At 39.2% G+C, this 470398-nt stretch overlaps 36 protein-coding genes, 4 long non-coding RNA genes and 2 other non-coding genes across 71 annotated transcripts; 20 read left to right on the forward strand and 22 right to left on the reverse strand.

The window, feature by feature from the left end:
- The first annotated feature begins 14861 nt into the window (after positions 1–14861).
- Positions 14862–19420, forward strand: aipl1 (aryl hydrocarbon receptor interacting protein-like 1). The gene is made up of 6 exons (XM_077611515.1): positions 14862–15065; positions 15804–15983; positions 17009–17197; positions 17277–17453; positions 17574–17715; positions 18444–19420. Exons 1-6 carry the CDS (start codon positions 14961–14963, stop codon positions 18641–18643), a joined length of 993 nt encoding a protein of 330 aa, XP_077467641.1. The 5' UTR covers positions 14862–14960; the 3' UTR covers positions 18644–19420.
- A 1632-nt stretch (positions 19421–21052) lies between these two features.
- On the forward strand, positions 21053–30425 carry trarg1a (trafficking regulator of GLUT4 (SLC2A4) 1a). 4 transcript variants are annotated; one of them, XM_077612309.1, is made up of 4 exons: positions 21053–21176; positions 21540–22100; positions 28276–28402; positions 29009–30425. In XM_077612309.1, the coding sequence occupies exons 2-4, from the start codon at positions 21654–21656 to the stop codon at positions 29017–29019; spliced, it is 585 nt and encodes a 194-aa protein (XP_077468435.1). In that variant the 5' UTR covers positions 21053–21176; positions 21540–21653; the 3' UTR covers positions 29020–30425. The 4 variants fall into 4 exon arrangements, with proteins under 4 accessions (XP_077468435.1, XP_077468436.1, XP_077468433.1 ...); XM_077612308.1 differs by having other exon boundaries at positions 21079–21435; XM_077612307.1 differs by having other exon boundaries at positions 21078–22100.
- A 1754-nt stretch (positions 30426–32179) lies between these two features.
- LOC144083879 (uncharacterized) lies at positions 32180–37218 on the forward strand. 4 transcript variants are annotated; one of them, XR_013303659.1, is made up of 6 exons: positions 32180–32402; positions 34903–34981; positions 35152–35260; positions 35326–35452; positions 35514–35590; positions 35671–37218. It is a non-coding gene; the product is annotated as an uncharacterized LOC144083879 (long non-coding RNA). The 4 variants fall into 4 exon arrangements; XR_013303657.1 differs by having other exon boundaries at positions 35326–35590; XR_013303658.1 differs by having other exon boundaries at positions 35514–37218.
- LOC144083878 (uncharacterized) lies at positions 35117–40838 on the reverse strand. Of its 5 annotated transcripts, XR_013303653.1 has the most exons (8): positions 40677–40838; positions 40168–40351; positions 37311–37428; positions 36921–37120; positions 36614–36742; positions 36266–36417; positions 35332–35416; positions 35117–35244 (listed from the first exon to the last, which is right to left on the reverse strand). XR_013303653.1 is itself a non-coding variant. In XM_077612036.1 (6 exons), exons 4-6 carry the CDS (start codon positions 37118–37120, stop codon positions 36339–36341), a joined length of 408 nt encoding a protein of 135 aa, XP_077468162.1. In that variant the 5' UTR covers positions 37311–37428; positions 40168–40351; positions 40677–40838; the 3' UTR covers positions 35117–36338. The 5 variants fall into 5 exon arrangements, 1 of the variants encoding a protein (XP_077468162.1); XR_013303652.1 differs by having other exon boundaries at positions 35332–36417; XR_013303655.1 differs by having other exon boundaries at positions 35332–36746.
- Positions 40839–41879: 1041 nt separating this feature from the next.
- Positions 41880–53276, reverse strand: gosr1 (golgi SNAP receptor complex member 1). 2 transcript variants are annotated; one of them, XM_077612061.1, is made up of 9 exons: positions 53132–53276; positions 52677–52788; positions 51518–51605; positions 51062–51169; positions 50848–50939; positions 47321–47395; positions 45084–45113; positions 43049–43131; positions 41880–42351 (listed from the first exon to the last, which is right to left on the reverse strand). In XM_077612061.1, the coding sequence occupies exons 1-9, from the start codon at positions 53163–53165 to the stop codon at positions 42227–42229; spliced, it is 747 nt and encodes a 248-aa protein (XP_077468187.1). In that variant the 5' UTR covers positions 53166–53276; the 3' UTR covers positions 41880–42226. The 2 variants fall into 2 exon arrangements, with proteins under 2 accessions (XP_077468187.1, XP_077468186.1); XM_077612060.1 differs by having other exon boundaries at positions 53002–53132.
- A 699-nt stretch (positions 53277–53975) lies between these two features.
- cpda (carboxypeptidase D, a) lies at positions 53976–68602 on the reverse strand. The gene is made up of 21 exons (XM_077611487.1): positions 67803–68602; positions 66744–66991; positions 64435–64577; positions 63740–63909; positions 63034–63458; positions 62759–62950; positions 62155–62322; positions 61925–62034; positions 61707–61809; positions 61408–61550; positions 61162–61331; positions 60787–61089; positions 60507–60702; positions 59996–60131; positions 59758–59904; positions 59246–59344; positions 58788–58852; positions 58582–58713; positions 58305–58490; positions 56176–56278; positions 53976–55353 (listed from the first exon to the last, which is right to left on the reverse strand). Exons 1-21 carry the CDS (start codon positions 68453–68455, stop codon positions 55127–55129), a joined length of 4119 nt encoding a protein of 1372 aa, XP_077467613.1. The 5' UTR covers positions 68456–68602; the 3' UTR covers positions 53976–55126.
- A 783-nt stretch (positions 68603–69385) lies between these two features.
- On the reverse strand, positions 69386–72158 carry cryba1a (crystallin, beta A1a). Its single transcript, XM_077610899.1, has 6 exons — positions 72071–72158; positions 71536–71602; positions 71284–71402; positions 70404–70545; positions 70116–70258; positions 69386–69999 (listed from the first exon to the last, which is right to left on the reverse strand). Exons 2-6 carry the CDS (start codon positions 71572–71574, stop codon positions 69852–69854), a joined length of 591 nt encoding a protein of 196 aa, XP_077467025.1. The 5' UTR covers positions 71575–71602; positions 72071–72158; the 3' UTR covers positions 69386–69851.
- A 1345-nt stretch (positions 72159–73503) lies between these two features.
- crybb1l3 (crystallin, beta B1, like 3) lies at positions 73504–76048 on the forward strand. The gene is made up of 6 exons (XM_077610896.1): positions 73504–73559; positions 73947–74020; positions 74084–74202; positions 74290–74422; positions 74808–74950; positions 75231–76048. Exons 2-6 carry the CDS (start codon positions 73955–73957, stop codon positions 75433–75435), a joined length of 666 nt encoding a protein of 221 aa, XP_077467022.1. The 5' UTR covers positions 73504–73559; positions 73947–73954; the 3' UTR covers positions 75436–76048.
- A 726-nt stretch (positions 76049–76774) lies between these two features.
- unc119a1 (unc-119 lipid binding chaperone a1) lies at positions 76775–90184 on the forward strand. Of its 2 annotated transcripts, none has more exons than XM_077610897.1 (5): positions 76775–77293; positions 86861–86974; positions 87343–87436; positions 88217–88389; positions 89360–90184. In XM_077610897.1, exons 1-5 carry the CDS (start codon positions 77170–77172, stop codon positions 89470–89472), a joined length of 618 nt encoding a protein of 205 aa, XP_077467023.1. In that variant the 5' UTR covers positions 76775–77169; the 3' UTR covers positions 89473–90184. The 2 variants fall into 2 exon arrangements, with proteins under 2 accessions (XP_077467023.1, XP_077467024.1); XM_077610898.1 differs by having other exon boundaries at positions 76778–77293; positions 87346–87436.
- On the reverse strand, positions 89710–98528 carry foxn1 (forkhead box N1). 4 transcript variants are annotated; one of them, XM_077610893.1, is made up of 10 exons: positions 98147–98165; positions 97849–98071; positions 96090–96222; positions 94970–95227; positions 94661–94768; positions 94446–94546; positions 93886–93982; positions 92686–92893; positions 92207–92623; positions 89710–91014 (listed from the first exon to the last, which is right to left on the reverse strand). In XM_077610893.1, exons 3-10 carry the CDS (start codon positions 96201–96203, stop codon positions 90842–90844), a joined length of 1476 nt encoding a protein of 491 aa, XP_077467019.1. In that variant the 5' UTR covers positions 96204–96222; positions 97849–98071; positions 98147–98165; the 3' UTR covers positions 89710–90841. The 4 variants fall into 4 exon arrangements, with proteins under 4 accessions (XP_077467019.1, XP_077467021.1, XP_077467018.1 ...); XM_077610895.1 differs by having other exon boundaries at positions 92207–92620; positions 97849–98528; XM_077610892.1 differs by having other exon boundaries at positions 97849–98528.
- A 1505-nt stretch (positions 98529–100033) lies between these two features.
- Positions 100034–115530, reverse strand: LOC144083117 (solute carrier family 13 member 2-like). Of its 3 annotated transcripts, XM_077610647.1 has the most exons (14): positions 115246–115530; positions 107187–107303; positions 105945–106073; positions 105694–105830; positions 105355–105602; positions 105234–105272; positions 104307–104481; positions 103502–103624; positions 103216–103425; positions 102976–103070; positions 102151–102266; positions 101909–102070; positions 100905–101042; positions 100034–100729 (listed from the first exon to the last, which is right to left on the reverse strand). In XM_077610647.1, exons 2-14 carry the CDS (start codon positions 107286–107288, stop codon positions 100601–100603), a joined length of 1803 nt encoding a protein of 600 aa, XP_077466773.1. In that variant the 5' UTR covers positions 107289–107303; positions 115246–115530; the 3' UTR covers positions 100034–100600. The 3 variants fall into 3 exon arrangements, with proteins under 3 accessions (XP_077466773.1, XP_077466770.1, XP_077466772.1); XM_077610644.1 differs by having other exon boundaries at positions 105694–106073; XM_077610646.1 differs by having other exon boundaries at positions 105694–106073; positions 107187–107325.
- Positions 110857–115574, forward strand: slc46a1 (solute carrier family 46 member 1). 2 transcript variants are annotated; one of them, XM_077610650.1, is made up of 6 exons: positions 111067–111196; positions 111286–111361; positions 112811–113202; positions 113300–113772; positions 114942–115025; positions 115202–115574. In XM_077610650.1, exons 1-6 carry the CDS (start codon positions 111132–111134, stop codon positions 115360–115362), a joined length of 1251 nt encoding a protein of 416 aa, XP_077466776.1. In that variant the 5' UTR covers positions 111067–111131; the 3' UTR covers positions 115363–115574. The 2 variants fall into 2 exon arrangements, with proteins under 2 accessions (XP_077466775.1, XP_077466776.1); XM_077610649.1 differs by having other exon boundaries at positions 110857–111361.
- A 2041-nt stretch (positions 115575–117615) lies between these two features.
- sarm1 (sterile alpha and TIR motif containing 1) lies at positions 117616–122942 on the reverse strand. Its single transcript, XM_077610643.1, has 8 exons — positions 122015–122942; positions 119902–120520; positions 119302–119514; positions 119113–119204; positions 118714–119040; positions 118429–118618; positions 118157–118278; positions 117616–118036 (listed from the first exon to the last, which is right to left on the reverse strand). Exons 1-8 carry the CDS (start codon positions 122482–122484, stop codon positions 117934–117936), a joined length of 2136 nt encoding a protein of 711 aa, XP_077466769.1. The 5' UTR covers positions 122485–122942; the 3' UTR covers positions 117616–117933.
- Positions 122943–123674: 732 nt separating this feature from the next.
- On the forward strand, positions 123675–128978 carry vtna (vitronectin a). Its single transcript, XM_077610648.1, has 9 exons — positions 123675–123760; positions 123981–124045; positions 125028–125147; positions 125224–125712; positions 126618–126757; positions 126823–126979; positions 127063–127215; positions 127585–128085; positions 128356–128978. Exons 2-9 carry the CDS (start codon positions 123988–123990, stop codon positions 128472–128474), a joined length of 1737 nt encoding a protein of 578 aa, XP_077466774.1. The 5' UTR covers positions 123675–123760; positions 123981–123987; the 3' UTR covers positions 128475–128978.
- Positions 128844–137560, reverse strand: scarf1 (scavenger receptor class F, member 1). The gene is made up of 11 exons (XM_077610642.1): positions 137003–137560; positions 136678–136739; positions 136277–136378; positions 134814–135354; positions 134531–134749; positions 133792–133920; positions 132562–132668; positions 132377–132488; positions 131613–131737; positions 131393–131530; positions 128844–130609 (listed from the first exon to the last, which is right to left on the reverse strand). Exons 1-11 carry the CDS (start codon positions 137101–137103, stop codon positions 129564–129566), a joined length of 2682 nt encoding a protein of 893 aa, XP_077466768.1. The 5' UTR covers positions 137104–137560; the 3' UTR covers positions 128844–129563.
- Positions 137561–137712: 152 nt separating this feature from the next.
- On the reverse strand, positions 137713–146213 carry rilp (Rab interacting lysosomal protein). 2 transcript variants are annotated; one of them, XM_077610652.1, is made up of 8 exons: positions 145644–146213; positions 144644–144770; positions 142032–142153; positions 140514–140699; positions 140214–140377; positions 139318–139440; positions 139121–139195; positions 137713–138336 (listed from the first exon to the last, which is right to left on the reverse strand). In XM_077610652.1, the coding sequence occupies exons 1-8, from the start codon at positions 145971–145973 to the stop codon at positions 138222–138224; spliced, it is 1242 nt and encodes a 413-aa protein (XP_077466778.1). In that variant the 5' UTR covers positions 145974–146213; the 3' UTR covers positions 137713–138221. The 2 variants fall into 2 exon arrangements, with proteins under 2 accessions (XP_077466778.1, XP_077466777.1); XM_077610651.1 differs by having other exon boundaries at positions 144644–144773.
- Positions 146214–147221: 1008 nt separating this feature from the next.
- prpf8 (pre-mRNA processing factor 8) lies at positions 147222–162040 on the reverse strand. The gene is made up of 43 exons (XM_077611068.1): positions 161871–162040; positions 160131–160254; positions 159878–160046; positions 159571–159735; positions 159271–159489; positions 158980–159192; positions 158766–158891; positions 158500–158605; positions 158016–158206; positions 157824–157943; positions 157383–157572; positions 157192–157311; positions 156975–157109; positions 156725–156854; positions 156401–156597; positions 155747–155953; positions 155318–155481; positions 155115–155241; positions 154552–154744; positions 154258–154445; positions 153924–154162; positions 153641–153787; positions 153333–153543; positions 153102–153218; positions 152762–153009; positions 152502–152681; positions 152075–152210; positions 151799–151968; positions 151547–151676; positions 151306–151452; positions 151029–151189; positions 150734–150925; positions 150419–150656; positions 150209–150337; positions 149985–150098; positions 149708–149881; positions 149377–149570; positions 149050–149289; positions 148834–148975; positions 148461–148601; positions 148246–148385; positions 147883–148085; positions 147222–147766 (listed from the first exon to the last, which is right to left on the reverse strand). The coding sequence occupies exons 2-43, from the start codon at positions 160240–160242 to the stop codon at positions 147612–147614; spliced, it is 7020 nt and encodes a 2339-aa protein (XP_077467194.1). The 5' UTR covers positions 160243–160254; positions 161871–162040; the 3' UTR covers positions 147222–147611.
- A 174-nt stretch (positions 162041–162214) lies between these two features.
- aifm4 (apoptosis inducing factor mitochondria associated 4) lies at positions 162215–167605 on the reverse strand. The gene is made up of 19 exons (XM_077611491.1): positions 167387–167605; positions 166530–166610; positions 166140–166249; positions 165942–166051; positions 165778–165822; positions 165622–165703; positions 165442–165554; positions 164911–164997; positions 164750–164841; positions 164531–164661; positions 164318–164433; positions 164177–164248; positions 164015–164078; positions 163710–163786; positions 163507–163624; positions 163340–163438; positions 163200–163275; positions 162974–163078; positions 162215–162846 (listed from the first exon to the last, which is right to left on the reverse strand). The coding sequence occupies exons 2-19, from the start codon at positions 166607–166609 to the stop codon at positions 162816–162818; spliced, it is 1608 nt and encodes a 535-aa protein (XP_077467617.1). The 5' UTR covers position 166610; positions 167387–167605; the 3' UTR covers positions 162215–162815.
- An 844-nt stretch (positions 167606–168449) lies between these two features.
- tlcd2 (TLC domain containing 2) lies at positions 168450–188041 on the forward strand. Its single transcript, XM_077611069.1, has 4 exons — positions 168450–169153; positions 169236–169318; positions 173424–173506; positions 185347–188041. Exons 1-4 carry the CDS (start codon positions 168975–168977, stop codon positions 185725–185727), a joined length of 726 nt encoding a protein of 241 aa, XP_077467195.1. The 5' UTR covers positions 168450–168974; the 3' UTR covers positions 185728–188041.
- A 532-nt stretch (positions 188042–188573) lies between these two features.
- Positions 188574–198447, forward strand: ccdc92ba (coiled-coil domain containing 92Ba). 2 transcript variants are annotated; one of them, XM_077612146.1, is made up of 5 exons: positions 188574–188698; positions 188820–188933; positions 189573–189767; positions 192621–192668; positions 195173–198447. In XM_077612146.1, the coding sequence occupies exons 3-5, from the start codon at positions 189635–189637 to the stop codon at positions 195871–195873; spliced, it is 882 nt and encodes a 293-aa protein (XP_077468272.1). In that variant the 5' UTR covers positions 188574–188698; positions 188820–188933; positions 189573–189634; the 3' UTR covers positions 195874–198447. The 2 variants fall into 2 exon arrangements, with proteins under 2 accessions (XP_077468272.1, XP_077468271.1); XM_077612145.1 differs by having other exon boundaries at positions 188588–188731.
- Positions 198448–199690: 1243 nt separating this feature from the next.
- cluha (CLUH binding protein of NUMT mRNA a) lies at positions 199691–216771 on the forward strand. 2 transcript variants are annotated; one of them, XM_077611493.1, is made up of 27 exons: positions 199691–200013; positions 204528–204709; positions 204786–204957; positions 205479–205622; positions 205723–205850; positions 205991–206145; positions 206791–206916; positions 207044–207191; positions 207584–207676; positions 208268–208702; positions 209348–209607; positions 209683–210068; positions 210554–210655; positions 210783–210883; positions 210959–211111; positions 211318–211380; positions 211465–211709; positions 211776–211860; positions 211938–212091; positions 212796–212935; positions 213238–213318; positions 213390–213515; positions 214189–214310; positions 214404–214497; positions 214575–214709; positions 214786–214859; positions 215118–216771. In XM_077611493.1, the coding sequence occupies exons 1-27, from the start codon at positions 199878–199880 to the stop codon at positions 215260–215262; spliced, it is 4185 nt and encodes a 1394-aa protein (XP_077467619.1). In that variant the 5' UTR covers positions 199691–199877; the 3' UTR covers positions 215263–216771. The 2 variants fall into 2 exon arrangements, with proteins under 2 accessions (XP_077467619.1, XP_077467620.1); XM_077611494.1 differs by having other exon boundaries at positions 209683–209981.
- An 821-nt stretch (positions 216772–217592) lies between these two features.
- LOC144083451 (lissencephaly-1 homolog A-like) lies at positions 217593–240096 on the forward strand. Its single transcript, XM_077611318.1, has 11 exons — positions 217593–217848; positions 222983–223271; positions 229519–229603; positions 230628–230702; positions 231002–231208; positions 233965–234133; positions 235736–235838; positions 235927–236155; positions 236276–236377; positions 236456–236612; positions 237422–240096. The coding sequence occupies exons 2-11, from the start codon at positions 223240–223242 to the stop codon at positions 237493–237495; spliced, it is 1233 nt and encodes a 410-aa protein (XP_077467444.1). The 5' UTR covers positions 217593–217848; positions 222983–223239; the 3' UTR covers positions 237496–240096.
- Positions 240097–240509: 413 nt separating this feature from the next.
- mettl16 (methyltransferase 16, N6-methyladenosine) lies at positions 240510–252437 on the forward strand. Its single transcript, XM_077612150.1, has 10 exons — positions 240510–240633; positions 240845–240982; positions 243870–244057; positions 244157–244297; positions 245044–245159; positions 245306–245448; positions 247077–247146; positions 248883–248972; positions 251398–251571; positions 251697–252437. Exons 2-10 carry the CDS (start codon positions 240855–240857, stop codon positions 252234–252236), a joined length of 1590 nt encoding a protein of 529 aa, XP_077468276.1. The 5' UTR covers positions 240510–240633; positions 240845–240854; the 3' UTR covers positions 252237–252437.
- Positions 252438–252933: 496 nt separating this feature from the next.
- mnta (MAX network transcriptional repressor a) lies at positions 252934–270968 on the forward strand. 2 transcript variants are annotated; one of them, XM_077610695.1, is made up of 6 exons: positions 252934–253191; positions 256550–257162; positions 258302–258343; positions 258459–258570; positions 268626–268818; positions 268903–270968. In XM_077610695.1, exons 2-6 carry the CDS (start codon positions 256717–256719, stop codon positions 269541–269543), a joined length of 1434 nt encoding a protein of 477 aa, XP_077466821.1. In that variant the 5' UTR covers positions 252934–253191; positions 256550–256716; the 3' UTR covers positions 269544–270968. The 2 variants fall into 2 exon arrangements, with proteins under 2 accessions (XP_077466821.1, XP_077466820.1); XM_077610694.1 differs by lacking the exon at positions 252934–253191 and adding an exon at positions 253204–253815.
- A 1050-nt stretch (positions 270969–272018) lies between these two features.
- septin4b (septin 4b) lies at positions 272019–293213 on the reverse strand. 3 transcript variants are annotated; one of them, XM_077610697.1, is made up of 12 exons: positions 278563–278691; positions 277856–278170; positions 276902–276998; positions 276709–276795; positions 276194–276317; positions 275994–276128; positions 274591–274708; positions 274428–274529; positions 274213–274309; positions 273982–274144; positions 273819–273918; positions 272019–272239 (listed from the first exon to the last, which is right to left on the reverse strand). In XM_077610697.1, exons 1-12 carry the CDS (start codon positions 278689–278691, stop codon positions 272171–272173), a joined length of 1536 nt encoding a protein of 511 aa, XP_077466823.1. In that variant the 3' UTR covers positions 272019–272170. The 3 variants fall into 3 exon arrangements, with proteins under 3 accessions (XP_077466823.1, XP_077466822.1, XP_077466824.1); XM_077610696.1 differs by having other exon boundaries at positions 273819–274144; XM_077610698.1 differs by lacking the exons at positions 277856–278170; positions 278563–278691 and adding an exon at positions 293081–293213 and having other exon boundaries at positions 273819–274144.
- Positions 293214–295933: 2720 nt separating this feature from the next.
- LOC144083150 (uncharacterized) lies at positions 295934–297177 on the reverse strand. The gene is made up of 2 exons (XR_013303485.1): positions 297066–297177; positions 295934–296922 (listed from the first exon to the last, which is right to left on the reverse strand). It is a non-coding gene; the product is annotated as an uncharacterized LOC144083150 (long non-coding RNA).
- A 1779-nt stretch (positions 297178–298956) lies between these two features.
- On the reverse strand, positions 298957–333004 carry limk1a (LIM domain kinase 1a). The gene is made up of 16 exons (XM_077611823.1): positions 332843–333004; positions 330402–330501; positions 318544–318679; positions 307419–307528; positions 305983–306198; positions 305744–305849; positions 305415–305629; positions 304589–304775; positions 304317–304403; positions 303435–303566; positions 303298–303357; positions 303161–303226; positions 302807–302975; positions 302630–302685; positions 301135–301292; positions 298957–300427 (listed from the first exon to the last, which is right to left on the reverse strand). The coding sequence occupies exons 1-16, from the start codon at positions 332898–332900 to the stop codon at positions 300259–300261; spliced, it is 2025 nt and encodes a 674-aa protein (XP_077467949.1). The 5' UTR covers positions 332901–333004; the 3' UTR covers positions 298957–300258.
- Positions 333005–333456: 452 nt separating this feature from the next.
- elna (elastin a) lies at positions 333457–376098 on the reverse strand. Its single transcript, XM_077611657.1, has 56 exons — positions 376006–376098; positions 375804–375934; positions 367825–367884; positions 366973–367020; positions 365576–365671; positions 365372–365398; positions 354334–354447; positions 353801–353872; positions 351939–351968; positions 351130–351159; positions 350981–351055; positions 350465–350512; positions 350300–350362; positions 349485–349517; positions 349348–349413; positions 349085–349126; positions 348907–348993; positions 348764–348814; positions 348444–348671; positions 348320–348355; positions 348026–348220; positions 347781–347906; positions 347578–347676; positions 347291–347464; positions 346815–347021; positions 346635–346724; positions 346398–346508; positions 346084–346284; positions 345550–345648; positions 345320–345445; positions 344914–345033; positions 344598–344708; positions 344396–344509; positions 344181–344306; positions 343949–344068; positions 343730–343855; positions 343498–343617; positions 342899–343024; positions 342697–342792; positions 342528–342623; positions 342340–342459; positions 342087–342209; positions 341868–342005; positions 341404–341493; positions 341284–341319; positions 340641–340694; positions 339847–339873; positions 339463–339510; positions 338824–338871; positions 338317–338394; positions 338172–338228; positions 337619–337687; positions 336524–336568; positions 335829–335864; positions 334988–335062; positions 333457–334772 (listed from the first exon to the last, which is right to left on the reverse strand). Exons 2-56 carry the CDS (start codon positions 375877–375879, stop codon positions 334723–334725), a joined length of 4959 nt encoding a protein of 1652 aa, XP_077467783.1. The 5' UTR covers positions 375880–375934; positions 376006–376098; the 3' UTR covers positions 333457–334722.
- A 9442-nt stretch (positions 376099–385540) lies between these two features.
- Positions 385541–396875, reverse strand: LOC144083198 (uncharacterized). Its single transcript, XR_013303490.1, has 3 exons — positions 396642–396875; positions 396257–396337; positions 385541–385670 (listed from the first exon to the last, which is right to left on the reverse strand). It is a non-coding gene; the product is annotated as an uncharacterized LOC144083198 (long non-coding RNA).
- A 399-nt stretch (positions 396876–397274) lies between these two features.
- Positions 397275–402636, forward strand: nipsnap2 (nipsnap homolog 2). Its single transcript, XM_077610775.1, has 10 exons — positions 397275–397419; positions 397811–397947; positions 398027–398072; positions 398421–398515; positions 399253–399323; positions 399418–399558; positions 400133–400164; positions 400611–400705; positions 400884–400967; positions 401266–402636. The coding sequence occupies exons 1-10, from the start codon at positions 397328–397330 to the stop codon at positions 401328–401330; spliced, it is 858 nt and encodes a 285-aa protein (XP_077466901.1). The 5' UTR covers positions 397275–397327; the 3' UTR covers positions 401331–402636.
- A 2-nt stretch (positions 402637–402638) lies between these two features.
- On the reverse strand, positions 402639–404918 carry psph (phosphoserine phosphatase). The gene is made up of 5 exons (XM_077610776.1): positions 404779–404918; positions 404561–404695; positions 404322–404467; positions 403337–403485; positions 402639–403111 (listed from the first exon to the last, which is right to left on the reverse strand). The coding sequence occupies exons 1-5, from the start codon at positions 404916–404918 to the stop codon at positions 403001–403003; spliced, it is 681 nt and encodes a 226-aa protein (XP_077466902.1). The 3' UTR covers positions 402639–403000.
- Positions 404919–406279: 1361 nt separating this feature from the next.
- Positions 406280–407596, forward strand: LOC144083197 (uncharacterized). The gene is made up of 3 exons (XR_013303489.1): positions 406280–406416; positions 406935–406978; positions 407223–407596. It is a non-coding gene; the product is annotated as an uncharacterized LOC144083197 (long non-coding RNA).
- On the forward strand, positions 406694–406830 carry LOC144084114 (small nucleolar RNA SNORA15). Its single transcript, XR_013303740.1, has one exon. It is a non-coding gene; the product is annotated as a small nucleolar RNA SNORA15 (small nucleolar RNA).
- On the forward strand, positions 407037–407167 carry LOC144084115 (small nucleolar RNA SNORA15). Its single transcript, XR_013303741.1, has one exon. It is a non-coding gene; the product is annotated as a small nucleolar RNA SNORA15 (small nucleolar RNA).
- Positions 407597–407686: 90 nt separating the features above from the next.
- On the reverse strand, positions 407687–409188 carry LOC144083196 (von Willebrand factor A domain-containing protein 5A-like). Its single transcript, XM_077610778.1, has 4 exons — positions 409073–409188; positions 408555–408760; positions 408363–408486; positions 407687–408279 (listed from the first exon to the last, which is right to left on the reverse strand). Exons 2-4 carry the CDS (start codon positions 408735–408737, stop codon positions 408200–408202), a joined length of 387 nt encoding a protein of 128 aa, XP_077466904.1. The 5' UTR covers positions 408738–408760; positions 409073–409188; the 3' UTR covers positions 407687–408199.
- A 1001-nt stretch (positions 409189–410189) lies between these two features.
- LOC144083193 (von Willebrand factor A domain-containing protein 5A-like) lies at positions 410190–418520 on the reverse strand. 3 transcript variants are annotated; one of them, XM_077610772.1, is made up of 16 exons: positions 418449–418520; positions 417905–417987; positions 416876–417078; positions 416584–416806; positions 415320–415486; positions 415121–415235; positions 414896–415044; positions 414731–414819; positions 414505–414649; positions 413804–413883; positions 413598–413712; positions 413329–413487; positions 412350–412453; positions 411420–412230; positions 411290–411322; positions 410190–410900 (listed from the first exon to the last, which is right to left on the reverse strand). In XM_077610772.1, exons 2-14 carry the CDS (start codon positions 417945–417947, stop codon positions 411936–411938), a joined length of 1887 nt encoding a protein of 628 aa, XP_077466898.1. In that variant the 5' UTR covers positions 417948–417987; positions 418449–418520; the 3' UTR covers positions 410190–410900; positions 411290–411322; positions 411420–411935. The 3 variants fall into 3 exon arrangements, with proteins under 3 accessions (XP_077466898.1, XP_077466899.1, XP_077466900.1); XM_077610773.1 differs by lacking the exon at positions 418449–418520 and adding an exon at positions 418392–418436; XM_077610774.1 differs by lacking the exon at positions 418449–418520 and adding an exon at positions 418081–418436.
- Positions 418521–418555: 35 nt separating this feature from the next.
- Positions 418556–426993, reverse strand: coq8b (coenzyme Q8B). The gene is made up of 16 exons (XM_077610771.1): positions 426864–426993; positions 425970–426151; positions 425637–425778; positions 424480–424685; positions 424114–424180; positions 423968–424039; positions 423508–423627; positions 423332–423417; positions 422365–422505; positions 422208–422289; positions 421546–421639; positions 421072–421213; positions 420774–420881; positions 420629–420694; positions 420452–420538; positions 418556–419657 (listed from the first exon to the last, which is right to left on the reverse strand). Coding segments are annotated over exons 1-16 (1902 nt in total). The 5' UTR covers positions 426865–426993; the 3' UTR covers positions 418556–419351.
- A 2162-nt stretch (positions 426994–429155) lies between these two features.
- fbxo46 (F-box protein 46) lies at positions 429156–438536 on the forward strand. 3 transcript variants are annotated; one of them, XM_077610887.1, is made up of 5 exons: positions 429156–429568; positions 430977–431124; positions 434081–434130; positions 434213–434703; positions 434790–438536. In XM_077610887.1, the coding sequence occupies exons 4-5, from the start codon at positions 434224–434226 to the stop codon at positions 436593–436595; spliced, it is 2286 nt and encodes a 761-aa protein (XP_077467013.1). In that variant the 5' UTR covers positions 429156–429568; positions 430977–431124; positions 434081–434130; positions 434213–434223; the 3' UTR covers positions 436596–438536. The 3 variants fall into 3 exon arrangements, with proteins under 3 accessions (XP_077467013.1, XP_077467012.1, XP_077467011.1); XM_077610886.1 differs by lacking the exon at positions 430977–431124; XM_077610885.1 differs by lacking the exon at positions 430977–431124 and having other exon boundaries at positions 434081–434703.
- A 927-nt stretch (positions 438537–439463) lies between these two features.
- On the reverse strand, positions 439464–443890 carry LOC144083241 (kelch repeat and BTB domain-containing protein 8). Of its 2 annotated transcripts, XM_077610888.1 has the most exons (6): positions 443222–443890; positions 442906–443091; positions 442576–442729; positions 442382–442460; positions 442084–442311; positions 439464–441372 (listed from the first exon to the last, which is right to left on the reverse strand). In XM_077610888.1, the coding sequence occupies exons 3-6, from the start codon at positions 442727–442729 to the stop codon at positions 439878–439880; spliced, it is 1956 nt and encodes a 651-aa protein (XP_077467014.1). In that variant the 5' UTR covers positions 442906–443091; positions 443222–443890; the 3' UTR covers positions 439464–439877. The 2 variants fall into 2 exon arrangements, with proteins under 2 accessions (XP_077467014.1, XP_077467015.1); XM_077610889.1 differs by lacking the exon at positions 443222–443890 and having other exon boundaries at positions 442576–442704; positions 442906–443211.
- sars2 (seryl-tRNA synthetase 2, mitochondrial) lies at positions 443334–449318 on the forward strand. The gene is made up of 16 exons (XM_077610890.1): positions 443334–443934; positions 444683–444778; positions 444926–444955; positions 445055–445195; positions 445279–445333; positions 445557–445623; positions 445768–445873; positions 445937–445984; positions 446159–446267; positions 447086–447131; positions 447203–447290; positions 447889–448001; positions 448084–448177; positions 448329–448421; positions 448508–448573; positions 448868–449318. Exons 1-16 carry the CDS (start codon positions 443665–443667, stop codon positions 449006–449008), a joined length of 1563 nt encoding a protein of 520 aa, XP_077467016.1. The 5' UTR covers positions 443334–443664; the 3' UTR covers positions 449009–449318.
- Positions 449319–449599: 281 nt separating this feature from the next.
- LOC144083581 (uncharacterized) lies at positions 449600–456556 on the forward strand. Its single transcript, XM_077611558.1, has 6 exons — positions 449600–449905; positions 451243–451283; positions 451376–451445; positions 452641–452706; positions 453282–454138; positions 454627–456556. Exons 1-6 carry the CDS (start codon positions 449860–449862, stop codon positions 454693–454695), a joined length of 1149 nt encoding a protein of 382 aa, XP_077467684.1. The 5' UTR covers positions 449600–449859; the 3' UTR covers positions 454696–456556.
- A 267-nt stretch (positions 456557–456823) lies between these two features.
- LOC144083580 (inositol-tetrakisphosphate 1-kinase-like) lies at positions 456824–462560 on the reverse strand. Its single transcript, XM_077611557.1, has 10 exons — positions 460479–462560; positions 460220–460244; positions 459684–459806; positions 459060–459177; positions 458875–458976; positions 458717–458757; positions 458468–458633; positions 458251–458318; positions 457260–457422; positions 456824–457197 (listed from the first exon to the last, which is right to left on the reverse strand). Exons 1-10 carry the CDS (start codon positions 460709–460711, stop codon positions 457082–457084), a joined length of 1155 nt encoding a protein of 384 aa, XP_077467683.1. The 5' UTR covers positions 460712–462560; the 3' UTR covers positions 456824–457081.
- Between the last annotated feature and the right edge of the window lie 7838 nt (positions 462561–470398).

Consider the following 470398-nt stretch of genomic DNA (forward strand, 5'->3'; position numbering starts at 1 on the left):
AAAGATTCGTTAACCTAGGCGTCATCAGCCTTGTATAATCAGTGACTTTCAGTACACCATGTTCTCCACTCGCTCTGCGTGCTTCACATATCATGAGTGCTAAGGAATAATAGGGGTGGAAATAACTTTAACAAGCAGCAGCTCTGTCACAACAAGCTGTTAAATTTGCCTAAGGCATGACTCCATTTCTTTGCTGAATGGAAAAAAATAGCTTTTATTGATTTGTTTGTGAGGTTTGATTTTTCTTTGAAATGCTAAAATTTGTAATTTGCCGGGATTTACTCAAAATGGTTTACAGCTGTATTTGGTCCTATTTTATGAGCTACTATAAAGTGACCACTCAAATAATTGACCAATCATAATTTTTTCACATTGGTGTGCTTTCTATGGGGGAATGGTTTATCTTTCATTTTATATGGTAATAAAAACAAGCATACTACTATAATGCAATTCTTTAGTTCAAAGCATGGAAGATGGGCCAAGTAATTTGAAAGCAATGATTTATTTCACATGGCATGAGATGCCCCACCAGTCATCACGTAGACATTAAATAATTGTGATCTCTGAATCCGGGTCAACCCTTTACATGTCCTTTTCGTTATCTGTATTTTCCCTCAATAACAGAAAATCCATTTTAGTCACACCAGAGGAATGTTGTCTCATCTTGGAGAACAATGTCTACTGGCATTTTTTTTTGCAAAAGAATTCGAATAAAACAAAGATGCCCTTGGCCAAAAAACATGTCAAACAGATCATTCTGAGTTTACAAAAAGATTGAACAGCTAACCCACTTTTTCCCAAATTACACTTTATTCATCAAACAAAAACAATGGAGCACTTGAACTATGAAAAGGTGTGTTTACACTTGCAGTTTAGCGCTTTCTACTCTTGCCCAGAGCAGTGTGGGGTTCATTTTAGGGGTTACTGGGTTCGGAGAGCTGTGTGCGAGTTTGCCTGGAGGCCTGTCCTTGAACAGTGAGAATATGCAGCGAGTGAAGGCCTTTTTAGATTGACTGACTACGATTGTTGAAGCTCAGCCAGCTGACTCGAGGCCAGGCAAGACAAATCCAGGGCTCCTCATAAGCATTAGACAGTAGCCGGCTTAGTTGTGCACCACATAAAAGGATTCTTGTCATTTTTGTCAGTTCGAAGCACGTCAAGTTTTACTGCTTATATTGCTTGATATGTTGGTGAATTTCAGCAACTCACCCTTAAGCAAAGTGCTGTAACCAGAGAACAGTTTAGTAAGCTAACATACTGCCGAACATGTTTTTCCTCAGGTTAGAATTTGAATGAGTTGCTCATTGGCTGACCTACAGCAGTTCTTCACTGGCAAGCTTTATGTGCTCATGTACCAACTAAAGCTGCCAGCTGAAGAACTGTTGTGGTCGGCTCTTCCCTGCAATGAAGACGGCATCTAGCGCCAGGACTCAAGTGTAATGATACTGATTGAAGGGGATCCATCCCTCTTTTTTCTACTACTTATCCTGTTCAGGGTTGCGGTTGAGCTAGACTTTATCCTAGGTGATCTGGGACAAGATGCTTGGAACACTCCATTTAATGTTTCTTCTGCAGCCTGTTCATGTGTTAAGATGCATACCATGATACTTGCTGTTGCATGGAACAAAATAATTGCTTCGAGGAAGATTTGTGGAAACGCATACAGTGCAAATGGAAAGTCTAAAACTTGTTCAAATGCTAGTTTGTTGAGATATAAATGTTTCTTGTACTTATCTGGGGTTTGCGTTCAAGTGAATGCTCATGGAATAGATCAAATGGGTAGTGGTAGGCTAGAAATCTTGCACGGTATTGTAATTTTAATAAACCATTTTGTAATCAAAGCCTTCAACACTGCCTTAAAATTGAAAAGAAAAAATAAATTAATTATAAAATGAAAATGTAATGACACATTAGACAGTATCTCAAATCCCTAACACCCCTGAAATCATCACTTTTCCAGGGTTTTCGGAAATACATTAATGCACTCCTGAAAATATTATTCTGGGGTCATTAGCAGATATGCCATGACAGGCTTCTTAATCTCATCCAGATCTTCATTAAAGATCTCCTCTACGGTCTCCTTGGTGATCCTTTCATTTGGGCCAAGAGGAAAACCAATCACACAGAGGCAATTTCGAAGATTAGAGCGGTTGTTCTAGCACCGCAATATTGTCTACGAACTGTGTTGATGAACTTGACGTTGTGAGCCGGCATGTCAGTTTAAGGTGGGCTAGTGTAGCCCTCCTTGCCTACCTTCCAAGACCTCAAAGACATGTAAAGTATCTCTCCCGTCTAGCCCACATGGAAAAGTCTTAATTTGTAGTTTGGTTTTGGAGCCTATCTGTAAGACCACCAGGAACTCTGTTTTTATTAACAGTTGAGCAACTCAAACCATAAAGAAATCTAAATTTTACTTTATGTATCGCGATGACAATATCACAACAGAAAACTGCTGCTGTTTTGCTGTCCTCTATATGGTTTTGCTTGTCCCAAGTTGTCACAAGATAAGCCATTCTCCTGCGTGCATTACTGCGTACTAACCCAACGGTAAACACCGAGGAAGGAATCCTTTTCCGTGACCCTCAGCACTCATAAATGGAACTTCAAGGGGCCAATGTCCAGACCAGGATATGAAAGAGCATTTAAAACTGCCAGCCAGAGTCCAACACGGAAGGAATGTTCCGGAGCCTTAACAAAACCAGATGCCCCAGCTTATGCGCACACATGGTCTGGGGTGTCTGCTCAGAAGAGCAAAATTCTTACTCTTCACCACAAATTGAATCGAGAACTCCAAGTTTTTGGTGGATCCCTTTCTGTGTCTTCTGACACTTTTGCCCTAATCTTCTTATCTCCTCTAGTCCTTTTCACCCTTGTGTTTGTGGAGTTTTTCCCCTCAACCTTCACCTTTACTCTCACACGTGCATGTACACCCATGCACACACATGAGAAAGACCAAATGGGATTATTGCACTGGCTCTCTCTCTCTTCTGTACATCCTCTTCTGGCAGCTTTGCCAATATCTTGCAACAGTGCATGTAAAGGTCAGACATTGACAGTGTGTTAGGTAGATTTTAGGTCAAACAGACACCTCTGATGAGGGCATCAAGAACTTGCACTATGTGTGAGAAGAAAGAGAAAAAATGTATTCTCCCCTTGTTACAATTTTTAGATTTACCACAGTCATTTATTGAATGCAGTAAATAAATGTTGGCAAACCCATCATATAATTGTAGTGCCAAATTGTCTGTTCTGAATCCAATCAGAACCAGACTTTTGCTCATACAGTTGTTGTGTGAAGACATGAAACCCAGAGGTCTGCTTTTAGTGTTTTGAGATGGACCCAGGGATGACCCAGGACATGCTGGAGAGAATATATTCCCTGGCTCAACTGGAAACACTTTGAGATCCCTTTGGAAAAGCGACAAAACGACTGGGGAAAGAGAAGTCCATGCTTTCCTTGTCGAATTACTGCCATTGACCCGACCTCGGATACCTGGAGGAAGAAGGGACACACACACACACACTAATGAATAAATAAAATGATAGAATCTTATCAAAGAGTATCACTAAATTAACTATCAAGATTCACACAGATCCACAAGCATTGAATTTGTACCCCAAAAATAAGTTATGTAATGTTGCGGTTTTGTGTTCTTAAAAACCTATGACAAAATGGAAGGAAAGGACGTGAAAGAGAGCAATGGAAAACGACTAATACTCGTGTTTTTCACGAGGCGTGTTTGAATGTGAAATGTAGTGTGTCAGAGGAGGGAGGAAGTCCCGAAAAACATGAGATTTTACCACAGCTACTCTGGCCACAGAGCCTCTATTTTATTTAATCTGTTAATTTTTTTCCTCTATGTACATTTCTCTACCAGGAAAGCAGTTTTAGAGTATAGAAAAAGATTTCCACTGCTGAGCGGGTATCAGGTGACACTCAAAGGTTGAATGTGTGTGTCGACGTAGCGGAGTCACGCAGGCAGGATAAGGTTGCTGCTGCTCCTTGGACGCTATAGAAGCACGGCATGTAAAATCATCAGGCCCTATAGCTGCATGTCTAGATGAACCCCATCTCCCTTTCACAGCAAACTCACAATATGTAGTGCGTAACTAGTTCAACTAAACTTGCCGGATTTTAGTAGTTCTTTTTTTGTAGTGTCTACTGCGCTCTCCTTTTCGTCAAAGCTCCAAGGCCAGTCCCCGAAGAGGTGTGTAAACTTTTTCTGAATTCTTCCTGAGGGTGAAATCATGTGAAAGCTGCTTAGGCAGATTATCCCTGCCTCGACGGCAGCTGGCAATGAGATCCTTGGGAGTGCACCTGACTCAATACTGGCTATGACGCAACTGCAGGCTGTGGCTCAGCGGGCCGCCACAATCCTCTGTGACCTTTGGCCCCCAAAATGAAAAATGCATCTTGGGCCTTAAACCATACTGGAAAACACATTACATTGCCTTTTCTTACTTTCGTTATGGGAGCCCAATTGGAATCGATGTTGTCTTTGGACTCTTTGGTGATTGGACACAATTCCTCTTTGCAATAAGTCTTTACAAATGAACCTGGGAAGCTGAACACAATTTATTGTGTAGTTTTGTAAAATGAAATAACAATTAAGATACTCATTCTTTGATATTATCGCTTAGCCTTGATCAAGGGCTAGAGTATAGAGTTCTACCCCTCCACTGCTGTTTTCTATCTAGCTGTCCAAGAGCGACGATATCATCACTCCGTTACGCACAGTTTAGTAGACGACTTTATTGTCATTTAAGAACAATTGAAACCCATATATCCACTACGTGTCAAAGTCACATACAGATTGGCAAATGTCATGAGCTTCTCACGACACTGCCACTCCACCCAATCAGAGCAAACGGTTTTAATATTCAAATACGTACTGAATATTCCAATTGAATGCACCCACTTGCATAATAATGAGAATTAAACTTTTGCTCCAGGGCAAAGAGGACCAATAAAGTTTGAAGAATGACATTCCAAGCAGTTTCATCTGTAATTTTCATTTATAGTATTGTATAAGATAAAACATTTTTGTTGTGATTTTGTCAAGTAATGTTGAAGGGTTTTGGAGACCATTTGATATTTTACCTTAGGGCCATTCGAAAGGGTAGTGCAATGACTGCATGCTTGTGTTTTACACATTGAAGTTGGTACTTGGCTTGTACTAAGCTCCCAAAATAGATACAAGTTTCAGATGGGTGGGCTGAAACGTGAAGGCGGGGGGACTCATATGATGCGTAGCAAAGAGAGAAACTTTTTGCAAACCATTGCAGCTACACATTTAAATCACTCAATGTGCATCCAAGGTCCTCCTGTTCCACCAGGCTGGTGTTCCACATAGAAGGCCTGTTATGTAATTCACTGATTTCCAACCAGGGTAGCAATGTGAGTACATGGAGACGACAGCATTATTATTTCTCTATTCATGTGCTGTGACATTTTTGGTTGATTAAGAGCCATGATATTTTTGCAATGTGAAATACACCCCAGGTTAGGAAACACTAAGGTAATTGAATGGAGAGAGCGAAGCATGTCAGTAGCAACGCGGCTGTGACAGCTAGACACACAAACACGTGTTACAGTTAGGGGTCAGAAGGTGGACGGGTCATGCACGCATGTACATATGCACTGCCACAGAGGTGAATACATCTTGTGTTCAGATATGAAAGCCAAACATACATGTGGGCTGAAAGGGGAAGGAGCGAGCGAACGTTAACCCGGAAAAGTTAAAAATAAGTGGACCTGCACCTTCTAAGATGGGTTTGTTTGGACTGAGGCGGCTCAGAGTTCAATGAAAACTGACAACTTAATCCTTTGTAAGAGATTGAAGCAGTGCTACAATGATGGCGCTCAAGTTGAACGCAAGCACCAAAGCTCATGTTGGTTGTACTAGTTAACCAACGAAAAGGAAATCCAATTGCGTACAAGCTAATGTGGCCATCAGACATGCCATTCCTATTATGAAAAAAAATATATCGCATTACTTCTCTAGTCTCATGCCCTTTAGTAGCAAATAGAAGACTTATCTGTTCGAATGAAGGGGAGCGCGTGCTTGCCATTTGCAATGGAAATTGATTTACCACATAATTTTAAACTTGAACATTTCATGTTACATTTGAAGTGGAAAATGTACACTATGGACTATATCCACAGATATTGCAAATACACGTATAATGCAAATCAAAATAAAAGACCAATTAATAATGTGATATTCAGTGTTGGAACTGAACCTTCAACTTTGGTGCAACAAAAACAATCTAATTTGGGATAAAAATGTTTCAACATATTTGACAGTGTAAAAAAATACTAGTATTTAATTTTTATTTCTATAAACCATATATCATAAAATAGCCAACCTATTTTCTGTATGCAAACACTTTCATAATCACATTTGCATTATATCTCTTGAATACTATATTCTAGTCACATGCAGGAATGGCATGTCTATTAAACGGTACATATCCAATTAAATTTGTCTAAAATATCAATTTTCAGATTATGTTACTAAATGAACAGCTGCAAATTTCCTTTCTATTACATTATGTCGTAGTCCAATTGTAAACCCATTGCCATGCGACCAACATAGCCTTGCGTTTGTCATAAATCAACACCACTCTGAGAATTATGACTCTGTATCATTGATGACCGTAATTTCCACAGCTAAAAAGTTCAAAATGGTCTCTCCCTGAGGATTGCATGTTACAGACCAAATGACGTGGACCTTACGTATGTTTCACAGTCTAGTGTATGGTGAAGCTTAATTGCATGATATTGTGTGGCTCTTGCCAATAAACAATTTTGCTGCTATGATACATTGATGGACAGTTAGACTAGGCTAACTTCTAAACTGTCATATTTGTCAATGAATTGCAACAAGTATGATGCTTGAGGAAATAAATGCTGGCATACTCAGCCTTCTTCTGGCATATAGTGAGTCCATTCCAGCAGTTTCCTTCGGTTAGTAAATGACATCAGTTTTATAAATAGTATATCTTAACAGGTAATCTCTCCAGGAAGCATTAGTGTAGATGACAAAGCAGACTTAGTCTGCTGATCACTCTCCTTAGATCTTCCTACGTGTAGCCATTGCATCTTATTCAGGTGTTATCCATGTGTTTCCTAACAGCCAGATGATTTGTCTGTCACCACCGGGTTAAGTCTTTTGGGTTCAGACAGGATGGCCACTGAACAGCACCCATTTAATCTCTTGACCTAGTCCAGACAAACAAGATTAGACCAGTTTGTTGGCCAGGGATATCCTCACCTTGTGTTGCCCGTGCTTCACGCACATTCAATTTCCCTCTCCCCTTTCCTTTCCCACTCCACATCGGAAAAGGTCAATAGGTCACGTCGCAGAACTCATCTGGGAGCATCAGGACTATTTCGGCCAATGAGCCGAGGCAGAAGCATGGGTTGGGTGGTGTGTTCACATGAAATTAGATCTCAAAGTACAGAAAGCAATGTCAAGAGGTAATAAATAATCAGTGGTGGTCATCTGTGTAAAAAAATCTGTGGTCGCGCTCAATATGGGCACCGGCTGTGGTACTTTGTACCCTGTGACCTGGAAAAATATGCATAGTAATTTTTGTTTTTTTTCTGCAAAATTAGATTTTTATTGTCATGAGTTTTTTACTGAGTCACACGTGTTTTATAATGTTGTGAATGTCAAATTTTTGGCTCACAAAACATTTCAATAGCCCAGAGATATTAAAAGTTCAACTAAAGATCATGCATGCCCTCTATCAGCCAACTCGGAACCTATAGGCAACAATAAGTTCGCAATTTATTCACATAATTAACCAGTCCACCGACCAAAAATTAAAGGATCAAAGGGTTTCTCTCGAATATACCTGCCAGATTCCATTGTGATCCATCCGTGAAAAACAGGGGGATTGCCATTTTTAGTGTGCAGTGAATTAAATGTCCTCAATTAGCCCTTATTTTCTGGATTCCGACGCATCAATGCATATAAATCCAGAAAACACACAGAACAAAACAACTATCATAATAATCCATTACCAAATATAGATTTGTACCCATTTTATTTCCGTAATTACACCAGAATTCCCAGCGGTAAGCTTTTTTTTAATTACATGCATACGGATGGGAGGAAAAACAAACAAACTGAGAGTTCTAGTGTTAATTGATCTAATTAATCAGCCCAGAAATAAAACAATTTAAAAATTGGATGCCCGAGGATCAACGCGTATAGATGTCTTCAATAAACCTACCAAATTTAAATCCAGTCCATCCATATATAAGCCTGGTGGAGTAGCAATTTTATTTAGTCTACTCTCCAAAAATAAGAAGTACAACAACCACAAAAGCAAGTGAGCTTTTGAGACCTCCCTACCTAAAAAGACCACAAGGGTGTAGAGATATATACACATTAAGACTATCAGTTGTTGCTTTTTTTTAGGCAGGCATGAATCTTGTCTTTTGTGATTAAAATAAATGAGTTTTCATCAAAACAATGAAGTCAATTACTGTTGACATTTACATGCAGCCATAAGTATGTTCTCGTTAGTGAAACTATTGAGGCAAGCACATCCAAAAAAATGCATTTAATGATAGGACTAGACTTCTGGTTCTCTAATCTTTGCAAACTTTGGCTGGTGAAGCAATGTTATGTAAATGAATTCGTTCCAGAATGAACCACATCACCGTGTTCATGCATTGCATGCATTTGCCCTTTGTTCCCGCTGCTATGTGTCCTGGTATGTAGCTAAAGGTCGAGGACTGGCGGAGAGCAACCTGGTAGAGGCCCGGTCAGGGGGCAAAGAAGCCGAGAGAAACGGAAGCAGTTTAGAAAGTGGGCTGCAGAATCAAAAGCAAACTGCACAAGCTTGGTAAATTGATTAAGAAGCTGCTCGTAGCTATGTGAGTTTTAAGAGCAGCAAGAAATGTGCACACCTTTGCAATTCTAAGCTATGTGTTATTCCAGAAATGTCTCACTTGTCGATAGCCACGGAATGACTTCACACGACACTTGTGCAGGCTGTTCTTGAGAATGTTGCAAGTCAGGACACACATACGCACGCATACAGGGCAGCAGTCTTCCCTTTGGCCTCAAACAGTATGCATAAATTAAAAGGAAAGTTCTACATCATTTAATAATATATAAATATATATTCATCCGTGTTAAAAATGGTGAACTGAAAGGTCACAACTAGATAGATAGAAATATATTGATAGAACTGGAAGCTACAATATAATGTTTCAGTGTCATTGAGAGCAATGGCCATCCAATCCGTTTGAACTGTGAGGGGTGGCAATGGCATTTATCACTATCAATGGCAGCTAATGTGTTCACGCTGAAATACATTTGAGAATGTTTTTTCTTGAACTCATTATTTATTATAGGTTAGAAACAAATGACATGAAAGTAACATCCTTCCTTAATGTCAAGGTTTCTTTTTTTAAATCGATATTTAATTTTTGACTTTATACTTACCCACTGGGAGGTTTATGAGAGGTTGTCATCATTCATTCATTTATCTTCTGTACCGTGCATCCTCGTAAGGATTGCGGGGGTTTGCCGGAGCCTATACCAACTGACTTTGAGCGACAGGCTGATTAGTACACCCTCGACTGGTCGCCTGTCAGCCATAGTAACATTTTATGGTAATTTTATTACCATTTAAAGTGTGGGTCTCTTTCTATTTTTGCTTTTTAATAACTGTATTCAAGGTTTATCCATTTTTAGGTGTTGGAAAGGTGCCTGCTAATGTAACTAAAAATCCACAAAAAATACCAGAATATTTATCATTGGCATGTAACAGTGTGTAATACAGTATGTAAGTTTGATTTTTTTTAATTAATAAAATTCTGCCTCACATTGATTCCTTGGTTGTGCTTTTGACAAAATTCTTCTTCTTCAAATGAAGAAGAAATGAGTGATTTGCATGTTTAGATTCTTTTGCAACTGTTATTCAAATGAAGTGTACATGTATGTGTCATCTACACTAAATATTCCTTATTCCTTTAATGCCAAATGTTTGTCTGGGGAAAGTCTTTGGGATCTTTTGGTGATTTAAGGCTATGTAAACAATTTTTATTTGATTAAACAACAATTTCTCATCATTATAATCATTTACAGGTACGAAGAAAGAAAGAAATAATAATCATGACACTAATTGAGACAGATGACCACCATGCAAATTCATTTTCCACATTTTTTTCTGACTAATCAGGTTTTGTGTGTTTGAAGTGGAAAACTGACAAGCACTAACATGAGGCTAAGTAGAACTAAACTAATCCATGCCAGTGCTGGGGAGCATTCGGCCCCTAGCATGTTTTCTAATGCGGGTTGTTCCATGAATTTCATGTTGAATTCATTCATATGTTAGTCCTCACACCTAGTGGTAAACAACCCAAATCCAATTTTTATTGCTGGCTAAACTGAATCAAAGCATTCGCTGGAGGAGTGAATTACATCATAGAAAATAAATGTGGTTAAACACTCTTTCCTTATACTTAAAAAAATAAATATATATATTTGACACCCTGCAAAAATTTGTTCTTGGGCGACTGCCATTTGTTATGCAATACTTCTTCACATCTGTGACCTTGTTCTCTGAAGAATCCACATTGTTGAAATACGTGCCAGTGGGACACTTTAAAGGTGAGCTGCTTGGGAATCAGCAAGTTTGTTCATTTTCTCCTCATTGGTTAAAACTCAAAACAAAGCACATGATTTCCACTTGGAGAAATGTGAGTCAAGGCACAATTTCAACTCTCTTGTATGGTGTATTTTAGACAGTGGTGTGCCGTCAGGGCCTTCAAGGCATTCTCTGGTGGCCTAAGAAATATCTGAATCACAGACTGATGTTAATTATATTTTGTCCATGAATACTTATTAAATAATTCCAAATTGTCTGTTATCTTCCTTTCATTGCTTTTCCCCCTGGTTGCACTGCTTCCAGCTGTGTGTTTTCATATTCAAGCATTTAACCAATCACATTTCAGCCATTATTTGTTGCCAGGGTCAGAAATCTGTCTTAAGGCCTTCACAATCAGTTCTGCAGTCTCTGCTGCATTAAACAAGCGTCGACAAGACTGTTGCTTTAACCAATCAGAATTCGATTTGGTGACACCAAGGCCTTCTCGCAGGCATACGTCATTGCCTCCTCGCAGGCGTAGGGATACGCTTTCACCAACTATGATTGGCTATTGATAGAGTGGACTAGCCAGAGCTACCAAACTGTATCTGGAGCGAGCTGCACAAGCAAATATCTTGCTGTGTTGATTTAATATCGGTTTTGTCAACCCGGAATGGCTGAAGGAGGAGAAGAAATGGATTTGTTTGCAGATTTACTGTCAAAGCCATTTTCAAGACGGACTTTCCAAGAAAAAAGCTGGACATCATTAAGAAAGGCCGGACAACTCCAAAGCGAGCAATTCTGTCACAACCGGGAACGAACATTTTCAGCGCTAAATCGAATAAAAATGTTTGCCAGAAATTCGACAGGATAGGCTCGACTTTCAGCATTAGCTTCGATGGCGATAGAAAAGAATGAGGAAATAAAGGAGGATGGATATTGTGTACAGTTAAAAAGGATTTTTGGTGAGTACAATATGACTATATTCTTAAATAATATTTATATTGTATGAGGTTATCATTGATGATTTTTTATGTGTTGCAAGCTGTAGCTGCAGTAGAGGTTTTATAGCCGTAAAATAGTTTTTGAGGGTTGGATTGATTCGCTGAAGGCGTCGCTAGAAAAATTCACGGACCGCCGCTGATTTTAGAAGTAGTATCGTGTTTTCCCTCTTCAGTCAGAACACAGTAAACCATCGTCATAGCGTTACACGGCAATTTTGTGACAATAAGAAGAGATAGAAATGACCCCCTTCACCCCCACCATTTTCCCTATCTTGAATCCACATTGATAACGCAAAAGGCTCAAACATTGATAATCATGAACTGATGTATTGTGTGGGGATATTGTGCATCATGGAAGGTGCCTTCCTCAGTGTGATATGTATATGAATGAATGCCCTTTACACAGCTAGCTACTCCTCCCCGGGAAATCCATGAGTGCACTTTCCACAAATAGAGCACGACTTGCTGTAAGTGTAACTAATGCATCACAGGAGGAGCTTTCCAACAGGGCCCAATGTCACAGTTCTGACCAGGCTCTCTCTATGGTTGCTTGTGGTTAAACCTGTTCTCAAAAGACACTTGTGTATAGGTTGAGCAAACAGAGTTAGTATTTGATGACTTGGCCCACTGTATACACATTCAAATGCTTGCGCATGTCGTCGGGGAGCGAGAGGTGCAAAGACAGGGCCAGTGAGGAGAGGTGCAGGCTGTGTGACGCAAGCAACAATGAGTCAGAGTGACACAAAGCCTGAGTCATAGCACTCTTTCTTCTCCAACAGGTTGGATGGATAAATGTTCAATGTGCATACGCTTACGGCACAAGAAGTATTTCACCCATAAGGCTCTTTAAAGCCATGGCAATATCAGATTTAAAAAAAAAAATACATTGATTAGGTTGAATCGAGAGATGGCGTTATTTTTAACGGTGTTATTGATGTATTATGCTGTAACCATAGCAATCGCAAACCTGTCATCCAAGACATTCACCGCACCATATGTATGTCCCTGTTACATTTTCACGGTTTCCAGCGCAAGTGTAAACCACGTTAGGAACAATGAAGCTTTTCAATTGAAGTGTGCATGCATTGTTCTTGTTCAGAGAACATTAGCAATCTGTATGTGCCGAAATAACACGCTGTCTTGAGAAGCCTAGCCAACTTCGGAGGTGGGAAAACTTGGTCTCAATCGCAGATCTATTCGACAAAAAAACATCTTTTTCCTATGGGTCATTCCCAATTTGGAGGATTTTTGGCTGAAAATAATAAGAATAATGTACATTAACTATAGCTGTAGTGATTTCTAGTAGGCAGCAAGGGGACAAAATCCTTAGCATACTATATGACTCATAGTTCTGAGATCAAGGGTTCAAGGAACGGGGGAACATGCACTCTACGCAAGAAGGCCGAATTGAACACGTTTTCAGAACTGTAAGGCGGACATGTTCACCATTCTGTCACCGTACCCTTGAAAGTAATGATAAATGGAAAATAAGAATAAAAGATATGAGGGAGGTAATTGGAAAATCCTGGTTTCTATAATATCTTCCAATGCTGGAATGAACTTTGTACCATCAGGATCATTTACAGCTGGTAGGTGTAACCTACTTCATACCAGTCTGCCCCACACCCAAAGCCACATACAAACCGGATCAAGCGCTAAACCACCTTTCGTAGGTATTGACTTTAACACATCGGCTGCCATTGACAGCACAAGACTTTCATTCCATTTGAACTGATTCTGAGTTAAAATACAAGTTTCATTTGATTTTGTCACTACTTTTAGTCCTGATCGATTGTTCCACATATATGCTACGAATATATTACACAGAACAATATGAGGAAAATCCAGGTGAAACCTTTTGCATTTAGTGGAACTTTCAAAAATAATTGACTGCTGATTGGATAGTGAATCTTTTCACGACACGGGATAAAATTGGTTCCCTTGGGAAAAAAATATATTTGATTCTCTTTTAATGTGAAAAAGTAAGTGTATTTCAGACAAAATTTGGATATTGACCTACCTGCAATAAATGTTTTGTATTTAGAATTGTAATTCATTTTTGCTTATTGGCTTACCCTCAAAAAGCAACCAATCCACATTGAGCCTCATTATAATATATGGTTTCGCCAAAGAGGAAAATCTTATTTGTGATTTTTTTTCCTCTTCTAATGAAGAAATGAAGTGTATCTCCTGAAAACAAAATCTGATTTCGAACCGGGCTATTAGAACTGAATCACACAGCTTGCAAGGCTGAAGATGTCAACGAAAAGGCCTGAAACCTAAAAATCTGGATGTGTGCCAAAGGGATCCAGTACCAGACAGCCTGTTGTTTAATACTGTTTCATTTCCGACTTCTTTGGAGGTTGCAGCGCATTCCACCCTATAATGGTTCTATTTGAACACAGATAAGAAACCATGATAATTCCTATTGAAATTCTCATTTCCATGTTCCAACAAAAAAGGGAAATACAAAGCCCAAATCCTAGTATTGACGCACTTGCAGGAGATTAAACATTAAGAGTACTCCAAACTACTTGCAGACATCGTGAAAGAACATTATAGGCACACATGCTCACGCAGCCGAACACAGATGCGATGGAAGAAAGGTCACGGAGTGCTTTGTGTAATTGTCTGCTTTCAGCATTCACTGCATTGCTCACATCACTGTGAAAATCGTGGAAATTTCCTCTGGAATGAATAAAATGCTTTGCACTCCTACATATTTACATCCAAAAATGTGCACGTGCACAGCACTGGTAGACGCTATTGTGCTATTGATGCTCAGGGTTTGGCTTATGGGTGTGGTTGATCATAAAATGTTCCTTTCTTTTTGGGATGTCAAGTTTTATAAAAAAATAATTTTCATCTGTACCTAAAAGGTTGATTTTATGCTTGTCTGTCTTGGAGCCTTGATGCCATTTGTAATGGTCAAGATCATAATTAGTCCTTTTAGATTTGCCGAATTCCACTCAACTCAGCTTTGATTTCTCCGAAGAAATTAAAAGTCTAATTAGAATACAATGTTCATATGATTAAACATAATTTCAAATTCTTCCTGGCTGTGCAACAAAGATAAAGATGTTTAATTTGCTTTCAAATACACTGAACACGTACGCAAATGAGGTAATATTGCTCGGTGTAAGACAGTCACAGCACGCAGCCGATGCTCTTCTTGTTTCTAGATGTTTCCCCAAGACGACGATCAGTGTTGATGACGGGTACACAATCCTATTATCCCTGCCTTAACTAATCTTGCTGCTGAGATGTACGCCACATATTTACGGACACCCTCATTGCACACATATTAATGACAATAGAAGGAGACAATTTTTTTTTTTTTAAATGTCAGATATGCAAGAGACGCTGCTACTGGGCTTAGAGGGCATCAAGAAGACAATCCTGCATGGTGGGACTGGAAAAATTCCCAAATTCATCACTGGAGCAAAGGTAATACTAATGCAATGTATAGCGTATTACTACTTGATTATTTGAGGATGATATATACACATTTATTGCTGGTTTACATTTTGTTTACTATCTCTTGTGAAGTAGATCCGTGGACATAACATCAGTAATATTCATTAAAATACACATTAATCAATTCAAGGCTTAGTATTACTGTAGTACATAATAATATCAGTAGAGGGGGACAGATTTACAAAAAAATTGTATTTTAAATGTTATATGTATATATGCAATCTTTAACAATAGCAATAAACATAAGGAAAATATGGAGAGCCATTGTTAGTAAAAACAAGTCAAAGATAATACAATTTTACCTGAATGAGGATGTTTACAAACATATATGAAGTGCTGTCTGACATACTAAATGTATTTGCTTAAACAGAAAATATGCGCCAGTTTTTTTTTTTATCGAGAGGTCGTTATAGGTCAATCATACACACACGTGATCATGGGATCGTAGCCACTGCGCTTGAACGTGTGAGCAAGCAAGGTTCCTTATAAAAGCACGTTCTTGTGCAACAAAAATAACTTGGCAGTCACTTTTCTTGCCTGTTATACAATCATTTGTTGGCCTGTTCAATAATTCTTCATATGTGATGTAACAGAGAAACATCCTGTTTTCCATGTGAATTCAAATACATGTTATAATAACACTAAATGAGAGGTAAGCCTATTACAGGTTGACATTACAATTCATGCTGGGTGCTTGTTTCGGTCCAGGTGACCTTTGACTTCCGCACCACACTCTGTGATGACGAGCGCACGGTGATAGATGACAGCAAAGCGGTGGGCACGCCCATGGAGATCGTGATCGGAAACATGTTTAAACTGGATATCTGGGAGGCGTTGCTGGCCTCGATGAGGATCGGAGAGGTGGCCGAGTTCTGGTGTGACATCATTGTGAGTAGACAATTTCTTGAAAAAGAGAAAAGAGCTTGAGGATGTCAGTGAGAAAACACATGAGAATATATATTGAAGAAAAACCCTGAAACATCTTAAACTCATGCTCATACTCAGTTTGATATGTCACTACTCATTTGATGTTTTATAAAACAATAGTACAAATATTTATCCTCTGACCCTTTCCACTTACTGTCCTGCGCAAAAAACTAAACTATTTGCCTGAGTTATGAAAGATTTTATGTTTTATTTTGTAGTACATGTGTGTAAGGGGGAGACATATGGGTGGGGAGGCATGCTGTCATCAGTAATCTGAGGCAGTCTCTCTTTTGCCTAATCGGCTCGGATTCCTTCTGAATCAGCACTACTGCCATTCCTCTACTTTGATTAGATGTGAAAGGGCTCTGAGTATTTTGTCTCGCCTCTGACTGACTCAAAATGCACAGTTCGCACACGCACACACCTATGTATAACTTTTTAACACAACGCAGATGTGAGGCGTGGCATCAGAAATCAGTCTGGCATGATGTGGAGCAGACTTGTTGCTCTGACAATTAAACAACTAAGATGGATTTAAGTACTGATTATAAGGGAAAGCAAGGTTTAAAAAAATAAAGGAACTATAAAATGAGGAACAGGTTAAAAAGGAAAATGGCTGCAGTACTGTCATTTTAGATGTGAAAAAGGAATTTGACAATTTAATTTGATAGTTGTGAGCATTTCATAGTTTTCTCCCCCAGTAAAATACATGACATGGTTGTGACATCACAACCAGAATATTGATGATTGTTGTCCTAGCTTTCTAATGCTGTGTCACACTGTAACAACAAAATAGACTAATTTGGATCTCATTTCATTAATAAGCCTTTTCTGTCTCTTTTTGGGATGGCTTTTTATCCAAATGGTTGTCTTCTATCATTTTTAATTTCCTGGTTAGCATTTCACAGGAACTATTGAACTCACACCAATGGAAAAAAATGCAAGCCTTTTTTGTTTTTATTAATTCTATGGATTGTTCGCCAAAGCACACCGGAGTATACCCGCTTGTATCCAAGAGCATGAGACGCATCGCAGAGGGCAAAGACCCTGTGGATTGGCATGTCCGCACATGTGGCATGGCCAACATGTTTGCCTACCACAGTCTGGGCTATGACGACCTGGACGAGCTGATGAAAGAGCCCAAGCCTCTGTTTTTTATCCTGGAACTGCACAAGGTCAGACTAGAAGTCAAATGGTGAGAAGAACCCGAGTCCATGAATGTTCAGGATTGTCAGAGATGGGAATATTTGGCAGGTGATGCAGCCCAGCGAGTACAATAGGGAATCCTGGGCTTTGAATGATGAGGAGAGGCTGAAGGTGGTCCCTGTGCTGCACGGTCAGGGGAACAAACTCTATAAGCAGGGACGTTACCAAGAGGCTACGCTCAAATACAAGGAGGCCATCATCTGCATCAAGAATGTACAGACCAAGGTGAGTATTTATGGCATGTTGAAACACTCTTATGTAACATAGCATGGAGGTGAAAACCTCTTTTGCACGTTTGTGTGTGTATGGTCATGATTAGATTAGGATACGACATGTTTGTTAAAGGAAAAAGCGTGGGAAGCTCCATGGTTGAGGCTGGAAAAGATGTCCCACACGTTAACACTCAACTACTGCCAGTGTCTCCTACGCATGGAGGAGTATTATGAGGTCATCGAGCACACCAGCGACATCATTAACCAACACCCAGGTCAGAAGTACACACATATATTTCACATTCATGTGGTGAATGAGAAACCCGTGAAGTTTATGAGAGTGTATTATGCTCTTTACATGCTGGGAAGGATTTTTATAGTGTGACGTGGAATTTTTATGAGAGTCCCAAGTGTTTTTTTTCTCCCTTGTGCTTTTGTAAAATTGCAACAAATCAAAGCCGTGGTTCTGATATTAACCAGTGAGCCTGAGAAACGCACTTAAAATAATAATAAAAGTAACTTTTAAGTTCTTCATGTGATTTGGGATGTGCAGTGATTACCGTAAAACCTCTTAAAGTTGAGCCAGGCTGGAAAAACACAAAGGTTGTGGTATGTAAGTACTAAAATATTACTTTAGGGTGCAAATCTAAACAATATTTTCCAGTTTTACTTAGTATAGTATATTTATAGTGAGGCCAAACAATGCTTTGAACATGTATATGCTTAACATATTTTTGCTATACTGTAGGTTGTCCTTTTTTTATATTACATTAAGGCTAGTTTCCCTTATATGTAGCTTTTGAATTTTTTTTTTGCAAAAGTTATTCTGAAAATGGCCAGTAAAGATGATTTTAGTGCACATTACGACTGGGACTAACAACCCCTAATAAAGCAGTGTGGTCGCAGTAACTCCTGTGTTGTAAACTAAAAAGATATGTTTGCAGGATTGAAGTTGAAAAAAAAAAGGACTGACCTTTAAAAGCAATTTCTGGTGGTTCACCAGGTGTCATGAAGGCTTTCTACCTGCGTGCAAAGGCTCATCTCGAGGTGTGGAATGAGGCAGAAGCCAGGCAGGACTTGAGTAAGGTTTTGGATCTGGATCCTAGAATGAAGAAGGCTGTGAAGAAGGAACTGGTGGTGCTGAATATGCGCATGGAAGAAAAGAATCAAGAGGACAGGAACAAGTATATGGGTATGTTTTGAGTTGACATCAATTTGTCAAGGAAACGTTAATTTGGCACATTTCTGGCTATTGCTGACTTTTCATCCAACTATCAGGTAAATGATACTGTATGATTTTGATAAATCTTAAGCATTTGAATTATTGCATTAGATTATTGTGTAGTTTTAAGTACTAAATAAATAATAATGTGCCTGAAAAGATGGAATTTTTCAGAGCACAAACATTATTTTGCTTTATATTTCAAGCATACTTAGTGTTGTTATTTTTGTTATTATAATAAAATGTTGCTCACTTTCTTTACAATCAAGCACAGGAAGTTATGAGTAAAGCGTCCAAATTTATATGATTTTAAAAAGCAGACAGTTAGGGCTTACTTTTATTTATTTTTGTTTTTTTAATTCCATCAAAATGTTGATTGCATTTCTTAAGTGTAGCATTGTGAGAAAATAGGCCCTTTGGAACACATCAAACTTAAAAGGAATACAAACAATATGAATATGCATTTAAAGATACTCTTTAATGTAAATAATCATTTATATGAATTTGTATCCAGATACATTTTAAAGTCAAATAAATATTGTCATCGGAAACAAAAGTTAAATTTACTATGCATGAGATTTAACAAAAAAATGCACTTCGGATGCAAAACAATTTCCTTCACAATTACTTAAAACTAAGAAAATCTTTGATCATTATTGTTATTTATTGCAAATAAGATATTGACATGTATATATCTCGGGGACAGAAAAGTTCCCATGTTCCAGGAATTATCCTTGAATAAAAATGGCTTTAGCTCATGTGTTTGGTTGCCTTCAGTTATCTTCCTGATTTCAAAATCCTGAATAAGTAAAAATGAATGAAAATAAGTAGTCCTGCCTCTTAACACGAGGTGTCACTCCATCCACATGCACACTTTGATGCTGGTGTTTGAATGCGTTGCGGTTGCAGCAGGCCACCTCAGGCTCCCTCCCATCCTCCCTTCATCCTTCCAAGCTGCAGCAAAACTTTATGAGGAGTCCAGAGGCTCATAAAACGGAATCATGTTGGCTGGAGCTATTGTTTGTCTCTGTCTATTCCCCACATTCTGCAAGAACCTGCTTGTCAATATATAGTTAAACAATCACGAGCATTTATTCGTGTTGTTTGCCAGTGTCCTGGTGTTTTTTTAATATATGTAAATTGCATTGCAGCTCCATAAACATCATCACAGTAACCAACAATAATAAAAAGGAGGTTTCAATGAATCATTCCTTTTCTGAACCGCTTAGTGTATAATTCATTTATTGCTCACTGCAATTTTGTGTATTTCTTGGAAATATTGGCTTCTATCTAAGACATGAAAATGTTATTTTTTCAATTTTTTAATTAAACAAGATTGTTTCTGCTGGGATGAACTTGATCCAAGCTTCCTCAATCATTTAAAATGAATGATCCTTTTTCCAAACCGCTTATCCTCACAAGGGTTACGGGGGTGCTGGAGCCTATCCCAGCTAACTTTGGGCACCAGGTGGGGGACACCCTGAATCGGTGGCCAGCCAATTGCAGGGCACGAGAAGACCGACAACCATTCACGCCACTTAACATCCAACCCATTTTACCTGGGAGTGAATGATCGCTGCCAGCCTCTCCAGTCAAAATATCTTGGACGTCTAGCAGCGTCATTGAGTGGCCTAATGAGAATTAAAGCCCATTGGACATTGGATTGTATTCTGCAAAGTCCTCCAAACAGACTTTGCGTGTTGATGAATGACGCCGTGAAGACTGTGCCACTGGAACATGGACGGAGAATAAATTTCTGCATAGCAGCACAAAGCACCGCTGGCTTCTTTCCATAAAACAATGGTGCTGATGCTGAGGGAAGGAGGGACGGAAGGATGGAGGGAACTCCTTGCTCTCTTCAATTAACATCAGCAGCATCAAGTTAGGCAGACACGAAGAAAATCTAGGCAGAGGTTAGGAAGTGCTGCCTTCAAAATAAAACAGGCAGGTTTTTGAGCCAGAGGCTTGACGAATCAGTGGCTACTCGAACAGATGATACAAATAACCCTACTTTTAGTGTGTTTTTGGTTTTTTAATGTAATTTACTTACAAGTCAAGAAGAATGTGTGACACAAAAGTATGTGTATATTACAGAAACTGTTATTTAAAAAAAGATTCAATGAAAAGGGGGTTGGCAAATGTGTTTACTTTGGAAATTAATTCAAAATGTGTAACATGTTCCAAAACCAGAGTTTATTCTTTTTTTAAAGCAATACTATATGTAGGGCATCAAATATTAATATTGTGCAGGGTCTTTTCAGATTTATTTAATTTTCAATGACCAAAAATGTCCACTTAAAGCAAGAGTGGGGGAGTCTGGTCCTCGAGAGCCCCTATCCAGTCTTTTTTCCATATCTCCTTCCTCTAGCACACCTGAATCAAATGATCAACTCATCAGCAAGCTGTCCAGCTGATCCCAATGATTTGATTCAGGTGTGTTGGTGAAGGGAGATATGGAAAGAAGACTGGATATGGGCTCTCGAGGACTGGACATGGCCACCCCTGACTTAAAGAGTTAAGTATTAATGGACCCTCTTTTAAAACATGTCTCCTGGCCGGAAAAGGAAGTAGCCATGTATGGTAACTTGACAAGAATTTCCAGTCGGCTCAGCAGCAGCATGAGAAGGGTGCGGGACAAGAAGCACAGAGCAAATTTGTCGGCTTAGAGAGAATCTTGTTCATTTTAAAAGAAAAAAGAAGATGAGCCATACTTGGAAAAAGTAGCAGTACTGCAGGGGCTCATCTGTTAGATCCTAAATTAGATCCAGAACAGGTTTGTGAAATTGGAAGCAAGTGGATGACTCAAATTGACTTCAGTGGAAATATTTTTTCTTCAAGATATTGAGCTGATTCATTTTTTTTTTTTTTTTACTCAAGGAAGACCCTGCCTGCAATCCAACCCGGTGGTAAAACTTTCACTTGATCATGAGCCGTTGTTAAGATTGAACTTGGAAACGACAAAAGCTAGATAATAAGGTGATCGAGCTGAGCATGGCCATCAACACGGACACCGACTTCCTCAAGTCCAATCTGGGCGAGGGCGGCGGCGGTGGTGCCGGCGGTGGAGGCGGTGGCGGGGGAGGAGGAGGCGCCCACCTGGCCGGCTTCCAGGAGACCGAGAAACTCCTGGCCGTCACCAGCGAGCCGGCCGGACATGGACTCAAAATGTCCTCGTCCTTCTCTGTCAACATGGAGCAGCAGCAAGCCAAAGCATCGGAGGCGGACTACAACGGCCACGGGATGAGGTCGGGCTCCGCGGGGCAGCTGGCCGCGGCCGCGCCCCTCTCCCCGTCCAAAGTCAGCCTGAGCCGTTCGTCCACCGGCAACGCCACCGTGCAGGAGAGCCCCAAACCACGAGACTACCTGATCCTGGTCATCATTTCTTGCTTCTTCCCCGTGTGGCCCGTCAGCATCGTTGCCCTCGTCTACTCCATAATGGTAAGGAACAGGACAGACCACACTCATTAAAAAAATAAAATAATATTAAGTGAGATTTAAGTGGGTTTGAAGAGAGAATAAAAATAGGAGAAACATGAAACAATGCAAAAAGCCAGTGTATATACAAAATATGATAAGAAGCAAAGAGCTGCATGCAGCTCGAGAACCGCTGATTTAAAGTTATAGATAAATTGCGTGCAACTCACACTCTTTTCGACCACGTCTCACAGATGTCTGTTTGTTTTTATCCATGTAAATGATATTTAATAGTATATCCCACAGGGAGTTAACTATTTCATTTTTAATAATATTTATATAAAAAGGGTGGCCTACGGCTGGCTGGCGACCAGTTTAGGGTGTAGTCTGCCTTTCTCCCAAAATCAGCTGTTATAGGCTCCAGCAACCCTTACGGAAGATGAATTAATTAATTCATATAAAAATGGGTCTCAAACTTGAGGCCAACGGGACAAATGCAGCCCACGGGAGAATATTTTGAAATGGGTAAACAAAACAAAAACAAAAATACAATTTAATTGAAAGATCCATGGTGGTTAGCATGTCGGCCTCACACTTCTGGGATTGTGGGTTCGATCCTAGGTCAAGACCATCCTGTGTGGAGTTTGCTCCGGTTTCCGTCCCCAAAACATGCTTGCTGGGTTTGTTGTACACTCTAAATTGGCAGTAGGTATGATTGTGAGCCTGAATGGTAGTCTGCCTTCTTGTGCCCTGCGACTGGCTGGCCACCAATTCAGGGTGTATGAAAAACAAAAAAATAATGACCACTTGCCCTAAAATTCGCTTAATGAGGCTGAAACTCACTTGAAATGGAAATGGTGGACAACCTTTAAAGTTTATTGATGAAAAACATATATACTATACTGGCTATTATTTTTTGGGTTGATGAGTTTGATTTTGTTTCGCTTCAGGAGGGTGTGAGTGGAGGGTTTACCTGGAATGTATCCCAGATGAAAGTTACCTGAGAGGCGGGCGGACGTATTGGGTGGGTCACCTGTCAATCAAAAAACGCACAAACCTTGGAAAACGACGTCCTGCAGGACATTTGAAGTCTTCAATGAACTTTATCTACAGCACATAGTTTTCTACTGCAATGTAGGTGAGGTTGGAATAGGCTTAACTTTTAAACTCTACACCAGGGGTGTCCAAACTATTCCACAAAGGGCCGCAGTGGGTGCAGGTTTTCATTCCAACCCATCAAGATGACACCTTTTCACCAATCGGGTGTCCTACAAGTGCAATCAGTGGATTGCAGTCAGGTGCTTCTTGTTTTCTTCAGAAATCTCATTGGTCAAAATGTCTGTGCTGGATCGGTTGGAACAAAAACCTGCACCCACAGCGGCCCTCGAGGACCGGTTTGGCCATCCCTGCTCTACACAGAAAGGCACCAATATTCAAAATTCAAACCTGTCACAAGCCAACCAATCTAATGACGTGTTCAATGTACAGCCGATTATTAACACATTTTAGTTAATATTTTTCTCCTGCTGCATTTTACTTCATCAGCGCAGCAGCCTAAATTAAGATGTACTGAAAAACCAAGAGAGGGCAATTCACTGAGCCCATTATAGTTCTTTAATATCTACTATGCGCTTGCACACACACACCTGAGGGAATATTAGGCGAGATCTAACAGAGATACTCTGAACCTTCATCATAAACCTGGTGTCATTCACTAGTCAAATGCTTGCTAATGGCTTTGTGTGGGTGTGTATGTGTATGTGTGTGTATTTGTATGTGAGAGGAAGCGAGTGAGGCACTGACAGGGTGCCATGAGGCGCAAAGTGAAGGAGAGGGAAACTAGATCTGGCCACTAATTCAATAGCTGGTGAGAGGAGTCAATTTAGTTTCTTTGCTGCAGAGGGCAGATTGCGGCAGTTTGCAGCATTTGGAGTGGCAGCAATAAACATCCGCTCCCCGTGCTGCGGCTAAAGCTGCGTTCTTTGCAAGGACGAAGGGTGTGAGAGGAAAAGCAAATGGATCGGATGCACTTCCGATCGTGGGAATTGAATCAGATAATGTAATATCCAGTGAGTCACGGAGGGAAAAACAGGTTGACAATATAGTGGAAGTCAGTAAGTGATTGAGAAATGATGGAGGAAGAATTGAACTCAAATGTGCGAGAATCATAAAAAGGGGCGTTGAAATCATTAGGTTTGACCAGATGGTTTGTTTAAGTGCAGCACACTGGTCTTCAATAATAGTTGATGGACAAACGCAAACACTAAGACTATTCAGTGGAGCAGGGACCTTTTGCTATGGTTGAATAATTTTCAATAAAATGTTTAGTTTTGTTTCGTCATACAGCCCAATTTAAGTACAGAATACAATGATAAATTGCTGAAATACTTTTAAACCAAAACATCGATTCAGTTTTGCATGGAAACAAAAAATTCCAAGGTTTTCTTGTGTTTCAAGATTTTAAAAAACTAAAGGCTCTTACGGTCATAAATTGCTTTAAAAGGCAGAAATAAAAGTGGAAATTCTGATAAAGAAACATGATTGAATATATATGCTACTTAGTCATATACTCACTTATCTTTCTGGCAGTTTAATGTTTCCATGTTGAATTATTTTGAGTGGACAGAAAATTTGTACAACTAGTATATAAGCAGTCAACTGCCTACTTTGCAATGCAGCAATTATTCAATTCTTTAGTGTTGTCCCATGACCCAAATCTTAAGAGGTGAATTCACTCATGTCTAAACATGACCTTCTCTTGCTATTCATCATTGTTGTGTATTGGATTAGATTGGATAACTTTATTCATCCCGTATTCGGGAAATTTTGTTGTCACAGTAGCAAGAGGGTGAGGATGCAGAAATAGGAAAGGCATTTTAGACATAAATAGATAGGTAATAAGTAAGTTAATCAATAAATACATGAATAAATATCTAAATGACATATGTATGACATATATAATACCAGAGAACACGTTCACCTGTGTTATTTAATGTGTTGCATCCATACATTTCAATGAATGAAGAGCTCACAAGATGCATTGCTAGAAATGTGACAAAATCAATCCAATGATTGCTTTTGTCATCTTGGCCCTGATCGGCAAACTGCCATCGGGTCGCCGACCTAAGACAGATGTCGTGGCAGCGAAGCTTTGTCACTGCCTAACGCTGACGATGTGCAGCCAATTACAGGATTGGCAATGTGGGTCTAATGGTTTTTTACGGCCGACGCTGGCCCATCCCAATAATGGCAAGAACTGCAGCAGAGATACTGCACGCTCGGCAGATTTGCTGGTGATAAATGGAGCTACGTGGTGGATCACAGGTTGCTCCTGTGCTTGTTTGTGCAGGTGAAGGAATCATTTTTATCATTCTGATACTGCTGTAACTTATATATATTCAGGGGAGAAGGCCATATGAGAAAACTATAAAGAAAGAAATTACTCCACATCACTGGGCACTTTATTATCACAATATTTCATCTAGCTTTTCAATTACTTTTTAACCTTTATATCGTTGAGAGAACAACACACCAATCTCTTTGTATCCTAATCTTGTAATCAGGGCCTCCGTATGTAATAAAAATGCACAAAAGAAAAGAAAGGGCAGAACTCCTTTGCGGAATGGCGACAAGAATCCGAAAAGGTTTCTTCCTCTTTATTTCTGCATGCTTTTATGGATGTCTAAATGAAAACCCTGACACTATTCTATTCTGTTTCTTAAACTGGTTACCACTTCACAGTTGGAGAGAGAAAAGACCCCAACATTCAGGGTTGAGTTTAAAAAAATGAAAAAAGTCAACACAACTATTCACTGATGTGTGCTTTCATGCTCATCACGTCGTACAAAATGTTTTTCCACTTTGTGACTCACTTTGCCTCTTTAATGAGAGATTCATTCCATCTAATTGTGTGTGATTGCCATCCCTTTGTTGAGCTTATTGAATAACTCCAACTAAAGTTTTTCCTAATTGGGCTTCCTTGAGCCACATCAGTGTGAAATCAATTTAGTGCTCTCTGATGCATTCCACAATCTTAATGATGTTGTTTCATTTGAGAGCAGTGAAACCTGATAATCTAAACAAGTATGTCTTAATTTGATTGCCTTGTGCTAAGTGGAGGATGATTATTATCTATATTTTTGCAATGTCAGTGACTCCTGTACTGACTCATTGTGATGCAGATATGGTCCTGAAGAGAGTTTTGAACAGTAAAGATGACTACATTTATGGAATGAAAACAGACGGTGTGACTGGAGCTGACCCAGTCCCATTCTTACACCCCAGAAAACTCAGTCCAATTATAATTTATGAGCGCCACTGCATTTTATCGCTCCAGGAACGAGAGCGGCGACACTGTACGTCGAGTGGATTTGATCATCCGGCCGCATTGAGTGCTTTGCAATTTTAATGGAGATTTTAATGTAACAGCAGCGAATCTGAAAGCTCTGCCTGTGGCCCGTTGGGGAAGCACAATACCGTGTCCCAGCAAAGTGAGATAACCAACTTTTTGGCGCACAGACTCAACAGCACGTGTGAATGAATATTGCTCAAAATTAAGTTGAAGATTTTTTTTCTTTTAGCTAAGTACAGCTTCTGCATAGAAGTTGTGATATTTTTCTTGAGTAAAAGGAAAATCACACATGGTGAGGCATTTAAAAAGTAAATTGAACGTCAAGAGCGACCATTTGAGATCCACCCTAGCTCTTTTCCACATCCCTCCCCTCTCGCCAGGCGGCTGCTGCTCGTCCATTATTAATGACAAGAGAGGAGAAGAACATTTACTCACTTAGCTACCTTCCTCTGCTGCAGCCGCAAGAGTGTGCAGCAATTGTAGGGGTGTGTGTGTGTGTGCTGAATGTGGATCAATACAAAGTCTCTTGGGACTGTCTTTTCCCCATTCACTTTGCAGTTCTAGAGGTGAGGGAGTACAATATGTGTGCCTTTGAAAACTTTGACATATTTGACTCACCTGGATATTCCCGAAAAGCATGACTAAATGGGGTGATGATTCACAACCTTTTGGGGGGTCTTTTGTTGTTGGACTACACTGCCAGGTCACGCAAAGGAAAATAATTGCATTGATTTTATTGGAGGAAAAATTATGACTTTTTAACTGCTATCTTTTGTGGTCTATATTGGTAATTCATTTTAACTGTGTATCCGAGTCAATAACTAAATTATAATTATACTATTCTTAGTTGCCATTGACTGTGATAGACATCATCTCTAATGCGATGAGAAACAATTTCAAAAAGAGAACACCAGTGACCAAGTGAATTCAAGTTTTTTTTTTTAAATGGCCCAATACTTTTGGTATTAAGTTGACCAACATGTAGAAGTACCAGCCCTGAAACATACTGGAATATGTATCTACCTTCCCCTTGACAAACAGAGTAATATAGATAAAAATTACACTGTTACACGAGTAAACATATTTTTGGGGAGTTGTTTTTTTTTAAATGTTTGTCAGCTGTTTTCAGAATCCAAAAGTACCCTCAGTGTTTCTCTATAATGTCAAGATTTTTACCTAAATGATCCCTGTATAAAAGTATATATAAAAAACGCTGTCCTAAAAAAATATTTTAAAAATGCTGTAATTTAACATGTATTTTTTATTTTGGAAAAAAAGCTGTTAATTGTGTACTAAAAAAACATTGCGAGTACAGTAGGTAAGCTGTGGTAAAAATAAAAAAGAGATCAGTTCCGGATTCTTCGCCCAAAAACTAGTAGTCACAATCAAGTGTCTGATGCAAAAATAAACTAAATAAATAGATAAAAATCTTCAAACGGTTGCCTAGTGTTAGTTTATAGAGGTTAGGAGAGAACATCTTTCCATTGAGTAAATCTACCCACATCTCTCAGAGCAATACTCTAAATGTCAATCCATTGCTTAATTTAGAAAAGAATATAAATAAGTGTCTGTCTCATAAAGTATATATACATTTGATATTTTTGAAGGTATTTTTATGATGTAGGAACACACATAGTCCTACTAAATGCATCTAACATAAACAAAAAGAGACATTTCTTCTGCATTTTGTGTAAGCCTTTAGGCTGAAATATTAAGCACCAAGGACAGTTCCTTAGCCATTCATACACAGACAAAAAATACATGTTGACACTACTCACCACTATTCAAATAAAATCAAACGTTAAATTGCTTCCAATGTAATTGTATGCTTTTGTTTGTCCCTACCAGTCCAGAAACAGTCTGCAGGCAGGGGATGTGGACGGGGCCAGAAGACTGGGGCGACTGGCGCGCCTACTCAGTATCGTCTCCATTGTGCTGGGCGTGGTTGCAATCATCGTCTTTGTTTCGCTTTCAGGTAAAACAAACCAACAACAGTTAGAAAAACTCCCAGGTGAAGAACCATAATGTGGACTGGGTGTCGTCACTTAGACGTTGGAAACCAGTTTCCCTATTCAGAGTAATGAAAACTGAATTCATCTGCAAACAAGTGGTCAAATAAAACAAGCACCAAACATCCGTTGATCCAATTTTCATGAGGTTTTCTAGAATTTCAACTTTAAAAGGCTTTTTCCTGTACATGACTTGAATTAATACAGTTCCATGTTACCGCAAACAACAATGCAGTGGTTGGGTACACAATATGTATGGAGTCCCATAAATGTGATATAGAGTGTGTCATTCTTTTCACACAAGATTGTAGAACAACAAACGACAGCGGGTGCTTTAGAACAACACGTTGATATACGACCACCTTACAAGCAGAAACATGTTTCGCTTTGTCCAAACTCAGCACATTTGTAAGGCTTGCTACTATGTGCGAGTGTGCTTGAGTGCACATTGTAATTGTATTCAGCACAGCACAATGGGCTGAAGTTGCAGCTGCCAGCATATAACAAGGAAAGTTTTTTTTTTAAATTGTCCATTCTGACTGACCGTTCTCCCTCTCTTGTGTCCTTGGCAGCGATTAACTGACACGGGATGGCCTGGAGGACCACCGATGACAAAGAAGCCCACCCACTACTCAAGAAAAAAAAGAAAGAAATATCCACATTAAAAAGATACCTTTTTGATTTTATCATATTGTAATTAGGAGCTCATAAAGACTGAAATCTGAGATGCATGCATTAGACTCCACTGACATTTGCTTGCCCCACCCAAAAACTGATGAAAATCTGCAATGTTGTGAAGTGGAAGAAAAACAGAAGAGCAAGAGAAGACATTCAACTCTTAAAAGGAGAAAATAAAGGAGAAATGAAGACTTTTTGACATCCACCAGGGGATGCTTGAACACTTTTGCTGATCGGACATTTGACATTTGGACAGCATGTCATCGTCATGTATTCCTGCTGCTTATAAAAGTCTGCACAGCTGAAACATGGACACAGATAAAGAGGGACATTTTATACCATGTTTGTAATGTCAAATTGGGATGGTAATATATTCAGATGTAATAGGAAGGGTACACATTTTGACCTCTTTTTCTTATCCGCCTTTTTTTAATTTAAATCGTGAGTGTAATTGCATGCCTGAATGTGGACATGGAAAATTATGCCTCTATATCATTGACTGTTTTCCAGTTGGAAAGAATGAACGTTCACTAGGTGGTAAGAGGTCATATTTCCTAAATATTAGCCTAATATGACATTACGCTGCTGTTCACACACAAAAAGGAGCAGTTACGAATCCTCCAACACACATTGGCTGTCACCATTTTGAATTCTGTGCTCCCATTCTTCACCTGGTGCCCTTAATCGGTTTACGGCCTTTCTACTTGTCTTCCATCATCACTGCTAAATTGTGATATTATTCCACTTGTTAAATGAATGTTTTTTCTTCTCCTTGTATAGGGATGAAATGTATTTATAATGGGAATTATATGCAATATTTATGCATGTTGAATGCATTTTTTGTAAGACAGCTGATCAGTTGATTTTCAGTTGAAAATCAAAATTTGACAGATGCTGTGGACACACTTATATGGCTGCCATTCTTTCGTGTACCAGATTGAAGCTGAAAGTGCGGTACACGTCTTGGAATTTTGGATGCTTATAAATCATATTTATAAAACTATGCAACTAATTCCAGAGAAACACCGATGCTGAACATGGCAAGTACAACAACATATTTACTTACTGCCTCCATGACCACCTGACATGAACAATCATTCATGAGCAGCCTTATGTAGAACCAAACAAACAAATCATTGGAACTTAAACCATTCATTAAGATGGAACTAAACTTGTTAAGGTGGTATTCTACTTCTCTTTTTTTGTATGTATTACTATTCCTGTCCTGATGTTGAAAAAAAACCCTCTGATTTCATCTTTGTGGTGTACTTTCTGCACGTTTGGAATAAATGTTACCATGCATGGCTAAAATGTTGCATCTTGTGGTGCAGGTTTGCATGCTAATGGATTTGAATACACTTTTACTCGAATTGAAATGATAGAGGTTTATATGAAATTGTTAAATTTCCAATTGTCACAAAGTGACCCCGGTCCCATTGTCTGGTAAGGAAAAACACATTTTTTTACAATTTATATAGCTGTGCATTCACAGTTGCGAGAAAAATACACACACCGAGTAATTTTGATTCTGTCTCATGCTCTCAAGAGAACAATTCTCACCAGACAGCTCAAGAACATTGCTAAATTGAAATAGTCCTATAAAGTGTAATAATCCCAAATTCCCATGAGTCTGATTTGCATTTATAGAAACCGGTGGCTGACCATCAGGGCCTGCAAAGCCTTCACTGCTGGCATAAAAAAATATATCTTAATCACAGACTGATGTTAATTATATTTTGTCCATGAATACTTATCAAATGATTCCAAATTGTCTATATATATATATATATATATATATATATATATATATATATATATACATATCGAGATATATATATATATATATATATATATATATATATATATATATATATATATATATATATATATATATATATATATATATACACATATCGGGAAACATTTTCCCTTAGTTGTTTGCATAGTTTGCATTTTCCCTTAGTTGTTTCTATATATTTGTAATCAAGACTTTCCAATAATGACAAAGTCAAGTGTGGCCAATTCGTGGTGTAGAGGTTCACTCACCTGACTGCCATGTGGGAGGCTGGGGTTTGAATCACAGTTGGGAAACATTTTCCCTTAGTTGTTTCTATATATCTGTAGCCAAGACCTTCCAATAATGACATAGTAAAGTGTGGCCAATTCGTGGCCTGGAGGTTCGTTCACCTGACTGCCATGTGGGAGGCTGGGGTTCAAATCCCAGTTGGGAAACATTTTCCCTTAGTTGTTTCTATATATTTGTAGTCAAGACCTTCCAATAATGACAAAGTAAAGAATGGCCAGTTTGTGGCATAGAGGTTGGTTCACCTGACTGCCATGTGGGAGGCTGGGGTTCGAATCCCTCTCTTGCTTGACTGATCACTACACTATGTAGTTCAGTAAATGCGTAATCCTTTTTTCATTCAAATAAAGACTTAGTCATTTTTTTCAGCAAAACAGTTTTAGATACGTCATTGCCTTCTCGCAGGCGTATAAATTTGTAGTCAAGACTTTCCAATAATGACAAGGTCCTGGTGGTGTTCGTCAGTCAGCCTTCGGCCTTCTCGCAGGCGTAGGGATACGTCATCGCTTTCACAAACTACGATTGGCTAGTTATACAGTGGACTAGTCAGTGCTACCAAATATCTATAGCGAGCTGCACAAGCAAATATACGTATCCTAAATTATATTTCAAATGTATGAGGTTATTATTAATGCTTTTTATATGTGTCGCAGCTGTAGCTGCAGTAAGGGTTTTATAGCCATAAAATAGTAATTGAGGGTTGGATTGATTCAGACGTAGCAATACTGAAGGCGCACATGTAAAATGCACAAAAAATAGACAAAAAAGACTACATTGTTTTCATAATAACGTGTATTAGTTTAATACACGTTATTATGAAAACAATGTATTTTGTGTGTCTTTTTAATGGGCTTTTGATTTGATATAAAGGTGTAGCATCCCATAAGACTAGGCTTTCATTTCAAACTATTATATTAAAAAAAGAAGTAAAAGTCGAGGGCGTTCCCTGAATTGACGTCACATTGGTGACCCGGAAGTGAAACGGACCGGAAAAGACAATGAAAAAAAAACGGTTTTCGTTGACCCGCATGCTTTGTTTTGTTTGTAAACGTCTTTTCAGGTTTTTAATCGCATGATCTAAACGGCCTAATTTGGGTCAGATCCAACCAAGACATGTTTGTTAAAGGACATGAACAGAAGTCCACCAAGAAGTTGTTGTTTTTTTACGTTGGCTGATTTTTGTGTACTCGACGCATGCCGAAAAGGTAAGAAATGCTCCCGTTTTCTACATTGCAAGCTTCGATGAAGATATAGTTCCACTTGCAGTCATAATATCTCCAAATCGAATTGCGTTTAGTGTTTTTAATCGTTTCAAAGATCGCACAAGGACAAAAAAGTAAACGGCTCAATGATGACTTTTCCAATTCGAAATTCCTTTATAGACCATTTGTCATAAAACGAAAATCCTAATTGCGTAAAGACACACTCGCCAGTAATATTGGTGATATCTGACAACTTGGTTTATTTATTTATTTTTGGTAATGACCATGTTTGAATATAAAAATGAGCATGTATAGAAAGGCTTTTTTTAAATAAAAAACGGCCATGAATAGTTAGGCTTTTTTCTTAAAAAAACGACCATGTATATATAGTAAGGCCTTTTTGAATAAAGACGACCTTGTATAGTAGGCTTTATTTCTTTAAAAAACGACATAGTACAGTAAGGCTTTTTTTCTTAAAAAACGACCATGTATAGCAGGGGTCGGGAACCTTTTTGACGAAGAGAGCCATAAACAATTCATATTTTCTAATGTTATTCCTTGAGAGCCATACTCCGAATTTAAAAGTCAAAATACATGTAAATGGGTGTATTTTATTTGATTTAATTTCACCACTTTTAAAGTGGAAAAAAAGAATACTTTTGACAACATTCTTATGCAGTTGCTAATCAATGAGAGTATGCGTTCTAGCAGAGTCTAATGCAAAAAAAGAAGACTAAAGCAGCACTGGACGTAGTACGTATCTCAGTTCTGTCACCAGCGGGTTCCATATTTTAGCTCACAGGTTAGCGAAGAGCCAGATGCACCCATCGAAAGAGCCACATGTGGCTCCCGAGCCATAGGTTCCCTACCCCTGATGTATAGTAAGGCTTTTTTCTTTAAAAAAACGACATAGTATAGTAAGGCTTTTTTCGTAAAAAAACGACACATTGTATAACAAGGGTTTATTTATAAAAAACGACACAATTTATAACAAGGGTTTATTTATAAAAAACGACACAATGTATAACAAGGCTTTATTTATAAAAAAACGACATAGTATAGTAAGGCGTTTTTCTTCCAAAAAAAAGACACATTGTATAACAAGGCTTTATTTATAAAAAAAGACATAGTATAGTAAGGCTTTTTTCTTTAAAAAAACGACATAGTATAGTAAGGCTTTTTTCGTTAAAAAAAAAACGACACAATGTATAACAAGGCTTTATTTATAAAAAACGACATAGTATAGTAAGGCTTTTTTCTTTAAAAAAACGACATAGTATAGTAAGGCTTTTTTCGTAAAAAAACGACACATTGTATAACAAGGGTTTATTTATAAAAAACGACACAATTTATAACAAGGGTTTATTTATAAAAAACAACACAATGTATAACAAGGCTTTATTTATAAAAAAACGACATAGTATAGTAAGGCGTTTTTCTTCCAAAAAAAAGACACATTGTATAACAAGGCTTTATTTATAAAAAAAGACATAGTATAGTAAGGCTTTTTTCTTTAAAAAAACGACATAGTATAGTAAGGCTTTTTTCGTTAAAAAAAAAACGACACAATGTATAACAAGGCTTTATTTATAAAAAACGACATAGTATAGTAAGGCTTTTTTCTTTAAAAAAACGACATAGTATAGTAAGGCTTTTTTCGTAAAAAACGACACATTCTATAACAAGGCTTTATTTATAAAAAAACGACACAATTTATAACAAGGGTTTATTTATAAAAAACGACACAATGTATAACAAGGCTTTATTTATAAAAAACGACATAGTATAGTATGGCTTTTTTCGTAAAAAAACGACACAATGTATAACAAGGCTTTATTTATAAAAAACGACATAGTATAGTAAGGCTTTTTTCTTTAAAAAAACGACACATTGTATAACAAGGCTTTATTTATAAAAAAACGACACAATTTATAACAAGGGTTTATTTATAAAAAAACGACACAATGTATAACAAGGCTTTATTTATAAAAAACGACATAGTATAGTATGGCTTTTTTCGTAAAAAAACGACACAATGTATAACAAGGCTTTATTTATAAAAAACGACATAGTATAGTAAGGCGTTTTTCTTCCAAAAAAAAGACACATTGTATAACAAGGCTTTATTTATAAAAATCGACATAGTATATATAGTAAGGCTTTTTTTTCTTAAAAAACGACAGTATAGTAAGGCTTTTTTTTCTTAAAAACGACAGTATAGTAAGGCTCTTTTTTTCTTAAAAAACGACATAGTATAGTAAGGCTTTTTTTCCTTAAAAAACGACAGTATGGTAAGGCTTTTTTTTTCTTAAAAAACGACAGTATAGTAAGGCTTTTTTTCGTTAAAAAACGACACAATGTATAACAAGGCTTTATTGATAAAAAACGACCTAGTATAGTAAGGCTTTTTTCTTAAAAAAACGACATAGTATAGTAAGGCGTTTTTCTTCCAAAAATGACCATGTATAGTAAGGCTTTTTTTTTCTTGTGGTCTCTCTGACAGGATGGAGTAGGTTTGGGAGCAGCTTGCGGATGAAGCGCCGCCCCGACCGGTCGCCACCGGTCGCCTTCGTATTGGCTTGGTATGTGATGTCTTGCCTTGTTGCAGCGATCCTAGTGCGTGTGCATAGCCACATTCCCTTACAAAACACTTTTTAGAATGAAAAAAAAAATATTTCTTATAAATCAAAGTCAAGGTCACATCATAGAACAAGAGATACTTTGCTGTCAACTTTTATTTGTATTTTTTCAGATGAGTGACAGACACAAAGGCAAAAATGGATGACTTGTGGGATGGACAGTCTTCCAACGAAAAGGTTTCCCAAACTGTGGAGAGCGAGGACACCTGAAGACAAAAAAACGTATGTTTAAAAGAGACATTCATGTTGCTGTGCAGAAAATATTTCTTTTCTTTTGTTTTTCTTAGACTCACCTGTGGATGTCGATTTCACCAAGGGGCTGACGCGGGAGGAATTCTAACTTTCTTTTAAAATGCCTTGTCTTGCTGGACACTGGACCTTAAAGCAGTCCAAAAAAGACTTCTTTAACTAAATGTCAGTTTTTATTTGCACAGAATTGCCACTTACGGATTAAACTTTTTTTCTTCAAATTCAGGCATATTCTTGGTCTCTATCAAACGGGATCCCATATCCACCGCACGCAGGATTTCTTCATTTTGACCCAAAAATGAGGTATAGTGCCCACTTAGCATACAAAAGTTGCCTGGATTGATTCCCACATCCTTCAAGTTTTCACTCTTCCGCTCAAACAGATACTTGGCCTCAATAGTAGAGCACCAACTTACCATACAAAAGGTCATGGGTTGGATACCCCGCCTCCTCCAATTTGTCACTTTTCAGGTCAAATTAAAACTGAGTGGGCAGGACCATACTTTTTCGGGAGGTGGCTTATACACTTATACTTTTTCGGGAGGTGGCTTATACACTTATACTTTTTCGGGAGGTGGCTTATACACTTAGTTAAATGAGTCGAGCGTCCCCTCAGCGACAAGGCTTAGGCGGCCGAAGTTTAGTGGGACGGTGGGAGGGCCCTTTAGCGCGCACGGTGAGTATGCGCACAGTAGAGTTTGTGCCTACCACCGAGTGGAAGCCGGTTCGCGTCCCGCAGACGTACTCTTGGTGCCTCTCCCCGCCTTCGGCGGGGAGAGGCACCTGCGACATAAGACAAATTACCTTTTACTAAAATTAACTTTCGAAAATTAAATTTGACATTTAAACATTACATCAAAATTAGTTAAAAGATTTGGCCTAAAAAAAACAAGACAAGAAAACTTTTATTGGACAGGACCATGCTGCGTACGGAGGCGGCTTACACACTTAGCCAAAATCACTCCAGCGCCCTCTTACCGAAAAGACTTAGCCGGTCGAAGTTTAGTGGGTGTGTGGGTGGGCCCCTTGGCGCACACAGTAGAGTATGCGCCTACCACCGAGTGGAAGCTGGTTCGCGTCCCGCAGACGTACTCTTGGTGCCTCTCCCCGCCTTCGGCGGGGAGAGACACCTGCGACATAAGACAAATTACCTTTTACTAAAATTAACTTTCAAAAATTAAATTTTACATTTAAACATTGCATCAAAATTAGTTAAAAGAATTGGCCTACAAAAACAAAAGACAAGAAAACTTTTATTGGACAAGACCATGCTGAGTAGGGAGGCGGCTTACACACTTAGCCAAAATCACTCCAGCGCCCTCTTACCGAAAATACTCAGCCGGTTGAAGTTTAGTGGGAAGGTGGGAGGGCCCTTTAGCACACACAGTAGAGCATATGCCTACCGTCGAATGGATGCCGGTTCGCGTCCCGCAGACGTATTCTTGGTGCCTCTCCCTACCTGCGACAAAAGACTCATTACCTTTTACTAAGAAAAACTTTAAAAATTAAAATTTCCATTTAAACATTACATAAAAATTAGTTAAAAGAATTGGCCAAAAAAAAACAAAAGACACTGGCTATTAGCTATGATTTCAAATAAGCCCGCCAAACTTTTATTGGTTGGCATTCCCACCACAACCGCCGGCTGTCGAAGAACCGCATGGTGGCGTTGCTCTGCCAGTCGCCCTCGTCCACATCCACGTCGGCCGAATGACGGAGACACAGCTCAAACCCACGGCTGTCGCGGGGTGAGGCAAGCAGGACTTGACTTGTCGATCGGTCGGCTGCACCCGTTCTTCTCCTCCCGCTCCTCTTCCACGTTGTCCAATGCATCTGTCATGACACAAAGACAATTATTTCTCAACAGGGAAAAAACCCTTTGTATACTATGTCGTTTTTTGAGAAAAAAAACCCTTACTATACTATGTCGTTTTTTAGGGAAAAAACCCTTTGTATACTATGTCGTTTTTTAGGGAAAAAAAGCCTTACTATACCATGATGTTTTTAAGGAATAAAGACTTACTATACAGTGCGTGGTTGTCCGTCTCCTTGTACCCCAAGATCGTCTGGCCACCGATTCAGGATGTCCCCCGCCTCTGGCCTGGAGACAAATGGGATTGGCTCCAGCATCCCCCGCTACCCTAATGAGGATAAAGCAGTTCAGAAAATGAGATGAGGCTTACTATACATGGTCTTTTTTTTTTAAAAGCCTTACTATACTATGTCGTTTTTTTAGGGAAAAAAAGACTCACTATACTATGTCATTTTTTAAGAAAAAAAGCCTTACTATATATACTATGTCATTTTTTTAGGAAAAAAAGCCTTACTATACTATGTTGTTTTTTAGGGAAAAAGCATTACTATACTATGTCATTTTTTAAGAAAAAAAAAACCCTTACTATATTATATCATTTTTAGGGAAAAAACCTTACTATACTATGTCGTTTTTAGGGAAAAAAAGCCTTACTATACTATGTCGTTTTTTTTAGGAAAAAAAGCCTTACTATATTATGTCGTTTTTTTAGGGAAAAAAGCCTTACTATACTATGTCGCTTTTTGGGGAAAATAGCCTTACTATACTATGTCAATTTTTGGGGAAAAAAGCCTTACTATACCATGTCGTTTTTTAGGTAAAAAAGCCTTACTATACTATGTTGTTTTTTTAGGTAAAAAAGCCTTACTATACTGTTGTTTTTTTAGGAAAAAAGCCTTACTATACTATGTCGTTTTTTTTAAGAAAAAAAGCCTTACTATACTATGTCGTTTTTTAGGGAAAAAACCTTACTATACTATGCTGTTTTTTTTTTTTTAGGAAAAAAAGGCTTACTATACCATGTCGTTTTTTAGGAAAAAAAGCCTTACTATACTATGTCGTTTTGTAGGGAAAAAACCCATTGTATACTATGTCGTTTTTTAAGAAAAAAAAGCCTTACTATACTATGTCGTTTTTTAGGGAAAAAACCCTTTGTATACTATGTCGTTTTTTAAGAAAAAAGCCTTACTGTATATATAATGCCGTTTTTGACGAAAAAAGCCTTGCTATACATGGTTGTATTTTTTTTTTTAAAGCCTTACTATACTATGTCGTTTTTTAAAGAAAAAAGACTTACTATACAATGTTGTTTTTTTAAGAAAAAAGCCTTACTATACTGTCGTTTTTTAAGAAAAAAGCCTTACTATACCATGTCGTTTTTTAAGGACAGCCTTACTATACTGTCGTTTTTTAAAGAAAAAAGCCTTACTATACGATGTTGTTTTTTAAGAAAAAAAAGCCTTACTATACTATGTCGTTTTTTAAGAAAAAAAGCCTTACTATACTATGTCGTTTTTTAAGAAAAAAAAAGCCTTACTATACTATGTCGTTTTTTAAAAGAAAAAAGCCTTAGTATAGTATGTTGTTTAAGAAAAAAAGCCTTAGTATACTGTCATTTTTTAAGAAAAAGGCCTTACTATACTATGTCGTTTTTTTTTTAAAAGCCTTACTATACATGGTCATTTGTAAGAAAAAATATGCCTCACTATACATGGTCATTTTTTAAGAAAATATGCCTTACTATACATGGTCTTTTTTTAAGAAAAATGCTTTACTATACATGGTCGTTTTTTAAAGAAAAAAGCCTTACTATACTGTCGTTTTTTTAAGAAAAAAGCCTTACGATACTATGTCGTTTTTTTAAAGGAAAAAAAGCCTTACTATATATACTATGTCGTTTTTTTTACGAAAAAAGCCTTACTATACATGGTCATTTAAAAAAAAAAGCCTTACTATACTATGTCGTTATACATGGTCGTATTTTAAGAAAAAAAAGCCTTACTATACATGGTCGTTTTTTTAAGAAAAAAGCCTTACTATATATATAATGCCGTTTTTGACGAAAAAAGCCTTGCTATACATGGTCGTATTTTTAAAAAAAAGCCTTATACTATGTCGTTTTTTTTTTTTTTTTTTAAAGCCTTACTCTACTATGTCGTTTTTTTTAAAGCCTTACTCTACTATGTTGTTTTTTTAAAGCCTTACTATATACATGGTCGTATTTTAGGAAAAAAAAGCCTTACTATACATGTTCGTTTTTTTAAAGGAAAAAAGCCTTACTATACATGGTCGTTTTTTTTAAGAAAAAAGCCTTACTATACATGGTCGTTTTTTTAAGAAAAAAGCCTTACTATATATATAATGTCGTTTTTGATGAAAAAAGCCTTGCCATATACTATGTCGTTTTTTAAAGAAAAAAGCCTTACTATACATGGTCGTATTTTTTTAAAGCCTTACTATATACTATGTCGTTTAAAAAAAAAAAAAAAGCCTTACTATACATCAGGGGTGTCAGACTCGGGTTGGTTCGCGGGCCGCGTTAACGTCAACTCGATTTCATGTGGGCCGAACCATTTTAGAACTTGGATAGACTTTTTATAAATGGATTAAAAGAACTGGAATAAAAGCCCTGAATATTCCGTTTTTTATAGATCCAAAACAATGTTTATTTTAGCTTTTTTTTTTTTTTTTTTTTGGACATATTTTTAGATTTTACAAAATGATTTTTGAACTAAAAACACAGAAAAAAAGGATTAAAAAATTACAATTATTGATTTAAAAGGGGGAAAATTAGGAAATTGAATATACATCTATACTCTTCATTTTAATTTGATCCTAAAACAAAGTCGGCACTCATGATTTACTTTCCCAGGCCACACAAAATGATGCGGCGGGCCAGATTTGGCCCCCGGGCCGCCACTTTGACACCTGTGCTATACATGGTCGTATTTTTTTAAAAAGCCTTACTATACATGGCCATTTTTTAAATAAAAAAAGCCTTACTATACGTGGTCGTTTTTTTTAAAGCCTCACTATACATGGAGGGTTCGAATTCAGGTCAGCCCACCTGTGTAGAGTTCTTCCCAGGCCTGCATGGGTTTTCTCCAGGTACTCCTGTTTCCTCCCACATTTCAAAGGCTGTAGGCTGGTTGCACACTAGGTGTGAGCGTGAATGGTTGTCCGTCTCCACCGCCACCGGTTCAGGGTGTCCCGAAGTCAGCTGGGATAGGGTCAGGCACCCTCCGCGACCCCTGTGAGGACAAAGCGGTTCAGAGAATGAATGAACAATCAAAGTTGGTCTCATTTCATCAGGCTATCAAGTTAGGTGACGCTTGTTCGGTTCTCACGGACCGCCATTATGCTTTGTGAAATTCACCTGCTTTTGAAATCGGCGTTTCAAAATGCAATCAATAAGATTTCATGTCAAAATAGGTCAGTACATATCACTCGTCCGGCGTTGTCTTTTTTTTAGCTCTCGTGCAAACCTTTAAAAGTTCATACTAATGGACGGGACAGAAGTCCCCTCGTGTGTTTCATCGAGTGAGCGAATGTATTTGTCACAAAAAGTCCACTTACAAATAAGCCTTGTTAGAGTTCGGTCGCTGTTTCCTTTTTCGGTTTCCTCTTCTATCGACGTTTGCATTCTTTTTTTCTATGAATTATGCTTCATCTGTGACCTAAAGACGGTCTTTGTCGACAATTGAGCAACTCGTGTTGTTGGTAAACGTCATGGCTCAAATGAACGGTCACCGTCGCACGTCGATGACGACGGAGAATTAATTTAGTAGGTGTCAAAGTGGCGGCCCGGGGGCCAAATCTGGCCCGCCGCATCATTTTATGTGGTCCGGGAAATTAAATCATGAGTGCTGACTTTCTGTTTTAGGATCAAATTAAAATGAAGAGTATAGATGTATATTACATTTCCTGAAAAGGAAAATATGGTGGCTTGCTTACCGCGCTCCACGAGGTGGTTTGTCCTCCCAAATCTATGTCCACGTTTTGAAGATGACGTAGAATTTATGTGATTTTTGTGGTCTTGATGCTATAAAACAGTATGTCAGTACATTCATTTTATCAAATATCGATTGACATTTCACTTAGTATTTTACATCAACTCACCTTTATTCTAGGCCATCTTAGTCCATTAAAAGTTTAACAATTGAAACACAAAGAATGCTTCCTTGTCAACTGTCATTGATTTAGAACACCAAGTGACTACCACACACCATCAATTAAAAGCTGGAGTAAAATAGATCTACAGTAATTACTATTCTCATCTCATTTTCTGAACCGCTTTATCCTCACTAGGGTCACGGGGGGTGCTGGAGCCTTTCCCAGCTGACACCCTGAATTGGTGGCCAGGCGATCGCAGGGCACAAGGAGACAATTTTGAATTGAATTGAATGCTTTTATTGTCATTATACAAGTATAATGAGATTTAAAGCTTTCACCACAGTGCACAAATAATAGCAGACAACCATTCACGCTCACACTCACACCTAGGGGAAATTTAGAGTGTTCAATCAGCCTACCATGCATGTCTTTGGGATGTGGGAGGAAAACGGAGCACCCGGAGAAAACCCACGCAGGCCTCGGGAGAACATGCAAACTTCACACATTTAGACTGAGCTGATTTGAACCCAGATGCCCCACTGTGAGACTGTCGCACTAACCACTCAGCCGCCGAGACACCCAGGTTATTATTAATGCTTTTTTGTGTGTCATCAACGTCATTTCAAATATATTTTGTGAAATTCACAGACAGATTTGAATCCACTCTAACCTTGACATGAAATTGATATGAATTATTTATTGACTCACATTGAAGCTCATGTCAAGCTTCCAATTAAAAAGAACCGTTCAAATAAAAATCTCCCCAATGAGGAAAAAAAAGCATGTTGAGTCTTCAAGGGAGTCATTATGAAACAGGTTTTACATGTATTACAATTTTAGTTTCCCGTGTCTTGTTTGGGGAAATAATCCACCCATTGAAAATTGTCCATCAGTCCCACAGCTAGACAAAGGTTCAGTAGATCTTGTAGTTACAGACCTTCCATCCTGGTGTGAATGAGTCCAATGGGGAGTCTTATGCTATCAGGAGCCCATCATTCCGCTTCTTTTAACATTCAGTGCAAAGCATAGAGCAAGAGGAGAACGGTGCAGACGCCGATCACAGTGCCGAGGATGAGGGAGTCCCGCCTCTTCCGGAGGTTGATTCGCTGGATGAGACTGTTAATGGCTGGGAAACGATCTTGAAAAATCAAGGATTAAGGATGATACCCAATAATCCAAATGGGTTGCAAAACATTGAAATGTTTTCCATACACTACTGTACATTTTTCTACAACTACAACTACATTAATTAAAAAAAATCAGGCCTGAATTAGAATGGAAAGTCTTTTGCAGTTGGCTTGAACTGAAACTAAGGTTTTGGGATTTTTTTGTATTATACTTTTTTTTGTACTAAAGTAAACCACAGCCTCTGCATCCTATCCATCTTACGCCCACTCAAAAGTATTTCATGTTTATATAATATACATAAAGTATAAAAATTTAGATAAAGATTTGAGGGCCCTCTCAAGAACAAGCGCAATTGGTGGCTGACTACACACAAGTGTGGCTAATCCTGCTCTCAACCCTTGTATTGTAACTGATGGCTTGTAAAACACCATGTTGGCCTTAAATATATTAAAGCAATTACATTTACAATGCGACGTGTAGAAGAGTTGAGTAATAATGAAAGTTTTCTCAAGGGAAAGCAATGAAATTGAGTAATAATAAGGAAAGTTTTCTCAACGGAGTGCAATGAAATTCTAATGACAACAGAGGATAATGAGAGAAATTAATCAATTTTTCCATAAACCTTTTGTTGGCTTTTACATAAGGACAATTTGTGGATAGAAACTGAAACCTTTAAGCTTCAAGCATTGTGGAGGTGGGTAGGATACTGGCCAGCGTGTTGACTCGGCTCTGTATGGATTTCAGAATGCCCCTTTGGGATGTCATATTCTCCTTGGTTGCCATGGCAATGCTAAAAACAAGGGCAAACAATACAGAAAAGAGGAAATTAAATGAGCTAAAAACAATAGTGCTCATTGTGCAATAACCCCTCCCCCAATAATGATAATCGTCTTCAAATTCTAATCAACAGTAAGCACCACAGGACCACAAGAGAGATCCATCTTTGTGAAGTAGCCTGAGAATTGTTTACCCTTGTGGCAGGCAAAAAAAAAAGTCGCACCGAGGAGCTGTGCCATGTGAGGCCATGGAGGTGGAAGCTGCTGCGGAGACAAAAAAAAAAGTCCTCCAAGCAATGTGAAGGAGGAGATCAAGTTCTCCTCAGTCAGGTGCAAATACTTGCTGACTTCAGCAACTTCCTACAGTCTCTTCTTCTTTCAGTACGGACGACCGCAGGGAAATCAGAGCTGAAGTTTTTTTTTTTCTCCCCTCTACACATTTTATGCAGTCAGTCACCGGGTGCAGTTTGATACCGAAGGATGTCAATAAAACGGAATCCATAAAAAGATGTGTGGTTAGATTCGTCTTGATACTAATTCCCATTAGATTCAGTTACTAAAATGGAGTTTCAACTCATTTTGCCTGAAAAGTATAACAGGATTTGGAGTTAACAAGGAGAAAGTTACTACAATATGCATATGGTGCTAATCTGTTACAATGGCCTACGCGTAAATTTGAGGGAATCTGGATGTAGTCAGTATTATTACAAAACATTGGCAGATAGTGAAGTGAACCAAAATGAAATGAGGATAAGATAATACAGTCTACTTACAAAATTAATTGGTTCCGAAGTGGTTCCGTATCTTAAGTTTTTCATAAGTAAAGAGACATTTTATGCGTAAAAGCCCTAAATCTGTTCCAAGGCCCCAATAGTACCAAATAAATATTTTAAAAATGATCAAAGTAAACCAGCAATTGACAAAATATACAAACACGAATGTAAACACACAACTTAAAATGATGAATTCAAAAGAATTTAACTTTCTTGGAGGCCCTTGATGAATAATAATGAATAAAGTTGCTTTAAGCACACTCGAAAAACCCTCGTAACACCGTGGTAGAATTAAAAGCACACAAAAAACAACAAGCTAATGGGAAGCCAGTGGGGTTTTGGAGAGGAGTGGGAAAGCACTATATCATACCAATTTCAAAATGAAATGCAGTAGTGTATTTACGTTTATATATATTTTTTAGATTTTGGGTTGTTTCGTATATAGAGATGATATCAGACATTAACATAGTTAACGCGAATATGACTAGGGGGCTTTTATAGATTGCAGTGACAAAGGCTATTCATCAAGATGCTGGGGCTGCCAGTCCCAGAGGAGCCATTGTTGACCAGATCCAATTTTTGTATAATTTTGGCAGGCCTGAGGGGAGGCAAAAGGAGCGGGGATTGAAGAGGAATTACGATACCCTGATAAAAACCACAGTATACGGGAGTGGTTTATTGCAAGAAAGTGAAGGTGCAATCCATTATAGGGCTGGGCATTGACCAGCATTCAGAATGTGGATTCTACCATCAATGTGGGTTCATTTGGACAATGAGCTTCTTAAGTTCGATTCGATTTAAATCCAGTAAAAAATAATAATAATAATAGTTTGGTCATATCGACATTTTGATCCTCTGATTTATGGCTGAAGAAATGATATTTAAGCTTATTGTTTATTGGACAACAAAAGTCAAAGGGAATAAAAGCAAATCATTCTGGCGTTTTAAAAGCTTGTCACAACCATTAGGTTATGTAATGATGATTTTGTTTGGTAGAGTTCATGACCAAGGCAGCAACTTTAGCAACATAATACACACAATGTTTAGGTTCCAAAAATATTGGCTAAAATGTGACTAAAAGTGAGATTTCAGAATTAGTTGAATAAATTACTGAATAACTTTAAAAATAAATTTGATTTTGTCCGATCCCCCTGAACTAAATGACTTATGGTGATGCCGTTAAAGCTGCTTACCTTATTGTGTCATCCATCAGTCGGTCAGAACTACACGTGGAAGAAAGACATGAATGTGTTAGTCATCAACATTAAATGGACAACCAGGAATTATTAACAAGTGTGCCGCCAAGTAAGAGGAACGCTAAAGGTTTTTGTTTTGTATGTAAAACATTTTATATAATGACCATGTGAAACTATTGCTTTGGTTAGGAGCAGTGAGATTTTCTTAAAATGATTAAGGTCATGTTGATTTTCACTCTTAGGCATTATCGTTTGCGAGTGCATCATCAGAACTCTGCAATGACCCATTTGTGACACTATCGTATATTATATTAAAACATGTACCGTTAGAGAATAGACAGGTTTTGCATAGGTTACTCATAAACAACTAAGAATTGGAGCTTAAACTATAGTCTGATTCAATTTTGATACATTTATCAATTAAAGCAAACAACCTGAAAGCAGGCTGTATTTCACGGTTGATGGGAAACCTTGAAAACTCTTCAAAGTCATGCTTAATTTGTGGTTTCCATTAATAATTAAATGCTAAAGGCCTTTTCCATTTCGATCTAACCAAATCCACAACAAAGCATTAAAGACGTGGAAGATAAGCAACTTTAAACTTAAAAGTTTGCTATACTAAAGACTTGTTACTAAGTTAGATATAGGCAACACGACTCTATTTGATAAAAAAAATGTGGGGAAAAACAGGCCTTTTTTTAAATTGAAGAGAAGAATTTCAATTTGCAGTGAAATATTTAATGATTTGGACTTTAAAGATATTAATTATGGTGAGGATGAGAATGAGTGTGTCCCACTATATAAAGACCTGGCTCATTCTGAGTAGAAATTACACGAGTATTTCCCAACAAGCCCGTTAAAAAGTGTGTTCTCAGTTATTGGTTAAGCAGTTCAACAGTTAAATTCATTTTCCAAGTATTTGATGGGCTTTCTGAGATTAATTTGGCAGTCAACTCGAGTTTTTGTAGCTGTGTTAGACACCGACGAGTGAAATCACTTTATGTGAACCCAATAATTTAATGAAACGGAATCTTGTGAGGCAAAGTCGGGGCTGACAGCCAATTTTTGCTCAAATGGAATAATGTGTGTCATTGGTTGTTGTATAATGAAGAGACCAAGTAAATGAAGATGTAAAAAAGTGACCTAGCAGCTAAGGTACACACCCCTCCTTTTTTTAAGCAGCTTTACTGATGCTTGTAAATGTGCTCCATTGACCAATGGGAGATTCGTGTTGGCACATCACAATTTAAATGGTGTCGACACTAACTCTAACCGTGCTTTACTCATTATTTTTCTTTTCAATGGGCTCCTATGTGCATATACTCATTGATTAGCAACAGCGTCACAATGTTATTAAAAGAATGTAAATAGTTATTGTACTTAAAGTGTTGAAATCACCCCAAAAAATCCATGTATTTGTTTTCACTTTTAAATTCTGGGTATGGTAGAGAATGATATGATGAATGATATGTAAAAATATGAATTGTTAATGACTCTCTTGGTCAAAAACGATCCCGACTCCTGCCCTATATGGTACGTATTATTCACTTTTGGTTGTATTCTCTGGGATTGATTTTGATCAGTTTTTAAAGTGATGCTATTGTACTCATCACTGATAAGTGGTAACAAATACGTTAGTAAAATCTAATCATCTCTTTGTCAATTCAAATCTTAATGAGATAAAAGCATTGTTTTGTCTAAATGGTATTTATTCTAGAAGCTAAGGCAGAGAACTTGCAAAGTAATGAATAATGTGGGTCTGCTGAAAGGAAACAATTACTTTAGAGAAGAAAAGCAGTCAGCAAATCTTACCCTTTTAGCAGACCTGAGAATGGATCAGCTTAAGTGACCTGTGATGACCGGCTTTAATTAATGTTCAGTTCCAGATTTAAAGATCATTTTCCCCCAATCACATGATCGTCATAATTCAAAGCTAAATAATTCAGAATGACAATATTAGTACTTTGAGGAGAAATAAGAGACTATGGAGGTGTTCTCAATTGGGATTCAGTTTACCAAATTCTGCATTTAAACAAAAATAAAAGTTTTCCAAGAAGACTGCACTTCTTGTATGTTATTGGAATGGTTTTTGCTATTTTCATATTATTAGAAAAACATTGATTTTGTAGTGCTTCTTTGTGGAGCATTGATGGTTACATTCATTGTGTAGCATAGTTTTGAGGAATGGAAGGTCAATTTTTCAAAAATTGATAGGTCCTCAGGTGCAAACTTACTTTCTTAGATGTTCATGTTCCTTCAGAAACAGCTCTGTTCTTCTGTTGTTCACCCCAGATCCACTTTTATACATTCTAAAAGGGGGCAAAAGACATACTGCTCAAAATATGGACAAAAAAAACTTCACGGAAATTTGACTGCAATTTTCTTGTTCTAGGGAATTTAAAAAAGTACCCGTTAACGCTTAGCTATGGTGTTCAATAGAAAAATTGTAAGTTGACAGTAGCACTAGTGAAAATATTTTTTCCTTGCCATAAGGTGATGGTTATATTATGAAGGAAGGTGGCACGTGAATTCTTTAAGACACTTAATCAAGTTCTGACTTTGCAAATAAATCTTTTAAGGAGCATTCTCAAAATGTTTCACTCAAATATTTCCTTCAAATGGTGGAACAGTGAATGGTGCTTGGCAGTAATGCTGAGTCATGTTAAATAAATTCAAATGTTTTAACTTGTGTTCCACAATTACACATTAACCCAAGTTGAGCCAAAAAGGCAGAAGTTGCTTGATCTAACTTTCATTGGCCAGAAGTCCGTACACTTAAAGGATTTGCAGAATCAATATTGAATTGTTGAGGGAATATATTACAATAACAGCATGCGCCAATACCACATCTTATCCTTGAACCGCTTTCACATTAAAAGCCTTCCTGTGGTCTACCAGCAGGAAGGCTTTAAGTGACGCAGCAGTGAGAGGAAATGTCCAACCACATTGTCAGTCTTGAAACAATAACTCAGTAGGAAACTCCAAAAAGTCATGCAAGCTTTATAAGATTCACTTCTTTACCGAAGGGGGGCAAACATGTTAAGCCAAACAGGACATAGTAACTGCAAATTTCCATATTTCCACATCATTACACATCTTCACAACATCCGTTAACTAATGATACCATGCTTTACATGCTGTGCAGGCTCTTGTTTTGACCTCTCTAATAAAACTGTAGAAAATATAAGCAAGTGAATTATGTGCACATTTATTAGCACTAAAATCATGTAATGAAAAAGAGGCCTCAGTTTCCCCCTCCCCGGATTGCTTAGTATAAAAGCTGCATCACGCACCAATTTCAGTAAATCTACCCATTCATCAGCAGCTGTCATTAGTTTCTGGTCATTTAACTGAGCCCCACCCTTACGCAGCAAAAGAGGCGAAGAAATAGTATGAGGGGGTGGCACAAAAAGATTGTAAACAGACAATGGAGGGGAGGGAATTGCACCCATTTATTTCCCAGACCTCCACCCAAAGGCGATGAATAGAAATATTGTGGTGATGCACCCAATGTAGAATGCAGGTATGAAGCAAATGCTTTTTGAAAAGGGCAACAATACTGTGATTTGTTGCTAGTGACATTAAAAGCAGGAGCAGTTTGACTCGGTTTCATTTTGCCGACATGTACTCAATGAATGTTTGTAAGCCCGCGTGCACAAACATTGATTTTTGTGGTAATAATCTACCAAAGTTGTGCAAATGACTGATGTATTGTTCACATCAATGAAGCGATGGCTATTTTCTAATCGTTCGTGCCAGGATCGAAAAGGTAAGAATGTCTTGAGGATTTTTATTGCCCCCTGTCTGTCAAAATAATAGCTGCAGATATTGCGTCCAACCACTGTTTGTAACACACGTGTATTTTTACATTAAAAAAAAAATCTGACAATTTTACAGCTAAAAATTGGCCGTATGTACATTAGATTTGCCACAAAAGTTCAGGGCCTTTGAGTCATTAAATTTTCTGTGTTTAAACATTTTCTCCGTTATCAGAGTTAAGAAATATTGTATATTTAGATTCTTTGGGATGACAACTTCATGACATCACTGCCTGATGGATTGCGACGAAAAGCTGGCGAGTAGGACCTTATCAAAGAACATTTATGATCCAGTTTGTGCAACATTAAACAAGGAATGGGGTATTCTAAATAAGTTCCCCGCCGCTTTATTCGCCATGTGCTAATCTGCCATGGGATTTGCAGGTTTTTCTGCAAACCATACCGACGCTGACCGGTGATAAGACCACTGGTGAAGCCATGCAAGCTCATATAATATTAACAAGATTTTCCAGTAGATTGACGTCAAAATGATTTCTACCACATTACCGGAACGTTTGTGTGAGTAACAGCAGTCATGACGGTCAGAACTAGAGCAACATAGCGTGAGCACTTTCTCAGGTTACAGGTCAACATTTCTTGGGCTCCAACAAGATTAGGATAGCATTTCTATTTCTAATTTTCAAAAACTTGTTTCCACAGATGTTTGCAGACTGTTGTAAATTCACATTGGTGAAAATGGCCTTGTGTCAACTATTTTGAGATTTGTTGATATCATGGAATTTAAAAAAATATATTTTTTCTCTTAAAATGATACATTTTCCTAGTTTAAACTCTTGACCTTTCATTTAATCTTCTACTGTAATAAAATATGGCACAAAATGTCTCACTTTTTGGGAATACGGTTTGTAATAACATAAAAATAGCTGCCTCTACTGAGGGTTGTGAAACGTATCAGTCCTATGATATGGAAAACTATGCACACAATCAAAATGATATACCAAGTAATATTAACACAACACTGGTAATTAAAAACTAAACCGTAATATTGAAATCCCGGGTTTTCAGCACTTGGATTATGCGTCAATGCATGACTAAGCAGTAATTGCTTTTACCTGAGGAATTATATGGTTTACTCGTTTCGCAGCCACCCACTACATTAGTCATCAATAATTAAAACGTCTAATTAACAACAACATTTCTACTGTGGACATTCAATTCACCTGCTGCACTAATTCTAAAATTGTCTCGCTGTCTTATGTAGGTGATACATTGTAATTCCAATTCTTGTGTGGATTGCCAATCAATTAAAATGATTCCAATCTGGCACAAGACTATAAACAAAAAGCGTAATAACTTGTGGTCGAAACTGTAGAAGAACTTGGAATTATTTCTGCATTAAGCTTACACAGACAGGTATGAGGCAGCTACAGGATGTCTGCATTACTCAATAGATAGAGGCAATCGATAGGAATCCTGCAGTGTTCACCGTATGCTTGTGTCCGCAAGATCAATAAGCCATTATAAAGCAAATGACATGAGTCATGCTCTGATGGAGCGTTTTAACGCACTCACTAACAGCTAACCCAATCAGAGGGCAGGATGCAGCTTTTCCATGCCAATTTGTCTTGTAGGCGCAGGCAAAGTGGAGGTCAAGGTTCAATTATCACACACTGGCAAATCACTGAGTAAATGGCACCATCTAGTAGTCAAATGAGCATTTTCCTCACACTGACAGTGCCTTGTGTTTTCTGTTTTCCACAGCCCAGAGAATCGAGCAAGTCTCGCACTTAAACAAGTGTAATATAAATAGGCCTGAAATTGAGTTCACCTTTCTTCTAAAAACCATATCGCAAATGAGTGCCCAGGATAATTTAATTATCAATATTGGTTTAGTGTAGTCATCAAACGAGGCTTTTTCCATAGATCACATTACTATATATCTCTCCATCAGTAGCACATGGTTAGCAATATAGTTGACTTACTCAATGTCCTTTCTGACAGATCCTAATAGGTCTTCACGCTCTCGAATGGCTAGGAAGTTTCCTTTGGTTTTGTGGAATTCATGTGTGTAATCCTGGGACAAGGAATTCAAGAATTAATGTAAAGATGAGAAGAAGAAGAAAAAACAATCATTAAAACGTGTGTGTGTTTATGTATATGAGGGCTAATTAATTAGAATGGAATGACTTGGCAAACCTGTAGGATGTCTCTGTGCCTCTGGAGGGTGTGCATGAGTGCGGCATTCAAAGATGCTGTGCCCGGAGAATTGGTATATTCCGCCATCTTGTCATTTACTAAAGTCAGCTGACAAAGTCATAGAGAAAGAGGAATTTCAAAACATGGGCAAAATCTGATTTGTGTAGTCGTAGATGTGAAAAACGCTTGTCAATGTTTATTGTTTGGGAGAAATGTATATAATTGCAAGATTTTGTTTGTCATAATTATAATGTACTATTTTGTTTGCAGTGCAAAAATATAAATCATAACAGATAAATTAAACACTACAATTGTCTTTTTAGTATTGGAATATTGTCCATAATTCCCATAGTGTATTTAAAATATATATATTGCATATTTGCAGTTGAGTCAATTTTTGGATTACCATGTATATTTTCAAACGATAATTTTGATGTTGATATTCAATTAATTTACCTTAGCCAGCAGCTGCTCAATCTCTACGGACATGGTGTCAAACATCCTGTCCTGCGTGGAGTTGTTTAGCAACGGTGTGGTGTCAGACCTGACGAAAAGAACAACATATACAACAACAAAAATGTAAATTAAATAGATGATATGATTCTGGTGAAACCATTTCAAAGTGTCCTTTGACAAAATTATAAAGTGGCATGAAAATGTCTTTTTTTCCATACATAAAACATTGGGTGTTTGGATGAGCAATTTAAATGTTATATACAAAAATCTGACTGGCACAGAAATATTTTAGAAGTGAAAGCAAATTTATTGCACTAACAAGAGAAAAAAATATATAGGTTTAAATTTACACACCCCAACGGGGGATCAATATTCTGTAGACTTTCCTTTTGCCAAAACTAACATCAATTAGACATTTCTGATGACTTCCAATGAGTTTCTAGATGATTGCTATTTTAGACAAATCCTCTTTACAGAACATCTCAATTTTAGGTAAGTTTGCTAATTACCGAGAATTAACCGCTCGCAGCAGATCATCCCATTGATTTTCAACAATGGGAACTAGGATATATATTTTGAGCAATGTTGTGGATCATTGTATAATTGAATTATCTTCAATCTGTGTCTCCAATTAACCAGTGCTAATGAATGATAGGTATTTCAAATCAACAAAAATGACAAGAGGGTGCAAATATTCCACCTGTGGAATTTTGATTTGACAAATCTTGCTGGTCCTGGTTCTAATTTTGAAATGTTACTCTGTCTATCAAGTTTTCATATAAAGTTCAAAGTTTTCATATATAAGTTTTCAAAAAATCTTGTTCATCCAAACAGCCAAAGATTTCTAAATGAAAGCAATGAAAACTGTCAAGAGAGACTAAACTTTTTCTTATGTAGCAAATTGTGTCACACTCTCCAAGATCAAGTGTTAGTGATGTTGGCAGAAATAGGTTAACACTTGGTTATTAATTAAAATGAACAGATTATTTACACAGCACAATTGAGATAAGACTCAAAGCCACTGTCACTCAAGGACAATACACAAAGTACTGTTGCAGTAGGTCACAGATGTGCACAATTGTTATCATCCAGTACACCCACTCGTGTATCATAATGATTGTAGCCCACCAACAGAAGAAGAGCATCATTTTCATCTTACGTGTCTCCTCGCCGTGCATCTCTTGAGGTATTGTAACTGGTACATAGTTTACTGAAGGAGACCAACTTCAAGTCCAGTTCATTCTCCAACTGCCTGGCCTGTTTTCGTAGATCTAAAACACACAAGGCACAAGAAATGGGAAAAAAACGTTTCCAAATTCAACACTATTTAGCTGGTAAAAGGAACAGTTGGTCACAACGACTCAGGGAATTATGTGTGCTCAAACATCCGAAATACGAGCATCGTTGGACGACGTGACAACCCAAATAACAAATCTGTTGACACGATGACGTGAAGTTACTTATGCAGCGTTTGGTTAGCTTACTCGTGGACGGCCAGGATATAAAACACAAGCGCGACATGTTGGAACGCAGACGCAAAGGCAAAGAGGAATAGGCTATTAGTACATCGATGATAAAATGTAACGCTTTTAACGATCACATTTTAATAATTACCTTCCCAATAGTTGCTGTTTCCCATTCCTGCCATCTTTGTTTTGTGTGAAACGTCACCAACTTCCGGGATTGGTCACCAACGGAGGATGAACCGTCACGGTTCTAATATTTTATGGCGCCCTCTGTTGGACATTTTTAGTAGCGCACCCATCAATGTCCCAATTCTATAGTACGTATACCTGTATTTTACAATACACTTAATGGGAGAATATTAGATTGTCCTACCTTCTATTATACGCAAATTAACAAGGATGTATTATTTGTTGTGAATGTACATTATATCAAATCAATTAATTGAAATTGTAAACAATGCTATTTCATTGTATACTAGTGTTGCCATATTTTTTTATTGTACTTTTTTATTTTTACTGTTCCCTTGTATATGCATAGTGCATGCAGAAAAGATGGTATTATTTATTTGTATTCAAAGAATGAAAAAAAATACACAAACTAGACTAAAATATTAGCCATCATATTGTCTGGAGCCATGGTGTCTTGTACTACTTTTTGCGGTTACTATAGACAAAATACTAAATGTTTGGCATACTTAAAATTCTTTTATTCTGTTCAAAAGCTTGTAAATCGTTCACTGCGGAATTGGACGCTCCGCATATCTGGCACTATTTAAGAGATTGCCTGCTTTGTACCCCAGTACTGAAGAAAAATATTCATCAAAAGACCACTCAATAATTTGGATGCCCCCTTATTGCAATGGTAAAAGACTAAAAGTATCCTAAATGCAATACTGTTATTAGACAGTCACTATTGTGATTGTTTTCCATTAAGCATTGTCCCGTTGGTCAAATAATTACATGAATTACGACACTTTTTGTAGACACGGGCAAACATTTACATTCAAGTTTATATAAAATGTTGAAAACAATCCATGAGTCTTCAATTCAAAATCCACACACTCATTCAAACATGGAAACAAAACACAATTAACGGAACAGTTGCAAACAGGAAATTAAAACCGTTTTTAGGAAAATAAATGTGGGGTAAGGAGACACCTTTAAGAGCAGATTCTGGTGGGGTTGGGGATGAGGAATCAATAACAAAAATTGGCATGAAATTAGCATTACAACCCCAATATGCAACCTTTTATCAGTTAAATGTGTATGTCCTTAGACTGGTGTTTTAATTCAGACACTCCAGGTTTTCATTCACCAATAACGCAAACACAAATGGGATTATTTAGTTTCTTTTCCGTTCAAAAATCAGTCTTTGAAGTTTTTAGATGTACTAGCCATTTCCAAACAATCCTATATAGGCCCATTCTTCCAAAACCAAAAAAAGTACGTTAAAAATAAAATATACATTCAAGATTTGTTAAAAGATTTGGTTGTTCTTTGAACATATGACACGATTTGTTTCACTCTCCAAGATACAAGAGTGCCAACATGGTTAACCAAACTGGGACGATTCTTGACACTATGGGACATTCCCACATTGCCGAAAACACAATTGCTTACCATATGAATAGTGCAACAAGGGAACAGAGACGCCTATTTTTTTTAAATCCCTCTTCCTACCGCCTGAGAATAGGATGGATGAAAAAAAAAAACTCAAAATGCGTTCTACTTCCTACATTGCAGCTCCGGAGAAGCAAGGCACATAATTGAACGCGCCCTCCTAGTGGCTCAGGGACACATTTATGTGTGGCAGAAAAAGAATATTCTGCCTCACCCTAAAACCTGCGTAGGATTTACACTGCATGATGAGAAGAAGGGAAATAATTGGTTAGACATGTCATGGTGGTCAGAGAAAGTTGCTGCAGTCAATTTTCAGAAGTGGGACAGATAAGATCAGTCTTATCTAGAGACAGCACAAAAAGTGCCACAGCATTTCTTGCGACTAATGATGCAGCACCTGAAAAGTATTTGACTTGGTGCATTTGTGAAGAGGAAGATGAAACTAAAGTTCAAAGAGCCCACACTCTTGCTGTCTCAGGCTTTATCTTGCAGGAGAACAATCCAAAATATAGCTAAAGTGCTTTCAGATTTTGTTGGCGTATAACGTATCCTCGTCACTTTCACTTTCGTCCTGGAACTCGTGGGAAAGGAGAGACTTCTTGGAACCCATCGACGTTAGCCGGATCTCGTCGTCGTACTCGTCTCTGTGCTGCCGCAGACGATGAAAGCCGTCTTTTTGCCGATTGGACTTGGCGGCGCATACGCACCAGATGATGCAAGCTGTCACCACCAATGCTGTCATGGTGGCGGCTACAGAGAGAACACATGCAGGTGGGCATGAATATCAAATTCTGGAGGCCTTTTTTGTTAGTTTTCTTTTTTTTACTATTAAAATACGATATAAAGTCTAAACTAAGGCATTTGTGCAACTGTTAGGTTTTTTTTACTATTAAAATACAATATAAAGTCTAAACTAAGGCACTTGTGCAACCTTTGTACTGATTTTGCGGCTTTGGATCGTCAAAGGCCAGAATATATTATATTTTCTAAGATTATAAAGATGATAGTTATCTAATATGGTAAATTTCTAAATTTCAAACCTGTGTCTTGCAAGTAAAAATATAAACTTGGAAAAAAACAACACATTGCTGTTGGCCTACAATAGGGGTGTCAAACTAATTCCACAAAAAACAAGAGGATTTATTTCTGCTGAATAATCAGCACCTGACTGTTGTCAACTCAATAGACCTGCAGGTGAGCCGATTGGTGAAAAGGCATCCTTTTCATTGGTTGGAATTAAAACCAACCCCCAATTGGCTCTTACTGGAATTGGTTTGACACCAGCAGTATACTAAGATACAAAAACAATCTGATGCCTCAATCATATGAATTAAAAAACATTTACTTCCTTAAAGGACTTCCAAAAGTTTCCCTGAATCAAATTAAGTTGAAGCAGCATTCCTTTTCCATTATCAGATGTGAAAAAATAAAAAAATGTCATTGATAGATGATAGGATTCTCATTTTTTCATGATTTGCCCCAGTAAAATACTGTATCTTTACTTTTTCTTGACTAGTAATCTAAAAATATACTGGCATTTCTTGCTAAAAGCTCATTTCAATATGACATTACCTGCACTGGCTACCACAAATTCTCTCGGTAGACCAAATATGCTGTGGTCCATGTCAAACTCAATGATGATGGATCTTGCTGCCTCATAGGAGGACACCACTACCTGAGTTGGGGGCAAAAAAGTCATATTTTAAAACATTATTTGCTTGTGCTCATCCAGTATATGGAAATATATTAATAATCTTTCAAAGTGCCACATGATATACCAAACCATTTTTTTTTAAACTCCAGACAGATACTACTACACTGCCTCATCAGAGAGCCACCCCTGCAGGTGTGGCTACTCATTATAATCGGCAACAGGTTGCCTTAAAGGTGTCAAACAGGGGTTGAGCTCGTTTAAAATATACGAATATTTAACATTTTACTTTGGCCTGTGCATGAAATACAAAGTTGATTGTAGCCATAGTGCTTTCTTTGGTCAAACATATATCAAGTATAGTTAGAAAATAATTGTTAAATCTAACTACACTGAGTGTATTGAGGGGTTCTTAATTCAGTGATGCTGTCTGAAAATGCACTTCAAATGATGCTTCTAAAACAGTAAGTGCACCTTTTGATTTTAAATCTTTTTTGTGTGCTTACAAACCATATCCATTGAGGTTAATATTGTTTCAATTTGCAGGGATGATGCATATGAGATGAGTTCCTATGGCTTAAGGCGCCACATTAGATGTCCAAAGAAATACGGGCAAACGACAAAGGAAAGGAATTACATGTTGGCACCAAAAAACAATTTGGATTGGTGGAATGAGCATAAAGAAACGGCATGTGAGCAAAGACGGCTGGACGACAGGTACAAAAGAAATGCTGCAGTTCTTCCAGACCTCCAGGAGACATTGGACGACAAAGCGCAAAATGACGTTTGCTCTAAGAGTGATGTGACGTGCGAATCCGACTCAGAAACGGGACTTGTAATGATCCACGGCTTCACGGTATCTGAATACCAAAACATGTACCATTTAGTAGTGGATCCCCTGCTGCTGAGCCCTTCCGGGAAGCCCAAAGCCTACAGTTTGGAGCTGGGTCGCACCATCAAAGAACATCTGTTTATAGAGCTGGCTTACCCAATGCTTGAAATTTTTGAGTCACAAGAAAGTGTGAACGTGGTAGAACGATTTTGTTTACTACGTACGACGCCCAACATAGACGTGGATTGTCATGGAAATGTTCCATAATAAAGCAAGCAGTGTTTCAATGTCCCCAAAATATTCAAGACATTTGTTGCTTGAAATGCTATATAAATTTGGCTAAAAATGGGTACATTGCACATTTTGAATCTTCCAATACCTAGTGTCCACATACGTGGACATCAAATTTTAGATCATGCAGGGCACAATATCAACCTACACTATAGAATGGCTGACCTAATTTAAAATGTCATGTCACGTATATCGACGCAAGGTTCTAGAACACAGGTGTCAAAGTGCCGGCCCGGGGGCCAAATCTGGCCTGCTGCATCATTTTGTGTGGCCCGAGAAAGTAAATCATGAGTGCCGACTTTGTTTTAATATCAAATTCAAATGATGATAGATGTACATTACATTTCCTGATTTTCCCCTATTTAAAATCAATCATTGAATTTTTTAATCCAATATTTTTTCTTTGTGTTTTTAGTACTAAAAGCATTTTGTAAAATCTAAAAATAAATATTTTCCGTTTTCCACTTTAATATTGAGCATAATAAAAAAAAAATTTCCATTTGAAATGATGATTAAAAGAAATTTTCCATTACAAAGAAAAAAAAAGCTCAAATAAACATTGCTTTAGATCTATAAAAACTGACTATTTAGGGCTTTAAAAAAATCTAAATATTTGATCTAAAATGGTTCGGCCCACAAGAAATGGAGTTGATGTTAATGCGACCCGTAAACCAACCCGAGTTTGACACCCCTGTTCTAGAAGGTTCAATTGAGGTCCTATAGGCCTAAAAATATAACATGTTAATTTTATGTTTATATCACAAATACACCATTTAAAATTAATTTTGCTATTAAAAAAATGATAGGAATTATCTTATTTTACAATATAGATTCAGGCATAAAATAGTTGACCTAAGTCTTTTGCTACTATATATACACTTGTATACATTTTAAGCATACATGGTCATATTGAGCAAGCGTGTATACCTCCTGACGTTGTTGCTGGTAGCCATCAGCAACAGCTTCAATCATGTGGTTGCCAGGAGCCAGCAGCGCACGGAAGTAACCACCTTCTCCTGTCAAGACTTTCACCCCACCATTCAGTACGATGATGGCACCAACAATAGGCTTCCCACTCTTATCTCTCACCATTCCTCGCAACCCTTTATGAGCCTGGAAGTGTTAAAGATCCATGAACAAAAAAAAGGGTACAGCCAAGAGGTACTTGAAAGACCTGGTTGGTAAAAGAATTGTAGGGGCGTACCTCCACCAACATACTTAGAAGAGGCTTCATGTTCTCTGCCCAGAGAGTGGCAAGCTGTTCCATTGGAGGAAAGAGACAACATCCAGTATATACTGTTATTTCTGGACATTGGCCAAAGTCCATGCTGAAGTCCTGGATGACAAATGAAGGCATGTTAGTTTGGTTGATCTTAAATTTCTAGGTATGTAAACAACAAGAACACCCACCTTCATACTTCCCATGTGACTTTGTCTCTCAGCTGCCCTCATAACTCCATCTGGAATGTTGCTTGCTGAATGAAAGAAAAACCAAAGCAGCAAGTCATACCCTCCATTTTATCACTGATTACAGAATTACAAATCCATCAGATAGCTGTTGTTGTCACACGTGTACTTTGATATCATAAAATAATGCACCCGCTATTCTTTATTTGCATTTTCTTTCTATGCTAACACAGGTTCTCGCTGGATACACATAAAAACTACATGGCAGGAGAAAAAAAAATTTACAATTCCAATCATTTTTGTGTTTGCACTGATCTTATTCTATCTACTGCATCAAATTGATCCTTTTTTTTTTGCATTTTCTTGTTCTACCGTGAATACATATGCAAACACACCGACCGAGCTGTGACCAACAGAACACTAAACATTGTAATGATTTGAGTATACAAAGTAATATATACCCTGCCCATTATTTCCACATGATGTGTTGCCATGGTGCATCTTGGGATGATTTTTGGCATAAACACTGGCCAAATACTTCAGAGTGCCTTCATTCTCCACTGTAAAATAAATAAACACATCCAAATTAGTGATGTTCAGTAATCCTGAGAAACCCAAAGCGCTGAGTCAATATCTTTAACCAAGTATGAGCCATGCAGTTAAATCATTTTCTCTTTTTAGCTTGTCAACTCAATCTAGACTTTGAGGACATATTGGCCAAATTAAACAATATTACTACTTCCTAACTGTACAGAGTTATTGCCTTGTGATTGGCTGATTAGAAAATTGAGTTAATGAAGAGTTAAACATGTGTGGCTAATAAAGTGGTCGGTAATTATATAGAGGCCTCTCTTTCTCTATCAATTCTCCATCAGGTGTGCTACGATAAGTTATTGAATGTCACTCAATTAAAAAAAAATCTCTGAAAGAATCACTGCGGTAAGGAAAACAGTTAAACTTGGAGTAACAGTACCTGACTGAACAGGTTTGTCATAGGGATAAGTAGCCACAAGGGATCCGCTTTCAAGGGCCACAGACATTGTGTAGCTTTTATCTAAAATCATGTCCATCACTGCTCTGGTCTCTGGCTGTGGATCCACTACATGCTGGGATGTATTTCCTGAAAAGAGTATCATACAAGGGACAATGAATGAGAATTTTATGCATGCACATGTCAATTGTTTTCATTCAAACCAGGCCACACAGCTGACCAAAAAAGTCTGTATCCAGATCTTTGCCATGAGCATTGGGGAAGCCCCTAGTAGAGGTGCACTGCTTCTCCACTGCTTGTTCTCTTCCATCTGGATTGATCAACGGCACAATTACAATTGTTGTTTCATTGATGAGCTAGAGGAGGAAAACAGAACTAGGATTATTCAATTATTAAAGGAGACCTCCGTGTTTTACATCTGTTAACAGCCCTACATGTGTTCAACAAGGAGGAATGGAATTCCTGGATGAAAAGGAAATGCTGTATTTTGATTGAAGAAGATTGTCTAATTATTGGTGTGATGTCATTATTTTTTTAATTACTATGTTTGCTTTTGTTTTAGCCTTATTTGCATTTTCAGGTCTGTATCCAAGTGAGGTTTGACTAAATAAGGTTTAAGAAAATGAAAACAAATAATTATTTTATGGTCAACACAAAGGACATTTTGACAAAAAGCTGGGTTTTGCATTCAAGTGATGCATACATTACATATGAGCATGGCAAAAACTCACCTTTGTAATGACTGGGTTTTTGTTATAGTTGTGACACAACCAGGCAGCAAAATGGAGAAGCAGCTCAGTTCCCACAGGTGCATTACCATGGATCCCTGCTACAAAGCGCACCTTAGGCTCAGAGGGACCAGCCGCTCCTGGGTTGTTGGATATTTCCAGGGCCCAAATAGTTCGAAATTCAACGCTATGGCCCAAACTTAGGGGACAGAGAAGCATATTTTAAGAATATATCGCATTATCATGAATTCCATAGTAGTTATGAGACAGTAAGGCTTCTTACCTTTGCAAGGATGTGATTTTTGTATAGTTGTGGCTAAGTCCTTGGAGGAACGCAGACAGGTCTTTGTAACCTCGAAATCTGAAACTGTTCTCTGTATTTGTGCTCTCGACCAGCTGTTCTAACGCTTGACCCAAAGACAGATCCTTGATTATGCTCTCGAAGCCCACCTCAGGCAGTTTATGGCTTGGCTGGGGTCCAGGAGATGGCTGCTCATGAGGTTCTGAGTGAAGCCTCGTTAATCGGAAATCAACCACTTCCACTCCATTCTTGGACACGGTGGCATAGGTTTTCACAGATTGATATCTTTAGAGGACAAACAAAACTTTAGGTACACATGTGAAAAATGCACCCATTGACTTGACCATGAAATCTTACCCATGGGCGGAGGCAGTGATAGAATAAGTCCCCTGGACTAGCAACCTCCAGTAGTCGCCAGTGAGCGCTGTGGTGATATTTTTGTCAATGTCCTCCACCTGAATGGTGGCATTGGGTATTCCCATACCATCTCTACTGTCAGAGACTGTTCCTTTAATTCCACGGTGAACCTTTCATAGACAAAGGATAAACTCAATATTGTAATGAAAAAGAAAATATCAGAGGGCAATTTGATTTGCATGTTACCTGATGAATAAACTCAAGCAAAGATCGACGATTTTGTTCCCAATACTTGGGCAGGTCCTTGGCCCAAGGGTACTTCACACAACCCAACTCAATAGTCAATTCGAAACAGTTGGTGTTCATGTAATTCCAGTCCTGCATACCCCCTGGGAATTGTTTTTGAATTTATACATTAATATATCATAACCAACAGTTAACTCTATTGCTGTTGATTAACAATGTGGTCTTTATTAAGCCATACTTTTGTATATATCTCCTGTATTTGAGTTTTACAATTACTTTATGCGTGTACTTCAACTCACCAGCAACATTGTACCAGCTGGCCCCATTGGTGATGCCATCTGCAAAGTACTCTTCAGGGTACATTCTGGCACAAGGGTGTCCATTGTGCATCTGAAGGTTTTCCTACAAGTGTGTGAGAAAACACACACACACACACACACACACAAACCTGCGCTATTCCAAGTCCTTTTCATTTCTGTTATAAGATGAAAACCACAAGAAGTAAAGTCCAATTCACCTCTGAGTAGGCTCGGGCCACTTGCTGAAAAACTTGGTCATCAGGAGCCTTGCTGTAATGAGTTTTCATCTCTTTATCGTCATCAAAGGGGTAGTTGACCACCAAAGACCCTAATTTCACACGGATAGAAAAAAAATGCAATTGGTATAGGAACATAAATAAAAACGGTATGTACTCTGAAAATGAGAACTGCAGTGCTTTTATAGTAAGATGTCATTAATAGCCCCTGCCTCCATGGAGATTGGCTGATAGGACAAACGGAATGCTTTTCAGCCAGTTCATCAAAGCAATAGTCTCTGGCTGCCTGGGCGCTTTAATGGTGGCAAACTGGTCTGGGAAATTGCGATTCAGGTCCAAATTGTTGCTGTTGTTGCGCCCTTTGTAGCCTCTTTCATCACCTGTGTGCAGACAATTGCAAGTGGTGATTTATTCACACAAGCAAGAATTAACAAGGCGAAAAAAAAATCTCTATGTCCTGGACATTCTATTTGTAACCAACCAACACCAAATAATATAGTCTATCCTAAATGGGAGCAAAATGTCCAAAATTCATACACAATCAGACAAAGCAAATGCTTATGTGCGAAAAATGTCACCAGAGAGATGCAATTTTTTTTAAATGTCTCTTTCTATAGCTAAATAGGTTAACCAATATTTTGAGAAAAACTACAAGTTTGATGCAAGAAAGTTCTGAATCCGTTTGGATTACAAACACAATATCACTATATATGACCTAACTCATAATGTCATGTTTTGAAAAGATTTGTTCTACATCTTTGCATTGGATTTCATGAGACTGTGAATGTGTACTGAACATTACGCCGTGCGTGTTACCTTCACGGGCTGCTTCATAGCCGTCAGGGTTCATTGAAGGCATGATGTGAATACGTGTGCTGTTGACCAACGCTGTGACTTCCCGGTCAGTGCCGTAGTTAAGGCAGAGGTACTCAATGAGGTTGAGCAATAGTTCCCGTCCAACGACTTCATTGCCATGCATGTTGCCCACATATTTAAATTCGGGCTCACCTGGTAACCAATAAGAGAGTGTGAGGCCAGATTAAAATTATTTTAAGCTTGTTGTGAGAGCTAACCAAAAGATATTGGTATACCGTGTTCATGAACTGTGGGGTTGTCTGAGATAACCATCACATAGAGTTCCCTGCCTTCCACGGAACGGCCAATAGAGTAAAGATGAGCAATCGATGGGAAGTCTTCGCTGTACTTGCGTAAGAAGGTTTCCATGTCAGTATAATTGTGGTGACGAAATTCCTGCGGTTGAATGGGCTGCGGTTCAGGTGGTGGCAGAGTGGGTGTTCTTTTGCTTTCTGACGAGGTTACTGCCTGGTTACTGGTGGAGGGATGAGTATCGGTATTTGAAGAGATGGTAATATCAGTGGTTGACGGCGGAGAGGGTGTGGTCATTGTGACTCTTTCTGAGAAGGTTGACTTAATGGGAACTGGTTCTAAGGCAAAATTAAGTTCAGTAGTATTTCCATCGACAACTTGTACGCTGTTGTGTGTCACTGGTATGTAGCTGTGAAACAATGACAAAATAAATGATTAATGATGAAAAAGTGTTATAACTGATTAAACAGTTTAGCTCATTTTCAAGCTTTGTGTGTATTTAAGGTAATATTGTCAAAATGCTTCTCACAAATACATGATATGGTAGCAGTTTAACCCTGGAGCATTACATTCCATTTATAAGAGGGGAGAATTGAAATTAGTTGTCAAGACGATATTTTCTTCAGAGTAGGAACTACAATTGTTTTTCCAGCAAGTATGCATCTGACAAAATTCTTTTGTTTTACTCACCCTGTGGCCATAGCAGTGATGTTGTAGGTTCCTGGCAGCAAAAGTCTGTAGTAGTCGCCATAACTTCCAGTCGTCATATTGTGGCGAATACCTGCCACCACTATGTCGGCATTGGTAATGGCAGAACCACTGACCAGATCTTTTACATATCCACGGACACCTATATGAATCTGGGTAAAGACACTCATATTAAATGGGGGTGAACACCATTAAAGGTTTTGTTTGAACTCAAGCCGAGGTTCTCAATAGCCATAGGCTGGTGTGAATTCCTGATTCCACCTTGTTTTAGTCGATTAGCGTTAAAACTGGATATAATCAAAATATTTTTACTAAAAGTTGACATGTAGTACACTCAAGAGTTGTCAAAATCATAATTTACTTGTTACCTTATCATTCAACTTTCAGGCATTTTTGATGTCTAGTTTTTATATATATATATATATATATATATATATATATATATATATATATATATATATATATATATATATATATATATATATATATATAAATAGAAACCATAAACATTTATTCTCTCCCAGTTTTGTGACAAATTGCAAAAAAAAATGTCCTCCATCTTATAGACATCAGCCTGAAAAGTTTCTTCAAGAATAGACTTTGAATAGAGGAACTCCAATCTGATTGTATACAATCTTCATATGTTGTAGCTGCTAATGAGCAAATAGAAAGTCTACCTTTTCAATGTAAGCCAGGAGAGATTCTCTGTTAAGGTCCCATTCCTTGTGGAGCTCAGAAGCGGGGGGATATTTGCAGCAGCTAAGCTCAATGGTGATTTCAAAACAGTTTGCATGGATGTAGTTGTAGTCCTGCATCCCTCCTGCATAACATAAAATACTAAACAGTGAAGGTCTATGAATTCAAAATAACTTCACAAAAGACAACAACACGAGGAACAGTTGACACAGGTGGGGCAGTACATACAATCCAAAAAATAAACACGCCCTCATTCCATTCTAAACTATATTTTCCACGTTTTTTTAATAATTAGGCGTAAAATGCAGGTCACAAACATGGCAGTTAACTGCTCAATATTTAGGATTCATGCCCCTCTGAGCTCATTCAGTGAACTGTAGAGAGGAAGTGTCGATGCAATGTGCGAATGGTTTAACTTGCAGTGGTGGCAGCAAACAGGGTTTTATTGAAACCAAACCGCCAAACTCTCCCACCAGTGACATAGGACTAATGATAAACCAATAACATGTAGCAGAAATTAAGCATTGGTTGTCATCGGATAGACAGATGAACCTGAACCACTATCTATTAGGCCAAAAGTTTAAATTGCATGGCGTATGTATCCGGTATATGCAAGGTAAACACTTCCCCGTCTAATGGCTGAGCTTGACTGTCTTTATCTTAAATTGTTATTGACAGGGGTGTTTTTTTTCTTTATACAGGATCCAGAGTCACACCCTGGACTATGTCAATGAAGCAAAGGTTATCTTATAGGTTGACAGTGAGCTGCATTGTTGCGTGAATTAAACACAGTACAACAAGCAGAATCTTAGAATAAGAAACATGCCTCTCAATGAATAAATGTGAAATGAGAATAATAATGTATTTTACTGTTAATTGCTTTATTACTAGGTTAATGAACTACTAACTTGTTTTTTATGAAACAATAAATGCAGGCACACCTTGGACTTTTCAAGTCTTACAATTCACATGTATTTTTAGACAATATATACAAGACTAATAATTTTCAAACAAGGATAGATTGTTAAATGTGCTCAATTATAATAAAAGATCAGAAAAACACTTTCATCACAACATCAAAACATGAGTAATGCTGCCTTTGGAATTTTTCGAATTAGTTTGGGACTTGAGCAGTAAAGGAAATGAATGAGATAATAACCTGCAAACCCACAAACCTGTTAGGACTGAAAATAATTATTGTGTGTGCAGGGAGTTAATCACTTAACGGCCATATTTGCCTGCAACTTAAAGCCAAGCTAATATTTAGCAATGAGGCTCGGTGACTGACCCTCTCACACTACTATCCTACTCATGATGTTCTTTAAGGGTTAAAACATTTTGAAGTGCCATTGATATTGAACTACAAACAATAGAGCAATGTCATGTCTAGCAGTTTTATCATAACCTTGCGCATCCTCTTCTAACAAAAAAAAGTAGGCAGCTGAAATTTCTTTTCAGCGGATGTCAATATTGATTGATTTCTTGTCAAATATTTCTTAAAACAATCAGAATAGTGATTAAGATATATACCACTATTAAATAGTGTAAGAAAATCTATCTGATGTTGGAAACAAAACAACGAACAGCCTAATTAAACAAACCAAAAGGTTAAAAAAAAAATGTTTTTATTCCTTTTGGTGCCTGGTTTTATTTTTTTTCCTTTGACACCATCCCAGAATGTATTACATATAGAAGAATTGTTTGAAAAATAATAGTAAATCATTACTTAAGCGAGAGTAAACACCTGTCAATGTTCTGCTTTAGATTAGTGAGCAACCCAGTTTGCGTTTATAGAAAAAAAAATCAAATTCACTGCTTAGATAGAACATAAGCAAACCAAGTATTATCGTAATACATTGCTTTAAATCTCACGTAATACTATTACGTGAGATTTAAAGCAATGTTATCGCAGCAACATCTTTTTCAACATGGACAAACTAGCCTGATTTTATATATATGTACCTTTAAAAGTGTAGTAAATATTGCTCTTTTTTACATAGCATTGTTGTATTATAAATACATATCGTTATACCTAACTTGCTCAACACAGTCATGTGTAGTCATGCATTGAAACAGACTGCTAGGAAAAAGAAGTAAGATAGAAAAAAGCTACCCGCAACATGCATCACTTGTTCCTCTTACACTCACAAAGATCGTGAGGGGTGCTGTAGCTGACTGCAAACAGGAAACTGGTGGTGCCCTAAATTAGTTGCAAGCCATTTGCAGGGCAACTCCCATCACATTATGAAACTTAATCATGTTTACAATTAAAATAGTTAGGCCATCCTACCTGCTACATCGTACCAATGTGCCCCATTCGTGATTCCATCTTTAAAGGTCTCTTCTGGAGTATCAGGACAATTGGGCTTGCCAGTCTTCATCACCGGGTGGTTCTTGGCGTACACCAGGGCCAAGCTGCGAAAAAGACTGTCGTCCGCTGACTGGCTATAATGATTTTGTTTCTCATGAGAGGCTGAGTCATCAAACGGGTAGCTGGCAACCACAGTTCCCCCATGCAGGTTAGCAGACAGAACAAACCTAGAGTGAGAAAAAAAGTCACGGTATAACAGTTGCTTCAAAAGGACTGAAATGTCACAACATTCTGTAAAAAATTGTGGATTTCTCAAATCACCGACTAAACATCTAAACCTACTTACCACATGTAAAGAAAGGATGGGGAATCGTAAAAATATCATGCACAATGTTATGGAACGTCCCGGTGGCGCGAGTGGTTAGCACGTCGGCCTCACAGCTCTTGGATCCTGGGTTCGAATCTAGGTCGGTCCACCTGGTGGAGTTTGCATGTTCTCCCGGGGCCTGTGTGGGTTTTCTCCGGGTACTCCGGTTTCCTCCCACTTTACAAAAACATGCATGGTAGCTGATTGGACCATCTAAATTGGCCCTAGGTGTGAGTGTGAGTGTGAATGGTTGTCCGTCTCCTTGTGCCCTGTGCGATTGGCTGGCCACCGATTCATGGTGCCCCCTGCCTCCGGACCGAAATCAGCTGGGATAGGCTCCAGCACCCCCCACGACCCTGGTAAGGATTGGATTGGATAACTTTATTCATCCCGTATTCGGGAAATTTAATTGTGGCAGTAGCAAGAGGGTGGGTGATTAGACAGAACAACAACGCAAAAGCACAAAGTACAAAGCAAATCAAGGTAAATGGGATCATTAAGAATCACCAAGTCAAATCATTAAGACAGAAAAACAGCAAGAACACAAAACGAGCAAGAGTGGACGGAGCTACCGCCGCTAGTTGAGAAAATGAATGAATGTTAAGTGCGAGCAATTTGCATCAACTATACATAACATCAACCAAATGTGGGAGTTTGTGTGGTACACTCACTGTTTCTCAAGCATCCATCTAATCACAGCCATGACTTCAGGAACGTTATCAGGGTTTGTAGGTACTTTCATCCCAAATTGGTCAGGGAAGCTCCTGTTCAGGTCCTTGTTTCTGGCATTGTTTCGCCCCCCTCGATGCCCACGGCATTCCCCTTCTTTGGACACCTCGAATCCATCAGGATTCATACTGGGCATGATGTATATGTCAGTGGTGTTTACCAACGCAGCTATCCTGGGATCCTTCTCGTAGTTAGTCAGCAAGTTTTCCACAAGATAGACCAGAATCTGCCTGGAAACGGTCTCGTCGCCGTGCATGTTGCCGATATATTTGAACCTGGGTTTTCCGGGTGTTTCTATATGGGGGTCCTTGGTGATCCTCATCACCCAGAGATCCCTGCCCTGGACGGAGTGTCCAATGCTCGTCAGGTTTGCTATGTGAGGGTATTTCTGAGCATAAGCCTGCAATCGCCCAGTTAGATCGGCATAATTGTAGTATTTATCGTAGTTTTCTACCGTTTCGACAATCGGGGCGCTTCGTGTCCGGGGTTGCCGATCGTCTGCACCGCCGAGGTGAAACGCAAGACAGACAAAAGAAAGGAAAAGTGACACCCGTAGTTTTCCAGTCGTAGACTCCGGTTTCCTTCTGTACGCCATTTGGGTATTCCTACCTCTGCAGCATTGGGACGAATGCGACGGAGAAAAATAATGTTTAAGTTATGTTTAGCTAGTCTACAGTGGCCGTGTTTTCTTTCCCAGCAGCTATCTACTTAGACCACCAACTTCCGTTTCACAATAACAAAAAAAGCACGATTTGAGGAAGTGTTTTTTTTAGGTGAACCGGATACGTTCGTCTGTAGATATCATACACATAAAGCGCTAGATGAAAAAGTCGTACTAAGCGGAATGTTCATGGGTCTATTTTGCAACAAAACTAAAGTTAGCGTTTTTTTCCAATAAATTATTGTTAATATGGAAAAATCTTGACAATGTTGTTTTGTTTAAACATACCGTAATAACGTTGCTGTGAACTAGTCTGACAGGGCTGCCAATAGTATATACCTAATTATGTTTTTAAGGATGCATTTCATTTACAACACCTTTTTGGTTTATGATTTTAAAAAAATCTTTTTGAAAATTGAACTATTTACAGCTATTTCAAAGTACAATTCGTTGACCATGACGTTATAGTTATCGACTGGCACTGACGTAAAATGGCCGACAAATATTAACACCTGCTTCAATTTGCTCCGATAATATCGCGCATCTACATGTATATATGTTATTTCTGTTCTGATCAAGTGCGTTATTTTAAGACATTTTGACGTCATGAGTGTTTATATAACAAGACAGCCATTATTATCTCGCATACTCCATGTGCAATTAATTACATGTATATAGTAGTATTTTATAGAATTATATGTCCTATATTGTCCTACTTTTGCTCAAAGAAATGAAACTGGCAATGATGATTAAAATGAATTTGGGTAAACAATATTTAAAATAATGTTTCAATTTTTAACTGTGGCATAGAAAAAAAGAAAAGAAAATGACACAAATAACACTGTATTAAGATCCACAGTCCAATTAAAGTCTTGGATAGAGCACTTTTATTGGGTCTCATTAGGACGTACACGTGCGCGTATACTTACATTGATGTAGCCAATCAATAAGAATGAATACTGCTTTGAAACACACATTTCAAATAAATACATGATTTTTTTTTAGCATCAGACACCTGCTTTCGTCTTTATTTTCACTTGGCCATTTTCTCTTACACCTGAGACGGGCCTACTGATGTCATCACTTCACAGACATCTCAAAGCACCTTCAATCTTCCTCTCTATTCTTAGCAGATTTCATCTGCTGCTATCTTAATCTCTCTCTTTATCATTGAACCCATTCGGTCATCAGCAATTTTTTTCTCCACCCAAATTTCCATCTAGCAACAGACCAAAGCAGAATTAACCAAACAAGGGGACGCTGGAATGATTATGGAGGAAAAATGGAAAGGACAAAGCCTTGAAGCTTTCAGCCAAGGAGACAATGGCTCTCATTGCTGGATGCGACGCAGTGACTGCACCTGGAATGACTGTGCATGGGTGCCCCATTCTCTGTAATGCTTGTACTCGCCACCATGGTGATCACACTCCAGAATGTACTGGTAACCACGGTAACCAGGGAACTGGTAGCACACCCAGCTGTTGCAAGAGTAGATTTGTTAGAAATGTCAATTTTGTTTGGAATGAAGTTGAACTTGCAATTCGGATGTTCTCTCAAAATCCGAGCAATCATCCTCTGAATGTGCAAAACTTACGCGCCACTCTGAACCTGCATAGATCCAATCTCATTGGTTCCCCAGCCCATGGCCTGCAGTGATGGGTAGTCATCATTTACCTCCCACTGGCACCCCATAAAGTTCTCTTTCTCAAACACCACCATTTTAGACTCCTTGTGGCTCTGTCAAAATTCCAGTGTAGATGTGTAAACATGGTGGCCTGTTATTTTTAGCACTTAATAGCAGGAATTCAGCTCTAATGATGAGTGAATCGGGCTGTGCATTGTACAATTCTGAATCATTTTCAAAGATTGGAGAAAAACTCACAGCAGAGCAGATGGGGCGGAAGGACATCATCCTCTCAGTGTGATAGGCAATGTTGCCACTCCATGACTCCCAGTTAGGGTACTCCCCTCTCTCCAACACAAACTGCTGTCCACAGAAGCTGGTGTGTTCATATCCTGCCCAACTATTCCACATGTAAGGTCAAACAGTTAAAGACTTGAACTTGAACTCCCAGGTTTTCTTTTTAACTCTCATCCGAATTCTAGTAAGAAAAGCCATTTGCTTACTGCTGGGAAATCAAATGAAATGACTGATAGAATCTTCCTCTGGGAGAAAAATGCATGTGCAAAGCAATTGATTTTTCCAGAAAGCCAGCCTGTTAGTTACCCAGTTTCCTCCATTTATGAATTCTCAAAAGCAACGTATGTTATCAAAGCTGATTTAATTTACTCTGCTAGTCTGTTACTTGATAGAATCTTTGATACAATCACAGAATATTTTTAGTACACAGTATTGGCCTTTTATTAAGCTTACACTATTATATATTCATTACTGTTTGCATTGCATTGATTAGTATTCTTCAATATTAGTTGAATTTATTGTTATTTTTTTTTTTAAATAGACTTGCATCCTAATTCCATTGTGTCTTCAACATACAGAAATAATAAAAATATTATTTTTGTCAAAGTATTCTAAAAAAAGAGAGACAGATAAAATATAAATCGTGACTTGTGCTCCAAAACGTCATGTATAGGTGGTAAAATTATGGTATGTCAATGTTACAAAAACATCTGATAAGCAGATTCAACATCAGTAATGTTGAAGTCTCTTAAATCTGGAGTACTTTAAGATAGACTTTTGAGATACAGTATGACAGCCACCTCACAATTTAGTAAAAAAAAAGGTTGTTTTTATGACTTACGCGCCACACTCCACCTTCAGGGAGCGAATGTTGTCAGTGCCAGACTCCATGATGTTCTGGCAGGAGGAGGTAAACTCGAGACGCTTTCCCTGGAAGTTCTCTTGGTCATAAACTGTGATCTGGGGTGAACATTAAGTAAATGCATACACTGATGTTTTGATATGTCATTGGTTATGATTCGGAGAAGACCAAGCATGACTTTTTATCAATTTTGGTACTAAATAATGTTCTACCACTAGACCCAAGACTCACCTTCCATGGTCCCATTGGGTTAGGATTATTCTGAGTCATGCTGTTGTTTCTTGTAGGAGGGATTTACCTTTAGAGCAGAATGAAAGTGTTTTTATAATTGGCGTTGGAAGGCACAGAGAGAATCAAATTCTAAGTTTATACTAATGAAACAGGTTTATTTTGATAGCAATGTACTGTAAAACAATGGGATCAAATTGAAGAACTCCCCTTACACAGATAAAATCATAAATTGACGTCCTATCTCTTGACCCTATCACAGGTGTTCATTTGACAGTAGTACCTTACTGTATATCGTATCATCCTACTGAAGGAAGTTGTTTGTATTTTCAGAATATTAGAAATAGTGTTACCAACAGATTGTTTGGTATACAGTACTCTAGATGTACAGAGGATTTGTTCAACTAATATGTCCTCCTGTGGCTCGTCATAGTCTCACCTATACATTTATGTGTTTCAGCAGAAACAGCAAAGGCACGGGACGCAAAAATATAAAGAGACAATGCTCTCCTATAGGCTGAAAAGAATGACGGCTTACCTGACAAGGCCCCAAAGAATAGCAGCGCAGTGTTCACAGGGGGGTCTTCCACAATAACGGCGTTCTGACCTTAGAGCATATGGGACTATTTATACACAGAGTGCTGAAAAGTGACAGAGATGGTCAGTCCCGACTACAGTCAGCACATTGCTGCTCACGGCATTGTTTGGCCCTGAGCTGCTGGGCTTTAATGTGCCTGAGTGAAATTGGATGAAGGGCAGCATGCCCAGTGCAGATAAGCAAAAGTTGCAAAAGAACAGCTGGATAAACACTTCACCAACCACAACCATGATCACCACAGAAAGTGAGAATAATGTTAATTGAAGATAAGATTTCATGTCGTCTTTTCTTTTAAATAGAGCTTTTCATTCTAATAAGGCTATCTACTTACTGTGCATAATTAAGTCCATGGCTCATGTCTGTCTCTCTTGCTGCTCTAACCTTTTCTGACTTCTTTGTGCCCACATGCTCATTATAATGCACATGCGTACACTGTCATAGAGAGAAGTGCATTCACTCACACATGCATGGCCTACAATGAAATAGACTAACCAACCATTTACACTCGCTAAGGACTGACCTTGTCAAACCCTCTTCATTACCCCTCACATTGTTGCATTCCTGAGATAGCATATTCTCACATTCATTTTTTTTTTTTAAATAAATAGTATAGGAGTAATAATATACATTCTGATGTGGATTATTTTTGGAAAATTACAGGTCCAATATGTGTCTATTGAATAACAATGGCGGAATACAATGACAATTCTTTGGAGGTAATTCATTTTAATTCAATATATGAATGGCATTACCAGTGAGTTGTCATATCAATGCTTGTAAAACTACTCCATTATGTTATAAATGTGAAAAAATGGTGGCAGTGTATTTGTACAAAAGATTTTGGTCATATGATATGGTGTTTACTAGTGAGCAACTGCAGGTGTTTCAAGCCGAGTTCCTCAGTCAAAATTATAATTTATTAGTTTAGAAAACACCAAATAATATTGGGATCCAACAAAACTTACATGGTATTACGTATCAATATAAAAAGAAAAAGAGGGTTCACTTTCTTACAAAGTCTAAAGCTTCATGAAACTGCATTAACAATTAAAATAATTGGAACCTGATGAAACTGGAATTTTCCACTAGTCTGAGGAACCCTGATCGAAATTCTAAGCGACTAACAAAGTATATGAAACACGCAGTGTTGTGTGTGTGTATGTATGCGTGTGTTTAACATTGTGCTGATGGCAGTAAATGCCCTGCTTCCAACTGGGCTGCACAACAAAACACTCAGCCAAGTCAGCACGACTGTTCAAAGCAACATGGCTTTTGAACCCTCGCTCTGCTTCAAAACAGCAACTAGCCAATCAGAAGTCAGAAACCTCCCTCCGTACAATCACCCTGGATGTAAATGTATATATACATCCCCACTAGCTTGCGCTGTACATATTTAGAGCTCCATCCAGCTTAAGCTACTCGTGTTAAAGTAAGTTCTCACTATATAACCTGCAATAGATAGAAGGATGAGACTGATGTTTTCCTATGTGTGAATCTCCTTCTGTTCCTTAAGGGGACAGATGGAACATTTACATAAAATGCAGCAGGGTGTGATTTATATGTTCTCTTACAATTTAGCGCTTCACTGAGGATGTAAAACTGACAAAAAAAGATAGAAGACCATCTCATTTTTGCTCATCTTTTAAATTAAATGCAGAAATGTTGCATTAGGTTTTTTGTGATATAGGTTGAAACTGACAGAAGTCTGTTAGATTGGTGTGTTGACTTAACAGAGTGAAATAAGAGTGGGATATTTTGTGAAAATGCACACTGTATGATGTATGGTTTATGTGCGGACCATCCTATTTCTGTGCAGATCTGACAATGTCTCACTCTGGTGCTCAAGGAAGCATTGGCAGTCACTCTGCCATGGGCCTGCGAAGCCACAAGGTACGAGTGTGCATGCAGATGAGTGGGTGGCCATAATGACTCAACTTTTGTGCTTCTCCGTAGATTCACCTGTATGAATTTGAAAACTTCCAAGGCCGTAAAATTGAGCTGTCCGCAGAGTGCCGGAATCTGAGCGAGAAAGGGCTAGAAAAAATTGGCTCCATTCGTGTTGAGAATGGACCGTAAGTCATGAGAACCCCAGTAAACTAAAGTCAAAATTGGAAATTCAATATGTAAATATGTGTGTGGTTGTTTGTGTGTCCTGGCAGGTGGGTGGGCTTTGAGCAGCAGAACCTGACTGGTGAAATGTTCATGCTGGAGAAGGGAGAATACCCCAGATGGGATACGTGGTCCAACAGCCACAGGTGTGATCGTCTGATGTCAGTCAGGCCAGTCAAAATGGTAAGCTCACTGTTATAAAATATTCAATGTCAGTCTTTTATTGTCATTATACAAGAATAAGGACATTTAAAAGGGGGAGTGAGTCTCTTTAGCCTGAGGCTGATCTAAATAATGTCTGACTAGTAAGGATAAAGTCTGCACTAGACAATGTTTCACGAATCATTTTGACATACAACAGAAATTGAAATTGATGTACGGTCATTCCAATTAGAAAGCAATACACTAATACATTAGACTGATTGTATACATTAGACAGGAATGAAAATATTTTTAAAATATTCTTTAAAAAAAAAACTCAACTGATAGGCATGATCGTTTTGGTAGTCAACCTGTAAAGGAGCACTTTTGTAGACTGGTTAACAAAAGTTAATATGTTCCTTTTTAGGACCCCCAGGACCACAAAATTTGCCTATATGAATGCACAAACTTTGAAGGCCGCAAGATGGAGGTGAGCGATGAGGATATTCCAAGCTTGTGGTCGTATGGCTTCCAGGACCGCGTCGCTAGCATTCAAGTCACGGGTGGAACGTAAGTGTTTTTACCTTTAACTCTGTAGATTTTAAAGTATGTGTCTGATGAAAGCATATATATGGTGTGATTATTTTATTAAATAAAATAGAAAGAAAATAAGCGAAATTCTGTCTTTTTTATTTTTTTGCATCTTTGATATGATATAATGCATTTGTGTGAATTTTATGCACTTATTGTAATGGTTCCGTAATTAAACTTTGGCTGTATTCCACTTTTGCTGTGATTGGTGAGCATATCTATTTATATTTATTTATGATTCATGCCCTTCTCTTTAAAGGTGGGTGGCTTACCAGTACCCTGGCTACCGTGGTTACCAGTATATCATGGAAATGGGCTCTTTTAAGCACTGGAATGAGTGGGGTGCCCACCAACCCCAGATTCAGTCCATCCGTAGGGTGAAAGATATGCAGACTCACCGCAGAGGGTGCTTTGAGATGAACTCCGAGAGCCGCTCAAGCTATGGGCTGACAGGACATGCTTAAAGCCAAGAAACTTGCAAATACTTCACCGACCACTTTCAATTCACAAAGTACATTGCTTCTGAATATTGTTACTGATTTTAACAGTGCTAATTGGGAGCAAATAAGCCTTTCAAAGTAGCCGTATTATTGGTAAAATGTACTAAGTAGCAATGTTCTCTGTATCCAGACCTCATATGATCGTAGGAGTTATCATGTTTCCTTATAAGTTAGCAGTTTGTGTTTTGAAATTGTTTTGGTGCTATTTCAACCCTTATATTTCATTTACTCTAAATCCACCCCTGTGTTTCCAGAGGATCGGTGCCAATCAGTCTGAATAAAAAGCTTCCCATAGCATAAAGTTATTACTCCAACAATTGTATGATACAATATACATACTGTGTAACCATGGACAGCTCTCGCAAACGGACATGCCGCCACTTCTCAGAAGAACATACAGGATCTCTGGTGGCCATCCAGGATGTACCTTTTGCAGACATCATCTTTTAGCTGGTCCAATTGAGCACATCTATGTTCCCATCAAGAAGAATTATTATATTAACACATTCTCAGGGATGCTGGCATCTGGAACTTTCCAATGGAAACCAATACAACTGAATAAAACAAACAAACATTGTCACATTGTCAAAGTTTTAATTCTATATTTTGTCATGGTTTGCTATTCCAATGTGCATTTTTACTCATATTGACTTGATTATAATTACTCGCTGAAATTGTCATATATTTTGACAAATATCATCTGCTGCTGGAAATAATAACAGGGGCCCCAAGCAAATTTTTCATCAGAATTGCCACGCATTACATTATAGTTTAGGCCCATTATGACTCTGAACCCATATACTTTACACTATGGTACCCGGTCGTTACGTCTGGGGAACCAGTGTCCGTCGACCAAACGTCAGTCGACGAAACGACCGGTCACGCTTTACTATATGTATGATTGCTATATATTTTTACTAACACACCAAAAAATTGAACGGTACCTTGTTTTGAAATGAGAGCCCAATAAAACATTTTGGGGCAAATTTTACAATTAGAGACGGTGGAAGAGAGAGGGAAAGAGAGAGACATCGAGAGAGGGGGGGAGAGAGCGAGAGAGAAAGAGAGAGAGAGAGAGAGAGAGAGAGAGAGAGAGAGAGAGAGAGAGAGAGAGAGAGAGAGAGAGAGAAAGAGAGAGAGAAAGAGAGAGAGAAAGAGAGAGAGAGATATTGAGAGACAGGCAGAGAGAGACAGACAGAGAGAAAGACAGATAGAGAGAGTGGGAGAAAGACTGAGAGAGAGAGAGAGAGAGAGAGAGAGAGAGAGAGAGAGAGAGAGTAAGAGAGAAAGAGACAGAGATGGGGAGTATATGTGTATGTCTAAAATGGTCCGCAGAGTGACGATGAGCAGACGAGTAGAGACAGTCAGGCGTGCTCGGCGCTCGTTTAAAGCCGCAGGATTTGGATTAGCCTGTGTTAGAGCCGATGAGCGAGTGAAGGAGGGAGGGATGAAGGACTGATTTTGATCTTCTACCGGATCGAGAGGAGAAGAAGGGGAGGTGCAAGGCACGGAGAATGGGCTATTTTGGACCCGGGCACTGAGCCTGCTTCCTGCCTGGTGTATTAGGTAGTCTTGGACGCAAACAAATCGCCTCCCGCGGCCAGCCAGCGTCAACACGAAGGCGACGACGACGACAGCCCCCTCCGCTCCCCGCCAGCAAAGCCCCCGTCGCCGCCATCCTGGTCGTCCCCGCTGGACATGAAAGTGCAGCAAGGCTGCAACTCGTCAGACATGGGCATCCCCGTCACCACAGAGGAAGAACTGCGCAGGAACAGCGTCATCACGCCTGAGGATGTGCTTGGTTTACAAAAGATCACCAAGAGTGAGTATCATTCTCTATTCGGACCCTGGACGTTTAAATGGCACCGTGAGGTGTGCGGTTAAATCCCCCCTGCTTCAGATTAGGGTTGCCCATGTGCCGTGTGTGTGTGTGTGTGTGTGTGTATGTGTGTGTGTGTGTGTGTGTGTCACTTTGTACTGCTTATCTTGCTACACGATGTATTTGCGTTCAACCTTCAGTCCTTCACGCAGGCACCATGGACAGCGACGCCAAAACTCTCAATTCACTTAAAAAACAAACGCATTCAATCCATAGGGAAGCATACTGTGCAGGTGTGCAATCTAATCGAATACGCTTTTAAAAAGAGTGTGTGACTTTGCTTTTCAAGTAGAAGAAACTAACCTGTTTATAAAATGTAACAGGTAGATAAAGATGTAATACACTGGTTGAAGAGAAGTAGGCTTGTGGTTGAAATAGAAATTGATCAATGACTTGGGGGAGAAAAAAGGTGAGTCTAATCTGCATATTTGGAAAACACAACATAAACCAGTCTTAAATGAGTCTGCGTTGGAGGCATGGAAAATCCATAAAGTTCACTGCCATACAATATTTACACACTAAATAGAGGCCATGAATGAAAACTCTTCATTTTTTATTTAAAAAAAAATGAAAAAAAACTAATGATATTAATTCAATGTTGTTTCCCATAAATTATTTTTATATCCTATTTATCTGACTTTCGGACGAGTGTACAACTGGTCACCAGCCAATTGTAGGGTACGAAGACAGGCAACCATCCACACTTACATTCACACCTAGAGATCATTTAAAGTCTTACGATGTCACAGGAAGGCCAGAATAAATCCGTGAACTTCCGAAATGTAGCATGTCAATCCAAAATTTGATTTTATTTATTTAATCCCAAAACAAAGCTAAATAATAGAACCATATTGAAAAACTGCATCAACTTGGTGTATCATACACTATACAACCACTACAATTATTATGCTACACATGATTTATGAGACATTGGACACTAATGTAAAATATTATCAGTATATTATTTTTACTTTTTTCAAGTTTCTGTACTTTGATGCTACCATGATACCTAATGTTATTGTTATTGTTTTTTTTGTAATATTTGAGTCAATTAGGCAGCATATGCCCTCCTGTGGCTGTTACAGTATTAATAATTTACTGTATTTAAAAAAAATAAAGTGTTATTCTTGAAATTAATATTTCAAAAAGTTGTTTCCACATTTCCAACATGACTGCAGCCATCAACTGGCCTTTGTTTTTTTGCTGCAAACCACATTAACTAATGTCCACCGGGAAAACAGACACAAGCCATTTAATGGTCTATTAACATTCAAATGTGCTTGGGCAAATTGCTGTTCTGTTATTTTATTGCCTTTATCATGTTCAAATTGAGTTATTTTATCCAGTGGAATATATATCAAAGTCTTAAAATTGGAAATAATCAATGCCCAGAAACACCATGGGATATTGCTTCGGTGGAGAAGCTATATCAAGGCTGCATTAATGAGATAAAACCTAAATCAGGCGCGATGGTGCGCTAATCTCCCCTCGCCATGTACCACATGTAATCTGGATTATTTTAAGAAGGCGGAAACACTATATTATGAACCAACATGCAACACAGCAGCTAATTAATGATCCCACACTCAAAATGAAATATCCTAATGCCCCAAATTTCTTCATACACGTAGATAAACCCAAATATAGGATAGAAGTAAAATGTCAATTCATCGCTTTCTACCTTGTACTGGTGAAAAATTATGTTTTACAAAACATTGGTTTGTTTGTTTGTCTGTATTTTCTAATCCCCAATTCTACCGGTATTTAGTTATGTAATTTTCACCATCTTTTGCGTTGGAGTGCGCTGCCTCCTTCACTTTTTTTTAACTCTACCAACCCCAACTGTTTTACAGCTGTGATGCTCTCCTACGTAATTATTATATGTGACATTAATGACATTTTGGGGGGGGGTGTTAAATGTATGTGTTTTTGTAAGGTACTCAGTCCGCAAGTTGCCAATAATTGTGGAATCCAATCTTGGAAGAGCTGTTCCTTTAAAATTGAGCGCTTTTACTTTGCTCAAGACGTAAGAGCACAATCCGGTCCTTTATTTTCTGCTAAAAAGAGACAGAAAAGTGCCTGATGTCAGTGAAGCAGAGATTCCCCAAACCAGCAGAGAGGCAAGCTTGTCTTTTAAGGACAACCCAGAGGCAGCCAGTTATTATGGTACGATTACCTGGACACAACACAGGCAGTCAAGCACACCTCCAGCACAAAAGCAACACTGAGAAAGGAAATATGGAACATCTGTCTTCTGACCTTACAACCCAGCAATAATTGGCGTGCAAAACGATTATGTCTGCTTTTGTTGTTTGTTTGATCATTTTTCCTCTCCTTTTAGGCTTTTCTTTTGTTGGTGTAGCTGTTAACTCTCATGACAATAGACATCATTCATTAGAGCTGTGATTTCCAGAAAATTAGTGGGGGATCAGTGTTCGGTGGTAGGGTGAATAGATGCTAGTTTTCAAGCTGTCGTATGACTTTTCTCGCAAATTCCATGTAAGTATTCAGTTGTCTGGACAGTGGTTTCATTAACTTGAAGCAGCATTGGAGTTATTGCTGTAGATGGTCCTTGTGGTTGTTCTTCCGGAACCTTTCTCTCCTTTGCACTAAAGTTCTTTCCATGCTTTATTGGTACTTCATAGGGACTTTATGCCTCACTTTTCCATCTCGATCTCTGGCCACATTTCTCTCTCACAGATTGTATAATTCTCTTCCACATTGACATTCTGTCTTTTTCCCCAGATTGCTCCCTCCTCAACTCTTGTTCTGTTTGACTGAATTGCCAGTTAATTTCCATCACACAGCAAACATTTCCAGGGGGAATATATCAAACTCTTCTCTTTCACATAAAAAATATCTGGCCTTTTACTAGACTATGATTCATCAACAGGATCAGGATAAAAATGATAGTTTAGGAAGTTTTTGGATTGGATTGGATAACTTTATTCATCTTGTATTCCGGAATTATAGCATTTTTTAAAGTTGTTTTGGGGTTTCTCCATATTTTGTGGTTAATTTCTTTCATCTGGAGTTCAGCAATGCTTCTTAGTGACATAATTTCTAATTCATCCAATACAAGATCTGTTTTTGGAAAACAATGATAGTGCTTTTTTCATTATCTATAACAGACATGGTCGATTATATTGTTTTTATTTTAACATAGCATGACTTAGAGCTTTAGGAACCTGTTTTTAAATATAACGTAATACATATTTACTGATTTCAGTGAGAGGAACTTTGAGAGATTTATTCGATGTATCTTTAGCAATATTTCTCAAAGTTTGGAACTGTGTCATCATTTGTGATGCTTGTTTTAGCAGAAACCTGACTGGTTAAACTGTCCGGATTGGTTAGTATGTCCACCTCACAGTTCTGAGATTGACTTTTTAAACCCAGGAGGGTAACGACTTTCCTGTGTGAGGTTTTCACCCTGTGCCTGCATGAGTTTTCTCTCGGTTTTAAGCAATACAAAAAATATAAATGAATGAATAATCTGACACGGATGGTTTTGAAGAAATGAGAATTGCCAATTTCCTCAGGGGATGACAACAATTGAGGAGCTCAGATTACTTTCTTGTGCACACATTTCATTACTCTGGCACGGAATGTTTACCCTTATATAGGATGGAATTGCACTCGTTGTGTGGTTCCAGAGTAATTTGTTTTACCAACGACAAAAGGAAGAAAAATCTCTGTAACCCAACTGAAGGGAGAAATGACTCATACACACTTATGCACTATATGGATTACTGTGATTGTGTGTTTGTATTATGAGCACAAAGACCCCTGCGTTTAGTAGAGGTTGCAAGTAGAGTGCAAGGGTGAGAAACATGTGTTGTGTAATTTCAATCCTCGTCTAAAAGTCTGTAATTCCATGATAATCTCTGGGATTAAAGTGCTATAAGTGGCAACTCACTTTGCTCTTTAGAAGTGTTGAAACCAGGTTGCAAGAGCAAATCAGTTTTTACTTTAAATGAAAAATATGTTTTACAATTGGAGATTAGAGAATCACAAATAGATGGGAGTTGTCTGTAGCGGAGGCAAAACACAACACAATATATTTGTTTATCTTGTGCATATTCAAAATAGAAATTGGACGTTGCTTTTGGTAAAACCTCTTACTCTTTAGTGATAAGAGTCAAAGGGGAAGGTCTGAGTTTCTTTTTTAACCCCCCCCCCCAAAAGTGAAACACTTCATTTGCATAGCACCTTTGTCTAACCCGGAATTGCCTTTGATTTGCTGCAGCACACCAATCAAGCAGAGCAGTCAGGTGGATGAGGGCAAAGAAGAAGCTAATTGAGCTGGCAATGCTATCACAAGGGTTGCTAGGTGACAATGCCAAAGGAAATCAAGTGCATCTTTTTTGGTGCGCATGTCCGTCTCTTTATCTTGAAGCAATTGTTTTACGTTGGAAGCAGCTAGATGTCTATTAACATCTTTGCACAGATATTCAGCAGTAATTTAAATACACAGCAAAATTAAGTATAAGTTGTACTTACTTTGCAAATAGTTTCATAAAGAAATTCTTACATTTAACTTTTATTTAACCTCTTCAGAAAATGAATGAATGGATAATGTGCATCAATACTGGATTTAAATACATTATCAATGCATATATTTCCTGGAGTTAGGCAAACTAAATAATTCACTCATACAACTGTGTTTGGCATTGATTATTTATAAGGATAATGTAACTATTCAGTGTTAAACCTTTCTAAGAAGAAATGCAAAGGATTCTGTATTCGGAGTTACTTTGGCCGGGGCATGCACTTTTTCTCTCTTCCCCAACGGGGGACTCGGTTACAAATGTAGCATGCCTTACCTGGAAATGTCTTTCCACATGACTCTTTTTGTTATTTGACAACTTCTCACTACAGGAAATCTCTCCGCACTGGTAATGAATGCAAATGATTCGGTCCAAGAAACATTGAATCCTCTGTTTTCCTTAGTTATTTTTCTCTTTTCACCTTGGGATCCATGGCCCATCACATAGTCACCGATTTGTTTACATGCTCGACCTGCCTAGCGTCCCGTCCTACGGATAGAAATGTCATAGGCCAGGGGTGTCATACTTGGGTTGGTTCGCGGGCCGCTTTAACGTCAACTTGATTTCACGTGGGCCGGACCATTTTAGATATAATATTTAGACATTTTTTTAAATAAATGGATTAAAGGAACTGGATTAAAAGCCCTGGATATTCAGTTTTTTATAGATCTAAAAAAATATTTATTTTAGCTTTTTTTATATATATTTTTGGATTTTACAAAATGATTTTTGGATTTTACAAAATGATTTTTGAACTAAAAACAGAAAAAGTTAATTAAAAAATTACTATTATTGATTTAAAAGGGGGAAAATCAGGAAATTTAATATACGTACAGCTGTACTCTTCATTTTAATTTGATCCTAAAACTGAAAGTTGGCACTCATGATTTACTTTCCCAGGCCACACAAAATAATGCGGCGGGCCAGATTTGGCCCCGGGCCGCCACTTTGACACGTGTGTCATAGGCTATGACGTGAATCTTTAGGACAGAAATGTTGAAATGTATTAATCATTCTACACATTATTACAGCATTGGAAATCATTAAGAATGTTTGTCCTCCTACAGAAACCATATTAAAACAAGAAATTAATTTCTCCCCCATTTTCAAACATTTTGGAAAAAGCTCCAAACGCTAAAAAGGAACCTGTGGTTGCCGACCCCTGGGATATATATTAAACAGTAAAAAAATAATTCTATATTGTATTACTCTAATAACCATTATGTTGTAATGAGACTACATATAGAGTAAACGTGTACATTTGTGATGACAATTATTGTCGCTGAGTTGTTACATATGGGGGAAAAAAGTGCAATTGACTTTTCCAATTATCTTTCTTCCAAAAAGATTTCATATCTGTTCGCTCTATGTGCTGCAGTCAACACAAACTGACTCTTATCATTCACTTCCTATATTCTGTTAATTTTCACGCTCCACAACCCACATCTCATTGTGTTATTGTAGCGTGATTGTGGAAAGGGCAGACACGTATCACTGCTCCAAATATCTGCGGGGCAGCACAGTAAGCTGTCATGGGCAAAAGCTGCTTGGCGTAGAGAGGCTGGTAACCCTCCATTTTTTTGGTAGTAATAACAATCTTACACAACAGAGGAGGTTATAGCAGCCTGTGATTGAAAGCCACAAAGAGAGCATCACAAAAGTAACGATTTTCCACAACATTTTGTTTTGTGTTTGTTTCTATGTTTGATTTTGCTACACATTGTGCAACATTTAATTGAGTCGATCACATGATTTTACCAATCGGATTATGAGTGTTTTGTTCTCTATAAGAGAACAAAACACTCATAAGAGCTGCCGGACGCAAATAACTTAGAAAGGTTACATATTTGGATAATTACAACACAACATTGTTTTTTTTTATTTGCATGTTTGTATATTGTTGTTCAATCATAAGATTCTTTAACTCACTTTTTATTTAGACCACATGTGTCAAAGTGGCGGCCCGGGGGCCAAATCTGGCCCGCCACATCATTTTGTGTGGCCCGGGAAAGTAAATCATGAGTGCCGACTTTCTGTTTTAGGATCAAATTAAAATGAAGAGTATAGATGTATATTATATTTCCTGATTTTCCCTCTTTGAAATCAATAATTGTAATTTTTTAATCAATTTTTTTTCTGTGTTTTTAGTTCAAATATATATATAAAAAAAGCTAAAATAAACATTGTTTTAGAGCTATTAAAAAAACTGTATATTCAGGGCTTTTAATCCAGTTCTTTTCATCCATTTATAAAAAAAATATCTAAATATTATATCTAAAATGGTCCGGCCCACATGAAATCGAGTTGACGTTAACGCGCCCCGCGAACCAACCCGAGTCTGACACCCCTGATTTAGACTATAGTATACTATAGTTACAAATCTATTTTTTTACTGTATAGTTGGCCATTGCATCACTGATATATTCAAAACTTGCAGCTTTTATTTAGTTTTATGTACAGTATCTATTATTTTAGGAGGATTTAAAAAAAAGAGAGAATTGGTATTGGCACAATTTATGGTCCGCAGGCTGCTAGTTTTCTATTTTTTATAAACTCGACATGATAGTATGGAATCGTGTAATCACATTGGAGATGAGTGACATTTGAAATTTTATGATGCAGATTAGCCCCTCAGTAATAGAAGGTAGGAAATGTAAATATGTTGCAACACAAAAATTTCCTTGCACGATTCTAGAGAAAAGCGAGAGAGACGGAGTATGGCTGACATTTACATGAATACATTCCTTCATCTTATCACCATGTAATGAGCGTCTGTACTTGTTACGAATTCCACTTTAAACGACGTCTTACAGCAATATTCTCTCCCTCTTATGCCCCTCCCCAAATTTGCAACGGAGGGCGTCTCATCAAAGCAGTCGCTCTAAACCCTCTTGCAGAGGTTTTAGAGGGCAACATTAAAAGAGATTGAGTTTTTCGTCCGAGACCAACTTAAGAGAGAATTTTCTACACCATGTGATGTTAAGCATTAGTGTAAAGAACCTCTAAGGTTATCTCAATGTGAAGATTCACAAACAATCAGTCATTCTTTAGTTAGTCTCTTCTCTGATGCAGCTTCGTTTACTATTTATTGACACTTGACGGCTGCCCATTTTTTATTGGCCTGCAGCAAATGAGGAAAATATCATTGAATATGGTCTGCACAAGAAGCTAAAATCCAGCCTATATTGCACTTCTCACCTTTTAATACTAGATGAAGCCGGTAACGTAAATAGCTGAGGGGTCAAAACCGGAATATTCGTTAAAACAAATGTGGAAAATGCTGCAGAGTTTTTTCAGTAGAGTAAATAAGTAAGTAAGTATATATATTTTGGAATATCCTTATACCCTACGGATGATTTTGGTGCTTGTAGCCCTTAACTCATTCACTTCCACTGATAGGTTTACACGTCGAATGCATTCCTACTTTATTGGGTCATCATGTCTAACTGCCATTGTCAGCGATAGACGTCCACTCCAATTTGATTGGGGGTCTGGCAGTGATTGACCGTTATTTAAGGCCAAGGTGTCAACTGTAGTGTCCTCTATTTTTTTTAAAGATCTATAAATACCTTCACGCAGGTGGCTAAAGCTTGTGTGGGCCATCTGGCCTTTATCCCTCACAAATACGACAAAGTGCGTTTGTGTGCGTTTCAGGTGAACACACAATGTTGCTTCCGCAGGTGTTCATCTTGTTTACATATTGTGTTTGGGGTGGATTTAATTCTATTTGAGAATGGTAACTTAAAATGTATCAAGGAACATGGGAAAGGAAAAAACAGACTTCCCAAGGTGTGTCCACTGCCACTGCTTAGTCCATGTGATGGTAAAACACAATAAGCCTCTTATTTCTAATCCTCCACCCATGTTGGCAAGGGAGCATTTCACACAAACACACACACTTCACTTCAGTGCTATGTCTGAATCAATCCAACCCTCAAAAACTATTTTATGGCTATAAAATATTTACTCTAGCTACAGCTGCGACACATATTTAAAAAAAGCATCAATAATAATCTCATACAATTGAAATATGATTTAGGAATATAGCCATATTTTACTCACCAAAAATTCTTTGTATTTGTACACAAAATCCATCCTCCTTTCTTTCCTCCTTCTTTTCTGTCGCCATCGAAGCTAATGCTGAAAGTCGAGCCTGTCCTGTCGTATTTCTGACATAACTTTTTATTCGATTTAGTACCTCCTTCAGCCATTGCGGGTTTACAAAACCACCATTAAATCAACACAACAATATATTTGCTTGTGCAGCTCGCTACAGATAGTTTGTTAGCTCTGGCTAGCCCACACTATCACTAGCCAATCATAGTTTGTGAAAGCGATGACGTATCCCTACACCTGTGAGAAGGCCATGGTGTCGTGAACTCGAAATCTGATTGGTTAAAGCAACAGTTTTATCGACGCCTATTTTATGCTGCAGGGCCTGCAGAACTGAATGTGATTGGTTAGATGCTTCAATATGAAAACAAACATCTGGAAGCAGTGCAACCAGGAGAAAAGTAATGAAAGGAACAAGACAGACAATTTGGAATTATTTAATAAGTATTCGTGGAGAAAACATAATTAACATCAGTCTGTGATTCAGATATTTTTTGAGGCCAGCAGAGAAGGCCTTGTAGGCCCTGACGGTCCCCCACTGATATTGTGTGGTTTCAATTCCACACAATATGTTTGAATATGCCTTTGTTTTTTCAAAATATGTTAAAACCAGAATGCTTCAAAACGTTCTCTAATTTAACACATGAAACATTGTTGTTTGTCATGTGGATTATTTTGAAATTTTTGATTTTAGGTTGCTATGGCAATGGGGAAAATACATATACTACATATTCACACTGATTTTTGTCCAACTGTGTACAAAAGTAGCAAACAAAGTTTAACAACGGGAATGTAACACATTATCGAAAGTTTCTATGAATGCAAACGGTGTTCTTCTCTCTTTTAGACTACCTTTGTTCACCAGAGGAAAACGTGCACATGATCGACTTCACCAGATTTAAGATTCGTGATATGGAAACAGGAACGGTCCTTTTTGAGATCACTAAACCACCTGCACCAGGTCAGATCAAAACTTTGACACAAATGGATCACTTATTGTCATAGTCACTTTAGCACAGGTCAATGATCATAATAATAGTTTTTCATGGTTCTTATTTACAATGATTTATGAAATAAGGAAGAAAACAGCTATTATTATGCAACACTTAAGGTCTACTAAAAAACCTGGAATCCTCTGCATCTTTTTGGGATGTGGGAGGAAACCGGAGTACCCGGAGAAAACCCACGCAAGCCCAAGGAGCACATGCAAACTCCACAAAGTGACGACTGAAATGGGATCGAACCCACGACCCCAGAACCGTGAGATGAATGAATGAATTGTTTTAACTTTTGTTCTTGCAGTCTAACAATCATGTATCTTATTCATAGCAGGAGGCAGAAAACAATGTGATCCCAACGCCGGCCGCTTTGTTCGCTACCAGTTCACCCCCGCCTTCCTACAATTGCGGCAGGTCGGAGCTACGTAAGTTTTTCTTGTGCTTGAGTGAGAAGCGAGGGCGAATTCAATGAGTGACAGACTAAAAACGTGTGCACGCTATTTGGTTGTTCTAGCAGAAGCGTCAAACCGGATGTAGTAGGACGTTGTGTGGGTGGAAAAGTGAGAACATAGACATTATTTATTTATGTATATATTTATTTATTTGTATTTATTTATATTTATTTATATTTATATATATTTACTTATATTTATTTATATTTATTTATATTTATTTATATTTGTTTATATTTATTTATATTTATTTATATTTATTTTTATTTATTTATTTTTATTTGTTTATTTATATATATTTATTTTTATTTGTTTATTTATATATATTTATTTTATATATATATTTATTATTTAGTTATTATATATTTATTTATTTATGTTTATTTATTTTTATTTATTTATATTTTTATTTTTTAATTTTTTTATTAACTTATTTATTACCTATTTATTTATGTCTAAAATGTATTTTCCTGTGTCTGTATTCTCACCCTCTTGCTACTGTGACAATGAAATTTCCCGAATACGGGATGAATAAAGTTATCTAATTTAATCTAATCTAATATAAAAATATCAATGCTTCGAAATCATCTTGGTCAATTGTTAATGGACAACTTTATTTTAATATACATATGTGCATATGTACTGACACGGATGGATTTTGCAACAGCAGCTTGACTATTATACAAAACTACAAGCAAAAACGTGATGGCTTTGAGTGACAATTTGAGCAGGGTGGTCCTCTCGTGTGCGCAGGGTGGAGTTCACAGTGGGAGACACGCCCATCAACAACTTCCGGATGATTGAGAGACATTACTTCCGCGAGCAGCTACTCAAGAGCTTTGACTTTGAGTTTGGCTTCTGCATGCCCAGCAGCAAGAACACATGCGAGCATATCTACGAGTTCCCAGCACTGTCAGAAGATATTAGTAAGTGCATGTGCACATTAAAATCACATTTTGGTGTGGAAAAAGTTGGGGGAGTAACCTATTTCTATAATTCACAAAGGGAAAAAAAGGCAAATAGATTGAAATGAATTCAAATATTGCTTCGACACAATAATTGGGCATCTGTACATCACAAACTTTCTGGTTGGTTTCCATTTCTTGTGAATTTTTGCTGTTGGCCTCGGGTTAATTCCCATCCCTTATGAATCACAGGGTTTCATTGAGCCAAAAGTGGAATGCTAGATATTGACATGGATTTTTATATTATTAGTATTTTACTTATAGCATGCATTTGTGCAATGCAAGATTGTAGCTGGGAAAAAAAGAAAAGCAGAACATTACAAGTGAAACATTTTAGTCTTCCAAATACTACTAGTACTGCACTTTTGGCTTTTCCCGTGAGGGGTCGTCACAACAAATCAACTTATCGCTCACTATATCCATCTTCTCCATCTTGACCATTAACCCTGTTCCTCCTCCTATCAATACAGAAACCATGGAACCATGGAAGTCAGCCTTTTCTGACCTTATCTCCAAAACATCCCTCTTATTGTCTCATTTCTAATCCTAGCCAACATGGTCATTACTAAAGGGAACCCCCCAGCTTCTTCATCTCCGCTACATCTAGCTTCACCTCCTGTCTTTAAACATTGTCCTTCTACGTGACCGGATGATTCGCCGAAAGACGTTTCGCTGACGGACGTTTCGCCGATGGACGTTTCGCCGACGGACGTTTGACAGATGGACAGGTCGTCGAATGGACGTTTCGCCGAACGTTCATTCGGCCGAACGAATTGATTTCATTCGACGACCTGTCCGTCTGTCAAACGTCCGTCGGCAAAACGTCCATCGGTGAAACGTCCGTCGGCGAAACGTCTTTCGGCAAATCATCCGAGTACCGTCCTTCTACTAATTAACAAAATTGTGTCTCTGGTGTTGTGTTCTCTTCTAGTGCGTGAGATGATCCTGCATCCATATGAGACACAATCTGACAGCTTTTACTTTGTTGACAACAAGTTGGTGATGCACAACAAGGCAGACTATTCCTACAGCGGGGGTCCATAGAGCCGGCATTTACTCCCCCTCCTCTAGACATTATCCACTCAACCGTTTCCACTTCAGGACTCGAAATAGAAAAACCCACAGATGTCTCATTTCAGTTAGCTCCTTGTGTAGTAATGTATGATAGATCTGAAAATACAACTTCAGGATTGTCATTTTGTCTTACAATGTACACCAGTGAGCATTATGGCGGTGGGTGTGTGGGTGTGTGCGTGGCCAGCACATGCGTCGAGTACATGATAGATTTTTCAGTTCAGTTTATTAGATGGACATTGGTTCATATCCATTGTGCGTATTTTGATAAATAGCCAGTAATAGATAGAGATCACATTTCACTTTTGTCTTTGTGTGGTCTCATATTTATATAGTTCATACAAAACTGATGAATTCTACTTCTGATTTCACACGTGTCACATGATTCAGTCCGAACTTGATCAGATCAGAATGGCAGACAAACTTGATGTTTGCAATGTGCGCGTGGATCATTTTCGTTTGTTTTCAGGTCCATAGCACTTTTGTGTTTAGAGTATTTTTCGAAGGAGTAGCCATTTTGAAGTGACAGAAAGTATACATAGGGATTTTGATATTCAGTATATACACTAGTATGGAAGACTGTATACATTTGAATTAAGACAATGAGTGTTGTATGAATTTTATGTCCAATTTTGAAAAGTGAAATTACATCAATGCAATAAATATGGACTTTTTTTCCGAACAGCCGTGCCTTTTTTATTGTGTGTCACATGTTTGTCTTCCATGTCTGTGGAACCTACACCATGTATTCTTATTACCATGACCCATTTAAATTCATTTTCAGTCACAAATAGTGTAGGTCATTATGACCAGATTGAAATTGGGGTTCATATTTCAAATGCACTACAAACTATGAATGTTTCATATTTTTTTAAAAAGCCTTGTCAAAATAGCCCTGTGACCCTTGCTAGGATAAGCAGAACAGAAATGTGCACTTTTGTAATTTATTACACTTTGCTCAAACTGTCATTTTTCATATATGTATTTAAATTGTGTGGTTGGAAGACTTCAATGACTTGTTATCATTGGATAACAATGTTGTGAAAACAAAGATCTAAGAGGTGACAAAAGTTAGGAATACAATGTTTTAAGGCCTTTATGGGTGACAAATCAAAAGAAAAAAACGCTTGCTACCATGATGCTCGTTCATTTCGCAGCCATTTAAATCTCATTATACTTGTACAATGACATTAAAAGCATTCAATTCAAATTCAATTCATTTTTCAAGGAAGTGTAGCCGATCAATTTGTTGACCGTTATGTAGCCTACTCGCACAAAGCATGTAGTGCAACTTACAGAAATGTTGTTTCGCTTAACGTGTGTGTTTTCAATGTCCATTTCACAGCGAACCACCGCAAGCGACTATTGAGTTTTCACTGCCAGGCAGTCTGGCATCCATACAGCTGGAATAGTCATAGGCTGACTGCAGGCCAGAGGGGATGTACGTGGGAGTGAGGACTGTTTGCAGATGTAATGCCGGGCTGTCCTCTTGCAACACCTCCCATAGGTTGCCTTGAAATAGGTGTGGGAGGGAGGGAAAAAAAGCTGTCTTTAAAAGTGGTCGTTTTGATTTTAACCTCGTCAGTTTTGCCCATAAGCTGCAAATCCATATTTGGACAATTGTAAAACTCATTTTTTATTCAAAACAGTCTACAGCTTTATTTGAGCTGCAAAATGTGGTTGTATGTGAGGCAGCACTGGGCGAAGTATGGTGAATAATTAAATTTAAATATTAGCTAGCGTAAAAAAAAAATGAATGACATTAATTAGATTTTATATTTATATTTCATCATGGTTGAAAATGAAACATAAGGATGTTATATTTTACCATGGCATTACCATACACACCATACATGACAAACAATTTGCTTTACCACGTGAATGTTTTGAAAAACAAATGTGAGAAAAAAAATTAGGGTTGGATTAGTAACCCCTTAAAAATTAATTAGCTGTATTATGATTTGATTTTTGCAAAGCCTAGGTTTTTTTTTAAATATCATAAATGAATTCACAATTGAAAGAAATTGCATTTGGAAATTGTGTATCACTAATTGTTTTAAATATTTATTTAAAAGAAAATTGCATTTAATGTTTTCTCATGGCTACTTGCACAAGACATCACCATTATAATAATGGAGAAAACCATAAATAAAAGTCTAGAAGTAAGCGAAATAGCATAGCTGTTGGCAGATATTTTTAAATGCTATTACCGTTTTAGCCAATCAAATGTGAGTGAGTATCTTTGATTATCCGCCTACTAGTCATACTTTGGCTACCATCTGTAGTATTTGCGGGAATGTAAAAACCAGTGGTTTCAAACATATGGCCTCATGCGAACGGTACTCGGATGTTTGGTCGCCGGACATTTGGTCGCCGGACGTTTGGTCGCCCGGACGTTTGGCGACATGACAGAGAGTTTACTGTTGAAACAAGCTCTCAAAATTATATTCATGAGAGAGAGAGTTTAATATCTAAATATCTACTGTTGAAACCAGCTCTCAAAATTATATTCACCCGGGCGACCAAACGTCCGGCGACCAAACGTCCGGGTGACCAAACGTCCGGGCGACCAAACGTCCGGCGACCAAACGTCCGGCGACCAAACGTCCGGCGACCAAACGTCCGGTCACGCATGCGAACATTTTTTATACATTAAAGTGTGGAAACTATGCAATAAAAAGAGATATATCTAGAAGTGACCCACCTTTCAAAGGGAGATCATTCAGGCTGGGGTTGAGTCCATCCACATTATAAAGATCTTCCTCCAGTTGCTGGTTCCATAGACCCCCCCTAAGGTCATCCCGGTGGGTGACGTTGTAGGCCGGTGGCAAATTCCCAGTCGCGATGTAGTCTCTGCCTTCATAGCAAAGGTCAGTTGTGTGCTGTTGATCACTTGCTGTGTACAGGGCCAACGAGTCACTGAGGTGGCTGTTATTGGGGGAGACCAAACTGGACTGCTGCGAGGGTGGGAGAGCGGAGGAATACTGCGGAGGTCGACCATCTCCGCCGTGTGTTTGCCTGGTAGGGGTCGACGTGGTCTCATAAATGCCGACAAAACTGCTCGACAATGCTGTTGACCGGATCTTTCTCGGCTTGTGTCCAAAGAGATGATCCAAGTCTTCTGTGGGAAATAAACGGGTTGATGGTTTCCGTTCATAATGTTGGAGTTTTTCATGATCCTACCAGGTCTGGCCATGCTCCTGCGAACACTGGCGGGGTCCTTGAAGCGCCACTTGTGCAGCTCCTCCTGTAATTTCTCCACCCTGGCAGGATTGAGAGCCCACAGGCAACCCTTCCGGGAGGAGTTTGTATGTTTGCCTTCCAATTTCTCAAAGCTCTTGCTCAAGGAAAGATTGTGTCGGACAGAGTTTTTCCATCCATCGGGGGCTGTCTAGAAAATATGAGCGGGTGGGGAGAAAATAAGGAAGTTTCATGATACTAGTAGTACAAAGTACCTGCTAAATGCTCATATTTTCCATGAAATTATGTTTTGTTTGGCGACTAGGAATAATGTTTCTGGCCGTGACCCGCTTTGAACCTCAGTGTCTTTTGGTACGTCACTACTTTACATAAAATGCACAAGTATATATTCTGTCTTTCTCTATGAGGAAAAAATGTTTTTTCCTGTTCTGTGACAATGCTGATTGTACTAAAAGGTTAACTTCAATAGCAAGAAGAGCTAAATATTTCTGCACTGTGATGTTGTCTGGCCCTGCAGCAAATTTTTGTGTCGTCCTTGGAACACTGCCAAATGGGCCATCTGCATACATTTAACTTTAAGATAGTTGAGCTCAGTCACCTGCAGAAATAATCTATTAATGCTATGATTGGAATATTTTATGTGAATGCACAAGACTCTAAAGAACAGCCTCCGTATTAAAGGTTGTGAAAGCAAACTGGATGAATTTAAAATGGCCTCCGCATACATTTAAACACAGTCACGCCCAAAAGCTCATGTGTCATTCATTGAAATGATCCTCTTTATAATAAATGTCATCAAGAACACAAAGACAAAGCTAATCTTAAAATGATAACTTACTGGAAAAGGCGGATCCTGAAAAGACAACAAGCTAATGAAATATTGAGGATTGACTGTGTCATTGTGAGTTATAAAAGTTACACACACAAAAAACTAATTATCAACAACAAACACAAAGGAGAATTTACTATCCATTGTCTCCTAACAATCCATTTATTCTTTTCCGATTGCATTTGTTCTCGTTCTGATTGTGAGATAAGATTTGATTTGGAATTCCCCCTTTGACATTTTAATTACAGCTAAGGTAGCACTAACAGGCGTACAGGAGAAACTCCATCTGCAAATATTTTTATTGAAATTAAAAACAACATTGCATAGTCTTTGTGTAGGCCTAAGTACCGTACCTTAAAATAGGGGAAGTTTTCAGTCATGAAGCTGTAGATCTCACTAACAGGCAGACTTCCAGTTTGGCTGTTTTTCAGAGCCATGAAGATGAGAATGCTGCAATGACCAAAAGAATGCGGAATTGTATCGCTAAACCGCAATTCTAAAAAAGTTACAATTATGGCCATGGGTTTCCTTTTAGGAAGAAATTGTGTGGTATACTAGGGCGGGTTCGAGGTTTCGATCCCAGGTGGGTCCCCAGTGTGTGGAGTTTGCATGTTCTCCTCAGGTCTGCATGGGTTTTCTCCGGGTAATCCAGTTTCTGCCCAAATCCCCAAATCCACACTCTAAATTGCCCCTAGTGAATGGCTGTCTACTTGTGCCCTGCTATTGGGTGGTTATAAATTCAAAGTGTCCCCCCACTTGATGCTGTAGTCGGCTGGGATAGACTCCAGCACCCTTCACGACCCTTGTGAGGATAAGCGGTTCATAAAATGAATGACAGAATAATTTGTGAATGAAAGAGTTGTCAAATGGAAGGCAAATAGAATGTTTACATTTGGTAGTAGTGAATTGTCACCTGTATGAGTAAATAGGCTTGGGGAAGAGTGGCTGCAAGTTGTTCTCCTGATGATTTTGGGACAACAGATGCCTGTCACTCACATATGGCCATGTCGTATCCTGTGGAGAAGATATGCCTAGAGTCAATATTAACCCATTATATCATTTGCTCAGATTTACTTGCAACACTTCCACTGCCTTTGTTTCCAGTATCAATAATTGCATTGGGTTTACCTCTTGCCTCGGGCTGGCTGACGTATAGGGTGGATGGTATTGAGAATAGGAGTTCTCAGAACAATGAGGCGTCTCAGCTGGCCCAACTGGTAAGGCAGGGTAGGTACACTGGAGGTATCAGGAAAACAACAATGTAACATTGGAATAATCTCGAGGTGCATTTTAGCTCATCAGTTGACTCTTGACCAACTACTTTCTGACACTGAACTGTGTTTTACTTCAGAATGACTTGAGACTTGGGACTTTGAATGTAAAATGCGTGCATAAAGTCATTAGGTTTTGGGAATAGGTACATAAAAATCTGGTCACCTGAACATTGGCGCCTGATCCAAGCGTGAGACAGCGCACACGAGTGCTGTCCACCTCCTGAGAGCCGTTAAAAGGAGATGGGCCACGCTGAAGACAAACTGCATTTGTCACCGCACCCTCACTGAACTGTCGCAGGTACGGGTGGAAGCGAGGCACGTCCACTGGGCCTTGATGTCCTGTCCCGTCCGTGCTGTGCCTCCTGCTCACAGCCGTGTGGAGTGGGGTGAACAGGTGTCGCGCTTGTTGGGCTTCAATTGTCTGTGGGGTAACATGCTACTTTACACTGGGGAACATAATTGATTTTGATTTAGGTCAACAGTGGCGGAATCCGGAAGATGATTTCAGGTTTTTGTATAAACATCAAATTCTCTTGAAAGAAAGGAAAAATACTCTGATTATTGTGTTTGTTTTACAAAAAAATCAAAATCTTACTGTATTTTCTGGACTATAAGTCTCACCTTTTGTATAGTTTGGCTGGCAACTAATACACAAGTGCCACTTATATATTTTTTTTCTCACTAACCACCAAAAGCCTGTTATGTTGACTTTTAAACAGTTATGTTAACAAATGCAACAAATTTTACCTGTTGTTTCCTATTTTAAGATATGTATTTTTCTAATAAAAAAAAAGGATTTTTTTCCCTATCAAAAATGCAACTTATACTCCAGTGTGACTTCTATTTATATAGTCAGGGGTGGCTTAATAAAAAAAAATACGGTACTGAAATTTCCTTCATCTGGAGATTACGAATCAGGCGTTTGTTGGCGGAAGAGTGGATTTTGGGCAGAGGAAGAGAGTAATACCTTAAGATTTCAAGAGCATGTTTGTACAGGTACACTATCTCCCTCAAGTACAATGAAATATGACACAGACATCACTGCAATGTTTGTTTGACACTATGTTTTACTATGATTAAACCTACTGTAATTTGCAAGTAGAAACAACTAATAAGTAGATACTTAGCTAAATATTATTAATATTATTATCAATATTGGAACAGGCATGCCAGTTTTAGGTTATAATTGGCATAAAATCAAGCTGAACAACTTTTTTCCCCAAAAAAATTGTTCCCCAATGTTGTATTTTTGTTTGAAATTTCTCTCCTTGACCATTCATTACCTGCATTTTTTCCACTTGGGGGCAGGATATACCAAGTGCCTTGTGTGATGGGTATGGGTTTCCACGGGTTTCTAAGGGGTCTAAATCATCTTTGCAGATTGGAGCGTCTGACATTCTGTACCAATCCGTGCTCCTGTAGAAGAGTAAAAAATAATTATTTAAAAAAAAAACACAAATAAGATGCACTCATAAAAGCCATCCAATAAGTAAATTATACAAAAGTCCCCTTCAATTTGCTTGAACTGATATAAATGCTTATATTTAAGATAAATGCTGATTGCTATGAACAGGTTAATACGAGGTAAAAGTTGTCCAGTTGTGTTATCTGAAATCCAAGAGCGACTGGAGACACGTGGCCAGTCAAGGCAACCTTATCTGTTTTACATAAAGCAAGCCCATTTAAACTGCCAAAACGCCAAGGCTTTTTGGTCATGCAATGCCAAATATCACTGAGGCGTACACGTGAAAACAGAGAGGAACATCAAACCAAGTGCAAAAGGATAAAGGTGGAAGTAGAAAGAGTGCAATTTCTTCGAAGCAATGGACACGCTGTCAACAAGGTGCAAGTATTTGTACTTAAGCATCAAAGTTCAAATTACATTGTAAAAAGCCTGGATTGAATACGGAAGGGATGCATTTTTAATCGGAAATGTATTATATAATGCATTATTCATCATTATTTTACAGCATATATTATGATCCTTCCATAAATTGGCAAGTTGTTTAAGACAAAATTACCAAATCAATCTAATGGGTATAACATTTTCGAGTGTTGGATCACCACCGAGCCCTGCGGTTGGCTGGCCACCAATTCAGGGTGTTCCCTGCCTGGTGCCTTACGTCAACTGGGATAGTCTCCAGCACCCCTTGCAACCCGTGTGAAGATAAGGGGTACAGAAAATGAATATTCATATAACACTACATTGGCTGATTCACCTGAAAGTCCCTCAAATTATTAAACATATTTTACAAAAAGGTAGCGTTCGGAAAGTTATTTCCCAGCACAAAATAAAATAAGAGAAAAAAACATTTTAAAAGCAAATTATAAAATAAATAATAAATGAAATGATCAAAATTTAGTAAATGTTGAGTTGAGCATGTTCACCCGGAATCAATTATTTTTTTTATTGGGATCAGATTTGTTTTGGGTGGAGTTTGAATTGGCTAAAATGATTTTTGGAAACAAGTGGATAGCAGCTGTGTCTCATTGTGCTTGCAGAGATATGCTTAACATTCCCAAAAAGCACTTTAGGTGTTAAATACAAAATTTTCCTTAAGTATGTATTGTATGCCAGAGTGAATATTACTTAGCTTGTCCAATGTGGAGTCAGTATTCAAAACAATTTGACACTCAATTTACACTGTTAATTTCAATTATATATATATATATATATATATATATATATATATATATATATATATATATATATATATATATATATATATATATATATATATATATATATATATATATATATATATATATATATATATATATATATATATATATATATATATATATAACATGGAAAATCACTTTGCCGTCATTTTAAATTTACTCCACACATATTTTCTAAGCGATTAACATGAACAGACATCAAATTTATTGGAATTTGGAGCGCTGACAGTAAAAAAAAAATCAGTGCCACCCCTCTGTCTAAATGGACTGGATGTCTATTGCTGTCAATGGGAGCCAAAATGTGTGAAAGATATTCATACTGCTGAATGTGAAAATTTCAGAAGAAAATGAAAGACTCACCCTCCCTCAATTTTAAGTCAGCAACAACGTCGTCTTTGTTTTCTTTTACTTGCAATTCCGCTTACACTTGCTTGTGTTTCTTTCTGAGAAGTGCTCATCAGTGTGGAAATAGTTGAAATGCGTATTCAGGCTGTTGATAGGCCAGTTTTGGACGAATTATCATCGTGTGTCAAGTGTGAGCGCCAGTGATCGAGTACATGGCACTTTTCCAACTACATAAAGCCTGGAAGGAGATTGAAAATAAAGCAAGAAGGCAACCTGCTGCAACAGGTTTTGATGGATGTATTAGTGCACTCACTGGCAGCCTTCTCTTCCTCCTTCCCTCATCGTGTGACTAAAGACATGAGATACACTCACCATAAGATCACACACATTGCAGCCTTTTGCAACTCGTATTGTAACGAAACAAATTCAGAGAAATCAGCCAGTTTGTTGGCTTTCATTGGCTTGACTTACATATGTACAATAGAATGTTGAACAAAAGCCATGCAAAATAAATTATCACTTCATAAGAGAAATTTCTCATCTTTGACTGCTAGGTGAAGGAGTTGTTAAATGCAAGGATTTAGAAAGGGCGGCTTGCAACAGGTGAATGCGTGGCATTGTACTTTTGACATTCCACACATCTGTTATACAAGAAGTAAATTGCTGTACAATTAATGGTAGAATGTAACGCAATGCCAAATATGCTGATGGAGATTACTGCTTTTGTTGATGCTAAGTATATATATATATATATATATATATATATATATATATATATATATATATATATATATATATATATATATATATATATATATATAATTGGCATATTTTGGGCATGTACATGTCAAGTTACAGGACATTTAGGTAGTTTTGATTGTTACCCTGTAAAAGTAACACAATTATGCTTGACTGTGAGGGTCTATTGCTTGAAACCATGTTAAAGAATGATCATGTTTCAGGGACAATGACAGTGATTGACGGCTAAATTGTCATCATTCACTGCCAGTCCCACCCAGTCAAATGGGATTGGTCATCTATCACTATCTTTGGCAACCAATGAGTTTAAGTTATAATCTTAGAAGTGTTGTAAGGTTAGGGTATGATTTGCAAGAAACTATAAAGACATGGTTAATTACTGTCAGAACCCTCACTTAACACTGTTTATCAATGTTTTTCTCAACTTTTTCCTATTTCATTCATATCTGAATGACATTTCCGGATTTAAAGTGTCTGGAAAGGCGCTTCGAAATAAAATGTACCAAAATTTACCACTCAACTAGATAAAATCAAATAATTAAGAGCCAGTAACACAGTTCAATGCCACTCTGATGATAATATAAATTATATTATAAATGAAGTACTCTGTCAGAACAAGCCTGGTGTTCTCTTGTATTGGATGTCATTCAATCGCGCAGGTGTTGTGGCCGGTGGGTTTCCGCTTGATTCGAGGGCATGAATGAGCATGTTTTGTCATCCATTCACCTCTTTATTTGCATGAGATTCCACGATTTGGAACCCAGAGGACAGAAGACCGAGCAAATAAATCCCATATTTTATGTCATAAAGAACATTCATGACAGTATTTCGAAACCATGCACAGACCCCAGGGCTGCAGAAATACTTGCTTTTTTAGCTCAGGGAGCACTTCAATTAATTTAGCATTTACATTCCTGTCCCCAAGGGATTCAGTGTGTGTACATCGTGATGGAAACACACAGCTAGAATATTACACACAGGGAAAAGAGGCTCAAATAATAAGTCAAGTGAACTCAATTGTCAAGTTGTCTTACCTGTCACAATGCACGTCCATGGCCACTGGACTGATGTCTAACGATATCTGTCTGTGTTCACCCGCAGAAATATGAGCTCCTACATAGACAAAATCGCCATTTTAAACAGCCCATTTGGTTGACAGATGGCCTCCTGCCAAAGAGCCTAATGAAATGATTCCAATCAATTTTCCATAGCCGGATTCCCTTTCAATCAGGACTTCTGTTATGACTATTTTGAAGGGATTTGCCTTCTGTCCCAGTCCGAGACCCCACTGCTCCTCGTACAAGAGGTCAAAGCTGATTGGAGCTTGGATGATTCAACGGGTGAGCATTTCTCCTTTTCCTATCTATTTTCTTGGAAGATGCACATAACACACATGCAACAATGAAAAAAACATTACAATCAACATTAAAGTAACGACCACTTTTAAAAGAAAACAATTATATTTAATTTGTTCCATATTGCCCTGCAGTATATGGACCATGCACATGAAACATATTAGTTTATACTGTGTAACTTCATTATGCCAAATAATAACACTTACCTGCATCCCAGAATATTAAGAATGTGAATTTTTACACCTGGATTTTGATTCCATGTGCAATTAATGTGAACATTAAGGACAATAATTATGCACATTCTTTGGACTCATCTCCAATGAGAGTTGTATCATAATATTCTGCATTCAAATAACCATGTATTCAAAACTGCGTTCTTTTGAAAAATTGTTTTTTTTACTTATTATGGATGTGATTTAATTTTGCAATATTATTCCAAATGTAAAATGTCATTGAAAGTTTTTTTATGTAAAGTTGTGCATAGAGTGAACTGAAACTAACCACTAGTACTGTGCGCATTAATTATAAAATAACAAAAAATAAGTCCCAGTGGACCATGATAGTCCGAAACGCTAACATGAGTAGAGTTTGATTATCAAAGGGAAAGGAAAAAGTTATTTTCTGGTGCATTTTTTTCCCTCTGTCATTTACATTCAAGAATTTTTAGTAACATTTGCCCAACTGGGGAAGTTATTGAGATCGAACATGGCCACGCCCCAAGTGTTAATGCCAATGTTGATGGTGAAAACTCCAAGGAAATTCAAGATGAATCCAGCCTTAGCCTGAAAGCACAAACAATATTGTGTTCATGCTTCCTGAAGTCTAGTATCCATTGTATTTCAGTGTTCTATCAAAACAAAAACAAAAATGATATGATCCACGGTAAGATGAATATAAGCTGCTTAAATCCAATTTTGAATGCTCAACCTCGCCATCATATGTTGCGTAAGACCTTACCATGTCCATGACTTTAAGGTTGCCATAGGAGAAAGCGATGGCATTGGGAGGCGTGGCCACAGGTAGCATAAACGCCAGCGAGGCTGCAATGGTGCAAGGAAACATCACGTACAATGGGTGGATCTTAATGGCGGTGGCCTAGAGGAGTCAATGGGGAAGAGGGATCGATCATTGAGACCATTACACAAGGCATGTCATATTAAACTCATAAAATAGCTCATTAAATGATGGATGATGATAAACACTTTGGATAACATTCTAAAGACATAAAAACGTTTTAATTTTAAATCAGCAATATCCTGAAGTAGTTAAAACTACACCTTATCTAATAATATTACAAATTTATTTAATTTCTTTTTTTTCTCCATTTCAATTCTGTACATAGAATGTTCTGAAAGATTACCAAAATATATGTATATATATATAAATATATTAGTATATACGTATATGTGTATATGTATATGTGTATATGTATCTGTATATGTGTATATGATTTATTAGTTTTGTCTTTATATATATATATATATATATATATATATATATATATAAAGACAAAACTAATAAATCAATGATAAAGAAAATGTCTGTTGATGTTTAGGTATGAAAAAGAGTGACAAAGTATACTTTACAATTTAGTTAGTTGCTATACAAGTATGAATAGAATTTCGTTCTCCAAAGTTTATGACATTATTATCCTAACATTATATCTTTATTTTCTTTCAGGTCTGACTTTATATTACCATCATTTAACTTTATGAATTTAATGAAATAAAGTTTTACATTCTTATGCCTTGGTTATGCATACATTTTTGTACATAACAGCTATTTTGTTTTTTCTTTTAAATGCAAATATTAAACTAGTATTCTAAAAAAATGTTCTAATAGGTTTTTTAACCTGATTTTCTTCCACCAATGATCACTTGCATCTCTTAACACAAGAAAACTCTAGTCCTGGCATGTCTGATAGTGTAAGGTGGGGTAAAAGATTAAGATTTGGCCCTCACCATGGCGCCGAGTATTGGTAGAAACAGCGTGGTGGTAGCAGTGTTGCTCGAGCATTCCGTGAACATGGCTACGAGAAGACACAGTATAATGGAGATAGCAAAAGGAGGGATGCTTTGCAGTGGAACGAGACTTTCCCCCAACCATGTAGACAGTCCAGAAACCTTAACTCGGTGGCAAGAAAAATATTGTGTCCAAATGCTGGTGAAAGGAATTCAAATAATAAAACCGGGTCTGAGGTTACCTCACTACCATGGGCTAAAGCAAAGCCTCCCCCCAGGAGCAAGAGGATGTTCCAGGGCATTTTTTCATGGACAATATCCCACGTCAACAAAGGTGGTGCGGCTTCAGTGGGACCCTCTATTTGAAGAGAGATGAGAAATTATATTGACTGATATAAAAATTCATGGATTCACTGATATGCTTCACCAAATATAACGAAACCCCTTTTGTGAGCCAATAAGTCCATCCCTACTTATAAACAACGATAAATGTCCATAATGGGCAAAGGTGACATTGATATTGATAGATATCCTGATCCACGTATCATTACCAGATCATAAAAAAAGCACGAGTACATCCATAGATGAAAACAAAGCTCATTTCAAGGAAGAGAATACACTCCATTTGTGTTGAGGAAGCTGAGAAAATGATTCATTCACACGTACGGTAAGCAATTGAAAACAACAGAGCAACAGGTTGTTGTCCAAACTTGACCTTAAAGATATCAAGCTACCAGCCGGGAAGGAGATCTGATAACACTTATATTCTAAAACACAGAATCAGCGAAATGGCTTTTAACAAGCCCTAAAAGTTACCACAGTATCTTTATATCTTATAGTTCAAAGGAAGAAAGGATGGATGGGATAGTAAAAACTCTTGTGACAAGTTAGCAGGAAATTTTTCTCATAGATGCAAAAGGCGCAGAGCCAAGAAATCGCTATCACTTTTTTTTAATGCCTAACTGCTTCACGTGCGCATATAAAGATAAGCACAATTATGAGCTACTAAGATTGTTAAGGCACGTTCTCCTTGTACGCAGTACATAACGAGTGAACGACTGTCCTACCGTCGTCAGACGTCCTGCCACATCTGGGAAATTTGGAGGGGATGCAGAAGAACAGCGATGACATTAAAACTGCTACCGTGCCATCTGTGACATACCTGATGAGTAAACATTAAAAAGTGAATTGCGCTTAACCGTAAGAGCTATTTAACAGACACGTATTGTTTGGTCCTGGAAACATAGTCTTTCCCATTTTTGTGGATACATTTGAAGCCCAATACAAACGGTTTTTGTCATTCTTACGTTTTGTTTTGGTTGAAAAGAACAGAGGCCCAGCCTGGAATGAAACCAGGCTCCCTGGTAAACCACAGAAGAACCAGCAACGTGAAGATAACCAGCACACAGCCCTCAGCGAAGCTCATCTTGCCCAACTTTCTGTACTCTTCTTTGATTACCTGGTAGGCCTCCTTGTCACCTGCGCTCTTTGTACCGCATCCGAATGATTGCTTCATACTGGAAAATCACAATACAAAACTTTGTCTGATCATAGTATGACTAGATCTTCAAGGTGTAAGAAACGTTGACTTACTTGAAACCCAGAAACCATAACTGCAGCCATAACCAAGCTAAGGCCAACATGAGAATCATGTTTGGGAATGCAAAGCCAAACCAGCTTGCAAAATTGATGATGCCGCCGTTTTCTGGATAAAGTCTGTGGGCCAGGATGGGAAATGACATTTCAGATGGGAAAATCATGCTTTGCGTAAATTGCAAAACTGTCAATATTGGCAAGGAGGTACTGTACTGGCACCACCTCAAAGCACTTCGCTCATTTTCTGCCGCAGACGTTGAGAGAAATTCATTTTGTTTGAACTGGGAGACCCTAATCCAGCCCTCGCAGTTCAAATGGATTAGACATTGTCAATTTAAGTGATAGGGCTAACTCAGTCGCAAACTTGGAAAGGACAGCAGAGCAGCGTTTGGCGATGCACACACCAAAGGCCATGAATTTTCTACAGGACCATAACAGCCAAAACAAACAGAATTCGAATTCTGCACCTAGGAGGACCTAATCAAGACTGTCTTCTCTTGTACTTGCAATAAAACTCCATAAACTGCTAACTACTTTAGTCAATTTTGTACCTACTAATTCATGTTGACTGCTTATCTATGTTGACTACTTATCCTGTCTTATTGATGTTGTTGACTGTACTGTTGTCACCACATATCCCAGTGGTTACTGAAGTAAAGAGGGTAATTTTGGGAGGTTGCCGATTTTATGCTACCAGAGCTAACGTTGATTGTTTCACGTGTGGTGTCAACAACTAAGCTAGACATCCAATGGCGTGATTATATGAATTCAAGCAATGTACACGCTGAATAATAAGACGTACTTATCCATCTGGCCCATCAAGATGACATTGGGTGTCGTTCCAGTGAGGGTGGCGGTCCCTCCGATGCTGGCAGCATAACAAACAGACAGACTCATGCCTTTGGTAAGATTTGTGAAGTGCTGCTCCCGCATTTTGCGACGCTGCTCCAATATCTCTGGACTCCAAGCCTCACGTTCTGAGTGCAGATTGAAGATTTTCAGTTAAATTTCTCTATGGAAACCTAATGCTCATAAAACACCTGCATGGAATGTTTTAGAGATGAACAAGTTCATTGAAAACAGGTTAGGGTTATAATTGCATATCATGAAAATAAGCTTCGCAACAACCTCCTAAAAAACAATTGAGTAATTATACGTCATTGTTGAGTTAGCATGGTCCATCAAACTCTTCAATCAACACATTGTCTTATTTATTCTATTGGTCTTTTTGAGATTGCCAACTGCCATAAAATGTTATGGAATAAGGCAAAAAGGTCAATTGGAGTATCCCCTGAAAGGCTTGGTTAATCATAAGCAAGGTCAGATTTTGCAGCTTTGGCTCCACCTGACTTATTTATTTATTCATTCATTTTATGAACTGCTTATCCTCACAAGGGTGCTGGAGCCTAAAACATGCATGGTAAGCTGGTTGAACACTCTAAATTGCCCCTAGCTATGAGTGTAAGGGTGAATGGTTGTCTGTTTTCTTGTGCCCTGCAATTGGCTAGCAACCGATTCAGGCTGACCCCCGCCTGGTGCCCTTAGTTAGCTGGGCTCCAGCACCCCCTGCGACTCTTGTGAGGCTAAGCATTTCAGGAAATAAATGAATGAATATCTCATTGCCTTGTCTGTAAACTACACTAGTAGAAAAGGCACTTTAGACATTTATTGATGAAAAATACAGAATACTCATCCCAAAATTATCTAAAAAACAAATTTTAAAACTTACTTGAAACATCATCGTCTGTCACATCCTTGTTCCCATGATCTGTTGAAGCACAACATTTGGCGAAAATGAATTTTAACATCAAGTGTTACTTGATCACAAACTCTTTGAGCGATACACTCACCCATATCAATCTTGTTGTCATTTAATTTGACTTCCTTGGAATCGTTAGTATCAGTCATCTCAAAACTTTGGTTATCCACACCTTCCCTGGCAGTCTGGAAATGTGACGCTTTCTCTTCCGCATTGGCCTCAGAGTCATTGAGCTGCTGCAACACGGCGTTGGCGATGGGCACCATCATGGCTGTAGATGCTGTGTTGCTGATCCACATGGACAAGAAGGCCGTGGTGCCCATGAAGCCTATCATTAGGCTGAAAAAACCACAGAACAAATGAAGTAGGAGTCACACATTGCTCTTACCTATCCAAATAACTGCTACAAATTGAGAATTAGAAGTCTTACAGCGAAGGTTTGACCCCGACAATTAGCAGGACCTGCAAGGCGATTCTCTTGTGCAGGTTCCAGTGCTCCACAGCGATGGCTACGAGCAAACCGCCAATGAAGAGCATGTTGGAGTCTTTCAGGTATTGGATACACACCTGCGCCATAGTGAAATGTGTTCCACGGGTTAAGGGAAGCTTTGTCTTCTGTGACTCTTCAACCACATTCCATTCAAATTGAGACCAACAAAATATTGGTGTGGATGAAGTTACCTCATCTGACTCCATAATCTTCATCATGGGAAAAAGAATGACAGGAAGTAGGGCTGTGGCAGCCAGAGGAATGCACTCCGTACACCAGTACAGAGCCATTAAGATGATAATAAAGCCACATTTTGCCTCCTGTAAAATATCCCGTATATTTAGTAGATCAAAAGACAATGACATTTACTTTCACAATCCAAAATGAGAGTCATTCAATATTCATCTAATTGATATTGAAGAAGAGTAGCAGAAAAAAACCTGAGGGATTTACTGAATTTAGAAATTTCATAGAGTTGTTCAGAAGCAATACTGAAGATGAAGACTATATAGTAATGGATTTTATAGTGATTTGGGGTGAGTGATAAAGTTTGCTGAACATTCAGGCTGGAGTTATCTGAATAAAATATTGCAATAACATAGGCCTATTTATCCTATTGTTCAGCATTTTTTGTTTGTTGTTTTGTTACTACTATGTATGATGTATATTCTTTGTTTCCAATAAATTAAAGACCTCGCCAAAAAAAATTATATATGTATTTAGTATGCATTTTCTCCCTCTCTTCATTCTACCGTTTTTTTGCTGTGGCGATTTGTACTGTACAACTTACATACACCCACACACACACACATTGGAAACTTTAACGCAATAATGTAACATGCTCAAATATTTACTAGTTCATACTAAGCCACTAAAATGTATTCATCTCAATGTAATTTGTTGCTTGTTTTTTAGGGTGTTCTTTTTGGTACCTTGACATTAGAAAAATAGATCATGTGTGTAAAGAGAAAAATAAGTCAATTGATAATGACACCAGTCATTTCTGGAACCAGTTTACTCTCAAAAAGTTCATGGACACACCTTGTTTTTTGTTTTTATGTGATGAATGATTTGTTACTTTGAATCTTAATCCACTGCTCATTATGGGTAATTACATTTTTTTTTCATTTGACAGAAAATGATTACTAAATTAATTGAGATTATTTAGTACACTTAAAATGTTGACCTTTTCATTATGCTGTTCAAACCACTGTACACCTGCACTATCTATTGAGCCAAACATTTTGATTGAAATGAACAAAGAGCCATAAACTAAACCAACAACTTAATCATTTTAAGATAAAGTGTTTGCATTGCATTTCAGCAGCGTATGTGTACATTACAAGTGCAGTGAGTGTAGATTCTACAGCATCAGAAAAGCGTCTCCAATCCATAAATCAATGGCATCAGTCCCAATGGAGAGGCATACTTACGGAAGAAGGGATGACGAGCGGCAGAGGCAGCAGCAGAAGAGGTGTGAGAACGATCACAAGATAATTCCTGTACCTCCAGAGCCATGTAAGAAATCCAGCCATAATTCAAACACGATGCTACACATTCAGAGAATGGAGTCAGCAGGTCAAAAAAGAAAAAAAATGAAGAGTGACACCACTGTTCAGTCGAAGAGACATTATCATGAGATCACAGTTTAAATAGCAGTTCATATGTCCTTCTAAATCCTATTAAAAATTAACCTTCGAGTGAGAAAGAGACCCGTGTGTGCTTCCAAGAGCTTCAGAAAGAGATAAGGCAATGTGCTATGAAGACAATAAAAGCAGACAAACTATAATCCGAAAACTCTCAGATGAAGCGCCGCCATTTTTTTACTTTCTTCATTATATTGGCATTTGAATAGAATACTAAACCATAAACCAAGGCATATCTACACATGTAAAAATAAACACATGATACCACATCTCACACTTTCCCTGAGCAAACAATTTTACTTTCTTTCTTTGAATATAAGCCCATTATTGGTACATGTACTGTACAAAAAATATCACATGTACATTTATATACATACATATATACACATTTATACATGCATATATATACACATTTATACATGCATATATATACACATTTATACATGCATATATATACACATTTATACATGCATATATATACACATTTATACATGCATATATATACACATATATACATGCATACATGCATATATATACACACATATATACATGCATACATGCATATATATACACATATATACATGCATACATGCATATATATACACATTTATACATGCATATATATACACATATATACATGCATATATATACACATATATACATGCATACATGCATATATACATGCATACATGCATATATACATGCATACATGCATATATACATGCATACATGCATATATACATGCATACATGCATATATACATGCATACATGCATATATACATGCATACATGCATATATACATGCATACATGCATATATACATGCATACATGCATATATACATGCATACATGCATATATACATACATATATACATATACATGCATATATACATATACATATACATACATATATACATATACACATTTACATACATATACACATATACATACATATACACATATACATACATACATATACACATATACATACATAAATACACATATGCATACATACATATACACATATACATACACACACACACACACACACACACACACACATATATATGTGTGTGTGTATGTGTGTACATATATATATACATATACATACATATACATATACATATACATATACATATATATACATATATATATATATATATATATATATATATATACATACATATATATACATATATATACATATATACACACACACACACACATACATACATACACACACATAAATATAAAGGAACATGCAAGGCCAAAGTGCTATTAGATAACAAATTTATTGGCCTTTAAAAAGAGCTCGTGTGGGTGTGGCTTTGACAGAACAATGAAGTGATTTCCATTAAATTCTTCGCAAACAAAGATATGTAGACGAACCAGACTGGTCTCCTGCTCTTCACATTGATCGTATTTATGCATGAGTGAACATGAGCCATGCAACTGGAATATTCTCTCTATGACCAGAACAATTCATTAAGACAATCTTAAAAATAAATAAATCATTTAGAGGCATTGAAATGGAAGGGACCAAAGAGCATTCTGTTGAGAGCGACAACAAACTTTGGTTATATATACACAATCTCTATTATCAAAATACCAATCAAATGCTTTGCTACATGAGACGATAAGAGGCAGTGGGTAATTTACGACTTGCAATTATCGTGGGTTTGTATTTAATTGCTCTCAAGCTCAAAGTCCCTCGCAGGTAAATTGTAAAATAAAATATAACAGGTAGATTTGCATCCAATTTTTTTCAGAGTTCTGAAAATATACCATAGCATCCTGATGGTCTCCACTAACCCTTTCAAATTATGTTGCATAATCATGGCATTTACATTCAAATGAAATACCTGTAATTTATCAGCTAGTTTTTGACTCTCCTTGAATTTATTCTGTCAGAAAAATGGATTAAATAATGACTTTTGCCACTAGTCTGTGTGCATGTGCAAGCAAAATAGCAGTGTTGGATCTTTTCCTCACAATTACTTTGTGATGTAATGTGATCTAATGATCTAAATATTTTTACAAAGCATTTCTCTGAAGTGTTCAATTGTTCAAAAGGCTTTTGTGTGTCTGAAGCTTAATTATAAAAGATTACAAATGTTTTTTTGTTTGTTTTGTTTGTTTTTACAGAAATCCAACTAATATTATTGAGTGGCTGACACTAAGGATTTTTTTTTTTAAATAGACACTTCCATTTTATTAAGTATTCAACATTTAACGTTCAATGTAAAATAATTTAAAGTGCTTGGTATCACATTTGTATCTGCCAGAATTCATTTTTAAACAAAAAGAAATAGAAATAAAAGCACAAATAATGGGATAAAAAGTTTTGAAGTATTTGAAGGAGCAGCGGAGAATGGCAAATAAATGTTTAAATTAAGAGTATGAGATGGTAAACAAAAATCTGTTTGTTTGTTTTAGTTGTTGCTATTGAAAAAAAACAGGGCGGTAATTCAAAGCCACAATAATCACAGGAAATAAACTCTACACAAGGCCGTAGTGAAACCCAAACACTTTCCTTAGGCCTTGAGTCATTAATAAATTAATTCCTTCAGTCATTCGTTTGTTCATTCATTCAAGCCCGCACCTGCCCATAGGCCTTGAGTCATTTAAATATTTTTATTTATTTTAAATTTTCAGGGTTAAACAAACTCAAAATAAAATTGGGTTTTCACACCCACTCCTTTTATTTTTACTAAAAACACAATAACAATCCTGCACTACGACTGATAGGCAGATTAGGGTGTAGTTTGCCTTTCGCTCGAAGTCAGCTGACATAGTCTCCAGCACCCCGCAAACCCTGACCGGGATAAGCAATGTTGCAAAGTGAACAATAACAAATCTCAGCTGAAGCATACTGGAGCAATCCTTGCAATATACTGGTACTCTTATCTCATGACATAACCCAAACAGGTGCAGGGTGGAACAGTAGTTAGTGAACACCATTAATTATATTATGAAAAAGGCCTTTATGGTGCATTATGACACTCGTTGACTGACAAGAGAAAAGCAAACCTTTAATTAATGGATTAAAATACTTTTAAACTTTCATCTGCAGGATGAAAGTTTAAAAGTATTTTAATAAACAAGGTGCTTGAAAATAGTATTGGCTGGCCACCAATTCAGGGTGTCCCTTGCCTCTGACTCAGATGGGAGAAACTCCAGCATCCTTGTGAACCTAGTGAGGATAAAGCAGTTCAGAAAATGGGATATATATATATATATATATATAATATAATATATATAAAATATATATATAATATATATATAATATATATATATATATATATATATATATATATATATATATATATATATATATATATATATATATATATATATATATATATATATATATATATATATATATATATATATATATATATATATATATAGTGGCTGTAGTTCGACACTATGTCCACGTGATGTCGCAAAGAGCTCACCTGAAGCTGAAATCAACGCTTCCTTATGCCATTTTGCTGAGGCGTCAAAACCTCTGCTATTCCCTTTTTATGCTTCCCGTAACCAGCTAAGATGGAGTGCGTTTTAGTCATGAGTTAGAGAAGAGTACCCAGCAAGTGAGTACTAAGCTTCATATTTTGATTCATGTTTGTTTGACAAGAATTAACATGTATGAGCCGGACACGGCCGCTATCCTTCCCGACGACGAGGAAGCAAAAGCCGACGTCGATTCGGAATTATCGATCGGGCAAGAAGATGAGACCGCAGCACCCCCGGCGTCATCTGGGGCCAGAGGGCCCCCATTTGCGTGCCCGCTGCCGGTGCGCGTGGAGCCCGTCTTGTTTCTATCCGTGTTTGCTGTAGCACTTCAGGCTCCGTTGACCACTCAGTATTTGTGGGACCGAATTAGCGAGGACCTGGACTACAATGCTTCCAAGAGGTCGCTGTGTGGTAACAGCTCCGCGGACCCCGACCCTCTTCAAAAGGTACGTTTATTGACTATACAATAAAAACGTGTCTTATTTAGCTTGAGGAGACTAAGAAATCTCTACTGTACGTGAAGGCAACATTTGAGGTCACGTGATGTGGAAGTTTTTGTTATTGTTTATTTATTACTTATTTAATGATTTATTTATTTGTTATTTATTGTTATTTGTCTGTTTTTGTGCACTTTTTTGTTATTTGTGCCTGTATTTCGTGGTGAAGCTTTAAATGTTATTATACATGTGTAATGATAATAAAGGCATTCAATTTAATATTTAAACAATTATAGATATACAATACCAAACAGGTGGCATGGAGATCAAATAATGCGAATTTAGTCCAAGAAATACTTAGAAAGAGATTTTTTTAAATGGAGGCACACCACTACTAACTACTAAATACGTTGAAATATCACACCAGGCACTTAAATCAGTTAAAATGTGTATTTGTATTAGAACTAAACTCTAAAAGAAATATTTGAAAATATGGTGTTCATTTTGGATGCCCTCACCCCAAATATAATTTTCCAAGCAGGAACATAACATTACTTTCATATTAGATTCAAAATTTAGCTTTTTGGTTAATCAAAATATTATACTTTATTCTTTCACAAGTGTATTTCTCCAAATTATTCCAAAATGTCACCGTCAGACTGGTTCAGACTTACAGAAGGTGGATTTATGAGTGATGCGGAAGTGCACTCATTATTTTGTCTCATATTCTTTAAACAATACTCGAAAAAAGGTGTGGCAAAAATTAAGAGGTTAGAAAAAAATTACGCTAAAAGGAAGTAGTTATTTAACTACTGTACTTCAACTCACAAGCTGCCACTAATGCCACTACTTTCCCAGTTCAAATGGATTGGCCTTTTGCTAGTGAATAACTAATTAAAAGCTGCAAGGCCTTTCTGTACATAAAGGCAACACACGACGTCACGTGATGCAAAAGTGCATTTATTTTTCCCCAAATTATGTCTAAAACTAGGCATGTCAAACATAGGATAATAAACATTCTCTGCTAAGTGAAGTAGTGATTTAACTGCTGTACTTTAGACTACTGGGTACCATGGACAGTTCTGCATGTCCAACCCATTTGAAGCAGGAGGTCTGGCTGCAAATGAACGAATCACAAATGTCTACTGAAGCATAAAACTGTCAAAATCACAGCAGAAGGATTAAAAGAGCCACATAGTTGGACATCCATCATCTTAAACGGCAGCCAATGAGTTGAAATAGTATTGACTGAAATGTACAAATGTAAAAAAAGACATTTTATGGGGGTTGCTGTACCTTTATTTATTTTTTTAATAACACAATAAGCCTTAGGACCCCTGCCTAACTTGTCTATTCTTTTCATTTTGATACAATGCTTGTGTGGCTTTTGTAACACTCTTCACATTTTTAAGACAAGCATCGTTGAAGAACCTGAAGATTTAATTTGTCCTCCTGCAGGAGGTGGAAACCCTGACGGCACATTGGAACCTCTACATCAATCTAGCAGGCTTTTCCGTCGGCTTGCTCATCGTGCCCCTCCTGGGCTCATGGAGTGACTCCGTAGGCCGCAGGCCCGTTCTCATCATCCCCAACCTAGGCCTATTCTTGCAAGTTGTAGTCTACCTGGTGGTCATGTACCTCAAGCTGCCCGTGATCTACTTCCTCGTGGGTAGACTGCTCAGCGGACTTACGGGAGATTTCAACGCCATCCTCGCCGCTTGCTTTGCGTACGTGGCCGACACGAGCGACCGAAGCTCCCGCACTTTCAGGGTGGCCGTCCTTGAGGCGTGTATTGGGCTCTCGGGGATGTTCGCCAGCATCATTGGAGGACACTGGAAGCAGGTGCAAGGGTAAGTCCCGTTTTTATTTATTTATCTATTTATTTTTCCCTTGAAATGATTTTCAGATAATCATTAAACAGAGCATCTTGGCTTGTTGGATTTGTAGTTACATCTACCCCTTCTGGTTGGTCCTGGCTTCCAGTCTGGCGTCGGCTCTGTACGCTTTCCTGTTTGTCCCCGAGTCGGTTCAGAAAGACCCCGGCTCGAAGTTTCTCACAGTCGGCCACCACAAAGCCCTGTGGCATATTTTCACCGGCGGGGGCAGCGAGGAAAACGGAAGGCTCTCCAGATGCAAGCTGTGGCTCTACATGCTCTGCTTCTTCCTGGTGGTGACCGTGCACACCGGTAGCCGCGAGCTGTACGTTCTGTACGAGCTGAGCCCGCCGCTGTGCTGGGACCCGATGTTCATTGGCTACGGCTCAGCCGTTCTGCACCTGTGCTACCTGAGCAGCTTGCTGGGTTTAAAGATCTTGCTGCTCTGGTTGGAAGACTCGTGGGTGGCCGTCATTAGTCTGGCGTCCAACATCGCTGGGCTGCTGGTTTTCGCTGTAGCGCAAAGCACGCTGCTTATGTTCACAGGTGACACAATTCAGGAAAATTTGACGCAAAACAAACCCCATTTTCCCCCACTATTGCCTCATTATACTTTAGAGCAAGGGTGTCAGACTCGGGTTGGTTCGCGGGCCGCGTTAACGTCAACTCAATTTCATGTGGGCCGGACCATTTTAGATATATTTAGATTTATTTTCATATATAGATTAAAAGAACTGGATTAAAATCCCTGAATATTCAGTTTTTTTAGAGATTTAAAACAATGTTTATTTTAGCTTTTTTAAAATATATTTTTCGATTTTACAAAATGATTTTTGAACTAAAAACACAGAAAAAAATGATTTAAAAATTTGCAATTATTGATTTAAAAGGGGGAAATCAGGAAATTTAATATACATCTATACTCTTCATTTTAATTTGATCCTAAAACAGAATGTCGGCATTCATGATTTACTTTCCCGGGCCACACAAAATGATGCGGCGGGCCAGATTTGGCCCCCGGGCCGCCACTTTGACACATGCTTTAGAGCCATCTCCAACTCAGATTTGTCATTATGTATGCTAATTATGGCTAACACAATTAAACAACTAATTGACCAAAAAATAATTCATCAACTGAATAAACAACTATTTTGATGGTCTCATCTGTTTAGGAAGTTTTTTTTTTACCTAAAACATATTTGAATCTCTATTGACTGCCTGAATTTTGAAATATTTTCATTTTAGGTATTATTAATATATTTTAACTTGTCCTAGCAAATATTCTCTCAATTTTTTTTATTTTTTTATTGACATGCAATACAAAAAAGGAAGCTCTTTTTTATTTACATTTTTAAAAAAGCAGTAGTAGATATTCTCCATTATGTCCCTTTCTGGAACAAAGGTCACTACAATGGAAATCTGTGTTGTAGTAGTCAGTAAATGTGCGAAAATTGATATTGAAAACACCTATTGACACTTAATATGAATTGATGCCATCAATAGCAACCAAGGAAAGAAGCTGTGGGAGGTCAAAAAAGTTTTGTAAAACAAAAAAAAACATGAATTTGAATTGAAGAATATTATTTTAAAATTGCAATACAGTATTATGATAAATATGAATATTTCTGGTTGCTTCTATTCAATTACTGCCATTTACAATGACTATCAACATTTTCTTCCTTTTTAATATATATTTTGTTGTTGTCTGTCACCAGGTTATGGCTTTTTATTCTTCTTTGTGGCCGCCATACCTGTGCTCAGGTCCAAGCTGTCCAAACTAGTGAGCCAATCTGAACAAGGTCAGCCACACATCAACATATATACAAGTGAAATGATCCATGCATTCAATTTCAAAGGTTTTCCAGTGCCTGAAGTCATTTTAGAACTGTACCCAATCTTCTTTTTTTTTACTAATGCGTTTATTAAATCTATCTCTCTTTCATTTTTGCGTTTTGCGTTTTTCGCCCTCTGCTAGGTGCTCTCTTTTCCTCCGTGGCCTGTGTGGAGAGTTTGTCTTACCTGGTAGGTAGTGGCCTCTTCAACTCCCTCTATCCAGCAACGCTGCACTTTATGAAGGGCTTCACTTTCCTGTTTGCTGCCATCATCCTACTCATCCCAGCTGGAATCATCGGGTGAGTCTCCTTGTTGCCTTAATCCAACACCAAAAGACTTGAGTATTTTGAACTTGATGCCCATGTGTCTCCAGTGGCCTGCGCTGTGTAGAGAAGAAAGGACTCAGGGACTCCACAGAATCTTGATGTTACGTCTTTGTGGAGAGGAAACGCAGACACATGGCAAGGGAAGTAAAGCAGACGATCCGACAAATGAAATCATAATCAGTGGGGTTTAAATAGACAAAACAGGGACTAATTTTAAATGGCTCGCAGCTGCGCGAGCACAATGGCAAGACAGAAGGGACAAACAAGAGTAGGGAAACTTGACCCACGCAGTCGGACCATGATGTGAGGTTACTAATCCTGTGGATTCTAGTTTTTGGGGTGAGTGTAACAAATACAGACATGAGATTGCAGTGGAGTAAATGGAAGAAATTTGGCATTCTTCCTAGTAAGCCATTTTTCTTGAAAGAAGGGAAAGTATTAAAAATTGAGTTGGTTTAACACCATGCTCAAGCACCCCGGCAACCTTTGTGAGGATAACTGCATGTACAGGTGATCAACAGCCATCAAAGTGCCTTAAATATAATTTTCAAGATTTTTTTCTAAAGCAAGTCATTGTTATACTGAAGAAATGTTGATGTGTAATTCGTCCATTTTTTATAATTATCCAGAACAAGCAAATGTAGTATGCAAGTAATATCATTTGAATCCGTCCATTATTTTTTTTAACAATTGTCCAAAGTGAACAAGTGCGTTATATCAGTTTTGTTCTTTAATTATTGCCTCACCAAACAAGTGCAATATTTAAAATGATTTAAAGCCGTCCAATATATGTCTCAAATGCCTGAAAATGTTTTATTTTTGTACTAATTATTGATGGTTGGTGGTCAGTTCAACATGACTAATCTGAAAGCTATGTGACATAGTAGCATTTAAATGTAACCAATAATATCTGTCAAAAATGAAGGAATGTGTACTAATCTTGTGAAGTACTTCACTCTGACCTTTTTCTATTTTACATGATAGAATCTCTTCTATAGAAAAATCTATACTATTGTCCTTCTGTGTTGTGTCATGACAACGTAAACCACATGTGTCAAAGTGGCGGCCCGGGGGCCAAATCTGGCCTGCCGCATCATTTTGTGTGGCCCGGGAAAGTAAATCATGAGTGCCGATTTTCTGTTTTAGGATCAAATTAAAATGAAGAGTATAGATGTATATTAAATTTCCTGATTTACCCCCTTTGAAATCAATAATTGTAATTTTTTAATCCATTTTTTCTGTGTTTTTACTTCAAAAATCATTTTGTAAAATCTAAAAATATATAAAAAAGCTCAAATAAACATTGTTTTAGATCTATAAAAACTGAATATTCAGGGCTTTTAATCCAGTTTTTTTAATCAATTTATAAAACAAAAATCTAAATATTATATCTAAAATGGTCCAGCCCATGTGAAATCAAATTGACGTTAAAGCGGCTCGCGAACCAACCTGAGTCTGACACCCTTGACGTAAACAATTGAAATTGTAGTTATTCTCTAAATAAAAGATGGCAAAAGCAATAATAAATAACATTTTGCAGAATGTTAAAAAAAAAGGCACTGTTTAAAAGTTGTGATTCAGCAGAATGATTGGGGAAAAACCTTGGAGACTGTTGGAGCACAAACAAATCAATGCCCAATTTTAAATACTTCAATACTTGAGATTTGTTTTGATTTTTTAAATCATTTTTTTCATCCTCAATGTAGTTCAGTAAATATACCAAAAAATTGCCTGAGGTATGACATGAATAATTGAGGGCTGCAAATGTGGAAGTGTGTACGCAGTTAGGGATTACTGAGTTTCAAGTTGAAGCAAAGCAGCTTCCAACCAACACTGGATAGTCCCCGAGCACACAGCTGGGCACAACATGAAGCCGGGGGGTCACATCCTCGTTGCACTATGATCTAACAAATCAGCTTTAAAATGCACAAAGGGAAGCGTAGTGGTTAAGCGACATATCGGATTGTGTGGATTGACCTTTGTGTTTTCTATTGCATATCTGAAGACACATATTTCAAAAAGGATCATGCATTTGGTGTATCATTTGAACGCAAATATTAAATTCCACCTCTGCATTATTGAATGCTGTTGGTGTCAACATGTTTTTTGTGTTTGGTCATTCCTACATGTACAGTGAGAGAGAACAATTTGCCTGCATAACCAGAATTTATGAGAAATGAGATGTGTAAATTGTATTCTAAATTTAAGACCCACACAAATTACACTCTGATGCTATACGTTTACTTGACTGTTAATCCTTTTACTGTTCCTGAGACAACAACAAAAAAAGGCATACAGTGTACCTGATAGCACATTATTGAGAACGGAGCGTCAGTTTCTTTGCACAATCCATTAAGATTAAATATTATTTGCAATATACAATTTCCATAAGCGTTTAACTCATTCACCGCCATTGATAGCGACATATTAAATAGATTGAACTTCACCATTGCCATTGTGTTAACATTGTCAAGTTGGCGTCACATGCGCATGGGCTGAGCATTAGAAGGCTTCTTCTGTAAAGAGCAATTTTAGCTATAAATCATTTTCACTTCTTCTTCTGCTCTTTGGAACTATCAAGGAGGTCTTGGTTTCCCTTTAGAAAGCGGAGGATCTTCTCTATCGAGGCCTCTTGATATTCATGGGACCACCTGTATCAAAACAATGCAACGAGAAGAGAGCTAGTAATCCCATTTGGTCTGTATGTCGGTACAATTTAAAGAATGAGCGATATGCTCATTTGTGATTTACAGAACAGGTTGACGACTCACTTGATGCCATTGAAGTTGAGAATTGATCTCATGTCCTCTGGCAGAGACGTGGGATCAGGCCATGTGAAGTAATCCGTGACCGGGACAATGTTCTTCTTACCAGCCAGGGCAGTGACTATTTCCTGTGTCATCAGATGAATGATAATGCTAGCTGTGCATATATTTTAGTGTCATTTTTCCCCCCAACATGACAAATCGCTATTTTCGGATGAATCTCTCCAAATAAAACAGAGCCAAGATAGATCGGTTAGAAATACAGATACTGATCTGACCTTATGCACCCAGTCTTTCATGGCTGTGTCCCCCATGCACTTGTCTAAAGCGTTGGCAGACAAGACCAGGATGAAGTTCCGAGCCCGCTGGACACTCTGAATCAGTTTGTCTTCGAATTTCCCGGCCTCCAGCTTTTCCACATCAATGAAGACACTGAATCCTCGAACTTGTAAATGCACCTTTAGAAGGCTTTGTTGCCAGGAATAAATAGAGTATCAAATGAAGTTTCACAAATAAAGTCAAATGGGCACCGAAACGTGGGACGGTAACACTAATGCTCTGACCTTGCTAGTTGAGATCCGGTGGTACGGCGGTAGCTGATGAAAACATCGGGTCCCGCAGGCTGGGCGTCCGTGTTGCAGGGTCTCAGTGGCTTCCGACTGACCGCTAGGATCTTGGCACGGTGCACTCCATTGAATATGTGGCAGTCTTGCGAGAGCTGCTGATCCGTCAAGGTCTGGATGTTGTTGCGGTCTACTCCCGACTGAACCAGACCGTACGTGTACTGGCGGAAACGAGGGTCGGCCTCCGTCAGCCAGTCGGCCATATTGTGTGGGTCGCATGTGGCATAGTTGGCGTAGGTTTTGAGCACGCGAAGGTCTCTAAGAAACCTGGCAGAAAGAAAATACAGTGGGCTGTCTAGGGAAAGGCGGGTACCGTCCCGTCACGTTCAATTGGCTTGCCTCTTCCGGCATAGGCCGGCAGTCATGCCGAGGTCTTGTCTTAAATCTTCCTCTGTGATGTTCAGCAGAAGGTCGCCATCCACCTGGAGCTCCTGGCTCATCACACAGAAACAAATATATCAGAGACGAGCAAGTCAGGATGCTTTGCAACGAGCTTTCTGATTTGAGGAGACAAAAATCGAAACCGACCTGGAAGCGATCGCAGAATGCACTGAAGCCGACCTGCTGCAGCCAAGTCTGGACCTCGCATGTCTTCCAGTTGGGCACAGAAGACAGGATGCGCTTGGGAACTTCCTCTCCCATCATTCTGAGCGCACGTTTGGCTAAAGAACAGGCTGTTCCGTTGCTGGAGTACATGACGATTCTTTTTAGACTTTGCACTGCTCCGATTTCATGGAAAATCTGGAAACAGGCACATTGGGCATATTGGGTTGGATACGATTTGTTATTATTATTTTTTTGCCTGCATTTTGGTCAGATATGGCATTCTCTTCTATATGTGACGTATGAACTCAGCACCTGCTGCCCACACTTCTTTGTGGAGCAATCAATTAGGCACCACTTATTACGAGCTAACTCTGTTCTAACGCTAATCAACATTCAATTACCTTGCGCAAAACCAGTATGGGCCAAATTAACCGTATGCACCCCCACAAGTACTTGAAACGAGCAAACCTATTACTACTGACAACCAACCAACCACTTGTCTGAAATTCCCTCAAATATTTTAACAAAAAAACATGTCAATATTTTAAACCAATCTACAATAAAATACATCCCTGGGTATACCTTGGTGTTGCGTTGGCGAGATTTGATGCTGGTCTCAACGCAGAGGTAGAATGCAGCGATGCACTTTCCTTCTAGTCTCGTTCCATCCAGAAGCGGCAAAAGGTGTTGCAGGTCAGACGCCGTCTTCCCCTGCATGCAGTCGGCACTGTCTGACAAACTGCGAGCAAAATCGTCCGGGTCCAGAGATGCGATGAAGGGTTCCACCAACTCCAAGGTGCCCGATTTCACCACCTCCTTCTCGATTTCTCGGTTAGCCGCCAAGACGGTGACGGCCAGGCACGCGTGGAAGCGAATGAGTTCGTCTTCTTTGGAGAAGGCCAGAGGAAAGAGCCATTCGGCGGCCTGCTTCTCAATCATCCATCTCTGGCAGCGGTGGCCGCCGTACATGGCGCAGTTGGCCAAGGCTACGGCACAGTGACGGAGTACGGTGGGGTCCGTACCCCTGCACCAGTACAGCAGAGCATCGAGGGCACCGTTTTTGATGAGGTGGACGGACGTCTCCTCCGTGTGCTTGAACATGTGCTCTAGGATTCCCGACACGCTACGTGCAAGCTGGGCGTCTTCTTGCTGCCGGGTCAAGTTGAGGATGACCCCCAAACCTAAACGGGCTACGTAATCTCTGCAAGAACAGAAGCCAAAATATTAAAATAATCAAAAAGCCTTTATTGTCATTATACACAGCTGCGTATAACGAAATTGGTGGATAATAAGATACCCAATTCGAGTTAAAACAGACAAACATTCATGTTGAAGATTGTCCATATGAGAACACATCTCTATGAAAAACAGGAACCTTTCAAATGCCGGTATGTGAAGCGGTTAGTAAGTCTATGGAGGGTTATAGTATAAAATCATGTACTTCCCTGTGAGAATTTCACCGCACAGCTCACACTTCCTGTATTTGACGCGAACCATTTTATTATGCTTTTCAAGACCGTCACCATACTTAACTCGAGTGCTGCACCTAGAAACACCCCATCAAAACTTATCTTGTACTTGCACTAAAACTCCATTGGCTGCTAACCACTTTAGTCACTTTTATACTTACGTACTTGTGTGACTGCTTATTCATGTTGACTATACTTATCTATAGAGCGGACGGCGTCTGAGTGGTTAGCGCATCGGCCTCACAGCTCTGGAGTCCTAGGTTTGAATCCAGGTCGGCTCATCTGTGTGGAGTTCGCATGTTCTCCAGCGTGGGTTTCCTCCGGGCACTCGGATTTCCTCCCACATTCCAAAAACATGCGCAGTAGGCTGATTGGACACTCTAAATTGCTCCTAGGTATGACTGTGAGTGTAAATGGTTGTCCGTCTCCTTGTGCCCTGCGATCGGCTGGCCACCGATTCAGGGGGTCCCCTGCCTTGTACCCAAAAGTCAGCTGTGATAGGCTTCAGCATCCCCTGTGACCCTTGTGACAGTTCAGAAAAGGAATGAATGAATGAATACTTATCTATATGTTGACTACTATCCTATTATGTTGACGACTTATTTATTTATGACTTATTTGATAAGTATTTTTTTTAAATTGATTTGTTTGTTTGTTGTTATTTGCACACTTCCCTGCTTATTCATGTTGTTGACTACTTATTTATTGATGATTTATTTGTCTGTTTGTCAAATTATACTTTTATTATTTTGTATTGATGATTTATTTGTTTGTTGTTATTTGTGCACGTCCCTGCTTATTTATGTCGTTGACTAATTATTAGTTGATAACAATTTAGTTTGTTTGTTGTTATTTGTGCACTTCCCTGCTTATTTATGTTGTTCACTACTTATTTGTTGATTATTATTTTGCTTGTTTGTTGTTATTTGTGCACCTCCCTGCTTATTTGTGTTGTTGATTACTTATTTGTAGATAATTATTTTGTTTGTTTGTTGATATTTGTGCACTTCTCTGCTTGTTTATGTTGTTGGCTACTTGTTTGTTGATTATTATTTTGTTTGTTGTTATTTGTGCACTTCTCTGCTTATTTATGTTGTGGTTTACTTATTTATTGATGATTTATTTGTCTGTTTGTCAAATTATACTTGCATATTGACAATAAAAGCATTCAATTCAACTCATTGAGACAGGTGTCCTCAATCTAATGGCTGCAGAGTGATCGTTACCTGTTATCGGAGACCAGAATCTGCTCGAGAAGTTTAGCAGACTCGTAGGTGATCTCCACTGCGGGTGTCTGCTGGAGCTGGAGCAGAAGTTCCAGGGCTCCGTCCAGCCGGATCCTGTTGCAGATGGTTTCGGCCACCTGACGCCCCACGGTGGGGAGAACCCAGGCTTCCTCCACCACTTGGTAAATCTCCGCGATGGCCCTGCGGGTCTCGTCCGATTGGGACGTTTCCTTGGCGTTCTTCATCCGCTGAATGGCCGAGCGCAGGGCGGGCAACGCGCCGTCCAGAGCCGCTTGCACGTCGGCGTGGATCCCCGGAGACACCGCTCTCGGCTGCTCGGCCCCGGAGCCGCTCCTCCCGCGCTGGAGACGGCTGACGTATTCGGGCACCGTCAGACGGTCGGAGCTGAACATGACTGATGACAAATGTCTGTAGATCCTCCAAAGGAAGAAGGTGATGAGAAAGAGCATCGAGGGAGACCGCGGCTTTGTTTACAATGGCATCAGATTGGCTGGCTGACGTGCTCCGCTCCACTTGGTTAATATGCAAACAAACAAGGCCTCTAATAGATCAGTATAATCCCAAAACGGCGACTCCCTCCAAATCTTTTAAGTGATCAGATATGGTAAATTCTGAAAGACATTTCATTGAATCTTAACATGACGAAAGCGCATTGCAAATGAAGCAGAAAGCACATAGCAGGTCCTTTTGTCTCTTCCTGTGGTTAAGTCTGCTGCTCTTCTCATACTTTCTTAAAACCAAAGCGCGTTTAGTTTCCTCACGTTACAATGGATGGATCTATTTTGGCAAAATAAGAGAAATAGCGCTCCCTCAGTTGGAGAAAATGACCTGTCACTGCAATGACTTCGGTCAGGAGCATCAGCATCCGCGAGATGCTGATCGGGTTGCGTTTTTGCACCGCCCGTCTATCGTGTACCGGCGGGATTAAGCTCATAAATAAAACAAGCACACCCTTATTTCCTTCATCGCATCATATCTCCCATTGGAAACAAAAAGGCTGGTCCTCTATACTGGACATCCAGTTTATCCAATCGAATCTCATCTATTTGTATGTTCTCCCAGGCTTGCGTGGGTTTTGTCTGGGTATTCCGGTTTCCTCCCATGTCCCCAAAAATGTGCATGGTAAACTGGTTGAACACTAAATTGCCCTTAGGTATGAGTGTAAGCGTGAAGGGTTGTCTGTCGCCTTGTACCTTGCAATTGGCTGGCTTGGAAAAAAGCATGTTCTCTTTGGGCTTGTGTGGGATTTCTCAGGGTATTCCGATTTCCTCCCATGTCCCAAAAATGTGCATGGTAAGCTGATTGAACACTAATTTGCCCCCAGGTATGAGTGTAAGCATATGTAAACATATTACACTATTACTTTAAAATATGAGTTATTGATTTTCTGTGCACTGTAAAAAATATTTTGCCCCCCAATGGAACAAACTTACTTTCTTCCCCTTGCTCTAGATCAGGGGTGGCCACATCCAGTCCTCGAGAGCCCCTATCCAGTCTGTTTTCCATGTCTCCCTCCTTTAGTACGCCTGAATCAAATGATCAACTCATCAGCAAGCTCTCCAGGAGCTTCATACCGATCCTGATGATTTGATTCAGGTGTGTTGGTGGAGGGAGACATGGAAAAAAGACTGGATAGGGGCTTTCGAGTACCGGACTTGGCCACCCCTGCTCTAGATCTTCATTATCACACTAAGGGCAAAACATACAAGAAGTAAAAACCAACAGGTATTGTAATGGTTGATTAAGTGAAATTTAAAAACAAGTCACCAATATGTTGCTTAAATGCTCTTTTGGTCATCCTGTTTTGTTCATTTGCACAAGTAGAAAAAAATGCAGACAGTTTAGCCAAAACAAACACCGGAAGTGGGGTGACTGACACATGTTTCCAATGATTGGGAGCACACGGTTTATCGTTTTGGTCTCATTCTGTCCTCTCTCACTGCAGAGGAAACATGAGGCTGTCGGCTGCGGTGCTTCTTGCTCTTGTCACTCACATTTTAGCAGCAGATGGTGAGTACAAACAGGGATTTTTATTTATACTTCACATGAATTTGAAATATAAAGGCCATTAAGTGTTTCCCTGGAATTGGCTAGTGTAGTACGTACTTTGTTTCGTATCCAGCTTTAGCTGCAATAGGTCAGGTTTGTTGTAGATTGTCCAAAGAGAGTGAGAATATCTTGCCAAGAAAATGAATTCATATATCAACTTTCTGCTTGCTGTTGTAATGGCATTTGTTTTTTCATTTTGGGGTCTCAAATTCATTTAAAATTGAACTAAACAAACATCAACTGTGTTCATTTTTCACATCGTTAAGCAAAATTGGCCATCTTTCTCATGAACATGATAGACATTTTTCTTTGTCCAATGGTTGCTAGTACAAGTCGGAACACAAAGAAAGTGCTTCTGATGGAAGAACGCTTTTTTTCGCAGGAAAAACACAACACAAGTCACAGTACTAAAATTCTATCGCTTCGACATGTATTGTTCCAATGGTGAGGTCTTTTGGAGCTATCTAGGCAAAGATTGATCCAGCAAATCATGCCTGGATCCTTGAACAAAACATGCTCTACAGTGTAAGAACCTAAGACTGGGTCCAAGGTGCCCCCCCCCCAGTTAGTCAGTGAGCCTAAACATGAAGCAAAGAAAACAAAAGGAGTAACTTGAGGACGTCTGTGAATGTTTTTGTGTAACCTAAATTGGATACAGATGGAAGAATCTCTACAGATATGAAGACTAGGTGTTCTTTCAGCATCATACTCAGTGGATTTTTTTGTATTGAAAAAAATTAAAAACATTCAGTATGTTTACTAAATAGTGCTATGTGAGTTTATTCCAAAATGTGCTGCATAAATTTGGGATTCCTGCCAAGAAACTGGATAGTTAAGCATCAGGCATTTGAAGAGAAGCTAAATGACTTTTTTTTCTTCAAAATAGACAGTCCAGTATTTTTTCATTGACTTTCTGTGTAAAGCTAACTTTTCTCCTTCAAAGAGTCATGCATGGCCCGCTGCGAGAACGGCTTCGACTCCGAGAAGAAGTGCCAGTGTGACAACATGTGCAAGTACTACAAGAGCTGCTGTGCTGACTTTGATGCCATTTGTGGCATGATGAGTAAGTTGTGGTATCAACTGAGCAAAACATAAATATTCAATAATTCAAAAGCACTCTTTTACTCTCTCTCTCATAGCTCGTGGAGACACATTTGAGTTAGCGGAAGACGACGATGATTATCTCGAAAGCACCACACCATCGGCCCGGAAAGCCCCCGCCGTCAGTCCCACTCTGCGGCCTATTTTGGACTTTGCCTACAAACCGCAACGCCGACCTGGAACCACATTAGAAATGAAGAAACCTCCACCGAGGTCTCCGAGACCCACCGACCCCCTGCCAGTGAGACCCCCCGATAGCACCAAAGTCAATTCCACGGCAACACCTCCAAGTGCCACCATCCCCCCGTCAGAGAAGCCCCGGGGTAGCACCTACGTACAGGTTGCTCACACGACCAGACCCCTCACGACACCCGGCACCCCCATGACATCCGGCACCCCCACGACACCCGGCACCCCCACGACACCCGGCACCACCGCGGCTCCCAATCCCGACGGCGAGAAGTGCAGCGGCAGACCCTTTGACGCGTTCATGCAATTGAAAAACGGCTCCATCTTTGCCTTCAGAGGTGAGTCTCAGCCTTTTCAAATTCCAACCAATAAAAACATTGAGAGATCCATGATGGAGTTGTCAGAAAAAAAGATTGAAAGATCTGTCTATCACGCTTGAAGAAATTAATTTAGTTTGGCCCTTCCTCTAGTTGTTCTCAGTTCCTTTCAACCTTCATGTCCCTCACCAGGTCACAGCTTGATGCCTGTAAACAATCCTAAACGAAAGAATTCCCTAATTGCCCGAAAGGGGGTTAACTAAAAGACATGAAAGATCTACCCACACACTCTGACCATGAACAATTACCTATGATCATAAGCCGTGAAGTGGCCAAATTCAGCTAACTAAAAAAAAAATCCTCAGGCATTTTAAAAGTGAAAGGTGATCAAATGTAAAATCCACATTGGACGTGTCTAGAGAAATTTAATTCTGTGCTTGGTTCACACTTCAGGGCAGGATATTTTGTCAATTCTTTGGCGTGTGTGTGTGTAGCCAAACATATTGCAAAAAAAATGCGACCTTTAGGTGAACGTACCATGTCGGTGAAATAGCACACATGCACACAAAAAAAATTCACATGTTGCAGTGTATTTTGAGCAGTAAATATAGGCTTTTTTGGTCATTTTGAGACCAATCTACTCCCACGGTTAATATTTTCGTAGATGCATGATTGAAGCTTAAAAAAATGAATGTAAAAATTGTTAAGATTCCAGGAATTCCTCAAAACTACTTTTTTATAGTACTTAGCTTTGAGACATTTTAAGTAATTGTACTTTAATACTACTCCAAACTTCAATCAGTGGAACAAAATGGCCATGTATTTATTTTCTATGTAATCCAATAGGAAAAGTTCGAATATAGCCTTCGCCTGAAGTACGCTGATCAGAAAAGTTAAGCCTTTGACCTTATTCTCTTCTTTTCTAGGTGAATACTTTTTTGAGCTGGACCAAAAGACAGTACTTCCTGGATATCCCAAGCTCATAAAGGACATATGGGGCATTAACGGGCGCATTGATGCTGCTTTCACGAGGGTCAACTGCCATGGAAAGACATACATGTTTAAGGTAAGCAGTACTAGCTGTAAAATGAATTTGAACAGAGCATTCACATTGAGTTCAAATCCAAATAGGGGAACCAGTACTGGAGGTTTGACAACGGCGTGCTGGATGAAGGCTACCCTCGTCATATCAGTGTGGGCTTTGAGAAAATTCCAGATCATGTGGACGCTGCCTTCGCCCTCCCAGCTCACAGCCACAATGGCAGAGAGAAGGTTTATTTTTTCAAAGGTGAAGCCGGACTTTATGAGATTCCAGCAATCCCATCACACAGGCTACTCAATCGTTTGCCTCTTTTTTGGTATCAACATTAGGGGATCGGTATTACATCTATGAGTTTTTGCACCAGCCTTCCCATGAGGAGTGTGTGGCAGTGTCTGAAAGGTCGCCATCCACACTGTTCAGCCGCTACACGAACATGTATGCCAGCAACTATGGGAGATATTTTAGTGATCTCTTCTCAGACAGTGAGTACAATTTTATATAATATTAATAATTTTACATGTATATATTGTTTAATTAATAACATCTAATGCAGCGATACTATTGATAAACAAAAAAAGAACCATAGTCCAATTACAGTTCAGTTGTATTTAACTTTTAAGATCCTAGTGAATTCCACTTTTTATTAGTTTTTCCATATTATTATTATTTTTAAATACGTTTATTTTTTTACTTGTATTATTATGATATAGCGGTTCAGAAAATGAATCAATGAAAGATTAACATTATTATTTAATGAGTTTTTTCAAATGTAAATATGCATTCCTCCACTGTTTTTTTTAATGGGTTAGCATGGTATTTAATTTGATACCTTTTACTTGATGTTCATTTAGCGCCCCAGCATCACAGTCATCACCATTTCATTGACCGAGACTGGAAGGGTCTTAAGTCACCAGTGGATGCTGTCATGGCTGGCCGACTGTATGTCCCCCCACGCCGTCTACAACCGGGCCAAATGTGGGACCGCTACCAACAATCTCAACAGTACCAACAGTACGGCCAGCAGTACAATCAGCAGTACGGTCAACAGTGGGGGCGTAGGAGGTGGAACCGCTCACCCAACTGGGAATCCATGGCTGAGAGGGGCATGGGCATGGGCCAGCAATTTGCCGAGAGGGGGATGGAAATGGGCCTGAGGCTAGCCGAGAGGAGAATGGAGATGGAGGAACGACTGGGACGGGATTGGAGCAGGCGCTGGGATCAGGACTGGGACCAGGACAGGCGTAGAGACGGCTACAGGAACAATAACAGAGGGAACTACGACTCCAGATACAGGAACGACAGGCCCTTGGGGAGGTCTCTGCCCGTACAGAGCGTCTACTTCTTTAGAGGAGGTATTGTGGAATATCCTACTTTGACTTTTAAGGTTTCACTCTTTCTATTTCTATTTCATGAAAGTGTTGTGGTTTAAGCATTATGCCTTCCGTTTAATAGGACACAGACTAACTTGTTTCGTATTTTCTGTCTTCCCGCTTTATAGCTGTCAATATAAACTTTTATAGATCAAGGGTCCATCTCGTTTTACCAGAAGCAGCATCACAGTAACAAGAGTTTATGTAGCAATTATAGTAAAAATGTCTGTCTTTGCCTCTGGTTATGTGCAGATAAATACTTCAGAGTGAATCTCAGTACCAAGAGAGTGGATGCCGCCTCGCCTCACTATCCCAGATCCATCGCCAAGTACTGGCTCGGCTGCTCGGACAAAGCAGGAGCTGAGAAATAGTAACGTGAATCATCTTTAGCTAGATTTGAGTCAGATGATATCAGTTTAACTTGCTTGCTTGTCGACTTGAGCAAATATTGTACACGAGTTAACGTCCAAGGTCTACTTGACCTACTTTTTTATCACTGTTACATCACCATTCTGTTTCTGAATGTAATCTTTAAAAGACTAAAACCACCTGCAATGGTGGTAATTATATTTTATATTACTCCAAATAATTTATGCTCACTTTTTATCTTTTTTTTTACAATTTCGATGTACTTTTTTTCAGTATGTGACAACTACTACTAATTCGTGCGTCACAAGGCAACTTTGGGGGAAAATGTTTTTCCGTTACAAAAAGTAACTTTTACTCAAATTTTCATCACATTTTAAGCATTTTTATCAATATGTTTATCAGAAGAAAAATCATGCTTCTTGTCAAACCTAAAAACCTTTTTAACAATACTGAAAAAAGTATTTGTATTGTATACCATTGACGAATAAAGACATTTTATAGTCAAACCATTCTTTTCCCACTCTAATGATATTTAGGACAATTCAACTGCACATTTATTTTCCTTCATATTTTTTCCATTTGTGAAAGCACCAAATGACCAAAATATACAATGTCAAAAACTTATGACTATGGCATTATATACGTAATATTGTACTATAAATATTTTTCCCTGTGTTTTGGTAGATAGTATAAAATATTTACATTGTTAAATGAATTTCATTGCAATTATGTACACACGTTGAGATTCCAGGTACATATACTCTATAGTCCACCATTGAACATTTCACTTAGGCCAGGCGTGGTGAACACGTGGCTCTCGAACCGCATGCGGCTCCCAGCCAACATAATTTGCTTCTTATCATATTTTGTATATATTGTGGCTCTATGCCCCATTTCATGTTTCTCTTATTTTCATTCTCTTAAAACACACTCAAATTCACCAGAGCCCACTAAAAACAAATAAATTATATTTAAAAAGTAATTTGGCAGTTGGATTTTTTTCATGCCGCTTCTGACGTAAGGTGTGGCTCTTTGACTCTCACAGTTTAAAATGTTGGCTCTTTGTGTCTAACTTGTTCGCCACCCTTGACTTAGGCGCTTGTGTTTGACGTATAAGAATGAGTAATCATAACATTTTCATAGCATGGTTCATCTTTCCCACCTTCAATAAGAGCGGCAGCGTCCTCTACTGGCCCCACAGTCAAGTATCCACTCTCAGTTTGCGCCTCACCCTTCTCATACTGTTGTATTCCGTCCGGGGGGTCTGCCGAGGCCCCCTCGGGGACGCGCTTCAAAATGGACGAGAGCGGTCTTTTGAGAGGAATGCTCTCTGACGACCCCATGTCAGTAGTAGCGGAAGCATTTTGCGACGCGCGCTTCCTCCTCACGGGTTTAGCGATGGCGGGCTCAGCTCCCGAAGGCCCACCTTGCTCCCACACGCTTCTCCGAGCACCGAGTTTCCTCCTGGGCGGTTTGGAGATGGCTTCGGCGTCCTTGGTTTTGCTTTTGCCAGGATCGTGCTCTTTTTGTCTCTGAAGGCTTCCGAGTCTCCTCAACATGGCTTGAACGGGGCCTTCCGAGCTCGTTCCCGCCTTGCCCACCGTCACGTAAACGGTGGTGACCTTGCTTGAAACGCCGGCGGGATGATCAGAAGTAGAAAGGACTGAGAGTTTTTGCTGAGCAGCCGTGTTGGACATGGTGCGTCTGCGTCCCGACGCGGTCCGGGTCATGTCGCCGGACTTTTTACCCTCGTCCTGATCTTGATCGGCGACCTCGCTGCTCAAATCTTGGTGGTCTGTCAACTGAATTTCGATACTATCTTCCCTCTCTTTGGCCTCATTTCCGACTTCATCGTCCGGTCGGGAGGAAAGCGCCAAACCTCCCCGAGGGGGCTTGGATTTGCGAGGGTTTCCGGGCAGAGCAACGGTGTCTTGAGCCGAGCCGCGCCTTTCTTTGGGACTAAAGCGGGTGCCCTCTGCAAAAGAGACGGACGGTCGCTTGGATTTGGCTATGCTGGAAGTGCGGGGGATGTCGAAGGGGGAGGTGATGTCCTCGGTGCTGAAGCTGCACGGGTCCAGGAGCATGTTGCACTTGGAGCTCATCTCCTGGAAGTGGCTGGCCTCCACTCCGAGGTTGTCTGTCAGAGACATGAAGAGGAATTTTGGAAGCTTTGCACTGAAAAAGCTCAATGTGAAATAGCGCAATTTCCAGGCCAGCAGTTGTACTTTCATAGTTTGGCTGCATGGTCCTGCCAGTAATACTCAAGTAGTGTGCCTTGTGATGTTTTTTCACATTGGCAGATATATGAGAAGGGTAATTTTGGTGTGCCCTTACACTCCAGAGTTGGTGTAATTGTTCAGAAGTTATACTATAGATGGAAACTTTAATTAATTTGGTAGAAATTTGGAGCAAGGTTGAAGTTATTGTCTGTAAGGATAACTGCTAATACTGTTGTTCTCCACTTTATATATTTTTATTATTTACTATCACGTATATACTTTGTCTCAGCTCTGCATGTTATTATTTACTATCATGTTAATTGTTTTTGTCTTTGATTAAATACAATTACCCCGTAAGGAAAATGAACACGAGTAAAAATTAAGATTGAAAAAACCTGAAATGAATAAAAATGACAATTAATGAGAAAATGTACACCAAACTGAAATTGTATTAATTAAAACAGATCAAAATAAAAGACTTGATATTTCTATTTTATGCCCAAAACACATCAAGTTGTTTCCTCAATGCTGCACCTGACAAATAAGCCCACTTATGAAAACTAATAACATTAAAATATACACCGTATACTACTTAGCCTGTATAACTAACCTTGCTCCAGAGCGACCTACTCTATACATGCTTTTTGTCATCCACCATTTTTTAGCTGATGCAATGTATAGTCAGAAAAATGAAGTACTACCTTCTCTCGGGGGGACGCAGTAAAGAGCCTCCCCCTCTTCCTCATCACTATCGAAGGACGAGCCGTCAGTCACCCAGCCGGAAGAAGGAGGCTCAATGAAACTGTGGTTGAAGGTCAGCTCGGGGTCATGGTGAGACACTATTTGAAATATGAAACAAACATATAAACATTAGCATATTCAAAAAGGGATAAGAGTGTTATTATAATGACTAACACTGACCAGTCACACGAGGGAGGCCAGAGGACCAGTCTGACATGCAAGGTAGAGCAGCACCAACGTTAGCCAGGACACTGTAGACGTGATATTTCATCCGTACTGACAGATCTCCATCTGCCACCGTATTCCTGGAAAGGATATTAATTTAAAGATGTTTCTACACTTTAAGCAAGTACTTTGTTGGGACTCATTGACAGCCGTAGAAGTCAAGTATAAAGTAGAACTGACAGCGAATGATTAGGTTTTAATGCCATTAACCGTACGGGATGTCACTCCATTTTGATTGGGTGGGCTAGCAGTGATTATTCAATGTCGTTCTTGTTACAGTTTACAGCAAGCCACTAATAAGAAAAGAATGCTATAACTCTATGTGAGACTCATTTTCCCCAATTTATTAATATTTTTGTCTTTAGTCTCCTATAGACTTTTTTTTAACACAGACACATTTGGACGTCTATTTACGCCATAATGCGTTTTCAATAATTTTGACTAACTACCACAACACATACTCTGTGATTAGGGCTGGCAGTGAATGAGTTAAACTAATGACAAATACCTTTTACCTACATGCCCACTGTAATGAACGCCATCCAATTGACATTTCCAAATAATTTGACCGAGTTTATATCTAAGTGGGCTTACTGCAATTCTATTCTATTTCAATTCTATATACAAATGTGAAATATGGAATCAACAACTTACAGCTTGTCTGAGGAATAATGCTGATTTAGAATGTGAATTACTTGTATGTGATAGTGACTCCTGACCTGTCTTTACGATCTGCCGGGCCTCCTCCACAACAAAGACAGCAGCAGAAGATTGCAAGGAGCAACAGGAACAAAGGAACTAGTAGACCCGCCAATAGAGCACTTCGGTCACCTGACACATACACATACATTGTACATAAACGCATTGACTAGGCGTGGAGAAATGAGAAAATGGATGGACATACTGTTTGGGCAGGCACCAGTGACCGGATGGCAGTCAACGCCTTCTCCGCAATCACAGACTGAAGAACAGTTGTGGCCAAAATGAGCGACGGAGCAAGTATTATTACAACTGCAAAAGATTTGGGTAGAAAAACAACAATGATGTCATTCCACCACAGCAAAACGAAATATGGCCTCTGTATTTAAGCGATGAGTCATCTCTATTTTTATACATGCGACAATAAAATAGCTCATGAAAGGATGCCAGTGAGCAGAATATATCATTTCGGGTTATTTTGTTTGTCTTTACGTTTTCTTGCCTTGTATGGAAATGAGCAGGCACCTACTAAGAACATTATTGGATTAAGTAAGTCATTATTCATTTTGACTACTTAACTACTATGTTGACTACGGCTAATTTATTATGTTTACTACTTATTTATTATGTTGACTACTTATTTATTATGTTGACTACTTATTTATAGATAATGTATTTATAGTTTTTTATTGATTGTTTATCTGTTTGTTTGTTGTTGCGTTGACTACTTATTTTTTACTACATTATTATTTATTTATTTGTCTGTTTGTTGTTGTTATTATTTGTGCACTTTGTGGTGAAGCTTTAAATCTCCAAAATAATTTTTAATTATGATGGCACTATTATGACAATAAAAGCATTCAATTCAATTTGAGTATTTTTAATTATGATGGCACTATAATTGAAAAAAAAAAATCCAAGCAAGGGATCAAAACTCCTAAATACTGCCTATAATTCATCCATCCAGCCCCATTAATTTATTCATCTTTACTCACCACTTAGCTCAGGATTTAAATCAAACTACCTCTATTTACATAGAGATGATCAGTTTATTGATGACGATCTGCAAAATACTGGTCCACACCTCCTCGGTGGCCTTAAAATGCTGCTGGGTATGCGAGAAAGACAAGCTGTACTTATCAATCCGAGGCTTTCAAACAGGTGACACGCCCAGAATTGGAATGATCTCAGCTTCCTGGAATTATATAAAGATTTTTCCCTCCACATCTATGTGGCTTGTAAAAGAATTGGCCATAAAAATGATAACTACTGTAAACACGAGAACAATTATGTATTACAAGGAAACCACTTCAATGCCTCACGACTGGAACATAATAGAAAAGAGACCTTCAGTGTGTGAAAATCAAAGTATAAATGTGAATAAATTGGACTAAAGGTGATGTTGCTATGACTGTGTGAATGAAATACAGCCTACCTCTCCCCCTGAAAACCCAGCTGACAGACACATTTTCCTGTCACGTGATGGCAGTCACCATGGTAACAGGGGCTGCACAGGAAGCGGCAAGCCTCTCCATACGTCCTGTCGGCGCAGGCCACCTCGCACCTGGTAAGAGAGAGATTGATGACCCAGTTGAATGAATGAATGAGCCTGTACTGTGACTTTTGTTTTTGGTTCTTATACGATATCAAGTGCACTGAGAAGTACACAAACATTATGTAAATGACAATATTTTTGTATTAAGACTTATTTGGCTGCCATTAAAGGTGACAGAATAGGAATGAATGAATAAATTCATGTTTTCACACTGATAAAATGATGTACATTACCTTTTCATTGCTTTTTTTATTCATTCATTTTCTGAACCACTTATCCTTACAAGGGTCGCGGGGTTGCTAGAGTCTAGCCCAGCTAACTATGGGCACCCTGAATCGGTGGCCAGCCAATCGCAGGGCACAATGAGATGGACAACCAATCAATCACTCAGACTCAATTTAGAATGTTCAACCAGCCTACCGTGCATGTTTTAGGGATCTAGGAGGAAACCGGAATACTCGTCGAAAACCCACGCAAGAACATGCAAACTCCACACAGTGAGGACCGACCCGGGATCGAACCCAGAACCTTAGAACTGTAGGGCCAACCAATAACCACTAGTCCACCGTCTTTTTAGTTCTGTACCTCATAATGACCTTAAAGGCAATGCTTCACACACCTTGGTCCTTTCCATCCAGGATCACAGCTCCAACATGTTCCACTCTTGGGATCGCAGGGCTCATTCTTTCTGCAACGTGGGCACTTATCCTGGCATCCGTCGCCATAGTAACCGGGCGGGCACAGGCGGTCGCACCGCGTCCCGTTCCAGCCGGGTTCACAGGCCGCGCAGGAGCCGTCGGTGGACAAGCACGTTTCTTCGCCTTTACAGCTTCCACAACTGAAGATTTGATTGGTTAATACGCATGTCACGGGAGCTTTAAGCTTTCTTCCACTCACCGTACCTGGTTTTACATCCACTGCCGTACGTCCCGCGTTTACACGGCTGGTTGCAGTAGTCACCCCCGTACCCGAGATGGCACACGCACAGCCCGCTGGAGGTATCGCAGCGACCGTGCGCCAGGTTGCAGTTACATCGCCGATCGCAGCTGGGCCCCCACCAGCCGGCTTTGCACTCGCAAACGCCGGTCCGCTGGTTGCACTGCGACAAGTAGCAGTTGCAAGTGACGGGACACTTCAGCCCCCAGTGGCCCTTCCGGCACCGACAGCGGCCCGTCAGCTGGTCACAGCCGGGGCCCTCCGAGCCCCCCGGGACACACTGGCACGGCTTGGCACAAGTGGATGTCCACCAGCCCTCGTCGCAGCTGCAGTTTCCGTACACGGGATGGCAGACTCCGTGGTCGCCGCATTTGCAGGCGTGCTGACACAGGGGACCCCAGCGGTTTGGGTTGCAGGTGCAGTCGCCGGTGACTGGGTGGCAGCGGCCGTGTGGGTGACACGGGCACACCCGACGGCAGTCCGATGACCAGAACTCAGGAGGACACCCTGAAATTCCAGACAGTAGATTCTATATCAGTGATATTACAACAAGGACATTATTTTTATACCAGGGGGATTTTTCATGTCATCATGCCCTCCCTCTCTTCACTGAAAAATTACAGGATTCTACTTCAAACTTTTGTATTTTTCTTTTTTAATTTTCTGGAAGTTTCCAAATAAGACGTATTTTCTGTTGCCTGATTTTGAGTATTGTCTAGATATTAGTTGTGTTAACTTAAATGATCAGTTTTTAGGACAAAATCCTATTTTTCTGAGAAACCAGAGTTTGAAAGATAAGGTGTGCTAACTTGAAATACTAAGTTATAGGTAATTGAAATGGGGGGTTGGGCTTAATTGAAAGATTGAGTTGTGTCTACACAAAATGTAGTTTGAAGTCACCCTTTCCTTAATTATGATGCCTTCAAAAAAGCGTACTGGCAAGAACTGAACCATTTTGACTATTCACTTCACTATGCATTGCTGTCAGGTTCATATCTTGCTTGGGTTATTGTATTATATATATACACTGCATATGTACTTAAATTTAAGTTCTGCTTATTTTTTTAATTTTCATTGATAACTTGCATTTTTAAGTTACACATCAATAGTTGAAAATGTGAAGCAAAACGGCTGAAATTCCAGTTATGCTTTTTTTTACTGTACAAAAAAATAGCTTCTTCATATCCTACTGCCTAGCCTATTCATACTGACTTAGTAATGCAAACACTTGAATTGGTTTTGGAAAAAAAATCACATTAAAAACCATGTTGATTAAACATGAACATTTTCTTCAACTGTCTTGCATTTAAAAGATGAACTAATTGCATTGATAAGCATCTTAATTTTGTTGTCTAAATAAAATTGCTCAACCATTTCTAAAATAAAGTTTCTCCATACAATAAAACCGTAATGTTAATTGTCCACTCACGTGTTTTACAGTGGGCTCCATAATAGCCTGGCGGACAGCGGCACACTCCAGGATACACACAGAGTTCATCCTTCAGACAGGCCTGCTCACCCTCACACACCGCTGTACACACAGACACCCCTCTATAGTCTAGTGGTCTCAAACCGATTCCGCAAAGAGCCACAGTAGGTCCTGGTCTTTGTTTCAACTCTATCCAGTGTCAACAGTTTAACCAATGAGGAGACTTCTAAAATAAGTAGCACCTGACTGCAATCAACTGATTACACTTGCGAAAGGTGTCCGCTTGTTCGGTTTGAATGAAAACCTGCACCCCCAGCAGCCCTTTGAGTACCGGTTTGAGACCGCTGCTATAGTACAAATAACATACACAAGTCAATCTGAATTTGTGTGCTCAAACTCACGGGTTGTGCACTCTGTTCCATCCTGACGCCAGCCGGTGCAGCACACAAGGGTGGATGGGGTTCTGTAAAATAATTTTTGGACTAGATTAGATTAGAATTTTATTTCATCCCGTAATGGGGAAATGTCTTGGTTGCAGTAGCAAGACAGACACAAGACACACATAGACCTAGGTAAGAAACTGGAGCCAAATGAAAAGGAACTCAGTAAAAGGGAAAATTAACACGTCCTCATAAAGCAGCTAAACAAGTCAACTCTGAACCTGTATTAACAACTTCAAGATTTCTTCCATGACTCAATCAGATATTGAAGTGAAAGATGGCCAACCTGGGGTTGTGGCAGACGTTCCTCCCTGCGGGGTCCAGTGTGAGTGCCCAGGACAACCAACAGCAGCATAAAATGGTCAGAATTCTCAAGAGAAGAGGCATTTTCTCCAAATTTCTCTCAAATTTGAGCTCATGCGTCTGTCTCCCTTAAACAAGGGCCGCCCTCCACCCTTCCCTCGCTCTCTTTCTCTCTCCACCGAGTCGTCCTGTAGCAGTAATGTCGGGGTCAGAACCGCCCGGTTTCCTCTTCCCATTTCCTGGGGAAGCTGAAGTCGCTTCCTTCTATTCAGCCACATGAGGCTTTTTAAAGATGGGGCACCACACATCCATGACGGGAGTACGCAAACACACGACCTGAACGTTTGTCTTGTTCCCAGAAGGTACACTGCTCCCGTCATCCTTCAGATAATGTGTACAGCCACAAGGTGGTTTAGGAAGTGTTGTCATACCTCAACGCATACAATAGCAATTTGTGATGAAGTTTGGGTTTGATAGATTTTTAAGCAGTATATACTATCTATCTAGCAGCAGTGGTCCGCAAACATTCATTTATTGTCCTTGCCGGTTATCCTCAGAAGGGACGCGGGGGTGCTGGAGCCTATCCCAGCCGACTACAGGCAGTAGGTGGGGGACATTTGGAATTGTGGATCATTCACATTCAATTTTTTATGCACATATTTTTCTTTATAAATTAAAAACGGTGACAACCAATTACAGTGCATTATTTTTTATACAGAATTCAACTTAAGCCAACAGTATACAAGCAATAGTTTAAGGCTGATGGGGTTAAAACACAGGGTTATTTGTAACATTAAAATAATTTGGGCTAAATTGTTCTAATAATTTATTTTTAAAAAGTGCTTAACGTTCCATTTTCAACTGTTGTTAGACTGCACTTCTTTTCAAAATACTTGAAGTACATTAGTTAGTCTTTGGTTTGTACAACAAAATGAAGAATGTGTATAAATACTTGTTTCAGTGACCTAATTACACTTAAATATCATCCTACAGAGGAGATTATAATAATTTTCCTGGTGAGTGTAAGCAAAGTTACGGGATATAAAATGAGCTTCGATAAAGTAAAGGAATTATAGAAATTAAAGAAATATAGAACCTTTGTGATAATTCAAGAAAGCTTGCAGCAAATAAGAAGCAGTGTTGGGATCGTATTGTCTTCAAAACAAACTTGTCACGTCTATTCCAAGCCACGGGCACGTCATTTACTGCGGAGACTCGCCACTGCCCTCTGAGTCGCCAATGATTTCCCAGCTGGACGTGGCGTTGCTCATGTGGCCGGGGCTTCGGCCACTGGCCGACCACGTCAGGAAGCCAAAGCTGCACCACGCAGAGACAGACAGAGTTGAGGTCAGCTCATTGCGGTGGGGATTAAGTCTAAATATAGTAGCTGAGGATTTGCGAACGTCTAATGATTATAGGAGGGAAGCCTAATGCACAAAGGACCACTGTGCTGAGGAGTTTCCTATTTACTCATGTTTCTGACAATTAACCTCCTAAGACCCAAACTCTTGTAAGGCAGGCATTTTTATTTTCTCTTTGATATTTAGGCTAATTGGGATCTCAAACAGAGAATAATCTTTATACATGATGTAGTTTCTGAGGAAAATGATGTCCACATCATAAATGGACGCCAGGTCATAGGAGGTTAACCTTTTCAGGAATAACCCATCACTATAACGGTCATCTCTTTAAAAGTTATGTTAAGTATACTCTTTTGTTTTGAAAAGTTGATCAGAGTATTCTTAAATTGATGTTGCAAATTCAATATCGCAATGAATTTTGCTGGAGGCAAATATGGTACATTTGTTTCACCCGGAAAAAAAATCAATAAAGTTATGATGTAACAATACATCATTATTAAATCATTATTAAATTGTGGCTTTGCCACCTAATTTTACTGTTTGATTGTAAAATTGCTGGTTAGACTGATGGAGTAACAAATGTTGCGGCAACAGCATTTAAAAAGCAAAATCTCACAATTTGTTCGCATTTTTTGTCTTCGGTGTAATCTAACTCATTGTGTTAAATATGTGCATATTATGGGATGCAATCAATCACAGCCCTTTGAATAGAATCGAATGGTGGCAGTTATTTTACTCACAGGTTTCGAATGCGTGACTCTGCAGGCTTTTCAGTACAGTCCACTTCTGTCACAGGGCCTTTGTCTTCCTCATCACTAAAGATAAAAGGCCACGATTGATTAAAAATATTTCAAATATATCTTCCTTTGAGATGAACTTATTCTGAAGATAAACATTGTTTTGGACTTTTCGATGTTGACAGATAAAGAGGCTTGACCTGCTACATTCTGGAGGAGGAATTCCAAGCATCTTCGCTTTGATGACTTTTCTTCTTTTTGTTATGGCAGATCGCACCGCTTCCAGGAGGAACCCAGGACACCTTTCTTCATTCAGAATCTCCCTGAAGACACAACCCAATTGTTGTCAATTTCATATCAAAGAACAGACATTAAGATTACATTGATCATTCGCGCTATAAAGGATAACCGCCTAACATTTTGGTCCAGTGCTATGTAGCATTGGGTGGCCCGGTGGCGCGAGTGGTTAGTGCGTCGGCCTCACAGCACTGGGGTCTTGGGTTCAAATCCAGGTCATAGCCATCTGTATGGAGTTTGCAAGTTCTCCCCAGGCCTGCATGGGTTTCCTCTGGGTACTCTGGTTTCCTCCCACATTCCAAAAACATGCATGGTAGGCTGATTGAACACTCTAAATTGCCCCTAGGTATGGGTGAGTGTGCACGGTTGTCCTTTGTCTCCTTGTTCCCTGCGATTGGCTGGCCACAGATTCAGGGTGTCCCCTGCCTCTGGCCTGGAGTCAGCTGGGATAGGCTCCAGCACCCCACCGCAACCCCAAATGAGGATAAAGCGGTTCAGAAAATGAGACGAGATGAGGTGTAGCATTTACACAAGATTTTACTCACAATAAAAACACACTAGTACTTGATTTCAGAAGCCAATCATAGACCTACACATTTTGCCTTTACTGCCTCCTTGTGGTACAAGTGGATTTCTATTTCTGCTGTAGGGCTTGTTTTAAAGGGCATGATTGTGACACCCAAAGAAAAGTTAAAGATTGCAAAGCATTGTTTAACTCATTAGCCAACAGCCCTCTCAGTATTACCATCAATAGCCGCCAATGAGCGAATATTAAAACACGAAACGACATTTTACCAACCTTTGATAGTAGTTAAGTTCTTCTTGCACCAGGAAAAGGTTGGTTTTGAGCTCATTCCGCTCAAAAATGATGTCACGCACCTCCTTCTTGGTGAAGACAGGCTGATCAGGATCACAGTGAGTCGCTGAAGGCTCCGTCATGGTATTCATCTGACTTTGACTGGACTAGACGGTATACAAGAAGGGAGAGGTATCATTCGAAACCTGCATCAATGTAGTGTGACTACGTGCACTGTCACCATTATTCTTGATTTGTTCTTATACATTCGTAAAGAGAAAAGTTAAAAATCGAAAACCCTACATGGTCGTTGCTGTTGGTTCTGTCCATTTGCATTTGGAGCTTTTCGATCACTTTGACTTTCTCTTTCAGGTCGGCCTCCATGTCAGCCTTCCTCTCCACGGTGCTTTTGAGTTGGGCCTGCATTACATTCTGCTTGTGTCGCAGCTCAGCGTTCATCTTCATGAAGCGGTCCAACTGCTCCTGGAGCTGCACATGAGCACACGTCTGTCATGACCGGCAGCGTCCATACATATATTTTTTATTATCATTTAGCCTTTGTTTTAACCAAGAAGTCCCATTAAAATGAATTTCATTTGGCACTTGGCACAACAGACATGGTTACGATCATGGGGTGCATAAAAATAAGTCAATAAAAAACTAAATCAACATTGCACATTGAAACTAAAGATACAAGTAGCAAAAAGTTGTCTTTTTATCTTCCAGTTTAGCTTTGATTCATTAAAGGAAACAATACGAGAATAAAGGTCACAATGATCAGTAAAGGTTTTTGCACTAGTTACAAAACTGCAATTCCAAACCTAACTTACTTTAATTTGGTTTTATTGTCTGTAATAATAAAAATAAAATCTGTAAACTTTTAAAACACAGTCAATTCCAGTATACTTGTATTTAAGGACCCAGAGAAACGGGCTTGTCTAAGCTGTCATTAAGGTCAACAGTCTTGAGGTAAATAGCATATACACACCCAGTTATGACAGCCATGTGGTACAAAAAGCATGAAACCCACACACAAATGAGGAGAAAACCTGCTTGGACTTGTCGAAAGTACAAGTAAATCCTTAACCAGGAACTATAAGAACACTATCTGTCATCTTGTCTCACATGTTTCTGCCATTAAATGTGTTTCATTTCTAGGTTTGTGTGCAGGCATGCCATTTAACCACTTAATATAACAATTATTAGATTTCAAGTGAATTTCAGGAAAGCCTTTATTAGTGTATTTAATCCATTGCTTTTATACAAATGTTGTGTTGCTGTTGAAATTTGAACATGTTGTAAATTGATGGTGAGTCAAGTTCCTCCTCAAAACTGGTTATAAATTGTAATATTTCCAATAGATGCGGACTATAAGCACTTAGTGTTTAAGCATTTTAAATAAGCAAAAATAAGAGCAGCATGTGAGACATTTTTGATTTAGACGAAAGCGACCTTTTTTTAATGAATGACCACAAGCACAACAAAAAGCTAATTTATCAAATAATTAAATATAATGGGTAGTTTTAGCTGGGACATTACTACTGAAAACCAGAAGATCTCCAACCAGTTCACCCTAAAAAGGTTCCCCATACCAATTTCTCAGATTGCACATGGCATGATATGTCATGAGCAATACATCAACAAGATATTCTTAGTTTGGGTGTGAAGAGCTGACACAATGTAAAATTACCATGCAGTTCAAAATCAACAGTTTCGGTTTTTTTAAGTGAATGGGAAACCCCAGAGTAATGAAAACATGCCCTTTGGGGAGGAAGTAGTACATGTCTTGATTGCGGCTAAACAGATTTTCTGCCTGCTTACCGCTTCCCCCTCCCTGGAGATACTGGTGATTTCTTGAACTTTGGCCCTCAGTTCATCTCTCTGCTTGTCCACCACTTGCTTCAGCTTCAGCATCACTTCTCGCTCTTGCCGCTGAACACGATCTGCACACAGTAGTATATTTGTTTTTCAAGTTCAGATTCAAGTCGTCCTCTGAAATTTGGACATTTTACGCAGGCCTTTTCGACAGCACATCATGACATAGTTGTTATTTTGTGTAGTTTCTAAGATATATGCTGCTCTTCCCACCATCATTTCTCCATGACTTCATTTATAAATGTGTCATTCTGGTTGCTGCTTCTGTGTGGGGCTAGGGAGACCGTTTGTGTGGTCATATGACTGCCTGGCTTTTGTTTGATTTGTGAAAAAGTCAAATGTTCCTGGTGGTTACATTGGAATGGTGAAGCTGAATCATGTGACAGCGCCTGAGGTAAAACGCTCAGTGACGAATCAAAACAAGTAGCTCGTCCAAGCAAAATTAATAGTGTTGAGCAATATATTATCACCTATCATTCGTGCCATTTTATTTGATATTATGATGGGAATAAGCCAGGGTCTACCATAAAATATTTTAATCGTTTATTCCAGGAAGAACATAATTAAAATAGAAACATGTAATTAAGTGATTTATCACTACCAAAACAACGTAGATGCCTAACGACTAAATGGATAATGTTGTGTAAAATGGAAATCCCAGAATGCCTTGCATGGCCTTATGTAAAAAGTTTTTTTTTTAAATATGCATTTTTAATATTTATTCACCAAACAAGTCAATAAAACGAGGAAGTATGTTGCTTGTAATACTACTTTGACAAAAATCATAACACACAAAGACAGACATAATAAAACTTAACTGTATCTGAAAAATGTCTCTCTGAAAACTACCAACAGTTGCAATGAAAAATAAACAATGAGGTACTAGAAAAGATAATCTTAACAAAGAATTTATCAGATGCCTTTCCAGAAAGCAAATATGCCACCAAGCGTGCTATTTAACTTTATTGTATCGAGATAGAGAAAATGATGCGCAAATAAAATGAATGTTAACAAAATGTGAAATAACTCAAGTATCTTTTCAAGGTTTTAATTAATACAATTTTTTTGCTAAAAAGTAGTCATCTGCTACTGTAGGAATACGCTACATTAAAACCCACAGTATGACCCTTTTCTATCGGACAGACTAACATTTTAGGCCACCATTTTTTGACACTACTGTACATGACAGCTAGAGTATATTACATAATGTGTCATTTGAGCCTGTACTTGCATTCACATTCAGTACATAAAATAAACATTTCCAGCCGTATGACTTTCTTCCTTGGGTTTTGCTGCTTGAGAAAGAAAAAACAAGTTAAGCAAGCAACTCCACCCTCTGACTTCAGATTGATGACCAATGATGTCACCAATCTGGCAAACATGAGCAGACACCACTAAAACCGAATCCCATACATATTCAAACCAAGGCCCCAAATAACTAATAATCGTACACTTACTAAATACACGAAGCCACACCTCCCTTCTCCTTACCGCTTATCCTCAAAATTCAAAAATTGTTCTGTTTATAATGGATTAGAGTGATCAGATTTTATCAACTGGGAAAAAAATCGACCTAGTTTGTTACATCCTTTTGAGTCAGATTTATTGGTGTGAGCAGGGAGTTCATTCATTCATTTATTCATTCACTTTCTGAACTGCTTTATCCTCACAAGGGTTGTGAGGGGTGCTGGAGCCTATCCCAGCCAACTATGGGCACCAGGCGAGGGACAGTCAATAGCAGGGCACGAGGAGACAGACAACCATTAACACTCAAATTCATACCAAGGGGGAATTTATTCTGTTCAACAAGCTTACCATGCGTGTTTTTAGGATGTGGGAGGAAACGTACCCAGAGAAAACCCACGCAAGCCTGGGGAGGACACAGAAACATCACATAGGAAGGTCCAAATATGGTAATTTTAGAGCCTTTTTTTTCTTCTTCCAAGGTGTATTAAAGGGGCGCTCACGCTTTTTTGATTAAAAAAAAAATCTACTTTTCAATGAGCCAACCTCCCACGACCTATTTTGTTGTTAGAGTTAGAATTAAGGGGTAAGCAAAGCGGTCCCAGAGGGTGGGTCCAGCTTTTTGCCCCACAGACACAGAATTTAACCAACGGGGGTTGTGCTGAAACAAGAAGCACCTGACTGCAATCCACTGATTGCACTTTAAACATAATAACACATTTATGGAAAGGAATCACACGTGACTTACTGCAGGGGTGTTTCAACTTTTTTGCTCCTACTTTTCAAGGAGTTAACCTTCCATGATGTAACTTTTTTACAGGCCACTGACAAAGCTCAGCAATTATGTCATGATATACCTCACATTAGATATGTATGGGAGTGGCAGAGAAAAGGGGGTGAAAATCCACACTCGATTCATGCTAAAGTTTACTGCGGACATGCCAAATTCATAAGAGCCTAGCTAAGGAAATGGACAGAGGGGAGGGATCAGAATGTTATTGTCGTGCGATCTACCGATAGTCGCAATCTGTGTAACTAGTATATTATAATTCAATCAGTCTTTGCATTTCAATTTTAATACGTAAAATACGTACCATCATGCGCGTGGCTCCCCTTAAGCCTGCTCTGCAGGAGCTCGTTGTCCCCCTGAAGCTGTTGGATTTGAACTTGGAGCCCCTCACATTTGCTTTTCCATTGCTGCTCCTTCTGTTGTTGTTGCTCCTGCTTGAAAGACAAGACAAAAATAGGGTAACAACAGTCTTCCTTCCCAGATCTGGAGCAATTGTTAACTTATATTAAACCTTTCAGGGACAATGTTAAGAAATAAGATGCACTTAATGGCTAGTAGTATTGACGGCTAAAGACGTCAAATGCATTTTCATCAATCAAATTACATTGGACATCCATCGCCCTCAATGGAAGTGGAACATGATCAATCACAGTTGAAATTGAATTCATGTCTATAACTGTCAATGGCGGCGAATGAATTGAGGGCTGCAAATGACAAAATAAATCAGAGGTGTACAAACATTTGTGTATAGAATGAACTTGCTTGAGATATGTCAATTTGCATGAAATAGCTCAATAACAAATGGTTGATTTTATATTTTATATTAAATTCCATGTCCACAAGGTTAGATCCATTGTTTGAAAACCTCATTAAAAAAGGCAATTAGGAAAATACAGGATGACCAGCAGGTTTTCTCATTTACTACTGTTGACTACTTATTTATTTATTCCTTATTTATTAATTAATTATTTATGATCCATATTTATTACTTACGGATTATTTATTTGTTGTTTTGTGCACTTTGAAGCTTTAAATCTCATTATATTCGAATAATGACAATACAAGCATTCGATTCAATTTTGCATTCACTTTTTTTTATAATTTTAAGATGCATATAATATTTTGCCCGGCCTGCTTTTTTTGACTTTGGCTTTTCAATTGAGGAAAATGTCAACTCTTTAGTAGTTATTTATCGGGTAGTTCACGTGCACGTAATAACCACGGTCATGATGTTCTTGTTACAATTGGCGACAAGCCGTCCGTAAGTATATCTCTATGTGGGGCTTATAACTCGTTTTTTTCACCTGCGTTTCGTGTTTTTCTTTCATTTCCTCGCTTTCCTTGCCCACTCTTTTCTTCTGCTGCAACTGTAAGCTCTCAAAAGTCCTCAGCAGTTCTTCTTCCCTGTGTTTGTGCGCTTGATTCCTGGCCGTGAAGCTCTCGAGAAGCTCCAGCACTTTGACCACTCTGGGCACCAGGCCCATGACGCTCTCCTGGCCATAGCCGTCGATCAGCCTCTCTAACTCGGTTCCGATCACTTTGGCGATCTCGTAGACGTCGTCCACCGTCAGAAACGAGCAGTTTTTGTCGAAGCAGCCATGCTTGACTTCGTTGTGGGACGCAGGTAGCTCCATGTCTGAACTCGAAGTCTCCGGCTTGTCATGCTCTCGTTCTGCTACAACGAATCCGAAGGCGGCTCATCGGAGCAGTCACTCGTAAAAATAATAATAATCAAAATAATAATAAAAAGGTAAGATTAGGCGAATATCAACCTGCTCGTGCGGGGACGGAAATCGAAGGGAGGCGGTGAAAAACTAGGACATCTGTGTGTACTAAACTGCATAATAACACTGTACATACTGGCTAGTACACGCAGTTGGATCCTCCCACTTTTCTAACCAATGTAGTGCAACAGCACACGAAAAGCCCATATTTTATAAAAAATAAATAAAAAAATCTATATATATATGTATTTGGCAAATTATGAAATCATCTTTGAATATGGCTCACACAAGAAGCTTGAGTTTAGCCTACATTCTGTTGCACTTTTTATTATTATACTATTTATTATAATTATGTCAACAGTGCTCCTCCATCAGATTGGCAGCACAAATTTTGATATACTGAAATGTAGTAAATTGTGTAGAATTTAACCATTTTGTTTTAAATCAATTTGTATAACAAATATTTTAAAGGGGATTAATTGAACTATCTGGGTTGGGATATTCTTGACTCTTTTGCTGTTGCAGTAGTGTTATGGATGCTCATGGTAAATCTGGATGGAGTAATTATGTTTCCCTCCCATTGACAGTAATAAATGTGCAATCTTAATTATTGACACAGCCGTTCCAGGCAAAAGGGATTGGACATCTATCCCCATCAATGGCAGTTGATGAGTTCATACCTAAAAACTATAGATTTCAGTGATATTTCTAACATATAGAAGTTGATATTTCAGTAGGTGATTAAATTCAGCTATTTTGTGTTCATTTATTTTTAATTTGTAAGTGCTGCCTGGAAATAGTGCTGTTGAGCAAAAAAACGTTTTGTTTTTTTTTTAAAACAATTTTCCATTGCAATTACTAGATAAAATGTTGTGAATTAAGTCTTCTCAGTCTGATCACATCATATGATAAACCGAAAACAAGATAAATAGCTCAGGAACATGGAAATCTTTAAATTGATGGTAAATACTGATTCCCACCTTGATTTGGCTGAGAACCAGTCCAGCAACCAAAGTCTCTTCCCAAAAGACAACATTATGACCCAATACCAACTGCAATATGATGTACATTTAGAAAAAAGGACGATGCCTGAAAAATTTTCTAAGATTTTTAAGTTACGGTGGTTGAATAATGAAAAGGAGGTAAGAGCACCACCTATCACTGTATAAAAATGCCATCTTTATTCAATCAAAGCTACATTGTCACAAAACAGCGATAGGGAATTACAGAAACTGAAACCAAAATTTGACTTCTCACACGGCAAAGGTGAAAGCACTTCTGCCATCGAAACAATTCCACTAAAATCCTGTGTACAAAAAGACAGACATAAATGCACCTTTCCTGTACTAGAACATCCCTTAACACGAAGTCTGCCCATAGTTCAAGAAGCCTCCCTCTAACTAAAAGGGACTGTGGAAAAAGAGTGAAGTAAATATGAGAGGAATAACAAGAAGAATTGTCTAGTTTTAACATTAAAATTTCCAAACAAGAGTTACACGTGTTCACAAGAAATTTTACAAGCATGGGCCATAAAATCAGCCTTTCAGCTCAACCATACATATCTTCACGGTCAGCGTTGTATATTTCACCCTCCTGTAACGAAGCAAAGTTAAGGAAGTGCGATGGCCGATGGACTTCATGGTAGAACTCCTTAGGGTTGGCAAGCTGTAGGTCATACTTCATGTTGGGGTCGTGGCGTACACCTAAATGGGGAAAAAATACAGCCGTGTATTATTTCTTTAAGTGGAAGAGAAATAAACAGTATATGGCAGGGATCCCCCCAGTGCTTTGGAAGACTGGTGGCCAGAAAGGTACTGACCCATGAAATTATAGTTCCAAGAAACTTGGCCTGGGACCATGAAGAAGCCTAGGAAGCGATCAGAGAGCAACATCTGGACTCTCTCGTAGTGGGATGGCAGGTAGCCTTTCGGGTTGTTCCCCTTGTCTGTGTTCTGCCGGCCCCACTCGTAGCCGCTAGGTGTCAACTTGTAGGCAGTTAGCGTGCATGAGCCTGGTGTGAAGCTGCAAATCAAACCACATTTTCAACTTTTTAACATGGATTTTTTTTTTATCTCTGCCGTCAAACATGTCAAAGTAAGCGACGAGAAAAGATAGACAGAACTACAAAACTTGATATCCCAACTTCTACTGCCATCACTTTACCATGAGATCAAAGATTTACCTGCATGTAATTATAATGGTCTTTTCTCCATCCCAAGAGGGATTGTCCGCCATGACCTTGGCGTGGGTGGTGACGTCCTGGGGGGACAGCTGTGGTGACTCATTGGGTTGCGTGTGAATCCAACCGAGGGGTTCCATTTCCTTTTGGAGAGAAAGATATTTTATTATGAATACATACGTAAATCATGGTTACAGAAATAAAGAATCAAATCTTACTTTTAGATATTCATGTCCTGGTAGCTGGTTGGGCAAGTGGACAGTCTGGTGGGTCCCCCACTGTGGCACCATGACAATACAACGGATCTCCTTTACTTGTGGGTTGTCAGGTGGGCTGGTGCCATACAGGTAGCCTGCAATCTAGAACATGGCACAATATTATTTATTGTATACTATTCAGGCACTGCCAACTGATCCAAACCAAAAGTGTCGACCTCATTTTGTCATGGGCCTTGATTTATTTCTTTATATCGGCCTGTCGGATTTAAAAAAAAAACTCAAATTGCCAAATATTGGCGCCGATAATCAGTCGATCTATAGCCTTGAGATTGACACCTGTGATCGAAACTGTCAACTTCATGGACATACATACCTGTGCACGCAAATCTGAAATGCAGATGAACTTTTTAAGGACATTTTTGGGCAAGATGTAGGTGTAGCCTGTCTCCTTGATGTCATCAGATGACACGTAAATGTGGTTGGTGCGGAGATGAAGATTGGCAGCAGATATAGCTCTGACCGGGGAGGTACAAAGTGTTAGTCAATAGCAGTAAACCTTTAAAGTCAATTTCCTCAATCGGAGACATACCTGACCCTCCATTCTGTCTTGGAGGAGAAGGTCTGCGTTTCGTAGTTGGACGTGGTGGAAGTGATGATCTCGTCACCGTGTTTGTTGACAGTGCGTGTTTGTGTGGCTGTGAGCTGCGATTGCTCTTTGGTTTGCTTTTCAATTTCAGCGATCTGCTGCCGTTGCTGTGAGGGAGCAGAGATCTCCATGCCCAGGATGATGTCACGGATCTCGGATTGGGTCAGTGATGCCACATTCACACTGGAAAAAGACAGGCGACAGAAATGCGTTAGGTGACCTATTCGGTGGCTCAAAAGGAAAATTTAATTTGGCTAATGCGAGACTCACTTGTTCTTTTTGCCATAGTCAGCCAAAATGAGGTCTTTAAGTTGCACTTCCACCTTGATCCACTCCTCGTCGGTGAGAGTGGGCCAAATGTGGTGAGGCTCTGTAATGGTGGTCTTATCAGGTTTGAGGATCACTTTGGCGCGGTCGTTGTTGACATGGAGCGCTCTGAGGATCAGGATGAGTCGGGAGAAGGCCTAAAGATTGCACAAATCATGCAGAAATTGCTATTAGAAAGGCAAATAAGTATTTAATCCATTTGTTTTTGGATCATATAATGAAAAAAAAGAAGCCTTTAAACACCATTATTTCTGTGATTCATAGAAAAACTCACTGTGTAAGATGAAATAGTCTTAAGCCAGTCATCATAAAGGTTGAACAGCACCATCTGGGGTTCAGTTGCTTTGAGGATCAGGTCTCCAAACTTCTCCACCTTTAGACAGGCCTGGAATGGCAGCTGTAACTCAGACCCCTTGATCACAATGTTGGGGAAGTCAAGCAAATGGACCTGCGGAAAGAAGGACGACATTAGAATTGTAAGACATTGAAGTCACACCGACACAGAAAGGGCTTAAATAGTCATCCAATAATATTTGGTGTAAATGTCTTACCTCAAGAGGGTCCAGCATGCCCTTCCTGGTCACAATAATCTGCTTCGGCTGCTCCTCTACAGGGAGTGAGCGAATCAAGGCAGCAACTTCTTCAGCTGTCTTCCATTTAGCCAGCTACAAGAACATCAAGAGGAATTATAAGCAGGTTGCTAACTGCGTCTTTGTTGTAAATGCTAAGGAGAAAACCATTCTGGAGATAATTGAATATGAGCCAGGGCGCATACCTGACCCAGACGTTTCTGTCCGGCCCACACAGATGTATGAATGATCTTGAGGAAGAGCTGTCCGGTCCTGGGGTTGAAGATGAAAATGGCTCCGTTGATTGGTTTGGTGGTCAAGTTACCCTCAAAGGTCTGTTGAAAGAAGGAAAATACAAGTGAAAAGAGAAAAACACACAAACCAGAGACTTAAAAAAAATCCAAGTCCAAACAAACCTTGTGAATGGTGACTCTGTAGACATTGGTGTCATCCACAAACCAAATGATTTGGTTGGAGAAGAGTTCACCATAGTTCTGTGAGGACAGGTACGGCTCAGTGGGCTCAGAGGAGTACAGCTGCAGACCCTTGCGGATGCGCTCCCTCAACACATATAGGGCAGGGTTAGCCTTCATGATCTTAGCCATGGCCTGCTGGATCAGAGGCTTGCTGCCCGGGAACCAGTTTCCATAACCACTGTACAACGACACGAAATGGGAGAAATTTAGAAAGGTTTGTGAAAACCGCTTCACGTTTGTACAACGAAAACGAACCTGTGGAGGTTGTAAGCCAAGTCGATGGCAATCAGGACCCCAGTGGGGGAAGGATAGATACTCATGTTGTCCGTAGTGTAATCCAAGAATTTAGCCCTTGCGTAGCGTTCAATGTCATGCGAGTCATAGTCACCCCAACGGAGCTGGATGTCAATCCAGTACTTTTGTGTGGTGGTGCTGTCCATCACATCCCTTCAAGAAGAGCAGAGGTAAACGGACGCACGCATTGATTTACATAAATCACATCTTGTTCAAAATGATTAAAAAGGTCTTTTCCGATCCTATCATTCCATACTTTGAGTCTGCAAGCAGAGATGGTCGAGAGACATTCCACTTGTAGGAGGCAAAAAGGAGGATATCGGCACAGGATGAGTTCATCTTGTACGACTTCCTGGGGTGGATGGTCTCCTTCTGCACAGTCTCAATCTCCAGAGCATCGAGCTCCTGGTCAAACACCTGAAAGCCAAAACACAATCACATTTGTGGACAATTTCCCATTGAAGTATTGGTCCTGCTTTTATACCATTTGGGAAAATATTGAGAAATATTTGATGAAATAAAATAAAACCAACCTGACAGAGATCCATAACAACACTCTCGTGGATCTTCTGCCACAAGTGAGCTCTGAAGATTTGGATGAGGGAGATCTTCAGGGTAGGAATCTTTCCGTGCATGAAGATTCCCGTTAGGTCAAGTTGCACCTGGAAACCCACATAAACCTAGCGACAAGGAGAAACTTATTAGCTTGCAATTCCGCACCTAATGTATAAAAATTTAAAAAAATATATATAGTAGTTTTCTTGGTGAACATACATTGGCTCGATTAATTGTGGGTGACCACCAGAGAGTGAAACGACGGTTGGGAATTTGGTTGAGACCAGATCTCTGTGCATTTGTCAACTTCTTCCATTTCATGGATTCTTCAAATCCACTGGCCTTTTCCCTAAATGTCACAAAGAAAACAGATTCAGATTAAACCTGGTCATACCTAGTCTGGTAACTTTATATATAGATTATCGAAAGTATGTTTAGTCATGTTTATTTCAATAAAGACGACTTTCTCACCAGAAAAGACCCTCCCAAGTGGGGAAGTAAGTGCCTTTGAAGAGGGTGTGTTCGAGAATGCCTTCCACGCCACCGAGGGCCTGGATCATGTCTGTGCGGTAGTTGTTGAGGTTCCACAATTTGCCGTCATGTCTCTGGTGAGTCCACCAGAAAGGATTCTGCTTCAGGACCTGGAGTATACAAATATACATTAAACCGCTGATTTAGACCAGTGTCTATCATGGTGATTCTAGGCTCAGTCTGAAAATAAATAGTGGGCAAGGCCTTTTCTTGTACCTGGTATTGTTTAAAATCTGTCCTGACTCTCCAACCTTTGTCATAGGCCAATGTGTGTCTGTCTTTCTGGAAAAGGGTGTTGATACGTGGGATTCCTCTGTCCCACGAGTCCTCCAAATCCTCCAAAGTCAGTCGCCTGGAAGACAGAACACAAAGAAACATTTGTTTCAGCCAGATTTTAAACATTCTTTCTTTATTGTTGTTGAAAATGGGCAAAGACGTTGAGAATGCATCTCATGTGATACCTATTAAATACAGACACATTCCCAAAAAAATATTGCTCTGTAGATTGAAATGGTTTTTGAATTGATTCATACAAGTTTCATTTTCTTGCTAGAAGTGGCCTTGTTTTGAGTCCATAAAAAATCTTTGACAATGGAACCTATACATCACAAAAGTTGAAAACTTGTAATATCTAGTAGCATACCTGTTCTGTGCAATGGCTTCTTGCCTCTTGAGGGCGTACTCAGCCCATACCCTTTGGGAGTCAATGAACTCACTTTCCCAAGGCTGAATGTAACGGTACAAATTTGGAATAAGTTGGTCCTCTTCATGACTCATTCCAGACCTGAAGTGGGTGATTCCAACATCTGTCTGCTTGGACCAACTAGGGGTGAGAGAAGAGTTTTAGCTCAACGGACACAAAGGCATTTTAGAGTTAACTCAAAGATACGTGTCCGGACTGACCGTAGATCAGACTGTGGTATAAGCACATGGCCCATGGACAACATTCCCAGGCCACCCAATTCTTTGGGGGTGTAGAAAACGACGGGCGGGAAACGGCTAGGCATTTTGGAGTTCAGCCCAATTTTGATTCGGGTCTGAATCTTGTTCTCACACTTGACCAGCAAATCCAGCAACTCCTGGGTGTTGACGACCGCTTCACGGAAGTACGTCATCAGGCCAATAAGAGCCGTGTTCCATTTGTTTACAATCTGGGTATTTAAAAAAGGGGGGAGGGGGTTATTCACATTCTGATTCTTGTTGTAAATGCTTAACTCAACATTTTAATTTGGCGTCTGTTTACCTTTGTGAATGTGGTCGAGCCTGAGGCCATCAGAATCTGGCGCACTCTGTTGTGGAATCGCTGCATTGACTCATCGTCCACACGCAGGAAACACTGAGCGGTCCTCTCTTTGGTAACCTTTTTATGCAAAAAAATAAGGACTAACAATTAAATGCGGGAGTGGGTGTGAAGTTCCATTATATGTATATGGAAACGAGAAGGCAAAAGTGGTATAAAAGAGGTAGACGTTACCTCATTCTGCAAATTCCAGACACCATCCTTATGAGTGAACTCTTCGTAGCTTGTTCGGCATTTGGGCAAAATGCGGCACTCAAAACCACACATGTTAAAGAGCAGGTTGGGGTTGTCTTTGCTGTAGACGGACACAAAGCTGTTCTCCCACTGGACTGTTGTCACTGACCTCGGCAGGCGGTTCTTGATGTCCCAGAAGACCGCACGCCCACTGAGATGAATATACAAGGAATCAAGTTATGTATGGGCTTTTGTCATGGGCCAGCAAATCCTGTGTGCATTATTAAAAAGATGAACTGAGGACTTACAGATTGACATCATGCTTCATCAATCTCATGCGGGCATCGCGTGGCCAGCACTTTTTGTTGTTGTAGCCTACAATGTTCTCATTGTTGGGATCGGGGTGCTCTGTTAGGTACCTCTGAATGAGGTCCCTTGCTTCATCAGCAGAAAACCTGATAGTCATGAAAAATATTTTTGTATTTCAATCAACAGGTCACACTTAGAATACTTTAAAAAGTGTTATTGCAGGTCAACAGTTATTTGGGATTGAACCCTAGTTCCTCAAAGGATGGGCTGAGTCAATCTAACCTGAAGAAGATGTGGATGCGGTCAATGTAGCGACAGTATAACCGGATTGGGTGAGCGCTCTCTGTCGCCGTATCTTGGAAACTAAGGAAGTCGTTGGGCATTTGGGGTGGACCTGCCATCTCGCTGGCACGGTGCAGCCCCAGCACAAGCAGATCCATTACCAGACCGTAATACTGTACAATGAATGAGGCAAACTGGAGTCCACGAATGATTCCGTAAGAGTTTGTGTGGTTCATGTCCTATGAAAGAAATTTGAAAAATACATATTCACAATCAAAATTGGATTTATGGGTGATAGATTATGAAGCCACAACAATTTCAAGTAAAGGGCTACCTTGTAGTTGATGACCACATTGTTTTTGGCCGTCATGTAATCAGCAATGTTGTGGTCGACGATAAGACGCAGCAGCCTGTTAAGCAACGTCAAATCGATCTTCTCATACATCTTCTCGTAGCGTGACTCAAGCATCACGTTGCACTCTCCTTCTGCAGTTTCCCAAACATCCTGCAAGTTGTTGATGCCTGCAAAGATAAAGCAAAGTTGAGTCCGACTGAAAACTGGAGGTTGCGTTCCCAACAGATTATTTGTAAACGATCAAGATTATGCTACAATGGCAAATTGATTGACCTTGGCACCACTTATAGACGAGCAGTGGAGGTGGCTCCGTGTCAGCTGGTTTGATCCAGGGTGGGAAGAGTCGTCTTTTGTCTGCTTCGTACCACAGATATTGATCAAGATAGGCATCTGTGATCTTCTCCAAAGGCTCAACATCATACACTGGCACCAAGTGACTGTAAAGGTCCATGAACTCAATTCCCACCTATAAAAGAACGAACGAGGGCTGAATATTGTAAGGTGGGTAAAATGATCTGAAAATAACATTTGATTAGTTTGTTAAATTTCTGCTCCAAATGTTTGCATTGTGTGGTGATTCATCACACCATGGGTTTAGTAATACAGCGAGCTCTAGTGGTTGTTCTGCATCATTGGAAAATATCAGACCTGTAAACTTTATTAGTGTAATTTATAATATATTATTAGAACTGACGACAGCCTAGAGAAGGAATTTATAATGATACATACATACCGTACAATGGCTTTGGTGATAATTATAGTCACAAAGCCACACACTAATTTGAAGCCTGTTTTTTGTAAACAACTGTGACCAATGCTTGGCTTTGCCTACTGACCTCTTTGAAGGCTCGCTGTGTGAGCAAGTGTCGCTTGATCCTGGACAGGGCCTCGTGAGGATTATCATAAGCTTGCTCGATGAGTCCAAGCTCTTCCCTCTGCGACTGGTTCAAGCGAGATTTCACACTAGAATACACACAAAAAGACATTAATTTACCAAGGCATTTTGAAGTGGTCATTATAATGTTTGATGGGTGCTTACCTGTAAGCTTCTTTGAGCCTCTCCAGTGCCAGGATTAACAATTTGGTGTCATGTTTGTATGACAGTGGAGGAAAGGGGATGGGTGAGAAACGCCGACTTTCCAGCCAGTGAACAGTTGTGGTGTAAATGGCCACAGCTTCCTCAGCTGTGATGTAAGGACCATCCTGTAAGTTAAATCAAGACCACTGAATTTATAAAAAGTCAGAAAAACTAGAGCTTCAAATTGGAATATTTTCAACCAACCCTAACCAGAAATTAGAACTAGTGTCTTAAAGGTGGCAACTCAACTGCAGCTGCAGTCAGTAAACAATAAACCACCATTAAATTTGATATTCCTCCAGTTCTTACGCACTTGCAAGCAAACCAATGCAAATGCGGCTTGGTAAGAGGATTTTACAAATTGTTTTTTCTTTTCCTTCTGTGCAATACCTTCAAGTAGTTGTGCTGTCTCTCCTGCTCAGCCTTCAGGTACAAACGAGTCAATCTCCCCAGGTTCTTTTTGCAGACCGTCTTGTCCACCGTGGCACCGCGGCGGATTCGCTCACGGTTGTAGTGGGCCGTGTTGGTCCACCAGTCGGCTTTGGCTTTCACGTAGCGCAGGATCATGTTCTCAATTGGGGTTGGTAAGCCAGGGACCTGCAAATTTACTTTCTTTTTAATTCTTTGGTTTTATTAAGATAACACCAACTTTGCCATATCGTATACAAAGCTAAATTTGGGTACTTGGGTAAAGTCCTTTATTTTCATTTATACATTGGGTGTTCAGCTCAGAAACTTAATTTTTATACTTAAAAAAAACAGATGACCTTTCATTATTGAAACGAGGATTTTTGGACTAATTAAATATGTACAATACACATCAAAACAAATTTAAAGAGGTACAAAATTATGGTCACACTTTTCTAGAAGCTGACATTTAGGATAAAGAAAGCAGTACTGAATATGGATTTATTTTTCTGTTGGGTGTCCACATTTTTCCATTTGTCCAATAAACCTGGTGTCACTTGTGAAATACTACTCCACGTTGCTGATCCAAACACCAAAAGCTTTTTAATTGAAAATTGTTAGGGGTGCAGTACTAACCTTCCACGGGATGTTTGCTTTCCAGCACCTCCAAGACTCGCTGAGATGCTGGAGGATAGTCCTGGCTTTGTTTTGTTTGATGCCCTCGGGCATCATGTCCAAGATGTCGTGCATCACAGCGGCTCGTAACTCCAGATCAAAGTGAGACTCCACACGCTGTTTGGTCACAGTTTTGGCAACACCCTTGGAGTGACGTCCTTGAAGGGAAATACAACAAAATCAAGTCACAAAAACCGGCAACTAGTCCACTATCCAAATCCAATTCATCATTTGTGGAAGCCCTAAACATGAGGCAATCATTATTATCCTGAGAATGCAGCTGACCTTCAAATTGCCTGGCAAGCAGATTTCCAAGCCACCTCTCCAACAGTGGCGTGATGCCCCTCATGAAGAAAAGCCACACCCTCCATCCAGGGGCCCAGAAGCCACAACCTGGTCCCTTGCCAACTGGACCCTGCATTAACAAACAAAAAATTAATCAAATGCAACTAAGGCTTCAATTCTGCCATTCTAAATGTACAACAGTGATTGTGGTATTTATTGTTCATGCAGTTTGGTGGAAAATTCTACTTACTGTATTGAAGCGGTAGTAAATGAGATGTTTCAGATCTTTGCACATCCGAATTTGTCTCATCAGCTTGTACTTGTAGCGGTACATGCCAGTCAGCTGACCCACATGAGCAAAGATGTACTGGAGCCCATCAGACAACTAAAGTGCAAACACAACCCTGTGTTTAGTCCCATGAAAGTGCTTATGAAATTCAGGTGTAAAGTTTTCACATTTTTACGACCTGAAAAGCATCCACATTTCCCAGTCTGTACTGCACGTGGCTGTCCACCACCAGCTTGCTGAGTCGCAAAACTTCACGACAGAGATGGAAGGCGTTGCCAAATCTAGACTTTTTACGTTCCTGGAAGACAAAAAAAACATGAAATAGACTAAAATGTATCTTGAACAAGGAAATGCTGAACTACTTTGCACCTTGGTGGTCAGAGTCTTGACAGGCTTCAAGTTGAAGTTGTAATCCAAATGCAAGTAGTTGAGATTCTTTCGGTGGATGAGAAGATTGAGCATGTTGTAGCCTTGCCGACAGACCTGCAGACCAACCTCCACCCAGTCAAGCTTGGTAGACTGAAAGAACTTGGTGGCCTTGAAGGAACGGAAGAGATACCTGCAAGAAAGACAGCTCATGTTATTCCCTGTGAAACCTGGTCACAGATTACTTAAGCGTTTTTTATTTGGTAAAAGAAGGAAATTAACCATGAAAACACCAACGACAAAGGATGTCCAATCCATTTTGACTGATCGATTTCAGTCCAAATGAATTGAAAATCGACTGCCGCCAATGGGAGCCTAAGAGTTTAAAAGCTAATCCAACCTGATGAATAAAATATGCTAGCACTACATTATCAAATTAAGCACCTCTTTTTCTGGGCCTTGGGTGGTCTATGTTTAAGAGCATTGAGCACATAGTATTTCAGCAGTTTCTGGTATGACACGCGGACTTTTACTGGCTGACCAGCAGGGCAGTGCTCACGATACCTGGAAAACAAAAAATTCTATGAATACGTTCATGACAATTCTCATCATTCTGCCACCAGGCGATTTGTTCACCAGTTTTTTATGAGAGGTATATCAATGGCTCTCCTGGTACGACCCGAACGCAAGTTGAAAGGTCTCGGCGCCCACAGCAAGGCAATGCCGTTGGCTGTGTTGTCAGTGTAGAGAGGTGTCTCTTTGAGGAAGGGCTCGACGAACTCCGGAAGCTCAAATTCCTCATCATCATCAGGCAAGGGTTCTTGACTCTAAAAGGGCCACGTTATAGAACACTGATAAGGCTAACGTTTGAATTGTCACAGGACTAAACATTTGATATTGAGAGCAATGTTTGAATGATGACAAGCCAACTGCAACTGCAGCCAGTGATTAAAAAAAGAGCCACCACTCAATTTTATTTTCCTCTGGTTCTTACGCACAGGCAAGCAAGTCAATACAAGTGCGTCTTGGTAAGAGGACTTTATGAACCTTCTTTACATGTTTTACACTAATGAATCAAAGTTAAGCGCATTAATCAGGTTTAGCTCGGGTGCACAACTACCTTGACTGAGTGTCTGTGGGAAATGGGGTTGATCAGCGGGTCAAAGTAAAATGCTGGAAGGTCAGGATCCTCCGTCTTGATGAACACCACATTTGGTGTGTGATACCTGCACACGGCAATCAATAAAGACTATTTACCACAAGTGTAACAAATTTAACACTTCTAATGACTTTACAATGAATGTATTCACACACAAAAAATCACTTTTGGGACTTTTACACTAAAAATCTACAGAAACTCAAATTTGATATCAGTGAACAACCTACCAGGTGAGGTGAACATGGTGTGGCAAGTTGTTGTACAGGTAGGGGAAGGCGATTTTGTACTCTGTCCTGATTGGCTGTCTGATGATGATTTTGTTGATGTCATTGAACTCATTCCAATCTTCATCCCTATTTAACAGAAAAGCACAAAAGCTCAGACATGTCCAAGTATTTAATAATTGAATGCAAAGTCACACAATCATTTGACAGTTCTTACTGTAGGTTAATGTCTCTAACGAGAGGCTCAAATTTCGGCCCTCCGGGTATGGCCATGTTTAAAGCCTTGGAAGTGAAGAAGGCCTTAAGGTCAAATAGGTAGAAATAGTTGTAATCCACCAAGTCTGTGAGCAGCTGGTTGGCCAAACGGTACAATGTGGACATCATGGGGAGTGAAAATTGCCATCGACGGTAAGTGGTGCCATTCACAAATCTGAGGAGTAAATCGCAAGGTCAGTGGGCTTTCTAGCAAAAAAAAGAGGAACAAAAGCACATTTGGAGAGGCTTTTACTTTGTAGTCTCTTTCAGGGGCTGGTGCTCGTACAGCCACTCCACGACAGGACTATCCTCCTCTGAGTCCAGCTCCATTTGAATGGCCTCCAGTGGTTCAACATCTAAGATGTTGTCGGCGTAATCCAACGGCGGCTCTTCATCATCAAATGGCGGAAAGCGCATTCTCTTGAAGTGTCTTCTGTCACGCTTCTCTCGTCGCATCATAATCCACATGGTGCTAAGAGAAAATACAACAATCATTTTAAGCATAGTGCCAACTTAAATGCTAATCAATATATAGTGGATTACTCCGATTTACCCCCATTGGGCGATGTAGACTGGCTCGATAACCCACGGGATTTCATTTACAAATGAAATGGCTCCAGTGATGTGATAGAGGACCGGTACATCTCTGATTTGTTCCCACGGCATGGGCATGTTCTCCAGCAGTTTCAGCACAGCGTGAGGCATGTACTTGAGGGCACTGTTTTATAAAATAACAAAAAAAGTTTAGGCATTGAAAGTTGATGATTTGTTATCAATTAAAAGCATGCATACGTTATTTCTTTAGATACTGGCAAAAAAGTGAATTATGTAACAATTAAGTTGTAGGTTTCATTGTTTACCCCAAGTAGACCCTCTTGTCATGTCGAAACTTCCTATTGGTCATGTCGCCGTGGTCCCTGATGATTTTACGAACATGTTCAGGAGGCATATCTTCCTTCTGAGCATCCACAAAACCAAACTTTCTCTTCTCCGAGTAGCGCTTTGCTTGCAACTGTTGCCATTTCCTCGCTGTGTTGTGGAAAGACAATGGACACAGTTACAAGATGTCCCACCTTGAGCATGCGTAAATAAATCTGTGGGTAGTCAGCAAACCTTTCTCTTGGAGTTTCTCCTCAGTCATGTAGTCTGGAACTTGTGGTGGAAGCGGCACACCCGGAGGTGGAACCCCCGCAGGAACACCGCGGAAGGGGAAGGCAACTGCCATGGTGCCTTACAACTACAAATAAGACAAGAAGATATAAAATGTCAGTAGGCCTACTGGATTCTGTTGGTATAGTATATAGGGACAATAGGGTCAACGACTATGACCGTGAAACCTGTATAGCGATCGCAATGCTCTATTCCAAAAACACTTCATGTGGACTACCGATCGATGTGGACTACCCATCGATGTGGACTACCCATCGATGTGGACTACCCATCGATGTGTACTACCCATCGATGTGGACTACCCATCAATGTGGACTACCCATCGATGTGGACTACCCATCGATGTGGACTACCCATCGATGTGGACTACCCATCGATGTGGACTACGCATAGATGCCACCATCTACTGATGTTGTTGACTACTTATTGATTATTATTTAGTAATTATTGTTCGTTTATTGTGGTTATTTGTGCACTGCCCGAGTTGTTAATGTTGTTCACTACATATTTATTACTTATTGATTATTTATATAATAATATGATTTATTGATTATTTAATTGTTTGTTCATTTATGTTTATTGTGGTTATTTGTGCACTGCCCAAGTTGTTAATGTTTTTCACTACATATTTATTACTTATTGATTATTTATTTAATAATATGATTTCTTGATTATTTATTTGTTTGTTCGTTGTTATTTGTGCACTTCGTGGTGAAGCTTTAAATCTCATTGTACCTTTACAATGACAATAAAAGCATTCAATTCAAAGACAAAGTGTTGATGTTAAAAATGTACACAAAGCAAACCAAACATATACGAAGTGTTGATGTTAAAAAATAAATGTATACAAGGCAAAACGTTAAGGGCGTTTTTGTATAAATGCAGCTTCCAATATGTATTTTCTATGCATGTTTTTATTTTTTTACACAAATCTAACTTTGGAATAAAACAGGGGTCACGAATCCACCTATCTAGTCTTTTTTATTTCTCCATGTCTCCAACACACCTGAATCAAATCAGGATCGTGATCAGGCTTCTGGACAGGTTACATGAGTGGATCAGTTGATTCAGGTGTGGTAGAAGAGTTGATGAGCCGTGGCAAAGGTAATATTTAGCATGATTGTAATGTAATTTATGTGTAGCAAGCTTTCCAATGACACACAAATTAAATATTTAACTTTAAATTTAAAACTAAGGCCAAAAAGATTAAACCTAAGATCGAAACAATGTTTTACTTGAAAAGAAGTTAGCCAGTTACGTGTGCATTTACACAGTATCAAAACTCAAAGTTGAACTACATCTTAAGTATTAAAAAAAATAGATTACCCCGATTAAAAAACCATGTTTCCTCAATCGTGCATTCAAAGTTAGGTAACACCGACGTTTAGGTAAGTCTACGGCCGTCTAGCTAACGCATTGTATAAGAGCACACGTAAACATGAAAAAATATATATAATCCCGAGTATATCTAGATCTAATTTGTAGAGATCTGACAATTTATGCAAGTCCACTTTGACAGGAAATATACGATGTGATTTTTGATGAGTCTTTTACTATACGCAACAATGGCGCTTGTTAGGCCAAACGTGGTGATGGCGGCGCGCAAGCTAAAAGCTAAATAAATAGGACGGCAGCCATCGCTTGGAAGTTCCCAAGTAACATAATCCACGAAGCATCGCTCACCCTGTTCCTTCGCTCCCACGACGATGTGTTTGCTTAAATAATCAGTTTTCTCCACACGATCTTATTCATCAAAATATGCCTTTTCTTCAATGCAGTATGTCTTCCGAAAACCTCATCGCACACGACAAGGAACGTTGCTCACACGAAGTACGCCGATCGGTATTCACAGCGACAGATACGACTGAAAAGAAGAACTCCTAAAGTAAGTATTTCCGGATATCTACTGCCACCTACAGTGTCGGAATATTTTCTGCAGCATGCTTTTCTTTTCTTATCCAATCTTATTTGGCTGATATGTTCTATATAATTGCACACACATAGTTTTCCCTCTATCACCACAATAATGATGCCAATATTTTTATTTGTTGTGGAATTATGGCGTAGACATAAATGATATATTCAAACATGAGTAACGAGCTGATGGCATTGCAAAAAAATGCGGAATTTGACTTGGTTTAGAAAATATAGATGATGTTGAGTGAAACATTTCATGATAATTTAATCCCAACAATAAGCAAACATACAAAGATGATGACACAATCATGAACAGTGTACCAAAACTGACATAAAAGAACTAGTTGATCCATTGTAAACAATATATAAGCCTCTCTGTAGACACATTTTAAATTAGCTACTACAGTACTGTTGAGTGTTTTCAACCAATTTTATCTCATGTATATTCCAAGCTAAAACAAACAACATTATTAAGCCAATTCTTCCTGTACCTGATCTCTGTACAGCACACTGTAACTTGATCCATCTTCTGAAAACATTTAGTATCTTATATGATGCATATTAATTTATGTAAATAATTCAAGCTAAACAATAAATAATATTGAGATAGCAGAGAGCATTTTAAATGGTCCTTCCGTTCTGTTTTCTTGGTCTCGTAATGTTGAGAGAAAACGTCTCTGTCCTCCGGATGTGAGATTCAATTCGGACGTCTTACATCTTGAGCCAACTCAGGTCTTCAACTCTGGATAGGAAAAGAGTAATATGACACACATGTAACAATCCAAGACCTTTTAATGTTATCAACGTGGAAAAACCCTCTGTATCACCCCATCTTAGATTCTTTTGTACAAGTGAATAACCACACTCACTGAGTATGCGCTTTTGTAATGCGCTGCCCTGCTGCCATTAGCTCTGCCAGGTGAGCCACAGCAGGATCAAACATGAGGCTGGCTACCGCCACCACAGTATCATCTCTATGAACAAAAAGAAGGGAAATAAGTCAATGAACGATTTAAATTATTTAAACATTTTCAATGATGTGGCACAGGAAAAGGATCAGTGCGAAAAATAGGGAAATATTCAGCCTCTACTCACTTAATATAAAATGCCAGAAATTTTCTTTCCTCCAATTTGCCTTTGAATACAATTTCTGTGTAGCCCTCCCCATAACCTAGGGTAAAAAAAAATGCAATAACAGTTGCAATTTTACTCGAGCTTAAAGGTAAAAAAAATACCTGCATATCGGATACTTTTCCCAAGCAATACAGTCCAGAAGAAAGGTACAGACTCGATTTTTGTAGGGATATTTAGCATATTGAGGGCAGCAACTCTTCCTGAAGATGCAAAGAGGAAAAATGCATCATCTGCTTCATGATGTTCAAGACAATGAAGCAAATCTTACCATGAGCTTGTGACATTTGCCAGTGACCCACATTGACCCGTTGATTGTCTCGAAGAGTCAAAGGGAAGGAGGTGATGTCTCCCGCACTAAAAACATCTGCTACGTTGGTCCTCATGAACTGAAGAGATATGTCACGTATACTTGGTACAATATGCAACATAGTCATGAATGCTAGAGCAACAACCACTGAGTAGTTACATCACCTTGTCAACAACTACTGCTTTTCTGGGATCTAAATCAACTTCACTTCCAGCTAGAAAATCGGAATTGGGGATTACACCTGAAGGAAAAAAAAGCATACGCAGGCTAATAAATGACATAGCAAATCCCTCATTACATTTTTTATACATTGCTGTTAATGTGGGGTTGGATTATACTTTGGTTACCTTTTAAGAGTTTATGTTTAGTATGACCGTCAATAAAAATAAAATGAAAGAAAAATATGCACAAATTGAACAAAAAAAAAAAAATCAGAATTAAAACATTGTAATTTAGTGGGATCATTTACCTATTCCTATAATTACTATATCAGCATCCAGAATGGTGCCACTCTTCAGTGTCACACTTTTCACCTGCAAAAAAACATTTTTCCTCCAGCAGTGCTTTTTCAATCAGAGGTTCAAATTAGTTAAAAAAATAGTGTAAATAAATGAATGGGGGGAAAAAATACCGAGCCATTCTCTCCTCTGATTTCAGTGACGCCGTCATTCATGTAGAACTTCACATTCTGTTCTTCCAACATCTTGAAAACATGAGGCATTGTCATGTGGTAGCAAGAACAAACATTAACATTCAGATTTGTGTTTCTTACTTGCATGGTCATATGGCCAATTTGGGCTCCCAAAGACCGTTCAAATGGATATTCGGTGGTTCCTACAATGGCAACACTGGAGGCTTTGTTAGCTAAATAAGATGCCACCTCCATACCTTGCATTTAAAAAAAACACACACACTTTTCACACTTTCATAACAACAACAGCAAGAAGAAAACTAATTCCAACCAAAAATGAAAAAAGTTGACAACCTATGAAGGAGGCTCCAACGACAACAGCCTTGCGGCCCAGGCATGACGCATGAATGTCACTGGCGTCTTCATACCGCTCTAGTGACTTCACTCCTTTCAGATCACTACCGGGACATGTGAGTGGTCTCGCTCTGTGTATATTGAATTTTTTTTTTTTACACGTTCGCATAGTCTGACAAAGAAAAAGGCTGTTGAGGTGACATTAAAGATAAGCCTTGCCTGCAGCCGGTTGCGATAAGAAGCTGGTCGTAATGCAGCAAACCGCCATCCTTCATTGTCACTGCTTTTTCTCGTGTGTTTACAGCCACTGCCTAAATATAAACAAAAAAACGGTCAACCTTCGTAGGATGTTGTTAAAAGAAGACACATGCAAACTTCACCTCTTGCTCTGTCCGCACTTCTATCCCGTACTGTTGTAAAAAATCACCAGAGCGGAGGACGATGTTGCTTATATCCACATTCATAGCCTGAAAAATGGGTGGTAAGGTCTTTGGATTTAGGATGCCTTTATTGGTAATGCACACAAACCTATTTATAACTTTGAAATTGGAATCAAGCAGGACATTGCAAGATGTGAGCATATCTCATAGAATTTCAGCTCCAGAAAGCAAAAGTATGCAGTATGAATTCCTACTGTTTATTTGGCTTCTTCCTCTGGAATTTTTTAGTTTCTTATGTGTTGGCAGTACAGATGGAAAAGATAAGGTATTTTTTATCGACCCCACCATAGGGGAAATTCAGGATTTGGACCAGCATAAGCAAACATCCAGAAGAAGAGAAAAACTATACATATACTGTACAACTACTCTTATTCTTGATGATCTTGTCAATGATTCTTTTTGGTAGGATTATTTTGAGTGTTTAATAAAAAAATAAATGAAAAAAAAGAGGAAAAACATTGTAATTCTTACCTTACTCAGTTTGGGCTTGTCAAAAGGAAGCTGAGAATCTTTGGTTACCATGACAATTCGGCCCTGGTAGCCGTTCTGACGCAACGTCTCAGCACACACCAGGGCAGCAGGGCCTAAAGTCACAAAACATCCAAAAATTAAGCCCACCCATTGATGGACAGAATGTGAAGCCTTTCTTACCGCCTCCTATGAGCAGGATAGTATGTGTGATGTTTGGTAAAACACTACACATCTCCTTCACGCGCCTGCCTTGCTTAAGAGCCTGAGGAGAGGAAGAAAGTAATCGTTTGCTATTAGGTTAACATGCATTATTTCAATCGAGCTAACCTAACTTGCCTTTTTCTTGATGGAAACGTACACCTTTCCATCTTGAACATTCACCTGGTCAAAATAGCAAATACACTATTATGAAGGGAGAAACTCCCAACATTTTGTTGTATGCAACTTGAAATAACAGTGAAAATCCATTCAGGCATATTTTAAATTGACTTTGATTTTACCTTATAGCAAGGAAGAGAATCAAGCCCAGGATACTCTTCAATATCTCCCGTTTTAATATTGAAACAAGCACCATGGAAAGGACACCTTACTCTGTTGCCAACCAATGCTCCTACCAAGTCAGAGTATGCATTAAATAATTGTAAAACTAAAATCATTCTGAGCTGAAAAGTTTTCATTTCCGATGAAAGAAAACATACCTTTAACTAGAGGGGCGTTATAATGAGAACACTCAGTTCCAATTGCACTGTACTGACCCCCACTTCGGACAAGCAATACCTTCTGGTCAGCCACAGAGACGACTTTCATCCTTAATTTCAATCAAAGAGTGCAATCACAATGTTATTCCTCTGATGAATGTATGAGCTGTGTTGGAAATGTTCCAGAACTTCTGTCACAAAACTACTAGTTTTCACTTTTGAAGTGGTTCTACAACTCCTGCATCTATTTGGACACTGAATGACAGTGCAGAATCTCTTGGTGTATGTGCGGGTTGATCTTCTGGCCTACATTAAATGGTAAAATCTGTCATTTGAGTTTTGTGACAACAGTCCTGGAACTTTTCGGACCAGAGAGGTCATGTGACATACTGGCCGTCATCGAGGTCGTCCTCCTGACAAACCAGTCCAGTCACCTCCTCCGAAGCTTTGCCTTGATCTTGGTTATTCATTCTGTTGAAACATGAACTCATGAATGTCCCATTGTTGGCTTGAATGCTTGATTATCACAAGCTTTGCTGTGACAAAAAAACGCCGCATTTGTGTGTGCTGTAAAAGAAATGAGTGATGACGTTCATCTCATCTCATCTTCTGAACCACTTTATCTTCATTAGGGTCGCAGGGGGTGCTGGAGCCTATCCCAGCTGACTCCGGGCCAGAGGCAGGGCACAAGGAGATGGACAACCATGCACACTCACACCCATACCTAGGTGCAATTTACAGTGTACAATCAGCCCACCATGCATGTTATTTTTGGAATGTGGGAGGAAACCGGAGTACCCGGAGTAAACCCACACAGCCCCGGGGAGAACATGCAAACTCCACACAGATGGACGTGACCTGGATTTGAACCCAGGACCTCAGAGCTGTGAGGCCGCCCTGAAGACATTCAGTGTGCCTTAAAAATGAATGACCTGAAAGATTATCAATTTATTCTTTTAAAGAAAAATGCCTGACATGCAGCAGATAAAACACCAAGCAAATAAGCAAAACAACCCCCCTTCCAAAAAAAACCCCTCAGTACACTCACATTACTGAAACTAAAAACATTGCCAAAATGACCTTGCCTTTACATTCAAGAGACGGGGAGATGCAAAACTCTAACAATAATCAAGTGCACATGAAAAATGTACTTGAGCAAATTAGGTTAGTTAACATATCCTACGGCGCACTTAGTGACAGAACAGTCATGCAATTATTGTACATCGCTCAAGAGGATAGATGCTCACCTTATTTATTCTTTAGTGAATTATTGCTTGTTACAACTGGATGAAGTCGGTCGGTGTTAACAGCACATGATCTGTACAGCATCTACGTGCGTGATGCGCTCCAAAGCATGTGACAGTCGACTCAACTGTTCTGCTTACAGCTTGCACAACTAACAAACTGCATCGTCCTTAACCCGGAAGTCGGACTCTGTGTTGACATCTCAAAAACGACATTTCCCAGAGCTCCCTAGCAAGCCTACACTGTGACGTCAAGTTTTGCTTACTATTTTGTAGTTTTGAGACGTTCAGGCTTTGTGCGTATTTCACACACTTCACATGTATACATTCCACACTTTAGGCTTTTCCACTAAACAATGAAAAACTAAGAAACAACATCAAGAAGTTGACTTTGTTACCAAACACAACCCACTTTGCAGGATTATACTTAAAACAAGACGTATTGCGTGTGAAATGTTTCAAAGACGGACGGCTGACGGCTGAGTGGTTAGCGCGTCGGCCTCTCAGTGGGAGAACTGGGTTCAAATCCATGTCGGTCCACCTGTGTGGAGTTTGCATGTTCTACCCGGGCCTGCGTGGGTTTTCTCCGGGTACTCCGGTTTCCTCCCACATTTCAAAGACATGCATGGTAGGCTGATTGGACACTCTAAATTGCCCCTAGGTATGAATGTGAGCATGAAGGGTTGTTTGTCTCCTTGTGCCCTGCGATTGGCTGGCCACCAATTCAGGGTGTCCCCCACCTCTGGCCCGAAGTCAGCTGGGATAGGCTCCAGCACCCCCCGTGGCCCTGGCGAGGATAAAGCGGTTCAGAAAATGAAATGAGACGTTTCATACACTCATACCTAGGGGTTATTTAGAGTGTTCAACCATGCCTTTGGAACGTGGGAGGAAACCGGAGTACCCGGAGAAAAGCATTGACAGAACATGCAAACTCCACACCTTAGAAATAAGAATAGATTGAAAGTTTATTATAATCAGTGATAACCAATGAGTGCGGTAAATAAATAATGATGAATAAATAATCATATTCTCACTTTTGTTTGTTTGTATGTCTTTACAGGTGTAGATACAACAATTTGCGATTAGTGCCGTATCAGCCGCTCTACTCACTCGTTGGATATCCTGGGGAACTTGAACGCGGCACAAGACATGCTTGCTCGTGGCCGCGCCCCATTTGTAGTAGGGCGGGGAAAAGCAGTCTGTTTGGTTTTGCTCGTTGTCAAAAAGTTACACAAGCATCGAACGAGATTGTTCAACAGAGGTCGTCTTCCAACCCTCAACAAGTCGTCGTTACGCTTTGCGTCTTCATTCATCTCCACCGGAGATTGCCCACCTGATAACACGGAGCTTTGGCCGCTCCACGCGCTCTCTTCTCAGTGGCGTACCCCGCCTCGCGTCATCTCCACACCGCTTTTGGAAGGAAGAGCAACCGATCAAAACATACGCCCTTTTGGCCTCTCGGGACCTGGCACGAGCGTAACTTCACGGGTATGTGATTTGGGAGAGCTTTTCCTAGGAACAGTTCGTTAACTACGGCGGCCAAAGCCCCAGTCGTCAAGCCTTCGCGCTCTTTACGCGTTTTTGGGGGGCCATGGAGCTGAGCTCGGTCTTCCTCACCACCGGAGGAGCCTTCGGATTCTTCCGATGTTTCAACGCCGTGGTGGGAAGACTACCTGTGCCCGAAGCTGCCACCAAGAACACGACCAGATGGAGAAACATCTCCACGTCCTTCTTGCACAGCCTCGTCACCGCGATTTGGGCGCTGCTTTGGTAACCCGATTTTTTTTTGTAATGGCCAATTTAAATTGAGGTTAAGGAGGGATCACGTGACTGAACTTTTGCTATTTTGCAGCTTTTTCCTGCAACCAGAGATGGCTGAAGATTTGATAGAAACGCATTCTGTGGTTTCCCACGCGCTGGTATCATTTTCAATTGGTGAGTTTTTAAAACAAAACCTTTGTAGTTTCGAAATGACTGAGTTTTGTGGCCTAATTAAGGGAGGGCAGTCTACACTTGTGTGCCCTTACTTCAGGGTTTATATTTTTCATATTATTATAACGTGACATTCCTTCATACTGTATATTGCATGAATAAAAAATATTGAGGGCGGCCCAGTGGGGAGAGTGGTTAGTGTGTCGGCCTCACAGCTCTGGGGTCCTGGGTTCAAGTCCAGGTCAGTCCACCTGTGTGGAGTTTGCATGTTCTTCCCGGGTCTGCTGGGTTTCCTCCAACATTCAAAAAAAAACATGCATGTTAGGCTGATTGGAGACTCCAAATTTCCCCAAAGTATGGGTGTGAGTGTGCATGGTTGTCCGTCTCCTTGTGCCCTGCGATTGGCTGGCCACTAATTCAGGGGGGGGAGCCCGCCTGTGGCCTGGAGACAGCTCGATTGGCTTCATCACCCCCCACGATCCTAATGAGGATGAGGCGGTTCAGAAAATGAGATGAGAAAAAATATTGACGCCAAAATTTTCAGAAAATTAAAATATTCACAATCTTTGTTTTCAAGTAGACGCTAATTCAAATGGAGAAGTTTAAGTAAACCAAATAATAAAATATTAAAAATAGATAATGGAAATAAATGTCCCCAAAAATAAATGATCATAATGAAATACATATAATTTTATGTATGATGCAAATTTGCAACAATGGGCATCTAAGGGAAAAAAGGCTAAAAGGCATTCAGGTTGTTTTGATCTGGAATATAAATATTTAGCAACAATAGACACCAAGGGGTTAAAATGTAAAAACATATGAGCGTACCACACTTGGATGACGTTATTGGAGAGGGATTGTGGATACTTTAAAGCAGGGGCCGGGCAACTTTTTGACAGAGAGACCCATAAACAATTCATGTTTTCCTTGAGAGTCATACTCCAAATTTAAAATAAAAATACATGAAAATGTAGTTTTTAAAAGTCATTTCATCTCATTTAAGGTACAAAAAGTCTCTGAATTCTTTTGACAAAATTGTTACGCTGTTGCTAATCAATCACCATCAATGACAGCATTCATGCGGAAGAGTCCAATGAAAAATAATACGATTGAAGCGGTGCCGGAGGTAATGCCAATGCCACAGTGCTGACGTGATGCTTCTATTGGTGCGTTCGAGACTAAGCTCTCTCACCAGTGGTTTCCATATTTTTTTACCTTACAGGTTAGCGGACACCCAAAGGCACAAGAGTCACATATGGCTCCCGAGCCATAGTTTCCCTATCCGTGCTTTAAAGGCTATTGGCAATAACCAATCAACGTCTTCACAAGATGAAGTCTTGTTTTTTTTTTGATCCAACCAATTGAAAAAATCTGGTCATCAAGATGTTACCAGATCTGTTCAACAGACGTGACTTCAGCAGATTGACGCATGAGGAAATTTTACATGTCTAACAATCGGCAGGTTCTTTCTTTACATTTAAAACGTTAAAACTTTTTTTTTATGGCCTGTTATATCTCCAACATTGAAACCCAGTCCATGATTCAAATTTTTAATTGCTCCGTAAGAGGCGGGTGGCACGTATGTTTTGGAAGTGTGATAGCAAGCAGGAGCATGCAGATAGAAAACACCCACACGTGTGGAAATGCACGTGGGGCCAAGATTTTAACCAAGAATTTTAGAACTGAACTCTGAGGTCAAGCTGTCTCCCACTCAAGTGATTTCAAATATTTCGCAATTCCCTTTTGGGTGTGTTTTTTTTCTCCACTCATTTCAGACAAAGACTTTTGAACTTGACTTTGACACAATTGACCCTTATAAAAAAAATCTCAGCTCTTTTTTTGTAAAGCAAAATTTGGCCCTATGTGTCTCATACCAAGTTTTGATCAGCTGGTTAACTGTTAAAATATTACATGTTTAAAACAGAAATATCAGGTGTAAATGTATTTCTCATTGTTTATTTTTATATTTTGTTCAGTGGGCCAAACCTGAATCCACTTGCTTGTCCACAGTCTTAAAATAGCAAGTGCTCCTGTTTCCCCCACTAATCCTCAAGTTGTGTAAGGGTTGCCCCTGGCCTTCCGAACCACAGCTCCATTGGCCATGTGCCAAAAGGCTCGGGCTCCCCCAAGAATTCTCAGGATGCTTAACATTCTTTGAGGAAGCCCAGCCCTGAAAACCCTGAAAGAACAAAGCGAGTTGATGCTACGTGAGTCTCAATAGAGGGCATTATGAGTGGCCTGGCGCACTACACGTCACCCCGTTCACTTTTGTCTCAGCACAAGAGCGACCACAGTGCAAGAAGTCGCTAGTTTCAACTTTTGTTCCATTGGAAAATTCAGACTTGCCTCAGTGACTGTTGTGTGGTTCTCAAGTTTTGCTAATTTTTTATCGTGTTCGCTGGCACACCATTGGCACGCTCCTCTTATGGTTTTTCATCTTTGGTTCACAGCTTGTTGAAAGAAGAGCTTATTTGGGGAGTCCACCACAATCTCTGCAACTAATCCACTAAGCGATACTGTTTAATGTGTGCTTTTTTGTTTTGCAATGGTCTCTGCACTATACATAATTGGATTAAACAAGATGCTGCCACAGGCAGACAACACCAATAGTAATAATCATCCGATCATGTTTGCACTTGTCAGTCCCAAACAATATTTACAATATATTGTAATTGACCTGGAGAATACAAAAACAAAAAAGCAACTTCACTATGAGTTCAGTATGATAATTATGTGACAAAAGGTATTCTTGAAAAGGAATGGAATAGCTAATAGTCCGGTGGGACTCGGAGAGGAAAATAGCAAGCTCATAAGCCTTTTTTTCCAGCCAAATGCTCCAGTCATACTTTGAATGGAAGTCAGTGGAAACTATCTGACTACTGTACTGGTGATGAACAGAACCATTATTCTTGCATCAGCAACATTTTGAGACACTTCTAATTTCTCCAGTTGTGTTGCTGCCTCATAGTCAAATCATGACAATATTTTTATATACACGGTGTACTTATGGTCAAAAGTTCTTCTTTGTTTGTGAGCTTTTAGTATTGGAATCTCAGTTTCCGAGTTTGCGTGTTCTCTGCGTTTGTGTTTTTTCTACAAAAATCCCCTCCTCATATGGTGTCCCCCGATAAGTCAAGTCAGAATGATTTTTTTAAAGCTAATTGTGAATAGATAGCATATACTTGGCATGTTTCTGGTTCACTATTACCCATGTTTGTTGTCTCTGCCCCCTTAAGTCCAGCTGCATTTTTTAAACAAACACTACAGTATTAGAAACCACATAGCGATGTTACCAAACTCGCCTGTCCTGCATTCAAATTGCTTCAGGATTAAAAGGCATTCAGCTCTACCATAGTGCATCTAAGGCATGTGCTCAGGGCGTCAAAAAAGGAATTCATAATTTCCGGCATGGTGGACAAGTGATCAGCACATCTGCCTCGCAGTGACTTGCAACCAAGTCATGGTGTCTCCCACCTTCCCGTTGTTGGCTAGGATAGACTCCAGGATCCCCGCAACTCTTGTGAGGATAAGATGAATGGAAAATGAATGAACAATTTCCCCAAATTCAGTTTTCTTATTTTTTATTATTGCAATACTTTACACGAACAAGGCAGCATCTCGAGGGCAAAATTGAAGAATGTCTTCGTAGTCCTTAAAGAGGGTACCAGATGTACAATTTCCTGTTTTGCCATGATGTACAGGTGTGACCTAAGACCTCCATGGTAGTTAAGGGGGGAGGATTGAGCATGAAATGACCCTTGGTGTTGGATTTCCAACATAAGGGAGTAATTCTGGCCTACCCTCGCCCACCCCGCTGCCTTCATCCTTACTACTCCATTATTTTTTACAGCAATCTGAAAAGCGGTCACCATGGATACGGCTGGTGGCGGCGAGAAGGAAGGAGGGTGGGTGTCGTGGATATGAATAGCTCTGCACTCTGAGATGCATTTTGGTTGTCATGGAAGCAAGATCCCTCCCCCCGGGCTGCCTTGATGCCCATGGCATCTGTTGTGACAGTGAATGTATTTTGTTGTTATCAATGAACGAACTGCCCCCCCCAAAAAACTCAACATTTATGTGAGCTCCATTTTTTTCTGCTCAACAGGTTACTTCATCTATGACCTGTTTGACATGGTGAAATGCCAGAGGTTCACTCAGTGCTGGGAGCTCGCCATACATCATACTGTAGTAAGTTTCAAACACAATAAACCTTTAAGTCAACTTCAAGTTGGGTTGCATGAAAGATCAATTTAGGGTTTGTTGTTTGCCAATCTGGGTGTATGTATGCTACACTACAATACATGACACAGATGACTGTCATAGCATTTATCACACCATAACTCCAGTGCAATAACTTCATGCATAGTTAGGCGTAAGACAAAATACCTGTCTTTCTTGTCTCTTTACAAGGAACAAGTGTCGGAAGAACAAAGTAACAATCATTGCGAAATGTAACAAATATGCCTTGAGAGACTCAACCTTGCCGCTTCTTTCCAACACAGCCTGGAAAAACTGGTTGGATCAGCTCAGTTTTCTTTTGCCATGCTGGAAAACTGTGGTAATGGAAAAAAATGACTTGGGAAAATTTCTCAAGAATATCAATGACTGTCACATCCTTTTTGCTTTTCAATTTTTGTACTTGTGACAACGGAATGAGTACTTTTTAATGGCCTTTATCTCATAGCATTAGAAAACTGCAAGTACATTTATCTGGAAATAATCTTCTTCAAAAACCTTCAATAGAATTTTCCAAATCTGCAACAAGAAAAAAAGTAGGTGACTTGCACGACAAAATATGTAAAAAGTCAAAGAAACTAACTCACTGGCTGCCAAATGAATTATTAGACGCCCAATCCATTTTGACAGGGTGGCCTTGATGGGTGTCGATGGTTGATGTTTTTTTATGTTCCATTTAAATCTTATTTTCCTGTCTGGTAAGACCTATTCTGTGAATACCGTACATAAACCAGGACTAAAATGAAATGAAGCAGTATTTGCATGCCTTCTACGTTATAATGCAACAGGCAGTCATTGCCCTCTTATTATTCCAGCGTGCTTTGGTTCCATGCTTGCAAAACTCAGAACCTGAAATTCCAGCATGTGATGTCACTCACTTGTGACAAAAGAGCTATTCCAAGATGTCAAGCAAGCAAATTATTTTTAAGAACTGTTTTTAATCCCATCTCGGGTCATAGTATGATTTAGAGATTCACTGTATTGAAATGAATGTTGAGTTAGGCAAAGACGTTTGCTTATGCCATTTCCATCCTTCCCTTCCTCTAAAGCAGGGGTCTCAAACTTGCGGCCCGCGGGCCAACTGCGGCCCTCGGGACGATAATTTGCGGCCCCCGTCTTAATATGAAAGATTAATGTTCGTGCGGCCCGGAAAATTGATATGAATGACACTTGTGTTCGGAGCAATGTTCCCTCTAAGCTGCGCGCGTGCGCAATTGCGCACTACTCTCGTCTTCTCTGCGCAGTAGCAATCATATGGCGCGCAGTAAAAAAAAAATCGATTTTTTTTTTTTATTATTTTATTTTTTTATTTTTTTTATTTTTTACCCCTTTCCCCATGATGGCGCCGTTTAAGTGGCAGTCAGTGGCAGTAGCTCTGTCCACTCATGTTTTTTGTGTTTTACAGCATGTTTTACATGAAAAATTTGAGGGAACATTGACATGCACCTGCTTGTGGCAGGTGTGATACTGGTGTGCCCATAGCGAGCAATGATGATGTCGTGACCGGATGATTCGCCTAAGACGTTTCGCCGACGGCCGTTTGACAGACGGACAGGTCGTACTAGTATTTGTTAGTTTAATGATTAAATACAAATAATAGTATTTGTATTTAATCATTAAACGCTGTTTTCAGCTGGATTTGACCGAATTTGAGAGCATTTTGAGCCGTTTGGCGAATGGACGTCTATAGACGTTTTTTTGCCTACATCGCGATATCATCCAGTATTTGTATTTAATCATTAAACGCTGTTTTAGGATGGATTTGACCCGATTGCTGTCATTTTACGGCTCGGTTCTGCTACATCTGCCTGCCCAAGAGTGCTTATTCCCGGACTGCCATGCCCGCCCAAGAGTGCTTATTCCCGGGCTGCCATTGATGGTAGACGAACATTGATTTTTACTATAATTTGGACAACACCGGCGGCGGGCCAGATTAAAAATCCTAACGGGCCGTATATGGCCCGCGGGCCGAGGTTGAAAAACTTGTACACACACGATCCGGCGGGGCGAGCGCGCAAATCCCGTTTCGGCGAAACCTCCATTCGGCCGAATGAACGTTCGGTGGAACGTCCATTCGGCGACCTGCCCGTCTGTCAAACGTCCGTCGGCGAAACGTCTTTAGGCGAATCATCCGAGTACCGATGATGTCGCTCACACTGGTACTCAGTGCGCTCAGGGAGGTTGTCTTTCTGCTCAGACCAACAAAAAATTAGAGGGAACTTTGGTTCGGAGCTGAATGAACCAATCACGGTGAGGTATATGGCTCTGGAGGGCGGGACATCGGCCGGGCTGTCCAGTGCCTCGCTCACTCACTCATTCATTCCTCCAATCAGCTGGGCGGAGGAAAAGCCGTGAGGCCGATCACTCCTCCGCTGCTCTCAGCATAGAACTGAATGAGGCGCTATGATCCGTGATCCAGCCTGTGTCAGTGTCTGTAGCCATCTCCGCGATTGAAACGGAGAGCGAAAGTGCACATGCGCCACAAACCCGCGCGACTGAATGTGAAAGATCAACCCGAGACTCATTCCAAGTGGAAAAACATATTACAGAGCCCCAGAGATGTCTCTTTCAAAGCCTGCCGTGAAGAGAAAGGTCGGTGATGAGCACAGACTGTTTCAAGAAAAGTGGGGAGTGCAATATTTCTTTGTTGAACACAGGGGCACCCCGACGTGTCTCAATTACACTGAAAAAGTTGCGGTGCACAAGGAATACAATTTGAAACGTAATTGTACTACGAGACATGCTGAGGAGTACGAAACATACCAGGGAGATCAGAGAGCCAACCAGGTTGCCAGTCTTAAAACACGTCTTCTGAGGCAACAGGATTTCTTCAAGAAGGCTACCAAAGACAGTAATGCAGCAGTCAAAGCTAGCTACGCCGTTTGTGAGTTGATTGATCCTGTGCTAAGTGATCCCAAATGGCTCATGGACTTGGCTTTTCTTGTTGATATCACACATGAGCTTAATGTACTGAACAAGAAGCTACAACAGGGGCAACTTGTCAGTGCTGCCTATGACAACGTGAGAGCATTCTGCACTAAACTTGTGTTATGGAAAGCCCAGCTCTCTCAGACAAACCTTTGCCATTTCCCAGCATGCAAGGCTCTCGTGGATGCAGGCACACCATTCAGTGGTGAGAAGTATGTTGAGGCCATTTCGAAGCTACAGGAGGAATTTGATCACAGATTTGCAGACTTCAAGACACACAAAGCCACATTTCAAATTTTTGCGAACCCCTTCTCCTTTGATGTGCAAGATGCCCCTCCTGAGCTTCAAATGGAGCTTATTGACCTGCAGTGCAACTCTGCACTCAAAGCCAAGTTCAGGGAGGTGAGTGGAGAAGCAGACAAGCTTGGGCAATTTTTGAGAGAGTTGACCCCCAGCTTCCCTGAACTTTCCCGAAGGTTCAAGCGGACCATGTGCCTTTTTGGGAGCACATACTTGTGTGAGAAGCTCTTCTCCACCTTGAACTTCAATAAGTCCAAGTACAGGTCCAGACTTACTGATGAGCATCTTCAAGCTCTACTGAGGGTCTCCACTGCTTCCTCCCTCAAGCCAAATGTGACTATGTGAGAAGAAGCGCTGCCAGGTCTCTAGCAGCAAGGATTAGGCAAGAGAAGCCGTGTTCAGAATATTTCATGTTCAATGTTCCATTCAAGTTCAGAAAGTTAAAGGTTAAAGAGCTGTTAATACAGACATTCGAAACGGAATAAAAATAATTCATTTTCACTACTTAGCCAGCCAGTGTATATCTACTGTATGCTCATTAGTATTATTTGGTTTTGTATTACTGATTGATTTATTTTTTATTCATCTTTAAGTTAATTTATTTAATTCATTATTTTTTGTTAAAAAATAAAGATATTTGATAACGTTGGAATGTTTTATCAGTGCTTTTCTTGTGGAAATCCTGATGCGGCCCAGTCTCACCCAGACTCGGCCTCTAGCGGCCCCCAGGTAAATTGAGTTCGAGACCCCTGCTCTAAAGGCTGAGGCATGAATGGATGTTTTGGTTGAGCCAGCTGGCCCCAAATTGTCTCACGATCAAAAAAAGTGATGAGACTTAGTAACTTTTATTCAAATACCCCGCACCTTCACCACTGCCTGCTGTTATTGGCATTTCCTCCCAGTTTTCCTGGTACAAAACCTACCCTCAACTTTCTTTAGCATTTTAAGCCTTTTTTCTTCCTCGTTCTTTTCCTTCAGATGAAGTCATGGAATAGAATTTAATAAACATTAGTGAGCTAACTAAACTGGAGGATCTTTACTATTTGTACAGTCAAATGAAGTTTGAATTATGAGCACAACTTCACAGCTAAAATGATTTGGTATGTTATCCAAAGCTTGTAAAGAACTTAAATACATTCTGCAAGAATATGTCAGTATCTTGATTATGAATGAAGGAACTGTTTTGACACCATCTCTATTTTCCCAAGTCAAATAATAATGTTTTTACCATTCCGTCTTGACTCTAACCACAGCTGTCTCTTAGCATTTGCAAGACGCCTTGTGGTGAGTGCGGTTAACTCCAGGTGTGTCAAGACATTACAAATATTCCAATTTGAAAAAGTCATGGAATCTTCCTCCCTCTACTCCTGACTGAAGGGAATCTTGCAACTTGCTACTTGAAAGCTTGTGCAAAATGAAATCTGTGAATTTTGTGTTTAGGATATATTCATTCATTATCCAAGCCGCTAATCCTCTCTAGGGTCGCGAGGGTGCTGTAGCATATCCCCACTAAACACAGGCAGCAAGCAGGGTAGACCCTGAATTGGTTGCCAGCCAATCACAGGGCACATGGAGACTAACAACCACCACACATACACATTCACACCTGAGGACAATTTGGGATGTCCGATCAATCTACCACGCATTTTTCAGACACGTGGGTGGAAGGCTGGAACCCACAAGGTGTTGAACTTTCGATTTCAGAACTGTGAGGCGAACACGCTAAACACTTTTCACCCCTAGAAGAAATAGGTTCCCCCAATTTGAATCGGATATGTTTTAGGTACTGTAGACTTCTTCATCCATGACCTTGACCTGAGTAGTGGTCAGTATTGAGGCAAATCCAATTACCAAAGGTTTTAGAGAGGCGTGTGTAGTGCAATTGCAAAACGGGATGATTTAACATTCAGTTCAACAGATGTCCTCTTATTTATCCTCCCTGCAGTCACGTCCACTCTTCGGAAGTGGGCTGTAAAAAACACAGTAAAATAACATGCTTATTGCAGTTGAATTCTATCCTGAGGTTTTGCATGCTGTCTTGCTTGTTTTGGGGTAACTTTTTAGGCTTTAGGCTGGTTATCTGTGCTCAATGATTTACCGCTGACCACTTTAGGGTGTCTAGTGTTGCTCAAAGTCCATTCAGATAGACTACGGATCTCCATCAGCTAGTGGTGTGCAAGATGAACTGATGGGTGAAGGGATTCAGTTACTGCAACATTGAAATGGTTTACTTGGAAACGCAAACACATTTCTGTGGAATGGTCCAGTAAAAGAAAATGCTGCTAGGCAAAAATAATAGCTTTCCTGACTGTATATCTTGGTGCCAGGTACTGTTAGTCCTCTTTTGCTTCTTGCTAGTTTGTGGAATCTGGAATTTCATGATTAGTTGTCTACAAGGGGAACTTCTACAAGATTAAGCAGCTGTTTCAGTGTCAATGTGTGCAACTTTCATGTGATTTTGTTCTAGTCAGCTGCACTGAGTCTTTGTTCGACGCTTTTCAAAACATGTTTGCATGCAGTCAGTTGTTTTATAGGACAACATTTAATTTTCTACCAGAATTAGGGCATCACGCACTCATCATGTATATTGGTTGGATGCTCTTATTTAGCTACGTTCATGCCAATACATTTCATAAGCTTTTCTTTGTTTTCTGTATTATGTTTTTACTTATACGCGTATTCTGTCATGGTTTGCTGGTCAATTCATGCATCAAGGCTGTAACAGAGATTTTATTCATTTTAAGACACAAATCTCAGAAGCAGGAAATTCAAATTTAGCATCCATCAGCCAATTGTGCTGAAATGAATCATTAGGTAGATTGCATTTGGTTTCACCACATCAGCTATGGGAAGGAAGGGTCTTTTTTTTAATTATACGACTTCTTTGCGTCTGCCAAATCTGATAGAGTACATCATGTTTTAGTTTTCCAGGGATGAAAATCAATATTTCCAAGAACTGTCAGTTTGCTTTAGTGGATGGAGAAAAGTAGCATACAAGGGAATCTCCGCTATCCAACGCAATCAATGAGTTTAAAGTGAATCTCAAATGAAAGAATATATTTTAAGTAAACTTTAAATAGTTATACACGTACAGGCTAAAATCTTATCCTATCGAGTGGTGTCCCGATTTGATACTCAGTATTGGTATTAGTACAAAAGATTGGATCTGATCTAGTAGTCGTGTCTTTTCAATACCATGTCGATTTTCGGCTGCTGTAAATAAAACTACTTGGCAAACATATGTGCTCAGTGGGATTACTTTTCTTTAGAAACCAAATATGTTAACTGGTGAGGATAAGCGGCTTGGAAGATGTATGAATGATAGTAATATTATAGTTAACTTTTTGTAAAATTGTGTAAACAAAGCTTTTTGTGAGAACCATTAATGCAAAAATATAATTTGTCTTTTGCTGGTTAAATGAATTCTTTTGCTTTATTCTAAAAATATAGGTCAAATAATTTGCATCGGGACATCCATCTATAGCATTTTTGAATGAAGTTCTACTTAGTTGCTGATTGCTAGAACACCAAAGTGGGTGGGTAGCCATACGAGGGTGGGTGAAGACAGCAGCAAAGGGGGATGGTATGAGATGATTTAATGCATTGCATGAAATGTGGGGGCCGCGAGCTGAATACCATTAGAGAAATATGGAGTAGTGTTGTAACTCCGAGATATTTGGATGGAGTACAGGTGTTATTGAAAGGTTACTCAGGGAGTTGGAGTTTTTTGTTGGGTGTGTTTGCTCCGTAAGGGAGACGGTAGGCACCAGATGTCTCTGCTCTTGTGGGGGTGATATGATTACGCAGTAAAGGAACGAGACAGCTGAGAAATAAACACATTCTTGTTAAGAGCAAGGAGAGAGCCATTCAATATAGGAGGATTATTTAAATACTGTACATGAGGAATCAATGACTGTATTCCTTGAGGAAATGTTATCAAAAATGGTTTTGATCAACAAAGAGGACAACAGTGGGCAGGCCACGTGTAAACAGTCTTGGTTGATTAAAATGTTTTTTTCTCACAAGGTAATTAAATAGCATACTAACTACTTTATGATTTTTCGATTATCGCGGCCATGTCTGGTCTACATTAACCGCGATATTCGAGGGATTACTGTATACAACTTTAATGATACTAATCAGGAGAAATCTGGAAATAATTGAATAATATATGGACAGTAAAATACATTTTATGAAAGGATTATTTAATATGAAATGAATGAAACCACTTAATATACTTCATTTGAAGTTCTTATCAAGCCAATAGAAATGCAAGGTATCAACAAGTTGGACCCAAGTATGGACATTTGCAGTTTCATCCCATAGAACTGAGTGTACCGTCTTGTTTGTCTTATGAGGCCCGAAATGGGTCACATAGCCCAACACGTATGTGCTATGCATACCAAAGAGGCTGCAGACAAGGAAAGTCGAGCTGTAAACATTACAATAGAGGAGGAGATGGTATTTATTTATTGTTGTTGTCTATTCTGTTAAAGCTATGCAGGCTGACAAGGTGAGGTAGCTGCACCCTGTTCCATGACTCAAATCATCATTTGATTGATGGAAAAATGTGAAATTGAACAGAGTTTAATGCGATAGTCAATGCTATTCTAATTGCCCCTCGTTTTTTTTAAATGTTTTAAACCTTTTCTGATGATCTGGTTTGAAGTGCAGTAGGATCTTGTGAAGTCCGGTGTTTTTTTTCTTCTTCAAAAATGCCCGTGACTTGAGCGTGATCTGCCGTCAGGCGACCAGCGTTAACTCAAGTCGCATGATATCAGTCATCTCGTGTCCTCCAGAAGGATGCGTATATCTTTTGAAACCTTGAACTCTGGTTTAATCATTACTACTGCTTCCAAGGAGTGGCTGTATGGTTGCCTTCTCTTTGTGAGCTTCATCTTTGTTCCCTCTCTTGACCTCTGCGATATAAACTAAGCACGGCTTTTAGAGGCTGTAAATTTTTTATTGCTCTTTAAGCTTATGCTTCTGATAGTTACATGTGAGGCAACCGGACATCCGCTGATTGGTTCTAAAGACAGCTCCATATTTTTTTACTTTATGGGACTTAGCTTTTCCCATCCTTTCATATCATTGGCCACAGTCTTATCATCTTAAAGTGTTGGACGTTTGATGTTTATCGTTGGTGGTTACGCCTTAATTTTTTTTTGTAAGAATTATATGTACTGAATGTTTTAGTGAGGAAATTTCAAATGTGAATGACTTTTCTCATGTCTGTTGACAATTGTAGCAACTTGCAGAAAGTCTTCTCCATGTAGAAATTGTTGTAGCTACGAAACAATGGCAAACAACTTCATGTTTTTGAAGTTGATTTTCATTCGGTTTTACTCAGAATACTCAAGTGGCCTAAAATTTTTGTCTGTCTACAGCCCAGATTTGCTCTCCTCTCACCCTGACACTAATTTGTTTTTTGAGTGGTGTGATATAACAGCCGCCACATGGGATTCCGGACTAACGTTTAAGAAATCCAAGTGTTCAAATGTCTCCTGGAGCGGTTTGGGAATAACTGGGATTCTCCTTCTTTTTCTTGGACTGCTATGAAATTGGCCTATGTCCAAAAATGGCTTTCAGGCTTCTTTCAATCTTACTTAGTTGGGTTTTTTTTTTTTTAATCATACGTGTGTATCCTTTGAGCCTTAACGTTATGTTGTGACATTTCCTACCAGTTTACCTTTGTCACAAGTCAGATAGTTGCGCTTCTATCACCTTTTATCTGCCAAGATTAGTCAGGGGCAGTTGTGATTGGCTGATTATCGCATGCATAAACATCATAACGATAATGGAGTATTAACAAGCACCAAGCTATGAACATTTCTTTGGGTTATTCCCTTTCATACTTGCAGAGTTTGTGTTATCAAGGTTTTGCGACTATGTTTTCTTTTCTTTTTCCAGGTAAAAGCATGTACGTACTCGTTTTTATTGTACGTGTGCTCGGGTAAACACACTGACATACAACAGGTAGTTGTATTTTTTTTTCCTTCTGTATAGCCAAAAAAAAAAAAAGTACACTTTTATTTAAAGTATTGTTTTTACAATTAACTTTCCAGCAACTCACTGAAACTATTTTTAGTTCATTTTTGGGAAAATTTGAATATTCTGGTCCAGGTTGAAATCATTGCCAACAAAAACTTTAGGCAATTGATACCTAAAAATTGTCACACACACATAAAACTAAATAATCAACAAGGATATTGAAACAACTTGGTAAAAACTTTGTTTTGTTGACTAACTGCAGTTAACATCATTAGTCATAACTTATGACTAAATAGTCTTATGATAAGACTATTTTAAGAGCTAACATGCTTCTCCCCATAAACCTTATTATGGTGGCCTTTTTGTTTTAGCCACACCCATTTGCCTAACACATTTTATTTGATTACTTTTGCAAGTGATAACATTGTTACCAGATAACAAGAGACACATTAGAGTAAAAAGCTACCAAGTTACTAGTGCAACCTCTGCAATATTTTCCTGTTAGAGGAGGTGAAAACAAAGCCATACACGCGCTGGTGGCCCCAAACGTTATTGTTAGAAAATGACCACCTCATCAGAGTGCCTTTTTTGTTTTGTGCTCAACAGCGGTTTTGTCCTATTCACATTGCTTTTAAGCCTTTGGCAGTGACTCTGCTGGGCCACTATGTTTTTGGAGAAAATGGACTTGTTTGGACTAGATGAGAACGGAGTCTACTGTGTGGTTATGCAATAAAAATAAAAGCCATTTTGGAATCGTTTAAAATTAATAACACGACATAACGCCTCCCTGACTTCTAATTACTGTTATTAAATCTTAGTCATGATGTTGACTTAGTGTTTTTATATTATAGTACATGGGCCACCAGTACCGTGGTGTCTGTGATATTTTTTTCCCACGCAACAATGTTGCTTCAAAGACAACACTAATCACTTTGCACAATCAGTGTAAAATTTTCTCGATCTAACGAGGAAAGAAACATAGCTCAACAGAGTTTCGACTTTACAAACATCTTCTTTGTTGTTCCATGTATCCAAGTGGTACGAAGTAGTACCGCTACAGTGGGGGAATAATGCAAGTAAAATGCTCCTAAACTCTGAAAAGAATGAATATGAAAGTATTTAAGACAGAAGTTATAGTACATTTTACAATAGTCAAATCTTAAAATATGGATAATTGTACTATACATCAAGCTAAAATTAAAAGTCCAGTCACAAAAGTATCTATAGAAGCATAGAGTCCAATAGTACATTCAAGAAAGGGTGTTTATAAATGGAGAAAGGTGTGCACTGTTCATCTTTGCAGGTGGCTTTCTGGGGTAATAATGGCTGTTCTAATTTAAAGCGACTGTAAACCACAACCAAGTTGTTACTTTTGTTTACATGGTGTCATGTCAACCTGGTCCCATGACACCAGCTTGTCACCACACTCTCTGTTTCCTTGCATCATTCTGACTCGGAATGACCTTGGTGTGCTTTATTCCAAATGGGCGTGTTCAAACATCGGATGTTATGATTGCACTCTATGAATGAATGTCAGTCTTGAGAGTTGCTTGCTTTTTCCATGCTGCCCTCCTGTGGAGAGTCAGTGTCTGTTGTTATTCAACATATTTTGTAAGCACTGGTTATTGCACTCTATGAATGAATGTCAGTCTTGAGAGTTGCTTGCTTTTTCCATGCTGCCCTCCTGTGGAGAGTCAGTGTCTGTTGTTATTCAACATATTTTGTAAGCACTGCTTATATACTTAGCAAAGGTGTGCTGACCTTTCCTCTAAATCCCTCCTATCACACGAAAATACTTTTGTCTTCAGTATTCCTTCATACATTGATGTGTTCTAGTTTTTGTACAAAATGCTGCCTGACAGAAAAAAAGACAAATACCTCCGCTGCTCCCAAATGTGAAGAATATTCAGACATACATTGCTTATTTTCCAAATAAGGTGTGGAATAAATGGACAGATGGGATAGTCGTCATTTTATGTAAGTTTATCTAAATTTAGTATCAAAGGCTGTATTCTCACTATTGTCCAAATAGTTAGCGGTGGGCGATATGGCAAAAATATCATTTCACGATTTAATTTTTTTAAATAAAAAATCACTAGTAATATTTTAGCTTGATTCTTTTGTAGATTGTTTTTTTAAAGACAAATTTCAACTCCACCCACAATTTTCCTTATCAGAATTATTTAGATGTACATGTTAAATCCAAAAAAAGGAAAACACTTTTTAAGACATAAGCTTTCTGAACTGGTTTTAAACCAATTTAAATAGTGCCTTTTTGAAATTAAATTGAGCAATGAATATAAACGTAAAAGGCAATGAACAACAACTTGAGGGACTTTTGTTACATTAAAAACTAAACACACCAAACAAATTAATAGCCAGATGTCTTGTGAGCCGTACAATCCCGATGGACGATTTAACGGTTTTCAGCTTTATTAGATTGTCAATATGTAAAAGTCCTTAACAATGCAATACGTATCATCGTATGACCCAAACAATACCGAGAAATTAGATGTCTGAAAGTTCATATTTTCTATCCTAACACGTTTCCTTCTTGTGTTTCCCTTCTTCAGGTGATCACTTGTTTCGGCCTGTCCGTGTTGACGCACCGCTACATAGGTTTCGCCGTGGTGGCCCTATTGGTTGAGATCAACTCGGTGTTCCTCCACCTCAGGCAGATCCTTCGGTTGGCCAACCAGGCCGCCGGCACCGTCTACCGGGTCAACAGCATGATCAACCTGGGCACCTACGTGGTGTTCCGCATCAACACCCTGGCCTGGATGACCCGTTGGCTCGTGCTGAACAGGGACAACGTGCCCCTCCAGGCCTACACGTTGGGCAGCGTGGGTCTGGCCATTATGACGGTCATGAACATTATCCTCTTTTACCGCCTGCTCAGGAGCGACTTCTTGAAGAGCAGCACTCGGGAGGCCAAGAAGGAGAAGGAACCATAGGGAGAAATCTTTTTGCCATCACGTGGGTTAGATTTGTTTTTTTCCTTTTTGTTTTCTTTGTTGTTTGCAGCTACATTTCAGACCCACAGGGTGTTTCAAAATGTAGCTAATTTTGAATGAAGCCCACTAGCACCTCCGTTTGAAGCCGGGAATGTAAACCATCGTGCGGCGTGTGGCTGGGGGTGCCGTCACCTCCGAATGAATTAATCAATTAATCTCGTATACAAAGCTAATGTCTTTTTGATCTCCTTACCTTTAAGCCATCTGCTACCTCAAGGTTTTAACACTTGTCTGCCTTCCCAGAACGAGCATTTTAAATGATTGTCAAATGTGGTACAACCCGTAAACTGCGCTCTACCAAAATACAGCCCGTCTAATGGAACCGAAAAGATTCAAGGGAAAATGTCAAGGCAGAGCTTCGTCGGATTTCCTGTTTGGTAATCCAAAGGTTCAAATCCAGCAGCCAACTGCCACCACTTTTGGGAACACATGAAACCTGTGAAATAATCGGATTTCATGGTTTTGGATGGCTTCTGTCTATTATTGTTGGAGTTAGTTAGCGCTTAGCAGGCTGGTGCGAAATATTTTTTTTCTTGTAATGATGTAAAAGGCAGCACACTCGGCAAATTACCTCAGTTAGTGAATGATATTGTGTTTTTCTTTTCCTTTCTAAATTTAAAAGCGTTCCAGGGCTTCTTAATGAAATGTATATGAGATTCTTTCTTTATAATATCCAAAGAAAATAGAATTACAGTGCCTGTAATTTGAATGGCATACTGGAATTATTTAGGCTCGGAAGGCAGATCGCTCTCAAATTAAATGCAAAGTGCAGCGTTTATGCCAGGCTGACCAAGAGCACAATTAGGGTGTCACATTGGTACTTAAGTAAACCAGACATCCAAGTATTTATGAATAAAATTTGAAAGTAATCATCTAATTTGGGATGTGATCTTTGAGAAAATGGGCAGAGATGTTTCTTCACTTATGTAATTCTTGATTGAGTTCAATGCCAGCTTGTAAGCTTTGTGGAATAAACGCACCTGAGATCTTGTGAAGACGGTGAACACCCACACAATTCACAGTTGGGAAGGAGAATAATTTTGTTTGTAAATGTTTAGTATATCCGTAAACTGCAAATGGGCAGAAGGAAAAACACTTGATAAGTAAATAATTGATTGCACTCTATTGCAAGACAGGCAGAAATGTGGTTTAAATTCCTATTTTTCACTTCATAGGGTGTATTCATTGACCAATAATGAAATATCTCAAACGCATTTGGGAAAAATGAACCTAACAACATCACTCAGATTCCACGAGCTAGAATCAAAGTCACTCTTTGACCTTAGCAAACATCAGATTTTCTTAAAAATAGAACTTCAATTTGTGAATATGGGGGTGTTCACTGTACTACGTTCAGAAACGTGCACAGACAGGTTTTATAGCGTTGCGGTCCATTTGTCGTGTGTATTTTTTGTTCAGCGGGTGAAATTGTGGATATTTCAATTTGGTTCTTGAAGTGTTCAGTTAGAGATTAAACCAAGTGCAAGTTAAAACATTTGAAGCTAGTAATTGTAATTAATGTTGTTGTAGTCTCCATAGCCAATATTTTTACAACCCTGTTTTTACAGGGCAAATCATTTTAGATGTCAAATCCAAACACGAAGATAGATTACATACAGATGCTGCTCTCAACTGAGTTTTCCATCAAACGCTATCCGTGTTAAGCATAACACAGTATTGCTGGGGAAAGAGAAATGTTCAATCTTCATCACAGCAGCCTTATAAAGATCAATATACTGTTATTTGTTACATACTTGACTAGCAAATGTAGGCGGCGTACTGTTCCTCTCTCAACATGAGTCATGTATGTGTGTGAGTGTGATTGGACTCTTATCGTAGAGTTGTATTAAAGATTGGCAGCCGAATTGAGATACGGTACTTTGATTTAGCCAGCACGCAGTTTTGGCCAAAATGTAATACCAACACTGTGAGACTATAATTAACATTTTAACATGATTACATTGTGTCTGATATCTTTCCAAACATGCATCATGATTTGATTGCAGTTATTTTTTAATAGTGTTTTAATTCCTAAGAAAAAATGGATTTCTGATGTGAAACCATTCAAATATTACATATATAGAGAGATAATATCATAAATTGCAAAGCACAAGATGGTTGACTGAGAAACATCCATGAGCTGTGTAAATATCCCTTTGGTTTTACTGGAGCAGAATGTTATTTCACCCTCTAATTTCTGTTAATAAAAACATAGTTTTGTGTTTTAATAAAGAGAATCATTATGTAAAGTTGATATTGTGTGCATGTGATTTATAATAGAATAGAATTAATAGAAATTAATTGAACTTTTTAGAATTTTATTCATTATTTTTATGATCATTTTCCTTATTTATACATTTTTGTTTATAAATAATGCTGTATGTAAATATAATTTGATTATTCTATCAAATGTGTCCCAAAATGTGAAGTTCAAATATAATGGAGGTCAGGCATTTTTGGGGCTAAGCTTAATTTTAATGATTTTTTTAATCGTGTTGTTGTAATTCCTGTCATGTCCACTAAACGGTAGTACAGTAGGCAGTACAATTTGCATCTTTGTGCACGTGCTTTTTTGGTCGACGGGCGCAAAGTTGGTTATAGTCTGGTGTACTATTATTTTTATATAAAATTTAATTTAAACTTTGTCTATAGTACCGTTTAAATTGCCATCCTACGAGAAAATCGTTTTACCAACCCAGTTAATTACCAATTTGGTTCTTCCAATCTGACATTTTGGCATGTTTGAATGCCACCAATCGGCTGCCAGTTCGCCTGTGTGGTACGATGTTTTTTTCTCGCGAGACCTGAGAACGTTTTCACGTCTCTTCTCGCGCTCCCCACTCCAGGAATCATCAGGCTGGCGGCTTTCGACGCCTGCGTTACTTCTTTACGAGTGAGCAAGAAGGACGTGGTACGCATTTGCCCGGAGATGCAAGCCTTGACGGTGGGCTTAGCTGCGTTCGTCAGAACCGAAAAGGTGGCTTTTTGGTCCAAATGTTTAGCAGAATTTCAGCTGTATCCACACTTTATAGCTGTTTCGCGCTCACTATGGTCGCATGAAGGATGCACCTTGCAAGCTCTTCACTGACTGGACGCAACCAAGTCTGTCAGCCTAGGGGGTCTATTTTCTTAAACTAGAAGTAAAGGTAGGTAAACTATATACATTAAAAACAATTTAATGGTATCATAGGTCATTTTTGGTTGTGGCATCATTAAAGGTACCACCATGGCTTGGTGGTGAACTTGGGAGTTTAAGATGTGGAGTTTTGGAAATATTCCAAATTGGAAACTTGCCATGGTAATTACGGGTTTTGAGGGAAGTGAATGGAACTTGGGTGTAAATGCATATACAGTGTACTACCCCAATTTATGAAAATAAATTGTTCCAGAAGTTGTTTCGTAACTTTACCACAACAATTTCAAAATATAAAGCAAGATGCTACAAATGAATCCTTTTTTTGTAAATTTTCCCTTTTGTGAAAAGAATTCCCATTCAGGCTTTATAGTAACCTGAATATTTCGTATGTAGAGATATTAGTAAGTAGAGGTACTAGTGTATACTTCACTTTGTGATATTGCATTTCATTACTCCTGAGTAGCAACATATTTGATGCTCAGATTTTGCCTCACGTTGAATTACTCCTTGAGTTAGGAGTTTTATTGCTAAATCCTTAAAGAGTTTTAACCTCCTGTTTTTAAATTTGGGAACTTAACTGTACCACTGTAGATATGATGATTTTTTTCTTTTTTCCCCTATAATTTATTCCCATTTATTCCATGGAAAGTTCCCCCACCTCCTGGAATTTTGCTACTCATCCCCTGTCTCCTGAGTGCAAACCCAACAACCATGGACATTGAACGCAACATGGCTCAGCAGTTGGAGAGTGTGGAGAGGAGTACGGTCTTCCTCAGGCAGGAGCAACTCACTTTGCTCCACGGTCTCCATCTGGAGATTGTTTCCCTGCAGAGACGCTGCTCGGGTAAGTGTCTCATTAAAAATGTATGTGTATTATGATTCAGCAGGTTCACACACACACTGACCTCTTTCTACAAAAGAAAAGCATATCTTAGCACATTCTAATAATATTATATATATATATATATATATATATATATATATATATATATATATATATATATATATATATATATATATAAATAGATATTAATCTTTAACATAATTGTTATTATCATGTAAAATATTTCCTGCCCAATGCTAGTCCTAACTCTCCATTTGATGTGAATTGGTGCAAGACCATGACAACATGATGATGTCATGCTGTGATTCCTGGAGATGACATCACTATCCCACCAGTTAATGGACCTTATATTGCATTTGTTCAAAGACAGCTAACACCCAAACCGGTCTATACTTAGCTACAAACCTTAAAATACAAGAAAATGTTACCCAAATCAAGCTTGTTTTTTATCTTTATACCGTCGTATGTTAAATTACATATGCATTATAATGTATAGTAGAGCAATCGGATTAATGCAAAGTATATCCATAATGGTTAATCCATGCATCCTGTGGTTTTAGTAATCTATATAAATGATGCCTGGTAGAGACAGGACTGTGTGAGCACAAGAGAGATAGATGGCTCCGAGCCAGTGCTATCAGTTGTTTAGAAAACACTCTCCCCCAACAGTTTGTTGCGTCAGTCTACAATTGTGTGTGTTCTTTATGTCCATTCTTTGTCAGTGGGGTCTCCCATATGCACTTGTATCCCATCAGACGCCATGTACATAAATAATTTTCTTTCATCATTAACTCATTAACAGTGATACTCATCCAATCCGTCTGAACTTGGAGGGCTGGAGGTGATCATTCATTCAAATGAACATTTGTTCAAATAAATACTGGGCAATGTAGAAATAATAAACACAACTTTAGTACAAATATTAATATTGGGTTTGTGCTAGATAATAACTGCAAATTCCTGGCACCATCAAAGTAATATTTAAAAATTCTTTTTATTTTAGTTTTTCCTTTTTTTTGTGTATTTTCCACGGAATATGGTAATTCAATCTGTGTTCTTGTTTGTTTTTCACAGATTTATTTGTCTTTAATCCATTCCAAGCAGATTGTCTGTCTGGAGCCCAACGAAAACCTTGTTTACACAAGAAACAAACATACATTAAGAGGAAAATTCACCGAATCATTAATCTTTACGTTTATCAAGAAAAAGAAAAACTGCCTTATATATCCATTCCTAGTATGTTTGTGTTCAAGATGTATTTGTCCTTAATCCATTCCATGCTTATTGTTTAATACTACCCGACAGACTTTTTCCCCAGCAGGAAAGAAAATTTTTTGTTTTGATTTGAAACCTTTCTTGTTTTTTGGATTGATAATGCAAACATAAGCAAAATGAGTCTAAGATCACTTTCTGCCAGCTTGCTAATGCACTGCTTCATGAAGGACACGATGAGGTTGATTTGTTGTCTGCTGTAGAGACGCGTATTAATGCTGGCTTGCTCTTCTGGCAGTGACATTTACGTTTATGTCCCTGAAATGTCCTTGACATTGAATATTTCTCCTCATGCTAAGATTCTCAGTCACTATAAGCTAATAGGCAGTTGAATTTGTTCCTGTAAAGTGTGACCAAACCTACACAGGGTTGTGTTTTTTTACTGGGTGTAGAGGACGAAGGGACGGTAGTGTCACATTATTACTGCAAACAGTGGTGCATTACACCAATAAAATGAAGAGTAACTACACTAGCACAGTTGTTTTTGCTGAAAACTCATTTTGTACATCCAAGACAAACTTTTAGGACAAAAATCTTTGTGCGGTCATAAAATTGAAGTTCATTAGGAATACACCTACTGTATTTTCTGCACTATAAGGCGCAACTAAAAGACAATTTTCTCAAAGGTGCGCCTTATAATCCAATGCGCCTTATCTATGGATTAATATTGGTTAATCATTGGGATATTTGATTATTCGAATGGAAATTTGTATAAATTACATTTTGTCTAGTAAAAGTTGGAATATATAAACCATGCATTTCTGTTTCTTAACGCTAAATTACGGTGCAGCAGTCATTTAAAATTTCTGGATAATTAAAGGTGCGTGAGACCTATCATACACCTATTAAAGTCTCACTGTCAAGTCATATACTCACAGCATTATGTGTTACTTTAATCCATCCATCATTTTCAAAGGCAAAGAGCATTAGTCATGGTATTAGTTGAGCATCGGATATAATCCGACCAAAGGCTCCCAGATGTTTATAGGATGAAATGTGGATAAGCTGTCCAAAACTGTCTCCTCCAATCATGGTTTAGTCCAGTTATAGTTTTGTCCTACTTAGCTTGATAGTTTGATGAACCAATTTACAAATCAGGCAGTGTAGAGATTGTTTATATTGAACACATTGACTAATTTTCTTAACTGTTGGTACAAAATTGTGAGTATAGAGTATGGAAGATTCCTCCATATTCTGTTCCAATCGCTGGCCGGGCTTTGCTTTCAAGTGTGTGGAACTGTCCTGTCTTTGGACATTGTGCATTTTAATAGTGCATGGGCAGCGTTTTTCTTTAAGTACATATTGATTTCAGAGAGCAATACTCAAAAATCTGCAACTCTATGTCGGCACGCAACAAAAGGCATTATGACAAGTAATGTAAATTCTAGAATAGGGATTCTTCCAAGCTTTAGCTTCATATATGAGCATGGGGCAAATCGAGTTATCGGTTATCTTTTAATTGAAAATATTGAACCCACTTAAAATGTCAGTGCTCCCTTTTTAGATATTTCGGCTCATAATTGATACTCGACCATGATTACTTTTTTTTATCATTCCTATTAAACCTATTTCTCTTTTCAGAGCTGACAGATGACCTGAAAGTGACACCTACGTGTCGACGCCAAATAGGTATGTTGAACGAGATTATAATCCCTTTCAGTTCATTTATGTCAATCATATAGTCTGCCGTCTTCATCATTTGACCCAGACCACCTCTTTCTGAGCCCAAATGGTTAGCCCCCATCCAGGCAAAACCCCCAATGCAGCATCAGCAACACACTGCATCAGTCCCTTCCACCTCCCCACCCCCCATGGGAAATCTCTCTCTCTCTCACTCACTCACTCTCTCCCTATCCCTCTCTCTCTCTCACGCTGATACTTTCCTGACAATCCTTACACAAAACCGGTCTCTGCTTTGTGCTTTGATGTGAGCTGACCCAATAATCCGAGATGGAAAAAAAAGCAACGGTTTATGGCTTTACTAGAGCAGTGGCTATAAGAAAACTACAGTAGATATCTGACACACGCATATTGAATCTCTGCTACCGAATGCATTGATTGTAACCTCTCTTTAGAGTTGTACCGTACATTTGGTCATGATGCGTGGAAAAGAGGAGTCAAAAGGCAAACAGTGCCGTGCAGCTGCATTACTCAGCCATTAGAAGCATCTCTTTTTTCCCCTGGGCTGTATGTGCCTATCCATCAAGGGAATGTTCTCCTCCCTCCCTGGCAAATGGATCCATCCTTTTTTTTGCCGGCTGCTATCGTCTCTCCTCGTTGTCCCGTGGGGGGTGTCTGCTTACAACAGACAACGAGAAGAAGCCCAAGTAGGCAATAAGAGCTCGCAAGATACAAAGAAAGGGGAGGTAGAGAGGAGAGTGATAAAAGGGATACGAAAAGGCGGCAGACGGGGGGTAGAGGAGTAAACGTGGGGTGTGATATGAAGTCACGAGTATTATGAACTCAACCTGGGTGTGGTGATGGTAGGCGACAGCTATCCTAAGAATCAATGTCTGAGGATTTTTCCTGGAATACTTACAAAAAAGGGAGACAGTATCCGGGAATATCAAGGGCAAGATGGAGTTACTCATTAAAGTACATTAATGTAAATAGACACGCAAGTTTTGGTCTGACTGAAACGGAATATATGGATTCTGTTCCCCTCTGCAGGGATACTGTCTTCCATAGTTATGGGAAATATTTTCTGTTGGACCTTGTTTGGGAATCGTAGTTTAGTCTTTCAAATGAACAGGAGTAAGCTGAGGGACCACAAATGTTTCTCTTTTTTTGTATTTCATCCCAAATGCATTGACTGTAAATGGATGTAACTGTAAATAAGTTATTTGTTTTGGCAATACATCTTGTATATATTAACAGCGATGTCATATACTACAAATATTCTGTAGTTTACTGCGCCAGTTTTTGCCAAACTACTAAAGACGAAGTTGTCGTCTTGTATTCGGGCCAATACGGTATAAGAGTGCATGTGCAAGGTTTTTCCTTTTTCATGTGCCACAAATTTTCCTCACTCCACTCTTAAGGAGCACTTGGTTCCCCACTTGTGTGCATGCCTGTGTCAGCTGCAGCAATAAAGCAATCATGTGCACGTGCTGTGTGGGAAGAATGAAGTCCCTCTTTTTCATCTGCCAATATCTCATTGAGATGAAAAATGCACCCCAACAAGAGGGAGAACCATGTTAGGTTGTCTGGAATTGATTTATCAAATGTATCGCTCTAATACCTTTGTCTTCATACTATACCAGTGTGTTTACGCCCAAGCTTGTTATATATTCACCTCAAGGAATATATAACAATAATATGCTCTTGTAGCTTTAAATTCATGAGGTGGCTCAGGCACTGTGTCTCGTGAGACAATAAATTGCAGTAGGAATGGAATGAAGCACACGTTAGTATACGCTCCAACTTTGTTTTATTTTTAGACAAACCAAATTCAGAGGCATACACAATTTTGTACTCCGGCCACAAATATCTACAAAATACTAAATATGTTCCGTTATATACAATCGTGTTCACTGTTGTAATTATGTAGCAAATCACTTTAATAAACGGATTAAATAAGACCAAATCCATTTGTTAGTCTCTCAAGTTGTAATTTGACCTCTTTATGAAATACATTTCACAATACAACTTTTAAATTTTAAACACAAACTTCACTGTTTTGGTAATGCATGTAACTTAGCTATTTTTGTGGCGTTTTAAGCAATAATTTGTATGTATTTTTACTGTATACCTTGTTAAATGCAATCATTTTTATGTATTTTTACTGTATACTTTGTTAAATGCAATCTTTTTAATGTATTTTTTACTGTATACTTTGTTAAATAAGAGGATTAACAAGGATCCTACTCATGCAAAACATTGTGTATACTCTCACATGAATACTCGCTGACACCACAATCTGACTTTGGCACTAAAATACAGCTTTAAAAAGAAAATCACAAGCCATGTTACAAGTGTGTTGACATTTAAAACTAGTAATTACAGTTTCACTTTACTATGGATTTTTAACCATTATGGGTGGTTCTGAAATCATTTCAAAGTGGCACTGACACCACGGAAATGAGTCTTTTCATCCAAGTTGCTTAGTATTCTACATCCCTTTCCTTTTTCAGAAATACTAGAGGAAGAGGAGCTGCTGGAGGTCCGCTGCAGGGATATAGAAGAGCATCTATCGGAACAGGAGTACACCATCGGAGAGATTCGCAAGGAGCTCAGCCACAAGGGTGCGTTGGTGGGAGCTCTTCGAGCTAATCTGAAAGAAAAAGAGCGCCACTTCCTGGAGGAGCTCAAACGACGCAGCCACTCCTCCACCGTCCTAAACGCAGAGCTGCAGAAACAAACTGAGGTGGCAGCGTACCTCTCCTTCCAGCTGCACGCCGCCAAGCAGAAGTTGCACCACCAGCGTCTGCAGCAGAGGCACGCGCTCCTGACCGAAGGCCCCAGTCTGAACCTCCAGTACGGCGGTGAGCACATCTCGCCCCAACAGTTGCTCGCGGGGGCCTCCGGTTCCTCTCCCGTGGTCAAACCCAAACGCACGAGAGCCTCCTCCAGAATGGAGCGCGCCCGCGAGTGCGTGCCCACGGAGAAAGTGACGGGCCCGGCAGAGCCTGCCGCCATGCCCGACCCCGCCCTCTTTCTTCACCCGTGGAGGTTCCGAGTGCGTTCCAAGCAGATGCGCAGACCGCCTCCACTTGGCGTAGAGCAAGAGGATGAAGAAGTTGCTGAGCGATTGCCAGCGGTTCCTCAAGAAGAGTCAACCAGATTGGTGTCTGCTACTGTAGCGCCCCCTGCTGCTAGAGCACCAGCAGACTAGCAAAGGGGTGATCTTTTTTTGTTTGTTTTTGTTTTGTTTTGCCCCCCTGTCCCTCATAGCGATTTGGTATGGCCAAATTATGGCTCAGGGTCCACACATGGTGCGCCCAAGCATTTATATTTTCAATGCAATAATTTAGCTCCGTTTTTGGTTGTCTTTATTCCTTTAAAAATGATTTACTGGAATAACTGGTTTATTCATTTAATGTACATAAAATATGCAACATCTTACTGATATATTTGTATTTATTAAATATCGATCTTATTATTACATTTTAATATGCACACATTAAGAACTGTTAAATGATATATCTAGATAATTATTTACATTTTCATATTCGAGTCTTAACCGCATCTCCAAATGACCTGAGCCATATGTCCATTTTTAAATCAAATGTGGCCCTTGAGCACTCAATTAGCCCCTCCCCTTTTCCCCTCCAATGTTATGAACTCGGTACAATAATCAGTACATGTCACTTTAAGTCAGTCCTTGATTCGAATGGAAGGATGTGTTTACACGGGTGTCACTTGTGGGGCCTTAATAGTAAAAGCAATCCTTTTTTTGAGTCCAGTTCAGGTTCCGGGCATTTTTGGGAGGACTACAAGCTTTTATTTGGTGTCGCCAGGAGCAACTGTGACCTTTAAAGTTAACCCATAAATCAGCCTGACACTGTGCTTGTGTGACTTTAAAGACAAGAGTGACAGCTGAAACTATATCTGAGGTGTGTGCAATTGTATGAGCCTGCCACTGGTCAACAGAAAATATGGTATATGAAGACATTTGAATTTGTACCTTTTGACAGGTGAGCTTATGTAATACCATAACTTTTAATAGATTTGAAAATCAACTACTTGAGTAGATGCGTCTTTATTTTAAGTTTCCAACTTGTCTTATCCAATTTTAAATAAAACGACCCAACATTTTTTCTCAAGGGTTTGGACATACTCCTTGTGAATTTAACTGCACTAAGAGTTCTTTTAAAAACATGTGCTTGATGCATAATTTGCAAGTGGGCTCCAACCTAAAACACAAGCGGCAACAATAATCTAGTTCGAGGTATTTCATTTGTTTACAACTCAGGAAAAATGGACTAACAAGAAGAGGACTGGTGGTTAAGTGAGGGCTGTTTTTTTTCCCAAGTTGATGGTTCACATTTTCAAAGTGTTCAGTGCTAACTCTGATATTGTTGCTGTACAAACATGTGCAAGGAGATTGTAAAAAAGGGTATGCTGAGAATGTAGTCAGTTATACAAGAGTAAAAGGAGCCTGCAGTACAAAGAAGAGAAAAGCAAGAACTAAGTGAACTGAAATATTCTGTCAATATTTATTTTCTGCTAAACATTGAGCGTCCTTGTAATGGCTGCCTTATAAAAGAGCAAACTTTTTTTTCATCTATGAAAAAAAAATATTGAGGTGTTTACAATTTGGGCATTTTTTCCTTAATCTATGTGACTTGAGTACTTTAAAACTCATTTTAGTTGTGATCAGACATGATTCTTCCTCTAACTGATATTTCCTGATGAGAAATGATGTAAAATTATTGTGTTTTGTCTTTATCAGAGAAGTGTATTCCTATATTTATATAATCTAATCTCTAGGTTGGGATAACTGTTTTACAGACTAAATATGTTTATATTTCATTACTGCTGTCCGTATTGCGTCAAGTTTTTGTATGCTATTGTTTGAAGTTTGTTAGATTCTGTTGATTTGATGAGTAGTAGAAGACTTAACATGGGTTATTAGACTGATTAATGCTGGACAAAAGGCAGCAATAAATCTATGGGCATGTTGTTATGCCACATATAGTGTAACTGTCAGAATATAATGCCATCTGAAACCTTTGCCCAACATGGGAAAGCCATTACGATAGCATTATTGTGTGCACTACTCCAATAGAAGATACTAGTATGGTAGTAATAATAGGGGTGATCCTTCTTCACGATTTGGATTATCGTGGCCATATCTTGTCTACATTTTCCGTGATATTTGAGGGATTACTGTAGTTCTTACTGCTAACTGGTACATTTTTTTTCTTCACAGTGGGGATACTGGATTAAGACTGTTAAACTCTCAGTATCCAAAATTGAAACACAGGTACATCCTGTTAGACCTTATGGTAGCAGTACTGTACAATGGTCACATTCAGGATTCATGCATATGCATATTTAGCTTTAACAAACGTGTTTTGCATCTGTGCTTCAATATGATTTACAGGAAGGAGCCAAAGAGCGCTTACCTCAAACTGAGTACCCTTTTTTCAAAGTTGTTTTCATGATTTATTTGTACTTTTTTGTTAATAATCCTCATGTTACTGCAATATATCACCAGACCCCTCAACCTGAGAAAATATCTTCCATTTTTTTGTCCAGTTTGGTGTTATTAGAACAGTTTCACCCAGTACCAAAAAGCATCAGACTTTAGTGATGTGATAGTTGATATGAGCTTGCCAACATCAACCACATAGGAATAATTTCTCCTAATATGGTCTATGTCTTAGAGTGAGTGAGCTGACAACTGCATCAACTCTGTGTTGTCCTGAAAACATACTCATTGGAATAAAAACCAAGACCTGTCCGTGTCTGCTTGTTTAGAATGCTTTGTAAAACACACACCAAAAGCTTGATAACGATCCTGATTATTTAATTGAAGTGTGTTACTAGAAGACATGGAAAACAGACTGGATAAGGGCCCTTGAGGACCAGACTTGGGCACCCCCTGCTTTATATGTTGGCCGGGTCTATTTACTTGATGCATGCACCTGAGGGGAATTGATACTCTTCATTGTTTGACCCCACAATGAGATTGTTAAAAGCTGATTGTATACAGGCCAATCTAGGTCACAGTTCATCTGTTGATTGGGTTTAATCAGTATAGACCCATTCTGTGCTATGCAAGCTTGCTAAATTGCCTTTGCTGCACCACACTAGTAGAGTGTGAAAAATATTATCTATTAACTAAAAAGGGAATGATTCCAACAAATGTTTTCAAACATGCACTCTTACTAAATAGGGTCCAAAATGTTATAATGACTGATTCCACTTAGGGAAACAGCTTTTTTTGGAGTTCGATCTGACCGTTTTTTAAAATAATTCCTGGGTGCAGAATCCAAAATGTATCCAATCTTAGTCTCATTCAAGTGTTTTTTTTTTGTTTTTTTTCAAACTTAAGGATCTCTGGTTTCTTAAACATAGGGAAAGTGTGTTTTGTGTGCTACTAATTTAACAAAAATCTAAGTACATTAATATCTGGAATGTTATGTGGACGTCACTTTTTGGGTCATGTATTTGGCATACTATTGTGGCCTTCATGACCCCAAAAGTTATGGACCCAGGTATTAATTCTTATATATATGATTCTTAAAAAATATTAACATTCATGCTCACACTCATACCTAGTGGCAATGAAGTTTGTACCCAAAGAAAACCCACACAAGCCTGGGACGGTCCGAACCTGGGATCGAACCCTCCATCTCAAAATTGTGATGCCAAAACACCAACCACTCTGACCACCGGGCTGCCCTATTGACATACAATGAAATATCAAATAGAAATGCATGACTACAATGTTTAATTAACACTATTGTATTCATAGAAAGGATGTAATAACAAATTTATGCATGGTCTAAATGCATAGCTTGTGGGTAAGCCATGGAGAAAATAAATTTGACTTACTAGAAGTAAAGAAACATTTTCTAAACATCATTTTCTATTTTGTCAGACATTTAAGAAAAATGCATGCGCAAAAAAACTACGTTTTTATAGGTTTATCCCATGTGGCTCGCCGTAGTCGCCTAAATCAGTAGGCGGGGCTTAGTGAGGCAAAGGCAAAGAGGTCAAGAGGAGGAGAGGAGAAAAGCACGTGTGATCCACACAGCGTCGTCCTTCCTTAGCACACTTGTTTTGTAAGCTCTTCTCCTTCGCATGTAGACGGGTACACGGGCCAAAAAGCACAGCAAGCAGACTCGTGAATAGCTCCTCTTCAACACTGTCACTGTATTTTCGACCATGGTGAGCAAGACGGACGACACCCTGGCTCCAGCGCCCAGCTGCAGTCCGGCTGATGTTGCGGAGGAAGCCGGGGATGGAGCGCAGGACGTCCACGAAGGCAGCAGGACTCATTTGAAGGACTCGTGCGGATGTGGTGAGCAGGAACATCTTGATTCACCTTTTAAATAGTGGCATGGTTGCATTCACATTCGGCCAAGCTCCCCTTTCAACCTCAACTGTCTTCACCTCTAGCTTCTTGACATCAAGTTAAATAGAAAATAAAGCATCGTAGAAGAATCCAAAGATCAGAATTCTACAATTGAACAGTTCCTTATGCATGCAAAACCAAACTGGAGTGTTTATACATGCCATTACATCGACCGGTGTCTGACACTGGATGCCCTAGAAGCTAACCCAAACAATTTAGCTGAGTGACATGCTAATACTACCCCTGTGGTCATATGCTAAGCTATTCCATGGGTTGTTACATAGCCTCTCGGCGCCCTCGCTAAAAACAAAATTCCGATTTTATTCGGAAACTCAAAACACAAACTATCCTCAAGTTAAACTCGTTATGCGCAAACTCGAAATGACGTACGTGATACTGAAGGTCACCTTCAGTGGGGTAGTACAATCTGCATGAACACAGGGGGGTGCACAGTCGAAGCCTTTACTTTAAATATGTGACACGCTGGTTATGTGTTTAGTGCAGACGTGGTTATTAATTTTTGACGTTTATTAGTAAAGACGAAACACTCCTATGAGAGAGAACCGTGCGTTATTCTGTCCGAATGCGCTTCCCGGTGTTGCGCCCTCCCCCACCGGTAAGGATGAAGTCGAGTGTCCCTCCTCGACCGGGAAGCGGAAGCCGGTGGTTACATAGAAAAAGTCATGAAGGTGCATTCACGGGGAGAGAGAAGGTTACGCTTCTATTGAGACATGCAAGCGGGTGAGTACCCGGCTATCTAAACTTGCACCATGGGGCAATTCTCCCTTGAAGCCAGCGTATTCTCGTCGTGAGATTGTCACCCAGGCGAGGGTTGCAGGAAAGCCGGGGAAGAAGTTGCACAACTTGGGAAGCAACTCACCCAGCCTACGCGGTTGTCATGTGGCAGTATGACTCGCAGCATTTGACAAGAAAACATCATTAAATGTATGTCGCGCCTCAGTCTTTGTGATAATGATCACAATTTTAACTAGCTAACTTAATGCTGTTTTTATCAATAGATGCAATGACGTCGTTTGCATTGAAGCTTTAATTAAAAACATCTGGAATTAAAGTATTTGTGGTGTTTATCATGCAAGCGGTGCAACCATATTTTTCTGCAATAAACAACAATTTGAAGGCATAATTTGTGGCCAAATGCACGAAGATTGAATAGAGACCCAGTGTTTTTCTGCCTTTATTGAGTAAAGCCACGTTTATCGTTATGGTCATGTTCAACACCACCATGCAAAAACGATTACAGCTATAAGATAAATAAATAATTCTTGATGTCGCATCTGGAAATGATCCGGTCCCGATATCACTACGGATATGATTATTTCGTAAAGTACAACATAACTGAGTGTTCGACAAGCAGCATTTCTAAGTTAACCTTGACCGCAACAAATAATTATTAGTTTATTACGCCATGAAAAATGCCTCTACAATGAAGAACCGCTTTGTGTGCAATGTCAATGAGTCAAAGTATGGATGTCAGATGAAGTTTATTTTACTCTTTAAAAATTAGGCATGTATTCCATTTTACATCAAGATGTCATGAAATATAGATGCTGCATGAAGCAAAAGTCACTCAGTGTTGACCAGAAATGCAAATTTAGCCAAGTCATGCAATGACTGTTCAACTGTTGATTGAGTCTCCTATTTGTATATTCAATGTGTCATAATCGCATGAGCATATATTAAGCTTTGTGCTGACATCTACAAGATTCCCTCTTTTCTTTTGCCCAAATTTGGCAACTAGTCAAAATCAAAATAAAATGTTGTTTTGAGAAATGTACTTTAGCGATCTCTGTAATTTCCCTCATTTAAATTGATTGATGCTTAGTTGTTTCACATCCTGCGCATGAGGTTTGTAAAACGTGTAGGATCCAAAAGTGGGTTCCCCAAACACAACGTGCCACTACCCGAGATTGATTCTTTATTCGTTTAATGCTTCTAAGAGAGGGTGAAAGGTGACTGGGTTAATCCTGGGAATCAGACATCCCCGCACTATTCCACTATTACAAGGTCATCTGATCCCATGAGATAATTACACTTCCTGTCTGATAACATAATCAGGTACAGTCTGCACTCGGGCACAATTCCACCCTATAGATGGAATTATTTAATTATAAGACATGTTAGAAAACTGCGTCATTGGGTGCAGAAAACAAGCCCTTGAATGTTTTTCAGGGTTGCTTTCCCATTGGTAGAGATCCTTGAACTGGCTACATTTGTCATTGAGCTGAGTTTGATTGGTTATCTGTAGCAGGGGGTTTTCTACTTAGTTGCTTCTCTTTCAGATTAATGTTCAATTTATACTTTGCCTTGGACAGCAGGCAGATTTCATTTCTGTGCTGTCAGGCATGATCGTCTTAACTTATTTTTTTAAACTCGAGTACAGTTATTTATTGACATAGAAATTCCTTTATATTTCCCTGTGCCACAGGCAGGGACAGTCTAAATATATTCATTTTGGATCCATCTTGCTTTCACTTTCAAAATGATACTACCCCATGTTGTCTTTTTCCATACAGGGTGTTTTATTTTTGGAATTGATTTAAAAATGGCGCAAATCCTCACTTTCTTCCATGACTACATATTAAATTGGTCACTTCTGTCAAGATTAGGTTTGCTTAGAATGTTTAAAAAAAATAAGTTACTAATCAGTTTTATATATTCTTAATAGAATTACATTGCATTTGAATACTTGTTTTTCTAGTATACATATAGAGGCATTTTACTGCTTTATCATCCTCTTTCGTGTTTATGACACCGCTTGTTGAAACCACTCCTTCTTTTGGAAAGTGTGGTGTTCTTGTTAAAGCTTATTTAAATTATATCTTAAGAACTTGCCAAATTCCACTCTACACTCTCAAAACTTAGCTTTAATCGTCTCTTCCAGGTTATACTGGCTTCACCGCCTGTAACTTAGAATGCATGCAAATTCAGTTTGTTGTAGAGTTGACCGTTATTGTCTGCTGAAACAATCAACACACAGCCGCTGGGCCGACTTGTAAAGTCTCAAATTGTTTGCGAATTGTCATTCACTTAAGCATCTGCTTTCTTTTTGTTAAAATAACTAAATTGGTATCACCTAAAAAATTAAGAGAATTTGAGAGATTGCAACACTGTCTGTTACAACCCTATGAAAATTAATGGAATAATTGTAGAACACATTTTTGGTGGCCTTTACTTTAGCTTTAATTTAAAGAACAAGTCAGATCATACCTAACTACAATGTGGCGCGCAATAAAAATTAGTTTGACACTACTGCCTTAAATTGATATCATGAAATGTATTGCTCAATCAATGTACAACAATAGTTCTATCTAATGATACAGTTTAGGGAGAACAAAGTCTCAATAGTCATTACATATCTGTGACGTTGCTGAACTTCGAACTTTGCCTCTATGCTTTCAGCCGTTCTCGTCTTTTCTAAAAAAAAATTGCTTAGGACAGCTATTGTACACTAAGGAGGATTTGCTGCTCTTTAATCCTTTACCTTCATGTCATGGTGTACAAAACATCTTCTTTACATACCGTATTTTCTGCACCATAAGTTCCTCAGTGCTCCTGATATATGAATCAATATTGGTTAATCATTGCATGAAAATCCCATTAGCACAGCTCCATCTTGTTGATGCATAACACAACTCTTAACCACTACTACTATTACTACTACTACTACTACTACTACAGCTCCTAGTGGATGTACAAAACAATCCCCTACTACTACCACCACTACCATAGGTGTTGCATTAAAGTCAGAATTTTAGTATTGTGGTAATTCTGTATTAGAGAAGCATTTAATTTTTGAAAAGGAAGAAAAAAATATATGAATAGAATTGGTGGGATCTAATCGTGCTTTGCGACAGTCTGCGCTGGTTCCAAAGCTATTTGGAATTCTGCAACAGCAGCCCCCTGCCCCTCTTTCAGTTGTTGTCATTGCTGTTCATGGTCTCGTTTATGAAGCTCCACCCCCTATTTTAGCAACCCTGACGCTTCGTTGCCCTTGAATGTGAGCAAGGGCACGCACACACTGTTTGACAGCAGCTGAATGCCTAATGCACGAATCCCCCTGTACAGTACTCATCTCTCCTTCTGGATTTTCATAGACTTGATCATACCTAAGCAACAAAGTTCAGTGTTAATCCTATTCAGACTTATTTTATTGTATAGATGGCAACAGGTGATAGTACTTTCAGCCACATAAACAAACAAAAAAACTAGTTCCATTTGTCTAACTCAACGGCTGCCCTGAACCATTGGTGTCTATTTCGTGAGATCCTTTTCAACCACCCCCCCAACTCTGTGTGTGCTTTTGTTGTTGACGCGACTCCCTGGCAGCACATCAGCGCGGTCATGTGCTTGAATAGTCTGGAGGTTTTGTTGCAGCCAGACAGAATTTTGTTTGTCTTTTGTGGAAATTGGAGGAGTGAACTTGTTTTTTGTGTGTGCAGACGCAGTCATGGTGAATGGCAGCGGGGCACATGAGCACGCGGTTGATTTGGAGTCAAAAAGAGACGGGCTCAGTGAAGGAAATGGAAGTGACGAGTCCAACGAGCAGGAGGTGATCGTAATCCAGGACACGGGCTTCACTGTAAAGATCCAGGCGCCCGGTACAGAGCCCTTTGACCTCCAGGTGCAAAAGAATCTATGAAAAACAGACCTTAGTTATTATTGTACATTTTGTTAATCTACTTTCTCCTTTTCTATAGGTTTCCCCTCAGGAGATGGTACAGGAAATCCATCAGGTGTTGATCGACCGAGAGGACACCTGCCACCGCACCTGTTTCTCGCTGCAGCTGGACGGGAATGTTTTGGCCAACTTTTCTGAGCTGAAGGCAATTGAAGGCTTGCAGGAAGGTTCCCTGCTCAAAGTGGTGGAAGGTCAGTGTGTTCTACATTTGTTTGATCTTGTAATAGTTTTCTGAAGACCAAAGTAGTAACATGAGAGATGACAATGCAAAATGTTATTGACTAAAAAAAATCTTTAAAATAGTGCACAGACACTTCATCCTACCAAATTGTACACATTTTAGAGAAACCCACTTATTTCTGGATATTGTTATACATAATTCATAGATGAACGAGCTAAGAAAAAATGGAAATGATCCAGGTCAAGAAAGTCACTTCACTGAAAACTCTCTGCATGACTCTTTCTCTGCTTCTCCTAAGAGAGTCAGAATTTTTTTATATGACAATATGAAAAAAACAAATTGCCCAATAATGAAACATGAAAAAATATTATGTTTGTATCGTTAATTTAAGAATGCTGGAGTTTTCCTCTCCAAAACCATGGAACCCCAGTTGTTAATGTTCACAATAGCTTTAGTCTTCTACTGATGCACTTACTCTGAAGAAAGTAATTTGACATCTGGTCTTGAATGTGCTGCTTTGTGGTTGTTTAGAGCCATACACTGTGCGTGAAGCCCGGATCCACGTGCGTCATATCAGGGACCTATTAAAGAGCCTGGATCCGTCAGACGCCTATAACGGGGTGGACTGCAACTCTCTCTCCTTCCTCAGCATTTTTACCGATGGAGACCTTGGAGGTACCTTGAGGTTGCTGCAGGGCCCTGTAATGGCACTGCAGCATGGTTAGGTGTTGTGGAAAATCATGCAGTGCACTTAACGTTTGTTCTCTGAATGCAGATAGTGGGAGGAGGAAGAAAAAGGGTAGTGACTTGGAGCAAATTGACTGTACCCCCCCAGAACACATTCTTCCTGGCAGCAAAGAGCGCCCCCTGGTACCCCTTCAGCCACAGAACAAAGACTGGAAGGTAAAAACATTTGTGCAATTTTCAGTTAAGTTAGTCTACTTACAAACAATAGGACCAAGCTGAAATTGCTTAGGACCCGCTTTGACTGCGGTTTGAACACAGAGTGGACTGGATTCTGACACTGATGCCTTTCCAAACAGCCTATGCAGTGCCTGAAAGTCCTGACAATGAGTGGCTGGAACCCTCCTCCCGGTAATAGGAAGATGCACGGCGATCTCATGTACCTGTACATCGTGACAGTCGAAGAGCGCCACGTCAGTATCACTGCCTCAACACGTGGCTTCTACCTCAACCAGTTAGTCAACTTCACCAATATATACTGTTGTAAACTGTTAAACAACTCAATTGGAGCTATTCAACTGCAGTACGACTTTTACCAATACCCTTACACCTATGGAAAGCATATACCGTAGTTGTCAATAGGCACAGTCACGCCTTACTGATTCCATTAACTGGTAAGCCTAACATAGAAATGCTTGACTGAATCACAGACAAAACATGCTTCTCATTTGGCAACGTGAGTGACATGTATTTGTTTTACATATAAATGAGCTCCAACAATAAAAATTGGGGGTACACATGGCTGAGAATGCCCCAAAGTCCTTGAATTAAGGCTTCTTTTCTTTTTAAAGTGCACATGCTGGTACTCCCTTGAGTAATTATTAGTGTTGGCCAAATGTTTTGTGTATTTCTAAAGGTTCACTAAAGAGGACTGTTTGTTAGTTTTGATTCAAAGCATGCACCCTAATCTATTTTGCTGTGTCATGCTCATAGTTTTGGTTGGTAAAACAGCTCCTATCAATTAGGTCAAAATGGATTACATTAGGAAGTAAAATGTAGGCCAGATTATTTACTTGCAAAACTGTCCCTTTTAGTCTTTCTTTTCAAAAGCACTTGAGATTGGTTTACTAATGTCCATGTGTCTGCCTGTGTTGTTCAGGTCGACTACCTACACCTTCAATCCTAAACCAGCCAACCCTAGCTTCTTGAGCCATTCTCTGGTGGAACTACTTAGCCAGATCAGTCCTGCCTTTAAAAAGAACTTCACTGCCCTGCAAAAGAAAAGGTGAAAACATCTGGATTCCCATGCACCTCATGTGGTAGTGTGGCACGTGTTTGTTGAAGTATGGTTTGGATTGGCATGAGAAAATCCCCTACATACTTGTAATGATCCCTTACCGGTGGGGCTGCAGGGTCCAGAGACATCCGTTTGAGCGAATAGCCACGCCTTTCCAGGTGTACAGCTGGACGTCACCTCAGGTTGACCACGCCATGGATTGTGTTCGAGCTGAGGACGCCTACACCTCCCGCTTGGGTTATGAGGAGCACATACCAGGACAGGTAGGTTTACCAGTTTGTCACAACGTGCCTGCCACATACAGCAAGGTAGAATGCTATAGAACTGTTGGCGATGTGCAGCGTTCCAATTAGAATAAAAGCCTTGTTTTGTCACATGAGCTTTCACAACCGAACTTGATTTCCCACTTAACCAGCTAATTCTAAGTTGTGCCAATGCAGTGCATGTTTTACTGCGGCCCTAGGGTCTAACAAATGAAGTAAAGTCATGTCTGGTACTGTAGTATTTTTCAAAAATTTCTGTGACTTTTGTGCATGTTCATTCTTGTAATACTACATAATTGTCAAAATAAACTACAGAAATGTTGGTACTAAAAGGCCAATTTTGCTTTGCAATGACAGTATTTGTTAAACAAAGTGTGTTTTCACATCTTCAGACTAGAGACTGGAATGAGGAACTTCAGACGACTAGAGAGCTTCCTCGGAAGAACTTGCCGGACCGCCTCCTGAGGGAGCGAGCTATTTTCAAGGTAACACTTCTCAGTATTTATAATCTGAATTGTTACAATTTTTGAACCAAATTGTCTTTATCTTTTGCATTTCACTAGTCTGAAAGGTTCCTTTTGACACTAATCACACCATGTTGTAGGAATTCTGACAATTATTTGAAAGTCAAGAACAACCAGACTCTCAGAAGTTATTCTTAAATCTATCAAAACCAACACAGAGCAGATAGTTTAACCAATATTTTTTTTGTCCTGAAACAAGCAGTGCCTGACACCAGTCAACTGATTACATTTGTAGGCGGTGAGATTGGTAAAAAGGTGTGCTCTTCATTAGTTGGAAGGAAAACATGTACCCACTTGGTTTGACACTAGTGATTTAAAGGCACATGTTAAAGTGTATTCACACCCATGGACAACTTGGTATAACGTAACCGAACGTGAATGTTTTTACATTGTGGAATGAAGCTGGACTACTTGGAGAAATAACAGAGCAGAAACATCAGACAGGCTTTTTGAATGTTCATAAATCAAGGACATACCCTAACCTATCTATACTGGAAATTCTCAGTTTTCTAACGACAGTTTAGCCAACCTAAATGCTGTCATTCTTTGCAGGTCCACAGTGACTTTGCAGCAGCAGCCACACGTGGTGCTATGGCAGTCATAGACGGAAATGTTATGGCCATCAACCCTGGTGATGAAACGCACATGCAAATGTTCATCTGGAACAACATTTTCTTCAGCCCGGGCTTTGACGTGCGGGATCATTATCGTGAACTGGGTGGGGACGCTGCTGCCCACGCTGCACCTACGAATGACTTGAATGGTGTGAGAGCGTACGGGGCGGTGGATGTGGAAGGACTTTACACGCTCGGCACAGTGGTGGTGGACTACAGAGGCTACCGTGTCACTGCACAGTCAATAATCCCTGGCATACTGGAACGCGAGCAGGAGCAGAGCGTCATCTATGGCTCCATCGACTTTGGAAAGACAGTTGTGTCTCACAGCAAATACCTGGAGCTTTTGGCGAAGACCAGCAGGCCCCTCAAAGTTAGTAACACCATTATAAATGTATCTGTAGATCTATAGATATCAACTTTGGAGCTATAGTATGGCCCATAACTAGAACATTTAAAAAATCTATTTAATTAACATTTTATTATTTTATGATTTGATATATTAATTAAAATGTGCTTTTACAGGACTACTATTAAATCAAACACTATTGTGCTATTACAAATTGAAGGCTGCCCTCTACTGGCTCACTCGTACCCTACAGATAACAAGTCCGCAATTAATCAATTGTGATGTCAAAAACCTTGTGCCGCGAATCAATAGATACTGGTTCATGCTACATTGCTACCAAGTTTAAGGACGATTGGGTGACGTATAATGGCAGAGTAGTATTTTCACTGTGTCCACAAAATGATCAACAACAATCTGTTGACTAGAAGGCTTCAGCCTCTACAGAAAATGGACCTAAACTACCTAAACTAAAACCCTAAAATATTAAATTAGTGTTTGACTGCTTCCTGTATTTAAATTGACATTCTATTTACAATAGTTATAAAAGATGACGATGTTGATGCCTTTTAATATGTGGTCCTCCTGCTGTTGAGTAGATTAATAATCTTTACCCATTGAATGTAGAAATGCAGTATTATTATATAATTCTACTCTGGTTCTTCATTTTAGGTACAAAGGTACAACGTGCTCAATGAGAAGAACGAATCTGTGGAGCTTTGCTCGTCAGTCGAATGTAAGGGCATCATTGGAAATGATGGCCGTCACTATATTCTGGACCTTCTTCGCACTTTTCCACCTGACCTCAACTTCCTTCCTGTGGAGGGAGAGGAGTTGGCTCCGGACTGTCAGCGACAGGGTTTCCCCCGCCAGCATCGCCATCGCCTCGCCTGCCTCCGCCAGGAGCTCATTGAGGCCTTTGTAGAACACAGGTTTGTGTGTTTGTCCACTCTTGTGTGGTCAAGTAAAACACCATGTGCATGATTGTGAATTTTGTCCCCACTTAGATATCTTCTCTTCATGAAGATGGCTGCCCTACAACTCATGCAGCAGAAAGCCAACAAGGAAGCAAACAAAAATGAAAAACTTCCAGCCATCACTCAAACTTCGGAAACCGAGACCAGTTCTGGTGCAACCCGAGCCACTGAGTCAGATTCGGGCACGCAAGACTCGACAGATGGCCAGGTCCAAAAAGACAGCAAACACAGCGCAACTGATGAGAATGAATCGCTTTCAAAGGCAGTCACCAATGGGCCCCTGAGTGCTACAGCCACACAAAACGGGGAGTGCAAGAGCCCACTGGAGGGTAAGGACCTTGAGGAAAGTATTCCAGGATTAGCTCAGGCCAAAGAGCTGGCGGAGACCTTAGTTGCCGAAGATGGATCCGGTATTGGTACGTCCAAAAACATCTAAGACTGGGACTGTGCTCGGACAGCTACTTTGGTGGACAGCTGCCACGAGAGAAGTGCTTTAGATGTTAGCAGCATTTGAAAGGATATAATGTTGCCAAGTGGCTTTAATCCACCGGACTAGCTGTGCCTGCTCAGTTCTCAGTCTGCATGGGCAAAGAGTGTTGGCCTCCTTCAATGTTACAACCTGATGAATGAAATAACTGCGAAAAGAAAATCATAATTGTACCAAATTGTGTTTGGGAATTATGAAATCCTTGATTTGCTCGCCCGGTCCCGTTTGATGTGCATGTTAACACGTTTTTGGGATGAGTTTGGGTTTTCACTCATGGACTATACATTTTTTCTTTTGCATGTTGTGAACTTTACAAAATAATCGACAAATTAGTCTCACATTGACATTCTTACCTGTCCCCAAATATTTCTTCCTTACCCTGTTTCTCATGAGTCTGATGTTGTTTTGAAACAGAACCCAAAAGCCGCGAGGTTGTCCTCAATGCCTGCAAAGCAGTGGGCTCCATCAGCAACACATCTTTTGACATCCGCTTCAATCCTGACATTTTCTCTCCAGGTAACAGACAATGTTTTAATTTTGTATTTTGCCAGGTTTTTTTGTGAGCTATGACATTCACTTTATTCCAAACTGGGACTAAAGTCAAAGGAACTCAAGATTGGCCCTTTTTCTTAAACCACACTAGGTGTCCGTTTCCCTGAAAACAGCGCTGATGAAATCCAAAAACAAAAGCAGTTACTCAAAGATTCTGCTGCCTTCCTCGTTTCCTGCCAGATACCGTCCCTGGTCAGTAAACGGCACTGTAGTGGGTGAGGTTGCAGGTTCTGTTTCTGAATGTCGAGTTGTGGATGTCCTCACTAGGTTAAAGACTGTTTGGACCAAAGCGCTGTGCCCGTGGATGGGGCCACTCTGACAGAGGCGTTGCACCAGCGAGGCATCAATGTACGCTACTTGGGCACTGTCCTGGAGTTTTTGGACAAGACCCCTGCTAAAGCCCAGCTGGAACACTTTCATGTAGGTCTCTTTTTTTCATGATTTGGAACTGTTTTGCACTGACATACCAACATGCATCCAGCATTTCACGGATTTAGGCAGATTTAACGTGCGACTGGGATTTAAAATAATGCTTGGCACAATTCTTGGCAGTCTAAATGCATGAATTTGTGTTTAAATGTTTTTGTTTTGTGTTCATCCTAACTTCCTTTTCTCTCTTTCTTTAGAGAATAGGAATCACTGAGTTGATCACCAGATGTGCAAAACATATCTTCAAATCATACCTCCAGGTTAGGACTCCCACTTTTTTTTTTTACCCAAAAATGGCATGCTTGTGTTTTGACAGTTTGTGACATTTCCTTTTCGTTGTGAAGGGTGTGGAGCTCTCTGCTCTCTCTGCTGCTGTAAGCCATTTCCTCAACTGCTTCCTGAGCTCCTTCCCAGATGCTGTCACTCACCTGCCAGTCGATGAGTTGATTTCGCGCCGCAAAAGTCGCAAGCGGCGCAACAAGGTTCCCGCAAATGGGGACAACACGGCGTGGGCCAGCCTGACGCCCAATGAGTTGTGGAAGAACATTGCCACTGAGGCGCAGAGCTACTATCACTTCACCTTCCAATGGTAACTAAACATGTACTTTCTTTCCAGCTGTTTCATTATTATTAACCATCACCTTACCACGTGCAGTGAAAATGTGGACCACGTAGTGGAGAAATACAGGCTTCAGAAAATCACTTTACTCAGAGAAATATCAGTCAAAACAGGCGTACAAGTAGGTTTTTCCTCTTTGTTCAAAATGATTGTCATCTTGTCACAATTTCTTTTAACGTTTTGATCTGTTGTCTCCAGATTCTGCTAAAGGAGTATAACTTTGACAGCCGCCACAAGCCTACATTTACAGAGGAGGACATTGTAAATATTTTCCCTGTAGTAAAGCATGTGAACCCCAAAGCCTCAGATGCCTTCCACTTCTTCCAGAGTGGCCAGGCCAAGGTGCAGCAAGGTAAGGCTTTCCTGTCCACTAATTGTGTGATCACTAGCTTCATCTCCCTCGGTTGGATTCATTTAATCTGTTTTTTTTAATTATATAGTAACAGTACATTACGTGTCTAACAAGTCAAACTTTGGTTTTAAATTTTTGGCTTGGTAAAGGTTCTTTTTCCACTCATAATTCAATTGGATTGGATAACTTTAGTCATCCAGTATTCAGGAAATTTCATTGTGGCAGCAGCACGAGGGTGATTAGACAGAACAACAAAGCAGAAGCACAAAGTACAAAGCAAATCAAAGTAAATGGGATCATTGAGAATCACCAAATCAAATCATTAAGACAGAAAGGCAGCAAAAACACAAAACGAGCAAGAGTGGACGGAGCTACCGCTACCGGCTGCCACTTGAACGGCGCCATTTTGGTTGCGGTAGCAAAAACGGATAAAGACTTGTGTAAAGAATTTGCATATGCTATTTGAGGCGGAAGGGTTTTTTTTTTTTTTTAATGCTTTTCATGGCACAATTGTATCATTTGAAATATTAACATTATAGTCACTACATGATGGTACACATAGTGACAAACAAAAGTAAATAGTCTCCATAATGAAAGTAGTTTAAAGCTCCACATTAGAACCTTAGCGGTAGTGGTGGGTTGTTTGCCAACATATCATTTTGTTATATATTATTTATTTATTTTTTAACTCATTTGATTCATAGGATTTTTAAAGGAGGGGTGTGAGCTGATCAATGAGGCCCTCAACCTCTTCAACAATGTGTACGGAGCCATGCATGTGGAGATCTGTGCCTGCTTGCGCCTTTTGGCTCGCCTTAATTACATCTTGGGGGACCATGCTGAGGTAAACACTGGCAATTGGATAAATCGCAACCACCGTGCCCCAATTCACATTCCACATGCTTTTGAGGAGGCATGTCTTTCACTGTGGAGGCAACAATCAAGATAATGCTAGATAGCTCCATATGAATGTTTTTTAGCCTAACATATTTTCAAAGACGTCGTAATGAGACACCACTTTGCTGCTGTCATTAGCTTTCAATTTCAATTCCCAGAGGGGACAGCAACTACATCTGGAAAACAATAACCCTATCCACAGTCGTCCTTTTGATTTGACTTGTCTAGTGAACATCTATTTGCCCACAGGCACTCAGCAACCAGCAAAAGGCTGTTCTGATGAGCGAAAGAGTTCTCGGCATCGAGCACCCCAACACAATTCAAGAATATGTAAGCGCCTGCTGTTGAGAGGTGTTGTTTGAAAGTTGGGTTTTTAATTGTGCTATCTATTTCTTCTCCAGATGCATTTGTCTCTGTACTGCTTTGCCAACGGACAGCTATCCACTGCATTGAAGCTGCTTTACCGGGCTCGATACCTCATGCTGTTGGTGTTCGGGGAGGATCATCCAGAGATGGCGCTACTAGATGTGAGTTATAACTCTTCATCATCTCCTAAACCGCACGTCCTCGTGAGTGCGAGGTGGGTTGCCGGAGCCTATCACAGCTGACATCGAGCGAAAGGCACACTACACTCTAGACCAGGGGTGTCAGACTCGGATTGGTTCACGGGCCGCGATAATGTCAACTCGATTTCATGTGGGCCGGACTATTTTTGATATAATATTTAGATTTTTTTATATAAATGGATTAAAAGAACTGGATTAAAAGCCCTGAATATTCAGTTTTTTTATAGATCTAAAACAATGTTTATTTTAGCTTTTTTTTAATATTTTTAGATTTTACAAAATGATTTTTGAACTAAAACCCCAGAAAAAAATGATTGAAATTTACAATTATTGATTTAAAAGGGGGAAAATCAGGAAATTTAATATACATCTATACTCCATTTTAATTTGATCCTAAAACTGAAAGTCAGCACTCATGATTTACTTTCCCGGGCCACACAAAATGATGCGGCGGGCCAGATTTGGCCGTCACTTTGACACGTGTTCTTGACCGTTTGCCAGTCAGCCGTAGTTTTAACTCTGTCAGTAAATAGACACGTTCTAGATTTCACAGGACACTGAGCCGTCAGCTTGTTTTTACAAATACCAAATAAGCAGTTAATGTAAGTGTTACTGTTGTTGTTTTTGTTTTCAGAGCAACATTGGGTTGGTATTGCACAGTGTTATGGAGTACGATTTATCTTTGAGATTTATGGAGAGTGCTTTGACTATCAACTCCAAGTACCATGGAGCCCGATCTCTCAAAGTAGCGCTCAGGTGGGGAACGAATATACATCACTGAGATGCTTCTAAATACTGTATAGTGATGATGGTGTCTCAATGTTTTGTTTTGTTTTTTTAATTCCCCAGCCATCATCTTGTCGCAAGAGTTTACGAAAGTAAAGCGGAGTTCCGCTCGGCGTTACAGCATGAAAAGGAAGGCTACACTATTTACAAGAACCAGGTAGAGACCATTTGGTCGCTTTTACTACAGCACGTCTCTTCTGGATGGTGTCATAATAAATACATTATTTGCCTCAGATGGGTGAGACTCATGAGAAAACCAAGGAAAGCTCAGAGTACCTGAAGTGCCTCACTCAACAGGCTGTTGCTCTGCAGAGAACAATGAATGAGATCTACAAAAATGGCTCGAGCGCCAGCATCATGCCCCTCAAGGTTACTGCTCATAATTGCTGTTTTTGTCTTGAGAACAAAAATTAAACTGTGCTTTCATTTTCCTCTTGTTGTTCAGTTCACTGCTCCTAGCATGGCCAACATCCTGGAACAGCTAAACATCATCAATGGCATTATTTTTATCCCTCTAAGGTACATGCACAAAACAAAAATATTACGTTCATGTCAGTACAACAAAACGGTGCTTACTGGTATAAGTATACTGTATTTTTAGGAAAAAAAACAAACTAGTTTGTCATTACGAGTGAATATTCACCACACTTTTCTCTTTTGGTACTTTTTACATTTTCTGTATAGTTAAAGATCTAATACATTGTTCCTTCATGATACAAGCAGTGTTTCACAACCAAGCTCATAGTGTTTTCTACATAAATTACCATTTCCTTTCAGCCACAAAGATCTGGAGAACCTGAAAGCTGAAGTACAACGGCGACAGCAGCTACAGGAACCAGAGAAGAATGAGCTTTTGGAGAAGAGTGAGCTTCCCAGAAAAGATAGTCCGCTGCAACTTGAGGACAAAATTCCCGTTGATTAAAAAACACTCAACACACTTTTTTTTTTGCGTTGTGAAGGGGGAGTTGTCATAACATTCTTGTCAATATGCCTGCCAGCCCAAAAACGGAGTAAACTTTTTCAGCATTGAAATAGAAAATAATAATAATAACATAAGTGGACCTACGTTGTGTCCAGGGTCCAGAGAACACATTGTATCGAGTGTAGGACAAGGATATACTGAGCTGGTGATTCCTACAAGGTAGGAAGGGGGGGAAGTATAGCCATTTTATCCATGCAGCATGAGGAAGTCTTGCCATGATGTGTTAAGAAATCTGGTGTATTACAGCAAGAGATCCCAGTTTATGGAGTAGAGACGGATGAAGACATTCTTTAACAGAGCCTTATCTGTTGTATTAAAAGGCCCAATTATTTTGCAAATGCCAGTGCTGTCAACCGCAATCATGTTGCATTCTCAAGGAGCCTTGAAGAGCCAAGGGCATGTACCCTACATACGACCGTCTAAATTATATTGTTGTCTAAATTCAGATTTGAATAAATTTGACTGGCCCTGGCCTTTGATTTGTAAGAATGTACTGCTCATTTTCCACGCCTTTGATGGTTCCGAGTCTTGTACGCAGCCTGCTAAGTTCTGCAAGCAAACAATGAAATGTTGGACTGCTTTCCTGGATTTTTGTTTTGTTTTTGTTTTCTATAAGTGATACATACACAGGAGAGTTGTAATGGAATTTTAGACCTGTTAATTTAAGCTATTACTGTTTTGTAGAAAATGTATAGAATGGGAAAAAATGCATAAATCTATATCAGTTTTAAACATTTCTGCTTCATGAAAACTATACATAAACCGTCCTCTTGAAAGTTTCTGCCATTTATGAACTCTTTGATCTTCTATTTTTACACATTAAGACTGCATGTATGTTTGTGTGTGTGAGTTTGTAAGTCTTTGTGTAATCCAACAGGACTGCTGGTAAGGAGTGTGATCAGAACATTGGCTTTCCAAATGTTTTATTTTTCTATGCACAGTTAACATTTTGGATGCCTGGTGACAATTTAACTTCATTTTGGAAAATGCTCAGCTATGGTTGTCGTAACTGGTCCTGATTTTCTGTGTGTACTTCTTTTAATGTTTTCTTGTGTTCAGTCAAGAAAGCACTGCAGGAATATGACTGCACATTCTCAGCAGAAATGAAAATGAGTTTAAAAAAAATAATAAGGGGGTACCTGATTGAATTGTACACCCCCCCCAAAAAAGACTGCCAGTTTGCGCTTGTATACATGCAATGTAACTTCTGAGGCAATGTGTAACTTAATCGGCTATGTATCGATGTTTGTGATTAAAGCAATATAAGACTGGTCCTGGAAAATACATTTAGAAATGGAAATTTATGGAGTGACTGAAATGCATCACTAAAAAACATGATACAAGGTAAGCAGTTCACTGTCAAAATAATTGCAATCATTTTCCTGCTTATGAGTGAAGTGTTGGGGCAGGTGAATATTTTCTTCATAAAGGTGATTGGTGCATCTTCAATGGTTTTGTCCGCTTTACTTGTGTCCAGATGTTTTATTTTTTCTTGCATGTGCCATCGCTCTTGTTCACTAGCTAAAAAATGTCCGTAAGGGGGCGCTCTCTCACTTTCCATAACGAGAAACTTGAATGTAGTAGTAATTAAATTCTGGATAATATTTATACTACAGAATGTGGTTCCGTTGACAATTGTACAATAGATTGTAATATTAAATTTTTTAAATCTCATGTATATTCATAGGGGACTCATTTGAATATATATATATATATATATATATATATATATATATATATATATATCTATATATATATATATATATATATATATATATATATTTATATATATTTATATATATATATATATATATATATATATATATATATATATATATATATATATATATTTATAAGAACTGGCTTCAGGTTTTTGTAAATTTATTTTTCAAATGACCAAATAGTGATACAAAAACAATAAAAACACATTGCTTTGGTTAAAAAAAAAACACCGTTTTAAATGTATAGAATAGCCTCCGTTGGAACACAAAAAAACTGACCAAAATTTTTAAGTCTATAAATTGCCTCTTTATTTAGGTTTATTCATATTTCTGCTAAATGGGACTGTTTTGAAATTCAATGCCATTGTGTAAAATGCCATAAAGTTCAACAACAGACTCGAGTGCAGTACAAAACATGAATGGAAAAACAGGCACAATATTGAAGTCGGGACTCATCGTAAAATTTGCACTTCAACTATCACAATTCGGCCGTCAATAAACAGGTTAAAAGTGGCAACTCAAAGGTATATAACACCATGCCAGAGGTTATCTCCCGATTTTTTGTTCCTGTCAAGGGCGTGCGCGCCCCCGTCTTCTGCGTGAACGCGTCGAGCTCCGTGCGCGCCCCCGACACGAGGCGAATGCGGTAGCCTACGAAAAAACAAGCGAGCGGCGCCGGAGACACAAGAGGGGCGCAGTTTACCTTCCAGCTATCAAGATCTCAATTCGGAGCGCACATTCACGCCCTATCGGGTTGTGTTGCCAGCGGGGAGTGCTGTAGACATTTGCGGACAGAGATAATAGGGTGAGTCGTGCTAGTTTACAAAGCCGGACAAATGTCGAAGGAAGCTGGCGTTAGGTGGGGAAAATGACGATGTGGCTGTAATTTGTGCACCTCCTTTTATGCCTCAAAATGGCGGCTAGGCCGCTTGGTCTGGAGCAGCAGGTAGCATGTCATAGACGCACTTTATCTCCGTGTACAAACATGCAACACGGGCAATAATTGGAGTATTCAACACCAGTGATTAAGTTAAATTTAAGCTAATTGTGCTGGAGTACATGGCGGCGCTCCCGTCTGCGTCAGTGTATCGCGTTAGCGTTCGAGCTAACTTTCTGGCCGAATCGGTAATAAGCTAATGAGGGGAAGGTTCACGTCAAGCTAATTAGCTAGCGTAGTCCACATTTAGTGTATTTTTGGTTGATGTGTGGTTTTTATAAACGGCGCGCGTGCGTGTGTGTGCGCTAACGACATGACAACATGTCACTGGGTTGGGCTGGAAGGTTACTGTTGCATTTGGCGGCGACAGGCAGTCATGACGAGACCATTTGAAGTCGATTCGGTGCGGTTTGACATCAACGTTATCCCCGGAGAATATAAATTTGACACTTGGCCTAATTCGGTGTTTTGGGGAATCTCTGTTTAAGATCGGTCAGGCTACTGATTAGCTTCCGTGCTAAGTCGTATGTTAGCACAGACGAGGAAGGGCGTCCAGTTATGTTCGCCCTTAACGCATTGGCCTGCCATTTACGATGATAGACGTCAAATTCGTTGAAGCTAGGAAGACTGGATGTGAATGTTCATCTTTCCATGCCGTTGACGGTGCTAGAAATCCAATCTGTTTTGACAGGGTCGCTGCCAGCCTTTCCCAGTCACCTGATTGGACGTCTATCGCTGGCAATGGCAGCTTATATGTTAATGTTAATTACACGTGTGGGAAATATGTGATTCTTTTTGGATGTTGGTGAACGATGCTGTTCTTTGCTGTATCACCGGTGGGCGTCGGGCTCAGGCGGAGCTCCCCCGTCATGCGTGGGAGGAAATCGGGGTGGAGCACATACAAGTTGATGATGGGCTTTTCTTGGAATTGCGTCTTCTGATCCATCTCGTTTTCCCTTTCCCAGTTTTTCCACTCATTCTCCAAAAATTTGGTTGCTGTATTTATTTATTTATTTTTGCCAGCCAACCTTATTTTTATTATGCTATGTTTTTACACTCATTTCAGAGCAGTCATTGCATTACAAAATGTCTGTTCATGCAAGTGTTTGGCCCTACGAACTTTGAAGGTGAGGTTTTGATGTTGCTTTTTTTGAATGTCTGCCTGTTTTTTTAAATTTTATTTTCAGTGTTCCTCTTATTTATGAGCCCCAAGCTTGAAACTCAATTTATTTTTATATTGACTCAATGCACCCACACCAAATTGAATTGAAATGCCCACAACCCCAGCCAAATCCTAAAAGAACCAAACTACCATTTCTTGGCTACATATTTCAACAATACATTAAAGCGGTTCAGAAAATGAAATGAGATGAGACGTACTCATCTCATTTTCTTACCGCTTTATCCTCATTAGGGTCGTGGGGGTGCTGGAGCCTATCCCACGTGTCTCCGGGCCAAAGGTGGGGGACACCCTGAATCGGTGGCCAGCCGATCGCAGGGCACAAGGAGACAAAGGACAACCATGTGCACACACACCCATACCTAGGGGCAATTTAGTGTCCAATCAGCCTACCATGCAGTACCCAGAGGAAACCCACGCAGGCCCGGAGAACATGCAAACTCCACACAGTTGGACCGACCTGGATTTGAACCCAGTTCAACCCAGTGAGGCTTACGCACTAACCACTCGCCCCACCGGGCTGGTCACAATACATACTGTAAAATAAATACAACAAAAAGAATGCAAAAGATATAAACTGGTTTCTTCAGGAATGAAACTGTAGTTGGGGGTTGGAGCCCAATACAAGTTGTGTGCGAGTGTTTGGTCTTTACTATTTCAGTGTGTGTGTGTGTTCTCATTTTCTATTGGTGTGTTTGACAGTTTGTCAAGTCCAATAAATGGCAAAAAGTCATCATAAAGTTGTCATTTGTTTCTAAGGCATCCTTGCATATCTAATCAACCATCCATTATCTGTTCTGCTTATGTATGCAGAGTTTGTAAAATTACATAAGTGAGGCTATAGCTTGCATCAGCTAGTTAGCATGTGCAGCTAGGAGATATTTGGGAGTTAAAATCAAGTTGTTGGGGACCTTTTGAGTGCCTTAAGAAAAAATGTGTGACTTCATACTGTGTTTTTAAGGCCATCCCAGTTGATGCCATTGTTACTTTCTCAGAAGGTGTCTGACTTGGTGTCACTGCTAGGAAATGAAGGCCGTCCGGATTCCAGATGTATGAGATGCTTGCTTTGAAAAGGTGACAGAGTTTACCGTAGTTCTTTCCCAGGTCATCCAAAGATGTCTGCAAGGTTAACTCAGTTGTGTTTGTCCAGCATGAAGTTGTAGGTTTGGTGATGTAAAGCAGCAGATATGATGTACTACATCAGGTGTGGCTCTGTTCCTTTGTGACTTGATGTTCGGCTGCCTTTCTTAAACTGACGGAGGATGTTTTCTCATTTATCTAAAAGGCTTCTCAATGAGACACTAAGCTGTTTGCCTCAATGAGGAAATTAAATGGCACCCCAGAGCTCTCTGCACCATTTCTAGGATGGGTCCTGCTGCTTCACAAAGACAACAAAATCAATCGTGGGAAGAACAAGCAAATTTATTGATGTCCCACCCACCCTCTGAGTTCAGGGTTAGGGGGTTTGAGTTCAGCCAATTTCACTGATTTATTTGAGGTTTCAGCATCATATTTTTAACGCTTTTAATGCAAATATAGTTTGAGAAGAGAAGTACCACTTCTAACAGCAATGTGTACAGGTATCTGTGTACTGAGTTTACATCTGTTAAAAATGTTTGATGGGAAAGGTTGAAACACTTTTGCATTACTAATGGAAATTAACGGCATCATAAAACCATTTATCAACTCTACGGGCAATATTTTAAGTAGGATCTTAATGGTTTTAACAATAGATTGGGCCATAGAGGGATGTTCAGACCACTTTGACTGGGAGTGCTGGCAGTGAATCTGCCATTCCTCCCAGTTAAAATGGATTAGACGTGTATGTCTACTTTCTGTCAAGCTCCTAATGTGCCATATCATCAACTAGACAGCAAGTGAATCGTTTCCCCGACTAAATCCTCCTAAGAGTTCAAAACAATTGAACATTTAAAATGCGTTGGTTCTGGCCACATGCTACCATGATGCAACACGAGAAATGTAAATTTTTTTTACTAAAGATCCCCCTTCACCAACATTAGTCAGTACAATGTTATTTAAGATGTTTTTCTCCCGAACAATCTGGTTCATTTTTAAACTGTCATCTTTTTTTCCCTAAATTATGTCGTTTGGTGGATTATTTTGGGCCATTTTATCTTGGCACCATCAAGTTTGTGATTTACTTGTGACCCTGAATCTCATCAGATTGTTGGAAAAACTCCAGAAAGCTCAGGCTTGCTGTAATCAACACTCTATGGGGAGGTAAGCGGCCATTTGGAATGGCATCAGGTGCTGACATCACGGCTCGATAGTGAACTGGCAGCTACGTCATTGGTTCTCTGTCCAATGTTCAAGTGTCAGTAATGCCAGTTGATAAGTGAACACAGTCTATATTTGTAACTTTATCACATTATTAGAATAGCCTGCCAAGCAATGAAATAACGACCGTTGCCTTTGCTGTTCCGGTAACTTTTATTTCAAATTTATGATGCTGCAAGAATCCATCAAAATAATTTGTCAGACCTTTAAAGTTACCACATTCTGGTGAAAATTACCAATAGCTGAGAGACGAAGTGATTATGTCGGGCTCTCTAAATGAAGGCAATTAGGCTTCTTTATACGCCTGTTTACTGGTCAGAAGATTTAGTCATTGTGGTCCCAGTAGACTAAGAAGCTTATTGTGGCTCATAGTTGGCCTTAAGTTGGCTAGTTTGGTATTTTTCAAAGGGGGTGTGTAAATCTCATGTTTATAACACCATTGAATTTAATGTACTTTGCATGAATACCCTTCATCTAACAATATTTTCACCATTTCACCAGTAAAAGATGTGCTGTCAGCTCCTTCTGATATCATTCATCACTCAGTTAGGCAGATCCCGAGGAGGTGTGATAATGGCAGTGGCGTTTTGGAATTTGCCAAGTGAGCAGGCGTTATTTATATTGGCCTCTTCTGCCTTAGCACCCCACTCAGTCTTTACTGTTGGCAACCCGCGAGAAGTTTGTCTTTCTACAAACGTAGATTTTTGTATCTAATAGATGTCTTGTGGGTGAGCATCTTAATTCTTTCAGTGCTACCCATTTTCCAAAAAGAATCAAGAGTGCAATGCAAGTTACATCTGTTTGATTAATCCATTTATAGCCTCGTAAATATTGTAAAGGCTGGGGTAGTCAATCACGAGAGAGTCGTAGTAATTGGCAGCTCTCCTGGGGAGTGTCTGGGTTCTAGAAAACCTTCTTTGACTTTTCTTGTCTTTTTTGTGGTTCCTATTATTCAATGCTAAAATGTAATTCTAAAGTTTAAGTTTTAAACTCATGTTACATTTGACCTCTTAGGCTAAATGCTTCATGGCCAATATTTGTTTAGATTTTAGCCTGTAATTTAAATAGATTTGCGCTATAATCCTTTCAGTGTAAAACGAGAGGAATTAAATATCGTGTGCAGTTGGGTGCTATATTAAATTAAACTTCATTAATGTAATTAATGACATGGATAACATGGCCATTGTCATTGCAGCACTTGAAAAAGTAGGAAGTGGTCAGAAAATGGATACCAGCCAACGCTATGGTTGACGTCACTAAGTATTTGTCCCGTTTTTTTGCAGTCATTTAGAGCACAACCGTCCACACCCAATGGCTTGCTACACTGTGGTTGGAAGCAATTGCTCTAAAGCAGGCATTGCATTGAACCCTTAGTCGATTAAGCAGGTTTCATGTATTTTATCTGCATTTTAAACCCTTGTGTGAATTGATGCGCCACTTGTTTGACCTATAAATATTTCCAGCTCTCCCTACACGGCTATCTCCCATGCATACCTAATGCAGACCTCCACTTCTCCCTTTCAGATGCAGTGTAGACTCGGCTGTTGACTGGTCTGCAGGCTGTCCACCTTTCTCGTCCCGAGGGGGCCCAATTCCTGTGGTCCCCACTCTATCTACGGCTTTGTCGGGACTACACTAACTGACACCATAGGAGTACAAGGATCACTGTCGCGCGCGTTGCTCGGATCCGCACAGCTCATCTCCTGACTGAGGAGAGCGCGGCAGCTGCACCACTACAACCAAGTGTTCCCTCCTTGCCCCGCCCACACCGTCCTGTCACCATGGTGCTTTCACAACGGCAACGAGATGAACTGTAAGTGGCCAACACCTTTCATTCGCGGCTCAAATCGTATTAAATGTTTTATTCAAAGCCATATTTCCATTAATGCAAATTTGAGATGCTACTGTTTTGGTGGGTGATCCTTGGTTAGGATTTGGTTTATCACAGGAAAATTAAGATAGAATTCTGTGCTTGTGAGACAGAATTTATAAAAGCATAGTGTAGATTTTGATTGGAATGCATTTGATTCTTTTTTTTTTTGTCATGAATATCTTTTATTTTCCTGCGTTTTAGAGGGGACATGTGGGTTTTGTCTACATAGTTTGGTTATGATTGAGCACGATTTTATGCTACTGTCTCTTGATGTCATTGTGGAATGTGGCCACTTGTGCATTACATGACAAGGTGCTAAACATTCCAGACAGGGTTTCTATTTTTTTTTTAGATAAATGTTGAGGGTGAGGCCTGTTGGTATGGTTGCTCTCTTGGAATGCTAAGCTTTTACTAGCTCTGTTCTATTCAGAGGGCACGTCCAAGACCATCGCCTTTCCTCAGCCAATCCGCTCTTTTTTATTTCCTGAGCCTGGAGGAAATTGGTGTCACTGTCGTCTAGCAACTCGGGTGTTCCTATCGTATGTCATCATATGTATGTCTGCAGGTCAATTCTAAAAATGTTGAATGTGATGATGCTCTTGATGATGATGAATCAATGTATCAGTAATACTGATATAGTGATATGGTGATATATTGCAATCCTTTGAATCCCATTTGATTATTAATATCCTCCCTTCATTCATTCATTTTTGCCCCTCATCCTCTCGGCCCCTGCTAGAGCCTATTCCTGGCAACAGTCAGTAGATGTGTACACCCTGAGTTGGTTGTCAGCCAATCGCAGGACACAAGGCGACTAACAACTATGGATGAACACACATACCTTGGGACAATTTTGAGTCATCAATCAGCCTACCATGCATGTTTTATCAAAAAAAAGATGCCACTAGTTAAAGGAAACAACAGGTTGCTACTGAAAAATTTCTGCTACAAGGTTGTATCTTAAGACACGCTTTCCAAGAATGTTGACAAAATATATAGTATATTTATTTGCAGTAATTTTGCAATGAAATAGTCTGACATTAAAATAGTTTATCACAGATTGTTTATGCCAGCAAAAAAAATAAACTTAGTTTATTTTTCCTAGTTGGTTCTTCTCTTTAGTAGTTGTACCGCAGAAAAACATAGGATTGATTTTCTGACATTATTTATAATTGTCATAGTGTTGTTGTGAGGTGCCCCGAACTTTCCACCCGTATGATATTTTCTAGTCATATTTATTACTTAAACATGTTTATTTTGAGTTTCAATATACAGTTGCATCTGTTTGGTGGCTGGGGATTATACCCCATTTTTTAGACGACAAACTGCACTTTAAATTATTTATTTTTCACTGATATTCAGTGCGTTTTACAATCAAATGCACATTGAGTACATTTTATGAGTGCAAACCTATCTTTTGGGAATATAACTATTATATTGCTTCAGTGAAGTGCTAAAAAAAATCATCAAACCATAAATACAACTATAAAACATGACACCGATTAATATACGGTAAACATACTTTGATTTGAATCGTACCTTTCTACCTTCAAGGTACTCAAAGTATGTTGATATTATATATCCTTGCTTACCTACTGATAAAGCAGCATTAGGACCAACAAGGGGTTCATTATCTTGCTCAAGGAAACTTAGATGAGGCCACCAGAGCACTAAATCAAACCCAAAACCTCTGAGTTGGGGAAACCACTACTGTACCACTGAGCTTACCGTGCCGTCAATGAATTACAATATTAAAAGATAGAGAACAAATGAAAAATGCAATGAGCGCTCAGTATTGGCATATACTGTAAACGTGATCAGGACATTCCTTTTTCCTAATTCAAGTTAGATCACCTTTTGGAAGCGAACTGTCCCCAATATTTCCGATATTTGGGTTCATTAGGTTCAAGTTAAATAATTTCCTTTATTCAAATTGTATTTTGCTAATGATCAGGTGGTACTTTGGCATCAACAGTCAGCTGTGCGTTTCTCCTAACAACTCTGTTTTTCTAAGCATAACCAATGAAAAGCACACTTGTGCGTTTTTACAGGGTCAGGGGACTCGCTGCCCCTGGCATGTGGTAAAAATAGCTTAAGAACACAAACATATTACTTCCCTCAAAGACCTGCCGGGCACCCATGTTCTGATGGGCTTCTCTTATCTTTCTCAAACTTCTAGCTGAACAAAGAGTCCCAGATGCAAATTGTTATGTGGTCTGTGTACGTCATTCTCTGGATCTAAATGGTATGTTGTGAAGTAATGAACGAAAAAAAACGACATCTGAAAATGTCATCAAAACCAAACGTATACAGGCGTCCTTGGACTATGGTGACATCAAATTTTTGGTGTGTTCGTATGCCAATTATCATCATAGTTCCTGTAGAGCAGGGGTCTCAAACCGATTCCGCATTGGGCCACAGTGGGTCTTGGTCTTTGTTTCAACCCATCCAGTGTTGACAGTTTAACCAATGACGGGTCTTCTAAAATAAGTAGCACTTGGCTTCAATCAACTGACTACACTTGCTAAAGGTGTCCGCTTGTTCAGTTTGAATGAAAACCTGTCCCCTTTGAGACCGCTGCTGTCTTTAATAGTTTTAGGATTTAATTTTACAAATCTTGAAAGTCTTCCGAGGTGCAGAACTCAAGTTGAATATGGTGACGGCTCTTGGCAAGAAACTCATTGAGTCTGTTTGTCTTGGCTGTTATGGTCCCGCAGCGTCTGCCAGAGGGCAGCAGATTGAAGAGGTGGAAGCCGGCCGGGATGTGTATTGTTATAATGATGCTCTTTGCCCTTCCTAGGCACCCGGACGGAATCCTAGCATTACTATTTGTGATTTTCGCAACCATAACTTTTCATTAGCCATTGTGAACCAAAAGTGGTAATGTCAGTTTTATTTTTTGTGCAGATTCCCAGTCACGCCTTTCTGTTAATGCTGTGAAAATGTCAGTTAGTTGAACACAGCCTTTTGGCCAGGGTTCAAACTGAGCCCTGCTTTTTTACTGCCTCCTATCTCGGCAGGCACAGTTGACCGGCGATGTCTCGAATCATTGTCACTGCCGATATTTCATCTTGAATATTGACTGATACCAGTATTGATGTAACCATAACGGCGTAAATCATGTGAGCTTTTGTTTTATTTGGATTTTTAGAAAAGACTTCAATAAATGGCAATTACTCACAGAATAGACAGCAACAGTAAACATGACAAAACTTAATAACCATGGGTGTCACCATGAACATTTGTTTCTGTCTTTCTATTGCTCCTTTTATTTGGCGACAGTGTCTTGCACGGTCGGCAAACTTGATGAGGGAATGCATCATGGGCAGCGGGAGACCGAGACTTTCAACTCATTTGTGTCTGGAAAATGGAGTGCTTCTCAAAACATTTGAATATCATGAATTGTCATTCATTTCAGATAGTGACTCATACAGATTGCACATTTTCAAGAAAATTTTCTTTTTAATGCAAATCCTTCTTTTTCCCAATGCCTCAAAAGATTAATGGAGTTTTCATTATATAGAACATTCATGTCCTCCCCGAAGCAGAGATAACCTCACGTGTCTTACCTGAGCTAAAGATTAAAACATAAAAGTGTCAAGTTCTCTTTTAAAATGAAAGTAAAATTGATCGAACTCCTGTAGATTTTTGGTTTTCCTGCATGTTGCATATTTTTGGAGAATCTTTTCATAGTTGGGAAAGAGTAGTAGTAGCATCATTGAATATTTGTTCAGGTTGATGATGCTTCAGTTATGCAATAACTGATTATAAGGGTTCCTGTTTTCTTCCCTAATGCTCATAACTAGCACATAAATTACTGGGCACTAAACACGATCCAGTTATTCTTAGTTGGAAACAAATACAACAGAAACAAGGATGTGAGAGAAATTTTGAAAACATTCATTTTTGTCTCTTGCGTAAGTGAATTTGGCCATTCTGCATGAGCTGCTATTATGTTTTCTGGGACTTGGACAGGCAACATAAAAACATCTCCTTTTAAAAAAAAATGTTTTCATATGATTGTGTAATGGTACTTGGTTTCAGCCTATTAAAAAAAACAGGTGAGATACCCTTTTTCCATCCAAAGCTTGGCAGCTATTAGATAATATTTCTGGGGCCTTTTGGGAGAAAATAGCCAGGTAAATTCTAGAGTCAGAACCAGGCTAACTATTGAAATCCCTTCCAAATTGCGATTAGGAATAGTTAGGGATTTACAAGTTCTGGGCTTTGGTACAAAGTCTTTCCTGAGATAAACCTCCCCCCTTGGAGTGTTTGGAGTTCAGTCTGGTTGGTTTCTTTCTAGCTCAATGGCTCATCGTGTTGTAGCACTGTGGTTAGATCAACAAAATGATGAATATGATCTCCGAGGCTTTTTTATATATGTCTGCATAATGTCGACTGTGTGCGCGGTCACGTGTGTGCGCATACATCCCAAACATGTGTGCTGGTAATTAACGTACAGGCAGTGACTAGGAGAAACTAAATAAAAGAGCATAGTTTTAATCAACTGGGAAATAACTCTGGCGATGGTCAAACAAATGAAATGACAATTTGTTCATAATTAAATTTAAAATTATGAACATTTCAGTCCAAAAGCATGGTGGTTCATCATCGGCAAAGGAAATGCAGTTTTATGATGGTTTATATTCTATGAGGGTCCAGTCTTAATTTGCCACACTGTTAGCGAGTAAACATGCCAGTTGGTGTCAGCAATTTGGGGTCTTTGGGATCACTATAGTAGATGAACAATGTTTTCATTTTTACTTTCTTTGTGTTAATATTGGTAGAAAAAAAAACCATACTCCTAATTGGGTGTATGGGAGTCGTAACCTTCTCTATTGATCCTGGAGTACACATTTAGAAGGAAATGAAGTCATCGCAGACTGGAAGCATGGCTGACTCACTGCTCTCATGACCTCATCCATTTTTCTGGTGGTAGAGAGGTACCCAAGAAAAACCAGACACTTTGATTTCCTTCTGTATATGATGGTAAATTACCTGCATTTTTTTATTACGTATTGGCTGTGAACAGTTTACAATGTCTATTGCAGCTCTTGGCTGTCCAGTCATATATTCAATATTTTTCAAGATAGTACGCTTATTGTTTTTCATTTCAACTTATTGGCTTGGCATTTTGGTTGTAAATTTGCATTTACATTGTGCTGAAACAATGAGCATTTCACAGCAGTTTTTTCACCCAGATTTCTGTGAAAAATGTGTGAAACGTTTATGAACAGATGAGACTTTCCCAATCCTTATTTTTATGTTACTCAACACATTTAATAGAAGTAGAAATGGACAGCAACCATCTGGATACTGCCATCACGTCAATGAACCTTCTGTTTTGTAGTGTTATCTTCACTATGCTGTTTCTTAAACGTGTATGCCCCCAGTGTGGCTTGAGGCAGCCTGTCAAGAGTGTAGCCAACCTCCTGCTAACCTTGAACTCTAATGAGGGTCCCCTCTTGTTATGGGCATTTAAGTGGGTAGAATGTGTGTAGGAAGCACAGACTGGTCTGACAGATTGCAACTCCCTCCCTCTTAATATTGTTTCCCTCAACCATTTTCTCCCTTACAACTTATCTTGTATTTTGCTTTAGAAGTAGTGTTTGCCGTGTATAAATATCAAAGAGCAAATGTGGGATGCTGAGGGCAGTTTTCTGTTTAGTTTCTATTAAGTTTTTGTGATACTAGTTATTTTATATAAACAGTTTTAATAGAATATATATTAAATATGAATTCGTCTATTCATTTTTATATCTCACATGAAAAGCAGTACAGCCACCTCAGAGTGGAAGGTGTGTTACTCTTTCACTTCCCCTCCCCATTTCATTTTGCAGAATTAAGCAAGTAATCTAAGTTTTTAAAATGTTATAAACCATTATTAGAAAAAGGAATATTGCAACTAAGGGTTGAATTAACACAGTTCCTCAAATACTATATTCTATTGTGAGCATTGTAGGGCTCCAACGAACAATTTCTGTAATTCTATAAAGCTGATGTTTACATTAAAGGTAACGGGAATTTTAGAGAGTAAAGAATGTTTCCTCTTTAATATTTCATTGCCAACATTTAATAACTTTTACTTGATATTCTAATTTTGGGGTGTAGTACATGTGGTAAATAAACCAATATCTTGGCAGTGGTAACCAGGCAGTTAATGATGGTTCCTGTTTATATATTTCAGAAATCGAGCCATAGCCGATTATCTGCGTTCCAATGGATATGAAGGAGCGTATTCTACTTTCAAAAAGGAGGCAGAATTAGACATGGTAAGTACAAAGGGCTGATACCCGCACACTCCCAGACAGATAAATAACAGACACACCATCGAGCCATTTATTTCTAACAATTATCCTATTCCAGTTCATTTTAACATCCATTGGGCTACTTTTACTGAACAGCTTAGTGTACTTGTGTATTGCTTAATCTCAATTGGAATGTAATATTTAAATTAAACTTTGCTACATGTTAAATTTACATTGTAAGATTGCAAAATAAATCTTGATCCCTAAGAGTGACTTGTGTTTATCTTTAATATATTGATTTATAATGTTTGTCATTTTACAGCATACGTGGACAGTCCTCCCCATATTTAAACAGGTCTTGTGGTTTTTGAGCTTTTGGAACATCAGAACATGAATCTTTCAGAAGTATTTTTGCTTTTGGACATATGCTGCAGAACGGAGAGGGGGGAAAACAGAAGTTGCGCTAGTTTAAGTCACATGTTTGGTGTGCAGAGCCATTACAACAGTTCTTCCCGTCCCCCTAACATCTGATAGCCTTATCCCGTTTCACCTTACCTTCACATTTCACTTCACCTTATTCTCCTTGGGACCATTATTTTATTCCTCAACCAGACTTTCTGTGCGTGAGCAGGTTGAATAATGGATGAATGGAATAAGGGAATCATTGTGCCCTTCGACTCTGACTCTATCCAAAACAAACCTTTTTAAGACAAAATGAGATTAGAATATATTCTCTCACGTGTACTTTATTCGTCATTTAGAAATTAACGGCAGATGTGTTTTTTTTAATTTATATTTGCTGGTATGTTGAAATGCTAAATAACTTCAATGTTTTTTGCGACTAGACACTATACAGACCCAAGAAAAAAACTACAGTATTTACATACCCACTTGATTGGACAAAAAATTAGTGCAATTGGTTGGCCAAAGATCAAATAATACATTTTAAGTAATTATTTTCTTTCATATAAGTGTGTCCTCTCTTTCGCACTTCTGGCCTTTGTTTTTGTTTCTGTTCATTCTTCTTCTTTTGGCTATTTTCTCTCAGAATGAAGAATTAGACAAGAAATATGCTGGCCTTTTGGAAAAAAAATGGACGTCCGTCATCAGATTACAAAAAAAGGTTTGTTAGTTTTGTCTTTTGCTTTTTTCAAAGAAGGGTCATGAATTGAATTTAATGCTTTTATTGTGCTTATACAAGTATAATGAGATCTAAAGCTTTGCCACGAAGTGCACAAAGAGCAACAATGAATAGACAAATCAATGGCTCATGACATCACCAGTGGAGCTACTTTTACTGTTACCTATAACATATTTTTGGATTGAGTTTCAAAACGAATATATCGATGATAGGAGTTGGCATCTTTGACTTTGATACTTGTCCTTGTTGAATCTATCCGCCAATATGTTTGGTTTGGGCAGGTTATGGAACTTGAATCTAAACTGAATGAAGCAAAAGAGGAAATCACCCTGGGCGGACCCGTTAGTCAAAAGCGAGACCCTAAAGAGTGGGTCCCACGTCCGCCAGAAAGGTATGCGCTCAGTGGTCACCGCAGTCCTGTCACCAGAGTCATCTTCCACCCAGTCTTCAGTGTGATGGTATCCGCTTCAGAGGACGCGACAATAAAGGTCAGTGCACCTGAAATGCGCAAACCCTTTCCCATGCATTTGTATTTTTCTGTATTTCAGATGTTAACCTGCAAGTTAAAATTCTGAATTTTACTAGAAGCGCCACTCAGAATAGAAGTTAGGGGAAATATTTGTCATTATTATTATCTTTCATTTTCAGACTGTCAAATGTGTACTTTAAAAGAAACCAAGTGATTAAAAAAAGCACTTTTTTGTACTTAGTTAGAAACCCCCCCACCCCCCACCACGTTGCTCACTGCTTAATATCTATCTTCTGCACAAAACAGTGGGAAAGAAATAGAACTTAACGCAAGGTCACCTTTTCAGTAGTTCTGCAAAATAAAACTTTTCGATTTTGACCCGTGTCCTTCCTGTTTAAATTACTGTGTCAGGCCAAACATAAAGGGGTATGTTATCTTTTGACGACAATCATCAAATACAATTATCCTGAAATAAAAGAAAAGGATCAAGCTCGATAAATTATCCAGAAAATCGAACATCCAATATTTTATCGTATCATAATTTTTGCCAGACAACTTTAAAAGCATGCCTCATCTTTTTCTTGATAAAATTTCAATGGAGTCATCTGATATGCAGCAATAATTGCAAATATATCAATTTGTCTCACTAAAGGTCACACATTCCTGCGTACACAACCGTTTAGAGAAAGGGTGCTCAATAAGTCTATTGTCACGTTTCTATTTGTAAATCACGTGACAGTAAGATTTGATCCAATCTGTTAGTTTCCATTGATGCGATGTGCGCATTTGCAATCCTCGTATTTGGACTTGCAATACTTTTATTTTCTTCCTTTATTCTGAACATATAGCTGGCTCTTTTAATGAGGCATCGGGCTCTCTGACGACAACTCGTATGAAGCAAACTAGCCTTGCCGAACATGAGCTACGACAGCTACTCATTAAGTGATGTATTGATATCGGCCACTTCAAACATGTGCTGCAATTATATGCTTCAATTTGGTGCCTTTTAGTAAAAATGGGACCGGAGCTGTCTCAACTGTGTGTTCTGTAGCATACATCAAACTAAGTTGTAATAAGTGAGTAAATCTTTTTGACATGATAATTTCTTTAGTAGCTCACATGCTGAAAAAGTGTGAGTTTCCCGGAACATACAAGACTTTTCGGGTTTCTCGGTAGCCCAGAGAAAAATGATTGCGTTGGCTCCTTGAAAAGTAGATCTTTAGTAAAGAAAGTTTGAGCACCCCTGGTTTAGAGGAAATAAGCGGTTGCAAAAGGATGAAAAATAACTTACACTAGTTTATTGAATTAATAATTACACTGCTGCCACTATTTTATTTGATCATTCCTTCTTTCCCTAGCCCATCTCATTGATTACAATATTTTTTAATCCACCATGACTAATTCTCTTTAGTCTGGTCATACATTCTGAAAATACTGTGTATCTCATTTGAGTCACGTGGATGACTTCTCCTTCCCTATAGCCACGCAGCGGGAGTTGGAATCCTTGTTTTTGGCATTAGTCCTTTCCAATACCACTGTTTGCTACCTTTCACTTGGCATTGTGCCAGATTTCTATTCAAGCAGCATCTGTGACACCATGCCTATCCGCCATCAGAGAAGCAAGGCGCTCAGCCAGAATCTTAAATTCTGCTCCACCCTCTTGCGCTTCAATGTCCCTCGCCCTCCCTAGGCCTGCACTTATTTGGTGTCCTACTTTTCTACCTCTGAAAAGCCCTGTTGAATTTTTAACTAAGTAGACATTGCTTGCTTCTGATTGTTTTGACAATACAAAATAGCTTAGGGCTGACAGCTGAATTGAATATTTTTATATATAGCAGTTTAAAAAAAATCATGCACTTTCTGCAAAGTACATTGTAGAAGTGAAGTACAATAGTAGCAAAAAAAATTCAATCTTCCTCAGACAGTAGCTTGGAGTTAAAAGTTCCTGCAAAGGCTTATTTGCTCAGGATGTTAATGAAATGCATAATCTGCTGATAAAGTGTTTCTCCAAACACATTAACTCTGCTGATCACCTTTAGCACAACCCCCCTGTGTATTTTGCACCCATCTGGCATATATCCACTAGGAAGGGAAGGGAGGGGGATAAGAAAGGACTGGTGGTGTTTGGAGTGGGATGGGGGATCTCCCATTACTGTCTGGAAGAAATCCCTTATCCCAAAGCAAAGTATTCTTGGGCTTTAAAATGTGTCCCACTTGTTCAGATATTAACTTGATATTATCTACGCTGAGTTAGCGCCATCAGTGTGTGGTCTGGATGATAATTATAACATTAGCTATTACATTTAAAAAAATATTTTTTCTGTAACTTTGTTCATTGTAACTTTTAATGTGATTGGTTGGAGGATTTTTTTAAATAGTTGTGTATTGTTTCAATAGTGTGCAATTTTTTTTATTTTGAATCAAAATCATATTTTTTTTGAATATTGTAAATGTAAATTTTCCCTCAGGATTTTGGGAACTAAGGATCATTTATCAAGTATCGTTTGAGTATTCATGAATGATTCAATTATTTCTATTTTTCTTTGCTCACTTGAAGTCGACATTCTTGCTTAAGCTTGCTCGTAACTTAAATTTTGCCTTGCAAAGCAGGCAGCAGTTCATCACTAAAACAAAATCATTTCATTATGCTTGCTAAACTATGAACTTACAGTTCTCTCCAATTAAATTTTCTGTTCATTCATGTTATTTCTTGTAAAATAAATACATACAAAAACTAATATATAAGGATTATATATGTTTTAATGTATTCTTCAGGTTTGGGACTACGAGACTGGAGACTTTGAACGAACACTTAAGGGCCACACAGATTCTGTGCAGGACATCTCTTTTGACCAGACTGGAAAATTGCTTGCATCTTGCTCTGCAGACATGACTATCAAACTGTGGGATTTCCAAGGTTTTGAGTGTATCAGGACTATGCATGGTAGGTTTTCAATATTTTTTTCTTCTGCGATAAATATCGGAGGATGTGAATTCAATGCAACTCTTTTCGTTGCCAGTAAGCAGCACTGTTCTTCCTCTTTTTGAACGAGGTTAGGGAGCATACAGTGCTGTGAAAAACAAATTACCCCCTTTCTTGATTTCTGTATTTATATGTAAAGAAACACAGAAATCAAGGAGGCTAAAACTTCTTCACGGCACTGTATGTGAGCTACTTAAGGTCCCATAAAACCAAAGTCAAAAGCCTTAAACAATTTTTGGCATGTGTTGCACCCAACTCGACACCAGTGGTATTTTTTTTTTAAGAATGGGGACTCTGTAAGAGGCATTGCCCTCACAGACACATTTTTGGCATACCTGACGCATGCGTGCGAAGAACCAACTGCCTCGGTCAAAGTTTAAGTTATTCAGCGACACATGATAGACATGTATGCATGCCTCGTAATACTGTACTAGACATTTCCTAATGGTTTTTTTAGCTTCCAATTTTTTTCAAGATATGGTTGGCCCATATTTTAAAACCAGTTCAAATAAATAAAATAAAACCGATAAATGATAAATCATATTTATACTAAAGTGAGCCCTGCTGGTACCTCAAGAAAGGCTCTCTGTTTACCGTTAACCTGATGGTCTGTGACTATTATTAGTTTCGAAAGAAAAGTCCCACTCAGTAGATATGTTTGATTTCCAGCAGTGGAAAAACAAGACTGCACCGAAAGCAAACGCAACTGCTGGATTGGATTTGATTTATCTAGCGCTGATACTGAGCACTGGAACATCACTATACTCTACCGTCATAATTAAAGCTAGGGTTATGGGCATAGTAATTCAGCACTATAGTGTTCCAAGTCTTTGCCTGTTTTTAGCACTTTTATTTAGACATATGCTTGTTAAAATTATTCCATTGCAGTATTTTGTAGTAGCTAGACATGTTTTTTCTTATTCCTAATCTGATCAAATGAAGACTTGTCAAATCATCTCTTGTATTTGTCTCACTTTAGTCCTTTTTTGATCTGATCATGAGTGAATTGAAAAATGCGAGACTTGTTACAGTACTATACTGCAGTGGGGCTTGAATAATTTTGAATGGAACTGTATTTTACATGTTTAGTAACATCATTTGAAATGAACATCCAGGGCCCTCAGAGCTGCTCCTGTGCTATGATTGCTCACAACTTTTAAAATGAGTCTTTATAATCCCTACCCAATACCCATGACCATGTTTTTATTCATTTCCAATTCATCCTCATCAAGCCTCATACTTTTTTTATCAACTTAATAGAAAACCCAGAGCCAGCTGCTGAAGTAGAGAAACATTATTTTGGTGAATTAGCCTTTTTTTTTCTTTTGAACTTTATATTTTAGTACAACTGTAGTCACCAGTTACTCCTGGCTTTTGTTTTCATCTGTTCTGCATTGTCAATGGTAATCACAAGCTCTGAAAGAACTTAAATCTCAACACACTTCATCTACTTGCCTCATTGTGCCCAAACAACACCATATTAATTTTGGTAGAGCAAACTTTAATCACAAGTGACTGACTGTGATTATTCCCCTCTTTTTCTAATCTCGGAACACTTTTTAGGACATGACCACAACGTATCATCTGTAGCCATTATGCCCAATGGAGATCATATAATTTCTGCCTCAAGAGACAAAACCATGAAAATGTGGGAAGTGGCAACTGGGTACGCTCTTTGACTTCTTTATCAATATCTTAAAAATAAAAAAGTCAGTCTTTGGTCACAAATATTGAACTTTGTTTTTTGCCCACAGTTACTGTGTGAAGACCTTCACTGGTCACAGGGAGTGGGTGCGCATGGTACGACCCAACCAGGATGGCACTTTAGTTGCCAGCTGCTCCAATGATCAGACGGTGCGAGTGTGGGTTGTGGCCAACAAAGAGTGCAAAGCTGAACTGCGGGAACATGAGCACGTGGTGGAGTGCATTTCCTGGGCACCAGAGAGTGCTTACCCTACCATACTTGATGCCACAGGCTCTGAGGTAAGAACCTGCTTGGATCTTTTAAGATCAGAGTTTTGTATAGAAAAGAAAAGGGTGTGCAACCTTCTGCGTGATTATATTTTTTGCCACATTGATTTGTTTTATGCTTTGTCCAATTAGAGTAAGAAGAGTGGTAAGCCAGGCCCTTTCCTGCTCTCTGGCTCAAGAGACAAAACTATCAAAATGTGGGATGTTAGCATAGGCATGTGCCTTATGACACTGGTAGGGTCTATCGAATATTTTTTAATTTTTTTCATGTTTCATAATTCTTTAGTGAATTATTTGTTTTGTGTGTTATAGGTCGGCCATGACAACTGGGTGCGTGGTCTCCTTTTCCACCCGGGAGGCAAGTTTATTGTGACATGTGCAGATGACAAGACTTTAAGGATCTGGGACTACAAGAACAAGCGCTGCATGAAAACCCTGAGTGCCCATGAACACTTTGTTACCTCTTTGGGTAAGTACATCTGCCATCCTCTTATGCCTGGCTATTAGTGCTTTAATTGCTGTCTCTGCAATTAGATTAGATAGCTTTATTCATCCCGTATTCCGGAATTTTCAGTCACAGTAGCAAGAGGGTGAGAATACAGACACAAAGACATTTTAGACATAAATAAATAGGTAATAAACATGCATGTATATAAATATACATATACATACACATAGATGTACATGTACACTTATACACTTTTCTACCAAAGTGACTCATTGTAAACAAGAACTCTATAACCCCGGTTGTTTTTTTAAGAACACCTAAGTGGCACCACTATCGAGCCGTTAGCCTTTTCCACCTCTTCCTGAGGTCCTTCTAAATCCTAGCCACGATCTGTAGAAGTAGCTAAAAATGCCTTTGGGGGAAAGTACCCTTCAAACCTCAGACAACTTCCGCAGTTTGCAAAAGATTATTGTTGTTTCATGATAAAACAATACAAGTCCATGTAGCAAATGGTCTTCTTTGAAAGAATGTTTACTTCCTTGAGAGCTATAGAAATGTTTTAGGTGATGTGCTGCTCAAATTCATATTTATTCAGTGAGGCATAATAAATGGAAATATTAAATACAAGGATTTGTTGTAATTTTGCAAACTGCGCAAAAACTATTGTTTAGTCACAAAGTTAGCATTTGTGTGTGATTGTTCATAGACGGCAAGTTAAATATTTGTTTTCATTTCATTTGATGCCTTTGTGGACATGGTGAAAGAAGTTTTTAGCAAAGAGCCTAAGGGTGTTAATTCCTGTTTCTTTTTTTTCCCCCCTGATCTTTCAGATTTTCACAAGGCTGCTCCTTATGTGGTCACGGGGAGTGTAGATCAGACAGTAAAAGTGTGGGAGTGCCGCTGAGTAGGACCTAAGATTGGACCAGCACCCGACTACCCAGATGGTCTTCTGGATCTTGCCCTCTCTCACCTCGTCATTCCACCTCCCCCCCCCTTTCACCTAAGCTAAACTTCACCCGCACATCTTCATCTCCTTCGGCTGCACCTGCCACCATGGTTACTTAACCCATCGCGCTCTCTGGTCTAATAACCTAAGCCCCTCTATGTAAATTATTCCTGGATGTAGATCAAGCTATTAAATGTTACACAAAAAAAAGTATTCTTGCATGGTAATCAAAACTTGTATACTGTAAATTTGCATAACGTCTAGAAGTACCATAGGTTTAACACAGGGCTGGCCGTCTGTCACGCAGCCTTACTGACCAACCCGAAGGCAGATGTTTTTGATGTAGGGCACTAAAAAAAATAAATGTCGGTGTCTTTATGTGGAAGATTAATTTTGTCAATTCTTTTTACTTAGAACTTTTTCTCCTTTCTTTCTCTCTCTCTCCTTTACTGTCTTAGTCTGAAGGTGCCTAGCTTGGTAAGAAAAAAACAAACACAAAAAAAAACTTTGGAGCGATTGGGCCGAAAAAGCATATACGATAAGACTGTCTGTTGGCCTTTGTTTTCAAAATCTGTAGCTTTATACCATCACTTCTCAAGTGTGCATACCATTTCTCTTCATCTTCTACGTGCTCATATTTTAAAGTTGTATATACCAATGTTTCAAACTGTTGTCCTTGGACCTCATGGGGGATGAACCGCAGCTTTGTACTCTTGTCATAGTGGCACATGAACAAATTTCAGGCTTTAGGCGAAACGTCCTCTTGCAATTTGAGGATAGCAGCGTTGAGCTATTCGCTTCAATTTGGTGGAGGCTGCGCTGGCTGTGTCTCCTTTTGGAGATGGTTTCCTCTAACCTTCCTTCCCCATGTCCTTTTCAACTCCCAACTCACTAGCCTCGCTAGGATATTTGTGTAATACTGTATAGGAAGGATGTATGGACTAAAGATACCTAGTTGTCGCGTAGAAACCTCTATTGACTACAAATATGAACCTTTTCAAAAAGAGGAAAGGGAAAAAGCATGACGAGTCAACGTGCCCCCAGGTTTGATACTTGGGATCTGCAAAGATCATTTCTGAGGGGTGGAAAAACAGGTTCAACTCCAAATTTAAGTGAAATCGGTTTTCTGTGAAAATATGAATTGTAAATTTAGCTAGTTCAGCCGTTTGGCAGTTTTGTAATGTTGCGGAAAAGGATGAGTTGAATAAAGTGGCGGAAGTTTTGGACTAGACGGATAATGCTAGCAGTGGATGTGATCTGCTTCATATTTTCTGTAATTGGAGGCACGATACTGATGAATTGCAAGGACCACGTCGTGTTTCTGAGCAGTATTCTTCTCGTGTTTAACTCTAAATGGGAAGAAATTTAGGGAGAATGGGATTCATTTTTCCCTGTAGGTAATTAAATGAAACCTCAGTCAACTTAAAGGCAGTGGTTGATTAATCTTGCACACCCTCATTCCCACTAAACCGTTGGTCTTATAACAATGTTCAAGGACAAATGTTGGTAATTGCATACTCCTATTCCCCCGATGCAGTTAGTTCATGGTTAATTGACAAAAATAAATAAACTTCATAAATTCATTAGCTTCTTTGCTGCAGTTTTCCTTTCTTGTGTGTACTGGATGTGGTGCTCTGCTGCTGAAGCTCTTGCTCGCGGTGTAAAGTGTGACCTGTTAATATACTGTATAGCGCTGCTGCATGGTAATAACCTACACCAGAGGCTGAGTTGTCTAAACACATTTTAAAGAACACAGTGGTTTGAGAAACATAAGTCAGATGAGTGTGGAGAAAAGGACGATTATGTTTAGACCACTCAATTCCTCTCGTAGAATGGAGTGATTTGTGGGTGTGGCTTTCCATCACTCCAACTTTTTTGTTTGGGGAAAGGCGTTTACAACATATTCAATTAAAGTCGGACAAGAAATCCAAAGGAAAAAACTTAGCTGTCCCTTAGCTGTCTTCTCACGCTTTCTGTGGGAACGCTGACTTGAGAGCAAAGATGGGAGTGCAAAAAAAAAATTGAATTCGGCATTACAATGAGAAAATCTTCAAGCTGATACCAAAAATTATTAAATCAGAATTGAATTGAATCTGGTTTAGCCAAGCCATGACCAATTTTAGGGGAAAATGCTCACACTCTCAGGGCCACACTGTGACATGTCCGGCCTTATTATACATATAGCTCATTTGATTTTAAATGAGAAATGTAAAATAAAAGGTTGGGATGACATTTGGTGGCTCGGAGACATTTGTGGATCAGAGCTGCTTGTGTTGTATGGAAGTGTATTTTTCCTTTGCCAGGCAATCATTTTGCTCTGCTCTGGTTTATGAGTGAACTGACTGAGTTTTTTTGTTATGTTTGTGTCATTTCTGCCTCAAGTCCACCAGTCCTCTCTAAAATGCGTGTGAACCTCATTGAGGGCTTCAGACTGCACAACAAGCTCTTAAATGAAAAGTTCATGTTTTCACCACTATGGTCTCACTCTTCACTCTACAAACTGTTAACAATATACCTGGATGTCATTATTGTTTGCAATATAATAAAAAGAAATCTGCATATTGGTGCAAATGTGTTGATTATTATTATTTTTTAAAAATAAATTTGGAAGTAGATTCTGTGCACAAAAATTCAAGTTTAATGGAGGATAGAACCAAAACCTATTGATGTTATTACCTAAAATGTACACATTTGGAATGTTTAAGGGAATTGCATGGAATTTTTTAAATATGGTACAGAAAATTGATTTATTTCCTCTTCGGCTCATCCTCGCAAGGGTCGTGGGGGTGCTGGAGCAACTTTGGTCAGTAGACGGGCGACACCCTGAATTATTTGCCACATCCGTTGAAAGCGGAGTGCCATGAGAAAACCCACCAAGGCTCAGCGGGAGAGAAAATGAATGATCGAAATATGCAATATAAAAAGTTAAAATGAAGTGGCGCCGATGATTGTTTACATTTGTCCCCTATTCTCGAGCGTCAGTTGCGGCGCAGATTAATGACGTCACACAACCAGGAAGCACGCGACTCGAACTGTAGAACGTGTGCACAACGTCGCCATCTGATTTAGGGCAACTTGACGTCCACAAGATTTAAGGTATGTGGAGGTATTAGTGATTTCATTGTATGAGCTATAGTCTTGCTTAGTTTTTGATGAATAGTGCGCGAACCTATCCGATATATATTTATATACACTGGGCAGTGATTTTCCCAAGCTGCATACATCTATGGAAAAAAATGCTCACCAAATAATGGATGCTAACATCAACGTACTGCTTCTCACCTTTTTGTGTTCATCAATTCCACAGGGTTGTTTTTATGTCTCTAAACAAGTCCATGCATCCCAGAAACCGCTACAAAGACAAACCACCCGACTTTGCGTACCTGGCCTCAAAGTACCCTGAATTCCAAGCACATGTGCAGACCAACCTCAGTGGAAAAGCTGTGTAAGTACCAAGTATTGAATGCCAATCAATCAATGGTCACTGATCAAGCTGATAATATAGTTTAAAGTATTCATATTACTGGACTTAATGTTAAAGAGCTTAGGGTATACAGACATGTCATTTTGTGCTATGTAATGTATTTGTAAAGCCACTCACCATAATTCTTAAATTGAAATGGAACTCTCATATTTAATTTCTTGAGGAAATGTTGATTTAAGAGGTTCTGAAAATATTACATTTATATGGAAATTAAAAGAACATCCTGAATGTGGGGGACACATCTTTAGATATTCTTTATCACGAGTAAGGCATCACTTTTTTTCCTTCAAAACATGAATCAACTGTTTCAAAGAGAAGCTAAAGTAGCATTAATTGAAAAAAAAAACACACACCCAAAGCCATCGCCTCCATAATAAATGCATGAATTTCAAAATTCTAATCTGTATGCATGAAATAACTAAATTGGAACTATTGTCAGGACCTCTGGTCCAGGATTAATATGTTTGACACAATACTATTATTAGATTCTCCCCAACCATGAACCCCATTATCTCTTGACCTGTTCTTAAAATTTTACCATACAAAAGCAAGCCTAATGACTTGAAATGTGTTTACGATGGCAAAAAAGGGATGTCAGGATTTTTTGCTGCATCGTCAGAATATATGAGTGTCATCACTAGCCAATCATCTGTGAAAGTATTATTTTTGGTTTGCAATGGAAATTTCCGGGCTGCTAGGTAGAGGGATGAGAGTATCCAGTGAGATGTATTTCTAGTAATGTTTGTCCTCTGTTATTTCCCATCCATGTACGTACGTCTATGTACGTAAGCACGTAAATCTACGTACCACAGACGACGTAACGTACGTTCGCGTCCCATCTGGCGTCGGCCATTGCTCCAACGTGGTCGGATTTGCGTGCTCTCCCATCATTTGTACGGTTACCATAGAGACGTAGCGTTGCTCATCATCCTTAGTGCACAATCGCGCACACAAGTACACACCTCGGGGATAAAAATAGAGGTCTGGCCTGAGCAGCCCTACTGTCAGAATATTGATCTTTTTTTAATTAGGCCTCTGAGGAAGAAGGGAGGATGGAAGCACATCTGAGAGAGCCGAGTGCAACTGCGTTCTTTCTTCCTCTTTCTCTCAGTCTATGATTCACTTTAGTGATTTGAAACTCATTTAGATCCCTGTCAATTTTTTTTGTTTTTCTTTTGCTTTTCATCATAGACAAAAATCTGCAATATCATGGTTCAAATGAATATATTCCTTCACTGGTTATCAATTTCGTTTTTTTTATTTATGTTGCCTGTATTTTTATTAACTATTCTGTAAAAACTTAGGAGGCTGATTTCAAAACTGCCATCAGTCATTTCCTGAAGGCTTTGGTTTTCATGCAGTTGGCTTTTTTTTAATATTCTTATACTAGTGGTATTTTATAACATTTTTCATATGTATTCATTCCAATAACATTTTAACTTCTCAGTCCTTTGCTTAGTTGTATACTTTTTCCTGAATTGTCAATGTTAGCTTGTCATAGTTGACTGATTTTCACATATTGACCCACTTTGGCAGCAATGCAGTACAAAACGTCAACTTGTCCCTGTTGTTGGTTTCCTGTGTTTGTAGTTGTCTAAAACACGGTTTTTACTTCTTTTTTTGCTGGTGCTATACTCTTACCATTTGTCACAGATATCGCTCTGCATTAACTTTGCATTGCAAAAAATAATAATACATGTCTTAGGTAAAAAAAAAAGATTAGATTCAGCACCACAAAATAACAAAAGAACAAGTGCCCTCATCAATGCACATTTTTTATGTTGACCAATCGATTGTAATGTCTATGCTAATTTAACTTCTTAGCATGTATGGTATTTCATATTGTATGGTTAAATGATTTCCCCGGATTTGACCCTCCCCCCATACACAATTTAAGATGGGCTTTTTTTTAGTGTTTTTATAGTTAAGTCACACAACAGTATTTTATATCTCAGTTATATGTTGGTCATCAGCATTTTTTTTTTACTTTCCTATCCAATTTGTGAGTGGCCCACCTTTGTTAGTTTTTGGTACTGGTCTGAGGGAGCAAGGTGTTCATTTTGTGCAAATTCTTTTAAAATTGCCTCCACAGGTAAATTATATCTCATATTTGTCCCTCTTTTTCAAACCTGACGAGGTTCTTCTTTCTCCCAAAAATGCCCTATGAACCACATTTTTTTAAATAACAGGTGTCAGGACTAGTAGGCACGGGACAATGTTTGGCCAAATTGGTGTACATACAATGGGACGATAACAATACAGTAAGAATATGTAGGTGGTATTCCCCTCCCCCAAGTGTTTTTTCCTTGTATTCTGTCGAAATCCTGTTAAAATGCAAGATGCTGCCAGCGCTGGGATGTGTCTAATTACATCTGTCAAGCTGCGAAAACAATTCAGCGAAGCTTTAATTATTCGCATTTCGCCCACTCTTGTCTGTCTGCGAACCGCATTTTTTTTCGGATGACAGCTGCAACGGTTCACCATGCAGCGTGAAGCATTTGGAGCTGGGAATCCCCCATAAAAAGTGGGGGGGTGCTAATTGTGTGCACATGTGGATTTCATTGTCTATAACTGGATTGTAAATGAATGAGCTGCTTATCTGTGTTGTGTGGCTGTAGGATGGGCTGGTGCATGGTGTTGAAGGGTTAATTGGGTTTTTTGCCATGCAGCTGAACACAAAAGAAATTAGAACCCCACATTATGCTTGCTGTGTTCTTATCTCATTGTTTCCTGAATATGGATCTATTTTTTTTAATATTTTGAGTCGGTGGTTAGCATGTCTGCCTCATGCTATTCTTAATCTTAACGCAAATGCTGGCATTACCTAGTTCTCTTGTGTTCCTCCTAGACTGAATTTCAAGGAGCCAGAGGCCGTTCGAGCCCTGACCTGCACTCTTTTAAAGGAGGACTTTGGTTTGAGCATCGAGATCCCCCTAGAGCGACTCATTCCAACTGTTCCTTTGCGCCTCAACTACATCCACTGGGTGGAAGATCTCATTGATGGCCAGAAGCAACCACGTAGAGGCATTGACATCGGTATGGTCAAATTACATTACGATCCCCTGTTATATTCAAATAATAAAACATGGAAGCATGTTCTCATATGGATTGTTCATTTTTGTTGTTTGTTTGAAGGCACTGGTGCATCTTGTATCTACCCCTTGCTGGGAGCCTCAATGAACGGCTGGTTCTTCCTCGCAACTGAGGTGGATGATATATGCTTTGACTATGCCACCAGGAATGTGGAGCAGAACAATTTGTCTGACTTGGTTAAAGGTGAGTGTGCATTCACAAAAATGTTGCTACTAATAATGTTTCAATCGGGCCACAGGGGGAAAAAAGGAGGTTAAAAAATGAAATGGAGCAATAACAAATCACTGTCTTTATGCATGTAATCCAATTTCCTAATGGTGATTTTTTTTAAACGTACAAATTCAGAATCAATTTGCCTATAAATTGGTTTCCTTCCACAGACCACACATGCATGTTATGTTAATTTAAGATTAACATAAATTGTCCATCAGTGTAAATGGTTTGTGTGTGTGCGCACATACGCATACACACACACATACACGTACATATATATATATGTATATATATATATATATAATATCGATAATTATTATGCTAACTGTCACCTATTTTCTCTTTCAAACTTCTGTGAATAAAATAAATTACTTTCCTCGTTATTCATTTATAAAAGCAAGTGTTACCTTACGTCTAAAGAAAAGAGAAGATAAAATATCATTTTAAAACGTTTTTTTTCGTGTTGTGTTGTGCAATAAAGATAATGCAACTCCTTTTTTACACGTTGACGAAAATATTTGATGATAATTATCGTTTTCATTTTATCGCCCAGGTCTAGGTTTATGCCATTTTTTAACAAATCTTTGTGAGCATCAGAAAAGTCAGCTTAACAGTTGAGTCAGATAATTTACTCACAATTTAGCAAAGATATTTAATTTGAGGGAGAATTTGTAGCTTTCACAGGTAAACATTTGTTGCCGTTTTGTCTACTACAGTTGTAAAAGTTCCACAAAAGACTCTGCTGATGGATGCCCTGAAAGAAGAAACCGAGATCGTGTACGACTTTTGCATGTGCAACCCTCCTTTTTTTGCCAACCAGCTTGAAGCCAAGGTGAATGTGCTCTTGTTTTTACCTAGTTAACAGAATCAAAATGTTTGCTAAGGTGGCTTTCTGAAGCGGGATTTGTTTGCACAGATAGTAACAGACATTTAATAGGATTTCATCTTAATCACTGTCTGCCTTGCTGTCCGCCGCAGGGGGTCAATTCAAGGAACGCACGGCGTCCTCCTCCCAGCTCGGTCAACACGGGCGGGGTGACGGAAATCATGGCAGAGGGCGGCGAACTGGAGTTTGTTAAGAGGATCATTCATGACAGCCTTCAGCTCAAGAAACGCTTGCGGTGAGGAACAAAGAAAGCTTCACCTTTGGGGGGAGGGGTGTAAAACCAAATGTGTCAAAGTATGAAACCAAATTGTGATTAGGAGTGGTAAAAATGTTCCGTGTGGCTGAGGGACTGACTTTATGGAAAGGTTCTAACAGGTTTTAATGCACTTTGAGTGAGGGGAAGTGGGCCAATTGGAAAACGGGGTGTGCGCATATTGATGGGGCTGTCACTTTAATGATTTTGGCACACAATCACCTCATACTCTGTATCTGGGAGCTCACTGGGAACATCTGTGTTTGGGTGGGTGACACTTTAGCAATCCCTTCTTCCTAGTCAGTGTTGTCACGGGGGGAGTGGAGGAAGCGGGGCCTGCTGTATGTGACAATTCAAACAAATTAGACATGCCACACCTGTGTGCGTCTCCCAGAAAGCCGAATGTTAACACCTCCCTGCTCTCTTGTCAGATTGATGCCCGTTTACAGACGAAAGAGAGCGTATAAATAAATCCTTTCTGGGGATTGGCGTTCAGGACCACCCAACCGCCACCGGCTGTCACTCCCAAAACCAAAAAGCATGCCGGGACAAAAGAGTTAGCAGGTGTCCCTGGCAACTGCTAGCTTCACCAATTGGTCCCTTGAGACTCATCGCCACCCGCCCTCCTTTGACTCCCTCTCCATTATGGGGTTAATCCCCTTTGCTCCAAATGTGTGCAAAAGCACACTTGAAAGAACATAACCATATGTACTTATTATGTCCCTAATATGACAATGTTCAGCTCTAGTAAAAATGTCTTTGCTTGAAAAACGGGGCTTGAATTTGATCAGGATTATTGAGTAGCTGCAGATTTAAAATTGACTGAAAAGCCACACTGTTTGCATGGATCTCTTACTATTACATATACTATAGTATTCAATATTTCATCACATCGCGTGATGCTAATGTGACAACCTCAATCTAACGACGTGCCAGTTATTTTTCTGGTGTATGAGCCTCATAAATAAAAAATGATCTAAAGCTATTCAAATAAAACAAATAGTTGTTGCCACAATGTGATTTAAATGTAATCTCACCACAATGTGTCAAATTAGATTAAATTTAACACACACACCACCTGTACAGCATTTTTAGTGAGCAAAGGAAACTAAGGAATTATAAATGACGCAAGAATTAACATCATATTAATGAGGCATGATCTATTTAGAAAAATATTTTGTCATTTCCGATATAATGCAATATGTATTTTCAAACGTATACCAAAAGAAGGTAAAAAAAAAAGGTATTTTCTCCACCCAGTTTTGTAAAAGAACTGTGCCTTCTTATGCGTGTGCCTCCTAGTAAGCGAAAAAGGTGAAAGTACTTTTTACTGTGCTGGAGGAGTGTTTAAGATTAGTTGAAAAATGAGTCATATGAGGATAATGTTATTGTTTGAACATGCCCCTAGGAGTCACAAGTTGTGGCCTTATGATAAATCAGTGAGCTTTTTGTAGCTTCACAAAGCCTGTATTGTGTACTGTGGCGGGTTTCTTTAAAAATGTTCTTTGAAATAGAATTTCCTTGGTCTTTTTCTCATCTATTCTAATTTCTCTGCTTGCTAGTAATCAGTGTTGTGCTTAACAGGTTAATGTGAATGCTCCTTTCCCCAGGTGGTATAGTTGCATGCTGGGGAAGAAATGTAGCTTGGTACCACTGAAGGAAGAGCTGCGGAAGCAAGGGGTGAGTGTCTGAATTCAGCCAAAAGGCTGTCACAACTGTATGATATTTAATGCACTTTGTAATTTCAAAATGCTGCAAAGACACCCCTGCTTTGTTGTGTCCAAGTCTGTTCATTGGTAATCTCAATCAATTTACAGTCGTACCTCGATATACGATCTTAATCCGTTCCGGGACTGAGATTGTGGGTAATGAAGTTTTATTCTGAGAAAGGGTGCCATTGCCTATGGGTGTTGCGTGCACGAGTATACTTCATTACCCAGAAAGCCCTCTTTTTGCCCGCGCATGCGCGTCGTGCGTTTCCTGGTCGAAACTCGTCTGAATAAATCGTTCAGTGCTCGTAGATATCTGTTATACACGAAAGAAATGCGACAAAAAAGACAGTGCGCTACAATGATAAACAGCCTCTCATGTCATGGCCACCTGGCTTGGTCGCATCTCGAAATTTTGAATGTATCGCAGGCAAATTATTCGATTGAAATTTTCATCATACCTCGAGCATGTCGTAGGTAGAGCTGATCGTAGGTCGAGGTACCACTGTACATGTAAAAAAAATAAAAATAAAAAAGAACTGTAGACAGTTTTAATTTATATGTTTACTTTTGATAATAAGTGTCTGACAGGAAAGCGAACACCAAAATTGATTCGCTGTTTCAAGCAGGCCAGTCAGGCCATGAATGTGCTGATTTCTGTTGTAAGTGCATGACTGCCTTTGCCGGGCGCTGTCTTGCTTAACAGCCATGAGTGTCATTAGTCAGAACTAATAGCCCAGCTCATGACTCTTGACTGGATCAGGCCTACAGACTCGTGCCAGTCACTTCTCTCACGTACTTGAATGAGCAAGATCCGGTCCCTTGGTTTGTTGCACCTGCACTCTCCCGTGAATTGAGTCCGCCACGGCTGCTCATCAACGAGGGTTCGGTTTTGGAAGGAATCCCAAAGGGAGGCTGTCATGAACATGTGAGAGGGAAGGAAGAAAGGGGCTTAGTTTATATAGTCAATGGTTTAATCGCTCATTATTTTCTTTAAGAGTGACTATATGTATAGTTAGTTTGCTACAGACATTTTTACAGTCTTACAGTTTTTGCATTTGGAATCTGTGAGGAAACTGAAGTACGACTCATGCACAAGCTGAATAAGTAAGCTTCACATAGGTCCTGGGTGTTTACCATTCCAAACAGTGCCACATTGAGTGGAACTGAGTATTATCACCGGGTGGAAATGTCACCCTAGGCAGTTCTGTCAGGCTGTTAAGTGTGCTATTTGCACAAGGCTTTCCCCACTTTGTGTCCCTTTGTCACATGACGCCGCCACACTTCTCTTTTCACACCCGCAATGAAGAGGTCCAGCGGTCAGTGACCGCAGGGATTGCTGACCGATCATATCAAACCGAGTGCCAGTTTAGTCAAATAACGTGTGCTTTTGGGATTCTCTGTAAAATGTTGTGCGCACATACTTTTTTAATGGTAATCTATTCAGATCAGATGTGTGTATGTTTTATTTGTCTTGTTCTCAAATTTTATGGGAACGATAATGTGTCAACAATTATATTCTGCTTATTCGAGGTCCCTCTCCAGATCACCTGGCTTAGATTTGGGATTAGTCTGAACCCTAACAAATACAAGTAGTGCTTTGAAAAATGAATGGAATTTTTTTTTGTAATAGTAAAAATAATTCACAGCCATTCTAAATGGGTTGTTTTGTTTCATGTTTTTTTCTCTTGTTGCTGTCGTTTCCAGGTGCCCAAAGTGACGCACACAGAGTTCTGCCAGGGCCGTACCATGCGGTGGGCGCTGGCCTGGAGCTTCTATAATGACGTCACAGTTCCGGTAAGCCTTTGTAGGCCTCGGGTGGGCCATTTTGTTGCTCGGGCTTGTCTCTGCCTGCTCTTTTGGCGTTTCCAACAGCCAAAATCCATCTACTCAATAATGCACCTACACAGACACCAAGGCACCCGCCCCTCCCAACTGCATCGTTCATTCTTCCATCACACACTCTTTTTTGTCCTCTAGGGAGATCTTTATGTGGTTTTAGTTTAGCAGTAGCCTGGCAACAGTTGCCAGGGCAAGAAATGTGCGCGCTCACTGGCTTTTGTCTGGACAGTGAGAGTGTTGGAGAAAACACGACAATAAACTGTGTCAGTGTCCGTCATCGGGAAAAATGTTGATGTCGGTGTGCTGGAAAGATAAATCCGAAAGTGACTGCTCAGCAGATGCGTGAGCGGCGTTGTTTGACTAGACTATTTTAGCCATTCTAGTACACAATCAGTTGAGCAGAATAATTGGCCTACATTTCTTTGTGACCCTCCTCTCGCATCTATGCAGTTGCTCTGATATTGACTTCACAGATGGTTCTACATATACAGAAATCTATGCTTGGTTGACTCATTCTGCCCCAATGCATGTCTTCCTATGGATGTCAGCTACTCGTGCATGGACCACACTCATTAATGTTATATTTGGTCTTAAACATATGTGGCACATGTACAACTGTGACCTACTTCACCCTTGTACCACCAGGTAAATTTAAAAATGACTAGGTTTTTCTAAGAGAAAATACCTTTATGTAGAGCGGTTTGGAAAAAAAAAACCTTGAGCAGTCCTGATCATTTTCAGGCCTGTGTGGGTTTTCTTCGGGTACTCCGGTTTCCTCCCACATTCCAAAGACATGCATGGTAGGCTGATTGGGCACTTTAAATTGCCCCTAGGTATGAGTGTGGGCGTGAATGGTTGTTTGTCTCCTTGTGCCCTGCGATTGGCTGGCCACCGATTCAGGGTGTCCCCTGCCTATGGCCCGGAGTCAGCTGGGATCGGCTCCAGCACCCCCCGCGACCCTAGTAAGGGTAGAGCGTTTTGGAAAATGAGGTTATCATTTATTCATACTGTACTAGCTAAATACTTGCACCAGGTGCCCTCATCAGTTCCCATGAACCAGCATCAATAGGAGGACTGCACAATCAACTTGGATTACCCACATACGTGTGCATTGATTGGCATTGCTCAATGTCATACTAAAAAAAACTACATGGAGGTGAGCAAACTGGACCCTCGAAACAGCAGCAGCCCGTGAAGGTCACAGCCAACTCCTTCACCGCTCCTCTTTGTAGGTCAGTCGGCCATGCTGTCTGCCCCGTCACTGCAGCCCCTCGCCTCCTTCCACTCCTGGTCCGGCAGCCTCGAGAGCTGTTGTGAGTGACACTGAACACCCAGTCACTGGCATGTGGGTGAGCAGGCAAGCGTTGCAGCACAGCTCATGTTGTCCCGAGATACGGTTGGGTAATGACCTCTAGCGCCATTACAGGTTGACTTCAAAGGGCAATCCACTTTACAAGTCACTGCTGGTACAATACATAGAAGTGTGTGCTTGGAGCTCCCTCTTGTGTGCATGCAGAAAACCCACCACCGTTCTAGCTAAGGCATGTAGTCTTCATCCATTTTTGCTTTTAATATAGATCACTGCCGTCGGTGTTGATAACATGCTGATGCCGTTTACCGACATGTTTATGGAATTGTGAACGCTGCCTCCGACAATTCAGAGTAGAGTTGGGTAAAATATCTATGCGATCAATATTTTATCAATGCTTGATGTGGAAAATGTAGGTTTTTTTTTCAATTTCAAGTTCAGTTTTATCGACTCAACAAATATTAAGTCATAGAATACCACTTGGAGAGGGGAAAAAAAGTTGGTGTATATATATATTTTTAAGGCAGAATCTATCTGGTGCCAAAAATCCCACCAGCAAACAGTGACGAAAAATGTTTTTAGATAAGAACTGAGACCAAATACCACTTAAGTCACTTTTATAGCTACTTAGCAGAAAATCATACATTTTTATCCAGCATAAAATTGCCATCCTTAGGAAAATTTTGACTGTGCAATAGTGATTTCTGCTTTTTGATAATATATAATGTTTTTTTACATGGTCATTGACAATCCGCAATTCCACAAGTCGATTAGTTGATTTTAAAATTCAGTACAAGCCCAATGGTCATTTCTCAATCTGTCATGTTTTGAACTGTATGGAACTGACAACAACTAACTGGATGTTGTTATTTACCCATAAACCACAGAGCCAACAATTTTTGTTACATTAATGTAAATCCAGCAAAAGAATAGCGAATTGATTTATTTAGAAAGCATATGGGACATTAAATGGTGATCACACTGTTAGCTTCAGTAAAAAATTTTTTTTTTTTTTTTTTTTTAAATCAGACAAACTTTAATACTCTTGTTTTCTTCTCTGGTTTGTGTCAGTCACCCCCCAGTAAGAAGCGCAAGTTGGACAGAGCCCGAAAGCCTCTTTCCTTCTCACTTCCCCATGTGGCTCTAAAAGAGCTGCAGGCGAAGGCTCGTGCTCTGGGCTGTACTGGCCACAGTCCTCTTGACGGCATCACAACTCTGGTGGAAAAGGCGCTCACGGAACTGCGGGTGAGTTTTCATTTTTGTCCAGGGTTTTGCTTTCCCTTAAATTTCTAGGCTTACTGTTTAACTCAAACTAACGTATTGCACTTTGAACTGTATCAGAAGATCTGCTCTTTTTCCTTTGCATGCAGGTACTGCACAAGCGTGTTCCGTGCCGGGAGCAGGAGAAGAGCCTCCTCCTGACTGCGGTGGAAAACACGTGGGTCCACGGGCGGCAGAAGCGGCGAGAACAAATGCGCCAGCTACGAGAGCTGCCGAGAGCACATCAGGGGGCCGACGCCGCACCGCCCGTCACCCGAAAAAAAACGGAGGATTCGACTCGGGAATCATCTGATCGGCAGCCGATTGTAGAGCCGGCTGACAAGAGTGTCCCGTTGGCTGAAAGTGAACAGGTTCCCGGAGGGGAGCTGTCCAAAAAGGGGGACAGCGACGATGTTGAAATGCTCCCCGTGAAGGATGGCGAGGACGCTGCAAGAGAGACGATCTCGAAAGAACCGAGGAGCCCAGGGTCAGTGGAGCACTTTTTGTTTAAGTGTCTTGTGAATGTCCTGCATGAGGAGAGCGATGTCGTGGTCGAGATGCACTGGGTCGAAGGTCACAATAAAGACCTGATGAACCAGCTGTGTACTTTTCTGAGGAACACTCTTTTAAAGGCTGTTGCCAAATCTTAGAGAAAGGCAAAATAGTCATCATGTATGTAAACTGCAAGATGTGTTTAGGAAAAATTGAAACAACTGTAACTGAATTTGTTAACTTCAGTGTTAATGACGCCAATATTAGATGTACCCATTTAAACTTGTACTAATCTACATTGTGCATTTTATATTTTATATTGCCAGGCAATGGGAATAAATGTGATTTTGTAAAAAATTTGCAGCAGTGTGACATCTTTCACGACTTGACAATTTGGTTTATGTTGAATTATATGATGAGAATTACAAATCTAAGCACTAATTAGGTTAAAGATTCAACTTCCAAGTTAAAAAAATACGTGTTAGGTTCATGAAAATGTTTAAATTGTTTAGGAGTCTTTAATGATTTATATATTCTGTATGGCACGTAAATAAGACAATTGCGATGACGCATGTCGTCCACAAGAGGGAGCTTATTTCACAATGTACCATGACTTTGCTTTTTGTCTTGTAGATTATTTCCCATTGAAAACCCTTTCCCGTCGTAAAGCTGCAGTAACGTGGCTATATGACGTGTCAAATTTCCATTCCAGTCGATTCATGCGTTCCACGTCGCTGTAACTTCATTTCTTTGCAGACCACAAACGAAACCAAAAAGTTGCCTTTTTTCCTGGTTCCGTCAAACAAACATCACACCAGAAAACATTTTGACGCCCTAAAATGACGTCACCATCGCTTCTACAACGCCACAGAGGCTTAATTATGCAAGCAGATCTGATTGTGATAGATGTCTTGGACAATTTTCGACGGTGCTCTAGCGATATTTGGTGAAAAGACGAGTAATTCGAACCATACCGTCCATAAAATGGTCACTACAACGTGTTTTAAGTTCAAATATATAAGCTGTACTTGTATTTATATCCCCAGAGTAGCTTTGTATAGCACGTGGCAACACTTCCTTTAGCATGTGGACGAATCATGTGCATCCTTTAAGGTTTGTCGTAATTTTACTCATATCAAACTTATTTTTAACGTGTTTAGTTCAACTCCGCAAGGTATAATTGCTGGCTTTTTGTAATGTGCTTGGTAGAGTACAAGCTAACAGTCGTTAGCATGTGGCTAAAATGAATCAGTAGTTCGTGTTTTTGTCACGTTCGTGTCGAATATATTTGGTGGAGTAGGTTCGTCGTGGTCGTCATAAATCCCGTCCGAAGCCACTCCGTCTTTTAGAAGGCTCCCCGTGGCGTCATCTGTGTGGGCGGCTACGCGGCGCTGCGTGATTCACAAACCTTATTTGTTCCTACTACTTTGAGCGCCATCTTGTTCGGAACTTCTACCCACAAGTGCTAGTTTCAACTCAAGGGGGTGTCCGGTTCCCCCCGCTCCTGCCTTCTTAACCGCGGGGTTTCCTCTCGCTTTCGCTTGCTTTTATTTTTAATCCCTTAGAAAAAAAATCCCCAGCGATCGCTTGATTTGTCCACTCCCCGCTTTTTGGTTGTTTATTTTATTTTATTTTGGAGTGGGAATCTTTTCAAGTGGTCAGAAATGAGCATCGAAACGCTTCTGGAAGCCGCCAAGTTTTTGGAATTGCAGGCCCAGCTACAGCAGCGAGCACGTGGTAAGATGTTGTCTTTTTTTTTTCCGATTCTTTTTTAAATTGTTTTCAGAAGGGGTTGAAGTCCGCTCCACCCCGCGTGAGCTACTCTAATAAAGTTCGTTTGCGATTCGCCCTGGGCAAATAATTCTCGTACTTTCGTAACACTGAACTGCACTTTTTTTCTTTTTAATAAGTGCTATGTGATGCATTTTAGTATACGTATGTTAACATGTGGACATGCTGTTTTTCTAGCGTGGTTATTGGGGTGATCGTGAGATGGGCGGTGTCACAGTTTTAAGACTCCGACGTCGCGTGGCTCAAATGACGTTGTCCTGTCAAGCGCACTAGATTTGGCCAACGCGGGCTTTTAAACGAGTCTGCGCGCAGCCTTTGCTTGTTTGCATTTTAGTGAAAAGAAAAAATTGCCTCCCACGAGCGCCGTCTGCTGGTGACGTGTACCCGACAGCCACGCCCCTTTCACCACGTGCGCGCCAGGCAACCCCTCCCAAAGATTGTTTATATAGAGGCGATGACTCACTACCGCTCGTATTGACGCGATATACGTTCAGAGAGCAGCAAATGTCATTTTCACCTGAGAAATTGAATTCCAAATGTACTTTTTTTTGCCTGGGGGATAATGTTTCAATCTGTTGTGATAAGGAAGGTATGTGGAATATAGATTTCAAAGTAAATGTAATGAAAACCACACACCACCGATACAGCAAATCAAAGATCATGAAATTCGGTAATCAAATGAAGTGTCTATGGAATTTTAATAGCAACCACCCTTTCTAACTAAAGAAGTGACCAAAATTGAGAAAAATCTGAATATATCAGTTTATTACTTTCTTATTTAGAGAGCTATATCAATTACATTTCTATTTCAAGACATAATAAACCAATCAGAATATGTAAATCTGGTCTCAATCTGGATAATGAACCAGTGGATGAACTAAATTAATTTTGTTGTTGTTTCAGGTGTGCTTATCATGTTTCCAGGCTGTCGTAATTTGACTTGAACTTTTAGTAAAAAAAAGTTATTTTATTTTGTATTATTAAATCTGGAGTGTTCTCACTGTGAATGTTCATCTTTGAGTCCCAGTGATAGCATTTCTTGCAGGACAGGCAGATTATAAAAGTAAAACCCTTTTTAGCACGCCAGCACTTTGAAGCAGTAATCCACGCTTTTGTAACATCACAGCTGATGACTGCAACTTTGTTTATTTTGGGGTCCTCTAATAAGCATCTCCAGTTAGTGTAAACACTCCTACATGGGACACAAACGAGGGAACCCGTTACTCCTATCTTCGTCCGCCTTTGTTGGGTTCCCTTGTCTTTTAGTGATTTAAAAAAAAAGTTATTAAGTCATATAAGTCTATGCCTGTTCCATTGTAAGGTAATGGGTGCGAATCGATTACCTCTGCACATAAGACAGGACCCATTACTGTTCAGTTTAAAAACTCATTTTTATATGTAGGATTTCACTGTTTATATTCTTCCACATCATGTCCAGCTTGTTGGGTAAAAATCTTGTTTTAAAATACTGTATAAGTAAAAAATGGAGTTGAACTAGATATACATGAATTTTTAGTCTCCCTGTAAAAACGGATTGGACGTCTAGCGCTGTTAGTGGCATCCAATGAGGTCAAGTTTAGGAAACACTGGAGTTGAACAGTCATGGTGGAGTAAGCACTTTGCTTCTGACACGTGGCTCCTCCCACACACATCTTAATTTCGTTGGAAGTCTTCCTCCTCCAGCCTCTGCTGCTTAGCTGCTGTGCAGCAGGTCACTGACTGCACGTAGGCAACTAGGCCAGTTTTGCCATTCAGTTATATAATGGCCCATGTTTTGGAAGGCCTTCATGTGGTTGACTTTCACGCGTAGTTTGTCGCATTAAGAATCATTTGTCATAAGACTACTGCCTATCCATTAAAAATCACTTATTATTATTGTAAAGTTTAATCTAAAGTACATTGTTACTTTAACCATATTCATTTTTGTCTTTATTCTGACGTGAACGTGACTGGAAGTGGACTCCTGAATGTGACTTAATTACCACTTTGGATGACATCACCGATGCCATAGCAACTAGAAATACCCATACGTCAGAGAGGACTTGCATATTATTGGATAGAAGGATATGTAATGTTAAATAAATTTGCGATCGGAAATACTGCATTTGCACATGTCACGTCTCTGTTGTGGAATTATGCTGGCCTAAAACCCACGCTATCAAGCATGGTAGTGATTACTGATGGCATCAATGTATGGAGGACCAAATGTGACCGAATTAAAATATAAATACTCTCTAAATACTTAAAGTGCTGCAACATGTGTCCATGAAATAATTAAACAGTGAAATGATTGTTTTTATATTAAATGAACTGGGCTTTATTTCATTAATTCCCCTTCTCAATTATTGGTAAATTTAAATATCTATTTCATTCAGTCCCATTTGGTCCTCCATAGTTTTGCGATCTTTTTATTTATAAATTGACTTCACTCTATATTATAATTAATCATGCGATCCTCCCTTGTTCATTCACACATTGATGCAGTGTGGACTGTATTTTTACCCAGTATGTGCTGTGCCATCTCAAATTAAGGCAATTAGCACTGATGTTGTTGTGCAAGTGCAGTGGTTGTTCCTCTCACCTAAAGACCCAAATGAAAACAAGCATCACAGGTTTCGGGGTGTCAGATGAAATGTTGCCTTGTGAGATGCGTAACGCATGTGTTCGATGTTTTTGGCAGAGGACGAACTGAAAGAGAAGCTTCGTCTGGATGTGCTGACGGAGCAAAGACTCACCGATGTGAACAAGTACAACTGCAGTAGCCGTATCAACAATGTTTTTAAAGTGGAGGAGCTTAGCACTGAGCGACCCCCGGCGCCGGTGGCACCCACCCTGCTACCCCCCTCCATGCCCATTGCAGTTATCCCCATCCCAGTTGTGAAACCCAACCCCGTGGGCTCACCTTCTCTCCCCGTGGCCTTGCTCTCCCACCCTGCCACTCCTACTGTGGCATCCCCTAAAAGGGAGCCTCCTTCTCCTCAGGAACAAAGCGTGGTCGCGCCGCCGCGATCCCCCCAACCCAAACCAGATGAGCCCAATGCCAAACTGCCCACTCCGAACCACCAGCATCTCCCAACGCAGCTCCTTTCTCAAAGCAACAGCACTAACTTACAGCAGCCGACGCACCAACAGCTCCTCCATCGCTATCCCGGTTCCATCGTCTCACCCCCCCATCATCAGCCCACGGCGCCCGGCCAGGCCCTCCAGCCCGCTCCCTCCGTGAACGGACCCATCAGTCGGGGGAGTCCTCCTGATGACGGACGCTTAATTGACCAAAAGAAACGACCTGGCGGGTGAGACGATTAAATAACTACAAATGGCATTCAACTTGTTAATGGTTTTCATGCCTTTGTGTTGTCAAACTTAATCCAAATTAATGAGTTTGAAATGAATATTATGGATACAAGCAGAGTTCCTATGGAGTTAAATTTTTGAGTCATTCTACCATAATGGCAATTAGTGCTGTGTATTGCCTCATATTTGGAGACACAACCCGTATCATGATTTACAGGTCACTATTCTACCCCGATACTACGCTTTTAAGATGATTATTGTGATTTTTGTATGGGGAAAAAAATCAAAATGGACTTAAAAGTACATTTATATACATTTATTTTTGAAGCCCCACCCGGCACTCAAGTAAACAGGTTTTTGTCTTAATTCTAGGCAATATATGGCCCTCTTTTGAACTTTTTCCAGTTTTTAGTGCAAACCAGCTTTAGTCCAAGCCTTCATGTAAATTAGAAAAAAATCTGTAGCATTACATAACAAAGAGTTAAAAATAAAGCAGGTCAATACATTAGTAGCTTTAGCATTCCAGGTATCCTAACCATTACGAGGCCAAAAGACAAAAATAACTTCTTCCAGGTAGAACTTTGCAACGCAACATAACTTAGGTGCAACTATACTGAGGTAGGACACTTGTTTTTGTTTGGGCATTTAATCTTTAAGTGTTTTGGCTTTACATTCAAGGAACACAAGTTGGTCAACATGCCCAGCTTTTCACTTCTGAACATTGAGAACGATTTCACCACAGTCAAACAGGAAAAAACTTCAACTTAGAATGGAAGTGAGGATTGTTTTAGATGATAATGTGATCCAGTTTGTTTTCTTCCTATCTCGTGCTCTTTTCTTCACACCCTTGTTGAGCCTGCTGCTTCTTTTGGAATATGTGTCACAAAGAAGACAAAAAAAGCTAAACGCAGATCCAGCGTTAATCCTTTCAGCTCGTTGAGCTCTGCTATCACGAGGTCTACATTTGTTTCGTGTCAATTGTAGTTGAACCTCTCAACATTTAACAATTTAGCCTTGGCCATATTGCGAATTGTGAATCTTTGTACCGACCTACTGTATTTTATGTCATGAAAACATTTTGACATGCAGTTTTCCATTGGTATGTCACAGTATGAACTTTTTTTTTGTGCTCCTACAGGGCAGGTACCAGAGAGGTGCATAACAAGCTTGAGAAAAACAGGTGAGTTTGAGCTCCTCCTCAAATTGTAACCATATTAACTCGTCATGCATAATGTGGACTTGTAAATAAAGTCTATTAGAATGCTGTTAAAGTGTGTTTGTCTTGTGTACTTCAGACGGGCCCACTTGAAGGAGTGCTTTGAAACACTGAAAAAGAACATCCCCAACATCGATGAAAAGAAGACATCCAATCTGAGTGTGTTGAGAAGTGCTCTGAGATACATCCAGGTAAGAGACTGACCTGTTCTGATTGCTTTGTTGCATCACTGATGGCTCTTTCGGAGGAAAAAAGGCATGTTGTCAAACTAGAATACCCAATGCGAGAAAACTAGGTTACCAAACGCGTTTCCATTAACCAAAAAATTGACCTATATGTGAGTTTTAACACATGATTTGTAATCGAGTCACCTGCTTTGCGCTGAAATGTGCAGTCTACATTCTTTGAATGTTTGTGCAAGTGACCGACTTTTTTTCAGTTTTAATATAGGCATGTAGACACTGGCCACTACAATGAATGACAACTTGCATAACTGTCCCCAAATTGACTCAAAACACTGTATTTACTTCCTATCGCTTGCTGTTATCGTTCGTTAGTATACTTGTTAGGGATTTGAAACCAGCTGAATCAGGTTTCTTTGTTTTCAGAGGTCCTACCCTGTATTATAATTGGCTACCAATGGCACCGTTTTGATTTATTTTAAGATTGTGGAAATGGGGTAAAAATGCATATCATTGGATTTCTTCAAATCAAATCCGGCCGGCCCCTTCCAAATGTTGACAACCGCACCAAAAGAAAGATCTTGGACAAGAAAAATAGGTCAGTTCAGAAGTGTCTGTTGTTTTGGTTTAAAAAGAACAAGAAACAAAAACAATTTGGCCTCTTCAGTGTTCCACTTAAAAAGTTGTGCCTATTCAAGTGAAATGTAAGAGTAAAAATAAAGCCAGACATTTAAAAAAAATGATATTACGATAATCACAAAGATGACTTGACTCAAATTTATTAATGATAGTTTTAATAAACCACTTAAAAGTGAAGGTGCCTAGGTGTGTTCTCAAAGCCTAATGCAAATTGTACGGTCATTTCTTTATATTGTTTTGTTTTATCAGTTCGTTCGATGAATGTGTTTTGAGCACGTTGTCAATTGTGAGGTAGTAGTGGGCAGTGTTATTGCAGATCTGGTCACCCAAGCCCACCTCTTGCTGTAGTAGAGCGTAACCCAACTCTGTTTGTCAACAATAATATATCGACCAAGCTAATGTAGTGTGAACGCATGCATGCATCGTCTGCTCGGGACACGTTCCAAAAAGAAAGCTTGGGTGAGGTTTGACTAAGAGGCTTTAAGTTGAGCATAATGTGCTTCTCCAGGTGTTTTTTATAGTCGTCGTTGCCATATTGAAGGCAAATCGCTCATGTATTTATGCAATTTTACTCAAGCCGTTTAGCATTCCTCAGGGGAGTTTGCCAAATGAATGCAGCTGCTTTCCGATCAAGTATTGACATCATCTAAAATTGCCTAATGCTTACAAAGGTGCTTGCATGTATGCTAAAAAAAGTAGTTTTCTTCGTTGCCCTGTAGTAAAGCTACTCGTCACGAGTCTTTCTACTTCCCTGTTCAACATAATTGGAGCTCCTGCTTTATCTTTTACATAAATGTCTCCCATAAAACAATGCCTGTCTATGTGAGTAAAAAAAAAATGTTCAGGCGGGCCTGAAGAGGCTGAAAAATAATCCCTAATGCAGTACTAGTCCTCCCACATGCTCCGCCCCACCCGCTCCCTCTCTGAGCTTTTAAGGCCACATGAGCAGTGAGCACATGGCTAGCTGGAGCCGTGTGACGTCACCCCCGGGCGGCCCCCCTTCCCCGCTCGGCTTCTCCGCCCAGTGCCGCATTAGACACGACTCGGAGTACTCGTGGGCCGAGCTGCCAGTTGCAGTAAGCATGGGGCTGGCTTTCCCCCTCCGACAAAACCACTCTTTGGATTTTATTTTGCAAAAAAAAAAGCAGACAAACTTGCATTCTGTGTCTTGGCTTTAGGCAAAATCCTGTTGTTATTGCCAAGTTCCATGCCGATGAGTTTGAACCTTGATAGTTGACCTTTTTCCTCATTGGCTGCCATCGACAGTCCTAGACGTCCGATCCATTTTGACTGGAACGACGGCAATGAAATATTCACAGCTGGTCTTTTGTAGTTTAAAGGAATTGGACATCAGTGGTAGGCAATGAGTTAGATGCTGGGAAGTTTTATATTTCTGCTCTTGTTTGTTTGTTTTAAACAGCCAAAATAGTCACTTCCCCATATACGGTTAATTTTACCCAAATATGAACAACTTACTCCTTGCTATTGATTTATCATGCCATTCACAAAATAAGAAGTTTTTATTAGGTGGTTGGCTTCCACAGTAGGGTATGTAAAAGCCCCTAGCACCCACCACCTCCCGACACAAAGGTTTACTTGTGAGCTGTCAGGCACCACGTGAAGCTCTCCCGTTTCAGCTCGAAGGCACGGCGAGATGAGGCTCTCTCCGCTCAGGGCGCAGTCACAAGACCCGGAGCCTGGGCGGAGCCAGCCGGCTTTAGCGGCATGTTGGCAACGTGGCCTTATGCGCTGCTGGCCCTTTAAGAGCGCGCAGTAAGTACAGCTTGTCCTCAACTGCTGCACAAGTGAGTCAGGGAGTAGACTGTTTACCCCTCCCCCGTCTGTGTGGGTCCATGTGCATGGCGGACCCCCCTCCCTCTTCCCTCCCTCCCTCCACTCGTCGCTGTGACAGCCAGCTTGACCAGTGTTTACCTTCCACTCGCTCCATGTGGCCTCTTCCTGCACTGATCTAGATTTCCACCCAAACAATGCGGAGGTCGGGCCTTATCTCTCAGGAAATGTACGCCGGGGGTGGGTGGTGTCAGTCATGTGTACCAAAACAAAAGGTACTCGGAACTTGATGTCCTAGCGACACGGTGACCCGATTAGCGGGACGCCATGTGGGAAGCATCTGCCCGCTAGCGGCTTCTCGGATTGCGTGCGTTTCTACGGAGACGGCCGCATTTGTTGCCACGGCCGCCACGTGCGCGTGCAGTTCAGTGGGTCTGTGTGTTTCCGGAGCACGTCATCCGTTGCCTCCGTCTTCCTCGGAGCACGCACGGTGGCGGCGAGGCGGGTACAAAGTCCTTTTGTCATTTTAGATCAGCCCTAGGAACCCATTTTTTTTTGGACCCTACGTATGCACCCTGAGGGTTGTTAAGAAGACCATTTGGTCAAACCTGTCGTCGTGTCCAAAACTGCGAATGATCTTGGTTGCTGAGGAAACCTAACATCTGTTTCCGTGACAACCGGCGAAGACGATGGATGGCGTCATTGTGCGCTAGTTGCGAAGGAAGGCTTCTCACATCACGAGATCGTGGCCTCGGTGTCAGGCATTGTGATGTCTGTCCTCGCATTGCGGCTCTCTGATGAGCTGAAGCCCGTCCCAGCGTGGGTTGGTTTTCAGCCAATCACACATTGAGACAAACAGCCAATTACTCCTAATGGAGAGTGTCAGCTTCACCGAATATAACATGCGTGTTCTTAGAACGTGAGGAGGAGAATACCGGGAAAGCCCTCGCCAGGTGGGATGAACAAACAAATGCAGGACGCCAAACTGTTATTGACTGAAAACTTTTTCATATTCCTTTTGAAGGAAATTGGGAAATAGCACTAATATAAACTATAAGAACAGAAAGAAACCAAGCCCACCTGTCTGCAATGTCAGAAAAAAGCCCCCTTCCCCATTGTTCTACCCAAAAACTAACCCATATTTCACTGCTTTACTACAAAGTATTGTTTATAAACTAATTTATCTGTTGCTATTGACGATTCCCAATTCATTTTGAATAGGAGCGCAAATTAATCTTAGTTCTCGTAAACATTGACTACACAGTGCAACGAAGAAGAAGGTAGATGCTGGGTGAGCTGAGCTCTCACAGCGCCAGGCGTCGGTATTAGCGGCGGAAAGAAGTACTACTCCGAAAAAGGCGCGAAATACAAAATTGGACTTGCGAACATTTTTGGACTTGAACGCAATTTGCAGACATGTTCGTATGTACCGTTGTTCGTAAGTTAAAATGTTCGTAAGTAGGGGAGCGTCTGTATATAGTAAGGCTTTTTTCTTTAAAAAAATCGACATAGTATAGTAGGGCTAAGAAAGTCGGAGAATAAATCTGACTTCTGATTCTTCTCCTAGTTATTGCTGTGGTCCAGTGGCAAAAATATTGGTTCAGAACTTGAGGTGGGAATCAGGAGTGAGTTCAATTCCACTCTTTGCAATTCACAAATTGTTTATTTAGGTAATGAAAAGGATAGATATAACTTCCAATCACATCATTTCAGAAGTCACTATGGTCCAGTGGCAAAGACAATGGGTCAGAACTTCAGGTGGACTCAAGTTCAAATCAGGAATGAGTTCAATTCCACTCTTTGCAATTCTCAAATTGTTTATTTAGGTAATGAGAAGGATAAATATAACTTCCAATCACATCATTTCAGAAGTCACTGTGGTCCAGTGGCAAAGACAATGGGTCAGAACTTCAGGTGGACTCAAGTTCAAATCAGGAATGAGTTCAATTCCACTCTTTGCAATTCTCAAATTGTTTATTGAGGTAATGAAAAGGATAGATATAACTTCCAAACACATAATTTCAGAAGTCACTGTGGTCCAGTGGCAAAGTCAATGGGTCAGAACTTCAGGTGGACTCAAGTTCAAAACAGGAATGAGTTCAATTCCACTCTTCGCAATTCTCAAATTGTTTATTTAGGTAATGAAAAGGATAAATATAACTTCCAATCATGTATAGGCGGGCCGCCTCGTGGTGCAGTGGGTAAGTCACCTGCCTGCGACGTGGGTGTCGATGGTTCACGTCCCGGTGTCGCCAGTCAACGACTGCGTGGTGTCGGCAGTCGGCCGCAGGCCGACTGTCGAACACCACCAGGGATCCCCCCTCCCAACTGTCTTCCGGTCAGCCGAAGGCTGACCGGAAAATATAGTTTTGCTGAAAAAAATGACTAAGTCTTTATTTTAATGAAAAAAGGATTACCCATTTACTGAACTACTAGTGTAGTGATCAGTCAAACGAGAGCGGGATTCGAACCCCAGTCTCCCACATGGCAGTCAAATCCACTAACTTGAGGTCTGTCTGACCCATTGTCTTTGCCACTGGACCACAGTGACTTCTGAAATTAGATGATTGGAAGTTATATTTATCATTTTCATCACCTCAATAAACAATTTGAGATTTGCAAAGAGTGGACTTGAACTCACTCCAGATTTGAACTTGTGTCCAACTTCAATTTCAACCCATTGTTCTTGCCACTGGACCACAGTGTCTTCTGAAATGATGTGATTGGAAGTTATATTTATCCTTTTCATTACCTCAATAAACAATTTGAGAATTGCAAAGAGTGGAATCAAACTCACTTCTGATTTGAACTTGAGTCCACCTGAAGTTCTGACCCATTGTCTTTGCCACTGCACCACAGTAAAGTTGGAAGTTGTACTTATCCTTTTCATTACCTCAATAAACAATTTGAGAATTGCAAAGAGTGGAATTGAACTCACTCCTGATTCCCACCTCATGTTCTGACCCAATGATTTTGCCAGTGGACCACAGCAACAACTAGAAGGTGAAGAATCAGAAGTCAGATTTATTCTCCGACTCTCTTAGCCTTACTTGCTATGTCATTTTTTAAAGAAAAAAAGCCTTACTATACTATGTCGTTTTTTAAGAAAAGAAGCCTTACTATACAATATCGTTTTTAAGAAAAAAAGGCTTCCTCTACTATGTCGTTTTTCAAGAAAAAAAGCCATGCTATACTATGTCGTTTTTTAGGAAAAAAGCCTTACTATACTATGTTGTTTTTTAGGGGGGAAAGCCATACTATACTATGTCGTTTTTTAAGAAAAAAAGCCTTACTATACTATGTCATTTTTTAAAGAAAAAAAGCCTTACTATACTGTGTCGTTTTTTAAGAAAAGAAGCCTTACTATACAATATCGTTTTTTAAGAAAAAAAGGCTTCCTCTACTATGTCGTTTTTCAAGAAAAAAAGCCATGCTATACTATGTCGTTTTTTAGGAAAAAAGCCTTACTATACTATGTTGTTTTTTAGGGGGGAAAGCCATACTATACTATGTCGTTTTTTAGGGAAAAAGCCTTCCTCTACTATGTCGTTTTTCAAGAAAAAAAGCCATGCTATACTATGTCGTTTTTTAGGGGGGAAAAGCCATACTATACCATGTCGTTTTTTAAGAAAAAAAGCCTTACTATACTATGTCGTTTTTTAAGAAAAAAAGCCATACTATACTATGTCGTTTTTTAAAGGAAAAAAGCCATACTATACTATGTCGTTTTTTAGGGGGGAAAGCCATACTATACTATGTCGTTTTTTAGGGAAAAAGCCTTCCTCTACTATGTCGTTTTTCAAGAAAAAAGCCATGCTATACTATGTCGTTTTTTTAGGGGAAAAAAGCCATACTATACTATGTCGTTTTTTTTAGGAAAAAAAGCCTTACTATACTATGTCATTTTTTAAAGAAAAAAAGCCTTACTATACTATGTCGTTTAAGAAAAGAAGCCTTACTATACAATATCGTTTTTTAAGAAAAAAAGGCTTCCTCTACTATGTCGTTTTTCAAGAAAAAAAGCCATGCTATACTATGTCGTTTTTTAGGAAAAAAGCCTTACTATACTATGTTGTTTTTTAGGGGGGGGAAGCCATACTATACTATGTCGTTTTTTAGGGAAAAAGCCTTCCTCTACTATGTCGTTTTTCAAGAAAAAAAAGCCATGCTATACTATGTCGTTTTTTAGGGGGGAAAAGCCATACTATACCATGTCGTTTTTTAAGAAAAAAAGCCTTACTATACTATGTCATTTTTTAAAGAAAAAAAGCCTTACTATACTGTGTCGTTTTTTAAGAAAAGAAGCCTTACTATACAATATCGTTTTTTAAGAAAAAAAGGCTTCCTCTACTATGTCGTTTTTCAAGAAAAAAAGCCATGCTATACTATGTCGTTTTTTAGGAAAAAAGCCTTACTATACTATGTTGTTTTTTAGGGGGGGAAGCCATACTATACTATGTCGTTTTTTAGGGAAAAAGCCTTCCTCTACTATGTCGTTTTTCAAGAAAAAAAGCCATGCTATACTATGTCGTTTTTTAGGGGGGAAAAGCCATACTATACCATGTCGTTTTTTAAGAAAAAAAGCCTTACTATACTATGTCGTTTTTTAAGAAAAAAAGCCATACTATACTATGTCGTTTTTTAAAGGAAAAAAGCCATACTATACTATGTCGTTTTTTAGGGGGGAAAGCCATACTATACTATGTCGTTTTTTAGGGAAAAAGCCTTCCTCTACTATGTCGTTTTTCAAGAAAAAAGCCATGCTATACTATGTCGTTTTTTTAGGGGAAAAAAGCCATACTATACTATGTCGTTTTTTTTAGGAAAAAAAGCCTTACTATACTATGTCATTTTTTAAAGAAAAAAAGCCTTACTATACTATGTCGTTTAAGAAAAGAAGCCTTACTATACAATATCGTTTTTTAAGAAAAAAAGGCTTCCTCTACTATGTCGTTTTTCAAGAAAAAAAGCCATGCTATACTATGTCGTTTTTTAGGAAAAAAGCCTTACTATACTATGTTGTTTTTTAGGGGGGGGAAGCCATACTATACTATGTCGTTTTTTAGGGAAAAAGCCTTCCTCTACTATGTCGTTTTTCAAGAAAAAAAAGCCATGCTATACTATGTCGTTTTTTAGGGGGGAAAAGCCATACTATACCATGTCGTTTTTTAAGAAAAAAAGCCTTACTATACTATGTCATTTTTTAAAGAAAAAAAGCCTTACTATACTGTGTCGTTTTTTAAGAAAAGAAGCCTTACTATACAATATCGTTTTTTAAGAAAAAAAGGCTTCCTCTACTATGTCGTTTTTCAAGAAAAAAAGCCATGCTATACTATGTCGTTTTTTAGGAAAAAAGCCTTACTATACTATGTTGTTTTTTAGGGGGGGAAGCCATACTATACTATGTCGTTTTTTAGGGAAAAAGCCTTCCTCTACTATGTCGTTTTTCAAGAAAAAAAGCCATGCTATACTATGTCGTTTTTTAGGGGGGAAAAGCCATACTATACCATGTCGTTTTTTAAGAAAAAAAGCCTTACTATACTATGTCGTTTTTTAAGAAAAAAAGCCATACTATACTATGTCGTTTTTTAAAGGAAAAAAGCCATACTATACTATGTCGTTTTTTAGGGGGAAAAGCCATACTATACTATGTCGTTTTTTAGGGAAAAAGCCTTCCTCTACTATGTCGTTTTTCAAGAAAAAAAAGCCATGCTATACTATGTCGTTTTTTTAGGGGGAAAAGCCATACTACACTGTCGCTTTTTTTAGGAAAAAAAAGCCTTACTATACTATGTCGTTTTTTAAGAAAAAAAGCCTTACTATACATGGTCTTTTTTAAACAAAAAAGCCTTAGTATACATGGTCATTTTTAAAGAAAAAAGCCTTACTATACATGGTCTTTTTTGTAAATAAAAAGCCTTAATATACTATGTCGTTTTTAAAGAAAAAAAAGCCTTACTATACTGTGTCGTTTTTAAAGAAAATAAGCCTTACTATACTATGTCGTTGGACTTAAATGCAATTTGCAGACATGTTCGTATGTACCGTTGTTCGTAAGTTGAATGTTCGTAAGTAGGGGAGCGTCTGTATGTACGATTTGTAGAAAAGACTGGCTCCATTCTTTCTTGTGACACGATCAGGATTGTTGGTTTGTGGTTTGGCCGATGCAGGGTGGAGCAATTGGCGACTCTAATCCAGGATAAAAATAAAGAGCAGGTGCCCACCTTTTTTCTACATGGCCTCAAACGTGTGCTTAACAAAATGCGCCCTTTAAACATACGGTGAGCGAGCGAGTGGCGGGCGTGCACGCAGCCTTGCCAAGTGAATGCGAGCAGGAAGTCCAGCCGATCAGGAAATGCTTTTATGCTCGGGCTTGCTGGAACTCGACGTGACGCTGTGTTCTCGCTGCGCGCACGTGGACGCCCATGCGGGCAAATATTTCAACGACTCGCAAGCGCTTACGTATGTGTTCAAAGTAAATGGAGATGTTGCTTTTTTACCCCCATAAAACCTGCTTTGGAACTTTGATTTAGGAAGTGTGGTTGGTTGCGTGTCAGCTGACCTGCAGCTCAGGGGAAAACTGGGTCACAGAGTCATTCCCTGGATGCCCCGCCCAATTAACAAACGCCCCCCCCCTCCTCCCCTTGCCGATTTGCATTTATTCCCAAACTCAAAACTGGGCTTCGATACAATGACCTGTGTTGACAAATTCCATTTGAAAAGGTTTCCCGTCACATCATTATTGTTTTTTTGATGCATTGTCAACGTTCGCTTCGAAAGTCCACACCCGCAATCACAATGGAAGCAGGAAGTTTGCTTACGAAAAGATCCTAATTGTGAAATTGCATTTTTAGAGCAAGTATTTTTACAAATCCAATCCACTAAATTAGTATATCCATTTTTACTAGTAGGGCTGCAACATGTGTGTCTTCAGTGAATAATGCGTAATCACCCGAGAACTTGCATTTGATTGAAAACGAGACTATTTTGCCTATTCCTATGTCTTTTTTCTCCTCAGGTTACAGGTTGTACATTAATTAGGTGTTCTATCCCTTTTAAGTACCATTTTATCCCCTTTTAATGCTCAAACTGTCTTATAAGAATAACTAAAATGTCTGTCTTGTGTGTAGTTTGGCTTCCCACATTTAAGGTTTGGACTTATTGCTTGCCATTGCTGGCACTAGACACCCAATCCATTTTGTCTGCCTGCCTGTCCCAGTCAAAATGGATTGGGCGTCCAGCGCCAGCAATGGCAAGCAATAAGTCCAAACCTTAAATGTGGGAAGCCAAACTACACACAAGACAGACGTTTTAGTTATTCTTATGACAGTTTGAGCATTAAAAAGGGATAAAATTGAACTGTTATTGCGCTACTTATTACTGTCGGTGGCAGCAAATATTAACTCATGACAAATTGTCAATTTGGAGGACCTCATTTTTCAATATTTATTTATATATTTAGCATTCTCTTTTGCATTATTTTTACAGTTTTAAAATTATGGGCATAGATTGGCGTCAGATCAGCATCGGCAAAACATCCAGACCCAAATGGAATCCCATTGGGTCACCCTTAATATTGATATAAACAAGTGTGAAATACTGCGAGACTAAAGTACAGTGTTTGTGTTCGGCAGACACTGAAGCGCAAGGAGAAGGAGTACGAGCACGACATGGAGCGCCTGGCCCGCGAGAAGATTGCTACGCAGCAGCACCTGGAGGAGCTGAAGAACGAGCTGAGCCAGTGGATGGACGTGGTGGAGATCGACCGCGTCCTGCGGCAGACGACGCAGCCCGAGGAGGACCAGGCCTCCACTTCTACCGCTTCAGGTGAGCAGGCAGGCAGGCGGGTGGGTGGGTGAGCCGCCCAATCTTCGCCAAATTTACTCAAGATTATTTTGCCCGTCATGACAGAAGGCGAAGAGGCGATGGATGAGGACGAGCAGGATGATGAAGCTGTTGTGGCGAGACCTCTCAACGCGTCGCCCGCCGTCCCACCACCACCACCACCACCGGCCCCGGCCCTTAAAGCCGACGTCGTCGCCCAGCCTGCCCCCATGGTCTGCCGCACTCTGACTCTAAGCGCCCCTGCGCCGTCCTTCGTGGCCCAGCGCCTTTCGACACTGCAGCCGCCGGCCAAGCCTCCCATCGCCGTGGTCAGTGCCGGCCAGCCTGCCCTGCACCCCACTGTCATCGCCCACGCGCCCGTCTCTCACCCGTCCGTCATCCAAGCGGTCAACCACGTCATCCAGACGGGGATGCCCAAACCGGTGGGCCACATCACCGTGCACCCGGTGGCCCACGTGAGTCCCCGGCTCCCCGCCCTCTACCCCCAACCCGTAGCAGTCAACCAGCCCACCTTGATCAGCCACATCGCGCACACTCTGGGCCACGTCAACGGCGCCGCCGGCCAGGCTCCCACCGCCACCGCCGCCCTCATGGGCAAACAGACCGTGGTGGCCCACCACCCGCAGCTAGTGGGCCAGACTGTCCTCAACCCTGTCACCATGGTGACCATGCCCTCCTTTCCCATCAGCACCCTGAAGCTAGCTTGAGGCGGCATGGCTTCCCAGATCCCACGGCAACATGGACGCCTTGGCGTCCACTGGTTGGCATTGGCACGGGTTGGGCCCACAGCGGGTGGACCAATGGAGCGGCTCGACCAAACTCCACCCGCGCCATAAGCAGAGATTCAGAATGGGAGTCAACAGGAGACCCGCCCAGACCAGTCCCGCCCCGCCCCTCCACCGGCACTCGTGCTCCTCTGCTGCATGGAACTTGCGGAGTGGATTTTCACTCTGGCGTGTGGAGCTGCAGTCTAGAAGGACTTGTGTGGCCAAAGCGCCCCCTGCTGTCCATTGTGTTTAGGCATCTTATTGCTTTAAAGCTATAGTCGGCGGCTTAACTTGTCAGGTGTTTACGCAAAACTGTAGTTTCCCCCTAAAAAAGACAGACGTTTTACTTTAAAAAAACAAAAAAACATCTCTTATATTCTGCCTGATATGGTATATGTATGTGGCATACATAGTTACAACAAGGGTACATACAAATGAAGTGTAATTGGGTAATATGTCACAACACACCTGTTATGTGACTAGCAGAGCTGCCAACTACTCTGGACAACCTCCCTAAACTCAGGAAATCCAAAAAACATTTACATTATTTATCTATTTTTTAAAGGAACTGTTTCAGAAAAGTACCAAATTTCCAATTGAAATTCACACCCTTGCTACAGCTTCCACCATCTTGATTCAACTGCACTGTAAACTAGAAGAATTTGGTAACAAGAGTGCATTGTGTATCATCCGAGTTACAAGTCCTGACAAATGATTCGTCTTGTGTGACTTCAATCACATTCACTCTGGAATTGGACAAGGGTAATCCTGAAATGGAGTCGACAGAGGTTGGCAGCTCTGCACTAGTATACAATCAGCGCAATAAATAATAGATAGAAGCAGAAACTGTTATAGCCACCTGATGATTATACTGGCAGTCAACTTGCGAAATGAAGTAAGATATTTGCAGTGCAAACAAATAATTGGACCGACACAAAGAAAAGTCCATTCGAGTCACATTTGGACTAATTTGAAAAAGTCGTAACGTACCTCAAGATTCCAAGTGGTCTTAATGGATAGGCCCCCTGTTTAATCTTTTTTTTAAAGAAAATGTGTACATTATCATGTATGTTAACATTTGTTCAGTGTACTTTTTTTCCAAATTGGGACCACATGCTTAACAGCAGAGCAATACTCCTTCAGCCACTGCAAAATGGTCATCGTGTACTTAAATTTGTCAGGTCACGTCACGTCTAAAAGTGATGGTGATACTGAAAGACAGGAATATACGCATGTTTTCCCTATGGTGAAAGTTGTACGTACTTGTAAATAGCCTGTAAAAGCTGGGCTGAATTAAATTTCACGCTAGGAAAATTATATGGAATACATCTATATGAAACATGAATTAATAAAATGTTTGCAAAAGTCTGGCACTTGATTTAGAAATATTTCTACACGTGCAATTGACTTAATACACATTCCTCTCAATACATAAAAAAGGCTAAGTGACATACGAGAAATTATGTTTACTTGCATTTAACTTTGCATATTTTCCCATCCATTAACTTTGCATAGTTTCCCATCCATTAACTTTGCATTTATGATAAGCATAAAATTAACATGAATTAAAAAATATGAATGTACACAAACATGACAATTGAAAAATAAGGGTGAGGAGGTTGTTAGGGATTACAAATGAGGTTTGTAATCACATTAGCATCAAAACAAGTACACTCAATGTTCATCATGAAAAGTCCAGGAAGAGCATTGACTTCAACAATTCCGAAATTTATTCCTAACATAATAATGAAGCATACCGTATGATACATTTGGTCCCATGCCCAAGAAGCCTGCCTTAAAGAACACATTTTAGTCAATGGGTGTCATTAACCTCTGACTAGCAACATACTAAAGTTCGCTTTTGTTTTTTTAATCAAATGGAATGTTTAAAAAAATAAAATAATATGGTGTCATTAACCTCTAACTGGCATCAGAAATGTAAATTATTAATCCAGTGGAATATATTTAAAAAAACAAGCAGTAAATTTAGCTTTTCTGATATGTAACATTCCTACATACGGAAGCATACTAATTAGAATAAAAGCAAACCATTTATTTCAGTAGTTTCATTGGAAAAAAACCAAAGTATATTTTAATATTAGCCATTTTAAGAAATTGAGCTCATAAAAAGCCAAACACTTCTAAGAAAAGGAAATTATCCGTCTAAATAAACACTCATTGAATGTAACTGCTGAAATAAATGTGTACATTTTTCTAATTGCTGCAACACACATCTTAATTTTGCCAATACGGCGACACTTTCATTTTGAAATCAAACAATCCCAAGCGGATTAACCAACGATGCCGCGGTAAATTTAAATGCCGTATAGAAAATGACACATTTTGATACTGTGACTGACCAACAGTAAAATAAAAAATTAAAACCGGCGGGCTGGATTTTGACGGATTCAAGAAAATTGGATTGTTTTCAGTTTTGTAACCAGCGCCTGGTTTCTTGTCAATAGTATTTACAGAGTAGCGTTCTGACCTCATTTGGCTGAGTGCATGATGGACACTGATGAGGTCATTGGGCGGGGATGAGCCTTCTGGGAGGCTTGCACGGTGTGTCAGTACGAGTCCTTCCTTGTGTGCATTTGGTGCTGAATCCTCTGCAGCATCTCCTGCATGCGCCGCAACTGTCGGGACAATCACAAAGCGACATCCAGATCATTAAATGCAGCTCAACAAACACACACAAACAAAAATTGATTTGATTTGCTGGAATCAATAGTTTTTATTTGGGATAAAAGGGGGGTCAAAGTCTAATGCTAATGCTGTATAGCAAGGGTGTCAGACTCGGGTTGATTCGCGGGCCGCTTTAACGTCAACTCGATTTCATGTGGGCCAGACCATTTTAGATATATTTAGATATTGTTTTAAAAATTGGATTCAAAAACTAAATCAAAAGCCCTAAATATTCCATTTTTATAGATCTAAAAAGTGTTTATTTGAGGGTTTTTTCTTAGTAAGGGAAAATCTCTTTTAATCATTATGTTCCATATTAAAGTGGAAAACAGAAAATATTGTTTATATATTTTTAGATTTTACAAACTGATTGAGCTAAAAACAAAGAAAAACATGGATGAAAAAATTGCAATTATTGATTTAAAAGGGGGAAAATCAGAAATATAATATACATCTATAATCTTCATTTTAATTCACGCTCACACTCATACCAAGGGGCAATTTAGAGTGTCCAATCAGCCTGCCATGCATGTTTTTAGAATGTGTGAGGAAACCGGAGTACCCGGAGAAAACCCCCGGGGAGAACATGCAAACTCCACACAGGTGGAACAATCTGGATTTGAACCCAGGACCCCAGAGCTGTGAGGGCGACGTGCTTCCATTAATACCTTAAGTAGAAAAACCAACTACATGAATGTTTTTGGTTGCAATCAAGTATCTGTTGCAATGACTCCAGAGAAAAAAATATGTCGTCTGATGACATTTTACTCTTTACGAGTTTCTGTACCACTTTTGATCACAAGTGTAACTAAAAAGGACAATAAATACTGAAATGGCAGGAATTTCTTACCTTGCGGATTTAAAAACTACTCATAGCGCTCCAACTGTAATTTTAAATCCAATGAACTCTCCATTTTTAAAATTCCCACTTGGGCTAATAACACTTGATGTACGCAATGTTCTTTGAAGTGGCAGGTAGCCACGCCAAAGCATTCATTCATTACCTGTGACAGCTGAGCAAAACAACAATTTGACATTGAATGCCATGCAGTAGCGAAAGGTGATGTGAGAATATGAACAATGGCAAAAAGTGCTGAGAAACAATAATGGAGTGACAAATGAGATTTCAGAACAAAGAGAAAACCAGAGCCAAAAGAGGAAATAAAAAAAGGAAAGGAAAATCATAACGTGACCAAAGCCGAAAAGAACATGACCTCTAGGAACGTGTGACCAAAAAAAATTGGAGAATTTCAATGACAAGAAGAGAAACAGTGAGCATGTGAGAAGAAAAATGAAAGAGAAATAATGACAACATCAATTAGTCACAAGAAGCTCGGGGGGCAAAAAAAACCAGCCACCGACAACACGACCTTTTTCGAAACTGTCGACTTTGAGCTAAAGAAGGTCGCCGCGAGGGGTCGCGTGGCGAGCGGGCACACGCGCGGAGGCCGCCTAAAGGGCTTCGTCCTCCAGATGCGAGCGGGCTTCGGCGCCAGACGTCATTTCCAAGTCCCTTTCGCACGAGCGTACCTCCTCGTCTTTTTCTCGGATCAGCCGTTCCGTCTGGTTGTCGGCCACGTCGCCCACGGCGGGGATGGGGAAGTCGGTGCCGCTCTCCCGGGTTAGCTTGCTGCGCAAACGCACCGTCTCGTTAGAAGGCGGCGCCGTCACCGTAAAACCGTGGGCGTCATACTTGCGGTTGCGCTCCTTGACGACCATGCGTGTCATGTTCTGGATGCAGTGGGCTCGGTAGTTCTCGTAGTGGGTCTCCCGGGTCACGTCTTTCAGGTCCTGCATGTGTGTTCGCACCAGCATGTTCCTCAGCTTGATAAAGTCGCAGTGCGCCGAGTTCTCCACTGCAAAGCGAACGGCGTGAAGGGTCGACGGGGACACGCTGAAGGCCGGGAACGAGGGCCTGGCCTACCTTCGACGATCCCCCAAGGGTAGAGACGACCTCGCACCCTCTTCCCTTTGGCCTCCACCACCGTGTTGCTGCCGATGACTGCGAACGGAATGCTTTCCTGATTGCGGGGAGAAGTAGCAGGTTTTCTCCGTTAGCGTTGAAGCGAGAGACGGGCGAAGAGTTTGTCATTAAGTCGTTGGGATTGACGGAGAAAGTGGTCACACGATCACGCTCACCTTCAGCTCGTGATCCTGCTGCTTGAAGTCGTCGTCTTCGTCCGAGTCGCAATCGGGGAACTGGTAAATCTTGATGCCGTATTGTTCGATCTCTTCTCGAATCTACAAAAAAAGTATTTAGTTAAGTGTGGGCTATCTGTCCCTAGACAGGAAGTAACCTTACCTTAATTTTCTTCTTCCTGACTTCACTTGGGGTGAGTGTGTCAGCTTTGGCCAAGACTGGAACAATGTTGACCTTCTCGTGAAGAGCCCTCATGAATTCAACATCCAGCGGTCGGAGGCTGCCAAAACACAAACCGTTGTTAAGAAGCTTTGCATGTACATTGTATCCATTTATTAAGATCTTTCCAATTCGAACAATCAAATATGACGATGAATTCTTTCATGCACGAATTAGAATTTTCCCTGCAATTTACAATGAATAACTCAAACTATTTTTTTCCGTGAAAAAAGCCTTACTATACATTGTCATTTTTCACAAATAAAAGCCTTACCCTAACTGTTGTTGCTTTTATAAGAAAGTGGTTCTTGAATGAATGAAAATTAACTAATTGTGGGGGTTTAAGAATATATTTGAGGGACTTGATGACCTTCTAAAACAGACTTAGTGACACCAATGACTAATACTATGCTTGATTAGAGTAGAAAACTGAATAAACCTGAAGGTAGACTGCATTTGTTATTTTAAAAAAGAAAAGAAAATTTAAGAAAATAAAGCCTTACTATACATGGTCTACTTTCTTGTACGAAAATTATCCTTACTTTACATGCTCTTTTTCCATGAAAAAAAGCCTTACCCTAAATGTTGTTGTTTTTTAAGAAAGTGTTTCTTGAATGAATGAAATTTAACTAATTATGGGGGCTGAAGAATACATTTGAACGACTTGAAGACCACCTAAAATACGCTTAGTGACATCAATGACTACTACTACTACTACTGCTACTACAGTTAATTAGAGAAGACTGAATAAACCTGAAGGCAGACTTCATGTGTTTTAAAAAAAATAAAGCCTTTCTATACATTGTCATTTTTTTCACAAATAAAAGCCTTAACCTAACTGTTGTTGTTGTTTTAAGAAAGTGACCAACCACCAATGACTACTACTCCTATGCTTGATTGGAGTAGAAGATGGAATTATTATTAGGTTTTTTTTAAAGAAAATATGCCTAGTCATGGTCTAATTTTTTGTACGAAAATTATCCTTTCTTTAAAAGCACTTTTTCCATGAAAAAATGCCTTACCATATATTGTCATTTTTTGAAGAAATGTTGATGTTTTGTAAAAAAAAAAAAACAATAATAACAATTAAAATAAATGATTAAAAACAGAGGCCACCCGATGGTGTAGTGGTTCTTGAATGAATGAAAATTAACTAATTATGGGGGCTAAAGAATATATTTGGGGCACTTGAAGACCTCCTAAAATAGGCTTAGTAACACCAATGATTACTACTTTTGATTACTACTACTACCACTACGCTTGATTAGAGTAGAAGACTGAATAAACCTGAAGGCAGATTGCACGAGTTATTTATCCACCAAAATGACGGCGTTTCTGAATCGTACCCATGGCCGAAAGGGGAGATGAAGTAGAGGCAGCAGTGCACGCGATTGTCCTGGATGTTCTTCCGGTTGAGGCCGCTTTCATCCCGAAAATATTGCTCGAACTGCTGGTCGATGTAGTCGGCCACCGGCTTCCAGCTACAGACGAAAAAACGGGTTTTGTGACATCCAAAAACAATGCGTTCTGGCGTGTGCGTGGTTACCATTCGGTGTTGTTGACTGCATCGCCAAAGCCCGGAGTGTCCACAATGGTCAGTTTGAGTTTCACCCCCTTTTCTTCTATATCGACGGTGTGCTTGGTGATTTCTACCGTTTGCATAATTCGTTCTAAAAAGGTTCAACAAATAAAGCCAAATTATTTTTGGGAGAGTCTCTATGCTTTTAGATCAACAAGTGTATTTTCCTCCCACTGTGTTAACTTTTATTGACATGTTAAGAAAAAGGGGGCCCTTGTTTGACCACGCCGTTTCAGTTTCTTAGTAGGCTGCTCGTTCACACTAGAATTTGCAAGAATTTGTCTATGCCTGTTGACCAGGTGTATAATATCATTGAAAACCAATTTCCCCACAATGAGGTTAACATGTATAAAACGTGTATAAAAGCGTCATTAGAGTGCAGTGATAAAACCAAGATACTATTAATTTGTTTGTTATGACACCAAATTGGAAAACATATAGATCATTTTTGACGGCGCAGTAATAATTGCTGTGTTGTTTACCTTCAGCATTGAGCAGCTTCCTGTCTTTGTAAAGATCTGTGAGAAAGAGACTGTTTACCAAGGTGGATTTTCCAAGGCCAGACTCCCCTGTAGTACACATGCCGTGAAAGGAAAGGACAAGCGAGGTCACGCGTTTGGATTTGAGGAGTTTAGGGTGAAATGGTGCTGCTGACGAGGTCAGATTGGACTCTACCTGCAACCATGAGAGTGAAGTCGAATCCTTTCTTCACCGATTTGCGGTGCACCTGGTTTGGGAGTGTTGCAAAGCCCACATATTCCTTGTCTTGGTCCTGAAAATCATTGGAAAAGATTTATTTTAGGATATGTTGCACACCGATAGTGGTGCAATACAGTGAATTATGAGAATAAAAGCTTAATTTTTAACATAGTCACACCAATAAAGCAGCCCAAGCAACTAAAGATGTCACTGATTCGATCAAGTCATTGGAAATGCAGGAAATCAGAATCGGTTTATAAAAAAATTGCGTTACTAAAATGTACATGTATTATTAAATATTTACTCATTGCGATTGAATGATCACTGCAATTCATAGATTGGACATCTACTGCTATCAATAGTGGTTAAATGTGATTACTTAATGGCAATCTCCCAAATTAAAATGGATATGGTGTATATAACCGTCAAAAAACATATACAAAGAAAATACTTTATTCAATCGAATAACCACTTCATTTTCTGTTCATCCTGATAAGGGTGGTGGGGGTGCTGGAGCATATCCCAAACAACTGTGGGCAGTAGGCAGCAGACACCCTGAATTGATTGCAAGTCCTTGGCAGGGCACAATGAGACAAACAAACCGTTTTCGAGAGTGAGTTTTTCTCTTTTCGAAACCACTGCTGTAGTAATAACCCTTTTAGATGGGCAATATTGTTGGCATAGCTTTGTCCAAATTGGGAAAAAATTACATTTGAATGTGACCCTTTACCCTCCTGAGGAATTGGATCTGGTGACATCCAAATCACGTGACTCGGACTCAAGGAAAATATGCGATCGCTTCATCCCTACTAGCAACACCAAACAACAGTCGTTTCCTGCTCCATCACAACATAAACCATTTCAATAATACATACATTGACTAACACACAAAAAAGTGCGTCTTGCCTTAACTCCGCCCCTGTATGTTACCTCATTATTGCTGTAAGGGTCAAACCGGGCCCATGGACTTTTGGGCCTGGAGGGACTGACTGGGGAAGACAAGTCAAACTCCACACGCAAAGGCAAAGCGGGCTCAGGAGTCGAGTCCGGGCAGGCCGTACCCGCCACAGGGGGGCGCAAAGATGACGGAGAGGGAGGGTGGTCGTGTCCCTCGGCTGCTCCGACCGCATCGCGAGCCTCCGGCTCGTCATGTTGGTGCTGCGGAGTTGAGCTGGGGTGGTCATGTTCTAAAGGACAGTCTTGCATTATGTTCTCCACCTCGGAGTCATCGGAATGGCTCGAATGCTAGATGTGTCGGGTTCAAACACATGCACGGAGCGGGTAGTCACACACAGGGTGAAGGAGGTGATAGATTGTTGAAGTGTTACATTTGGAAAGGTGAATTTGTTAAAAAAATGATTTTCTCGATTGCATGTTGGAAGTCATTGCAGCGGGCTCACAAACTCTAAGTTGGGTGCAATGCTCACGCTGGGCTGGAGTTACCAAAAGACTGACGGCCCGCTGGCATTCACTCAACACAGATGAATAATGGAGTGGCCGTGAGAGAGCCATCAGACCATTTCATCTCAGGCCCAACAGGCCCATGCCGTGACTCTCAACTCATTCCTTGCTTGAACATTTAGATATTATCACTATTAAAATACAGGCCAAGTGCAAAGGGATACAATTATATGCACCTGCACGTTTTGAAGAGAACCCGTGAGCGGTACTTGCTGGGGATCACAGTCCCCATCTGGATTCGGGGAAACGGGACAAGAGTCCCGCTCGTCTGATGAAGACGGAATTTCATGGTCAGCGTCCTCCATTGCTAGCGGTGCGACAGTGAACGCTGCAATCCTCGACCAGAAGGGAGTGTTTATGGAATGATTTGATACAGAGAAAGAGGGGTCAAGACCACAAGGTAAAACAGATAAGGCCAAAGAGGAAGGTGGAAAAAATAAAGTAGTCATTAAATAAAGAAAAAAAGGCACCGCTACAAAATGGCGTGTTGAAGAAAGGTTGTTGTACGCATTCAAATTTAGAGGAAACATTTACCAACAAACTGAAAATGTTATACTATTTCTAAATGTTGTAACCTCTATTTCTAAAGTCATTTGTCATGTTATTACATATCCTCACGCAGACATGCGCAACTGTGGGGCACAGTTGGACTCTTTGAGTGACCCGCTTTGCTGTGCTACAACCAAAGCTCACAGATCAATGTCCAACAGGCTTGCTTGTGTGACCTAAATAGAATTATGGTGACGGTCACTCTCAAACCCTTTCAAGCTCCAAACAAAGCAGGATTACGACTTACTAAATTCATTTGTAAAGGCAAACACTCCATTAAAGTTTCCCATTGTACTGGGTTTTCAACACATTAGCTGTCCTGGATGGCGATAGATCTCCCATCCATTTGAACTCAATGTTAGCTTCTCCTAACTTAAGGCAAAAAAATAAATAAATAAATGAACAATGAAAGGCACCACAAACCAATATTAAGCAATTATGCTCACCCTCTGTGCAGAGAACAAGGCTGTTTCTCATGCAAATTTGTCAACAGTGGTACTGAAGCTTCAAACCCTCTTCAGAAACTTGTCCTCAAGGGCTCTCCAGCAGGAAACAGGAAAGGGAGGCACGAGCGCCCCGTATTTATACGAAGGCCAAACGCTACGTCCTACTTTACCATCGAACCATTAGGCTCCCTCAGGATACTGATCAGAAAGATTGATGAGCCACATCGCTGGCCACACGGCACTTGCTAGATCTCCCTATGTCATTATATTTAGCTGTACTAGTCAAAAGAGTGCAATAAAGTCCAGGAAAGAAAGCTATTTCGATATTCATGTGTTAAAAAAAACAGCAAATGGTAATGCAGCGGAAATAAGAAACAATTCATTATTCATCAAGGGTAAATTAAACATTAAGAGGATGCTAATTGAACTCACTAATGAGATAGATGATTTACCTACATAGCTATTTTACGTTTTGAAGTGAATCGTGGAACGGAATTCCAAGGGTTTAAGACTAGTATATAAACGAGAAATCATCAACACTGAACAGAAGGTTCAGTGAGAATGTTGGATATTGCCCATTTTTAGAAGCTTTTTACAATCTGTTTTTATACAATTCATAAAATTGCGTATTTCATATGAACGATAAGCAAGTCTGTGCAATATTTCAACTCAATGTTAACACTACAGATGAGAAGTATACTTGTAGCAACTCAACACCAGATCCATTTGCGCAACAATGATCTTTGAAAACAACGTTCAGATACTGCACTTCTTTTATTTACTATTTTAAGTAGGCCTCCATACTACAGTTTTGTTTTTACTGTACATAGACCTATACAAGTAAATTTAAAATGAATGTCGTTTTCAAAGAGTATTATTGAGTGCAATGGATCTTGTTTCAAGTACTATTGACAGTATTGGTATTAATTTATAGTAGGCCCTTTTTGAAACTTTTTTGCAAGCATTCTTTTTCTTTTTAGCAACGCAAAATGTGTTAAGATTTATGAGATATTGTTTGAATTGATTCTTGAAATGCAGACTAGTTGCACCAAATGTGAGAACTGCTCATTTGGTTCAGGGAGTTGGACTTTGTGATTGAGCAATTGGGGAACACTGTAATAGCCTAACGTCCCAACAGAGAGAAGAGATGTGAAACATACTCTATAGGAATGCGACGATGGGACTCCCACATGAGCCCTGAGAAACAATGGAGGGACAAGAAGCCCAACTCAAAAATAAACAAGTTGCGGTGCTGACTATGCAGCCTTGTTACTGTTGGATGGTGGTAGTGGGCTTTTGCTGCAGCGGTGCTGAGAGACGATGATTTGTAACAGCTCCCAGGGGGGAGTCCAGATCAAATGCTCCCTCCGTGACATGGGAAACGCCAGCAAAAACTGCCAAAAGTCATTAGTATATTATATAACATGTTGTGATTAAATGTCCGTGATGAAAGCAGCTTTTAGCCTTGGAGGAAACGCAGTTGACCGAGCCATTTACACTCCTACAACAATAATTACGATACGACTATTAAATGATTATTGTTTCGGAAGTCATACAGTGGCGATTTGATGGACAGAGTTCAGCTGGCAATGACGGAGAAAGACATCCGAACCATTTGTACTAAGTAGGGGTGGCAGTGAGTGGTCACTGACAACCCTCCCATTCAAAATGGCCAATGAGTCAAGGACAAACGTCATCTTCCCTGGACCAATAGGAACAGAAATGAGAGTTAAGCGCTTTCTGAAACTTCATTGTGAGTAGACAAGCTGAATACTAGTGAATTATATGATTGTAAAGAGGCCATCTGCAGGTGGTTCAGTCAGTCATGTGCACACACTGTGAATGGCAGCCTTTATTTGAAAAGCACTAGCAAGCCTCAGTGAGAAGTTGGACATTGTAATCTCTCCAAATTGTCACACAGACACACACTGACAAATTAATTACATAAAAAAGTTATCTAAAAGGCAAACTGCTGTCTCCAAAAATCCACCCGCAGAAAGGTGACACACCTGGCAACCATAAAAGGAGGCAATTTAAGGTAAACATGGCAATGTCAGATGTAATTCTATTTTCTCAATGCAAAGCTAAAAGTGCCTCACAACAATCACAGTTTAACATCTCATCTGTGGAAAGTCCTTAAAGCAATATAAGATGAATGTTCAATTTCTAACATGTTATTCAATGGTGTCAAATTGCATTGCTATGATAGGCACAAAAACTTCACAACTCTTTACTGTTTGAAAACGCAGTAGCATTCTTTTAATGGTGAACACATCTGGCACAGACCACCCAGATGGCACTGCCAGGCCCACAGTAGGACTTTGTGTGTGCATTTTTTTTTTGTCAGACACAACACTTCCTTATTAATCACAGAAGAGCTCAGTCTCAGTAGTTGGATGTTAAGGCCAAGTTCAATGTCTTAAACAGACATTGTTTATAGTGGTCCTATGAATTCAGGTAGAAGAAAAGAGAATGTACTCTTGTAAGAATAGATTTAGAAAAGTGACTAGATGGAATGGACAGATAACACTTTGAGCAGAAGAGTTAAGGCGTACTCCGATAGTGTATCTTGTTAGTTTAAGAGCAAATGGACAATCACAGCACCAGAATTAAGGCTGAGAATTCATTTTTGACCCATGGGAGGAAGATCCAAAAGCAACTGGATCTCAATCTTCAGAGCTTTTTCAAGAGTGCCAAATGCACTATACTCTAATTGCTAACATACGGCGCAACGGCGACGGAATAGAGTCAGCAAAACAGTTGGTACAGTAAAGCACACTGGGCAAATTACATTTACATTTCAGGCAGATGCAAAAAAAAGTGACAAGAAAGGGAAGTGAATTAATTTATGTTTGGCCACTAATTGTCGACGACCAAAAAGGGCTGACGGTGCCCACACACACACTCCCAGGCACCAAAACGCGAGCACTTAAGGCCGAGATGGAAAAGACAGTGACATTCTGTGTCTGCGGCACCGAGGATCATATTGCAACGTGCTTACATTGTAAGACGATGTGGCCTAGTACCAAAGAGAGCCAGGGAGTTCCACTGAACCACAGAAAAAAAACTCTAGAAGAAAGCGCCAAATGGTCCAAACAGCACCTCCCTCATTCTCTAGTTTGTGGGATTCCTATTGATCGAAAGCACAGATTGTAGCGTTGTTACTCTTCCTAAAAGGACGATTACCGGAAAGGGAGGATAGTGCCACCTGCTGCTCATAAATGTTCTCTAGACCCGTGGTTCTCCAACATTTGACAAGCAAGTACGAGTGTACGTACCTCCTACTTGGCTCTCCTCGTGCCAACATCAGGGCCAACATTGAAATATGTTAGTGTTTTAGGCCAAGATGTTTTTGGGGAAAAGGCATTGGCTATTTTCATTTTTATAAGCCACCGTTTAGGTCAGCGGTGTCAAACTCGGGTTGGTTCGCGGGCCGCATTAACGTCAACACCATTTCATCTGGGCCAGACCATTTTAGATTTTTTTTTATAAATGGATCAAAAGAACTGGATTAAAAGCCCTGAATATTCAGTTTTTTATAGATCTAAAACAATGTTTATTTTAGCTTTTTAAAAATATATATTTTTAGATTTAAAAAAATGATTTTTGAACTAAAAACACAGAAAAATGGATTTAAAAAATTACAATTATTGATTTAAAAAGGGGGAAATCAGGAAATTTAATATACATCTGTACTCTTCATTTTAATTTGAACCTAAAACAGAGAGTCGGCACTCATGATTTACTTTCCCGGGCCACACAAAATGATGCGGCGGACCAGATTTGGGCCCAGGGCCGCCACTATGACACGTGGTGTAGGTAGTAAGACTGCGCTTAAATTTCAGGGAGGGGAAAAACTGTACTTTTGGAGATTGAGTTCAATGCAATAGTATTATACTTAACCTTTTTAGGGGCAGTGGACATCTATTCAAAAATGATCATTAGCTTAACTCATTTACAGCCAGCACAGATCAGAGTTGGGTAGTGGTAGTTAGTAAATTTGAGAAATCAAAAATCAAAAGCCTTTATAGTCATCATACACAGCTGCATATAACAAAATGGGTGGTGCTACTCCACAAAGTGCGTTTTCCCAGTAAAAACATCAATAAGTAATATAAAAATATAAATAACGATAAGACTGAGAAAACAAAACATCAAACTGGAGAGCAAAGAGCCACATGTGCGCACGTTTAATCCATTTATTAAAAAAATATCTAAATATTACATCTAAAATGGTCTGGCCCACGTGAAACCAAGTTGACGTTAAAGCGGGCTGCGAACCAACCCGAGTCTGACACCCCTGGTCTAAACACTAATTTTTACTCGAGTATGTAGACAACCTTTTATTGAATCACTTCTATAGATTGGATTTGCTGAGCTCCAAAGTAGAGTAAGCACTTTACTTGATGCGGCGTTGCACTGGAGTCAACTTCCAGCACCTTGCAGGAACACAAATATTGTTTTACAATAGCAACAAGCTGGGAGTCTTGAAGCTCCCGTACTAACACTTCCTACACTTCCTGCTCTATTCTATCAAGACCCTTTATCTGATATAGAGACATTCCAGCAAGAAAGGTGCTAAAGCGTTTTCGTCTATTGTCAAAACGGCGGTATGGTGCAACAATGGCTCATGTTGTGATGCCGAGGGGCCTTCCGCTGAAGAGCTAAAAGAAAGGCCCGATTGAGATTAAACGAAAAGGAAAACAAATGAGCAATGAAATTCCTTTTAGGCTTCAAGTGCATGCCGTGTTCTTTGAGTTCATGCGTTTGTGGGTCGTTACAGCCTTTGTGCCCACAGGCACCCGATTTGCAGAAGGCATATCGTGATCACCTGCCAACACACAATCTGTCTAAGGCTCATTTGGCAAAAACTATCCAGAAAACAGCAAGGCAACCATCTGAACTCATAAGTAGCGAACTGTAATCTTTGTTGTGCTATTCTGACTGCTTTCCACTGAGCTGCATCATTAGCAGAAGTATGCACAGAATGTCACTTCAATCTTTGTGCATATTTCAAGCGAACTCTGACCAAATTGGTACTTTACACAAATAACTTAAGACACCGTTTGAATTCAGGAAAAGCACTATAACTTTCCTTCATGAGAAAACCAAACATATATACCGTATTTTCACGACTATAAGGCGCACATAAGTCTTAAATTTTCTCCAAAATAGACAGGGCGCCTTATAATCCAGTGCGCTTTATATATGGACCAATACTAAAATTGTTATCACGATAAAATAAAATAAATCAGTCGATAGGGTACACCATCCTCTACAACTCTCACAACTACGGCAAGCAGCCCCCGACTCTACCATTTTCCCGTAGAAAAAGTAATGCGCAGTGACTGCTGGGATATGTAGTTCTTTTGTCAATACACCCAATCAGTTTTGCTTCCGTTGCCTATTTAAAAACGTGTTTTTAGCGTGTGGGTGTAGCGTGTATGTTTAAGCCGGTGAATGTTTTGCCATGCCTGGCTGCGTCTATAAAAACGGTGCGTCCTTTTTGTGTGTAAAATACAGAAATAGCACTCGTTATTGACACTGCGGAAAAAAATATGATGCGCCGTATAGTTGTGAAAATACGGTATATGGTTTAACTGACGCAAAACTACATGGCTGCAACAAACGGATGCGGTCCAAACAAGAACATGTATTTTACAGGGAGCGACATTACACAAACAGAGGCCGCTGCCATGTATCATTTCAAAAACATTGACTATTTGATTAGTTTATCGTCAAGGAAATGTAGTCAAGCACCCACTTCTAGTTTTCCAGTCTAAATACGAGCACCACACTTTGGAAATATATATCCAATAAGTATAATATTCAGGCTAGTAGAGCAAACGGTAAAAACAAAAGATGACGGCAGACAAAACAAAATGACCGCATGTGCTGGGTGGCAAATTTCACTTGCTCTGGAGAAAGGAAGTCAGTGCTCAGGTGAATGACCTCACTTCAGTCTTTCCAAATAGCAGTGGATTCAAGGCTGGTGTTAAAACAACACAAAACCACCTTGTGTGGTATCTTATCACAATGTGACTAAAGTAAAAGTGGGGGGAAAGACACAAATCTGCGTCTCAGATCTGCTGAAACAGTGTTTGCATTGTGTCTCGGGTAGATTCAATATGAGAAATTACATCAGTGTCTGGAATGAGGTTCTTGCCTTGCAGAAGGTGCCAAGTTGAGTGGAAACAAACATTAGGCAGCCTAATTATTCTCACGAGAATTACTTTTTCATACGTAGATTAAGATAGGGCAGTCGGCAGTCCGCTAGAGCAGCCTACGGTGGAGGATTACAGTTCATTACACATAGAATTGAGAAAAGTTTCCTTCAAGTTTGGTCCACCAAGTTGAAAACAAAGACTGGGAATGGAAAGGCAGCAGTTCAAGACCTTTGTGATGAAAGGAAATGAAGATTAGTCAGGTCGATAATGGCCATATAACTTTCTAAAGAGTTGCATCCACAATTACCAACTTTGTAGGTTAATGTTCCGAAACCCTTAAATTGTGATTGTAAATAATTTAGCAATGCCCCATTAAGAACTGAAGTGTTTTCCCACTTTCATTCAGTCACCTGTGACTGGCCGCATCCTACTCTTTCCATTGGACAGGAGAAAAGATTCGGTTAGATCAATGCGTGGCCTCATAGTGGTCAATTGTCAGTCTTGCGAACAGATCACTCACAATTAGACAACACAGTTACAACAGCTCCGTCAGTTTTGTCTTAACGTTACAAAGTTGCTAGCATAATAAGCAGAATTTCTTTTATTTCCTCCTCACAGCAGGGATCAAAATATGTCCACGTCTGGAAGTAAAAGTGTGCACAAGGACTGCACTGTGAACATCTTTATTTCACATGTTCATGCAAACTGGGGCTACTCTACCTCCAGAAAGTCTGCACTAAATGTGGTTAAACAATCAGTTCTCCGCAAACATCTGGACGTCTGAAATCCATATGTAGACTATCATTTACTTTATTTAAAAATAGCATCTGGATTTCAGGAGCTACCCTTTGTAGGCAATGCATTGCCTTTTTTCAGTCACCCAGAGATAATCGCAACCAAAATGGTGTCAAAATGGTTCCTTGCCATGTTCTCTGTTGGGGAAGACTAATAATTCATTCTTTTATTGGGTTACCAAAACCAGGTGAGGCAGAAAGCAGCAGCCGAAGTTGAGCCAAGAGACAGCAGGCCAAACATTCTACAGAGAAATGATTTTTTGACTTAACTATGACATTGAGCGACCTCTTGGTAAACTGTACGCTATACTTTAAAGCTTTATTGCTGATACTTTGGCAGCAACGATTGCACTGTGGCTGGTACTGTCAAGTGCAAATTAAAGAGGAACAAGACTAACAATTGGATGAGAGAATGTCATTCCTCTTTGCCATTGCATACACACACGAAGACAAACAGACACACTGTCCTCTCCGAGCCTATCCCCTAAAGGAGAAAAATGATTGGCGCGCCTATGACGAACACGCGTAAACCCCACATTCCAATATTAAATGTAACGCTCTGGTTAAAAAGTTAAATGGGGCTGTAACAGTCACAAAATAAACCAAATGTATACGTAACTCAAACAACCATGAATAAACGCACTTTAGCACTTTCAGAACTTTCAGAACTTTCACTGGATTTTTCAATTACTGTACAATGACCATCAACTAAAAGTACCACAAAAAGCCTGCAGCTTTCAGTCAAAAGCAAACAGTTGAATGAACTATAATGCTTATGTATACGTATGTGTGTGTATATATTAAAAGCCTCCCAATTCATTGACAAAAGCAGACTTTAAAACGTGACACAACACTGTCAATTTGACTCCAATGCTGCATAAATTATCCATAGTGGAAAAGGTGGTACACTAATCTGACAGAGGCTATATTGGGTTCATGCATGCCACATGTGACCGAGGACTGATTGCATAGCTTTAGGTGTGATCATTTGTGTGTTAAGATCAGACTTCAGCTCCAGATGTGTGGCTTCCTTGTTACTGGTGTAAAGAAAGTCAAAGATAATTAGAATACCCCGCTAGATGATCCACACACAACCTGTTGCCTGGAAAGAAATGACAGTTGTGTTTGTAAATCTTTGAGACGCAATTTCACAGCCATTTGAACTGAGACTACAATTAGACATCCAAGTATCGGAGAAAAGGAAACAAAAATATCCAGCCAGTATTCATAAATTTAACATGAGACTTAAAAACGGGGACAAAAACAAAGTTCTCGGTTCAAGCAAACGCGTCAACTGTCACATTAACCCAAGTGAGGAGAGTAATTATTGAGTGGCAATGTGTATTGTGCAATTACATAGGCAAGAGCTAAAATAATCTGGTGACTGCCACTACTCAAAAATCCACTAGACAATCATACATAGTGTATAAGAAAATAAAAAAATGCATTTTAGGTCCATCATCATCATTCATTTCATGTAAGTAAATTGTACTATTGGGTGTTAATACGAGTACAGGAGCATTTTGTGAGACATGGGGAAAGGCTTTTCTTGGCGAATGTATCTGTGAAAAAGGCATCACTTCACTGAGCTACTTTCCATCTTGTTCTAAAGTTCCACCATTTGGGAGCAGGAATCTGATTGCTGACCTTAGTCTGAATTCTCAGGCTAAATCTAATAATAGCCTACACGCTAGTAAGCGGAAGACTTCCAATTCAGGACCTTGTTCATCTGTCCAAGTTTGCCTCAAGATGGAGAAAGTTCTTGAGACGTATATGAATCTGAAGACACTTCCATACCTACTAGATTACTACCATAGCTCAACAAAGAAACAAAGTAGCACAATCGGCACATTTAAGTGCATGGCAGTATATTTGTAGATCTCCTGAGAATGCAATGATATGCTTTCAAAATGATACAACTCGCGTTTTCATGCTATTCTGTCATTGTGATGTTTCAGCGAGGGGGGCGCCCCCGATGGCACAAGTCCCAGCGAGACTGGGCAGCAAAACAAGAGTGACGATAAAGCGAGAGAAGGACTCTGCAACACTGAGACCTCTCATTCAGAGGAATGACACAAGGCCTTTGTCTCCACAGGCAGTGAAACAAAAAAAAACTTGAGAAAGTTGTGATAAGCACTGACTGTAAAAGTTGTTAGCAATACCCCAAAACCACAAAAATGTATGATGGCCCTAGTACAATAAATTAACATAATTTTAAGTCAACATTTTAGCACAACTAGATCATTATTTTGCCTTCATCCTAGTCATAAAACCCTGCACAGACTGTCCAACAACTGATCTGAATAAGAACTGTCACCATAGATTAGACCATCAAATGTTTCCTATGGCAACCAGTTCATGTGTTAAAACTACCGGATGTTTTTCCAACTCTCTCTACTTCTGATTGAGACTCCAAGCAGACTGGGAGAGGTTTTTAAACAGTAAAAATAAGGAAGTCATTAGCTGCTTATTGCACTTAAATATAAGAGGTAGCTCCATATAGCACTCAGTAATGGGTAGCCATGCTCTACGCACTTATTTGGTGGTTTCCAAAGCATACCAACCAAACACACGGATGCAAAAATGAAGCCAACACTTGTCATTAAAACTACCACACAGAGAGTAACACCTAATGAGTATCTGCTTTTCTGTAAGACAGATCTTTAAATACAGCAATTTTGCTTGGGTTGTATCCTTGCTACATTGGACTGAAAACAGACATTTTTAAAAGTATTCATTCATTTGAAATTGACCCCTCAAAAAAGTCGAGCTGCTAAAATGTGATTGTTTTGTTAAAAAAATTGAATTTTGATTGTTGGATATACTACCACGAAGTCAAAGAAACAATAGAGTTGGAAATACATTGCCAAAAAAGTGTGTTAAATCACTTCAATTGTAAAAGAGCACCTCAATTGTTGTAATCCAACACATTTGCTATGTAAGCACATTTTTCTGGTAAACATATTTTTCAAAAATCCATTACTCATGTCTATATTTAGGGCTTTAAGGGTGGAGACAAGAGAAAGAGACAAAATCCTGGTGTGGTTTTCCCTTTCAGAAAAAAAGATGAGGTCAAAGCAGGCCACAGGTATGAGACCGTGCTCGTGTGTACATACATTAAAAGAAAGAAACCCTGAAGCCCAAGGGAGTGATCCCTTTAAGTGGAATAGTGAGTTTCACGTAGACTTTGGCGCTGCATCAGAAGATACCGGTCAAAACCAGGAGAAGAAAAACAAGTTCATCAAAAAAAGGAGAAAAGGTAGGGCTCAAAGACGGTTCAAGTGAGGCAGGCGCCGCGTCTACTTTGATCCTTCAATGAGACCCATATGTTGTGGCTTGGAATTTCTTAAACACACACACAAGTACGTTCTGAGGCTTTCTTCTGGTTCACATGGTCAAACCCATTTCAAACAATTTCCTACCTGCATTTTAAACCTGCTCAGCTTCCTGAATTCCAAACTACTCATGCATTATACCCATAGTCACTGCTTCGTTTTGTACAATACCACATTGGCACAAGCTAAGATGATCTCAATTAGTGCTTAAAATCCGACACCGACGGTCGTGCTCCTTTTGCCCATATTGCGAGCTGGTGATGCTGAGGGTGTCGAGGAGTACAACGGCAATGCTTCGCTAATTGCGGCAATACGATGACATCCGTTCCTTTTTTCCTTTCAGATTATGTATGAAGACATGAGGTCAATTAGAGCCCTGTCTTATCAACTGGAAGAGACGTGCAAGAGATGATTTGTGGGCTGGGGACATAAACAACTTCCACTACATCTCCACCATCTCTTCCTGCTCTTCCACTCGGCTTGCCTGGAATTTCCTTTGACTGTCCTGCAGGCATCATGGAAGCATCTGGAGATATTTTCTTAAGGGAACGAAAGGAGCTGCAGCTGATGATGTAAAAAAATACCTTGATATTTTATATGACTACAGGTGTGTGTGTGGGGGAACAAAACTGTTGACATTTTTCACCACTAAGCCAATACTGTTGTATTATAACATAAGCAGGTTTCATCTTATTATTATTAGTAGTATGTTAAAATAACATTTGGAAGGTTTTTTTTGTTTGTTTTATGATTTTATTGCAGTAAAATTTACCTATGAAAACAGCAAAACGGATGAATAACTATCAGATGTACTCAACTACTGAACATGTCTGTCCATATCTCAACCTGTGCACAAAGGTCTGGACTGAAATAATTAGAACTAAGAGTAGTTCCTGTGTGTTTACAGATCACAATTGGAATTCCCCATATATCTATATAAACTATAAATAGTTCAACATTGCCTACATGGCCATGGGTGTGAAGAAAAAACACTAGGAGGTGAAAATTTCAATGTGTGAAATCATTTCCACCACTATGTTGGCAAATGTAAAAAACAGATAGGTTCTTTCAAATTGCCTGCGTAGAGAGATGTGCATTCGTTGTTCAAACTGGCTGGATACCGAAACTAAAAACATGGTGTATATTGGTTTTCTTTACTAAGAATTGTCCTCAAAAGACAAGACCATTTGCTTCCCTGATGCAAGAGGAGCATCAGTGCTTTTGCTAAGAGAGCAGCAGGAACCAGTTGGGTGCCTTGGGAACTAGGCTGGGCTTATTTATAGTGAGAGGGGTGGCTTGGCAAGAGCTAGATCTGCTCTATGAAACTTTGGAGGAATTTCCAACGTTACCCTCTGACCAAAAATGTCTTCTACGTGCTGAAGCTGAAATAGCTCAAGCTCAAAAAATGCCATCTGGATTGATGAGGACAATTAGCAATGGGTTATGATGGACAGGTCCAGCGGGCAATGGATGAACGTGATAAATAAAGCAAGGATATTGCAACTTATCCCACAGAAAAGCTCAACTCTTTCAATACTTACCCTTAAAAAAAAGTGACACAAGCGCATGTCATAGCTGTAAACATTCATCTTTCACCATGTCTTTGTTACTGTGGCCACGTGCTCATTCAAGTGTAGAGTGGCTGCTCCCTAACCCGATTGTTTGTCCTTTCATCAAACTGTAAAAGGCCACAGGGCTGCTTGTCACAGGCAATCCCGGAGGCCCAAAAACTCCACGGCTAACACTGTCTGCTATGCCAACAACGGCAATGCAGTTGAGTCTGTACTTTTCAACAAATATGCAAATTGTCATTTAAACATTGTTAACACAAGTAGGCTGAGAAACTGAAGCAGGTTTAACCATAACTGCTGTTCTCCTTATTATCAGCTTAGGCTGTGGGCATTAGTTCAGCAATACTACAATGTCATTGACGTTACTAGGGCGTGGTGTTGCATGTCTGTACATTCTGCTATACCAGTTTTTAAAATGGCTGCTGCTTAGCTATTTAAAAAAACAAACAAAAAACAAAGACGGCATTTCAAAGTGAATTAACTTAATTGGATAATAAAGTTCAAATATAGTCTGGCGTGGATGATTCCAACTTCAAAACCGGTAAATGGTGAAAACAATGATTTACACTATGTTGAGTAAAGTTACAGTACATGCACAATCAATGAATATTTCTGGCATTGCCTTAGAAATGGCCACCATAACAGTTACATGCAATACTCATAAGGAAGGCCTTTTTCCCCTCAGCATGATTTTGCCACGGTGCACAAAACAAGGTACATAAAGGCGCATCTGGATGAGTTTGACATCCTAACACCCAACCCATCAAACATATTTTCAATCACACCAAGTTTGTGCGTTGAAGTGTTTGCTTTGAGGCTTTTGAGGAATTCACAACCATCACCACCACACCCGGAATCCTGGTTTTCAGCCACGGGGTGTTGGCACTGTAAATGGCACATCAGCTTAGTCAGGATGGATTGAGCAATTACTTACAGAGGATAATGATGCCATGTTTGACTGTACATTGTGGTCGGGTGAGAATTCCACGCTTTGTACATCAGGAGCAAAACGTTTTTAACCGTCATTAGAATCGGCCCAGAGTTGCACTTACACAACTTCATGTTTCCATTTTTCTTTTAATAAATAAAAATGACAAACCGTAGTGACTGTAGATCAACTTTGGTACTAATATTTTCTTTTCTTTTTCCCGGGTCCAGTTGATAGAATCATTAAGAGAATAATTCATTTGAACTTTTGATAGTGACTCCATGAAATGATTATCACTTCAAACAAAACACTGAATAAGTTCACCACAAGAAATTGGTACCAAGAAAAAAATAAAAGGAAAAAAAAACACCATAGAAGTCAGGCTTTGGAATTTAGTCACAAATGTTTGTTACGTAGTTGAGGAGAAAGTACGTTTGTCAACCCGTATAGATCCACTCCTCTTCACCCACCTGTGAAACTCTTACAGCTAACAAAAACAAACGCACACCCCCCCTACTGCCCATTCAGGACCCAAACACAGCTGTCAATGCATGGCTGGACAGTAATCTGCTGATGCTATCATCAGAATAACGACCACTGAAGTCCAATTCTACCTCAATACTGGTGTAGAAACACGCAAGTCAGCGGCAAACAAACTACACAGACGCGCCCATAAACAGAATGTCACCTTGTCTAATGAGAAACAAGAAAATCTGGGCTTTAACAACCAACACAACTTGCTGGAGTCGATGGAACACCCCGTAACACATATACAATTTGATTGCAGAACCTTTAAAGACATTGTATCCACATTTATCGTGGTCATTCACTGTTAAACTCAATTTGCTTCAACATTATCCCAAGTTCTTGGACTCAAAATTGAAATACAACGGTGGCTTCTTACCTCCTCATCTGGTCAGGCGTTGGCGAACAAAAAAACATCGAGTGGGTTTGTGGAGCCACATCCAAAGCATTCAGGAACATGAAAGAGAAGGAAAAATGCCAACAAGATGAACACAACAGAATGAATGACATCGCTATCAAAAGAACAACAATTAAGTGTGTTAAGCCATTTTTTTAGATTTCGCCCTTAATCACAACAAGCATTTCATAGGTCTTCACATGTGCACAGTTGATAAAAATACCATCTGAATTGAACTTCCACAAAAAATCATTTAGTTTAGTCCAATTCTGTTTTTTTTTTGCATTTTTATTGGTGTGGCCTCAAGTGCTATCAAAGACTGACAGATATTTCAGTCTTCATCATTGACATTTAAGTATTTTGCACTTTACGCTTATCAAAAATTATAACTCCCGCTGTTCTTTACTCGGACGATTATTTTTCTGACAACATTTCAAGCAAATAGTAGTTGGTTAAACTATGAAGATGTACAGTCTCAGATCTACAGACTGATCTTATTCTGGACACTAGGGAACTTTGTGAACATTTACAAAAGGCTGTTTTGATCACCACGGTCTGAAAGGAACTTATTTGAATGTTATTAGTGTGGTTGTAATTTGGAGAGGTGAGAAAACTCTAGCATTTTCATGCAATTCATCCTTTTTTACATAAAGGAAGAACATTAAGTGCATACTGTGCTAGTGTTCAACATGGTTTTTGACTAGTCGGTGGAAAAAAAAGCGGGCTATATGGAAATATCACACAAATGCCACTTTCCATTCGCTGACGGGCATGTTTTGTTAAATCCAGAAACGTGGGCAATATGTTTCTATAACAATCGGTTTTAACCAATCCGTGTATAAAGTGAAGATGGGAATAAATATAACATTTAAACACTTAGAATGTAAACATTACCAACAAGAAGCGATCTGATTAGCACCACACAGCACATGTGGTCCACATGACATTCCAGAGCTGTTCCACAGTGGCAATTTGCTTGGCTTGTTCAATTCTCCAGCGGTCCCTCCCTTGACCTACATGCCCAGATCTTCCATCAGCGATGCTGTCAGGCAGCCACAGACGGCATGCAAGAGCAATCCCACCTCCGATATGCGGCCGGTCTATCTGGCACCCGTTCGCTCCCTGCTTTCTCCTAATGTGTGCCTTTTCCAGATACCATCCATAATAAAATAAGATCTTAAAGCAAACGTGTTGCTTCATTTACATTATAAGGGTTAATGGGTTTAAATATTTGATTTCACTAGCATTCTCTTCATCCTAAGTGTTTCGCAGCAGGCAGGCAGGCAGAAAGATCCGTGTCTCAACTGTGGAAATAAACTGAATATTTAGTCCTCATCAAAATGTTGCCTGCATATGGATAGAACTAAATGTACAAAATCACATGGCGCAATGTTTCTCATGGAAATGAGTTCATGATATATCATCTTAACACTATACCCAGTGCTATACAATATTTACACTTGTGCATGTGCCATTCCTAAGTGGCCTTTATTATTTTTGTTAAAGGATTTTTTCCAAGTTGATTATGCATGTATCCATGACTAATCTTATAATCTACAGAAACCTCTGCCCACTCTCTCAATGAGCTCTGTTCATCTCCCACATTATCCTCTATCCAACCAACACCTACACCCCTTGAATTTGGACTTTAGTATTCTCCAAACATAACCGCAAAGGATTAACATTGACACTTGTGTAAAACACAAATTCTCCTATATAAAAGTCAAATGTTTATTATGTTGTCTATTGCCCCGAAAATAGACAGTAAATTAACATGCACACAATATCTTGGCATTTCCATTCATGTAGTGAATAAATGTATTTCTAAGGTTTGTGTAGGCTAGCCTAAGTGAGAAAAAAAGACAAAGTATAGTTGACTCTTGATGATTTATGGCGACATGTAAAATTGACTTTCGCTATTGTTTATCTCAATGATGTCGCAGTGAATGCAAGCTGCGATCAAAGGCCAAATAAAGCTTGGAATATTAGTGTATGTGACAGATGTGCTGCGGGGGGAGATACTAGGGGGTCAGATGAAGTGTGGTGGATCATCCACTGTGGATGATCTATATGGTGGATCATCCAATACAGCTAACCCATTTTAATACATTTCAGGCCTACCTTCCCTATGCGGACATCTGCGATATGGAAAGGCCACATAAGAAAGTCTTAAGGGAAATCATTTCAATCCTCCCCACTCGCTTCAAAACTTAGAGCAAGACAACTTTAAAAGTCTTCCTTATTCTGTTGCCATTTACTAGTTGCTTACACAGTTCTCCAAATAGGCAAAGCAAGGTTGCTTCAAGCTGTTTGCCCTTCCCAATTAGAGGTTAGTGTGCAAATGGCAGAGGTAGTATAAGTAAACGCCAAAATGTATCCAAACTATATCATTTAGTTTTGAGTGTAATAAAAAACAGCTTGGATGTTGGGGGTGGTAACGAAAACTTCAGATAGCTATTTTAAAAAGCCCCAGCAACACACACGATGACAAAGGGTAGAACAATACTCAGACATATGACATACTGCTCTATTGTAATCACTTTTAGTGTACTGGAGAATAGTTGGCGACCTACTCCACCAGTAGAACTCAAAGTAACGCATTTAACTCTTTATAGAGCACTGATTTTAATTAATTGGTTGCCATTGACGGCTCTAAACGTATAAACGATTTTGAGTCCAGTGAAAGAGCATTCACAGACAGTCTTCCTAGTTGTATTTATTGAAATATTGTCACATTTGTATGCAATTAGTAGTAAACATTCTTATTTTAAAAATGATCTTTTAATAATAAAAGGAAAAAACTAAATTTTCTTATGCATTTTCACCCCCTCCCACTTTAAATAGCTAAATTATCTATTGACTAAGCAATTAAAAAAATACATTTTCTTTTAAAATATTTAATTTTAAATTAACTATCAAATGTAATATTTCATTGGAGGCCATCACCAATGTCTATTTCTCTTTATATATATTTTTCATAAAATATATCTTATAAAGATAAAATAGTAATAATAAATACTTTAATTAAAATTGAAACCTGGCATCCTGGTGTCATCACAATGACGTGGACAAGATGTAATGTACATACCAGGTCATTATGAGAGTAAATTTATGAAATGACCAAAAATAGTCACTTGTCTAGCTGCATTAAGGGTTAAAGGCAGGCAACTCTAAATTTAAGTGTCGAATCCCCACAAATTCCCCAAAGTATGCGACATTCTTTCTGAGGGGGCTCAAATCAAGTGCAGATCTCGTCTTATATTGAGAGAATGAGCATGTTGTGGAAGATTTGAACACATGCCCGCTTGTGTTGGCGACTAGTGCAGCGTAAACAAGCAGTCTTCACACATCCATCCTATTGCAGCGCAGTATAACACTAGGACAGTATGCTTTGCTCAAGAACCGGTGTGAAGGTTAGCAATACTTTTGCATAACTCCAATTCGGGTTAGAGGGCATAACCAACATGAACCATGTTGACAGTCAACAGCGCCTTTGACTCAGCGTGTCGATCTCCAAATAACGCCGTTTAAAGAGAATGCGAAGGCCGACGATCGGCTCACTCACCGTGGTTGAACATCGACGAGCGGAGGCGGTTGCGGCTGGACGAGTACTCCATCTCGCTAACTTTCACTTCCACCTTCTCCTCGCCCGACGTCGAACGTCTGTCCTCCCCCGTTTGTTTGTTTCTCTCTGGGATCGAACAGTGTCGGGGAGAGTTTGACAGCCGTCGCGTCCGACCAGACAAACCCGTCCTTGGCTTGTGCGTGCGAAGTTGCTCCGGAGCTCGGCTTCTGCCGGGCGTGTGACGTCACGATTGCCGCAGCTGCGTCGAAATGACAACAATCACACGTGCACAAAATGCGTGAAGAGTCACGTGCACGATCCGCCAAACATTTTGGTTTAGGTTCCTTTTCCGTCGAAAGAGCATCGCCGTCCGTTATTTTGGAAAAAACGATAAAAACTCACGACTTTTGCTGAGCATTTTGTTGAATGGGCTCAAATTCATTGAGTTTTTGGGATGTCTAGCTCAGTGCATTCTCCAACACACCTGCATCCAATAATTAGTGAGCTGGAGTTGATCACCTCTGGTTTAGCCCTTGTGGTCCACTACGTTATTTATAATATACATTAATAAACATTACCATGTAACTAGAGCACGAGGCTTTCGAGCCGCATGCGGCTCCCGGTCAAAATGAATGTGGCTCTTTGCTTCTTACCATATTTTGTATATATTGTGGCTCTTTGCCTGTTTCTCTTATTTTTATTCTCTCTTAAAACACACTCAAATTCAACAGGGTCCATTAAAATCACATAATACATTACATTTCAAAAATATTTTTTGATTTTTTTATACTGCTTTTGGTGTCTGAGAATGTTTTTGTGTAATAAAATATAGTAGTATTTAAAAGACCCAGTACTATAAACCTTCCTTTAGTGAAACGCTACAGTTCAAAAGGCTTTGGATAGTGACACCTTGTGGTAAAAGTGAAGTATGACAACATTTTCTATGGTTTTCTGGGTAACTGCAGTGGCACCACTTGCCCCACTTCCCTTTAAAAACGATTAGCTTCAATTTTATAACCACATCATCACATTTTGTGTCTTTAATATGTAACCATTGAACACAAACTAAGCAACAATTATGAATGAAATCAGACAATTTTCTTCCAGGAGCAACAATTTTATTTTTCAGCCGTGACAAAAAGTAAAAAGAAAAACGGAACACTCGTCGTCTCAAGACTCCGAATATTCACGTTTAGGATTTAAAGTGCAGAATTGTTTTCACAGCTTGTGTAAAAATTAAATAAGACAACAAAAGACTATATTAATAAAATATCAAAAGAGTGAAGCTCAGGAAAATATAAATATGAGAAGACAAGAAGGAAATCTTACCCAAACTGTATCAGCAACAATATTCAGTCCACTGAACTCAAGCTTGCACATTTGATACATAAAAAAAAAGAATAATAATAATCAGGAAATCAGGTCATTTTTCAAGTCGTTGGCAAGGCTAGCTTACAACAAAGGCACAGCATTGATCAGAGGTATTGATCTTTTGCAAAGAAGTGCTGCGGCAACATTCTAATAGATCATCGCATCGTCCTCACTTAGACATCATCAACATGCTCATATGGCTCAAACTGGAATTAAGAGTCACGTTTACACTGGTATCGCAAAACGCGGAATGGATACTACGGAACAAGCAGTTTGGAATAGCCGGCTATATTGTAATCACATGCTTTTTTTTTTACCTTACTGTTACTACTGTGTTGTGGATTGACGACATGGTGAAGCTACACCCAGAAACGACGGCCCTGAGCCAAAGAAGCTGAAAAGTTATGGTCTGGTCAGTGCCAAAGACTATTATTGGTTAGTGTTTTTGCAGACGAGACATCCGACACTCCACACAACATTGTTGACAAAGGACCACTAAGCAAGGCAGCAAGCAGAGCTGGGAAATCACACCCTCAGAGAAGCAGACAGGAAAGGATCCTCAGGAGTTTTCAAACTGGACATGCTCGTTATTAAAAATCGTACACTCAAAAAATGTCACCACAGATGAATTAAGGTGAAAAGGATGTCCAGTTTGACGTTATGAGGATGGCTTTTTCTGTGTGTTGCATTAAAAAAGGCTCAACCAGTGTCTTGCATGGTTAAATCAACCTGAACCAATATTTCCTTAGTAAGTAGCCCAAAGAAGGAAATAAAACAACAACATGGCTTTAACTAGCTATTTGGTTAATATAGTGCAAATGAAAATCTATACAAAAGATTTTAGTGGTTTGAGTATATAAACAGATGCTGTTTTTTTTTAAATTTCTATTAAAATGTTTTTTTAACATCACAATATTCAGGCTTGGAAGGCAGATCATTTATAGCATGTGTACCGTGCAGCTTGTGAGAACATAAAGTTAAAATAAAACCAATTTGAAGTTTACAGCAGATTTTTTTGAATGGCGTGAGTGAAAAATTTATGGAAACGAACATTTCCAAAGCCGTTTGCCATTGTGCACATTACTGCAATGGGCCCAGAATGAAATAGAGATGCGTAAAGACAGTCTAAATTGATATTTACAGACAAAAAGTCCATGTTAGAAGAGTGTGGACATGTACTATTAGCCAGTATTTGGTATCATAAAACGAACAGTAAAGGTATACTGTATTTAGTACATCACTAATGGTTGCAATTCAAAATACGAAGGGTGTATTAATGGCATAATCAACTGCCACAGGACAGAATGGAGATCAAATGGAGGGCAAAGGAGCAAACATTGTCTCTCAAACGCTGACCGCTATGAACTGCAGTGAAAACTTTTCAATCTTCCGAATTTTCAGTCAGGTCGGCCAATAAAAATATGGCAATGATGTAAATACGTAGAGAAAATATGTCTTTACATTTACAATATTTAACACATTTACAAAGTTGCCGTGTATGTACACAATAGCACATGGAAATATTTAAGATGCCACATTACAAGGGAGAGATGCAAAAGACTAAAACATTTTAGCCATAACCAGGTTTATGTGTGTGTGTGTGTGTGTGTGTGTACCTCACAGTTGCCTCAGTGCTACGCAATCAGCATTACAAGTTTTTTTTAGCGACATTATGAATAAGAATGAAACCAAAATGTACATGCCTGCTCTCTAATCAGCTATGGTACAGATATTTTGAAATCCAGCTGGCTTTAGTATGTTTTGTGACAAAGCAGGATGCTCTACATGTACACAAAATAGGGTCCTAAAATTAAAGATTTGTTTTATAACCTTTTTTTGCGGCTTTAGCCACATAAACATACACGCTCACGTGATCTTAGTGACTGCAAATGTAAATCTACATTATACAAGAGCTGAGTTATGACTTGATGGATGCTGATTGCATACGTCATGCTCTACCTAAGCATGATGTGCAGCAGAATTTGCTCTCGCAGTCAAAGACTTTCAACTGCGTTTTGACCAGGTGCGTTCCCCTTGTCAGATTTTGGCTTTCAGATTTCCGCCTTTTCATGTTCTTCCCCTGAGTCTACTTGTTAGGCCTGAGCCAAGCTGCATGTATTACATCTGCGTGAAGCGTGGAGAAGAGTTACAATACAGGACTCTTTCGCCACGGGAAGTAAACCTTCACCTGTCCTGTCCAATGCGCTCCTTTCTTCGACCGGCCTCACTCCGGTTGTTCGGGGTGGATGTGTAGGCCGTTCTCAGGCCTCGTGATGATATTGTTCTCCCAAAAGGCCATGTGAAGCTGCTCCACTTCCGACACGAGAGGGAGACCCATGTCCAAGTGCATCTTTAAGTTCTTCAACCATTCTTCCAGTTTGGAGAAAGCCGGGCTACAGATTTGAAAAGAAAACTCAGTCAAATAGAGTGAACAAAAACTACTTTGGGTTTGTAGTTGACATACCTGTCAACCTCGGCCAATTGCTCTCCTTATTAATCGATAAAATAAAATAAAAAAAAAAAACGTACAAATGCAACTTAAAAGTCTACATTTTTCTCCAAAGTAGACAGGGTGCCCAATCAGTATGCACTAAATAGCATGTGTCAAATTGGCGGCCCGGGGGCCAAATCTGGCCCGCCGCATCATTTTGTGTGGCCCGGGAAAGTAAATCATGAGTGCCGACTTTCTGTTTTAGGATTAAATTAAAATGAAGAATATAAATGTATATAAAATTTCCTGATTTTCCCCCTTTTAAATCAATAATTGTCATTTTTTAATCCATTTTTTCTGTGTTTTTAGTTCAAAAATCATTTTGTAAAATCTAAAAATATATATATAAAAAGCTACAATAAACATTGTTTTAGATCTATAAATAACTGAATATTCAGGGTTTTTAATCCAGTTCTTTTAATCCATGTATTAAAAAATATATCTAAATATTATTATCTAAAATGGTCCGGCCCACGTGAAATCAAGTTGACGTTAAAGCGGCCCGCGAACCAACCCGAGTGTGACACCCTTGCACTAAATTCAAGATTCTGTAGATGTCAGTGTATGACTCTCTCGTTTTTAGGTTGACTGTCCCATTAAATATCTGACCGTTTATCAGCGTCGAGGTCGCAGCACACGGCAGCAATAGGGAAGAATGCCACCGGACAATCAGGCGGACAGTAGTGCTCGAGGAAGCCCGACACGTTCAGTCCGTAGTCCACCGCCCTGGGGAGGTAGTCTGGATCGGCATTCACACGGCCAATGATCTGGAATGCGCGCAAAAACAAGAGTGAGCAGATGAGAAAAAATATCTTGCCCTTTTACAGTTGAGCCCAACGATGTTTTTTTTTCCCAACAGACTGTAGCATTGCATTGCATTTTGGCTGCCTAGCAATAACCCCATGAAGTGCCCTGCTAGAAATATCATATTCTGCAATCTTTGAGCAAGTCATCTGTGCCCGGATTAGTTTAATAGAGTGTGGCCAGGGACAAAACCGCCAGTGGTTAGTTTACAGGTCTTTGGAAATTGCTAAAACATGACCTAATGGATAATAAATAAAATTGGCTACATTTTGAGAGCTTGCTCAGAATATTGGACCCACATTTATCATACAAAAGCAGGTTGATTGCATTAACTGGAAAAGCCGTGGCATGACATGCTTCTTTAAAAATGTGTATTACAAAATGAGTGGAGTTAAGCAAGAAACATTTTTGTCTGAAGGTTTGCCAGAAAAATTAAAAAGTGACATTTCCATTTCTTTATTACGTTATCTTCAGACAGTATTCATTTATTCATTTTCCACACCGCTTATACTCCACAAGAGTTGGTGGGGGTGCTAGAGCCAATCCCAGCCAACTATAGGTGACAGGCGGGGGACACCCTGAATTGGTTGCCAGCCAATCGCAGGGCAGAAGGAGACGTAACAACTATTCTCGCTCACAATCATTACTAGGCAACATTTGGCTTCTTCACTTTGAGCCTTAACAAGTAGAACATTAATGTAAGGGCAATATAGTTTGGCGCACGGTCATCTTTTGAAAAACTTTTAGGTGCGCCTTATAGTGCGGAAAATACGGCATGTATACATTTCATGCACTTTTTTTAACACTAAAAGGACACTCATTTAACTCACTGCTTACCATTTCCATTTTGACTGGGAGAGGTCGAATGAAGGTTTGTTCATTTGCCCATCTCAGTCAAAATGGACATCTAGCACCGTCAATGGCATTGAACATTCTTTGCAGGCAGCCTAGTTTAAATAAATTTGGTGTCTAACGCCATCAATGGCTTTTAACGAGCTGAATACTAAAACTTTCGTCTGAATTGGGGTAATAATCAACATCTATCTCTATTATTATTAATTTTAACTTAACATTGTATTCATAACTATGAAAAATAACAAAAATAATAAAAACACAATATAATGATTAATAGTTAAAAGAGGTTTTTTTTTTACTTTTTTTTTTTTAGATCTAAAAAGAGTTAAAGGTCTCAACTTTTGAACAGCTGTCCCATTTATATCAAAACCCTGTCCTTGAAAGAGTTAAAACCGTTTTTCCTTATCTTAATGCGACCGCCACCCAGTGGTGGAGAATGACTCACCTCACACAGCATAATTCCAAAAGAGAAGATGTCTACTCTCTCGTCATAACTCTTTCCTGAGAAGGCAAAATAAAATAAATTGAGTATGCAGTCTTTATTTCACAATAGTGTTCATGCCAAATTTCCGATTAAAGAGGATTTGTACACTATGCCTAATGTGTATTCTTGCATACATACCGTGAATCATTTCAGGAGCCATCCAGTATGGGTTCCCCACCACAGTGTACCTCTTCCTGCGATCAGGCTTCTTCAAACCTGGCAGGTTCCCTTGCGAAAGATTCTCTTCGAGCTTGTCATCGACCATGAGCCTCGCCAAGCCAAAATCTGCCACTACCACTGTGTTGTTCTTCACAAACACACACAAAAAAACATCCTTTAGTAAATCGTCACAACCATTGAAGAAAACAAACAAAAACTCGGGAGTCATTTGTTCTGCTGAGCAGCTTTTGTAGAGGAAGCTCAGTCTTGTTTTTACAAATGGCTAACCTATTGTGTTGAAAGTGTAAAATAAACATGCAAAAGAGGTCCTACCTCCCGGACAAGACAGTTGTGAGAGTTGAGGTCTCGGTGGATGATGTTCCTGGAATGCAGATACGACTACGAGACAGATAAGAAAACAGTGTTGGGTGGTATTCGAGCAATGTTGACATGGTTGTACTATAACTCACCACCCCAGCAGCTATGTCCTTGGCAAAACTGACACGCTGGTTCCAAGGGTAGTTGCTATCCTGGGAAAGGAAATTCATTGTTAGGTGTCGCAGATGAAGAAATACAAGCACTTTCAATCTCTCCAAAATGCTCTCACCATTTTCTTGATGATTTCCCTCAAGGTTCCTCCCTTTATGTACTCTGCAATGAAGTTGAGTCGCTTGTCTTTGTAGAGGACGCCAATGAATTTGAGGACATTGGGGTGATCCAAGCAACGCATGACCTTGACCTGATTAGAAACCACACAACAATTTTTGGACTCGGGATGAAACAGTGGCAACTTCAGATGTCTTGTTACATAGACTAAGTGCTCTTTTGAAAACTTGGGATTTCTGGTGGGCTTCCCAAACTAATGGACGACCATCTGTGATGTCGACAGTCCTACAAAAGTCACTTCCAACAACGCTTACCCTTGAATAAAACAAATTCTTGTGTTACTGAACTCAACAAAACTGTCAACTAAACTCAGCTTAGTGTTATTGAAGTGGCGGAATGCCCTTTTTTATCAGTATATGGTATCGTTATTTATTCAAAGATGTTAACCTTGTCTGGATTTGGATTTAAAAATAACTACAATATTATTGCAACGAGAATGAGCCTGTTCTTGTTCATACTTAACACGTTTTTTTGTTGCCACTAGGTGACACTAGTCTGTTTCGTCAGAGGAAGAAATCTGACGAAGCTGTATTAGAGCATGCCATTTCCTTCTGTCACCCACATCCGGAGATCATTCTGGGTGGTTACATCCTCTGTTCTTGGCTATAACTCCATCATAATAACACATGGACCTCTTAGAACAACACCTCCTGTCATCACGGCAGCTGGACAACCTCACCAATCACATTTATGGCCATTGCCTCAATAAAAACTCAGTGAATTGCTCCGCCCTTTGTTAAATGACGACACCATTGCTCCATTTGCAACCAGAGGCGAAGACAAACATTTATGGAGGAAAGGGAGGATGTTCACTTTCACTCACCTCTTTCAGGAATGTTCTTTGCGTCTCATCATCAAAGCTGATCAGCTCTTTCATCACCATGACCTCTCCAGTCTCCCTGTGGGTTACCTGGAATCAAGAACAACTGCAATTATTTCTCAGCCAGAGTATGCAACGTGAAATGATTTTTTTAACCCTACATGGGACAATTTGGCCACAAAGAATCCCATCATTTTTATGACTACAAAAGATACCTTCCTTCTGTCAAACTCAGTAAAAGGTGCTACATTTTCAAGTATTTTCTTCATATGTACCTTGATGGCTTGACCGTAGCTGCCTTTTCCTAGCACTTCTCCGTGGATGAGATCAGAGGGACGAAAGATCCGGTGCGTCCGGTTCGAGACGACTCGAAGTGACTCGGAGCGATTGATGTCGTTCTTCGGCGAGATGGGGGACGCGGCTTTGCTGGAGCTTGCCGACTTATCGATGCTGTAGCTCCGCCTGGTAACATTAATTACAGAGCCTTTTATTTCTAAGTTTGTTATTTTAATAAGAGTGCAATAAGAAGTTGGGGCTAATACAAAGGCTGTATTAAAAATTCTCACTTAAAAATTGTGATTTTTAGTAGGCAGGTATTGAGTTGATTCCAATATTTGAAAGTTTGCATTGCTAATGTGGGGCAATAAATTGATAGCTTGTGCTTGTGTGCTTTTCAGGACTCTCAAAGATGTTAAATATTGCATTATTCCTTCCCCACATTAGACGGAGATAGGTTGTTCCCACGGGGGGCTGAATGACAATAATGAGGCAGCCAATTTGGACCATTTGAACACCATTAACCATGGAGTCCTGCACTACTTTCACACAAGCAAGTTAGGTGAATGTTTTTGCCCATGAGGACAAAGGCAACGAGCAGAAATGGGTTTCAGGGTTTGACTCTTGGACTCTTTGATTAAAAGATGACCTGCCCCATTATTCCCAAACTTAAATATGAGCTTTACACCTTTACATTAAGTCATGTAAACTTAGCTGTAAGGTTCATGTAACACTGCTAAAATAATGTCATACCAAAATTGCCAATATCTAGCTAGCTATGAATGGCAATGCTCTAAATAAGAAAGTAAGTTAAATAGATCTTACGTGACAAGTCGTGGTTTCAGGTTACTGATATCTGGGTTAGGTGGTTGGGTGATAGGCAGAATGGGAAAGGCGGAACTAAGCCCCCCGGGGAGCGGTGGGTACAGGGGGCCGTCCACCTGCCCTCCAATCTCGGAAGGGCTGACCCCCCGACTATGAGGGTCGTGTTCGATTGTGAGTTGGAGTCGCCGACTCGTCTCCTGTATGAGCAGGTCGATCTAAGAGAAATAAAAGGTTTCAACCAAAATTGTGGTAATGTGAGGGGAAAACAGTCATGCACTTCCTTTGTTGTTTGTGACATGAATTTTGTTTGTAGGTGCTGTAGTGCATACCTCATCCAGAGGAACATTGTGAATGGGTGTGCCATTGATTTCGAGGATCCTGTCCCCGACATGGATGGAATTCTTCACATCTGGACTGATGCAGTCAGAATCCACCCTGCAGGAAAAGAAAGAAAATGCTTGTTATCTTCATACAATGTTTCCTCTTCGCTCTCTTTCGCCTTGCTAACTGTCTTGTCTTCATTCTGTCATCATTGTCTTTTGGTAAAGACGGCGGACTTGCGACTCACTGAGACACCCGGACTGTGGGTACGAGTTCAGGACTGCAAACTTCGTTGGGGCTGAGCGGCTGGTCGATGGCCACAGAGAAGCCTCTCCCCCGACGGCCATTGGTACCTTCAGCGGAGGCGGGGATCGAGACTAGCGTGACCGTGTGAGGGATCCGCGAGCATGGCGAGTCCGGCAGGGACACGGGGGTGACGATGGTCTCATAGTAACAGTGACCACTGGAAGGAGGGAGAAAATAAATGTTCAGAGATACAGAATTTTCCATCAAGGTTGACTCAATGTTGAAAAAAACAACAACAACAGCATTGACACCTAAATCTTAAATGCACACATCACCAAACTTTTTTATTTTTCAATGTAAATTTGTTTATAAAATAATAAAATGTGGTTTACTGTCTCTCAGCTTTGCAGCAATTTGACAAAACTGGTCTAAGATTTAAAAGAGTTTATATTTGTTCCTTACACCTGTTAAGTTGGCTGCTCCGATAATATAAAACAGTGAAAATAGTGTTTATGTACCAGTACTCATGAACATGTGTAGTTTCTCATTTGAAAACAGTGGGAAAGTTTTTGTAACCTATGATTTACAAAAGCCACGCTCACACAACCACAAAGCAAGCCGACCTTACAACAAGTCCTATTTGACATACATTCCAAAAGCCTGCGAGGCAAATTAAAGATTGGGTCAAACAGCAAACCCGATTACAACCACATCTAAACTGTGTCGAGATGACTCATGCAGAGTGGTTTTGTGTTTCCAAACATCCCAAAGGAGGACCGATACTTCAAAACATTTAGCAACATTTTGAAGTGTTTCTTTCAGATTTTAAAACTTTTTCCAAAGGCTGATTTGCAACTCTTCCTGATTTAAGTGTGATTACATTTTACAGCTCCTGAAAAAAAATCTTATTTAATTTCCCTTTCTTCTGCTGCTTGTAATTTGGGGATTTGGGCACTCTTCAAACGTTTCAAAAACATTTCTTTTCTTTAGTTTGTAACAGCGGTCAGTAAAAATACATTTTGGCGTACTTTACCAGGTGGACCACTAACCACAAAGTGCAGCATTAATACACTCAGCAGTCAAAACATTACAACCACTTTTTATTCTATTTAAAGACAATGCAAGTGTATCCAAATTCTGGGACACATCAGAGGTCACCAGAATTTATTTAAAATGTTCTACTATCTTACCTGATTGCATTTGTACAATCAGAGTTGTGAATGTCTATAAACAGTAGATATTCATATTCTTGTCCAAGGCCTTGATTTGAGGCACAGATGAGATTAAAGGTATCATATCTTACTTTGAGCACATTGAAATGAGCTCTAGAGCAAAAATTTGAACCCGGAACCTCACAGGTTTGAGGCAGACATGCAAACCAAGAAGCCACCGAGCTGCCGTCCGAACAAACACGTGAATACATAAGTCAATGCTCACCAGTAGAGTTTAGATCTCTCCACCAAAGCGTATGTGTCTCCATCACCGATGAATGTCCTGCAGTTAAGACAGGTGAAGCACTCAGGGTGATATTTCTGCTCTCCTGCAACCTGTGATGACCAAAACAGAGAGAAAAAAAGGTAAGATAAACCTTTTTTTTAACACAATAACACAACATGGGGGATAATGAAAGCTATTGTGAGAAATAGGGAAAGGTCTAGTTGATTATATGTATCTTGGTGCCAGATCTCTTACTGGGAGAGAATTGAGTTAGGGCCAAAAACAGAACCAGCCGTTGGGACATTAAGCAATGTGCTCGCTCTGTAGATTTCATTTGTTCATGCAAATTAAATTCGCTAAGAACATAATTCAGAAACTATCAAAAGATGGCATTTGAATCCGGGTTTAAAATGACATATTCCGGCTTTGCTTGTATCACTGATTTATAAGTGGAGGTCAAAATCACAAATCCATATTGACACTTTTGAAAAAGTCCCAGGGAATTTTCTTCTGTCTAAGCGAAACTGTATTCTATACGTAGACAATACATCAGTTTGGCTTTTACTTTCACTTTTCCTTTCGTACGAGTGACAAAGAAACACTGTAACTTAAGTCTAAAACACATTCATTCATGAGGTGTATTAAAAAAATAAATAAATAAGGACAGGAATTCTCTTGACAATGATTTGGGGAATTGACAATGGACTAAGTGATTCATTTTCATGGGTAAAAATCCTTTTGTGTTTGCGTTAGATGGTAGACAATATGATAGAGATGCTGCTTTCTTACACATCTTTGCCTTCAATAATGCTAAAAGGCTTTTTTAATAACACCTCTCTTCATGAAATAACATAATGGAGAAACCAGAGACAAAGAGGAAGAAATATGGGCAGCATCATTGCAAGTAGAATCAATTTAATCAATGTCCAAAGCCACATGCTTCCTGCCCCACCCTCCTGGGGGAGCAGCACTGACAACAGAAACACACAAATGGCAATGGAGCAATACTCGGTTAGTCGATAGTAGTCTGGAGGTCAAATCTAGACTAAAATATAACTATAAAATAACTATGAGAAATAAGATTAACATTATCTGTCAGCCTACTGGTAATTTATGTCATTATGGATATTATGAAAGCCCAGGTCTAAGACTAAAGGAGCACACTATGAACAAAGAGTCGGAAACATTAAATATGGGGAACTAATAAAAAAAACTGCAGTCAGGATAATCCTGGACAATGAGCATGATACACTCATAAATAATAAATGGATCAATTCTAAAACGTTTTTGTTTGTGTTATATTTTTTTACCTGTCAAGAAGATAATCTAGCAACCTTTCATTTAATAGACTGTTCCATGAGAATGAGTTTGTTTCATTGAAATTGTATTATTTTGTCTTTGGGAACTGACAGCACAAATAGAGAGAAAATAAAGATATTTAAAACTGAGGTTCAGCACTTAATTTACGTATGACGCTTATGTTAAATCCCCAAGTGGCTCTTATTGGTAATTAAAAACCAACTAAAAACATGACACCATAAAAACCTGGCACATTTTGGCTAAATATTAACAAGTGTGGCCTAAATGGAAAAAAATGCTGTTCACATCCAGCATGAGAATGCCAGATCTGAAATGGACATTTCTCCCTTTAAAGAAATATGTTAATGAATAAATAAAATGTTTCAAAAAAAAAAAAAAGCGAAACACAGAAATACTATATAGGAGGGAAAAATGAACGAACATTTATCTAGTGGTGTCTGGTAGTCAATTAGTTTAACAAATGCCCTACATTTGCAGAAACTTGTTTTGAAGTTCCTCTTTTGTTTTTACCATCCATAGGGGGAAAAATTCAAATAAAATCAGTGATGAAAAGGTAAGATTTTAGGCATTATCATATTCATGAATGTAACACGAATATAGTGTCTGTATTGTGATGGGTCATGTGTGTTTGTGCAGCCAAATTGGAAACAGGAAGAAGAAAGGACAGCTGGATGGGGATGAAAAAGGGCATGTGGCTTGGTATAATATGACACCACCGCTGCCATTTGCTTGAACACACATACACTAAAAGCACGTATGACAGATGACAGCTGCTGTTGTTATGGTTTAGGAAACACATCCGCCCAAGGTGGCAATTAGAAATGAGGAAGATATGAGTAGAATGAAGCTGTTATAAACTTCCAAATAAAAGCCTTTAGTACCCTTGTGATGAGTCGACCATGTGATTGTTGCAAGTCAGAGGACAGATTCGGCGAACATCACATGTATTAAAAAAAAAAAAACATTAAATTTTTACTAAATGAGATAGTTAATGTCTGTGGTCAGGATGATGCTGTATTTTATCAACTGGCAATGATCTCATCATTCATCATGGTTTGGAGTGTCTGAGTACGTACTTCGGTCTGAAAACCATGAGGCAAGGCCTCATGTGTCTCATCTACACAACAACAAACTGTGACCAAACGTGTCCCCGGGGGGATTTCGGAACTATTTTGTGGGTTCTAGGGAAAGGTTCTTATTTTGCAAATAATCGTCTTGTACGACTTTAGGTCACAGGACGTTGTGATGTGATTGAGTGTCTTGTTTGTTACAAAGGCAACATTTCCAGGCACTCATAAGGCACCACATCTTTAATCAATTCATTCATTCTCCGTACCGCTTATCCTGACAATGACACAAACAACCATTCACGCTCACAATCATACTTAGGAACAATTTAACTTTTCAACCAGCCTGTCATACATCATTTGGGATGAGAAGACCCATGCAGGCACCGGGACAACATGCAAACTGCACATAGGAAGGTTGGAACCCACTGGGAATTGAACCCTCGATCTCAGAACTGGGAGGCAAACAGGCTAACCACTCATTCGTGGTCTGCCGATAGACAAAATTTGGAAATCTATATACCAGTCTGACCTGTCCTAAATGAAAAATGTTGGTCCTGGAATATTAAGAGATTCTTTTCGCCACCATTGTTGGCATTAAGTGATTTCTCGTTGTTAACAAACTTCGTGCTGAGGTCAAACATTTGTAGCCTGAAAAAAAATCTATAAAAAATATACTGCAGATTGTAACAGTAAATGAACTATTAATTATGTTTCAATTCAATAATATCTTGTAAAGGGTATCAGACATGAAGTTATGAACAAGATGACCTTATCTGGAGTTGCTGTCCATTAGCTGCAGACAATATTGTTGAATATGGGAGACAACAACCTCATATATCAGTGGACACAATGTTTCTTGATGTGTTTATTAAGTGAAAGCAGATCTGGTTTCACTTCACAATTCGCTGTAATTAGACTTGACATCTATAGCCAAACAAAAGTCCAAAACTAAACTAAACAGAAACAATCTATTTGTGGGCCAGCAGCTACAATAAAGTCATAATATCCACAGCAAGGCCAAAACAACACCCAAGTATTCTTCCCTGGGATAGATAAGAGTTTAGTCGAGTTTGACAAAACCATTTCCTACATAAAAACCCTGAATATAACGAAGACCAGGCCTTTAAATAAAAGGCAATGTGGGACTTTCGAGCTACATTATTCAGGTAAATACAATTAGGGTGAAGGCCAGAGAGAAGACAGTAGTCTACACAGATGCTCAGAATGAAATCATCTTCTGCCCAAGCTGTATAGCAGCAAGATGCATTCATGCCGGGTCTTAAAACGACTCAGGAAATATATTTAGCCTATTCCGATACACGGTACACATCACACATTACCCCCTCGCATGGTAGAGATGCCGGTTAAGCATGACAACTCAAGAATACTCGTACAATCAGGACATTCATTGGTTCTAAAAATAGCGCCATAGCTCATCAGTTTTACATGAAAAAGCCTTAAGCGCCTCTCAAAGAGGACAGCTTTATACACAGCATTAAAGTGGCCCACATTTATACGACACACATTCGGCCGCTACGCACAAGCGGCTTCAAATTGAGAAGGCAGAAAAGATGGAGGAAAGTGCACGCAGAAGCCGGCAGTTTCCGTCAAGCACTTGCCGTCTCCCGCCGCCGTGGCGTAACCCTTGCACATCGTCAGCATCAGCACCGGGACTCCCACTCACCTTCTTTTCTCTTTTCCACAGCCTGAGACAGCAGAAGCTCCAGAGAAACAAGTCTCCCACCATGTCAGCCACCCAAAGCCGGCGTCCCAGTGGCTTTCTAGTGCATTCTAATTGGAAGAGTCAGCCACAGTGCACAAGACTTCCACACGAGCAGGCGGCGATCAGAAAGCTGAAGCTGCACTGGGAGGGCGGGAGGCGAGTGAGCGAGCGAGCAACCCCACGCCTCTGCAGCTGAGCTCATTCCTCCTGTCTGCCCTCCCCCATCAGCCTCCCCATCCCTCGCCTACTTTAGCCATGACCTCATCGCTTCCTGTTTGGTCCCGCCTCCCCTTGCACACGCGCCGGCTGGGTATCACCCCCACACATACGCACTAGTGTGATCAGCAAATGTCTATTCTTACTTTCCAATCTCCCACTTCGGCAAATTTTGACCACAACAGAATGAGTCATGTGTTGAAATGTAAAACAAACATTATTTGGTATCATCACAACCAAATTCTGAGACGAGTTTGCTGAATCTGACAGAAAAATTATCTGTCTTACAATACTATTGTTGAAATCTCCCTGTAATTTAAACACCAAAATGACAGAGATGAGGGCTCTCTTTTGTCGATACCTCCCCCAAAAAGACAGCTGTCCTAAAAATGGAGGATTTAAAAATATTAACAAATACTATTGGGTCCCATTGACATTGAATCTCTGCTTATTGACTTCCATTGATTCTCAGAAACACAAATACAGTTTTACTAGGCCTTAGATAAAAAAATGTTTTATGACTGATTTCGATTGGACCAATTTAATATTCCATTTTTAGACCACTCCCCCAAAAGATGGCCTTGACTATTTTGACAAAAAATATCTCACAATTTCCCTAAAATTATCCGGAAGCGTCACAGAAAACCCCTGAAAACACCATTAGAGCAAAGCTCCCCCCAATGTCTCCAGAAATCGCATGTTCCAGTTACAGATATTAAAAATGACCATATAATAATGTTAAATAATGTTGGTATACAATCGTCTGCAATATGTAACACAACGATTATCTCAAACTAAGCCTTAAATAAGATGTTATTCATTTAAAGGGCTAAATTTGACATCTAAGTCTCAGGGTTTCTGACATTTTATGACCTCTAATGGTCAAAAACGTAGAACGTATAACATTATGCCATTAAACACGTCTACTACTTATCAAGTCACATTGACTGTATTAATATAGCCCTTGACTCAATGGCTGTCACCGGTCTAAGTCGAAATGGATCCGACGTATTTCAAGATTTTTACGCATTAAAATGTTGAACATAACAATTTTCTGTTTGATTGCATCCACCCACTTTTCACGTGTCCTGTTCTCTTTAAGGCCCGGTAAAAGTGCACATTTTCGTATTCAGTTTGCTAATTATTGCCGTCACATACAACACAGAACTTCCACATTTCGTGTTCTTCCTTCTAACCCAATTGCAGAATCCAAAGTGGATGGCCGACATTTTTTTCTTTGTTTAGAGCAACACATGCTAGAATAGCAAGACATCGAAAATGGCAGCACACTTGAGGAAGTGTGGTGAGGTCAGGTTTTAAAAAAAAAAACATCATTGTCAATGACAGTTAATCAAAAAATGATGACATTTCTCATTTGAGGCACCCACAACTTACTGAATTTAAAAATATAAAGCCTAAAGAACCATTAAGAATTAGCACAAGAAAAGTAACAATCCTTTTCCCTCAAATAAAAAAGACCAGAAGGAATTAATGAAAGGATTGAAGAAAGAAGCAAACAAAAAGTCAATGTTGATGGACTTTTCTAATGCTGTCATCAGGCATGTGATAGACAACGTGTGCGATCAGTTAATCCTATTATCACTGTCCTTCCTCTCTCGTCCAATCTCTATCATGCTGCTGTGTCACTCCTACGCCAGATCAGCGTCTCACCACTTGTCCTTGTCGTCTGAGAACGCTGTCCCCGCCCTCTTGTTATAAACGTAAGCTCAAGGCTATCTGAGTGGTGAGGTATTAATAGACAGGCGGTCAGTGACTGCAGAGCCACGTGGACGCTGACAATTTATAGATAAATTACTGTTAATGATGTGGGAAGAATTGTTGCTGCACCAGAAAAATAGAAACATATACAAATGAAGCAATGATCCATTAAAAAAATGTGCTTGGGGAAAAAAAAATCAACCCCAAAAGCACTTGAAAAACACTGAAAAGCGACAACAAGAAGTTTTCATGGGTTGTTCCCCCAATAGAGCAAACATAGGAATATGAAAAAAATCATATTTGAAAAAAAAATGTGTTTGTGGGGATTACAGAAAAATATGGTAAATAAGGAGGGGACCTCTTTAATGTAAATAACTTTTAAATGCAGGGAAAACGGCCTTTACGTCTAATATAATAATGCAGTAATCAAGGTTACATTTGAGAAGTGATAGTAATCCGCCAAAAGGGAGGATTTTGTTTTACAGATGATCGTCACTAACGCCTTAAAAAAGGGGAAATGAGTCAAGGGCTAAATCTATCTATATTGATAGCATGCTGCTTTGAAACAAGGGGAATAGTGTCTGTATTGTTGCCGTGTAAGTTTGTCTTATCTACTGAGATGGATTTTTCTATCGTTATGTTGAACCAGGCATGGTTATGTTGAGGGGATTTTAGTATTTGGTGAGTCTATGAAAAATTGCTGAAACTTTCTTGTACACATTCAGTCATAGGGTGCTAGTGACGAAGGATTATGGCATAACACTTATTATTATTTACTTTTGTTATTCATTTTATAACCATAAGGTTTCATTTTGTTTTGGTATTGCAAATAGTTTAAAGGGATTTTTAAACATCATCATTGCATTCATTTGCTGTTGAACTGGTCATTTTAAGTATAATTTTTCACCTCAATTTTGCAAACAACTTTCATCCTGCAGAATTTACACTTTTTCGCCATTGATTCCTGGAGGTATTCATTAAAAGAACAAGTAGATTAATTTATAAAGTCTTCATTCCCATATTCCATATCGGTGTTTGATATTATTATATTTGGTACCATTTATTTCACGAGGACAAGAATTAGGTAGTAACTAAAATAAGAACCTATCTTTAATTGATTCTAACAGCACAGTATTTAATACATTTTGCTAACTAAATATTGATCAGTAGCTCTATTAAGAATGAGACCACCAAGGGCTTTCTCTGTTTACCTATATTCATAACATAACATAACCAAACTTCAGTGGCAGCAGTATTTCTCAACAAGGAAGAACAGATATTGTACTTCCTCATGTTTGTAGGCACTAGAAAAACATTCCATGAAACACAAGCCCACCTCACTCACGCCCACATAAGGTTAATAGTTTCATTTCACATTTGGGACTTTCCACTGGTTAAGTGTAAGAGTGGTGTTTCCATGATATAGGCGTGCATGATGTGTTTGGTGGTATGCTAACCACAATTTGCAAAGTGAAATTAAAAGTACAAAACGAATAGTTTATTCTTAAAAAGGCTACAACACTGTCTCAAAAATACTCATTCAAATGCATGCATGTTTGTTGTTTGCAGACAGTCTTCGAAAGTCATTCAAATTTCACCAGTCCCTTATCTCATGTTATTTACATAATTTAGCATTTTTCCCCCCTCATCCTTGAATGATTGCTGACACACAAACACACACATGCACATAGTCCCACGTGCAGACACAAGCCCATTTTAGAGCAAAACAACGAGTGGAAAGAAAGTACGTGATGTGTTGTGGACTCCATGTGATTCGGATTTTCGTTTACTAGAAAAATCTTGTGACTTTAGATTTCCCACTGCACTCTTTGGGGATTTCTTAAAAAGAGAAGTAAAAGAAATCTCCAAAGGAAAGCAACATGGTTTAAAAGAAACAGCACCAAATAATGAAATGGAAGTGACCAGGGTGGAAGTCATTACTCAACTATACTAAAAAAAAACACAAAGGAGTGGACATAATTCATCCCCATCAATCAATGCGTTAGAACAAGGGTGTCAGACTCGGGTTGGTTCGCGGGCCGCATTAACGTCACCTCGATTTGATGTGGGCCGGACCATTTTAGATATAATATTTAGATATTTTTCTTATAAATGGATTGAAAGAACTGGATCAAAAGCCCTGAATATTCCGTTTTTTTATATATCTAAAAAAGTGTTTATTTGAGCTTTTTTTCTTAGTAAGGGAAAATCTCTTAATCATTATGTTCCATATTAAAGTGGAAAACAGAAAATATTTTTATATATTTTTAGATTGTACAAAATGATTTTTTAACTAAAAACACAGAAAAAAATGGATTAAAAATTGAAATTATTGATTTGAAAGGGGGAAAATCAGGAAATAAAATTTACATCTATAATCTTCATTTTAATTTGATCCTAAAACAGAAAGTCGGCACCCATGATTTACTTTCTTGGGCCGCAAAAAATGATGCGGCGGGCCAGATCTGGCCCCCGGGCCGCCACTTTGACACATGTGCGTTAGAAAGACCGTGGCACAGCATTTTTTTGTTTAGTTTTACAAATTGCAGCTTTGCAGATTTGTCGACTCAAATAAAACAAAGACAAAGAGCAGAGTGAGGGTGGGACAGGATATACAGTAACTCAATTAGTAAAGTGACAGTTTCAGTTCAGCACATACACCCTCAGGAAAGGTAAAAAAAACACGAGTTGTATCTGACAAGTGAGTTAGTGCTTTCTCTAGCCACCGGCGTGGAAAGCCAACAGTTTGCTTCGTACATACATAAATCAGGTGAGGCCAAATTTTCTTATTGTATTGCTGTTTGTGGGCAATTAGATTAGATTACTTTATTCATCCCGTATTCGGGAAATTTCATTGTCACAGTAGCAAGAGGGTGAGAATACAGACACAGGAAAATACATTTTCGACATAAATAAACAGGCAATTAATAAATAAATAAACAAATATGTGTGGTAAGCAGTGATCATCTCAATAGACTACAGAAATAGTGAACTACTGGTATTACCCCGATAATTGTTAATGAATGTATTATCTTGGATAAAAAAGTCTTACTCTTAATGAAAAGGCCTTTATCTCAAATGAATGATAAGTATCTATCAAAGCCATATGTCCGCAGACAAAGTTAGTCAGGCCCTGGCAGATTTATTTGCAAGACAACCAAAGCCTGATTAAAAAGTCTAATAAGAGCCACTCTCAATTATACTTGGTTTTATTACTCAAGTCTACAGCTGTAAATTATGGGACTTGTCTAAAGATGGGGCAAGACGATCCATTGTAATTTTGCTGATCAAAGTCATGACTGGTGCAGTGGCTCAATTTGTTATTATCATATGAATGAGGTTACTTTCATTATTAGATAAGAAATGCAATTTTGTAACGACATTGCATGCTTTGTGGAGACTTAAGACTTGTCTTATTGGAAGCAGAGTGGAACAAAAGTTGGAAAATAAAAGGAACTCACTCCCATCAATACATCAGCGGAATGTTTTACTTGAGTTGAGAAGTCTGTTTAAACACGACCAAATAAATATATATTTACAACTGAATAGATTAACATCATTGCTCCTCAATCAGACAAAATATGTACCCTATTTTTCGGACAATAATTTGCACTGGCGAATAAGTCGCATTTTTAGGAGGCCAATTTGTTATCTTATCAGAAAACGAGAACAAACACGTTAAAAAATTAATATTAAAATGGAGGACAACAGACTAAATAGCTTTACGTTGCGCAACAGAAAATCATTGAGAAGCAATGCAATAAACCAATATATCCAATCTATTAAAATAGTGCAGCTTATAGTCCATAAAATACGGTAGTGAATATTGATTTGACATATTACATTACACTAAACTTGAGAAAAAGGCATTTTCGTAAGTGTTTACCTTTCTGTTTCTGTGATATTTAAACATTACGTTTTTATTAATATACTGTGTTGTATTATTATAATTATTCTTACAGTATAAATGCAGAATGTTTAAACAGTATTCATCATACAAGAAGTAAAGTCCATGTGTAGGCTCATATATTCTCGGATGCACGTCCTAGATACTCTACTCAGTCAATGCATTTTAAGAAAAGCAATATGCCAGAGAAGGACACAAGAGGACGAGTGATGGCCCCTTATCGACTTAAGACTCTGCAATGTTACATTATTGAGATTGCACAGCAGAGGACACACTCAGGAAATGTGTCAAGGAAGATACTGTATTTCATGTCCAGTGAATCTAACCAGCTTTATTCCAACCATCAATTTTCGAAGAAAACACTTACGAGCATGTATACACACAAATATAAATCATATACTAAATGAAAAAAACGTATTTGCATAATGCCTATTTTTCCTGTAAGTTAATGCTGTAAACTAGGTGACATTCACAGAATGCAAATTATTCTTATATCCTTCCTTATTAAACGCAGACAGAAAATTGACCATAGTTAGGAAATATAACCTTCATACTTATTGAAGCTCTTTTAATATCATCTACCATCAGCTGTCAGGCTCTTTAACAAAACAAATGGCTTTATGTTAAGACCAACCATATGTATACATGTACATCTGTGTATGTATGTGTATGTGTATATATATATATATGTATATATGTATATATATATATGTATATATACATATTTATATATATATGTATACATATATTTATATATATACACATATATATACATATATATACATATATATATACACACATATATATGTATAATTCAGCAACAAGCTTATTTATTTGTTTATTTGTTTATATATTTATTAATTTATTAACTTGCTTATTACCCATCTATTTATGTCTAAAATGCCTTTCCTGTATCTGCATTCCCACCCTCTTGCTACTGTGACACTAAAATTTCCCGAAAACGGGATAAATAAAGTTATCCCATCCAATCCAAGGCTGACACCTGTATTTTTCAGTCCAGTAAACTAAAATAGGATTCATTTTTCAGAGATGATAAGAAAACTTTTTTTTCTTTAGCCTGCTAAATTGTACAGCTTCAAAAAACCATACATACAAACCAAAACCCTGGAGTCAAGAAAAGATGAGCGTTAAGTAAGTTAATCCTCTTACCATAATGAGGCCAGTGGTGATAAGGTCATTGCAGCCGTGGCAGAGCTCCCCAAACTTGGCCCAGTAGTCATTTTCGCAGAAGAGCCGTCCATCTTTTTCATAACAGTGGGACAGCGAGCTGCTGCACTCACAGCATCTAAAAAAGTATCGAAAAAAAAAACCAAATGAATCTTCTCCCACTGTTTAGAACAAAGAACATATTCAGTTGTTTTACTGATGAGCATTTAAATTACACAATGCCATGTTTGTAGCCGTCCAATTAATGTGTAAACTTGCCTTTCTGTGTCATTTTTCAACATCTGAGTCCAACACTGTCAGAGTGAAAGCCACATGAATCTGTCCTTTCGATGGCCGTAATCTTCACATTTTACATCAAATGCGTAGTTTTTGCTAACACAACTATGATTTACATTTTAAGAAGACCTTATATATTGTACAGGCACCCTACTTAAGTCCCATATAACAATTAACGATCTTTGTAAAGACTATCATAAACACCGCTAATGAACAATCTCTGTAAAGGCTATCATAAACACCACTAATGAGGTTGACGGGCAAATGAGATCACAAAAAAATATATCACGCACAGCTATGACTGGGCCTTTGTGCTTTTCTTTGACTGCAGTAGCTGTTTTTCAAAGACAAAAGCAATGCTGTCATCTGCAACATCATAACGACCGGAGTGCAGTATCGTCCATTCCCTGTCAACATTAAAGAATGTTACATCAAGAAAATACCTTACCATCAATTTGACTGCAAAGTTTGGGGTTGTTCAGTTAGTGTAATTTAAATGGATCCTTCCGGGTTTGCTGAGTGTCAACAAATGTTTCACTCTTTTGTGGGACTGACCTCAACAAGAGAGTTAGGTCACTGGTATTGGTGTTTTACATCACCAAGCTGCTATGTGAACACATTGGCAGTGGCCATACAGTGTAATCAGTCACTTCTGGATAAGTGAAAACATGTTTTTTGGACTGTTGAAACACCCGCCTTTGTGTTTAGGCAATTCCAGGAGCGCAATACCTCCCTTATCGCAGTTTCGTTGAGTGAGAATAGGACCTGTAATGTGTTCTTTCGGGCATGAATCGGATAGGCCTTTAAGTCTAGAAAACTCTAGAAAGATGGCTTTATACAATGGCAACATTTTGGGGAAAAAACTTTTTCCCACACCCAAAAAAATGGAACACATTCTAAAAGGATTTTGTTGCGCAAAAGAGCCAGTGCACTTTTCAATAATAATAAAAATTGCAACGCGTCAGCTGATTTTAGTGGTACTGAAAGTCAATCGGAGCCATTGTGTTAATAATTTGCGCCCCAACTATATTCCAGATGTTAAGTCAGTCGCACCCACTGAGCTGAGGTCGACTGGAACAGAAGCAGCTTAATTACAACAGCAAAGGCACAGACAGTTCCTAGCAAATAGGCTATAATAAACGTGGTTAGGACAGAGCAGAATGTCTTTGGCTTTGTTGTGTGTCAATTTAGCTGTTTTACGAAAGGGCCTGGCTACTATTGATATTTCACATTATAGGTTAACATCAAAATTGCTGATGATTGGACATTCTCATAGTGCATTGGTTACATTTTTTTTACACATTCCAAGTTCAGATGAGCATGAGCCTAAAGCAAATGAATGGACTTTGTAATATATTAAAGAAACTATTTTTTAAAGTGTGTATTGGCAGACAAGTGCAAGTGACCATTACACTGCAAGACAGCAACCTTGAGCAAATAACCACTCCTCCTTTCAGTAACCAATTCCGGATAAAATTCATCGTTTCCCAGCTGAGATATTGCAGCGCCCAATAAGGAATCTCAACAGCGGATTTCAAGAATATTCGTAAAGGAACACGCGGTCTCAGAACATTAAAATAAAAATTCCATAATTCATTTACTGAACAAAATATGTTTCCTCCTTCACTTGCTTTTATTGTATTGTTAAAAAGTTCTTGTTTTTTGTCTCACCCCGTATATATACATAAGACGTTTATTAGAACGCACAATAATAACACAGGGGTCTACTTTCACATTTCAGTAAAAGTGAGCATTGATTTCCAGTTCAAAAATTCCTCCCTTTTGTCTCCCATCTCAGCATCAGAATATTTATTACATCCAAAACTTAAGTGTGCTAATCCCCACTTTGTATGATACATTAGCGCGTAAATGTAAAGACTGTGTTTTTGTTGCTAATCTGTCTGAATCTGTCTAGCAGCTGTGACTAAGTGACTGTCTCCTTCACTTCCTTCCCATCAATGGCTGTCTGACCGACCAAACTCCCATTTCCAAAAAACACGGTTACAGTCCTCATTTTACTGGCAATCCTGAGCTTGCTTTCCTGTATATGTACAGCTGTAAACCAGTGCAGGTGTTCAAACATTTAGCAAGTGCAGCATTTTCTTGCTTTTGACTTTGGCCAAGGTGGTCACTTGAAAATCCTGCTGAATTGCACTCACCTTGCAGTGCCCGTATACACAATTTATTCACCCGGCACTTCATCGCAGACACACCCCATCTCTTGAGCATCGGAATTCAGTGTTTCACACCACATTCGGCTGCTACAGTATGCAGCATTTTTGGGAGGGAGGAGACTTGGAAGTGGGTCAAAGCTTTCAGGAGATGGCAGCAGCATCCAGACGGGAATTACTTTGCTGTGCTCGCCCTGTGCCAGTTAAAACTTCACTTGACATACTAATGCACGTCCTACAAATCTGTGCTTAAATAAATTGACAGCAATGCAGTATGCACGTATGGTTGCAGTCGTTTTGATGCAAACTTATGTAGCTGGGAGTGGTAGAATATGGATGATACCCTATAAATGGAGTCATTTTACCAGTAGTTTATGTTTGCACCCAAAAGACCCCATTTGACAATGTTTTTGCGTGACCGAATTTGCAGTTGCATGAACTGTAAGAGGATTAACAGCATGAAATACTCAGCTTGTCTTTGCACACTTGATTTCATGCATGTGCACAAGTGTGCTTGCACACCCCCATTCCCGCACAGCATCAACCCCCCCCAACCCACTCCTACACAAGAATGTGAAAAAAAAACTAAAGACTTGGATGATTTGTCGAACGCGAGCCACAAGTCTCGTTAAAGACAACTAAGTATCCTAGGATGCAATATATGATCATGGAAATATAGAAAGGGATTCAGAAAAGATTTGAAACACCCAAGTGGAGCATTCCAGGAGCCTGAAAACGGCCAATTGGAGAGAAGTTGTCCTGTCTGTAAATCTAACTCTAACCTCCCTCTGCAAGAATCTCTCAATGGAATTAACTTTAAGTGTCCGACGAGCAATAAATTCCCTTTTTCCAAGTCAAACTCAGATAGCTTACGCCAAAGTCTCGTACCCTTTTCTGTCTGTCTGAGACCATAAATACAATCTAGTGGACCGCTGCGGCTTACTGGACAGCACTGGAATCTGACTGTAGAGATGCAAGTAATAAATAAATAAAAGAAACCCAACAAATCCAGTAGCAGATCGTGTTTCTGATTGTTTTGCAAAAACAACCAACTACCCCATCACCAAAATAAATTGTAATCAGTTACTTGCTATTATTCCCTCCCAACACAGTTGATTGCTTAGTTTAATAAATAGCCCCTCTCTAATTAATGGTGTATGTTATGAATATGGCTTTGGAACAAATGCAGTTACCTTTAAATACTGTATACATAAAACCTAGGAAGAAAACATTCTTGTAACCAATGCAACTTTTTTTTTTTACCAGATAGGTTATTAGAACTGGTTAATAGAACATTTTGATATCAAATCTAACCATAACAGATATTAGGTTCATATGCCCACTATATCATAACGATTAAAAAGATGTTAAATACATAACAACCTTCATATGTTTCTGTTTATCAGCCCATTCCATCATTCATATTTATTAGACCCCATGAGGTAATGTTATTAGACATTTTCAGGATGTAATATAATTTGGAACATCTGCACATCCTATTAGTAATAATGTGGAGCACCAGACAAAGGACAAACCTGAACATGATTTATCTTCCCCTGGTCATATGAATGAATGATGGTTAGATGGGGGAAAAATGTGCATTTATTTAAACATTTATGAGGATAGACACCTATATCCATCCACTTCATTTTTGATTTAGTCAACAGTGCAACAGTTGTATTTACTATAATAGCACAATGCATATTGAGCCCTGAGATGTCTTCAATGACACAGTGAATATTACATTTCAACACACTAATTCGCAAAACAAGATTAGGCTTAACATGGGTTCCTTATTGGAAATTAATAGCACAGCTTGCTGCTCATCCTAGCCTGTCATACCCTAGTCTTTCCTGATCTCCCTATTTTGTATTGCTACATCTAGTCTTGTAGCATAAGTAAATACATATTTTTTTAAAACTTGGTAGTGATCCATGATTTTTTGATTTTCTATGTTTAAATACTGGTATCTGCAATTAAAGGTTGGAAGGTGCTGCTCTAAATCACCCTTGGTACATAAACACACACACAAACACACAAAAATGAAGCGGCTTATTAATTATTAAAGCTTCCATCATGTTGTATAAAGCTCAGGGGGACATCCATCACCTCTTTCTGCAAGGCATGCAAGAATGCTGCTCGCATCTGACCAATATGCCAATAAATCAAGGATAAAAGAGAAAACAACACAGCATTACTTGACCTATGATATACCTACATATCATTTGACTGACAATGATAAAACTGCTGCAGATAAAGTCAAATGTTGTGTGACAGTTGCTTCCTAAAGACGGAATCCTCCCTAAATACACACTCACACACATTTTGCCTGGGGAGACATTTTGCTCCTCCCTCATAGGATCATGCAAATTGAGGGGATTACAGCATCCGTGCCAAAACGTTCACATTTGCATGAAGGAAAATACCAGCAGGATTCCTAAACGCAGACAATAATACTCCCGCTGGGATGCCATTTTACCAAATGAATTCAGGTTTTAATGTCGCCCAGCTCCCACACACTCCCAAAGAACCATCCCAAAACGTTGTACCCCTTTTTGTACCCCATCTTTTCTCCTCTCGCCATGGCAACCCGAAATGCCACATCAATGATGTCACCCTTCTGTCTTAGAAAAGGCATTACCTCAGCATATACTGACCTCCCACCTTCTCTCTATTGGGCAGATTTAAAGCAGGAAATCCCAGAGCCAATGAGGTTAGGACTGTTGTGACCTTGGTAATATTGAGTGGAAATCTGCGGTCACGGTTGAACATTTACTACTTCATTTGCAGAATTCAGAGTGAGTGGAAGAAAATAAGATGTGCATACTTAAGAGCACTGCTGTTGTTATGGGGGATGAACAGATGCTCTGGGATGTCAATGTCATATAAGTGGTCCGACTCAGCCGGTAAACAGGAGTTTGGCTGGGCAGGCTGCGAGTAAAAGCTGTGCACGGCAGCAGTTTGCTTTGTGAGAGTGATGCGAGCTTTGCACTTGTTTCCCAACAAAAGAAAGCGCTGGGAAAGCTATTTTTTGTTGAGTGGGATTCAGAATAGACAGAAGTGTCCCCTCATCAACAATTAGAGAAGAGTGTGTGAGGTGAAAGCATGAATGCAAATTATGAATAGCAAGAGGAATCCTCAACATTATAGATATATTAGCTGTAGAGTAAGTGTACAAAGAGGGACCACTTGGGCGAAAAGACTAAAAAAACATGATGATGAATAAAAGACTACATACAGTTTTAACAAACTTACAGAAATACTGTAAAATGAAAATCAATAATATACTTTCCTTTTTTTTAATGGGAAGGTAGCTAAAAAGCCTGGCGTCCAGCCAAGTTAATAGCAAAGCACTAATGGAAACAAGCAAAAGATGCACAGCTATTTACTTAATAAATTATTTTGCTATTTTACTTAGGTCACTTACCTTGCCAGAGAAATAATGGCTTCCATTGTACTGTCTGGCTTTCTCTCATATTCTATAGTCTAATGAATTTGTACTGTAATAGCACAAAATTTTACAAAATGTCTATTTCCTACAAAGGTAGAACAATGACATTTTTGGGAATATGATTAAGCACAGTAATAAAAGCAAAAGTCTACTAACCGAAAAAACTAATGCATTGTTATTAGAGAGGAACATGGCACATATTTTGAATTCAGCTGAATGAAGTAGGAATGAAATTCCCTATTCCTATTCCAGGGCCCCACCCAACACTACGTATAGAGTGTGAATGACTTGTACTCTAATCTAGTACAAAAAACAAAGGCATACACACACAAATATTCATGATGCAGTTTAAAGTTACTTTAGTTAAGAGTTAAAGTTAAGATCATATGAGCACTCTGCATTACAAAAATGTAAATATTTGGCCAACTCTTCTGGTATAGTATTAAATGATATTTCATTGTTATTTATTATGAAGTATATGTAGCACAGTTAAAAATTCAATTGGCGCATATTGTGGTTTTCACCAGGCCCACACCGCACACTTTAACTTTACACCATAAATCGACACATTAGAAGACGTCACAATGTTTGAGGAGCATAAAAAATTAAATACAATCATATACTGTTTCTACATCCAGCCAGAATCACATGAATGGAAGAAACCAGTAGCTTAAGTAAGTTATCATAACTTTAGCAAATGTAAATAACTTCCCAGGAAATCACTGAGATGTTCTCAACAGACTTACCATGTACACGAAATCTTACATACAAACATGTTTTAAACATCTAAATCCATCATTTTAAAGATTGACCCGGGCCCTTCTTTCCCTCATAATGGTTAAAGGATTTGCAGATAAATACACAAAGGGAAGCAAAACAACAAAGTCAAATACTACATCACCTCACTATCAGTTTTTGGAGTACAGCAAAAGATATATACGTTTGTGCTTGCGCCCTTTGCCCTGAAATAACCACCCTTGTAGGACTTTTATCAGATTATTTAATTGTTTACGGACAAATTATTTTATTTTTCTTTCAAAATAACTCGGACATTAAAAAACCATCAAATCTACGTTGAAATAAATTCATCTAAAACTGAACAGATGTCCCACGATGGACAAAATGTTCAGTCAGAACACATCTTTCCCCAAGTCTTAAAAAGGTCACCCTAATGTACTATCCTTTGGGCCATTTAACTTACTTGCTGTGCTGAAGCTGCCTCTTGCTGTGTTCATTCTTTGTTGACATTTCCCCCACAAGACTGGAGGTGTCGTTCTGACACTTGAAAGCCACGCTCATATCTGCAGTGCTGATGCTGAACTCGCAAAGGGTGACGAGCCCCACAGCCTCGTAGTCCCTATCATCAATGACACTCACTACTCCCTTCCTTCGTTTCCTCCCACAGTCTAGCTGCCTTTTGGCCTCAACGACTTCCTGTGTTGATCTGTCCACTGGGAGCACACGGGAATACGTTACATCACAGACTCAGCCATTGGAATACACGTTTACGACAATCTCATTTACTCCTTTTGCTATTAGGAAAAAAATAATGATCCAAAAATCTCCATAAAACTACAAAGGTTGAAAATTAACGCCCAAAACCGTACCCCGTCAGCACCTTCTGTTTTTTATATTAGCCTCAAGATCATATTCAATAAAGTCAAGGTCTTACTTTTGACTATAGGGAAAATACACTCAACCATAAGAAGGTGTTGAATTGCAGTGTTCCTTTTCCATTATGCTAAAGACCTTTTGTGGTCTGGGTTACGTAATGGATATAACAAATGTAAAACAGTTCCCCATTGTCTTTGTAACATATCAAAGACATGCTTTTTACAAAATGGTCTATTTTTATTAGTTATGTGACATAAGCAGGTTTTTTTCTTTTGGAAATAAACCACAGCTTGCCTCAACAGTTAAGTATGAGTGCGCTGCCAAATACAATTATACTGAAATGACGTTTACGTATATTGAAAATCTGTTATACATTGTGATTGCATAAAATATATTTGATAGTTTTCCCACTCCCATACATTTTAATGTAGAGCACTTGTGGCTTGGAAATGGCTGTTCAGGGCAATATTATGTAAATTTAGCAAGCTGTTAGTACAAAAAAAGTATAATTTCTTATTTTCATAGGTTATTGTGTCAGGAAGTCCACAGACTCAATTATGTGTAGAAAAATAATTATTATTTCTTTGATTTGTCACCTTAACAAAAAAATCCCTTTAGGCCTTGAACCTTTTAGATCAGGTTATGTGTCTTTTGACAAAGACGTGTTTCCCACATTTAAAAAAAATACTAGTATGAGGGCAAGTTTTAAAAAAAAAAATTTAAATACAAAATCTCTATTTTGTTTTGAAGTATGGTTCAATGTCATGATGTTTACAAATTGGGATGTGTGGAAGAAAGCCAAGCAATTCTTGGAACTGCACCAATGTTATAGACCAGAGGTGCTCAATATGTCCATCGCGACCTACCAGTCGATTGCTAAGGTACTATTTGTAGATCGCATGATAGTAAGATTCGATCCAAGGATTGGATTTGTAGTAAAGTTTTATATGGGACTTGAGCTGGGAAAGAGAGCCATCGTGAGTCCAAGCACGATTACTACCTGCCTACACTATGTGGGGTCCTGCTGGCATCAGGTATACATACATCATCAGCATACATAACAGCTCAGCTTTGTCAGGGGCCTGGAAAAAAGTGTCGATCGCGCAAAGTTGGCTCCTTGAAAAGTCGATCTTGGAGCAAAAAAGTTTGATGTTTTAGACCTAACAGTATCTCACCAGGAAGCACTAGGGTAAAAATAGTCTACTGAAGACTAAGCATTGGGCAAACTCCAACAAACTATTAATCAATAAATTACTCATCTCATTTTCAGAACCACTTTTATCCTCATTAGGGTCACAGGGGGTGCTGGAGCCAATCCCAGAGGTGGGGGACACCCTGAATTGGTGGCCAGCCAATCACAGGACACAAGGAGATGGACAACCATGCACTCTCACACCCATTCCTAGTGGCAATTGAGTGTCCAATCAGCCTGCCATGCATGTTTTTTGGAATGTGGGCGGAAACCAGAGTACCCAGAGGAAACCCACACAAGCCCAGGGAGAACTCCATAAGCCCCACACAGATGGACATGAGCTGGATTTGAACCCCGGACCCCAGAGCTGTGAGGCCGACGCACTAACCATTCGTGCCACCGGGCCGCCTTAATAAATTAAATTAATTTTATTTATTTTTCAAAGCCAACAAAAAAAAGAAATCAAATGTAAGTTACATTTAAAAAAGCCAATTGTTGGTTAACATTTCCTATATTCCATTCCTGTTCATGTACTGCAGCTTTGTGTTGCCAGGCAGAGTTGGTGAGTAAGCAGAAGCAGCTGAGTCACTGTCGCCTTCTGTTCTCTACTGTCAAGGCAACCCTTACAGTTACCACAGCAACATCATTTTGATATATTTGGATGTAGTCCGAAATGTGTCAGTCTCAAAGCAGGACTAAACATATTCATGAGTTAAGTTCTGGGAAATATATCACATCATTTGATCAAAAGACACCCTCTACCGACCTTGTAGCTACAGAAAAAGGACGAAAGTGCACAGCACAAGCGTTTGCAATCCTGTGGGATGACTGTCAAGGCGAGAGTGTCAGGCTTACTTAGTTTTACTGCGGACTGACGAGGCTGCACTATCACTACAACATGGAGCACACACTATCAGCAAATGGAAGAAGAACACAAATGATGATTCATTGCAGTACTGCATTGCCACCAAAACATTTCTTATACTGAAAAAAAAATGTGTTCTGGGCTCAACGTGTTACAATAATGTAACTTTTATTGTCCTCCTTTTGAAATATATTAACACTACTACGCCTGCTCATGTGGTTTCATGCTGAAAGTGTATGTTGATTCTAGTTTAAATTAATCAAACCATACACTCCATCAACACTTGTGTTTTTCGTGAGCTAGGGTCATATGTTTTGGAAAGAGAGGCAAGCTATCTCATGGAAGTATATCTCTATTCTTCAAATAAGATTACACTTTGTTTCAATATTTGCTGTCTCTGAGATGTACAGAGTGCACCATTTTTTTGCATGTCATGTTTTATCATCCAAAACTCACTTGCCTCTTCAGTTTCAAATGGGGAGTAACAGTGTGCCCTCTAGTGGCCAAACTACACATTGACACATTTAAGCAAAAACAAAGCTTCCTCAGAGGAGTCCCCTTTACTCCTGACTTTAATACAGTATAGTTATGATCAGTTATTTACACTAGTCATGGGCAATAATGACACACACATTTTAATACTTTATTTGAGCTCTTCCATTCACAAAATGGGGTGATGAAGTTGTAAAGGAGACATATTTTGAACCTAGTTCCAAGAATGCCATTCTTGTGTCTAGTCTTGGTTAATCAATTAACCAAGGCTGTGCATTCATTACTGTTTAAAAATCACATATTCACAATTTGTGGGGGCAGTTTCGTCTCAATTTCCGAGAATGCATTCGTTACCATGACGATGTGTTTTATTGCACACAGAAAAAGCATGGTTTAGAATGGGAAGGGTATTGAAGAAGTGTTTTTTTTGTTCAACCTGGATTTAAATGTGTACTGTCACACATGGATGACAGTCGGTTGCCTAATTCTCTGGGAGAGCCCAGTGACATTGAATTAAATGAAAAGATGAGGTCAACAATCTTCACCAGGGGTGTACAAACTTTTAAATGCGAGGGCCGACCAACCAGTACGCCATAAGGAGGCTATTCGAGTCATCTGGTAAAAAAATAAATTCTTCTAATTTTTATATCACACAAAAAAGTCGCAATGTCAGTTTTTTTTCCCAATATTGGTCAGCCCTACCTAATCATTGAGATTCTAAATTGAGGGGCGGGGTGTGTTATACTATTGTATCATTTTGAGTGAGAATTCCAGAGAATATGCAAACCCTGTTAATGACAAATAAGTGGGTGTCCACATAGATTTTAACTATGAAAATATATTTATAATCCCTTTCTAGAAATTCTATGATACATTTGAAAATACCCAAATAACTTGCATTCATTTTTGTTTAAAACACTTTGGTCATTCATGCATCTGCAAACATAAACAATAAAATGTCATTTAACAAAAAACTCTCCAAGTCTAGAAACCCTTGATTAATCGCTGTACATTGTTGCCCATGATGAATGCAACAATAGCTCCCCCCTTATTCATTTATTCAGTTTGTTGATATTTATCAGACCCGAGCTTTCAGATTCTCCAAGCCGACACATGAGACATCAAATGAGTGTAAAGGAGCCGACAACATTTCAGGATGAATAGGGTACATGAGCCTGCTTTAAAACAGACACAATGAAGTGTAGAGCGCTTTTAACGAGTATCAATTCTGATGCCACACATACCCACTCACAGATGGACACCAGTGAGGCCTACACACACTGCAACGTGTCCAGTACCCTCCTTATGTTACGTATTCAGACCACCGTGCAGATGGAAATCACTAATGACGCGTGTGTTGAGTTTCCCACAAAGCGAAAGGCAATTTGCTGCAAGTCTCAGATGACCTACTATATATATGAAATGAGAAGGGAAAGCCGTTTGGAAGGCAAAATCTGAACAGAGTTGCAACAGCAATGTTTGTATTATTGTATGTGCCATATTTGTATTACTACGTTGATTTACTTTAGATGTGCGCCATCTACTGCTATTTAATTCTGCTCTCCTTACGGAAAATCCAAGTTACAAAACAAGTTCTGGAGCCAATTTATTTTGTAAGTAGAGGTACCACTGTATCTTAAGTTAAGTATAACTGAACTGTACTCAAGCAGTGGTCCTTTCACATACCACTCTAAGGAACCGATATATTGAGTTAGCGCACTTGTTATATACAGTTTAGCTCAAAGAATAAGAAAGCTTTGTACCATACATGCACTTTACCTGAAGCAGACAGTGTGCCAGTCATTATTGAGAGCCTGAAGATACTGTTCATCGTAGATCCTTTGTTTACATCCCGCACACACGGGCAAACTTCCTCCAGCTAAAACAAGAGTGAGGTACATTAAAGCAAACAACAAAGATAAACACATTGTGAACATTATGATATTGTGAACAATATCATTCTAAAAATGTCAATCATAACAGTGTTATTATTCCATCATTGGTAAAGGTTACACACGCAGCTGTGTTAGGAAAATTGTTCAGCTTTGCATTAAAGCAAGGCTGCAGTAGGAGAAAAAACAGTACGCATTATAAGCACATTTTAAAGTTAATCCATCTAAAAGCGCATCACACACCCTTTTACATCCAAGACATAAATGCTTTGAAGGGCTGAGTAAGAGATGTTAGAGTACTGTATCATTATCAGTCAATATTTTGCCTTGTTATGGATAGGATGGTAGTTCTGAGCTTTATATGCTATTACAAAGGCGGCAATAAAGATTACAGTCTCGCAGTGGGCCAGTGGTTAGTAAGCCCGGCTCACAGTTCAGAGATCAAGGGTTCAATGCTGTGCTCCGACCTTCCCGTGTGGAGATTGCATGTTCTTCCCGGGTTTGCGGGAGTTTTCGCCTGGTACTCTGGTTTACTCCCACGTCCCCAAAAACATTCATGTTAGGTTACTTGAACATTCTCAATTGTCCATACTGTGCCCGGCGAATGGCTGGCAGTCAAATTCAGGGTGTACCCTGCTGACTGCCCCATAGTTAGATGGGATCATCAAGTAAACATCAAGACAAAGTTGAATACAATACTAAACACATTAGATACTCAGAACAAAAGAAGAGTATAATGATTACTGCATGCTCTTGTAACAATATCCCCATTCTGAAATGTGCAATAACACATAACTACTATGATTAATTTCTAAAGAGAAGTTACTCCACTCAGCCCTCATGTTTGCCTAGTGGTTTGATTTATAGCAACCGAAAAGCATTATGGTAGTGAAAAAAAAAACATGATTACTGGATTGGATACAATCTTGTGAAAAAATCAGATACTTAAAAAAACCTGTATCCAATACTTTGAACAAAAGATATGATTGCACCTAGATGAAAAAAAGCTTTACTCAGATGATGTCTGTAATAGCTAGCTTTAATATACAGTACTTTTATTGATCTCATTGACAAGAAAGGCATTTGGTCTTTTTTTGATGCCCACTAATGTCTCTCTACTCTTGTTTAATTAAATTTATAACCTTGTCTCTTTATTATTCAGCACTTAACTTTCTCATTATTGCAAACTCCGGTGTCTGTAATGGCCACTAAAAGAAACTGAGCAAGATTAAAGGCAGACATTTACACATTACAGCCAAGCATCATGACTCAGATATGTTTAGTTTTTTTTGCAGATACATGACATCATAGATAAGACCCCTCATTCAAGTAAACCCACTTTGTGCTGTGCCAGCTCCAGGACAATGACAATTATTTTTTAGACAACGTGCTCTTTGCGGATAAATCTGACTATTACAATACTACAATAATTTCAGGGGTTGGATGAATACGCTTAATGAGAGGGTAGAAATATTAGATACTGTAGGGAAGTAGGCTGTTAATAAGGATTGTACAGTCTGCTTGTGAGTAGCGGATTAAAATGTCATGATTGTCTGGGGTTGCTTTGCTTCAACAAGAAAAGAGGATCCTGCAGTCTGACAGAAAAACAGGGAAGTCATACATGGCTTCATGGTCTAGCGCTCTTGAGTGATGCAGAATGACAATATCTCGAATCGCAGTTTGACCTATGAATGGCTAAAACAAAAACCAAAAAACATTCAGATACAATACGATATAACAAATCGACAATCAAAAATATGCCTAAACTTCTTCACTCTGATGTGACGTGCCAAGGTTGGCAAATTTACTGTAATATCAATGTGATATATATGTAATTATCTGAATTCAGAAATACAGTATATTAAATACTGTATGCAAAATATATCATTGAAGGCATCAAGATAGGATTGACAGACAGATTCATATTATCATTACCCATCGGATTGTGCATGCAAGGCTAATAATACGGTATAAATAAGGATTAGTATGAAAAAAAATGCATGCATAGCAACATTGTCTATTATTGCTTACCCTCAGCAATAAACCAATGGAATGAGCAGTGTGCATGACTTGGAGATGAAGACTTGCACGCAAACATGACGAAGGGGGCAACATGGCCTCATTTAGACAACCATCTGGACGAACAGCCTGGCACTTTTTGTAATTACAATACACATATATTTAGAAAAGAAAACTATACATAGGAGAGGGTCGCGAACTGTCATTTTATCTTGCCCACAAACAATGTGCGAGTACGTGACGCCCGGGCGCAGTACTCGGGTGACCCATTCCCCAACTACCCTCATTTTTAATTTATTTCTATGTTACCTTCCTCCTCTCCCATGCGTTCGTCCTTCCAGGTGCAGCAGAACAGCATCAACCGCATTCACTCTCCGATAGGGAGCCACTGCTCGACTTAAAAACCGATAGGCAATCACCTAAAGTCGCCGGTATCGTGCAGGCGGATATCTCGGCGTCTTCTTTTCTGCAGCCCGCTTCAACCATGCGCCTCTGCGGGGCTTCGTTCATTAGAGCAGCTGTCCAATGGAAGGGCTCTACCAGCCACAGGTCAACGCTAATTGGCTGGGCGGGGTAAAAGCCTCTCTTCATTGGTCAGGAGTGAGCTAGTGGGCAGGAAGTAGGTGTGACTGCTAAAAACATGCCGACATTGAAACTTTTTAGTTATCTTGTGCACTTAATGATATATATTAGCATTGGTTAAACATGCGCTAAAATACGAGCCAAAGTGAGACGTGATATACTACATTGAAACACAGTTTTATATCCTAAAATGCTTTTAAGACATGACATGGAAATTCTATTTAATCATTGGGTCTATTGACGGCAATGGACGTCCAATCAATTTAGACTCTAAAGGCTGACAGCATTTATTCTCCATTTATATAATAATATATAATAATTAAAACTTTGAGACGTTTTTTTACACACATTTTTTTTTTATTCATTAGAGCAAATACAAAGGCAGGCTATATCAAGTCATGTGAGACTGTGCGTGTCTGTGGAAATACATACAAAAAAGTGCAAAACCACAATGTTCCTCCTTATAGAAATAGTTTTAAATAAAGATGAAGTGTATCCCACGGCATTTGTCTGACCTAGTGAGGCTCAACGACAGTTCTCACACAGCTCAGAGTGGAAGAACCAATGCAAGCAACCTTCTCATTAGTACAAAATACAGTACACAATAACAAAAACAAGGGGGTCAGCTGACAACAGCACCCATGAACCTTTGATCAGCTAACATTTCCCTCATTTTTTTCCTGCAAAAATAGCTCAAGTAAATGAACAATGGAGTTTGGATGCACCCATTAAATAAAAGTGTTATCTGTACTAGAATTCATGAATTGATGTGAATAAATTGAAGACTAGGTTCTAGTGCATGTTCACACATTTAGAAAAACAATAGCATATAAATGAGAAGCTTGAAGGATCCAACGACATAAATGTAAATAACATCCGATGCCTGAGGTAAAAAGCATCAGAAAGCAAACGCGCAAAAATGCAAACTGTTCAGAAATATATGGGAAGAATAAAGTACTAAAAGAGGCAACAGACCCATCTTAAAAAAAAGCATTTGTCGAAATTGGAGGCGCTTAGGCAAATAGATTCAGCAAAAAAGTTGAGAACAGATGGTCTGGCAGAAATCCCGTTTCCCACTACTTTATACCCAACGCAGCTAAAAATAGCAGCGAAGAAGGAGGGCCCAAGACGATGCAGTGTTTCGACCGCATAGAGCAGCCTCCTCACGGGCCAGAGAGGTGGTGGGCTGCAGAATTTCAGCTTCTCTTGTTTTAAGATTGGAAATCATGTACTTCAGCATCTAGCTCGAGGTCACATTGGCAGGCAACCAATTGAAGCAGTCTTTCCCTGTGTCACCATATGTTTACGGCACGTAAAGAAAACATTTGTGAATGTAGAAATGAACAGTATGGGCCGGCACATATATTTATATTTCAATTACACCAGGGCATTGAAATCAATTCACACAGCAATGAATAAAGGCACTGTGAGTAATAGATGTCACATGAGAAAAATACTAAACTCTTGGTCGGTGGGTTTGCACGGAAGCGGACGTTGGAATCAAGTAGGTAAAAACAACGTTGAATAGTTGTGTTCTAAAATGTACATTCTAGTTCATGCAGTAGCACCATGGATTTTTTTCAGGCCATATCACAACTCAGGAGGATCTACTTCCTCCTGCCACAGTATTTGCCATGGCATGCTGCTGCGGCGCCACCTGTAGAAAACAATGAACATGGAATGAGCCACATATTAGCATTGTCAGGGATGAGCGGCTCGGAAAAATGAATGAACCAGCAGATTAACAAGGTCTTGACATTATATTTCAGTCATTATTATAATTATTGTAAATGCAAATAAAGTAATATCCAATCAATTCTACAATTGCCACATATTACAAATTCAAGACCAGTTTTAATGCAGGTTAATTACCTCGGTAGGCGCCTCCTCCACCTGCGCCACCCAGAAAGCCTTGCAATGGATTCCCAATATACTTGGCTGCTTTGGCTGCATGAAACAAACATACAGGGAATAAATCAATAAACAGTGGTTGCAGGGTATAATTGATTCAAGAGTTAATTGTTTCTTTATATGTCATTACAAGACAAGCAATGAAATTCCTTCTATGTTTCGCCAGATCAAGACAATTACAACATCGCATATTACATGGTTGTGCAGGTCAAGATGTCTGCTACATCGCTATAAAATGCGCTGCGGCAGATTTGAATAGAAACAATGTGAAGTGATATTTGGGTTTGCAATTTGGTCAACCCAACTTGATAAATTGAAACCGATTGCCCACAGTGGCCGGGATATGCTCCAGCACCCTCGTGACAATTTTGAGGATGAAATAGATAATTGCAAGATTGACAGAAAAATACTACATGCAAAACTGAAGAATTGATCATGTATAAATTGGTGCTATCATGAAAAAGATCCCAAATCAGGAGGAGAATATGGTTGGTTGCAGATGCTCCCAAGTCCAACAATGTAAAAAATCACTCTAAAAACAAACTAAGGAAGCAGACACGCGTTCTCCTTGAAATAATCCCGCCAGGAATAATCCCCAATGTTCAGGAAAATGCAGATTATCATGCATTCACACTCCGTGTGTCAAGCCATCTGCACTGATGACTATGCACACGCACAGAATTGACCTTCTCTTTCATTCAGATAATCTGCTGTTTGTCAAGAGAGGAATTGGAAAATAAAATAAGGTGTTGATTATATTCTGATCATAGGAATATTATTATGACAAATGGTTGCCAGGTACCTTGTTGAGGAGTCAGGGGGGCCGGGACATATCCACCTGTGCACAGTTAGGAAGTAATAGATCATCGGTCAGATTTGAGCTGGTTGGTTGTATTTGGATTAAAAACATTCTAATTAATGAATCCCTGTAAAAAAGTAATAAGGAAAGACCCCTTGATCATTAAATAGTAATTCTTGCTTTCTACCATGACTATGTCATAATGAGTACATATGTGCCCTACCCATCTGGTAGGTTAGATTCCTATGAGTGGTGCTGGAGAGTTTGGAAAAAGCAATAGCATACACGTTTTCTTTATATGCAAAATGGGACAATACATTTCTCTTTCTACACCCTAATCAAATTCAAATAGTTTAGTTCCAAATCCTAACTAAGGATGCCTTGAGTTATTTGTAGCGGTTCACACATTAGTCACCTATAGTCACCATTAGTCACCATTAGTCACATATTGTCACCAAGAAATTTCCCGAATACGGGATGAAATAAAGTTCTAACCTAACCTGACCTAACCTCTCATTTTACATTAGAATTAAATATGCAGGCCAAGACTGTCCATGCTACAATATATAGAGTAGATTTTCACAGAGGACAATTTGTTGATGCTGTCTGTGTCTTGTTGGGATGAGGATAGACCATCATCATTGTCTACCTATACTGGCAGGTGGTTGGTTACTGAGACAAAATAAAGTGGTCCTTACCTGGCTGTGGTTGATATCCTCCACCACCTCCAAGATTTCCATAACCTGTTAATGTTTGTCAATTAGTTCAAGGGATAAAACCATTTTGGACAGATTATTGCAGAATATTCAGAATATAACATTGTTCTCATTTGTTTGTCAGCTTTTGATCTCAAATGAAAAAACTCATTAACCCGAGTCACATTTCCTTTGGTTTACTTTTGCCAAATTACGTCAGGAGTCTCTTGGGCTTGATGTTATCTTTAAAATGGCACACTTTGATGCTGTGTAGCGAGTACAGTGCAAGAGTATAATCACAGTCCAATGGGAAATTAAACCACGCTTTCTCTCCAAAAGGCGAACCACTCTGAGCATCGTATTTCTGGGAAGATTTTTATTTTCTTTAAAAAATAAAAAAAAGCAGGCTTAATGAAGGGCGTGTAAGAAAACATTAAAAAGGAAATTTCAAACATCAACATAACTAATTATGTGGTCATTCCTTTTGATACTTTTGTGACAATTAAGCGTTTGAAAAAAAACTGTGATGTTATTATGGCTTCATTGTGTAGGGCAGCTGTAGAATGGCCTGTAATTAAAGTTTAATGATGGTGCAGTTTGACTCTGGAAGGAATTAATTAATCGTGACTGCAAGTACCTTCAGTAAAAAAAAATATAATAAAGTATAACACCATCACCACCATTCTCTTACTAAATGTGTGATTGAATTTTAAAACTATCAGTCATGAATGGTGTATCATAATTGATTAACCTGAAAAATTATTTATACAAACATAGATCATAAATATATACTAGCCCTGTGAGTTCAAGCTGTACCCTCTTTCCGGCAAATTGTTAGCTGGGATAGGCTCCAGCACCCCCACATAGGATGAGCAGTTCAGGAGATGACTAAATGTAAGAATAAATATATAGTATAATTTATACATTAGAGATAAATGATTTGAGCATGGACATTTATTACATAGGAAATGAAAAAGAAAAAAGAAAGCATAGAGCAAATATAGCAATTTCCCACACAATCACTTGGAATTGCATCTTATTATCAGCAGCAGTTCATTGAACAAAATTTTGGATATTAGGTGGTATTAGAAGAACTACCTGGTTTTGGTGCTTTAGCTCCTCCTCCAGCACCACCCAGTCCAACTGCTGAGGGATAAGGGTATCCACCTTTGGAAATAGAAACTTGCTTCAAATTTGAAAAAGGTTCATTTACAACAACAACAATTTATTGTCTTTACAGCCATTAAAAAGACTTATCGGTTCCCTGCACAGGAAATGCCAAAGTGATGGCTTCTTCCTGACCAACTGTCACTTTGGTCACTGGGCAGAACGTTGTTTGTTTCTAGTTTGACTGTACGTGGGCAATAGCTTCTTTTTTACATCCCCTGTCCATACCCAAATGAGTATAGATTCTATCCCACTGAATTGTGATGACACCAAAAGGAGCATTATTATTTGGCAAGTTAACCAAGCTCCCACAGTATTTAATGTGTTTATGATTCACGCAAATACAAGTAAGATAACATATTTCTTTTGCTTCAGATGGGAAATTGACCTTTTGTTTCTTATCTACACATTGATGTATATTTGATGATAAAGTAATGCATAATTTATGTTATGTTATTGTACTTAAAAGTATGTGACATCTAACCTTGATATTGTCCTGCTGCCAGTGGGATTCCTGCTCCACCTCCTGCTCCCCCCACATCTGTATCAGAGGCAATGAATGAATGACTAAATAACTACGTATTGGGTTTTTAGATTTTGTGAATTTATTTCATATACAGTATACGTACAGGGAGGTTTCAACGGCTTTGCACCAGGAAGCACATGTCCTGTTCCAGGTCCAATGCCAGTTCCAGCACCATGAGGAACTATAGAAGACAAGACATTTGGCATTTAATTGAATACTATTATAAAAGAGTTATCATAGTCACAGCACTCAGTTTGGTTACATTATACTTACTGAAGCAAAAAATAATTCTATAATAATGATATGCCTTGGGAAAATTGAAACGGTTACCTGCTCTGATTTTATACTAATGTCCACAGTGAAGACAATGCATTAAATGTTATGAATACAATGTAGGATTTTTCCAAGCAATTTCAAAAGAAATACCACAGGACAAAGATGAATATTATAATACTCTCTATGACTCAAAGACTATTCATACTACAGTAGTGAAAATGTGATAATAACTAAGTGCAGTGACGTAAATAAAGCTAATTATCTAAATTCACATATTCCCTATTAAATGAACCATATAGAAACATAAACATGAAGTATAAAAAATATAACTTGCCTCCATAAGGATAACCAACGCCGCTTGGACCGACTCCTGTTTCAGCACCTTAAGGAGCAGAAGACCAGAAAGGGGTGTTCAAGTTAATCTTTGGTAACCTTAAAATCACAGTTTATAATTCATTCACTTATTGTCAATACCACGTTTTCCCAGCAGGGTCGAGGCGATGCTGGAGCCTAACCCAGCAAACGATGGGCAGGTGGGTTACACCCTGAACCTGGTTGCCAGTCATTCACAGGGCACATTCAGACATACAACCTTTCACATTCACAATCACACTTGGGGAGAATTTCAAGTGTTCAATCTGACGACCGTGCATGTTTTTGCGGGGTGTGGGAGGAATCCAAAGCCGCCGGGAAACCTACGCAGGCATGGGGAGAACATGCAAACACCACACAGGGTAGGCCGTGACCCTTGACGTCAGGATTGTGAGGTGGATTTCCCCAAAGATTGATGTACTGCACCACCATGGTTAATAATAACAAAGACATGTCTTAACTTGTCATGTACAAGGTATTTAAAGTTGAAAATAACTCTGGTCTTATAAGTGACAATTCATTCATGCATGCCCTGGACTCTGTTTTATGGTAAAGACAGGTAATGTAGCCTATTAATGTATATATTGATCTTTTTTTTTACCTTGTGGAATTGGTTTTGGTCCTTTGCCTGCTAGGCCTTCACCAACACCTTCAAAAAATAAAATTAGTAGTAGTAGATCAATCTTGTCAATGACATGAGGCATTGTTGCTTTGTTTGTCTATGCTTCCACCATGCGGCCAAAAGCGCCTACTGCATCTCATCACCAGGGATGTGCGGCACTGTATGAACTCATGTGATGTAATGTTTGTTATTCAGTGTAATGCGTTTTCACCGTTTCTTTTTTTCACATGAATGTAACACTGTGTACTGTATGTTATTTGAGGACATTTCTAATGATAGTTTGCATATGAAAAATTATATTATGATACTGCAGGAGTCATGAGCTAAAGTGTCTGAAATGGAAATGAAATGGCTCAAACTTACCAGTCGGGATTTGACCTTTTGTACCAGCTAAAACACAAGACAATAACATAGTGAAATTCAAATATTAAATACACATGACATACAGTCAGATCAATTTAGGCCTAACGAAACAAAGAGCTTTGTATGTAGTTTAAAATGTGGTGGTGCAGTAATAATTACTGTTCATTCACTATATAACCCTCAAATTGTTTTTTTAGCATGATACTAGTCTAAGGAAGATGCCTGTGAGCAATATAATTCATCCAGGTCATTTTCAGAATTGACTGAAACTGGAAAGAGTGTTGCAAAATTCTTCAGCAGGGGCTTTAAAGTTCTAGGCTGTATTGTGAAGTGAAGTGATAGACGCACAGGAGCCAGAAAAGCATTAAAAAACTGCTGCCGAGTTTTAAAAGTAGGTTTGCAGATACGAGGGTCCAGATTGTTAAACCTAAGTTTAATTATAACTAATGTAAATTATAGTCACGGGTCTTTTCATATTGGGGAAGAGTGGTCCAAACAGGCAGTTTTTCAAACTAAAATTATTTGATATTCAATAAAGCGTAATGACTCAAATGCTTGAAGTTATTTTAATCTTAGCCCAAAGTGGCTACTGTAAAGTTAGACATACTGCATGTCATTTTAACATCACAGTGGCTATTATCTATAAGGAATTATTATGAGCTAAAACCATGATTAGTCCACTGCCACTTTGCATGAACACCATCTTTATACCCTTCACTTTATCAACCTGACCCAAGTTAAATGCAGATGAACAGATGGCTTAAAGAAAGAGTGCAAGCAACAGTTGGTCTTACTAGGCTGAGGGAGCTCTGTGGCCTTGCCATTTGAGGCAAAAGGTGTGGGCCCTGCTGAAAGAAAGGGAGCACAGGTGGGTGGTTTAACCAGAAACCTTTAAAGAGTGAGAAAATGAAAGCTGCCACAAGTGGGAGGCTAGTAGCCACAGTTGTGAAATATAGCAGTTGGAAGAAGAAGCAATACAAGGGGGGCTTTTTAAATCCATGTGTATATTTCTTAACGATTTGATGACTAATGACTGGTACTTGGTTTTGAATGTTTACAAATAAAGTACTAGAATATGGTTAAATTGTATGCCGATTATGTAAAAGTCTGTGATATTTTCAGACATGCTATAAAGCGTGTAAGTAATTTTACTTGAATGGTATCAATTTTCAATCTTTTAATCGGAAGGAAATTGAATTCATCTTATCTATCCCCTCCATAAAAATGAAATTGTTTTGAGAGCTGTTTTAAACAAACAAACAAAAAAGATCTGAGAATGGAAAGAAATGAGCTTGTTTACATAATATAAATTCTACACTGACTGTATTGTTATGTTGGAAGTGTGCCTTTAAATGAGATGGTTTAACTACTTGTCAAGAACTTAGAACTCAAGGTGTGAATGGAGTTATACAAGAAGGAAATGCGATTTAACAATACCTGGACCAGGAGTTCCAGAAGGACTGACATGCTTTGCTGTAGAAACAACAACATGTGGGTTACTGATAACATGTACAGAAAGGCTAGCCAGAAAGGAAAAAAATGAATGTTATGTCTTACGAGGTTTTCCAGCAATGGGAACGTCGCTGCCACCTGGCACGGCGCCAGCATAACCATCAGGAACTGCGGGATTTGGTGTCGCTCCAATTCCTGCTCCAGAAATTATTGCAATTTAGAATGTAGTATTACATTTTTTTTCTGCCTTACAACAGAATATTAATTACAATGACTACTGACTGGTTCTGTAATGCACATTTAAGAGAAACTAATTTAAATATTATCAACGGCAGCAGCATTATTATAAAACCTTGTATATAGGGTTTCAATGTCTTTATATGTCATAGTACTTAAAATCCCTGCAACCTGTGCAATAAAAGGACCAAAACCTGATTGACACTACAAAATTCAAACGTGGCAAACACAACAAACTAAATACATTATAAGGTCAATTTGTGAACAGTGAAACATTTTTTTTTTTTCATTTGCATATCAACATATTGTACATAAGTATTTAGTTTTCAGACCGTATTTAGCAGCTTTTGCTCCAGCAGCAGGACCTGCCCCTGCAGGGTATTGACCACCACCAGGCACTCCTACTCCTGTTCCTCCAAGTCCTCCTGCTCCCCCGAGTCCTCCCGTTCCTAAGTCTGCACCTGCTCCTCCTGTAAAGCAAAGTTAAAATTAATCCAGGTTGTTGTTTAAAAAAACATACTAATCCATCATTTTCGTTTCATTTACTGCACCGTATTTAGCAGCTTTTGCAGCAGCAGAGTATTGACCACCTCCAACTGCCCCTGGCCCATAACCAGGTACTTGACCAGCTGTTCCTCCCAGACCGCTTGTTCCTACTCCAGCGCCTGCTCCGCCTGTTAACCGCAAAAGTTAAAATGGATTCAATCATATTTTTCAAACTACTAAATTAGATTAACTAACGAGATGAACATTTCCAGACATATTTGAAAAAGTTGTATCATGTATTATGTCTTAATACCATACCATATTTGGCAGCTTTTGCAGCAGCTCCCGGATATTGTCCTCCTCCTGGTCCTAAATTAGGCCCAACTCCGACTCCCGTTCCTGCGCCGCCTGGGCCTCCCGTTCCTAACCCTGCCACTCCTCCAAACAAAGTTAATATGAAAACAAACAATAAAGGAATACAGTACTATCACTTTTATTTCCTGTACCATATTTAGCAGCTTTTGCAGCAGCTCCAGGATATTGTCCTCCTCCCGGTCCCAAATTAGGCCCAACTCCGACTCCCGTTCCTAATCCTGCCACTCCTCCAAACAAAGGTAATATGAAAACAAACAATAGAGGAATACAGTACTCTCCTATAACTTTTATTTCCTGTACCATATTTAGCAGCTTTTGCAGCAGCACCAGGATATTGACCACCTCCAAAACCAGGACCTCCCTGTCCTCCTGTGGCTATCCCTGCTCCTGTTCCTCCTGTAAACCACAACCATGACTACTGATTCAAGCTGTCTGTTTAAACTTACACCAACAACTTAACGTTTCATAATACATGAACTGTTAATTCATTTAATAAGTGTACCATATTTGGCAGCCTTCGCAGCAGGAGAGTACTGTCCACCGCCAACGCCTCCTGGTACCAAACCAGGTACTCCTCCGACTCCTGTTCCTCCCAGATTTCCTGCTCCTAACCCTGCTCCCGCTCCACCTACAGAAAAATCATATCCAGATCATAACAACACATTGCAAATACCAATAAAATTAAATATTGTGCCACAAAACGTTATTACCCCCTTCTAAAATTTTGGCATATTTAACACATTTAAATATTTACAATTTTTTTTAAAAGCTTTCATATATCACCACCCCAAGGAAATTTCAAATGGTGTTTTTAAACGATGATTTCATACATTATGAGAGACGTCATCACAGTGGAAGAAATAGTGTTGTCACATTTATTTACAGTACAACTTTAACTCAGACACATTGGTTCCTCAAGTTCAAAGCTAAAACTAAATTGGATACACTTTGTGTCCAGATGTTGATTTGGCTATCAGAAAACTCGTTTGTATTTCAGTGGTTGACTTGCTCTAAACCTTTCATGGTTGGTTCTACTGCATAACCTAAGACAACTTGAGCTAGCTGGCATGTATGAGACTATACATGTGTGTGTGCGGATACCATATTTAGCAGCCTTTGCAGCGGCAGAAGGATATTGCCCACCGCCAACTCCTCCTGGTACCAAACCAGGCACTCCTCCTAATGCTCCGCCCAGGCCTCCTGCTCCCAACCCTGCCCCTCCTAAAACAAAGAAACAAAGTGCGTTGTTTTAACTTAAAATTGGAATAATAGCCACAGTTCAATGCGAAAAATGATTGTAACTATATTAGATATTTACAAAGGTTCAACTTACCATATTTGGCAGCTTTTGCAGCAGCAGAGTATTGTCCACCACCAACTCCCCCTGGTACCAAACCAGGTACTCCACCGGCCCCTGGTCCTGCTCCTCCCAGTCCTCCTGTGCCCAACCCTGCTCCTCCTGTTACCCGAAGTCGCAATAATAAAGCATGCTGGTTAACTAGTATATTGATTATAAAGACAAGTGTATTGCAGGCTATATTATTTATTGTACCATATTTAGCAGCCTTTGCAGCGGCAGAAGGATATTGTCCACCGCCAACTCCTCCTGGTACCAAACCAGGCACTCCTCCTAATGTTCCGCCCAGGCCTCCTGCTCCCAACCCTGCCCCTCCTAAAACAAAGAAACAAAGTGCGTTGTTTAAACTTAAAATTGGAATAATAGCTAGAGTTCAATGCGAAAAATGATTGTAACTATATTAGAGCTTTACAAAGGTTCAACTTACCATATTTGGCAGCTTTTGCAGCAGCAGAGTATTGCCCACCACCAACACTCCCTGGTACTAAACCAGGAACTCTGCCTACACCTGGTCCTGCTCCTCCTAGTCCTCCTGTGCCCAATCCTGCTCCTCCTGTAACCCAGGATACAAATGAACCAAGCCTATGCTGGTTAACTAGGTCATGAACATTGGTGTATTCCAGGCTTGAACATTTATTGTACCATATTTAGCAGCTTTTGCCGCAGCAGAATATTGTCCACCTCCAACTCCTCCAGGGACTAATCCTGGTACTCCTCCCAATCCTGTACCTGCGCCTCCAGGCCCTGGTCTAGGTCCTGTAGTTAAAAATTTAGAGAATGAATTAATAACTGGACTTCTAGCTTTGTCTAAAACAAATTACATCTGAGTGAGCACTGTCCCTACCATATTTTGCTGCTTTGGATGCTGGTGAATATGCACCAGTCCCGGGAAATGTCGGAACTCTCCCTGGTACTGAAAATGGTGCCCATCCTGGTACCCCACCTGGCACACCTCCTGTAGCGGATTTAGGAATACTTTTATAATACACAAAATTTCATTAGAAAAAATTACTACCGGTAAATCTATGGTATAATAAATATAAATGTATCCCTGGATAGTGTCAATCCAGCCATACCAACACAAGTATCATTTAATTATGATTGGTAGAACACTACTATACCATATTTAGCGGTTTTGACTGATATTGAATATTCCCCACCTGGTATACCACCTGGAACACCACCAGGTACGCCACCAGGTACACCACCAGGTACGCCACCAGGTACACCACCAGGTACGCCACCAGGTACACCACCAGGTACACCACCAGGTACACCACCTGTAAAGGAACCCGAGTGAGATGAAGCTGATTGTATAAAGCCTGAATTTATTTTTTGTATGAAACATGGTTACAGCTAATCTGGGTGCAATAAACTCATGACCTTGAACGTTATATCAACATTACACATACCACATTTAGCTGCCTACCTGTGACAGAAACCCAAGAAAGTCAGTTTAAAATTGTTTCATGTGTGCATCAATCTGCCTTGAATAAAAGCCCCCTTTGCCACCAACATCAAAGGAAATTAAACAAAAACTTTTATATTCAAGAACATTCTCCATACCATATTTAGCTGCTTTAGCTCCTTGTTGATATCCACCAAATCCTGGTACGCCACCCGGCACACCGCCTCGTACTCCACCTGGGACCCCAGCTGGTAGACCACCTGGTACTCCACCTGGGACGCCGCCTATTTAATAATACCAGAGAAGGTTGGGGTAAATTATACCCAAATCAAAGTACCAACCAGCATCAAGATTGAAATTTGTGACAAGTAAAGTATAGTTCCCATACCATATTTAGCAGCCTTCGCTGCTGGTTGATACCCCCCAAATCCTGGGACACCCCCAGGTACACCCTGTGGTACACCCTGTGGTACACCGCCTGGTACACCTTTCAAAGAGAACAAAAACAACTGTATTATTGGTATGAATTAATTTTTTCACACAATACATTTAGTAGTAACAGTCCTGGGTGCAGCACATACAAAGTACAGCACCAATACTAAGAACTGTGACCAAGAGGGCAGTGTTTATAACATCTTTAGCTGCTTTGGCTATTGTTGAATATACACCACTTTGTGGTATGCCCCCTGGGATCTTTTACACCACATCTCAAGGAGAGCAAGATTTTGATTGCATTAATTCTAACAAGGCAAAGCAAAAATAACCAAAACATAGCAATTACTGATACCATATTTACTGCATTGATTAGATATCTACTCATATAATGTATAAATAGATGGTTTGTTCTGGATATAGGCTTATCTGAACACTATCACAGTACTGACTGGATAAAAAAATGTAATGAAATGAGTATTATCCATACCATATTTGGCTGCTTTGGCTCCAGGTTGATATCCACCAAATCTTGATACACCACCGGGTAAAGCCCCTGGTACACCTCCTGGAACACCCCCTGCCCCATTTGCATATCCCCTACCATAATTAGGAGCTTGAGCGGAGGGTATATATCCACCACCTGGGACACCACCAGGAACACCACCTGGTACGCCCCCTGGGACACCACCTGTCAAAGAGAACCAAGATGGATTTTTCAATGAGAATAAAATAACAATACAACACTGTCTTTCTAAGCAACCATTCCACCATAACTACTAAAAGCGCTAGAAATTCCCCTACCATATTTGGCTGCTTTACTGGACGGAAAATATCCACCACCAGGAAGGCCACCAGGTACACCGCCAGGAACAGCACCTGGTACACCCCCTGGTACGTTACCTGGTACACTACCTGTAAAAAAAGACCAAGAAAGATAATGTTAGCTTAAATGGATTCATGTGTGGCTAAATCTACTTTGGACACCAACAACATAGGAAATTCAACAAAAACTTTTATCGTCAATTAGATTCTCTATACCATATCTAGCTGCTTGACCCCCTTGTTGATATCCACCAAATCCTGGTACCCCGCCTGGTAGACCCCCTGGTACTCCACCTGGCACGCCGCCTATGAATTGTACCAGAAAATATTGGTGTAAATTTCAGTCAAATCAACCAACAAGCTTGAGAATTTTGACCAACAGATTTGTTCCCATACCATATTTAGCAGCCTTTGCTGCTGATTGTTGCCCACCAAATCCTGGCACACCACCTGGTACACCACCTGGCACACCACCTGGCACACCACCTGGCACACCACCTGGCACACCACCTGGTACACCACCTGGCACACCACCTGGCACACCACCTGGCACAGCCCCTGGTAAACCCCCGGGTACTCCCTGTGGTACACCACCTGGTACACCTTTCATAGAGAACAAAAAAACCTTGTATTATTTGTGTAAATGTAAAATGTTCACACAATACATCTATGGACAGGTCAAGGAGAGTAAGATTTTACTCGTATTAAATTTAACAATGCAAAAAAAACATTAGCAATACCATATTTACTGCGTAGACGACATATTTACTTATATTGTATGAATCTGTTTTGGATGTAGTCCATATGTCTCATTGGAATATTACCACAGTTAGAACTAGGTAACAATATAATGAACAGAACAGTATGCATACCATATTTAGCTGCTTTGTTTACAGGTTGATATCCACCAAATCTTGATAGACCGCCTGGAACACCCCCTTGAACACCCCCTTGAACGCCCCCTTGAACGCCCCCTTGAACGCCCCCTTGAACGCCCCCTTGAACGCCCCCTTGAACGCCCCCTTGACCGCCGCCTGGCACACCACCTGCTAGAGAGAGCCGGCAATCAGTGTTGTTAAGTAAATGTTTGCATGATACCATAGCTTTGCCCCTAGATATCAGCCAATCTCGCCACCAAAACCATTTACAATGTCCATACCGTATTTAGCAGCTTTAGCTGAGGGTACATATGCACCACCTGGTACACCACCTGGTACGCCTCCTGGTACGCCCCCTGGCACACCCCCAGCTCCACCACCTGTCAAAGAGAACCAGGAACATTTTTTTAATTAGCACAAATAAAGAATGGACCATTGTCTATCCTAAATATAAGCAAACATTCCACCAGGTAAATTCCCCTACCATATTTAGCTGCTTTGGCAGATGGTAAATATCCACCTCCTGGAACGCCACCAGGTATGCCTCCAGGAAGACCACCAGGAAGACCACCAGGAACTCCGCCTCCAGGAATACCACCCGGTACGCCACCTGTCAAAGAGCCCAAGGAAAGATATTTTAATGATCTGGAATGCAAAATAATGCAGTGTCTGTCTGGATATAAGCAACGGTTCAACCAGCGTTACCAAAATAATTAAAAATGCCCTTACCATAATTAGCTCCTTTGGCAGATGGTAAATATCCACCACTTGGAATACCACCAGGTACGCCACCAGGAAAACCACCAGGAACGCCACCAGGAACGCCACCAGGAACGCCACCAGGAACACCACCAGGAACGCCACCAGGAACGCCACCAGGAACACCACCAGGAACACCGCCAGGAACACCGCCAGGCACTCCACCTTTCAATATTTATAGAATTCACCAAATGCCATCGATCTTCAAGGGTCCTTTTTGTTTGCATACCAATGTAAAAAGAAAGCAGCTACAATTCAACTTACCATACTTGGCAGCTTTCGAACCAGGTCCATACCCTGCTGTGAAACAAGGGATAAAATACATGCATTCATTCATGGCAACTGTAAACAGGCAAGTATTTAATTTAAAAATCTTAAAAAACACTACCTCCTGGTGTCAGCCCTGGATATAGTCCGCCTGTGCCGGCAACACTGCCAAAACCATGCGCACCAGGACCAAAACCACCTGCACCAGGACCAAAACCACCTGCGCCAGGTCCATAACCACCTGCGCCAGGTCCATAACCACCTGCGCCAGGTCCAAAACCACCTGCGCCAGGTCCAAAACCACCAGCACCACCAGCAACAGCACCAAGACCACCAGCACCCCCCAAACCTACAAAATGTCGATTGTAAATAAAAGGCATTAAATACTGTACTAATAGGTGCGTCACAATATTTTATAGTTGTCTTAATTGTTAAGTTTACCATATTTGTCAGATTTACCCTGTGAGGGAGAAATTCCACCAGTGCCCACTCCTTCCAAAGAAAAAGAAAAAAACAAGGAAAATATTATGACATGACTTCTGCTTTTGTGCCTGTGCTAGAAAACAAGACTTTGGCATACGCACCAGTTCCAACAGGAAATCCAGGCTTTGGCCCAGGGCCACCTTTGCCCCCTGGAAGTCCAGCTCCTTGATTACCAAACCCCCCATAACCTGAAACATTGCAACAGGACTTCAACAACATGTGGCTGATTTCATCATTATGAAAAATCTTTGGAACAATGAAAGAATGAAGCATTTGTACCGAAGGGGAGTTTTCCACCTCCAGGTTTTGCTCCATAGCCACCTGAAAACAAATAAGAAATCCTTGATGAGGGATGCAAACAACACGAGAATAATGGAGGTTGAATAACAATTAAAAAACATTTTTTTCCCATTATTAGTTAGTTACTATTAGTATTAGTATATTCTTAAACCCTTACTTCCTCAATTGGATAGAATGGCATAAAGCCGACAAATAAAGTTGTACCGAGCAACAACTGTCAAACAGGAATGAATCCCAAAAACCTTGAGTTTTGGGTGATTTCAGAGGATATCCATGGAACACTCCAGGTTGCATCACTCCACCATAGCCTGGTCAAAGAATGTGTATTTGAAAGACACGTTCATATCTTAAATGAATTTAAACTATATTTTTAACTGACCTGGTCCAGCACCACCCTGTCCTCCGGCCCCAACTGCAGAAGAAAAATCACATGAAACACTCAGAGGCATAGAAGCTGGCAAACAACTGTGTTAAATCAAAGTAGTACTTTCTGGATTCTGTAACGCAGCCAAATGGCCAAATATCTGTGTGACCACGACTAAGAAAAAAATGTGAACAAATCTTTTGATGTAATAGCTGCAATATAATGCCTAATATAACATCGTAAAGAAGTTTAAGTACCCGTATGCTACTGTCCAGGTTTTTTGTAACCTGGAGTCTATAGGTATCAAAAAATGAACAAACTTGTCGTGGGTCTGAAGGCAGACGTTCATCTAATATCATTAGTAACTCGAAAACATGTACATTCAAAAGCAGGGGTCAAGACCCTTTTTGACAGAGAGAGCCACAAACAATTCCCATTTTCTAATGTTATTCCTTGAGAGCCATACTCAGAATTTAAGAGACAACATACATGAAAATGTGTTCCTTTTCCAGTCATTTCATCCCTTATAAGTACAAAAAGTCACTGAATTCTTTTGACAACATTGTTACGCTGTGAGAGTATGCATGCAGAAGAGTCTGATGGGAAAAAAAAAGAATTATGATTAATGCAGCGCTAGAATTAGTATCGGCGCCACAGTGCCCACGTGATGCTTTTATTGGTGCATTCGGGACTCAGCTCTCTCACCAGTAGTTTCCATATTTTAGCTTCCCTACCCTTGTTTTAAAGTGTAAAGAAAGTTTCACGAGAGTAGAAACGTCACACTTTTTTGTACTATTTCACAGGAGCTTGAACAACAACAAAATTCTTACGTGACTTTTGAGTGAGTCCATTGCCTGTGGCAACTCCTGGAAGAACTCCACGGTTTCCAAAACCTAGAGGCACCAATAAAAAAAAAAGAAATAGTTGAATTGCTGTATATTTGGGGGGAAATCCAATCAATATGTGTCAATAATAGTTTGATAAAAGTGACATACCATTCACTGGTACCAAACCGCCTTGATAAAGTCCTGGTACACCCACACCTTCCAGAGACAATAATTATCAATATTAATGTGAAAAAAATACTGCAGTCTTTCGGAGTTTGCGGTATATGCATTAGGTTGACCAGAATTATTAATTTCTGTATGCATTGTGTCTAATCTGCTCTCAAGGGGATTTGAAGCACCAAGAAAATTACATCTTAAGAACAGAAAACAGATTAGAGTTGACCATCAGAATGGGCATCAAAATTGTGATGGACTAAATCACCAAAAGGATAAAGTGGCAGATTAATTGTAATTCCAGTTTTTTTCTAAAGAAAATCCACATGGAATTCTGACAACACAAGGGTAAAAAACCTTTGTGGAAAAAGATACCTGCTCTTACAAGACATTTCCATTGCAAAAGAAGACCAATTTACTATGATTTCATCCACATAGATAAACTACACTAAAAAATATCTGATCTGCAAATGACCATGAAGAGTAGATTATGATTAGATTATACTATACCTGGTACTTTGGAAGCTTTCTTTCCTGATCCAGCACCAACCCCTCCTGGCAAGCCTGTCTGTGGGATTACAGGGCCTGAAAATAAGGACACAATGTTAGAGCACTCAAAGAAGCACAAGGGAATGCTAAATTATATAGTTTTATCTTGCCTCCAGCAGGAAGAGTTCCAGTTCCAGCTCCTGCAGTAAAATAAAATGTAATCAAGTCATAAGAGAGAGATAAGTATCTCTTCTCTGACCGATATCAAGTGAAGTATCCTCAGAAACAAAAGTGTCATGGCAGATTTTTAGGATAATTTCGGGAGGCAGCAACAAAGAGTCATTAACTGTTCTTAATCAAATGCCTCATTTCATTGGCTAACCTCTCGTGTAAGAAATGAGCTGTCTCAAAAGAAAGGGAGTTTGTCCACTCCAAAAAATGGCACTCACTTATTTCATCATCTCTTGTTTTCATATTTAAATTCCTACATTCTACATACTTTGCCTGGACAGACGTTGCGCACTACCTATAAGTATGTGACCTTTGGAGATTTTTGGAGCAAAGTTTTGGCAAATCAATGCTACTTTATCTTTGCTCTTTCAGGGGAATGAGCCGTCCCCCGCTATTCTGTTTATAATAAAAGCGAAATTAGCCCAGAGCCAATTTGAGGGAACCATTCATTCTGCCAACCAATATTCAGCAATAAGCTGTTTGCCAAAGCCCTTCGTCATGAGCGGACCCAGGAGTCCATACCTCATCAAGCTGCCTAATTTAAAGTAAATCATACGGACATAAACAGCACAGGCAGTGAGGTCACAGTGGGCTTAGCGGGAGTACGTTTCTGTCCAAAACATTCTTTGTCATGCCAATTCACTATTAATGTGATACATTTATTTGGGCTTTTTGTTACTAATGGATAAGTACGGAGACCGTTACATGCATTGTTTCAGTGTTTGCAGTGTACCAGCATACATCTTACCTCCAAATGGTGGCATATGGCCTCCAGCACCTGTAATGGGGAAATGGCCATTAACATTAAACAAACTATACACAAATTTCTCAATTTTGTTCTACACTCACAAAAAACAATGTTCCCATGAAAGGCAATCTCTAAATCTTATACAAAGCCAACAGCAATATTTGAGATTCAAAATAAGATAGAGTTGGCAAACTCATCTTCGAGGTAAGACAGCAAAAACAGCTTCCGCTTTATTATGATATCAAACATTAAGGTATGTGATTGGATTTTAATTCATCATTTTATACCGAGACTTAAAAATTAGGTCATTGGTCCTTAGTAAGGCAGAACAACACATCTTTTAGTTAAGAAACAATCCAATTAAATTACTCGAAATGCAAACAAACATTGTAGTCTTTTAGAGGTACTTTTTTCTTCTTCTTTTAAATGAAGTTTTATATTCAAATGTCTAGAATGTTTCAGCAACAGAATTGTCAAAAACGTAAAAATTGCTCTGTGTTAGGTTTATCATTATTATAGATGTGTATCAATATTATTATATATATGTGCTTGAACGCTTTTCTTTTATGTTAGAGTTATTGGCATTAATAAAAGCCATTTTAATGCATCTCTTGCAAAAGTAAGGACTGTGGTTCGCATCAAGAGGACTGGGAATGGCCTTGGGCAGGATGAGTCCACAACAAGCGCTCTTGGGAACTGCGGACTGTTTTGGCTTCGCAGGATGGGTCCACAACAAGCGCTTTGGGAAGATTCGACAGACCTACAATTGCTTTGATAACTGTGATAAATTGTTACGAGACTCAAACTGTTTAGACTTCTGTGGGGCATGGCGTTAAAATCTTATGAATAAATTAGTGAGGGAGACCTCGAGTTGTTAGAATTATCCTGACCGAGTACGCGGATGGATGAATTCTCTTCTTGCAAGAATTAAACAAAGATGTGACTTCAGATGCCTCTTTTATTGTGAATTTGGAAATACCTAAGGATTATTCCAACACTCTGCATCTTTTATTGCTCTAAGTGAAATCTACCAGATGGAGATATGAAATCAATCGATGGGTTTTGAATCAGAATTGAATTGTGAAAAACTTCATGCAAAATCGTATCATATCGTCTATTCATTTGACTAGTATTTTGACTAACAAATGCTCTTTTAGAAGATTTTATGTAGTCGTCTTACTGGTCATTCTGCATTAAATCCATGTTAAAAAATGCCTGCCAATTTCTCTGTTTCATTGTTGGCATGAATTGAGATTTTCTGACATTTTATAACAGATTATTTGAAAACACTTTCAGAGGCAAAATTTATTTGCCATACATTATTTTCCACAAAGATATTGTTGCTCTATACCTCAGTTCTCTAAGATTTATTGGGTTCCAAATTTTAAGCTGTGCTGGACTGCTTGATTCTAGACCTAGACCTAGAGGTTGGGCAAGCTATTCCACAAAGGGCCGCAGTGGGTGCGGGTTTTCATTTCAACCAATAAAGAGGACACCTTTTCACCAATCTGGTGTTTTACAAGTGCAATCGGTGGATTGCAGTCAGGTGCTTCTTGTTTTCTGCAGAAATCTCATTGGTCAAAGTCTCTGTGCTAAAACCTGTACCCACAGCGGCCCTCGAGGACCGGTATGCCCACCTTTGTTCTAGACCGAGTCAATGGGGAAGCTTACTGAGACAACCGATAAGCAGTTGAATAATTCTGCAAATTATAACCATATTTTATCAAATGAATATCTGCCTACCTTAATAAAGACTTGATTTGGGGTTGTGAGGCTATGCCTCATTGATGGGCCAATGTGTAAATTCCTGCATACTTATTTGTTACATTTTAGGCTTTTCTTATTTCATGAATGGACTGTACCTCTTTTACCAGCCTTCTGTCCAGCTCCTGGGAAGAATCCACCCGGGACACCCCCATACCCTCCATAGCCACCTATGAAGGGAATGTCATTTGAATAAACCTGTCTGAAATTTAACAACAGCTAAAAACTGTTTTACATTGTTATTCCGTATTTTTCAGACTATAAATTGCATCTGAGCTGAGTTTGCACCAGCCAAAGAATACAGAAGGGAAAAAAAGGTCTCACAGGAGTATAAGTTGCATTTTTTGGAGGGCAACTCTTATTTCATCAGAATCCAAGAATAAATATATGTTGAAGTAAAGATTGTAAAACAAAAGGCTAAATAGGGATCTGTTAACAGAATTTTTTGGGGGATAACTAAAAAAATATTTCAAAAAGACAGATGGTCAGAGAGAAAAAAAAAACATGTTTCATTCGAGTATTAGTCACAGACAACCAAACTATGTATGCAAAAAGTGCGACTTATAGTCCGGAAAATAAGGAATTAGTTGAAGGGAATAATATACAGACAAATTCCTAAAAATGTACCCACCGCCACCGATGCCTCCAGCTCCATAACCACCACCTCCACCGAAGCCTCCAGTTCCATAACCACCACCTCCACCTCCGAGACCCCCGAGACCCCCGGCTCCTAGATTGCCATAACCTAGAAAGAAAAACATTAAATCTGAGTTTGAATAAACAAGCACCATACAAACTGCATAACAATACTCTAATGTGGACGAACAGTATTTCTCTAAAAGCACATTCATATTGTCATCAATATTCATTCATTCTCCTTAACCGCTTATCCTCACAAGGGTCGTGGTGGTACTGGAGCCTATCCCAGCCAACTCATATTTACATAACCTAAGACGTCATAACATAACATATTGTAACATAATGTAACATAATCTTGTAATTACGCCAAACTCCTTATAATTGACTCAGTACCTTCTTATTTAGTCGTCATACTGTACTACTGATGGACCAACTAGGATATCACTCACACTGCTAATCAGAGTAATATGCATGGCATCAATGAAGTTTGTGATGTGCAAAAATGAACAGTTTAGTATTTTAAAACATTGTAAACAGGCAGGTTTTGTTCATTTTCAGTAAAAACACGCATCAATCAAAATAGATTCCAAAAAATGGTCTTGCCAAATCCATTGGAAAAGTTGACCAACACAAAAACGCAGCTTCAGATGAAGATCTTATTTTGTCTTTTCAACACTTCATTGCAACAAGACCCTTTGGCTTGCTTAAATATTCCCAACGTAGAAACAGAAAACATGAAACCAGTCCTTATCAATGCAATTTGGCAAAATACAGCTTTGGGAGATTTTGATAAACATGCAGGTTTTATATCTGAACAAGCTGAGCGGTGAGAACAATCCCCCCCGAAAAGCAGAACAAATTATTTTCAGCTATGGTCCTAGCTGACCCTTAACAAAGGGTCCAAATGTTGTTTGTGAGAGCAAGTGAACATTGGAAGCAAGTTGAGTAAGGCCGCAAGACAAACAGATGACACCTTGGAGATCACCCAGTAATGCTCAGAGTGAAAGTAATGACAATGATTAGTGATGATGACGAGGAATGCGTGAGGATAGCAACAGTACACGATGAACGCTGCCAAAGGCTTGAGATACGTACAAAGCATGCAGTGCGAGCCTTCGCGCTGAGCTAAGAGTTCCTGAGTAATCTCCTTCTCACACATGAAGTGGACAAAATGGGGTTCAAGTCAAACCTTGTGAATCTTCCAAAAGCTGAAAAAGAACATTTAACTATTTCATTGAATAACTTTTCCTGTGGTGACCTTTTTTTTACCTAACTACCACCTTGAAAGGTGCAAGGGTAGAGCACCACAAAAGAGCAGTGTTTTCATTGTTTTCTTTGTGAATACAGAACAGTGAGATTAAAAAAGTGCATTAGAAGAGAGCTTTAAGATTGAGTTCATCCTTGCATGTCTGATTTAAAGTCCAGGGAATCAGCGAAAAAGCATTGATTCAACCAGAGAAGAATTTATTCTGATTTGAATGTGTTTTCGTGCCCATTAGAAACAAAAACAAACAAAAATGACCAATTAAGCTTAAAATTAGCAGTACCTATAAACTGCAAGAGCATTCATTAAATAATGGTGGTATTGAGGCAAAAGTGATATAGAAGCTAATATTTCAGTAATGTGCAAGGTACCGACGCCCTGGATATTGTAAACAGTTCCACTAAATGTATCATTAAAAAAATTGCATTTTTGCACATTGCAATAAACCACAGGATTGATTGAACTTAAAAAAAAACTGCCTATGGGGGAGGACCTGCTTGCTCCCTATTAGGGCACAACCAAAAACGACAACCTATCGTATGTATGTGACTTGTATATACATATTGTGTATGGGTACAAATTATACCCTAAGAAGTATGTCAAATGAGAATTACAAAAAATATTTAACAAATATAAAGCAGAGTTAGCTTTCTTTGTTTTCCTAAAACTAGTTGAGTTTCCAATTATACCCTTTTTGACTCATTGGGAGTATTATTTCACAAGGAAAAGGGTGAAGAAAAAGAGAGCACTAGTTCAATTTTCATTTTGTTTTAAATATTAACTTTGCTCTCTATGCGTTCACTTTAAATAATAAAACGAGTATTAAATGAGAGTTAAACGGGGAATGAAAGGGGTTGGGTACTATTTTTTTTATTTCAAAGGTGAGTGAGATAATAAACCAAAATCATCTGGTCCTCTGGCATTTTGCCACTGATGGCATTTATAGTCTTGCATCATCAAATTTGACTCTACTTTGAGAACACAAGATGAGATGCAGAAACAGAATTGAGTCCAAGATGATGTGATTAAGCATGAGTCCAGGCTGTTAGCATAAAACAGTCTTAGACGATGCTTTGACTTTACTTGACAGAGAGAAAATACAGTTAGTTAAAATGAAACAATAAATATCCCAAGAGAAATTGTGAATATTGAGGTATTACCAGATAGCATGCAAATACTCTCCTGTGACTCTGAGCAACAAGGAGGATGACACATACTGTATATTACTTTGTAAGCGGTTGATTTTAGAATACACAGAGGAAACTGTTGAGGTATATGAAAAAATATTTGATGGCTTGACAGCTTATCATATGTTTTATATTTGGGGAACAAAGGTGTTGGATTTTGGAGCTATGTGTTTGGCCATATTTACACCACATTGTCAGCCTAAACAATCATGTTTTTGTTGGAGGTACTACGACAGGACATCAACTCACACAAACAGGCCCCTCATAATTTATAGATTATATACGTCAGATTTGTTTGTGATCAATGAGCCACCCTAATAAAGTCTCCATAATAGCGTTGAAATCAAATCATCAATTTCCTGTATTTATTTCATTCCTGAAGGATTTCTGTATACCTGCTGTAAAATGTCGATAATGATGGATATGTGCAAGCATTAAAAGAAATATATCTGGTTTCAATCTCAGGCCTCAAACACCTCGCTCATTCTCCATTGGGGCGAGGTCAGATGATCTCGTTTGATAATCGAGTGTTACAAAACCCATTAATCAAAACACTGTCACACTATCTTCGCTTCTAACTCTCTTCCTTTCGCTTGATTTTCTGCACCGTCCCAAAAATGCTTTCTGAGTTCATAGAGAGCAGACACAAGGTGTTCATGGGTTCGACAGAGGGAAGCCAAACACCAGTGTGTGACGAATAGATTAATCCACTGCTTCCTATCTCTTCCGATCCCCCACTTCGTACTCTCTATTTTGGCCATTCATTCAAAAACAGTACGAGTATCAGATCAGAGATAGACTCCAGATGAATCTCATTCATGTTTGTTCTTTGTGATTCCATTTTTAATGTTCATAAAAGCAGTAAGAGGCTATTTGAACTCATACCTTTCATTCTGTTATCTCGTTTACAAACTGTTGCAAAAATGATAAGACTTATTCTGTATCTTTCTTGTGTTTGCCATGACATCATCAACAAAAGAAGGTGCACAGACGTGCTTTGGCAATGCAGAGGGCTGCACTTTCTGTGATGTAATGTGGAGGGGTGGTCCACACTACTTTTTCAAAGACTTGGCAAATTCCCTGAAGAATCGGCATTTTTCTTTAATTGACAGATGGGCTAGATCCTTCGGCTAAGGTCCCAAATAGAGTTTCACTTTTAAACCTAAGCATTCATTCTGTCCTCCGTAGTCATTACACACGATTTTTATCAGTATCAAATTATCCCACTGCACAACTTCCAAGCTGGTGGATAGACAGAATATTTGTGAGGTGATGCAGGCCGAGCTGGATAAAAGCAGAGTAATGTGAGGTGCTGTAGTAATTCACATTGCGTGAGACACGCTGACACTTCCCATGCTTTCCCTCTCTTCCCTTCTGCTGTGACCTCTAATTGTCCTTGTCACTTGCTGGTTCCCTGTGCTGTCAGGTATGTGCACCCAAACGGAACACGCTAGGTTGGACACATCTTGGATTAATTATACGTTCACGCTAAACTGCACTTATCGCAATGCCTCTTGACAATGGTGTGAGCCTGCCGTGTTGGGCAAATTGCCTCCTATTGTTTTTCATTACATTTTTCCAAGGAGTTATGACACTATCATTGAGAGCTTCCAAAGGTTCTCAGTCAACTTTTGTGCTGCCTTATGTGAATTCCTCTTCATAGAAATGGTTCTTATTGGGTCCAGTTGCTTTCAAATTTCTCTCATGGTAACTAAATGTGGTCAGAAATGTTCAAAAAAACAATATGACTGCTATTTTTTACATACTAATCAAATGGTAGAATCTTGTTAATTAGTATTCCAAAATAAACTAATTTATCATTTAAAATTTAAAATTAAAGTCTTCTTGTTTTGGTTCCTATGCCATTGTTAATTAAGAGCACCTAGGCCACATAAAACTAAATGGAAAAGGATGTAGTGCAGGGGTGTCAGACCCGGGTTGGTTCGTAGGCCGCGTTAACATCAACTCGATTTCATGTGGGCCGGACCATTTTAGATAAACTTAGATAGACTTTTTATAAATGGATTAAAATCCCTGAATATTCCTTTTTTATAGATCTAAAACAATGTTTATTTTAGCTTTTTTTTATATATTTTTAGATTCTACCAAATGATTTTTGGACTAAAAACACAGAAAAAATGGATTAAAAAATTACAATTATTGATTTAAAAGGGGGAAAATCAGGAAATTTAATATTCATCTATACTCTTCATTTTAATGTGATCCTAAAACAGAAAGTCGGCACTCATGATTTACTTTCCCGGGTGATGGAATAATCATTATTCTAACACCGGGCCACACAAAATGATGCGGCGGGCCAGATTTGGCCCCCGGGCCGCCACTTTAACACATGTGATGTAGTGCCTGAACCTGAAGAGCCTGTTCACCAGCGGCATCACTCGGCAACAACTGTAGTTTTCTAGCCAATAGCAAAATGGGATTAGAATAGCTTTAGCACTTTCTGGGTTTATGTTACAAAGACAAAATATATGTTTCACCGGCTTAGGCTTCAGGTTTCTAGTGAATATAACATGAAAAGCAATCATGTATCAAAGAAATCGATCAAGCAATGCTGCCATCACAGCCACATAAACATTTAGCAATACTTTCCAATGGCTTTATAGGAACAGTAAGTGTGAAAGTCTGCTACTGCGCTGTTCGGCGACTTCATCTGTGTAACAACTCACAAAACAGCTTTTAAAATTATTTGTGCACTGCCTTAATTACATCCGCTGCACAGCTCATTTTAGGAAGTAGTTTGTTAGTCTGTCTACAGCACTTCCAAAGAAAACCGTTTTCTTTGCTGCCTTGAATGTCACAACATTAAAATGCAGGGACTATGATGACTAATACAGTTGAGGCAATTACAAAGTGCTGCTTCTTCTCACACACACTGGAAAAGACGTACTTTCCACAAAAAACACCCACACTTTGATCATGCCACTTCAACAGCACTTTCAGTGCACAGTTGAATTAAGCAACAACTGTGTGGAATAATGTCTATGGAATATTTTTGGCATGTTAAATAGCCTTTTAATAGACGCAGGTGGGTTTTAATATTATTTGCTGAATGTGGAGCCAAACTTTATGACAATCGGTGATCATACACAGGTGTCCTCCCTCAGATATACTGCAAGAAATTTACAAAAATTGAGTTTTTATCCATTACTAATTCCTTCAAAAATCTACGAAAGGCTGAAGCATAAAATGCTCTCCATTAGATGGTAAAAAATAGAAATTTCCTGTGTATCAACCTGCTCTCATTCGTACAATTGAAGAACAAATCAGACAAGATCATCATCATGTGACATTTCTTGTTGTTGTTGGGTTTTCCATGGGATTTCTCTAGTGTAAATTATTGTCTTGCCTGAAAAAAAATGGGGAAACTGGTGCAAAAGAACAAGCAACCTTTTTTCCACTTAGCACTGTGGTGACAGTTGTTGTTCCTGTTTATATTTGAAACCATTCTAATTTGTTATCCTCACATTACACCATTATCCACTAAGTCGATGATGTCATTGTTTACGTGGCAAGTCATACAAAGCCGACAGCGGCAGACTACATTTTAAGCCTTAGGGTCTGGCCCTTTCTGATTTTTGTTCAAATGGAGAGAATCTGCTAACCTTTATCCACTTTGAATTAACGTCCAAGCTGCTCTGCCACCTTCGATCCGCTAAACATGTCTGAAGAGTTTCTACAATACCGTGCTCATCAACCAATTGTGCCTAGCCAGCATACTTTCAGTATGTTTAACAAAGGCATGCAGACAAGGCAGAAACATATTGCAATCATTAGATTACGAAACACGTGAGGAGAATTGTCACATTTCTGAGCAGCCAGGGCAAAAAAGATTAATTGTACAAACTATGAATTTGGTTAGAACTGATGTCAAAATATGAAGCCTGGAGGCTTGGTTGGGCCAAATGTGTTTCCTCTCACAGATGGTCCACATGTGCATCTGACTGCCATTGCACTGAATACTTTTCTGACAAGTCAGGGTTGAGAATGGAAAGCAATTTTGGATAGGCTGGGTGCTAAAATGCACATTGAAGCATTGATGCTGGATGCAAGGACTCCAAAGCATCTTCCAAGTTCTTCCGTCATTGGGAAGGTTGTGAACACAGTGCAAGCCATCTGTTGCATGTCACTGCATCGATCATGAGGAAAAAAATACTTAGTGAAATATCTTTCGAATTGTCTAAATGATTTGCAGTAAAGATGGAGGACAAAAAAGCTCTTAAACAAATTGAAACATTAAGAATAAAGACATCTCGCATTTTAGGACACTTTGCTAGTGTGTACGTGCAAGGGAAGGAATGGACAATTGTTGTATGATCTACAGAAGAGGTGTCGAAAGCGGACTTCCAGGGCCACAGCGCGTGCAGGTTTTCTTTTCCAACAATTAAGAAGATACATTTTCACCAATCTGGTGTCTAAAAAGTGTAATCAGTTGATTTCCCTCAGGTACAGCTGGTTTCAGAAGAAACCTCAATGATTAATCTGTATGTGCTGGGTCAGTTGGAACAAAAAACAGCACCCACTGCAGCCCTTTGTGGAATAGTTCGGACAGCCCTGGTCTAAAGAATACATAGAAGTTCACCCTGTGTAGCACAGGCCTCATCTCATTTGAACCCCTTTATCCTCACTTGGGTCGTGGGGGTGCTGGAGCCTATCCCAGCTGACTTTGGGCCAGAGGCGGGGGACACCCTGAATTGTTTGCCAGCCAATCGCAGGGCACAAGGAGACAAACAACCATTCATGTTCACACTCATACCTAGGGGCAAATTAGAGTGTCCAATCAGCCTACTATGCATGTCTTTGGAATGTGGGAGGAAACCATAATACCCGGAGAAAACCCACGCAGAACCGGGCAGAACATGCAAACTCCACAAAGGTGGACCGATCTGGATTTGAACCCAGGTCCCCCACTGTGAGGCCAACACGATAACCACTCAGCCGCCGGGCCTGTAGCACAGGTGTCAAACTGAAAAGAAATGTTATCAATCAGGTCAGGCCATTCTCCTCTGATCTATAGCTTCAACAAGGCTTTTTCGCCCAGAGAAAGGCCACTCACTGAAAGTTTCATCGTTTTCAGATTATTCCCGTAAACCCTGGACATGGTTGTGTGTGAAAATGTCCGCCTGGGACCAATAAACATGCCATGTTCAAAGAAATTTATCTCCTTGCTGATTCTGATGCTCAGTTTGAAGGGCAGCAGACCATCTTGACAAAGACTTCAAGCAATGAGTTTCTGTCATGTGATTGGCTAATTAGAATTTTGCCTTCTCAAGGACGGGTATGTCTAATAAGGTGGCCGTTGAGTGTATATCATCCTATACTTGTAATTTCCAATTATCCTTGCTTTGATTCAGTTTATTTCTTGTCCTCAGCATGCGGCTCAGCAGACAAAAATACATCATTTTTCTTCAAGAAATTACCCTGACATGAAGCAGTTGGTCTGGTATTTAAAACAGGTGCTCTGCACTATAGATCACACAAAGGCTCTCACAACACGCAATCCAAATTTCCCAATATTAACGATATGAGAGTAGTGGTGTAATTGAAGAGGACAAGAAAAACTTGGGAACAGAGGGAAGTCTGGGATCTGGCTGTCCAAAGTGACGTTACAGCTTTTGATTTTAGTCTACACACGATGTTGTCCCCTTGAAGGTGAAGGACATTGCATCTTCTCCTATTCATAAAATACAATAACCAACCATTGGTATCCATTATCCTAATCTATACTGATTGTCCAAATCAGACATTATTATAACCTCCTTTTCTAATTTTAAATAAATTGCTGGGACTGAACCAGCAAATACATCAAAGGAAAGTATGCAGACAATAAAGCTGCAGCCAGATTGCATCATATCTTACTGTCAAAAAGGTTATTGCAGGTATACCCAACAGTGGTGGTAACCCTATGATCTCAGTCAACTACAGTATAAACTCAGCAGGGAAGTCTGAAATTAAACAGCTTCCAGATGTAACAGCTCATACAATTTTTTTTTACCTAATGTTTTTTGACATTATACTGACCCATCCAGTTTTCACACACAAAAATCATAAAATGCATGCTTTATTTCTAACTGCCATGGATAGTCATATGCTACGTATCACAGAGAAAATATTGCAGTTTTCTTTAAAAAAATTGCCTAGTTCAAAAATCTTCTACAGGACAAAATTAATTTAATGAATTCAAATAATATAAAATACTGTATGCAATAATATTAAGTGTAATTATAAATGAATTAAGAAACTATTACAAGGAATCTGATGATGTGTGTCAGAGAGCAGTAACATTTTTTTTAAAAAGTCAATAATCCAAGGCTTTTGATTTGAAGTGACAGTGCACAAGCCTGGTGACACTTTTGGTCTCATTATGTGGGTTGAAACCACCTTTGAAAGAGGACTGCAAAGATGATGGTGTGCAGCTGCTCCTCATAAATGGAAGATTATATCCTTGGTTAAGAGATTTGTCAAAACTGGAAATTTAACAATTAGGCTGACATTTACAAGGTTTTGGATTAGGTGTGCTGAAATTCACTGTAGTCACGCTATGCTCCGGCTGTTGCCCTGCACAATAGTCCAGGTCAAACAAGATGTTTGCCAGTGGAGTACCTTTCAATGCGCAGAGGTACATTGTGTCAGCCATTCATTAACGCTTACAAATGTTTCTATAAGACCAAGGATTCAGGAGACAACTGGAAATAGCAATCCCCTCATGATTTGAATTGAAAAATACCAACAAGAAAAAACAACTACATACTAAACATGCCTCTCTCAACCTAGACTTGTCAACCGTGAATCCACATTCGTCGCTATGGATAATTTAATGGAGTTTATGTGTATGTTTTTGGAACATTAGATGGAGCTTGAGAATAATAAAACCTCGAAAGGCCACATTTGAATTATTATTAAACTCTTACAAAAGTGATGCAGAACAGGTAACCTTTATTATTGCATATTTATTTACTAATGAGGCTAACATAATTATGGTTAATGAATAAAGATATCAATAAATCTAACGCCTCCTAGCTGTAAAACAACATTAAAATGCAAAACAGACTTTCTAACAATAACCTCAAAGTGAACTTGTAAGCATGATGAACATGCCATTCTAGCAATGAGCTGCTATTTGTCCCTGTCAAAATATGGAGTTGAGCCATATTTCACAATTCTAGGTTCAAGAACCACACCATGCATCACATTGAGTACCAATCAGATTGTTTGGCATACTGATTTTTTATGACAGAGCTGGTTAAAATAATACACTATCTAAAATAGAAAACACTTCAGTTTGCAGGAGCCTATTCTATGATATCATATTAGAAGGGTATACCTTGCACTCCTCTAATTCTGGCAACTGTAGCTGTTTAATCAAACAGTGGATAACTCAGTTTACATTTCTAACAATCCAACCTAGTTTGATCATAATTGCGAATGACTCTTTCAATTGCAAGCGAAAACAAATTAAAAGTTGATCGGTGTAGAAAAACAACAAATATGGTTATATTCCACTGCCAGATACCTATAAAGGCTGGGAGCACTTTAGAAGATGACATCAGAGCAATCTAATTGAAGATGTATTAATTGTTATGATCTGCAGCCAAACCCATGACATCATTTCTGATCATGATCTCACCGTGGATATTCGGAAAAAAAACAAATATACGCACTGCAGTGTTATAAAAAGCTTCTTTTTAAAGAGAATACTAAAATGTGCATTTTAATTGTTATGCACATTGTGTAGTGACGGTAGCGCGACCTAGATTTTAAGAAAAGTCTCGGTCAATTGCTTTCAAAAAATCCCTGCCAAAATCAACATCCACTGTATATTGCACTGGAAATGTGGTCATTTACACAAAGTGACTTCCCTGCCAATCTCAGTTAAGGGGTGTAACACACCAAGGGGAACATTCTGTTATCAGGCCGGTACGACATTTGCTTACTTCCTTATCTTTCTCAACACATAGAGTTATGGTCAGATTATATCAGTAAGTGCTTGCGGAAATCAAACGATGGCCAAAAGTTGCTAAAGCGAAATGTAGACAAAAAAAACAGCAACGGAAAATATTTACTGTGCGGCACTGGAGAAAGGGGCTGAAGCAAATCTCAGCTTGGAGGTTTCCAGATATTGTGAGGGTCTGACGGTACAAAAACACCATCAGTACTCTGGAACCATTGTTCAACAGGCGTGGATGTTCGTTGGCGTATACTCAGCCAATCATCACTCACTAATGCGACAGAGGTGTAAGCGCATTCCAATGCCTTCAAAACCACACCTAATCAGAATGTCTATACCGCCCAAGATAATGTAAACCTATAACACACGGTGATAAGGGCAGCTCCTTCAAATGGTGTTTACGTCTCACTAGTGGCTTGGCAATGAGTGTGAGAACATACAATATTGAAAGGTATACAGTAAACGTTATTAATCTGCTCATTAAGGGGACTCTAAATAGTCAGAAATTCCCAGTGCAATCGTGAAAAGTACACTATGACTACAAAGTAATTACGCACAAATATGTATCGTGAGAAACACTAACTCTACTATAATTTAAAGATTTTAATCTTACCTGGTATAGGGCCTTTCCCTCCTTGTCCTATAGTCAGCAACGAAAAAAAAGGTTATAATTTAGTCCACGTGTTGATGTACAATGCGGCTTTTTTGGAGTGGTTAAAAAAGAATGGTAATGGCAATGCCTTGTCATGACCACTGGCAGCAAATTGGAGATTATCAATGATTAGGAATACTAGACTTTTCTTCATAATTTTCATACCTGCTCCTAGGCCTCCAGTGCCATATCCAGTCTGGCCAACAGCTCCTGGCACAAGGCCTCCTGGGCCAACACCTTGCCCCCCACCTCCATAGCCTCCTAATGCCAAGATCAAACATAGACTTATCAGACAGAGATCAGTAATGCTGTCATAGTTCTCATATTGTATTGTTAAAAAACTATGCATGTATTTTGAATAATCAGGCTTGACAGCAGAGGTTGAGACATTTTTCAGCTCTATCACAATATCCTTTCAATATAATTGTTCTCAGCTTGTAGTTACATGACCCTGAATCCCAAGTTGTTTCTGCAGTACTGATCTAATTGAAGTTGAGTTTTGGTCAGTAACTGAACCGCATATCTTTTTTTTTATGTGGGTGTGTGTTTTTTAAGTCATGGGTTTAAAAATAGGTCTAGTGCATAGCTCTTTATAGGGGACTGGATATAATAACAGAGCTATACCAAAAGTGTGTGAAATCAACAACCCAAAAAAAATCGATTTGAGGCAATAGCATTCGTTGAGGTCAATACTGCACACAGCGCTATTGAAAAGTGTCCATCAACAATCATATATTTTCTATACCTCGTATTCTTATCATTCACAGGGTACAATTTGTACTGTCGGATCAAGCCAGATGTATTTGACCATTGCAAAACGCTCTAACGCACACGTGTCAAAGTGGCGGCCCGGGGGCCAAATCTGGCCCGCCGCATCATTTTGTGTGGCCCGGGAAAGTAAATCATGAGTGCCGACTTTTTGTTTTAGGATCAAATTAAACTGAAGAGTATAGATGTATATTAAATTTCCTGATTTTTCCCCCTTTTAAATCAATAATTGTAATTTTTTAATCCATTTTTTCCTGTGTTTTTAGTCCAAAAATCATTTTGTAAAATCTAAAAATATATAAAAAAGCTAAAATAAACAGTGTTTCAGATCTATAAAAAACTGAATATTCATGGCTTTTAATCCAGTTCTTTTAATCCATTTATTAAAAAAACCTTATTATATCTAAAATATTATATATTATATCTAAAATGGTCCGACCATTTGACGTTAAAGCGGCCCGCGAACCAACCTGAGTCTGACACCCCTGCTCTAACGGATTAATACTAAATGCCTCTAATTTTCATACCTGTCAACCTCTGCCGATAACTGCCCTTATAAATGATTATGATTCCCCTTACAAACCCCCAAAAAACCTTACAAACACCGTACGACTTCTTACATACAGTCTGCTTATCACATACTATAGGAAAAGCAACTATAAATATATAAATGGTTGCAGAATTTATTTTCATAATGAAGTATTATTAATGCAATACATAAATAAACAATGAAAAAAAACATTGGATCTTCTATAAATAATCCATACATTTAATGTCATATATTAATTACTCACCGGCTGATTTAGCTGGTTTATAGCCAGCGGGCACTCCTCCTGAAGACCCTTTTAAAAAGAAATTACAGATATTTGAGTTATGACTTCTTTTCTTGTTTTGGGTTATTCTACTGAAATCAGCAAAAACAAAAAGTTGCTATGGTCCCATCATTATGATGTCCATGATAACAATTTTCTTTTAATCTTGGATTTGGTGGTTATTTTGCCTTAAATTGTGAATAGGTAAGAATATAAAGTCTCATCATCATCATCATCATCATCATCATCATCATCATCATCATCATCATCAACATGCCTCATTTACAGAGTGTACAATGCTGATTGGACAAACCATTGACACCGTAGTGAGGTTGGAAGAACACAAACATTGTGCTCCATGCATCTTTTTTCACTTTAGTTTGTGATCCACTGAACAAACTAGTTATGTTTGTTAATCACTTGTGTGCGAGAGGAGACTTTTAGGAATTATACATTTATCCAGCTTTGCTGGTAAGGGAGAGATAAAAAGAACGTTAAGTACAAAAAATGTCAGTGTGTGGCCAATGAACTTATCAGTCCTGGAAAGTGTGCTGCTATAGTTTAATTTTCAACCGTCTATCATTAGAGGAGAAAATTCGTTTTTGTGACTCTGCAGGACCATATCTAAAATTGCCAAGTGGTTTACTCATTTACTATATTCCAAAGTGGATTTAGTTGAGGTTCTCGTTTACTCTCATGCTTTAATAAGTTTTTTTTTATATCTATGCGTCAGTGTGGTAAAATGTCTGATCTGCAGAGCAAGGTTTAGCTGCAAAGAGGCTGTTGTAGTTTATTATTCTAAACTCTTCCAGCAGACTTGGGAGCCTTTGTTACCTGGAAAGAATCCAGTTCCTGGTCCAGCGCCTGTCCCTGCACCAGGTGGTACGTAGACGCCTGTAATACACAGTTTGAGAGCAAAAGGTCAATCTGGATCACTTGCACGTTCCTCCTAAAGTTACATAACGAAAAAATTCATGATTTCATTGGAAAACCAGTTACAGTATGACCATTCAATAACCCCATTTATTATAAACACATTTATCATTCCTGAGCAAGGCATTCAATTTAAGTTTATCTCAGGTCATGACTGTGATGGGCTTACATTGAAAATGAACAGCTCCTGTGAGGATCAAGATAAAACGGGTTGTATCAAAATGAGAGAAAGTTCAGGAGAAAATGTGAGTTTTCATTTTGATGAGGTATTGCGTTTGGAAGGGTCATATTGAAAAGACCCTCAGCCCCCACTTGCAGCACCCCTGGCCTCCTTTCCCATATGATTCCTCAGAGGGTCAGGAAACAACAACATGGATAAAAGAATGTGAGAATGAAGAAAAAAATGACTGCCGTTGTTATGGGACAACTAAGGACAAAATCCAAGGGGACGGGTGAGCTCAGACTCGTGTTACAAAGTTCCATGTTGTGAGGAAGAAAGCTGGTTTGTATAACCATAAACACAACACAAAGGGGAGAATTGTGCAGAGAGGACCACAGTGATTTTGGTTAATGGTCAGTACATGCACAAGAAGGGCAATTAATTAAAAACAAATGTCAAAGGCGTGTGTGCATGTGTGCGTGCGTGCGTGTGTGTGTGTGTGTGTGTTTATTAATGTGTACTGAGAACGCTGCACTTTGTGCAAGGGGTAATGGAAGAACATTACAAGGCATTACTGTTTGAACCAGAGAAATGAAAATGTATGACATAAGCCACCAAGAAAGTGCCAGGGGGAAATCCAAAAATGTAAATATACTCTACAGCACTATAGAACGCTTTCATCAAAAAATTGAGAAATATTTATTTCTGCCATAATAACATCAAAATTATTTTTTATTGTAAAGGTTGAGGTTAGTGCAAAAATGTCAACAGTGAAAAAGTTAGCCATTGACGTGCCTAACATAAAAGCAGACTGAGAAGTTTGCGGTGGGAATTACAACAAGCACTGCATATAATTAGAATGAGGCAAGCATAATTCTGTTACACGAGATGACGCAACATCTCTGTCTAGGAACAAAATTGAATGCATATACAGAAAAAAAGCAAAAGTTTGGAGTCACTCGCTTATATTCCACATTTAAAAAAAACCATAGTACAGTAAGTATGTCTTTAGGTAAAATGTGTATTTCTTGGTGCTATTTATACAACCAATTTAACAAAGGTACCTTATTTCAAAAACCATATAAACTAAAATTGGGCATGCCTATGCAATTGAGAGTTATATAAGTCATGTTTGAAAAATAATTTGAGTGAACAATGTTGTGTGTGTATTTAGTGTCAGTGCCGCAGCCACCATAACAGATGTATGTGTCAGGTGCAGGTAACACCCAAGCAGGGTGGAGAGGTTGTTCCGTCATCGCACAATCAGAAGGATTTCCTGTCTGGACTTTGCGAGCAAGGCAAGAGGGAAACTCTATGCTTCAGTTTTCCTCTGGAGCTACTGTGCAATTTTAACTGAGGGCATCAAGTCCACCGTCTGCCACTATCTGAGCTAATCTGCTGTAGAATGGTTTCATTAAACACATTGCAGCCCTCCTCCACACCTATATTGCCCATTAATTATTCAATGTTGGATTACGAAAATAGGACCCCACAATGCTTAAATTAATGTTGCAGGGCAACAGCTAGGAATGCACCAAAATCACATTTTTTGGCTGAAACCGAAAACTTGAGGGTGGCCTAGTGCCTGACCTGTGTTCAAATCCAGGTCGGTCCACCTGTGTGGAGTTTGCATGTTCGCCCCGGGCCTGCGTGGGTTTTCTCCGGGTACTCCGGTTTCCTTCCACATTCCAAAGACATGCATGGTAGGCTGATTGGACACTCTAAATTGCCCTTAGGTATGAGTGTGAGCGTGAATGGTTGTTTGTCTCCTTGCGTCCTGCGATTGGTTGGCCACCAATTCAGGGTGTCCCCTGCCTTTGGCCTGAAGTCAGCTGGGATAGGCTCCAGCACCCCCATGTGCACACCCTAGTGAGGATAAAGCGGTTCAGAAAACGAGATGAGAGAGGCCGAAAACTCAAAATAAGAGCATGGAGGCCAGAAATGAGGCCTAAATAAAAGTTAAAAATTCCAAAACATCCAGTTTTGGAACTGATAGTTACGTTAAAAAAAAGCGTTTCCAATTGAAAGCATATTTTTAACCACCAAATTTTTGGTGTGTCTACAGAAACAGCCTGGCCATTTGAGCCAACATTTCTTGTGATGATTTTTATCTGAGGGTTATTGATGAGTTGTAAAGGCCATGCGGGAATGATTTAAACCTGTTTACTCTAAAGGCCTCTTGTGATTCTGGCTTATTTAACCTAGAAATCTTGATAAGAACCTGCTTGTCCAGGGGTTGTTTGCTAAACTCTTTAAAATAAAAATAAATTAAATGAAACAAAATCTGCAATAGGGAAAAGAAAAGCAATTGAGATAACTTTCTCATGGATGGGAAATTGGCTCTATTAGCAGAAATAACTATATAAGGAAAACTTCACTTGATATTGTAAGTACTATATGAGGAACACCTTCATTCGATTCCTCATACTGAATGATGACTGACTAGCAAAGGGTTAGGAAGTTATAAGTCCAAACTTGTTTTTGAATTTAGTCATGGCAATGACGTTTTTTCTCCCGTAGTTGCCTCCCATGTTAATGAGAGTTTTCACAATTGCTCTTTGTGACCTTTAAGAGTGCCATTTTTGTTCAAAGCAAGCAAGCAACCCGAGTAATGGGTCTTTTAAGAACAGCATGTGTGGTTGCTTAATAACAACTCATGCATTGAATAGCTGAGAAGCGAATGGAACAGTTTTCATTGAGAAAACACACACACACTTTGCTTTGCCAGGCAGCCTCACAAAAGTTAATAACAGTATTCCCTCTATTGTTCTGTCCAAATCTGCTTGTAATCATTAAGTGGCACAGACACATCAGTACAAAAATCAACCCCTAATACTTGCTCTCCGCAGCCAATTTATAGAACCAGATGAAATCTTTTAACAACTAAATGACCTATTTAGGGCAGCATTCACACTAATCCAGATCCCGATTGCGGCAAAGCAAACCATGGGGATCCTGGCACCCTTACATTATCAACCATGTGATTGCTGTCCTGTCCTACTATATCTGTAACTCCTGACAATGCCTGTTGGATTAGGAAGTGTCACAGTGTGAGGAACATTAAAAAAAATGTACACACTCATCTTATCAAGACACTCCAATCAGGCTCTCCATTTCTGACAGAGAATCAGTGTGAGCTATGCACTGGAAAAACAGGCATCATGAGGGCGTTCGGGTGATTATGTGTGTTGATTCAAACATTTCTAAATTTACCTGAAAGGGGACCTTTTTAAACCTGGGTTAAAATGCAGGTCTTTGTCGAAAAGTACAAATTCAGTTAAAGTCCTATAGTCAACAGTAATAAGAGAAGTAAAGGGTAGGAAGTATAGATAATTCAAAGAATGTAGGGAGAAAAAGTAGTAATAGATATTTGTTTTTGGTTACTTGCCTGCCATCCACAGTAAGTATTATTATAACTCTGTTTCTATTTAACGAAAAGCAGGCTTTTTGAATAATCTTCATTTATAATGTACTTTATATGAATACAACTCTATATTTTACATCCCAGAGCTTCATTTATAAAGCTATTAAGAACAGACCTTAATCCAAACCAGCAGTCTTAACCCTGAGACACCTTTCACAGTAGTCATGGTGGTGAGAAAATCTATTTGCCAAAATGTTAACGGCTGCTGGCTACTACTGTGGAGACTCCAGCCAGAGGACATTAGCTTTAAAATGTAAAATTGAAAGCTGTGGATAAAATTATCAAATCTACCAGGATTTAAACTATACACAGCCAGGGACTAGCGGACGTACTGTGAATGTTCATAAAGGTTCTTTTACAACAGTCAGGCCAAATCATTCAAGGATTTTAAGCAGGGTCTTGGCTACACAAGTTAAGTCACAAGGCTGCTAAATGTCAACAAATTGCATATAAAGAAAGGGAGAAACATGTATCATGAGCTCTGATGATGCTTTCTCTGATTCCACAGTGGAATTGATGAGCACTAATTGCCTCTAACACGAGCCATAATTTGGAATGACATTTGGATTCATTCTTTATCAAGACCTTGGGAATCAGCCAGAAGTCCCGAACTAATGTTGGAATCCCTCATGTTTTTGGACAGCAAGGATATGTGGTACAATCTCTATTGATTGGTTGAAATGAACCAAAGTGAATTCCACTAGGGGGAAACCGAGATGCAAATAGGATAGTGATGTCATCAAACTAACCTTTTCCTTTTCGTCCACAGAAATGTGGCGAGCATGGTAGATTATTTATGTTAAGGTATATGGGATTGATCCTTTGTGTTAGGTCAAAAGTGGAAACCACTTCATTTTTTTTTTTTTTTTTAAATAGTTCAACTTTCTGCTAGAATTGGAGTCATATAATAGATGTAATGTTTTTTTTTTTAAATCAAGAAAAGTTATGGAAAGATAAAATCTCTATACTATATCTAACTAGACTTGCATATATTAAGGTCATTGCGGAATTGGAGGAAATTTTAACAACCTATCCTTGAATTTTTAATTATTCATGTACAAAATACTATAACATGCCGTTTCTGAATAAATCTACTTGTCCAGAGACAAAATCTAAAAAAAAATCGTATAAAAAAACAATACTTGAAAGGGATGCTTGAAAATAATTTTGAAAATACCAAATAAGTCTGGAGTACCCCTTTTAAAGACAATTCAAAGACCAAATTGAATCTTGAAATAAACTAGTTCAAATTCAATTTAAGTTTAATTTTGGGTTTTTTGTTCATTTGTGTCAGTGCTGGCTCTTATAACTGTCGGAAGATTATTTTTCCCCACAACCATAATATTTAAAATTGACAATTACATGCAGCCCTCAACAAAAGTGCAACTCGATTAGCATCTCTTTTTTTTACTAATGTTAGAAGAAGAGGCAAGTAGTGAATTGGATGACACACTATAATTGACACCATTAGCAATTTTCCAGAGTGGGTGGAGAAAATATACATATTGCCTTGCTTTTATTGATCATACTTCTTATATTATTACCCAGTGAACTTTAATTGAATGCAACCCTGTTATGCATATGTATGTCCAGATAAGGAAAGGACAACACCCCTTTACCTATGTATATGCAAATAAGTAAGTTATTGACTAAAGTTCTTGATTTAAGTTTCTTGATTTTTAACATTAGTATGGATTTTCAACCCTGTTACTGCAATTACATGAATTTAGCCATATTACGAATCTATGTCTAGTAGAAAAACAGTGAAGTGAATGCTTATTTTCAAGGGTTTTGAAGGCAAAATGTCCTCCAATTCGGGAAAGACCCAGTTTATTCTTGCCTAGTTTTTTCCTGCGCATGCTAAATCTGTTTTACTTGTCGACATGAAATATTCATACATGCCTTTAGCTCGGTCATAATTTAAACAAGCGTGCTGTGCACTCCAATCGAGTGCAATGGAGTGCTAAAAATGTTCATTTTATTCCTAGATACTTGACCCTAGAACAAGGCTTGTGTTTTTTTCTCCCCACCAGTTTTAGTGCACACACAGATGGAGTTAGTTTGAGGACCATATGATGTTATGGGTGGATTTAATAAGGACTCTGAATAAGTTCAGCCAATACTGATAATTACCGCTCTCTGACCTGCTACATAGTTTGATGACAAACCAGGGCTGGATACAAGGCAGCCAGCTTGTAGAAATAGATACTTTATATGGACGAATACCTGACTTTTGCCATCAAATTATGCAATCTTCCTACATATGAAGTGCCAAAAGGATAAGGATGAGAATTCAGAGAGTGTAAAACCCCCATAAAGGAAGCCATGTTTCCACATAATCCTTATAATTCTGTCGGGACAGGGAGGGACCACCACAATTCTGAGTATATAAATGTTTGATGATTGATGTTCTCCAAATTTAATAGTTCCTTTCTTGGCCTGAGTTTCCTACCTCCACTGAGATGAATGAAAAAGCATCCAGATGAAAACAGATGCTGTGATATGACAACATGTATGCTAAAATGGATCTCAGAGATACAATGTAACTTGGTATGTATTATTTTGTACCGAGTTTAAATCTGATTTGAATTTTTGTTCTTCAGTGGTGCTCAGACATGGAGAGAAAGTTTGCCTAAATCAATGTAGTGTAAAAAGGGATGAAAAGTAAACTCAGACTGAGTGAGAGTGGGAGGAAAGGCATGTGAGCACAATGTCTTTCTCTGTCTGTAAAAGATAAGCTGTAAAGTCAAATGGCTCTTGAAATGAACCCTGTAAAAAGGTATGGGTCTTCTTTTAGGTGGTTTTGAATTCAATTGATTCTTTGTAAATCTGGCAGATTCAAGCTGTCAATATGGACACTAACACTCCCTGTGTCCATCTGCCTGGGAGTCCACCAATGACACATTGTCTCACCCACTTGTTACAGCTACACACATGGTTTAAAGTATATACACTGTCTGTATTTGTGTATGTCTGAGGTGAATACCTACAAAGATGTTTAGGTTCTAAAAAAAAGTGTATAATTAAACAAGAATACTGGCAACTGTTGAAAAAGGTATTGTATATATGGATGCATGTGGAGCTGCTGTTGCTTCCGTTTAATGTCAAATTGGCAATAAAAAAGTCATTGAGACATCTGATCGTTATGATAGAAAAAGAGAACTAGGAGAAAAAGATAGCTGTCTGAAAAAAAACACACTGCTTGAATGAGAAATTTAACACAAAGATAAAAAAATACAAGAAAATAATGTTTGGTTTCACTGAAGATTAGACTCCTCTAGGTTTGTGAGTTTTGCACTCATTTTGTGACAATGAGATCTGAGTGTTAATGGTTGTTTGTGTTTATATGCTAATTATCTTGACATATTCCCAATCTCGTGTGGATGCCTTTTCCCTGTTATGTGAGACAGTACCCAAATTCCATTGTACAATGACATGATTTTAAATCTAAATGATCTTCAATTCTATCACACAAGAGAAATTTGCATGATTGTAGAGCTTCATTATAGCATGAAAGAGGTTTCTAACAATTTACCTTACCAAGAACTCACCAAAACGAACCACTAGTATTGGTAAATTAATCAAGTATGCTCCACAGAGGCATTAATGACACAGCTGACCCTCTTTTGGTTGTCCAAGTGTGTGATCAGTTAATCTGTAGATACATTAGATACTCAAAAGAGCATTCAAATTTCAAATCCATTAATTATCAGAGAAATTAATGACCTTTCATACAAATCCCTATCCTTGTAACTGGACTAGACTGTGGATGGATCCTGCACTAATGTATTCTTGTAGTAGACAGTGTGACACATTTTTTCGAGCATGCAGAGATAATGTCTTAGATAATTGAGAGAGTTTTGGATTGTTGTCAAAGTGCTTGGAAATGATTCAGCACATTTGTTATCTGAGACGACTTTAAATGAGTGTAGCCTTTTATGGACAGAAATGCATTACATTTTGTTTTAAAAGGGAGATAAATCAATGAAATATCAACAGTTTTGTATGTGACAAAATCTTAATTGTACGAATTTGATCGATTGGTTGATGTTATAATCGGATATACCAAGAAAGTTAATAGCTGGTTAACATGACATAATTGCATTGTATGTGTTTAAGTTTTAATTCAAAAAATACATAAAAGTAGACATTGGATAGGTCAGTGTAAAAAAAAAAATTCAAATCCTAAAAAGAATGACTTTAAAACTTTCTTCTGGTGTAAAAGATTAAAAAAATCACAAGCTTGCACCTGTTCCTTTTGACTGAGACTTCAGGCGATCTGGGACACATGCTTACCTCCTTGCAGAGAGGGTTGAATCACTGCTACGAAGAAGAGTCCATGAAGGAGCAGCTGAACCTTTCCGTTAGCCATCTCGCTCCCAAATGCAACACCCCTCTCCAGATGAGCTGGTTTTATTCTCTGCTACCTAATTAACACAAATAGAGGAGCAACCGGGGAAAAAAAGGAGAACAATGTGCGATTAAAAGTCGGCAAAACCTCAGTTTCAATGGATCACTTTGCTTTTTTCCCTCCTCCTTGTCTGTTGTTGCTGTTTTTATTCTGGTCACTCTTGCCAGCAGTACTAGTACTGTTGCCAGCAAGGACAGAGGGTGGGGGGAGAGGGAGAGAAACATTTAGTGGAAGAGAGCAAGTCCCCCATCATGAAGGAATTGAACTATTTGCCAAACACTTGCATGGATACAAAGCATACTTATCTGAGAGCGTCAGCTATAAGTCTGAGGAACAGCGACCCACATAGCCTGACAATTACCTCTGAAACATCTTTACGGACATCTACAGTTGCTTTGATTTGTCATCTTACCACTGGTACTCGGAAAATGTAATTACTGTAAATATGAGACCTTATGAAATCACCTTCAGCACGAGGAAGCAGCAATCAGAGGGACCTAGTGGCTGGCAGTCCACATGTGGAAGGAAAGCCGTCTTGGAGGTAGTGAGGACACAATTGGCATAGAGCACAGATAAGAATACCAATTGAATGAAACACACCTGCCTGTCCGGTGTCGTAATTCTGAGAGTTTGCGAAAGTAATGGCAACTGTCAGTCTGTTAACCAGAATCATAAGTTGAAGCAGCGGCACTTTGATCCATTGAGACTGGAGAGAATGTCTGACAGCAGTGCAGAGCATAAACACATTGTTCTTGTAAATCATTCCTAAAGCACAGTGTGCAAAGTGGTGCCAGAACATGATGACCGCCGTGTGGATTAGAAACCACCAGAATCAATTAAAACAATGATCGAACTATTTGGGCAGCAGAGGACGTTATCTCTCAAATTCCGCATTTCCTTTAATCGCTTCACTTTAGCGGTTGGAACAGCGCATCATTTTCGGCATCCTCCTTTAACATCAAACTGTCCTCATATCTTCCCTCACTATGTCTTTTAACTTTCTCTTAGCCATTTCTCAAGTTGTCTCGCCCAAACAGATCCATTCTTCTCATCCTTCTGCCAGTGTAACTATTCGGCCAAAGGTCTTGAGACACTTGATTGTTTAGCAGGAGGAGAAAGTGTCTCAAATCTTTTAACCGTGGTTGTACTCACTATTTCCATTCCCAAACCATTTAAATTAGCTTCTTAAAGTTTCATGCCCAAATCATCTAACCTTGGGCTCATCTTTAATCCGATCCAATCAAATCACTCCAGAAAGAAAAAAAAAGAAAACCTTCCATTTTATTTCTTCATCCAGCTGTGATTCCTGTTGCCTCTTCAGTGGCTGTAATCCATCTGTAACACTAAGGCCACCTTTACCACGGTTTTATGAACTTTTCTCTTTTATCCTAGGAGACATCACCTACCACATAACACACCTGGCAATTTCCTCCAGCTACAAACCGCTTGAATATGTTCATAGACCTTTTTTTCTATCCAATCTTGCTCTGACCTGATAAGTACTGTATTTGAAGTCCAAACCCTTGCTTTGTGTTCCGCCTCACATAGTCAAAGGGGATACATGTGTTCTGTATCCCCCTTGACTCTCATTCATCCACATATGTTCAGTCAACAGTCCTCTCTTTTCCAGCACTTGATTTGCCTTTAGAAATGATTGTCCAGATGCTCCCGTGTTGTCTCTCATGAGGGTTCAGAAATATTGTATGTTTTCTCTGGAGTCATGCAGTTGAACTGTCAATGGGTGCACAATGCTGGACTCAAATGGATGAGAGAAAGTGAGAAGTTTTGAGCAACAGTTTGTTTTCCTGGCCTGTATCCACAGGCCAGCTTCAAAGCACAACAAAAACAAGTGGTAACAAAAGCTTGTCAAAAGCAAGACCAAGGGACAAAAACATAAGGCAATGTTACATGGACCCAGTGACATATGGGTTCTAGGATGACACACTGGCATAAGACAATCAACAAGAGGGGTGTACAGGGACTAGGGCTAACGAATCTCCGGTGATTAGAAGAAACAAGATAAGACCGACAAGTTGTACACAGAATGACAAGGCAACCCACCAAAATAAAACAGGATGTCGACCAACACACTAAATCAATCCTGCTGACAGTCGCGCATACCAAAAGGACTTTGGCAAAAAAATATTCATAGTAATGTAATGTTCTTCAAGGATCTTTCATAAGGGGTAAATAATTGAATTTATAACAGAAAAAGATCCTATTCTGTTCACAAAATAAAATAAAAGATTTATTTTACTTTGAGAACAGAATAGAATATTCTGTTGCCATAAACCTAATAATTGTGAGTTATCGTAAGGTTCTTAGACTTGATGCTCACAAGAAATTCCAGTGAGGGTTGGTCATCAAATTCTCTCTGGGATTGGTTGCCACAAACAACCTCCAAGTGTGAATAGCGCTTCTAATCCTATTAGGAAATGTGGGCAAACATTTTAAACAGAAGAAAATGACTTCATCAGATGTCATGGTGACTGCAGTTCATAAGGTGAAATCTAATCATTCAATTTGGAGCATAGCTAAGGACTTACGTGCATATGAATTCCAGAACAACAGCACGATATTGCCCAAAAATAAATTCTATGCAAAGATGTTTCCTGTTCATGTTTCATTAAGATTCAATGACTTATTCAAGAGAACTCGGTCAGTTTTGAAAAGTTATCTAGCAGGAAGCAGAGTACACCATGAACTAGTTGCCAGTCAATCTGAGTAAAACGACTTGCACATATAATAAATATATTTCCTGTAGCGTAATGATTGCACAGAGCAGTCAAGTAGAGGGTTGGTGATTAGCTTTGAAGTTGTGCAAGATAAAGATTTAAACTAATGCCTCTAAAATGATAAACCAATAGAGTATTCCAAGACTAATATCCCATTTGCACTTGCTATAACTCCATTGTATCACAGCAGGACACACAATCGATTCCAAACTCCACAATAACTGATTCACTTTGTCTTAAATTCTAACCGTTAGTCTGGAACTACGTCAGTGCTGGCAACAATGTTATTGTCCATAGTTTTGCTATCGATTTGGAATTTGAAATAGGACAGAGTAGATGTACTTTTTACTGGCGCATGCTGCAGACAAAGTCATTACTCCAACTGAAACAAATTTGACAGACCTGCGTGTTGTACAGTACTTTCCAAAACACACAGCATTCGTCATAGTAGTGGCATCCACTGTTAGTGTTCATACTTCCTCATGCTGATTTATGGAATGTTAGGCCAAAACTCCGTTGTTCAGACTAAATACAAGGTTCATTTTATTTGATTAAGAATTGAGATCTTATGTACTCAATTCCAGAACAAACTCATCTATTCGAGGTTACTTCAATCACTGTCTGATAATTCTAATTCTCTAGGTGTGTTATTCCAGCTTTCGTCCAAACCACGGTGCCGTCGTTTTCACACATAAATCGAACTGCACCATGCTCCGTTTGGAAGTGAGTCGAGACCACCTCTCCGGCGAGGCCTCGGACTGGCTGTTTGGTCGGCACTACAGTTCGAATGTTTGTATTCACCACACTGTATTATGAACATTTTAGGTTTGGTCTGGTCCAAACACAGTAGGTGCGCATACGTCCTAAGTGTAGTGACCCAATAAAGGCTGCACAAAAAGCATATGGACCCTTCAACTCTGGCCAGAAATAGTAGACCAGCACTTGCGGTGGTGTGCATGATAATTATAGCTTTAAGTCGTTTTCAGTTTTTATGTTTTATATTGAATGGCTATGTTTTTTTTGTTTTTTGTCTGATATACAACACTGGAATTGGTTGGTTGAAAAAAATGGTTGCATCGCCAAATATTAAAGAGTTTCCACAATTATAGGTTCTAAAACTCTAAATCAACATAAAAGATATCCTGTCCTAAGTGTTGTAAGTCAATGGTACGAATAATTCAGTTGCACCGACGTGTAGAAATTATTCCTTCAACAACAAGTCCGTACAGAATGGAAAAGATTGTCAACACTATTTTCAGGTGAAATACGAAATTCATATTGTTAACATAAGAACATCCAGTCAATGTAGTATTTATTATAAATACATATGCAGCATTGGCTTTAACTAGGTTTCCATTTTGTCTAGATTTTTTCCACACTCGCTCATATGTTTCAGTTATATATTTTTTTCTATAAGTGAGACATGCAAGAATGACCCCGTACTAAAATATACTGAACATGACATAATTAAGTTAAAAAGAAAATAAGGTGGCAGGCTGAATATATAAAACGTGTTTGGAGACCTAGTTAATCTTTCAGAGGTGTTATATACCTTCACAGGATTTATGACATTTAATCAAACAATTCAACTCATTTTACTCAAAGTCCCACTGTAGCAAGTTACCACATTCTCAACCAATCACAGCTATTCATAATATTCCGAACACAAACATTGCATGAAATAACAGACTCACGTGATTGCAGTAAATCAAGAATAAGAAACCAAAACACAGGGTGCATTGACTAAATGCTGTAGTCTGCATGTGACTATTCTTTCCATGTTTGATTTGTGACAAATTGAGGCACAAGTGTATTCTGGACGAGAAAAGTGTTTGTACTATTCCATTCGCTACCTATTTACGCGCAGTCTGGTCCCCTTCCTTTGGACAAGACTGAATGTTGGTTTTGTCAAAAAGAGTCTGATTAAACGGAACAGTGAAAAATAGGGGGAGGTCAAACTGGACTTTATAGCTCTGTAAATTGGTACTGTTTTATGGCTGTCGTGTTTGGGCAATGGAATATTGGTATTTACATTAACCATGCATTATCATACATGTATTTAGAGCCTGAAACAACATTCTTTATTCAATAAAACTCTCTCTTTCTCTCTCTGACACAAGCATGAGGTCACATGGGATGAAGCCTGCATCTGCTCTCTGAACAAAAACACATTATCTGTATTGGTAGTATCTTAAGGCCTCCATTACTCAACTTATTTTTTTTCAACGGCAGCCAGTGGTAAATACTCTGTATCTCTCTACTTATCTTCAACCATGTTCAAATGACAAGTGCACATTCACAGAAAGTGCTGTTTACGTCTTGTTTTCATCTTTGTCGTGGGCACCACATGTAGCATTAGAGGAAAATTGCTGTGTAACAAAACAATAAGACCTTGTTCACTGGTTGCCTGTTCACATTTTCCTGTGGGATGTTGTACTGGATAGTTGATGAGATAGTTATCATGCAGATGGCCACACAGTGACGCTGGCCCCACTCTGCTGGACAGCTCTTGTTCAACATAGGAGTGTTTCCACTAAGTGCCACATTAGAATTTTATTTCCAAGAATCCTGTTTGAATTAGAAACCCTGATTTCTCTTGCATTTCTATAACAGAGTACACAGTTGTACACTGTAGCCATGTGATGACGTCATTAACTAGAACTGTGGTGTATTGTGTGGATTGTAGGGCGCTGAAAGTTCCACTGAATGGTTTTGTGCTCTCCTCCAAGAAATTTCCCGAATACGGGATGAAATAAAGTTCTAACCTAACCTAACCTGTCTCATAGAAAATCTGGCTTTGTGTGCAACTCTAAATTATTGGAGTTGCTACGCCATTGGATAGTGGCGAGGACCTCGGAATCCCGCCTGGAGGCAGACGGCAACATCTCTCTGGTAATCATTTGTGCTTACAAGTGAGCATTCAATATTTCCCCCAGGAAAATGGCAACCAAAGACAGTGGTGAGAAACAGAATAGAATGCTGAGAATTGAAACAAAGCAACAATTAATAAGAAAAGTGTTTCGAGAAATTTTGTATAAAGTATGTATGAGGTTTTTTTCCAGTATTTTTTACCCAACCAGATTTCATGTATCTTAAAGAAAATCATCAAAATGACTTTACAGGATCCTTGAGGGTAACATTGGGGGTCATCGGAAGTGTTGCACGGATTGACTGGAATTCAGTTATTTCTTATGGAGAAAATACATTCATAATAAGAGTACAGTGGTACTTGAATACGAAATTTTCAGGTTACAAAAGACTATAAAGGATGCCCGTTGGGCCACTTGTGGCCCTCAAATCGTACAATGCTCAAGTCTGCTTTGGTATGATGTTGGCGATGTCTAGGCCCAGTTTCCAAAAGTGTTATTCTACAATTGAAATGTTTTCATTCAGTTTTCAATGGCAGTCAGTGGTAAATACTCTATTATCTTCTCTTACACAGACCCCAAATAATGATAATTATCTTTGGCTTTTTTTTAAAGAAAAACAACATACTGCCAGGTGAGTAATGTCATGCAGCAGTACATTGAGACTATTTTTCTGACATGGAAAGTCACACACTAGGAAATTGGCCCATTTTCAAAGATTGATATACTCACCCAGACTGATCTCCAGATGGGGTACTGAACTTCAGGCACCAGGGGAAAACTGACAATCTTTTTCAAGGACCCAGACCTCCAGACCAGAGTGACGAATTTTTTGGCATTAACATTTTGAAGAACAATCTGGAGGAGAGCAATTGAGCAGAACATCCAAGTTTATGTATGTCCAACTAGTTTAATGAATGTGATTGAGTCCAAGTGAAAAAAACTCCCAGAATGAAAAAAACACGTGCAAGTCATAATGGTTACCATTAATGATTTGTTGTTTAAAATGACATTCCCAAATAATTGGGTTCATTCTTTTGAAAATGAAACATTGCGACTAAAAAATGACATAAATATGAAACATCATTTAAGCACGTCCTTTAAGTTGCATGATTTTGTTCTTTTGGCTAGTCACAGCGATTAACAATTACGTGATAGGCTTTGACCTAATCTACATCATGTATAAAGTTAATATATGTGGTCATAAAAATACTTTAAATGGACCAATTTGTTTTTATAATGAGCTAAAGATCATTCCTCATGTATCATAGAAGCCTGTTTTCATTCTCTTTCTGCTGTTTCAATTTAATAAAGCTTTGGCTGAAAAAAAAAAACATGATTTACCTTATAAGCACAATAAACCAACAATTGTTCTCTGGATGTCGTTTTCCTTTCATCAAAATTATATTACATACATTGTAAATCAATTTTCAATATAACCCTTTCTCATAAAAAATTGATTGGAGTTTAACCAAAAAAACATCTGATTTGAAAAAGGTAATAGAGAGTGTCCCTAGATTTTAAATGTTTTAAACAATTGTTGAATCATGTTTCAATGTGTACCTCCGGATGGTGTAGAGCACAGGTGTCAAAGTGGCGGCCCAGGGGCCAAATCTGCCCCGCCGCATCATTTTGTGCGGCCCGAGAAAGTAAATCATGAGTTCTGACTTTCTGTTTTAGGATCAAATTAAAATGAAGAGTATAGATGTATATTAAATTTCCTGATTTTCTCCCTTTTAAATCAATAATTGTAATTTTTTAATCCATTTTTTCTGTGTTTTAGTTCAAAAAGGGCCTTTAATCCAGTTCATTTAATCCATTTATAAAAAAAAATATCTAAATATTATATCTAAAATGGTCCGGCCCACATGAAATCGAGTTGACGTTAAAGCGGCCCGCGAACCAACCCGAGTCTGTCACCCTTGGTGTAGAGGTTCACTCGCTTGACTCGGGTGCAGGAAGGTGCGGGCTCGAATCCCGCTAGTGGTGGTATTATTATGAGTGCAGGTGGTCGTTTGTCTCTCTGTTTGTCCTACGGCTGACTGGCGACCAGTCTGGGTGTAGTCTGTATCTCGCCCAAAGTCGGCTCCGGCGAGCCCAGCAACTCTTACGAGGATGCCCAGTACGGAAGATGAATGAATGAATGTTTGAATGTGGCCTTATCAGAGTTCTCAGGCTTTTGGTTAAGCTATCAGATTTTGGAATGTTTGATATACGACAAAGCACGTCTGAAAGGGAGATGGAATTCTTAGGCAGCGTAGACACTAATGATATGGCTTTTCATCATGCCACTTGACGGCCAGTGAAAGATACACTTAAGCGCAAGCATTAAGTGAGATGGTGACAAGCCATTGTAGGGGTAACTTAAGACATGGGAAAACTTTGTCCTAAAACATTGACCTTATCATAAGTGGATAACTGACATTTCCTGTTCGATCACAATTTAAGTTGTCTGAAAAGTTATATTGAAGAAAATGACTTCAATTTTTAACACTCAATTTTTTTTCTCGCATGCTTTTGTATTCTTACACTCCTTTCCCTTATACACAAAAAACACTTCCTTGACATTGTTCAAACTTCCTTATGCCGCCCCTGAAAGGAATTATTAGGGGAGATAGGGGGATTTACCACTCAATCAATGCCTCAGCTTTTAGTGTGAGAAATTAGGCATAAAGAAATTTCATGATTGCAATGAAGCCTGTAAGAACAGAGTCAGCTTTAAGAAGTTCTACTGCTGTTGAAAATGATTGTAACAGAAAAGTTCTATAATTAAACTATTGTCATCATACAGTTAAACCTCTATTGCCTTTCACATCCCTAACTGTGGAAGTTAGGCATTTTAATGTTAAAAATAACTGGGAAATGATTTTCTGTTTCTTCAAGGCTAAGAGCTAAAACATTCTATCTGATTTTTTTAATAAGAGTTGCAAAAGTACAAGAAAATAGAGTCATCCCTTAATGATAGTTGAACTGAGCTCTCGTGAAATGTATTAATCCGGAGGTCTCTAGAGTTTTGCTGAAGGTTTCTCACACAAAGCTATCATATTTTTTGTGTGTCGTCACATTGAAATTTCTGTGTGACTTTCAAAGCTCCGAAAGACACAGACTTTTCAGCTGCAAAGACCTTTTCCGGAACTTTTATTGGCTTCATTGTTTTCTCACATTCAGATAACTTGGTTTGGCATGTTCATTCCTGGTTGTAGTTTTTGGCACAGTGATGTGGATGTTTAATGAGATACAACCACAATATGTATGCATGTGAACGATCCTCTAAAATTGTTCGGGAAGTGTTTGGCATCCTTGTTCTCTACCACGTTAATGTATGTGAGATTGTTGTGACTGGAGAAATGAAAACATCCCAGTTTTCCCAGCACAGCACTTGTTCTGCAGCTCTTTTAGGTCTGCTCAGCATGTAGACACTGGATACTGAGTATAATCAGATGTCCACTATTAAATTACTTTCATTTAGTGTTCCAAACATATTTTATCATTGGGGTACTCATAGGAACATTTCATCAAAAAAAAACATTTTTAAACGACAGTTTGTGATGGGTTTAGCCCATTGAAAAAGCCTTATTTGCTGAAAAATGGGGTTATTAGCTCATTTTGGATGGCGATTTGTTTAGAAAACAAATGTTCAATTAAAAAAGAAATACTGAAAAGATGTTTTCTTACTTTCAGTAGGTCTGTTCAGAAAACAGCTTTCATCTTTATAGGAGGAAAGGGACTTTTCTGTTTTGGAACAGAAATAAATCCACTGAAAATTGGTTGTAGTTTCATCTGGATCACATTGAGTCATGTTCTTTCAAGCTGTCGTTAACAAAACAAATGTTAACTGAGAGAAAAGCAATTCAAAACCAAATTATTTTTCCTAATTTGTCCTGGTGAAATACAAAAAGATAAACATTTAAAGCTGTCTGCATTATTTCAAAACCGCCGAGAGTTGGGGGAGTGAAATATATCATATACCAAACTTTTAGGAAATGAATAAAATACCATTGAAGTGAGGTTTATCTATACCTGTGTTCACTGGAAGGCCATCTGCTATGAACATTTTACATTCTGTGAATTTTTATGGTTGACTTGTAGATTGCAAAGAAATTGGACAATCCAGGCTCCACCATTCCACACCAACCAGAATACAAAATCTCTACAAAGAAGATAAAGAGCATTGATCAAACAATGTGTTCATTAGGCTGAATGGACGTTAAATGTAAAATGCATCAAATGTGTCAAAACTGTTGTTCATGGTTGTCATCATCTCAAAGACCACCAACCTCGCTGAAAATATGATACCGACCGCACCCTTGGCAAGACGTGATCTATTTAAATATGTGTGATGGTTGGGTTAATCCATACGTAATTCCTAGAATTATAAAGTGATATAAGATGTTTTTGGAATGTCGCAAGCAATGTTCCCTCTAAGCTGCGCGCGTGTGCAATTGCGCACTACTCTCGTCTTCTCTTCGCACAGCAAATCATATGGAGCGCACAAAATAATGGTTGTTTTTTTAGCTGTGAGGCCGATGCGGGAACCACTCATCCGATGGGCCGCCCATTCATAGATATTAATCATTATATTTTATTATTACTAAATCATTTATGTGTAGTAGACATGCACCTGCTTATGGCAGGTGTGATACTGGTGTGTGCCCATAGCGAGCAATGATGATGTTGCTCACACCAGTACTCAGTGTGCTCAGGGAGGTTGTCTTTCTGCCGAGACCAACTAAAAATTAGAGGGAACATTGGTCGCAAGACTTCAGAGTGAGTATTTGAAGAAAAGTTACACATTCATGCAAACTTTACATAGGAAAGCCAGATCTTGGACTTTGACCCCCAACCTCAGAACCAGCCGTCAACTATTTAATTTTTTTTTCCAAATATAATGTTTTGGAGAAACATCCAGCATTTTAAATTCTAAACTTGCAGTGATATATACAAGCATACAGATGATTATATTCTAGTCATAATGAGTCTGGTCAATAAAATTGAATTACATAGACAGGGAGGAAAAACATGCATTTAGGCCATTAACATGAAAGACAAAGACTGGGCACTGATACTGAAGTTACAAATAGCGATTCTGTCTTGCATTTACAGCTGAAGTTCAGAGGTGCTAAAATGTTTTGCCAGTCACCATGAAAGAAAACGTGGGCTTTGTTTACTTTTGGCAATCTAATGCTGGACTAAGCGGGTCCCTGGCTAGCACGAGCAAAAACTGTCAGAGGTCTGTCACCTCACTGAACAAGGTGCAAAACAACAGTGGAAAGCTTGTGGCCTAATTTAAGGCCCCTGTTTCCTGTCTTTACATCATCACTTGGAAACCTCTCGGTGTCCGCTCATGCCTCGACTCTTAAATCATCACACAGCAATTCCAGTATTGGCGTAGTGTAAGTGGCACGAAACATATAAAGTGCTGTTATTTTTCTTAATGTCAGGCAGGATAGCACTGAATAAGCCCAATAAATATACACTTGAAAGAATTATGGTTTGTTTTGGAATATAAATTCAATGTTTGGTATTGACATCATACATTTATATAACTACATTTCATTGAATGAGAAGAAAACAAGCACAGGATTTTAGATTGTTTTTTACTAACGTAATCTATACTGATCATTCCATAACGAAATGTTGAATTTGCCGTTACTGTTATCACAATTAATTCTGTCATAGATGATATTCAATCGCTAATTTTATTTTGCCTTAAATACAACTCTAAATGTGGAATGAATTTATATACCACATGCATGTCTTACAAAATATTACGTTCAAAAACTGCACTGGATAAAAAAGTCAGTGTGGTTCCAGGCAATTTAATAGAAAATAAACATTGACATTAATGCGTCATCACACTTGATCATGATAAATGTTTATAAGGCAAACAGTGATGTAGAAAATGAGAATGAAAACGCATAATGAAACAATTACCATCTGTGCAAAATCATAATGAAGACTCATTTTTTTTATTTCAAGGTTTTTGTGGAACACAGAACACCAGTCTGTCTAAATGTTTGGCCTTTTCAATCTTACAATTACAGGTTGGCTGAAAGAAATGCCCATTTCACGGTCAGTACACATCCAGAAATTGTATCCCTGAAGAATATTGTGTTTTGATAAAATCGAATGCATTTGGCAATAATTTCTGTTCAAAATAAATTGTAATAGGGGTATGCAACTAAATCCTGCATGCTTATTAGTTGTCCTGTTTTCACTTATGAAAGTGAAAACAGGACGTCTCGTTGAACGTTCTTTGACAATATTTGTTTTGTGATTTTTTTTCACGTGCCTTCGATTGGCTGGCCACCAATTCAGGGTGTCCCCCACCTAGTGCACAGAGTGAGCTGGGATAGGCTCCAGCACCCCCAGCAACTCTTGTAAGGATAAGCAGTTCGGAAAATGAATGATTTTTTTTTACAAAGACCACACTGTTTCCTCAAAACAGGCATCATCCATTAGACAGTACAACTTGGAATTGAACCCAAAGCAATAAGTGTGACGTATACTGTACATTTTATGGTCAACGTATAAAAAAAAAATACTACTTGGAGTACATGACTTCAATTACTTGACATAACTTGTGTTTAGTACACAGTTACAGGCACTGAAAATAAGTTTGAGGGTGTTTTTATGTTTGTCACTTGAGAAGGAAATCATTCACACATGGCAATGATGCGCTTCCCCGATTGTTAGATCATTTTTCCCCATGATACCCCATGATTCCCGAACACCCTTTTAGTACAAAGATAGTATCAGCACAATAAACATGACACACCATGAGAAGTTTATCGAACAAGCACAAGCCATAGAAAAATAAATTTGACAGGAGTTCCTCTTCAAGTAAAACCATCTGTTTTAATCTGCAAACACAGACTAGCGAAGAGTGACAATATCCCTCTTGCAATGCATGGTTGATACCTTTGAGATGTATCCTAAAATTCTGTTTCATTCACTGAAAAAATTCACTAGGGTCACGGGGGGTGCTGGAGTATCCTAGCTGACTTCGGGCCCGAGGCGGGGGACACCCTGAATTGGTGGCCAGCCAATCACAGGGCACAAGGAGAAGAACAACCATTCACGCTCACATTCATACCTAAAGGCAATTTAGAGTGTCCAATCAGCCAAGCATCCATGTCTTTGGAATGTGGGAGGAAACCAGAGTACCCGGAGAAAACCCACGCAGGCCCGGGGAGAACATGCAAACTCCACACGGGTGGACCGACCCGGATTTGAACTCAGGTCTCCCACTGTGAGGCCGACACGCTAACCACTCATCCGCTGGGCCGCCCCGAACCAAATCATATGCTTACAAAAATCTAAACAAACAAGCTGGGCAAAATGATGATAGCCATAACTTGGGTAATTGTTTATTATAGCTTAATATCTGTCATTCACAATGACACTTATACACATGTCTACCAGTATTTTGACCCAATATGGATATGTTTAAAAATGTGTTCTCCTTATTACATACTTCAGCATGCTTTCCGCAGAGGTTTAATCTGGATTCATTCAAGGCCAACTTTTGGCCTTTTGGACAAGCTATGACCTGTAGTTGAGACCAAAATACTGGGCAGCACATTTTAATAAAAAATTACATTATGTTTCCATCTATAGTCAGTTCCATCCCTCCACTCTGTCAGATTACAATTATTCATTCACAATTGAGCTCAACATGCGCTAGTCAAAAACAGCTTGCCATAAGAACCTGATGGCATTTGCTACAATTTCAAGATTGTAAAAAAATAGTGCATAAGGATTGATAGGGTGAAAACATGATGCACAGACAGACAGTCTTTGCAAAAGTCTACAAGTCTACCCATAGCGTCTTTTGGATCAATCCTTTTTTTACCTGCCACAAAAAAAACATGGTGTTTCATGTCCAGACATCAGAAATATCAGTCAACGTTCTGGAGTTGGTGGACTCAAAAAGTCTGTATCTGAGCAAACTCCCTATACATCTTAATTTCATTCACAGAGCCAGTGCTTTTAGCTAATAGAATTCAGATGTCTTACTCCATGTTTTGGAACGGCCTACCAACTTTCAGTACTGCTTCATACACGCAGATGACAGAAATAATATCTTCTACATTTTTGACAGTGAGGTCTTATCAAGTAATTACTGTGTATTAGATGACTTCAAATGTATTACTCTTTGGCTACGCACGTATACATTTGAGATTGTGCAGAATGTCAAACAACGTGATGAAAGGCCTAAACGAGAAAGGCACTTGGAGAACACAGCCCTCCATCGAACAAAATTATTACTCACCTTCATTCATCATATTATAAAAGAACATGTTCCCTAAAAATGCCTATTTGAGTTGTATGACAGCATTTTTAAAGTAATGATGTCACCATGAGGTAATTACATGACCTTTCCATCAACACTTAGCAAGCATTCAATCAACTTGTTCTGATTCCGACCTCTATGGCACAGGTGTCAAAGGGGCCAGATCCAGCCCGCCACATCATTTTGTGTGGCCTGCAAAAGTGTGTCGACTTCATATTTTATGATAAAATGTCAACGAAGATTTTTTTCATTTAATCAATCTATTATTAATTTATTATTATTAGCATTTTTAAATTTATATTTTTTATATAAATAAATACATTTCTTGTTTTCCACTTATTTTTTATAAAAAATACTAATTTTTGCTATTCACATCTACACTCTGAAATGGCTATTTTTTGGCTTTATCAATTAATTCCTTTGCACTTAAACACAATTTATTTAATCTTGGGACATATTACCAGATTTTTTTGTTTGTTTTCAGTCACAAAAGCCCTAGAGCAGGGGTGTCAGACTCGGGTTGGTTCGCGGGCCGCTTTAACGTCAACTTGATTTCACGTGGGCCGGACCATTTTAGATATAATATTTTTTTTTATAAATGGATTAAAAGAACTGGATTAAAATCCCTGAATATTCAGTTTTTTATTAATCTAAAACAATGTTTTTTTTAGCTTTTTTAAAATATATTTTTAGATTTTATAAAAGGATTTTTGAACTAAAAACAGAAAAAATTGATTAAAAAATTACAATTATTGATTTAAAAGAGGGGGAAATCAGGAAATGTAATATACATCTATACTCTTCATTTTAATTTGATCCTAAAACAGAAAGTCAGCACTCATGATTTACTTTGAGTCTCTCTAAAGTGAACCAAAAACGTCATTCAAATTTGACACAATGAAGAGTTGTTAAAAAAAAACTGACACATTTGAATTAGTGTATAAAATGCAGATTAAAAATGAAAAATCATTGTCGCTCTCCCCAAATGTTGTAAGCTTAATGTGAGCCCATATGTCTACACGTCCCTAAATGTTTAAACTATGACAATTCCAGATGTCCATATAAAGCAAAATATAAGTGACTGAAATACTGTATAAAACAAATACCCGAATTCTCTATCCAGTCTTTAAGTGAGAACTGATATAATATGGAAACACACTGCCAATGAACTGAGTTGATATCCAAATAGTACTACAAAATGCTAAGGACTACAGCTTTGAAAAGATGTGAAATATATTGTATTAAATTGGCTTGACAAAGTCACACGGTCTGTCAATTGACACATTCCTGCAAGGGGTATAAAAAATAAATAAATTAAAAAAAAAACAATCTCAGGCATGCTCTTGTAATTAGCATTTTCTTATCTCTACTATTTTTTCCAAGTATAAACAGAAATGTTTCCAGGATATTAATCTGCTCTATCACTTAAAACAAATGTTTTAATGCCACTGTGTGCAGCAGTGCTGCATTTCCTCACTGCGGTGCCCAGACAAAAGGGAGTGGGGACTCACAGCAGTCAAAATACATACACAATGTTTCTCATAAGTTCAACCGTGTTTCTTGGAAAGCGATTGAATCCCACATTGACAGCAAAGCCAAAGATAATAACAGAAGGCTGAGGGTGACGTTTAGGGTTCACTGATTTCGCCAAGCATGGTGACAAGAGACTTTACAACCTGCTATATTCTGACTTGCCAAACAAAAGAATATATTTTAGAATATTTCTAACAAGGATTTACTCTTGTCAGTGTCATTTATTTTTCAACCGGCAAGTCTGGTCTTAGAGGTCAGTCTGAATTTGCCATGAGAAGAAAAACAAAGTATGTCTGCATGGTTCTAATCATTTGGCATGAGATGTATCATTTGACTTTGAGAGGGTTGGGTGAAGGATTTATCCACATGGGTTCAAAACAGATAAATGGCATTTACAGTTTATGGAGTATTAGTAGAGGATTCATGTCTTCTGTTTTCACAGCTGCTCTCATTTTGGCCTTGCTTTACACAAAATTATTGTGTCCAACATTGAAATATGAGAATATTTGAAGTGATGTAAGAGTCACATTTAAGCAAAATACCAGCACAAACAAGGAGTAACATTTGAAGAAAAACATACAATGAATCAGCTAAATATGAGTTCATTGTCCAATGGAAAATGTCCAGTACAGATTACAGTACATTCCAAGTGACCTCACATTATTTTGATTACATTATTTCTAAGAAACTTTGATATCAGTGTCTTTGCACTGAAAATGCCCTGAATGTCCTTTTTCGGTGTTATTTCAGTAGGTCATTTTTCCCCTGCAATGAGGGGGTTTTCCTTAATATGTGGCTGACTGAATAGAATTTTCATATATCAGATTTTAACTTAAACTTTTTGATCTGATTAGCCACTGGCGAGTGGGTGCGTCAGTGGGTAAGTGTTTATTTTGAGATTTTGCACAGCCATGGCAAATAACACAAAATGGGCTGCTACTTGCATAATACAGAGTTTAATTAAAATCTCCTCATTTGCAGAGTGTTCTGGCTTTCAAAAACGATGGCAACCAAATCACAACTATGACAAACTTCAACAAGTGCACTAATTTTTAGCTACTATTACAATTCATGAAACATGGAATTATTGAAATTCTAATGATCGCAACAAAATCCATGCCATTTCTGATTGCCAAGGTTAAGGAGTCTGCAATAAATCTTCTTAGAACTGCATTAATTTCCATCAATTTCCAATACCCTCAGGCAACGGTAGGCTAATTACAGAAGTGTTTATTCCTGAATATTCAATTTTCACTAAATGCTAATTAAATAACAATTTCCATCTCTAACGCATCCAGTAAATGTATCATGCAGGAGGTTTTATTTTGATATCCTTGTACATATCATAGGACATTTTACACACAGTTTGAGTTATGTATGAAGTCTACGTTGAAAGAATCGTAGGTGTGTCACACGTGAACGTGTCAAATGATCTCTTTACTTTGACTGACTGGCTGTTAACGGAAGCATGCCCATCGTTAACCACGAAAATGTTGAATTGCCAAAATAAACACTAACATGTTTAATGTCCCATAAAACTATCACAACAAATGAACAAATTCCAGACTATGACGCAATTAAAAAAAGGTTTGTCCTGCATTATATGTAACTATAACCAGAAATGGTGCACAATAAATGTAGTGTACATTAGAAGCTCTTTGTCTCTACTGACCTCACTTTTCCCATTACTAACATGAATGAAACCCCTTAAGAAAGTGTCCACACCCAAGTGTATACTGATCAGGCCATTCAATGTAATAGCTATGTTGTGAGTGTTCTGCTATGTGTGGTGTTTTGTGAGGTGCAATTGATGGCAAAATAACTCTGGAAATAAGGGTGAGAGCATCCTTTTAGATGCCATTTAATCTTCTGAAAGAAAATAGTAAAGAAAACATTTCTGGCTGGCACACAGCGAGCTGGTGGAATAAAACAATATATTAAAACAATGTAAGATCATACTTTGAATTCCCAGACAGTTCGGCAAATTGCCTTTGGTTTTTCAAAAAGGTTTCCGAGAGCAAGTTCTTTTCTGTGATTCATGTATTGGAAATGAAGACAAAAGATATGCATCGTTGCTGAATTCCAAGAGGTGTTTATCGTAAAGTCAACTAGGCTGTGAAAATATGGAGCCTGTTAGTTTCTTTGTCACAGTATCAAATAATAAATCAATCTCAACTGTTCCAAATTCCACAATGGTTACGAGCCCACCACTACGTCTTTTTGGAACCTGCGCTCCTGGTCTCCTCCAGCAAAGAAAAGAAAACCCATAACACCAGATTTCAATTTCAATTTGCTAAAATAAAAAGAAAAAGAAGAAAAAGAAACATTGTTAATATTTCAAATCTACCTTAATTGTAGTAGAGATTTACCAAATGTAAGTTCCCGCAGTAAACCAAATATTTAAAAAAACTGAAAATGGAAACCAATTATTTTTCAAAATATTTAAGAATTTCTCTACCCTACCAATTTCGTCATACGCAGTTTCTGGGTATGATGACAATTGGGCTTTTTTGTCGAGTCAATGATGATGACAAAGCCTATGTCCGACTATTATATAAAAACACACAATTGAGCCAAATAAAATTGTTATTTATCTATTTTAAATATGAATTTTGAATGCCCCGAATTACAACAATATTCATTAATGAAGAAATACGTACCTTTATTTGGTACTGACATTTCAACAATCATCAACATAAAATAAGATTAAGCACAAAATTAAATATTTAACTTGACCCGACCTATTGTAGGCAACTCGGCTGGACTTTGGGTCCTATGGCCTTCTTGAAGCAGTTTTATTCTCATATGACTAGGTGCCATCAAACATATGGAGGTGGACTTTCATCTTATTCCCTCAGGGGTCACCACGGAGAAAACACACAATTGTAACGATCCATAAAACACAGCTAAGAGAAGGATCTTCACTCATTCATACTACTCGCACATGGTCTTTCCTACAACCTGCTTTATACCCACTACACCACATGTGTCAAAGTGGCGGCCCGGGGGCCAAATCTGGCCCGCCGCATCATTTTGTGTGGCCCGGGAAAGTAAATCATGAGTGCCCACTTTCTGTTTTAGGATCAAATTAAAATGAAGAGTATAGATGTATATTAAATTTCCTGATTTCCCTCCTTTTAAATCAATAATTGTAATTTGTAATCATTTTTTTCTGTGTTTTTAGTTCAAAAATCATTTTTTAAAATCTAAAAATATATTTAAAAAAAGCTAAAATAAACATTGTTTTAGATCTATAAAAAACAGAATATTCAGGGCTTTTAATCCAGTTCTTTTAATCCATTTATTTTTAAAAATCTAAATATTATATCTAAAATGGTCCGGCCCACGTGAAATCAATAACTCGCGAACCAACCAGAGTCTGACACCTTTGCACTACACATTGCTAACATTGCACACACCAACCTTACCTGATCAAACATCAATCTGACCTATCTTCCCACTTCTTATCCTTCAGTATTCCCTCACCAAATGGTGGCCTTGATAAGATTAGCCATACCGATTAGTAACAGATAGCATGGATATTCATAACACAACATAAATGTAATCACAACTGGAGTAGTACACCAAACTCCCATTTGGTACATAAAACTGTTCCAACCTCTTAAAAAGCTCGTATTTACAATTCTACGTTTAAAAAGTCATCAGGAAAAAACATTTTTCAATTATTACCATTGACTTTTGACGACATAGTATGAACTTTTACAGCCACAGAGTAAATCCTGCCACTGGAAAAGCCGCAAGCTGCCAAATGAAAATAATGTGGTCTCGCTGGGGCCATTAAAAAAAAATTAGTAACATGAGTAACAATTCTGGATTAAGTGATGTTCATTATGTTTCAAATTTACATGAGTTGGAAAGCTGAGTCTTGAATGACACAATATTATTTGAGTCACCTTGTAATTGCTTAGTACATTTAATGCTTTGTGATATGGCGCCCCCATTTGTCCTGTTGCCATAGAGGATTTTTAAGATTATTTTTTCCTTCATTCATTCATCTTAAGGAACGCTTTTCCTTGTCAGGATCACGGGTTGCTGGAGACTATTCAAGCTGTCCAATTCAGGGTCTCCCCCGCCTGATGCTTGAAGTCAGCTGAGATATGCTCCAGCACCCCCCATGACCCTTGTGAGGATAAGCGGTACATCAAATAAATGATATTTATCTACAATTATCAAGCAAATGAGTACATTTACAATGGATAACCTTAGCAGTACCTCGTGTTAGAACATTTACCATCATGCTTCGTAAATCATCTATACAGATCACTATCATGATTATTTTTATTATTTCTTATAGCTTACACCAATGCTCTTTCATGACTAATGAGATGTCCCGTTGCATGAGGTGAATGAGGTCAGTGGGTTTCTTGAACACATTACAGTGAAAAATGAGATCTGAACAATTAAACACTGTCTGACGAGTTCTGGTTAGCTACAATAAATCAAATGAATGTGAATGTGGTCATTGCAGGTGGTATGATGGCTGACGTAAGGAAACCTGGCTGACTTTCATTAAACATGGTGAATGTATGGAGGTTGTGAGATGGAAAAAAAAACATTTCTTATTGGATCAAGTGTGAGCTATCCAAGCTGACTTTTGGCATAAGCCATTTTATACATTTCTTGTGCTCAATTTGGTTAGTGACAGTTGCAAATGAGCTGATGCTCAATTGGGTTTGTTTCAGTTGCAAGTCAGTTGAAGCTAATTTGGGTTTAGGGACAGGGTAGATTTCGAATTGGACTCTAGCCATTTGCAGAGCACACAACCAGTCAAACACACATTTACACTTGTGCACAAGTTATAATTTAAATTAACTCAAAATTATTGCTTGGATGTGAGAGGTTACACAGGAGGAAAAAAAGGAAAGTTTATAAAATGCTGGAATTACCTGTTGCAGTGAGCTTTCTGACTGACGACTTTTAATGTGAACTTGGCACTGAACAAGAATAGATTTTTCAGTATTTGATCCCTGGGGAAAAAACATGATTGAAAATTTAGCTAAGAGATCATTTATAATTAAATAAATTACACTTGTATGTGTATGTACATCAGCTCAATTCAAATACATATAAGAATAAAATGTTTCAGGTTTGAACATACAAACCAGGTGCATTAATAAATAATAATAATATTAATAATCATCATCATCATCATTATCATAATAGTAGTAATAATAATTGAAAATAATAATAATAATAATGATGATAATAATAATAATAATGATAATGATAATAATAATAATAATAATAACAATAAATTAATGATTAGCATACCTTGGTTGCATTGATTTGAGAGACATTTTCCGTGTGAAAATAGGAGACGATTTAAAGGGTTTTCGTGGTGATTGCACGATGTTTTAAAGTTTCTGTGAAAACTTGTATTAACACGTTGTTTAACGCAACAGCGTCTTGTCGTAATTTTCTGCAGGTGCTGCTTTTCAAACGGGGCGCAATATAAATAGGGTTGCCAAGAAAGACAAAACCATCCCAAAATCAATTTACAAAAGATAGACTCACTTTACAAAAGATTGACTTTGTTCCACATTTACATAAAAATCGAAATTATTGACCGATTTGTACGAGAAAGAACGCGTGAAGAAGGCGTTTTAAGAGCATACAGGAAAAGATATTCCCCGCCTCTCCTACTTTGTGACCAATGAGCATGCGAGTATGACAATAACAATTTCATCTTATTGGTCAAGGCACTCTTCCTTGTCATGAAGATAATCAATAGATGACACCCCCAAAAAGAATGCAGCATAGAAGTTTTACATATAGAAATCAGTGTTTTAAATTTGACTGTACAATAAATAATAATAATAATAATAATTTTATATACCACCCAAAATAGTGACGTGATTGTACGTCAAACCCTGTCTTATCGGGCCCAAGCGCAAAGACCGATTCCATCGCCACCTAGCGATCAACAGTGTGAACAGCGTCTCGAGCCCGTTAGGAAGATGGCGACAGGAGTCCTTCAGAGAGTGAGCACCGGCTTGGCTCGGGCAAAAAACGGGGCCCAGTCAGCCGGGCAGCTTCTCATTTGGACCAGGTCAGCCAGTCAGCAAGATGCATTATGCGTTTTTTCTCTCTCTTTTGTATTCGGTTGTTGATTTGGCTGTTATTTGTGTGTTAGCGCGGAGGTCAACGCGATGTAGTGGCAGGACAAGCTAGCTGCCGATTGCTAAGCAATGTAGAGTGGAGGTCCGTCTGAACTAAACAGCATCAAAAAACTCGTAAATTAAAATCCGATTTCACCGATTTGAACAATAACAGTGTCCACTTACTGATTTGATAGAAACGCAATTTTTAAAACAATGTGTCGTTAGGTTTGTCAAATGCTCAAGGTCAATTTAGGACTTGAGAAATGTCAACTATAACAATGGATACAGCAACCCTATTCTTTCAGGCATCAATTCCGTTATTTATGCCTTATTTTCCAGAGGCTTTAACACTTCCACCATCACCAGACAAGACAGCTGGTTCAAATCCCTTTTTGTCAGGAAAGTTGATCCCAGGAAAGATGCACACTCAACTCTTCTGACTAAAAATGAGGAAAGTAACCTCTACAAAATTCAGTGTAAGTACCTCACCCATTTCCCATAACAGACATCCTGAAGTTGTCTTAAATGTTGAACTGGATGTTTATTTCTTTTCAGTCCATAATGTAAAGCCAGAATGCCTTGACGCGTACAACAAACTCTGGTAAATCTTAATTTCTATGGTTTAATCACAATATGTTTTTCTTAGCCTCAGTATTAGTTACAAATGGAACAGCAAGACCTTTGAGCCCAGTGTTGTGCAGCTAATATAAATAAACCAGTGAAGTCTATTTCTGTAAGGTGTTTAAAGTTGGCTGCGAGTCATCTATGCATACTTTGGATGTCTACATGCACAACAAGTACTTATAACTGGCTTCTATTTAGGTTCCCCAACCTTAGACATGAATAAACATGAAACAGAAATACATTATTGGGATTTGGGAACAATAGTGGCGAATGTTATTTTTTAGCAAACAGTGCGATAGTATGTACTTCTTTTTGTTTTTCACAGCGAGGATGTCTTGCCCTCAATTCATGCTGATAAGTTCTACCCCTGTGAGCTGGTTGGCACCTGGAATACTTGGTATGGAGAACAAGACCAGGCTGGTAGGATTGTTTTTATCATTATTCCTGAATTTTGCGTATTGCAACAAATTACCGTATTGGCCCGAATATAAGACGACCCCCTCTTTTTCAAGACTCAAGTTATGAAAAGGGCTTTTTGAACACTAAATTCAATTCATTCATTTTTATAGAGAAAATAATAACAGTAAATATGAAGCTAATGATTATAACAATATATTCGAGGAAAAAAAGCATGTTATTTCGCCTCATTCAAATCATGCTAAAACTGTCTATCACATCTTAATGTCTGAACATTTATATATTTAAACTAAAGTGCAATCATATTTGTAGATGAATGGCTTCTGGGTTTTGAAATGTGGATTAAGCAATCTAGTGTGATAAAATAACCAAATTGTAATAACTGCATCAACTTGGGTTTTGCATCTAGGAGGACCTACTCAAGACTGATGCCTTATCTTGTTCTTGAACTAAAACTCTATGGGCTGCTAACCACTTTAGTCACTTTACTTTTTACTTATTTAATTTGACTACTTATGTTGACTGCTTATTAATTTATTTCAATGCAAAAAAAACATTGTTTTATATTCGGGCCAATACGTTATGTGCTGGTATTTGATTACCATGAAAAAACGAATTGGTGCATACATTTTTCTTTACTACAAAAATGTAAAAAAAAACAGTTAAATGTAGTGGACTTTAGGCTTATCCTCTCAGGATTTTTTTTTGGTTTATGCTTATTAGTTGTTGTTTTTTTCCAGTTCACCTGTGGCGTTACAGAGGTGGTTACCCAGCCCTAACAGAGGTGATGAACAAGCTACGTCAGAACAAGGTCAGCATAACCTTTTTACCCATTCTGTTTCACATCCCTCCTGTGTCATGGCCAAGTGGAGTCCAGTACTGAACTACATTTGTCCCAACTGCAGGAGTTTACGGAGTACAGGAAGGAGCGTGGTAAGATGCTGTTGTCCCGCAGGAACCAGCTTCTACTGGAGTTTAGTTTCTGGAACGAGCCAGTACCCAGAGATGGACCCAACATCTACGAACTCAGGTCCTACCAACTGAGGGTGAGTACTCAAGCAGGACCGTCATTTTTTGTTTTGTAGTTCTAGTACTGTTCGTAACATATAATAGACAGATCCAAGTAGGTTATATTTTAGTTACATTTATGATCACAATTTATAATGCTCTTAGCTAATGCTCAGTTCTATGTATATAAATTTTGTAATTGATGTGATAATTTGGAAATCGTGATTGTTTGCTTATCGCTACATTTTTTTAAAAACATACTTTTTGCTGGACTAGAAACGTCATTGCAAAGCTTTTTTTGTTTCAGACAAAAATCTTAAATGTTGAGTATGTTAATAAATGTAGTCTATTGCTGTTCTATACTATTTCTTTCCCTTAATTTTAACAAAGATACAATCTTGGGTGTGTACTTGGAATTTTACAAAAAAATTTGATTTTTCGGTTGGGCAATGTATAATTATTGTTGGGGAGTTGCAACAGAAAATAATTGAGAAGCACTGTTTTAGAGTAACATCTCACCATTGCTTATACTAGATAAACCTGCTAAGAAGCAGGTTTCAGGTCAGACAATCTTTACTATGACTAATCTCTTTGGGTTTGTTTCTCCTCCAGCCAGGAACAATGATCGAGTGGGGAAATTATTGGTAAGACAGCATGAATTAATTGCCCTTAACAAACATACTGTTCTGATGAAGAACCCGCACATAATTGTTCTGTTAAATGATAAAACTAACTAATGCAGGTTCAGCACAATAGCCAGCAGGACATTTATCACACCAATTTTAATGTCATTTTTTTTGTCTGCTTTCGCATTGAAAAATCTGTGCCATCATCCTAACCTAACATTATCCACAATCACACCGTCAGGTCGTTTTGTATATCTAATCCTTAACTGTGATGATGTAAAGTTAATCCTTATTTGGATTAAAGATTCAAATGAAAGATTAGTCTTCCTCTTTTTACTGAGCAGATTCAATGTTTTTGTTTCTCCGAATGACTTATTCAATGTTTTTGTTTCCCCGAATGACTTATTCAATGTTTTTTTTTCCCCGAATGACTTTACAAATAATGATTTTGTTGTCTTTGGCAGGGCTAGAGCCATTGGAATCCGCCAGCAAAACAGTGAAGCTGTTGGAGGGTTTTTCTCACAGATTGGCAACCTTTATATGGTTCACCATCTCTGGGGTAAGAAAAAAATGACAAGGAAAATATAAAATTGAATTTAAAAAAAAAACATTAAGAATTTTGTGTCTTACAATGTCCAAATTGAATGAATTTACATTTTAAAGTGGCGCCTGTTGGACTTTGTAAGGTGGTAAAACTGGTAAGTGAATTGATGTGTAAGAGATTTTGTTCCTTGCAGCATACAAAGACCTTCAATCCAGAGAGGATATAAGGAATGGTGCATGGCATCAGGAAGGCTGGGACGAGGTGGTCTATTATACAGGTGGGCAAATACTATGCGAAGAAACTCTTACAATAATCGAGTTCATTCATTCTTTTATTTGTATTTTTTTTTACTTCAACAAAAAATGCTTCAATGCTTGATTGGTACAAACTAAAAAAAAAATTCAAAGGGGAACAAATTTGAACTTTCCCATTGAATTTTTTTAAGGGATTTGACATAAGGCTCTCTTACTAAAACTTCTACTAAAAAGGACTTGCCTAGTCAGAAATAAATGTGAAGACTGAGTTGAACTGGAAGTGCAGTATTTCTCAAACTTGTGTTTGCATGCTTTCTCCAGTTCCTCTTATTCAGCACATGGATTCCCGGATTATGATACCCACCAAGGCGTCACCACTAAAATGAAAAAGACAGGAGCCTCTCACGTGGCTGAACATCAATCGGTAACATTATGGAGAGAAAAAAAACAGCACCACTCCCAACAATTTTAGTGCTGCGAAACTACGTGGCCTGTTTCTTTCATCATTTTTGGACTGTTTACTTTGGTGAAAGACAACCAGATATCCAATTATTTACATATTGTGATGGTTACAAGTGGCATAGCATGGGACTGCATGGGGTAAACATTTCAAAACGGAAGAGATATAGACATTTACTGCTTTCCTGTTTGTGTTGCTGTCCCAAAAAGTGTGTTTTGTGGTAGTTACAGTTGCACTCAAAATGATTCAACCCCCATTGTACAGTAGGTGTGCTAAATGTACAAAACTCAGTAGTCGGCAAGTTTAAAATGCGCTGCACTATTTATTTTTTTACCTTTCTGCGTATTGCTGACAAATTTAATTAACAATAGGTGTTGAAATATTTGGAGTGCAAAGGTTATTCAATCATGTGATGACTACAGCATACAACATAAATCCCAATAAGATAAAATGGGAATTGGTAGTTGGAAAGATACTCAATGATGCTTTGTAATATTTATATTGCTGGTCATCTTATACAGTACATGGACATATCTTGTCAAGTTCTAACTATAGATTACAAAAGTGTCAAAACAAATATTACATCCAAATATTTAGATTTTTGGTAGGTCAAACATTGTTTTGACACTTTTAATGCCATGGTAAAATGTTACTGGTTGGTCATCAATTCCAACATTTTCTCTTGACTCATGTCAGCTCATCATTAATAAGCAAGTTTAGAAACTACCAAAGTGGCTTCAAATAATTAGAAGCAGATGGATGGTATATAAATGTTAATACTCTTGATCATATCACTGCTGGAGCTCATGATATTGTGCAACAAGGGGGCTTTTATTTATTCAGTGTTACCATTGTTAACTGTTTAAATGTTAGCTGTTTAATATCAAACCTTTGCAAATTTAAAAGTATCACTATTTTTTACATATCAGGAAAGGTTTTTTTTTTGACTGAAATACTTCTTGTTTTGCTGTTTTTCCCCTGAGATTCTTTGTGGATGTTTTTTTTTTTAATATACAATCCCATTATGAAGTTTCCTAGACCTTTTGTCACCTTGTTTGTTTTATTGTGAACAAAGCATGCCTTCTTTTGAAAAAAAATATGTAATGTATTTTCAGGGGAATAATGATAAACAACAATATGAGTAGTCACCTATAACGTTTGTCAGATTTGATCAAAATAAGATTTGTCATTCTCAGGCGTTAACGACAGAATTAAAGAAATCCGAGCAACAATGTTGATAGCCTGTTTGATTTTAATCCCCAAAACACATTTCGCCGCTGTCTTACATAATTAAAATCTTTTTTTAAACATTGCACTTGCCATCATGTTGAGTTGTAAGTCTTAGAAAAAAAAAGTGCCTAAAAGAAAATTTACATTTTGAACCTTCACACAGGCAATGATATTTTACATCTTCAAGTATGTAAAAATCACGAAGGTAAAATTGGTCAGACTCAAGTAAAACATCACTGATTCAAAATCTGTTGACATAACTGGAGCATGTCCAATGGATAAAACCATCAGATACACACCATTTGGTGCAAATAACACTGATAAATGTAAAGAAAAAAAAAAGTGACTGTATTCATTCTGGGCTCTTTAAATCTTTTCCATTTCTTTCAGCAACTCTCCAAAACTGGTAACATACCATGTACTCAGCTCTTTAACCTGAGGCCTCATTACATTGCCACCAAATCCAATGAATGCGCTCTGGAAAAAAAAAGAGGACAAATACATTCAACCTTGATAATTAGGGCTAATTTCCATGGAGACGCTACGACCGAATCAACGATACGACGCCACAAATTTCACCATTGTTGTCAAATTCGAGGCCAATCCGCAACAATTGTGTTGCAGATTAGGGGAGTCACGTCCCATCCTAACGACCGCTATGTGAACTGTTAACATAAATACTTACATAACATAAATACTTACAGCTGGAGGACAGGCCTCTTGATCTGTGGCTCCATCTCCAATCATCACAACTGTCTTGAAGCCGTACTTTTCCTTCAGCATGCTGATGACTTTTCCTTTGCCCCCGCTTTCTGCTGTGGCTTGGTTCTCATCAAATCCTGCATACTCACCTAAAAAAAAAATTATATAAAGCTAAATTGGTACAAGTAGTAATTGAAGAAGACCAATGCAATAATTTATCTATCGCTCAAATGAGTAAATAAAGAGTACCTTAAGGGTCCAAAACAATGTGTTGGGGAGACTGTTTGACCACTAGTCATTCATTTGCTTTATTAATTCTTGATCACCTGTCTTTTCGCAAATATTTTATATTCTTTAGTACTCCATGGTGTGCCAGATTTTATCTGTGCTGATTCTGAGATTTAAACTCAGAACCAGGTACATCCTCGCATGGAGCAATGTTGGCAAATGATCTTCGTGTGCGGTCGATTGTTCGCCGGTCTTTTGGTCGCCCGGACCGCGACAACGGGCGACCAAAAGACCGGCGACCGAAAGACCGACGACCAAAAGACCGGCGACAAAACAAGGTAAAACAACACGGTCTACGCATCAATAAAAGCCAACAATGGCCATGAGCAGTTTCACTGAGCCGACGTGTGAGTGTATAAGAGTCTGTATGTACATGCGTTGTCCCTTTAAGAAGCTACGTCAGTCAGGGTCTTAACAAGTTCTCCAACAAAAACAATAAAAGTCCGGGAAATTTGGAGCTTTTCTTTAGCCTAATAATTACTAGGGCATGAAGTATGACTAAATAATAATTCGAAAGTTGTATTTAGGGAATTTGAGCAACGATTTAAATGGTAATTATCAATAACCTTCCGGGCGACCAAAAGACCATCGACCAATCGACTGTGTACCAATGATCTTATGCTCAGTTATTGTGAATCCCCCAAAAATGTGTTGCTATAAACCAGATGAATCCATTGAACAGATTTAAAACTCTTACCATTGAAATAAAACTTGAGCCGGTTGGCGTAGACATTTTCTAAAGGAATGTTTAGTTGAGTGGCCACATGTTCGACAATGCAGCGGAAGCCCCCTGAGATGAGGAACACCTTGATGTTACGCTGGTGTAAGCGGTCCACAAGGTCCCTGGATGTAAACAAAAAGGGACCGCAATGTTTCAAACTACATCCTGCACTCATGCCTTCCATTTTCAAAACACGCATTGGTAGTGGCTCTTACCTAATACCAGGGGTGAGCTGTGGTGGGTGGTCTGTGATCAGTTTGTTGACTTGTTCTCTGGAACATTTGATGATCGCGAGACGCTCAGTCAAAGCTGATTTGAAAGTCATCGAGCCACCCATGGCTTTACGTGTCCTATAATGTGCAAGTTAAAATGGAGTGAGTGATAGCATTAGGCGAAAATACAGCGTGTTTGCATCAGGCTGCAGGCTACTTACATTTCAGTAACGGCATCCCCCACACCGCAGAACTTAGCTAGTTCATCAATGCCTTCTTCTTTAATAACAGTGCTGTCCACATCAAAACATACAGCATCTGCTCGTCGAAAAAGTTCCTTGGTCTGTGACATTGTGGTCATGGCTACGCTATGATGAGAAATACAGAAGAGTATTTGAGCAGGAAACAACAACACCAAAAAAATAATGACATAAAAACTTTCCATGGGGATTTCTGTTCTGTTTTTAATTTGAATAAGAAATACAGCAGGTAAAAATTAATTTTATCACGTGAAAGTCCGTCTAAGAACAGAGTTTACAAATAAATTAATAAAAAATAAGTAGGGCCACAGAGTAAGAAGGTAGAAATGATGTAAGCTATTTTGTTTTAGTAGTACTTGGACTACAACTCCATAAATCCAGGTCGGTCCACCTGTGTAGTTTGCATGTTCTCCCCGGGCCTGCGGGGGTTTTCTCCGGGTACTCCGGTTTCCTCCCACATTACAAAAACATGCATGGTAGGCTGGTTGGACCATCTAAATTGCCCCTAGGTTGGAGTGTGATTGTGAATGGTTGTTTGTCTCCTGGTGCCCTGCGATTGGCTGGCCACCAATTCAGGCTGAGACAGAATACATAGAAATGGACGCATAAAATAGGAAGCCAGACATTCCCCATCTAGGGCCTCATTTAAAAGAGTCAAACAGTGAAACCATTTTGTGTCCGGAGGGTTTCTTTCCCCATAGTGGCAAGTTATGAAAAAGTTTATTGGTACTAGTGTAAATAAAAAAATAAAATAAAAAAAGTATATATATTTAACTAATCCCATTTCAGTTTGTAATTTTACTTTCATACATGAGATGTACCAGTACCTTAACTTTTACCAGTCTTTTTGAAATATACTTAAGGTGATGTCTCATGCAGTACAAAGAGAATAAATAGGATTTAATAGGAGAGATTGAAAATTAAATGTACTACAACAATAGCCAGCACCCCGTTGCATAATGATCGCCTAAACAAAATACACGAAGGGGCCATAGTGGACATCATCTACCAGAGTTGCGTCACCCCTCACTCAACATAATAGTGTAGCAAAGTTAAATTGAAAAAATAAATAAATATATACAATAATGGAATATAACAGGCAGTGCATAACAGAAAAGCATGATTCCTATATTGGGGGGAAAATGACATTTAATTAAAACGACCACACATTTGTTGACCTCAATCAATGTTCTTTTCACCCTGTTGTCGTCAGAGGTTAAAATATTCAATTAATGCGAACTAAAAGGGAAATCTTTCCAAAAGTACAAGTTGTTCTGCAGTACTTACGGTTAAACGGACGCGATGAAAAGGCACTGGATGTAGCTTATGGGCCGGCAGAGGAGCACCGTTTGCGGAAGAACCGGATGGCAAAATATGCAGAAGAAGAGCCAAGCCGCGAGTTGGACCAATCAGAGAGAAGCCGGTGAAGAACCGCCCCATCTCTCCTGATAGGACGTCGGGACGACTGACGAATTGGAATTTTCCGATTTCCATGATTCTGCCCCTCTGCAGCAGACCGGTCGGTTACCTATGACTAAAAGCCATAAATGTAACTGTAAATATAAATGGCATCGTGAACAAACGCGGATGCATCTTGAGGTATGTATTTTGCTATAGAATACAGGAGGGCAACCGAATTCCTGCAAAAAATGTTTTTCAGTGTTATATTACGGTTAAATTAGCTTTAGCTTGTTAGCATGTGTTTCTTGCTACTATACAACACAATTGAGTTCTATTGAATACCAAATAAGTAGTATATGTATACTATGGCACCCGGTGCCAGAAGAGTTCGTAAGTATTAGGTCCGAACAAAGAAAATTCTGCATACTTTTTTTTATATATTATCTAAACTTTGTCGCGAACCACGTGTTGTACCGCATGGCAGAATTCTGATTTACCCTTGCGGTGGTAAATTTAGTCAGACACCATGCGAAATAAATTTCTCACATTGACTGTACAATGAATGAGCTGTGATGTCGCTCATTTTGCTATCTGAGGTGTGCAGGTACATACTAAATACATGCTAAACTTAAGGCATGTCATTTGCAGTATTTTCTTTTTCAGGAAGTAATACTAACTGTAACCTTTTTTTCTCGATTTCTCTTCTGGGGAAATAGCTCTTACAACGACAGTGTGAACCCTTCCGTTTCTGGACCAAAGGGTGAGGCATTTATTAATAATGTAATTATTACTAATGAGGGTGAACTTGATTTACCTTGGCATGGATGAATTCTGTTCCAACTCTGTGGTGGATACAGCCAGACACTATGCAAGAGCATAGCTTCATTTCTTTGTATGACGGTTGAAGCTTTCCTTGGCTTCATCCAGGACTTTGGAAATGAAAACATTAAATGAAATACTTGTCATTTTCCTGATGTGTACTAACTCCAAGTTGTCTTCTGCAGGCAGTACCTGCTGGATGAAGAAATTGAAACAATTGAGTGGGCTTTACAATCCCCTAACCTAAACCCAATAGAACATCTGTGGGACACTATCTTTCAGTCTATTAGGCACCATAAGGTTGCTCCTCAAAATGTACAACAACTCAGGGATGCCCCACAAGATACTGAAAAGCATTTTTTGAAGTTTTGGAATTGCCTGCCACATCATTTCATTCTGATTTTACAGTGTCTACATAATTCAGCACCCTGTAGGCTGAAGACTTATTTCAATTAAAAAAAACTTGGCATATTTTTGAGGTTTATAATGTGTTTCTTTAAAGTGCTCCTTTAATTTTTGGGAGCGGTATATAGAAGGAAAAATAAAGTTTATCACTGAATTCTGCACTGTTTTGGTTTTCATTCCTGTACATCATAAAATGTAAGCTCATCAGCAAGTTTATGCATTTAAACATAAGGGGGATTTACCATTGTGGTCACATCCCATCCAAAAGATGGTGTTATTTAATTGTAACAATGGCAGTCAAAGCAGTACATTGAGAAATTGTGATTAAGAAATAAAAACAGTTGACTATTCCTAATTTGTTCAAAATTCATGTCATACAACATTTTGTATTTTTGCCTCCCTATATTTGCATATGGGACCCAAGTAAACTTTATATTGGTTACATTTCTTTCCCCTGAAGTATCAGGTAGTTTGCCCAGGTCTCTTCCCTTATTCATGTTCTTGGTGCTAAACAAGTTTAACTTGTTACAATGAAATTTCCCAAATACGGGATGAATAAAGTTATGCAATCTAATACCACTGCTTCATCAGCACAGCCTAATATTTTCCCGATTTTCATGTCATGAACCCTGCACAATAGTGATTTCCTGGCTATTTTTTGAGTATTAGACCATATCTGATTTGATTACAAATATAGAGGAACAGAAGCAAAGCAAGGGTGCAAATCAGCACAAGGCGTTCCATAGTATTGGAGAACTTAAAGGCCCAAGACATCTTTTTGCACATTGCAGCCCAAAAGAGTGTTTCCAGCCATTATACACTCTGTCATACTTGGAGCTATAGAACACACAAACACAACATTATCAATTGACAACATAGGAAAAACAAGCAACAACAACAAAAGTCTTTGCGGGACTAACCATTCTGAGCCATCAGCCATGACACTGCCTTATGAGCAAGGAGCTTCCATTCAATTTGCGCATCTGCCTTGAATCCATGGAGCCAGACCAGTGCCAGAATGGTGGCCCACACATTTCCATTCACCTGTTCCCACATAGTGATCACATGATGAAAAAAACAATTGGTATGCCACATTTGTAATGAGGTCTCACATTTGCTGGCTTGGGCTGTTCCAACTCCTTGGTGGTCTTCTGGAGCGCCGCAGCCAGAGACGGGTTAAGTTCCCAATAGCCTGACGCTTTTTGGAGAGAGACCAACTGCAGGAAAGTGTCTGGCGGTGGGGGTGCTTCCTTTTTCGAGAACCCCTCAGGACGAAGCTCAGCGCATGTAATCATGGCCAAGTTTTGAGAACGCCTCACTGTGAGAGAGAGTTGGAGAACTTAAGTTTACATAGGTTGCAAATAATTGAACTACATCGCATCTTGTGGGGCCCAAAACAACACATTTCGTGAAACTCAAAACATTTGATTGGGAGAGTAAAAGATCCTGGAGTGTTATGTTTTTTTGGGTGTATCCTGCAGGATATCATTTTTATTGAGGGCTGTGTGAGTTGTTTTCTTTTGGCTGAGTTTTTCCGTTTGTGTAAGACACATTTGGTCAAATAAATAGTGCCATTTTCAGAACTGACTGGAGCAAGTTGTGTCTTAATGCATGTAAAACTCACCCATACCTCTACTCTTTGGGGGAGATAATTTCAGGTTAGGTATCTCGTGAAGATTCTTTTGTTTTCCCTTTTTGGCTTGGATAATAAAATAGAGAATAAAAACAAAGCATTAAAATCAAAGGATCATGAAGCCCCCAGTTTCCCCGAAGAATCTGAATGAAATTTAAGCAGGGTTCTCAAATTCTGTAACCTGTTTAAATGGTAAATATATTTCAAATTGGATTGGACTTAGTTATATATACGTATACTTTATAAATCAATAAGGTTTTTATTAAATATATATCTGCGATTGCCTGGCAACCAGTTCATGGTGTCCCCCTGCCTCTTGCCCATGGTTAGCTGGGATAGGTTCCAGCACCCCCACGGCCCTCGTAACGATAAGCGGTTCACAAAATGAATGAATGAAAAGAGAAATATCATCTTTTTAAATTCATTTTAAAATACACTTTTTAATCAAGAGAACTAATACCACTTAAATCATGTTTGGGAAAAAACGCAAAAATTGGGAAAGAAGAGTTAAAAAAAACACCCCTCACCGTTATCAGTGTGGTTACGCCTATTCTCATCTTTAAAGTGTAGTAAGTATTAAGCAGTAATTTAGGAGCGTGCAGCTATTAATATTAGACTAATGGCATCAATTGTTACCTCAGGTTAGATGAGCAACCTTAAATAAATTAACTACTCACCACGGGTACGTTATATGACGTCAGCGGGTCATCAATATATCGTGTACGTCTTTTTAACTTTAGCATTTGTACTTTACTGGACATGTATCCTGGACATGTATACTGGACATGTATACTGGACATGTATACGGTTTGCTACCGCAGTCAGCCATTACTCTATTAAATTGTCGGCGGACGAGTGTCGAGGCCCACATGACAGTCAATGGAGAGTGATTTTTGATACTGCTATGTTTTGTTGAATTTTTAACCGATTTTCCAATGACTTTGTTCATCATTAATGTGACAGAGATGCAGTCATTTTACTGCAAATGAAAGAATAATGCCAGGCTAGTGCAGAGCAGGAATCCATGGCAAAACAAAATAGTGTTATTACAAAAGTGCTAGACTAAGGCAGCTTTATTGTGTTACTTACCTTTGGTTCTGCACATATCCATCGGAGCTTTAGTTAAAAAAAAAAAGAAAATATTTCAATGACATAATATTTGTCTGAAAAGAGGTAAATCAGTTATTTTCAAATACACAAACTGAGACCGGCTCGGTTGTGTTACTTTACCTCCGAATGAGTATGACATCTGCGGCAATGAGTCTTTGGTTAAAAAAAGAAAGAACATTTTAAGGATGTAATATTTGTCTGAAAATTAGGTAATGCAGTTTTTTACTTTACATTTATACTTTACATTCATACGGTTTACTACCGCAGTCAGCCATTAATTACTCTATTAGATTGTCGGCGGACGAGTGTCGTCGAGGCCCACATGACAGTCAATGGAGAGTGATCTTTGATATTGCTATATTTTGTAGAATTTTTAACCGATTTTCCAATGACTTTGTCTATCATTAATGTGACAGGGATGCAGGCCTTTTACTGCAAATGAAAGAATATTGCCAGGCTAGTGCAGAGCAGGAATCCATGGCAAAACAAAATAGTGTTATTACAAAAGTGCTAGACTAAGGCAGCTTTATTGTGTTACTTACCTTTGGTTCTGCACATATCCATCGGAGCTTTAGTTAAAAAAAAAAGAAAATATTTCAATGACATAATATTTGTCTGAAAAGAGGTAAATCAGTTATTTTCAAATACACAAACTGAGACCGGCTCGGTTGTGTTACTTTACCTCCGAATGAGTATGACATCTGCGGCAATGAGTCTTTGGTTAAAAAAAGAAAGAACATTTTAAGGATGTAATATTTGTCTGAAAATTAGGTAATGCAGTTTTTTACTTTACATTTATACTTTACATTCATACGGTTTGCTACCGCAGTCAGCCATTAATTACTCTATTAGATTGTCGGCGGACGAGTGTCGTCGAGGCCCACATGACAGTCAATGGAGAGTGATCTTTGATATTGCTATATTTTGTAGAATTTTTAACCGATTTTCCAATGACTTTGTCTATCATTAATGTGACAGGGATGCAGGCCTTTTACTGCAAATGAAAGAATATTGCCAGGCTAGTGCAGAGCAGGAATCCATGGCAAAACAAAATAGTGTTATTACTAAAGTGCTAGACTAAGGCAGTTTTATTGTGTTACTTACCTCTGGTTGCGCACATATAAGCATTCATCGGAGCTTTGGTTAAAAAAAGAAAATATTTTAATGACATAATATTTGTCTGAAAAGAGGTAATTCAGTTCTTTTCAAATACACAATTATTGTGTTACTTTACCTCTGAAAAGGGAGTGCTTCTGCGGGAATGAGCCTTTGGTTAAAAAAAAGAAAGAACATAATTTTAAGGATGTAATATTTGTCTGAAAATGAGGTAATGCAGTTCTTTTCACGTGTAAACAAGACCATGTGAACAAAGTTAGGAATATAAAGAAACCTTACTTGAAAGAAAGTGTGGGTCAAAACACTATACGTATATTGTAACATTGTTATTTTTTTATGACGTACGTACTGTTTGTTTGATACCTGAATAAAATGTATTTTTTAAAATAATCTAGTTGTTAAACTAATGTGTTTGATACTCATCTCATCTCTCATCCCATTTTCTGAACCGCTTTATCCTCACTAGGGTTGCAGAGGGTGCTGGAGCCTATCCCAGCTGACTCGGGCCAGAGGCGGGGGACACCCTGAATTGGTGGCCAGCCAATTGCAGCGCTCACACACATATTTAGTGTCCAATCAGCCTACCATGCATGTCTTTGGAATGTGGGAGGAAACCAGAGTACCCGGAGAAAACCTACTGTCCAAAGTTGACTGGGATAGGCTCTAGCACCCCCGTCACCCTTGTGGGGATAAGCAGAATGGAAAATGAATGAAAATATTCGCACACACCGGCTCCTGGAATACGTCTTTGCAGCAGAGGTCCTTGAATGACTTGACTGCTGCCTTTGTTGACAGCGATGAAAGCGGTGAAAGAGCTGCTCACTCCTGACTGGATGCTGACTTCCACTATCTTTTTCTTCAATCCTACATCCTTGTCTGACTCCAGGCTACGAATCAGAGTTCGAGCACCCAGCCTGTGGACTGTTAATCTGGAGAAATACAAAGCCAATGCAAACACCATCCATAAAAGAGTCAGACCCGAGTTGAGATTCAAATCCCAAACCTCTCATCTATGAGGTGTCCAATTCATGAATAAAGACTATATTACCCAGTGTCCTCAGTGGGTTGTAGAGGGAAGCTGAGCTTGTTCTGGACAATATGTCCTGCTAGGGTGTACGCCACAGTTACACAACCATCTGTTCCCTCTGAACTCTGAGAAAAAATTTTAAGGGGAGAAGCCATATTCCATATTAATTGTTATAATCATACATAAAAACATGAAAAATCATGTGATTTTTTTTGATACAGTAAGAGCTGTTGTTGAATTAATTGTTAATAAAACCATATATCTTAGAGTTGTATCCGCTAGCCTCCTAGTTATGATAGAACTTTGATGAGATGACTATTGTTAATATAGGCGACTTAGTTTTAAATGATACGATTTTCAAATGGTAGTGTTTCGTGATTTTTTTCAATGCAAAAATTGTGCCGCGGCTCAAAAAAAGGTTGGGAAACACTGCCTTAGATCCTGATGAGACCTTAAGAATATTAATTGACTCAGATATGCATGATCAACAAAAGTCTGATTATTGCGTTGGGCATATTGCGATGTAGTCGTACAAACGAGACACTGTTCAAGCTCGAAGGAAACTAACAGACTGGATCAAACCTCACTCTCAGGTGATCTAGCAATAGTACCATGGCAATCAACTGGTCATTTGACAAATTGAGCACCCCTCTTGTAACCAATAGATACTTAACCAAAAGTGGTGCACCGATCAATGTGGATAGAACATAGAATACAAGGCAAAGTAAAAATTATATATCTTCTGCCCCCAAAAAATAAAACAAAAAACTAATCTTAATTCTAAGTTTGCCCACCTTATTTGTCATTCAAGTAGTTCTTACACTGACATATATTATATAATATATAGCTTTCAGGAAACAACTCAATATTGAATTGTGACTTGAATGTGCTTTATAATAATACTATATCCCTGAAAAATATCAAGTCCCACCCTTTCACATTATAATCAGCAGCTGTGACTCAGTGCTTTTGTGAATGTGGTTGATAGTTCACTACCTACCTTTCCTGTGAGCTGAGCATAAACGAGCGACCGTTGACCCTGGAAAATAGCATTTAGGGGTGGAGACATAGGTGTGACAGACACACCTTTTGGCAAATCCCAGTTCACTGAGATGTCCTTCACTGCTGGCTGCAAAGCAAACTGCAGCGATTGCATCACCTGGTGTGAGAAAATCAATGAATCAATTATTCTTTTCCATGATGTCATTGTGATCTTGTTTAAGACCGCAGGCGTTGATCATAATCATTTGATATCAATATCTTGCGAACCTTTGGTTGCATCCTGTCGGCACCTGTGATGAATTGAGCATAACCACCCCCCTCCTTTGCCAAACCAGTGATGAGAGCAGTGCTGGCTCCTTGCCCAATCCCAAAAGAGAAGCACCTGCAATGCAGTTGCTTTCTTTTAAAAACGTACTGAAAGAAGACAACGCTATACTACTTCTTTGCTATTTATTGTGTGTGAGGTGTTTGACCTGTGGGAACTGGAATTCGTCTTCACCAAGCTAATAACGTCTTTGGTGTTCCCCACTTCGCCGTCAGTGAAGACAAAGAGCTGGGTGGAGAGTGTACATATGACTAAAATGTGACCCTGTTGTCAGCCTTATGATAAATCTCTCAGAGAAGTGTCATGATAAATAAATAAAACATTTCAAATAAAGTGCATTTAAAAGGAATTGTCAATCAAAAGTTGACAGAGCCACCTGTTTAGCCTGTTTCTCATACTTTGAATGTGTGTCTTTGTGTGTTGAATGGGCATGTGGCAATACAGTAGTGTTACTGAATAGAACATTTAATATTATGTAAGTACATTATCCATAACAGTTAAATCTCAGTATTTAGCAAGTAAAAACATGATTCTTATATGTAATATGCCGTGATGTGATGTGAATGTTATAAATGTGTTTTTCTAGTCAAGATTTTCCTCTGAACGGCCTATCACGTCAGAAATATGCTGTTATTATCAACCAGCTTACCAGTAATTAAATGTAAAAAAAAAAAAACTTCCCTAATCGAGTTTAAGTTACATATGTAAGCTGTATTATTTGTAGACACGTCAAAGAGAAATTCTAAAAAATAAAAATACAAGTAAATGAATGTTAACAGTCTTATGGAACAAATAATGGAAAAATCAGGTCAGGACCATCTTTGAGTCATATAAATACGTATACATTACTTGTCGGGGTTGACCGGGAATGCAGGTCTGGCTGTAAATATCCTTGAGGGGCTTAAGTATCTCTGTTCCTCCCATGTTCGCCTGCATTTCTCCTACGTTCTTCAGAGCCTTTTCCATCGTGGTCTCATTGTACTCCATACTTTTCCTGCCATCAAAATACACAAAAGTACATTCACATGTGCCGCAAGACCAATCAATATAACCTTATTAAAGGCTAGATTCTTACGGAAAAATGGGTTCGAAGGATGAACCGAAACTGTAAATGTTAAAATAGCAGCCCATTGGCAAACTCTTCAGAAGCAGCAAGAGAGTATCCTGCAGACAAGACATCAAGACTTTAGCAAACTGTCATTGTTGAGACTGTAGATGTTTTTGCTAATGTTCTGATTACCCTTGCACTGTTGATCCGGGGACCTTGCATACTTCCAGACCGGTCCAGTAAGAACACAAATTCTCCACTTGTGGTAACTGAAGACATGACTGCCTGCGGAAACTCAGGGTACACACTTAGCATCAGTGCCGGATCCCCAATCAGCGTGCCTGAATCACAACGTAGGAATGAAAGGAGAATTTTAGAGCACATCTAAACACATTTACTGAATGTTTTGTAATTCACCAGGTGTGGCAAATGCTTTTCCCGCCTCCACCACAGCAGCAGGCTGGTGGGCATCCTTGTAGTAAATGAAAAACTCAATATCCCTGTCAAACTTGTGTCCTGCAGCCAGTTTAACCTGAAATCCCCGATATAAATATAACAACAATACTTAGCATGCTTCAAATGAGATCAACTGAAGAATACCAGAGGTTCAACATACAACAGCCTTGGTTTTCTCCGTGTTGAGGTACTGCAGAGGCTCCAAGGAACACTTGGAGTCCACTTTGGAGACCTCACGAGGGGAGGACACCCTGGCAGAGAAGGACAGACTGTACGGGACTAGAGAGGCGGGAACAGACGTCACCTGGACACCCTGACCTTCACTTCCTGGAAACATTGAGCATTTATGGTATGAAAAAATATGTAAAATCTTACAAAAGCAAGTTGAAGTAGCAATGTTATATGACTAGGAGCATTACAAAATACCAATTTGGATTTCCATGTTTTAATAAAATACATGAATGAAGTATCAAATCTGATAAAAGCTTTTTCATTCATTCATTTTCTGTACTGCTTATCCTCACAAGGCTCGCCGGGGGTGCTGGAGCCGACCCCAGCTAACCAGACGGGGTACACCTTGAATCGGTGCCCAGCCAATCGGAGGGTAAAAGTATACATTTCTAAACTGGTTACAATCAGCTTTCACAATTATGTAACATTTTTTCTGTATTATGAGCTCCGCAATGTCTCAGAGCAGCCCGGTGGAGCGAGTGGTTAGCGCGTCGTCCTCATAGCTTTGGGGTCCCAGGTTTAAGTCCAGGTTGGTCCACCTGTGTGGAGTTTGCATGTTCTCTCTTCTCTCTCTCTGGTTTCCTCCCACATTCCAAAAACATGCATGGTAGGCTGATTGGACACTCTAAATTGCCCCTAAGTATGGGTGTGAGTGTGTATGGTTGTCCGTCTCATTGTGCCCTGCGATCGGCTGGCCACCGATTCAGGGTGTCCCCCTCCTCTGGCCCGGAGACAGCTGGGATTGGCTCCAGCACCCCCTGCAAACCTAATGAGGATAAAGCGGTTTGGAAAATGAGACAATGTCGCATTGCTTACTTTAAAAGATTGAGATAGTATATCGGACTTAAGTGTGACATTTCCTAAATTGCACGATAACCTTCACATGATAACATTATTTGACTTTTAGTCAAGTTTTTGAATGAACATGTCCAATTTTTCACCATTTGACTCCTTTTTGCAGCACTTTCTATTTAATGTGAGTCACACTTTCAAACAGGCAAACACTGAATTCCTGTGATTTTGCCAATTTCTCTGCAATTCAGTTGCAACCTGCTGATTTGAAATTTTAACACAATGCCAAACTTTTTGTACACCATAAACCTAAGAATGTATATTATGATTAAGAAAAAAAATAACTTCCAAGCTTATATAAATGTGTGTAATGAACAAGTGCTGATTGTGGTTTCCCTTACCCTGAGGTTGGTAGCGAGGGTTGAGCACCACAGGAAGACAAAATCTAAGACCACCGTCGGCCTCCACAGCCAGCTCAGTGACATACTCGAGCCTGATGGAGCAGCTCTCTTCCGGAGGAAGACTACCGACACTCAGAGAGAAGATATCTGGGCTCTGATCACTCTCCTCCAGGAAGAAGGCCTGTTGACCGGAGCTCAGCGCATCATCATACTCCTCTCGGGCCTAGAGAGCACAATACATGAAGTTCGCATTGTATTTTTCTAGCTCCCTCCACTTTGGGGTCGGACTCGCCTCCTGTTTATCTTTCACTTCAGCGACAATCTCAGTTTGTCCAATTTTGGCACTGAACTGGCAGACGGCAGCATCACCGGGCAGAGGGAAGACAAAAACAGCCTCTATGGCTTTGTCCTCCTTGTTCTCGTAGTGCAAAGTAGAGACCACAACAGCCACGTGGTCTTTCACCTCCACCTCCACTTCAATGCCCTTTAGAGGAACTAACATACAAGGGGATCAGCAAAAAACCTCAAAACCCATGGTTTGATTGAATCAGGCATTTTTTTTATGTACTTCCTTAATTAGATAAGTATACACTCCCTTTTCAACCTCTACTTCCTCTAAGTCAGGGGTAGGGAACCTATGGCTCGGGAGCCACATGCGGCTCTTTTGATGGGTGCATGAGGCTCTCCGCTAACCCTTGAGCTAAAATAAGGAAACCGCTGAACACACCAATAGGAGTGTTACGTCGGCACTGTGGCGTTCACACGATCTCTAGCGCATTTTTAATCATATTTTTCAATCAGACTCTTCTCCATGCATATCGTCATTAATACTGATTGTTTAGCAAGGGCATAACAATGTTGTCAAGAGAATTCAGAGTCTTTTTGTACTTTAAAAGTAGTGAAATTACTAAAAAAGTGCACAAATTCTCATACATTTTGACTTTTACATTTTGAGTATGGCTCTCAAGGAAAAACATTTGAAAATATGATTTTTTTTTTATGGCTCTCTCTGTCAAAAAGGTTCCTGTCCCCTGCTCTAACCTTTAAATATTCCTCTTTTATCAGTTTACTACCAACTCTAACACAAAGATACTTACAAAATAGGAACCAATTTTCAATTGCCACCCAAATCTTGATTAGCACGAGTATGCTTGTAGAATAGATAAAATTAATTAATTGATATTCTCATAAGGGGTAAAAAGTCAAGCCCCTGTGTGAAACTAATGAGACCAGAAAGTGTGTGTACAATGAAAAGCACACATTTTGTGAGAAAACAAATAAGGATATCAAAAAGTACTTGAACCAAATTTTATTTAATTACCTGCATCCTTGTTGATAGTAATCAGACCACACCGGAACACCATGATACAGTTGATACAGTCAACGTCTGCAATATTACTTATACTGCACAAAAATGAAGAAACAATACCATAAACAATTATGTCACATACATATCATGTTACCAAATACTCTCCACAATATTCCAAAATTCTATACCTATTTAATATGACAATTTATGGCCAAATAGTGAGCAGAATGATGATTTCCACACAGCACGTGAGCTGTGACGTAGTTTTTTTAAACGTTTAAAACACATGCAGCCAAAATGTAAAATAATCTTGGGAAAATGGCATAGAATAAAATCTTGCCATACGAACAGTATCGGTGAATACTGACAAGACAAAGCTAACTTTATATTGCCGTTCCTTTTAACAGTATAAAGTGAATGATTGTATTATTAATTATTACACTACAATTACAACGCTTTAGACAACACAGTATAAATGCGGACTTAGAAGATATCGTACCGTAAATAACTACTGACGACATAAAAGTGATGTTCAGTGCACAAAATAACATCTTACCTCTCAACTAACTTGTGAGTCTGAGTCAAACCCGGAAGAGCAGAGCAGAAAACCACGCCCACTCATCGATCATCCTTTCGCTAGGCAATTCAGAAAATGTGGAAAACCATGTTTGATTTTTTATTATTATGTACAATTAGATGTGGGCGGCCCAGCGGATGAGTGGTTAGCGCGTCCGCCTCACAGTGGAGGTCCTTGGTTGAAATCCAGGTTGGTCCACCTGTGTGGAGTTTGCATGTTCTCCCCAGGCATGCGTGGGTTTTCTCCAGGTCCTCCGGTTTCCTCCCCCATTCCAAAGACATGCATGGTAGGCTGATTGGACACTCTAAATAGCCCCTAGGTTGTTTGTCTCCTTGTGCCCTGCGATTGATTGTCCACCAATTCAGGGTGTCCCTCGCCTTGTGCCCGAAGATAGCTGGGATAGGCTCCAGCACCCCCAAAGTGGTGGACATGGTCACCATTTCAAAACGTAGTGTAGAAGGCAATTACAGCAGCTGTTATTGTTGAGGATGGAACGTACAAAGTATCGCTGGTCAAAAACAGCTTCCCATCAGATTGATAAAACAAGCAATTTTATGCCCCCAATTTTTCCCAACAATAAAGCTTTAACATTAAAATATTTATTTCACCATTCATTAAAAATATGTCAACCACAGGTTCCACCAGGCTGCCAAACAAATATCATGTTGATTGTAAATTCATTATTTATTTAAATGCTTGGAACATGATAGTACATAAAGCCTGAGAGCGCAGTGGAACCTTGGAGTAAAATTAATATCACACAAATAGCACCCAAACTGAAGTAAGAGGATAACTTATAGACATTATTTATAAATGTACGATAGCATATTCAGAGAGAATGTAATTCTCCAGCTTCTTGACTGCAAATCCATTGAGGGTTGTCTACGCATTGGCCTGTGCTGCCTCCTGAGCCTGCCTCCTCATGTTGTAGGCGTTGTACACATCCAGAAACATCTCCTTGCACGATATGCGTGCGTTCAGTTTGGAACAGATGAGGAAGGAGCCGGCCATCTTGCGGTGGAGAGAGTAAGTCTCTTCTGGTGGAGGAGTGAGGCGGTGACGCAGCATGACAGGGACGAGGCTCTGGATGCGTTGGGTAGTGCTCTGGGTGCCAAAGTCAAAGGGCTCATAGGATGCAAAAGCCTCACCAAGAATCATCACTGCCTCTACATGAGCGTCTGTGAAGGCCTGGCAGAAAAAAACAGGAGAAATTAAAAAATAAACTTGCTTAATAGGAATTCTTCACCATTTACTCATTAGGACATTTGTGGGGTCAGGCCACTGATGTTGGATAAGAGGTCACACACAGAGAACACACACCTCATCAATCTCTCTCCTTTTCCTCTGTGACAAGACATGGACATATTAATCCATATCAAGGATCTTTAGCTAAAATGTGTCCAACAGACAAAGAATTGAGTTGGGGGACTCAAATGTGACAACCACCGTGTGCGGTCATTTGGTCGCCGGTCTTTTGGTCGCCATCTTTTGGTCGTCGGTCTTTTGGTCGCCGGTCTTTTGGTCGCCCGGACCCAAACAACGGGCGACCAAAAGACCGGCGACAAAACAAGGTAAAATAACACGGTCTACGCATCAATAAAAGCCAACAATGGCCCTGAGCAGTTTCACTGAGCAGACGTGTGAGTGTATAAGAGTTTGTATGTACATGAGTTGTCCCCTTAGGAAGGGACGTCAGTCAGGGTCTTAACAAGTTCTCCAACAAAACACAATAAAAGTATGGGAAATTTGGAGCTTTTCTTTGGCCTAATAATTAATAGGGCATTAAGTATGACTAAATAATAATTCGCAGTTTGTATTTAGGGAATTTGAGCAACGATTTAAATGGTAATTATCAATAACCTTCCGGGCGACCAAACGACTGAGTACCGACAACCACACAGAGGAAGAGGATGTAGTGGAAATAGTGTTGGTGACACTGAGAAAAATAAATGATGAGGGATTTAGGAACTATTTGATCGTACCTTGGTCTCGAAACCTGTCAGAAACTTCAGGTCTCTGGATTTGGAGAGTACAGTGTCTCGATCGCCTACAGAAGCTGCGTGCACTACCTGCAGAGAATTTTCACAAAAAGACACAACCAATTTTAAACCGAAACTAAATTAATTGCAACTACCCATCGTAATTTGCATCAATCTTACCTCAATGTAATCATTCGTAAATGATTCGGGGTAACTTCGGCATGCTCCAAAATCTAACAGAATTACCTGTGGGCATTTTTGTTTTATTATTATAAGGATGGCATTTGGTAAACTTAGATTAGTAAATGTACCCATCGATTTTTACCTTATCTGTTTCTGAATTGTAAAAGAAGTTGGCCCAGTTGGGGTCTGTCTGCATGAACCTGAACTCAAAAAGCTCCCTGAGACACAATTGGAGGATGTTGAAGCAGATCTGAAAAGTTCACAAGAGAGAATGAGTATTTGATGATTAATCTTAGAAAAGTGAGGTTTTTGTAAGGTCTGATATCTCTCGTCCATCTTTTGACACTTCTCCAAAATGTTTTTTTTTCTTCCACATCCAATTTTATCCACATATACCTATCTACTTTTTTTATTAAAAAAAGGGTTGAATAAATCCAAACCTTGTTTCTGGTCTCTTGGTCCAAGTCCACACAGCAGTCTAACGGAACCCCCTGCACCAGCTCCATCGCCAGCACTCTTCGTGTAGACAGTTCATCGATCACCTCGGGAACCTGGAAATATGTGTTTTCTTCCAGCAACGATCTGAAGACAATGGTTTTAACATTCAGTTTTAATACTTATGAGGATTTGTGGAGCCTTTACAGTTTATTTCTGAACACTTTTTGACAAGATTCTATCATTGAACTAGTGTATAAAAAATGATAGTGGGACTCTCAAAAAGTATGTTATTAGCTTTCAAGATGAATTCACGCAAACACTTTACCAGGCAAATAGAAAGTAGATGTCCAAAAACAAAAAAAACAATAGTAAGGCTTTCACTTATTGTGCTTTTCTATCTTCAAGATTCTCAAAGCACACTCCTGCCATCTCTTTATTCACTTCAAATATGCAAATAAATCAAAGACACAAATTACTTGAATTTCTTGGCAGACTCAGCTTCCCTTTCATAGTCACACTCCCATGCCAGTTCTCTCTGAAGAACCTCCAAGCTGCTGTCTGCAAAGAGGCCTGAAAAAGAATAAATTCATGCAAAACAAAGGCTTGTAATCGAAGAAAAAAACTCATCATGATTGTCAATCAACCATGTCTAATAAAAGATGTTCAGGTTAAGAAAACGAAATGCGGGGTTAATTAACAAAATTCCTGAGGTATTAAAAAAAAAAAGAAATGATAAGCGGTGCAGAATTTACAATTTGATATGAATCCAATGAATATTCTAAATCAAAGCACCACCTCGTGGTGCAAACTAAAAATGCTAGGATTGAAACGATTAACTCTGGATGAGAGGCATACTGATATGGTTATTTTTAAAGATTATAATGCAATAAATTAAATCGGAGCTAAAATATACTGTGCAATTTTAAAAAAAAAGGCTGAGAAACCAGTGCTACAAAAATGTTTGTGCTTATTTAATCCCTATTTTTTTAAGAACCACAAACAGCCCCAAATTGTTCGTATATATATATTTTTTGCTTTGCCAAGGTATCGGAATGGGAGTTATATCAGCCCTGGTGCAAAAAATAAAATTACAATACAGTAAATTGACATCTACATTAAAACTAGAAACAGGTGTTACCTTCAGGTAGTACGACACTCAGTTTAAGAACTGACATAAGGTTGTTTATGTCACTATGGATACTCTCTGCCACTCCGGGGTACTATAAAGAACATGAAAAGACAACGAACGAAGATTAAGACAAAGTCAGTGGCCGAGTTGTCACATTTCAATTTACCTGGATCTTCATTGCAATTTCTCTGCCATCTTTTAAAACACCATGATGAACCTGACCAATGGAAGCAGCGGCAAAGGGCTTATCGTCAAAGGATGACAGTTTCTCTCTCCAACCTGGACCCAGCTCGTTCTCTAAAACTTTCTAAAAGTGTGGGGAGAATGAAATATACTCGATTTAATGTGGGCCGGACCATTTTAGATATAATATTTAGATTGTTTTTATAAATGGATTAAAAGCCCTGAATATTCAGTTTTTTATAGATCTAAAACAATGTTTATTTTGGCTTTTTTTATATATTTTTTTAGATTTTACAAAATGATTTTTGAACTAAAAACACAGAATTTTTTTTTTTTAAATTACAATTATTGATTTAAAATGGGGAAATCAGGAAATTTAATATACATCTATACTCTTCATTTTAATTTGATCCTAAAACAGAAAGTCGGCACTCATGATTTACTTTCTCGGGCCGCACAAAATGATGCGGCGGGCCAGATTTGGCCCCCGGGCCGCCACTTTTGACACCTGTGTATTAGACTTAAAACATCACATTCACAATACCAAAGTATACTCAGCACTTGCATAAATATAGATAAGATCTGGCTGCAAAGTCGCAGATCATGTGATAAAATCTAAAACCCAATGCATGAGCTCAGCGATTTGAGATGAAAATTTAGAGAAGCACTGAGCTAATTTAAAATTTTAAATTACTTAATTTTCAGTGTGGATTCATTTTGGTTTTACCATTAATGTTGCGAAAAATAAGGGTGTTACAATATTGTGATATTGCAATATTAAAAACGTATTGTCTTGTTTCGGGATTAAATAATGAGACATGTCTGCTTAAGAACAACTCTGAGTGTCCTTGAGGAAGCCAGCAAAATCCCAGATTTAAATCAGATTGAACATCTCTGGAACAAGTGGCAACAAACTGATAAAGCGCAAAAGATATATCCATTTTGCTCACATTCATTTGCCAGGCTGGCATGAAGTCTGCACTTTGTCGGACCCTCTCAAAGATCTTTTGAAGCTGCGGGTTGATGAAGGAATTATCTGCGGAAGGGAATAGATTTAAAGCCTGTCAAATAAAACCGAGCACGTACCCTTATCCAGTGATTACACAAATTGTGGAACTGTATGTACCTTGTATGCTTAGCATCTGTCCTATCTTAAGTGCGGCTCCACGTACTTTACAGAGTGTGTTGACTATTCTCTCTGCATTGGCTTCGGACAGGAATGGGGAATCTAAAAAGGCATTCATATCTCCAAAAAGAAAGTAACAAGTGTTAGTGAAAATGAGAACAACAGAATAAACTCACTCTACAAGAATGTATTTTAAAGGCCTATACTATCATCACCTCAGGGGTACTTTATTGAATTTGATAGATTGGACTTTAATCAGTCAAAACTCAATTTTCATACATAGTTATAGATCTGTGTGAGTCGATGATTTTTTATACTCTTTTGCAACATTCCATCATTTAACTAGTCTGTAAAAACTTTTAAAAATTTTAGTTTCAGTAAGAATGAAACTGGTCCGATGGCATTTTCCTTTTATTCAGCCTCAAGGCTAATGTTGGCAGAGAAGGAAATGAATTACTACCTTTTTGTTTGCCTCCCAGTGACTGCTTTGCTACTTCTGCAATGGCACCAATCCCCAGACCGACAGCTAGTCCTGTGTTCCAAATGTTTGATTAAGTGTAGCTGTCCAAATTTCTTAAGTACAAACACACAATTTATTTCTCTTACCTCCAAAATTGACCAGTCTGCTTATTCTCGTTGCAGGCACCTTCCGCTCTTTGGCACGTTCACTAAGCTAACATAAGACAAAACAACAATTACTATTCTGAATGGTCATTATACTTTCTCTATGGAAAACACCAATATTCTCTAGTATAGAATTATTATGGAAAATAACTGTGGAAAGTGAAATAATGTTTTTTTTACTTTTCAAGTAGTAATGTAAAGGCAGATTAAAATAGGAAACATTCAGAACAAAATGATGGTGAACCAAAATATTTGATTACCCACTTGTTCGATATTGACCCATTTTAAAAAAGGCAAAACTTGACAATACACCTTTAAACTGGCATTGTAGTGAGTCACTCAACACACCCTCAGTCGAGGAGGTTTAATCGAGCCCTGCTTGGCCTCCCTGGCCTTCTTGATATCTTCGGGTGAGAGTCTTGTCACTACCGTATCATGGACACATCTGGTCTGGTGGTAGAATCTGTGCAAGGAAAGAGGGGTGTGGAGGAAGCGTGTGTTTTGGCCTGGCCAACCTGGACTTGCTGAATCTGTGCGTGGGTCTCGATGCAGCCCTAGGTATAAAGAAATCATACATTACATGAAGGCAAGACCTTTTCTTGATCAAAGTCGTCCAAACCAAAAAAAGGGACAGTGAAATGGGGAATTATTTAGTCATTTTAATCAATGAAGCTAAAAAATAAGTAAACACGGGGGAGGAGACAGTTACTTTCTGCTGATAAGATTCTATGTGGTATTGAGCAGTTTGGGTTTATGCCAAGTTGTCACTATATTGTATCTTGCATTACCGTTATTTGCTGCAAAATTAAATGAGAAACAATAAAAGGTCTAAAATGTATTATTTAAAAAGGGTTTCTTAAATGTTTTAGCAACAAAATTATCAAACTGGATAAAACTACTTTGTATTTTTATGACTTGATCTTAAATGTAATTGTGAGAAATTGTTACTTGTATCTTATTAAATCAGCCCTTGAATCAAATGGAATCGTAGCAGTCTTTGTAACCTCGGCAAATATATTATTGTCACAAACAAGATTTACACATGGTGATCCTGAAACGTGTTTTCACTTTCAATCGTTTGACTAGATTGTTGCCCAACAAATCAATGTATCAATCCAAGTCCATGTGGATCTAGGGGTGTAAATCACCAATTTCATGATTTTGCGATATCAATTCTTTGGACAACAATACAGTATTTGCCACAATTTGATTTGATACAAAGTTCTTTGATCCTTGCAAACGTTACACCGTACAATTTTCTATATTAAGAAGAGGAAAATGATTGACATTTTGCACTTGAGCGAGGCCTAGTTTAACGTACCCTTTATCCATGAAAATGTGTACTAAACCCTGCAAGGTATAGTAGCAAACAAAAGTTTGGCTACCTTGTACTAGTACTAAGAGTAGAATATGTTACAGTATTAACTGTCTTGTGTATTTTCATATTGGAATGATGGTAGAGTATATCTAGAACGATAAATATCTAAAAAAATTAAAAAAAATACCTGGAGCACTGTTGTCAGTCTCTGTTTTGTCATTAGCATCAGGCGGAAATTCTGAACCCACAGCCCATTTTGCAGCTTCATCAGCATCCACATTTTCCCAGCCCTCCATGTCAGGAAAGACATCCTCTTTGACAGACTGTTGCTGAGGACATGGTTGGAAATGAATAATTAAGATATAAAAAGATCCACCTTCTGTAGGTGAAAAATATATTGTTGACAATTGACATTGGTAACTTCTGAAAAGTGGGGAGTTGGCATGTCCACGGTTTACGACCACAAAGTCCCACTATTTAATCTTGGCACTTTGATATATTACATTATAACAACACTTACTGTGTTGCTGCCACCCATGAAGTTTCCAGCCAGGCCTTCCACCATTTTTTGAACAACTTTAACACCTCCTCCCAGTGAAGAGTTGCAGACCATGAATCTGAGTTGTTCCCCCTGGGTGGTGATCAGGGAACACCCCACTTTATTTACCCCGCGTAATACCTGCAAGACCTCTGACAACGTCACTGTGGACACAGGTGCAAAAGTTATGGAATTAGAATGGCAAAAAAGGGAAAACAAGAAACTCATACTACTTTTCCACAATTTTGTTTCAGAAAAAGAGAACTCAAAAGTTATAGCTTTGTTTATAAATGTACAGTGAAATTGACATTTTGTTTTCTAAATTTCATTATGTAAAACAGAACATTACATAGTTTCTGCATTGATTTCAACATGTCTCAGGCTTTGAACCATGGGTTTATGGAGAATCACTACTGCTTGATAGACTATCGCCATCAAGTGGTAAAACTGGGAAGTGCAACAGAATGTAGGCTGAATTAAGATTCGTGTGCAGGCCATATTCAATGATATTTTCATCATTTGCTTCTCGCCAATAAAAACTGGATTGCCGTTCGTAGTTTGGAGACTCCTGGTATAATGTAAAATAAAGCTTTTAATAGTGATTATTTTGGTCATTATAACATGATGGTTAAACTGGTGATTCAGCCAGTGTTTACACGCTAATAATGTCACGTCTCCTCACGTCCAATGTAGTACATAATTAAACATGTGTTGAGCATTATGTGCAACACATACAAATGAAGACATTTAATCACCTCGCAATTAATCTCTAACAATACTGCATCCATGGTATGCATGTTGTTAAATGCACCAGTAGGAGCAGGAGCACAGAAAACGTGTCATCAAATGCCATATAACTAATTTGAAAACACTTACTTTTACAGTATGGCTACGATTCTATTACGTGAGTCGATCGAGCCTTAAGGTCGTTTGCCTGTATGCAAGGAAATTTATGTTTTGCAACGTTCCTGGATCCCGGAAATTAGGTTTTGACAAACGTCCTAGCAATCCAATCACATCTCCCAAGAATAATAATAAGAAAACGTAAACAAGGTGGTTTAGAGATTAGACCAATGAAAGGTAAGAATTGTTGGTAGAGGGTGGGTACAAAAAAACAGTTTGTCCAATCGCATACATTATAAGGAGGGACTGAATGAAACAATAGCCAATGGCGATGCAGTTTTAGAGGACGTCAGGCAAATTGCACGTGCCCCGAGCAAATTGATGAAATTGCGATGGGAGGCCAAAATTTTGAGGTATTCTGGATTGCAACTTTAATTATGTGCAATCAGTGGCGGTCCGTGCATTTTCTAGTGGCGCCTTGAGCAAAAATTATTTTATGGCTATAAAATCTCTACTGCAGCTACAGCTGCAACACATAAAAATAATCAATAATAACCTCGTACAATTGAAATATTATTTAGGAATATAGCCATATTTTACTCACCAAAAATCCTTTTTACCTGTACACAATATCCATCCTCCTTTCTTTCCTTCTTTTCTATCGCCATCGAAGCTATTGCTGAAAGTCGAGCCTGTCCTGTCGTATTTCTGGCAAACGTTTTTATTCGATTTAGTGCTGAAAATGTTCATTCCCGGTTGTGACAGGCTTGCTTGCTTTGGAGGTGTCCGACCTAGCTTAATGATCTCCAGCTTTTTTTCTTGAAAACGCTCCAGATACAGTTTGGTAGCTCTGGCTAGTCCACTCTATGACTAGCCAATCATAGTTGGTGAAAGCGATGACGTATCCCTACGCCTGCGAGAAGGCCTTGGTGTCACCAAATCGAATTCTGATTGGTTAAAGCAACAGTCTTATCGACGCTTATTTAATGCAGCAAAGCCTGCAGAACTGATTGTGAAGGCCTTGAGGCAGATTTCTGACCCTGGCAACAAATAATGGCTGAAATGTGATTGGTTAAATGCTTCAATATGAAAACACACATCTGGAACCAATGAAAGGAAGCTAACAGACAATTTGGAATTATTTAATAAGTATTCATGGACAAAATATAATTAACTTCAGTCTGTCATTCAGATATTTCTTAGGCCAGCAGAGAAGGCCTTGAAGGCCCGACGGCACACCACTGTGTGCGTTACATTATGTCATATTCAAGCCATTTTTGACTGGCAGCAAATGATCTCTGCAAGTCTCAAAGTAAAAAAAATGTCATCAATAGCAGTGGACATGTACATCTAAACCAGTATTCCGTGAATCATAATGATTAGACTGACATACACGCATACATACATTTACACGTATATATACATACAGGCATTCTTTAAATAATTACTGCATGTAGATACCTGCATTCTGTACATGCATGCAAATAAATGCACAGGGAAATTAGATGTTAGATAATCTGTCAAAAATAATGTGTCAAATGATTTGACATTAACAACCCAGTTGTTATTCCACTGGGAATGAACAGTCCAATTTGACTAGAGGTCTATCACTGACATTGATAAAGAAACACGATCTCTGTCAATCCTCCAAGTCAAAATGAATAGGACATCTATCTCCGTCAATGGCAGCCAATGAGTTCATTCTGCCTATTGCTCCTAACTAGTCCTCATAGTGTCAGAATAGAAAAAAAAACTATTTTTCATAGGTAGATTAGTACACTGTGAATACCGATGTGTTATACTGTGGATGCAGAATTTGTAAACTAGGTGCAATTTAATAAACGATAGGTAAAAAAATAACCAAAAATATTTTACATGGGCACCAGAAACTACTCATAACACCTTTGTATTTTATTACCTTGTGGGAGCTGGTGCAACAGTAGGCCAAAATTGCAGTCAAACAAAAGATAACGAATCTTTATGATGAATTATTAACGTAACATCAAATAACAATGTCAATAAAAAGAATCCTAACCTTGCCATAACATAAACATGCAAAACAATGAAATCTAATAGCTAGGATGAGCATTACGTAACAATGCCGAAAGTCATACTAAATACTACAACACTGCAAACTACAATAACAACACCTAGCACGCGATAAAGTGTGTATTTGTAACATTTTCGTTTTGTGACTGGACAATATTTAGCAGAAATCTGGGGATCGTATCGGTGTGTGTGCGTGTGTATGTGTAGGGGGGGGGGGGGGGGGCATTTGCCATATATGGGCACACCACCGACTCTAGTTCGCTATTGGCTATCCGCCTTATGCAGCTGCTTGTCAACAAGATGGCCTTCCTCGTCTCTGTCGTTTGACACTGATTATTTTGGTATCCCCGCGCACATACCGTAAAAGCTTGTGTCAGTTCTAAATAGATAGCAAGGCGAGGGTCCGCCTAGAGTCCTAACAAGGTATACAGTCATCTCGACTGAGTTTAGGGAAGTGACAAGCCTCGATCGTTAACCGCCGCAACAAGGTTGATTAAGAAAGTACTATAGCCGCTTTCGACGCTAGCCTGAAAGAGCTAGCTTAGCTACGTGGACGCGGATAGTTAAGTCGTGTCACCTGCAATTCCCCTGCACAAACTGGTTTGGTCACCAGAAATACTAAGAGTAAAGTCGTCCTTTCGACATTCTAAGAGACGATATGGTTGCTTGTGAGAGCCATCGTTGCTGAGGTAAGAGGGCAAGCGAAATCCGATCGTTCTACTCTATTTATTTATTTTTCACCTTCGGAGTGTGCTAGCTCATTTTCAGGTATGTCATGATGTTAAGTTAGCGTGCTTGTTAGCTGTTTTGTAGTCGTCTGTTTACCATGGTAATTCGGTAAAATATGCATCCAAACAAGCACGATTAGTTGGTGACTAAATGGGATTAAAGATTATATATATGTGGTAGTGAGACCATGGTTTGTCCTGCGCGGTAACACACACCACTCCAAAATTAAAACAATTCAGATTGAGTAATACATAATCTTGATTCGCTAAAGGCTTTAAATGCTGTATTTTTCAGGAATATAGCGTACTCGTACAAAACACCTATCGAACAATATAATTTCAATTTTTCCCCCTCGGACAATGTATTTACTGACCCTATAATACGATCCACGGAGCACAGTAGCTCATATGACAATAACTCGTTGACTCCCATTGAAAGCGATAGACATCAAAACCCATTGTAATTGAGATCGGCTGGCATTAATTGATCAGGTTTCAGCACCATTGACGGTCATAGACGCTCAACAAAGTTGGACTAAGTGGGCTAGCAGGATCAATGATTCTAAGTACAAATAAAATGGAATTTACTGCTGTCAATGTATCTGCATTTTTATTGTTGTGGGTAGTTGTATGTCAAAGTTACTGCGTGTATTTTTGAGAAACTGGTTCAACTAACCCTCAACGGCAGCCAGAGAATTAACACCTGGATAAACATGATGGTTTAGAGCTGTTGTTGAGAATCTGGTCATTTTAAGATGATATTTTCATAAATTTTAATTGTAATGGTCACTTAGTAGGACATATTGTCTGGTGAGCTGATTGGATTTGGACAGGATAACAGTGAATGATTCTGTCTTTCCTTTAACTTATCAAGTGTGATATGACACAGTGGTCCTTATGATTCAGAAGTCAAAGTCTAACTTGTAATGTTGACACCCAATTGTATAACCTGTCCAAGACATAGAGACACTGCCATCTACACTTTTCAAGTTGTTGTTTTTTTGTATACATTTCTAGGATGATGACTGGTCTGAATGATGCAGTCTTCTATATGACACAACCGACACCTTAAAACTGTGGGACTATTGACTATACTTCAGTTGCAACCCCCTTGTTTTAAGTACACATGCAAATCTTGGGGTACTATGTTGCGGTACTGTCTTGGCAAAATACAACATGAAATATTATGGAAGTGCTTGTTGAGTGCTTCTTCTATAATAATCTATTTGTCCTGGTGAAAGCATAGATCTCCTATTATGTTAGTAAGCTCATATGTTTTCTTTAAAAAAGTTTGCATTAATTGCCCATATATGGTAAAACGCAGTTGGTTCTGAGGATATGCTTGTGAACAAATTTCTATGTGTTCCAGGTTGTTGTATATTTTGCGGCAGAACACACGTGCAGCCTTACTGTATGTCCAAAGGTTCCAGTCCTGAAGTGTAGCTGACTGTTTCTATGCTTGGCCAGGATTTGGAGGATTAGTTTGATGCAGAAAGCTTAAACCCAAACCTTTTTCAGTAAGTGTTTCCAATGAAGCATGTGGTTAATGTAGCTTGGTTACTGGAGCTTCTACGGTTTGCCAGTTCATGGAGTGGTGAACATTAATGGCCTTAGTGAATGTCATGCATCTTATATTCAGTTTATGACTATTTTGACTTTTTAAAATTAATTAAATTGTTTAATGTTCTCATCGTCTGACAATACTGGGTTGTTGTTAAACAGCAAATGAGAGCATCTTATTTAACAATGTATATTTCTGTTGAAGCCATTCTTTTGAGGGCTAATTGGCTGATTTGTCTGATTTTCATGTCAGGTTTGAGATAGGAAGTTCCTGTACTTCATTAGATTTCTAGTAGTAGTTGGTGTTAGCTTTTGTGCTAACACTGACTGGTGTTCCGAATGTTGTTATTATGCAGTTGACAAAGAAACAAACATCGCCTAACCATGATACTTCCATGCCTCACTGGAGTGATGGTGTCCTTTTTGTGATTAGCCATGTTTTCGTTGATGCCGTGCATATATTTTTAGAATTACAAACCCGCCAATTTTTTTAAACCTTGTTTTCATTGTACAGCAACACATGATTTCATATACTGTCATCCTTCACCACTTTGCGGCTTCGCTACATCGCAGTTTATTTTTACATTAAGCATCAAGTCATAAATGTTCATAAAATGTCAAAATTCACGCTGAAACTCTTAAGCGGAAGACAGAAGATGAAAAATGGTAGAAGTCAGGCGCTCATTTGGGTGGTCGATGAAGGAGCGAAATTACACCGTAGTAGAAGTTGAAGGAAAAACTAAAGGTTTGCTCATTTATTTTATGCACAAAGAGGATTCTTAACAAGTAAAACAGCAGGGTTAATCCTGGTCGCCATTCAGGTATAGTTAAAAAACAAAAAAGTTGCAATACCAACCCATATCATATTAGTCTATCTGCCTGTTCATTGAAGCTAATCCACTCCTGTCACATGGTTAAATTTGTCTCTATGCCCGACCCGAGTTTCTACCACTAAGAGATGTGACCTGCTGAATGACATCAGTTGCGTAGACTTATCTTCCGTGCACACGCACTTCAGTGTTCGCATCTCTTCAGGCACCTTGGGTGTCAACTTGTCATTCAATTCTTTTTTGACTGTTGCTTTCAATAAATATCAAGTGGATAAGCTAGTGGGCTTTTTTTCTCCATTCAGGTCAATTGAACCATTTCTAAAACTCACTGCAGATCAAATTTTACTCACAAGCAATTCCTTAAGACTCAAAGCTTGTGTGTTGGGTACATGCAAAACATCAACTTAGAATGAGGTTAAAACGTCTTCAATCGAAAATAATATGCAAAATACATCTGGATACTCTATGAAGGGCCAAACAATGTTTGAGTCTTGGTCAAGTGAGAGTTCAAAATGCTCGTGTACAATATTTCTGCACTGCGTAGTTTGTTTTTGAGGACGTTGTACACTTCAATTTATAGAGAGATCCAGCAAAAACGAAAGCATTTACATCAGTTTTTACCAATGAGCAGTCAAATCTGCTATTTTTTTAGTTTGTGCTCTTTGGTTATGACTGAAACTACTTACATTGCTAAGGCCACTGCTAAAATCCCAGCTTGTCACATAATTGCCATTTGTGCAACTGAGAACAAAGTGCCTTTTTTAGACACCTGGAGTTGGTGGTTTTGGTAGAAGTGCTCAAGTGCCTAGCTGCACAGACACGAATGAACTGTGATTATTGGTAATCTTCCATAAAAGAAAATACAAATACATTTTTACAAGCCAAAGAAACATTATTTTAGCAGATTCACTGCAATTGCCAGTGGTTGATGTAAAATCCATCTAAATTGGCATGGCTTGCAAAGCATTGTTGGTAAATTACATCCAATCCTTTTTGCCTGGCAACGTCGAAATAGACGTGTACTGCCATCAATGGTAGCCAAATGAGTTTGAGAAAAAGGTGTTATTTTACTTTTTGATTTCTGGGTTTGATATAATTTTTTCTTTCAGCCAGAAATTGTCTTTTCGCTGTATCCCTACTTGGCATTCTCAATTTAATTTTCCACAGACTCTCTGACATTGAAATCAGTTTTCAGTGGAAAGGCAGTCAATGGAAGACGCACAGTTGAGCCGTCATGACATTCTCACAGAACTCATTACATGTTTGGACAAGCGCACGTGTGGACCACTGCACAGGCATGACTAGTTACCTTAATCAACATTTTTTTCGCCATCATTTAACATCCCACATCTCTAAGATCAATTTCAAAATTGAGTCTGGTCTGATGGTGTTTTTCGCTTGGCCCTAAAGAGGAACTTGAGCTTGCTGGATGTACTTTACATCATATGGCTTTAATCTGTGTTTAAGCACCAAAAAATTCCTTTTGCAGTCAACCAAACTCGTGTTTATTTTTATGTGTGCCTCTGAATGCTTGATAGCCGTAAAAATGGTAAAAGGGAGGCATTTTGGCTGCTCTTGAGTTCGAGCATTGTCAGAATCAAGATGACAGAACAAGGAGGCTGGAGCAGTTTCACTACTGCCCCACCCCTTCAAATCTTTTCTAAAAATAGGCCCAGCATATGCCTACATGATCCTTGTGTTGCCTTCCATTAATCAAGTCCTCTTTGAACCACAAATATTTGGGATGTAGATTTGTTCCTCTTGATTGTCTCATTTACTGGATGCAGACACCAATCCTGAAATGGAATCCCTCTTAATTTGGTTTGGAGGACCAAATATTTCTATGTATTTACTCATTGAATTAAATAGAAGTTAATGACTTGGTAGATGTAATATTTATTGTTGTGTATTTATTTTATTGATAGTATGTCTGTTGTCTTTCATGCTTAACTAAAATAACCGTACCTAGTTAAAATAATGGCAACATGCTTTTAATCAATATTATGTTCTTTTTCTCCCAACCTCATTCTTTCTACCTATGCTGTTCTCACTGCTCCTACCTGTCTCTGTCCTTCTACTCCAGATTGTGTACCCGTTTAAAGAAGAGCTCTGCAGTAGACAGTGCCCCTACAGGTCAGCACTGGGATGTGGATTGGACTATGAGCGCATTGCCTTTGGCTGCCTGCAAACCAGCATAGCTGCCATTATGTTCCAGAGCTCTGCATCATGATGGACCGAGACACCTCCCATATACGTCTGTGGTGCCCACGACCGTTTAGCTCCCACTCTCAGAACAGAGCCCGGAGTCCTGGCTCAGGCGGTAATGTTTTACCCGCAACAGGGACAGGTTCTTCCGCCCTCTGCAAGGGTGAACCCACTCCTGTTAGCAGGAGGGCCGGTAACGGAGTTGAAGATGGAGGAATTCTTGTTGCCGTGCAGGAAGATACTGTAAAAGTAGAGAATGTGGGTTGTGAGAACACACCACCTGAACCTGAAATTAACTCGAACACCATGACGCAAAGCCAGCCTGCTATGCCCACATCATCCGCTTTGCCACACCCCTCTTCTGGTACCCAAATGGACGACGGACGAGTGCTGTTGGATACCTGGTATGTCATTAAACCAGGGAACACAAAGGAAAAGATCGCCTTCTTTGTGGCACACGGGTTTAGTGGGCCAGGCCAACCTAGACCTAGCGCTATGAAGGTAAGCTGTGAAAACAAAAGTTTGTGCTTTTATTGTGAGTTTGGTACCTGGAAAAGAATTAGACTTTTTTTTGCTTCCAATCACAGGTTAAAGGTAACTGGGCGAATGACTGCAGTAAAGCAAAAAGGCGAAGAAGATGCTCGTCCTCTGACCCTCCAAATCGCATGCACACCACAGGCGCTCACTTAACCCGTGGCTCATCAGAAGCACCCAATGCACCTCCTACGCTCGGTCAACCAACAATGGATGGGAGGAATGAAACTGACCTGCTGTCAGTGGCTCAGATGGTTGCCTTGGTTGAGCAGAGGACAGCCATGGAACTCCAAGATATGGTAGCTGTTCATAAAAACCAGCACCAATCCTCTACTACCAGTCAGGAGCAGGGCTTTCAAACTCACCAGCGCACACTACTCCAGAAATCAGAATCAAACCCCACCCATATAGCCTTCATGTCTGACACTACAAAAGGCCAAGCATCCAAAGAAATCAAGGAATTGTCATCTCCCATTCAGACAGACCAAGAGCTGGAGGAGCAGCAAGAGACATGTCGGGTTGCACAAGCCATCGCACACTTTGAGTCTCAGAATCTGGAGAATCGCCTTCATATGGGGGCCGGTTCAGCTATAGACTTTTCTAATCGAGACAGAGAGCTCAGAGGAGGAGCAGAGTCCAATCGTGTCGCACCATCTACACCCCCGACTCACAGCCACAGCGAGGTGAGGATAGCTTTCAGAGTGTCAAATCTGGATCCACGTTCTCAGCTAGAGCCCGCAAGCTGTTCACGTTGTATGTTTATGAGTTGTGGAGGTGGGAGTAGCCAAGGGGCAGCCCGATCTAAAGAGAAAATTACCTGTGACCTCTACCAACTCGTCAGTCCCTCTTCGAGAGACCCGAATAGCCTTCTGTTTTCAGCCACCAAACCAGACGCAGACCATCATTCTGAAAGGCAGACCTGTGGCTCCCCGGAAGCAACACAGGAATCTTCTTCCGGGGAGAAAACGTCTGTGAGGGAGCGAATGACTGGGTTTCATGTGGAGGTTGTGGTTACAGGTGCTGTGGACCAATGTGTGTTTTATGGCAAGGACAGTACAGAGAATGTTCAAGAGGAGACAGTATGTTTTGCTATGCCTGGGGGAGGAGGAAGTGTTGGTGGTGTACCCTCCTCTACTGACCTCTCATCAGAGGATCCACCTCCAGGACAGCTCTTCTTCTTCCCAGCTCCTCGAGTGTCAGAAGATGAATCAAATGGGTCAGGTTCAGGTAGAGGATCAGGATTATGCTCTTTGGACTGTGCCAAGAGTAGCAGCCCAGCTGCAGGGGTCATGTGCTCAGGAGAGCATGTGCCTCGACCGGACTCCCCGCTAAACAGCGTTGGAGAAGACTGTTCAGACCCATCGTTATGCCGCCTCTACCGCCACGTCTCCCATGACTTTCTGGAAATCCGCTTTCAGATTCAGCGTTTGCTTGAACCTCGCCAGTACATGCTGCTTCTCCCCGACCACATTATGGTCAATATCTTTAGTTACCTACCTACACACTCCTTGGCAGCCCTCAAATGCACCTGTCACTACTTCAAGGTGCTCATCGAAACCTACGGCCTGCGAGCTGTGGACTCTCGCTGGAATCAAGACCCTCTTTATCGAGAGGACCCCTGTAAGCAGTGTAAACAACAATACAGACGCGGGGATGTCTCTCTGTGCCGATGGCACCCTAAACCTTACCACCACGACCTGCCTTATGGACGTTCCTACTGGATGTGCTGCCGACGTACGGACAAGTACACACCCGGATGCCGCGTCGGGCTTCATGATAATAACTGGGTCCAGCACCCTGCCGATGGCTCTCAGCCAATCCGGTCCAGGTGGGATGTCCGAGGGGAAGAGGCAAGGTAGAAGAGGAAACATATCACCTTATTTCTCTGACCTAACCTGCATCAATTCTACTCGAAAGATGAGGATGGAAAAGGAGTGCAAAGACCAACTATCACTCCAGGACACTCTTTATTCCACCTTATGTTTAGTGGTGGCTCTCCTCATTGAGGGGAGGAGTAAAGAAGGAAAAGAGGTGTCACTCCATGCCTTTTTTTTGTCCTGTCCGACAGACTTTCTCTCCAACCTCTCTATTCCTGTGTGGCACTTTTTCAAGTGTTGGGGTCTCATCTCGCTGCTGTCCGTTTGCTCCCTTCTCATGCCTCTTGCGTGTCAGGATTACTGTTCAGACCTCTACATTGGAGGTTATCTGACAGTTCCTGTGACAACTCTGCAGTGTGTTTGATTGAGATTAGCATTAAGTGACAAATAGAAATGTATAATGCCCGAGGGCCTGGTTGTCATCCCACGCGCTCATTGGGCAGAGTGCAGCCGACTCATTAAATGAACTGTACTGACTCTAACATGCCAAACCATTCAGTGTGGAATGTTCAGTGTTGATACAGAAATGTGATTGTAAAAGACAAACTTGATAGTCCAACATATGAGTTTTGTCCTGCGCCATGCATTTCTATTTCTCTGAATGTGCTGTATTTATTGTATGTCCATCAGTCCCCTGATAATGCTGCTGAAACCATTGGCTGTGTCACTGATGGTATTTCTCAAATAGCCGTACCATTGGTTAACAGTCTCCCATATGTGGGACACGTCTTTTTTTAATGTATCAAGCATACTTTAGCTGACAAGCCATGAACAGGATAAACAAAGTACTACTTCTGGGAGATACAATGTATAGATCAAGATCAGTGGGATATATATAAATATATATTAAAAAAAAGGAATACATTACATTTTATGATATGACTGACTTGCTTGCCTTTTTTTAATGGTGGTTGGTTTTTGGAGGTGTGTAAGAATGTTTGCTGTTCTATTGTATTATTGGACCGTGTTCCTTATCAGTCCCCCTTTCACAAACAAGAAAGAATGCTTTATTGTTTTAATTGATCAATGTTGAAACTTGTCCATCTTTTTTTCCTCCTGTCTTCTAATTTGGCAAAGGGTTGTGTTGGCCAATGGCGCCAATTCTTTTGTTAAACCTACTAACAAGACCACAGAGACGCTACACCAGCTCCAGCCTTAACCCCGATTTCCCCCTCTCTAATTCTCCTACAGGAGACTTGAGGCATCAGATACCTCACACATGGTCAAGAGTTATGAAGGTTTTCACCAAAGCCTTGTTTTTAGAGGCTTGAAAGACTTTTAGGACAAAAATAGTCCTCTCTTTCTCTGCTGCTTGTTGACACCCATCCTAGCTTGCTGACTGACTGGACAATATAGACCCCTTCACCCTAGGTAAACAAAAAATATGTGATTACAATGTGCGCGCAGCTTTGGCTTAAAAAGCATGACAGTACACGTGTGTGTGTGTGTGCAGGTTTGTTGCTACTGTGTGAAAGATAGAAAATTACTGTGAAAAACTAATCTTATCAGATGTAAAGCATTTTAGCAACCCTTGTAACATGCAGCTTTGAACTCATTTGGTGTTTCTGAAAAGAACTGTGTTGTCTCAGATTGAGAATTTTTAAAACTCCTTTCCACTTCTATTCATACTCCACAGCATGTTGATATCTTGGAAACTGTGTCAAAAGCTATACAAACTTCCCGTGACCCACCAGATTTTCCCGTCCACTCATGTTACCTCAGACTTTTTTTTAGCCAATGCTGCGTGCGCAGAATTTGATGACGTCAATGGGTAAGGGGTCTATAGTGATCTCTGCACGATGGTGGGACAATGTTTTGGTAGTCACAGGAGAGACTTGTAGTTTCCAGATATGTGCAATTTTAATGGAAACTTTTGGCTTCTAAAATAAAAAGTGATGATTAAAACTGGAAATCCATAATTTACCTGGTTTCTGTGGTGTTTAATTTATGCAGTCTGACTATAACATACATTTCACAAATAGTGCAAATCTTACATTTTGCTTCTTTAACCCTTTCATTTAGAATTTTTGTTACAAGCATTTTTAAAAAAATATTTACTTGAATAATTACTCCCCCCCCCCCCCCCCCCCCAAAAAAAAAAGAATACTTCTTTATGAGGATGTTTATAAACTACACATTTAACAATTTTAAAGGTGCTGTGAACTACACCCTGCCTGTATAGTTCATAAATGTATTTGATCGTGTTTATTTCAGTATAATCCGTCCTTAGCTGTTATCATAAATAGATACAAAATGACATTGTTGAAGCACTTCTAGTCGTATTTGTATCACAAGTACAGTAAATAGTGGACGAATAAAAATTATAGCTACGTGTCAAACCAGCGGTTTTATTCCAAAATGGCCTAGAGGTACAAAGCACAACTAAAGTCATTAGCACAAACTGATTTAAATGTGCAACCTTCTTCGCGGCATCACTAGATTTCAGGGCGAGAAGATGCTGAAAGTACATTCAAGTGCATTAAACGTAGTTTTGCACCGTCATCTGTTTGTACATTCTGTGGGAAGGATGTCCAAACGATTCCGCATAGGGTCGCATGGGTGGTTTTCATTCCAATCAATCAAGAGAAAACCTTTTCCCCAATCAGGGGTTTTGCATGAGTAATTAATTGAGTGCAGTTAGATACTACTTGTTTCAGCAGAAACCTCATTGGTTAAGCCGTCAGTGCTGGATGGGTTGCAATCAAAACCTGTACCCAAAGTGGCTCAAAGGAGGCAATGTGTGAAAATGGAAATGACAGCGCCAGTGTAATTTCACATGTAGTAAACAAATGTGCTCCTCAAATGTGATGTTTTTACCATTTCATAGTTATCTAACACCCCGAAAATGCATCATGGAATGCTGACTTTATTCAGGAATTCTGGTTGTGACATCACAACCAGAATTGATTTCTTTCTAGTGATTGGTCGCAGAACGCTCACGCAGAAATCTGCAGTTCATTTTGGCTGTGACATCTTCAGTTTGCAGATTTTCTTTTAGTAGGCAGGACCAAGACAGTTGAGAAAGGAAAACTAATTAGGATTTAATTTCAGTCATTTTTGTTGTGGCTTTTTCTCCAAAATATGGTCTGCAATCATTTTAAAGTCACTTGTTTTACTACTTTATAGCACCTGTTAGGACATTGGACACCAGTAATCTATGGTGAGTTTGCAATCAGACATCTGTGAACTGTTAGCAGTTGAAGCCTGGAATTCATCTGTAGGTGCTGAAATGCCATGGCTAAAGTGCGAACGGTTCTTGTCGAGCTACTCATGCAGAACACAGTTCTCTTTGGCTCGTCTCAGTCTGAACTGGATGTGCTTCTTAGGAAACTTTAGAGTGGTGCACCCAAACTGACTGACCCCACCTGTGTCCCGAGGGAGTTTTTCACGTCTCTGCACCCAACTACGCCAGCCAGGCTTCCAACAGTACACGCTGTCATAGAGGCGGGATCCATTTTCTCCGCCCAAAACATAAATTCTCCGTTTCCACCTGGCCACTCCCCCGGCAGCAATCCGGCGTGGTAGGCCGGGGAAAACCACAGGGCTCGCTGCTGTGTCGCTGCCCCCACCCGCCCCTGTACGCTGCTCTGCACCAATCGCTCCCCCTCCTCCCGTCACTTCTCGCTCAACGCCAAATGCCCTACCTTCCCTGAAAAAAAGTACCCGCCCCGTGGCGTCTAATGTCTCCAGATTGGTGTAGTTTCCATCCAGAAACTTCGTGTTATCCCTGATGTACCCGCCGATGGCACAGATTCCTCCTCGCACTGCTACACCTCCAGCAAGACAAGTGGCACCTGTGTCCAGAGGCACTCGGCTCCAGCAGTTGGTCTGCGTGTGGTAAATAAGTACCCCCGAGTGGACCGCAGCCCGGTTCTGTTCAATTGTGGTTCCGCCTAATAGGTAGAGTCGTCCACGCAAAGCTGCGCAGGCAAAGGCACGCAGGGGCAAGGGCAGCCGCGGACCCGGTGTCCATCGAAGTGTAGCCAGTTCCAGGGTCTCACAGGAATCCAGTAGTGCGGAGCGATTGCTTCCCCCTAAAGCATAAAGCGATTGGCCACAGCCCAACAGGCCCAGCATACACCGAGGTATGGCCATCGAAGGGCGTTCTGTCCAGCGGTCCAGCACGGCGTCGTATTCGTGTACAGCTGATGAAACTGTGCCCGTCCTCAGAATCCCTCCTGCCACAAAAAGCCTTTCGCCCACAGCTGTACAGCCGGGACTCACCAGTGAGACCAATGGCGCCAGCTTTTCCCACTTTCCTGTCCGGGGGTCAAAGCAGTCCACGGTGTAGTCTTGTGCCGCTTGCTGGTCATCTTCCATTTGTGTCAGGTCCACGCACACTATTTTTTTCTCAAACATTCCCTCCCTGGGCCGTAGGGGCCCTCCAAGGCCTTCGCCAGCTGCTACAGGGCCCAACTCCTGGCTCAGTCGTCTACTCTCCTCCTGCGACAGCAGGCCCGGACGGAGGTGATGAAGCAGAGCTGGCATATGGGCGTAGCGATCCAACGGATGGTGTTCCGCCCAGCGCCTGGCAGCATCGTATACCTCAGCCTCAGAGTCTACGCCTAAGCGGTCCGAACACAAGAGGCTTCCTAAGGTGCCTCGGTCCAGCAGGAGGAAGTCTTTATGGCGGGACACGCGTGGGAAATGATGGGCCACGAGCCGGAGGGAAGCACGAAGCAATAGCTGGTCATGGTGAGATCGCGCTAGGGAGTACATTCCCAGACAGTTGTCCACTGACAGGTGCTCGAATAGAAACCTGCAGAGAATAAATTCAGAAATGAAAATGACCTTACTATCAGTCGCTCTTCATTAAGGTTAGACCTCTTGGGGTATGGTAAGCTATGGTCTCCAATCTGTTAACACACTTGTATAACTTGTAACATTCTTCACAACAATGCTCTCAGCCACACCAAATCAGTAAATGTCCTTGGAATACTGATACTGTTGTTTACGATGGATCTTAGCAAGGTTTTTTTTGAGAAGCCATGCGTCACTTTTAACCCTTCCTTCTGCTTCAATTGTGTAGCGATGGTAGAAGTTGCAATATCAGTCAACTGCATGCCACTTTCTCATATTAGTTTTTTTCTCGATGGAGAACAGGGCTCACTTGTTCATTTCATTCGCACCAATAATTTTAAACAAAGAACTGTGTGACGACAAATGACGGTCAAAAGAAAGTTGTTGTCAAGCAGGACGCAGGACCATTTCAAAATAATGGATACATGAAATGTATTGACGTTTTGGGGGATTTCCTAACTCGGATCGTGTTTTCGTATATTGGCATGACCATTTGCATATCAAAGTGTTTCTTTGTATTTGTAAGTAGAGGTGCGAGTGTCAATTTTATATTTTATTTAGGCTATCGCAATGAATAATATTGTGAATTTCTTTCAAGAATAGAGTGACCTCAACAATTTTGAGTTTATGCAAGATTAAGTCATGATTAATACTAAATATGTCACTTCACCTGGAGCATAAGTCCTGTAGAGGCATGACTTGAAGGCGATTGGCAGCCACAAACACATCCTCAGCGATCTCTAGAGACAGCCCCGCTTCTCCAGTATACACAAACTGGATGACCGTCTCCATTACAGATGGCGTCACTTCCTCCAGTCGGATCTCAGTGAGGCGAGACTCCACCAGAGGAGTGGTAAACATAGCCCTGAAGTACGGGCTCACCGCTGCTAGGAGCACCCTAAGCAAAACCAAGGAAAATTTGACAATCCAATGAGTTGTCCGCAAGTTGTGGAATGTGGAAGGTGTACCTGTGACACAGGAACTTCTTTCCCTCAACAAGCAGGGTGACATCACACAGCTGCTGGGCATCCAGGAGCTGCTTCAGCCCTGAGGATGGGTGAAGAGAAACCCCCAGCGGGGATCATTAGAACCACGCTGAACAGGTGTAAAGGGAGGAAAGAACTTAAAAGTGACTCATCCGTATGTTATACGCCCGTCTCACCGACAGTGACGTAGTCTCCCAGCGGAGTGGTGCTGTCATCGGGGAAGTCCTCCTCCTCTGAGTCGCTGTCCGACAGCGGCTCCACTTCTCTTCCGTCCCCATCCTGCCATGGCTGGGGGCACCATGTGACTGTGCCCCCACGCAAAGCATTCATCTAAAGTTTCAATGCACATATGTACATAATGCATTATTTGATCATTATGTAGCCAAACTTAAGGATCACCTAGGGAGAGTAATAATAAGGGGAGATGGGTGGGGGGATTTGTTGTTGACAAATTAGATATGATTTCGTGAAAGACTATATGGCAAACTGTTTTGATCGCATCCTACCTTAGCTCTTCTTCTCGTTTCCACTGTGAAAGGAGGTTTTGTCTCTCTTGAAAAGAAAATTGTGAGGTAGGTCGTAGAAGGCTCGTCCTCACCCGAACACCCGTTATATTGTCACAGTCAGTCAGCACTTTGGTGCACCGAAGATCGGTTTCAACTCTGCTGCGATGCGTCGGGTCCCGTTATATGCTGCTCAATAATGATGAAGTTTAAAGAGGTCATTGGAGTATACAGCCCAAGAAATGTAAACTGAGTTCGGGTCCACCCGGTCGCACTTGTCATGTCAAAACGGATCACCTTGCGCTTAGTTTCGGCTCACCTGATTGGTCGACCTTTGGCTCGTGACATTAGCTTATCTTTTCATCCACTACTGTTTGGATGTGCACATTAATACTCCCCGGCTATGCAAATGCAAAAACATTAGCAACGAACAAGCGTACACGGCCGTAGAACATTGTGTTTCTGCAAATAAATTACTAAGGAAATGTGAATATTTATGTTTCTTCTGCTTCCGGAGCCGTGTTGCCTTTCCGTGCAACTTCAGCGTAGTAGCAATGTGTGCGCATCAGGCTTTTCGTAAGAGTGGAGCTTCCTTTCATATTCTTACAACGAATTACCATGTCACGACCTTTATTACGTGTGATATTTCGCATAGTCTGTTAATACATTTGCACCACAAGGTAAAGCATAGTTATCAGTTGCGATCAGTTTTGTTGTAGAAATTCCAATAACCATGAACGTTGCAGCAGTCAAATATCCAACATGGCGACGTACATGGTCGCCAGTGCGACAATTAAAAACCCTACTAAGTTTGTTTCAGTGCCAATGGTGCGGCATTACTTGACGCGGATGGTGTGTTTTTTAGTCCCCTGTCGCTTTTCTCATCGAAGCAGCTTGTATGAGCACGTTCTTGAAGGATATAGTGACAAGCCGCAGCTGGACATGAGAGTCGTGTGTGAGGAGACCGACAAAGTCGTCGCGAATGTGGAGAGCAGAAAGGGCGAGCTGCGAGGGGAAGATGTCAAGGAAATTGTAAGTAGAGCCAGAAAAGTCATATTTTGATTTACCGTCGATTTTAGTTTCCTGAAACTCGTGTAATGCTTCTTTTATGAATGTGCATTAAAATTGGTAACTCAGCAAGGCAATCAAAATTAAATTAAAAAAAAACAACAGACATAAAGATCAAATCCAAATATTCAAAATAATACCAAAATGATCACTGTTTTTGTCCTTTTTTCCGATTTCTCGTAAAAAAAATTGTGAGCAAATTTAAAACATTTCATTGTATTTCTTCCCTATATGTCGATAAGTGGCAATAATCTTTGCAATGTTTATAAATACTTAATGAACTAGTGATAAAAAAAAACCATTCCGTTATCTTCTAGTCTTGTCGAGTTATTCCCTTATTTTAAAGATGAATCATATCTTCACGAGTTATGATTTAATTCATCAAAACAATCAGAACTAACTGTTGATAAATTAACTTTAATGGGTTTGAAAACCAACCCATAATCTACCCCCACCCAATTGTAGTCAAATTTACACAATTTATAGATAATTCAATTTCAAACCATAACAAAAAGCTATTTAAGGAAAAAAAATACATTCTCTAGTGTTGGTGTACATAGGTGACTTTGCTAGCACACATCTACACCCAAAATGCTCACAACCTTCTATAAATCACCCCCCCCCCCCCCCCCAAATAAATATTTTTCAGTCAAATCAGAAGCCTTTGAACTGTTTTGTACGTCTTCAATCTTTGATATTGTGTTTCTTTCAGGTGAGTGTGTGGCAGCAACTCCAGGCTGTGCGAAGGGAAATCTCCGAGCTGGAACAGCAGAAACAGCACATCAGTGGAACAGTCCGAACTTTAGTGGTCAGTTTAAGTTTTTTTTTATTTCTTTCTTTCATGTTTGTTCTCTTTTTCTGACCAAAATATATCAATCTATCAATTACAATCTGTCACCCACTGATCAAAAGCCAGAATAAAGAAATGATGAAAAAAAAAAACTTTTCTTCACAGGCAAATCACAGAAAGCAAGCTCTCGCCAATGTAAGTAAAATATTCACAATCATTAATTCATCTAAATTGTAATGAATTGATATCATTTGACTTTTGGGCCCAAAAAGCATACTTGTATTCACCGTACAGCTTCCAGAGTACAACCAGGCGCTGCTGAAAGGTCGAGATGTCCGTAAAAGACTGAATAATCTCTACCCTCGGGAGTCGCATCTGGATGAAGAACATTATAGCCGGGCACTCAAACTCCCAAACGCCACACATCCAGATGTTGTGAGAATCCACACCAGTCAGATGTACACAAGATGTATTTCAATCATCATGCAAAGCATATATTGTTGACTGTTCTTTTTCAGCCGATTGGAGATGAGAGCCAAGCCAGGGTCGTGGATCTTGTTGGCCAAAAACCTGGTGAGTTTGGGCTTTGAGAATTAAAAGCAATATTTACATGTAGGCTGGGTAGCTACAGATTTTTATTACCATATTATCACCAGTATTTCTCAAAAAGGTATTGAAAATCCCAGATTGTATACTGCCATATGCCTATTGTGTCACTTCATATCACAATATACTGGTAATATTTCCCAGCTCTATTTACCTATACTATGTGTGTAAAACTTTTTTTTCCTTTTAGAATTTGACTTTAAACCGAGAGGCCATGTCAAACTGGGGGAGATGTTGGGTGGTCTCATCAGGCAGAGGTGATTGTGACTCTTTTTCCGGTCTTCAATTTCTTGTTTGCTTATTGTACAACAATAACATGAGACATTGGAACATGAGTATGTCTTTTAAATGCTTTACCAAACATACAATTTAACCTAAGTACGCATATTTTCTCTCTTCAGGCATCTTGCTCATGTGTCAGGTCACAGATCTTACTATCTGAGGGGCGCCGGGGCCAAGCTTCAGACTGCTCTCCAAAACTTTGCGATCGACACCCTGCAACGGCGTGTAAGCTGCGGAAAGATTAGATATTAATCAAATGCCTTTGTAAACTATTTTTTGCTCCATTAGGGTTTCATTCCCATGGTTGTACCTGACATGCTGAAGGGTGCAGTGTTTGTAAGTCATATAGTTTCCTTTTTTTCGCCTTTGTATGTCATTTGACAAAGTTAATAACGCTTGCATGATCTCTCTACCACTAAAGAATAACCCAAATTTGTAGCGTTTTTAACGTCTATCTTTTCTGCTAGCTACTGGTGTGTAATAGGGCGTTTTAATGGTTGTCATCTACAGGAGGGATGTGGCATGCAGCCCAACGCCCATCGCTCTCAGGTCTACTCCCTTGATCCGGCTCGTTTTCCAGACTTAAACCTGGCTGGGACTGGCGAAGTCGGAGTGGCAGGTCTTCCCAACCGTTCATTTTTTTCTCCAATAATTAACAAAATAACGTTGTGGTTCCTCAGTGCTACTAACTAGATCAGACCTGGGTTAAATAATTCCAGAAAGGGCCGCAGTGGGTGCAGGTTTTCATTCCAACCCATAAGAGGAAACTTTTCCACCAATCTGGTATCTTAGAAGTGCAATCAGTGGATTGCAGACAGGTGATTCTTGTTTCAGCAGAAATCTTATTAGTTAAACTGTCTGTGCTGGATCGGTTGGAACAAAAACCTGCACCCTCAGCGGCCCTCGAGTACCGGATTGCCCAGGTCTGAACTAGATGGATGATTATTCAGTTTTTCATTTGACAATATAATATTTATTATTTTATATTTATTATTATTGTAGAGATGTCCCCATTCTATGCTCAATATCAGTACCAGTGCCTGATATGACTATCAAAATATCGGATCTGAGCCACTAATATCATGTTTTTAGATTTTTGGCTGGCGTAGGACTACTTCTCTTTAGCAACTAACGATAGTAACAGTTGAAGTCATTTTTGTAAACAGCATTTTTTGCGGAGGTACCAGCAGGAATCGTTTTAATACCAATATTGGGATTTGTCATTTACTCTCTTTTAATATTTATTTTACTGACCTAAAGTTATGCACTTAGATCAGTATCAAAAAACAAATCAGATCGGAATTTATTTTTAAAAAGTCAGCATCGGGACATTACTAGTCAGTTAATGCAACATATGGCTTGAAAAAAACATTTTAATAAGGTTCTATTTCGAAGCATATACTTCCTTTTTACTTATTTTTTAATATCTTTCCCCAGGATATTTCATGGATCATGCGGTTAATTTTAAAGATTTACCTGTCAGGTATGATGTTCCCATCTCACTCGCAGTGAAGTGTTGTGTGTTTCTGATGTGCTTTTTGCCTCCTGCTGCAGGACAGTGTGTAGCAGTACATGTTATAGAGCAGAGACAGACACAGGAAGGGAGCCCTGGGGCCTCTATAGAGTTCATCACTTCAATAAGGTTGGTATAATCCTATTCCCATACTTAGACCTACTTAAAAAGGAGTACACAAAGTACGGTGAATTTTGGTATTTGGTTCAGAATCTTCGCGATGACAAAAATGACACTTTCTTTTCAAAACAAACTTCTCTTTTCAAAATGAATTTTATTTTCAAACAACTGTGTGTAGTATTTTTGAACAGCAATTTCAGTGTAGCGCAGGAATTGTCTGTAGTTTAGCAGTTTTGATTCATGGGTTTAATGCAGCGTGCTCAAACTTTTTTCCAAGATTGACTTTTTAAGGAGCCAACAACGCGATCTACCTGTTTTTCCAGGATACTGAAAGCTCAGCAGTTATGTATTGATATTCTTTCAAACGCTGCATAGTGTGATGTAGTAATGCTTGGACGCTGTTTGAAAGCTCAAGTCCCATAATCAAATTTTAGACAGTTCAATAAGTGCATCAAATCTTACTGCCAGGCGATCTACCAAGTCAAACTTGGCGATTGCCATATTGAGCAGCACTGATTTAATGCATAGGTTTGTGGTTATTATGTGTCAAGTACCAGAAAATGTGTGAAAAAATCCAGAGCTAATATCGGATCATGCACATGTCTAGGTAGAGATGTTTGGTGTGACGGCAAACGAAACAGGAGAGGAGAGTGCACAGCTCCTAGAGGAGTTTGTCTCACTGCAAAAAGAGATCTTCTCTGCACTGGAGCTACATTACAGGTCAGGAAAGTAGCATAATGCTATCATGCTTCATATTGCTGAACACTGATTTTATTTACTAATTGGCAGTCTTTCATTTTAGAGTATTAGACATGCCAACACAGGAGTTGGGTCCTCCAGCCTATAGAAAGTATGACATAGAAGCCTGGATGCCTGGAAGGAACAGTTACGGAGAAGTAGGTATCATTACATTATTCCTGCCTTTATTATCTATAAATTATTACTTGTTTCTAGAATTAGGCAGCATACCATGCCCGGTTTCCGCACAGGTGTACTTGTACTGAAAGCACATTCTAATGTGCCTGATGTTTTCAAACTGCCTTTCAGATTTCTAGTGGTTCAAACTGTACCGACTACCAAAGTCGACGCCTCAGTATTCTGTATGAGAGAGAGGATGGCAGCCTGCGCTACGCCCACACAGTAAGACAGCAAAGGCTATTCTAGTGTTTTTTTTCTTCCTGTTTTACCGTACAGCAAACCTACTGGGTCTATAATTCTGTTTTTAGGTGAATGCAACAGCTTGCGCCATCCCCAGAACAATCATTGCTATCCTGGAAACGCACCAAACTAAAGTAAGCTACAACTTGATTCTTTAGGCTCCATCTGATGCTAATTTTAAAAGGATGGATATCCACTCTTTGCTACGATGTAGCTGTGCTAGCCCGGTGCTTGATCCAATTACGGAAGAACAGTTTTACACTAGCCATGGGTGGTTTGATAGATTTATAAAGGATGGATAGGCACAAGGTTGTTCAATCATGTTACTATGTTAGGTGCTCGAAAATTGTGGAAATTAGTCATCTTATGGTAAATGCTGTATAGATATGTCATCACATATTTTTCTTTTCCTGTTTCTGTACCCACAGGATGGATCAGTACGTGTCCCCAGAGCTTTGCAACCATATTTGGGTCTTGATATGATTGAGAAGTCAAAGTGTACCCCTCTGAAATACATTGGTCCCAACCAGCCTAGCCGGCAACCCAGACCTCCACCCACAATTACATGACATCACTTTTGAAATAGTGCATAGAAAGAAGTAAAAGTGCTGTTACACAAATTATAACTAGTTGCAGCATCTCAGTGGCACACATTATTCACCAGTTTCCCAGGTTCCCAAGCAACCGGTAGTAAATGGACTGGAAAAAAAACATTTGAATGAGTTGATTTTGTTTTGTTTTGTTTGTTTTTTAACCCTCAGTCAGTCTGGCAATTGATGAACTAGAGTTAGACCATACAAAATATATCTTCTGGATATATCATTTTATATTCATGTTACTTGAAAATATATTTAATAAATATAATTTGGGGAGATTGACTATGACCTGTATTTAATGTGGCATTTGAAATGATAGGTGTCTTTTACCGAACTATAAGTTTGTGCGTTTTATTTTCTTGAAAGTGCTAAAATACACACATAAGTGCGATCCATAAATACGTTTAGTATCTACTACAATTTTGTGAAGCTGCACCATCCAACGTCAGTATCTCATTATGCCTCAAGGGGGCGCTGTCGCTCACCTCATCAGGTATTCTGCCACAGTATTGTACTTAACCTCAATGCGAAAAAATAAGCAACATTTATGCCGCAGTGATACTTTGATGCCAGTCTGAGTGATTGCATATAATAAGCATTGATGCAGTATTTAATTGGATAAGGAAAAACACGCTACCTTTGATTTATTTAGCGAGTGCAGGTGACAAGGATTTAGCTTTTGCGCTGGGCTACGTCATTTGACCTAACAAACGCGCGCGTGCACATACCCCTGCGCGTGCGCGTGTATGTGAAAATGACTGGCATCCACGTCAAGATCGCGGTTTGAACAATATCTCCGGGAAGGACATCTTTTGGGGGATCCTATGGGAGTTCTGACAGTCGCAGTTTGTCTGTTGGTAGCCGTGGGAGGTCAGTGTTGCTCGTATTTTTCAGTTTTTGAATAAAAAATGTGTTTATTCATGCTTATCATGTCCTAATCGAAGACGTATGTCGTATGTATGTCTGTCTTGAATGTGCTATGCTAAAATGATCAACGAATCCAAATACTGAGCCAAAAGAAAGATTGTAAATTCATCCATGTGTGCACAGCGTCGGAGGATTTAATTTAATTATTAATTTATTCGACATCCAGTGGAAAAGCTCAGTACAGGGGCGGTCCTTTCTTGAGTGGCACCTAGGGCAAACCCAACCTTTATCGCCCACCACCAGTCAAAAATCAACTTTTGGTGACATTACTAAGGTCAATCAAAATCAAATCAATCAATTAAAAGCCTTTATTGTCATCATAAACAGCTGCGTATAACGAAATTGGTGGTGCTACTCCACAAATTGCGTTTTCTCAGTAAAAAACATAAATAAGTAGTAATATAAAAGTATAAAAAGTCACATCGGTGTGAAATAATTTATTTGGGAATAATTTGGGGGGGGGGGGTTATTTGATTCCTGGTGGTAAAACTTTAATGGGAATTACTTTATATTGTTAATGTTGGTGACATAGTTTTAAATTAGAATATTTCAGCTGATCCTTTGATTTGATATTTTTTTCAATGCAAAAAAATGTTCCGTTGCTCAAAAAAGGTTGGGAAACATTGTCAGCCTCACAGCTCTCGGGTCCTGGGTTCGTTCCCAAGTTGGTCCTCCTCGTGCCCTGCGATTGGCTGGCCACCAATTCAGGGTGCCTGAGGTCAGCTGGGATAGGCTCCAGCACCCCCTGCGACCCTTGTGAGGAAAAGCATTTCGGAAAATGAATGAATGAATACACGAACAATACACATTTCAATTATTTGAAATAATTCTAAAAAACAAATGAAAAAAACCCATACAAAATTAACAGTCTTTCATTTGACCTTGTACTGGGAAACAAAGATTTCCTTTTTGGTAGGAGATCAAACGATTATTTTTATTGTAAGATCTAAACAAATAATCAGTGCATATTTATTCCAGTCCAGATTCAGTGTGCAAGGTAGTACTGCAAGGCTAAGGTTACCTTTCATGATTTAATGGCAGTCAGGGATTTGGGACAGATTTAGCACTGGATGGAAACTACCTGCAGGCTTATACCAATGGGAGAGTGGGAGAGAGAGATGTAAGCTTCTTTGCTCTGTCACTTCACCAAGGGAACAGTGTTTACCTGATAACGCGTCTGACGCAGCATAAAACGCTGGTTTTCTTCTTCATTGTTCATTTGCCGATGTGGCAGAAATTCCAAAATATGATTATTCTTGTTCTACTTTTTTCTGCTTCAGTGGGATGCCGACCAGTGATCTCCCCTCTCAATAATGCAAAGGTCAGGAACAGTCTTTATTTTTTCTCTCCCCTATGAAAATTAATGTATATTTTGAATGATCATTTAATTTCTCCTTTGTGTTTTGTCTAAAGGTTGAATGTATTATTCAAGAAACGCTGAATGGAGATGGGTCGCAGCATGCATGCGGTCCTCAGCTAGCAGGTAATATTTTTTTTATTAGGTAGCCACTTTTCTATGACCACTAGGACTGCTGTTTCCAATTTGTTTGTTATATAATTATAGTTCTAATGTAGTATCATTTTATCATACTCATGAACTGATATTTTTTTTCATGCCTTTAAGCATCATTTGTCATTACATCAAGTGTAGAAACAATTACTTCTATTATTAATATTCTTTTCCTCCAAAATCTTGACCTCAATTACCGAATTTTCATGAACGGATGTGCATTTCTTTGGATTTTTTTTAAATTCATGAAGTATATAAAAAAAGGCAAGCAACTATGTAGTGTAAAAAAAATAATATGTTTGTATATATAATGCAGAAAACTGTGAGGAAAAGACATGCCACTTTATCTATTAGTTCAAGTATTATATTTTTGAACCATTAGCTTCTAATAAAAATACAAAAATAGTGTCATATTTTAGTCAACCACTGTCCTTCTACAACCACATATTGTAGATACATTTAGTTTAGGGGTGAATTCTCTACACTGAGTTCCATTTCTAAAACAAAGCTATTACTTGCACATTAGTAGGAACATCCGTCTCTAACCCAATTTAATACAGTATTAAAGTCACAAATACACTAAATGCTTGTAAGAAAAAAAACACCTGAAAACCCAGAATATATATATATTAAAAAGAAAACAAAAACAGAATAATAAATGAGAAATATGGCACCCACAGAGTGTGGCAATGTATTCTTACATTTCTGTACTACTTCATTGTGTGACCATTGTAAAATGAGCACGCCCTGTATTTAAGTTTTAGGTATCAGTGAATGTAATTACAGTAATAACATACCACTTTGCGGATTCACCACATCGTTGCTCGGACCCGCCAAATATATATGAAAGTTTCATCATGTAGGAACAATAGTTCAAACATGAAATGGAGGGAAAAAGGCAAGTCACAATTGGGTATTATTTCACTAGCCACTAGAGGGATGTGTCTAGCTTTGGTAATTAAATAATAGTACCGTGAGGGTTTTAAAAGTCCAAATAATATTAAAGAGACCCTAAAAAACAGTCGCTATATTACAGTTTTTCACCTACTGTAGGAGGTCTTGGAGCCTATTAACTGCGATAAATGAGGTATTACTGCACTGTCACCAACTTAAATTGGTGCGATGCCATTGTCTGTCTACATTTTGTCAAGTGTCCAATTTTCCACAGCGGAACTTGATGAAGTACAAAGACACCAAGGTCTGCTCAGGGAACTGCAGAGGCTGGCTGACGATGGTACGCACTCAAGTCTTTTTCATTTCTTAATATGATATCCACTAAATCCCCATTTATTGCAGTAAATGTTTCAAACCCATAGATATAATGTATGTAATGTATGTGTATGTATGTGTATATATGTATATATATATATATATATGTACACCTGTGTGTGTATATGTGTACATATATATATATATATATATATTTCAGCAACACGCTTATTTATTTATATATTTATTCATGTATTTATTTATTAACTTACTTATTACCTATCTATTTATGTCTAAAATGCCTTTCCTATTTCTGCATCCTCACCCTCTTGCTACTGTGACAACAAAATTTCCCGAATACGGGATGAATAAAGTTGTCCAATCCAATCCAATCCAATCCAATAACAACTTCAAAAGTTTAATCCTCCCACTTGCTTTAAACACCTTTAATATTATTACCACACATTTTACCTTGAACCCAACTCTATTTTCCTAGTCTTGCTGATCAGCTGTTTGATTTCCTCGCTGTCTCTCCAAGACGATGCGTACTGTAAAATGTGAGCTATTTGAAAAGAGTTGTGATTTTGTTGACTGTTTCAGAGAGAGAGCGGTATGATTACAATCTAGCCGACGAAGAGAGCGATTTGGATACCGGAGATGAAGAGAGCGATGATGTAGGCCAAACAACCGTGGAATATGACCCCAAGAAGAGAGAGATGGATGAACCAAGGATTGATGACACCGGGATCCACGACGAAGAGGAGAGGGCTAAGGAGCTGGAGGAGCTGCTGGCTGAAGAAATCAACAAGAAGGAAAAGGAGGAGAGGATTGACGAGCTCAAAGAGCTGCTGAGAGAGTTGAAGAAAAAGCGTTACGAGTTGAAGGAAAGACGTAGCCAGAAAATCCCCGAAAGCGCAGAGGAGCACGACGACACCAAGCAAAAGATGGCCAGAGACAAAGAGGAAGCTCAGCGGCAGAGCGATGTCGAGCAGAAGACGGATGAGGAAGAGCTGAGCGTGGAAAAGGAGAAGGTGGAGAAGGAGCTGTTGGAGTTGAAGAGTAAGAACAAGCCGGATGAGGAAAGGGAGAGGAAGGAGAAGCAGGAAGAGCTGGACGAGCTGCTTAAGAAGATGGAGCGAGTGCAAGAGCAGTCCAAAGCGCAGAAAAGAGATGCCGACCCGGACCAGGGTCGTCATGAGGAGGAGCACGAGGAAGGTAACAATGGGGGAGATGAAAAGAAATCCAGGAGCAAAGAGGTTATGGGAGATGTGAAGAATCCACCGCAAAAGAGAGTGATGGAGAAAGCCAGCGATGAGGCCACTCGCCAGTTTGAGAAGGAGCGGGAGAAAGAACAGGGAGAGCATGATCGAAATGGCCAGGACGAGGAGGAAGATGAGGATGAGTACCTCAGAGAGGATGATGGTGATCTAGGTGGCTTTGATGAAGAGGATGCAGAGGTACGTCAAAGAAATAATTGAAATGAGAAATCGTTCAAGGTCAATTGCCAGCCATTCCAATGCAAACACGATATGTATTTATTCATTACTTTATTTTTTACCTATTTATTGTCTGTTTATGTTATATATTTATGTTTATATATTTATTGTCTGTTTGTTTATGTCTAAAATGTATTATTCCTGTGTCTGTATTCTCACCTTCTTGCTACTATGACAGTGACATTTCCAGAATACGGAATGAATAGTTATCTAATCTAATCTAATCTAATGTCCTTTATCCACTGTGAAAAGCATTAAATTTTAATGGAATGGCTGGCATTCATTTGCTCAGTGCTTGCCATTATTTCTGGCCCACATATTAACATAGCAGATTAAAATGGCTGCTGATGTCATCAAAATATTTTGCCTTGTCTAAAATGTCATCTAAAATGTTCGATGCAAAACCCACTGCATAAATGCATCACGTTTCCTCTCCCTAACATCCGCAGGAGCTGCTGGAGGTTGAAGCACAATTTCGGCAAGCCGCCGAACAGCTGAGAGAGCTGCGGAGAGGGTGAACACACAAAAGCGCGCCCACAGATGCCCATTGTTGCATTTCCTTCACACAATCAGCTCCCTTGATTTGCATTTACAGCCTCGATGTCCCTTTGGTTGCAAAATGAATGTCCGATGCTAATTCTACTTTGGGCCTGACGTCATAACATCTAAATGTTTAGTCTTTTTGTAAATTACCGTAGATGCAAACATTACGCTCTTCTATTTAAATGCCATTTCTACCTTGAAACTTCACTCTTGCTCTTCAAGTGTGGAGCCGGGAAAAAGGTACACAGCGCAATTTATGTGTATGAAAATTGTGCAATAATGTATGTAAAGTGTGATGACTGTTATGTATAGATTATAGTATTTTTACGACCTAAGGGGAAGTCATATTTTCTTTGAAGAAATAAGGATTGTTTCCCTAGGCTGATGTACTGTTAAAATCGGAGGAGGGTTGCACAGTGTGCTCCAATGGGAAGTAATACCTTGAGATACGAGCTTAATGCCTTCCGGGACCGAGCTTGTATGTCAATTTACTCGTATCTGCAAATCAGTTTTTCCTGTTGAAAATAACTAAATATCCAAATTCATCTGTTTACAGCCTCCGAAAAAAACACCAAAAAACAGGATATTACAATGGAAAAACAGCTTATATAAACTTTAAATTGAATTCAAATGAACTGAGATTACCATACACACTTAAAAATAAATTTTAATCTTACGTTACACTAAATTTAAGGCTTCTTGTGCGATAACTAAGGTAAAGATGATAATGTATTCCACCGTGGCTTTCGAGTCGGAACTTCCTGCTTGCCACAGAACCGAGTGTATCCCAGTTCGTTTTTTAAAATTAGCGAACAAGCCACGACTCGATTTAAAGGGTTCCGCTGTTGTCTTTTTCAGATGCTTGCTTTGCTTTCAATCCGCTGGTTTTTTCGCAGATTATCGACTCAGTCATGCTAACACCAGTAAAAAAATGCTGGTGCTCATAGATATCTTTACGCGAGGGAAATGCGACGAGAAAGACAGAGCAATGCTGTTCTCATAAGTAGCCTCTTGCATTCTCGGCGTACCCGGAACCATCTGGTATGCTCGCATCTCAAATTTGTCTCATATCTCAAGGCAAAAGACATTTACTCGAATTTTTTCTCATATCTCAAATTTCGCGTATGTTGAAATACTCGTATGTCAAGGTATTACTGTAGTTCTTCGTGCTTTGCACTCATAAGCCAAGGAGGTCGGGATGAGGAAGACACTTTAAGCCATTTGCTTGTCTTTTCGTAACACTAACGCTGATATTAATCGCAATAATCGCTCAGTGGTTGCCGTCTTGACTTTGTGCTCGTTTAATTATAATTGCGCCAAGGTCATACCAAATAGGATATAAAAGCGCCCCCGTAAGGACACTGCGTCAAATTGCACAAGGTATACACATTTTACAGGGTTACCAAGAGACTGTTAACTGCAAAACACTGCGGCACATGCAATAATGAATGAGTAAGCCAATATAGCAGGTATTTTAATACGTATGTAGAGTGCACATTGACTTATTTATTTGATGTATTTTCTATACAGCCTAGTCACAATGTGTCAACACAAATAATACTGAACACAAATATTAGTATGATTCATTTATTCCAATGTAATTTTCGGTGACTTCTAAACACAAAGAATTGTACTTTCGAGTTGTTTTTGTATTCAAGATCATAATGTATCAACCAGCAATGTAGAAGGATATGGCCTAGTTTTGGGTAAAATGAAACACATCAAACAGGTAAATGGGGGCAATAAAATAAATATTACTGGCCAATAGAGTGCTGTATTTTGTGCCTGCTATGTCTTCTCTGCTAACCATGAATCAATAAAAGTTTATGAAAAGCATGTACTGGTTAGAGTCACTCAAAATGATCTCATTTGTTTCAGATTTTAAATTAATCTGGAGGTACTAAATCACAAAGTGGCGGTCCGGGGGCCAAATCTGGCCCGCCGCATCATTTTGTGTGGCCCGGGAAAGTAAATCATGAGTGCCGACTTTCTGTTTTATGATCAAATTAAAATGAAGAGTATAGATGTATATTAAATTTCCTGATTTCCCCCCTTTTAAATCAATAATTGTAATTTTTTAATAAAAAAATTCTGTGTTTTTAGTTCAAAAATCATTTTGTAAAATCTAAAAATATATATAAAAAGCTAAAATAAACATTGTTTTAGATCTATAAAAAACTGAATATTCAGGGCTTTTAATCCAGTTCTTTTAATCCATTTATATATATTAAAAAAATCTAAATATTATATCTAAAATGGTCCGGCCCACGTGAAATCAAGTTGACGATAAAGCGGCCCGCGAACCAACCCGAGTCTGACACCCCTGTACTAAATGCTTTTGTGTTCCCATGCTGAGATGTCTTAAAGCCCACTCGCCATGCTGAAAGTCTCTCCTTTGTGCTCGGCTGTCTGTTTGTCCAACACTGACTCGATGTAGCTAAGCAGGGACGTGAAAAACTGGGGCACACCCTCATAGCCTGAGAAAAGAACACCTCCATCTCACTATGCTGTGTGTTTTAAAGGTGACAATTCACTTTACCTGGAAAGATGTTGATGTCAATGACACTAAGAGTGTATGTGTGTATGTTGATGATGATATCCACACCGAACAGAGCCATGCCTAGCTGGAGACGCAGTTCTTTGACCAGGGCCGCCACAGCGTCTGTGCTGGGTGGGGGAAGGCAGGGCATTTGCTCGTCCAGCTTGGGGAGGAGAGATGGGTTTAAGAAGATATCAGACAGGTGCTCCTCTTTTATTTTTTTTAATATTTTTTAAAAGTTTTTAAATGAAAATATTTCCTGGATCAATCTAGGAAACCAGAGATTATGTTCCCATTACATAATCCCAGTGATGTTGGGGCATAGCGTTAAATAAAAACAATGATTTACAAATTGAGTTCAACCTATTATGAAGAATTAAATACAAAGACCAGATATTTAATGTTAAAACCACCCTCCGTCCTCAAATGGATTGGACGTCTAGGAGTCGTGAAGGCATCTAAACGCACGATTGGACAATTGTCATTTTCTTTACGACGCATTTTAGTGCCGTATTGGTGCAACGCTAATTATCTGAATTTATGTTGGCATAAAATAATGTCTAGCTGGTAATAATCATCACAAAGAAAAATGTTTTTTCTGTTATTAGCCGTTTTAAACATGGCGAATTCAGTGCCTTGTTGGAACGGAAATCGCGGTCCTAAATGTTTTCACCCGTGTTTTAAAATTAACTTTATGCGTACTTTACAATCTCATTCAGAGTACAAAATACATTTGGAGTGCTTGAATGTCATATTCTTCTGAAACCATCATAATTAATGTTCAATACCAATGATGTCCAAGGCCTGAGCTGTTTTTTTTTCAAAATTTGTTTCTTTGTTTTACCTCTTCTAAAAATATTTTGTATATTTGTCGTATTTATTATTAACCTTTTCTTTTGTGATGTCATAGCTAACTTGTCTTGTCTCAAATAATCATTAAGTTAATGGTAATTTTATCCATTCATGTTTGGAACCATTCTCATTTACTCACAGCCGTGAGAGCACAGCTCGACTCTGGTTTGGATACTTGCTGGCTGTTGAAGAAGATGGTCTTTCTGTCTATAGACAGAGAGAAAGAGTGCACATGGAACAAATAGAAAAAAAAGGTTTGAGATTGCAGATCCCGGTTGGGTTTGGAAGGGATTTTGAGGTTGAAAAGGACTGAGACTGAGTGGGCAGGTGAAAGACTCATGCATTTTCTGACTAACCACATGGTCCAGAAGGGAAGTTCTTGAGGGAGGGCCTTTCAACACAAAAGTGTCTATCCCCAACCACAAACACTTTGTGCAGTACGGCTCCGTGGTTGACAAAACTCTGGAGGACACACGGAGGATTGATCTCCGCCAGACTTGCCGCACTGAAGATGAGCGACATCTACATACGACAAAGCGCAATTATAAAGAAAAAAGGCAGAGTCTTCAAATAATAATGACTCCTATAACAATGCCTGCACTTACTTCATGGGAGAGAGAACCATGTGCCACTCTTGTTTTACAAACTGTCCATCAGAAGAAGAAAAAAAAAGTGTAGTAACATCACTAAACTAATGTCAAGTAGTTGATAACATAGCAAGCGAGAATTTTAAAAGACTCTGAAGACATGTCAGCATACATACTGAGAGGAAAGCTAAGGTTTTGACTGGTCACTTTCTGATGAATGGATGGCATATCGCTGGCACTGTGGACCTCAACGTATGGAGGACTGCAAATGCGCCAGTCTGTCAAACAAAATAAACGAAAGGAACGCCACGCTTTATATTGACAACGAATACTGCAGTGTTATTAGGGTTAAACACGAGACCTCGGAGTGAATTGTGTAGCTTGCTCATGATTCGGTAAGAGGCAAAGCGGTCTAGAATTTGGCTCATGGTAGAGATGGGATCCAGAAGAACTATCCTTGGGTGAGCTGACACATAGCTCTGAAATGTAACACACAAAAATATCGCTGTTACATCCACTAGTATAAAATTCCAAATTGTTTCTGAGCTTTGTGATGAATTCAGCACTTGAAAGTTGCACAAAAATGGATTTGATGGCTGTGTGTCTAAAGTAGATGAGTTAATACTCTAGCTTAGGGGTGGCGAACACGCGGCTCTCGAGCCTCATGCGGCTTTCCGGCCAAAATGAATGTGGCTCTTTGCTCTGTTTCATGTTTCTCTTATTTTTATTCTCTCTTAAAAGACACTAAAATTCATCAGGGCCCATTAAAAACAAATAATACATTATATTTCCAAACTAATTTGGCAAATTGTGTTTTTTTATGCTGTGGCTCTTTGACTCTAACAGTTTAAAACTTTTGCTTGTTCGCCATCCCTGCTGTCACTGTTAAAAGTGTAGAAATGAAGAACAACTAATGAAGCTTAATTTCATATTTGCTTCATATTACAGCAACAATACGGTGTGTTGTGATTGGTTCTAACTCCACCTGGAAATTGACCAGAAGCTGCTTGGATTGACTGTCATGCTCCGCCTCTACAATGACATCAGACAGTTTATGAACGATGACATCAAAGGGTCCTTGGGGTTCTAGTGGCTGAGTAATATCAATCTGCAGAAGAAAAGGCAAACATTGTGTTGTCTTTAGATTTTTTTGTATGTTTTGTTTTTAAAATCGGTATTCCTAATGTCTCTTGACAACACATAAAATATCAGCAAAATGTGCAGAAAGCTAACAATAGAAAGTGGCTGCAGGTGGCTGTGACATGGATTGTCCAAGTTGCAGGCATCTGTATGTGACACCTGCGGCTTCTATGCGGGTGCGCAATGGAGTAAATTGTTGTCAAACTCCATTTGAGTATTAACATGTAAGCAGGTTTGTATACATGGGCAAACAAACAGACATCTATCCATCTAAACATAGTTTATTGTGACACACAAGTAAACATATGCAGGCAATACACAAATATCCAATGCAAGATGTAACACCCTGACAATTTATGTGCTCAATGCAAAAACATTTACCTCCACCACCTCCACTCCATGCTCCCTGTATGAACAAAATTATTATATTCTGGAGTTTCTTGATTGTTATTCATGAATCACACAGCTTAATCATCTAATATTGTAAGAAAACAGTCATTGGAGCTACATTTTTAGGGCTTTGCTCTGATTGAACTCACTTAGTCACTCAGTTACAGTTGAGTATGAAAGTGGAATTCTAATAATAATCGGACAATGATATATTCGGATATAATCGGATAATGAGAGTTTTCTAACTTACGCACAGAGCTTGGCAAAAGCATCCAGATTCATCCTTTTCCGTTTCTTATCACTGAGGCAGAAGCCCACTTTGCGGCGGGACATTTTGCTTGTTTCTCTCGGGACCCTCTGGAGCACAGATTGACAAGAAGGGTGGAATGCACTTGCTTTTATTCGTCCTCCCCTCACCCAATCTGCTTTAGAAACCACCCATGCACTCACAATGCATATTAAAATAAATCTCAGATGTGGCATAAGTGAAGTTTGTGTGGTTTCCTGTTAGAGCAGGGTTCGTTCAGATCTTATTTTTATTGGTTATTTGATTAGTAATAAAAAAATGCTCATAGGTGTGGGCAAATGTGCACATTTTTAGAGTAGACCAGGAAGTACTCAGCTCATCTGAGCCAAAATTGACTTAATTTACCTAATTAGCACATAAATTTAATGGCTTTTGAGTCATACTTGAAGAATAGTTCTTTTGTACACTGATTACATGATAGTAGAAATTGAGTAGGAAATTCATTACTAAACTGGTGTTACTCTATCTAAGTAGTAATTGTTTCTAGTTTATGCTGTGTGCCAGGGTTGTCAAGGCTGGTCCCCGAGACCCTCTATTCAGTTTGTTTACCATGTCTCCCTCCACCAACACACCTGAATCAAATAATCAGGATCAGTATGAAGCTTCTGGACAGCTTGCTGATTAGTTGATCATCTGATTCAGGTGTGCTGGAGGAAGCAGATATGGAAAACTGGTTGGATTGGGGCTCTCGAGGACCGGACTAAATATCAACTGCCATGAAATCAAAGTGCCAAATACAACCTTCTTTTATTGAACAACAGGTGGCGCTAGTAGACAAAAAATGAGATTAAACCTCTTGCTAAATTCCAACCTATTGTCCAGCGGAGCAGATTGACAGCCAATACCTCAAAGTGAGTAGATTCAGACGTTTTGACGTTTTAAATATATTTAATATCAAAATTATTGACAAATACCTGAAATAGTTGGGCAGTCTTTCCATATTAAATAATTCCAGATAACAAATCCCTAGACATGAAAGACAAACTGACATAATTTTGGTCAATAATAAATTGTGACACCACAGCAGTTGAATAAATCGATTACAAGAAGAAACAGTTAAATCAATAACCAATAAATTATAAAAATAAATAATCAATTAATAAATAATAAACAAAAAAACGATGAAATGAGAAATAAGTAGTCAACATAATAAATATGTTGTAGTCAACATATTCATTTAGTTTAAAAAAAAATTCCACTCATGATGAGTGTGATTTTTCAGTACAAGATCAAAATAAGTTATTGTAAAATCAAGTCCAAACTAAAACTGTAATGTATTTATGTTCCTATTTTTTCTTTGTGGTTTGAGTAATGAAATATTTTTTTGTCTGATCAAGCCAAAAAAAAATCTGCATAATCCAACTTTTTACTTTGTATATCTATTCGGGGTAGCTATGATGGCTGTGGCATTGTGTGTGTGGGAGTGTGTCAACTCTGCATGACCTATTATGTATGCCTGTGTGCGTCCTCTCTTCAGTTTCCATCAGGATTTAGGGTTACGGATCACTGTCCTTCTCAATTAATGTGGACCACCAACGTGGAGTCTATATATGTACATAAACCAACATAACCTGACCCAGCCATTAAATACATTGACAGACTACACCAAACTGTTTCTCTCTTTGGACTTTATTGATTTGAAATAGCAAATTGTTATACATACATACATATTTTTACTGGTCTAAAAATCTAGGTTTTCCGACCTGTTTTGGATTGGTAACCGCAAAACACACAAAAAAACTGCTTGGCAAATTATCTGTTAATGTTGGGTTTCCACTTCTTTGTTGTGGGCTAAAGGCCTGTCAAGTTACCACTCAATTAGTAGTTGTTCTTCATCTTCTTGTGGACAATAAATGTGTCAATTTGTGAACATCTTGAAACTTGGTAGCAATGTGGCATGGACCATGGACCATTCTCTATTGATCCGCGAGCCCAATTTGTTTTTTAACGTTGATTGATTAATTGGAGACATAACCAGTATGTAGCAGATGTTGCACTTGTAGCAAGTGCAGTACAATCAGCGATTTTTTTAAAGTATGACAATGAGCATTGTGTATTTTACTTTTCATTTACTGGTACTACTGCTGATGTACTATTATTCGTAGACATTTGAGTAAGATGAGAGTATTATTATTATTAGGTTTGAATATATTCATTCTCATGAATAAACTTTAATAAAAGTAGTATGTTCAATGTAATAAACTGAGCTCCATTGATTGTGATTTTATGCTGTCTAACTTTTAGGCGCTTTGTGTTCTGCAAAGTTTGTTTGGTTTGTGTAAATATAAATACTGTATAGTATAGATTTGTATTATTGTATTTTTTGCAACATACCTCAGGCTTATTTTGTTGTTTGTAGCCCTTAACTCTTTCACTGCCATTGAAAGTCAAAATAAAATGTATTTCAATTTTGGACATATATCACTGTCAATGGCAGCCAATGAGGTATTACTTCAAAATAGACACACATTTTAAAACCCCGATTTATGCCATTCTAATCCTCTAAAAAAGACGTGATCGGGCCCGATTTCCGATCACATGATCTGATCTGGAACATTTTTATTATATTATTGTCTTAATTTCCTGGTGTTGTCTGTGGGATCCTCATTCTTTTCTTCTGCAGCATGATCAGGATTACCTGTTAAAAAAAGAATACATTTAAGTCCAATTGTTCAGAAATACGAACACATCTTATAAACTGTGAGTTTGCCAAGTGCAGAAATCAGCGTCATGTGTCAATATCAATAAAATATCTTTAAACTTGATATAATATCTCATAATCTCACTTTGCAGCTCACGACAAACGCCCTCCACCTTATTCTGCAGAATTCCATTTCCTCACATCCCTCCACCCTTCCTTCCCCCAGTATAAAAAAGCTGACTGGTGTCGCCTGGTACTGGTACTGCCTTGCGAGCTGAGTAGGTCCAAAGCGTTGGGTTGTGCCTTTGTGTATGTGTGTTGGGTCACGGCGTGGGGATTAGGTGTGTGTGTGTGAGTGATTGAGGGTGACAGCGGCCCTAGCATTAGGGGCCCTGTGGCAGATTTTGAAGGCCTGTTTTAGACACACTAAGCTGGATTTGCCTGCTGCAGTGTGTCAGCAGTGATGCAGCCTGCCAGGACCTCCTACAGAACGCGCATGTATAAAAGCACACACGTAGCTCTTGGTCACCTGTGACCTCAGCTATTTCTATGATGTGACTTCTTTCTTTTACAATTGTTCTTGAATTTGCTATACAAGAAGCCATAGTATACACTAGAGACATCGTTTTTTTTCCCTCACTATAGCTAAGGCAGAACTTGGCTGTAGTGCAGAAGCCACAAAATTATGTTCAGTTCACTTACTTTATGTCAGTATTTACTACAAATAATGATTGTGGTGTATAGTGACAGAAAGAAAAATTAAATGCTCTTAGAATTGCTAGGAGATTGAATTTTTGTTGTTGCTGTGCTGGATTTTCTTCCTATTCGCAATATAATACTTTAGGTATTGCTTTTTTTTTTGTAAGGTTTGGGGCATTTTTGTTCTTAGCTTGGACTAGTTCTTAATGGCATTTCGTTTTTTCAAATGTTTTTCTTTTAACTGCATGGAAATAACACTAAATGAATTTTAAAAATAAACAATTGAGGTAAAAAAAACAATAGCATTTTTTAAAATAGTGACAAAAGGTGTGGGTTAACCCTCATTTTATGTGGAAGTACCAAAGTTAAATTGAATTAATCTCTATTAATGATAATAATTCTTACAGGGTCAATGCAATTAAATCAATTTAAAATAAATTAATATACTCGTTGCATGAAGTGCCTCTGGAAATAACATATTCAAACTAACAACTCCTTAAAAGACACAATAACCACACCCGAAGAGAGTACATGCCATAATTGATCAAATCGGAGCTTACAGGCAACCAAGCATAAGTACACAATTTGTTAATTCTGCTGCGTTCATAAATGTCGGAGGAGTAGCCATCTACAAACTTGTCATTACCAAGAAGAAGAAAGCGAGTGAGAATTTGGGCCGACTAAAAATTAACTTGATACAGTTGGACAAGATTAGCCAGATCTGTAGACAATGTCTGGATCTATTAAAGTCGAATTGGGATCAATCCATTTAACCACAACATCAGATAGCCCTACATTTAAAGCTAGTTTTTTCTTATTTTCTTCTGGACCAAACACAGGTAGCCTACACAATTCCCTATTATGTCTGATTTTGACATGAATGCCAAATTTTTTCTCACGTATATCATAAAATGTTCTACTTGAATAATATTGATAGTAAAATTACCACAAGACAAGCATTTAGACAATTTATATCTGCAAATGTATGTTTTTAACTATAACTGAACATTCAAGGATCTTAAAGGCCTTTTATAAAGTGCCCTGTTAAGTTTTACAAGGACACGATATGTCTATGATGGTTAATTTGGGCAAGTGATGTAAATATGCCATTAATAAGACTAAAAAAAGAGCGCTCTGTAAATTATTGTTCAAATAGCCTATTGACAAAATGAAATAGAGTATCTGAATGAATTACCTCCCGGAAAAGCAACTTTATTATGAAAAAAAATGACCAAAAGATTTCATCCATGCATTCTTCCTTCCAAGTTTTAGGCCTGGTGTTAAAAAGATTTGAAACCAAACTACAAGTTGCATATTTTACGCTTTTGCTTTGAAATATATATTGTCTGTGAGTCCATTCCTTGAATGTTTTTGACATATCCTGTGGGCAAAAAACAACAACTTTGGCCAAATCATTCCTTTTCTGGGCTCCAAAAGACAACACTTAAAGGGTACGCTTTCCTGAGAATGTACCATTAGTGAAAGACTTTAATTTTTCAAGGATTCACAATACTTTTCCATGTAGTTGCAAATAAGTACTCAGCCCAACATCATATGTTGTGGTAAATTATGTTCATGAGACCACCCTGTCCAAACTCATATTGATGCTCAACTATTACTTTGTTGTGTTTGAGTATTTTTGCAAATTGGTGCATTTATGGTTTACCTTGCTGCATGTATGAAAGCTCCCTTACAGCCCGTCCATTGTGAAGTGATTGTGAGTGTTGAGCAAGACCCCGACCCACCGGCGGGCACTAATCAGACGCATTCCTTGGGATTAAACGGCCAATTAACAATAAGAGAACCATTGTTGCCTTGTCTCCTTTTGCGTCACAGTTAAAGGGTTTTGTGCATATGGCCTATGTGTGGCGATGAGTGTGGTGGAGTCTTTATGCATGTGTGTGTAAGGTGTTTTATACTAACACAACAAGAGCAGAACCCTAACCCATTTAAAATCTCGCTAGCAGGAATGATAACATATACACTGACTGTTGTACTGTCCGTATAAAATGAAAAAAAAATGGTTGCAAGAGAGCGAGTGTGTGGGGCCATGGTTTTAACAATGCATGTTAATCCTTCAGGCACCAGTGGCAAGTTCAACAGGCCTTTTTATGCATGTGCAAAGTCATGCAAATAACAAGATGAACATTGTTCATACTATTGTGTTTGCATGTGTGTGGTACGCTCTCTGTCATGCGTTTGTGTAGAGCGTGCGCGTGCGTACGTGTGGGCTGTTTGGGTATATGCATCAGTGTGGCACGTGTCGGAGTGAGGCGAGGGATTAGTGAAGCTCAAGGCCTGTTGCTCCACTTCCATGATTACTACTGCTGTCCGATGCCATATGGGATGATGGGGGTGCAGGTGGATGTGTGTATAGCTGGTGTGTGTGTGGTGGTGGGAGGTGGTACCATGCTACACCCACTTTAACTTCCTGCATCCAGTTCAACTGCCTTACATTAAGTCAGCTAGACTGGGCTACGGCACCCCACGACCTTGACAAGAATAGAAATTGATAGAATTGAAAATGAATGAATAATATCATGCGTTTCAGCTACGTAAAGTTAAACTCATCAAAATACCGCATTTGACTGACTATAAAGAACACTACAACTTATGGTTTGAATGTTTTGTTTTTCCACATTGAAAACAGTGAGATGGATAGATGTAGTTACGTGTTGTTTGTCTAATGTTATCTGAATAAATGTTAATATTTGATGCTGTGAGTGATCTAGCCTGTTATTCTCAATTTTGGTATTTCTGTAGAATATAATTGTTCTTAGTCACTAATTAATTAGAATTTGTACACTCCAGTGTGACCTGCATTCATTTTTTTCATTGTGCACCTAATGCCACTTATACTTGGATGAAAAATATAGTATAAACCAGGGGTAGGAAACCCATGGCTCGCAAGCCATATATGGCTCTTTTGATGGGTGCATATGGATCTCCGCTAACTTGTAAGCTAAAATGTGTAAACCACTGCTGAGAGAGCTGAGTCCTGAACGCACCAATAAGAGCGTTGGGATGACACACCATTGTGGCACCAATACTACGTCTAGCCACTCTTATCATATTATTTTTTTCACTAGACTCCCTTGTGCATGCATTTTCTCATTGATACTCATTGATTTACCACAGTGGAACTATTGGAAGAAATCAGAGATATTTTGTACTTTAAAAATGTTGAAATAACAAAAATGCACACATTTTCTTGTATTTTTACTTTGAAATTCTGTGCGTGGGTCTCAAGGAATAACATTTAAAAATATGAATTGTTTGTGGCTCTGTCAAAAAAGTTCCCGATCCTTTGTGTAAACTGTTGCGCTCTCTAACAATGTTAATTAAAAGCTGCACTAATTTCTTTGAAAGCATACATTCATTTCAGAATTCATTGAGTTTATTACTAATATGTTCTATTATTGTTGTGTTAATGCATTGTTTTTGTTGTTGCAATTCTTGAATTGGATGACACAAGATTGAATTGAATTTAATCATAAATTGAATTTATTGTCTTTATCGTTAGAAGTACAATGAGATTTAAAGCCTCACCACAAAGTGTACACATCATAAATAGTCAACATAAGTAAGTAGTCAACATATATAAGTAGTCAAATAAATAAGTAGTCACATAAATAAGTAGTCAGGTACAAAATGTGACTAAAGATGCATTAATACCAAATTTTGCGACCATTTTTTTGTGCAATATGAAGTTATGAAATGAAATAAATGCTGAATTTTTCACCTGATATTGTGTATGAGTATGAAGATATGAACATGTGTTGTTGGCTGAACCCGCAGACTTGTCAGTAGGGGGCTAAATGATGTTCACACACACATGCACTCACACATTACCCCCACCTGCTGCTGTCTACTGTGGATTAGAGGTCTGTCTACCCCCAGCAGGCAGCAGGGCACGCACATGCCCACAGCAGGGGGGTGCAGTCTGTGAAATTGATCAAAATGCCACGTTCACACTAGTACGAATATGAAAAGCATCTCAGACGGACAGGTGTGACTAGTAAAAGAAGAAAACACATAAGCAAGATCCCCAAAATCATCCTGTATTTTTTGTTTTTTGGTCCACAAACATTGATAGTACAACCTTGAACAAATTCCAACCTTTCAATAAGGTCGGAACTGAAATTTCAAAATCAAGACTTAGATTTTTTTTTACACAGATATACATTCAATCACGAACAATTTCACATAATATGTAATACTGGAGTGCTCTGTTATCCTGTCATCCTACAACCATTCCAACTATCATTGCCACCAACGTTCCTTTGCAGAAAATGGCAAAATCAGCATTACTATAGCAGCGAAAACTCCACTGATGCCCCTCCCATTAGCCCCCTTCCTCATCCCTCTCTCTTATTTCAGCCATCTTTTCTGATCAAGCTCTTTCCTCTTGCAACCTACTTCTCACCACATCTAGTTGGTCACCAAACATTTCAGCCCTTATCGTATAGTAGTGACAAAACATGTCAATATGCACTTGCTGTGTGCCTTGCTTCTCTCCCACACTAACAAGTCTATCCTACATTGGCCCTCCCCTCAGCATAACACTGCAGCACACCAGTTACTGTACCTTATCCGAAGTGATCGATCCTTCCAAAAAAAAAGCTCACTTTCCGCTCTGTACGCCTGCATGTACTACAGCCAGTACTCCATTCTCTCCATCCACCCTTCCTCTGTCAATCTGGCCACAAACCCCTCTTTCCTCCCTTTATCCCGAGGTAAGATACTTACTTTTCAGATAAAGCATATTATGATAAATCGGCTGAACTCTGTGCATGTGTGTGTGTGTGAGTGTTTATGTGCGGGTGTGTGACAGTCTCACACATAGCCTATAATCACACAGTGGACACACAAACATACAAATATGCCACGTACGGTGTGTAAATCGAACAACGTGTGTCAGAGGAAACAGCTGGGGGAGTTTATGAAAGGTGTGTGAGAGTGTGATTTGGGCCTTTAAGTTGGTAATCTTCTTTAAAGATGTAAAAGTAAAGGTAATCATTATTTTCTGTTCAATTGCAAAAGGGTATTACTATGGGCAAATCGCTGAAATTTATCATAGGTAAAGAAATTTGAATATTTAAAAGCAAGCTGTCTTGATTTAAAAGGGAATGAGTAAGTTAGTTCTCTGAAGGACACCCTAATGTTACCCGCCGGCTAATGAAATTGCATGAGAAGAATAGGGCAACATATGGCTAAATGTTCTCCAACAAAGTGCAAAGGACGATAAGGTCAACCAGGGGAGGAAAAGAGTTTGGAGAAAATGAAAACTAAATGAAAATACAATGCTTGCATGCTATCCTCTGGGACCTGGATGCGTGCTTGCTGGAAAATGGGATATTTATGAAATGCTCCGTGTGTGTGTGTGCGTGTGCGTGTGTTTGTGTGAGCGTGTGTGTGTGTGTGTGTGTGTGTGTGTGTGTGTGTGTGTGTGTGTGTGTGTGTGTGTGTGTGTGTGAGTATAGATTAGACGCACTAAGCCTCTTATGCGGTGGTTGTCCTTAATTTGTTTGAGCACTGGGTCCTAGTGCATCCAAACTACTCACAAAGTCAGACATCGGATGGAGGAAATTACTACTCAAACAAAAAACACTACATGATAATGAAATGTCATCATGTACAAGTTTAGACTTTGGACCTATGCCGTATTTTTTGGACTATACGCTGCCAAAAAATATAAAGTACTGCTCTACTTACAAAATTTTCAATTCACGAAAAAAAATCTTAATTTCTTAAGTAGTTGTATGACTATATATATACACATCTATCATTAGTTAAAATGTTATGAGGGTATTTTTTATTTACCAAACATACATAACAATAGTTTGTTTGTTTTTGTTATTTGTGCACTTACCTACTTCTTTATTGATTTTTTACTTGTCTGTTTGTTTGTTTTTGTTATTTGTGCACTTACCTACTTCTTGATTGATTTTTTTTACTTGTCTGTTTGTTTGTTGTTGTTATTTGTGCACTTTGTGGTAAAACTTTAAATCTCGTTATACTTTTATAATGACAATAAAGACATTTAATTCAATTCAATCCAATCAAATGGAGAACAACAGGATAAATAGGCATTTGTTAAAATAACAGTTTATCAGATAACTATAGCCTAAAAAAAAGTGGTCAGAGAGAAAAAACACATAAATCCCACTTTAGTATTAGTCGCAGGCTCAGCCAAAGTATGAAAAATGCGTGACTTATAGTCCATAAAATACGGCAATTAAATAAGAGTAGATAGAAGGGAGAGCTATAATTATGCACTCTATCAATATTCTCCCTGAAATGTATTAATTCCACAAATGTATAACTCAGGAATAAACCTCTGGAAAAACAAAAAGACATTATACTTGTGTCCAAAAATAAATATACATCAATAAATAAGAATAATAAAAAAATCTTATCTATATGTATACAACGACTACAAGTTTAAAGTGAAATATTGACGATATTGTTCATCCTTTTCAATACATTGACATAAATCAAAAGTATACCTGATTCCTACATT

The sequence above is a fragment of the Stigmatopora argus genome, chromosome 10 (assembly GCF_051989625.1).
Source record: "Stigmatopora argus isolate UIUO_Sarg chromosome 10, RoL_Sarg_1.0, whole genome shotgun sequence".
NCBI lineage: Eukaryota > Metazoa > Chordata > Actinopteri > Syngnathiformes > Syngnathidae > Stigmatopora > Stigmatopora argus.

Excerpts from the sequence above, each read along its gene's own strand:
- aipl1 (XM_077611515.1), top strand. The coding sequence starts at position 14,961 with ATGTCAGATATGCAAGAGACGCTGCTACTGGGCTTAGAGGGCATCAAG. Across the intron at positions 15,984-17,008 it reads AGTTCTGGTGTGACATCATT|CACACCGGAGTATACCCGCT; the intron begins GTGAGTAGACAA and ends TGTTCGCCAAAG. Across the intron at positions 17,454-17,573 it reads TCAAGAATGTACAGACCAAG|GAAAAAGCGTGGGAAGCTCC; the intron begins GTGAGTATTTAT and ends TGTTTGTTAAAG.
- trarg1a (XM_077612309.1), top strand. The coding sequence starts at position 21,654 with ATGGCCATCAACACGGACACCGACTTCCTCAAGTCCAATCTGGGCGAG. Across the intron at positions 22,101-28,275 it reads CCCTCGTCTACTCCATAATG|TCCAGAAACAGTCTGCAGGC; the intron begins GTAAGGAACAGG and ends TGTCCCTACCAG.
- LOC144083878 (XM_077612036.1), bottom strand. The coding sequence starts at position 37,120 with ATGCATTGGACAACGTGGAAGAGGAGCGGGAGGAGAAGAACGGGTGCA. Across the intron at positions 36,743-36,920 it reads TTCGACAGCCGGCGGTTGTG|GGAGAGGCACCAAGAATACG; the intron begins GTGGGAATGCCA and ends TGTCGCAGGTAG. Across the intron at positions 36,418-36,613 it reads CAACCGGCTGAGTATTTTCG|GTGTCTCTCCCCGCCGAAGG; the intron begins GTAAGAGGGCGC and ends CTTATGTCGCAG.
- gosr1 (XM_077612060.1), bottom strand. The coding sequence starts at position 53,038 with ATGTCGCGCTTGTGTTTTATATCCTGGCCGTCCACGA. Across the intron at positions 45,114-47,320 it reads GAACATGAACATCTAAGAAA|TTCTGACCGACTGATGGATG; the intron begins GTAAGTTTGCAC and ends TTCCACGTGTAG. Across the intron at positions 42,352-43,048 it reads CCGAGTCAACACGCTGGCCA|ATCGTTTCCCAGCCATTAAC; the intron begins GTATCCTACCCA and ends TGATTTTTCAAG.
- cpda (XM_077611487.1), bottom strand. The coding sequence starts at position 68,455 with ATGGCGTACAGAAGGAAACCGGAGTCTACGACTGGAAAACTACGGGTG. Across the intron at positions 63,910-64,434 it reads TCCTGGCTTACATTGAAAAG|ATTCATATAGGTGTCCGTGG; the intron begins GTAGACTTTCTA and ends GTCTTTACCCAG. Across the intron at positions 60,132-60,506 it reads AAAACCCAGTCATTACAAAG|CTCATCAATGAAACAACAAT; the intron begins GTGAGTTTTTGC and ends TTCCTCCTCTAG.
- cryba1a (XM_077610899.1), bottom strand. The coding sequence starts at position 71,574 with ATGACTCAGAATAATCCTAACCCAATGGGACCATGGAAG. Across the intron at positions 70,546-71,283 it reads CTGAAGGTGGAGTGTGGCGC|TTGGGCAGGATATGAACACA; the intron begins GTAAGTCATAAA and ends CATGTGGAATAG. Across the intron at positions 70,259-70,403 it reads TCCGCCCCATCTGCTCTGCT|AGCCACAAGGAGTCTAAAAT; the intron begins GTGAGTTTTTCT and ends GAATTTTGACAG.
- crybb1l3 (XM_077610896.1), top strand. The coding sequence starts at position 73,955 with ATGTCTCACTCTGGTGCTCAAGGAAGCATTGGCAGTCACTCTGCCATG. Across the intron at positions 74,203-74,289 it reads ATTCGTGTTGAGAATGGACC|GTGGGTGGGCTTTGAGCAGC; the intron begins GTAAGTCATGAG and ends GTGTCCTGGCAG. Across the intron at positions 74,951-75,230 it reads ATTCAAGTCACGGGTGGAAC|GTGGGTGGCTTACCAGTACC; the intron begins GTAAGTGTTTTT and ends TTCTCTTTAAAG.
- unc119a1 (XM_077610897.1), top strand. The coding sequence starts at position 77,170 with ATGAAAGTGCAGCAAGGCTGCAACTCGTCAGACATGGGCATCCCCGTC. Across the intron at positions 86,975-87,342 it reads CACTAAACCACCTGCACCAG|CAGGAGGCAGAAAACAATGT; the intron begins GTCAGATCAAAA and ends TCTTATTCATAG. Across the intron at positions 87,437-88,216 it reads TTGCGGCAGGTCGGAGCTAC|GGTGGAGTTCACAGTGGGAG; the intron begins GTAAGTTTTTCT and ends TCGTGTGCGCAG.
- foxn1 (XM_077610892.1), bottom strand. The coding sequence starts at position 96,203 with ATGTCAGACGCTCCAATCTGCAAAGATGATTTAGACCCCTTAGAAACC. Across the intron at positions 92,894-93,885 it reads AAAACTTCCCCTATTTTAAG|ACAGCCCCCGATGGATGGAA; the intron begins GTACGGTACTTA and ends CATATTTTCTAG. Across the intron at positions 92,624-92,685 it reads CAGGAGCATGGCCAGACCTG|AAGACTTGGATCATCTCTTT; the intron begins GTAGGATCATGA and ends TATTTCCCACAG.
- LOC144083117 (XM_077610644.1), bottom strand. The coding sequence starts at position 107,288 with ATGGCTGGATTTCTTACATGGCTCTGGAGGTACAGGAATTATCTTGTG. Across the intron at positions 103,426-103,501 it reads TTATGGTTTCTGGGTTTCAA|TATGAAGCAATCATTCGGAT; the intron begins GTAAGTCAACGT and ends GTGATTTTCCAG. Across the intron at positions 102,071-102,150 it reads CTTTAGCCCATGGTAGTGAG|GTTTCTGGACTGTCTACATG; the intron begins GTAACCTCAGAC and ends CACCGAGTTAAG.
- slc46a1 (XM_077610649.1), top strand. The coding sequence starts at position 111,044 with ATGTATGAGCCGGACACGGCCGCTATCCTTCCCGACGACGAGGAAGCA. Across the intron at positions 111,362-112,810 it reads ACCCCGACCCTCTTCAAAAG|GAGGTGGAAACCCTGACGGC; the intron begins GTACGTTTATTG and ends GTCCTCCTGCAG. Across the intron at positions 113,203-113,299 it reads CACTGGAAGCAGGTGCAAGG|TTACATCTACCCCTTCTGGT; the intron begins GTAAGTCCCGTT and ends TTGGATTTGTAG.
- sarm1 (XM_077610643.1), bottom strand. The coding sequence starts at position 122,484 with ATGCTCTTTCTCATCACCTTCTTCCTTTGGAGGATCTACAGACATTTG. Across the intron at positions 119,515-119,901 it reads CTCGCCAACGCAACACCAAG|ATTTTCCATGAAATCGGAGC; the intron begins GTATACCCAGGG and ends GCCTGTTTCCAG. Across the intron at positions 119,205-119,301 it reads CATTCTGCGATCGCTTCCAG|GAGCTCCAGGTGGATGGCGA; the intron begins GTCGGTTTCGAT and ends GTGATGAGCCAG.
- vtna (XM_077610648.1), top strand. The coding sequence starts at position 123,988 with ATGAGGCTGTCGGCTGCGGTGCTTCTTGCTCTTGTCACTCACATTTTA. Across the intron at positions 125,713-126,617 it reads CTCCATCTTTGCCTTCAGAG|GTGAATACTTTTTTGAGCTG; the intron begins GTGAGTCTCAGC and ends CTTCTTTTCTAG. Across the intron at positions 127,216-127,584 it reads TAGTGATCTCTTCTCAGACA|CGCCCCAGCATCACAGTCAT; the intron begins GTGAGTACAATT and ends ATGTTCATTTAG.
- scarf1 (XM_077610642.1), bottom strand. The coding sequence starts at position 137,103 with ATGCCTCTTCTCTTGAGAATTCTGACCATTTTATGCTGCTGTTGGTTG. Across the intron at positions 136,740-137,002 it reads AACGTCTGCCACAACCCCAG|AACCCCATCCACCCTTGTGT; the intron begins GTTGGCCATCTT and ends ATTATTTTACAG. Across the intron at positions 134,750-134,813 it reads GGCAGTGGATGTAAAACCAG|TTGTGGAAGCTGTAAAGGCG; the intron begins GTACGGTGAGTG and ends TCAAATCTTCAG.
- rilp (XM_077610651.1), bottom strand. The coding sequence starts at position 145,973 with ATGGAGCTACCTGCGTCCCACAACGAAGTCAAGCATGGCTGCTTCGAC. Across the intron at positions 140,378-140,513 it reads GAACCAACAGCAACGACCAT|TCCAGTCAAAGTCAGATGAA; the intron begins GTAGGGTTTTCG and ends TATACCGTCTAG. Across the intron at positions 138,337-139,120 it reads GAGTCACGCATTCGAAACCT|CTTTGGCTTCCTGACGTGGT; the intron begins GTGAGTAAAATA and ends TGCGTGGTGCAG.
- prpf8 (XM_077611068.1), bottom strand. The coding sequence starts at position 160,242 with ATGGCAGTTGCCTTCCCCTTCCGCGGTGTTCCTGCGGGGGTTCCACCT. Across the intron at positions 152,682-152,761 it reads ATACCACAGTCTGATCTACG|TTGGTCCAAGCAGACAGATG; the intron begins GTCAGTCCGGAC and ends TCTCACCCCTAG. Across the intron at positions 151,677-151,798 it reads ACTTGGGAGGGTCTTTTCTG|GGAAAAGGCCAGTGGATTTG; the intron begins GTGAGAAAGTCG and ends TGTGACATTTAG.
- aifm4 (XM_077611491.1), bottom strand. The coding sequence starts at position 166,609 with ATGAATAACCAAGATCAAGGCAAAGCTTCGGAGGAGGTGACTGGACTG. Across the intron at positions 166,052-166,139 it reads TAACGCCCCTCTAGTTAAAG|GAGCATTGGTTGGCAACAGA; the intron begins GTATGTTTTCTT and ends CTGACTTGGTAG. Across the intron at positions 163,625-163,709 it reads AAGCAGTAGTTGTTGACAAG|TTCATGAGGACCAACGTAGC; the intron begins GTGATGTAACTA and ends ATATCTCTTCAG.
- tlcd2 (XM_077611069.1), top strand. The coding sequence starts at position 168,975 with ATGGAGCTGAGCTCGGTCTTCCTCACCACCGGAGGAGCCTTCGGATTC. Across the intron at positions 169,319-173,423 it reads GCTGGTATCATTTTCAATTG|GTTACTTCATCTATGACCTG; the intron begins GTGAGTTTTTAA and ends TCTGCTCAACAG. Across the intron at positions 173,507-185,346 it reads TCGCCATACATCATACTGTA|GTGATCACTTGTTTCGGCCT; the intron begins GTAAGTTTCAAA and ends TCCCTTCTTCAG.
- ccdc92ba (XM_077612146.1), top strand. The coding sequence starts at position 189,635 with ATGGACATTGAACGCAACATGGCTCAGCAGTTGGAGAGTGTGGAGAGG. Across the intron at positions 189,768-192,620 it reads CCTGCAGAGACGCTGCTCGG|AGCTGACAGATGACCTGAAA; the intron begins GTAAGTGTCTCA and ends TTCTCTTTTCAG. Across the intron at positions 192,669-195,172 it reads TACGTGTCGACGCCAAATAG|AAATACTAGAGGAAGAGGAG; the intron begins GTATGTTGAACG and ends TTCCTTTTTCAG.
- cluha (XM_077611493.1), top strand. The coding sequence starts at position 199,878 with ATGGTGAGCAAGACGGACGACACCCTGGCTCCAGCGCCCAGCTGCAGT. Across the intron at positions 200,014-204,527 it reads GAAGGACTCGTGCGGATGTG|ACGCAGTCATGGTGAATGGC; the intron begins GTGAGCAGGAAC and ends TTGTGTGTGCAG. Across the intron at positions 214,710-214,785 it reads CCAGCATCATGCCCCTCAAG|TTCACTGCTCCTAGCATGGC; the intron begins GTTACTGCTCAT and ends CTTGTTGTTCAG.
- LOC144083451 (XM_077611318.1), top strand. The coding sequence starts at position 223,240 with ATGGTGCTTTCACAACGGCAACGAGATGAACT. Across the intron at positions 223,272-229,518 it reads CAACGGCAACGAGATGAACT|AAATCGAGCCATAGCCGATT; the intron begins GTAAGTGGCCAA and ends TATATATTTCAG. Across the intron at positions 235,839-235,926 it reads ATGTGGGAAGTGGCAACTGG|TTACTGTGTGAAGACCTTCA; the intron begins GTACGCTCTTTG and ends TTTTGCCCACAG.
- mettl16 (XM_077612150.1), top strand. The coding sequence starts at position 240,855 with ATGTCTCTAAACAAGTCCATGCATCCCAGAAACCGCTACAAAGACAAA. Across the intron at positions 244,298-245,043 it reads TTTGTCTGACTTGGTTAAAG|TTGTAAAAGTTCCACAAAAG; the intron begins GTGAGTGTGCAT and ends TGTCTACTACAG. Across the intron at positions 248,973-251,397 it reads ATAATGACGTCACAGTTCCG|TCACCCCCCAGTAAGAAGCG; the intron begins GTAAGCCTTTGT and ends GGTTTGTGTCAG.
- mnta (XM_077610694.1), top strand. The coding sequence starts at position 253,743 with ATGAGCATCGAAACGCTTCTGGAAGCCGCCAAGTTTTTGGAATTGCAG. Across the intron at positions 257,163-258,301 it reads CAAAAGAAACGACCTGGCGG|GGCAGGTACCAGAGAGGTGC; the intron begins GTGAGACGATTA and ends GTGCTCCTACAG. Across the intron at positions 268,819-268,902 it reads CTCCACTTCTACCGCTTCAG|AAGGCGAAGAGGCGATGGAT; the intron begins GTGAGCAGGCAG and ends CCGTCATGACAG.
- septin4b (XM_077610696.1), bottom strand. The coding sequence starts at position 278,691 with ATGGAGGACGCTGACCATGAAATTCCGTCTTCATCAGACGAGCGGGAC. Across the intron at positions 276,796-276,901 it reads CTTCACTCTCATGGTTGCAG|GGGAGTCTGGCCTTGGAAAA; the intron begins GTAGAGTCCAAT and ends TGTGTACTACAG. Across the intron at positions 274,709-275,993 it reads ATCTCCCCTTTCGGCCATGG|CCTCCGACCGCTGGATGTTG; the intron begins GTACGATTCAGA and ends GTGTTTTGGCAG.
- limk1a (XM_077611823.1), bottom strand. The coding sequence starts at position 332,900 with ATGCGGTTGATGCTGTTCTGCTGCACCTGGAAGGACGAACGCATGGGA. Across the intron at positions 303,227-303,297 it reads AGGACATAGCTGCTGGGGTG|TCGTATCTGCATTCCAGGAA; the intron begins GTGAGTTATAGT and ends TCTGTCTCGTAG. Across the intron at positions 300,428-301,134 it reads GACCTCGACGCTGATAAACG|CCCGGCTTTCTCCAAACTGG; the intron begins GTCAGATATTTA and ends TCAAATCTGTAG.
- elna (XM_077611657.1), bottom strand. The coding sequence starts at position 375,879 with ATGGCTAACGGAAAGGTTCAGCTGCTCCTTCATGGACTCTTCTTCGTA. Across the intron at positions 346,725-346,814 it reads AGCAAAGGCTGCTAAATATG|GCGGCGTGCCAGGTGGAGTA; the intron begins GTATGGGAACAA and ends TACAATTCATAG. Across the intron at positions 346,285-346,397 it reads CAGTAAAGCAGCCAAATATG|GTGGTGTCCCAGGGGGCGTA; the intron begins GTAGGGGAATTT and ends TCTCTTTGACAG.
- nipsnap2 (XM_077610775.1), top strand. The coding sequence starts at position 397,328 with ATGGCGACAGGAGTCCTTCAGAGAGTGAGCACCGGCTTGGCTCGGGCA. Across the intron at positions 398,516-399,252 it reads TGGAGAACAAGACCAGGCTG|TTCACCTGTGGCGTTACAGA; the intron begins GTAGGATTGTTT and ends GTTTTTTTCCAG. Across the intron at positions 399,324-399,417 it reads ACAAGCTACGTCAGAACAAG|GAGTTTACGGAGTACAGGAA; the intron begins GTCAGCATAACC and ends TCCCAACTGCAG.
- psph (XM_077610776.1), bottom strand. The coding sequence starts at position 404,918 with ATGACCACAATGTCACAGACCAAGGAACTTTTTCGACGAGCAGATGCT. Across the intron at positions 403,486-404,321 it reads GCTCAAGTTTTATTTCAATG|GTGAGTATGCAGGATTTGAT; the intron begins GTAAGAGTTTTA and ends TTTTTTTTTTAG. Across the intron at positions 403,112-403,336 it reads AAGAGGCCTGTCCTCCAGCT|AGCGCATTCATTGGATTTGG; the intron begins GTAAGTATTTAT and ends TTTTTTTTCCAG.
- LOC144083196 (XM_077610778.1), bottom strand. The coding sequence starts at position 408,737 with ATGATTACATGCGCTGAGCTTCGTCCTGAGGGGTTCTCGAAAAAGGAA. Across the intron at positions 408,487-408,554 it reads AACAGCCCAAGCCAGCAAAT|GTGAATGGAAATGTGTGGGC; the intron begins GTGAGACCTCAT and ends ATGTGGGAACAG. Across the intron at positions 408,280-408,362 it reads ATGGCTGATGGCTCAGAATG|CTCCAAGTATGACAGAGTGT; the intron begins GTTAGTCCCGCA and ends TGTGTTCTATAG.
- LOC144083193 (XM_077610772.1), bottom strand. The coding sequence starts at position 417,947 with ATGGTGTTCCGGTGTGGTCTGATTACTATCAACAAGGATGCAG. Across the intron at positions 414,650-414,730 it reads TCCTTCGAACCCATTTTTCC|GAAAAGTATGGAGTACAATG; the intron begins GTAAGAATCTAG and ends TTTTGATGGCAG. Across the intron at positions 412,454-413,328 it reads ATGCTCAGCTCACAGGAAAG|AGTTCAGAGGGAACAGATGG; the intron begins GTAGGTAGTGAA and ends ATTTTTTCTCAG.
- coq8b (XM_077610771.1), bottom strand. Across the intron at positions 422,290-422,364 it reads AAATTGCAATGAAGATCCAG|TACCCCGGAGTGGCAGAGAG; the intron begins GTAAATTGAAAT and ends TGTTCTTTATAG. Across the intron at positions 421,214-421,545 it reads GAGTCTGCCAAGAAATTCAA|ATCGTTGCTGGAAGAAAACA; the intron begins GTAATTTGTGTC and ends CATTGTCTTCAG.
- fbxo46 (XM_077610887.1), top strand. The coding sequence starts at position 434,224 with ATGATGGACCGAGACACCTCCCATATACGTCTGTGGTGCCCACGACCG. Across the intron at positions 434,704-434,789 it reads CTAGACCTAGCGCTATGAAG|GTTAAAGGTAACTGGGCGAA; the intron begins GTAAGCTGTGAA and ends TTCCAATCACAG.
- LOC144083241 (XM_077610888.1), bottom strand. The coding sequence starts at position 442,729 with ATGAATGCTTTGCGTGGGGGCACAGTCACATGGTGCCCCCAGCCATGG. Across the intron at positions 442,461-442,575 it reads GGGAGACTACGTCACTGTCG|GGCTGAAGCAGCTCCTGGAT; the intron begins GTGAGACGGGCG and ends ACCCATCCTCAG. Across the intron at positions 441,373-442,083 it reads CTACAGGACTTATGCTCCAG|GTTTCTATTCGAGCACCTGT; the intron begins GTGAAGTGACAT and ends TATTCTCTGCAG.
- sars2 (XM_077610890.1), top strand. The coding sequence starts at position 443,665 with ATGGCGACGTACATGGTCGCCAGTGCGACAATTAAAAACCCTACTAAG. Across the intron at positions 445,874-445,936 it reads TCGACACCCTGCAACGGCGT|GGTTTCATTCCCATGGTTGT; the intron begins GTAAGCTGCGGA and ends TTGCTCCATTAG. Across the intron at positions 447,291-447,888 it reads GAGTTCATCACTTCAATAAG|GTAGAGATGTTTGGTGTGAC; the intron begins GTTGGTATAATC and ends GCACATGTCTAG.
- LOC144083581 (XM_077611558.1), top strand. The coding sequence starts at position 449,860 with ATGGGAGTTCTGACAGTCGCAGTTTGTCTGTTGGTAGCCGTGGGAG. Across the intron at positions 452,707-453,281 it reads GCAGAGGCTGGCTGACGATG|AGAGAGAGCGGTATGATTAC; the intron begins GTACGCACTCAA and ends TGACTGTTTCAG. Across the intron at positions 454,139-454,626 it reads TTGATGAAGAGGATGCAGAG|GAGCTGCTGGAGGTTGAAGC; the intron begins GTACGTCAAAGA and ends TAACATCCGCAG.
- LOC144083580 (XM_077611557.1), bottom strand. The coding sequence starts at position 460,711 with ATGCCACATCTGAGATTTATTTTAATATGCATTGTGAGTGCATGGGTG. Across the intron at positions 459,807-460,219 it reads ATGGAGTGGAGGTGGTGGAG|ATTGATATTACTCAGCCACT; the intron begins GTAAATGTTTTT and ends TTTCTTCTGCAG. Across the intron at positions 458,634-458,716 it reads ATGGTTCTCTCTCCCATGAA|ATGTCGCTCATCTTCAGTGC; the intron begins GTAAGTGCAGGC and ends TGTCGTATGTAG.